Source organism: Dryobates pubescens, chromosome 4 (assembly GCF_014839835.1).
Source record: "Dryobates pubescens isolate bDryPub1 chromosome 4, bDryPub1.pri, whole genome shotgun sequence".
NCBI lineage: Eukaryota > Metazoa > Chordata > Aves > Piciformes > Picidae > Dryobates > Dryobates pubescens.
Window position 1 is genome coordinate 9,324,803 of NC_071615.1, and position 526,107 is coordinate 9,850,909.

Here is a 526,107-nt window from a genome sequence, read left to right on the forward strand (position 1 = left end):
ATTTTGGATTTGGCACGTTGATGGGAATTCCTAGAGGATCCTAGCTTTCCCTTTTTGGGATGTCTCCATCCACAGGTCCTACTGCACAAGGCTGTTGGCTACCAGCTAGGGAAGGAGGGGGGAGAGCTGGGTACTGAAGGTTTGTGGGTTGTGAGAAAGGTTTGACAAGGACCAGATCACTCCCTAACCCCTGCAGGTCTGTCCCTGTCCTCCTCTCCCCACCAGCACAGGGTGCCTGCTGCTTGTTCTTTCCACTGCATCCTGGGGACTATTTCCCTCAGCCATTTATCACTTCTCCTCTTCCTTTTATGGACAGAGGGAGGTATTTCTTATATATGAAAAAGTATTTACAGTCATTTCTCAGGATCTGAACTGTGCACAGGATCAAAAAAGAAATTCTGGCAAATCCACTGGAGAGGTGGGAAACAACTGTCTTGTTCCCCCGGGGCAAAGGAGGCTTAAACCAGCCCCCAGCTCCAGATGTCACATAAACACACCAAGACCCACAGCAACATCTACCCACACAGCCCTGCTAGGGCACCAATAACCCTCCTCTCCCAAGCAACCCCTGAACTTAGGGACTTAACTCCAAGGGCAGGGAACCTCCTGTGTCCCACAGGACCACCATGAACTGCCCATTGTCCTTCTAGACATTAGGGGTGAGGATGTTTCCAAGGCAGGAAGGAGTTTAAGGTTCATTTATTTTCCAAACAGCAAAACCTCTGAACCTGTGAGTGAGAAGCACCCATTTTGACTCAGGGGTACCCCTTTCATGCCTTTCCAAAAGCCAGCACGAGCTTGCTTCCCTGAAGAGCACCTCAGGACTGGGACAGCTGCCCAAGGCTAGGCCCTGCTGGGAATGAGCTCCTTGTCTCAGGCTGTCTCTTATAACCCAGGTACCGAGAGGATTTTCCAGCGGGACGTGGTTTCCAGGGCCCCTCCCCATTGACAAGATTCTCCTCCTCTATATAGGGAGGCTGCAAAGGCGGGAGGACTTGGACCGTCCCGGCTGGTGGCTGCACAGGTTCCCGACTCTCCAGTTCCCTCTCTGCTGCCCTAATCGGACGCCTGTAAGTACTGCAGGGGCCGGGCACCCCTGCTGGGGCTGGGGTGGGGGGCTCGCAGTGCTTTGGGATGGAGCATTTGGCAAGCTAACCGTTATGTTACTGGGCAGACACATTCGGTCAGCTAAGATGCAGGTGGTGTACAGACGAGAGGTGGGACTGAACCGATCGGACACAATCGGACACACTCGGCATGAGTGTACTGCTTACAATACATCAAAGACCATGCCGGTCTGAAAGCGTGCAGGGATGCTCTAGCCTGTTGCTCAGTCACTGCTAACTGCTGCTGCCGAACTGAACCTTCAAGATGCTGGCTGCAGAGGGCGAGTTGTCCTCCAAGCAAAGCAGCCCCGCCTGCGGGCGCTGGGTGCTGCCCGTGGTGCAGGTACCTCACCTGCGCTCCGCAGTGAGGGAGCTCGGCAGCCCGAGCGGCTCACCTCCTGTAACTATTTCTGCTTTTTCAGTCCTAAGAAAGGAACTAAACGCACTTCCCATGCTGTTTAAAGGAAGTATAACCAAACAGAATAATTAGTTTGGCAGGGTTTTGTGCTTTAAACAGGAAAAATGCTTTAAAACTAGAGGAAGAAATGGAAGCATTTTTGCCTTAGCATTCCATTTCAATATGCTGGGAGTAAAGTTTAAGAAAAAACAACCTGAACTGCACGAGTTCAAGCAATTGCAAAGGTGCCGTGCCTTTTTGTGAAAGGGAAAATAAAGCGAGGGACTTTAAACAGAACGCCGGGAGGGAAGGGCAGGCGGCAGTAGATGGCAGCACAGAAAGCGGCTGCGCTGTCACCGCGGGGGTCCCCTGGCCGCTGTCACACACACACACGTGTATGTCTGTGTGCATGCACACCGGGGGGAATGCTGAGCTGTATGAAAGGCACACCTGTGTGCATGCGACGAAGCAGCATGAGCTATTTTAAACAAAGGAGACACCAGAAGGTCTGTCGTCATTATCTCACAGGACTCAGTGAGTATATTTTCTAAAACACACTAGTTCAAAGCCAAGCCCACCTTCTCTGTCACTCAAAGCCTTGCCCTGGCAGGTAGCTTGCAACAAGACCCTTCGGAGGGACTAACTTGCTGAAGTGTCAAAGCCCACGGTTCTCTCAAGCCTCTCAGACAGGGGCTAAACCAACAAACTCCCAGAGAGCAAAGTGCTTGATGAAGCAGCCATCTGAGTCCACGACTCTCCTCTGGCTGTGTTCGCTTAGATGTAAACAATGATTTTTATTATCTCATTTGCAATTGACACACTAGTCCCTAAAAGGTATTTGTTTTGAATCTGTTATCATTACATTTTTGTGGAACAGCTAGTATTGAGAAGAACATCACCATATATGGTAGCATGCATAGATGTATGCAGAGGATCCCACCTCTTTATTATTCACTAAGACTTATTAGTTGCAAATCTGTTGGCTTTTCTTTTAAGTATGTTAATTTCAGATGAAGCCAAGAGCTAGAGACAGCCTTACAACTTGTGCAAAGTCCATCTAAAGTAGGGATTATTTATGAATTGGAATGAACATGCAGAATCTAATTTACTTAATAGGATGACATTTGGGGATATTGGAACTAGTATTTTCCAGATAAAGGGAGTCTACCCCCACATGATGTAATTCAAGTCTTTTTTTCCTTCTTTTCTAATCCCTACAGTTTATAACACAGGTAGTAAGCTGGGCCAGTTTCTCTGGAGTACTGAAAAAAAGGAGCTATGAAGTATTTTATCAGAGTTATGTAGTAACTTGCATTTGCAGGGCCGAGAAGACCCGATAGGAGACAAAGGCACTGTTTCAGGCAATTTGATTAAAGTTCATGGAGAATGAATTTAAAAGCAACCAAACAACCCAAAATCCACAGCCCTGTGAAATTACTGAAAATGTTCTTTCTTCAAATACAGACTTTCCTCTCTCCGTGGCTGAACAACCATAAACTAATACAGATGATACCTCCACGTTCAGATAAAAATATCCATGATGAGAGTAAGCATTTGAGGGGTGGTCCCAGTGACCACTGGGGAGAGGTCAAAAGGCCAGGAGGGGTTGGTAGCAGTGCTTGTGACACAGCTAACTGTGCTGGGGAACCAGTTCCCAGATGAGGATCACAAGATTAGGATTCACCCATAGGTTTTGGGTTTGTTTTTTACCAAGCTATGCTAAGTACTGGAAAAGCAAAAGACAATCAACCTGGAAAGAATGTAGTCAAGAACTGCTGTAGCCCAAGAAATACAGCTTGAGTCAAGCATCAGGGTACCAATACACTCTTTCATAAGAAACCACTTAGGAGAGCAGGACTTAGGCTGTGGAAATAACTTGCATACTTGGTTAGTATTTCCCTCTGTTCTAATAATTATCCCCTGTATGGCTGTGAAGAATTTTTATATTGCCATGCACATCCTGCAGAGGAAGGGAGAAGTACCCTTTATCTTCTCATTAGGAGAACAGCAGTCCCTCTAAGTCTGAACTAGGAGGCAATACTGCTTGGCCAATAACCTTTTAATTAAAGTGCACTTCCTGGAACTATTTATACTTTATCCTTGGAATAATATACTCAGGATAAACCAGTTGTAAAGCCAGTATTCAGCTTCTGTCACTGCCATTGTAATGTAAAAGACCGCAAAGATGAGCCAGATGGGACAGCAGTAAGAACAGAAAGTAAGGTGTGGAAGTGTATGTCCAAGTGCACATGCATGTCTGGGGTTTAGGCAAGTATAACAGATCCAGTTTGGTGTCATTTGGCACATTTTTAAGACCAGAAATTTCATAGCAGCAGTATTTTTGTGATTGCTTTTTCTGCTCCCTCCCTCTGCATAGCTCACCTCTGAGAATAAAGTACATACCTTTGTACGTGGACTATCATCTACCCAGAAGAGTGGATGAGAACCTCTTTCCATCTTTTGTACAGATAAGATACTGGTCTCCATTTCTCTCAGCCAGCCCTGAGGATGAAACCCAGGAACTGGCTAAGGTGCAAACTTTGCCTTCTCAGGGAAGGTTCCCGCCAGGCAGTAATGAATCTTTCCCCTTGGCCCGTTTCCCCAATATCAATCATATGCTGGACCAGTGCAGCATCTCTCTTCATCAGAGATGGAGCAGAAGGTTTGCTGCCAATTTTTAACCAGAAAGCTTCAGCAGCTCTTTAATTTATTGCACAGAACCTCACTAGGGCAAATGAAGCTGAGTTTGTGGAACTCGTCTTCTGCCCCTTCCATTCAGAAATCTTGCTTTATTATTAATATGTATCAATTAATATTCATTGGTCCATAAGCTATTAATATTTATTAATCCACAGTTCTTAACTATATTTCCTTTTATACTACAGTGGTACTCAGCTGCTACTCAAACTTTGCCCTCAGATTCCAGAGGATCAACCATGAAAAGTTCTTTCTACATAAATCCATGTTTTCTCTTCATTGTTTTTCAGACTGTCTATTCCCTGTTTCCTGTAGGGGTCTATTCTTACCATGTTTAAACTAGTGAAACACAGTGTTGTGGTCTGGAGATAAAACCTTCTATCTCCAAGCTCTGCAGTTCATGACACCTCTTATAGCTTCCAACCTTACCTTGCTTTTAAGAAGACTGAATTTAAATAACAAGGTGCAGAAAGTTTTACATGCAGGAAGAAGCAGGAGAATGCAATAGAGTGCAGACAGATCAGCTCTGTATCATGTTGTAAGCTGTGGAAGATGCTTCTGACTTAGGATGTAAAAGGGAAAGGAGCTTTCCGTTGGTCCTTGGGCATTGAAACAGGGAAGAACTTTTGGGTCACCCAGCTGGTGACAATGCTTTGCAGCAGGCCAACCGCTTTATATTTGGTTGGGGTTTGAGAGTAGGGGGTCAGGATGATTCAGCAGTTTCATTTCCACCACTATTTTTTGTGGACAGCCTGAAAGTAGCAGGGTTTCACTCTGTGAAACTCAGCTCGGTGGGTCAGTCTGACAGCAGTACCAAATTCTATTGATTTGGATGTGGTGTCACTTGGCACTTACCCAAAGGCAGCATGATCCAATTTTCCTGATGCTTCAGGATAACCTGCACTCTGCTCTGGGCTCATGATGGACTGATACCTTCCCACTCCATTGCCTCCCATGCTGCTGGGGGCAGAGAAGGTGCCTTGCCCATTGCTACTGCAGCAGGATGCGAGAGCCCATAGCAGGCTCATGCTGCTCCCCAAGCCCTCTGCTCCTGGATCCACAACCCTGGCAATGGGGCACAGCTCCCTTCATTCCCCTGTCCAGATGGCTTCACCCTGTGGCCGCCAGCTGGAAAGCTCGGCTGGAGAGAATACCATCTCCATTATTGGAACTGTGCGGCTCTACCAGCTCTCTTGGCAACAAGGGAACATTTTCTGCCTTAATCCACACAGAGGTCAAATAGTTTCCTCTTGCAGCTCTCTTCCAAGAATCCCCTGGGAGCTAGCAAAGGGCCATATCCTACAGAGCTCCCTCATGGAGCCTCGGCAGGAAGGAACATTTCACGCAGGCCACTGGCATGCACAGAGCCAAGCTGTTAGGGTCTCCCTCCTGCCCACCCACACCACCACACATGTTGCCCATCCATAGGTGAATTTTTCATGCTGAAGATTTCCAGGCAAGGCTGGTGGCTCTAGAACCAGCACATTTAGAGGAAAGCTGGTTTTGTTTCAGGTGAGAGAATTGGCAAGGGCATTTAAAGAGCAGCGCATCTCAGTGGGATATCATCTAACTCTCTCAGGCGCTTCGAAAATCCTACTCTGGTTTTTAAGCTTTATGTCACCTCTAGCATGATCCATGCTTCTCTCTCAGACCCCTCACACACTTTGGCCTTGCAAAAAAAATTAATCTGTGGGAAGGCTTCAGGGACAAATATTTGGAAACTGATCTCTGATGCTCCCAGAGCACAGGGTGTCCATCTGGCAGCATACCAGAGAGCTTGGTCCTCACAAATATTGCTCTGCTTATGGGTTGATTGCTGACATCTTTAGCAGTCAGTTCTCCAAGCTCTCTCAAGATTCATGTTTGTCTGAATGCTGTAAATATTAAATTCATTCTCAATAAGGAAATGTAACAGCCTCTGTCTCCTAGAGATGTTTTTCTTGGGCACACAGCCTTCCCTGCTCCCCCCTGTAGCTCCTCCCCCTGCTCCACTGCATGGCAGGTTTCCACAAGCACCACTCTTTCCCTGCCCTGTGGCAAACCACAAGAAGCCCTCTGTTTACTCCTTTCCTTACTTAGAATAGTGTGTCCCATAGGACAGAGCAGACCACTGGTGAAAGCTCCAGCATTATCAGCACAGATCTTGCAGCTACATCCTAACTTCCAATGGCCAGAGCAGCAAAGAAGCTGCTGCCTGCCTCTCAAACAGGGTGTAAAGCAGCCAGACCCTCCTGTGGCTCTCACTTACAGTGCAGATACATCCAGCTGCTTTATCCAAGTGTGACTGCATGATGCTATTTTATCTACAGAACTGCAGGACACAGATGCCTCAATCCTTCCAATGTGAGCATCTTGGTTCACATTATCTAATACCTGATGTAAATTCCAGGCTTGCTGTACTTCTCTACTCTCTCATGTGGTAGATATTTACCCTTCATAAATGATCCTCTCCCACCATCTGAACAATGGAAAGGGGCTAACTCTAAATTACTGCTCCCTCACCAGCAGTACTGATAACAGCAGTTTTTTTCTGTTGTTTTTTTTTTTTCTTTTATTTTGACCTTTCCTTAATCTTATTCTTCTCCAAATGAAATAGCACTGGAGTAATTTGAAACAGTCCTTTGAAAGAAAACATCATTTCTGTCCTTTTCAGAACACAGCCTGGGAATTGTTCTACTGATGGTTTCATTATTGCACTGATGCTTCAGTAAACATTCAACAGCACTTGGGAGATGAGAAATTTTGTATGCATCTGAATTCAGTTAACCTTGTGATGGGCAAGACATGAGGCTGCAGGAAGCTGTTCAGCTGGAAGTCTTAGTGCAGTCCTGACAGTCTCCTTGCAGAGACATTAGTTGTGCCTTACTTTTTGCTCTGATCTTCAGTACAACAGGTCTCTAGGTCTCTTCCAACCTGGTTAATTCTACTCCATTCTATTCTATTCTATTCTATTCTATTCTATTCTATTCTATTCTATTCTATTCTATTCTATTCTATTCTATTCAGTGCAGGCATCCTCGTTTGGTTTAGTGCCATGAAGCTTATGATTTAAGTGAATTCAGACACAGTAACAAAGGAATGGGAATCCCAGTACAGATACTCTAAGGTGGATATCTTTTGAGCTGGCACCCAAAAGTATTTGCAGGGAAGTGTGAGGTAAGACACAGGACCTATAGTGCTTTGGATCTACCACAGGGAGATCTGACAAATGTACTTTCCCTGGAATGTCTCCACATTTGCCTCCCTTTAAAGCAGAATATTTTGTTTCCTCAACAGGTGTCTGCTGAGTCAAAATGGCTCAAAAACCTCTCAGCGATGATGAGAAATTCCTCTTTGTGGACAAAAACTTCGTTAACAACCCACTTGCCCAGGCCGACTGGTCAGCGAAGAAATTGGTTTGGATTCCATCAGAGAAACATGGATTTGAAGCAGCAAGTATCAAGGAAGAGAAAGGGGATGAGGTGACAGTGGAACTGGCAGAAAATGGAAAGAAAGTGACACTGAGCAAGGATGACATCCAGAAGATGAACCCTCCGAAGTTCTCCAAGGTGGAGGACATGGCAGAGCTGACTTGCCTCAATGAAGCTTCGGTGCTGCACAATCTAAGGGAGAGATACTTCTCAGGGTTAATTTATGTAAGTGAGACCAAGCACACACAGCATGTCCTCTTGCATGCACCTCCTCTCACAAGTAAGCCTGGTCACAGCCACTGCCAGGGATGAAGTCCTTGCATGTAACACTGCCGTGCAAGCACCAACCCTCCAGTCATGGCATCCTAAATCAAAACTCTATTTAGTTCCCTTTGTTCCACACAAAATTCCTGCTTCTTTAATAATTGCTTCTTTGCTTAATGAAATTAAAATACATGAAGGTTTCTTCCCCCAAACACACTGATTCTGAAAGGACAGTTGGCTTGGAAAGTACTTTCCAATAGCTGAACACCACCTCAGCCTGGCTGGTTGGGAAAAAAGAAAAGGCAAAATGCAATAGAGAGTTTTGGATAACTTCAATGTAAACCTGAACAAATTTCCAGCAACTTGTGAAAAGAATATATGGAAAAGTCAAATCATGCAGGTTTTGCTGAGGCAGAACTCCCACTCAAAGGCAGCTGACAAACTCTGGTTTAGTGGGTGCTTAAGCCTTGTATTCGAGTAAGTGAATCAGTGCACTGGAATTCACCTCAGCCTGCTCTCATGGACCAGTGTGTCACTGAATCAAAGTCATGCACACACCAAAACTCTTTTCCCCCATTCCTGGTCAACTTACAGATCAGCCAAGCCAGGGCAAATGATAACCTTCTCCATGGCCATGGGAATTAGGGGCAAGATTTTCTGGTCTTCCAGTCCACACAAGTATATTAACAGAAGTGTGACATTAATAACCCTTCAGTCTATCTGCATCAACTGTTAGCAAACTGCTCAGTAAGAAAGCCCAGAAAGTTTCCATGGACCTTAGCTCCTACCTGTGATTCCACATGGAGAATCCCTATACTCTGCAGCAGAAAAGTAATCCACAGTTCCAGTCTGTGAAAATTCTGTCTGCATGACAGACCACTGATGAGTGAAAGACAGTACAGAGCTTAAGTAACAAAGTTGGAGAAGCAGATGTAGAGCTCTCATTATTAATATGAGGAATGCTAAACTGGATAGTAGGAAATGAAGCAGAAAAGAAGATAGTTCCCTACAGTCCAACAAAGGAACTATTTAAATGTTATGTGTAACTTCAAAGAGCTAAACTCAAGGTCTTTCCTTCAGGAATTCACTAAAATGCACATCATCAAGATTCCTGAAAGAACCTAGACTTTCCATCTTGTCAGGGTGGGAGTTTGGCCCCACCTACTCTTTTCCCAGCACAGGCACCATCAGCTACTAAAACTGATTACTTTTTTCTTTTTCTGAAAATGTTCTGCATTGTTGCAAGGTCTAGAAAGAATTAGATGAAGGATAGTGGGATAAAACATGTGGGATTTATTCCTTTAGTGTTGTTGTTCCCAGCAACGCTCTGGCTCCAGGATTCACAATGTTTACTTCGTAGATCTTTTTTGTGGAATTTTCACTTTCTACAGGAAAAGAAAATTAATTTCAAAAATTGGATGATGCAGTTAGAAATTAAAACAAACCCAAAAACTTATCTGAAATCTGAAGTGTTGCTTCTCAAGAGATTAGATTTTAAGATGGCCTTTCCTTTCATCATAGGTAATTAGGAATGAAGGGCAAGAAGTGTGGGGTCACTAACTCACATTTCACACTGCTCAGAACAAACAGAACCTGCTTTGTCCACATGCAAATTTGATCCAGAATGATTACACAAATATCTATAAGACAGGAACACAACTTCAGAGGATTTGATAGTTGTACCTGCATTCATAGGCATGACTCAGTTTTCACCTAGGAGTGCAAGATGCTTTCCTAAACACAGGGAACTATACAGGCACGCTGGAAGCAAAGGTGGCATTCCTCTGGCCAAACAAGGCATTTACAATGCAGATGTGTGGGGTTTTTGCCAGCCCCCCTTAAATAGCCACCAGAAGTGGCTATCCAAGGAATACTCAAATTCAGCACTTCTATGGATATTATCCTTAAGACACTTCATTTTATATTCTGCCTCCAGACCCTCTGGGAAGAGATATGGCTGGAGGTCCCCCTCCCTAGACAGGCTGTTCCTAAAGCAGAGTGATTTAAGGCACAGAAGCCTTTTGCATACATGCTTAGCCAAGAGGCTCACTTACATCCAAAACATCACATACATTCACCTAGTTTCCCCAAATCCTTGCAAAGCAGATACCTAGAGCTACAGGTGGTGAAAACAATGGTTGACTTTCCTGAGGTGAGAGATGGTATCAGTCACAGTCCAGGTAGAAATGTGGATTCCTGAAATTCATCAGCTATACCGTAAGAATCTGCTTCTTGTGCCTCAAAGTCAGCTCTTCAAAAGTATGTTCCTGTATGCCTGTTGTGCAAAGACCTCTGCATGAGGCAAGCCAGGCAAATGCCCAAGAATCTCAGGGAAGGGCAGCCTCAATCAATTTTCTGAATTAGAAATTTACTCTTTTATTATCTTACTTGGCTCAGAAAGCAAACCTTGCTTATCCATTTCTTAATGCCCTTGGTGGTCATTCTAGGATAAAAAAAATGTTACTTCTCATGTGTATTGTCCTGGTAGCACTGAAGTTCATTTTGATGTGATTAACACACAGTTAAATTCTGAACTCCACTGACAATGAAAATACAGCACAGTGATTATCTATCTCCCACATCAAGGGTTCTAGCTTGGAGATAAAGCGAACCAGCAAAGATCTTGTTGTCTTACTTGAGACCATGGTGATGCAGTAACAACCCAAAACAAGAGGAGAGGTCTTTGTCACCACCTAGAGCACCCCAGACCCTGTCCTGCCCAGTGTGGAGCACCCAACTTGCTCCTTACCGCTGGAGGCTGCTGGATGCCCATTTGCTAATACCATATAAAGCACCCAGGCTGTGCTGAGGCTGTGTTGGGCCATTGCCTATTATGGTAAGGAAAGGGAAATCCCTGCACCCAGAGCCAAGCCAAGCCTTCCAGATGCCATTTTACAGTCCTGTGCTGCACTGCTTCCTATGGGGAAACCAAGCCATTCTTGGACACAGCTCTCAGGCTAAGGCATGGCAGCAGCTGCACACCACAAAGCACTTGTTCATAAATAAAAAATAAAATCCAGACCCACTTCTGTCTAAACCACAAGGAGCAGAATTTAATTTTTGGTGGTGTTTTGCTGTTTTCTTATGTTTTGTTTTCCTCCAGACAGGCATGGCTTTAAAACTAACAGCCATAGGCCTGCTGAAGTATCACAATATCCCTGCAACCATAATCTCATAACTTTGTAGATTTCATTTTGGGTTTTTAAACAAAAACCCCTTGTAAATTGCTTACTTTTAGCAATTGTTTGTGAAATATGGCTCATCCATTATCCTCTGCTGTTACTTGTGCTCCATTTCAACAGCTAAAGCATTCCAAAAATAAAGGAAAAATAAAACAAAAAAGAAACAACAATTAAGAAGAGCTGGAAGAACAGCTATCAGCTGGTAGCCAACATTCTTGTTTATGTATTTTTATATGAATACCTTCACTAAAGTAAACAGAAACCAGGTTTTTCCTTAAATTTCTTAAGGAAACAGTCACATCATGAGGGCATGACCACTCTGCGAAGACAGCTGGTTGGATCTTGAGTAAATTCTTTGCAAGGACTCTCATTAATCATTTTTGCTACATGCTCTTCTTACAGTCTTTTGAAAGCCCTCCTTCTAACACCAATCCAAGCTTCTCACCAAGGATTTCGGTTTACAAAATGTGACACTTACCTGAGCAGAGGACAGAATCTGGATGCCTCCTCCCTGGGGATGGTCAGGCCTTGGGCAGCTGAGTATAGTTGAGAGGTGTCCCTGCCTACAGTGGGGAGGTTGGAGCAGATGGTCTCTGAGGTCCCTTCCAACCTGAGTCATTCCAGAATTCTCTGATATAAATAAATGTTATGAATTGTTACAGTTGTTACATCATCACTGCTGAGGGGGATTCACTCTGTGCTGAAGCTGTAGTGGCACATCCTGGTGTTGCTACACAGTGCTAAATTCACATACTTTCCAGCAGCATGCTTATCAGAAATAACTCCTTGTGTACTTGGAAACCAACCATAGGAGCACCTTTTGAAGTCACTGCTTTGTTTGTTATGTTCAGCAGAACACAAGAGAGTGGCACTTGCTAAAATCCTGTTAGCTCAGTGCAGCTGGTGCTGCAGCTGGTGCAGGCATAGTAGATGACATTAATCCTGGGTTTTGTTTGAATTTCCTTGCAGACTTATTCAGGTCTCTTCTGCGTTGTGATAAACCCATACAAACAGTTGCCCATTTACTCAGAGAAGATTATTGACATGTACAAGGGAAAGAAGAGGCACGAGATGCCCCCCCACATCTACGCTATCGCCGACAATGCCTACAGGAGCATGCTGCAAGGTAGGCCAGCCCAGTGCCCCAGTGCTTGGAGACCACTGATGCCAGTGGGGGAGGCAACACCTTCTGGCCCCACATGTAGTAGCACAGGCAGAAAAGATCTGCTGTGGAGGGTGACATGGGCGTTCTAGAAGCTTCAGAGGAATTCTTTGGCAGGAACAGCACTCCACAAACACTGTGACTCAAAAAGGAAAAACAATCCTTTTGCCCATCTGTGTCGAGGCATGTGGGAAGGTTTCAAAGTCAAGCAAATAGTTTTGGCAAATACGGGCATGGAAAAAGCTTCCCCACCACCAGAGCAGAGTATTCCAAAGTTAGCTGCTAGCGCTGCTGGATCTGTCCACGCTGCTTCTCTCTCTTTTTCCCCTAGCAAAGCAAACTCAAACAATGTCTGGGGGCTGCTTTCATTACTTTGGAGCCCTGAATGGAGATGTGCTGGTTTGTAACAATAATGGTAAGGAGCAGCAATGGGAAAGCAGTCAGGCACCAAATAGTGCAAGTAAGACCTTTGAAACTCAAAGTCTTTTCCTTCTGCAGTCACCACTGACAGACTGAGGGGTTTTTGCTCTATGGAAAAATCATAGTTTAGGGATGAAGAAGGCACAGTAATGAATGCATGAATCTGTGACTCCCAGGCTGGGTGCTGGGAGGAAGAGGCAGCTTCTTTCTGTTCACTTTTTTTGGTGTTCGTAATAATTTCCTGGCCCCATCAACTCTTGGGGAAGCTTCAGGCCTCATTAGCCATGTGCCCCCTTTGCAAGGAATTCTTCTTGGCAGCAGAGAGAAGGGCGAAAACAAGCAGAAAGAAAAGAGGAGGGATTAGATCATCAGTTGAACCTTTAAGAGAATGCTCTTCCACTACCTCCCATCCCCACCACGCACAGCTGGCATGGCAGGCGGAGAGCAGTCCCACAGGAGTTTGCATCACAAGCCCAGGACACCCACGCTTCGCTTGCTTATTTACTTGCACGTGCCATTTGGAGTCCCTCCATCCCTGAGGAGGGCCCCAGCTGGTTTTAAAGCTGTGCTTTTGTCTGTAAAAACGTGCTCGTGTTTTGGGCATAAAACTAAACCAAACCTGAAAATAACTCTAATTATTCAGCCAAATTCTCTTCGCTTTGGAGTGGTGAAAGTGGGCTTCAAGACGACTGCGTGTGTGAGCACACGCAACACGGGCAGACACGGAGAGCTTCACTGCTCCTGTAAACATGTTTGCAAATGGAATAGAAACAAAACTTCTTACTTATAAACATGGATCAGGGCACTGAATGTTTTCCTTGTGAGATTTCAGTATTGTTCCTTATCTGGGAAACCTTCATAGTTTCTCCCTGACAAAGTCAAATATATCTTAGCTTCAGCAGACTGAAGAATTACGTTCTGGTACTTCGTCACCAGAGCCTCTTGGCCAAGATCAATCAGCTTGTTCAGATGTCTCAGGGAACCTTTATCTTTTGGTAAATCAAGCTTCAGTTTCTGCAGACCATTGGTCCTATTGTAGGGTCATCTTCTGGGAATCCCAGCCCTTCACATTCTCACCCTTTCTTCTGTCAGTACAAACATAGAGCAAAAAAGGCATGCAAACTGCACTCCTCTGCTTTAGAGTTTTACTTGGTTAATGTGTTCCTTAGAGATCATGTCCCATCAGAGTTGCTCTGGTAATAACACTTACCCATGGTTAACAGAAATCAGACTTTCTTCCAAAGATGCAGAAAAGCTGGTACCTCACAGGACACAGGAATTAACAAAGAGGGTCGCTGGCAGAGATAAAATTTCCACTTGTTTCAAGTGGTTCTGAGCATCTAAAAGCCTTGAACAAATCACATTTGTGCTGTCTCATGCTCAACTGGAGTGCTGGATGTCTTCTTGAATCTGCTGATTACCACATCACTAATGCAGTATGATCATTGCCCAGGCACAGTCACTGAGGCTCATTTCCAGCCAGAACAAGAATAAACTTCAGCTTTCTTTAATCTAAAAGGCTAAGAGAAAACAACATTCCATGAGAGCATTTGTGTGTATCAGTCCCCAGGAGCTACCACGGTGAACTTAAGTCCCACTCTTTGGCTTTACAGACAAGCTAGCTGATTGCTATTACACTTAGAGACTGCAACCATGAAAAATCACCTCATGCTTCTGCATCCACCTCTCTCTCATGTGTTTTGGATGAAGTAGTTCCTCAGTAGCACAGCTGCCATGTGGCTTGACCCCCATTCCAGCTCATGCACTCACAGCACCAGTCTTCACGTAGCCAGGATGTGAAACCGCTCCAGGTGAAAACTATTCCTTGCTTTTGCTGAATTAGTTTTAAGGTGAGTCACCCCCTCCTGATGCACAGTGTGGCTGCATTAATGCTGGTCACAGAAACAAAGAGAAGGCAGTGCAGGGCAGGAAAGAGGAGCTGGAGATAGGTGGATGACTTCTTCTTGCAGAAATGCCAGCTTTCAGTGATGATGGAGCTGAGAAGCCAGTCCAGTAAGGATGAGTAATTCTGTCGCCTTCTGCCATCTTCCCTGTATTCAGCAAACAGCAAAGTAGTGATAAACAACACAAATGTGAAAAGCCAGGTTATGCAGCAGTAGTAACAGATACAAAGTTTTCACATGGATAATTAGGCTTTTATTAAGTCCTCTATCAATAAATCATTGTGGAGAAGATATATTACAGCTTTCTGCAAATTCAAGAAGGTTATCTATTTTCTGCAAAGCCATTTTTATGCAAGCTTGAGTTAAAGATGGAAAAACAAACAACCTGGTAGTTACTGGGAGGTATGGGAGGAAAACACAGTTCCCAAGACCTCAGAAAAGAAGGCTGCTGTGGAAAGCCATCTGTTCCCTGTGTCCCCAGCAGGAGTGTACAGAAATGTCCCCGTTAGGCAGGGGAGGTATTAACAAATGTAAAGAAGTAGTAAGCGAGTGCTGGAGCATGACTTCAGTCTCAGTTTTGCCTTTTATGGTAGCGCTGCCAACTTGCTGCTTCATTGTGATAAACCGCCTGATTTTGTTTGTGATTAAGCAGAGCTAGCTAGGCTATCAAGAACAGAGGGGCATAGGATTCTTACAAGCCATCTGGAGGTGTTTGGTGAAAAAGCTAAGCATATTCCAGAAAAAGCAAAAAAAAAAAGTGAACTGCATGTTTAGGAAATCCAGTGGGGGTTAGAATGCAAATGCAAACCTCCATGCTGTTAAAAATTGAGGAGAAAGTAAAAACCCAACACATCCAAACCATGTAATTAGACATAGATGGATATGATAGTCTTCCAGGTAGTTTAAAAGGTATTAACCAAGAAGCTATTGGAATCTACAAGACGTATTTTGTTACTTTTTAAGTCCCAGGAATCAAGCTTAAGGAGTTTTCTTTGTGCAAGTCATCCTCTTCTGATAGATCTACTCACATAAAGCTGCAGATTCCCTAAACAGGACAGAGTCCTTTCTATAGAGTGAAATATTACAGAACAGAAATAGGAGTAACCTAATGGGATAGCCCTTGAAAGTAAATGAGAGCTATATCTGCAGCTCAAGTCAGACCAGAACAGATTTCACGATAGGTTTCATCCTCACCTTCTCAATTTGTTAGAACTGCTGAAGGAAGTAGAGTAACATCTGGAACGTCCATGAATCTATACAGGGTGGTCTGCCAGCATGGGCTTTTGCAGGATAGGCTGCATGGTTCAGCAGCGCAGGGCTGGAAGCTTGCTGTCAAAATATAGGGCAAGCTGGAAGGGGATAAGCTCAGCTACCAAGAGAGGAACTTGCACGAATTCAGTGGGGTGGGCTTGATGATTTCAAAGGTCTTTTCCAACCTGGTTAATTCAATTCTAGTCTAGTCTAGTCTAGACCCACAGAGAAGGTGCAAAACACATACCTTTTTTTCAGGAACTTTTCAGACTACAAAAGAAAGCTGGAAGCAAATAAATAGTTTTGATTTTTCCCTCCAAGGAGCCCCAATAGTTCTCAAACTGCTGTCAGTCAGTCACAAAGTACTGCTTCACCAGAAAGCATCTTCGGATAGACAGCTACCATCCAGCAGTCACTTCTTTCAATCTGAGTCTTTCCCTCCATCCCCCTCTTATTCCTAATTCAGAAGGATTTGTTCCCTCTACCTGCATGACTGGCTGGGATGATCCAAAGAAACCTGGATACTCAGGCTGGGCTTTTACAGCCTATTGTCTGTCCTAGGGCACGAGGTGCAAGCTCTGATCTTCCTAATACTTTTCTGCACTCATGCAAACTCACTGTTTGTGACATACCTTCAAGAAGGGGTTTTTACTTACTGGGGCAGCAATGGGCAGCAAAGAGTAGTGAGAAAATACTTGGCTTGCAGAAGACCAACTTTGTCTAATGTTCCCTGAGCTCAGAAATTCCACTGGCAACTCCATACCCAGAAGTCACTTTTATTTTCTTTATGGTATTTATGGGTTTGTGATGCAGTATCAATATATGCCCATGGTTTCTATTTATACAACAGGGTATTTTTAGCAAGAATTCTACCGTGTTCTCACTTTCTTAACTTAAAAGCAAGCCTAGCTCCTATCCTGCAGTGAAAAACATGGCTTAGGGCTCCTCCTCCCAAATGTTTATGCGTGGAAGAGTCCTGCTGTGCTGACTGCTGACAAATTTCTCCAATAGGAATTTAATGAGTCATTTTGCACCAATTTACAGAATAAAGCAGTTAAGTGGCACCATTTGCCATGTGAGTGATCACTAAAGCCCTCCCTGCTATAGCTATAGAGGAACTGGGAGTAGAACCAATACAAAGCATAGCAGAATCCTCTGCTGCTTTTCCTAGGCTGGCTGTGATCCAGGCAGCAATAGCTTACTAGGTCTAATTTATCTCCATTATCCTTACCCAGCACAGAAAGCTTGTTTATCTCACGGTATTTATTACATACAGGGTCAGTGATAGGGGCAAGCAATCAGATAGGTAGCCCTACAAGTCACCCCACACACTGAACATGAGGAAGGAGTCCACGTCTTACCTCTGACCACAGGCTCCACTGGGATCATGCTGCCTCTGCATTTGATAAATAGAGCCAAAAGACACATAAGCACTTGCTTCTGCCTTGATTATCTGCCTCAAGACTCAGATCTGTAAACTACACACACTTCTCAGAACTCTGTTTGACCTCCCTGGAAATTTCTTAGGTCAGATTCTTCTACAGCCTGAACAAGGTAGTCTGTGACAGCCTCACTCAAAGAAGGGCCAACTCCAATGCCAGGGCAGGTTGCTAAAAGCCTCCTTCAATTTTAAATCCAAATGGCTCCAAGGTGTGGAGATAACTCAGCTCTCTGGGCAACCTGTCCCAATGTTTGACAATTCCCACAGTAAAAAGAAAAATTATATTGTTCTACCTCAGAACTGATCACAGAAAACAGGTTAGTTGTGCATGTTTACAGAGAGGGCAAACTAAATCCTCCCATTACCACAGATTTTTCTGAATTCTTGCTTCAATGGAGCTTTACAAAATAGTTTAGCATCGTGGAGCACATCACACAACCTTAGTGGGCGTTCCTGTCCATCACTGCCTAAACTCTTAGCCTGAGAACAGCCTTTTGATAGAAAATTCTCTGTCAAAGTTCTGCAAGTAAAGAGAAATTCCCAAAGCATAAGCAGGAAGGGACGCTGCAAGCAGGTTGTGGAGCTGGGATGTAATCCTAAACCTTCCTGCAGCATTAGAGAGTCCTGGACTCTGCTGCACAGAAGCCTCCTCCATGCCTCACACAGGAGAAATGGAGACTTGGGCCCACCTTTTTTATAAATCCTGATCCAAAATGTGTTTGTTGGTCCTGTCTGTGTCTCTCAGTCTGAAATGAAAGAGAGTTCATTATTCAGGTAGTTGAATTGCTCTGCTTTGAGTTGCTCTGCTTTGAAAATTCAAAGCTTTGCATGACCAGCTTAAAACATTCTCGGTTTTGATGCCTTATCTGTCCAGACTGTCTCCAGTGGGCTGCTGGCCATTACCTCATAAGCACAGGAAAAACCTGAGTGTCAGGTTTGAAATTTTCCATTATAATCTGCTTATAGGGAGCTGATCTTTTTGCTGTCCTCATTACAGTTCATCTCTAATGGAATTTACCAAAAAATAGTTGTGAACTCTTAACCTTTTGTTCATTTTGGGTACAAAATATTTCCACTAGAGATGGTCATTTAAATGCAAGGGCAAATTAAAGAAGATGTGAACCCGGTACGTTTGGCTAATCATGGGTTGTCAGGGTTTGGAGGGTCCAAGCTGTTCAGTGTAAATCCTTACACATATGAGTGCTCCTGGCAGGACAGGCATTTTCCCTAATTAATGGCTCTTTTTCTTTATTCACAGATCGAGAAGACCAGTCCATCCTGTGCACGTAAGTGAACCAATCTGCTTGAGTACACCTCACTATTACAGTGCTATGCTTTATTCAAAATTGATTCAGATTCTGATGGACCACGCTGTCCTCTCCTCTACTAAGCCTCAGCTCCAGCCCTAAATCTGCCCCAGCAGATTCACTTGGTGATAAAATAAAAAGCGGCATCAGCGTCATAGGAAGCCTTAATGAGCAAACTTATTTCTTTTAACTGACTTTTTGAATCTACAGATTCAATAGTTTGCAATGAACAGCCAGAGAGTGTGGTGGTAAAACTCTGTGTACAGAGAGAACAAGAGATTCTAAAAAGTTCCTAGAGGAAGCTGAGGAACTGAGAGAATTGAGGCACTGAAGGCATCCTGGGTGCTTACTGCACTGCTTCTCAGTGCTGGCTGTCTCACCACAACCTCCCAGTTCAGCTGCCATTGCAGAAACCTCTAATCTTTTGTTCTTGTGCCGTTGCTCTGTGCTAATTGCATACACTGGAGCTAGCATGGGGAAGGTTTGGTACCTTCCTGCTGGCAATGGGCACCCACCCTGGGGCCTGTGCACAAGGCTGGGGGCTCAGCAGCCCTGCATGCATTGGAGGTTTCTGCAGACCCTACACCATCAGTTTAGGCACCAGTGAGATACCAGCTAAGCCAGCCCTCTTCTGGACTCTGACTTTGCTGTGTCCCAGCTTGCTGAAGGCCTTCTCCTTGAGTTTTGGCCTGCCAGTGTGGTTCAGCTGTTGTGGTCAGGCAATAATTTAATTGCAATGAGCTTTGTGGTGCACAACTGACTATTCCACAAACTCCCACTGGGTTATTATTCCTACTGATTCTGCAAAGCACTCAGACTGTTGAATTGGACAGGGATCTCCTAGCTGAGATCCTCAGGTTTGACCTTTTCTCCATTCCTCTGTTGCTAGTTGACTTTATGTGCCTGAATGCCACTGAGGATGCTTTTGATGTAATATTGTGTTTGCTATATTAAGCATCTTCCAGTTTTCCTGATCAAAGGTATGATCAGATTCTATGTAAGTGCTAGCTGTTTTTTGCAGAGGATGGCATGCATATTACTTATAGAAAGTTCATGCAGTGAGGCTGTAGTTTCTTAAGCACCGTAAACACATTGTCAAAGTGTTGCCACTGAATATATATTTACACTACTGATCATCAGTCACACAGTTACTTGTGAGTGCCACTGTTGACTGGAAAGAAAAATGATCACCTAGGAAATAGTAAAAATTCTATTCTGTACCTGGTTAGAACAGCTCTAACCTTTCCTGCAACAAAATTCCATTACATCTAAGTATATCAATCAAGAGTTTGTCCTACAATGCATTAATACCAAGAAGAAATCTAAAACTGCTTCAATGATGAAATAAAAATCTACCATCACACTCTTCCCAGGAAGAAGCAGGTCATGGTAATGAAGACTAATTTCTGATATGCATTTCCTCTTCCATTCCTGTACTTCAGTTTATTTTTCCATTAGTAAATCTTCAAATCTTCTTTTAACTTTGGGACACCAGAGTTTTTTAAGAGAGAGACTTACTTTTGCAGATCTATGCCTCTCTGCTCATGAAAATCCGCTGAAGGATCTCCTTCTAGCAGCTACCATATATTTAAAATGCCTTTGTTTTTTCTGGTCTTTCACACCAGTAATACCTAAAAAAGAATGAAATGCCTTTCCCATTTTGAAAACAGCCACAGTAAGCAATTCATCAAGATGTTTAGAGTAACTGCTGTGTGTTGGGTGATCCATGGCTTAGAACAGCCCTCACACGTCTTTTAAACCAGAAAGATTAGTCCAGCTCAGAGTGATGTACACACAACTTTAACCACTGCTGGTTTATCATCCCTGTTGCCCTTATTTGTCTGTACAGAGAGAAAAAAAGTTCGCTTGGTTTTCAGCTGTCAAGTGGAAACAATCTGCATAATTTTATAAAATGCTACAGAAGTTGCTGTGGCTGAAGGGACTGTGTACAAGTTTCAGCTTAAAAACCACCTTGAATGAATGAGAAAATGTCTGATCAAAATTCTGAACGACTGGGGTAGCCAGTGAAGCCTGTGAAAACAAAAGCTTGCTAAGCACTTGATTTGGACAAATAATCAAACACTTTTTCATTACCTTTTACTGGTTTTTTAGACATACATTCAGTTTGAATGGCTTCTATACAAACATATGGTAATAGGGTGCTGTTTCCACATTAATAGGAAAAATATTGGGTGAGACAGTGACCAACCTGCCCTTTTCCCCTTCCTCCCCTCTCTCTTTTTGGCAAAACTCTCCAAAGCCTCACCCGGCCCCAGGACCTCAGCCCAGTTTCTCCCCTGACACATGTTAAGAAGCAGAGTTATCTAGAACATCCTCCAAAATGCAAAGCCCCATTAGTCAAAAGAGGCCTCCACAAGAGAGCTGAACTCTTCTTTCCCAGCTCAGTGAATCTCCAAGGCTGGAGCTGGCAAGCATTGCTGCCTGGCCGTCTCCCACACAGATCTCTTGTGTGGCTCTAGCCCCAGGGTGGAGCTTGGTGCTGAACCAGCTCGCTCTCTTCTGGGATTCTTTTTATAAGTAAACTAGGGGGATCAGCGAGCTGGCTTCTGAGACACAGCTCTAGGACAATGATCTTCATTATCTTTGCACATCTCATAATGCAGGATGAAGGCTGCCAAGCCCTAATGTGCTTTGGAGCACCTCTTTGAGCACTCTCCAGAGGCTCTGCCGGATTGAGAGATGTGTGAACGGGCAATTTTTGTGCAGTAAATGCTGGAAAGAAACCTTGCTGTTACTTTGCAGAAGTTTACAAAAGTGGAATTAAGCAAAGTCTTGTATCATAATACAGAAAGCTTTCAAATGTTCATCCAGAGCCTACACTTTTTACACTGATATTCCCAGTTTCACCCAAACATACCAGAGTCCTAGCTATACCACAGGCTTACCCCACAACAGTGGGGCCACCTTGCTAGTCTCAACTTGTCCTAATTTAGAAGCCTATTTTAACCAGGATAACTTTAAGGTGAAGGTAATGGAATCATGGAGGATTTAGTAGCTCATGTGGACCAAAAGCTCTATTATAGCTGAGTACTACACACATGAGCTTAGGTGCTTTGAATCCTATATGGAGCTCCTAAAACAATGCCTGTCAAGAAATGAGGAAAGAATAATTTTAAACTATGCCACACAATGTGAGAGTGCTGCTTCCAGAAGATCAAGCTTGCAACTCTAGAGGAAACTTCTGCTCTGGGAAAGGCAAGGACTTTCTTTAGAAGAAAAACCTTTTTTGGGAAGTAGATACAGTAATGTTGGGCTGATCAGAGCTGTGCAGTGGGACCTGCCTTTGAACTGTTTTTTTGTGTGAGCTGGCTTCAAAGAACAGTGCTGGCAGCAAACATGCTGCCTCTACGTATGGCAGGCAACAAGAATAATTCGAGATGCCTCAATTGAACAAATCAGCAGTTTGCTAGCAAAAGATCATGATTAGGACAGTGGTAACAGGGTTTATATGGTGAACACCTACTTTGGAAAATAATTTAGGGGTAAAAACTGAGGAAAACCAACCCTTGAAAGAGAAGAGGCAATGCATCCTGGGAGGAACCTCATTGTGCACAGCCCATGTCCAAAACCACTGAAAGATGCATTCAAGAAAAAAGACTCATCTTCACAAATTCAGTCACTGAGCTTGAGAAAGCACACAGAGTTTAAACCAGGTGGGATTCTTCATTCCACCTCACAATGAAAATTGTTTCCCTCAGCCCAAAAATTATAGTACTTCAAGGCATGAGCAAAGAAAATCAGCATGTTGTGGCTCAAGACTTGTAGGAAGAATTTCATCCATCTGTAAAGCAGACTAAGAGATTCACATGCTCTCTTCCTACTGGGTCTCTACCCTCGTAAGCTTCTTTATATTATGAGGCATGGAACCTGATCTAGCCATTCCTCCTCATTAGTTAGTTATCAAACACACAGTATTTTATCACTGAGATGAAATCTAGACATTGCCACACAGCTGTGATGCATCCTTCAGAGTATGAGGGCTGCTATTTAACAAATACATGTTTATCAGACCTGTCTGTTATCATGGACATTTAAAGATTATCTGCTGTGTTGAAAAATTCAATCTATTCATCAGCTATGAACATTATCCTTCATTATTTATTGACCTTTCAGGGGTTTTTTCGTACTTGTAGCTATTGAGATCCTGCCTTCTTTTCCATTTCACGTTGAAGAACTTTTTATCATCCACTTGAAAAGGAAGTTCTAGCCTCCAAGTGTATCTGCAGGGGGAAAAAAACAAACAAAAAAAAAAAACCAAAAAGAAGGAAACCCCTCAGCCTGTGCAGGAGCAAAGAGTTAAAGATGAAAGCAGGGAATAAAATGTTGAGTAACTTCAGCATTAGAGGACGGTAGGCTAATTACAAGTAAAATGATGCCTTATATGGTAATACTCAGAGGGAGTCAGGGGAAAGCCAAATGATGGGCACTGTTGCCCTGGGAGAAAGGAAATGCAATTCCTGTAGTGATGAACTACAAATAACCTTTAATAAAATAGAATAGTTCAAAGCCTGGAGTTTGTTTGAGGAAAGTCCTTCTATTTTAATTTTTTTTCCCCAAAGAAACAAAGTTGTAAGGTAGATTTATTTGAAAACTTTGTATGTATATGTCTTCAAATTGGAGTGTTTGGTTTGGAATTGTTCCCAGGACACTTAATTTTTATCAATAAAACATGGAAATGTTTTAGCACTGAAGCCCAGGCAGAGATGAACCCGGCCTCTATACTGTGCAAATTAACCCAAGTCTTGCGAAAAGGAACGTGTTCATCTCGGTTACTTCTGGCTGAAACTCTAAAAGGCAGAAGAAACAATTCTCATCATGTCATAACCCAGGCAGGAATTGTTTCTGGTTTCGTAAGGTTTACATCAATGTCATTCCATAGTGAAATTTCTGCCCAGCACCTACCATATTTTTTAATGTCCATTTATCACTGCTCCTTCGGTAGGAAAAATTAACTCCTGTATTTCCTATTTAGGAAAAGAAGCAGAACTGCAATGGATCCAGCTAAAGAGTTTCAAGAGAGCTGACAAATTCCATGGGATTTTTGAATCTATTGTTCTTTTTAATTTTAAACCCATTTCAGTTTAAATCCAAAGACAAAGAGGTCAAATTTACATTTAGACTGTTGCCTTCCTCACAGCACTAGCTTAACATGTTTGGAAAAACTTGTTCACTACATCCACACCCACTTTACTGCTCTTTTTTGATTGCTGAGACAGGACAGTATAAAAACATTTTGATCTATATAATCATCAGAGCCAAAGGTATTTAGAAGCCTTGAAATGACGAAAGGTGACAGCGAGGGAAAAGCAGGTTGAAAATTTTCTTCTGAGAAAAGGCTGTGCAAATCTGGTCTTTGTACCTGTGCTTTGAAAGCTACTGTTTTGCTTTAAAAGAGGGCTTATGAGTTAGAATCATAGAATCAGTCAGGGTTGGAAGGGACCACAAGGATCATCTAGTTCCAACCCCTCTGCCATGGGCGGGGACACCTCACACTAGATCAGGCTGGCCAGAGCCTCAAAGTTGTGAATAAACTTAACCTGAAAGTCCTCTGGGAGTGAAAAGCTACCAGCGCTTTCATGCTTCCCAAGGGACAACGCACAGACCCAATCTGGGAAGCCAGTTCTGCTGGTCAGACATCTCCCCACTCGAGATGTTCATTGCTACCCTATTAGGAGGACAGTCCTACCTTTGGTCCCACTGAATTCAAGAAGCATTTGAAAATGGAGTTCAGATGAAGGAGGATCATTTGCTTATTATCCAGCACTAATACAGGCTATTAGTCTAATGCCAGAGTTTCAGGAAAGGAAACTATTGTATTGCTGCTGCTGTTTTTTTCTTACTTCTGTACCACATCATACTTGATTTTGTATTTTTTGGTCTTAAAATACAAGCACACTCCTTGCCAGCTCCACTTCTCATAAATGTTAATGTTCAGATGCTGCCAAGCAAGATGAACTGCTGTTCAAAAATGCATCATGTTTTACAATTGCCTTAAATGGCCCAGTGTCCAGCCCCAGTACTAATGAGACAGAGATAAGGCTCTGATGCATGCATGGCTCTTTGCACGCTGAAGTCAGGTGGATTTGGAGAGATGCCGTTCAGGGGTAAACACTAACTGAGCCAGGCAGTTTCTAGTCCTGTTTTTGTGCACTAAACACATGATATGGCAGAAGGACTCCACTAGTTACCTACCTTCTTTTCTGTTACTTTCTTTCCCCTCAGAGGTGAATCTGGTGCTGGCAAGACAGAAAATACCAAAAAGGTCATTCAGTACCTGGCTGTTGTTGCTTCATCACATAAGGGCAAAAAGGACACCAGCGTCACTGTAAGTGAGCTCTTCATATTCAACTCTTCACCAAGTCTGTTGGACTGTACTGAGCTGTGATAGCAGCAAGTCAACATCTGTGGCTTGCCAAACAGTTGACATAGTAAGAGTACACAATTATGTCATAGCTCTATGTTTATGGAAAAAAAAGCTTGTTTGACACTCCCTTAGGCATCAAATCAGAATATACTTCACTAGCAGAGAAATATTGGTAGCCTTCCACATGCATAGCACCTATTTATATCCTCCCATGAAGACCCTGAACTCTGCAAGGGCTCCGGTCCTTATTTTACCCTTGCCCCCTGGGAACTAAGTAGTTTGGGAAAGCTTTCAACTAAGACATTGCCCAACTGCATCACAGAATCATAGAATCAATAAGGTTGGAAAAGACCTCAAAGATCATCAAGTCCAACCTGTCACCCAACAGCTCATGACTACTAAACCATGGCACCAAGTGCCACATCCAATCCCCACTTGAATACCTCCAGGGATGGTGACTTCATCACCTCCCTGGGAAGCACATTCCAGTGGCTAACAACTCTATCTGTGAAGAACTTTCTCCTCACCTTCAGCCTAAACTTCCCCTGGTGCAGCTTGAGACTGTGTCCTCTTGTTCTGGTGCTGATTGCCTGGGAGAAGAGACCAACCCCCTCCTGGCTACAACCTCCCTTCAGGTAGTTGTAGACAACAATAAGGTCTTCCCTGAGCCTCCTCTTCTCCAGGCTAAACAGCCCCAACTCCCTCAGGCTCTCCTTGTAGGGCTTGTGCTCGAGGCCTCCCCCCAGCCTCGTTGCCCTTCTCTCACCATTCAAGAGTCTCAATGTCCTTCTTAAATTGAGGGGCCCAGAACTGGACACAGTACTCAAGGTGTGGCCTAACCAGTGCTGAACACGGGCACAATGACTTCCCTGTTCCTGCTGGCCACACTATTCTTGATGCAGGCAGCATTTAAACTTGCAGAGTTTTGATTGGCTTTGTTAGCAAGTGAGTTTTTTCACTAGCTGGTGAAGAGTCCCAGTGGAAAACCTGTCTTTTGTTTGTATTGCTCTGTCAGAGAGAACAATTTTTTAACAGTACTTTGTTCCTCCACAATTTGTAATAGTCTTGCCTTAGTGGCCAAAGTTTGTTTTCTTGCTCTGAACCATAATACAAGCTGCTACCTGGTCAGTTCCCAGAGATGACGAGTGTGGCTGGGGCTCTCAGCTGCCTTTCCAGGCCCTGGGGTCATTACTTGAGCTTCTGCAAAACACAGCAGTTCACTTTGTGATAAACCAGGCTTAGTTCAGGAAGTCATTCCAGTGTGTCCCAAATGCAAGACTGGCTCCAAATGAAGTAATTAGGGTAGCAGGAAACAAAGTAAAAACCTCCCAACCACACCTGTGCATGGTCTGGCATCTGCCCTTGTCTGCTCTGCTTGGCAGCAGACAGAGGACTCCAGGGCAAAGGGTGTCCAGCGTGGCCTCTTCCAGCATAAATAACTGTTGTGTACATGCAGCAGATTCCGCTTTGAGGCAGGACAGGAAGTAGATGTCCCTTTTTCATAGTATCTTCTAGAACTCTGTGATTAAATTTTGTGGAAACAGTCCAACACTAAAGTAATTATTTTCCTTTGTTGGCTGTTTATGCAAAAAATCTTATTTGTTCCTATTGGGCCCCTGCTCAGTGGCTGGGGAAATTAATTTGTGGTTTCAAGGCCATCCCTAATGGGCATCTAACTGCAGTTCCTGCTGACTCCTCTGGGAAATTACATGAATCTTGGGATCAAATTGGCCCTGAGACAGACCTGAAGGCAAATATCCACCAGTTAGGAGCTGAAAGAAAGTCTGACCTGTTCAACAACATGTTGACAAACAGCAATTCAGTGAATGAGACTAATAACACTGCAACATCAGTCATTAAAAACAAATGAATAGCAAAAATGCCTCAGTTGTACTAGAGAAGAACTGGGGGTTTGCCCTAAAACATCTGTCCTTGTCTGGTCCTGGGAGGCTAGTCCAGGACTGTATGGAAGTGCCACCCCTTTGCTCCAGGGTTTGGGGTGGGTTTTATTCCAGTTAAAATGCTCTCTACCTGTTACCGGTATCTGTACTGCTGGTATGTCTGCGGTTGACTTTCTGTGTTTGTGTTCCTGGTTTAATTGCATGGAAACTGTGTATTGGTTATTTTAATGCAGGACAAAGCAATAAACATGTCTGTGTAATGGAAATGATACTGACATTTGTTTTATACCATGTTATTCAATGCAGCAAGGTCCATCTTTTTCTTACGTGAGTAACTTAGCCTGTTTGGTGTGTGTTCAAGGCACTGAGTGCAGACCTGCATGCTATTGTTGCACCTCCAACATTTAAGAGAGATTTTGTTGAAATATGTTGTGTGATACAATTAAAAGCAACAATAGCACCAAAGGCTCTCACAAATCAACTCTAACTGTGTCAGGCTCCATGGTAAAGGATGAGGTCTGGCACAGGCAGGGTCATCTTTCCAGCATCACTCTCTTTCGTATGTGTGTGTTTGAATCAAATTTCCCACGATCCTGAAAGAGCCACTCAGCCTGAAGCTGAGCAATGTGATTTCTGAAAGAAAACACCCAAATGCTTTTTGTGCTTCAGGCTGAACTTTTTAGGACTGTTGTGAAATAATTCCTAAACCTCACAGTGTTTGGTTGATTTGTTTGGCTGCATGCTTTCCATTTGATACTGCTTTCAATTTTACTTGTACATTTTCATGTGACTGTTGAGAATTGTTCACATCCACAAAAGTTAGCATGCTCTTAGCTTGCTGTGATGTGTACCAGAGCAATTCCCACTGCAGCAAGTGTCTGCAGGTGTTACAGCAGCTTCTTACAAGCCCTCATAGGCCCTCCTGTATTCTGGCATGCTGTATCAGCATACCAATGCTTTGGGAATATAGGCAGGTCAGCTGGAATATTCTTTCTGCTTCTGTGCCAGGCAAATGGGAATATTTTTTTAATGGGTTTATTTTTCCCCCCTTCTGACTGCTGCCTCTCAGACTTCGGCTATGGTAAAAGGCAAAGTATTGCCTCTTAGTTCTTCATTTGACAAGCTCCCCTAAAAAAATATTTAAAAGAATAAAATCATTGCTGGCATAAGCAACTCTGTGGAGACTGGGAACTGCATACAATGCTGTTAAAGAGACAGTTTTACACCTCAAGTACATGTTCTCATTATGAGCAGGTGGTACCTCTCTCAGTTTAGGCTCTCTCTTTGCTGCCACCACCTGATTTCAGCAACACCCTCTGCTTACAGCGGAGTTCATAAGTTTACAGAGTGCAACTGGGAAGAGTTGCTGAGTACAGAAAAACTTCAGGGACTTTTAGGAATTTATTACTTATTCCAGACTCCTAGATTAATTTGGTTTGAAATCTGCCTTCCCTCTTCCCACAACTCTTAGGCAGTAAGTCTGGGGAGATTTTTGATCGGGTTTTTCTTTACTTTTTTCAAATTCAGCCTTGATACAAGCCTCAGGTTTCAAAAGATCAATGCTCTCAGGAAGGTGCTCATTTTCCTTTCTTACGACCATGCAGTGAAGTTCAGCTATTTGTTAACAATCTGCTGGTTTATAGTGATAGTTTTGAGGCAGCTTTCATCATCGCTTCCTAAGTCACAAGACTTTCAGGAATGGCCTTTAGAGAAAGATTACCAGTTTTGCACACTGAGGAGCACCTTCATTTTCCAAATTATTTCACCTAGATTCAACCTAAATATTGCCAGACTTTCTAATTAAAAATATCTAAATGATATCATATTATCTATCAAGGACTCTCTGCTTTCAGGGTGAGTCATCTGACATAATGCATGTTACTGCAGAGTAGTAGTCAGAGGATAGCATGACAAGAAGCAAATGTGAAAGGGAGTGACCTCATAGGACAGAGCTGAATGAAACACTCATAAAAGCTGTGTTTATAAGCAAAGGATTTCTTCAACTTCACTGATTTGTTTACACACAGGAGTATTAAATGCATGTATTTTTCATTGCATGGTTTGTTTCATTAGCAATTACCAATCACAATTAACAAGATAATACAAATTTGGTGTCTTTGCATGAGAGTTCATTATCCCAGTTTGAAATACATCAATGCATTTGCATATTTAACCTATATAGCCTTGCATGGAACGTTATTAATAGACTTGGGGAAATGTGCTTTGTAGCTTTGTGCTGCGTTACATTAAAATGATTCTTGGCAAGTTACTCTAATTACATCTTCATTTGCTAGCAAAGGATATCAATAAACTAACTTGAAAAAGACATGCTAGAGGTTTCTTTTAGAATGCCCCTTCTAAAAAATATGTTAAACTGGAAAGAAAAAAAACAACACTTGATATTGAAAGACCCTTTTTAAAAGAAAGGCCAGTCGTGATGCTAACCAGATTAATAGACTGACCTGTCACAGGCAACAGAGCTGGAAAAGGGTTATGTGTACAGGACAGCAGTCAACTGCACAAATACATAAACACAGAGATTAACTGCAAATGAAGACAAATCCACATGAAGTGCAGTGCTCACCAAATAAAGTTAGAGGCTTCGATTATCTCTCACATTTGTCTCCAGTGTACATGCATTGGTTTTAATTAAGTAATTATGAAGCTTTGGGCTAACTGCACCTGAATGAATTCTAGGGTGAGCTGGAAAAACAGCTTCTGCAGGCAAACCCTATTCTTGAAGCTTTTGGAAATGCCAAAACTGTGAAGAATGACAACTCCTCCAGATTCGTAAGTAGGAGACATCCAGCTGGGTCTGGGGTGGGGGAAGGTACAGCATCTTCTAAAACAGTGCACAGACATTGGCCTTAACAGTACTTCTCTAAAGAGCATCCTAAACCCCCTAAAAAGCATTTGGAATTCCTCTCTGAATAGGAATTTTGCCTTACAGAAGATTAAAGATTAGTTCAAACTTAACAGTACCGTTGTCTCCACACAATTCAGCAGTCTCTGCATGGCCTTGCAGTTAGTTCCTGCTCCAGGACATGTTCCCTTTCAGCATATTTAAAAACAAAAATCCATGCTTTCTTATAAAGTGTGACTGTGACTTAGCAAGAGCAGTTAATAAATTCAAAACTACAGGAAAGAAAAGCCTCACAGATTCAAGTTAGAATGATGTGAGCTGAGGGCTGTCACTATTTGCTGACAGCTTTTTCTGGGAGTGGAAGCAGATGGCCGTTTTTCCTGTAAACCCTCTTCTCCCATCTCTGTTCTCTCCCTGAAAAGTCCAGGGATCCAGGCAGACGAACCTTAGCATAGGGACCTTGTCACTGACCTTTTGGAAACTGAAGTAGAAAACAGATGTTGTCATAACCCCAGCTTCCAAAACCTGGCCCAGCAGGGAGGACTCCTTTTCTCTAAGGGCCTGGATGAAATGTGGAGGCAAGTTTCTGCAGAAGGAGTATCAAAGAAGTTCACTTGCTTTCTGGCTTTTCCACGGGTTGCCCCAGCAGGAGGGAGTCAATCACGTTACTGTTAAGAAGACAATGTACCTGTCTTATTAAGCTAATATTGGAAAACCTGGCACAACCTGAAAGAACAGCCCAATCTAGATCTGCTTTCCCTTCACAGGGCAAATTCATCCGCATCAACTTTGATGTGACAGGCTACATTGTCGGAGCAAACATAGAGACTTGTATCCTTTTCAGATGAGCTGCACTGGAAACTAAGTAGGGTGAGCAGAAGGAAGTAAGATAAACAATCCCTGTTGCATGCCTAAGAAAGGCAAATATTGCTGAGGCTGGTGTAAACAAAGATGGAGGGAAGTGGCTCCATTTATGCTGATACCAGCTTCTCCATTTGTTCTGCTCTTGGATTTGCATTTTCAGGTCTGTTTCCTCATCTATAGCAAAGTGTGCATTTCCTCACACATGGCTTCAGAAAATGGAAGCACCACACCTATGGCAACGGCAGAGGACTTTAAAAACCAAGTCCCAGCAATGCAGTAATGGAAACGGACAGCTTTGTGGTTAGGGTTGCATGTGATCTTGGGAGCCATGCAGTCATTTTGTTTTGAATCAATAACCTTGATGTACAGACATATATGGCAAATTCAGCTTACCCTGACTTTTCTTGCCAGGCACTGTTGCCTCTTCCATTGGCCATGTTTATAAGACAGTGTGTTTTAATGAACAAATGAATAAGTAGCCAGACTCCTCAGTGCTGCATTGCTCATCTTTGCATAGAGAAGCAGCTGCTTGCTCCAATATAAGCAGTGAAGGCCCTTGTTTCTTGGCTGTAGCATAAACAACAGAAAGTTTATCTTTCTGTGCTTATTTTGACAAGCAGCCTTTAGAAAAAAAATCAGGGCTGTTGGGGTTTTTTTTTGTCTTGACAGAAGTTTTAGCTATAGCACTTAAAAAGTGAATCACTGACTGGTGGTGAAATATTTACACTATTGCCAGCTTCATTTTTAGGAGCGTAGTCACAAAAGTGGCCCATAAGTAAGTTCACTTTTATTGCTTTCATACCTACAACACTGGCCTCAAGACAGGAAATAGATACAGTCATTGTGGTGAGAATTACACCAGAGCTCCTGGCACAAAATTAGGCACAGGTTCATGTTAGACAAGCTCTTGGCCATGAAAATGATCAGGGGGCTGGAGCACCTCTGCCATGAGGACAGGCTGAGGGAGCTGGGGTTGTTCAGTCTGGAGAAGAGGAGGCTCCAGGGAGACCTAATAGCAGCCTTCCAGTACCTGAAGAGGCCCTACAGGAAGGATGGAGAGTGACAGGAGGAGGGGCAATGGCTTCAAACTAGAGAAGGGCAGATTTAGATTGGATATCAGGAAGAAGTTCTTTGCTATGAGGGTGGTGGAACACTGGCACAGGTTGCCCAGGGAGGTGGTTGAGGCCCCTTCCCTGGAGATATTCCCTGGAGATCAAGGTAAGGCTTGACAAGGCCCTGGGCAGCCTGGTTTGGTTGAGGATGTTCCTGCTGGCTGCGGGGAGGTCAGCCTAGATGACCTTTGGAGGTCCCTTCTGGCCTGGACCATTCTATGACTCTATGATTTCAACAACACTATCGATGGCTCTGAGGCTGATGGCACAATTAAGGAAGGACTGAAATACGCTGTTGGTTTGTTTTTAACACACTTGACAACCAGATCTGCTTGAAAAATCCCGAGCAATTCGTCAGGCAAAAGATGAGCGAACCTTCCACATCTTTTACTACCTGATTGCTGGAGCTTCTGAACAAATGAGAAGTAAGTGACTTGCTAATGATTCTTGGATCTCATGGAACAGTCTCAGCAATGCTTCACCTCAGTAATTATTCTCAATTTCTTTAAGCCTATGTAATTCAATCCTTTCTGCAAATAAACAGTGCTTTAGCTGTAGAAAATAATTCCCTCAAGGGAAGGATAAAAAAGCTTCAACTGATGCTCACCTGAGACAGGTTGTTTGCAGTTTATGGGATGTTTCAATCTACAGCAGGTGCAAACCCATTCGGATCCCATTGTGAAGGAAACTGAGAAGACTAATAGAGAAGAGAATTCATCATTTTCTTACACAAAAGAAGCTGTGGTTTTAAAATAAATTAAGATAATGTCTTCCTCACAGCACATTATCACCCTGTGAACCCATAGCTTCAGCATGCTGAGCATGTAAAGAATATAAGGATTAGACATAACAGTATGTATTGAAACATCATGGTTCAAATATAGTATCTCTTTAAATCACTGGTTGCAAAAGAATGTATAAAGCAATAGATAACTCCATATTTTACCCTGGGTTTTTTTTGTGCTGCTCTTTTGTTGGCTACAGCATAGGACTGAAGAGCCTTTTGGGTCGGCCAGCTATGGTTGTTACCTGATATGAATCCCCACAGGGAGAGGTGTAATTAAGTAGGTTACACATGGTGTGAAGTGAAAATCTGTCAGGAAGAATGGCTCAGATTTGAGTCCACAGGGTGCAAAATCACACTGAGGGGCAGAGACATTCCTCAGTTACTACTGGAAACTTAACACAAGATTGCAAAATGAAGAGTTAGGTTGAAAATACACAGCACAACATCCTGAAGTTCTTGCACAAGCATAGTCTTCCTTCAGTGAAACAGAAGGGTTCCTGTGGTCCAGTGGGGGAACTTAGAAGCCAAAAGCACTAAGCTGGTGCACTTATGTGAAGCTTTTCTTCTTTGCTTTTAGATGACCTGCTGCTGGAAGGCTTCAACAACTACACCTTTCTGTCTCACGGCTATGTGCCTATTCCCTCTCAACAAGATGATGAGATGTTCCAGGAGACCTTGGAAGCCATGAAAATTATGGGCTTTACTGAGGAAGAGCAGATCGGTAAGAATTGTTAGCAACACTGGATTCAAGGCATGCACCTGTAAGTGACACCATACAGAGATGACTGTGGATGCAAACTGCCATGCCCCAAGTGACACCTTGTGGCAGAAACAGCATCAGCCCATGGCTTCAGCCTTGGACCAGATGTGGAAGCAGAACTCTGTCACATCTCACCCCTGCATCAGTGACTGAAGGTTGCCAAGGAAAAAAAAACTGTCTTGCTTTGCAGGGCAGCAGTGCAAATCCCAGCCTTAGTAAATTTAGGTGATGTTCCTGTCAGGGTGTGTGTAAAGGTGGTGACAGCAGCATTCTCTGCTACAGTAGGAGTAGTGTCTATGCTGTTCCTTAACTATATTATCTCTTTCTCTACAACAGCTATACTGAGGGTTGTTTCATCTGTCCTACAACTGGGTAATATTGTCTTCAAGAAGGAGAGAAACACTGATCAAGCTTCTATGCCAGACAACACTGGTATGAATTTGCCACTTAAAAAAAAAAAAATATTACCATTAAGAAAATAAATTAATTAAAAAAAAAAATAAATAAAATAAATGAAAATAGAGAAAATAAATAAAAAATAAAAAAAAAAAGAAAATAAAAAAGAAAATAAAGAAAATAAATTAATAAAATAGCAGCAGTGAGCACTCTTTACCAGTACTTTTAAATTAATTGTTATATTATATATACATCAGAGGCTTTAAAAACATTCATGCTTAAACTTAGCTCAATTATCATTAGCTTTTCTAGTACTCTGCACAATACTTCTGTGGCAAGTGGCATCTTCTCTGTGTACAATGGAGGAGCTTTTAGAGAAGATAAATAACTTCACGCACTTGCTGAGCTGCTCCTGTTCACACTTAATGACCTGCTAAGAGAAAGCTCAGTCTGAAATAATATCTCCTCCTTTTTTTCAAGCTGCACAAAAGGTGTGTCACCTGATGGGGATTAATGTGACAGATTTCACAAGATCTATTCTAACCCCAAGGATCAAAGTAGGCCGAGATGTTGTCCAGAAAGCTCAGACCAAGGAGCAGGTATGTGCTGGCAGTCTGCTCAGCTCTCCCAAAACTCTTCTCTTTGCTTCTTTTTTCCTTGCATCTTGTCTTAAGGCCAATGTCACTTTTCTGTCTCACCCCTACAGAAATTAGAAGCTAATTTGGTTTCTACTTTCCACTGACACTTTCTTTACTTCCAGGCGGACTTTGCCATAGAGGCTTTGGCCAAGGCACAGTTTGAACGTCTCTTCCGCTGGATTCTAGCTCGTGTAAACAAAGCTCTTGACAAAACAAAAAGACAAGGAGCTTCCTTCTTGGGGATCCTTGACATTGCTGGATTTGAGATTTTTGAGGTATGAACTGAAGAACACAAGCTGGCTAACCTCCTATGATCATACAGCAGTTTGCATTTAAGATGACAAGCATTTAAGCAGAGAGACACAAAGCCAGTTTGGTTCTTTCAAGGTGGCTTGCAGCATGTGGCCAACACAATCCAGAGGCCTGCTGCACCTGGCTACTTGCCTCTCCTGTGGGCAGGAAGGGCTGGTGGCTGGCAGCATGCTCCTGCTAGGCTTCTGCAGGACTCAATGTATAGAGCCAGGCTCTGCTTTTATGGTTTATTGAACAGGTTCCAGTGCAAAGATTTACAGGTTAGAGAAATATGGAACCCTATATTTGAGTTATTTTACTATATAAAACCAAATAGGAACTAGCAAATTTAATCTTTCTAGCAAATAGGAACTAGCAAATTTCAAGTCCTCTCCTGAAGGTCTAACATTAGGAATTCACTTTTTTTCCTCTTCACAGATCAATTCCTTTGAGCAGCTGTGCATCAATTACACTAATGAGAAACTCCAGCAGCTTTTTAACCACACAATGTTTATATTGGAGCAAGAGGAGTACCAGCGAGAAGGCATTGAATGGAACTTCATTGACTTTGGCCTCGACCTGCAACCTTGCATTGAGCTGATTGAAAGACCAGTAAGATTATCTCTCTGTAGGTGGGATACTGCATAGGCTGCATCAGGGTCAGTTATTAGTATAAGAGCCATTTAAGGTATTTCAGACTCTTTGTTGCCTGGGAGGATTTCTGTCATAAGGGATAAAGAAGCTGGTGGTGTTCTCTGCCTGGGATGATGCTGATCTGGTATTGTTTACATTGCAGACCAACCCTCCAGGTGTCCTGGCTCTGCTGGATGAGGAGTGTTGGTTCCCCAAAGCTACTGACACGTCTTTTGTGGAGAAACTAATTTCAGAACAAGGAAACCATCCCAAGTTCCAGAAGCCAAAGCAACTCAAGGATAAAACCGAGTTCTGTATAGTGCACTATGCAGGAAAGGTACTGGGCAGATTGGAGTTATGCTGACTTAGGAAACTTTGATTCTTTGGTGCCCAAACAGTAGCTGTATCAGAAGGGACAGCTTTAATTACAGAATGTATATATTAAGGGTTTTAATTACAGAACACATGAAATCAGATTTGCAAAACATTTGTGGTAGTGCTACGGTCACATGAAAAGAAAATAACCAGCACCAGGGTTATTGAAGCTCCTGGCTCTTCAGATTCCTGCCTAGCAAACAGATTTTCAATGGTTTTGTTTAAACTTGAGTATGTTTATGTCTGCAAAAAGCTTTTCAGACACTAGTGCATGCAAGAACTTGGCTCTCAGCCACAAAGAGCCTTTCCCATCACTCTCATCAGTGTGATGCTCTGGTAGCACCCCACCCCCTTGTTCTTGCACACTCCAGACTCCTCTAGGAAGAACAGATTTTTGACACAGCACTCTTTTCCGCAGGTGACCTACAATGCAAGTGCCTGGCTAACTAAGAACATGGATCCCCTAAACGACAATGTGACTTCTCTGCTGAATCAGTCTTCAGACAAATTTGTAGCAGACCTCTGGAAAGATGGTATGAATTGTGACTCTGAATCAAAGTGTGGCTGAAAGAGAGAAACTCCTAAGAGACCTTCCTGATAGCCAGCCCTTGCCGGCAAGATACAAGTGTGCAAATTATAAACACAGAAGAGGCTGAACTAAGAAAGAAGAAGAATGTGTTCCAAAGACATACTTTGGGAAAGTCTCATTTCCGTGCTTTAAGCACTATCAGTAAAATTCCTTAATTACCACTATTGAGCAACACAATTAACATCATTCATTCTATTGTTATAACATTGCCTAATACGTGATAGTGTAGACTTGATTTAGTACATGCTGTCCTTGGGGTTTATCAATGACCCTACCTGCTCCTCTCCCAGAAGTCTTGCACGTTCTCTCCGGTGATGTGTAATTTCAACCACCTCAGGCAGAAGTTACCTGGATCTGCAACACACACACACTACAGTATCAATATTTAATACGTGGTGACTCATGTGCATGCAAACACCAGCAAGGTGGCTCTGAATTAACAAATAAGTAAGGGAAATCATTAGCTAGACTTTGAGAACCACTGGTAACATGGGAGTCATGAGATGTTCCTGGTCCTGACACCAACCTGTTTAAAGCAGACATAAAATGGCTGCTCCATTCTGCCCCCAGTTAACAAAGATCCTCATTTTCATGTTTGACAGACAATCTACTCACCAGGCTCTTCCAGTGCTTTTGTTAGTATGCTTCTATGGCATCAAAAATACATTGGTCTGCTTGGGAAACTGCAATTTTACCATTGCCAGTAACAGGTGTAACATGAGGTGAGCACAGTTTGTATAAGAATTCCATTCCTTTTTTCTGTTTCAGTGGATCGCATAGTTGGGCTGGACCAGATGGCCAAGATGACTGAAAGCTCACTCCCTAGTGCTTCAAAAACCAAGAAAGGCATGTTCAGGACTGTTGGACAACTCTATAAGGAGCAGCTGACCAAACTGATGACCACCTTAAGGAATACCAATCCCAACTTTGTCCGCTGTATCATCCCAAATCATGAGAAAAGGGTAAGTTTCAAATGCTCAGTTTTCCAACTGCTGACACATTGTTCATGCTGAGCCACTCACTGTACCGGTACAATGAGTGATGTGTCCAAACATAGGCATGTGGCTGGCACCACTGCTTTTAATTTCCACTGTGCTAAAACCTGTTTCTGTTCCCTCTTCAGGCTGGCAAACTTGATGCCCATTTAGTGCTGGAGCAGCTGCGCTGCAATGGTGTCCTGGAAGGAATTCGTATCTGCAGGCAGGGATTCCCCAACAGGATCGTCTTCCAGGAATTCCGGCAGCGGTAGGGATCCCTCACTCGCTCCTGATTCTGTGTTTAATCATGGTGTCACACACATCTTTGTACAAAACACTCTGATGTATTTCAACCTCCCTAACATCAATGTCTTTTGGCAGATATGAAATTCTTGCTGCAAATGCCATTCCTAAAGGATTCATGGATGGGAAGCAGGCTTGCATACTGATGGTGAGGAAACATTTTGGATCGTCCTGATAATCAGCTCTCTTACTTCTCACATAAAAGCTGTTGAGAGTAGTGAGAAGCAATTTGTAATACCCTAAACCTCAGCACTGGAGTTTACAAATATCCCTATTTTCCTCCAGATCAAAGCATTAGAACTTGATCCCAACTTGTACAGAATTGGGCAGAGTAAAATTTTCTTCAGAACTGGCGTTCTGGCTCACCTGGAAGAAGAGAGAGACCTGAAGATCACAGATGTTATCATCACCTTCCAGGCTCAGTGCCGAGGCTACCTAGCAAGAAAGTAAGAATACTTGCTAAGAAAATTAATGTTCTCTGTGTAACAAACTGAAGATACGAATATTTTTTTATTACCTGTTATTTATAATGTATTAGAACTCAACATGTGTCCAGTGAAGGACTCGCTTCCCTCCCTGAAGACTCTTAGTGTAATTACAGGGAAGCAGTTACATTGTGAGGCTTCTCACATACTCTGTACAGTAAGGTTTCTGAGGCAATGACCCTAGCTGTAGAGTGCAAACAGCTAAAAATCAGAAGAGTTTCATAAAACACCAGAAGGCTAAGCAGAGTTATCCAGAAGGCTAAGCAAAGTTATCACCCTTCCTCAAGAAAGCACAGGCAGTGTTGAAGTGCTGAAAGATCTTGTGCCAGATTCTTTCCTACATTACTGTGAAGGTAGTGAAACACTGGAATGGGTTGCCAAGGGATGTGGTTGAGGCCCCTTCCCTGGAGAAATTAAAGGTGAGGCTTGACAAGGCCCTGGGCAGCCTGGTCTAGTTGGGGATGTCCCTGCTGATTGTGGGGAGGTTGGCCTAGATAACCTTGGGAGGTCCCTTCCAGCTTGGACCATTGTATGATTCCATGATTCTCAAGCCATGTGGCTAATCAGCAGCCTCTCATGACTCTTTGCTTAATGTGTGTATCCTGCAGACACCTTGTGTTCTCAGCCTGAACCAATGTGCTTTATATTTGTAATGACAGAGCCTTCGCCAAGAGACAGCAACAGCTGACTGCAATGAAGGTTATACAGAGAAACTGTGCTGCTTACCTGAAGCTGAGGAACTGGCAGTGGTGGAGACTATTCACTAAAGTGAGTGACTGCCGTCAGTGAAGCTCTCCTAAGCTTTTCAAGAGAAATGAAGGTCACATTATAAGGCATGCTCCTTGTTCCAAAGTTGATTTCAGCTGATGGCAAAAGCCTCGGTACTCTCACAAAATTTTGGGCCAGAGGTAGTTACATAACGCGGTGATCTTGAAGGTCTCTTCCAACCTGGTTTATTCTATGTATTCTATGTATCCCCATCTATCAGTCTGCAATAATGCATTAATACTAAGGTTAGCTCTGGCTTGAGAAGAAAACAAACAAGTTAAACAGAAATCCATTAAAGATTTTGCATGACTGGGGACTTCAATTGCCAAAAATGAAATAATTTCATGGGAGGAGTAAGACAACAAAAACTGAATTCTGTGAACATGCAAAGTTATTTATCTACAGAGCACTCAGTAGTTCAGGAGTTCCTTAACTAGGGCATCTTCATGCTAGGCACTCAAGCAGCTCAAGTTTGTTTTCCTGTTGAAGAGACATGGTGTTCTTCTCAGGAACACCCTTCAGTTTGGACTCAGAAAACTGTTTCTGCTTGCACTGATAGCAACTTCCTCTGCAACCAGAAGCAGGCAGCAACACACACCTGTGTGTACACATTGTCTTTCTATGCAGATGTAGCCTTTGTATATTATCAGTGTACAAAACCAGGCTTGAAGCCGTTCAGAAAGTGACACTTTCAGAGGCAGAAGTGCTCACAAGGCTCTAAGAATGCACAGAGATGTCCAAGAGCAACACTGTAGAAGCTTCCTAGCTTAAAGATGGTTACATCAAGATTGGCAGGACATTTGTCCACTACCGGAGCACCAACAGACAGTGCTGCTGTCAGTGCCAGTCAGTCTGGCACCTTTTTGTGTCATGCTCACTAGAATGGACACTGACAGGAAACATTCTTTTATATTCAGGTGAAACCATTGCTGCAAGTCACCCGTCAAGAAGAAGAAATGCAGGCCAAGGATGAAGAACTACAGAAAACTAAGGAAAGACAACAAAAAGCAGAGAGTGAATTGAAGGAGCTGGAACTGAAACACTCACAGGTATTCCCAGCTCCAAGCCCCTGGGAAATACTAGCTGTTCTTTCACCACTTCTAGATGCTATTACAAGAAAAGGGAGGGTTGTTCTTTGTGCTCATAATTGCATTCACAGCAACAGTCCAGAACAAAAGTTTAGTGCAGACAAACTACCAGTTCCTTCAGTAGAGACCTAATGCCCACAGAAGGTCTTGTGGTAGAGCTGCCTGCCTGCACGCTGGGACTGTCTCATCTAGTCACAGACAATTTATTCGTAATCGAAGTCTTAACTTCCTCTCCACTTTATTTGCATAGCTTTGTGAAGAGAAGAACCTCCTTCAGGAACAGCTTCAGGCAGAAACTGAGCTATATGCTGAAGCTGAAGAGATGAGAGTCCGTTTAGCTGCTAAGAAACAAGAGCTGGAAGAGATTCTCCATGAGATGGAAGCCAGAATTGAGGAAGAGGAGGAACGCAGCCAGCAGTTGCAAGCAGAAAAGAAAAAGATGCAACAACAAATGCTGGTAAGGAGACAAAAATGACAAATACAGAGAATAACTTGAAGCTCATGGAGAAAAAAAACCACTTCAGCCTATGTAAGTCCTTGCTATACAGTCCTCTGCAGAACGTGTCTGTGCCACTGAAGTGAGAACAGTTGATACTCTTTTCTCCAGCATTCCCTCCTTCCCCATCTCAATTTTAAATCCTCTTTTTTCCCCTCAAAAAATTATTTCAACAAAATTTTCCTTCTAAATAAATCATCAAATGTTCAACTATTTCTTAATAAAAACAGCAATCTACAACATGCCTCCCATACAGTGACAAAAATTAAGCATTTCCTATCATCTAAGAAGTATTTTTATTTCCAGAATTCATGTTTTGTGGATTTCTTTTTCCCCTTAAAGGACCTTGAGGAACAGCTGGAAGAAGAAGAAGCTGCAAGGCAGAAACTGCAACTTGAAAAAGTAACAGCAGATGGCAAGATAAAGAAAATGGAAGATGATATTCTCATAATGGAAGATCAGAATAACAAGCTAACCAAGGTAAGCCTTCTGGGGCCATTTTCTTACCTTGTCACAATAGTGAAAGATGAGAGAAAACCTCCTCCTTCAACAACAGGAATGCTCCTGGCTGTACAGTCTGATGGGCATACAGATTCACCAGACCATCAATGCAGCCCCTATCAAACTGGTTTCTGATAATTTTTGCATGTTTCATTGAAACAACCCAAAATTGTGTAAGACTACTGGTTTTGAGACCTGCTGTGGCAAGAATGTCTTCTAGCAAAATGCTCACAGCAGTTAAGCACAATCAGTGGAAGGTCTCGAGTAGAGTAAATAATTCTCTTGTTTTTCAACTAATTTCAACCAAAATTCATTATTAAAACTGGGACTAACCACATAGTCCAGTATTTTTTTGAAAGGGGATGCTCCTCTGAACTGCATCCTGTGCTTACTAGCCATTAGAGTGAGTACAAGATTCTAATAGCAGCAGATCAGAGAACATGGAAGTCAAAGGCATCACTCCTCAGCTTCTCTGTAATTGACAAATTGAAATGATGGCCTTACAACCTCAAAAATGTAGCTGTAAAAGACAGTATGTTTTTAGGTGGCAAAGAGTAGTTTCATGATCACCAGTGACAGACACTTAATAGAAGCATTTTATTTTTCTTAAGGAAAGAAAACTCCTTGAGGAAAGAATAAGTGACCTAACAACAAATCTTGCAGAAGAAGAAGAAAAAGCTAAAAATCTCACAAAGCTGAAAACCAAACATGAATCTATGATTTCAGAGCTTGAAGGTAACATGAACAAAAGTATTTTTCTTATCACACTTTTGCCTTGGCAAACTCTCCCTCCCCTGACTCCCACCTCCTGCACCCCCAAACAAAACACAACAAAAAAAAGCCATCACCAACCAACCAAAGTCACAAATATAGCCTGGAGAAGCACATTGCTTCCCAAAGGCAGTGTATTTAAATGTATAGCCTCACTGAAGGCCAGAACAGTATTTTGCCTAAGTTCACAGTCAGATTAAAGACTCCTTCACTACTGCACTCCCATGACGAAAATCCTTTTTCAGTGCGACTGAAGAAAGAAGAGAAGAGCAGACAAGAACTGGAGAAACTGAAGAGGAAGCTGGAAGGGGAGTCAGGTGATCTACATGAGCAGATTGCAGAGCTCCAGGCACAAATTGCTGAGCTGAAGGCACAATTGGCCAAAAAGGAAGAAGAGCTGCAGGCTGCTCTAGCCAGGTATTCACTCCTGAGTATGCAGACAGGTTGAAATTCCAGACTTGAGTATGTGTCTTCCCTCCCTAGATACTGAGATGCTGCAGCCACAAATCTCATCTCTCAGTTACATCCTCCCTGCATGCTTTCTCAGTTTTCAAAATGTCCTTTGTGCTGTTGTTTGCCTATAGACACAGGAGCTTGCCTCCAGATATCAGCAAAACCCCCTCTTCCCAATGGCATTAGCAGTGCTGCCAGGTGAAGAATGAAATGTAACGACTCAGTTCATAGGCAAAAGGCAGAAATTACTTCAGAACCTAACCCTGATCCATTCCAGTGTCTTAGTGGATTTTCTGTATAAATTTAAGTAGGACAGCACTCAGCCACAGTTTTGCCTGAATCAGCTGATCAGCATTGTCCAGGTTTTGTGCCCTGGTGTCAGATCCTTTTTTCACTGGTCTCTTTGGTACTCTCAGTACTTTCTTGCACAGAACCTATACATGTTTAATCTCTGTATCTTGAATTCTGCAAAGCAATTTGAAAAAATTATGTGTATATATATATAAAATTAAATACTCTCTTCTCAGGCTTGAAGATGAAACTAGTCAGAAGAACAATGCCCTCAAGAAGATCCGTGAATTGGAAGCTCTCATCTCTGATCTCCAGGAAGACTTGGAGTCTGAGAAAGCTGCAAGAAACAAAGCAGAGAAGCAAAAGAGAGACCTAGGTGAAGAGCTGGAGGCTCTTAAGACAGAGCTTGAGGATACTTTAGATACCACAGCCACCCAGCAGGAGCTCAGGTATGGAGATGCAGCACACGTGTCACAAATGTCACCAGGCTCAGCACCACACACTCTAGTGGCTGTGCAGTAGTGCTGTTTTCCTAGAGATTGGAACATTTTTGTCTGCTATTACCTTCCAGAGCAAAGAGGGAACAGGAGGTCACAGTCCTGAAGAAAGCTCTGGAGGAGGAGACTCGCACTCATGAAGCCCAGGTCCAGGAGATGAGGCAAAAGCACACTCAAGCTGTGGAAGAGCTAACAGAGCAGCTGGAACAATTTAAAAGGGTAAACAGAAATCTGTCTCCTTGAAGCTATCCTCTAGATATCATGGCTTCCTTTTATAGAACATCTTCCTTCCCCATCTTGTGATTGTAGGCTAAAGCAAACTTGGATAAGAACAAGCAGACACTGGAGAAAGAAAATGCGGATCTGGCTAATGAAGTCAGGAGCCTGAATCAGGCCAAACAAGATGTAGAGCACAAGAAGAAGAAGCTGGAAGTACAGCTACAAGAGTTACAGTCCAAGTACACTGATGGAGAGCGCGTTCGGACAGAGCTCAACGAAAAAGTTCATAAATTACAGGTAAGGACTGTGACCTTTTGCTGTGAAGGTTGGTTTATACTGTTTCATGAGGGTGTATGTGGAGGAATCTTGAGCTGAAATGCTCATGCTGTTATCAACTGGTCCTTCCTTGAACTCCTCCCTCAATTATCACACAAGTAAACAATCACAACCACTGTCTCATGGAAGTGAGAGCTTTTAGTGCCACCAGCCCTCTGTACACATTGCAGCCCGCAGTGGCACCACTAGTTCAGTGACTGTCACATGTTTCACAGCTTCTTTCTGTTCATCTGGTTTTGGGTAGTGAAGAACCCTGAAAAGACTCCTGGAAGTTGATTAGACAGCTATTAAACACTCGAGATATACTCAGAGAGAAGTGACACTGGAGCTTAGTGAAGGAGTCTTTAATCTGATTGTGAACTTAGGCAAAAAACTGTTCTGGTCTCCAGTGAGGCTGTATGTTTAAATAAGCTTGGGAAGCAACGTGCTTCTCCAGTGAAAAGTGACACTGAAAGCAGTAATCTTTTCTTCAAGTTAGTGGATAAATTTAAAAAATATAAACAGAATTTATCAACTTCTGTCAAACTTGGGAAGAAGAAGGAAAAAATCCATGAAATCCCCATTCCCCTTTGCCATTCATTGAAAGGAACATAATAGTGTTGTCTTATGAATATGACTGGAGTTTGATATATAGTAATAAAATAGTGAGGTGAACTAGGCAACAATGTCATTAGACTTGGAGGTCTCAATACTCAGGTCACAAAGATGACACAAGCAGACACTGCAGATTTTGTAAGCAGGGTTTAGTTCCACAAGACTCAAATCCACAAAAATGATGGAAAAATTGTAAACTCCAGTAACTGGAAACACTGTTGGTACTTGAGGTGACCCAGAAGCACAGGAGCAGATTCAGGTCCTGTTCAAAATAAAGATTTCAATCTGGAGCAAATGGAAGTTTGGAGGAAGATTTTGGCATTGTGCAAAATAACAGAGTTCATTCTCCTGGTGTCTCCTAGGTTGAGGTTGAAAATGTTACTACTTTGCTTAACGAAGCAGAAAGCAAGACAATCAAATTGACCAAAGATGTTGCAACTCTAGGATCTCAGCTGCAAGACACCCAGGTAAACTTGCATCCACTAACAGCTCACCTATAACATGAATGAAATGCACTATCAAAACACCTAACCTAACGACTGCACTGACAATTGATGTGGTGTCTGTAGGAGCTGCTTCAGGAGGAAACAAGGCAGAAGCTAAATGTGTCTACCAAGCTTCGTCAGTTGGAGGACGAGAAGAACAGCTTGCAAGAGCAGTTGGATGAAGAAATAGAAGCAAAACAAAATCTGGAGAGACATATTTCAACACTGACAATACAGGTATCAGTGCCACAGCTCAATCACTAGCTCTGCCGCTGACATATTTGTCAGTGATTCCAGAGGTTTCACACCTGTAAAACTACCTTGTCACAACACATAGACCACAGGGAACTAGTGCTGCTAGCCTAGATGGCACCAGTGAAGCTCTACAATGGAGCCAGCAGTCTCCTTCTTCTTCAAAGTGTGGTCTCAAGGACAGGTACAAATGCAAGGTGCTCCCAAGTTAGTCTTGCACATTAGGCCTGTATGTGCATACTAGTCTGTGGTCTACCTCCTTTTATGAAGGCTGGGTGATGAGTAACTTGGTCCACTACCTTGGTCAAATTAGGTAAGATTCCTAGGCATTAGTAGTCTGCTGTGCTGTCATGGCTATAAAGATTTGTCCTCTGAATTCAAATTGCAGCTGTCTGACTCGAAGAAGAAGCTACAGGAATATACCATCACAGTAGAAACCATGGAGGAAGGCAAAAAGAAGCTTCAGAAGGAAATTGAAAATCTCACACAACAGTTTGAGGAAAAGGCTGCTTCTTATGACAAACTGGAAAAAACCAAGAACAGACTCCAGCAGGAGCTGGATGACCTGGTGGTAGACTTGGACAACCAGCGTCAGCTGGTCTCCAACCTGGAGAAGAAACAGAAGAAGTTTGATCAGGTATGGATTCTCTCCTGTTATGCTGTCACCTAACTTTTCTGGAACTCACACAGACTGGTTTAGTGAAAGATAAAACAGGGACAAACAATCAACTCAAGTTCAATTTCATGTAGGTCAGGTTAATGTATTTCTATACTTTTATCAAAAGGCAGACATTTTACTCTGTCATTAACAGCTGACAGTTGCAACAAAAAACCTTCCACCCTTACTAATGACTTCCTGTATTAACTCACAGATGCTAGCTGAGGAGAAAAGCATCTCTTCCAAATATGCAGATGAAAGGGACAGGGCAGAAGCCGAAGCCAGAGAGAAGGAAACAAAGGCTTTGTCATTGGCCCGAGCACTTGAAGAAGCTTTGGAGGCCAAAGAAGAATTGGAGAGAACGAACAAAATGTTGAAAGCTGAAATGGAAGATCTTGTTAGCTCCAAAGATGATGTTGGCAAGAACGTGAGTTTTTGGTCTTGAAACAATTTCCACAACAATAACTTCAAATAGAGGCTAACAAACAGATGGCTGTGTTCAGAGGGGGAAGTTCTCTGCGAGCACTCAAATCTGTTCAGCAAGTTCAGATATTTCATAAGGAATTCAAAGGTTCTTCCATTTGTGCCCCAACTTTAAAAGTAAAGCTGAGTTACAGTTACTTGAATGTGACTTCAAGCATGAAGATTTGCATTGATTTCTAAGACTGAAAAATACATTTTAAAGATGCCAAATAATGTACTAGTTTATTAAGCAGCTTTGAAGTTGTAAACTCCACAAATCTGCTTTTATTAGTTGTATCTTTGGCACAAACCTAGTATTTACCCATACAGCTGCAGCAAATTTCTACTGATGCACTGTCAATCACTTATTTTACTACAGTGACATGATAATGTTACTTCTGACACTAAATAAATGCAATTACCATACTTTACTAGATTAAAAATGAACACTTGGGATAAAAAGAATCTCAGGTTATTTTAAGACAGACTTGCAAGTGTACAAAAAATGCTAATTTACCATTTTCAGTGCAGATGAGTTCATTCATTGCCCATAGCTGATGCTTTCACATGTGGCCTATACTGCAGGCAGACTGTTTAAGTAGAATTATTTTTACTTCTTCTAACAAGTCTATGAAATTGTCATTGCTTGAAAGGTGCATGAACTGGAGAAATCTAAACGCACCCTTGAACAGCAAGTAGAAGAGATGAAGACCCAATTAGAAGAGCTAGAGGATGAGCTACAGGCTGCTGAAGATGCCAAACTCAGGCTGGAGGTTAACATGCAGGCCTTGAAAGGCCAGTTTGAAAGAGATTTACAAGCCAGAGATGAACAGAATGAGGAGAAGAAAAGACAACTCCTTAGACAGGTACCATTCCCTACTATTACCTTTGTAAATTACTCACCAAGCCAGTTGAAGGTGCCAGCCTCAGGCCACTATTAAAAGCACTGTACTATAATGAGAAGAAAACATTACATTGCCTTGGGCTTGGCAGAGAAAAAAGAAAAAGGGAGTGGGTTATTGAACTGAGAAAGGCATGTAAGTGCTTAACAGTTTTCTTTCCCCTATGCCAGTAGCTGATGCACAACTGCCTGCAGATGTATCTGTGTAGCACCGCAACCTGTATCGTGCGATAGATCTGACACAGGCAGAAGAACCTTTCCCTAAACTGTGCTTGTTCTCTTTAATAATCAGCTCCATGAATATGAAACAGAACTGGAAGATGAGCGGAAGCAACGTGCCCTGGCAGCTGCAGCCAAAAAGAAGCTGGAGATGGATGTTAAAGATCTGGAAAGCCAAGCTGACTCTGCTAACAAAGGTCGTGAAGAAGCCATCAAGCAGCTTCGCAAACTGCAGGTATGCAATCTCACAAAGACAGCTTTCCCTGCTGCTGTCTTCTGTACAGCCACAATATGAAAGTCAGGTGACAGAGCTCATACGCTACTGACTTCCCACATGAAAGAACACATGCAGAGAAAGGGCTACAGGACAAATAACTATTACAGGACTTCAATTCTGGTTTCAACCTGACTCAAAAGCAAAAAGTCTGTGCAGGAACCATCTTGTCCCTGAACTACAGTTTTGGCGGTTGTGCTGCAAGTCTCCATATCAACAGTTCTGTCATATGCTGGCAGCCAAACAGAAAAGAGATGGAGCACAAAGATTAAGACTGCACATGTACTCAAGTATGGGGTGGAAATATGGACAAGAAGCATGATGAAGGACAGAGTGTGCAAGTGGAAGCATTGCTTTACTTGAATAGCATTTCAGACCATGTGCTAGCTGATCTCTCCAGAAAAAAATGCAGGTTAAGCAAGCATTATGATTGTGTAAATATCTGTGTTTGCTTTCTGTCCACATTTCTTTCTGCCACAACCGTAATAAAGCCAGACAAAAACAAATCTCTGTTATTCTTCTGAGCAAGGCTCAGAAATTAATCTCTGTTATTCTTCTCAACAAGGCTCAGATGAAGGACTACCAACGAGAGCTGGATGATGCACGGGCTGCCAGAGAAGAAATATTTGCTACAGCCAGAGAAAATGAGAAGAAAGCAAAGAGCCTGGAAACAGAACTCATCCAGCTTCAGGAGGTAAAGTGGGAAACTTAGAGCAATATGAAGCAGGCAACCCATGACTCTCAGTAGCAAAACAGAGGTGCAGTGAAATCATGAAATAGCTACTTATATCTTTCCATCACCAAAAGCACTTGTAACAAGTTCCATGTGCTCCATTAACTCTACTAAAGTTTTGGGTCTGCATCTGAGCATAGCCACACCAACCTGAAAAAAAATCACCTTGGAGGAAGGCCCAGCTCACTAGTCTGAAAGGGAAATGAACTGTATGATCCAACACAAATTGTTTCCAATAGCTATAAATTTCTGAAGTCTTGTTAGTGCTATTATTCCTACACGTATTAAATGGCAATCTTGCAACTAAACCAATAAAACAGAAAGCAGTTGTCAGGCTGGATAAAGTGCTTTTTGTTGTACTTCCCCAGCATTTATGACATGACAAGAATTTATTGCATTAAAAAGGCAACTCACCAGTTTTACAGAGTTTTCAGTCCTCTGTATAATGCTGCAACTGTTTGTTTGAACATTCACTTGCTATGTTATTTACCATGCTGCCTTTCCCTTTTCTCCTAGGATCTGGCTGCTGCAGAGAGAGCTCGAAAACAAGCAGATCTGGAGAAAGAAGAGTTGGCAGAGGAACTTGCAAGTGCTGCTTCTGGAAGGTAGGAATAGACCGGATCACTCACTAGGCTGCAACCATGCTGCTGAACATTGCATGGCTGCCAAGAGAAGACAGGTACCTCCTAACAGCCATCTGGTCTGGACAACACAGCATAGACACACATGACTAATTGCACTGAAATTCCTAGCTCTCTTTTTAAGATGAATTATAGTCAGTTCATAGAAATTTCAGACCCATTTGACTGGTCAGAGCCATAACTACACACCCATTAAACTCACAGGGCAAGCCTTCAGGACGAGAAACGGCGCTTGGAGGCAAGAATCGCGCAGCTGGAGGAAGAGCTGGAAGAGGAGCAAAGCAACATAGAGGCAATGGGTGATCGCATGAGGAAAGCAGTACAGCAGGTAGAGCTCATTCCATCATCCATCACTCCCTGTTTGTGTTCCACCAGAAGCTCTCTATGGCTCTGAACAAGTAGTTGGAGGTTTGCACCTGTCGCTGCTCTCCATCAAACCTGCTCTCTCACCCTTGCAGGCAGAGCAGCTCAACAATGAGCTGGCAACAGAGCGCTCAACAGCACAGAAGAATGAAAATGCTCGGCAGCAACTAGAGAGGCAGAACAAAGAGCTGAAGAGCAAGCTGCAGGAGATGGAGGGATCTGTGAAGAACAAATTCAAAGCTACAATTGCTGCTCTGGAGGCCAAAATTGCTTCTCTTGAAGAGCAATTGGAACAGGAAGCCAGGTACTGGTCTCTCAAAAGGCACAGATATTAATGAGGCAAAGTAAACACAGGCATACAGGGTTTGTGTCATCAGGCTCTCAATGCCATTAAAGCTTGGTAAAGTCTCTCACTTAACATTTCTTAACCATATGGCCAGGAACTGCACTTTGTTACAGCTTCTGATTAAGAACCATTTTATTGCTGAAAAGTTCTACTGGTATCCAAGGCAAGGATCTGCTCCCGTATGTTTTAGAGTAGCTGTTCTATGACCCTGCCATGTTACTTGCCATAACACACTGCCATTTGTAGGATTATTTATTGTGGAAATCACCTGTGTTTTAGAACACATCATCTGGAGCATCTCTAGAATACAGCAAGGACAGGCATTTTATTTGATCATGTGACAGTTTTTGGTTCTCTCACTACCACAGATCAGAAGAAAAGGACCTTTAAGTTTTACTCAGAATTGTTCTGTTAAATTCAGTAAGGCTTTTAACTTACAGGCCCTTGGTGCCAGTTTCATGCCATGACAAAATCAGGTGAAGGCCACAGATCTTCTCCATCACTAACTGTTGCATGGTCACTTGCAGAGAGAAGCAGGCTGCAGCCAAGACGTTGCGCCAGAAGGACAAGAAGCTGAAGGATGCCTTGCTGCAGGTGGAGGATGAGAGGAAGCAAGCAGAGCAGTACAAAGATCAGGTATCAGACTGTGTCATGATGGTCTTAAGTCTGGGGTACAGGGATTTTCAGGTTTTACCCCAAGAAAGGAAGATTCTGTGTTTAGCCTCAAAGAAATATCCCTCCAGAAAGCAGACTGTATGCTTACACTGGCAGAGCTACACAGTCCTTCGTTGAACTAAAGGACAAGAGCACTCCTTTTCCATGCCAAGTCCTTGTCAGGCAGCAAGCTGCAACACCCTAAGGGCACAATGATAGACAGAACTGTGCAGAACATCCTCACTGGTACATGAGTGGAGATGATGAGCACATTTTGGTTTAAAATTTTAGTTTTACCTAATGCACACCAACCTGTGAGCTAGGAAAGCAGAGGTAGGACTGTGCAGCAAAAGAAACAAGGTAGTGTCTGAATACAGTAACTATTAGCAAATAGACTTCACAAAGCAAAGCAAAGCTATTTTCATGGGGTTTAGATTTTAAGTTTCTACCTTTGATTCAGGCCATGTTTCAATAAAACTCTCAAGAGAAGTATGAAATGAAAATGAGGAGTGTAAAGCTATTAGACCTGTTTGGAACTAAAGCATTACTCTAAAATTTCCCTTCAGGCTGAGAAGGGCAACACACGACTGAAGCAGCTGAAGAGGCAGCTGGAGGAGGCTGAGGAGGAGTCTCAGCGTATCAACGCAAACCGCAGGAAGCTGCAGAGAGAGCTGGATGAAGCTACAGAGAGTAATGAAGCCCTGGGCCGTGAGGTTGCAGCACTGAAGAGCAAGCTCAGGTAGAGTGCCCTTGTTTGAGATGGCCATTCACACCCACTAACAGCCTTGAAATTTAGAACTAAACTACAGAAGTGAAAACCAAATCCACTCAAGTAAAGAGCAGACACTGACAATGCTGCAAAGCTGCTCCTTGTGTTAGCTGGGCAGGTACAACAAAAGGCCAAAATCAGAAGGTGCAGTGCAATTCCTAGACTGCAGAAGCCTCAAGATTTCAGATGCGAGATGAAAAAGTGTGATAACATAGCATAGGTCTTGATCTTTTTCTAATCACAACCCCTGCTGGCTTAAATAAGAACAGAATTAGGCTTGGTTGCTTCTGAAAACACCCCTTATAAAATGGCTGTATCTATCTGTACAGCAGCAGTCACCAAAGGTTAGAAATGCTTGTGCTTTGCACACTTGCACACACGCACAACCTGCACACAATGACTGTAAGATGTCTTAGACAACACCTGATCAGGGATTCAGCATCATCACAACATCAGTGTCATCAGGCCAAGGAAAAGATCAAACTGACTGTCTGCATTTTCTGGTTAAACATGACTGGGAAAAAGATAAAGCTGTGACCTGTCAGCTATATCCCTGAGCATTCCTGCTCTCACTGGGTTAGAAAACATCAGCTCACTGAAATAAAGAGGCTCATTTGAATTATAAGGACATCACACTACATCACACCATAAAGCTTTGCTTTCTACCTAACCTATCAGCATTCCAGATGAAAGTAAAGTGCTTGCCTAGCTGTGTTCTTGGAGCAGTTTGCCAGTGTATTTACCAGTAACATGCATGAACCTTCAAATGTAGATTTAGTTCAAAGTGAAGTCAGGGATGTGGTAGCCTTTTCCATTAGCACCATCTTGTGTGGTGCACACTCGTGGCTGCTTTACAAAGGAGTGGCTGAACACAGCCCTTTTTACATAGAATAGCATAAGGCTCATTTTTGTTTTATCTCAATGTAATGTAATTGGCTGTAATGTGCTTTGTTTAATTATTTAAAAGTAATCTACCTACCTCTGATCATGACCATGTGCTTAGTATAACAGCCTGGCACTCTCTATCTCTGTTTCAGAGGGACACAGGAACCTTCGCATGACTAAGCAGGTACCATGCCTTCAACTTTGCAGCTAGCTTGTGTTGCACAAATTTCCATTTTCTTTGGCCCAAGTGAAAATTATGTGAGGTTTCTGCAAACTGTGAAGGCTTGGATATCTTGGCATTAATCTGTTTTACCAAAAGAGACAAATATTACAATAAGCTAGCTACCACCCGCAGTTCATCAGTGATACATCTTTCTTACCAGTAGGTTATGTACTGATGGAGATTTACCAATGTGCATTCTCACAAGCTCTACCAACAGAGTACCTGATCAAGTACTCTGACTTTTGCTGCATGAGAATTGCCTTTTTTGCACCTCATCTTTGTGCACAGCCACAAAGATATATTTTTTTGAATTAAATACACCATTGATTAGTAAACCTGATTAAAAGGACTAATGAAAATGAAGTGTCACAGCATGTCATTAGAATGTCACAGTTATTTCTGACACACATGGTAACGTTGCCACTAAGGTAAGAGCCCACCTAACTCACCCGAGGTTTCAGAAGATCTTGCATGTGATTTATCGCACATACACCACACAGAAACAAGAGAAGTTTTTGTCCTTCATTACATAGCACTCTGTGCTTTTACTGCTTATAAATAGTTATTACATATGCTTGTGGAACTACTTAACAGACATATTGCTTGTCTACCATTATTAAAACAAAGCACAGACACAGAAATTGAGGGTCACGCTGTAACCCGGCACAGCTTTATCACATTCTTTGGAGAGAGGAATAATATCTGTTGTTCCAAAAATTTAAGCTACTGCCTTGTAATATTTGTTTATCTTCCCTTTTCCATATGCTGGATTTTGCTGCAAATACACAAATATTTAAAGATGATGTCTTGTCCTTGCATGTGCCTTTTAGTCAGCCTAGTATTTCCAGTCAGACTGCTATTCAAGCACTACTCCAGTAGCACTTGTTCAAAGAGATTAAAGCAGAGATGCTAAGCAACTGCTAATGCTTAAGGCTTGTCTCAACCATATGCATTATTCTAAAGCTACTAATGCAGAAGACCACATGAATATTATCAAGCCCATAGACCTGTTTAAAAGGAACAAAACAAAAAGTGTTTATCCATAGGGCCACTACCAGTTTAGAGAAGTGTTAAGTTTATGCATACTACAACCGTTTATGTTAATAAGAGGTTAGTGTGTGACAGGGAGATCACTTTGTAGCCAAAACTGTAGGGCACAGTTTGGTTAGAGCCATGCTGTTACTCACCAGCCCCATGTTCTCCTAGAGCATCAGTGAATTACTTCAGCATAAAGACTTATCTTACAAATGAATGGTGAGCAGCTGAGTCCAAGAGCTCTTCCTTCCCTGACAAGAACTCATGAATTTACGCAGCTAACTAGGACTCTTGTTAAATAGCGGTAACAAGTATCTGCTGTAACAAAGCAGACACCGCTGTGAGACGGTCAAGCAAGAGCTGAAATTACACAGCCTTGTTGTATTCGACACATGCCATCAGCACCAGAACAACTAAGGTTAACTAACAGCAGATCATAAATGAAGCTTTATCATCCAGCAAACTTCTTGCTCACACTGAAGTTTAAGGGCAGAATTGTGGAAAACAGACTACATGTCACGTTTCCACCTTGGAAACACAATATGCAGTATGCTTCTCCAGCCAATGTTCCCACCCACTTCCCTCATATGGAAGATTGAGCTTCGGTCTTAAATAGCTGCTTCAGGAAGGACATTGGCTTAGTCTTTTGCAAGGACAAGACAAGCCTTTAAATATTTACGCATGATTGCCGTACCCAAAAATGCAGAGTTGGATGTATTTAACACCAAATTAGTAATTATGGCCTATCATTCAGTGACCATCAATTTATTCTATTGCTTATTTCTGTGGTCTCAAGCCTTTACAAAGGTTTGCTTAATGAGGGGCAAGTGAGAGGCCATGTTACAAAACTGGAGTGTTTTGTAGCACAGTAGCAATGGAGGCCAAGAAGAGACAAACCCATCTTCTGTCTCACTTGCTCACACCTCCAAAAAATTAGCCTTGAGGACCAACATGTCCTTGTCTTGGGCTGTGGCTATGAAATACGTGGGGAGGGGAGGGAGATGGGAGAGGAAAAGGGGTAGAATGAGAAACACATTTTCGGTAAGCTCTTTTGTAAGGCATTATTAAGCATCAGCTCCTGTGTTAAAACAGTTCAAAGCAGTGATGGTTTTTTCTCTCCTTTGGGAAAGTGAGTGGAGGTATGCACAACCCAAGATGACATACACATCAAAGCAGCCCTTGTGCTCTCACCAGTGCAGGTTGCAGAGGGCCTGGGGACTGAACAATGCCTGCTGACACCCACAGCACTGCTCCAGGCTCAGGCCTCACAGGCCTTCAGTAATTGGAGGGCTGATTTACACTGCAGGTCAGAAGCCCAACACAAGCTCTTTTTCTCTCCCTACTTTCCCAAGAGGCAGGAAGAACACTCCTTTACTGTTGTGAGTGCAAAGCAATCCCCTTTCCCGTTCCTTCCAAGCATAGCCAGTTGCAGTCCCCATAGGGGAAAACAGCAAAACCAAGGGAAGAGCAGAGGGGAGCTGGAGCAGATAAGACTATTCAGAGGAGCACTTGAAGAACAGGAACCCCATCACAGTTTCAAACAACTTAGTATCTCGCTCTGTCCACAAATGACTTTTACATGCTACAGAACAGAAAGTTGTAATAGAGGCCCACAGCTCTTAGCTGTTCTGCATTTAAAACCATCAGCCCCACAGGTACCGTTGCCAAACTACTTATTTGTGATCACTGCCAACAACCTAACTTCTGATTTTATTTTGTAACTCTTACTTGCAGGAGGGGAAACGAACCAGCATCTTATGCCCCACCCCGCAGATCTGGAGGCAGAAGAGTAATTGAGAATGCAACAGAAGGAGGGGATGATGAAATGGATGCAAGAGATGGAGATTTCAATGGAACAAAAGCCAGTGAATGAGCACGCTTTAAAAATTGCACTGCAGCGAGGGCAGGGAGGACCATAGTTAGCACTGTGTAAGTCTGCTCGTAGTGTCAAGGTCACATACACCCACTCCTCTGACAACGATGAAAGCACAACTGCCTTGTCTCCTGTGTATAGACTGATGCTAAAAATACTCCAAAAATCTATTTTATCATGAAGTATATTTGAACAGGTAGGGGGCTTTTAACACTCAGAGTGATTAACTTTGAGAAACTTCCAGAAAGTGAGTTACGGTAGCTCAGATGACTTAAATCCAAGTGAAATATAGTTTACACAGGATTTATGAGACTGTTGCAAGAAAAAAAAAGGCATTGGTTAGTTAATCTTTTCTTAAACTTTCATTTTGTCTTGATTATTCAATTGACACAGGGTTTTTTCCTGGTTAGTACACCCCTGATGCACCATTCACAAGGTGGAAGTGCCTTTTCAATCACTTACTGAAAAATAAAATATCATTTGTTCAAACTAAGTCAGCTGTTACAGTTTTATATGCACCATGGATGTGCTTACACACTAATAAAAGGCTATCAAAACTATTCCAGTATCCTTGTGTAGAGGTCTCACCTGGGTGCAATACAGCATGCTTGAAGGGAACAGGGGCTGCAGCAGGGCTTCTTCAGAACTCAGATGCTTTTCTGAGAAGGTCATCTGTAACCATTGCAACAAAAACCTGATTTTCTCCTAAGCAACTGATTTTGAAGGAATAATAAAAAAGAAACAACTACATACACTGAGACAGACATAGACTGACATGAAGTGCTTGGGAAAGCTCTGGTGCTGAGGTGCCCTAGGATGCATCCAAGGACTGAGGTATGATACAAGACCTGCAGGACACTTACAGCATTCTGAAGCAGCAACTGCAAAGCAGGCAGTATCTGATTCTAGACATCTAAATCCACCCTCAAATTCTATGTGTGGAAGGATATTTCCAACTAAAGCAGGCTGAAAACAATCAAACAGCAGCCCACACTGAATGCAGCAATCCCATCCAACCTACTCTGCATTCAGCATGTGGTTATTTCTTTTTGGAGCACTCCAACAGGACCGCAGCCCACTCCTGGCAACTACCAGGCCCTCCCACAGATCCATGCCACTCCAGTACTGCCAGACAGCAGCTAGCCCTGTGGGCACACTGTGGCAGTAGAGAGCCACACACAGCAAAGACAGGTGCAGAACTGCTCCAAAGCCAGGACAAAGAGCTTACTCTTAGATTGCACAGCAGTGTGACTACACGCAGAGCAAGTCATGCAAAAGTATTCACCTTGACAGCTAATGCAATCATCTTCTATATCTAGGCAATGTTCCAGAAAGCACAGAGATGATGAACTGGAGATACAAGCTAGGCACTATTTAGCCAGCAGAATGGAAGCCCAAAGAACCAACTCTGTTCATGGAAGAGTAAAAGAAGAGTTTAAACAACAATCCATTTAAGTGATTAAGATAGCAATCTACAGAGGAGGGGGGTTAGCAGCAATCAGTTAAGACCTTTTTATTGCTTTGTCAGCCACACAACCCAGCTCTCAAGAGCTAGCTCTTAAACACACAGCTTGCAAACCTGTATGTGTGAGAACAAGGAGATGAAGGAAGTCAGACTTCTTATAGAATGGTCTTAAGTACCAGTGCTTGGAGCAGAACCAGTAAACTGAACATGGGACCCCTTCTAAAAGGAATTACTCAGGAAAACTCACCTACAAATTGGTAGATGTTGGTCTGATGGTTAGAGCACTGTCCTATCACTTGAGAAACTCGGGTTCCAGTCCCTGTTCTGCAAAGCTTGTGACAAAACAGTTAAGAGTTTCTTTAGTAACACCATAGAAAGCATCTTTCTGAAACAGTGGCAGAACTGAAGTTCCTCCCCAACTCAAAAAAAACCCAAAAAACAAACAACAAACTGCAAGCCAACTTGTTCAGTAAGCAAGCAAATTCTGGCAAGATGAAAAAAAAATGCAACTTGTCTTGACTGTTCCCTCCAGGTTACAGTCCACTGAACTGTAGCCCACCTGCCAGCACAACTAACAGAGCAGCCCTGCTACTCATGGGTGAGGGAAGTGTGTCAGCTCCCTGTGAGAGAGGGGAAGACAGAAATCATGTTAAAACAGAGCTCAGGATTTTAAGAGAGCACTGTACAGGCCAGGAGCATCTTTAGCTACACCAGCATTTACATTCCTTAGGGTATGAAACCATAAGAAGAAAGATGAAAGAAAAATCCTTGCATATGATCCAGTACAACAATATCTCTTTCAGCTTTATTGATCAGAAACAGTGGAGCAGCTGGTAGCAAACATCTGCACATAAACCACAGTGACAACTTGCAAAAAAACTCAAAAGGAATCACCAACTAGTGTTCAAAATAATCTTTATTCCACTCCCCAGGTAAGGCAGCTTTGTAGATGGCCTGAATAATGGGAATGATCAGTGGTTATTTCCTATTCCAGACAAATAGATGCATCAGTGGCTGTTTTCACAGCATTTTCTTAAAAACACAAACCAAAAAACATCGTTAAACACCAAAAAATCCAAGGGGAAAAAAAAACAACCAAGCAACCAGACCCATTTATGCATTCCCTTGTAAGGTAAGCTCTCCCCACCCATCCCTGCACCCACAAAAGGCAAAAATTGGTTAGTGATGGTTATTTTTTTAAGTGTAGGCTTCCATAAGGTACATTAATACTGTGAGTGAATCTACTCCATTAGAAAAGCAACCTCAAATGCAGTATTATTCTAAGGAGGTAAAAAATACTTGAAAATAATTCCCTATTTACATAGATTTGTGTAGCATAAAGGACTTCACAGGTTTAAAAAGCATTTTTACATTAGTAACAGATGAAAGCACTTCTCAAAAACAAAACATCCCAAAAGAAAGCCCCAAATCACCAATACTCAAGGCACATCAATAAGGGGAGGTTTGGACAGCAGTAAAATCCATCTGTTATAATGTTAGATCTCAGAACTTAATCAGCTCTTATGCTTCCTACAACAGCCAGACTTTATGGGGCACAACACAGGAAACTAAGAAAAAGATGTCTCTGTGCTAAGCCAGTTCCAAAGTCTCCTAGTTTGCTGATGGCTCTGGCATCTCCAGAGTATTCTAAAGCTTCAGGCATTCCTCACCTGCAACTATGACCTGCTGTTAAGGGCAAGTCATTGCTTACAAAACTGTTCTACCACTACAGAAAGGTTCCTGTGCAGCAAGACTCTGACCAGCAAACATCCCACAAAGAGCTGAGCAGCTTCCCTGCAGAAATACACCTATCTTCACATAAAGCACTCTAATTCAGGGGACTGCAACACTCAAGATCAATGACAGAAAGCCAGCACAACCACAACTTAAGCTGGAACAGCATGATGCTGTATGAAGACCAAAAGCCAAACTCTGAGCAGCTGCAACAGGGAATGCTTCTCTGCTGTAGGTAGAGGGACAATGGCTTTACTGGCAGTGTCAGGAGAGCTCTTTGAAAGTGACTTATTTAGAGCAACTGATGTAGGAAGCAATTCTAAGTCCTGCACTGCTAGACAGCATTGATTTATCACACTGCCCAGAGAAACTGTCCAAGAGGCCAGAGCAGGCAAGGACACAGTAAGCAACTGCCAACTGCAGTTTCTTGCCAACAGCAGTTTCTTGTTCAGCTCTCACCTACCCTGAGACTGCTGCCTGATTGTTCAGTGATATTCCCTTAAAAACTAAAGTGTAAAATACATATTTCATTTCTAACTTTTCCAAAGCCAATCAGGCTTTTCATAGCAGCATCTTGACAACGCTTTGTGAGGGATGGCTCATTGGTCCTGGAACATTTGAAGGCTGTGTCCCAAACTCCAGGCGTCTCATTAACCTGCAAACAGAAACCAGAACATTTCTTGCTCAGTGTCACCATCTTCAGGTTAACTGGTCACTTCCAGAGTACACCACTGAGCTTGAGAGCTCAACAGATGAAAGAACAGCATTCTGAGCATCACCTGAGCCCATTACCTAACTGGGCCGAGCTTCCACTGAAACAAAGGGCTCCGCTTCCCTCCAGGTCGCAAGAAGCTACTTGTGTTGTACAGGTGTCAGAATTGCAGCTCTACAGCTGCAGATGTATAAGCAGCTGCAAGAATATGTAAAGGTATGCCCTTGAGGGTTTCTTGTAGGAGTTTTCATGAGGTTTCTCCCCAGGCTGGGATAATAGTCCCTCCATACAACTTTGGCCATGGGATACAGGACAAGCCAGTATTCCTAGCACAAGGATCTAGCTGTGTAATTAAGCTTGTAACAAACTGTACCTTAAGCACTTAAACTGCAGAGAATCTGAAGAATGTGCAATACAGGGCTGGCTGTTCAGACAAATTCATAAGCTGAGTCAGGTAACTTCCTGTCAGCTGCTCCTTGGAAACACAACCTAGCAACAGTCAAGCATTCAGATTGAGGGAACCCTTTATTTGCCTTTTTTTTTCCCCAGTTCTCCCATAACTAACCATCTTAACTGTGACAAAGGAAGTCCCTCTGTGCTGTAATGTTCCTTGTTCAAGAACATAAAGCATAAAATGAGCAAATTAGCGAGAACTTGTCTGTTGTACTTGGTTTCATTTAAACATTGGGTTTATAATAAAATACACCTATTGCATTTACTTTGAATTTGTGGTTTTCAAACCTGGATTTAATACTACGTAGAACAGTACCAGGCATCAAGTTCTAGCCACGGTCACCAAGACAAGAGCGGAGGCCAGCACTCACCCCGTATCACACAGAGGCTGGTGAGGGCTCAGGCGTGTTTCAAGGACATCTCTGTTCATACTCATGGACACGGTGGCTCTGTTTGGAGACTGGTCATACACAAAGTTTCGGCAAGATGCAAGTTTGGACTCCAAAGCCTAATGTAAACAGGTGAGGCAAGCATCAGATAGCACTGTGGCACACCAGTGTGCCACTAAGACTGCCTGAGTTTGTTTTATTTCCCTTCTTCTAAAGAGAATTGTCTAGTAGAGGAATCTGCTAGACCCCAGAACCACGTGAGCTCTGAATTTCTGCAGAGATGAAGGCAGTGATCTTTCTACAGCTGGATCCCTTTTTCTGTATGGGAGGTTACAAAATTGATGCTGTTCATCAGCAGAAACACATCTTCAGCTTACTAAGGGAGATTTTGACATCTTTCTTACATCCATCTCTCTTCAGATTAATAAATGTTCACCTGTGGTATTTGCTCCCCTAGCCACATAGCAGGCTGTAAGTAGGGCACCTGAGGGGTCCAAACCATAGATATCCTGTTCTCTCACACACACTCCCATCCTCGATCACTCTACCTGTGTTGCTTGTGCCAACACAGCACTGGGGCAGTTAGTGAGAAAAGAGAGGGAAGTCACAGGATAACATTTTAGCATCGGCACTGTCTTAAGTATCAAACTACTGCCTAATCTGACATTAAGCCTTGCTCCAAAGACAACCTTTATCAGAAGCCCTCTAGAGAGCAAGCACCAGTCTGCTTTCTTCTTCACCTTCCACAGGAGCAGATCCTTTCTCAATTTACTTGTGGTGGTTTATCCTTTCTGCACATACACTTCTAGAAATTTGTAGAGGAAGCAGAGCTGGGTCCTCCTCTGGCAGGTGGTCAGAAATACAAAGCCTAGACCAAATTTCAAGGCCCTGCTTAGCTAACCTGGACTCAAGATACTCTTTCCAGTCTCCCCAGAGCAACACCACAAATAGTGCTGGCTGCAGTTTCAGACAGCTCTACCCTTGCCAGAGCATTGGCTAGCAGGCAATCACTTACTCCCACTTTTCGCAGCAAGTCTCCCACAATGTTAAGTGCAGATATTCTTGCAGCAGGTGTGAGAGGAGTGGCACTGTAACTGTCCTCGAGACCTGCAGCACAGATTAAAAAGAGGATATGTCACTCACTGAAAGAAACCAAAACAAACCAAACAAAAAAAATACAAAACAAAACAAAAAAAAAATCTTTACCCCTGGAAGTCAGAAGAGGCTGACAGAGAGACACTTTTCACCTTTGTGTGATATCTCCAGATCTTTCATATCCATGAGGAATATGAAACACTTTCTCCCCAAGACAGCTCAAGTTACGCTATCATAAGCTCAAGTCTCCAGATGTGCTGTGGCTTGGGTTTCTAGAGATCTGTTTTTACCTGCCTATTCTCCATCTCTGTTGCTGTAGTGGGACCACAGGAACATGGTCTCAGAGAGGAACATCATCTCTTATTTTAGTACAGATCTCCAAATGCTCCCACTTTTAGAGAAGCATTCATGTCCTCTGCACAAAACACATACTTGTAGGTTAAGCACACTGAAGCCCACAGTCAAGCTCTGTCAACACTTGGAGCTATTGTGTCACAGGAATACAACAGCACAACTTGCTGCATTTCATGCATACACATTAACAGTTACACACTAAAGTCTAAATCCCTCCACTAAGTTAGCCTAACATCTCTGGGAGAGTTGTCAACTAACAGTACAGCCCCAACAGCTTACCTTGTCCCTCACAATTACTAGTACTACTGATAGTTCAAGTTAAAGGGAAAAGAACAGCCTTTCAGTCAAACTGAATCACAGTTGATTAATTCTGAAACAATCAACTCTGCTCCCTTCTCATTCCTCCTTCTTTCAGAAACTATAACGAAAACAAGACCCAGTAAATAGTATTTCTGTGCTGGTTTTCTGTCAGTCACCTCTCCTAAGTGTCATAGGCGTGTGTCTGTTAATGTTGGGTGTCCGGTGCACGGAGGGAGTCGCAGGCACAGATAAGGATGCTTGAACTGCAGTGTCTGTTCTCTCTGTTTCCAGGGCAGCTCGCTTTGGTGTTTTGGGTTTCTCCTGTTTCTGCTGCACTGCAAGCTCTTGTCGTAGATCTATGAAGGAAGCAACACAAAGCAAGCCTTTGGAGTATGTATGTACCAAGATAAAAACAGGTGAGAATGTTTTGCTCAAAAGACTGTTCCTCTTGTGGAGGTGAAGTTGCATATCCTTGTGAAGATCACTGCAGATCTATGTTCAAAATCTGGACAACCACTAAAGGCTTTTTTAGGATTGGCTCAAGACGTTTTTGTAGTAATTAGTTTAGTTGCTATTACATGGCTTTAATTTTCATACCCTTACACAATGCTCCCTTTGAGGCAGGGAATTAACTCCTTTACAAATGTAGGAAGCCATCAAGACTGAGCTTAAGCACCTTGGTGACATTCCAGATGAATGCCATGTTGAGATCCTCCCTTTGTACCCTTTACTCTTCTACTCTGGTTTCCACATGAAGGAAACCTGAGCTTAGGCCAGGTGGAAACCACATCATTCTCTAGCCAAAGAACAGAGTACTTTGATCCCACAGCCTCACTGTATCTTATGGAAACCACTCAAGGACACAGAATCTGAGCAGACCTGAAAATAAAAGGTACTTTCTTTTCTCACCCAGCCTTACTGACAGCTATCAAAAAGCTAGCACATGGGGCTATTCAAAGGTAACTAGAAGTCAGTCACAGCCTTCCTGTTTTACTGCACCATTAGCATTACACTGACTCCACTTTTCACAGGCCAGGAAGCAATGAAGCTAATGGTTATTAAAGCTGACCTTCATGGTTACAGAAAGCCAGACCAGCACATGCCCCAGATGGACTGGCTCTTAACCCAAGGCCCTGAAGCATTCTGTGAGCTGCTCTGGAACAAGAACTGTTCAAAGGGAACAGTCTATAAGGTTCCTCATTTACTTCTGTGTTTCGGTTAGCAGATTTTTAAAATGCAAGCTTAAAAGCCAATCTCTTATATGGAGAGACCTGAACAATGATAAGCCAGGAGGGAAGCAAGGCAAAGAGGAATAATTTGTGTCCAACCTCTAGCTTCATCTTTCAGGCGCTGCACAGACTCCAGAAGGTTCTCCTTCTCATCCAGCTCACTCTCCAGAAAAGCATTTCGTTCAATAGCCTGGTTCAAACGCTGCTCAAAATCTTCCAGGGACATTATAGTGGCTCTGAAAAAGAGTGCACAAGATATCACCACCAGACCCTTCAGGTACACAGAGGAACTCCTCTCACCAGAGAAAGGATAACGCTGCATTTTTGCTTGGCTTGCTTCATTTTATTTTGGCTTGTAAGACACAAACGAGCACAGCGGAAAGAGTGGAAAGGAAAGAAAATCAGCACGTTTCTCATCTTCACCTCAATGATCACACCAGTGATCAGTTCAGAATGGCAGTGCTAGCAAGCACAGCATCACAAACAGCATAGTAACAACGAGTTCACAGGACAGAATAGAGATGAGGAAAGAAACTAGAGGAGGCAGGTCACCTTTTTGCTCTTTCCAAGTCATCATTTGCTTGCTCGAGTTCTCGAATGTATTTCTGAAGTTGATCCTTAATAGCTTTTGTCTGTGCCAAGTCATCTTCCAGCGCAGAGATCTGCCGGTATCTTTCTGAATGCTCCATTTCAATCTTTTCCTAATCAAAGGCAAATCAAACAGCACATCAGGGACTTAACAATGCACACTGAGGCACTGTCTGAGCCACTCCAAAAGGTAGAGGAGGATGTTGTGAAGTTGTTTTGAAAACCATCACCTTACATATGGCAAAATGCCAAAGCAGCCAATTCCTTACATACTTCTAAGCTGTCAGCAGACAGGAGCTCTTCCTATCACTCCTTACCAAACAAGAGTGCTAGGGAACAGGTCCTGACCTCCTCAGCACAGGGCCATTCCTTGCTCTCCAAGACTTAACATAACTTTTGAGTCCCAAAAGCTTTAGCAATACACAAGGCAGGATGCAACAGAAGTCATTTCTTTTCAACTCTAGTAAGTCAAGCAGCACACAGGAGCATAAATATCAGTAAGAAAAGGATAGATCCAAGTGTGACACTGTTGCATGCTGCCGTGGTACCAGCAGGATTCTCCACTGCCCCTCTGGTTTTCAGTCCAAAGTAGGTTCAGAGTTCTAGATCGTAACACAGTTCAGGTGCAATTATGTAACATGCTTTGGATGTGAGCCTAAACCAAACTGCCTCCCCTTACAGCATGTACACAAAGGCACATTTAAGAGAGGCACAGGTAGGGATGGAAGCTTCATTCCTCTATCAACTATCTCCCTCCTGCCATTGCTGCTATCTGCACAGTTAGCTCCACATCATGTAAGAGGGAAAGCTTCACAGCATAATGTCTACTGCAATGACTTACACTCTCCCTCCTTACTATCAGAACACTTCAACATGCCAGAGACTTTCTTGAAGCTCCAACATCGCTCTAAGTGGCACTCCTGAAATATTTTTGCTATCCAGAATTTAAGTACAACACTTGGAGTTGCTGAAAACAAATCCACACACTGGAATTTGAAAACCACAGCATGAAGTTCAGATTGACTGCCAATTTGAAGACAGATGTTTTAGTATATGAAATGCATAGACAAGGAAGAGGGAAAGAGATCCCCATTCTGATTTAAGAAATTCTTATTTGATTACAGTGTGGTGATACTGCTAGAATTCCACATCTCTGACACATGGTTACATGCTGAATAGAAGGGCACACAAAATCCAAGAGGCAGATTACTTTCAGCAGGCTTTTCAGGACTCTAAACAAACCTTCCAGAGCATTACCTCCATTTATTTTTAGGGAGTGTGAATTCTGGTTTCTGCAAGGAGAGCAAGCACACACACTAGGCTGGTAAGCTCAAAGACACAAGCTGTGTGGGCTGGCTAAGTTCACTAGCATTGACCTAGATGCAGACACCAACCCTTGATGGGCTCAGTTAACACGGATGCTCAATAGCTTCACAGGCTTAATGCTTTGCTCTTGAAATGATTCAGATAAAAGATCAGAACTGCAAGGTTTGAGTCTTTGTTTTTAGCCAATTGTAACGAAGTATCAGCTGATCTGGCCATCAATGGAGTCTCTGTTCCTTCACCACAGGCTGTCACTGCAGTTTTCAGGCTGCATGAAAAGCCAATTGTCAAAAGGTTCATGCAGAATGTTTTAATAAAGTTATCTACTGTGAAGAATAATTTCAGATTTTCCAAAACATGTCCACCCTCCACTTTTTGTGGTTCTATGTTATTTCTTATTATTTTCATTCTTAACCCCTTCGGCTGGTTGCCCTCTCCTCGCATCCTAGCTCTTCTAGAGAAGGAAAATAATCCACACTCAATTAAATGAGCTGCAGGTTTAGTTAAACTTATGCCTTCTCCCCAAACCCCCAGTTTCCAGGGGTTTATGTGGCTACATGGAAGAGCAGAACAATACTCCATACAACATGCAGAACTGACACAAGCCTCAGAGACTGCGTTATCGAAGTGCTGGGGGGGACCATTGTGTTGGTGCTAGAAGGACAGGACACCTGCCCGCAATGGAAGAGTATTTCCTTAAGACTGTAATTTGGACAAGAGTTTAGACAAGAGGCATTGCAGACCTGGATTCATTCAGTGATTAATCACTTGCATGAATACCTTCATTCCCATTAGCTCATTATTGCATCCAATTGAGTAGAAGTGTAATTAAAGTAATCCCTGCTTCCACAAATATTGGCCTAGCCCTACAAAATACAGCGTCATGTTTCTTGGGTGACTATACCTCACTTTTAAGTAAAAGTCAACAAGATCAAATTTTTAAAAGGCATGCCAATTTCAGTGACCATTTTTCCCCAAATTTAAGAGAACTTACCAGCATTTCCTAAACCTGCCATACAGCACAGGGGGACCAGCAGCATCTTAATGAGACTGAAATGAGCTAGACTCATCACTCCTCATACTTTAGGTAATTTGACTCTGGGCAGAAGTTTCACCTCAATAAATTCATATCCCCCATGCTTTATAATTGTGAAAGTCAATGCTTTTTCAGCTGAATCTTAGTTTGTTTCACAGAATGCTAAGTGGGTGCAAGGAGGATATTCTTCTTCCCAAATTACAGATAAATTCAGAAATGAAACCAAGACTGAAAGTGTTTTATGCCTCTCAGCTCTGTGTTCTCCACTGGCTGCTGCTTCCCAATTTTTTATTCCAGATAAAGTCACAGCTAAAAAGGGTTTTACATTACTGAGTTTTCTGATGTAATGCAAGAACACAGCTGGAATGTTTGTCTTTTGATTGTTCTGCAATACTATCCATGTCTACACAATGCAGACATCCAGAAAGGCATGAATAAAAGCACTATGTAGATGGAGGAAGCAGCTCTGCTATGCTCATGTTTTCTCTCCACTGCAAACAATTTTTTTCCATTTCAGTATCATCCCAACACATGGCCACAGCCTGCAATCAGGGGTTCAGGAACATTGCCCAGGTATCCTGAAAGCTGATACCAGATTGGTATTTCTGCTTTTGGGCAGTTTTCTGTCGAGTTTGTTTGTAATGCAGAAGGTCCCTGCCCAAAGGGCAAGCTGAATCTGCACATGCCCCTTTCATTCCCCTTTGAACTGGGATGTACCATGCATGTGCCACCCACTCTTACTTTGATTGACTCCAGCTCCATTCTCAGACGATTGTTTTCTGACAGGAGGTCTCTGTTTCTGGACTCTGTTTGCTGTAGCTGAGTCTCCAGTTCAGCTTCATACTCTCGACTCCCTTCTTGGAACTCCTGCAGTTCCTCCTGTGTGTTCTCAGCACTAGAAAGCAATTCCATCAAAAGAGTCCACAATAATCAACAAAGAAAAAAATCTCTAGGGTGCTTGAGATAAAAAAAATACAGCCTTTTTAACACAGGAGGCTTTATGTCCTTCTCCACCATACATATTCAACTGGAAGAAAGGGCCATATGCAAATGTTTCACTCTCAAGCACAGAAAGCCACCCCATAGCAAACTGACAAACAAGTTCAAAAAGCCCAAATAAATAGAGAAATGTCAAAGATTGCTTTCACACTACAGGTATTGAGGACATGTGGAGTATGCATATTGTCCCCTTCCATCTGCATTTAATCTGTTATTCAATTATTTACTCAGAACTACCAAAAACCATTTTCAATCAGCAATAAAGAGTGAGCAAAAGAGAAAAAAATGGAAGTTATTCTTAATCAATTCTCCTGAAATAATCCTCCAGCAAGTCAAACTAACAGCACTAACAGGTCTGAACAGCTAAAGAAGGACCCACTAATATCAGCATCCAAAGAGTTTGGGGTTTTTTTTCACCCTTTACTGCATTTAGATCCATGTGCTGAGCTAAAGGGAAGAGCAAACAATGTCTATTCACAGCCATGAATCCCTTTCCACCTACATGTTGTCAAACCATTCTTGATCTACAGAGATACAAAAGAGTGAGCAGCAGCATTTCTCTTTCTGCAGTGGCCCAGATTATCCACCTCCAACAAGGTTTTACTGTAAATTATGTTGCTCTCGCTGCCAAGAAACACAGGCAGAGACAATTTCAGCACACACAGTCCTACTCAAACCAGAGCAGGGCTAGAGCAGCAGAGACTCACTACACAAAAAAGCATCAAGGACTCTGGGCTGTTGTAGCTCAGCAGAAGCATTGCTACTGCTACCACTCAAGACAGATGAACCACTTTGCAGTGTTGTGCACTCTATTGAACAACTTGAAAAGAATGAAGCCACTGCCTTACTGCTGCTTGTATTTCATAGCCATCTCTTTCCAGTATCTGGCTTCCTCTTCCACTGAGCTGAAATGATGCCCTTCCGAATCTTCCATGATGACTCTTCAAAGCTTAAAACTCTTCTTTCATTTTTTCACCCCTGGAAAATTAAAGGATCAAGCATAAGAACTACTGCACTGAGCTACCTCAGTACTTCTTGCTGCAGAGCAGTGCACCTCTCCTCCCAGGAAGTCACTGGATACCTGGAGACCAAACTAGAGATCAGCCTTGACAGGGCTCTGCCAGATACACCATAAACATTAAAGAATCCCTACTGGTCCCTTTCCCCAGTTCCCTAAGGGCTGCTCCATGTCTATACTAAAACCCCAGCAGGGAGAACCTTCCCCACCCTCTGACTAGACAGCACAGAGCACCAAGCCTCAAACTTCAGCTGCAGCTGTGCCAACACACACAGAACACAAGTGACAGCAGACATCTCAGGCACAGCTCCATCTCTGAAGACAGTGCAATTAAGGTCAATTTCAACAACTCTTAAGACACTTGAAATTAAAAAGAAACTTCAAAGAGACACAGGCAAAGCACTCTAGAAAGTCTCCTGTGTTACCATTTCCAGGAACACCTAAGCTTTTCAAGGTCGTAACTGCTGGACACATGAAAAATTTCTCCCTAGGTTAACACAGAGCTAGCCAGTTTTAAATCTAAAATATTGCAATCCATTTATGTCTAAAAGCCATAATGTATCTGGGTAACTCAAAGAGCTATGGGGGAAAAGAACTCCAGAAACTTCCAGGGAAGTAAGGATAAAAGCTTCACAGAGGTTTTAGTGCGATACCACCTGGCTGAACTAGGTATGCAGATGGAAAAAAAAACATTAACTATCCAGACCATCCAACTGTCCCCTGTGCCAGCATAAACTCAGTCACAGAACACAGACCCAAAAGGGAGTGACACATGAAAGAGCCACTCAAGAACCTCAGTTTGGTCACTCCCTCTCAAAGACTTAAGTATCTAGGCACCACAATTAAATAAATGCCATGTGATGTGCATGATGCACTCTACTAAACAGGTCACTAGCCAATAGAAGGTTATCTGAGTTAGTCTTGACAATGGAGAAACATGAAACCTAATGTTCTGGATAACCTGACTATGACCAATCCCAGCCAAAGATTCCACATAGAAATTAGGAGTTGAATAGAAACATAGACAGGTCAAGAACACTAAATACAGGTGAATAATTGACACAACAGCAATTGTCAGAAAAGATTATTACTAAAATCTAATGATTGAGTAAACAGTTTTTCTGTAAAGCTTCAGTTCCAGATCTATTGAGCAAGACATTTTATTTCTTCAGGGTTACCACTAGGAGGAGGAGAAACAGCCAAAGCCTTCAAAAAACATTTATCTATCAGTCTTGCTACCTTCTCTTCTTATGATACAATACTCAGGAGCAGACCTTCTGTGCAGCAAATGTGTATCCACTGCACATCTAGTGAACTCAATGGAGACAAATATTCAGTACTTATGTCAAGACTTTCCTCTCCAGAAAATCACCTGGTTTAAACAGAATGAACAGCCATCTATCTAGTAACTCTACTGCAACAAATGTGAGTAATTCTTACCTCTACTACAGACAACACCATCTAGTACTCAAAGCAGTCTGGCAATCTGAAGCCACATTCTTACATACCTAAGTGAAGCTGCACAGTACAAGCCCTTTTCATGGCCTAGGTGACTTTCAGGAGACTGAGCAAAGAGGAAGCATCTGTCACAGCTAAATGGGCTGTGCCCACACACCCCATTGCACAGCATCAGCCACTCTTAGAAATTACGCTATTGTTTGGAAGAGAAGCTGGCAGGTAAGGGAAAACATCACTAAGCTTTAGTTTTTATAGTTCAGTTTCTTGATGCAAAATGTTAATTAGACAAAGTTACATATCTTCCTTCTAACAAATAAACCCACTGTGATGTAGTGACACACTTCCAGCAAGATGCCTCAAGACTGCTGGTCTTTGTGTGGATTTACAGAGGTGCCCACAGGAGAAAAAGAGGAAAAGGAGAGCAAATAAGGAGGAGTGATTTTCCAACTAGAACCCTTGACCATTAGAAAAATAAAATCATTACCAAATATAATTAACATTCTTGACCTCAGATAGTTTATGGCACATCTATTATTTTTAAGCAAACTGAAAGTGCCTTTGATGTTAATGAGCATGCCCTTATGCTCAAGGCAGTATGTCACACACACCAATTCTTGCAGCAAACTTGTGAAGAAAAAAGTTCTCTCTTTTACAGATGAGCAGTAGGAAGAGAGGGTCAGACAAAGTAGTAATACAGGAGCAAGGAAGAATCAAGAAGGACCAGCACCCATTAACATGGTCAAACCACTCTAGAGAACAGCAAGCCAAAGTTTGCTTTAGATGGTAATTTCTCAGCACTCAATTGACAGGAAGGTTCTGTAGTTCAGGAACAGAGATTCTGCCTGGTTTTGCTTCACAAATTGAAATGTATTTCATAAGCATCCAAAAAGGAAATCTTTTGACACCAATATTATAATAAACCCTGTACCTGGGTTCAGTCAATAAAAAAAGTCATATAAAGATGGAGTGCAAGAAACCATATTCCCAAAAGCTTGCAAACAACCCTTCAGAGAGAAAACAGACAGCTCCCACCGGCCTCACAAGCCTAAATGTACTCATATCTGGCTTGCAATTGTTTTCATGCTGCACTTCAGAAGGACTAAAAGAACAAACTAATTTATATTTTTTCAGATGCTATGGTCACATACAAAAGAACTTTCCCTAACCACACCATATAGAGTTGTTAGGGTTGGAAGGATTATCCAGTTCCAACCCCCCTGCCATGGGCAGGGACACCTCACACTAGAGCAGGTTGCCCAGAGCCATATCCAGCCTGGCCTTAAAAACCTCCAGGGATGGGGCCACCACCATCTCTCTGGGCAACCTGTTCCAGGGCCTCACCACCCTCATGGGGAAGAACTTCTTCCTAACATCCAATCTGAACCTACCCATTTCTATTTTTGCTCCACCCCCCCTAGTCCTATTACTCCCTGACACCCTAAAAAGTCCCTCCCCAGCTTTCTTGTAGATCTCCTTCAGATACTGGAAGACCACAATCAGGTCTCCTCAGAGCCTTCTCTTCTCCAGACTGAACAGCCTCAACTCCCTGTCTGTCCTCATAGGAGAGGAGCTCCAGCCCTCTGTTAATCCTCATAGCCCTCCTCTGGACATGCTCCAGCACCTCCAGATCCTTCCTGTAATAAGGGCTCCAGACCCAGATGCAGTACTCCAGGTGGGGTCTAGAGTAGAGGGGAAGAATTACCTCTCTCAACCTGCTGGCTATGCTTCTCTTGATGCAGCCCAGGATGTGATTTGCTTTCTGGGGCGCAAGCACACACTGGTGGTTCATGTTGAGCTTCTCAACCACCAGCACCCCCAGGTCCTTTTCATCAGGGCTGCTCTCAAGACAGTTGCTGCCCAGCCTATATTGATGCCTGGAATTGCCTCAACCCAGATGCAGGACCCTGCACTTGGTCTTGTTGAACCTCATGATGTTGTCATGGGTCCACCTCTCCAGCCTGTCAAGGTCCCTCTGGATGGCCTCCCTTCCTTCCAGCATGTCTGCTGCACCACACAGCTTGGTGTCGTCAGCAAACTTGCTGAGGGCGCACTCAATGCCACTGTCCATGTCACCAGCAAAGGTGATTTATGATTTATAAGAGTTCCACAGAACCTTGATAACTTGCAGAAGCATAAAGATGCTGTGCCCTTCAATTTCTAAGTACGTCCTTGTGAAGATGAGAGTATGGACCCACTCAGGATGTTATCCATTAAGAGTACACTGTTTCAGGGTTACTATTACTTTGCAGTACTTAAGAGTGTTAAACTACAAACACATGGAAGGACTGTAGACCTGTACTTATTCAACAGACATGTCAACATGGCTGAGGTTGTTTCACTACTGGCCCATGCCATAGGCACATCTTTTTGTCCGCAACACAAAAGGAAGACCTACTGAGTTTCCTGCATCTATTCACTACATCATAGCTCACAAAGATTTTCCAATTTAAAGATGCAAGATACAAACTTAAACTGAAAATTCCAGATTACTACTTTATCTAAAGTAGTAAAGCTTTTTTCTTTTCCTTCAATAAAAACAACAACACCACCCCCCCACCAAAACCCCTCACATAGATCTTTCTAAACTGCTGGTAGACCAGGTAGGATTTTGACTTTTGTTTTTTCCCCCCGCTGTCTTCTTCCCTTGATTTTTATCAGCTTGGAGAAAGCATGCAAAAATCCCCAGAGATTAATTAATTAAACCAATTAGGAACTCTTCATTGTTCAGGCCCACTACAAAACGGAGGAGGGCGAGGCGGGTGAAGAAGATTTTGGCAATGTTTTGTTAAACACCAACAAATGTGAACACACAAAAGAAAAAACAAGGAGAGAAAGTCATGGTGTATAATAGGCACACACTGGCTGCACCTTATTTGTTTTCACACACATGCCAGAAGAAACATTTGGCCAGACTACTTCCCTGCAAGCACCACAAAGTGCTGGTCACGGACATTACAAAACCTCTACATCATACAGGAAGTGTTTGTGGGTGGGGAACGTACTTCTGCAAGGAGGAAAATACCTCAGCATAAAAATTGCAGTTAACAATTCCATACAAATGAGAGCACAAATACAAAATTCTTCAGAAAAACAAAACAAAACCAAGTCTACAAAAAGGACACACACAGGAATATTGAAAGAAGTTCTTCCATTTGGCAGTCAGAGTCTGAGATCATCAGATTCACCAGGACCTCCACTTAGCTTGTTTCAGTCCTAGAATAAAAGACTCCAAATAACCCCGCATACTAAACACTTTAAGAAGAAAAAAAAAGAAAAAACAACGAAAAAACCCACACCAACCAAAACCTAAAGAAATATTTTGGCTTGGTGAACAATGTTGGCCTATCCTTGTAGCAATGCCTGATGGTCTGAGCCAGAGAAATTCATCTTGTAATAAAAAAAGAGCAGAATAGTATCGTAAATCCTACTGAATAATCCATGGCACAGATAATGAAGCTTCTATTAGACATTTTTTCTTAATCGAAAACCAAAACAAAACCCTGCTTTACTCATGAAAAGTAGCCTTCTTATCCTATGAAAACAGTCCCTTAGGAAGTGCCTTCCTGTAACGTAAGGGTGTATTTTCTTTCGTTTAAGCGATACAAATCAACACAAAAGAGAAAGAAAAGGAAAAGGTCACGGGAGTGCCTGGATTACTACAGAATCCCACAGCCAACACTTAAAAATTAGGTAGCTACTCAGCGTCTTCTCTACCAAAAAGCTCAATCCAGCAAAGCCCACATTTTTCCAGATACCACTCTGGCTCCAATACTTTGAATCTCCAATAATTCCTAGAGGAAACTCCGCAATTTTCTCTTCAGAGATGCCTGACCTCGATTCTTCCAGCTGCAAGCCGAGGTCAGCTAGGCAGCGATCTGGGGCTTCCCATTCCCATTCGGAACACAAAACCGGGAGGGAGCTAAACCAGCAGGCACGGTTCCCACGCTCCGCTCCTCTCCCCTCTTCACCTCTCCCCTCCTCACCAAGCCACCATGAGAGCAACTCCAAAAGTAGAGCCAGGTTCTCAAGGAAGGATGCGGGGAGGAACAGGGGCGGCACACAGGCAGGTTTCCCGCTCCCTCTCCCCTTGCCTCCCCAACCATGCCCCCGTTACCACTGCATGACGAGCTGAGCCACATCGAAACCGTCCGGCCCGGCCACGCGATGCCATGCCATGCCATGCCATGCCATGCCATGCCATGCCATGCCATGCCATGCCATGCCATGCCATGCCATGCCATGCCATGCCATGCCATGCCATGCCCTCCCCTCTCCTCCCCTCCAAGCGGCAAGAGCGCCGCTCGCCCGCCCCACAGCCAGCCCGGCGAGAGCCCCTATCCCTCACCACCACAGCCGCCGCAGGATCGTGGAGCTCCACGCCGGCAGCCACCGCTCCACACAGCCCGACGGATACAGCCGCCCCATTGGCTGCCAATCACGTGCTGCGCGGAGCTCCGCCAATCAGCGTCGCCAGCACGCGCCTGCTGGGCGGTTTGGAAAGTTTCGTTACTTTTTCAAACGGCGCTGGGGGCCGGGCGCTGCGACCCGACCCGGCCTCCACCCGCGGCACCAACAGCTCACCCTCAAGCAGAGGCACGCTGCAACCACGCCGAACCCGTTCCTCATTGTTCTGTGAGGTACAGGGGGCACAAGGCTTCTAGCACGTTAACGGCACAAATCAGAATGTGCTACCGTGATGTAACTTTAAACACATGTTCACAAAGAGGAAAAGCTTTACACCAAGTTGTGGCTTTTCATTCCAAAGGCCTTTTCTAAAGGAGCGAGCGGCACGGCACTGGCCATAACTACTTAATGTCAGCACAGTATTTTTAAACTACAAAGTGCCCTTTTCACAACCAAGGAACACTACAGCCCGTGTCGCAAGGACAAAGCAGCCTATGAAATATTAGACACTTGTACTCATCTACATCTCAGCATGATGACATCATTCCAGAAAACGAGCTGCAAGCATCTGCAGGGGAGTGAGCTGCACACAGACAATGGGGCAGAGCTGCGGCTCAATGCAGCCAATACAGTACATGCCATGCCCTCAGCAAGCAGGATCAGTATGAAGGGGACTGAGGTATGTGGCAGCTTTCTCAAGTGCCCTTGGTGTGTTCCTATGCTACCATGTACACAAACACTCATTAGGCGTGTCTGGCATTTGCTTCCCGAGTCAAAACAAAACCACAAATTACCACACAGGTGTAGATATGCCCCAGCCCACATACATATGGCCCTATGTCATGAAGTATCACTTCACACCCCTGCAGCAGGTTTTACAAACTGCTGGATGACAGACACCCATGCGCAGGGGCCCTGACCCCAGTTCCCTTTACTTCTGTGACACAATACCAGGCCTGGAGCAGAGCCCCATCCTGTATGGACTTAATTGTCAAAACCGGGAATGTGTCTTGATCAAAGATGTTAGAGAAAAAGGCTGGGACTATAACAAAGGGAGTGAAAGCTTTTCTGTATGAATATTCCATTAAAACCAATCTGTCCATTGCTATGATAACTTTAACCAAAAAGGATGAGCAAAACAATTATATTTTCAAGTGAGGTGTTAACTAAAATAACTCTATTTTGAGGTTGGATGTTCAACAGAAGTAAAGAAAGACAAACTATTATACAACCATGAATAGAAAACTAAAGTAGGTATTAGAAAATTGGGTTAATAGCAATTCACAGTTCTGTCATTACTCAAGAATGTTTTTATTATTGGACACGTTGCAGACAATAAACCTCACAGTACCATAGCATGTCCCTGGTAATTAAAAAAAATGCTTGCAAGTTTGGGACAAAGGAAATTTTACTTAAACTCTTTGGACAAATCTTTGAGGACAGTGTGAGTACATAGATGGTATCAAAGGTACCCCTGAGGACTCTTAAGTTCTCAACTTAAAATATTTGTAAAAAAACACAGCAAAAAGGCTCAGATTTCAGAGGAAGCTGTTAGGCTCTCACCCTGTTACAAAACAGCCAGAGCCCGAGGCAGCACCAGAGGCACTACTGTGTACAAGCAATAAATTTTGTTTTGAAGTTACTATAATTACTATCACTGCATTGTCTGCAAGAAGAATCCGAGCCTTTGTCTATTTTAAAATTAGGAGAGGAGAAGCAGCAACGATTGTATGCATTTATTTTTAGTGTCATGCTTAATAATTAATACAGGGCAGATTTCTGTGGTGCTAGGGTTCATGTGCTGGTTATTTCAATCACAATGCCCCACCGATTCTTCCATGAAAGCTAAACGGTCAAAAATGTACAGACTTTGAGTTTTGGCAAGGTGGCAACACCTTATCTTTTAGCAACAATCTTCTTATGGGGAAAAAAAAAAATAGTGCTTTGCTGCAAGAATTAAATGACTCACCACAGAACCACTCACTCAATGGATGGTACAGGAACTGCTAACCAACTGTTATTACAAACTCCAGAACCTTTTCTTCTAATGGATTAGAGAGACCCATTTAAAAAAAAAAAAAAAAGATAAACTTATATATTAGAGTACCATATGGAAATATTGCTACCACTGAAAAACAAGCATTTAACATCACCAGCAAAGTGGTTTGACACTGACACAAAATGACAGAAAGGCTCTATAAAGATACTACGTATTCTCTACAGTCTATGTGTATATAAAACTGGGTTTGCATATGCTTAAGTATGAAACATTCTTACTGCTTATAAAACCTAGTATCTTGAGCTGACAAATGGTTGATGAAACCATCAAATCACAGAACTACTGAATTACTGAGGCTGGAATAGACCTCTAAGATCATCAAGTTCAGCCTGTGACCTAACACCTAAATGCTCATGGCTTGTTAAGCAAAGCAAAACCTAACACCAGTCAAGGCCTTGATTCACAGCAGCATTACACCCTGAGTGAACTGTGGTGGCAGGGGTGACTGGATGCAGGCAAGGAACCCTGTCACTAAGAAACCTTGCTTAACCTTGCTGGTGGCTGCAGCCCATGAGGCAAAAGTGAAGGTAAAATGACAGCCTAATACAATGACACCCCTTATGATCAAAAGATACTAAGTCACCAATAAGTGGACCTTCACCCCACTCTATCACTAACCCCTCTCCTTGAGGAGCTCTGCCACCTGCACGCCAAAGGGCAAGGCTCAGCTTCGATAATAGGGATTTACTGCATGATTTTGGCCCAGAATTATGAAGGAACTGTTAAATTGTGAGACAAGAGTTGTGTCTGCAGAGACGAGAAAAATAAAATTACAAATAGAGGCAGAGTTGTTGAGACAAGGACTATTAATAGCACAAGTGTTTGAGGAAAATGTAAATGTGAAACTTGTACAATCCTAAAAAAAGAATAAACTCAGTAATCTTCAGTGGGTTGACAGTGTCACCCACACCAACAGATCCAGTGAATCACAGGTTATTAAAACTGAAGTAGCAGTGCTGGTACCCCTTCCATTCTTGATACTTGGCCAGCAGACTTCAGATTTTTTTATCATGAGGCAGGGACTATGCTAATGCCCAACCCAGCGGCTTGTTAGAAGCCTGTTCCTTTTTGCTAGCCAGTGATAACTTTGTAAAGATTAGGAATTTTTTTATACAAAGCAAATGATGCCCAAGGTGACCCACAGGACAACAGAGAGAGGCCGGACACTTCCAATAAGCAAACGCCAGATTTTTTGAACACTACTGACATTTAACTGCTGTCCTCAGGATTAGGACTATATACTGCTTTTAAGAGAACAGGATCTTGAAACTGGTGACCTGTCCTTGCCTGGCAACCTACCATGATTACCTGTGTACAAAAAGCAGATATAAGTGAAAGCTTAAACTCTGCACAAGGTGTCAAAAAATTATTACCTCTAGGAGCCCAGGTCAACACCATGGCAATCTCCTCATTGCCCGCGCACTCTGGGCACCATGGAGATCTGCCGGGAATACCTGAGAGGACAGGCCCCTTCACAGGACTTCCTGGAGATCCCTCCGGGGCCACCACTCTGCCCCGCCTTTGAAGGGATTCAGGCGTTCCAAGGCTGAGAGCCACCCCGTGGGTGTAAGGTGTGGGGCTCTCCTCAGCGATCCCGCCAGAGGGGCCGCAGGTGCACTTGAGCAGGGCCTCCTTCATCTCCTCAACTGCCTCCTTGTAACCCACAGCGCCGCAGACCCCCGATCCCGGCTTGGGATGTCGCCTGGTCCCGCCCCGGCCCACACGTCAGCGGCAGCCGGGAGTCCGGGTCCTGGGGCAGATTTATAAGCCACAGCTAGCGGCCCGGCCAGGCCGACGGCGGGCTGAGGGGAGGAGGAGGGAGTGGAGCGTTACGACAGTCGCCTTTGCGGCAGTGGGCTGCTTTCCGGTGCCCGGCGTCGCTTGACGGCAGAAGGAGCAGAGAGGGAGGAGGGAGGACAACAAAGGGAAGGGGTGTGAGGGGCCGCGGTGGCATGTGAGGGGCGGTGGCGCTGAGGTCGGCTCAGGTGAGGTGAGACGCGGCGGGCGGGGGCAAAGCAGAGTCAAGTCAGGCCCGCCGGCTCCCGGTAGCCCGGGGCTGTCTCCGCTGTCCTGTGGCAGCTGGAAGGCCCGAAGGAACGTTGCGGTCGGGCAGGGACGGGGCCCGCTCCCCGCGGGCATAGTTGCACGGCAGTCTCAGCCCGACGCCTCCCCGCGGCGGGAGCGGCCGTTTGCCCGGCAGCGCTGTAGGGTGCCTACGCTGTTTGTCTGGGCTTGCGGGGAGGGGGGGGGAGGGGGGTCAGGCCTTTCTGCCGCCCCTAGGGCTGTGGGCCAGGCCGAGCTGGGAGCACCCGCGGAGCTGCGGGCCGCAGAGGGTGAAGCGCGGGCGTAGTAGTTAACTTTGTTTGTTTTAGTTACTGTTTTAATTCCTGAAGGAAACGGTGCTACTAGACATTTTAAAAAGTAGCATGCCCTCGAAGTGTGGAACTTTAATTATATTTTATACAGCATGATTTTGGGGTACCTGAGGCTCACGTGAATAAACATTTCTACTTAAAACAAAAATAACTTGTGGTTAAAAGTAATGCTGGGGCAAATGTAATGCTATGGAATGTATTCCATGCTTATTACACTTTGAGAGCAAAAAACCTGAAGGAGTGTAGTCTGAGTGCAGTATATAGTTGTTGAGTAAGAAGACTTTATTGCACATTCTGTTTTTTCCAGACACAGTGTGGCGGGGCCTTAAGTTCTTTATGGTTCTGTAAAGCTAAAGTGATGTGGTCTGCTGGGAGGCAACTGTAGAATTACTAAAATTATTTACAGTCATTTTTGCTAATGTAAAGCTGCATTTAAATACCAAGTATGCTGTGCTTAGTGCATTTTGAATGTAGTTGCAAAAACGGTGACTATGCAGTTTAATTCTTCCACTTTCACCTGTTTTGTATTTGCTGATGAGCTGTTCTTGAAAACTTACCTCATGATTTCTTTTTCTAGGGCAGTACACTGAAAGTTTCAGGGAATTATTTAATGTCAGCAGCAATGCTACAGTGTTTTCCACAAACTATCTCACCTGTGCTGCAGGTCATGAGGAATATTTCTCTACTAAATAGGAATAGTCAGCTCCATGTCCCATATGCATAATTAAATCTAACATGAATAATGCAGGTTCAGTGATCCAGTAGTAGTGGAATTCATTTCATTAGACCAATATGGTTTATGTGTCTTACCTTAAAAATTACTTAAAACAAGCATTTTTTTTTTCCTCTCTTTAGCAGGTGGGAAGAATGAAAGGAAAGAGGGACGAAAGAATGTTGAACTTTTTTGTTTGGTTGTATGATGGAAGGAAACAGGACAGAGAACCTCAGCAATAGATCATTTGGATGGCTTCAGCAACAAGAGAATGATGCTAAACCATGGCTGTGGAAACTCTCTAATTGCTTTTCTGTTGCTGAAAAATCTTTGCCTTGCAGTGCGAAAACGGTAATTTGCTGCTTTACTACAAGCATAGTTGATGTCCTTATACAGAGTGGTGTAACTGTAACTAACTATCCTGTTGTGGGGAGGGGAGAAAGCAATTACCAAGGTAAGTGCAAAATCTGCCTGGGAATTTAGGGACCTCAGTTGTGTCCACAGCTTTCATCGCTCTTGGTGAAAGCAGGTGAGTTGCTCTGCTTGAAAGCTCTACAGCTTTGTTTGGAATAATACATCTGAGTGCCTAAAATGTGTGTATGGCAGCTTCTTGAAAGCTCTGTGAGGTTATTGTGGAAGAGAAGAATAGAAAAGTAGTCCTCATGCTTCCAGATTTTTGTCAGTTTAGTTTGCAATCAGATGAATTATTATTGTAGAGTAGTGAACAAAAATTGTGCATACTGTTCTTCATGAATGTCTAATTTTTCCTTGCTTCAGTTTCTTTAAATGTTTCAGTTCTGTAAATGTATATGATTCTGTACATCTAAGATGCAAAGTGCTACAGAATAGTACAACAGAGACTTACTTGAGCAAGCAAACTCTAGCTGTTAAGCAGCATTCATGCATGTTCATTCTGACTTTCAGTAAAAGACATGGGAGAAAAAGATAAGCATGTATCCTGTGGTGTTGCTGTTCTCATGCATCAGGGGTTAGGAAGGGAGCTGCCATATTCTGGAATTTAACAGATAAACCAGTTCCAGGCAAATTTTTGGCAGAGTGTATCTTCAATTCCTAAGACAAGGCATCAAGTAGAGAGGAATGCTTTAGAACTTAAGTAATCGATTATTCAGTACTGTATAGTAGAAGTGCATTAAATTCAATTTGGAAAGTAAAACTTGTTCCAAAGTGCTGGCCTCAAGCTCTGGAGCGTTAAGTTGTATGAGGGTTAGCTATTCTGACTTGACTCTTCTGGTGTTTCTCATAATCTTGCTTAGTTTTTGCTGCTGTCACTTAAAGCCTGAGCTTCTGTCTTTATGCCTGTACATACTGATAATGTCTTAGAGTAGGTAAATGGTAATGTCTTAGTGTTTGCCCTTAAAAGAAATCTCCTTTTTTGCTCTTCAGCTGCAGAGTATCTCTCAGCCTTAGCCTAACAGTTTTCTGTTTGTCATACTCTGTTTTGCAGCCCCATTGCCATGTGTTTTGTACCTTTTCAATTTTGTTGTGTCCAAAATCCACCCATACAAATGTACCTTAGGCTGGCACATATAACTGGCATGTTTGTTTTAATATATTACATGTTTAGACAGTGAAGTAATAGTAATCATAAAGATAACACTTCTCAATTTATGTTACTGTTGAAACTGTAAGTCTAAAAATATGCTTGCTTATGCTACAAAGCTGTTGGTTTATTTATGTATCTAAATTTAACTGAACTTTCACTTTCCAGAAAGATTACATGGAGAACAAGAAAGTTGCTGCAGAATTGAAGGATACTTCATCTCTTCATAATGCTGGCTCTAAACTGTTTCCAGCAGTACCACTTCCTGATGTTCATCCTCTTCAACAGCAAATACAGGTTTCACCTGGCCCGAAAGTAAGCTGCTGTGCTCATGGCTCTGACTCTTCCTGTACTCCACAAATGCATTGTGGTGGTGGTGGTGGTGGTAATTTGGTTCACCCTGGCACAATATTAGACTCCAAAAGCACTGGGACGATTACTTGTCAAGTGGGGTCAGGATTTGCTTATCAGTCTGCATCTTCACTGAAGAACCCTTCAGCTAGAAGCAATTTGTCAGGCATTGCGAGTGAGTTCCCAGGCATGTGCGTAGAAAACAGTGTATCTTCCTGTCAACATCTGCCCTGTTGTGGAAAACTCCATTTCCAGTCCTGTCATGGTAACGTGCACAAGCTGCATCAGTTCCCAGCCCTTCAGAGCTGCACATCTTCTGGCTATTTCCCTTGTTCTGAATTCACAAGTGGGGCTCCAGGTCACTTGGATGAGCATATTGCACAGCCGGAGCTAACATCACACGTGTGCGCCAACCCTTTGCACCTAAACATGGCACCTTCCCTTTGTTTAAAGGGCTCTCACTACTGCAGTGACTGCTTGAGCAAGGTTTGTACACATCACGTTTCTCCTTCGTTAAGCATGGTATATGGCAAATGTTGAAGTAATGTTACTTGAGCAAAGCACCAGCTTCCATGGGTTGCATCTTGCATCCCCCTAGCTGGTGGTGCCCAGTCCAGCTGTACCAGGTATCCTTTTTGGAGACTCTTTTCTGAGGTAGTTCAGTTTGCTAAGACGACTAAAGAGGCCATCCCAATGGTTAGCTTACAGGGGACTTGGAATGTACTCAAACAGAATTTTTACAGGATTTGAAAGACCACTGTCTCTGACAGCTGCAATTAAAACATTCCATAGTAATGACTCTGAGAAAAGACTAATGACAGTTAACATGTACTCTCAGCCAGCTGATCACTAAAGGCCTGTTTGTAAGTCAAGTGAGCTGTCTGATGCTGTGAGGATATTCTTGTGTTGGTGTGAAAGGTCCTCGTTCAGTCTTCCCAAATTTGTAATTTACATTTCAGTATATTTCTTAGAACTAATTTAAGACTCTCCTTGAAGTTTGTTAGGAATTTCAAGTGAAATAATACACTTCACAAGTTTTTACTTTAATATTCCAAATTTGAGTTAACTATGTAGAAATGGAATGTTTTCAATAAATGGTGAACAGTATGTTTGGATTTATGACCACTACTTGGTTTTGGTTTGGTTTTTTTGACAGGGAGACTCTTCAGCCTTGTACTCTTGAGCTGATTTCACATGCTTGGTTGAGGGATTTTTTTTTTTAGTATTTATTTTAGAATATTTATTAGCCTTTAGTAAAGGTGTCATGTCTTGATGTGCAGTTTGGTAGGATGTTTCCTTATGTTTGTAAATTCAGAGCCAAGTCTGCTGAGAGGCTCTAGGGTAGAAGCTTACTTCATGCAGTGGTAGGCTGTTAATTGGCTTCATAGGATACATAGGAGCTTACACGTGTTGCCGAGGGTAGCCAGTGTTTCTAGCACAGAGTGGTATGTGTTAATGTTGTGCACTAAATGAATATGCATTTTGAAAAATTGTTCCAACAGCCAACCAGAAACAGCCTAGTTGATGCTACTAAAATCTGGCCAAATATTCCTCCTCCGAGTGCACAGACTGCATCTGTTCCTATCCCAATATGTAATGGCTGTGGAACCAAAGGAACAGGAAATGAGAAGAGTTTGCTGCTGGCAAGCAGTCTTGGCAAATCACCACAGAAATATGGTAAACCACATTTGTTTGAAACTTGGGACTTAGTAGATGTCTCTATAAATACTCTTGCACATGACTGTTCTCTGCAAACCTCTATAAAGTCATAGAGGACTAAACAGTAAATACCATTGTGTTTCTGCTTTGTAGAATCATAACAAGGATTTATGTTTTGACTACCTAGTTAGCTTCCTGTATTCATAGCATCATAGGATGTTGGGGGTTGGAAGGGACCTTTGAAGATTGAGTTCAAGCCCTCTGCCAGAGCAGGAATGTTGATTCTAGGACAGGTTGCACAGGAACACATCCAGATGGGTCTTGAAAGTATCCAGAGGAGAAGACTCCACAACCTCTCTGGGCAGCCTGTACCAGTGCTCTGTGACCCTCACAGTGAAGAAGCTCCTCCTCATGTTGAGGTGGAACCTCTTATGCTGTAGTTTATAGCCATTACCCCTTGTCCTATCACAGGGTGCAACGGAGAAGGGCCTGTCCCCTCCCTATTGACACTCAGCCCTCAGATATTTATAAACGTTTATTAAATCCCCTCTCAGTCTTCTCCAGACTAAAAAGCCCCAGGGCTCTCAGGCTCTCCTCCTAAGGCACGTTGTTTGCATAGAGTTGTTTACTATTTCTTTGCTTGGTTTTGCTCTGTGAGGATTCAGTATAATTTTTTGTTTCTTTTCCAGTTGTTTTGTGGGGATGAAATGGGTGCATAATGTTAATTCAAAATTAAATAGGTACTTGGGAGTGCTGAAATACCAGAAACTTCATTTGCATTTCTTAGGCTGTAATAGCAGAAATTCTTAACCTCAGTCTCCTGAACTGTGGGGTACCTTTCTTTTTGTTCCATGCTGCCTTAGCTTTCTGTAGTCGCTGTCAATACATTGGTGATCTCCACTTCTGTTGGTGCTTTATCTAATGCACACTGTAAATTTGAACAGCTTTCATGTTTCACTTTTGCTACTGGTGTATAGCACCTGCTGTGTTTAGTGTAGCACAACTTCAATTTTCATGGTGCTTGCCACTCGAATATTTGATAACTTCTGTTAATGGATGACTTGGTGGCTTGAATTTAAAACCTAAGCTGAACTTGTCTTGCCTTTTTATCCTAACTTAAGCAATTAAACTCCTGTTTAAGACTCTCTTTAGATTCCTTAAGAACATAAAGTTGAACTTGTGTTCCTGGGCATGTTGTTGTCTGAAAGCTAACTGCAAAGTTCACAGTATGTTAAGTCTAACATTTGCTGTATTTGGAGATTAAAATAAGCTGTGTTAAACCTGTACAGGGTCTCCAGAAGTTGCAATAACAGGCCAAGTTCTGGAAAACCTGCCCCCCATTGGAGTCTTCTGGGATATTGAAAACTGTTCAGTTCCCACTGGCCGTTCAGCTATAGCAGTTGTGCAGAGGATTCGTGAGAAGTTTTTTAAAGGTCACAGAGAGGCAGAATTCATCTGTGTGTGTGACATTAGCAAAGAAAATAAAGAAGTTATTCAGGAGCTGAACAACTGCCAGGTATCTAAACAGCATCCCCTTGATGTTCTTGCTTGAGAACTCCTGTCCTCTGTGCTCTAATGGTGATTGCTGCTCTCTGAACATTTGCAGTAGCTTCTGTGGTTTATAATGGGTGGAGTCTTTAGTGCTGCACTTTCCTGATGTGATACTTCTGAAGACTGAAACTGCATTTCACTGTGTGTAGATTACTGGTCTAGCTTTAGTTTATTCAGAGTGTACGTGGCATTTCTAGTGTTATCTTGCAAACCTTTGGCAAAGCCATTAGCCTATGGTCCTGTAAACATAACTTTTGTACTGTTGTTAGTGAATACTGTGCTAGTATGCTCTTGATGAGGATGCTTGTCAATTGGTTGTATCCTTTGGGGCACCTTTAATACTGTGTAGTTTTTCCATCAGTACCTTTTTGTTTCTTGGTATTTCAAAACTTTGTACATGTGTCTTAGAAGTGCCCTTCCCACCCTCTAAATTGCAGATACTGTAAAAAGTTGACAGTTTATCTGCTTTTGTGTGGTAAAATTAATTGATAGTGTAAATACTTCCTATGTTTGTCACCCTTCTATTTCAAGTGAAGGCTTATGGAATATTTTTAAGGTATGTAAATTGTTCTTTAGCACCATAACAGAAGTTATCCCTAAGACAGCTGGGGCTGAAGTTTATTGCTAATTAGAACAGGTTGAGATCCATATACATTTCATGCAAGTCTGCATTCATTTATCTAAATGAAAGGTGCATGTGAAAGCTTGTATTTGTTAGTTAAAAAAAGACATTTAAGCAGGCATGGTTCATTCAAGCTTTTTCTTTAGAGCATATCTACATATTTTCTCCATAGGTGACTGTTGCACACATCAATGCTACAGCAAAGAATGCTGCTGATGACAAACTCAGGCAGAGCCTTAGGAGATTTGCTGATACACACACTGCACCTGCCACCGTGGTTCTTGTGTCAAGTAAGTGCTCTTGGTCCTCATCTGCAGTGCAGAATTTGGTTCCTCTCATCAGTAGTGCTTGTGTGTGAGACGCTATTCTGCTTTCCAAGGGTTGTGTTGAGAACTAGCTTTAACTGAATTGCTCAAGAATTAATAACGTCAGTGGCAGCAAGGGGAAAGTAGGGTCCATAGGATGAGAACTTGGCTCTGTTTAAGCAGTGCTGGAATTTTGTCTTGTTGACTGGCAGTAGATAAATAAATACAGTCTGAAGTTAGCTTCAGCAGGAAGCTAATGAAGGCTCACAGAGTCTCCTATGTGGTAATCTTTCAGAATGCTTTGAACAAAATGCATTTGATTTGGTTTTTCACTTGTGTAGCGTACACAGTGAAATCTGCAAGCTGTATGTTGCCTGGGATTTCTCCCTAAAGCTAAGCAAGAGCTTGCTATGGATGTATACAGTACCAGTGGAGTGTTTTGCTGACACATTGCTGGAAGCTGTTATTAGAAGGAAGCCCTTGTTGGAGATTGACTGCTAACTGCCAGTTTAAATTGTCTTTTGAGAAGCCTTGTAGCTGTTGGTGCCGTTTCATTGGAAACTTCCAGTGATTAATAGAACTTGTCTAGTGGGATCTGGGGTTTTGTTAGTTGAGTCTATTTTGGGGTTGTTTTGGGGTTTTTGTTTGTTGTTTTTGGTTGGGTTTTTTTATCTTTTTCACATGTTTTCTTGGTTTGTTTTGGTTTTTTGCTTTTCCTCTCCAGCGGATGTTAACTTTGCCCTGGAACTCAGTGACCTGAGACATAGACATGGCTTTCAGATCATTTTGGTGCATAAAAACCAAGCTTCAGAAGCACTCTTACATCATGCTCATGAGCTTATTTGTTTTGAAGAATTTATTTCAGACTTGCCACCAAGGTTACCGCTGAAAGTGCCGGTAAGGTTTTTAACACCACATACTTTAAGATGTCAACTTCCTTTTTTTCCCTCTTCTAATTTATAGGGAGAGCAGGCTGAAATGTTTTTTGTGGTGAGACATGATGTCGTCTATGTATTTCATAATCATCTGTTACATTTACTACCATGTAAATGTGTGCTTTCTGCTTTAAGACTGAATTAAATAGGAGGATGTAATTAACTAAAAACTTAACATGGGAAGGTCACGTTGTTATCACTACATTTCTCAAATGATTCATTTTGCATCTTTTGTACTGGCAGAAGGTCAGGGGAAGAACTTAGTTGTGGATTAAAACAACTCTGCATTTTTAACTGTTTTGAGTGACGGTCTACTGTGGTGGTTGTAGGGTTCTTTTCAGTTTTGTCTTCCTGACAGTTCCCTCTGGATTTGTACTGTTGTCTTTGCACTCATGGCTTTTTTTTTTCTTTGAAATAACTTCCTGATCTGTGTATTGGATTGCAAGTGGTGATGCTTTCTCACCTGGAGAAGTGATCAGGTATTCATCAGGGACACAATAGTCTCTTCCAACTTGGTATTTGAGATAGCAGTTTGAGGATCTATTTTGGTATGAGAGTTTTCCAAACAAATTGAATGCTGGCAAAAAGAATGTTGGGGGAGGCGTGAGGGGAGAGCATGTTGCCAGAATCATTGTTAAAATGCTGGGTATGAACAAGAGGCTGTGCTGACATAGATTAAAATCTTACTCCCTTTAAACAGGCGTGCCATACTCTGCTGTATGTTTATAATCTGCCAACAAACAGAGACAGCAAAAGCATCAGTAACAGACTCAGGCGTTTGTCAGACAACTGTGGAGGGAAGGTGCTGAGCATCTCTGGCAGCAGTGCCATCCTCCGCTTCCTGAACCAGGAAAGCGCTGAGCGGGCTCAGAAGCGAATGGAGAATGAAGATGTTTTTGGTAACAGGATTGTAGTGTCTTTTACTCCCAAAAGCAAAGAGCTTAGTGAAACAAAAAACTCCAGCTTTGTGGGAACTGAAAAGGTGAAGTCTCCAAAAAAAGTTAACAAGAATACAAAGCTGTGCCTCCTCAACAAAGACTCAAGTGATCAGTCTTCTGGTACCAAAGGCTCTGCTGGGAGAGGACTTCCGGTCCATGGATCTGTCATCAGACCTACAAGTGTTAAAAGCTTACAGGTATTGTTGTCATACCTTCTTTAGTGCTTTTTCTCATGTTTTGAGGACTGCTTGTTACATCCTTAACTTGTCAGCCTGATTTAATGAGTAACAGTGTAATGTATAGTGACATTCCCAAATGAGCTGTGCTCATTTCCTTGGAAAGCAGACAAATTTGAGAGTTGTTTTTAACTTCTTGCTACCTCCATTTCCTCAGTTTGGGAATACTGTTGGTACTTACTGCTGCATCTCAAACCTTAGGCCAGCTTTGGCTTGTGTATTGGCATTGAGTATAATATCTAGAGTGATCCACTTTGCTAGTTCTAAGGAAAATTAGGGTAGATGTGAAGTGTAGCAAAAATATTTCAACAAATTGACAATTTCTATCCCAGCAGATGAAATGTTTCTGGTTTTGAAATGCCAGTGGAAATACTATTAAATGAAAATATATCAGTTATCTAGGCTTCCATCACAAGGAAAGCCTCTACCAAACAATGTCTAGTTCCTTCATGCTAAGCTTTCATTTATTTCATACAGGAGCTGTGCTGCCTTGAATCAAAGAGTGTCAGTAGAAGTACTGAAAATCAGCAAGAACATTTAAGAGAACAAATTCCTTCTCCTCAGAGCAACCCTACTGCAGCAGTGATTCCTGTGTCTCTGGCAACCAAAAAAACTGGAATAGGAGAATCATCCTGTAAAGCTATTCAGAAGTATGTTCAAAAATAGACAGCAAAAAGCTATTTTTTTTTATCTTTAAACCCTCCCCCCCCAAATAGCTAACTCTTTTCCATGTGGATTCTACAACATAATGTTTTCTGTTTCTCATATATTTTTAAGTAGAAAAGAGACCTCTGCTTCCAGAAGCATTACCAACTCCCCTGTAGATAAAAAAGATGAAGTGGTATTTCAGGTCAGCTATCCCTCTGCTTTCAGTAAGCTGACAGCCTCAAGACAACTCAGTCCTTTACTCATGTCTCAGAGCTGCTGGTCATCTCGGTAAGTGTCTTACGTGGGAGATAGCGAGACTTCACCGGTACATGCATTGATAATGACAGCTGCGTATGCACTTGTGTAGCCGAAGTACAATAATACAGCCAAACGAAAGTATGATGATGCTTCATAACAGCTCACAGAGTGAATATAAATAGAAGATGTAGCAAAGGCTTTTTTCAGAAGCTTACTGTGTAGCAATTGTTTCCTGCTAACTTCCATCTTTAAACGTTCTGAAAACTTCATAGGTCCTACAGACATCTTGCTCCTCTTGTTTGCGGTGCCATTGATGCTTCCAGTAATTTATCCAGGCCCATTAAATTCTCATAGACGTAAACCTCTGATCTTTGCCAATTACTGAAGTCACATGAATGAGTTTGACTTTTTTTTTTTTAATGTTAGTAAGGTAATAGAAGACTTGGTGTGACTTTGAAACATGATATGAAGGGCTTCCCCTTTCTCATAGGAAGTATTTGTCTCATTATGAATGTTGTGCTTCTGATAAAATTTGCCTGTGCAAAAGTACAAGGAAAATACCTTCTAAGTGCTGGATTTGTGCACTTGCCTTGTGTCTGCTTTCTGATTAACTTTGAGATCTGTATATTAGGGGCATGCAAGAGCTATATTAGCTCAAATTATTATTTTATTTTATTTTTTGCCAGGAGTATGTCTCCAAACCTCTCAAACAGATCATCTCCACTCACATTTAATGTGGTAAATCATACCAGTGGCACTGACTGTCCTGACCCTTTCGCGAATGGTGCAGACATTCAGGTCAGCAATCTGGATTACAGATTGTCCAGAAAAGAGTTGCAGCAAAACTTACAAGAAATTTTCTCAAGACATGGCAAGGTAAAGTCTAAAATCGCTGCAGTCCATGTTGTCTGAAGTACTTTGTGTGTTTATGGGTATCTTTGTGGTCTAGCTTCCAGTGGGTAGGAATGCTGAGCTATCCAAACGGGACATAGATGTTTTCAAAAAGAGGAGGTATTTTGGTTTTCCTTAGAGAACAGATCATCACTTCCCCTAGGTTCTTAATTTGCACATGGTCTTCATTAATCTGATATCCTGCAGCTTTTGTCTATTAAATTCCTAATATTAATGGCTCATTAGCCATGCAGGGAAGAGCCTTAGGCTTTAGCTGCCTAATATTTTAAAGCTGAATTTGTAATGTCAGTTTACACTGTGATTTTTAAGCTAAGTTTCTGTTTTGAATCAGAAGCCATCCAAAGCACGAAGTGTGATTCAATGAAACACAATTTTGCAAGTAGAGGTCACTTCTATAGTGGTCCTGTTCATCTGATCTGTAGATGACATTCTTCTGGCATAGTCTTCTACATGGAAAAGATGATGCTTGTGTTAAAGGAATATCAGCATCTTGCCTTGGTCAAGGCTCATTGCAGTTCATTCTTGCTTGTTCTGTTGGCCATGGTTCATCATACTCAATTCCCTTTTGGTCTCCTTGGCCTAAGCAAGACTAGCACTGCTGTTGGCATTGGGCTAATATTTTGTAATAACTGTATAAGGTGTTCTCTTCCTTTCAGGTAAAAAATGTAGAGCTCAGTCCTCATACAGACTACCAGTTGAAGGCTACAGTTCAGATGGAAAATCTGCAAGAAGCAATCAGTGCTGTCAACAGTCTTCACAGATACAAAATTGGCAGTAAAAGGATCCAAGTCTCATTAGCAACAGGGGCTGCCAGTAAATCCCTCTCTCTGCTTAGGTAATAAGCACTTTGGCGGGGTCTGATTTGTTGTAGTATGTATGTAGTAGCTGAGAGTTAAGATACTGAGCAAAGGAATGTCAGGAAAATAAAGTAACATCTGTCTTAGGACTTGATGAACATGTTAAATAGAGCTAGGCTGCTCTTCACTTTAACGTTTTTATGCTGTTTTATTATATTATTAAGTTGCATCTGAAGAGACTGATTCTGTTTGTCTAGTAGATTCACCACTATCTTATAATACTGGTGTCTTTGATATATTTAGTTTGTGCAGCAGAGTTAAGATTACACTTTATTTCTCATTTCCTCTAGGAAAGTGCATATGAATTTTCTTTAAGGATAGGACATGCAGTTTAAATGGGTTTGGTGTTTCTGTTCTCTATACAGAAGTAGTGCTGGTACTAGTGACAGTACAAGTATCTTTTTCCTTACTGAAAGCATTAGGGAAAAAGTTGTCTTCATTTTTTTTCCACAGAAAGCTCCAGTGAAAATAGTGCTAGGGGTGTAGAGTATCCTACAATTATGTAGTGTTTGCTGTTGTGTACTTCACAACTTCATTTCCTTCTTTCCTTTTATGCCTCTTCAAAGGTCTTAGTGTGAATGAACAGGCTGGTAACTTCGTCTTGCATTTTAGAGGTGTTCAAAATCTTACCACTACCTTTGAAAGATGCAACTCCTTCAGAGACATTGCCTGAGGAGTTAGCAGAAATGTTGATGTTTGCACTCCTGATATAAGGAGTTTCTGTAGTGCTTGGGTGAAAGGGAATGCAATTTGTGCTGCTAAACTTGCAGTTCACAAACTGCATCTGTAGATACCTCGCCAATTTTGGCTAGAGACTAATACCAACAGATAAACTTTGTGCTAATGTTACAAACGTTCTTTTATAGCTCAGAAACTATGTCCATTCTGCAAGATGCACCTGCTTGTTGTCTGCCTGTGTTCAAATTCACAGAAATCTATGAAAAAAAGTGAGTTCTGAATTGTTTTCCTCTCTAATTTCTGAAAGAAGCCTCATCTTTCGTTTACAGGCTATTAGAGTAATGGAATGGGTATTAGGTAGTAGGTTGGACTGGATGATCTCTGGGGTCTTTTCCAACCTGGTTGATTCTACGATTCTCTTGAGTTCTGGGGGTTTGGGTTTTGTGCTAGGTGTTGCAGTATCTGTCAGAGGCAATTTTCTTAATCCAGAGGCTTTTCATAGAGGGCTGTCATTTCAGTGTGTTATTTCATTGATCTCTGTTGGGATGAACAGGTTGGTTTCTTTGTGTAGGACAGATTCTACCATATTCCAGTTTCTTAAACACAAAAAGCAAGTTATTGCATTTTGATGATGTTTATAATGTGTATTTATGTCTTTTCTTGTAGATTTGGGCGTAAGTTAACTGTCTCAGACCTGTATAAGCTAACAGACACTGTGGCAATCCGTGACCAAGGAAATGGGCGGCTCGTGTGCCTTTTGCCCAGCAGCCAAGCCCGGCAGAGTCCCTTGGGATCTTCCCAGTCACATGATGGTTCATCAGCAAACTGCAGTCCTATAGTATTTGAAGAGTTGGAATATCATGAGCCTGTTTGTAAGCAGCATTGCCTGAATAAAGACTTTATGTAAGCTGTGTATAAAATACTATAAAATCTTACAGTATTTGAACAGCATTTAAGACTGGCTGGTATAGTATAGTGGAGGTGTGTGGTGATAGTGTGTTCTAGGCACTGCCTATATGCTTAGAAGAATGCCAGGCAGAGCACGAGATGGTACAGTGCACTTTCTAGGCAGGTCTCATAGCTTGGTCTCTTTGGGTAAGATATGGGTATTCTAGCACAGCTGCTGAGATTGAATACTTCTTAAGCAGAAGCCAAAAGCCTTCCTTTGGTTATGTAGGAAGGTTATACCTCCTAGAGATCTCTTTCAGCCTGAGTCTTATGACATCATTATAGCTGGAGCAGATCGTTGCTCTTTGTCCTCCAGCTATGTCTACTAAGTGATTCATACTGAGCAGATTGCCTGAAGCCTTGTATTAAGCTGTTTTGTTTGATTCAATAGCAGCCAGGTTGTGCTACTAGACTTATTAGGTGTTCACTGTTAACTGCCTAGTATGTGTTGCTGAAACTTAATTTGAAAATTTTAAGCTAATGATTAAAAAGTCGTCTTACTATTGCTTGTCTTCTTGAAACTTGCTGTAGGAGTATTAATTTTTGTGAAGAAAAGATGAGAGGTGCTTGTGACTGTACAAAGCAGTAATGTCAGCTTGTAGTAGTGCATTGTGTGCATCTGCTATGTTTGCTGTGGGTATGTGAGCTCAGGCATGCTGTGTTGAAGCTGTTTGTAGAGGGTGCATATAAACTTCAACCTCTTGTTTTCACAGTGAGCATGAGTTTGACCCAGATTCCTACAGAATTCCTTTTGTGATTTTGTCTCTGAAGACGTTTGCTCCCCAAGTTCACAGTCTTCTACAGACTCATGAGGGTACTGTGCCTTTATTAAGGTAAAGTATTTTAGTGTAGGCTTTCAGTGTAAGGGCTGATAGGTTAGAGATTTAAAACTTAATTGATGTCTGGTTAATGGTCTGAAAATACCTGTTCAAGAAAAGCTGTGATTCTTAGGTAAGGCAGTAGGGCAGGTACTTCTATAACAAGTAAGTGCCTATCCTTTTTAATTCTTGTTGAGGGAAAAAACCCAAAATGCTGGTTTAAAGTATGTGTTTTATGAAGGCTTCTGTAATGTGTTGGTAAGCTGTGGAAGCCTCTTCCTCAGGAAGTGTCTCCAACGAATGCTATTTTTAGGGTAATTGTTATAGTGGTATCTTAGTGCCTAATGCAAGCTTCTTAATATTTTTTTTTTCCTCTTCTGAAGTTTTCCTGATTGTTATATGTCAGAGTTCAGTGATCTTGAAATGGTGCCAGAAGGCCAGGGTGGTGTTCCTTTAGAACATTTGATTACCTGTGTTCCCGGAGTTAACATTGCCACTGCCCAAAATGGTATTAAAGTCATTAAATGGATACATAACAAGCCACCACCTCCTACTACAGGTAAATGTTTCTATTCCTTTATTCTGAACTAACCTTTGGCCTATAAAATTTAGTATAAACATCTTGTATACTACTTAAACTCTTTATTAAGAGAAATTTGTAGCTTGAATGTTGTGTGTGGTTTTTCTGTCATGTACTGTGGCCTAGGTCATGAATACACTGCAGTGTTTAGAGGAAAAATACTGGTGAAAGGTTCAGTAATACGATTTTCTTCTTTGTAGATCCTTGGCTTCTGCGTTCTAAGAGCCCTGTAGGTAATCCGCAACTTATTCAGTTCAGTAGAGAAGTGATAGATCTACTTAAAAACCAGCCATCCTGTGTCATACCTGTCAGTAAATTCATCCCAACTTACCATCACCACTTTGCAAAGCAATGCCGTGTGTCTGACTATGGGTATACTAAGCTAATGGAGCTGCTGGAAGCAGTGCCTCATGTGCTGCAGGTGAGTTACACGGCACCATTCCTCTTGGGATTGTCATCAACTGTCTGAGCTCCTGCTTGGGGTTGTACGACAGAGGCTATGCAGTTACCTCATCCACCTTTAAAGAGATGCTTAAGTGCACCTTGAAGCGTAATTGTCTCTTTTGAGGTGTTTCTGGGTTAATTTTATTGTCCTCAACCTTAAAACCAAATCCCTGGTAAGGTTACTTAATGTAAATTTCTGGAATAAAGCTTGAAGCTACGCTTAGCCTCTGCTGCTTGGGTAAAAGGTTTTGGCAGTGCTGTTGGTCGTATGAACACAGTGGATGCTGGCTGTAACTTAGGCTGTGGTTTGTAGTCTGTGATTCAAAGGATTGCCTTGTTACACAAAAGAAACACAGTAGCCACATTAACTTTACCGCTCAATGCAGCAGTTGTTATTTGAAAAAGACCAATACATACCTGCAGCAGCACTGACAGAGGAAGAATTTCCTAGTTTGATGACAAATGACTTAGTACAGGAAGTGTTTCTAGCTTCACAGGGCTGCCTTTCTAAGCACTGTCTTGTAGATCCTTCAGTTCTAGCCTATCCATGCAAGGAGTGACTTCTCAGTGTCTTGTAAGAGAATGTAATGATGCTGGCTGCAAGTGCTCAAATGCCATTTTCTTTCAGATTCTGGGCATGGGTTCCAAACGTTTGTTAACTCTAACGCACAGAGCTCAAGTGAAGCGCTTCACGCAAGACTTACTGAAGCTGCTCAAATCACAGGCCAGTAAGCAAGTCATTGTGAGAGAATTCTTACAGGCCTATCACTGGTAAGTTATCTGTAATGAAACAAGAACAGCTGTACCGGGCATACCTTTCAGTGGTGACTTCAAAACCTACTGCAAGAGAAGTCAGTGTTTAACTGTAGCGCAAAAACTGGCAACTACATTGCATCTCTGTGATGTGGAAGTTCAAAGTTCTAATGAAAACAAATTGAAATCTCTTGACAGATTTCACTGCTTCTTCAGTGCTAGGTTCAGTTAACTTTATTGGAGTTACTTGTACTTCATTAGTTTTCTTTGAAGCCATGACTGCACGTTTGGATTAAGCAAGCAGGTCATGGCAGATTAACATAAATGATTAAGCCAGAATGTAGTGTTGGGCTCTCTTTAGAGGGGAAATAGGGACTGATTGCCAGTAGGTATCCATACTACTTGAACTGGATCTGTAATTATTGAGCAAATACAGACTGGAAGTGCAGCCATATGGCTATATAACAGAAATTATTCAAGAAAGTGTAATTAAAACCTGAGCTTGAAAATACTGGTTTGTGTTGTCACCACAACTTGTTTGAGGCATCCACTGGTACGCAGAGCTTTCTTCCAGCACCAGGTGAAGCATATCTTAGTTTTCTGGTTAGAATGGATAGGCCATTTGAATTACAAATACATTTCCCCTTTGTTTCGAGTGCCAGTATTATTACCAATGTGAAAATTATAGGGTATTTGAAGGATTTAAGGCTTATTCTCTCAGAATTTACACTTCTTTTTTTTTGCATGCATTAATACTTGTACAATTTTCTAAAATGTGTAGGTGTTTCTCAAAGGACTGGGATATTACTGAGTATGGAGTGTGTGAACTGGCTGATATAATATCAGAAATTCCTGATACAACCATCTGTTTGTCACAGCAAGATAATGAAATGGTGATCTGTATTCCCAAAAGAGGTATGCTCCTTGTACTTCCATTATTGCCAAAGAAATGGGGAATTTGGACTATTTTAAAACTCTAATTGTGTTTCTACCCTCATTACTAAGTTGTGAACTTAAAGCAAATAAAGGATTTATCGTTCTAGGAATACTAAAACTTGAACAGACATGAAAGCAGTTGTCAAAATGCATGCAGAAGTGCATGAAATTAGAGTAGGTTATTTCCATGCAGCAAAACCACCAATGCATTTGGCTATTTAATGTCTTCTAAAGTGCTGGTCACCTGGTATTTTATACTTCAAATGTGAGCTTCTTGAAGGGCTTCAGTAGTAGGAGAAAATAGTGACTTGGTGCTCGTGTGTTATTGAGATGAACGTCAATCACTGCATTTTCTTACTGTTTTGCTAAGTAGTTCTTGCTTTGTTTTTGAATTTCAGAACGGACACAAGAAGAAATTGAAAGAACCAAACAATTTTCAAAGGAGGTAGTGGACTTACTGCGTCATCAACCCCACTTCAGAATGCCCTTCAACAAATTTATTCCATCTTACCACCACCACTTTGGTCGTCAGTGCAAACTTGCTTACTATGGTTTTACAAAACTACTTGAACTCTTTGAAGCCATACCAGATGTCTTACTTGTAAGTTTTTCTTAAACCCATAGACATCCTAAAGCATTTTTTTCTGAGATCTGTACAACTGTTTCAGCAAGGGTTGTGGTTCTTAACTTCACAGGTGTGCAGTTTATAGCACATAATGCTAGCCCTATTTAAGAGTGTCTTTGATACAGCTATTTGGGTAAAATGGTCCATGGTTTTTAGCATGGTCAGGTTAAGTTTATTAACAAAGTGAAGTTTTCTGAATTGGATTACACTTACAAAATTAAGTACAGCACAGTTAGTGCTAATCCTGGAACGGCTTAGATGGGAAGGGATCTTAGAGATCAGCTACTCCAACCTCCCTGCCATGAGCAGGGATGCTTCTCACCTAGACTCAGCTGCTCAAGGCCTCATCCAGCCTGGCCCTGAACATCCCCAGGGAGGAGGCATCCACAGCCTCCCTGGGCAGCCTATTCCAGAGTCTCACTGTCCTCGTACTGAAGAGCTTCTTCATAAGATCCTGTCTAAACCTGCTTTCCCTTCTGCTTGAAAACATTCCCTTTGTCCTGTTAAACACCCTTATGAAAAGTCCCTTTGCAGCCTTCCTGCAGGATCCCTTCAGGTACTAGAAGGCACCTCTAAGGTCTCCCTGGAGTCTTCTCCAGGTCACACAACACACCCCCCCCCCCCCCCCCCCCAAGCTAACCTCATGGCAGAGGTGCTCCAGCTCTTGGGTCATCTTTGTTGTCTCTGGACTTGCTCCAACAGCTCTATGCCCTTTTTATGATGGGGACACCAGAACTAGATGTAATATTGGAGGTGGGGGTCTCACAAGGGTAGAGTTAAGGAGAAGAATCACCTCTCATTTTTTCTGAAACTTGCTGTTAAAAAGGTAATAACTAATTGCCTATTTTGTGGTATTTCAGCAATTACATAGCTTTTCTTGCTGTATAGATAATCTTTCGAGGTATCTGAGCCGGGCTACATAGCAAGTCATTGCCTACAGCACTGAAATTTAATTGTAATTTGCCCTCTTTTTTCACCCAGACTGGACAAATCACTTTAACAGAGTTTAATTTCTGTTTTGTAGGTATTGGAATGTGGGGAGGAGAAAATTCTCACACTCACAGAGGTGGAGCAAATCAAAGCAGTTGCTGCCCAGTTTGTTAAGCTGCTACGATCTCAGAAAGACAACTGCCTTCTAATGAGTGATTTACTGCCAGAGTACAGTAAAACCTTTGGATACACTCTGCGTCTGCAGGACTATGATGTTAGCTCAGTGCCAGCTCTAATGCAAAAGCTTTGCCATGTTGTGAAGGTGAGCTTTTAGCTCTAGAAATTGTGATGTTATGCTAAGGAATTTCCTGGCTCAAATTACAAGTATCCTAATATTTCCAGAAACAGTATTTTGTTAAGTTGGGGAGGGAAGTCCAAAGGGATTTTAGGTGCACCTTCTGTACTCCTATGATGATCTCTGTTCTTTTGTGACACTTCAGCTTTTCTGGGAAGACTTGAGCTTATTTTGCAAATAATAAGTAAGAGATTGTATTCTATTATTTACTTTAACAATTCAGATTGGTTTTCCCCACTTCTAACTGTATAAACCCAACAATTTCCTGATAAGCATAGTAGTTGTCAGTCTTCTATTGTTTTATCCTAATTCTTTTTATCTATGGATTGAGGCTTTGACCCAATGTAAATACAGAGATGATCTTACATGTTAATGGAAAAGAGAGGTTATATGGATGTGGGCATACTGGTTTAGCTGCTCCAAGCTGGAGCTTAGCTAGGCCCAGCTCTCTTGGAACAATAAAATCTACCCAGCTTTTGTGTATTTTTACATGTAATAAATTTCTTTTGTGTGCTTTTGGCTAGAGGAGTATCAGATGCTGGTATTGAATATCAGATACAGATGTGCTCAAACCCCTGCTCCACAACTTATGTATATATTAATGTCTTCTGTCTCTAACTTATTCCCAATTCATTTTTCTAGGTGGTTGACACAGAGTCTGGCAAGCAAATTCAGCTGATAAATAGAAAATCTCTGCGGACTCTGACTGCCCAATTGTTAGTCTTGTTGATGTCATGGGATGAAGCATCTCTTCTCTCTGTTGAGCAACTTAAACAGCATTATGAAACAATCCATGGTACTCCACTTAATCCATGTGAATATGGGTTTATGACCTTAACTGATCTACTGAAGAGCCTACCTTACTTAGTTGAGGTATGTAAGCTCTTTTTCCTTTCTGATGTGTTTCATCCTTTGAAAAGGCATTGTGACTGGAGGATCTGGAAATACTCAAATTCTTTCTCTTTTCTAACAGGTTTTTACTAATGGTGCAGCAGAGGAATATGTGAAACTTACAAATCTGTATATGTTTGCAAAGAATGTGAGGTCCTTGCTTCACACTTACCATTACCAGCAGATTTTTCTTCATGAGTTCCTCATAGCATACAGCAAGCACACAGGAGAAGTGCTGCAACCCAAATCATATGGATGCAATAATTTAGAGGAGCTCTTGGGAGCAATTCCACAGGTGTGAAAAATTGTTTTGCACAACTGCAGGGATTCCAAAGAGTGACACAGCTGCAGAGTAGTTAGTGTGTGAACTACTGTAATGATTGCCTTTGCCAAGGAGCCTTACATCAGTTTGGTTTTAGTGGCTGCTGGGAAATCCAGACTGTAATAAGGAGTCTTTGTGGGTTTGTTTCTTTGGTGCAATGTGTTTGGGGTCTTTTAACCTGTTTTAGTAAAATTCAGCTTAAGAGGTGAGGCTGTACACTTCCCTGGCTCCTATATCAAATTAAGATTGACTTATGTCTTGAATGAATGAACCAACTGTACTGAAGCTTCACTTTGATACGGGGAGATCATTTGCTTTAGGAGTGAAGAGTTGTGGGACCTTGTCAGAAGTGCCCCATAATGCAATTTTGCTGTGGCATTGTGTCATCCATAGGTCTTAAATGCTCTAGGATGATTTTGTGACTCCAGTTTATGGCTATAAACCTTCCTTTAAGTAAAATAATCTTTCTGGAGAGTAACAAAATGGAGCTTTTCCAGTCCATGTTTCAACATATTTTTGTGAATGTATAGTTAATAAACTTTCTGGACGTAGAGTTTTCTGGTTTTGCATTAACTGTTTGGAGACAAAGCTTTTACTTGGGTAGTGTAGTACAATACAAATTGGCAACACGATTCAATTGACATTCATGGTGTCAGTACAAGGCTAGATTGAAGGCAGTGAGTAAGCTGCTTTAGACTTTGAGTTTGGTATGGGCTGATGTTTAATTCTGCTTTTTTAATTTTCCTCTGTAGGTGGTCTGGATTAAAGGACATGGCCATAAGAGAATTGTGGTACTAAAGAGTGATATGAAAAGTGAGTCAAATCAGTTTTAAGCATCATCTTAATTTCTGTCTTTTTTTAAGGACTTGAGTAGACAACCCAAATGAACTTGCCTTTTTGTAGCTCGTTTTAGCTCACCTAGTCTTCCTCCTGCTGATCATGTGGATGATCATGGAAATCAACTTGCTGACAATAATGGACGTAATACGGAGACCCCAGGATCCACTTCATCGCTGGAACTAAGTCTAGGAACACCTAGCAATGGTAATGCCAAGCTGATTTATGTAAGAAATTGACTCTGTTTCCCTGAAGATAATAATCAGAGCAGCAGAGGGAAAGCTGTGTGAGTTAGTCTGAGCTCCTGCAGAAATGCTGTACAGCTTAAGAACCGTTGAACTTCTTCCACAGGATACAGTTAAGCATGTCGCCTCTTGACAAGGGTATCTGTTCTCAGCTGTCTTCACATGTAATGCTACTATGAAAAGATGGTCACTGGCAGGTTTTGCTAGGAGTGTCTCCTGTAGTTGTGTTCCTTGTCTGTGTCTTCCTGTTGGTTGATTGTTAGTTTTGCTTTGTCTGTGGTGTTACTTCTTTTCAGACAGTCCTGTTGGTATAAACCTGTCTCCAGATAAAAATAACTGAGAAATGATGACTCTTTTGTATCTTGCTGTTGTCTCCAGTTATTTACTACTTTGCAGGCTGGAGAACTTGTGGAATGGTTCTTGAGTCATTTCTGAAGTTCAGGCTTATCCCCTTTACTAGGGGCAAGTCACTTTGTTTTGGAACTTTCAGCTTAATTTTTGCATGTGAATGTGTGAGATGATCCATAAATAGTTGATCGGTGTCTGCAGGGGACTATGCCTGTAGGACTTTAGTACACAAGCTAAGGAAACAAATTTGGCAAATAGCAGATTTTACTGTAGGTGTATAATTTACTCAGGCAAGCAATAGATTTAGCATACTATTGCTTTATCTGCTACCTTGTAGTTAGATGCTCTTGACCCAGCAACATAACTATTGAATTAATCTGAAATTAGTTAGCATTAATTAAATTACCTCAGTATTAGTATTTCAAATATGGCATAATCAAATCCTCAGAATTATCTATCCAGAGTCTTTATATTTACTAGCTTTAAAACAGTGACCCCTTCACAGCATACAGATCCTTTGAAAGATGTTCACTTGTTTTTGTAGTTCCTAGTCAAACTGAGCAAGAACTTCTTTGCCTCACAAATACATCTCCTGTTGACCTCTTGTGTGAGCCAGTTCCTTCCTGCCTACCATCCCCACAACTGAGACCTGATCCAGTGGTTCTGGAGTCTGCAGACCTCATTCAGTTTGAGGAACACCCTGCACCCCTCTCCGGTAGGAGTTTGCCTGCGGCGCAGTGCTGGGGGGAGGCTGGGGGCCGGCGCGGTGCATCGCTGTGGGCTGACCATTTAGAAACCAAAGCATCTGACCAATGGTGATTGCCTGAAGGTCCATTTGAAGGCAGGTGTATGTCTGTATCGTGTGATAGCCTGGGGTGGAAGTGGAGGTGACTTCCTTACTGCACTGTGGAGTGAGTTGCATAGGGACCATATCCACCACAGAAGCAGCATTTTGCCAGCCTGCAGCAGCTCTTTTGCTACCGTGATAGTTACAGTGCTGTTCTGAGCATTGAGAAACTTGAGAGTTAAACCTTTCAATCAGTACATGATGCAGGCAGAGCCAGAAGCAAACATGCCATCAGCTTGTAGAGGTGAAACTGACACATTCTCTGCCTTCAAATCAGGCTGACAAATTCTTTTTTAGATATTTTATTGCCTGTTACCACAGAACTATTCTTGATATTTTTATCATCCCCCCACCCCACCCCAAGAACAGAGCATCAATAACTGAGTTGCCTTTTTTTCCCTAGAAATAATGATTTTAACAGAAGAGGAGAAGGAAAGAGTTGTTACCACACCTCAAGAGAAAATGACCTCTGGTACTGTGGTATCTAACACCACAGAGAATGCTTCAGTGCCTCCCTGTCAGTCTTCTGAAACCCCACTAAACAAGGAAGCAATGGACAGCCCAGCCAAAAAGCAACACAAAACCAAGGTGAAATTGGCAGCAAACTTTTCACTTGCACCCTTAACCAAGCTTTAACTCTACTTTTAGTGTGAAAGACAAGTTCCTATGGACTCTGCACTAAGTAACCTGTTTGCTAGCCCTTATGTATTTTAATGAAAGGCCTAGAGGAATTAATTTGTATTTACTGTATCCTGTGAAGATTTTGTTCCTTTTACACTGAACACAGCTGTTAGCAGAGCAGATATTTTCTATTATTTTGAAGAAGAAATTTTGGCATTTGTTAAATTATTCTTAAATTTTACAGTTTTTTCATAAGTGTGTTCAGTAAAAGCAAACTACAAATTCAACTAAAATGGAACAGGTTTTATTTTCTTTAAGCCTCATTGGTGGTGTAATCATACCTGTAGCATATTGTATTCTGTAGGCTGTTGCTTACTGGTATTGTTTCAGACAGTATTAATAAAATGCATGATCTGTCTTTCCAAAGCCTGTGGAGAAATTTAAACTTGCTGACATGAAATGCCAAGACTAAGGGAGTTAACTGTACTCCAGAGGAGAAACTTGTTCTGTGACCTTTCAGATGGCTTGTAACTGCATTGGCAATTCTTTGGTCTAAAGATGTCTGTAGAAGGTTATGTGGATTTTTGGTAGAAGCTGTTTTAAATGTAGCTTTCAGTTCCATTTAGGAGCTTTCCAGGACATTGATGCTGTAAGCTTCCCTTTTCTACTTAGTTCCAGTCTGGCACAGATGTCGTTAAGGAAAAGATTGTCTTGGTGTTGTGAGTTGAAGATACAGACACACACATTTATTTTTTTTTTTGTGTCTAAAAATGAAGTGAGGAAGATTCTGATATTTCTGAAATATGCATTTAATGCATAAATCACAGATAATGGAACTGGTCTTACTAAAATGTGTTGTGCTGGAAGGTATCGATGCTATTTCCACCTGTAAGGAAAGTTCTAGCTACATGTGGAAATGCTAAGGTTTTTCTGCTTAACCTTGTTTTCCTCTTTTTAAGCCTGTTCAGTAAATGGGAAGTTTATTCTTTGATGTGCTGTCTTTTTAGCTGTCTGTTTTTATTCTGAAACTTAACTCCTAGTGTTGGAAGCTTTTTTTTCAATTTGTGGTGTTTTGTGTTGGCTTCTGAAAGGGCCAGCTTTGGAAGAGAGGTTAGATCAGTGGATGACCTTAACTCTAGTTAGCAGAATTGTGCAGTGTATGAGACTTCATACCCATTCTGGGTAACTATGGCATTTACAATGGGTTGTATTTGCCAGGCAGCAAATAAATTGCTTGTAGTATTGAAAGAACCTACACTAGAGGTTTTCCACTGGCCAACTGATGTGGTATTTTTTAAGTTGACTTGTATTGTGATATATAAAAGATGGAACATGAGCTCTGATTTCTCAGCCAGCAACAGGAGATGCTACTGAATGGCTATAGGCAGAGTTTTACTAGTCAGATTTTTGTCATAAAATCTTTTCATTTCAGGCAAGCTTTACCAGTAGTGAACTTTATAGCCATTGTGAATGCAGAGAAACACTTGGATGTTTTTCTGAGCATTGTGGCACAGTGTTTTGAGTCCTTAGTAAACCTCTACAGACATACTACTATAGAAGGCAAAACTTAGAAGTAATCTTTCTTGGAATGCTTGTGGTGAGTTAAATGCAAGGACATCTGCGTTCACCTTGTTTGGTAAAGTTAACAGTGATCAGTCCAGATCTTTTTCAGATGAGCCTGCACTGGAGAAAAGACCAACCTGAAATTACACTTTGAGATGCAGCTACAAGTCATCTGGAGTACTAAAAGCCAGGTCTTTGCTTTTGGAGGAGGAATATGGTGTTTATCTAACCGAGTGTGGCGAACACACCATTCATGGAGGTCAGCAGACCTTGTCTGGATTCATGTGTGATTCTGATGAAATTGCTGTTTGAAAGAAGTTGTGTTCATAGTGTAACAAAGCAGCTGATGGAATTGCAATCTATTTTTTTATCCAAAGGGTTAAATGAATGATGTGACTTGCAAATTTAAAAGTGTTACAACCATGAAATTCTTTAAATGTGCTACTGCAGATTCATGTCTGTTTCAAAAAAAAAAAGAGAAAATGTCACTGAAGCCCTCAGTTTATGCACTTTTGGGTTTGGTTTTTTTTTTTTTCCTTGGAATGGGAAGGAGAAGAAAAAAAAATTCTCTTCTTAGCAGTCTACTTTGGACACTTTTTCTTTTGTGGCTCAAGTGCTGTTTTGTGTGTTGGGACCAAACAGTTGTGTCAATAAAATTTTCAAGCAAGCATCACTCTTGTCTTTATTTGAAGACCTGTTGAAAACCTGTCCTTGCTGAGTTTAATCCAGACAGAGCAAAGAGAGAATCTGGGGTGTATTGAGCAGGCTGGGATTTGCAGTGTTTCCTTTTCCTCTTTTGGAGAAAGTGTTCCTGAATTTTGCACTTTGGCTGTTGGCAGATGTGCTCAGCCTCTCTTAGGGCTTTTCATACGTGTGGTGGTTTGGCCCTGGCTGAGGACCAGATGCTCCCCCAGACCACTCTATCACTCCCCTTAGATGGACAGGGGAGAGGGAAAATAAAACAAAAGACCTGAGTCAGGATAGAAGCAATTTAGTAAGATGAAGAGCAAAGCAAGCTGTTATTTGTTGTCCCATCAGCAGGTGGTGCTGGGTCATTCCTAGGAAGCAGGGCTCCAACATGTGCAGCAGTTGCTCTGTAGGACAGATGCCATCAGTGAATGTCTGCACACTTCCTTCTTTCACTTAGCTTTTCTGTCTGAGCTGATGTCGTGGCGTGGAATACCCCTTTGGTCAGTTTGGGTCAGCTGGGCCTGTCCCTTCCCAAGATTTTTGCCATCCTTCAGCCTACTGTTGTGGGGGGAGGAAATGTTGGAAAAGCAGAGTCTTGGTGCTTGGCTCAGCAGCAGCGAAAACACTGCAGTGTTGTCAACACCCAGCTACAGCACTGCAAAGCACAGCACTACAAAAGATGCTCTGGGGAGAATTAACTGCAGCTCAGCCAAACCCAATGCAGTACAACATAATGTGTAGTCTTTATTTTGGAAGGAAATTGCACTATTTATCAGACTAAAGGAAGAGACTTGTGCAAGGAGTGTAAATGCAAGAGGTGGAAGTATTGTTTTCCTCCTGAGTTTTAGTCCCACTTTGAAAGGTTACAACTGACGTGCATAATGGCATATGGAATACTACTGTGCAGAGAAGTTGCTTTTGAGTTCTAATAGCCTTGTTTTCCAACTTGGTGAAGATGCAGTTCCTGGATAATTAATAAATCCACCAAGAAGTTTACTTTGCAGCTTCATGTGAGTGCTTTGAACTTTATTTTTGTTAGATTCTAAAGTAATCTGCAACTAAATTGTACTGTTCTGTCATCTCACAGCTTATGGGCAAAAGAGCTGGATCAGCTGCTCCTGACTTTGTGTGGTCTTACTACATAGTCACTTAATGGAATTGTTAAGTGGAACAGTCTGCTAGAGTTAGGCCTGCTGTAGGTAAGTGTTTACCTGACCTTGCAGAGTACTTCCTTGTTGAGTAAGCCATTGAAAAATAACTGTCTAACCCCCTTATTTCTCAGGAAACACTCCATAAATAATACATCATCTTCAAAAGGCAGGGCAGGCCATTTATATGAACTTGCTCTAACATCTTAAGCAACACCACAACCTGTCACTTCATTCTTCCAGTAGTTGTGACCATCTTCTGTAGGCATGAGTAAAATCCCTCGTAGCACCTGGTGTCTGATAACCTTCAAAAGGTGAGCTTGATTTTAATGATGTGTGTCACTATTCTCATGAAAGCCCCAGGGCTTTCTGGCCTGAAGGGGCACAAGGAAATGGTAACAGGTAAAGGTATGCTGACAAAAGCTTCAATGTAGGGAACTGTCACAAAGGTTTTCTATACATTTCAAACCCAGTCACATCTACTAGGCTTGAAAGGCTCATTCAGTGGAATTGTTAGGAAAGCCAAGCAAATATCTTCAGTCCATGGAATTTTTGAAGTGAAGACAAATAGTTACATGCACTGTTGTTTATCACTTCCAGTGCTTTCTTGTGCATAAGCTCTCTATTCCTGCAGCTTGGAAATCCTGAACTAGAAGTTGTTTTGCTGTATTACCTGCTGGAGTGAGTCTATCCAAAGCATGTCAAAGATTTGAAAGTTTAATTTTTTTACCAGATCCAGCCTACTATAATCCACTTGTTTCTGCAGCTGTTGAAGTTTTTTAGGTGGCATCTTATCACAGCTCAACCTCACATAAAGCATTACTGTAAACAACTGCCTCTAATTCCAGAACTAATACTGTGAAGGATGCAAGCTCAAATATAAGGGAAATGCTATTGGACACTTCCTTATTTGTCTTTGGGACTAAGTTGTTGAGAGAAAATCCTTTTTCAGTAGCATCACTAACTTGAATTATTCCTTTCTTGCAAAATAATAATCCTACTCTTTTTCAAAAGTATAGCAGCACAGTTAAGTGCATCCCACTCTACTCCACAACCACTTATTTTCTTTAATAACAGAGAAACACATGCTTAGTATAACAGCAGCTTAGTTTATTTGACAATATGTTTAACTTTGCAGAGATTCAGTAGGCCTAGAGGGAGGTTTAAGAGCCTGTTGCTGGTAGAAATGGTGATTAGTACAAATAGCACTCTTCTTTTTCACAGTAGACCAAGATCCTCTCCATGTTTACCAGTTCACAGAGGAAATAGTGTGTCAAATCCACCTTATATTTACTCTTTCTTCTGAGGCTTTTTTCCTGAAGTGATAAACAGACAGGATTTCCAGAAGGTATTTTGGCTGCTTCAGTCTTTGCAGACAGCAATGGACATCTGAACTCATCTCTAGGTGACTACACCAAGTGAGTGGCATCATTTCAAAGATGCTGGCCTGGTATTTCCTCTCGTATGGGGATGGTGTAATGTGCTGTGTTCATGAGACCACGGAAGTCATAAAGCCTCTTCTTGCTCTTTGGGAATACTTCCTGGTTTTTAAAAACAAGATCAAGATTTCTACATGCTTTATTCCTTCCTAAGTTTAAGTTGTTTTAATTAAAATCATGATGCTTGAAAGAAGCCATTAGGGCTCTGCTGTGTTCTGGATGGACAGCACTCTAAGCTCCTGTTAAAGACCGTTGAAAACTGATCTCAGCCTTAAAAATTCCAGGACTTTATTGCTAAGCAGCATCACTGCCACCCTCCTAAAGGAACTGCTGGTGCACTGCAGGCAAGCTGTTCAAACCTACCCAAATAAAAGCAGAACTAAAGCATTTGCTAAATAAAACCAATAGAAACTCACAAATGAAACCTCTCAGCGGAGCAGACCGGAACTTCTGACAATGAAGTTCTCTCATTAATACTGCTGTGGTTAGAGTCCCCAAGGGGACTGTGTACCAATAGTAAATACTCATACTTTCTGGGTTTCCTCTTAATGAAATGAGGGGGCCTGAGTGTTGTATCCATGATTTTTTTTTTTCATACAAACCCACATTCTACTGATTTAATTTTTCTTCCCAAGAGACTGCAGATTCTGTGCAGTATGCAGGGATCACCCTCATCATCAGCACAGCCTCCTTTAAACACTAATGTGCCTAAGTCACCTCTTGCCTTACGCAAACTGTGCCAAGTGTTCCTTCAGGACCCTGGTACTTGCCAGTATTCACAATCCTTGGATGCAGGAGTTGATCCTTCTAACACTTTGGTGCTTCACTAGTCATTTTCCTAACTTCCATGTGTCTCTGTTAATGGCCTGTGTCCTAAGACATTGGTATCTCCTCAGGTCTCAAAGGGGTACTAGCAAATTCAAAAGGTTGATAAATTTTACAGAAGCCAGTGGGTATTTCTTCTTCTCTAGTCTGTATTTCACCCTTAAAAGCAGTTTCCCTCATAACTCTGCAAATGTACACAGTTGCTATACAGAATCCAACCCCCACCAGGTGCAGAGCTTAATGTGCTGCTGTAGGTATTACCAAGGATGCAGAAACTGTATCTGGCTCTTTAGCCTTTGGACATGTTTGGTCCTCTTTCCTGTGTCTTTGGGCAAAGCAGCTCAAGTGCTTCACGTCGTAGTGGAAACCTTCTGCAGTTTTGACTCTTGGATCTTTAAGGATCCTTAAACCTTAGGGGACTTGATGCAAGCTCTTTGTCTCAAGTGAGTCTGCAATACTGAAACAAGTAATTCTGGAAATGTGAATGTTCTTCACCAAACCACTCCCATGCTAGGCATTAGCTTTTACTTGTACAAGAACAGTCAATTACTTTAGATGGTGTCTCTATCTCCAGGAACCTCAACAAGATACTTCTTCTAAACAATATTACTCTTTATCCCTTTTGGGTATCTCCCTTTTTTCTTCTAAGTGTAGTTCCTTTTTAAAGTGCACACCTCACCTAGCTCCTTAAAATGGAATTTCCTCTTGAAAAACTTTATTTTGGGAATATCTTGCTATCTGTTTATTTCTAAGACTGAGATTTTCACATTAGATCCATGTACATTTATTTTACTATTTACACCTGTCACAGTACATTTATATGGAATACCATCACACAGACAAACCAGCTACTGACAGCTAATAGAAAGATATTAGATTCCACAAGTCTTAATCTGCATAGAGACCAGAAACATGTTTAATGGTGAAACACAGGTAAGTCCTTCTGTATTTCCCTCAATTTTAAACCCATTCTCTGTAGAATGTGATTTTTTTTCCTACAAATATCTACTTGTGTGTTTGTATGTACTTGTACATTTGTCTTGTGGTCAGTTTGTCTTGGGTGGTTAGTGTCTTTTTATGCCTAACAGTTTATATTTCTTAAGATCAAGAAATGCATTTAGTAGTTGTTTTAAGTGCTGTTTAAGTATTAGTTGCATTTTGTTTGTCTTCCACTCTCCTCACAGCCACCTACCAAGGATACATAATCTCATGCTGCACATAACTTCTAATATTGGACAAAGCACTCTGACTCCACATGAGGTGGCGATCTAAAAAAGAAATGACACAGCTTTGGACTGCACCATCTATTTGCAGATTACTGTAGCTGTGCTTGCTAAAGCTTTACCAGAGATCTATTTTCCCTGGTGCAAGCTCAGGGGAGACCTTATTGCTGTCTACAACTACCTGAAGGGAGGTTGTAGCCAGGTAGGGGTTGGTCTCTTCTCCCAGGCAAACAGCACCAGAACAAGAAGACACAGTCTTAAGCTGTTCCAGGGGAGGTTTAGGCTGAATGTTAGGAAGAGGTTCTTCACAGAAAGAGTGATTGGCCATTGGAATGGGCTGCCCAGGGAGGTGGTGGAGTCACCATCACTGGAGGTGCTTAAGAAGAGACTGGATGGGGCACTTGGTGCCATGGTTTAGTTGATTAGGTAGTGTTGGATGATAGGTTGGATTTGATCTCAAAGGTCTTTTCCAACCTGGTTAATTTTGATATTAATTTGATTTCAGTAATTCAGAAATCATGTGAAATATAAAAAAAAATAGAAATAAAACATCTATCTCTACTTGCAGCATCCTTGTCCCTGATCCTCATTCTTTAGGAAGAATTGGGAGCACAACTCCTCAGCAAGGTAGTTCAACATCACACTAGCTGAAGTATTTTGTATGCAACATCAGTTATCCTGAGGTTGTTTTATCCATCAGTTATTCTATAGATAGCATTGCTTCTTGGTTTGAAAACTAGCCCAAATGGGCTATTTCAGCAATTGGAGTGCTGTTTGTCAAGGAAGAGAAGTATACAACGGATTCTCACAGAGTGATGGCCTATGGAAATTGCTGGTTGACACCTCACTAGATGAAATTGAGCCTCTTTTGACCTTTATCACTGGGGTGCTTTTGTTGATTCTACTACAGATCTTTTCTGGTCACTGGACAGCCACTAAATAGATTTCTTTTGTTTTTAGGCATGCGTGTTAAGTGATCCATGCAACAGTGAAGAACCTGCTGTTGTGCATTCCATGTACTACTCTTGTGCCACTTGCTCTTGAATCCCTTAGCAGGATGCTGTTGGTTCCCCTCACCTTAGTTTCACTCAATGAAAACATTTGAGAAGACAAACATGGCAGAGCACCCAGAGCTACATGATGTTGCATTGTGTGGCCCCACAACAATCTTTAATAATAGCCAATCCTGCTTTGGCAATGGTGGGCTTGCTTGGAGGAGGCTCTGCCTTCTTTTCTGCTGGACTGCCTGCAATATTCAAGAGAGGACACCATTAAAACCAGGAGCTGGTCAAACTCTTCCTTCCTACTTCTGACTGAAAGAATAGAAGCCTTTCCTTGCCCTGCCCCCCAAACCCTGATTTAACTTTTTAAAAATTCATTTAAATAGCCAAGCTAGCAAATGGATTCTGTCTGCTCAGGAAATGTTATGTCTTCAAGGAAAGCAGCTGAGAGGAGCTAAAGAAGCCAGACACCTCAATGGGAGAGTAAATTTCTGCAATCTTCAGGTAATCCTGATCACAACCCTAGGGTCAGATAAGAGGTCCTTCCACAGAAGGTCATCTTACTGTGTTTAAACCACAACATCTAAAGAGCTGAAGACCCAAAGTATTGCTGGACATTATTCTTACATCAATTTGGATGCACTAAACAGGGAAAGAAGATAAAGGTATGTTTTGATTTTTCATGGTGAAAATCATCTTTGTAACAGTATTTTAAAGCAATGACATGAAGTAAACTAACATGGGAAATGAGTCATGCTCTCTCTGACTAAAAGGGCGTAAATAATTGTTGCTACATCTTAAAATGTCTCTATCAGCTTCATACTTGAACTGCAGAGCCATTACACGTCCCTCTGGAAGCTCTCAGTGAGATCTTGATCAGGGCAAAATGGCCATATGTTTGGATACAAACCTCTTCAGCTGGTGGACCTAATTCCCATTCTAAGGGCACCACTTTCCCTTGACTATCTTCCTGCCTAGAAGCTCAGTTTAAGACAGGTCAAAATCAATCTGTTAACTTCTAGAGCTCACACTGTGACTGTTTGGTTTGGAAGTTACAGCTAAAAGCTTCCAAAGGATTATGTAGTCAGCTTAGTTTCTGAGAAATAGTGTGTTTGCAGTTCTGTCAATAAGTGATTTGGATTGAGGTGCTCAAAAAGCCTATTTATGCTGTTAAAATGTAAGAAATCTGGGGCAGCTGTGGAATTTTGCAGTCTTTTCTCAAGTTTCTATCTTTCCTGTGATGTAACAGGCAGGCAGACTTTGCTTCTGATATCCTAGCATATAGCTTAAGAGGGTTTTTACCCAGTTATTTTTGCAGAACCAGATGGGAAAATGGTTGGCAAAATCTAGTTGCTTACAAAAGCCAGTTGTGGCAATGTGTATCCAAATACACTTTGTATATTTCACCAGACAAAGCCTTTTAAAGAGGCTGCCGGTGGTTTGGATTCAGGTTCAGGCAGCAGCTGGCCATTTGAATTCCAGGGGCCAGCAATTGCTGACACACTATCTTGTTTCAGGCTGGTCTAGCTGGATTAACCTAGCTTTTGGCAGAGGCTGGCCCAGCATGGCCTTTGAAAATGCTCTTTTATCCATTTATCTCCTTATCTTGTTGTTCTTATTTTTGTTAATGCTCAGGAACTCACTGGTAGGAGATTGTGTTGCTTTGTCTAAGGGTTTTAACTTGGTGCGCAGGAATTCAGCCATCTCTTTGTCTTCTTCTTTCTCTCTGGTGGAAAAAATGAAAATGGATCTGTTACAGAAATGACAATGTTTTCTTGCTTTCTCTGTAAATAGAACAGTAACACTTAGAGTAGCTAAGATCAAATACTAGGCAACAACTCAGTCTTTGTTCTTGTAAACACTTAATTTTGCTGCTTATAAAAGAACCAAGTACATGCCTAAATGAAAACAGTCACAAACATTTTGTAGATGTCAGAGACAGGATTTTCCTCAAGGTTCTTGTCTCTGGTAGTGTTTGGTTTGTTGTAGTCCTTAGTCAGCAGATTTAAACCATAATGCATGTGGGAAAGACACTGAGGCCCTGGAGCATGCCCAGAGAAGAACAATGAGGTTGGTGAGGGGGCTGGAAGGCATCATACAAAAAGCAGCTGAGGGAACTGGGGTTGTTCAGTCTGAAGAGAAGGCTGAGGAGGCATCTTACTGCTTTCTACAACTACCTGAAAAGAGGCTGGAGTGAGGTGGGCTTGGTCTCCTCTCCCAAGTAACCAGCAATAGGATGAGAGGAAGTGGGTAGATGTTGTGCCAGGGGAGGTTTAGGTTGGACATTAGGAAAAGCTTCTTTAGTGAGAGTGGTGAGGGGTCAGAACGGGCTGCCCAGGGAGGTGGTGGAGTCACCATGCCTGGAAGTGTTCAAGAAGCTGTAGATGTGGTGCTTCAGGGTATAGTTTAGTGGTCATGGTACTTGGGTTAAGGTTGGACTGTGATCTTAAAGGTCTTTTCCACCCTTAATGATTCTGTGATTTTAAGGTGGCCTCCCAAGTTGGCCTCTACAACATAATGCAGAGGATCAATATTGCTGTGGTGGTTTTGCTTATTTTTTAACGGCCTACTTTGACAAAATACTGGATCTCATGGTCTTCTGCTGTTAGTGTTTACCAAAACCAAGTATATTTCCCTCTGCCTGAAGATGACCACGTGAGGACCAAAATAACTAACCTTAGCTGTATCTGTTAACGAGATTTCCAAGTTTGCTTCTTTTACTTAAACATTAACAAAGACTGCACTGGTTCAATGTCTTGGCTTAGAGGAAAAGCAGGTTTTACTGTCAAGAGATTTAAAGAGAAGCCTCAGGTTTTTCTCTGAATGTGAACTGACACTGATATATTCACATCTGCATAGTGCACAGCAGTACATTTTCAGTTGCCTACAATTAAGCCTCTGCATTGTCTAGCTGCTGCTGCGGGTTTTGTGATTTCTACACTGCAGCAGCAGCTGAGAGCTCTGGATTGTGTTACTAGCTCAAGCTTCTTGTCAGCTGCTGCCTTTGGCCAGCTCTCTTTGATCAGCTGCAGGACTCTGGCAGGCTTTCTTTTTTCCTGTCCTTTGCTTGCTTAGGATTTCAGTGTGTTGGAAGAGATACTGTCATTTGGGATAAATGGACTGGTAAGCTTCAAGACTTTACTGTGGAAAGAGACAGGGGAAGTAACAGCAGAACTCTGACCACCTGTAGAGAGCTGGGATCTCAGTGTAACAGCTGGAAACGAGCTCCTGGGGAAAACCAAAGGTTATTCAAAATGTGAGCTAATAGATTGAGCTAAGACAGTTCTGAATTCATGCCTATAGGTTAAGTAGGCCTGTATTAGTGAATGAAGTTTTTGTTTCTTTGGGGTTTCCTACTATGGCAGGGTGAGAACACAATACTAAAATGGGATCACTGGGGTGGGGGTGGGATTTTTAAAAAGGCAGACCTTGCATGTCTACATGGAGAATTCAGTTTCATGTCTAATACTTCTGCCAAGAGGCTCCTCTGATAGCAGCAAAAAATCTTTCTTTTCTTAATGGTAAATGCCTAGACACTTGCTGCTTTCTGGTAGAGAAGAAAGTGATCAAACCCCGTTGTAGTCACAAGATGACAGAATCATTAATGGGACAAAGGGCTACAGAAGGGTTTTCCTATGGAACCAGGAGGAGGTTTTCAACTTGGCAAGTTGTTCTAAAGGACCAGTTCTCTCCCATTAATGCTGATGTAAACTTTGTCACTACCTCCAGTGTAGCATTAGGCTCGTGGAATCTCATGAACCAGTTCAGTTGCTTTTAGTTCTTACCGTAGTCTCTCCACTTCTGCATCATCTACAAGAAAATCTCTTTTTTGTACTAGTCTATGGATCTTCTGAATCAGTTCATCCTCTCTTTGTTTCTCCAGCTTTGTTTTTTCTTTTTCTGGTTAAAAACAGAGAAAAGAGACTATTGCTTAGGTTCTGGGGGGTGGGAGGATGGGCACAGCAAGTGACTAAATGAATTGCTGATTGAAGTCAATGGTTCTTTAGACCAGAGCCACCAAAAACACTGCTGTTGCCTGATGAGCTTAAAGGTCTGGAACTCTGCAAGACACTGCTTTCAATTTTTTGGTTGTTTCTGGGTTTTAAGAGCTTTGATAAGAAAAGTAAGAAAACAGCCCAGGATTGCCACATAAAAACCTATGGTACAAACTCCATTTCACCTTGGGGAAAATGAGATCACACCAAAAGGAGTGATTTCCTTGGATTTCATGACAGCTTTGGCTGTTGACTACAACACTTTTCCTACTCTGGTAAGGCAGGTAAGCTGCAAAGCCACACAAACAGCATCAACTGCAATACATGGAAAGATAAATGAAAGCATTTCCCTTGTGCTTTAAAAATCAGAGTCATCTGTGTCCTTGTGAATTGGCCAGGCTGTGGTGACTGTGTTGACTGTAAATGATTTTTCTAACATGAAAGATGTGCCTGTCACTAACTAAAACTCATGAATATTAGGGATTACAGAGATGTGGTTTGAAGTTACAAAGCAAATTTATTTATGACAGAAATCTTCCAACCTAGCAAGTGGAGCAGAGATGAGAAAGCCAGAGGCAAATCCCAGCCCCATGTATTTCAGAAGGCTGAAAATTTTGATTAGCTGAGAAGACACTTTGCATTAAATCAAGAATTCTGGGTTTGAGCAGAACTGTTTAAAGAACCATAAAAGTGCAGTAAGTTGTGGGAAGGAGGGCAAACTGCCTGCAGTCTGCTGTGTCTCAGCCATGTTATGTCTGCTGATTGGAACTTCTAAGGTATTTTAAACAGCTAAATAAACCAGACATTAGAAAATAATTTTTAATACAGCTTAATTTTGGATCATGGGCTTCAGGATGATTACTGCTGGGAATTTCTGCAATAAATCCATTCCTTGCTAACTGTGATAGAAGTACCTTGAATGTCTTTCCAAGATAATGAAATTCTATAAGTCTCAACATCAGGAAGTCACACTCCTTGGAGAATTTTAAATTATGGGCTGTGCCAGTAGAGGAGGAAATAATTTGTAATATAAGGCTGCTTTGTCTGGGATGTATAAGCTGCTTTATCTTTTAGAAGTTGTAAAGAAAGGGGTTTATTGACTGCTGTGAAGATTTCAAGACCTCTACATTTGCCACCTATGGAGAATTCCTCTGAATAATCCTGAATTTGCAGCAGGGAGAAAATAAGAATGCTTGAAATCATTGCTTTTTCCTCCTTTTGGCCTTTGTCTATGGAGCAAGGGATCTCCTCCTTTCACTGATGAAGGGTACCTTTCTTCCTTTACCTCCTTCCAAGATACCCTCTTCACAGCTTAGGATGTGCTCTCCTATGATAACCTTCAGAAAACTGCCACAGTTCGGTCCAGTCTTTGCCTGCCATGTATTTCACTACACAGAGCACACAGGCCAAGTACTGCACTGTGCACTGAAAGACTGATCCTGTGTCTACTGGCATCCAAGGGCAGGTGTCTCGATACAACTCGCTGTGCTAGCAGGAATGTTACGATGAGGAGGTTGAAAATGAACCCCATTTCTGCAAAGTGTTTTTGTAGGTTAGGCAAAGCTGTGTCAGCACTTAAGTCCTGTGTGAATGCCAGAATCTTCTGCTCTTTTGTTCAGACAAAGGTGTTCTCTTTGTAAGCCTGCCAAAAGGTGGTGCTGCTGGAACTGTGCATCATTCATTTTTTATTTGCTGAGATTTAAGCACTAAAGAGAAACTTCTCTCTGTGGATCTCTGCTTAAGGCTTTGTGACTGGACAACTGTTTCTAAAAGGTTTTAGGGGGGGAAAAAACAACAAAAAATCAAGGAAAAATTAAAAGTAATGGGTAGGAAAGGTGCAACTAGAAGAGGTGAGGCAAGGGGAGTAATTCATAAATATTTTCTAGGACTCATAAACCTTTCCAGTATCATTTAAGCCCAGAACATAACAAGAGTGTTACTTCTGGAAGCTAGATCTAACTGTGGGTGTGACAATGAGTTGCTATATCTAGAGGGAAAAATGTTCACAGGGATGGCTGTAAATCCTTCCTGCCTCCCTTTTATCTTGCTTATCTCAAGTACTTGTGTTTCTTGCTAACAGCCTCTGTGCCACTTGTTTCCCTTGAGATTGCCAAGGCAATGCAAGAACTAAGGACAGTGCACTCTGATTATTTGATTTGCAGGGTTGCAGCAGTGACATACAGCAAGCACAAAAAGAAATTTAGATCAGGAGATGAATGATGGGAAAGAAAACAGGAGGAAGAAGAAAAAGACTAGAGAAAAAGAGAGATCAAATTCAACCTAGGGAAGATTTCTGCTTGTTAGGGTCAGAGCTGTGTTCCTGACACCATCCCCATCCATACATCACCCAAGTGTTATCTTCATATGGGCTAGAAACAGCCATTACCTGGGATGGCCACCAAGCTCTGCAGCTCACTCTTAAGGTTCATAATGTCTTTGCACAACTGGATGTCATCCATCCTGCAGAAACAGAGAAAGCATAATCAGAGACATGCAAACTCCATCTTGTCTTGATGTCACTTTCCAAATCTCATCTGAATACGTAAGTGTCCTTTGCCTGGGACCTGTGCATCTGTTTGAAATGCAGAGTTCTAACCTTGGGCTACTGACACTGCTCATTGACCAGTTCAACAGCCAGCAAGAGGTGTTTAATACTAAATGCCTCTTGAGCCCTTAGGTAGTTGTCTTACTAGGATCTCATTTGTGTGTAGATCATACCTGTCACTGCTAAGTACTTCAGATGCCTTTTGCTTTCTTGAATGTCTCTGACCATTCTGGAATGGGCATCTGTATGTTTAACAGTCATGAAAGACAGGTGTGCCATGTTGCACATGCTGCAGCAACAGCTGTCATTAGGGAGAAGAGCATGAGTGAGAGTAACAGGGAGCCTGGGAAGGGACAACAGAAGCAGACACATTATTTTCACAACCAATACAAGATGTGTATTTTACTGTCAGCATTCTTTGTGACCTTATTTATGACATAACCTTGATCCCAAAGGCCTGCAAACCATCATAATTTGGCATCTAACTATTTTGAGGTCTTGTGCCTTGAGAGAATGTCTTCCATGGTTTATGCGAGTGCCTCAAATCCTTGATGTGTGCAGAAAGTTCATTACTGACAAAGAGGAGAGCTAAAAGAACTCCAACCAGTAACATTAGCAGAAATTCCACCTTCAGTTCTTATTAAAACTGGTACCCTGAGAGCTATGCTGAATTATTCCCCTGGAATCTGGCAAACTTCAGAATTCGCTTCCTGGCAAATGTTTTATTTCAGTGTCTCAGTCATACTGCCAGCCAAGGCTCAGGTGCTGGTTCTGAGGGCTGCATCAGAGGCTTCCATTTTGAAACACCACCCTGAGTAATGCAAAACCCAGCCTCTGTGATTAACTGCATGTTCTTTAGCTCAGATGTCATCACCGCTATCCTCGCCCACAGATCTGAGTCCTTGTTCCATAGTCCTGTGCCTGAAGGGTGGGTTGCCTGCTGCCTAAGCACCTGAAGCTAGCTGAAGTGCTACCGGAACGGGGGCTGTCACAGGGATTGTTTCAAGGGGGAAAACCCAAGAGATTAGAGTTCATCAGAGCAAGCACACAAAGGATAATGCAGTGGAATGACTGAATTAAGGCAGGAGTTTGTGGCACAAACAAGATCTTCATGGCAGCCCAACAGCTTCTGTTCTTCCTGCCACCTTGCTATCTGTAGGGAGCTGTCCTTTGGCTGCTTTGCTCCTCTTGATCCTTTTATTATTTGCTGCTCTGGTTAACTCCACCCTGGCTGTTCTGCTGCTCTCACTGCAGTATGAAAGCTATTCCTGCTGCCTTTTTACATCTCTTCCCAAAGTATCACCATGAAATACCTCTGACAATCATCTTTATTGCTGACCTCTTTCCCTTGTTTAGGTGCCACTGTCCCCTCCTCTTGGGGATGTGCTCTCCCACCATAAGCCTTGCCTTTGTTGGGCAGAGCAGTCTGCAAGCCTCAGGGCTGGTCCATGGGTCACTGCTGGTATGTGTTTAGGACACTTGGAGGCAAAGACATTCCCACTGATGATCATTCTCACTTGGGCTCCCCTCATTATTCATGCTGATCACAAGCAAAGCCTGTTTTACTCTTGAGATCCATCATGCTAAATGGTACTGAAATTAGTTTTAGCAATTAACAGTTTAAACACTAACCCCTCAGGAGAATCAATATCCCAAATGTGCTGGGATGTGAGCAAGCCTCACAGTTTCTTATCCCTTCAATGTTTGTGCAGTTTGGGTGTCTTTAATATTACGATCTGAAAGATTTGAATTGAAATACCTCAGTGTATCACTTTGGCTCCCTGCCCTCCTCAAGGAACCCCCAAAACCTAACATCACTGCTCTTCTCTCAAGATCTTCAGCAGTTTAAAATATCATTGTCAGTATGTTCCAAGTGAGCAAGGTCATCCTTGATCAGTAGTCCTTACAGCCCCTGTGTTCAATCTGTGGCAAAGGTGCTGACCATCACGTTCCAACTGTGGCTGCAGTTCTTCCTGCTCTTTTGGCTCTCTTATAAATCTGGCTGCAGAGCACATAGCTAGCACTCTTCAAAGACATTCTTGGCATCTCTCTTTTCCTGACCTGAACTTTGTTCCTGCCTTTTAATTCACAGGAGAAAAGGAAATACATGGCCAAACACTTACCAATTCTGTGACAATCTGAATTTCAGAAATCATAAGCCAGATGACCTCTCACTAGCCTGCAGAGCTAGGCCTCCAGTGTTTTGATGATGCACATAGGCTAAACCAACCATCTGTACCAATCCCCTTAAGCACATGGAGTCTGTGTTAAACAGTCTGTCTTTCATCCACTCCATGGTACCAATAAGGGAAAAGAAGGATTTTACCTAAAGGGGGGCTACAGAACACATTCATCAAAATCATGTGAAGGGTTCACCAGCTGACTTCATGAAAGCAGGAGCTTCTAACTGTAAAACACATCACACACCTGCTAGCAAATAACACTACATGCAGGGCTACAATTGCTGTCCTGGTAAAAATCACCTTGTTGCCTTCAAAGTAAAAGGAGGAGGAGAAACTCCTGGCAAAGCAGGCTCTTGGGAGACCAGTCTGTGCTGATGCTATGAACCTTCCTCTTTTTTCCCCCCTTATGCTCTGGTTCTTAGATGCCAGCAGTTACTGGAGGCCCAGGAGAAGTTAATGCTGTTCCTGGAAAATCATATCCAAGTGGATTTCTCATCTGAAAGGTGGGCAGTCAGCACAGAGTGTGACTGAGAGCATTGCTGTATTGCCATCAGACCTCTTCGGGAAGCAAAAAAGCATTTGGAAGAATAGTAAAGAGAGCAGGAACCTGCAGAGTAGAGAAAGCAAAGCTCCCTTGGGTCCCTTAACCTACGGAGAAGCTGGAGTAACACGGGGAGCTGAACTCTGCAGCACTCTCCTATGCTGCAAGTCAAATCTACTGCAGTGCAAGATAGGCAAGAGGAGAAGTCAGGCTGTTGTCCAGCTTATTTAAGAGCACTGCTCTGCTCCCTGTGCACCTGCTACCTCTCTCAAAACAGAGCAGCCCAGTCAGGCTGATGTGAGCAGAATGCAGAGGCTTTTTTCCTCTATAGATACAGCATAGCACAGGATAATCAAACAACACCCACCAGGCCTGCTTGTTATCTGCAAAGCTGCTCCAGACATTTGCATAGAATTTGCAATACACAACTAGCCTCTGCTGAACTCTGTTCTCTGGAACAGATAGTGCATTCTTTCCAGGCCCCAGGAAAGAGCTTTTGATGTTGTAGAAAAAACATCAGTAAAGCAAACAGCATTCCCAATACATCATTTTCCCCCCCAAAGCTGAGCTTTAAATGGCTGCCCAGAAAGCTTAAACACCAGTTATAAGTAGGATAAAACATTTCTCTCATTAAGAGCCCAAATTCATTCCTGGAATAATTGCAATAGTATTGAACTAGGGATGGATTCTCAGTGTGCTTTCATGTATTCCTGATGCGCTGTCTGCAACTCTGCTCTGTTTCTTGATGGTTTATTGCAAGAAACTCTGTATGCTTGGAGATAATCACATCAGCATGCATTATTCTTTCCCTGCTTGGTATTTCAAGCTGTATCATCAAAACCTAAAAGCAGACTGTACTTGGCCAGAAAAAAAAAGTAGTTGGCCATGAATAAAGAGCACGAAACAGAGATTTTTCTAAACATGTCACAAAACGACAGGAGAATCAGTGTGTTGGAAGAGTCTGCAGTAGCCTGGCACAGTGACTCAGCCCCAACATGTGTTTCCGAGGTCCAGTCACCAGGAGAAGAATGCTCCAGGCGCTGCAAGTGAGGTGACAGCATGAGTCACCTCTGCTGTGCACCATCTGGACTGAGGGGGAGCAGGGCAAGGAAAGAGAGAGAAGACCTCTCCCATTCAGCTGTGCCCAGGCAGGTCTCACAGGCTGTGGGAACAATGGCAGGCAGGACAAAGAAACCAAAAAGCAGCATTCTATTCTGGACTTAGAGGAAGTATTTTGGTTGTGTTTAAACAGAAATTATTCCATAACAACAAATTATTTTTTTCTGTCTTTTCAGATGAGGAAGAAAACCAAATTCCCTAGTCTAAGACCTAGGTACCACCTAAAGACACAGATGGCAAAAAAAACTGTAGTAAAAGGCAGCAGGAAAAATCATCAAATGCTCAACTTAATAGCCAAAGAAAAGGAGATGGCCAACAACCTTGATGAATGATTGTTTGAGAGTAAGAACTATTAATAACAGCTACCTTAGCATCAAATGCCCTTTTCATTGATTTCAGGATGAGCAAAGCAGTTCAGTGTGTCTAGAGAGCTGCTGCCTTTACTGAATGATCTTCAAAGCTACAAATAGATCTGTGTTCTGCTGTAAGAGGAAGTCTGAGGTGCTTTTGTTTTCTGTTATTGCATTAAAGTGCTTGAAGTTAAAAAATAAGTGCAAAGTGGTTCTCTTGGTTTCCTTCCCTTTCAAGATGATGTGCAGGCACATAGGTTATTTTTAGTTCTAATATGTTTCTATCCCAGAAGTAAAATGCTTGTACCTGTTAGAGTCTCTGAGGACTGTGATACTGCCAGTTTAGAGATAGCCTAAGAATCAGTTCTTGTGCTAAGTCACAAGCTGACATGTAGATCTGGAGAAGGTCTCAATAGAGGATAAGATCATCTCCTTGGTGGTGTCACCAATGATGTGCTGAACACCAGGCAAGAGCAGTCAGTGGTGATGAAGACATTTAGGGGACTGAAGTAAAAAGCTATGTAGAAATATGAGAGATAGCTATGAGCAGAAAAGAAAATGTGTTGGCAAGCTGCAGATTCATTAGATTAAGGACTGAAGTGGGGAGGAGGGACTTCAATGGAGACTGCCTTTTGGGGACTGCAGGTGCCAAAGATTTGGGGAATCTGGAACGGTGAAAATATTCTGGAAATATAAGAAAAGGAGTTGTTTATCTATGCCCCTCTTCTGACTCCATTTTGTCCCTGTCAGCTCCTCTTAGTTTCTTAGAGCTTCTAATTATAAACCTGTGAAATCCTAGGCAACCTTTAATGACTACAGCATTTTTGTCTGAGTCATTATGGTATGTGTTTGTCACCTTATTTAGATCAGCACCTGGTGCTGCTCAAGGTGGAAGACAAGGTAACAGATTGCTGACCAGCTTGCTGGGTGGGCCAGATTAGAGATCAGCAGTCCTCTACTAACATAAGAGTTGATCTCTTACTGTTAGATGTCCTCTCTGATGGAGAAGCAGTGGATGTAAGCACTGGACTGCAACTTCTTGTGATTCTTAGACAGTTGAAGATGAAAATCTTAGTCCCTGGAGGTCGTATTTAAGGCATATTTCAGTGACATTCAGAACAGTGCCTAAAGAAGCTGTCTGTACTTCATTCTCACTGACAGTGTTCAATTCTCTTGAGCTCTGCCACTTACAAATTTTTACTGTCAACTTCAACAGTAGCAAGCAGAGTTTTCCCCACTGTGAGGGGAAATGTTTCTCTACATGGCAAAACCAAAGTTAATTTGTCTAAAACCAAACAACATAAGAGTTAGGTTTAAATGTGGAAGTATTTAACTCTGTTGCAGCAGCACACAGGAGACTGCCTGCACAAGCACAGGGCCAGCTCATGTGCATGCCTCATTTAAACTGCTCTCATAGCTGGTCAGGGACTTTTGTCACTAAACAGCAGAAGTAGGAAGCTCTTAGGTTTGGCTCTGTATTGTCTCTAGCTGAATCAATAACAAATTTCCTTTTTAATACCAGAAGAGCAAAAAGAATATAAAGGTATCTTGTATAAGGCTGAACACTGACAGTCCATTTTGGGACTTCTTAATTTACTGTTCAATCATCACTCTCTTATTTACAGCAGAAGACAAGTGAGGGAGACCACTGAAATGCCCTGTCAAGGGTTTCATGATGTTACAGACCATCCTTGCCTAGGGGAACATCAGCTGTGCAAAAGGCTGGGCTACAGTGAGTACTGGATATGCACCATGTGTTAGCTTGGATACACGAGAGACAACTTGCCTTCAATCTGCTCAGGGAAATGAGCCCACAGGTAGCTAAGAACTGGGAAATCAAAACCAGTTTGAGATTGAAGGTTACATTTAGAAATACAGTACTAAATTACTGACCTAAAAAGGATAAAAGGTTAAAAATCAAAAGGTTAAAAATCCCCAGAGCTGCTCCCTCTACTATTAAAAGCAATTTGTGCCAACCACAGCATCTATTCAACATAGAAAATGTTATTCACAGAGCATTTTCTAGTCAATAATTATTTCCCTAGCTGTCCAACAGAAATAAGCATGAAAATTCTTCCTTTTACATGTATTTTTGTTTTAAGACACAAGCACCTCAACTGACTAGTACTAAGTCTAGAATTCATTTAATCTTTTGATAATGATTTGTTTATCATTACACAGCACTAACAAAACTTTCTGAGCATTCTAACAGAGCATTCCTACTGCCACACAGCCAACAGCATAACAGCATTTTCCTCTAGGGCGATTGTTTACTGACAAAACAGGGCAAAGGAGATGGCTCTGCAGAGAGATCAAGCCCAACAAAGGCATTTTTCTGTCCTCTTTGCAAGCTTATTTACACTTCCAGTTTAAAGTGCTCTGTCTGGAATGTCACAATTCTGCCCTGAACAGATGCTTCAGGAAGTTCCTGAGGTATCCTAGGTTCCCATCTGAAAAGCTGAGAAACCCTCCTCAGAGCTGTACGCTCCTGGAGTTCCCAGGTCTACAGCGGGGCACGTTGACATCCTTCAGGCTCCCAGATCCATGACAGTCCCTAATCTCAAAAGCCTCAAGCTTTGAGCGTTGATTGCTGGTTGTGCCATTTCCCAGCTTACAGTTTCCTGGTTACTTCATTGAGGACTCTGGGTATTTGCAGTAAGACACCCATGGGAAAGGTGAATGGGGACAGACAGTTAATCCTGCCTTGCAGAAGAATGTGTGCCCCACTAGGCCATATCAATGGGCCAGCCACAGCACCCCTCCCTCGGAAAGCTGGGCTTGGTGTTTTCCCTAGTGGTACTTTATGAAGCTGACAACCTGGCATGTATATTTATTGAAAAACACTTGTCATCACACAACTGCCTCCTTCTCTACAGCATCCCAGTGTGCACCCAATATTCCTAGAGCAAGAGAAAATCAGGAAATAAAAGGCAGGAATTCACAGCAAGGGATATTGTATCGTTAAAGATTACAAAGCTGTGAAGGAGAACAGATTAATGACTCCTTTCTGTGAAAAGAGAGATCTTATCAGAAAACACTGACAACCTTCACTCCATGAAAAAAAAAAAACTGGCTTTGTTGGTGTTCTTTGCACTACAGTAACAGCTAGATGCCCAGCTCAGAGTAAAATACTAGATGTTGTAGGTGTAAGTAAACAGTCCTAAGAGATGCTTAAACTTAGAAGAGAGAACATGCTTAACCATAGAAGAGAGAAAACATCATCCACAGAACAACAAAAAAAAGTAGCAGAGAGAGAGCCAAAAGTAGCCAAGAAAGCAAGTCAGAACACCTGCTTACTGATATATAACCAGCAAATTACCACCACAATTCACACCTTTGGCAGCCTGTTCATCTCTCTTCACTCCCTTTTGCCCTTACCTAGGGTGATGCTTAATGTTGCATTAAGCTACTGAGAAGCTGCAGTTGATGCTACATTAGTGTAATTAAAGTTTGAAATGTACTTTGTTCATATGAAGCCAGCAAACATTTGTGCCTTTGCGCTCTTCAGAACAGAACCAGCTCACATAAGCAGGCTGTGCAGAGCAGTGTTGCTTTTTCAGCTCAGGCAGTGATGAGAGACTGCTTGTTTCATCTTCTCTCTGTGTGAGTCTGCTAGTTTTACACCACATATTCTAAATTAAAGCATAGTATCTCTAAGTTGGTTTATTGAAGGTTGTCATTGCCAAAGGAATTAACCTCCCACTCCTGCAGTTTTCGTGTAGCTTGATGTTGCTTTACTTTGGCAGTGGTTGCATACAGCCAGGCAATCAGCAGACCTACCTTTTTGTGCTTTAAAATGCCAACGTTCCGTGCATACTGCAAAAGGCATCAGTGTTGATGTGTTACTGTTCTTACAAGGAGTATGGAATGTAAATTTTCCTCTATAGTGAATCTGCCCTAAAGTTGAGATTCTACCATTATGTCAAACAGTTTACAGGGATAGGAATGACCATTACTAACTATCCCACCACTACTAGCAATCGCAGTCAGAGCAGCAGAAAAGAGATTTATGGGTTTTTTCTCTTTGCAAAGTGGGAAAAGGATAAAAGTAAAAAGGCAAGTGTCTTTTGGAAGCAATAGGGGGAAAACCCCCAAACTCCAAGGATTAATGATGGACTCCAGACAGCTAATGAAGCTGTGAGACTGCTAGTATGAGTTTAATACCAGAGCAAAGTCAAGTTACAGCTGATTTGTCTACATAAAGGGTCATTGTTCCTGGGATTGCAAGCAAGCAAGCATAATAGTGTTAAATAGTCTAAAAACCTGAATGGATCTACAGAGAATTTCAATGATGTAGATATTATGAGGACTTTGGAGACAAGGGAGTCATCTGACTGTGTAGTGAGAGTGTACAAAAGCAATGACTAATTTTAATTCTGCTAAGTGAATTGGAGGTGAATTGGGTCTTTTCACAGTATGAGTTGAGCAATGTAATAACCACACAAATATTAAGCAAATACTGCATGTTATATTTATAATATTTTTACAGCTAAAACAAGCTTACTGAGGTAACTAAAGCTGTTTTCAGTAACTGCCTACAGCAACCTAATAGAACTTACTGTTTAATACATTCCCTATACGTTAAAAAAATGCCATTCACTATCACCTACAAGGCAGAAATAACTGCTCCCAAGATAGCTGTCACAGGTGGAAGCAACTTCCACAATTTTAGTTCAAGGTCATCCAATAGAGCTGGTTTCAAGTTTTGCTTTCCATCTGGAAAGCCAGCAGTATCAGGCACTGGCAGACTTCCCAAGGAGTATGGCTCAGGATGACAAGAGTGCTATTTTGTAAGACCTCTATGCCTTTCCTAGTCTCAGGCATAGGCAGTAACTGTGGGTGATCTCTCACCTATCCCATTCATATTCACTGGGTTAATATGCTAACACATTTTAAAATGCATGAATTTGACTCTTAAAATTACTTGGAGGTTCAGTTTTGATCTATTCTGATATCATAGAGATGTCTGAGGTTTTGCTGCCTCATTTGACAGCCAACCAGTATTATCCATTTCTATGATCATGTCTATTTCCATGCCCCTCAGTTACCTGAAACCTAAACTGCTTCTGAAGCCACATACAAGTATCCATAGCAGTAAAACATCACAAGTGCAACAAGGAGAATGTTGCCTGAGCATCCCTCAGCTTTTGAATCTGTTATCTCACCAGGAAAGCAAAAAAGGAGGTAGAGCAGGAGAATCAGAAAGGGAAAGATAGTGTGCATGTTCTGGAGTGGTGTGCTTGCTTTCTTTAACAGCAAAGACATATGGAAAATTTACAGTTTGTTCCAAAACTCTTTTTATAGAGACCACTTCAAGAAATGAGCTGAGAGAAGCCTGAGAAGCAAAGGATGGGAAATGCTAGCTAGCTATAAACTGATGCTTTCCTGTACATATTGTCTCCTTCAGATCAATGTGTGGTGACTCCTCGGCTTTCCTGAAAATAAACCCAGAAGAGCTGGAGATATGTTATGATGATTTCAAGCTATATTTTAATTTCCTGGGCTGGCTGGAGCCTCTTCTCCTTGATCACAAGCAACTCAACTAGCGGAAACGGTTACAAGCTGCGCCAGGGGAGGTTTAGGCTGGATATTAGGAAATACTTCCCTGAAAGGGTTCTCAAACATTGTGATTCTGTGAGATGCTTGCAATGGCTTCTGGCATAGGAGAGATGCTATAAACAGACAAAATTGCTGCATAACCTTGACATACCCTGAGGAGGGCCATCCTGGGCACTAAGCAAGGCAAGGTCTTGAGACAAAAATAGGATTCAGTAATATAATTACAGAGCAAATCATCGTGCATTTGCCCTGCTATGATTATGGTTGCTGGAGCTAAAATGTTACTGCACAACATAAATTGTGGCATTACCTAATTGAGGAAGGCTGATTTTATAATCTCAACATTAGTCCCATATAAACTTTAGGTAATTCTTCACAGCAAGCAGATATTCAGCTGGAAATACTATGAACATCCTGGACATGAAGAATACAGCTGTCTTTGATTTTATTGCGGTTGGTTGGTTTTTGTTTGGTTGATTTTTGTGTGCATGTTTTGTTTGTTGGGGTTTGGGGTTTGTTGATTTTGTTTTGGTTTGGGTTTTTTCAGTTGTGGGGAGTTTTGTTTTAAAAAAAAAAGAGGGAAATGAAAGCATGGTGCAAAGTGAAGTATTTGATTTAGGATTTGTGGCAAGGTCATGTTTATGACCATTGTTTCAGGCAATTTCACTTCATTTCTTTGTATCATTGAGAATTCCTGTTTTTCTTTTAGAAAGCTGGCCTCTTTTAAAGTATACATGCAGGATGAACAATTTCACTGTGCTCTACAGCATGCAAATTCTGTTAAGTCAGACAACAACCTCCTTTCTTTTCAAACGTTTCAGGGGACAGGCTCAGCACATGCTGTCACACAATTTTATTGAGCTTCACTCAGCAAAATTAAAAAGCTGTGTTCTGCAATAGAGAAACCTCAGAAATCTGAAAATCAGCTGTCAATCACCTGGAGTTTCCTATACTGTATGGTTTTGCTTCACTTCAGGTTTGGACTGGGGTTCTAGGGTATTCTTGGGTGCTTTTGTAAAAGGGCTGGTGGAGAAGACTTGCATTGAACAGTCCCACATCCAAATAGCTCCTGTTTTTCATGAAGGCCTCCTGAGATGGACTCATCAGTGCTTGCCAGAGGCACTGGAGGCAGTCATCAGAAAAACATCTTTTTGAGGGCCTTAGGTGACAGCCCACAGCCCTCTATGCCACACAGCCCAGCAGACAGTAAGGGGAGTGCAGAGAGTTTGCAAGGAAGGAAAAACATTCCCAAAAGCTGTTGCAAGAGGGAGATGGGTGTCAGGGGCAAGGTCACTGCAGCAGCCCCACAGGCAGGGCGGCCATTTTGTACTGTGTGGGTGAGCTGACATAGGGCGGCAGCCATTTTGTCTCATGAGGCCAAAGAGCTCATTTAACCTGGGAGGGCAAGCAGCTGGCATTGCCTTGCATGGCTGTGTAGTGGAAGGGCCCCTATGAAACACACCCTTTGAACTTTTAAAATAAAGTGTGTCCCTTACTAGAGGACTTTTTGCCACCCTTCCCTTTCTTTCACCAGAATCAGAAACCTGTGGGCAGGTGAGATCTCCTGTCTGGTGACTGACTGCGGCCTCACGTGAGTTACTGTTGCTGACTGGGTGTCCAAATCTCTTTCTAAAGGTGGAAAACTACTTCCTGAGATGAAGCTTTCTGTCAGTGGCCCCGAGTGAAGATGGTGAGTAATCTTAATATCCAGGACAGTACAAATTGCTTACTTGCATTGTGACTGCTGCAAAGAGGTGGGGGGGATTCAGAAACTAAATAAAAAGGCTTAGAATCATAGAATTAATAAGGTTGGAAAAGACCTCAAAGATCATCAAGTCCAACATATCACCCAACACCTCCTGACTACTAAACCATGGCACCAAGTGCCACGTCCAATCCCCTCTTGAACACCTCCAGGGATGGTGACTCCACCACCTCCCTGGGCAGCACATTCCAATGGCTAACAGCTCTCTCTGTGAAGAACTTTCTCCTCACCTCCAGCCTAAACTTACCCTGGTGCAGTTTGAGACTGTGTCCTCTCCTGGTGCTGGTTGCCTGGGAGAAGAGACCAACCCCCTCCTGGCTCCAGCCTCCCTTCAGGTAGTTGTAGAGAGCAATAAGGTCTCCCCTGAGCCTCCTCTTCTCCAGGCTGCAATATTTTAACTCAGTACTTAATCACAGGAAGGTATGTGATGTGCTCAAATATAATTGAGACTTTCATTTTGGAAACTTAAAATTGTGTATTTAACTCCTGGCCTGTTGGATAAACAGGCTAACATAAGACACAGAGCCTGCTCAGATATCATGTGAGGGGAAAACCACCACACACTTTTGTATGGTTTTAAAGTCCAATAGTATTAAATCTTTGCAGTTTAATCCCACTGCTTGAATCTCAAATATTCTAGGACTTGTTTGAAAATAATATTGATGATTGAGTATCTGATATTTTTTTCTTCATCATCCCACTCTTTCTTTCACCCCTACAGGGTGACTCTTCTGAAGCTGTTCAGTAAAGACTTTATGTAGACACTTAAGTGTCACCAACTCTGAGTACTGAAATGTTAACACATATAGTGATGAAGCAACATATTTCATTTAATCCCCATTGTTGTCTTACAGACTTCGTTAGTCGTTAGTGAAACTTTGTTCACTGAGGAGAATGAATATGGACCTCATAGTATTACTGTGGTTAAAAATAAGTCCTCAATGCCTTTACTTTCAAAGCAAGGAAAGGTGTTTGTACATTTTGCTGGAGACTCTCTCATGCACATGTTGCTTCAAGAGAGAGACACATTACAGAGATCACACCTAAGGAACCACTAAAAAGAACTATTACATTATGGATGATGTCACATAGCAGTAAAAGTTTTCACTGATTTTCACAGAAATGTGAAAAGTGCAAACCAACTCCAGGTCTACTGAGCATCCAGACTCTGCTAAGGTTGTTTTTGTGGTTTTTTTTTCAGTTAGGGTTGCTGGTTTGGTTTGGTTTTGGTTGATTGTTTTTTTTGTACTGGCTGATATACTAACCTGGTGCAGTTCCATGCCAAATGTTCTTATTTGATGGCTACTGCATTTGTTTGGGCAAAATGTTGACATAACAGTTAAAGGTGACACCTGTTGTTGCTGAGCTGTTTCAAACATCAGTTAAGGGTGAGTTTTATTATTATCCCATCACAAACTTCTTTGTGCATCTTCAAGGAAAAGAGTAATTTCAACTGACAGTCTGGGAGCAAGTTCCTTCCTTCAGCTCCTGTTATTCCAGGCATTTACCCAATGAATTTTAGAATGATCTTTTGTTTTCCTTTTTACACCCAGTAGTGATTTATTTATGTTTTTCTACTTTTCTGCTCGAAATCTGCAGCTAAATTTTAAAGGCATAGCCTAAAACCACTGTAATGGATTAAACCTGCATTGCTCTAACCGGGGAAGAGCTTGCTCTGATTTCCATCAGCAACAGGTCTAGATTGTAGTGACTTTTTTCTCTTATTTCTGAGTGTGAATGGTCTTCAAATACAGTGTCTGTTCTGTGCAGAATTGTAGTTGCTGATATACAGCCTGTCAGTTTTCCTTATGTATATCTCTAACAGGAAGGAGCCAGGGTCCTCATTAGGCCTGTTGATATGCTCAGGACACAATCTCTAGCTTATTTCCTTTATTATTAATTTTTTTAAGCACAACTACAATGTACTTTGTTCTAGCTTTAGGATCTAGCTACATGTGAACAAAAAGAAATCAGTCATACAGACAGTGAAAAGAATGAACCATTACTTTTAAAAATACAGCTGGAGAAGTAAGCTGTGTATAGATGTGTAAATTATATGGAATTATTTCATTATGTTCATGCTTTTATAAGAGCTAAAAAAAAGCTCAATTTAATGCAAGAGAACTTCTATTCTGTTGCTAATAGTGTGGGGGGGGGAAGAATACAAACATACCACACATTTTCTCCATTACTGTATGTGTGTCTTATCCCTTTTTTGTAATTGAATGAAAAGCTAAAGCAGGTACAGGAGCTAGAGAGATCTGGTTCTCATTACAGCTGGTCCTGAGCTCAGTGGTCTAATCATAGGTGTAGTACTGCTAGTTAGCAGCCACGTGTTCGAAGTCAAGCCTGTCTTAAACATGTTTGAGGTGGCTCAGTTTCATGCAGGTGGTTGTGAAAGCCATTCACAGGGGAATCTAGTCCTGTCAGAAGAAAATTTATAAAATGAATATACAGACTTCTGCCCTGGGGACACTGCCAATGCATTAGTTCAGTCACATTCCCTTTTCAGTAAGTTCCTTCTCTGGAGACTTTCAAAACCCACAGGGACATGTTCCTGTGCAGCCTGCTCTAGGTGATCCTGCTTAGGCAGGGAGGTTGGACTTAATCTTTGGAGGTCCCTTCCATCCCCTAGCATTCTGTGATGATTTTTTGTCTGTTTAAGGCACAAGACAGGCTCTCTAACTCTTCTCAAAGAAGTTAAAGAAAACACTCCACATGAGGATTGGATAGAAATTGGAAAGTTTAAATGGAAATACTGTTCTTATCTACATACTACAGTAAAAAGAAAGCCATAGTCTGGGTGTAACACAGAAGCCCATTAAGCTGAAGTTTCCCCAACCAGGCCAAATATCCAGGCCTCAAATGCCTGCCCCCTGCCATACCTCTCTACTCCCCCCCACCATACCACCATACCAAACCCAAGTGACACAGCTAAATTTCATCTCACCAGCTTCAGGCCCCTTCCAAGGCCGCTCAAGCCCTCACTGCCCCACACTACAAAGAAAAGGGATCAGCCTCGGGAAGGAGAGAGAGAGAGGGAAAGGGGATGAAGGGCAAAAACAGCTTGTGGTGTCCAGAATAGAATAGAATAGACCAGACCAGGTTGGAAGAGACCTTCAAGATCATCGTGTCCAACCTATCATCCAACACCACCCAACCAACTAAACCATGCAACCAAGCACCCTATCAAGTCTCCTCCTGAACACCTCCAGTGATGGTGACCCCACCACCTCCTCAGGCAGCCCATTCCAATGGGCAATCACTCTCTCTGTGTAAAACTTCCTCCTAACCTCCAGCCTAAGCCTCCCCTGGTGCAGCCTGAGACTGTGTCCTCTTGTTCTGGTACTGGTTGCCTGGGAAAAGAGACCAACCTTTGCCTGTCTACAACCCCTCTTCAGGTAGTTGTAGGGAGCAATAAGGTCACCCCTGAGTCTCCTCTTCTCCAGGCTAAGCAACCCCAGCTCCCTCAGTCTCTCCTCATAGGGCTTGTGTTCCAAGCCCCTCACCAACTTTGTTGCCCTTCTCTGGACATGCTCCAGCAAGTCAACATCCTTCCTAAACTGAGGAGCCCTGTAGAGATGCAGGGCTTATGGGAACAAAGTAACTAAAGATTACAATTTCCTGTCCACCTCCTGGGCCTATCTAGCCTCTGGAGTTCTGTAACTTCATTGCTCACACCATGGCATTCTCCTGTGTTAATTTCCTTACTCAAACACCAGGTAGGTAACACAGAGTAAAGAGTGCAGGGAGCATTAGCATGGGGGCAGAAATGAACAAGCTGGATACAAGAACAGAACAAGTGGCAAACATGCAGAACAATGATGTCTGCCACGGCTCTCATTTACTGAGACAGTTTATTGCAGTGCTTTGATACAGAAAACAAGACAAGCTCAGGGTTCAATTATGGGGCTTCAGGATTAAATTTATGTACAAGGCAGTAACCAAGATATGATCAAACATTTCCTGTTCATTTGTACCACTACAGTACTATTAAAGGTCAGTGTCACTACTACTGGTGCTTGTTTCCAAAGGTGTCTGAGCAATGATTCTGGGCTGAAGTCTTCTGGGACAATACATAGACAGATACCTGTGCTGTTTGAGGAGGCTTTCAACTTCTGGCAGTTCAAGTCAGGGCACTGAAAATAACCACCAGGGGTAAGGGCTAAAGTACCAGTCCTACCTTTGTACTTTCAAGGGAGAAGACCGCAAGTGAGTTTTTTCAGGCTGCTGCAGCTTCATTAGTGCCAAGGGTCTGGGTTCAGCAAGTTTCAGATCTACTGAGGTTCATGCCCAGGCATTAGTTTCTGACCTCAGGTACTCACAGACAGATGGGACTTTAAAACAATACAGTCTTTGTTAATAAACTCTGGACTTCTAAATTCTGTCATTTGGGAACACAAACCTTATTAACCTCATCAAGAGAACTGGTTTAATATTCATCAGCCTTCAGTGAGGCTCCTATACCTGACCCTTTGGGCAGTTTTGGAAACCTCTCTTGGAGTACTGCTATTTAATTTGATATTTCAAAATGTGCTTTGTATTCATAACTTAGTGGCTTAACAAATGTCAAATCTGGGCTTTTATTATTCCAGAACACAGTGTGCTCTCTTGTGATATGAGCTAAGACCACAAATGAAGTGAGGAATAAAGTGTGAGTTAGGTTAGACTGTGGAAGCTTGAAATCCCCTGCCTCTTAGTATTTTCTTCAGAAAAATATTCTTGCCACTAAGGGTTGAAGTCAGGCAGAAGTCTTTGCTCTGTAGACACAGTTTGCTAAAATTTCCTTTTGTAAGTAATAGATCCCTTTTACGTCTCCTGCAAAGCATGCTGAATAAAAAAGGGTAATTTCCTTTGCAACTGCACCTGCAAATCATGCTGAATAAAAAAAGGCAATTTCCTTTGCGACTACAAAAATCATTTCCCAATGGCATTTTGCAAGCATTCACTTAACGGAGATGCTCTTTACCTTTCTTCCTTTTAAAATGTCAAGCAGATAAAAGTCTTCTAAATAGCATTCTTTGGTATTTTGATTAATTTTGAATAGTGTTTTCCCAGAGGTACTGATACTTACATAAACCTGAGCTCTGATTCTCTTCTGACTAAGACTTCTCGAAGTCTCTGGATCTTCGCCATCTCCAGCTCAATTTCGTCAGGCATCATTGTTGTTTCAGCCATTGAAATAATGTCAAGTTCATCTGTGTGTGAAAGCAGAAAATTAATTAAGCTAGTCAAACCATCTTAATGGTTGTGTGGGGTTTTTCAACATAAATTCTAATCACAGAACTATCTGGTTATGGGGTAATCAATGCAAGTAGTAAGAATATTCTAGCTGAATGTGGTATTGACTGGTTTCTCTACTGTGTTACTTACTGCTTTCAATGTAACCAATTTAAAGTGAAAGAATACCTAAGCCAATGTGACATTCATTTTGCTAGTCAGCATCTATCATACCCCTAAGGAATCCCAACCCAGTACATAACTGTGGCTACCACTTGACAGTCACTGTCACTGCACACTCTGATAGCACAGCCATAGACTGCTACAAAGCCCACTCTTCATCTGCAGCTCTCAACAGTTGTATCTTAGTGCAAGTACAGCAAATGCAAACAGATGAAGGTTTCCCATCTTTCATTCTTGTAACTCTTCTACCATCTCAGCCTAATAGCTAAAGCCTAGACCCACTAGATAGGACCCAAAGATGTGGGCCTAACCCTTCAGAGGCTGAGTGCTTCCTACTAGGGTACCCAAATCTGTTGAGAAGACAAACAGTACTGTAGTAATTACTTAGCAGGCAAGGGTCCTTCTATGAATATCTCTCTATAATTGATATATTACCTCTTCTAACACAGAGAGAAAGTGGGGTATGAACAGTGTTCAATGAAGGTAGAAGGAACCAATTTATAGAAGATAGATTTGGGAAGGAGCAGGGAAAAATTATTCCAAAGGTTCACCATACTTGGCCTTTGTTCTGAATAAGAATTTACAGACAAAAAAAACCCCAAGAGCATCTACATGTTTTGGTACCCAAATGGAGACATGTTCCTGAAAGCAGGCCTGTTGCAGCTGTAGTGGTTTAAAAAAGGAAAACGGAGGTGTCAGAATGTACTCAGCATGATTATGCAGAAAACAGGAGACAAAATGCATCAGAAAAAAAGAGCTGTTCAATTAATTCCAAAGTCCCTCATGACAGACTAAGCACAAACAGCTGAGAAGAGTTTCTGACAGAAACTTGGAGTAGGAATGAAACTAAAAAAATCTCAACAAACACAGGCACTGCATAAGTTAAGTTCACAAACACACGTTCTCCCAAAGTGGAAGAAATCCTATGGCATATAAAGAAAGTGTATTTTCTGTCTATACAATTTTAATATTCTTTATTAAGTTGTCCTGCTGCTAACTAACCAACCTGTCTGCAGGTTTTGGCTCCACTTTGTAATCTGCAATATAAGAAAATGGCCAAATAAACATTAAAAAAACCTCACTGTTTTTTTCAAGATAAGAGAATCTTAAGGAAAAAAAAGTTACACAAATTTTGAAATGTCTTCCATGAAAGAACAACCATTTCTCAGTAGCTGTTTTTAAAACCCAGATGACAGAACTGGTTGGTAAGTTCAGGCTATCTTCTTGTGTGTCTGAACACACAACTGCTGCCTGTAGATGGCCTTTCCTGTTAGAAATCAGTTTGCCAGGGTATATTTAGTTGAGGCATAGCCTAGATGTCCTAAGAAGCGTTGTTCCAGCTCTATTATCAATGGCTAGCTTCACAGGGTAAAGCACAGCAGTTCTTCCAAATCCCAGCCACTAAGTTAGCTGTTGACATACAACCTAAAAACTTTGGAAATCCTAGATCCTAGAAGAAGGTTGAACACCACTGAGAATGCCTTAGGGACTGTATCCAGCCCCTCTCTTTTCCTCCCCTTCACACCCTTATCTGGATATATGGAATGAGGAACCACAGCAAAGTCTTTGACTCATCAGCAGAGTAGCTAAGAGGCTGTGCTACCACCAACAGATGGGCAGAACTGGAATTCACTATTCACTCCATGTTTATGAAACACCAGTGAAACAAAACTGTAACAAAGATTCTCCAAGTATAGTTTTGCCTCTTGTTGCTTTTGGGGGTTGTGGAGTTATTTTAAATTCTTGCAGAAGAACTGGCTTTGGTGTAGATTTATTTTCCAAAAACAGGAAGTTATTCTGATGCTACCACGAATTAAAGCCAACACTGCTGGTAATTAGAAAGATAAGCGAGAAATATATTACACCTACACACATGTTTTAAAATTAGTTCCCAAGAGCTCAGAAAAAATAAAGTAACTATCTTATTCCCAATTCTAGCTGATGTGCAGTTCTAGCATAAATGCCCCAGTGCTACCCCTCGATCAGATCAGCTCTCACACTCATGTCAGTAGTTCAGGAGGGGAATCACGAGCAAGCCTTAAGCCCTGAGTATATGCTTAAAGCTAACACATGAATTAATGTAACAAGCAGTAATCCAGTCTGGCCTCCTGCAGAACAGTCACAGACTCTCCTCCACATCCCACTCAATGTGTGCTTGAACTACCAAAAATATTTCTGAAAGCTATCCAAAATTATACAATGTTTTCAAAAGAACCAAAAATGTAAGCAAGGCACCACAAGATTGAAAGTGGAGAGAAATAGATATAGAAACAGTACGATACTGGTGCGCAACTCCTCTGCAAACTAAGAGATGTCACTAGCACAATGCAGTGGTTTAGTTTGCCTTCATAGAAGTACCTGTGCTGTGAGCACACTGCAAGGTGATTCATCTCATGGAGATCTCAAAATGGAAGGATTTTCAAGGGTTGGATTACAGGAACTTTGAGAGGGGAAAAAAACCCAAAACCAAAACAGAATGGGCAATTGGGAAGAAAATTGAGGGTGAGAATATAGAAAACAGAGTATGGAGACACTGTGGTGCTGGAAGGGATTAAGAGCCAGTTTGAGAGAGGCAACCATGATCTTCCAAGGGGAAAAAAAAAATTTAAAATTAACTGATTTCCACTCTGCAACTCGAGCTGCAAATGCCCCAGTGTCACCTCTTGAAGCTGACTCATACTTCCTGATGTTCACCTGTGCACTATTAAGGAACCACACCATTTTGCACCGAATCTTCAACTTTTCTGAACCACCCCTTCCTCACAGGTGAAGCCTCAAATCTTCCCCATTGTGATCCTCACCAATCACCAACCTGAATGTCTCTTATAATATTGTGGATAAGTGTTTGACCTACCTGGCAGCAACTATGTTGAAGAATAATTAATTAATTTTCATAAAATGGTTTGAGCTCCTGGAGTGTAAACCACTTGGGAAAGAATACATTAACATTATTAAGCCTTTGAATAAAGCTCCAGCTCTGTCCCAGTGATGAATGATACCTCTAGTGCTTTCACATAGAACAGATTCACACTAAAATCTCTAATAAAAAGAAAGAAGAAATGTTTCATTTTATTTAAAGCAAGCATGCATTAGTCAACTGGTTTTTACCACACATTGTTATTAAGCTCTTTCTGGTGATAAGCCAACATTCATAAAGCAGAAGTGGAGACAACACTGAGATTAGTCACAGTGACAGGATGGAACTGTTTTGTCTGCTCTGTAATATCCAGGAGAAGTTTCAGTGACAAAGAAACATGTAAAATATTACTGTATGCACAAAAAATATATTGATATGAAAATAATACTATAGAGAAATAAAATTCTCAAGCTATTGCATATAAGAGGGACCGAGGAGGTGAACCTGTAGCTACTTGTGTGTATTTCTGCTTCAATTTAAATGCAGACTGGTATAGTTAAACTATTAACTTAGTGACTGCATTTCATCCTCATTATGCCAGCCAGAAATGGAACATTAGCCACCTATGATGAAAAGCAACAAAACAAAAGCAAAACAAATCAGTAAGTGCAAAGAAAACTTTAAAATAAGCCTAAACACTGAGAACCAGGAAAATGCACTACAGCTGGTGTCAATAATTCCAGACAAACTGGTATGGAATGCTGTAAGGAAAAAGTAATTATCAGCAAAAGTCCTGCTGCTGTCACTTCATGCGAGCATGCTCATTGTGCTCTACAGCCACTAGCTGGTTTAATTCTAACTTGGGGAAATCATCATCATCTTTGTAAAAGCCAGAGGTGAGGCTGTCGGTAACACAAAGGGTGCCAAACCTACTCCACCAGCACCTAGAGCAGTTTGCAAGCAATCTGCAGTCTAGAGGCAGGAAAAGCCCTTCTGAGACCCTTAGAGATACACAGCTAGTCTGTGGCAGGGGCAGTGTCGGCCCTGATGGGTCACGGGTGTGTCTTCAAGGCGTTGTTTACCCTTGCCTGTGAATCTGTTGCTATTAGAAACTATCAGTAATTCAGGCTCGAAGAGTCATCTCATTCATTAAGCAACAGATCTCCAGCACTTTTTTCACCTTTTAATGCCACCTTTTTTCAGCTCTGACATAAATGAACCATCTTCCCTGAGACCCTGTTCAGCCCGTGACTGCTGGGAGCTCTTTAAAGGACTGCAGGTCAAGCCATATGGCTTCTCTAATGTGGACACCACTCAGCAACAAACCTGGCAGCTCAGCATACTCAATTACAGTACTTTAGCTGAAGACTGCTTTAAGTCACTGTTGCCCTGGACTGGATTTAAACCAAGCCATTTGAGGCCTACTCCCACTCCCTTAAATTGTCAAATAATAAAGTAATCCTTGTTAAAATACAGTTAGTGGCTAAGTTTTGTTCCAAATTTGGGTCAGCACTTTTGGGGCTTTCTCAGGAACTCAGTTAAATTCTCAAATTAATCTTTTACCATGGAAGTATAATAAATGCTAATAGAGCACAGTACACTCTTAATGATGTTTCAGATAGCAAAATCAAGACTTTCAAGACTACTATCACTTGATGAGCTGAAGAAGTACGCAGGAATCACAGGTTAGAGATGGATGAAGAACCAGGTGATACAACTTAAAACCAGCACACTTTGTAGAAACTAAAATAGTTGCATAATATTGGAAAAAATAGTTACAGTTATATAATATTCTAGATGAACAAATGTTCATGTGAAAAGAACCAGATGATTCCTGTATGTTGTCGTTGGCTTGTCATCTGGAGGCATGAAGGACCAGTCTTACAACCAGGCCTTTTACTCCTGCTGTTGCCTCAGAAGTCTTCAGAAGCCCCAAGGTTCTTTTTCTCTTTGCTTTAACCTATCTAGGGCAGGCTGCAGTGGCCAATAACTAAACTCTGCAGAAAAAAACCCTACATCTAATTGCTTATTCCTAATCTAGCCTGCTGCAGCACGCTGTTACTGTGAATCCTAACAATGATTACATTTGGCATGTGTGTGCCATGCTATTGGTTCAATGGTTTAGGCTGGAATTACCATATAAATATAGCTAATAGCTAAACACAATACAAACAGCTGCAATATGTTTTGTTCCTGGCTTCCCTAACAGGCAGGCAACATTGTGCCATTAAAACTGGATAGACTGGGAGAAAGGACAATGTCAAGGGCTAGTAGCAGTGTGGAAGTGACCAGAATGTTGTGGTGCTGAGGACATCTCAGCACTGCTGCTGGTTTGACTGTCTGGGCTCAGGCCATGGACATGGTGCAGCCTCAGCTGAGTCTCCTATCCCTCTCCTTTTGCTCAGAAGCAGATCTCAGGCTGAGACTTTGGCGCTTAATCCCCCACAGGAATATGAAGTCAAAGGAAATGTCTCTGTGCAAAAAGCATGGTTTCCTGTCAATGCACAAGGATCCAGAGCAGTCTTGCAGTTCTGGGGATGTCAAGTTCTCAAAAAAATAAAATAAACTAATGGAAGCAGAACTTTGAATGGTGCAGCTCCCAGGTGCACAGGGGTGATGTTGGAGCCCTGAAATACTGGCTTAAACTAGGCATCAAAGCTTCCAGTACTTTGGCCAGACAGCAGAGTACCTAGAAATCCCAAAGCTGTTTTTTTTGCACACACCATGTCTCAGAGTAAACCCCTGGGGTGGTTGATTCCGCTTACAGCTTAGCACTGCAATGGGCAGCTGCAAAATCTGGCTGCTCTAGGGAACTCCTTTGGCAGGAAGGAACCAGAGATGCATACTGAAGGCTCACTAAATGCCAGGACTCAGGGAATGTCACAGTCACCAAATATCCCTGATTCCGAATGGTTATTTGAGGGAGGAGAAAAAGAGGAGGGGGTGATTTTTCTGATTTATGGGGAGTTGTGGTGCTTCCAGTAAACCTGGAATACAAAGGACTGGCCAGCTCAGCTCTGTACTGTGCAGTGTAAAGATCACTGATGTCCTGAGATGAACTGGTAGACTAAAGCAAGCCCTTCATATCTGTGGTTCAAATGGCAGCTTCTCCATCAAGAGATCAGAATTTCATGTCTACAGAGAGGCACTCTGGTGCAACCTGTAAAGAAGCACATCATCTCTCCAAGATAATCGCAAGGAACTATCACACATTTAAACTTGCCATTTGTGAGAGGAGAGCAAATCTTGCTTTCCTAATAATGGTTCGAAGCACTGGGAAAAGCACTACTGCAGCATCAGCAGCAGGGGAAATGTTTTTATTTTGCAACTGGAGAGAATAAAATGCTTTCTCCTGTCCCTTTTGCACAGATTGTACAGCCTTCCAGTACCTGAAGAGGGCCTACAAGGGATCCAGGAAGGAACCTTTTTACAAGGGCTGGTCGTGATACAATGAGAGGGAGTGGATTGAAGCTGGAGGAGGGCAGATTTAGACCAGAGATTAGAAAGTCTTTACAGTGAGGGTAATGAGACACCAGAACAGGTTGCCTGTGGAGGTTGTGGATGCCCCTTTCCTGAAGGTGTTCAAGGCCAGGTTGGATGAGGTCTGGAGCTATGTGTTCCCTGGGGTCCCTGCACATAGCTGAAGGGTTGACACTATGTGATCTTTGGGGTCCCTTCCAGCCCAAACCATTCTATGAATCTATGAATTGGTTGCTTAGGAAGTGGTGGAGTCCCTATCCCTGGAGGTGTTGAAAAAACATAGTTATGGCACTTGGGGACATGGTGTAGTGGGCATGGGTCACAATTCAACTCAATGATCTCAGAGGTCTTTTCCAACCAAAACAATTCTCTGATTCTCTCTACCATATCATTTCCTTCCAAGGTATATTAAATCAGCAGATGTGGCTGGAGATGGCTGTGTTCAAACAGTCAGCTGTGGTCTGATTATAGTATCAGGATCTAGGTCATGAATACTTTTTTAAAAATTACTCTTCTAAATTATCACAATTAGATTTACAGTCTAGCCATGTTAGAACCTGAATTTCCACTTCAGAAGTGTCTCATTCTCATCCTACCATGACCTCATTTTAAAATTAGGTAAGCAGAGTATATAAAAAGCTCTGGGTGCAATTGCCCACTGCACTTTCAGAACCACAGCTCTGTCTATTCCATATCTAAGAGTCTCACGTTACAAAAAGATTCTTTTGGTTGCTTACCCTGTACATTCTTGTTCTTCTCTTCTAACATGGACCTTCTATTTTTCATTATTTACCTTTGCAAAAAGCCTGTTGGCAGCAGTCTATTCTTTTCCATTTCAAGCCTTTGTACCCTGTGGTCTCGCTGAGATTTCTCTTGAAATGTAAACGCCAGATTCACAGTGTTGAATATTAACTCCTTCCTCTAACTCTCAAAATCCTTTTGGTTTCTATGGTATCATACTCCAAGTACTGCACACAATGATTCCTTTCACATCTGATATCAAAAAGTGTCTGTATCTGCCCAGTGCCCAAATGAGATTCTTAGTTGCTTTGTATCTTTTATTCTGTACTTCTGTAGATCAAGCAGTATGCCACTGAAGAAAGGCTGCTTAGAAACTGAACGAGATTCTGCTTTGAGTTTTCCAGTTCAACTGTACATTCCCAAGCAGGAATAAACATTCAGGCAGTAAAAGCAGCTGTTAATTAAGGATGGTCTTCAATACCTTGCTAACTAGTAGTTTTATGGTTAAATGATGGTTCAAATTTCCTAATTTTGGGACCATTTTCTGCCCATGTTCCCTATTTAAAGACATACATCAGCACAAGTCCCTAATGGTAAGATCTATAAAGATCTTGCCTCTCAAAAAAAAGCATCAATTAAATTGTCTTGTTTGTTATCCTGAGAAATTTATAAGCAGTAATTATTCTTGGCTTTGTCTTTTGTCAGTTTCTGACAGTTCCTATTTCCTAAGTGGGTAATTATGCAACCCTTTAATCTTACACTTCCCCAGGGAAAAAGATCTCTCTAGTGTTAATAAACTGCTCTGTGCATAGAGTTCATTTTGGTTGTAAAGGTACCCTGAAAAAAACAGCTCATCTCTCAGCAGTTGTTCATCCTTCTCTGACAACACAGATCCTGTGAATCTGCACCAGCATGACGTTCTTACAGAAATCTAATGAGATGCACAGGACTTCATGTGCTATTCAGACTCTTAAAATCCATGCTGGTATCTTGTATTTGGGTGATAAATTCCCTTTCTCCTGCATTGTTCTTCAGCTTTCGTATTTCAGCATTCTCCTCACTTTTGGTGCCGTCAAAATCTGCTTGTGAAGATGGAAATTTTGGTTAGCTAAGAGGAAGGGATCGAGCCTAGGGGAAAGAATAGTGTATATATTGCATGATAATGGCTGATGCAAAATTAAGAAAAGGGAAAGAATAAGCTTATACTGGAAACCAGTAACTATCCAGAACAATAACATTCTGAATCAGTCTTTCAATTAGAATATTGGAAGAAAGGAACCAAAGCTGTTTTAAACTAAGAACACGTGGATCTTTAGTCTGGCCTCACTTTGTGAGGAAAAACTCCAGACAGTACCTGCAAATAAGCTCAGGTATTGTATGATTGTTTGCAGTTGCAGGAGGATGGACTCAGGAAGTGGAAAAGATTCATTTGACCATTATCTAGGGCTTTACATTTTATGGCAAGATCCAGCTTTTTGAGATGCAGTGTCCTTTGCAGTCAGACACTGCCCACACGAATTCCAGACCCTGTTTCCAGGTATGAAGTGATTCGGATTTCTCTCATCAGATCACACTATCTCTTCAGGATAGTGCATCATTTCTGCTTTCATATTCTTCCAGCTGGATCTAAGGGTGTTTGCTTATGCAAGCAACTGAGTCATTACAATAGGACAATTTGCTACCTAATTATCTGTAATTAAAATAATTTCTAGCTGTACATTTGTATATGATTTGGTCCTGGTTTACAGCACTATCATTATGATTTACAACGTAGGCTGTTTCTTCTACTGGGAGTTCTACTAGTTTATGTCATGTCTTTGACCCTGTAATACCCTGGGTAGTCCCCTAACCAGCCCTTTTTACGGGGAGAGGGAGGACTTTTCTGCAGTAGTACCCCCTCTGGCAGCAGTTTAAAAGCTAATACAAACCATATTTACAGGTCAGGCACCAGAATGTTAGCACTCACAGCAATAAATGCCTAAGGAGTCAGAACCTGAAACTGAATTGAACCTTTCTTAGCAAAGATGAGATAACTTCCTTTGAATATTTTCCTATAAACAATTACATAAAAGCTCCAGGCCTGATATGTCTGTGCCATAATGTAAAGTCAAAAATACAGATTTTTTTAAATGCGATTGGAATTTGCAGGAAGTGCATATGGTGTGCATAAATTCAGGGTATGCAGGAGTATGTCCACTAACACAAATCATCCTAACTGCACTTACAGGCTGGGGCTTGAAAACCCTTAAGGGCTTTTGACACTCCAATTACACGACTTTGAAGTTGATTTCAAGACTGCCAGACAATTTGCATGCCACAGCCAGTCCCCATGATAGCCAGTGATAACAGAGTTGCACACATCTCTTCAGCGTGTTAGAGGGCAAATGCATTAAAAATGAGGAAAACAGAACCATGAAAACAGCAAAGGGAGTTTGAAATGAATGCCTTTTTAGAAACCCCTTTCAGAACTCAAGGCCCATTGAATTAGGAAACCCTGAAGACATTATTCATAGATTCATATGATTCTCCATGCACCTGAAACTGAATCCTCTGTTTTCATAGATATTTAATTTCTGAGTTGAGGCAGTTTTAAAATGCCCAGGTTCTAAATTTGGCAGGTTTAACTTATCTTGTACTTTCGGTGCCTGTGCCCTCAGATGGAAGCTGAAATGCAAGTGACTGCTCAGTAGCCAGCTCAGTATTATCTCACTACAGTTCCTATCACACATCAGAGATAAAAATCTAGCAACACAGAGCGCCTTTACTGGTGTGTCAGACATACTGATAGAGCCAGAAAAGGACTTGAAAACAGAGATATTTTTTTCAGAGCAATTACAACACACTGGAAAGGCATCAGCATGACTGGTGTGACCATGTCAGACTTCAGTTTCTAGCATCCCTAGTGTCTCATCTGAGCCACAAACTCTACAGGAACAGCACAGTCCATTTGCAGAATAGCCTGTGGTATCTCATCCAACCATTTCTGTTGTGTGCAAAGGAGGATTAAGTGATTTTGAGTGGGATTTAAAGAAAAGCTATCCATATAATTAGGTCTGCAGAGAATTATGACAGACATAACAAAATACTGTAACTGAACTGTGCAAGAACATTTTCCAAACTTTCCACTGTTATTTCCAGTTTAAAACAAACTCTAGTCTGGGTATCAATACCACATTACTTGTTGCCAGACACTCTAACAACAGGATTTTTCACACATCTGGCCAGTGGCTTTAGGCGAGGTGTGAAAGCAATATCCCCCAAACCACATTACCTGTCAGTCTGAGACTGAGCAACCTCATGTGTCTTAATGTAACTGAAATGAGTGGCATTTTTCTACCCCTTTCTAGGAGATGTACCACCATGTATTTTGTGTTAGCGATTCTCACACACAGATAAATACATCTCTGCAGACAAGATAAATTAGCTGATCTTGCATGACATTGTTTCAGCACTCAAGAAGTGTTGCTTGCAAAAAATGCTGTGATCTAGCTCATTTGCTTGTGGCTTACAAATGGATACTACTGCCCAGGCTGCCTCAGCCTGGCCTGGATTTTGTGGCAGGCACCTTTGGTGCAGAGGTTGGTTTTCCCTAAGCTTGAGAACAGCACCCACCAAAAGGCTCTGCATCCAGCTGTGCTCTCTGCTTCCTCCCGACTCAGCAGAAGGTGTGCAGTAAATTGCTGTATATCCCTCCATTCCAACTCACACCTGCTAAGCCTCTCCAGCAGCCAAGAAGAGGGACAAAGCAATGTATATGCCAGTTCGACATTCCTCCTCATCTGCTTTTTTCAGGGAAGACACAGGCCCCTAAACTGCTGTGCTGTATTCATAAGCAGCTTAGACCAAAAGTACCAAGCTCTTGATATCTGTTCTTTAATACCTTCATATGGGGCATGGGGAGGTGCAGAGCTTTAAACAGCAGTTTGTCCTTCAGAGAATGGGGAGAATATGCAGCTAAATGCAGCCTGGTGGCAATGTTTGCAGTGTATATGACCTAACATCTGTCCCTGTGTGAGAATGGATCCAAAATGAGACGCAAAATATGTGAGAATGGATCCAAAATGAGACACAAAAAATGAGGGAAAATTGCCTTTGAAGGTCTGACCCCAAGCCCTTCATTGTTAGTTTTATTCAGTGGCGTTGAGTTAAACCTTTATCTGCAAGAAGCTATTTTAGTCTGGCTCAGGAAGACTGCCAGGAGTCAAGACAACTCAGGAAGGGGTTTCTGTGCCCAACTCAGCCTTCCCACTAGGGAAGGTACATACCACAGCCCTACATGAGATCCAGCATTCTGAAATGGCTGTAAACAGGAACTGGTGCAGTTAGTTACAGTGGTAGGCACCTTCCCTAGCATGGAGCAACCATTAAAATTAATGCACATTCCCACCTGGAGCAAGACTGGATTTAAGCCATACTCCAAGGAAAGCAATTCATGCTTCATCAATTCCTCACGGAGAACTGAAAAACAGTATTAAGAAACACATATGGGAGGCTGAGCTGACTGCCTCCCTGGAGGCCTCAAAGGTGAGGACATGAAAGTGGGTGGGCAGAATCTTCATTTATACCACTGAGACAAAGGAACAGCTGTCACCTTTGCAAGAGATAAAGAAATGGCAATGGCAGGATGCTTCACACCTTACCAAAGCAAAGACAAATGGACCTCGATTTTATTTGCTTTCAAAATTCCATGGCTGTGCCTTCCACTGTCACATCCCACACACTCTGTGCTACAACTGTCAGCCTGAACCAAAATGTCTAGGTCTTAGAGTCGGCCAAACTGCAGTAGCTACAGTCCCCCTCTCAGGCACAGTGCCCAGAGAAGGTTGTATAGGAATCCATGACAGGAGATGAGAGGAGGGAAACTACAGATTGGATTAAGGAGAGTAACTGAGTTTCTTTGACTCCCTCTTCTCCTGTGAAACAGGAGAGCCTGAGGAAGAACTGCTCGCCATCAGGGCTCTGACATATCAGTTCACAGCTCACAGACCAGAAGACTGAAACGCATGATCCTTGCCAGTGCAAACAGCTCTCCAAAGAGCCAATTCTTGTCACTGCTTGCCAAGGCTCTGCAGGACTGCAGAATGTGCCCAGTGAGGGCAGAGACCAAACTCATGGAGCAGCCTTACACAGATCCCCAGAGGAATCCTCATAGAACTGACGCACTCCCATGGGAGTCTAATGGGAACTGGGGTGAACAGGGCTTCAGGAGACGTACGCACAGAGCCCTGTTTTGCTTTTATTGAAATTGGTATGGAAACTTCCATTGACATCAATCACGTTGGGGCTGGTTTTGTGTTTTTAATGAAGAAAGTGTTAGTCAAGCTTCTCTGTCATTTCCCAGGGAGGTCAGGTCACTGTCTTGCTCATTGCCTTCATTATGATTACCCTACAGCTTACTTAGGGCCTCACATACTGAACATTGACAGAACTGCCTGTTGATTCCCTTTCTGGCTCCAGAGTCATTTTCTCCAATTTCATCAGCATACAAAACCTCAAATATGTCTGCAAAACCTCTAAAATTCCTAATCAATAAAGGCTCAGGATAATACAAAGATCCTTAAACACTGCTGGTAGTCCTACAGTAAGCGATTACCTCTTGCATTTTGCTAGTGTTTGCAATCATTAGGCTTTTGCAATGAGCAGCTTGTCTCAAGTCATTCACCCTCATTTAATGACAAATTCTTTAAAACTATTTTCTCACATATTTTGTCCTTCATGAACTGACAAAATGTTGATAATTCATGTTTCATTTCTGATCCTGTAGGGCAACTAACAGAATTATCCAAGGATGCTCCTGCTGATTCCTCATAGTTTGCCCTCCAAGCACACATTTTTCATCTCTGAATTTACACAACGCCTTTTACATAGTTAGATGGCAGAACACGTTTCATGGAAATAAATTAGCACTATTTATTGAGTCTCTGGGACTATTTTATCAAGCAAAACTTCTATGAAAATGGAGCACATCCAGCTACAGATGAAAGACACTTTGGGATTTAGGATTACAGAGTGCTGAGCTCAAACCTTTCTTGAGCTCAGTAGCTACAAGTAAACTCCACAAACTTCACACATGATACACAGTGCTTTGAAGGGCATACTCAATGCTGAATGTAGGGGTTTAATCTTGTTTTACAAGGCATCCTTCATACACACACAAGTGGTTACTCTGATGAAAATATGCTATGCAGCTAAGGGATCAATTACCAAACATAGTCAAAAGAACTACACTGACTGAGTCCATAATCCCACAGGCTACCATCAGCAGGGATGACGTGTGTAGTTTTAAGTGTCCTACTTTCCAGGTCTAATGCACTTTTTTCTATAAAATATATGAAAAAGAGAAAAGCACATGTCTGTATCATGCCAAAGAGCCTGCAAGTGTCTGAGTCAACCAATGCAAGCAACAGTGATTTCAGCCTTCAATTCCACTTTAGAAAGTGTGGAGTTACTCCGTCCTGAACCTATGCCAGGCACTGCAACAAAACCAACACTGCAACTGACACAGTGGGAGAATTACACGCCTGTCATCAGCATGTAGTAGACAACAACATGTATGGAAAGCTAAAGATGAAGAATGATTCCAGAACACTGCAGTATCTGAAAAGTCTAACCGTAGAGAAGTGCTTGCTAAAATCTGCTACGAGTTGTGAAAAAGCATGCTGGTGAGACTCTACGATGCACATCAGAAGATGGATGGTGAATCAAGAGTACCAGCAAACCCAGTATTTGCCAAGAAGATGCCACACAGATACACACAAAGCATTTTTTTCCTGTGGCCTAATCAAACATTTGAAGAAACTTAGCAAGGTTTTTGTGACAGCCGTTTCAAGATTTCTTGCGTCAGTGATTACCATGAAAATCAGAAGGGGTTGACAGGCATATAAGGTCATAAAGGAGATAATAATAACCAGTATCTCAGAGAAGACAAGGGCCCATGGACAATATGAGCTGGGAACTACGTTATCTTAACTGCTCTTTGCATCAGCATTGTGGAAAGGACGCGATTTCAGAAAGCTCTTCCACCACATAGCATTTGTTGAGCTCATAAATGCAGTGCAGCCCCTGAAGAACGAATTACGCGCGGCATTCCTGTACTCTCCCAGAGATAACAGAGGGAATAACGCGGCTGTCATCTTCCAAACGTGAAGCACGTTAAGACTACCAATGTTCGTGAAACGCCTTATATTAAATCCCACCTAATAAACAGCGAGGGATTGCTATCGTCCCAGCCATCCCTCCTCGGATACCTGCACATCGCTTTGCAACCCGTAAGGTAACACTGGAGTGCCCGGAGCCGCACCGGTATCCAGCCCTCTGCTTCCCTCTCCCTCGACAGAGAAAAGCTGTCTCCGATACAGCCCCTTCAAGAAGCAACGGCCTCAGAGGGCAAAATGGTCACACAAACCTTCCTCCCCGAAAGCCCAAAGGGGCTTCGCCCTGCTAGCGGGAGCACCCGGACACGGGGCCGGGAGGACCTCGCCGCCGCTCCGGGCTGCGGAACGGCCAGTCGGACCCCGACCCGCACCCGGGCCCCGCACTCACTTCTCCCCAGCGCCCCCGCCTTCCACTCCGTCTCCTCCACTGCCCCATAGCGCCTCATCGGTCTCTCGGCCTCCGCGCTGGCCGAGATGGATCTCCTCAGCTCCATGACAGGTCCGCGCGGTGCAGGACTCCGCAGCTCACTCCATGCTGGCGGAGCTTCGGCCCGACTGCCGCGAAGCGACCACGAAGCTCAGCCTTCCTCTGCGCGGAACGGCGGCCCGCGGGCGGGTGTTGGGGGCAGGGGTACTGCGCACATGCTCAGTGCGGAGCTGGGGCGGGGGGAGGCCGGGACATAACGCGCACCCCAACAGCTGTGGGGGGCCGTGCTCGGTGCGCGCCGCGCATACGCCGCGGCCGCCGGGCCCCGCGGGGCGGGTCGGTTCCATCCATCCCGCTTAGATGGACAGGCTGGGCTCCACAGGGGTGCTGCCGTGCAGTGCACAGCCCCCGGCTAGCTGCCTTTGGCTCTGCCCATCCCCGCACCTGCGCTCACGTCGCGTCGCCGAAGCGACTCGGGTTATGGGGAGTCAGTAAATACGCTCCCTGCCAGGACACTGGAGGACTGTCCTTCCTATGGCACAGCGCAGCACTAAGCACATCGTCTCGCCTGAGAGGCTGGGGAATAATGGTAAAGTCCACAACCACTCATGGCTTCGTCAGGCTAACGCATCTCAGGTTGCTCTGTACGCAGCCTTTGGCTTTCCTGAAAGTCCTGCAATGAACAGAGTAAGACTCTGTCCTGGTTTAGAGCCAGACAGATCCTCTATTGCCGCAAGAGGGGCAAAACAATGACACACAAATGGACTGGATAGTGGTGGGAAGTTTAAATGGAAAAGTAATTGGTGTTTTACAGAAGCTACAAAGCATAGTGGCAAGGATATCCCAAAGCGTACAGAGTCCCTTACACCACACCCAAAGGCCCCCCAACACTTCCCTTCTCTCCACCCCAGGGTTTACTCAACCTCCCTAGGGCTCTTTCTTCCCCCCACCCCCCTCCGCCCACTGCTAGGCTAGTCTCAGGCTGGCCAGACCCGAGACTGTCTTCCCCACCCCTTCTTCTTCTGCCATTAGGCCAAGACAGGCCTAAGAGGCCTTGAGATACTCCCCCGCTGTTACCTGATAGGGAGCATCTCCCACAGGAGCAGAGAGGGAAGAAAGAGGGAAGAGAGTAACTTTGCAGGCAAATTTATAGGGCGCGGAATTTATGGGTAGAAATACGCTGTTTCCTGTGTCCACCTTACTGGGTTGGACACTCAGGACACCGGAGGCATAACTCATGTGGGGTAACAGGAGGCACTGAGCCTAAACTGCCACACACTCATTCCAGCATCATGCTGCCAAGAGCCAGAGGATGGCACCCAAACAAGTAACAGAGTGATGTGAGATTGTATTTCTCATAACCATACATATTTTTCATAAGCATGCAGCTTTGCTGCTTAATGCAGCCTGCTGAGTTTAGAAGAGAAGGAAATGATTGTGCAGAAAGCACAAGCATGCTAATTATTGTTGTTATTAATGTTTCCCTTCATTGTAAGGATACAAATCCCAAGCAGCATGCATTAGAGTGCCCCACTGCACTTCACTGTGAATATCCTTTCTGAAGTAAAGACAAGGAAGCAGGAGTTACACAGGTTACCCAGTGCCCCACAGCAAACCAGGAGTTTAGCACTCCCTGCTTCATTTATGAAGAGTCATGGGGGTACTGGTAATGCTGAACACATACTGAGTGCATGAAAGCTTGTTAGTTGGTCACCTACCTTGGCCTACAAACTTTGTCTTGCCACTTCAGAAGTACTACCCTGATATTCAGTGATGTACTTTACAATCAGACTGATGGACATTGCACATTTTGTTTCAGGAGTGCTTCACGTGTTGGAAGAGAAAAAACTTTCACATTAGTTTTAAACTGGTAACACTGAAAACCTCTGCTACCATTTCTCTGCTGTTTCTGAGAAATGGACTTAGCTAACAAAATGAGCTGGACAGTGGTTTAGGACGTCTTCTGGGCACTTTAATTTTTTCTGTGTCAGCTGTGCTGCCCAAGGATATGGCATGGTTTGAGCAGCAGACATGCTGGAAGAGATCTCACTGACTGCAATGCTCCACTGTTCCTGGCTTTGGCCTCTAGACACAGAGCCCAAACAGAGCTGTGAGTCAAGCAGAGAAGCTGGTGGCAGCACACTGCACAGCTGAGTTTGGGTGACAGTGCATCTGTCTGCTGGGGTGGGCTGGACTGACTCACTTGTAAAAGTGAGGAATACAAGTGTGGGAGTAACATAAGAGCCCATCTGGGGTCTGGATAAGAATTGGACTAAGGGAAACTGGATGATTAGGGAGAAGGGCCAAATTTTGGTACATTTGAGATTTACTTAGCTTCAATCCATCCTTTTAAGTTTTTTAGGTGCTTATAATCCAAGCAAATTGTTTAGGAGATGGAGGATGGAGCCTGGAAATGGTTGAGTATTTAAAGCTCTGCATTTGTTAGTGTAAGAGAAAAGCACCTACTAGCTCAAAACTTGGAGCCAGAGAGTTTCCTTATGTAAAGCAAAGAATGTCTAAGGTGATTCACTCTGACTAGGAACTTTTCACCTCTTTATTTTGAAAAAGCACAAATTTTTGAAAATGCATCAACACCCAGGTCCATATCTAGACAGGACAGAAGGGGCACTGTGTTCATGCAAACTGCTTGCATAGCACAGGCTGTGGGATTTCTAGGAAGCTGTCCCATAATGTTTGTTTGAACAGCAAGTCTTGCTTCAGAGCATTTTTGTATTGGAGCAGTTACCAGAATTCCTTAATATTTGACGCCCTGGTTAATCTTATTTCCTGTTAAAGTGCCTCCTCTCAAATCTTTGTTCTTTAAGTCTTAGGGTTCTCTGTAATCCTGGATTCTTAGAAATTCCACAGTTACTCCTGGTATCCTGTGCAGTCTCTGCCCCTGTATCCCATGAGCTGTTTCAGCAATGCGTTAGGAGCCCGGTGGGGGTGCCAACCTCCCTCCACACATTCACACTACTGTGCTAGAGCCAGTATGGCTCTGTCCAGCGTGTGAGGATCTCTGCAGCTCTGTGGCTGCGGCCACATCGTGCGATATGGTGGCAGTGTGCTGTTCTGGGAGCTGTAGTGCTAAAGCTGTAGTTGACATTTCGCTTTTTCCTGAATCATTATGACCAGGCTGTACAGACAGCTTTACACAGTGATGGAAAGCAGTGCTGATGTGTTAGTGTCCCTAGCCTGTGTCAGAGCACAGTAAGAGCTTGTCTGATTGCATGGGATCATACTTCAAGTTATCACAGAAAATCACACCTGTTCATTCTGTTTCTTATATATTTGTATTAACACTCCCTACAAGGTCTGTAATAGACCAGAGTTGATCTCATTTGCTTTTCAAAGACTCATAATTAAATGTGATCTAATTAAAATGAGGGGAATTATGTTAGCCAAAATTTACAGGAAGTTCCTGATACCAAAAATAATTCCTTGCTGTAATCTTCCACCTTCTATTTCATGAGAGCATGAATGAGTTCTCAGAAACCCGGGCTCTGCCGTTCTGCACTTGAAAGAGAATCTGCTGTAGCACAACCTGCACAGAACGAGGCCCTGGATTCATAAGCCAATGCATGTTACTATTGTATTGTTCCCCTTTTTATGAGTTGTAGTTCATATTTAGTTAGTGCCCTTTGTATGCTTATTTCTTTATTTAGAATTACACCCTTTCCATGTATTAACCATTCATTTTAAAATATTTTTAGGCGAAAGTAACTTCATAAATAATTCACAATCATTGCAGTAAAGTAACTGGGATGCCAGTCCTTTTCCACAGCTACCCTAGATCTCTGTCAGGATAGAAAAGGGCATCAATAGCTTACATGCTGTGTGTATTGCAGGAAAGCAAGGTATTCTAATGATCTTGTTAAAAGGCAAATGAAGTGCCTTGAATTTAGTGTCATGAGTCTGAGGTATGACAGTGATCCAAATACTTGAGTGTTCACGAGTATTTCTACCCAAACATCTATTAAATGTCATCCTATTTTGATTTGTTACTAATGCTTCCATTTGCAATATTGTATGTAGTGCTAGTTTCTCTGTGTCAGTGACTGTTTCATCACACATGCACCCAGAAGAATGGTGACTGTCTCATCAACTCACTGTTTCTCCAGAGCTGAATTTCTAGTAGAGCTTTGGAAGTGAAAGATGAGCATTTAATGGCAAACTGTAGTGAATGGTGTGCTACTAATTACGTGTTAGATCTGACACACTTCACAGTGTCTGAGTTGAACAATACTGAAGTACTCCATGTCCCAGAAACTGTTCTTCTATCTCTGCATATTACTGCTTATGATTGGGCTTGTGTGCAATAGATGTTAACTGGCAGCACTGAAGCTGCATCATCTCACTGCCTATCTCTTACCCAAATTTGGAGGTCTATCTTGTGATAGATCTTATCTATCACAGGTTCCACATGTATTTGGCTCTTGTGAAGTTGGGTCTGATCTAGCTAATATTTAGCTAACTCTAAGAAGGAGGGGTACTTAATTGCTTTTCTATCTCAAACAACACAGAGCCTTGCAGGCCCCAAAACACACTCTGGTCTGGACATAGCTTGTTAAACATTTGGTCAGTTTACAATACAGTTTATGTGGAACTGAACTGATAAATCAGTGGCCTATGCTCAGCTATGTCAATTTTTTTAAGTGCCTGTGTTGCACAGTTGAGTCTGTACTATTATAGTCTATTCAAGGAATAAACAAGAACTTCTCCATACATGCAGAAGACTTTGCCTGCTGTTCTTTATATCGTAGGGCTAACAATATCATATTAGAATGTTAAGGCTAGATTAATTTCTATAGGTGTTAAAATTTCATTAAAATACATAATTTCTTAGAGATGCAGGAAATCCTCCACTATTTGAACTCTTTGGATACCATTCTACATCCCTGGTTTGATTCAGGAAAAACTCTTAGCTTTACATTATGCGGGGTTCAGAGCCAATGATCTTTTTCGTCCTTCTTGGCCATGAAGTCTATGAAACAGAATTTTTCAACTTGAAAGCCTTCCATAAGGCTTCCTCCTCATTCTAAAAATAGAAGAAATTACAGCAGGCAATGGAGGTGGTGTCTCTCTTCCAGTTGTAGAATACATTACTCTCTTCAGCCTCAAATCTTCTGAACTGTTTCCTTCCCAAACAACACTGAGTGTGGTCCTTCAGTGAGAACCCCTCTGCTAATCCCTGTTCTCTTTATTTTTTTTTCCCACCTGAATTCCTCAGTTCCTTCCACAAATGTATTAATTATCTAAACATATCACAGTTTTACCTCTTTTTAATCCAAGAGAAATTAAGCTTAATGGCTTCACCATAAGGCTTTGGAGATGGGAGTTCTGCTCTGAACTTGTTCAGAAGTGACAGGTGACTTAATGCATGTAACTAACCTTTAAAGGCAGTGAATAATCCCTGCATATCTTTTACTCTGGTGCTGCATTAAGGTCTGTGACACCAAATTGAGCTTTTTGCTGTGTGTAGTTTACGAAGATCTCATAAGAACTTTGCATAAGGCCTGGCTTTGTTTATACATACATTAGTTAAAGACTGACAAAGAATGGCATTTAATGTTTATTAAGCCTTTGAAAAAAAAAAGGATATATTTCAGTCAATTTGAAATGCTTTATTTTAGTCAAATTCAAGTATTTTTTGCACATCTCACTGGATTGGCACTAGCAGTAGAGGCAGCACAGGCAGAAAGCATTGGCACAGCAGAGAATCAGAAGGCTGAGGCTGCATGGATTTCAAAGGTTGTGCTATATAAAGGAGTTCATGTATCAGACACAGTAACAAAGTACAGGCAGTTTCATCTGCACTGCATTATGAAACAGGTTATTTTATGCTGTCTTACTGGATGGCTGCTTCTGGTGTGAAAAAGACAGAGGCCTTCTGGTGAGTTTTCCAAGCCTAGAAGGATGTATTCTGCATACTTGTAAGCACAGGAGGTTCATTTGCATAAAAGATTTGCAGTAGAAAATTACATTTTGAAATTCTCATTTAGCAAATTCAGACTCTACATCTCCACAGCTATTCAAAATAACAGAGCTGGAACTGCAATTGATATAAATGTCTTCTCATCCCGTTTGCTCTCAGAGAGGACCCATGACATGAAAATGCCACCTGAATCCATGCCTAGTAGCTATTGGCAGTGTGTTCCCTCCTTCCTGAGCAGCTACATGGTGTATAAATCTGTCCACCTTTCTGGGTATGAGATCTGCATGCTCAGCTGGCAAGAAGATCAGTGCAATTCCTCAGAAGAGTCACAATGCCCTTATGACTGGTTTTGAGAGACTAATGGAGAGACAGTAGGACAAATCTCATCCTTTATTGTTTTACCTTACAGAATTACTAGAAGAAGCAGACATATGTTTATATATGTGTCAAACTGTGTTGGACTATATAACCTGGGCTGGATATCCAGATGTTTTTTCCAACCTTAACCATTAGGTTATTCTATGAAATACATCTGCTAAGCCAAAGAATTGTCAAGAAATAATAAATGTCTTTAACAACTAAGGGGTTAGGTCCTCAGATTAAATTGACAGAGGCAGAAAATCTTTAGAAGGTTCATTAATTTATGCATACTGGAAATCTGTCCCAACACAGCTTCATTGTTTTGTATTATGTGGGTCTGAAATGTCCATAAGACCAGGCAGTGCTGGTCATTAAAAAAAAATAATAAAAAAAATAATGTAAAGGGACTGTCAAGTACCTTAACATGAGGAACAAAGGAAGTGAAAGGATTATGCAGAATCTAAAGTTCACAGAAATAAAAAAGCTACAGGCTTACCTTAGATGGAAGAACTGGACTGCAAGTAATAGCAATAAGGAGGGAAACCCTGAAGCCCACAGTCAAAGAAACTGGAAGCCAAAGAAGCATTTAGCTCAAATTCCAAGCAGAAAGCTGACAGCACAAATGCATACAGCAATAAGGATACAGCTTGTGTAAGCTTTTAAGACCCTTAAAATAAAAGATGGATCTTTCATTCATTAAATACTCCTGCTGAAGAAAAGCATCAGCATTATACAGATCATGAGAATAGTTTCTTGATTCACATGGGGATTCAATTTTACCAGCTGTACCCATGCAGGAGTACTTTTTGCACTGAGTTGCAGCAGAACATCACCTACTGCTTATAGCAAACAACACCATTTCACTATTTCTCTCTCTTGTGATACTGTTTTCCAGTTCCCTTTCCCAGCTGATTCTATTAATCATTAAACATCCAAGGCACAAGCAGAAATAAAAATAAATAGCACCTATTAAAAAAAGTCAAACACTTATCCAAAACTCTTCAATCTCACTGAACAGAACAGACTTTAAACCACTATTCAGATCCTAAGAATATCAACAGAAAACACACTACTGAAATTGCTTCTTCATCCTGAGGACTTTATACACACAATAACAATTTAACAGCTACAATTGTCTGAAGCATCCATTCACTCATGATTCATGTTTTACACACACAGATAAAATGCAATTAGTTCCTCTGTGGATTTCTACATCTACTGGGATATCCACCATTGGGACTGCCCAATTCGTACTGTGGTATTCCCACAACAACACCCACCAAAGTGCTCCCATAGGGACATGTGAGATAGACACCAAGCAGGGAAATTTAACACACCAAATACAAGCATATAGACCAAAGCTTTCTCCATAGCAGCCAGTTATCTGAGACTGTTACTGATGGAAAGAAACAGATGCTTAGAGTGCACAATTCACCACACCCAAAACACCTACACTGACTGCAGATGGAGCTTAAACTCTTCAGCCAAGCTACAGATGCCCATCCTACTCAAGTCAAAAGCCAATTAAAATTAACCCTGCCTTAAGATGGCAGGCAGGTGTCCTCTTTCAGGTCTGCCTGTGCAGATGATGATGGAATTGCAGTGACTTTTCTATCCTGAGAGGGAAGCTACTTCCTCCACCTGCTTACCAGCAAACCAGACTGTAGAACCAGCTTCCTCATCACCTACCCTCCCCCCATCTGTTGTAGTCCAGTAGCTTATGGGTTCCTTGCATCTCTCTTGACCACTGGGCTATGCCTAACAACTTGATTTTACCTGAAATAGATTGGGCAGTGCTTGTATGATCCATTTCCCTGTCTGAGCTAAGCAGCATTGAGCTCCCACAGTGACAAGAAATTGTAAGCAATATATTGAGCAGTACAGTTGCTGCCCAAAGGTATGTGTATTTATAGCCTATGCAAGCTTTGGTTTACTCTTTAGACAAGACTGAGGAATTCAGACATCCCCCAAAGTGGTTTACTATTATTGCAACAAAGAGAGTTGAGTCTTTTCTTTACAATCATCACCAAGATGGCTTAAAAGAGGTAACATTTCCAGCTTGCAATTTAGTAGCTTCAAGGCACAAAACCCCATTCTAATAAACCAAGGACTCTTTTACTGGTCTCATTTCAACTTACTGCAATCACAGACATTTGCACAGTGCCTGTTCTGAGCCACATTTACACACTGAAAAGATACTGATGAGCACACCTGCATCCAGACCTGAGCCTCAGCTGACAATGCAGATCTGTAACTAATTTTCACCTTCTCCTAGTCTCCCATGGGTCTCTAATGAATATGAATGTTTAAAAGCCATTTGAAGAACAAATGGAAGTTCCTTATATATAGCTGGATTGGTTTGAGATGGATCCTGGCATTCACCTTACTTCCCTCCCTGTGCTCTTTTTTGTCAAAATCTTAATTATACCTCCAACATAATGGAACAATAGAACAGAGTCAAGGTGTTGAGACTCCCATGTACTCTTCAGTACTTTGACCCTCGAGGGGCAAAGGAAGAAGATTCTGACATGTAACAAAAGCTCACTGCAGTGTTTAGTCTGGCTCTATCATGCAGGAGCTGCTTATGACTGATGCTTCCCCCAAGTGCCACTATGCAGCACCCACCCCAGAGAACTCTGACCAAAGCTAGTTATCATTATTCTTACTTAGAAGACGTACAAATATTTTCAGGTTTGTACATTCTGTGAAATAATTAAATTGCTAAAGAGATTTTAATGTAGAATAAACCAAGTTTGCCCTGTAGAAACATGCTCTCTACAAAACACAGCACTCTTTTCTCTGAAGAAACAGATTCAGTGCCACTTTTTAGACAAGAAATCCATTCAATTTTGTTCTGCAAAAGCAATCCTGCACTGGTAACAATTGTCATGTCTGACAACTAATGATTTTATGTTCTATTGCCCTCTTCCTAGCAATTAGAAGTTGCTTGAAAATTAAACTCAGTTAATATTTCTCCCCAGTGAGGCAGTCTGATATGATGTGCAAAGGGTTATGTTGCTCTGTAACTTAGTTGTTCCCAGAAGGGATGGGCTGGCAGCATGAAAATAATTAAATGCCAATATGTAATTGAGCTCTTTTGTGAAAAATAAACAGGCACAAAGACAAACTGTTCCACTGCTTATACTAACCAACAAATGTTGAGATGGCTGCTTATTTTAAACACTGCAGCAAGACTGCACTTTACTGATCTTCATAAACTCAGTTTAACAATTTGGAATGCATACAGGACTAAAGTTCCTATTTCTCTGATGATTCTTCATCTGCATTGTCCTCCTCTCTTTGGAGTCATATAAGTGCTGGATTTGTTGTGCCATCTTGACTCTTGCAAAAAGCCAATGAAGGGAGCCCAGACAAAGCAACCGAGCCCACTGTAAGGGACCAAAATTAAGTTTGACAGCTCTGTTAGGTCTTACACCTACACATCCAAGAACTCCACTGACTTCTCACTGAATAAGGTAATGCTGTGAGATAGCATGAGGTCAGGTTTTATGTGAAAGAAAGGCTTATTGAGTTACCCTCTAAATTCACCTGCACAAAAGGTCAGTACATCAGTCCTGTCTGAAATGAAAAATAATAATTTGTTATTCTTACAGACTTCAAACACAAAGATTAATTTTTCTTACCACATTTAGTAAAGACTGAAACATCTTTGGGTCATGGTATGTAAAAGCTGTTAGTTGTAACTTAAGTTCCTTAGCTTAGAGGTTGTAAACTTGTAATCATTTTCATGAGCCTCTGTGCTAGGAGTTTGTCAAACACACAATTTTAGCTCATTTTAAATACAAAACTCTAAGCACAGTGAAGTCTTCACAGTCACCTGACATCAGACACATAAGCACATCTACCAGATGGGTGAACAAATGTTTAAATATGTGAACATTTGTTTCAGCCATGAATGAAAAATACCACTGAACACTATTTATTTCACACTTGCAGTGCTCCTTCCAGTTACTCATACATGTAAGGCTTTTCTGTAAAAATCAATGGATCATTTACTCACAGAAGGTCAATAGAAACCGTATGTTTTGTTAGGATATAGCAGGCACTGTTTTTAGAATCATCCTCCATAAGAATAGTTTTATATCCTATCCTTTTCTATCCTACCCATACAGTTCCACAGTGTGAAGGGAAGTTCACATTGCATCACAGTTTCTCCTTCTATTTCCCCCCCTAATCTATCATTCTTCTTGCATCTGAGAAATCCTTAAAGTTCTTAATTTGCTCAGCTCTGAGGCAGCACAAATATGTTTTTTTCTTGTGTATGCAGAAATTCAAACCAAACCCTGCTACTTATACCAGAATCTTCTTAAAACAAGGGATTGTGTTTCTGAAAGTGAGATGGCTGCCTCTGGAAAGAACAGGCTGAAAACAATTCTCTACAACTAACCATTTTAACAGGTGCTCATCTAAGTGTGTCAAAGGCACTTCTAACTAACCACTAGAGTGGGGGTCTTTTTGAAGATAAAAGGCACTACAGCCCTCATCAGTGGTGCATTGCAGGGCTCTCAGTCAAACAGAGCTGAGTGACAGCGTGTTGTATATAAAGACTGTGCATTTTAAGGCATTAATATCTGCTCCTGACTTATGCTGACTCCACGTGACTCCTGGTACCTAAGCTTCCTACACTAATCAAACCATGGAGTGAGAGAAAAGCTGTTGGAGGAAGGAATATTTCAAATATTTTATCCAATGATTTGGGGGTTTTTGCCTAGCTTGGAGATAAGCAAATTGCTTGCCTCACCTTGTATCTACTTCAGAATTTCTTCCCTCTGCTCATACTTAGAGGTAAAATATTTACAATAAGAAAACAATGCAAAGATTAAATGTTCACTCTCTTCAATGCTGTGTTATGCTTCCAAACTCTTCTCAAAACATATTACAATAGCTTTAAAAGAAAAGCTGGTATAATTACAAGGAAAAATAGTGTTCCAACTACCTAACAGTGCTGCATCACATCTTACCTTCTGACCTGGCTCTCACTGTTGACACCATAGCTCACTTGGAATATACTGAACAGGTGCTATATCTTCTCTTTTCCACTACCATATAATTCACCAGTGGTGTGGCAGTGGAACAGATTCAATGAAAGCACCTTTTACACCCATGAAATAGAATAGACTTTGTTGAATCGCCACAAGTGGCTCAGATCCTTGAAGGAGTTGAGGTGCCTACACACCACTGAAGTCAGTGGAAAAGGGCACCTCATTTATTTAAACCACAATCAATGTGATTTTTTTTTTATCTTCACAAATAATGACATAAAATCCAAATTCTAGAACTGACAAGCAGAACAGCTTCAAAACCTGCTTGCTCAACCCTCCACATACAGCATTCCAAAACTTTAAAATAAAAACTAGTTTATCTCAAATCCTCTTGATCCCAGGAAAACACAAGCTCACAACAGGCTCCCATTATTACACCCGAGATCAAGAGAGAAACCATGCGAGATAAAATTGCATATTAGACACATGCAAACTGGAAATAAACTAACTGAATTAATTCCCATCACATGAAGTATCACTGATAATAACACTTTCTAAGAGAAATATCATCTTGTCAAAGATAACCCACCTTAGGTGGAAGATGTGACCTATACTCAGCAAAGGTATTAGACAACATGCCTAACAAATCAGCCTAAAACGAAAAGCTATGCATGTGTGCAGAAGCAGAAGCCCAAAGCTGCCTAGCCCAACTCAGCTATCTTTTTAGGTACTTGCATGCCACAAAGTTATCAGTACCTCTCAACAGATATATTACTTTGCTATTACATCATACTGCTACTAAGTACTCCTTTTTGTGATCCCTTTGGCCCTTGAACAATTCACTGCTTATGCAATCAGATAGGATTTCAAGAGTAAACATCTGGATTTTGACTTCCTCCTTCACTTGGTTTCTCTGTAAACACACTGAAGGATTTCCCTGTCAGGAGCGCAAAATGCAGCTCTCCTAACACCAGGTAAAAAGATTACCCATCACTCCTTACACATCCAGTTTAAATTAAACGATTGCCTTGGTTTAGTTGTCTCACCTATTATTTCTTCATGTTTATTTTTGAAACAGATACTAGTCTTCTCTAAAGTCTCTTCTTCTTGAATAGTTTTTGAGGTTATACATTAGGAGTACGCTGCATTCCTGTATATTCTCAGTGTAGGTACAGTTTATACAGTTTGTAGAGTTTATTTGCTGAACTAACCTAACCTGAATCCTAAACTGTAATCCACTGTGTCTCCTGTGCTTTGGTCTAAAGTCCATCATGGATGCACTGTGCACTGTTGTTGCAACCATTAAGAGACAAGTGAAAATTAGGTGCTGCTTGCATAATTTATATCTATATAGATAAAAAAATCGTATTTTTTTCTCTCGGTTAGATTAGTAAGCTATGGCTTTTTGCTTCCACTTTTGCTGGTTTGCAGTCCAGTTTCTGTTGCCGCCCTGAGCAGGGCTGATGCGATTCCTCCGTTTTCCACGTGGGCAACCACCCCACGTGGGTCCTCTGCTTTGCCCTCTGCTGCTGAGGCACTTTGAGGAGAAAGCCAGAAGCGATGGAAGTTTACTGAAGAGACCCGTGCACACAGCTTTGTAGGCACAGAACCATTGCCGCAGAGCTCATCTGAATTCCTTCCGGACAGGGAGTGTTGTGTGGTACACAAAGGCAAACAGGCGCACCCGAGAGCTGCCCGTCGAGCCTGGCGATGGCTCAGGCCTGAACTTAGGGAACCCTCTCCAGGCAGGAGGTGGAAGTTCACACCCTGGTCTACTAATAACTGCGTTTAATGGATTTCAAACCATGACGAAGTCTTCCAGGAGCGCCTATGAATAGCCACGGATGGCTCGTAGATTGAAACAGGCTTTAACAACAAAATGCAGCGAGCGGCCCAGTGTCTGCGAGACACCCAGTGCCAGGGCCCACGTGCTGTCCGAGTACGGCCGTGCGAAAAAATAGAACCTTAACAGCTATCTGCAAGTCGTGCTATTAAACACAAATAGCGGTAGAAGAATGAGAAACATGTACCAGGGAATTATCCCAGCTTGAAAGAACAGAAAAAACGTTCTGGAAAGCTGGGTTTGGCTTTCTGGGGTCTGCCCGTCCGACGGGAGCCGCCAGGCAGGTGCGTCCGCCCTTCCCCACCCTTCCTCTCGTTGTCTCCGCCGCGGGAAGCCGCGGAAAGCCCGGTGGAGTGGGTCGGCCCGTTGGCCGGGATAAGTGCCTCTGGGGACTCTGGCAAGTCTAGACGAAGCTTCCTGGGGCTGAGCAGCGTCCCCTGCGGCACCCGTACGTGGAGGAAGGATTTTGGTGCCACCGTGACAAGCCCCTGTAGGCCGAACTGACCACACCAAGGTGACAACAGAGATTATTGAAGGCTAAAGCCATGCAGAAGCCTCTCGAGGTACCGGGCTGCCACGACCCACGGCTGCAGGGACTCGAACCCGCGAGGCACAGGAGGAGAGTCTATGCACTCGACTCTCCGTGAGCGCCCGTCGCCGCCCGGGCCGCGCTCACTGCGCATGTGCCAGTACCTGTCACCTCCCCAGTCGATTTCCGGGGCTGTTCCACCAGCTGGACCGGGAGGGGTGAGGGGTGCGTGTGTGTGGAACCGGCAGCGGGCGGTGTACGGAAAAAGGGGAGCGGGCTGCGCTCTCTCCAGCCCGTGCTGTCAAGGCGCATGGCCCCACAGCACCTTCCGCAGTGCCACCGCCCCGGATCCTCCCTGCCCGCCTGCAGCCGTGGACCCGGCTGCGCACGGGGCGGGCCTGCCGCCGTTCCCTAGGTGAGCGCGTTCCCCGCCCCTCCCGCCGCGGCCTCGTCAGCGCTGCCAGCGTGGAGCCGGCTAGGGCTGAGGCGGAAGTGCCCGGTAGGGAGGCGGCGCGCACCGGAGATTCCGCTGGCCATGGACGCCTCTCTGGAAAAGGTCTGCAGGGCGCAGCGGTGCCAGGCCGGCAGGGGAGGGCGCGGCCCGGGCAGCCAGGGCACCTGAGGGTGGAGGGGTGCTGAGGCGCAGCAGGCCCTGAGGGGTGGGCGGGCCATGGAGGTGGCGTCGCTGACGGGGCGGTGTGGCCACGCTTCGGGGTCCAGAGAAGGGGACTTAGGTCATGAGAGGGTGGGGGCTCGATGCGGTGCTTCCCCAGCACCTCGGCATGCGGCGGTGTAGCGGCTCCGCCGGGTCTCCCAGCCCGCCTCCGCACCGGGAACTGTGTCATACAGGCCTGAGTCAACTTTGTCTCATGAGGCTTTCAGTCACGAGTGAAGCCCACGGCCGTGCTCCCCTCGCTCCCCGGCCTCAGCGTGTGGCTTTGGTCGCCTGTGTGAACGCCTCCCATTTCCGTGTTCCGGATCCATAGAAAGTCAGAATAACTATCAGGGAATGCTTTGGGAACGGGGTCTTTGGTTTGTTCTCTTAAAAAGAAGATGGAGCTTGTTTCCTGGAAGTGTTTGCCTTCGGCGGCATAGATAAGAAACTATTACTTGATTGTTAATATTTTTTTAAAAATTTTATGATGGAGGCGTTTGCTGCCTGGTGTTTGCTCTCATATGTACCATGTACTGTACAAGCAAATATTGATTGTGTAATATCGTGATTGACACCTTTTGCGTTTGTCACCGAGTCAGTCAGCATCTGATCATCTGGGACCTGCCACACTTCTGTCTTTTGTGGCACCTGCCGTGTAATTCAGAAGACCTGCCCTAGAAGTGAGGATGGATTGGCCACTGGTACATAGCTTGTCACCGTTGCTGTATGGCTTTGCAAATGGTGTACGTTTGAAAGAATTTACACCTCATACGCTAAAGAGATGTTAATGCATTCTTCCCCTTTACAAAGTATGTTCAGTTCGATGTGATCATTGGAATTGTCTAGGCAAGTTTGAATGAGATGTGCTCTAGTGAAATGAATAGTAAGGAGATTCAGGAAGTGCCTTTCTGATGTGATTAATGAGTTTGTAGCAAAATGGTTTGATACGTTACAAGCTGCATAAATAATACATTGTTAAAGAGCATATTTGGTAGCTTCTGAAAGCTAAAGCTCTTTACTAGTGCTGACAAAAGTTACAGTGACTGCTGTTTGTTCTGAAAAGTTTCAGTTAAGTAAAACTTAATTGAACATACTAGTTAGGAACATGGTCTATCCCTCTCTATACACTCAATCAGAATAGTGGTACAATATGTAATTGTTTCAAGAAGATTAATATGGGCCAAGTCTTTGTCCTGTAGTACTGACAGAGTGCTTAGAAACTGTTTGACTAGGTCATCATAAGCAACAAAAACATTCTGTAAGAATTGCATTTCTTAACAAAATAGAAGTGGTTATTTGTTTTGTTAGTGTAAAGAATAGTTTACAATGATGAGGGCCTTGCAAAAACCTGTATGTTTGATTTTTCAGTATATGCCAATAGAATTATATAAAGAGTTACCATTCCATTTCCTCCTTCTCTTGTTCTGGCTTTTTTCTTCACATCTGATCCACATTTCAGTGTTCCCTATACTAATATGCCACAATACAGTTGCTGTCTTCTAGACACTTAGCAGTTAGTGTCCTCCTGAAATAGTCTTGGTTAAAATAGTTGTAAGTCTGTACAGTCTGCTCTTTATCTAGTCTAGAGCATGCTATATAAGAAGTGTTCTCCCACAATAAATTTGAAACTCATCCACCCTGGGGTATGTTTATCCTCAGAGAGCATGTATCCTTTTATCTTGTGCTTATTTAAATATTATCATAGCCATCTGAGACTGTCTTGCATTTGAGCCATGGATTTTCTCATGCATTTATACAGGCATCTTATTTAGACATCAGTGATAAGGACTTTTTAACTTGTATAAACATTTGTCGAAATGTATTTTCCATAACAAAGGGATGCTGGTAGAATCACTTAATTAGCTGTAATGCATCATGATGTAGAATGGCTGCAGCCATCAGGTTCTTGCAAATGGAGAAAGATAAGTTTTTCCAGTATTTGAAAACATTGTGTGATAGAATTGTAAAGAAGATCGTAGAATCTGACACACAGGTTGCACACCAACCACCTCATAGTTTGATTTTGCAAATTGCTTTTGGTTTATTAGGCAAATGTTTGGGGATTTTAATTTTTTTTTTTTTTAAAATGTATTAATGTCTGTCATAAGTGATGTGGTTTGAGTTAATTTCATCTGAAATTGAGGAATCTTTTGTGGGGTGAGCATCAAATGTAAGGTCTTCAGGAAACCTGTGTTAAATTTCACAAGTTTGGCTGACAGATCTATGATTTATTCCCTCCTCCCTCCCCCCTTTTTAGGGGGGAGACCAGTCATCTGTGGGGTTTTGGTATTTTAAGTTTCAAGTTAGAGGACAGTGTTGATGGTAAAACAGGGCAAATTCTTTCATTATAAATGTTCCCTGTCTCTGCAGCAATCTTTTCCCTAAACATATAGAAACTGTATTTGGTTTCATGCTCAGCCGATGACTTCTGTCTTTTGTTACTGTGTTAGTTCTCATAACATCCTGAAACTTTATGGCAGACCTATGACATCAGACCTGCGTGTGAGTCCTGCTGCATATCCGGGGACAGACAAAGATGGAAAGAACAAATACCTATGAGCAGCAGCCCTGTGGTGACACTGTGCCATTTCATTCAAGCCAAGCAGTCATGAAGTGGCTGTGTTTTGATTTGCTGGTTTAAAACTTTTCTTAGCCTGGAGAATTATAGGCACTATTCTTTTGGTTGAGGAATACTGATACTGTTTGAGATGACTGCTGAGAACAGGCTTTGGGTTTTGGTGATAGAACTTTCTTGTAGGCAAATAGGACAATGTAGTGTGAGAACAAGGCTTTCCTCTGGTGAAGTACACAATGCCCTACTGCTGTGAGTTTCTTGAGGTGCACAGTACTTTGTGTAGGACCTTTCTTACATTAGGAGTGCAGCTTATGGGAATGCAATTGTCCTGCTGGCATTGTCAGCAGAGTCCCTGCAGTCCAGTTACAACAGAGGGGTTTTCTCCTTCCTCCACCCCCTCCCCTCTGGGTGGGCAGAGAGGATAGGAGCCAGGAAATCCAGAATGTGATGTTGAGACAATGGTGTAGAATATATGATCCAACTTGCTCTGTTGCTTTGTGCCACTGGGCAGGGGGGTAGCCCTGTCCCCTTCCCACCCCTCATCCCTCCTGGTGGGGCCAGTCAGCTTAAACCAACACAAACATGAAGATTTTAAAGCCTTGGTATGTGAAGAAACGTTCCTCTTTTTGAATTTGTAGTTAATGTTCAGTCTTATCATAACTGGAGAATGGCCCCTTACCCTCCCCAAAGGTGTGATATGCTGCCTGTAAAACCAGATACAGATTGTAGTTCAAAGTGCTTAAAAATAGTAACAGATAAGTTACAACATAGGGAGGTAACCACAAATCAAACCTAGTCCAAGTTGATCTTAGTGAATTGTTGAAGGCATGGTGAACACATTGAAGGCAACAAATGAAGAAAGTCAAAGCAGGGTAGCAAATGGTGTGATCTTGCAGGGGCTTAAGGAGAAAGGAGGTGATAGGATGCTGAGTGGACACTTGGAGAGGAGAAACTGGCTGGTGCCTTCTCAGAGCTTGAAAGGATACTGCATGTCTTACGGCTCTCCTGGTCACCTAATTGTGGTCAGTCAGATCTTATGATTCCAGGGGCAGGACTGAATGTAGAAACTAAGGCTAGTGTGACATTTCATGCAGCTGTTCTAATCCTCTCAAAAAATGTGCTGTCCTGTGTTTCAGGCGGCACTATTTAGTAAGCCATCCACCAGCCTAATTTTTACAAAGAGTGAAAGAACATGAGAAAAATTACTCAGTTTATTACTGGTTGGATTTTAGCCACACTTGATCTCACAGACTAAAGCAATACACTACTTCATTGTGGCATATTTTCAAACCTTTTTTAACCCCGTGGTTCATTGTTGCAACGTATGCCACACCTATCTTTAATGTTTACAAGAAGTATGTAGTTTTCTGCTTCCCACCTCCATGAGGAGGAAGCACATAAAAAGTTCAGTGTGCAGCTGTAAAAGGGGTTTTTTTACTTCCCAGAATTCAAAGGAAAAATTAAGTTGCTGCATAACCACTTTGGTAAAAACCCAGAAGGGATTAGTTTTCCAAATAAGCTCACATCTGAATTCAAAGACTTTCTGAATTCCTTAGCATTTTATGTGTCTTAGGACTTTTAAAACCGTGTTTTATGTATTTATTCTGCCAGTGTATTGGCAGAAAGGTTTCCTGCATGCGTAATTACTAGCAAGTGAGACAGGGTGACTCACAAGGTTTTAACATCTGATGTAATTCAGCAGGTGAATTTTGTGTTAGCAGCAAACAAAAGCATCTCGGAGCCCTTTTTATAGTGTCGCTGCATCGAGTCCTCATCTACCACAGATCTGTTTGATGTGATCCTGAGGAAGGTTTGAGCAAGTAACAGCCTTCCAGCCACTAATCATGTTTTATAGCAACCTGAATTAAAGTGTGTGGGATAGTCACAATCAGTAAATTACGTCTAATCAGTTACTCCCTTAAGGACTCCCAAGAGCAAAACTGATTATTTATTTTTTTTTTCCAGAGCTTCCTTGCAGTGCCACTCTGTAAACAACTGAAAATGTGTGGAAATATTGCCAATGATAATATTTATATTTCTCTTCTAGCTCTCTGTGTTGTTACTTTTTTTCTTCTTTTTTTAAATCTCTGTGATGAAGTCTTGAGCTATTTGTATTTGTACTTCTTTTTCAGTCAGTGCTTAGTTAAGTTGTGGCCCCTGTAGCCAGTGGATATTATAGAAGCCAGCAGTGTAAAAACACATCTTTTGCTAAATGCTGAGAGCTGGTGTGGGAAAATATTGCTGATTACTGTAGGGTTTTTTTGTTCTTCCCCTAAGTGTTTGTTACCAGCCACTTGTAAAGCAACAGAATACAGAGAGCTATCAGTTTTGAAATGATCCAGTGTGACCATGCTCAGCTACTGATTGTTCCAGCCACCTACCACTTGCTGTAATATGAGTTAAATCCTTAAATATTTTGGTAACAATAGTCTGTGAACATACGGCAACTCTCAACTTCCTTTTCTTGATCAGTCCTCTGGATTAAAATAAAGTCCTCATGTGAATTAATCTCACTACCTACTGTGATTAAATATGCTTTTCTGTCTGCATCTACATGAGCAAATGGGTTTGCTTGTTGCATGTCTCAGTGAGCAGCAATGAAAAGCTGTTCTTCAGAAAAGGCTGTTTAGCCATCTTTGAACTCATCACTGATTCAGGGGAAATAACTGCTATGATTCATAAAAGTCTTTTGTCCTGGCAGGCTTTTTAGCAAGTGTTTGTTGTCACCTGGTTTCATCATTGCAATTGGGATTTGGACCTATATGCTGTAGCCAGAGGGCTGCAGCTGCTGGAAGATAAGCCTTTTCTCTGTCAGTCTTAAACTTCCTGCTGCTGGTCACTTTTTTGCCTAGTCAAAGTGCATCTCTCCAGTAAGTTCAGGTTAAAAATTGTTTTAAAGGTACCAAGAATAGGGGAAAAAACCCCAGATTTACAATACTATTTTAACTAGATGGTTTTTTATATATTTTGAAAACTATTCTTCTAGGAATCATTGTTTGAATAGCTTTGAATATCTCTTAGTGGAACTGGCAGTCTGAGGGGGAAAAAAAAAATAAATGAACTGTGAATTTATTCAAATTTCCCCCTGAATTTGCACCAAAATGCTCAGTAACCTAAAGCCTGCCTTGGTCAAATTTTCCAGTCATTAGCTTCACAAACAACTTACTTTCTCATGTAAGAACAGTCTTCTAGTTATCTACTGATCACTCTCTCCTTTGGTGATAGGTTGTCATTGGGGGGGTGCTGAATTTTTGCTTGGTTTCCCTCAGCTCTTACTATTACGGCAGAGAAGCTAATTTCTGGTTGCTTCTTTTTAATGGTCTGTACATCATAAGAGCTGACTCTTGAGTCACCAGGGTATGGTCGCGGTTTTCTTTTCAGTGCAGAAAGAGGAGTTCTGAGATGAAGGAAAAGGATAACTGCTAAATGAGTTTTGCCTCTGAAAGACTTGTGGTTGTATTTAGGGTCTCAATCTGTTTTCCATGGTCTGTGGACAGATTAGGTGGCCCTTAGATTTATTTACTGTTTTACATTTTATTCTTTGTTGTTCTTGTTGTGGAGGGCTTATTGGTGGGGTTTGGTTGGTTGGTGGTTGTTGTTTGGTTGTTGTTAGGGTTTGGGTTTTTTTGGGGGGGATGTTTTGGCATGTACTCAATTTTGTAGCTAAACCATAACAAGCAGTTACTTGATCCTTCTTGCTTGTGCCTCTCAGATCCTTCTTGCTTTCTGATGCACTTTCATTATTCATCAGGAAAAGTTCTGAGTTTCCTTGTGGAGAAAAAATTAGATCTATCAGTAATGAAATCCACATCACAACTGAGTTTTCTTTTGGGTTATTTTAGGTTAGTAGTGTGTTCTCATTTTGTATATATTCAAGATATTCAACATACTGTTACTTTTAAATAAGTATACACAGACTCTGATGCATGAATTTGTATTGAGAATGTTGTGGGAACATCATTTAAGATAAATGTGGTTTGGTCTTCTCTTAAGAGTTGTTCTCTTTTTCCCTGATAGATGGTTGATCCTACTCTAGCAGAAATGGGGAAGAATCTGAATGAAGCAATGAAGATGCTAGAAGACAATCAAAGGTATGTGCAAGGGATAACAACTACAAAAACAATAGCTGTGTCTGCTAGAGGAAGGACTGTCAGTGTCGCTGTCATTAAGCAGGGAAGAACTCATTTGCTCAGTAGTTCCAGGTCACACTGTCATTTTGAAGCTCACAGTGACACAGAACACCACTGTTTCTCAAATGATGGATTTTAAAAGTAACTTAAGAAAATATTCATGCATGTTGTGTAACATTCAGAGCAAGTGAACTGAGTCTGTTTTTTCTGGGGTGATAAATTGTTTTATTATTGCAGTGCAAGATAACTTTTAATTCCTGTACGTGAGATTCTTCTGTCTTTGATATTTTCTGTCAAATACCCCCAGTCGTACCCCTAAACCAGGAATGCTTTAATTCAGACTGAGCTAAACTTCCATATTGTTCTTATCTGATTTATTTATGAAGCTTTGCAATTTATTTGGCTGACAACCTGTCAGCATGCATTTCTGCAAGTCAAAGTTGGCTATGTGCTTGGTGTTCTAAAACACAAATTAAATGCACAGTTTATTCTTGTGTCTTTAACTTAGAAAAGTGGAGGAGGAAAATGAAAAGAAGTATTCACGTAAGGATATTCCTGGCCCACTCCAAGGCAGGTAGGCAACTGCAGTTTTTGGATAATGCTCTTTACTCTTCAGAACCTGCAAAATGCATGCAGCATTAGTATTCCAAGCAGCTTCTCTATTAATGCAAACAGGAACATTTGCCAGGCCAGGTGCTAGATTGACTTTTTCCATGCTCATAGAGAGTTAAAAAGTTATACAATGGTACAAATAATTCCCATGCTTACATAGGAAAAGAAAAAAAGATTACTTGTCCTTGGTAACTGAAATATTGAACTGCTATTTCCAGGTAATTTTGAAGGTGTGCCATGTTTGAGCTGAAGCTGGATCATATGAGGAGAAATTTGGATCTTTACCTATTACCTTAATTTGCTGTGTAGAAACAAGCAATCAAATGTTCTCAAGTAAAAATTTTTCAGTCCAAATATTCAGATTTCAGTAGATTGGTTTTTTTGTATGAGTCTGAGTTCATACTTTTTCAAGTGTCCTACTGTAATTAAGTAGGGTCTTGAGTTGATCCAGCTACCTCATCTTCATGTTTTTCTGACAGCAAGGAACCGTTTGTTGCTGTACTCAGTGTTTTGTGAAAGTGCAGCACTGTCTCCATGCCTTACCATGCAGTGTCCCAAACAGCTCTTTGTTAGGTGCTAGTCCTTACCTTCTTTTCTTTTTTTCTTACCCCCTTTCTAATGTGTGTTTTTTTTCCCCCTCCCTGGTACACCAGTGGTCAGGATATGGTGAGCATACTTCAGTTAGTTCAGAACCTGATGCACGGAGAGGAGGAAGAGGAAGCTTCACAGGCCTACCGGTAAAACAAACGTGAATCACTTCGATACCTGATTTTGTTACATTCTGATGTTTAAGTGTTCCAAAGTGTAAAGATACTGTGCAACCATGTTTCAAGTCAGCTTACATTATATTGTCAACCAAAATAGTGCATTAGGCTTGACCTTCTTAAAATTAGAAAGCTTTCATTACCAATTGCTAAATTGCATTATGCAAGGGGATTGTTTCTAATATGACAGCTCACTTTCTTCTACTTTCTCAAAGGTCTGAAAGTCTTACAAACTTTGAACACCAACACATTCTTCTAACATCTCTCCCTGCAGGTTATTAAAACAAACAAGAAAAAAGAGTGGAAAAAATGGGACTAAAACTTGTTTTAAGTTTTATGTAAAATTGAAATAATATTAACTAGTCCACAGAAGATTATTGAAAGCTAACATTAGAAAACCATTATGGGGATCAAAACAACAGAAAACCACCACCCAAGCACACACCACCACCATCCCACCCCCCAAACTAATGAAAGTTATGCCTCTAAAGATACTTTTAATCAGTCTCCTGAGCGCTCTGCGTGAAGAAAGAAGTTATGTGTTTAGTGCACTTCAAAGTCCCAGGTCAAACAAAGTGCTTAGTTCCAGCTCAGGCTGGATGATTGGCACAAGAGGAAGCTGAGGTGGTTGTGTAAGCAGCATGGCCAAGTGAAGCACAGATGCTTCTGTCTGCACTGGTATTTCAGCCCATAATGCACACTGGCAGGAAGGTGACTGGGGTACTGTGCTGCTCTCTAAGTATTTCAAACTGAATGTCAACAAGTGCTGCAGCTCTCCAGTGAAAACATGCAAACCTAAAATGAACTGTAATGTTTATGGCATGTATTTAATTGTCATTGATTCTGTTCTGGCTTTCAGACTTCAGAATGTTGGTGAGCAGGGTCACATGGCTCTGCTGGGACATAGTTTGGCTGCTTATATATCAGTGCTGGACAGGGAAAGGCTGAGAAAACTTACAACAAGGATCCTTTCTGATACTACTCTCTGGCTCTGCAGGCTTTTCAGGTGAGTCCCTGTAAACAATTTAAATATGACTAGGAAGTGATAACTTGTTAAAAATATGAGTGACTGGACTGTCCATAGAAGAAACCATGGTGCCACAAACTTAAAAATGCTCTTTGAAATACCTGAAATATCACATAAAGGGGAAAAGAGACACTACTTGTGGAACAGCAGGAACTTATTAATAACACAGTTGCCATAAAAATCCTTTTATAAGCTGCATATGGTGGAGCTAAGGGCCAAAGTGCAGCTGTAGGCAAGTGTTTGCCCATCAAATGTTTAACTAAATTGTGGTTTCTTGAGACATATGTTATGTTGCTGAGGCTTGGAGTGCTTTAGTCTTCCTGGATGTAATTATTTTTCCAGTTATGGTGTGTGATGTTTCTGAAATTTCCAGTACAGCAAAATCTTTCATAAATACCTCCTTCATCGTGTAGTGTAGAGAAGAAGAAAGGAAATCAGCTGTGTGGAGGTGTTGGAGTGTGTGTGGGGGGGATTCACGACTCGCTGATTAGAGAAATTCTTCTTTTTTAATCTTCCTGAAGAGGAAAAAAAAGGAAACTTTCTCTTTCCCTTGATACTGTATCTTTCAGAAAATCTCACCAGTGCTAGGGAGGAGAATGCTGTTGAATATTTTTAGCACAGTGCAAGATGCAATGGTAAAAATACAACTGAAATGACCCCAAGTTTAGTTAGAGTTGCAAAGCATTTGTCTTACATTGATGGGCTCAGCTCTAGCAATTACTTTATAAATGCAATTATTATCTCTACCTGTCTTGGACTTAAGGATGTTGAAACCTCGTGCAATGATGAAATTTGAGAAGTTGCAGGTAATCTAGCTATTGATAAATGATGAATGTGTGCATATCTGTAGTGTCAGTGATGTTTCTACATGGCACGGCTAATAAAACGAAATATTGCTGTTCTGAATTGAGTAAAAAGTGATCTTTGTGATTAATGCCAGGTATCTATTGGACTGTGGTCTCCAAAGTTTTGTGACCCATAGGCCACAGTATTGAACAAATATTTCTTTCTGTGGCTATGGACAACTCCCTTTGCCCATATTAGATTACAGAACTGTTGTGTAAAGGTAAAGTAAAAGTTTGGACCTGGGTTATTCTGGAGTTTAAATCTGCAATACTCAGCAGTGTTTGTGCATCAGAGTCAGTGATCAGGGCCTGTATGTAAATTTGTTGATAAATGCCACTCTTGCATTGTGCAAGACCACTGACTTAGGTATTACACAAATGCTAAAAGCACAATCCAGCCTGCAAGCTGCCTAACAACCTGGCATGCCTGCTGCTGTCACTCCTGCTGATTCCCTTGCTGTAGCTAAGGCAGGTGAGGGAACACTGAGTGGAACACTTGCACCTTAGCTCTTCTTTGGTTTATTTGCTTTGTTTCTTTACGACAAATGTTAATGCACTGATCTTAGTTGGGATTTTAAAAGGGTTAAAAAAGGTGGAGAGAGGAGCAGACACACCCACCCACCTCCCTTGAGCCAAAAGGAAACATGGCTAATAAATCAGATTGAAGGTAAAATAGCTGTGAAGTCATCAAAATATTGCTGGAGAAAAACACATCTGCTGAAGGAATTGTACTGAATTGCAGTCTTACTTTCCAGCTCTCAAATACCAGTGACATCAGTGATTTTGAGTATTACAAAATATCTGGGTTTGTGATTTCATAGGAAAGTCTGTCAGCTCCTGCCCATTGACCTTAGTTCATGTGTCTTATTCCAGCTGCACTACCCAAAAGAAGTTCAAATTGCATTCACTTCCAAATGACCGGTTCAGAATTTACATGTCTGTTAAAACAGATGAAAACTTTTGTGCATTTCCTCCTGGACTCTGCTCTTAGCAAGCAAGGTTTTGAACTCAGTCAGGGTAATCCTTAGGAACTCAGATATTTTTGCTTTCTTTATATCTCAGACTAAATAAGAATACATCCGAGGCTTCCCTCTGGTTAATCTCAGGTTGTCTCATCAAAGTTTCCTCCTGCTCTACTCAATCCTGGGAAAACAGAAGGGTTTTTTATGTACCTTCTTTGTCCTCTCATGAGCTGCTTTGCTGGTCAGTGTTACTGTAGTCACTAAGCTGGTGTTTTATTGGTAAGATTCACTCAGCTGTTCTTGCAGGTATGAGAATGGATCAGCATATTACCATGAAGATGATCGCCAAGGCCTGCTGAAGATCTGTCGGCTTGTTATCCACACGCGCTATGAGGATTACACAGTAGAAGGGTTTAACGTGCTCTGCAATAAGCAGCCCGTCATCTACATTAGCTCTGCAGCTAGAATAGGCTTGGGACAAGCTCTCTGCAATCAGGTAAAGCCATACAGTTGGTCTGTGTTGGCTTCATACTGCATACTTGAAATGGAAATTTTGACAGTACGTTCAGCCTCTTCCTGCAAGAGTGGTGTTTGCAGAGCAGTCTGGCACGCTGCTGCCAGCAGCATTGTGAATTGATTTGGGCCAGTCAAAGTTCTCTTTCAGATCCACTCATCTGCCTGCAACTTCCACTGCTGAGATCAAAATATAAGAGGCCTTGATTCCTCAGCAGCCCCTCTTGTTAATGATGCAGAAGCCTCCCTCTTTTTTCCCTCCATATCAAAGGAAGAACTCTACATTTACCAGCATCTGCACTGTATGGTCAAAGTAGGCAGATTGCTCTCTGCTCAGTAGTAAAGTGACTGTGAGCCTCCAGTGGAATGCTTCACACAGCACATACAACATTTAAGCAAACATGTGCCCTGTGTATTAATTGCAGGGGTGGCCAAGAAAAAGAGAACTAAGCTTGGTCTGTGGTACAGGGTACAGATATCTTACTAGGAAAAACTGATGTAGTTGATGTGCTAACCAAAACTTGAGTCTTGCTTTTTCTACTTTCTCCTGTGCTTTCTTTTCTCTGCTATTAATTTGGGTATGAGTTTCAGCAGGAAACTTACTTTATAATGCAATGTTCAGTTTTTATTGTTATATTTACTATCTGTTGTGTCACTCTCTCTGTGAACATTTGAAATGAGTCTGTCTGGGCTGAAATTCCATCACTTTTATTGCAGCTAGGGTTGCCCCTTTCTTGCATGTGCCGTGTGCCTTGTAACACCATGTTTGGATCTCAGCACCAAATGGTAAGTTTGTCTTCCTTAAGAGCTCTTTTGTTTGTTGTTTTTCTGGAAAGCCTCATTAAATGAATGTCAAGTGTGTTGTTAGGAAAAGCTGCTTAAGGTATTTCTTAGTTTGACCTCTAGGTCTTCTGTGTTACAGCTGTACAAATTGTAGATGGAAATAAAAAGCCAACAGCTTCTCTCTTGGTATATGCCATTTGAAAGGCTTTTTGAATGGCATATAGTAAGGTGCTTTTTAGTCAAAGAGTTCTAGAATGTGTAGTCAGAGGTGTGCTTACAAACTGTGATGTGTTTTGTGTTATATTTGTCACACTTTCTTTATCCAACCTTCAGGTTATTTTTAACTCTGAGAAGAAACTGCAAGGCACAAAGACAGACATTGAGAATGTCTTCCAGAATCTCAGAATGCTGTCCATTTTTACTCAGTGCCTTTTTCCAGTTCAGCAGAAACAAGTCTGTATAGTTGGAGGAATGTTTATAAATACATATCTCTTTCCTTATTGATAACAGGATGTTGCTTTGTTGGACAGACTAATTAAAGATGATGTGGAGTCTGGAAAACTGCCTTTGTTGCTTGTGGCCAATGCTGGTAAGTGCTGTGGCCAAACAATAGCCCCAAAAAAGCACACAATGTAGTGAATATATATATATATTTTAAAAATCCAAAATGGAAATCGTTTTTTCATAAGCAAGCTTAGTAGTTGCATGCTAAGAAATATCAGGAAATAACATCATGACCACACGATAATTGCTTGTCAGGAGGGGTTCTTCTATACTTGATACAAAGGTGACTTGTACTGCTGTAGTTCTGCTTACCTGTTAACGTGACAAGAAGTTATTTTAATGAGTGCAAATCTCTTGTTAAAAAGCAGTTTGAAACTTCAGAACTTTTTGATGGATGTGCCATCAACTTCAGCTTTAAGAATTGTACTTTCTTCCAAGTTAATTAAACACAACTGTGCAGGAACAAAATTTGGTTTAAGTATGAATGAAGGAGGTGGCTGTTACTGCTTTGGACTTGAAAAAATACCTGAGCTGTTGATCTTGGTTTAGATTCCTCTAGTAGAGGACATACTTTGTACATATTTTAAATGTCTGCATTTCTTATCTGAGGCTGCAGAATCTTCTAGTGCCTAGGACATCTAACTTTCTAAGTAACTGTAACATACATGGACATCCAAACAAGTGTCTTATGTTTCCCTCAGAGTTCCAGTGGCTTATGTCACAATGAACCAAACAGAAATATCATGTAATGGGCTCTATTTAAACACCCTATTTCCTGCTCTCGTGTGGCTGTTCTGACAAGAGTACAACAGGTGCTTTTGTGTGGAGTCCTAGTTTGCATGCTTATCTTTTGTCATTGCCTCTTTTCCTTTTTGCCAAAGGGACACCAGGTGCTGGGCACACAGATAAGCTTGGCCGGCTGAAGGAGCTTTGTGAGCAGTATAATATGTGGCTCCATGTAGAAGGGTATGAAACTTGAACTCTGTTTCTGTATAACCACAGTCCTTAACAAGGCTACCTAACAGCACAGAAGTTTGCAGGCAACCAGCTAGCAGCCATGGGACCATCTTTATTTTTGTCACATTAAGCATTTTACATGCTTAGAATCCTCTTGCTTTGAGGTACAAATGGTTACACGTATATAGAAGTGGCTGGAATGGTTATTTTGGCACTCTTTTTGTGGCTGCTTTGATTCCATTAGTAATCTTATCCAGCTCCAAAGGCTAGAGCACCTCTCCTGTGAGGGTAGCCCAAGGGAGCTGTTCAGCCTAGAGAAGTCTCCAGGGGGAGCTTAGAGCTGCCTCCCATTACCTGAAGGGATTTTACAGGAAGGCTGCAGAGGGACTTTTCATGAGGGTGTCCAGAGACAGAACAAAGGGGAACAGCTTGAAGCTGAGGGAGAGTAGGGTTAGACTGGATCTTAGGAAGAAGTTCTTCAGTAGGAGGGTGGTGAGACTCTGGAATAGGCTGCCCAGGGAGGTTGTGGATGCTTCCTCCCTGGGAGTGTTCAAGGCCAGGTTGAATGAGGCCTTGAGCAGCCAAATCTAGTTGAGAGGTGTCCCTGCCCATGGCAGGGAGGTTGGAGTAGATGATCTCTAAGGTCCATTCTAACCTGAGCTATTCTGTGATCTGTTCTTGCTTTGAAGAACTCACAATATGAATAAAAAAACTTTTGAGGACAAGGCAGGGGAGGTGCTACAGAGTGATTGCTGACAATGAAATGAGTGTGGAAGGGATGACACTTTAATGAGGGTTGACAAGACGACGGCTGCAAGTGCACTGTGCAACATGGCTGTGAGGAGGCTTAAATGAAGAGGAAAATAAATGCCAAGAACTTAGACAATATTAATGAAGAATCTAGTGCTCTAGTTGTGGGGTTTTTAGTTTTGAGCCTGGAGCAGAGGCTCTGTTACTCCTGATATTTCACAGTGTGTAGTCTTATGTTTGCATGTTATTTATTTCTGGCATCAAATCGATGCTGAGTTATGGATAGGACTTCAGAAGATTATTTCCCCAAAGCTGGAACTAAAAAAACTTTTAGTCTGAAATAATTTTTTGCTTTGGGGTTTTAAGTCTGAGAATACCAAGCAGCAGCATCCACTGCAGTGTTAATGAAAAATACATAAACAAAAATTGTTTCCCTTTACATATTAACATGAAATTCTTAAACTGAAGATTAAAAGGCTGTCTTTTAATACATATTAAATATGTGCTAAACCCACTCTCTTTTTCTAGTGTGAATTTGGCAACTTTGGCTCTGGGTTATGTTTCCTCTTCTGTACTGGTATGTTTTACTGTATCTAGAAACATAATCGTGTGCTCTAGATTTTGAGGTCATGACCTAATCAGAATTTGCATAGCTTATGTTCTGCTTCTTGTAATAAACTTCAGGCTGCTACAAAGTGTGACAGCATGACTCTAACTCTGGGTTCTTGGCTGGGTCTCCCGGCTGTGCCTGCAGTGACGCTCTACAGACACGAGGATCCCTCTTTGGTACGTTCACCATCTCGCTCCTCCTTCTCGAGATCTTGGCCCTTTCATTTGGATTGTGGTGTCATTTCGTGTTCTTTATAAGAATCTAAGTTACAATTTGCAAATGCTCCCCTGTTTAAGATGTGAAATGTCCCATAAAACTGCAAAAGTGGAATAACTGCAGGGAATTTAATAGTGGTTTGATTATTGTTTGTTTTTCTTCAGTCCTTGGCAGCTGGGCTGACATCAAGTCAGCCTGTAGAGAAGCTCCGTGCCCTGCCGCTGTGGCTTTCCTTGCAGTACCTGGGCCACGATGGGATTGTGGAGAGGATAAAGCATGCCTCACAACTAGTAAGCAGCAGCTCGTTGGCACATTGTCTATGGATACTTTGCTTGACTATGGTTTGGAGACTGTTCTTAGGAATCCTCACCATCCAACAGCTTGAGTCTCTAAGAAGAAACAAAGTTCAGATGGCAATGACAGTACAGGTGATATCCAGAGGGCTATCACAGGACACCATTGTGCTTAGGAATGTTTTTGTAACAGCTGTTAACCCATCTCTTACATTATTGTGATGCATTGTAGAAGAATCAACTCAGAACCCTGCAGCTGTTGACAGTACAGCATATTGGGTCATGTTGTGTTACAGACAGTATGAAGGTCAAGAAGGGGGGAGTGTACTTTTACATTGTGCATTTCATTATTTTTTATGACAAATACATCATCTTTGTTCTTCCTAAACAGTGAGCATAATCACTTGTTATTGTCACTTCTCTATTTTAGCTATTCTGCTTGAAAGCTGTTCAGAGAGAGACTTTCTCATTTTCCTATTAGCACTGTAGTGAATTTAAGTGATAGGAAATGAGAAATGCCTGACAAAAAGGACTCAAAGACATTTCTGCAGATACAGTGGCAAGTGCACTATTTGTGAAGTTGAGTCCTTACCCTAGTGAAAATTAAGGCCCAATATAATATGTTAGTTAAATGCATTGTTTATATGCAAAGCCTTTAGAGGTACAGCACTTGGAAGGCAAAATGGAACTGGCAACTTTCTGTAATGGTTAGTGAAGGAGCTGTTGACATGAAAGATCTAAAGCAGGAAAGATCTAAACCAGGAAATATTTTTTCATTACATTCTACATTTACAAGTAAGAACTGGATGCATCTCTGATGTGTCATAGGTTGTCAGAAATGATGGTAGGACAATGGTTTTAAACTGAAGCAGGGTAGATTTAGCTTATACAGAAGGAGGAAGTTCTTTATGATGAAGATTGGTAAAATACTGGAAGAGGTTGCCCAGGGATGTGGTTGAGGCCCTGACCCTGGAGGCATTCGAGATCAGATTTGATGTGGCCCTGGGCAGCCTGCTTTAGTTGCAGGTGTCCCTGCTCACTTCAGGAGGGCTGGACAAGATGACCTTTGAGAGTCCCTTCCACCCCAATGTATTCTGTGAATCTGTAACCATTAAATGTTTTTCAGAGTAATTTTCAACTTCTAAAACTGTGTTTTCTCTTTCTTTTGTTTCCCTTCTCTTGTGTCCTGTAGAGTCAAAGGTTGCTGGAAAACCTGAAAAACCTGGATTTCATTAAAACTTCGGTATGGTGCTGTTGACTCCATTGCTTGTGTAGCTTACTCTTTGCTTGTGAAGTGATAAGAATAGTTTGATTTTTAAAAACAATTATCTGGAATCATAGCTGCTGTTTCAGAGATGCTTGGCAATGTAACTGTGTTCTGGTGTTCAATGATTGTATTGATTCCATTGCTGTGCATTCAGTGGAGCTGACAGAACGACATCTGGAAACGTTCCAGAGGTTGACTCTATCCCATGCAAAACATGCAGTTTCCATAAGCTTCTCTAATGCATTCTGGCTGCCTATTACACCACTGTTGAGGTAGTGTTGTGAACCTTGGGAAACTGTACACAGAAAGTAGCCCAGCTGAGGCTTTCACACTAGAAAGAGTTGTAAGAACTGCATCTCCTGTATTCATCCCAAATTCAGCTTCTAATGGGTGTCCTGTTCCAATGGCTTGGTGGCTTTTTCTCCACACTCCCAATTTTAGTTGGCACTTGATGTGTTCATCTTAGTATTCAAGAGTATTAGTATTCAAGAGTATTAATGGCCTTGGGAGTTCACATTGCTGCAGCACTTTCCCCTTCTACTGAAAGAAATCTTGCATGATTAGGATTCCGAATTGCAGCCTTAGCTTGGTTCTAGAAGTTGCTGGTCTATTTCTCCTATCCCCAGAGCAGAATCAAGTATCATCTTGTTATTCCTGCTGGATCTTTCTGGACATTGCCCAGTGATTCTGGGGCAATTTCAAAGAGAATTTTATTTAATGTTAATATCTGAAAATAATTAAAGCTAAGTAAAAGTGGCACTTGGTGCCACGGTTTAGTAGTCATGAGGTCTTGGGTGACAGGTTGGACTTGATGAGCTTTGAGGTCTTTTCCAACCTTGTTGATTCTATAATTCTATGAAAATATTCTAGTCTATTTGTTAATAAAGATGCATAGGTTTATTTCTTTGTAGTGCCTACATTTTAATTCTGCATGCCTTAAATCGATACAGTGCTGCTTCAACTGAGTCGTGATTTACTTTTCTGTGTTTACAGACACTTTCCTTGCACTCCTAGCCTTAACTTCTAATCCCAGGATTGCTTGGCCTGCTCTGACAATTTTCACACTAAGTTGCCTGTTTTGCTTGGCAGTCTAAGGAATTGTGCATGGGTTGCATCTTAAAAAAATCAATCAATCAGTCTGTGCAAATGTAGCTAATTGTTGGGGTTTTTAAGGTTGAAGATGAGCTGAGTTCACCAGTGGTGGTTTTCAAGTTCTTCTGGGAATATTCAAATAGAGGTATGTGATTCAAATATGATCTCTCTTGAAACGTTTATCAGCTGCTAATTTGTGAAATGAAGTGGATGAGGTAAAGGCTCTGTAGTGCACTTCTCTTGGGTCAAGTGAAAGAGCTTGTGAATGCTGGTCGTAATCTGGTGATAAAAGCCACACATGTGGTAGCTTCTCTTTTTAGATAGACTGCAGTGGTTTAAACTTTCATGGCAAGTAATTTTCTGCCTTCTTGAGGGAGGAGGGATTTTGATCTGTGGAGCAGATGATGGAAGGCTCTCACAGCTGCAGGCTGTGTTGGAGTGTGTTGTTGGGGGAAGATCTTCTTTGCTTTTGTTTAGGCTGTTCTTTGAAACTTTGTGGCAAGGCAAGGACAGTGTTTCTGTGTTTTCTGGCTACACTTGCTGTTGAGGCAGCTCTTAAAATAGTAGAACACATGAGGCAGAGCTCTGGAACTACAGTAATGGTATAGGGTAGCCATGCCACATCCATGCCTGAGCAGGATATCCTTAGACTTGCTCTCCAAGAAGGAGGGTTTCTGCCCTCTCAGTTACAACAGAAGCTGTTGTGCTGTTGGTATGTGCACACCCTGAGGGTGGGGACATGTCCAGCTAGGATGAGGCAAATTACTGCCAGAAAACTTTGCAGGTTTGTTGTGAGTGTTGACTGTGGATTTTGTGCATGGGGGAGGATTGGTTTTGATTTTAATCCAGTTAGTGGTTGCACTCACAAAGCTATCCAGGTGCAGTGACTTGGTAGATTGCTTTGTACATGGATGCATTGATTTGAAAAGCTCACCCACCTGCACGATAAGGATGTAAAGTGTTTGGCCATTTCTGCTTGCTCTGTGTGTGTAATGGACTCTTAAATCCTTACTGTTATTTTTGAGTAGTTAAAACCAGAAAGTAATCATAAAAACTTAGAAAGTAGCTGAGTGCATGGAATTAAATTATTGCAGGCTGCTGCAACAGGATTTTGCTTTGTGAAAACATTGCTTTTATTTCCTTTGGGGCATTTGAACCTCCCAACTGAAAGAAGTATTTGACTTGATCAGTGCTGGTTTACTTCTAGTACTTGTCATGTTCAACATACCTTTGCAAGAAAAAAAATCCTTGTTAGGCAGGTGGGGGTGGAGCAGCTCATGTGGAGGTGTTACATTACCTAGGAAATGTAATTGTCTTTTGTCTAAATTTTAGGTTGCCTTTTCTTTAAGTAAATAAAAATCCACTTTTGTGATTCTTGTATCTTTGGATTCAGATCAAACCTCACATGCTGCACAGGCCTCAACTATTCAGCACCCCATAATAAGCAACGAAAGACACGTTTATGACACTCTGAATCAGTGGGTAAGAATGGATGCTTTTTCTCTTTAGCACAGAAGAGGTGACAGTGGAAATGCTTCCAGGGTTTCATCAGTGACTATAAACCTGCAGCAGAGTTGTTGGAGAGCTATTTTTGATACGATAACCCTTCACAAATCTAGGGGGCATTTTGGATTTGAAAGATGGATTTGCTCTGAAGCAAAGCTACTGTCACATTTATGACTATTTTACAGGTAATTACTATTGAAATGATTACTGCATCTGAAGGTGGATTTGTTCTCTTGCTAGTGTGGGAATACAGGAGAGCTTGAATTCTTTTCAGGGAGCTGAGCACGTAACTGGTTTCGATCAGTTGCTTAGTAATCGTGGCATACCTAATGACAGTGGCAATTCTGCAGAGACTTCTGATTTGTAACACTTAGCTTATCCTGAATTTCCATGATTTGGAGCACACATCCAGCTTTGTGATGTCACTTGCAAGCTTAAGTACTTTGTTACAAGAAGTGATTTGGAGGAATCCTGAGATTTTTGAGCACGGGGTTTCCCTTAGCTGTGGGAAGAGTCAGCGACTGCAGGAGGCTGCGTTGAGTTCTGTTCTTTGACTGTGCCACATCCCTTCAGCTAGGTGAGCAGTTGGCACAGCTGGTTCCTGCCAGTGGCGTTGACGTGGTAGAACTGGAAGATGAAGGCACCTGTGTGCGTTTTAGCCCACTGATGACTTCTGCAGGTAACGTGCACTTAATTCAGCCACTTGTGAGAACTGGAATTGCAATGGAATTGGTGTTCCCCAGAAAGCCTGGAGCGTGCTCTCAAAGCAGCTGTTCCCCAGAAAGCCTGGAGTGTGCTCTCAAAGCAGCTGTTCCCCAGAAAGCCTGGAGCGTGCTCTCAAAGCAGCTGTTCCCCAGAAAGCCTGGAGCGTGCTCTCCTATGCTGAGGATTTTCTTACAAAAACCCCAGAGCTGTCTCAGTTTCAGTGCTCTGCTGTGCCTTGGCAATGGGTGCTTTGGTGGAAGCTCAGCTCTTGTAGTTGACATTGCCTCCCCACCTTTGCAGAGGGACCTTTACTGACTGTTTTTTAAATGCGTTAGGAAAAGCAAAGGAAGAAGCTGTTTCTACCAGCTTCTCTCAGCTGCCCAACACAGGATGCTTGATCTTTGTGCACAGGCTCCTTCACTAGAAGAATTGTTTACTAACCCTCTGGGGTTTTCTGTAATTAGAGGGGAGGTGTGTGGAATAAAAGTCTGTGTCTTGGAAAATGTCTTAGGCAGCACTGTATGTGTGCTTGGCTTAGTCTCAGCAGATGCACAGAGGAACTTGCAGGGCACCTCCTTCTAGCTCATGTAGGGTGAGTGGCTTAGGCTATCAAAACACCTGATGGTGATGTGAGAGGATCCTGGTGTGCAGAAAAGTAGATTTTAGAATAAAACTACTTGGCAATGCTGTGAGGTTTTGTTTAGTTTGTTTTAAACCAGCAATGGAAACTAATTTGTGTTCTGCTTGGATAAGGGAAAGGAACTCTTCTGATGCTAGCTCCTAATGTAATGGAAAAGGGTATTGCGTCCTTAGCGTGTAACCTCATAAAATCCTGGTTATTAACTTGCTTTTTATGAAATACTTGCTTGATGCATTAGTGCATAAATAACTGAAGAAACCCCACTTACACAGGGATCAAGACACTTCAAATGATCTGTGAATTTATATTTGTGATTGACTTGGAGAGTGACTTGGTTACAAATGACTTCATTGAGATACCTAGGTGATGGCTGTTCACTTTTATTACAAACTGACTCATAAGCTCTTCAGTTTTAGGAACTGAAATACAGGATGTTGATCAGTTAGTAGACTGCTTGAAAATGAAGATACCAGTATTGACAAGTACCCTGCAACTGAGAGAGGAATTTGAGCAAGAAGTGAGAAGAACAGTAGGCCTGTTGTATATCGAAGATCTTAACTGGCCAGGACTAGGTGTTGTAAGGTAAGTTTTGTGGTGTTTTCTTCATGATAAGCTGTGCATTAGCAGAAAGGAATACATTTGGATGTGTGGTTTGCTGATTATTTGGCTTTACACCCAGTTAAAGCTGTGAAGTGCTTCTTAAGGATTGTTTTTAATGTTTACTTCAATTATTTCTTTAAAGAAAAGTTGAAGAGCTGTTGTAGCAAAGCCAGGGCAACAATTCTAGTGTTGGAGGCAGTGTGTGGGTCTGTGAGATGGATTTGTGATACACTAGTGCATCCTCCTGTACTTGGCCAAGGGTAACTCACCTTTTCATCATGGGATCACTTACATACTGAATGCCACTTCAGAAATCCCTTCAGGTGTCTGTTCTGGTCTTCTGCTACCTTCTTCTGGGAAAGATTCCATGTAGTCCCAACAGCTGAAGTCTAACCAGTATACTCCCTGGAACAGTCCTGTGTTGAGAGAGGTTTGCAGCAGCAAGCTCAGCCCAGCCCAGAATATCTGGCTAAAAATGCCAATTAACTGTTGATTTAAGAGGTAATGTTCTGTGTATGTTTTTGTATGTGCTGTAAGTGAAATGACTCTCTTCTGGCTTGGCTTGAAGATACAACTGTCACAGCGACGAGGAGAACGACGACAAGCGGGAGAAAGAACTTGAAAAAATCAATACAGAGCTCCTGAAAAAGTTAAATGAACTGGAGTCAGATCTCACCTTCTCTTTGGGTAACTGCACTGGTTTCAAACACCCAGCTCAAGCTCATAGTGGCTTTCCTGGCTGTGTTAGAATGGGCCAGTAAGGTGTCTGTGCATGGGTCATTACAGTGGAATGCTACCTACATGGCTGTTGTAGAAACAGCATTTGGAACTCGGTTTCCTCACACATTTCAGCTGGTAAATGTTCAGCAGGGTAGTGAAGGGGCCCTGTTCTCAGTGCTAATTGTGACTTAGGAGCAACCAGACCAAAAAGGGTTTCCTTATCAGAAAGAATACTGCAGTGGAAAGAATACATCAGTGGAGCCTTCTCACTTAGTGCTGTATCTGCTGCAAAGCAGATGTTGCTCAAAACCCACTGAACCCGTTTACTGCTTTCTGGGGCCAGACCAAAAGCTTCAGATGACTTTCATGCTGATTAGCAGCACTTTCACATTTACAAAGTGCCACCTTATAGCTGAAATAATGTTAATTTCCTTACTCAGGCCTCAGATCTTCATCTAGTCAGCTCTCAAAAATTAAGTGCCTTAGAACTGTGGAATCGAGTCATGCATAAACAGCAGGCAGCAGCAACTCTGGAGCTTATTCAGCACTAGTGTTTATTACACACCCCTGGCTGTACAACATATCCATATTTTCTCATACAGATGTTTTTTCTCCTCTCTTTCTGACGCCTCCCAGTGCTGTTCTTTTTTCAGCCTGCATGATTTATACTGTACAGGCAATACCCTTAGCTACTGCAGCGTGTGTGCATGCTTTAGAATTTCCTGATCTGCAAGCATGAGCGCCACACCTGTCGTGAGGATGCGTTTCTGTACAGCACACAGACCAGATTCTCTGTGCTCACAGGTCCAGAATTCGGAGGGCAGAAGAACTGCGTTTATATTGGCATGGTGACTGAGGACCTGGACGTGTCAGAGCTAGTTGAAACTATTGCAGCCACTGGCAGAGAAATTGAAGAAAATTCCAGAGTATGTATTAATAAATCACAGAGCATTTCAGCACCGCTTTTTTTTCCCTTCCAGATTGGCTTCAGGACATGGTTTTGTTCTTTGTGAAAGTAAAAATTGTATTTGTCCACAACAAAGTGTATTAATTATTGTGGAAGTAATTATCTCTGTCCACGTAAGGAGAACTTTTGTTACAGGAATATTGAAGTGAGGAGGTCCTGACTTAAGCTCATAATCCTGTGTGAAGTAGTTGTAATGAAAAACTTCAGTGGTACTGAAAGAGGCTTCCTTTTGTCACTGACATTGAAGCTGTCCCCACCAACCAAAGGGGGATGTAGGGGCTGAGTGTGAGCTGGTATTTGTCATCACTGCTACATGTGGTGAGATTGAGATTGTCATGCACCAGCTCTAAGATACATCCTAAAATGTGGTAAAAATTTTAATTGGCATCTTAAAACCAGAAATTGCAAGTTCTCTTTTGAAGTAACAGAGCTGCCCCTGCAGTTCCTTCAGCCTTTGCCTGATCAGAGCTCTCCAAGCGTTTTCTAAAGCAGAGTATCTAAATGACCTGCATCACAAATGAACATCTGTCCTTTCATTTCTCTAGTGCTGGGCACTGAATGTCCTTACCTGAAAAATAAAAATGCTGTGCCTGTTTGTGCCCTGGGTATATGTTGGTTTTGGCACTGACCTTTTTTCCTAGCCCTATTTTCTGCCAGCTTTTGGCTCCCTCTGCCACTCTGAGGGTGAGGTGAGAAAGGGTCTGGTTGTAGAGTACCTTCAGCTTTTTCGTTGTTGTGGCTGAGGGATTGGGAACTGACTGCTGGAACATGGGGCACTGTGATCCTAGAGCTTCTAGGGAGAGAGTTGTGGAGGGCTTGGGAAGGTGCAGTCCTTGGAACCAGCTACAGTAAATCTGTGGTACCAAAAGGATCTTGCACCATTTGATCCAAAACAGCAGAAGCAAGCAGTGGAAAAGTACATTACTGAGACATATGATGTTTAGTACAAGAGGGAGGCTTTTAGAAAAAACAACTGCCCCAGTATCAGCAAGGTTTGGGACATGCAGGTGAGTACCCTGAAGGGCAGAACAGAAGTTCCAGACAAACATCTTGACTGGCCCAGGAAACAGTGGTTCCTTCTGCCCTCCCTTCTGCAGGTGGTGCCTTGGGGTACTTGGCTTGCCCATCCCCTAGAGAAAAATAGCAGCTTCCTCTTTTCCCTTCCTAACTGCCAGAAACTCAGACTTTTGGTATTTGGAGCAAGTGCTTCTCACCTGGGCCTTGTGTGCTGTTAAAACCCACCTTAAGTTACGGAAATGGGCACTTGTCTTGCAAAAGACAAAATTGTGACTGTTTTCTGATCCCAGGGCTTGTCCATCTATTGCCCTTAGAGCTCTCCCAGTAAGCTGCTTGTCCTTCGCAGTGCTTCTGGCATAGGTCACCACAGGGGTCAAATGTGCAAAACAATTGACCCAAGACTGACACAGACCTGACTGGACTGAACTGTGAGGCTGGTTTACATCTTGGGTCCTTCTAGAAACCAAAATGTACTCCCTAAACCTAAAACTTCTTCCCAGCCAGACTCAGCATCCACTAAACATGTCTGTGCTAAGCAGATCATTGAGGAAGCTGGATCACAGGTGCATTCTCAAATAAAATTCCAAGTACCTGTTCTGAGTGGCATTCTGTCCCCTGGCTGTCTCCTCTAAAAATCCTGCAGTCAGCCTGTGCCTTCTTTAATTTACAGTCATCATGAAATAGTGATTGCCAAATACCTTATCTGACTGCCATGTTTGCATCCTGAAAACCTGAACTGAAGACAATTTCAAGTGCAACTATCAACCTAATTTCTGGTTTTTAATAGCTGTTGGAAAACATGACTGAAGTTGTTAGAAAAGGGATACAGGAAGCACAACTTCAGCTTCAGAAAGCCAATGAAGAACGACTTCTGGAAGAGGTAAGGCTGTAACAAGAGTTACCTAGGGGACCTGAAGTCTCGTCTCTTGCCACAGGCAGCTTTCTCACCAGCCAGTGTTTGTGTGCTTCACAGGGACTGCTACGACAGATACCTGTAGTAGGCTCTGTGCTCAACTGGTTCTCTCCATTCCAAGCCTCACCAAAGGGAAGAACATTTAATTTAACAGCAGGTAGGACTCAGTGCACCTGCAGCCATGTTGTGCTGTCATGAGAGCTCGTTCAAATCTCACACTAAAACTGCAACACACTTTTTATGTGCTGCCTGATGGTCAGAGATGTCACCCCTACCCCTGCCAGGATGCCGGAGGGTACACTCCTCACCCTTGCTGCCCTCATGGACATAGTTTACATCTTGTTCCTACATGTTGGGGCACACTCAAAGTGCTCTGTGAGGCGCTGGCATTTGCTGGCAGGGGAACCATTTCTGCTGTTCATGGCTACAGGTGCTGCAGGAGTTTGGTGTTCACTGTGTTGATAAGGAGGTGAGCTAAGAGGGTAGCTCAGGGCTCGGAGTGCGCAGGCACGTGTCCTTGTGACAGCACTTGCAGAGCACCCGTGCTACTGGAACCTGATGTCTCTGAAATCCTGTGGTGGGAGCTCATCTGCCTGGTGCCACACTGCTAGAAGTACTTGTTTGCAGGCTAGAGAAGGCAGGGCCTGATGTTAGCTGAGGCTGGGTGTGCCCCTGGCTTTGTGGGAGACAGTAAGGAATGAAATCCTACAGTGTGAAAGACAATTTGTTTTCCTTGGGTATTTGTGATCCTGGTCTGGTGCTGTGAACAGAACAGTCTCTAGCTTTTACATCAAGACTGATCTACTCATGTAGTGCATCCTGAAATATCCATTTTCACTGTAAAAATTGTGGCAGAGTCCTGAGAACATTCCTGAACCTGACAGAATGTCCTAGACCAATAGCTCAGCTGCCTGCATCTGCAAACAGTGAGGAAGGCTTGTGCTGTATTTGGGATCTTTTCTTCTGGAAGGTTCTTGCAGCAGAGAACAGCCAGAACAGCAGAGATTCAGAACAGTTTTGTTGGGAATATTTAAGCCACTCATGGCTAGATGCCCCTCCACGTGCACTGCTCAAGAACTTGCAGCTGGGAACAGGTCGAGTGCCCAGTGGAGAGGGGAAAAGGAGGAGGAGGTGCAGCAGCCTTATGAAGGGAGCATGAGAGGAGGATCCTCAGCTTTGGCTCAGCCCTCGTGTGGCCAGGTGTTCAGGGATGGGTTGCCAGCCACTGGTAGTTTCAGCTCAGCCCTAGCACCTGCAATTCCAGAAAGGAGCATTACAGAGTAGATTGTTACTTGCCCTTATAAACACAGATGAATGCTGAAGCTGTTTTTGTGCTCTAGTCAGCTTGATACTGTTTTTAAACCCACAGGCTCTCTAGAATCCACAGAATCTACCTACGTATCAAAAGCCCAAGGAACAGGCACCACTCCACCACCAACTCCTACTTCTAGCCTTGCAAAGCAAAGACTTCCTGGTAAGTTTCACTCTTAGAATGGTTTAGCAAGTTTTAGAAATAAAACTGCCACCTGAGTTCTGTGCCCTGGTAAGACACAGGGTGTTCCATCGTTCTTGATACCTGGAACTAAAGCTTGGCTTCCAGTGCCTTAGGTCCACCAGGATTTTTGAGAACTGAAGTATGGCATCTGTTCTCACTCCAGTTCTTCCTGGGACTTCAGGAAGTTGTTATCCTATTAACTGACAACTGCCATGAAGTCAGAGCAGTATGAGGTGGCTGAGTTTAAAAATTACAGGTAGTCAAGCCAGAAGCTGTGTTGGAAATGCATGACTGTGCATTAGTTAATCTTCTTATCTGAGCATTTCTGTTGCTACTCAGTTATTTTGTGGGCAAAGCGAAGGTCTCTTAAATCTGTGGCACTTGCTGTGTAGTTGTATTGGCAAGCAGTGTTGATTTGACCACAGTTCTAACTCCTCTTCTGACTTGGTGGCTTCCACTCTGATTCTCAGTGCTACTTCTTGTCCTATAATGACTTCAGTGTGTATGTAGGCAGCCTGGTTTCCAGCTGAATTTTAAGAGCCTCTGTGTAACGCAGGGTAAAAAGGCAGGTGCCACTGCCTTGCACAGGGGTCTGTACCAGCAGGCAAGCGTGTCGTGTTGGGTACAGCTTAGCACCCAGCAACATCCGTTTCTTCACAGCTGGGCAATTCAGGTACTTGGAAACTGCCCTGGAGCTTACTGTATTCTGTAATTGTTGCTCTTTGACACTTCACAGGTCAGAAGATATTTAAAAGGTCTCTAAGAAGTTCTGATGCATTCAGTGAGACCAGTTCAGTCAGCCACTGTGATGACCTGGAGAAGGTAGAGCAGAGACCCCCAACTCTATCCCCTGGACCTCTGGAGACAGAAAAAACAGAGGAGCAGAAGGAGGTGGCACAGGCAACAGAGACAGACACTGAGGACATTCACAGAGACAAATTGCCACATGACTGCACAAAGGCAGAGGAACACGAAAGTCAAAGATAAAATCCAGACTATGGACTGCAGACTGGGCAGAGGAGACCTGTGCCCCGGGAGGCCAGGTACTAATGATGCATTTAGGTGAAGAGTGCCACATGCTAGTAGTGATGACTACTGTAACTTATCACCTGGGGTTTTGCACAAATTTAAACTCCCCCCTTTGGGACAGAGATTTGTCTTACCTTGTTACAGTTCCCTTAATCCTCTGCCTGTCCATGTCACCAAAGTACCAGTGCAATTTAGTGAGTGCTCATCAACATCTGTCAGAACAACTGGCAATTATCCTTCTGTAGGAATCCAAGCATGGTAATAGTTGCTAATGAACCAATTAATCAGCCATACACAAGATGAAGAATACAGCTGCACCCAGTAATTGTAAAATGATCTTATTACATAAAATACACTTAAAAAAACTAATCAACTGCCAATAGTTCACCTTTTTAAGAGTTAGAGGTCAGTTAAGCCTCCTGCCAAACCTCTCCTGAAGTCACACTAGCTCTGTTTTGCTGCTTTTTTTTTCTTACAAAGAACATTGCCAAACAGTTGTGGTGCAACAAACACTAGGGACCTGTGCCCCTGTACATAGGAGTCACTTCACCATCACCCATCTGTTCCTGCTCTTGTATGATGTGCCCCATTCAGCCAAGGGGAGTGGGGTGCTGAGTCTTTAGCCTTGTACGGTGCCTCTGCATGCTGCCATGGCTTCTCGCTTCTGCCACTGGAGAGCATCGCCACGGCCCCGGCACCTTCCTTTGCACGGCCCTTATGAACCTAACACTATCCAACACTTTATGTGGTGTCACTGCAGGTCCTTCTGTTGTGTATTTTTAAAGGTAGTTGTAGTAAAGCTTGACAAAACAAGATGTTTGTGATGGTTTCAACACTTACTTTTTGAATACCAGTTACTTACCTATGGTAGGATGGTACAGAGTCAGATGATACAGGTTATTACACTGCAGCACAACTCCATGGTGTCTAGGACTAATGCACAAGCAAAGCTTTGGATAACTCAAAGGCTAAGGTGAGGAATCTCCCCCATCCCAAATATTTTTAATCGCTTTGCTGCCAATTTCTGGAGCCTCTTGTGGAAGAGAGACCTTTGCAAAGCTTGCTTTCCACAGGGCCTCCTGCCTGAGGGAAAACCACCTCCTCCCTGTAGAACTGGACACAAGTACTGTACTCTGCTTCCTTTATTTTGTTTGGGTTTTGCCTCCCCCTAGAAGACAGAAATTAACAGCAGAATGGGTGTAGTGGGAGCAAGGCTTGCTTTGATCATCTGAAAACTTGAGGGGGAGGGGGGTGAATTGTACTGTCACCTGATTTGACTTCCAGCTTCTAGATCCTGTGGGGCTGGGATCCCAGAGCCAAGGTTACTTTTGCTGTTGGGGTAACCTCTGTAAGTCAGAGTGCAATTTTTTTTCTGAAGTGCAAAAACAGTTAAGCTGACTATAGTCTTCCTGATTGGCTTCTTTGGTGCAATGAAGTATGTTAATAAGAGTCATTTGGTGGGGATGAAGTCACCACCACAAGAATTAATTTTTAATGTTTTTATATTTGGAAGTGTTAAACCTGTAGTTTTGTTGGAATGAGCATCATTCTTTAGATACTATCTGAATGTTTCAATAAAGATTCTTCAAATTACTGCTTTGGGATTCAGTTATTGTGGAAGGATACCTCCCAGCATTTCAGTGAGCTTTAAGTGTGTGCAGCTCCCTTTCACTCTGTGTGGAAGAATTCTTTTCTGAAGTGCAGAGCAAGGTCCTGACTTCCCATCTCAGCCTCTTGGCACTCTCTCTCTCTTCCTCCGTGCTGCGCTCAGGATTGAGCGGAGCACAAGAGAATAAACAAAGCCAACTGCCTACTTCAAAGTAGCAGAGTGTCCTACAAAAGTAATGCAGAAGAAGCAAGTTACTTCTGTCAAAATATTTTATTGTGGAAAGCACAGGAACAGTGGAGTTTGTGACCAGCAATTCGCTTTTTGCAACTCGCTCATCTTGCGAGACTCTGCTTCCCTAAAGCAGCTATGCTGTTGGGTTCCAGGTTAGATCTTATCAGAACAAACCTGTTCCCACAACCCTTCTTCATTTTTTTTGTAGAGGCGAGGTTTCCTGTCAGGAAACAGCGAGTGAGATGGAAAGGGATGTTCTTTTAAAAACGTTAATGTAGACCTAATGTGAGAAACAAAGTGGGGCGGCTCTGCCAGGGGTGACGTGGAGAGGTTCTGAAAAACAAGATGGTAGCAAGAGCTGCTTGACATGCCAAGCACAAAGTTCTCAAATATTCTGCCTTTTAACAATCTTATTTCCCACCCTCCCCAATAGTACACTGGGAGAGGTTCTGACAGACATCGCCATCTCTCCACTCAGCTAGGAGGAAAAACAGTCTGTTTCAGGTACCTGTAAAATCTGATGATCATCTTGTTCTAACCAGAAATCCACGTGTGGGAAAGGCGTCCAGAAGTAAGGCCCAATATGGAGCTGTTCCATCTCTGCATCATAGATGTTGGTCAGCTGTAACAACACCAGCAGCAGCCTTAGGAATCAGCCATTGCTTACACAGACAAACGAGACAGCAAATTTGCTTCATCTGGAAGGCCTGGAGCTGCAGCTTCTGTCTTAGGCAAGCTGTGTGCCTGCTCAGCCCCACTTCATTCCTATTGCACTAAAATTTAGCCAATTATTCTTTCAAAGAAGACATTAAACTGTAACAGCAACCCCAGAACTGGAAGATACAGATGGGATTATGCCTGCGGCCTGAATCTCTTTACATAAGTTATCCTGCTGATAACTGCAGGGCTAGCGGGAATGGCACAGCAGAGCGCTGTGCTTCCGAGCCAGGCTTACCCTTGGGGCACTGGTTTGATCTCCACCAACATCCTTTGCCTCTGTTCTTTCTCATTTGTCACTGACAGGACACAACCAGAGTATTTCTTCCTCTAACTTTAGGCATTTCATTGCCCCTAGCTGCTCTCCCCTTCTGGCAAAAGCCCTCTCTTCCCCATCACTTTTACTCACTGGAGCTCCTGTTAAAACATGGGCTGAGCGCAAATCCTCATCGGGCCCTTTTTCTGGGAAGGTTGCAGGGAAAATCTCTGCTGTTTTAACATTCACAGCTGTTAGGAAATAAGATTTTGAGTACAGCACACATCAATTCCTACAGCCACTTGTTGTAAAAATGAGCACACAACTATGTTGCAGGAACTTCAGAACCCCTCAAATACTGTTCCTGTATTTCTCAGTACCACAGCCCCCATAACTTGTGTCTACTTACTCTGATTTGGCAGCATTTCAATATTCCAGAAGAACTTTTTTAGAGATATTAAACTAATTACAAACCCCACAAAATGCACAGTAAAAAGGCAGCTGAATTCTAACCCAAAGGTTAGAACAGCATCTTGATACTGACAAAATCATAACCACAGTTAAATGAAAAAGTCTGCTTGCCTTTGCACACAGCCACTGCCCCCTGTGCATCTCTCCAGCTGCAGTACCTGAAGAAAACTGTTCTGACCTACTCTTCCAGCAGCTGCAGCTGTCTTGTGGGAGAGGTTTTACCTAGTCACTGTAAGCAGCCCCTTTACTACTGGCATCTGAGAAGCAATCCAGTTACAATAATAATTCTAATTTAACTCACCTATTCCATAAATGATTGGAAAGTGAATATCCTTTTCTTCTCTGTCATTTAGCTCTGTAAGGAAAAAAGTCAGATGAGAGCCCTTTGGATTTCTTTTCTGAACAGCATTCATTTAGATCTGTTCTTCCCTCATAACACAAAACTGATGTTGTATAAAGACAGAAAAAAACCCAAACAAACAACAAAAAAGCCTAAAAGAAATATGATGAAGGCGGTACAGGTCAATAACACAACTGTTACTCAAGAGTAACAACTCTTCATCTCCTAACTGTGGCCAGCTCCAGCCAACTGCTGCTCCACTTGGCATGGGCAGCTTACAGGGAACCCCCCAACACTGAAGATGTACCATGTAGTGATGGCAGGCTTCCAAGATGTCAATCATCAACAGCAGTGAAATGTGACCTGAAGGTGATGTGAAGAAAAGGAAATGATTTCCTCTGGTCCATGACACCACACGCTGTGAACTGATTGAGTTTATGAACTCACTGGGCCCTGCAGGGAGGCAGGTCTGACAACCCGGCAGGTCAGAGGTCTCCAAGTGCCTTTCTCAGCTGCCTCTTACAGATGTCCACAGACACACAGCCTCTTTCCACAGGACAAAGGTAGCAAAACAACCTGGTCATGATCACAGGTGCTTCTACTATCAACTGCATTTCAGCAGCACTTGCTAAGGAGGGAATCCTTGCTGCACTGTCTGACATCAGCATGCACACACTACCAGCAACACAACTTAAATGTCAAATTGTTTCGAAGGACTGGAGCTGCTGCTCCTCACAGGACAGCTGAAGTGTGGAAAGCCCCCTGCATTTCCATACTGCAAAAGCCAAGGAAACATTTTCTTACCTGTTACACAGAAAGTCACTAAATGAACATCATCTGGCTGGAGATCGAATGCTCCTACAGCAACAACGACAGCAGCAATGTGTAAGAGTGACTGATGGCAAAGCAGGCGCTGTACCTAGGCGAGGGGGCATTGCCAGTGCTGGGCACTGCAGAACAGATGGGCAGATCCCTACCCCACTGTTCCAGATAAGGCAACAGAGCAAAAAGCGTTTTGCAGATTTGCTTCAAAGTAACTTGTTTAAAATTAAAGCCACAGCTACTAAACATGACAGTGACGTACAGGGAGTAGCCACTTGTAATAGCAAAAGCAAGCTCCAAGTGTTGTGCCACTTACTCATTTTACTGGCACTGGTTTAGCTCTGGCATCACATCAGCTCTTTTTTCGTTCACTATGCATGAACAGCTCATGTTTAAATGTATTTTCCTAGAGTGCTACATACATAGTGAGAGCACCCAGCCTTTCATTAGCTGGAAATTAATCCTGCTTTTCCACATCCCACACACTAGAACTCCCCTTTTGATCAAGGTTCTAACAGCAGTACAGTGCTATGGTTTCACAGTCTACACTCGATGCATGAAAGAGGTATCGGAAGGCAAAAAATTAACAATCACCCAAGCACTTTATTCACTTTATTCCCACACAGCACAACAGGACTCAGTCAGTGCAGTGGGCACAAGGGTGCATCCCAAGACCTTCACCAGTTTGGTTTTCTTTCTGAGTTATCCCTTTGGTCACCTCCCTGCAGTCCTGACATCTGTCCCCATCCCTGCCCCTTCCCCAGCTGAAGCAGGGCTGAGGCTCCTCCGCCCTCAGAAAGTGCTCAGCACAAGCCAGAGCACTTGGGCTGGCTCCTTATGTTTGTAAAGCACCACACCCAGGTCTCTGGACTATAGATTTTGCAAGCAGATGTAGTATCTTTCATCAGACAGTTCCAAACAATAGTTAAATTTTACCTCATCACACTAATATTAACTAACAAAGTCACCCAGGTGTATAGATTCATTCAGTGGCAACACTTGACCAAGATCAGGTGCACATCCACAGCAGAGCCAGGAATTAAGCCCAGCAGACCTGCACCCCAGTTCTACACCTGAACAGAAGCTGGGCAGAGATTCCAAGGTTAGGGCCTCCAACCCAAATGCTGGCCAGATGCAAGCCTCAGAAGTCCAGCCCCTCTCCACATCAAGTTCTAAGGTAGAGAAATCACCCTTCAAAACAAGTCTACATTTCTGTCCATTAAATGAGAGTGGGCTCAGATTACAAACAAACTTCACCCAAAGCCAGTCAGAACTACTTATTTTTTTTTTGCACATGAGAGTGGAAAAAATGTGAACTTACTAAGAAGCTGATTAGTAAGTTTTTGTGATAACTGCCTATCATCATTGAAACCTCCAACTAGGTGCACTTCCAGCCTAACAGAGATGGAATAACAGGAAATTAAAAAGACATCCCGCAATGAACAGGTTTACAAAATCATCCCCAGCCCAAACTGCAAAGCAATTGTCAGAGAAGCCTCACTGGTTACAGACACATGCACCACGCTGGCTTGTATTGCATAGCAAGTCATGGCAATTCCATTCTGAAGGCTGCAGGAACCACACAAGGGAATAGCACAAATCTGGAACTCACAGGCATGCAATTTTCTCTAACCCAGTGGTATCTCTGATAGTCAGCACCGCTGGTTTGGACTGAACTCAGTAACCACCTTTCAGTTTCACATAAAGGGTTAATTCAACATGAAAGATTTTTGCCCCTGAGACCTCCTCACAACTCACCATAAAGCAGGGTTCTTCTCTGGGAAGTGTCTATGTGAGGGCAAAGCCTAACGAATCATGAGCTTTTACAGACCGTATCTTCTAAGTTAATTGAGTTTTCGTTCTCGTCAAACTGCAGGGGCAAAAACCTCCACACTCATAAAGAACCTTGCTTGCCAAATTCCATTTCAGAGCTTTTTTCTCCACTGACCTGTCCCCACTGCCTTTTAATTACTTTTTTTTTAAAGTGGGACTTAGAAAAAGATGGATTCTCAGATCCCAAAAGGAATTGGCAAGACCAACAATCTGTAAGGAAAAATATACCATAAACCCAACCCAGTTCTTGGGAAGAATTCTCACATCTGAAACAAAGGTTAACTGGGAAAGCACAAACACAAACCCTCCCAACAGCATTTGGCAGAGACACTCTTCAGAACAGAACCATGCTTTAAACCACTGCTAAAAATAACCCTGAAAATCACCCCTGAGGAAACTGGTTTCACTAGGCACGTGGTTCCTGAGCAACAGAGGTTTCCTGCACAGTTACCTTGTCTGAACCCCACACTATCACACAGAATTTCCCTGCTTTACAAACTGCAGTGACTTCTGTGAAACACAGTACACAAGAACTAAGAGCAGAGCTGACCTGCCATATCCTGTGGTGCTAGAGAACGATTTTACTGCACTCATGATGAGCGACACCTCAGCTTCCGTGTCCGATCCATCACAGTGTGTCAAGCAGGTAGCTCCACTGCCTGAGGAAGACAGAAGACAGCTGATGACACCATTATGCTGTTGTAAAAGAAACATGTAACAGCCACACTGTTAGTTTAACAGCTACAGCCACCACCAGCTCAGCTCCTCCCAGGAAAGCAGAGGCTGACTGCACGTGGCAATAGCCACATGTGCCCTGTTGTAAAATCAGCAGGACTCGTGTGAAAGGTACAAGTGCCCTCTTACCCAGGACCTGGCAATGTCCCTCAAGTCAGAAATGCCAGCACATAGTGATTATCTCTCCACAAATTCTACCTCTGTTACTGTGAAAGCCTGAAGCACCACACTGCCAAACACAGCCAAGGTCTGCAACTGCCACTGGCCACAGGAGCAGATCAAATACAGTATCTGTTCATTAAGTGACCAGAACATGGAACCTCTGACACTGAGCATGTCAACTGTTTAAATAACTCATGTAGTTACTAGACCACGTGACTTTTGGGGTTTGAATTTAGATAAACGTGAGTACAATTTATTTTACAAGTGCAGCATAAAGCAACACTGATCCATTGCCTCAGGGATGCAGGTTTTCTTCTGGACATCCTTTAAAGGTACCTGTGTGTCGGAGCACAACTATGTGGCAGGTAGTTGCATCATCCGATCCAAGAATGGAAACAGAACCTATTTCAAAGGAGGGAGACACTGTAAGAACTCTGCTCTCACAATCCCTGCTTCAGAAGAGTTAAAAAATGTGCACATTCCTACATACCATCTTTAGGGGTAGTCACTGCAAACTCTCTCTGCTGGACATACAGAAGACCTTTGGGTTCCACAACTTGAGCAGGCTGACTTCTCAGAAGTTTTGCCTTTTCCTAAAGATAAATTATAACAGAGACTACAGAGGCTGAATTCTCAGGTGTATCCATTACTTGACAGAACCTCTGAAAAGCAAAGGGATACAGATCAGAAACATCCATGTTTTGTATTATAAAGTATTCTGAATTGTGATAATTTTCTGCTTGCCTGACACTCATCTAATTAATTCTTAAATCCCACCATTCCATAGACAGGTGAAACCATTTCCCCTGGTTTGGAAATGGAGGTATACAACAAAGCGCAGGAAGATTGAGCAAAGAGGACACCAGACAAGATAACTTCCAAGAGCTGACCTTGGAAGTTTCATTCAGTCAGGAAACTTTTGAAATGTAAAAGTTTCATTTTTCTGCTGCTACAACCCAGATTATTTATTGAGCTCTTATCAAGATACTGCAATTTGTTAGCTTGCCTAGCACGTAGAAACCCAGCTTCTGGGCTGTGACTGCTCCTGTGCTCGGTCACAGACTTCCCGAGTAGGCCACGAACTTTCCTCCCAGGACTCAAAAACCACCTCACAGTTTTATCAACCTTGCACAAATTATCTGGAAAAGGCCCTCAGCGTCTATAAAGAATATTTTCGGAGGAGAAACATTCCCCCAGTCAGCTCTGCACAGCAGTTCCTGGCTCGAAGTCCACCGTTAGAGTTACATCAAGGGAGGTCAATACCCTCAGGGAAGTTGTCTTCTGTCACCGGTTTTTGTTGTTTCCCACAGAAACGCGCAGCCCGGCCGGCCACACAGCTCCCACAGCAACCGGCCGCTCCCCGCCTCAGGGCATTACCACAGATCTCCTCCGGGGACACCGGCATTACGTATTTCCAGTCAATCCGTGTCTTTCCATTATCACAGCGCGGGGAATGCGGTGGAGCCGGGGCCGCCTCAGCCCTAGGCCGCTGCTGCCCGGAGCTGCCTCAGCGGCCGCCGCCTCAGCCCGCGGCCGCTGCTGCCCGGGGCCGCCTCGGTGGACGCCGCCTCAGCCCGGGGCCGCTCCTGCCCGGGCAGCCCAGGGTTGCCCCACTCCACCACCCATTTCGCCCGGCCGAGGCGCCGGGTGTTCTCCCGGGTACACCGGCCCCGCTGGGCCCCTCCGCCTCCTCACCTCGAGGTGCGGGTAGGCACGGATCATGTCTCCTGTGGGCCGGGTCACGTCGATCCGTTCACCGTTAACCAGCAGCGGCATCTCGGGAGCACCCGGGCCCGGAGGCGGCTGCGAGACCGCGCTTCCTCCTCAGGGCCGCGCCGGGCGTCGCCGCGCCGCACGGGGCGCTGGGAAACCGGCGCGGCCCGGCGGGGGGGGCCGGGACACCGCCCGCAGAGCCGCCGGCAGCCCCGCGGACGCGGCCGGGGCAGGGCCTGCGGGGGGGCAGCCGCCGGGCGGAGGCGGGCCCGGGCAGAGACGCCTGAGGTGGAGTCAGACATGCCGGTTATGTCGCTGCCCAACGCTTGTCACACCTCAACGCGGCGGCAATCCTCCGGCCACTCAGAGATTACCGGTAAGTTACCATAAAAAATCATTTTAGAGAAAAAAAAAACCGTGACATAGCCCCAAATTTACAAAGAAACCCACCTCAACAACCACAAAACTGAATTTTCAAGACAGTCCCAACGATGAGTGTTTCTCCTTAAGGACCCGGGATTCTTCCTCGGGTTGCCCGTGCACGAATGACCCTATGAAAAGCCGTCGGGAGCCGCGGAGCTGAAGTCAGTCCACAGGGAGAGCACAGCCGCGCACCGCAGACCACTCACAGCCACCGCATAGGAAAACCAGTTCCCCAGCTAGCCCTTTCCAACCCGATTCTGACACACACAGCAGGTACTTTCTCAGAACGTGCATTGTATTTCACCCTCTGAATCAGCACGATCTCAATACTGTTAATATCAGTACTGCTTGTACCAAGAACAAAGTCTAGAGCAAAACACCAGCATCTGCCGGCTTACCTGTCTGCAACCACTCTCAGCAGATCGGATCTATCCCAGAAGAGGTTACAGAAACACTGTGCAGCTCCCCGTTGAATCTGTATTTTAAGCAAGTCCCTTTGGTATATGAACATCAGCTCTCCAGCTTCAGAACAGATGGCCCAAGTTTACATATTTGTGATGGCATTTTTCTCATCACTTAGGTCTGAGTTCCTGAGTCACACACCTGGTATTACAGCTTGGAAAAGTTTTTACACAGCCTCATTTTCTAACGGTATTTCCTCCCAGAGAGCATTTTCCCTAACCCTGGCTGTCTCTGCCTTGCAGATGGTGTGCAGCATGATTTGGGTTGGGAGTTAGGTACCATAGACATACACGTTTAGCCTGTACTCCATTCGGCTCAGTATCTTACTGAAGGGTGTCAATGTCAATATTAAAACTGCAGTTAATGAGGCCAAGGTCTTCGCTCTGGCACTCTAGCCTTCCAAACATGCTTTGAAGCTGCACGTTCTTGTTGGTTTAGCCTTGCTTCATTAGTTTTAGCTGAAACACTGCCATCTTATCTTCACAAAGCTCCCTCCTTCAGCCACTTGGCAGGCCAGCTCTGTAGATCTTTATTCCCAGAGGTAACAGAAACATCTCTTGGCTGTAAGCATCTGAACCTTTTTCCCCCACAGTGCACTAAATCAAACTGCACTCCTATCCCACAGTAAGCTGGGCAGTTACTCCACACATGCCAAGTGAGAAAGCAATTATTTCAAATGGAAATCTACTGTTTATTACTCAGGACCAACAGCAGAGAGAACTAAAATTAAAAACAACCCCCTGTCTCAGGTCTGCTGAAGCATTTTCCAGTATCATTCCCAAAACTCATTTTTGCAGTCAGTCAGAACAAGCATCCTAACTTTGAGAAGCTGGACTACACAGACAGATCCACAGTTACACAGAAATGTGTTTTTTCAAAGGTGTTTTTTGCACTGCTTGCAACAACCTGAATAAAAAAGTTGTCTTAAAAGCCTCCAAGTTCAGATTCCAAAAAAGGACAATCAGAATTTAGTTCCAAATGAATACAATTTTCAACCAAATGTGACACAAATAACTTTGTTTTCCCCCCTACCATTTGTGTTCTTACTCAAATCTAGAAGCCAGCAACCACAAAAAGAAGACAAGAAACCTATGCAGCGAAACTCTACACTGACACACGGACAACACAAAAACATCAGTGACACCATCACTCCCTTTCAATGAGGGAAGATTATTTTTTGTACTTTCATCATTCACATATAAACTTCAAATCCTGAAAATAAATACCTGCCTCGGAGCGCTTCGCAAGCGCCCCGAGAAAACCATCTACAAATCATACATTCAGCTACTCCATCATTCTCAACACTTCCAACAACCATCACTTTTACAAGTCTGAACTTCCACAGCTGGGAAAGTTGTGCGAGCCACAGATGTAAGGAGCAATAATACTGAATTATCATCTGAATGCACTGTCCTCTACCAAGTGGCCTTACCAAATACTGTTCTACAGAGAGGAAAAACTTAAGAGGTGTGTGCAAAAGAATCACTGTCAGACTCAGTTTGTGGCATCCCCAACGTGGGATCAAAATACTACTTTGCAAGCAACTGAAAAGCGGTCATCAGAGTACAGATTGAATACTGGCAATGGAATTCTGGTCCCCACACAAAGTGGTAAGAAGACACACCAGAACTTCACCCCTGATATCTAAAACCTGGTAAAGAAACATGAGTAAACAGTCAGGAAAAAAAAAATATTTAAAAGTCCTTCCAAGTCATAAAAACCATTTCAATGTGAAATTTGTAAAGTATCACCCTATTTATTCTCTAAGCTTCTCTAGCAACATATGACTTCATCATAACATATCTGTAGAAATCTGATGATTAAGAAACAATAATTTCTCTTAAATGTAGTTACTTAAACATTTGCCAGTTTAGAACGTTGAGCTAAAGTCTCTTTTCAGAGCAAAACATTGCACACAAGTTTCAACCTTTTCACTTCTGATTCTCCATGTCATTGAGGGTACAGCACAAAACAGTCTGAAGGGGAGCCAATGCTGCTCATTGGGCTCCGGGTGTTTGACTCGTAAGAATTTGGAGCAATTCCGACCACACCGTCGTTTTGAGGGGTTTCTCCTTTCAGAAAGTCATCATCCTCATCTTCAGAAGTGCCCTGTGTAAATTCAAAAGAATCAATGACAGCAGGAAACTGCTGCAGGTCTCTATTAAAGATCTGACAGAAGCAGTGAATGCTAAGACCAAAAAGGGTATTTCTAACATAACTTCTGAAATGCTGCAATAATCAAACCTGACAATCAAAATGCTACAAGAAAGTTTGTAGAGCTATCAGTTAACCAAGCTACAACACTGTAATGTATTTTTATGTGTTATCACAGGAAGGAAAGGAAAACACACTGTTGGAAGGACTCAAAAATCTGATGCAGGACATCCTTCTGTAAGACAGTGCTACAATTATCACCACTGCCTGGAACGGCAAGAGAATTAAAATCCTTTCTACATAGTGGATTTCCCAGTCAACATGTCTGCATTCTGAGAGTTCTCAAGTGTTCACAGTGGCCCTGTGCTACCAAACTCCTCTGCAGAAAAAGGAAATGTTCACAAGGTTGGAAGAGACCTCAAAGATCATCAAGTCCAACCTGTCACCACAGACCTCATGACTAAACCATGACACCAAGTGCCACGTCCAATCCCCTCCCGAACTCCTCCAGGGATGGTGACTCCACCACCTCCCTGGGCAGCACATTCCAATGGCAAACAACTCTCTCAGTGAAGAACTTTCTCCTCACCTCCAGCCTAAACTTCCCCTGGCACAGTTTGAGACTGTGTCCTCTTGTTCTGGTGGTGGTTGCCTGGGAGAAGAGACCAAGCCCCTCCTGGCTACAACCACCCTTCAGGTAGTTGTAGACAGCAATAAGGTCTCCCCTGAGTGTGACCATTTGAGGCTGTGCCTTCAAGGAAGGGACACACTGGCTAAATGTTTTCAGTACTAGAACAAAAACATTCTGATATTCTAAATGAATTTCATTGGCTAAGTAAGGTGGGAGGTGAGATTGGACCCAGCACGGCTGGGACTTTCTCTCAGTCTTCCTTTCTTCGTTGTCCCTTTCAGCTGGACTGCTTCTGGGCTTCTTGCCAAGAGATAAGAACTAACTCCTGTACCAGGCCTCTCTTTCGTTCCTGCCCTGCTAACCACCCTTGTCTCCTTTGTCTACCTCTTTGCGGGGGAGAAGGGAGGTAGGGGGGTGAAGGGGGCCCAGGGGGAAGCCCCTGGTGGGGGTCTGGTTTCTGGTTGAGTTCATTTGCTGTATATTCCTGTATATATTGTAAAATACCTGTATTTGTGGTGTTACATGTAATCTGCTTCCTATATATGCTTGCGAATACAGTCTGTTATTTTTAACTAGTTACTGAGTTAGCCGCGGTTTCTTTCTCAGTGGGGGAGGGAAAGCGGAGCCTTTCCTTTCAACCCACCACACTGAGCCTCCTCTTCTCCAGGCTAAGCAACCCCAGCTCCCTCAGCCTTTCCTCACAGGGCTGTGCTCAAGGCCTCTCCCCAGCCTTGTTGTCCTTCTCTGGACACGTTCAAGTGTATCAATGTCCTTCTTAAACTGAGGGGCCCAGAACTGAACACAAAGCAAGGGTTCTCAAAGCAAGGGTGGTATCAACCCCTAAAGCTTCCTAATTTCAGTCACAGTTTCTCCTAAATGTTTGATGTTCTCATGTCGACTTAAAAAAATAGAATAATCCTTGAAAAGCAGCTGATAGAGATTTGGCAAAAGCTGAACTGCATTTTGCTGAGGAGAGGTTACCTTTTTAATAGGTTTCTTCAGATTCTCCAGATCCTCAGCACTCAGCTCTTCCCAAAACTGATACAAAGGATCAATGGTCTTCTTTGATCTGAAGGAGTTATTAGAACACAGTATGAGCTGAGATATTTAGTAAAAGTCCTATGCATTTCATTTTAACAAAGAAGATAAAATGCTTGGCATTTGATAGTGCTGCCAGATTTTACAAACTATTCAATTAATCCCTTTTATAATCCTGATTTAATCCCACACAGACATCATTTTGTTTTGCTGATAGGTTATCAATTATAATCGTTTACTGGAGGCACTGTTACACAGTCACATCTCCTAATTCCTAGCTGAGTATTTTTAACAGCTATGCTATGTTCAGAAATAGACATCATTTGCTTATATAATATTGTAGAATAACAGTAACTTATTAATATTACCTAGCTATAGCAGTGCTTTGTTGAAAAGCACTTGAATATTACTTATTATACTTATACAATATATTACTCGAAATAAACTGAAGCTTATTCACTCAAGGTGCAAAAAAAGCCAAACCAGAACAACAAGAAAAAATGACATATCACCACAGCTCCAATAAAATATGTATTAAGCCAATATGTTTTTTTAGAGACTGCTTAAAGCAAGGGAATTGAAAGAGCCACCAAGCACATTAACTAGACTTTCAAGGAAATTGGGTCCTGTTCCTCCTTCACCACTACGTCACTGTTCAAACCTTTGACAATCTCTGGTTAAAATATGCAACAAGAAACAGACTAAAGGTCAGGGGAATAAGTGAAATATAGAAATGGTGGTAGTTTCTTACACTCTTAGTTTATCCTTTTCTACAAGGCAGGAGTTGTTTGAACTATACCTTTTGAGGATGTAGGGATCAAAGGGGAAGAAACTGTCAAGTGGATTAGTGCACGTCTGGACAAGGTCACCCCCAGGGCCGCTCCGAACAACTGGTATAAACTGCCTGTTGTTCCTCTCAATAATTGTGTAGCAGAACACCAACTGGTATTTCCTTCAAAAAGGTAAAAATAAGCATTTCTAGTATACCAAAAGCAGCAATTTCAGATGGTATTACAATACCAAGTTATTTTTCAACAAATACCATTTCTACCTTCCACTTTCTAACCAATATTAGGAGTTTTCAAGACCGTTAAAAGGTAAAGAAGCCTATTCTCTTCCTCTACACTCTTCTAAGCTTCATTCCAGGTAGAATCCTATTGGCTCCAACACAAGGCCACCTGTATCATAGTACTGCAAGATTTCATTTAAACTGAACAAGAAATAAACTTACCCCACCTCAAATAGCACAGCGTTATGTGAGTTGTCTTAGATAATACTCAACACGGTCCCCAACAAAACCATGTTCTAAGTACTGTGCTGGTTTTAGAGACACACTAATATCTTTATCAAGCTGAAACTTAAAAAGAGTAGGTACCTGGTAATGGCAGCAAACAAGTTCACAATAGAGGGTATACAAATCTTCAGGGGATTTAGCTGGCACATGACAATACGCTCAAAATTTAAACTCTGTAGGTATGAGAGACCTTGAAAATAAGAACAATTGACAAATAGGAGTTATAAACCATGCAAGATGAAGTTAATGTCTAAGAATTGCCAATCTGACCAGCCTGCACTGTGCACAGTGCCACAAAGCACATCCTCAGCTGCTTTCTTACAGTGGAGATCTAGCCCACAGCTTGTTCCGCACAAGAGCTACACTCAATAATGGCCAGGGCAAGGGGATCCTTCTAACACAGACCCTACACTTGCACACCCATTACAGGGACTAACAGAGGCACGGTCACCAAGGCAGATTCAAGCATGCTCAGTAAGTGGGGACAGGTATCAATGCTGAGGAGTTATTTGCATTATTTTCAACAGCGAGGGGGGAAAAGATCATTTAGCTTGGTAGGCATCTCATTTTATTCAGAGCACAAGAACATAAACTTGCCATCAGATCACTTGGCTGAATTGACCCATTACAAAAAACCAAATCAACAGTAAAACTTGCAAAAGAATCCAAATGCCATGCAAACTGAATACTCACCTTTCCTCAAATTTCCATCCAAAAGTTGCTTATGACGGAAAATAAGTGTGTAAAACACTGCCTGACATGTTGAATAAAATGGTCCATGGAGTGCTACATCACAGTAAGCATTGGCCCCTGTATCCTGATTGTCAATGTATTTATGCAACCAGTTCACCAGAAGATCCAGGCATGCTTTTACAGTGCTATAATGGAGAGGAGGGGCGGAAAGGAATATAAAAACAGCACATGAAATAATGTACAAAATAGTCTAAAGAAGTATTCAAGCATCAGCATGGTTATAAGGACATTGGTAAGAAAACCTCATTGTAAAAAAGGAGGCTCTGTTATGAGCTTTCTATCTCCTCATAAAATAACTCAGTGAAAGCCCAAAGTGCCAGAAGAGATGAACCCATGAATTCAAGTTGCATGTGAAGCCTACAGCAGACAATTAGATTTCTGGTCTACAAGCAGTACAGACAGATGCCTCCCATGTTCAACAATTCCAGTATCAAATTCAGTTCAACATTAAAATCACCAAGCCCAGCCTAAACAGCATGAAAATACAGAATGTGTAGGTAGAAAGAAGACATTTTCACCCATCTGCTGAATTATTTGAATCCATCTGTATCAAAGTATTAGAACTCTTGACTTCCCTGCCTTAGAGACTACATAAAATGCCTAACATTGGGCATTAAAAATATCTGCTTCTGAACATCAGATACAGTGGCATCCATGACTCTGCCTGAAGTCAAACAGACCTACCCGTGGTCAGCACTTCTCAGTAAGGGAAGCCTTAAACAGCGAGTCATGAGTCCCAGCAATCATTAGTCTGCATCCCATAAATGCAAAACTTTCCTGGAAACTCCAAGGCAATACTGAAACAGTATTGTAGAAAAGACAAACAAGACTATTTATTGCCTTAGGCTTACTGGCAAAGCAGTGAGAACAGAAGATCAGCACTGTGTATGCATGCTGTGAATTCTGCATTTAACCTCAGCTATTATCACAGATTGCTTGGTTTGCTCTTATGTATCAAAACAACTTACACAACTGGAATAAATTTAGCTCTTGCCAAGAAGCTGCCAATGTAAGTCCCAGCAGTCTGCCTGATCACCGAAGGATTGTTTGGATCATGCAGTTTTTTCCACAGATGGTCTAAAAATGCCTCAGCCAGCCCCTGGAAAAGAAGACACAGAGCAACCATGAGCTGTTATGCTGATGATACTGCTTAAGTAATAGATTCCTAACACTCAATTCCCATAATCACCACAACCAAGCCATTAAAAAAATAATAACCTACCTAATGGTTGCAGCAAGCAACCTTTCCTACACATGGTGGAAGAGCACTCTTCTCTTTGTACTTAGCTGTAAAAATTAAATGGAACCAGAAGTCCAGGAAGTAGTCAGCAACAGATATACAGGAAGTGTTTAAAAACAAGAGCAGTAAGAAGGTAAACATGAAGTGACCATTCACTGTGTCTTGTAGCCAGAGCGATCAGAGACATCCAATGAAGATAGCAGGAAGAGGAAATTTAGAGGAACAAAAGTGATTCTTCACCTGAAATGGTTTTAACGTGGAGCTTTTTGCCACCAAAGTTCACAATGACAAAAATCACAACTACAAAAAGCATAATATGGCATCTTCCCCTTAAATTGACCACCAGGGGCTGTTACCATAGCAGATCATCACTTTGGCTCAGGCAGTTACTGAACTGCTGCTGGAGGCTGAGAGGGTATTTTGAGCAAAGCACAACATGCTCACCCTACATTCTCTCCAATGCATACACTGCTTACTGCTGTCAGACACAGCATCAGCTTAAGTGCATCTTCAGATACTCTTATGGAAAAAGCATGCCTTTTCTTATTGTTAGATGGGAAGAGAAAGACCAGGAGTTGTTGAGTGGGGAACAAACAGCAGACAACTTTCAAACTGAGGAGCTGACACAGCATCACTAAGTTAGTTCTGGGGCACTGATGAGACTTGCTGGTGCACTGTGTCTTGAGTTCAAGAGTCCTACTGATTCCTGCAGAAAAGATCCATTAACCAAAGTCCTTCACACCAGCTGAGATTCCACTAGCTTGCAGTTTATGAACATGAGAAGAGCAACCACAGAAAGAAAAACTTGAAGTAAGGAGTAACTGGGAAAGAAAAGAAAGCAAAGATACTAACGAGTCCTGCTGTACTATCTCCAGACCAGAATTACAGCAGGGAACAACTATTTTTTGTAAAAAAGAGAGCCAAAATGAGGATTTAGTAATGACAGAAGACACTGCATTTTAAAACCAGCTTCTACTCACCAATTTAAAGCTACAGATGTAAAACATGAAGTACTGTACATGACAAGAGGCATGGGTTGGCAAAATGAGCTTGTCAAAAACAGAAACCAGATCCCGATACAAATCCTTTGTTCTGTCAATATCAAGCTTGCCTGTACAACAGGAAAGCAGAACAAAATGACCATTTCAGGGGCATGCAAAAGTGGCAACCTTCTAAGCTACTAAGAAATCCATAATGTCAAGCTGACTTTTCAGTTTATCTGACATCTAAAACATACTCATTATAATGAGACCTTACAGGAGTTGAGTTCTCCTGCTTTTTATGGTACCTATGGAGAATGTCTGTGTGCACACACGTACAAAACTGGCAGCCATGCAAACTTTGCAATCACATGTCAAGAACCCAAAGAAACCACTAAGAAATAAGTTACCTGACTTGTGAGGGAGGTACAACAAAATGGTTTCTACATACTGTTTTCAATATATAGATCTAAGAATTCAAACCTTCAATACATGTCAGTGCAAGACATTTCTTTCAGGTTTTATCCTTTAACATTAAGCCTAGCTGTAGCAATTCCAACTCAATGACATTGTTTTTATCTGCTTCCAGACCTTGTGATAAGGACTCGTAATTCTAATAGACAAAGCAATACAGAAGACTTCTGATAATCTGTAAGTTTTGTAGCACAATGGAAAAACCAAACCCCTATCTTCTATTACACCCTCTAATGACAGTTTGGGTCCAGTGTCATATAGTCCAGATGTCTCCAACTGTGTACCTCTGCATTCTCTGCCAATGAGACCAGGCAGAGGCAGCAACAAGGACTACAGTGTGCTGCCAGCAGAATTCTGCCAGTAAAGGGTGAAGGCTCTGCCTCACAGCAACATACAGAATCCCTTTTATCTTTTATCTTTTTTTACATGTTAGCAAAACAAAAAATTTGCTTATACTTCAGGCGTTCTTACCTCCCACGTGGCAGATGTCTTTAATGTAGGAAAACAGGATGGTCATCAAAATATCCAGGCGCTCCGCAAGTGGATGAGCCATCCTCTCACTCCTGGAAGAGACAGCTTTGTCTCCTTTTCTTTCCTCATCTTCCTCCTGGTAGATAAAATGGCAGTCACACAGCTTTTATGTACACAACAGAAAGACAGCACTCACGGGACAAGTGAAACTCAGACTCTCTTCCGGTGATATGCTGAACTTTTGTCTCTTTTCCAGAAAAACAAAAGTAGTGTCTGAATCCACAGCTTACTGTAAGCAAAGTTTTGTAAACTAAACTATTTCCCCCCCACCAGGAATTGTTTAATTAGCTTTATGTATAGCTGCTTGTATTTTTACAACATGAAATTGATTCATTGCATCTATGCTGGACAGCTACATGAATTAAATCAATAACCCCAGAGAACACATTACTCATTTGTTCAGCTGTTCCGGTTTCAAGAACTGTGTGTACAGCAGCAACAAAGCAATATTCCTGCACTGTCTTAGTTCACAACCACCTTTGAAAGTGCAAATCTACCAAAAAACCCTTAGAGTAGGCCAAGATAGCAAACCATGTCAAAAAGTCCCTCCTCTGTAGATTTTTCTGCATTGTCAGGGTTATTAGCATTTTCTTCAGCATCTTCAATATCTTGTTGTGGAGTGCTAACCTGCAGTTGCAAGTAAGAAATTAATTTTTGTAAGACCATGAAAGCCTTTTTTATTGTTTATGTAAGAAATGACAAGTGACTTCTAGACTACATTTTGCCCTTGACTGAAGACTTTTAAATGGAATGACAGGTACATAGCATACAAAACCCCTCCAAATTGCCTGAAACTTTACCCCCAGAATATAAGCCTTCCCCAGGCTGTTATACACTGAGGTTCTCAAAAGAGCCTTAAATCATTTATCCTCTCTTGCCTTCTACTTCAAAGTGCTGATAGAACAGATTATCCAAGCAAAGAGAAGCACATTCTCTGCACATCAGCACTGATCACCATGGAAGAGTTATTCTGATTCTGGCACAGACTCCACTCATAGTGTAATAGTACTCCTCACACAGTTACCCTCAGGTGTGGGAATATCTTAAATGGGAATGGAGTGTAAATTTGGTTGCTTTTATACTCATGATCGTGAGCGCTACTGTAACATACTTCTGACTGAGCACAACACTGAAGTGTATTTCATTTCCTGCTCTGTGTATTTTAACACAAGCTTCCTTAAAAGATGATACAGGACAAACTTACATCCAACTTCAACAGCTTTTCAATAATAAGCTCCAGAATTGGAAGTCTTAGAGTTGGAAGGTACACCGTAACTCGTAGCAGGTTATGAACGTAACATTCCTGTAACACAAAGTTAATTGGTATCTGTAAGAAAACTAATTGCAACCCTAATTTCTGCCCAGACTTCTTAGGAAACAACTTGCTTAATTTGTTACCTAAAGAGCCAGAAATAGGTTTAACCAGACTGTATTCAGTATAGAGCACATTAATGTCTAAGGCAAACATCATCTTTCATTTGCTAAGATGAATTATCAGTAACTTCTTTATCTACTATTTTTCCAACCACCTTCAGACAGAATAACTATAAATATTCTATAAAAGAAGTTAGTCATTTCCACTGGAGTTTGTCTAAACCTTCCCTGGGAAAACTAAAACAACACATTTCTTACTACATCTAGAACTAGCTCCAGTAGAGCTGAATAAAGTGAGACTAAAGCCATCTTTATTTCAGGCTTTTATAACACACTGGCAGCAATGCTGAATTCTATAAGTCAGTGTCCTCAGAGTCATTCTGATTACAATTCAAGCAGCTGAACAGACAGGTTTTGTGAGTTTGCTGTGTACCTATCCAGACACACACATGTACAAAAGGCAACTGCATCATTCACACAGCAAAGCTGTCAAGTCAATACATAATGCATGGCACTTTACCTACTTGAAGCACCCCAGAGTGTGTTTGTGAACATGCATTATAAGCCAACCTTTAATTACATGAGCACATATGATTTTTCCACAGGTGATCCAGCTTGCTCATCACATTAAATGGACAGAGCTAGTTTAATGAGACTGTATAAATTGGAAATATTTAAATAACAATGCATGGACCATGTTTTTTATTACACTTGACTTCAATCCTGCCCTGAAAACAGTTATGAATGTCTTCATAACCTTCTCCTCAATGCCATGTAAGAGCTATTATCCCCCTCATTTTACAGCCAGGGAATTGATGCCCAAAGTTATTTGGAATTAAAAAATATTTTTTAAAAGGGCAAAGTATACAAAGAACTTTGAACACTTTTCAGCACTTGATGAGTTCAAAACACAGTTCCAAATGAACTTGGTTGGTGGAGGAGGGCTCTGCCTTTCTGTCAAATAAAGTGACAACATATAAAGTTGGAACAAGTAAACATAAAGATCATCCAAGAGATATAAGTTGTCAGCTTGTTTTTCATTACCTATGACCACTACACCAGAAATGTAATGAAACAGCCTACTGGCAACTTGGATTTCACCAGTAACAGCCACTGCTTCCTGTCTGACCATCAAATCTCCTGTTCTGATACTTCCCAGTTTTGACAACAAATGAGACGGGTATCCTACCATCACCTTACTACACAACACTGAGATTCATCCTCAAAGAGGTCCATCTTGTGCATTGATTAAGAAAGCAATCCTGTGGAAAAGATATGCAGTGATGTCATTAAAGACTAGCATAATGCTTATGCACAAGGAACTAAGTACGCTTGGAAAGCCTTATACTGAACAGACACACTCATATATATATATATTACACATAGTTTTAAACAACACTCAGCAATCTGCATTCCATGCCACCCAACCAGTTGTTATACTGTAGAGTATATTTATACATTAAAAAACAAGGGACTAAGTAAACAAAAATATTCACAGCTCTTACCAGAGTTCTTTCTGATTTGTTAATGAAAGGGAAGTTTTCCACAAGTATCGGCATAAGAAACTGCGGTGTCCTACAAAAACCACAAATCAAACCCCAAAAGTTACAGGTGATTACCACAAAGCACTGAAGCCCCAGAACTCTAAAGACAGACTGGAATAAGCTTATTTCACAGCAATTTTATTTTAAGGTAATTACTGGTATAAAATCATTTGTGTGCAAGGATCACTGAACAGGTAGTAAGCGGCTAACTTTCACCATGGACTTGTTAAAAGCCACCGGCTACAAACACAACTTTCCCTACTTCCCATTTCCTTCAACAGGATTTTCAGGTGCTGATGCCTGTGGCAATTTCATGACTGGATAAAGCATTCCACTAGTTAGTGAATATTAAGAAAAACCATGCAACAAACCTAAATATGCTTCCAATTAGGAGGAAAGAAAGTAATTAATCAGTTCAGAAGCTTTAAATCTGGAAGGACAAAAGTCACACAAGCCCAGGGCATTATATACTTACGAAGGAACGTATGTTGCAACAGTTTGTAATGCTCTGTGGCATGTATTGAAGTTGTCAGAAAGGTCTAGAGAAAGAAAAAAGGTATTCTTATGAATTTGGGTACAAAGACTAGATCAGGAAGCAGCAAAAACAGTTCATACCAGCTAAACATTTGAAAGATTACCAGGGAGATAGCATTTGCCAAAGTGTTTGTTCAGGGGTTTTGTTTGTTTGTTTGTTTAGGGTTGTTGTTTGGACTTTTCTGGTTGGTTGGTTGTTTTTGTTGGGGGTTTTAGCCAGATATGGCGACGATGGAGATTCTTGGAATCAATACGGCTGACCAACATGATTGGGTATTGATCCTTTATTGTTCCAGTATTGCAGGCCTATGGCTCAGGCCTATGGTGAAAGCATGGCACAGTAAAGCATGGAAGGAGAGGAGACAGGACAGGCAGAAAAAGAAGCGCGTAGCAAGGAAACTGCTACAATTTATATAACCTTGGTATGCCTTGTGGGCATGGACTCATTGGTCCCCTAGGAGTGACCACACATCACACTATCATAGATTATTGGTCCAAACTATGGATGACACGCGAGGTTTGTTGATGCAGGTGCATGTCCTGTTGTCCCAAGATAATTCACTACGTTTCTAGCTACCAGTGTCTTGTTTTAGTTACAGTGCTGCAAGCACAGCACTGTTTTGGCATACTGGTAGCTGGCTCTGCACTTGTGCTGGGCATGGCCTACCACCATGTCAGGCTCACACCGCTCGTAACTGGTGGTCCCACAGGGGGTTTTTGGTTTGGTTTTTTTTTTTGAAGGGTGTACTGCTTTGGCTTTTTACTGCTAAAAGGAGTGTGAGAAATAATTCCAAATAAGATTCGTGGCAGCACAAGCAATAAACTCTGGATGTGCTGCCAGCCTCCCTGTGAGGTGTTATACACTCTCATACCGAATGCTAACTTTGGAAATGCAAAATTTAGCCCACAATACAAACATTAATAAGATATGTTAAACCTAAGCCTGCAACTAGATAAAAATCTATTGAAAGATCAGGTGTAATTTTCACACAAATCAAACTAACAGTTAATGAGGCTTCTACAGCAAGCTTTTGTAATCCAGTGTCACCAGTGAATAGCTGAAGAGTAGTCCTGAAAGATATTTAGCTACCTGTTTGTCTTCCCAGTATATACACTATGTGGTATTTTTGATATCTGTATCAATTGTATTTGAGCTTGCCCCAGGAATACAATGAAAACAGAAAAAGACTTGAGGATCCACCAAACTACCTAGTTTTATTGCAGGAAACTAAATGGAAGACAAACACCTCCTACGTTCCTTTTGTTTTAAAACAATTTGCCCAGGAAAACCTTCCCAGTTCTATTCAGCCTTATTCCTACAGGTACTGTATCTAAAGCAGTATTTTTAAGGATGGAGTGGATCTCCACAACACTGACTGGAGTACAAGAAAGTCTTTGACCAGGGAATTTAAGCATATACTGTTTCTTCATGGTTCATGTTAACTCAGCTACATGAATTTTGTTAACAAAGGAGCAGTGGTACACTGTACACTTCTTTAGTAGAGCTATTACAGCAGCATATACAAGCCATGCTTCCCTTTTACTCACTTTCATCATCATCATCAGAATCTGAAATATCCACATCATCTTCTCTGATGGTTATTCGAGCTACCAAAAAGAGAGATTATTATGTCAAAACTGTACAGTTCTCACAGGTAACAGTTTCAATGCCAAATCAAACACATTGGGTGAGTCTTCATCAGGACTAAAACAACAAAATTATCCACAAAACTTTCTAAAATAAGTTGTTAAAGAAAAATAGAATCATAGAATCAGTAAGGTTGGAAAAGGCCTCAAAGATCATTAAGTCCAACCTGTCACCACAGACCTCATGACTACTAAACCAGAGCACCAAGCGCCACATCCAGTCCCCTCTTGAACACCTCCAGGGATGGTGACTCCACCACCTCCCCATTTTGTTCACAGAACCAGGAGGTTCTTGAGAACATCTGACACGATCCTCACTGCAGCTTTTGGCTTTTAGTAATAACAAACTGACACAGTTTATCCTTTACAATGTATCTTCATAAATGGAGTCTGTATGAGGACCCATCTATGGCCACTATAACGTGTTGTCCAAAATCTACATATAGAGAACTACCTGTATCACAATTCAGCTATTCAAGTCAAGAAGGTAGTGAACAGGAAAAAAGCCCAATCCAGTAACTGAATGTGTCACACACTATACAGAATTTATCTAGGGAAGACACAGTGATAAGCAAACAAAGAAGATGAAGAGAAAAGTAACTTACGGGGGACAAACTGGGATACAATCATCCGGAGGCATGGCCTAAGATGGACAGTTTGTGCTGACACTAGATTGCCAAGAAAACCCAAATATTCCTCCACTACCTCCCGGCTTCTTCTCAACCATGGCAGCTTCTGAAAGCAAGCAAAGACCAAGATGTCAAAGAAAGATGTTTCCAGTACTAGTCTTAATCTTCCCCTGTAATGAACAGATATTTACCAGCAAAACGCTGACCAGTTGTTCAAGTTCTTTGGTCAAATATGCAACAGAAGCTCGAAATTCATGCAGCCAATTAATGATCTGGGCATCCTTGGAATAAACAGAGAAAAGAGGTAACTATTGCCATAAACAGTATTACCTATTGCTAGAAAATTACAAAACCCTTCAAAGTCAAAGCTTAAAATTGTAAATGGAAATTATTTTCACTTTAATGTACAAAGAATTTCTTTGATGTCTGTCTTCACCAATGATAGCTCTTGAATGCAACTTCTAACCAACAACCTGCCTGGAAGGCTTAAATTACAGACCGAGCAAGGCATGCTGGCTTTACATAGAACCTACTTGCAAGGAATGGTGTTCAGTGTTTCTAATGCTCCTTTTTGCCCTAGGTTAAGCAAAATGGACATTCAAGTCTTGAAATAAGAGACATCCTGAAACAGTAGCAAAGCTACCAGAAAATTTCACAGATTTTGTCTGTACACTCCACAAGGCCTGCTAAAACCAAAGTACCTCACAGAACTTCCTCTTTAAAAAGAAAGGGAAATCCATATAGCATGATGCCTACTGCAGCATTCTTCTCACAGCTTTGTGGTTGGAGTAAAAGTTTTAAATAAAACAAGACACCAAAAAGGACCAAAAATGGAGTGGGTACTCACAGCTATATGGAAGACCTGTGAAACAATATTTCTGGGTGTAACTATTAAATACATTTGTATCTCACTGCCTAATGAAACAAGCTTTTACTGAGAACAGGGCAAGTTAAACACTCATGTAAGTTAAAGGCTGTGAAAGTCAGAAACCATGGTTTGATCTACAGAAGTATCTGTAAATCACACATCAATGACCCAGAAGGATGGTTCCTGGAACAATGACAGACCCTGTAAGCAAGCAAAAAGTTTCTCCCTTTAGAGCCGAGTCTGTAAGCACATTGTTTATCACAATCCTGCATATAAGAAGTATACATGTAAAAACCAAACAAATACCCCTTTTTCAAGTTTTAATTCTAATAGCTTCCATAAAGAAAAAGAATATATTAAATGAGCTAAATGTTTACAGAAAAGGTTTGGATAAGCATCAGAATGACTTCTCTGATGATTATGCTCAGACAGACAAACTTCAAATCACCAGACCACTTAGTACCAAAACTATTACCTTTATGTCTGGATCTGACAGCTGATGCTTTAACAACTCAAAATCTGTGGTGTCACCCTAGGATGAAAAAGAAAAATAAGTACATAACTTTTTTTTCCAGAAAGAAAACACACATTTCACCACAGCAAGATGAAGAGCACACGTAAAAGAGAAAGCTCAAGGAAGACTGAAGCAACAGAGTGCTTCACCCTTTAGGTAATTTTCAGCTGCTCTCCTTGTAGACAGCACAGATCACCCCGTACCCCACGGCGTAAGCCACACTGCCGTCCATCTAGGACGTCACTCAGGTTGACTCACAGGGGAAAGCTTTTCACTTGCACAGCAAGAACACCTGGCCCAAGCCCACAGCACTCAGCCGCCTTCAGGTTTTTTCCCTAAGCTTTCAGACACGGTCTTGTGCAAGACGAAACTAGCCTGCACGCCGAGTGACATCCCGAGATCCAGTGCACGGCAACGCGCACAGCCTCCAAGAGCCACCGGAGCGGAACCGCGACGGCTGGAGAAGCAAAGCCAGAGTCACCTTTTCATACTTCACCAAGATCTCCGTCAGAGTCCCCCCGAACCGCACCGTCTTCCTGGGCGGGGAGCTGATGAACTCGTCCCCTCCCAGCATGGTCACGGCCCCGCACCTGAGGGAAGGCGAAACCGCATGAGCACCGGTGGGCCCTACCCGACCCTCTATCCCAGCGCACGGCCAGGGGTGGGCCACCCCCCGCCCTCTCCCCTCCGGGGGGGCCCGCCGCGATCCCGTCTTACCTTGCGGTGGCAGCAGCGCACGCCCCGCTAGCGGAGCAGGCGACGCCGCCCGCCGCGCGCTGCCTACCCGCGCCGCCACACGCCGCGCGCGGGCGGAAAAGAGCGCACGCCTCTCCGGAAGCCGAGAGCACTCCTCCCCTCACACCATAGAGAGGCGCGGCTAGACGGGCTACGGCCGCTCTGTCGCCGCTATCGGTGGTGCGGGCGGACCGAGGGATCCGAGCGGAGATGGGCGCTGTCCTCCGTGCGCGACGGAGCTAGAGCCGGGCGGGAGCTGCGGAAGCTCCACAGGCACCACCGCTAAGGTTTGACCATTGATCCCTGGGTGTAACGATAGCGCTCGTTCAGTACCGGCACCCACAGCCCGCGGGTCTCGAAGGGCAGCGCCGGTAAACGCATTAGTCAGCGTCTCCGTCGGAGTTCAACGCTCCCGACGGATGCAGAATCCCAGCTTTAACCGCAGTGCCAGGCTGGAGAAAACATTTTAAGTTCATTCGGAAGCAAACTCTCCCGGAGCCGGGAGGTCAGGGTGACCACGCGGGCAGCTGCCCGAGAGCGAACCCGTTGCCCACCAGACAACTCATGTTTTTTCAAACGTAGTAGTACTGATGCTTAGACGGGAAAAGTAAATGAGCCAAACGATTTACTCGAGGATAGAAAGGGACGAGTATCTACAAAGCAGAATTGGACCTTGGGAAGCAGTTGAGAGTTTGCTAGCACGGAGGCACAGCTGGGAAGTTTAGCCAAGTTTTCCAGGTGTTGTCATCACCTGTGTGTAGGCTAGGTCTGCCTTAAAATACACCACCAGTATCTCTCTTACTCTAAATAAAATGTGTGATGGACTCTTCTGCCTCTGAACTAGCAACAGCTTTTCCTCTCAAAACACTGCCTATACACAAATTGAGAAAATAATTGCCTGCTTCTGTTTTAAAGGCTGTAGGGTTTTTTGGTTTTGTTTGGATTAATACATGCCAACTGACTAAATTACAGGATGAAGCAGCTTTGAGATAACAGACTTCAGAAGGAATTAAACATTCAGTATGTAAAAACCTCCAGTAACTTTTAGGACCACCTCTGTGAGCATGAAGGGAAACATGCACTTTTTTCAATCTGAATACATAACATTTACTTCTCTCAGTCACATAAGATAGTTACAGTGACATACTACATTATTTGAACTTAGCCCTCTCAACCAGATGTACATATTTGCTTATTTTCTACACAAGCTGCTACTGCAATAATTTTCTCCCTCCCAGCAGCTCTCACCCTTAAGAGTCACATCAAACAGATTTTTGTAGAATTTACTATTGACTTTACTTTCTCCTTAGAGAAGACAGTCCCACTTAAAGTAAACCATGTATATATTAAACCTTCTTTTGATACAATCCACATCCAAAGAGATAACAAGCATTTAAACCTTTTACATAGTCACAAGTTATGAGGTTGACCTTCTTCCTTTAGTGGAATATAGGAAGCCAGTTTTAAAGCTTAACCAGCAACAAAAAAACCTCCTGTATAATCAAATCCTGTAACCAGAGTTGAGTTCTTTGCAGTTTGGGCTGTGTTTTTAGACCAAGTGCATAGGACTGTCCTTTATCCTTTAAGCCTAAAGGAATTCTAGCTTTAGATGCAAATGCCAGCGTTCACACCTCAGGAAGCAGTCCTAAATATGTACAAATGCTTCTTTCTAATCAACAATATAAAAGTTCTTTGAATGGACTTTGTGCTGCATTAAGCGACATCTGATAAGGATATCAGAAGACTTAAAATAGTGTTAATAGTTAATAGCCGTTAATGTTTAACTGCAAATAATTCAGTTGCCCGTTTCTATTTAGTGTTAACCTTCCTTATTTAGAAGGCAAACAGGTGGCATGAATGGTGACTGGTTTACATTTTCAAAAAGAAAGGCTCATAGCTAACAATAGTTATTGTTGCTCCACAGCAAGTACTTTTTATCTCATTGTTCACACACACCATACTAGTAACATTCCAGTGCTTCTCCAGAGTTAACATCCTCCTGTCTCAGCTCCTGTATTAATTTCTTAAACATACACACTGTTCAAAGTTGTAAACATTTGAATCCTATGCAATTTTTTCAGTGAAACTGCAACAGCTGACAACATTATAGCTACCCTTTTGCACAACAGTCATTAAGTACTGATATTGGATTTAAGATTAATTACACTGTAATCTACAGTGAACGCAAAGCCCCGCTCCATTCACTCTGCTAATTGATTGCAACACTAGATCAGAAAGAAACCTCTTCATCACATTAAGTATGTAAATGGCTGGAAAGTTTTGGCTTAGTTTATGGCTGCTACAAATCATTCCACTTAACTAAACATTCAATCTCATAAATCAATTTACAAGTGAAACTATGAGGAACCAGAAAAAGCAGTTCTCTCTGCTTAGAGCAACTGAAATATTGTGAAAGACACTGAAACATTGATCTATAGGTTTTAAAGGGAGGAGATTGTTTGGTTGGGTTTGTTTTTTTTTGCCCCCTCCTTTTTTTATATCAGACCACTGTAACCACACAGAGGTGTCACATCCCACTTCCTCTAAAAGGAAAAACACATTCTATATGCCTCATAAAACCTGCAGTTAATAAAGAAGAAATACTATTAAACCCTTTCAACTTCAGCGTTCATCTAATCTTGTTGAAAAAAATAAAAACATTTACAATGTATTTAAAAATTAGAATATGCATTAAAAAAAATACAGAAGTTACTCCAGTAATTTACAAGAGAACATTGAAAGACATGTCAATAGTTCACAAGGAAGTACGGTCACAGTGCTCTTAGTAAACATTTTCCTTAAATCCACCTCTAGTGTTTGATGACGTGTGGCATAAAACCAACTGTACATTACATTTTTAAGACTTATTCATGTTGCTAATGGTGGATTCAAACTCTTGTTAGTTCAAAACCAGAGGAACTCGTGAGGCATTTCTCACACAATCATTTTGGGTATCATTAACTACAAAATAAACCTTTTCCCAGGTCCTACTTCCCAGTTACATCTGAACGTAAATTTGTTTAAATTTTAGAAAGCATCACAGTGTTAATCACGAGAGAGAGGTTTTGGTGGTTCCCCTCCCCAAATGCTTCAGCATTAGAAAAACAATTCTCAACATCACTGGACTAAAAATGCTGCTTCTTTAAAGTCATATTACATCATTTGCAAGTATGAAAATTGTCCTGGTATAACAACATCTCTATTTTTCACTTGTATACTTACAAAACCCCCAAATCCAAATTATTCCAAAATAATGGTGCAACTTTACCAGAGTCACTCTAAATTGTGTATTTACACTATAAAAACATTCTACTACATTTGCAACTTTGCATCAGTAGTTTAATATAGATATTTTAAAAGCACCCTTACAAACAAAAGTATTGCACTGGCATCATAAAATTCACAGTAAGTTTAACTTCCAGACCTTGGTAAAACAGTGCAAGAGCTTTTCATTGTGCAAGTGCTTTTCATCCATACATTCCCAGGTTATTCAAAATAAAACCATGTCTATGTTACATGCTGAAGTGGTTTTTCTGTGAATCAGGTTTGTTTCCTTTTTTGAGTTTTTCCTTCTTAATTTCACTTATCTTTTGAAATGATGAAAAATACCCACAAAACACTGTCCAATCCAACACTGAAATAGGTGTGTTTGGCAGATACGGCTCTATGTGTCCATTTTATACACAGTCCACAATGGTTGCAGAGATTATTCCATGAGTGAATCCTATTGCATGGAGTGGGGAATTCTCTTTCCATAATTTGCAGCACTTCCTCCACTTTTTGAGGCAGTAACTTCGACAGTCGTGTCTTCAACAGATCTTGAAGATAATACATTAAGAAAAGGTTACTCCAAAATAGCCTTAAAACAAATATAAACCTCTTCATACAAACTCTAAACTGTTATTTTAAGCCAGTTGCAAAAGTATTTTTCCTCATGTTTAATAGCCAGCTGGGACCCAGATGAAAGATCCATCAGGTTAACAGCTCATATCCAATAGAATCAAGTGTGGATGTCTCAACAAAGGTGTAAGAATACAGCACTCCAGTACTATCTCCTCAAGATATTATCTCAACCTCCACTGGTCTTCTTGAGCCAAATATATTATCTTTGAACATTTTCTGTTTCTTTATCTGGCACACTTCAATTACCCAGCATATGGCAACTCATTGGTTCCTGCTTGGTCTTGGGAGAGCCATTTCCCATGTACCTTTCTCATACCAATTATGACTGCATAGACTTCTAAGGTATTTTATACTATGCATCTCTTTCCAGACTCATGGATGCCAGTCTCCTTGTTATTCCTTTAATACATTTAATTCCATGTATTGAGAGTTTTTATCTTTTTCACTTTTTCTACATAACTTTTAAGATTGGAAATTGGAACAGCATGCAGTACTCCATTAATAACTTCAGGAAGTTATTAAAAAAAGTAAACACACCATTTTCTAAGTAGTTTTCTGTAACAAAACACTCTTATTGAGGCAACAGCTCATTTTCCAAACACTTACAATTCTTATATTAGGTGAAATATGAAGGTAACAGCTCAGGAAGATCTTCTGGTGGCCAGTATGGTGTCACAAGTTTTGTGTTGCCAGTGGTGGTTGCAGTTTTCTTTATTTGTTTTGGAGGACTGTTTGTTCATTGGTTGGTCTGCTTGCATTGGCTTTTCTTGGTGCTTTTGTTAGTGGGTGTAGCTTTGGTTGGGTTTGATGGTTTTTTTGTAGGGTAGTGGTTTTTCCTCTCCTCTCTTGACAATATCTGCCCAAACATGTTTAACCCGTTTGGTTAAGTTCATAAATATCTCCAGATGGGGAGAGGATTTGGGCTATCAGTGAGGGATGATCTGAGTTAGAAAGTTGTTTACGAGAAGCTACAAAGTACTTCAGATAAACTTACATCCAAAGGGATCCCTGAATTGTCTTTGGAGGTTCAATTGTTTGTTACCCTTTATTTTACTGTGAAAATTAAAATCATGGAGTTCATTTTAAAGCGTGTAACAACTCTTACCCACGCCCTCTATCTTGGTTCCTTCCAAATTGCCATTAGCAATGCAGTTGAACCAAAGTTTGTTTACTGTAGCATTAGAAGCTACTGTGTACTTGGGAGAGCTTGTAATAAAGCCCTCTGCACACCTGCTTCTTTAGTTAGTAATAATAAGCCATAAATTCTTCCTAACTACAATCAGTAAGATATAAGTTTGAAAAATGTAAAAATAATGGATAACTTTCACTGCTGGAAATTTATTACAGCAAAACACATCTACACATGCAAGCTGAAAGCAGGACCATCTAAAAGGAGCACATGATCTACTTGACCTTGCTAGCTGCAACTCCTGTAATCATGAAAAAGGTTAGGCAAAGACATTTAACAAATGCCATTTCTTCCCTGCAAATATGGAGCTCTTTTAAGCTCTAAATGCATTTCAGGAAAAAAAAAGTCTAAAGAGTAGAATGACTCATTTTTAACAGCCTGATTTCTAACTGCACATATAGTTAATAATAAACTACATAGCAGTAACAAATCTTCTAAAGCTGTATTGCTGCTGGTTTTATTCCACCTACAAGTTTTCTCTTAAGCAATAGTTACCTATATTGCATCTCCCTACTATTATAACTTTCTCCCAATAAAATTCCATGGCTTTCATGAAGAAACTATTTCCACATGTCCTTTGTTGTAAGCCAACAGTAGCTTCAAGATTTAGTTTCAAGAAGTAGCAGGGAAAGCTGATCTTGTACACAGTGAATCAGAACTCTCAGATGTACAGAATCCTTCATAGTACAAAACTACTATCTATAATACAAAACTGATTTTACAGTTCCCTCAGAAATGGACTTGACATAGTGAACTGAAAGGTTGACATTCCTCCCTGCCCCTCTTTTTCAGGGCATTGAGCATGCATTTCTTACTACACATGCCATATTAATGAGCACACTGGGGATATTTTGAAAGGCTTCATCTTCGACATTTCAAAGCTGAACCTAGGTACTTTTCTTAGCATGCTGGATAGTAGCACATCTTTCTCAAATGACTGAGGTTCAAGACAGGTAGTTTAACTATTAGTTGTGTTTATGAATTTCAAACTAGCAGCTACAACTATGCCCTTAAGTTAAATACAAGCCAGCATTTCATCTGCTTTGTTGTTCTCCAAGAAGTATTTCGTATTGATGAAAAGGGAGCTTCCCCTCACAAGAGCTCATGTGGGCGGTAGTTAATGGCCATTTCACACTTACTTTCGGCGGTGCTTAGTCAGGATCAGTTCAGAAGAGCACACAGCTCCTGTGCCTACACTCTGATAGACCTTGCAGGAAGCTCTCCTCACGCGAACTCCATCGCACTCACGCTGGCCTTTTCCACACTGAGATGTCTACAGGAAGTATCGTCTCTGCCTAACCGAATTCGGGCCGTCTTTCCCACGGTTCCTATCAGCACCTCAGCTGAGAAACATTCTCCGCAACATTTTTTTGTTTGTTTGTTTGTTTTGGGGGGGTGGGGGAGATAAGGTGGGGTGTTTGTTTGGGGTGTTGCTTGTTTGTTCGGTGCTTTGTTTGGTTTTTTTTTTTTTTGGTGTCAGCTGTGAACGAGCAACCAACTTTTCCCTGAATCTCAGGGAAGAGCTTCTCAAATTCCAGACAAACTGAAGGTTCTCCCCGTCCCCAGATTCCCTTCCGCTGACCCCTCCCGAAAGCTGTAAACTCGGCACAGCGGCACGCCCCGGGACTGGCCTCTCCGCAGCCGCGGGCAGCCTTCCCTGTCTCACCTGCTGGAGTCGGTGGGGCGGCCCCGCGGGCCCCCAGTACACTGCAGCTCCAGGTCGGCGGCGGCAGCGCGGGAACGCGAAGCGGGAGCGAAGGCTGAGGAGAGACGACGGCCGAGGCCGTGCACCAGGTCCCGCAGCAAGCTGTCCCCGCGACCCTTAGGTGGTGCCAGCCCCACGTCGTCGCGCAGCTCCTCCAGCGGCACCTCCAGGTTACCCGCGTACCAGAAAACCCACCAAATGAGACTGAGGAAAATGCCGATGCCACCCGCGTAGATGAGCAAGTCAGAGAAGAACACGTCGGCGAACACGCCGGCCAGTAACACAGCCAAGCCTAAAGCGTCGAAGGCCAGCGCCAGCCAGAAGGCGACCACGCAGCGGCCCAGCCCGCCGGGGGCCGCCATAGCGGGGGAGCGGCGGCAGCAGCGCCGCCACCGCCGCCTCAGGCAGCCCGCACCTGAGGGGACGGCCTGGGCCACGCCCCTCCATCGCACCTGCGCGCGGGCCACGCCCCTGGCGGAGAGGCTCTGGCCACGCCCCAGCGGCCGCTGAGGTGGAAGGCGGGAACTGCCCTCACCCGGTGCCGCCCAGCGGTGCCCCGCTCACAGCGGCGCGGTGCAGCACACGCCCTGTCTGCAGCCCCTCTCGCTATCAGCGGTGTTAGGCGACCTGAGAGGGCCTTTCCTCTTGCCTTTAAGCCGTGGAGGCAGCTGGAGTTTCTTCCTGTCTTGCACCACCCGAGAGAATAGGAGGAGCAGGTGTTCAGGATGGGTCCGTAGCGACTGCCGGTGTTTTTGGAGTTGCCGAGTAATGGTCACTGTTTGGGTGACAGAGCTGGACCCATTTACCTGTACCCAGCCAAGACAGGGTTGCCTCATCTGCCTTAATCAAGACAGCCTACAGGGGATGCACCCCAGGAAAGGTGGTCTTGAGATTAATGTACATGTTGTGGATCTCCACTCTTGCAAGAAGAAACAGCTATTGGTAGGCAGCAGACAGACTACTTCAGGTACATGCCTGAGGAGGTTGAATACATCGGAAGAAACACCCTAGGCAAAACCAGCTTAAAGATACCTTACATTTCACTTGTTATCAGGTTGTTAACCTAAATATTTCTAACAAGTTCAATAGGTATCAAGATATTTTCATTATGTGGAACTAAAAAAAAGAGGGAAGCAGCTATTTCACATTTTAAATTGCACGTTAAATAGATTGCTGCTTGTGCTGTGCTATGCATTGTTCTTTTGTTTCAGCCCTTGTCCGTTCCATTACTAAGCTTTGCTTCTGGAAGGTGTCACATAAACAATATTTATTTTTTCCTGGAATAGCCTGTCTGCCCTTTGACAATTTGAGTGCAGCTAGTCTGGGTCAGGAAAAGTTAAAAGGTAAGAAATAGAGGCAATTATGATAATGAGTTTATTTGTTCCAGCTCATCAGTTAGGAGGAAACACAAATTACTCGTTACAGGCCTTGGTGAAAAAAGTTCTTGGGATTAGATTTTCTTAGGGTATTTTACTTCATTAATATATTTGTCTACCAAAAAGACACCACTGAATGACTCTATAAAATCTGTTACAACAAAAAACATTCAAGCGGACTGTAGCCTGTGTGTTTTCTTGCGTGCTTGCTTTGGTGTTTTTGAAGACTTCTTAGCTGACTCTATTGATTTGCCAGCTTTAGGTGCTGCAAAAGACTTTGCTTCAGGCTTTTTAGGAGTCTTTTTAAGCTCTTTCCCCTTTATTGCTTCCTTGGGCATGCTGGGCTGCTTGGCTTTTTTCTGTTTTGGTGATGTCTGGAGGTCAACACTCTCTTCTGTAACTTTATGTTTTGGTTTTGGAGTCTCCAGAGCCTGAGGTTGTTTTTTTCTCTTACCGAGGGAAGATTTAGTTTTCTTGCTCAGGTTTCCTGCACTTGATTTCATTTTCTATATTTAAGACAGAAAAAAAAAGAAATTACCCATCCACTTAAACATCTTTACTATTTTTCAAGATGTAAATAAAACTATTATCAGTGACAAATGCTTTCTATAGATTGAACTGTGCCCCAGCCCAAGTGATCTGTACACATTTCAGTCTTGAAACAGAGGATTAAACACAGGAATAATGAAAATAATGGAAAAAAACCCCAACAAAATAGTAAGAAAGTAGGAATATAACATGCAAGGATCTTCTTAAGCCAGTGAATTACTGACCTCTGCTGGCATAGCTTTAAACCAGAGTTCTAGACTTAATAGATTCAATACAGCTCAACTTCATTGGAAGTCCAGCTGTACGCATGCAAACTGACTGCACTCTTCTCTGTGCACTAAGCCTAAAATTCTTTGGAGTTCATCACATATTCCCAAACTACCCTCATGAAAGATGGCTGCTGTCATCAGAGCAACTCATAGAACTCATCTCTAGCCGCATCTATTGCAAAGATATGCTCCAATCACAAATGCAATATAACTAATTTGAATTTTTAAGTGTTACTGTTTTATTTATCCCACTATCTTTCCTAGATGTTTGTTACACATGAGGATATCATCAATCTGGTCCTTTAGCAGACATGTTAATGACAATGTCTGTATCATCTCTTAATACTGGCAACAATAAATCCACACAGTACTTCATATGCAAACTGCCAGCTCTCAATTTAGATTGTTAACGCTGCACACCCAGAGAATGTTGCTTAGAATCATAGCATTGTCAGGGTTGGAAGGGATCTCAAAGAACACCCAGTTCCATTCCCCTGCCATGGGCACAGACTCTTCAGTCTAGACCAGGTTGCTCACAGCCCCATCCAGCTTGGCCTTAAAAACTTCCAGGGATGGGGCTTCCATCACCTCCCTAGGCAAGCTGTTCCAGTGTCTCACCACCCTCATGGTGAAGAACTTGTTTTTCCTCAGATTTTGCAGCATTAAAATAAATAAAAACATTTTTCCAATAAATTCTGAAGTAAAATTTTTCATGATTTTTAGTATTAAGCTGTTTCTCAGTCATTTACCCTTTCTTCTGACTTCAGGCTTGTTATTCAACCTAGAACAATTGCTGTTATTCAGAAAAATATGTAAAAGGACAATAACCACCAGCTTCCTTTGTAACAGAGGAGAACTAAAAAATACATCCTTCCCCCAACTAACTACTTTCCCATACACTCAGCTCTTGCTTTTATGATATATTCACAAAATATTCAGTTCGCTTGAAGTGTGTTTACAGACAGTTCCCTAAGCAACAATGAACAACTAAACAGTTCAGAACATTTAGTTTTGACTGAAATGCAAGTCTCTCAAAATTATGAAACCATTACCTCCAGCTGATCTAAGATGGTTGTTTGTATAGGCACCAGTTGTGGAATTTCTTCATCGTCATGATCACCTGGTTCTTGGACTGCTGCTTTTTCTTTTATCTCAAGGTCCTGAGTAGCAGCAGCAGCAGCTGCATTTTTAATTTCAGTTGTTGAAGTGACTTGACTTGACTTAGTTTTTTTAGATGCCTTCTTGCTCTTGGGCTTCTTTTTCTTTCCCTCCTAGGATTAAGTGGAAGTACATCTCAAATCTTCAAGACATTTCTAAATCAGTAATAATTGCTTTAATACAGTTAAAAACAGGACTTTGAATACAGTTCAATAGACCTGGACTGGTCAACCATATGCAAATATGAAAAAAATGCATTATTTCCAGAAGTTCAGTGTAAAGGGCTCCTAAGCAAGCAATAATGTCAAGATTACAGTCTTGTAAGTTCAATATATATATACGCTCCAAAGCTATTTGAGACAGAACATAATAAGCAGAACTCAGTACAATGGAGCAGATTTTCTTTTTCCAGAAAGTCAGTGAGCCCCTCCTGTGCAAATATAGGAACCTGTGAATGATTCATATGCCACTGATTAGCCAACAGATAATGGATGCATAGTTTCATTCCACATATATGTTAATGAGTGGATTTTCAGAAGGCAAATATGAATAAACAACACAAGCAGAAGATCAAAACATTAATCTCAGCCCCCTCACTTCATAACTAGAAACACTTAACTTGCTTACTTCCAGTTTGCTTCACAACCCACCAGGGAGCTTCCAGTTTTGTCAGTATTACTATTTGAAGCACTCAGACTCAGGAGGACTTAACCCATGTGTAGCCATAAATGCCTGGGCTCACCTGCTAACTTTTAAACCCATCACATCGGACACTGATACATAAAAAGAAGCTGAAGAACTAGTTGTTCCAATTTGGTTTTATGGAAAGTTTGAAGCACTATTTTTTTTTTACCTTTACTTTCTTTTTTCTTTCAGGTGGCTCTCTGTCAAGCTCATCCAAGTTGGAGATATTAGCAGTAAAAATCGGAAGTGCCACTGATTTAAGTGTTTTGAGGTGAAGAATTTTGACATTTTTCCAATTCTGCAACAACAAAACCAGCATATTGTGTAAAAACAAGAAGGTTGAGTTATGCACTGGCTTGGCTTTAATGCAATCAATCAGCAGTACCTTTGGTAGCTTCTTAGCAATCACCTCAGCTGCTGCAATGACATTATTTAGGATCTCATCAGCTTTCATTCCAGTGTGACCTATACGTGCTGTACTGAAAGAAATGAAGAGCAATATTTATTTGGGGGCAAATAAGCAGACTTGATGCTGGGTTTAGACATATCCAGAAAAGAAAAAAGGCCACTCATCTGCAGCTATCTTAATTTGCACAAAGGATGGCTGGCTATTGCAGAAGCCTTTTGTAACACAACAGGTTTACCTGTATTAACCTTTCTGTATTTGGATATGAAACTTCTGCCTATTACTAAGCATATTACCAGTTTAGATCCTTTTAGATGCAAAATATGTGGGGGGGGGGAAAAGTGTTAGATAAACAGAGTATTTTGGAAGTAGTTCTAATTTATTTTGACAGTAATGTAGATAAACAGAGTATTTTGGAAGTAGTTCTAATTTATTTTGACAGTAATGTGTTTCTAAGATTGTACCTGCTGTTTGACAGCAACCTAAGATTCCTCAGGTATAAGGAAAAAGAGACAAAAAGTAAAACTTGGCAGTGAGAATTCTTAATAAGAACTACTGACTTCGTTACGCAGATTAAGGTTCAAAATGGCCCACACCTGCAACGGTGACCCTTAACCTCTTTTATTCACAATATCAGTGGAATGAAAGAACTCACTTAGAATTCCTACAATTGAGGTAGAACCATCCTGCAAGCAAAGTCATTAATCTACTCATACTTACTAACAGCACCCTTTGTTGTTAACTGAGAGCGTAGTCCCCTGGATATGCTTATTAATTTCCTTAGCCAGATTCTTGGCTTTCAGGTTTACAGATACAGGCGTCCTAGAAAAGAAAGGCAGAGGATTACAGCAAAATCAAAGAAACCCAACCCCACTCTAAACCCCACCCAACCAAAGCTTTACTGAGAAGAATGTAATCTTAAAGAAGATAATGCAAAGTGGATATACAGAATTGAAAGACCTACTTTTTCCTTTCATAAAAGTGCCTTCCTAGATGCGAGGGCAAGAGCCTTCTGATGCGGTCATCAGACAGAAAGAGATCAAATCTGTTCAGGAGGCGACGCTTTGCTTCAAATATTTTATATTCTTTTTTGAGAGTTTTGTATGAGATGATCTGCAATGCAAGTAACAGTTTAGTCCCTACTGCTAAAAACACAGCCTAGCATACCTCTTAGAACTGCACAGATCAACTTGTGTAACCGATAGTCTATCGTGGAGCATTATTTTAGTATGCTTAAGACTATCAATAGGAAAAGGGTATGGTACTTTCTGCTTTAAGAGTCAAACATGGATCTCCTGCATAGTAACTGTAAATCACCAAAGAAAACTGGAGTACATTCTAGCATCCAAATCAAGGTGCAATACAACAATATTTCATAGTGTTACTGCCAATAGTGTAAACAATCCAATCCAGCTGCAAAGAACTTAAATATTCTTGTTTTTCCAGTTGCTTAAACTAAATATTGAGCATTTGTCTAGCAATTACATCTGACTGCTTGAAAACCTATTTAAAGATGAAGAAATTATTCTGAGTAAATACTGCAATTTAGAGAAACTAGTTTGAATAACCTGAAAAATCTTACTAGAGATCATTAACTCAGAACCTTGACAGTAGAATATTAAACAGCAGGAAACAAAAGCTACTTTTCCTTTTTGCTAGTTCAAGAGGAAATAAATGGCACTGTGGACTATACTATCATATATCTCTCTTACCTGGCTAACGCTCCTGATCCCATTCTGGATTAAAAGCTTCTTGTACAGATTTTCAGTCTGTTCTGATGATAAATTTGGTTCATCCTTTGTGAAGAGGCAAACCTCAGCTGTTTCTGGTCGGATGCCGTGGGGCAGTGGTCTAAGATGAGAATGAGAGATGGACAGAGAACATGTGAAAGGAGAAAAGTTTATTCCAGAACCAAGACTACACCAAGAGATCATTACCCCTTAGCAAGTACTACCAATAAGCTATGTGTCCAGATTCTCTTCTTCATTAATTACTAAACATTCTCAGGGGAAACTATGCTTTTTAAGTGCAGAGAACTGTAAAAGCTCACCAGTCATATACAGTGGCTCTGGTCAGATACACTGCTGAATGCATCTGTCCTGCCTGGAGCTGTTACCACCCAAGTTCTGGGAGAAGGACTTCTGTTTACACCATGGCTGCATCCAGTCCTTAGACAAGTCTTTGTAGTGCTGTGTCTCAGATAAATAGATGGGAGCTTTCCCAGTATAGCACTGCTACAGTTTAAAGTAAAACCTCTGGAATTCATGCTCAGGTTTTGGAATCACAAGAAAAACGAAGCCGTCTTGCTAATGATTTTGATGGTGGCTTGAAGACAAAGAAGAGACTGATTTCTTGAGCTTCAAGATTAAAATGCACATAACTTGTAACTGGCGACCAACAAACCCAGTACTCCCTGTGTGCTCGAAGCAGGCAGAGCCGAGCTTCGCGTTACAGCGGAAGTGGGGGCAGGCAAGTGCTCGGAAGGGAGCTGCCAGGACAGAATCGTGGCAGCCAAACCCCTTAAGCTCACAATCAACCATGTGCTCTTTTCCAGGCCAAAGGACGCGAGCGACCCCTGTAACCACACGGCTCGAGAGAATCTCTTACATTTTGATGACCTTTGCCGCACGCGGCACCTTCCAGACCGTCACCATGAGGTGCACGTTCTCGCTCTCGTTGAGGAGAAGCGCCTTCCCCTTGGCCTTGCTTCTGGCGAACGCCAGGAGAGCCTCCACCGCCTTCTTTACCTGCAACGGCACGGCAGCCGCCGGAATTACGTTATGTTACAACCCAACGCGGCCCGGCCCAGCTGCGCTCCCGCCGCCCCACAGTACCTGCTCCCGCTCCAGCTGCCCCGATCCCTTCGCCATAGCTCCGCCGTCACCACGTGTGGCTATCACGCCTGCGCGCAGGCACCTCCGGGGCACGGCAGGGCACCTCCGGGGCGGGGGCCGGGGCCGCACAGCGTAGCGTTCGTGAGGCGCTTCCGCCGCGCCGCGGTCGCTGTTCTGCGACGGTCTGTCCCCCTTCTTGGGCTCTGGTGTGTCTTCAGCAGCGGGGTTATCCACAGCTCAGGCTGAGTTGCTCAGGGCTGTGTCGAGTCGCAGCCTCCAGGCAGGGAGATTGCGCTCCCTGTGTGGGAAACCTGTGTTTATGCAGGGCTGTCCTCACGGCCAGAAGGGGTTTGGCCTGCTCACCTTGGCATCTCGGTGGTGCTGGCCACCTTCCCTCCAAGTAACATGATCAGGTGGTTTGTGTTAGGCTCGCAGTCACCTCAGGACCTTTGGATCAGAGCTGCTCCCCAGCCAGTGCTGTCACAAGGGGCTTCTTCCCAAATGGAGATTTGCATTTGTCTTTGCTGAATATTGAAAGCTTTATGTTACCTAATCCCTCCAACCCATCTAGGTCTTTCTGCATGAGTGCTACCCTTGAGGATATTAAGTCCCCAAGTTTGATGTCAGCTACAAGGTTGATGTGACCATGCTTCAAGACAGTGATAAAGACTTTCTAGGATGTGTCTTAGGATAAATCCCAGCAGTACTGCATTTGTTACTGGCCTTCAGGTAGAGTACAAACTGTCATCTCTGTGCTGAAAGCCTTGTATTCAGGCAGTTAATAGCCATTTAGTTAATAGCCATTTAGTTAGCCACCCACCCCTACTATACTGTTTAAGATTGAAGATTGTTGGAGACTGTTGAAAGCTGTACTAAAGTTGAGATGCCATCCACTCCTTGCCCCTCTCTGCAAACCTCATCATTTTCTCATAAAAAGTAGGTTGGTTGGGATGTGTGGTTCCAGTAACTGTCCCTTTCTTAAAGGCACAGCCTTAAACTGTCACAGGATGTTTTACAGTTGGTCAAGCATCTCCTTCCAAGATGACCTGTTCAATTATTTTCCCAGGACCAAATGAGTGTCACTGGTGTGTGGCTGACTTGGATAAGAAATATTTCAGCTTAATGCAGCATGCAATGCACATGAAGAGTGGTCTTTCAGCTTTGCAAGTTCACAAATTAGTACTTACTCTTAGAAGGGAAAGCAGGTTTGTTTCTTTCACCAGTGTTATTGCTAGACACAACATATTCTGCTGTAGGTCTCAATGATACTTTGTGAATGTATATATTTTTCCTTAAACCATTTGTTGCACTTATTTAGATGCTAAGATTTAAAATGTTGAGATTGAAAGCTATTCTACTCCATTACTTAAAAGAATGTTTCTATATAGCCCTAATTTTATACTTTCTCCTAGCAAAAGGGATATAAAAGTAAAAATTGTTTCTGCGGAGGTCGGTCGGGCTTAGCCGCGCCTCCACCTCCGCAGAAAGGCCCTCTCGTCACCCGACAGCGCCGGCTCAGGGCGGTAGCGTGGTCCGGCCCCGCCTGTTATGGGCTGGGCCCCGCGTACCCGGCTGAGAGCTGCTTCGGCCGTGCCGCGCCGCTGTTGGTGCTCTGCGACGGGGCGGAGGACCGGGGCGGGTCTGCGGGTGGCACGGGCTCAGGGCCGCCTGGGACCGAACCGAACCCGAGGCCTCTCCTGCGCCGCTCCGACCGGGAGCCGGGCCAGGCAAGGTACCTCCGGAGGGTTGCCTTTTTCCGCACAGCAGAAGGACGGTATCTTTTTCCTGAACTGTGGCTGGAGCCGGCTTCAAACCACTGATGTTCTGCGGCTGCCTACCGCTCCCCTCCAGTACTAGAAAGGAGCTCCTAATCCCGAGCCCGGCGCGGCCCGGTAAGTTGCGTTGTTGTGCCGGGAGGGCCGGCGTCGAGACGCGACAGGTCGGGCACAGTTCCAGTTACTGCTCGGAAATGTCGCTTGGGTTCGTGAAGTCCTGGGGCGGTGGTGCCGCGGGGTTCCCGGAACGCGCAGTCTTCCGGGGAACGGCTGGGACCGTGGGCGCTCCCAGGGCGGGAGCCGCTTGGCCCCGTCTCCTCTCGGGATGGGTCGGCTCGGGATCCGGTGGAGCCCACGAAGTCGTTGGCAGAAACATCTCTGCTGGGAGCCCTCTTTTGTGGATAACGTCTGGCAGAATGGGTGCAATTCCGAGAAACGGCCGTTCTGCGGGAATCCCAGCCCGGCGGGAGCAGAGGAGCTTTCTTGGCGGGAGCCGCTCGGCCCATGGCGGGGCTCAGCCCGCGGAGCCCTGCGGGTCCTTCGGGTGCTTCCCCGAGCGAGGCTTACCGAGAAGCCAGGGGCCAGCTTAGGCTCAACTCTTACCCCGGCGGCTCAGAAAGCGGGCACCAGCGGGGAGCGGTTCGCTCGGCTTGGTGTCGGCGTTGCGTGACTTTGGCGCTGTTTCTCGACACATCCAAATTTATCAGTTTCCATTATTTATCTCGGATTTAAATTAGAAAATGTCTGAAGTTACCTTGCTGCCTGCAAACCACGATTTGCAGTTTGTCAAAGCACCGGATCCCTCAGGTGCCCCAGTTCCGTGTTAGTGTGCCCCTTGCTGATTTCTGCCATCCGGTATGGAAATCTTCTGAATCGCGGAAACCTCGGTTTAAGTCATCAAAATGCACCAGTTTCACGCTTTTTAAAGGGAACCCCTGTACTCATTTTGAGAGGCACTTTTCGTGTTTATGAGGGCTTTATCTAGATGTGCCCCCTTCCGGTGCAGAAATGAAGATGTGATCTATATGTTGTTGTCTAGTGTTCCCTAAGTGACATTAATGATAAGCATCTCGGACCACATGAAGGAATTTGTGGAATGAGGAGACATTAAAATATTAGTAAAATCATTAATTTTAAAAGAATAAAAGAGAGTATCTTTCTCCTTTAAATTTCTGAAGTGAAATTCCTCCTTGATTCATACGGTGAGATCAGAGATCCTGTGTGAGATAAGCAAAAATGCAGCCATTGTGCCCATTTGTCTGAAAAGACTAAAAATGGACAAAGCCTCTCCGATGAAGAATCCATAATCCCAGGACCTGGGTTTTTGCCTTTCAGCTTGCCCAGTGCTTTCCCCCACAGCAGTAGTGGGGGGAAACACAGTGATGTGTTAGCTGAGTGGAGAAGGAGCATAGGGGAGTGGTTTTCCCTTCAGATTGGGTGACAGATTGACCAGAGTTGCCATCCTTAGCTACTGGAACTTCTAAACACCTTCCAGTCTCCCCTTTCATACCAGTCACTTCAGACTCACCCCTTGCTTTCCTTGGATGTGTTTGGTTACCAGGTTTGCTGTGATTTTAGTATGTTACATACTTTTAAAAGATCGCTATTTCATTCTCTGTTACAAAGAAAAACTGCAAGCTAGCAGCCAGCAGGGTAGTTGCCATTTTACCATTTTCCCCCCTTGCACTGGATCTGTTGTCCACTATTAATATTTAAAAATCCAAAGTTTGCAGTTCTGTGAGGACTGAGCTTGTCTCCATTTCCATCAGTGTGTGCAGATTCTTTCTTCTGTGGGGCAGTTTTGCTCTGCCGTCTGCTGATTTGCGTGTGCTGGTGTGATGCAGAATGCCCTGCCAGAAGTCTAAAAGTTTCTTGGAACTCCAGTCATGCAACAGCATTACTTAACAATGAGCTGGAGAGCAAACACTTCCTCTCGAGAATTACAGGAAAAAGGAGGGAAGGAAGGATTTTTTTCTGAGCAGCAGCAGCAAAGGCACTTGTGTTGCTTTGGAAACATTTATTGCTGTGCTCAGTCATGTTTTGTTAGTTTACAAACTGTGAGAAGCTCCTCACTTGGCTATGAGAAATTAATCTTTTGAGTATATTCTTTATTACTAGATGAGCAGTAAGGCGCCTCAGAGAGGTCACAAAAGAGTTTCCAGTCTAATCTTCTGTTTTCACTAACAGTGTTCTTCTCTCTTAACCTCCAAGATCAAAATTGTTCATGTTTAATTTTTAGATGCTTCTTTTAAAGAGAGCTCAGTCATATATGAGAGAAGGGAAGAAATAGTGTAATATAATGTAACTTGTGATGAGTGCAGAAAGCTGGATTATGAGGCAGTTGCCTAGGGCATGAACCTGACAAAGTGAGATGGAGACTGACTATGAGTGAGGAGCTAGTACTTGTAAGTGTATTGGAAATATTCAAGACTCTATTGCCACATTTCCCACCAGCTGGATTTATGTAGATACATTTATCAGTAAAAGGTGTGGTCTTATTAAAATGAGTGAGGTTTTCTGCCTCTTACTCAGCTGAGGAGGAGCCTGGCTGTTGCCTACCTCATTTAATTCTATTTGAATATATGACAGCAGATATTTAACAGCGGGGCTTGGCATTCTTGCTAGTTTCAGAGAGACTGAGGGGACATGTCTTTGGCAGCATGCCTTTGAGGCTGCATGTCCCTGCACATAGCCAGCACCCACAGATGTACTTCCAAAAGTTTTTTGAGTTTTTGCCTAAGCTAGTCACCTCCCTGCTTTGTACCACAGCTGAGCTGCTAATCCCTCACCAGCTCCCTTTGCCTTCTGTGCTGGTGAAAAACTGGGTGAAAGAGTCAAGGGTTGTTCTACTGCTGTAGTTGGGATGGAGGGTATTGAACCACCATCAATAAATTCATTCTAGTGCTGTCATCTGCTTCAGAAATTCTGCAGAAAGCCCTCCCTGCTGCAGTCAGCCACACCAAACCATGAGGGCTTGAAATAAAAGATCTCACCTGGCAGCTATGCGGATGTGAGCAGAGCAAGTGGGGGAAAGGTAGCAGCAACACTAGGCCCAGACTCGGAGATCAGAAAATAGCAAGAGCAGGAGAGGAAGGGACAGGAGGGTTGTGTATGAATGGGCAGCATGTTGCTGAGCAAGGCCTGGCCCTCTTCACAGCGAATGCAGATCCTGGCTTGCACCACGGTAGGTGGTGTGACTTTACCACACACATTCCTTGTGACAGGAGAGATGGCAGCCACATCTAATCCAGAATGTCATCTCCCACTAAGGGGCCATATTGCATTGGCAAACAATCTTGAGGAAATAAGTTGTTTAAAAGCCTTAAATAATTATTTCATTTGTTTTCAGTTTACTTAGGCAGCTTTACTATGCTTAAAGAATTCAGTGCTGTTAAAGCTGCATAATTCCCCTTCTCCAGAGCTGTGAAGGCTGGGTTTGTGGATGGCTGGGTTTGTGTTTTGCCCCTTGCTGATTATCTCCTGTGGTAATCAATCTGCATCCTGTTGGAGCAATGCTCAGAGGCCTTTGCTATGAACCTTTTCAAGAGGATGATGCTCTTATTATCTAGGGTGCTCCTGGTGACAGGGCTTGGGGAGAATTTTTTGCCAATAGATCAGGCACTTCATTCTCAAATTCTTTCAGTCAGTGGCATTACAGGGCTTTGGTGACATGTTGGTTGGTGGTGGTTTGGTTCTCTTGCTTGTTCCTTTAATATCTGGCTTTTGTAGAAGCTAAATGAGTATGTCCACTGCCAATGGCAGTTTAGTAATTAAAACTTTACAGAAAAGTCTTGCTCATCTGTACTTTTTCTCCTGCACTTCCTGTTGTTCCATGGGCAAATTTTTGGTTCATCAGGCAGTGCAGCAGATGTGGATCCTAACATTTGCCAGAGTAGAAGGAAGAGCTAAACACCTTAGTTGGGATGCTGATGTAAACTTGCAATAATGTCTTCTGTTGGCAGAATTTCAGCACAAGTTCCTGAACCTGGCCAGTGTCAGCGATGGCAAGGTGCCCACATGTTGCACCACATACCCTCTGGATCCTGTTCTTTTCATGTGCAACAAATGAAGGTGTGTTTGTCAATGTTTTAAATTATTTTGGTGACATTTTTATCAACTGTGTTTTCCCATGACTAATAGATGACACTGTTACCATTAATTAACTAACAAAAATGTGTGACTTCAGTTACCAGAAATATCCCTAGAGTAGGGGAAATGCTTCGCTTTTCTTTGGGCTTTTCTGTGCCCTCTCAGTGCCTGAAACAGTGTGACTTCAAATCTTTCTGGCTCTCTGTACACTTCCACAACAGTGTCAAGCAAAAGCCAGAACAGGAAATACTGAGTGAAGTTAAGAAAAGGTGGTGCTAGAAGAAAGCCTGCATCAAGAAGGTCTGGTCAGCAGGGAGGGGAGAGCATACCTGTGCTTGGGAAGCTTTGAACCATTGTAGATGAAGCCTGTATACATGCTTGCAGTGACTTTGGTCTGACTCCTACCTGCATCTTGCCTTTGACCCTTTGGTACTAACACATTGTAGATGAAGCCTGTGTACGTGCCTGCAGCAACCTTGGTCTGACTCCTACCTGCATTGTTGCTTTTGACTCTTTGATATTAACACACAGGATGATGCTGTTTTGTAGCTAAATGATGATGCCTTTTAGATAGAGCTGTCAGATTTTCTATGGAAGGACTGTTGGATGAATTGTGCCTATTTCAATATCACTACTGCAGACCTTCTTCCTTTCCAAGACCACAGATGTCTCCAGAAGAGACCTTTGGTGCCATGCATCTCTTTCCATTTACACAGAACATGAGAAGTAACAATGCCTTCACTCAGTATGGGGTTTGGTAGCTCTCTTTGGTTAATGTGCTGCGTAGTCTAGTTTATTCTTTTAATTCTCTTGCTTCTCATCACGTGCTGCTTCTTCCTAGTTACGGCTGCAGCACACGTGGAGGAATTTGCCTGCTTCACTGACTATGACAAAGAGCTGGTTTGTCACTGGAAGGTGCCTGCGCAAACGGATTGCTCCAAAGAGTTCCTTCTCTACTACAGGAACAAATCTCATCCTCTGCTGTAAGTGTTTAATAAGATGTTACATTATCACTGTTGTAACTTCATACATCCTATAGTCCTCATCAGCTTTGATTTCCTGGCCCACCTACCATGAGGATCTGGGACAAAGTGGAATCTAGGTTCTTCTTGCCAGGGGAAATATGGCTTGCTGCAATTAACAGCATTCCCTGTTCAGTGGTCTGCTCTTCTGCAGACCTCACTACTGAGACCATTCAGTACAGACGAATGATCAGGTACTACTTGTAGGAGTGGCAGGGTTCTCATACGTTTACCCATTTAATGCAAAATTTTGTCTATCTCTGGAGAAATCTTCCCTGGTTCACCAGGCCGTAGCCTGTGGGACAGGTTCTGATCTCTGCACGCAGTCTGATTCCATGTTCAAGCACAGAGTGTTGTCCCTCTTCTGCAACAGGGCTGGTCAGCATCTCCTACACAGGAAGATGCGTCTGGGCTCTTCTGTTTTTCTCCATATGATTTCTCCATACAGACATCCGAATCAGCTCCCTGTAGCAAACCTGTTCCTGTACTAGCAAGCTGTGAGTCTGTTCCTCCAGAGGCTGCAGTGTGCTGGAGGGTGTTAATTTTTCCTCTGGGTATCAATCCCCAGCCTTCCTGTCAGGTTTTTCTTTTGTGCCGTACAGATCACAGAATGCTTTGGGTTGGAAGGGATCCTCAAAGATTATCTTATCCAACCCCTCTGCAGTGAACAGGAACACCTCCAACAAGATGATGTTGCTCGGGGCCCCATCAAGTTTGGCCAGGAATGTTTCCAGGGATGGGGCCTCAGCCACATCTCGGGGAAACCCGTTCCAGTATTTCCCCACTCTCATAGTAAAACACTGGATGTCCAAATACAAGTGTCCAAGGGGTATTTTGGGAGGATGGGTTGTTTGAGAGGGAGCTCAGTTTTGGTTTGAGTTTGGGCAAAACCCTTCTAGGAACTGAGCTTGTTTGCCTCAATTGTGATTAGCTCTACACACTGGGAAGCTTGATTGGAGCTTTCCAAGAAGCTGTGTGCAGACACTCCAAACATCACCTCGTTGTCTGCCTGTTTTCCAGAGACAGTGTGTGTGTTCCTGAGAATGGGAAGGACAGGCAGTGCACCTGCACAATCCATGCCAAGTTTTTTGTGTCAAGCCTGACATACATTCTAGCCTTGCAGTTCAATGGGACTGTCATGTGGAATTACAATGTTACACCAGCCCTGGTTGGTAAGAGACTGCTTTGTCACCAGACCTGTAATCCTAGCCAACTCCTTGTGTCATTGGAACAGTTTTTCCCATGCTATGCTATTTTAAATGTAAAATCCATTTGGCTTGGAAACCCAATTCTAGAGTGGATTCTTTAGGAAAGAGTGTAAGGAATGGAGCAAGCAAAGAATGATTCTTCCTCTAGCTGCACCCTATCAGCTGCAGTGTGTGGGCTTCAATGGTCTTCAGGCATTTTGCTCATGGCTGTAGTATTCAAGGTCAAAGAGGAATGTGCTTGCCCCAGTTTCTCAAAAGATGCCAGGCTATCCCTACTGACACTTGCTCTGTTCTTGTCAGATTTTTCATGCTGGTTGGATCAATGTCCTGGCAAGAGATTTTCACAGTAATTGCTGTTGGATTATAACAACCAGTGACAAAAAAGTAATGACTCTGCTCTTTCCCAGGGCAGAGTGTAGATTCGGTTTGTCTGAGCACCTGGTTTGTTTAGAGCAGTGCTCGTTTATAGCACTTGTCACCTCAAACAGCCAGGGAGCTCATTCACATTCGCAGACATTCAGCTGAGGTGGTTCTCTTCAGAATAGTTGATTATCACTGCTGCTTATCAGCAGAAGGAGTAGGAGCATGCAGCAGTTTCTAGGAGACAGGTAGCCAGGCCATCCTGGCTGTGATGTTGTCAAGTTCTGCACCTACCCCATAGTGGGCTGTTTCCATTTTTTCCAGGCTGAAAGCTGTAGCAGCAACAGGGTGAACTTGCAGTTTATCCAGCCAGCTGGAAGGTTCAGTGCTCATTAAAGAATACCTTGCCATTGCTGTGGTTTGGCCTTTATATCCTTGTGCTACATCCCAGTGTAAAGGACTGAATGCATTGACTGCAATGAGATCTGGTGTCTGGTGAATGTTTGTCTCTACTTCTCTCTATTGGTGCTTTCCCATTACCATGTTCTCCTTGATTGTATTTTTTAACATCCAGTTAAGCCAAGGGCCCCCAAAAATCTTGCCATTGAGAAAGCCGAAAATGGTAATTTCAATCTGAGCTGGGAAGAGAGCTACTCTCCTTCATCCATGCTCTCTGGACAGATAGTCATTTATGAAGTGAAATACTGGAGGAAACGGCACCCAACAGAGGTAAGAGACAGCCATTGTCTAAATTTTCTGTCTCCCTGGAAGCTTTCAAGTCTAAAAGGTCCTCTGAAAAGTCTTGAAAACATTTAATGAGTACTGGTGTAAGGGCCAGGAAGGGCAAGGCCTCCCATGTTGCTGGTCACACTCTTGTCACAGGTCACAGTGCCCCAGGGTGGTTCAGCTGGCTTTAAAGGATTGAAACTCTTCTGACTGCTACTCCAAAATGTTATGCTGCTTTTGATAGAGATTGAGAAAACAATGCTTCTGTTTCTCGAACTTCATTTACTCCTCAGACATCAGGAAGCTGGAGGCTGTTAATGACTCCATGGACACTTGAGGCATTTTGGACAGCCTCTTGAACAATTGGGCCATTAAGCTTGGGAGGCTTCTGGCAGGGAAAGCACATGCATGTCACAAATACTACCTGTTCCTGACAGCCAGCAGATGTCACACCCAGCAGCTTAGGTGTGCAGTTAGTCACCGGCTGAGCTGTGACGGGGCACTGGAACACACAGCACCACTGTCTGTCAACTGCTGTCACCAGCCCTTCACCTTATCAAGGAATCAAAAGGACCTTTCCAACTTTGTTTTCAGGTTTCTGTACAAGCAATTAACTACCAGGCTAAAAGCTTTGAAATTGTGGCAAGCTCCCTGCAGAGCGGATATGATTATGTTGCAAGTGTGAGGTGTAAGTACCCCAACTATCCAGCCTACTGGAGTGAATGGAGCGAAGAAGTTGAGTTTCACTGTGGTAAGTATTGTAACAAATAGTAGCTTGATAAAAGGATGGTGTAGGTTTATAATCCATATCATGCTCTCCTCTCAGAGGAGAGTTATGGAATCACCATCTTCATCCCTCCAAACATGTTGTGCATACATCTGCAAAGGCTTGCATAGAGACTAAACAGAACAAGGTAGCTCCTGGGGAAACTAAGAAAAGACCAAAGGAAGTTGGACCAAAGGAAGCCTTGTGTAAAAAGGGCTGTAAGGGGATGTGTTTAATGTACAGAAATTTCACGAGGCAGACCCCAGGGAAGGAGAAGAGACATTTAAAGAACAGTATTGACATGAGAGGAAGCGACTGTAAATGAACAAGAGATATTTAGGCTGCAAACTCAGCAATACTTTCAATGTCAGAGGGCTGAAGGTTTATAAAAACCTCTGAAGAGCAACAGAAGAGGACACTTTAGGGACTGACAGGTTTGCCTCTGGGAGCTGACAAGTGGCCTCACTGTACTTTGGCTTCTCCAGCTCCTAGTAACTGCAGTACCTGTGCTGATTTTCCTGACATGCTGTGCATCCACACTGCTGCTAGCTGTGTGTGTTCTGTTCTTTATCTGCTGGAGACTGTATTTTTCATTTTCTGAAGGAGCCCTTTTTTCAGGTGCAAGGGAAGATCAGTGAGCTTGGTACTGCAGGCCTTGCATGTGCATGCACATACACAGGTGTGTTTATTTCACAGATCCCCAAATAACAGCCGAGGATGCTCTGCGGATGGCTGTTCCTGTGTCCTGCGTACTGATCATGGCAATGTCTGTCATCTGTTACTTCTGGTTTACCAAGTATGTAGCATACACTTCACAGGTTTTACAGAGTAGCAGTTTGCCCAGATATCAGAATGGCTCAGTGTGTAGTAGGACAGCAATCCAATGTTTTGGTTTTCCTCAGCACCTGTATCTCGCTCTCCATGAGCAAACATTTCACAAACAAATCATTTGCATGCTGTTATTCTCTGAGCAGATAACTGAATATTCCCTATTAATCCTACTAGAATGGGTTGGTTACAATGTCAAAACAGGCTGTGGTTACAGGGTTTGTCAGGTTTCAGTCCTATCTTTACTGGAGTTCCAGTAATGATGGTTCAATATCTGTAGTTCTTTTCACTTTTTTTTTTTCTTTGTTGTGGTAATGTGAAAGCCAGGCCCTGTTTTGCCCATTGATTGAGGCATGATTAGAAGAACACAACGTGGCTGGTTGTGCAGAGCAGTCACACCAAACATCAACATCTTTGCACTAGGGTAATGAGAAGCAGCACTTAGAGCAAGCACTTCCTGTTGCTGCAATGCAGATGGTGGAGAGGGAGAGAACGGAAGAGGGAAGTGTGCACTGATGGAACCAGAATACAGTCAGAGAAAATAATGTTAATTCTTCCCTTGCAGAATGAAGAAAGAATGGTGGGATCAAATCCCAAATCCAGCAAAGAGCCATCTGGTTGTTAAAAATGTCAAGGTAATTTAAAGGTTTTGCAAAAAATACCTTTTTCTGATCACCAGAAGTAGAATGTGTTAAGTGCTATTATCTGACTAGTGCAGGGGATACTAAGCACAGCTCACATGTTTCCTAAATCTCATTTGTGTCTTTGTTAGTTTTCAGTTTTGTGCTACATTGATGAAATTAAATTCCCTTTCCATGACTTAAAGCAGAGTCACATGGAAAACAAAATGTAAGTAAGATAAAGGAAAAAACTCAAACACCAACCCCCAACAAATACTCTGCTTCACAGCATGAAATAGTTTTCTATAACACAAATGTTAACTGTCCTTTCTGTTTTACTTCCAAAACCAGAAGCTGCACAGACTGTCTGTCTCGAAGTTCATCAAGCCATAATAACTTCAAGGGAAATGATAACATCAGAAATGTTGAGAAATCTTGCAGTTGCCATAGCAAGCCTGGAGAGTGGTTTCCAAAAGGCAGCAGTGCAGTTCTAACCCCTGAGGCAGTTCCTGTGGAGTCTATAGAAATCTGCGAGTGTTTAACAGACACAGAGGCTGACAGCCAGGAGGAGACCAGTGACCAGCTCCCCGTGTTTGCACCTTGTGAGAGCAGTGCTGATGCTTTCAGAGAACACAATGATGCCATAGCTAGGATGTTCAGTGATCTGCTGGCAGGTGACAATGGTGTGCAAGACAAAGACCCAGACTTCACCAGAGGTGAGAATAAAACCTTTGAGAAACTTGAGTCAGGAAATGCATCACAGCAAAGTCCAAAGGAAAGCACAGCCCAGCATCAGCAGCCCTCTGGTATTTCTCATGCAGTCTCCCTTTTCACTGAAGCTTCTCAAGAGAACTACAGTTGTAGTACAGCCAGCAAGAATTCAGAACAATCAGAAGAATCCTTTGAATCTGGCTATCGAAGCTCCAGCATAAATTCTGCTTCTCTGGATGCAAGAAGTCTTCAATGTACAGTTCACCAAAGCCTTTTTCCTTGCAGTTCAGGAAGTCAGCATGATTCCTGTGTTCTGGTCCAGGAATCTCCAAATAAACCATCCTGTGGGACCAGAGAAGATGGTGTAAGCAGTCTTGCACACAAGAGTTTTGATACCCTTATGTTTCCATCCATGGGGCTGTGTAGCTCTGCCTACAAGAGCTGTGACACCCTTATATCCCCATCTGTGGAGCCCTGTGGTTCTGCATACAGGAGCTTTGATGTTCTTGTCTCTGCATTCAAGGAACCAACTAGCTCTGCCTATAAGAGCTTTGATACTCTTCTGTCTCAGTCTGTGGCTAACAGCAGCCTGGCTCAGTGTTCTGAAAGTATGTGCTCCTCACTGCCTTTGGCACAGATTTCAGAGACACCAGAACTTAACTGCAGAGATCCAATTTACCAGCCCCCTAGCAGTGGGACATGTCATACCAGCTGCAGAGAGCTGGGTTTTCAAAACAGCTCTTCAGAGCAGACTGATTTTCCATCCATCTTCACACCCGCAAATGACAGTGCTGCAGCCTTCCTGACAGAGGAAGAAATACACAAGCAAGTAACATATCAAAATGTTCAAAAGAAAGCCACTATAATACCTTGCCCCGCTGGAACTCTACCATCTGGTTATCAACCTTTTGATAATGCAGTTAAATGCAATGGCACATTCTGTGACCATGCCAGGGAGGGTAACTCTGGGTCACCGTACAAGCCTTTCATTCATCTTTTGTATAGCAACCTGAGACAAGCACCTCCAGATACCATTAGCTACACACCTGACCAGAGGACAGATGACCCCACGTGTTTGGTTGTGCAGCATTTTGACTGCAGCATTGCCCCATGTTTAGCCTCTAGTGAGGGTATTATACCGACCAGTGATGGCAGCCTCTGGACCATCAGCTCTGACAAGTTGCCTGCACGTCGCAAAGATGAAAACACTGACAGAGAGGAATGGCTTTTGTGTTTACTAGAGCAGAACTGTCAGGATTTTAACAGCAGAGGAAGGACTACAAAGGGAACAAAGCCTAACAGCTTTAACTCTGCTGGACAAGGGGTGCAGGAGAGAAGCAGTAATGGGCCAAATGCTGACTTTCACTGCCACACATACAAGCACTTGAGGGAACTTGGAAAGGCAGGGCAAAATAGAGAAGTGATGCAGCATGCAGCAGGCAGGAAGCATGGCTCAGTAGCTGCCCTACCAGAGGAGTCACTGGACAGCACTGGGTTGAACTTAGAAAGAAAAACTGCAGAGCCTTTAGAGCTCCTGGTCTCAGACGAGTCACCACCTCCTCCTTTTGTGGACAACTGTCCTGATTCTCCCACCATTCACAGTGAGGGCTCCCAACCGGCACCTGCAGTTAAAAAAAGACCAGTAGAACTATTGAGGGAAAACATACAGAATGGGAAAGAGATGGAATCTGTACAAGGCCTTGCCCAGGAGGACAACTGCTACATGAAGGTAGCCTAGCCATACTTGCCAAGACTGAACCAAACCAGTGTTTGGAAGTAAACTGTCTGGCAAATTGAAATGTTGCTTGTTTTTCCAGTTGTGTATGCAGCACAGGCTGCTGTGCTTCAGACACAGGTTCTGTGGGTTAAAGCCCTCATGCCCGCTGTAGGGCTGGCAGCCACCCATGGTGGGGACCCCTGGGGGACAGGAGGGCTTAGGACCTCCCCATCCAGCTCTCTTGGGGCAAAGCCAGAGCAATTTCTCTGTCTGTGATTGCTCTGCAAAAGTGAGCAGTAGGAGTTCTTGGTTCAGTACCTGTGGTCATTGCCCTGTGTGTTGCTTGGGAAGTTCTTGAAGATGCTGGAGAAGCTTGGACTAGATGACCTTTGGTGGCCCCTTCAAACCCAGACCATTCTGATTCTGTGAAGGTGCTGACACAGCAGGAAGTGGGACACAGGTGCAGGTCAGAGGGAAGTGGCTAACTTGCACTGCCAGCATCACACAGCTTCTGTAATTTGTGTATTGAGGAGGAAGGGGACATGTCCTGTGTGCAGCTCCACCATGGGCTCTCTGTTTCTGTCCTTGCTCAGTCAAGACCTCAAATAAAGATCATTGTCATTTGGGCTTAAACTATGCTATTATTGGTGGTTAGCTTCAAGCAGAGTTACTTCAGTCTTCCACTGTTGTAAATGGAATTGGACATTTCTAAGTAGTGTTCTCCTAGGAAGCTTATCCAGTTCATGGTCAGAATTCCTAAACTGATGGAGATGTGTTTTTTCCCCCCCTGCTGCTTGTTCTTGTCCAGTCAGAAAGGGAATTGCAGGTGTGGGGCAGCATATGCTTCTTGCTGGATAATTATTACAAAAGTTTTACTCGTGGCTTTGAACTTTTCGGGGGCATTGTTATATATTTTGGTATGGTAAATTCTGCTCTGGTATGCTGGCAGTGGCACAAAGAACCACCAGCTGATTTGCTGTGCATTAAAGTAGAGAGATGTGTCCTTGTGACTTAGGAAGCCTGACTTGCATTGCCCTTCACAAGGAAGAATCCACACAGGATGTGCTGAACACAGGAATTGGGTTGATGTGGTTTATAGGTAAGATTTTCATACTGCAGAGGTATTCTTCCCCTTCTCTCACTGTTTCTCTGGTGAAATCCAGCTGTAACTCTTGGAGAAGGGGAGCCCGATTGCTGTGCCTTTGCCTAACCAGCGGTGGTGGCAGACACCTGTATCTCAGCCCCTGTCCTATGCTGGGCACAGCACATTGCTGCAGTGGCAGCTGAGTTCATGTGCCTTGCTCTACTGCCGCTGTTTTGACCACCCAGAGCTGCTGCCAAGCTACAGAACACAGGGTTGTGACCCAAGATGGTGACCTGCCTGGGGTGTGTGGCAGTGCTGCCTTGGGGCTGGCTGCCAGGGCTGCCAGTGAGGCCGCTGGTCTGAGTGGAGTCACTCATCTGGGACCCAGCCTGTGCTGGTGAAGGCAGCTGCTGTCCTGAGACAGGAGCCTCCTAATGGCTGGGACTGTCCAAGCCTGTTCCTTTTAGCTACTGGGGGGCTCCTTCATGGACAGAGAATTACTGATCATCGTAAGTGGATTTTCAAAGTGTTTTCACTTTGTTTTGTAAGACTGCAGTGTGAGTGGAGGCTTGTGGCAAGTTTTACCCTTGATTTATTGTTATTTATTACTCAATTGCTCCACCTCCACATCTTTCTCACCTGGCTGCCTACCAGGTGTTAGCAACCTGCCTCACCATGAGTGAGATGGGTTCCTGAGAAGAGCAGGTGTGCTCCCAGTTGAGGAGAAGCTGGTTCTGGTGCTCTGCTTTTCCTCTGCAGTGAAGGCTCCAGCTGTGCCTCTTGTGCTGGCTCTCCTCTCAGAACGGAGTTAGCTCTGCACATGTATGGGAGAGCTGCTTGCAAACTCCTGTCAGTCACAAGGATTGTCACTCTCTGTGGAAAACCCAACAGCAGCCTCAAGACACAGGTGAGACCAGTACTGGAGCAGTGGCTTGAGTATGTGGGGTGAAATTCATGGGGGTAGGGACAATTTAATTCAGGGTGAAGTAGGGATCAGCTTTTTCAAGAGCTTGCTCTGTGTCTTGCTTTGGGGACCCTGTGTTGTTCAGGCAGGGTGCAAGGATGTCCCAAGTGCTTATCCATTGTGAGCTGCAAACTGTCTAAGAAAATAAGTTCTTTTATGTGTGTGACACAGCCAAAGAAACAAAGAATGAAAGAACCAAATGAGAGAGGCTTGCTTTCCAAAATCCTGATCCCTGAGTTTACATCTGACTGTGGAATAATGTGACAAAGCTCTGTAGTGAATAGTGAGTGAGAGGACAGTTTGCTTCCTGCTGGCTGTCTCCTCTGTAACAAAACTCCTCGTGGAGCATGTTTTGCACACTTTGCATTCTAGCTCTGCCAGCAGTGCTCGCACAGTAACTAATGTTGCATGCAGTTGCTCTCCAAAGAATAGGTGTTTTTGACTAGTCCTCAGGTGAGCAGGCATGCAGAATCAGATCATTTATCCCCTCTGCAGACTGTCAAGTACCAGCTCTGCTCCAGGCTTCAGGATGAAAGAGAGGAGAAGCTGGGTGCAGCCCTAGGTGAGCAGAGTGGGGAGCTGACTGCTGGGGTATGTTTAGGGGTAAGGGGCAGCTGTTTCTCTGCTCTTAGCCAGAAGAGTTGCTTTATAGCAACTGGCCCATCTGTGCAGCAGCCTCAACATCCTGTGCTCTGAGTACAGAGGCAGCTGCACTGCCATCAGCATGTGGCTCACAGCCTGTCTTTGACAGAGGGATGTCTGTGAGTGACCTGTCCCCCAGGCTGTGGAGTGTGGCTGGTGCCTAAAGAGCTCCTGTCCCAGTTTGTTGATGGATCAGCTGCTTCTCTGGTCCTATCTGTGCTCAGTTGCATAAGCACAGGACATTTACCACAGCAGTGTGGTGTTTTTCTTCTGCTTGAAGGTTACTGAGTTGATGACTATAATGTATCACTGGGACTTTCCTACTTGCTGCTGTTTCCCCAACTCCTTGACACAGAGGAATTTACCAGAAGCTGAAGAGTTTGAGGTTGGCTGCTTCTGCCCAGCTCAGCCACTGTTGGTTTCACTTAGACTGAGCAGCCTACACAGCACAAGAATTGTAAGGGGATGAGAAAGCACTGCACTGCTTTCTGAGGGTAGAATTTCCACACCTGGCTCAGGCTTGTAACCAGTTCCCAGGTCTTGTCTTGACGCCCTAGAGAGCTGCTGAGAACCAGCTCTGCCCTGGCCATGGCTGGCCCTGAAGTTAGCATTCTTGACCCTTGGCAAGTAGCCATCAGAGGTCTCTAGGATCTGGCTCTGGCAGGCTCATGCTGTGCTGCAGTCATTAACCAGTGCATGTGTCTGACAAGCTCTGGGCTTGAAGGGTACATGGGGTAGTTCATTGCTGTGTGGTCTGGTCCCCCACTGCCAAGCTGAGGCCCTCCAGAGGCATGTAGTAAGCTCCTTCACAAGATGAGCAAGGCAGCAGAGCCATCAACCTGCAACTCCATCCCACAAGTCTCTGGAATCAGATGGGATTCATCTGAGAGTGCTGAGGGAGCTGCCAAAGGAGTTTACCCAGCTGCTCTCCCTCATCTGTCAGTGGGCCTGATTAACAAGAGCAGTCCTAGACAACTGGAGGCTTGCCAGTGTGACACCCATCTACAGGAAGGAACTGGAGGTGTTTAGTGTGGAGAAGAGGAGGCTGAGGGGAGACCTCATTGTTTTCTACAACATCCTGAAAGGAGGTTGGAATGAGGTGGGCGTTGTTCTCCCTAGTAGTAGGTGATAGAATAAGTGGCCTGAAATGGCATCAGGGGAGGGTTAGGTTGCAGATAAGGAAAAATTGTTTGTTGCAAGAGTAGTCAGATTGGAACAGGCTGCCCAGGGAGGTGGTGGAGTCCCCATCCCTGGAAGGGTTCAAGAGTTTGTGGTCTGTCATGCCATCATCTGCTGCAGCTTGCTGCACAGAGGCAGCTTAGCTTTTCTTTGAAAGTGCTTCTAGAGCCGGAGGTTGAAGATAGCTGGTGTGCTTTCTCCCTGCAGAGATGGCAGAAGCTGTCCAAGGCATGCTCAAGGCTGTATCCAGCCCCAGGGGTGGAAAGCTGCTGCAAGAGCTTGGCCAGGCAGCATGGGTGGGGAGTGCTGGTTTTGTCAGCTGTGGTAAGACAAAGATCCAGGAGGCTCAGGTTCTTGCCATAAAGAGCTGTACAGCAGCAGCAGAGTTCTGCTCTTTGTGCATCCCTACAAGCAGACACCTTGGGGTGAGCTGATGGATGTTGACTTTAAACAGGATGCATGAAAGGAGGAGGCAGTTCTGCCAGCACTGCTGACTCAGGTGAGCACTGTGGGATTGTGTGGTAGACTTACTGACCTCATTGAGAGCCAGTGCTTTTTCAAAGCACAAACACAGTGTGACCTGGGACCAGTCTGAGAGTGGCTGTGGCAGGGGAAGGTGGAGAGGATGGGACACATCAGCTGAACAGACAGCAAAAGGCAAAGGCTTCGTCTGTGAAGCTGCTGCAGGACCCCAGCTGTGGTGTGGAGAGGGTGTGGGGAGAGCAGGCTTTCCTGTGGGCCTGGTGCATGCAGTGTAGGAAGGCATCTGTGGAGTACTCTGGGCACAATTTGCATGGTGCATATGAGGGTGGTGAGCCTGAGAAGAACTGTAGGTTTCTGTTCCAGATGGTCAGGGTGAGTTCACAGGCACAGTTATTCCTGTTTCTGTTTACCAGCATGAGTCTGGTGATTTCCTAAGAGAAGAGGCAAGCCTCTGCAATCCCCTCCGTGTGAGCTGGACAGGCACAGGGCTCTGTGAAGGTAAGCCCCTTGCCCTGGCAGTAGCCAGGTGGACCTCCTCCTGTTACAGCCTTTATGCAGAATTGCTTTGGACTTGATATTTGCTGGGGAGAGCAAGAGGCTGAGCCCAGTGTTGGTGTCTACAAAGAGATAATTAGCAAAGGCAAAAGGGAGGCAGGAGGGCAGGGGTCTCTGTAGGTGACACTCAGTATTCCCCAGAACAAAAGCAATGTGCTCTTTCCTCCTCTGTGCAGCATCCTGTGTCCCCTTCACAGACTGCCAGTTGGGGATCTTTGTTGTTTTTCAACCTGATGCTTTGCTGACTAACACCTCTGCTTTCTGCCTGCCTCATTCATGTTTTACCCCAGTTCCTGATCTTTGAGGTGGTTTCTTCTGTTGCTTTCCCTTCCAGTAGAACACTGTTACTTGTCTCAGCTGTTCTTCTGACATTTTTAAGTCATTACTTGAAGTAATGTATGATTTTCTTCCTCCTGATTGTCACCAGCCAGTAAAGGTGCCTTTGACCCCAGAGTTATACCAGGCTTGTATCTTTGCTGATGTTGCAGATATTGTTATCATTCCACTGTGACAGGGAGAAAATACAGAGGTGGTACTGCTTGTGTGAGGCTTTTTACCCACATCATCAGCTAACTACAAGAGTCACTAGTTCTCTTCTGGTGAAAGGCTCTTGCACCAAATCAACAGAAATCCCTGGCAATGGAACTGCTCCAGCTTTCCAAGAGCTTTACCCTGGGGGGTGGATTCTGCTGCTCTGAAGTGCCATGGAACCTCAATTGTAGAGGAGTCAGTGCCCACACAGCACAGAGTAGCTGTGGAGCTGTGTGCTTTTGGAGGTGGTCACTGCACACCCAGTGCCCTGACTTGCTTTGTTCCATGCAGGAGATGTGTCTAGGTATTGTACTCCGGTTGGCAACAAGTGTGGGGGCACCCAGAGATCCTGCCCCACCCTTGTGTGGGAGCCAGGCCACCTCCCTGCCAGTGGTTTGGGGTCTGCTTCTGTTGCCCTGGTCCCTAGGGCCAATATGGGGAAGCAGAGCATGGGGTTACTTGGCTGACTCCAATGTGGTGTGTGCTGTGCTTTATAGCCAGGGTTAACCATTTAATGCCTTGATATTGATGGCTCCATGCTGCAAGGCTCTAACTCTACCAGCCCCACTATGACCTTTTAGATCTGAGGCTTGTGAGTTTTTAACTACCCTCCCACATTTTTCTCACTTAAGAGTCAGAGAGCAGAGCAATACAGTAATAAATGTCGTGTGGGTGGGCAACTTCATTGCCTCCTCTGCTCACCACATCCTTCCATCAGTACAGTAATACTGGTACAGGGCTGACGTCAAGCACCATGTGTCATGAGTATTCCAATGCACTGCAGCCCTCGGTGGGGCAAAGGAGGCTGGGCTCTAGCTGATGAGATCCATTTGCTGTGCAGCTCCTGCATATGCAATGCCTGCAGTCACAGTGATGATTTAGCCAGGCTGCCTGTTGGAAGTGTTGGAGGGCTGAAATGGACAGCTGAGAGGATGGAGCAAGGTAATGTCCATGTTTCCACCAATTTTCCTTGCTGCCAGTTTCTTGTTGCTTGCTATCTGTGACTTCACTGTAAATCCTTCGTAGAGCTGCCATGGCCCTTGTGCCCCTGATGTCGTTGCTGTTGGCTTCTACTTAACGGGCAGCTAGAGCATCCTTCTGTCATCCTTTGGCTCTGTGTCTAGATGGCACTGCCCACAGATAATGGATTCTTCTCGAGAAGAAAGATTGGGTTTGCAAGAGAGATTGCTGCTCTGTTTTTGGCTTAGCTACAGCTATGACATGTATTTTTTCATGCTTGGAAATACCAGGGTTTGTGTTGGTTGGGGTTTTGTTTGTTTGCTTGCTTTATTTTACTTAAACTGAGTACCTTAGAGTCATCATCCATCTTTGGCAGGTTTTAGCACAGTATTTCTAGATCCTTCATAAAAATAGTCTTTGTAACTGTCTGTATGGTCCCATTTCCTCTTCTCTGCTGTATTTCAGCCTTGTGCCGTCGTGTACCTGTGCCCATCTGCACACTGGCTGATCATTTATTACAGTGCTCTCGCTTGTGTACCTGGGCATACTGCAGAGTCTGCAGCACTGGTGCTTACCAGCTGTACAATGCCTGACATTTAGTAAGAATTAAGTGCCTGTGTGTCTGCAGGATGCATGAAGCTGTCTCAAAGTCCCCATTTCACAGACAGAGAAGCTAAAAAGAGATGGTAGAAAGGACTCAAGGCCAGGCTGGACAGGGCTGTGTGCAACCTGATCTGGTGGAAGGTGTCCCTGGTCATGGCAGGGTGCTTGGAACTAGATGATCTTTAAGGCCCCTATCAACCCAAACCAGTCTGTGACTCTATGACTTTTCTAATGCCAGACAGGGGAATGGGTTCCAGCCTTCTGCTCACTGCCCACTGCCATTCTTTCCTCCAAGTGAACAATCACATGAAAGATGGAAGCCAATGGGAGTGATGTAGGAAAGGGGAGGCATCTTGGGACTGAGGTTTGCAGAGGGCCTGCCTGGAGGAAGCTGCATGTATCTGTAAAGCCATGAGTTCTTCCAGCCATCTCCAAGTCGACAGAGACATGGCTGCAGAGCTGCATCTTTCCAAGAGTTTCTGCACACACATCAATTCTTGTCATAGCAACCTGGAGCACAGCCAGGGGGTCAGACACATGCTGCACTGACACTTTCTGCGGTGTTCCTAGGGGAGCAGACCTTCCCCACCACACTTGAGTCGAAGAGCTGTATGAGATAAGTGTTGGACTAATCTGTGGGTACTGGCAAGGGTGAGAAATGGGATAGTGGAGTCCCAAGTGAGGAAGTACTGTCTTGTTGCTGCACCTGTGTTAGCAGATCCTCATGCTTTTCTGTCCCATTTTTGCTACTGTGCTTTTATTCAGGAAGCTTCTTTCTAGGTTGCAGTCTTGTATGTTACTCTCTTGCCAGTGTGCAATGGCAGTCTCTGCTATCTCCAGAAGTCATCTTCCTGATGAGCTACTTGATTTTGTCCTGTTCAGTCCTCCTTGTCCCACTGGATTGATGGTACTATTCTCTGAGCAGAGGAAGGAAACAGGGAAGGCACCAGATAGAAGCCACTGTTCAGTAGGTAAAAGCAGCAATGGTTTCCCTTGTGTTGCTCTGTCCATTTACACAGGAATGGGACTACAATGAGGGAGTTACAGAAGTGTCATGAACACTGGGGACACTGCCACTTGGATTCTGAAACAAGCAGTGAGTCTGCAGCACTCTGTGAGGGCCCAACCCTTCCTTCCTCTGCTGAAGTAGGGACAGTGAGTTGACTTTCTTGGCTTTATGGGGTGGCCAGGACTGTGGAGCTTGATAGGCACAAAGCCAGTGACACTGAGATGGACTTCTGCAGCAGGCCACAGTACTGGGTGCCACTAGTCCATCCTGCAGTCCAGGGCATCTGCTGAGTTATGCTCAGTGGGAGAGCTTGGAGCCTGGGGAAGAACAGCAGCAGCCCTGGAGAACTCTCTTCAAGGGGGAACAGGCCCATTTGGGCAAGTCATTGGCATCCTAAGCTGAAGGACCCTTGAACACTGAACCCAGCAGCAGTAGCTTCCAGGTATTTTGGAGGGAGGAGGACAACTCAAAAGGCAGGGGACAGTGGTGTGTGTCTGGGAACCTGCAGGCCCCAGTGGCTGCTCATGCAGCACAGCTCCTGTTCAGTGTGCTGCAAGGAACAGGCCCTCAGCCTCAGTGCTAGGCAGGCATGATCAGGTGCTGCACCAGGGGATGTCCATCTCCAGGACCTCTGTTTTTGTGGTACAGCCAAGTCTTGGCATGAAGTCAGGTGAGCAGATTCAGGTGGCAGGATAACAGAGTCCCTTCCTCAAAGGAGTGAGAATTTGGAGAAGAGCAGGGGAAGGATACTTGGAAGCACAAAGTGAAGTTAGACAGCAGGCTGTGTCTTGGTAATCAGAGACTGCACCAGCACAGGTAGTGGTATGCCAGTAGTTGTACAAGGAAAGCATGGAGAACTGGAACCAGAAGGATCCAGAAAAGGTGTTTCCACAAGGAAATCTACAATGCAGAAAGAAGGCCTGGAGTGTGGGGAAAGGGTTTTTGTCCTGCTGCTCACAGCAGGCAAGGGAGCCTGGCAGAGTGCCAGGGGCTCCTTGCTGAGTGGGAGCCTGTGCTTCGTCTGCAGGACCTTTGGCAGGGGAGGGGAGGCAACAGCAACGTGGCTGCTGCCAGCACAGGGCTGAGGTGCTGCAGCCATGAGGTGTTTTGTAGCACCTCCTGACTGAGCCTCGTTGACCTCATCTGGATGCTGTGGTGCCTTGAGAATAAGTCTCTAAGCTCACATGGGGCTGCAGGGGCTTTTTGGTGGCTGCTAAATTTATTTGAGTAAACCTGGGAAATTTTTAAACACCACAAATGTTCCCCAGTGAGAGAGGCCTCAGTGGCATTTACTCTGCTGAGTGACTGGGTGTTTGATGCTGGTAGTGGGGGAGGCAGAGGCTCCCCAGGACCTGGCCCCTCAGTCTGCACTGGGGCAAACTCTGGTGCAGCTGGAGGATGAAGTAATGGAGAGCAGCCCAGCTCTCCAGGAGAAGGATTTTGGGGTGCTGGCAGAGGAAAAGATGGCCATGAGCCAGCAATGTGCGCTTGCAGCCCGTTTGCAAATGGTTTGCCAAAATTAGGAACTTTACTTTTAGACACTTAAATGAAAGTGAGACTAATTCCACCTCAACCTTCCACATGCAAGTAGATGGCTGAGCTGGACCTCTAAGTGATTGATTGGGCATTTTAAGGTTTGTTTTGTTTGTTTTTCCAGGGCATACAGTCAGAACCAACATGAACAAACTGTGGCTCCAGAGTATTTCCTTCTTCCTTTTATTCCATTACAGTAAGTTGTCAGCTATGTCTTCCAGGCAATACACTCACAGGATTTACCTTGCTGTCTGTTGATGCAGGCTCTGCTGCAATGTGCATGGCATACGGTTGCCATGGGACAGCAAGCACAAGATAAGGTACCAGAAGAGAGGGTTCCATGGAATAACAAGTTAGGGAATTGTCTCCACGGACTGTGGAGGACAGATACAAGAAGGTGAATGGCTGGGCAGAGCTCAGCCAGGCTGTTTACCACTCCAGGGAGAAGCACCAGTGGGGAGAGAGCAGAGGTAGTGCCTGCCTTGCATGGAAATGGCTCCTGTCACCATTAGGAGTAGGATTTCTTCCCTAAAAAAAAAAAAAAAAAAAAGGTAGTCTCTTGCCATAGGAAAGGTTCTGGATATCCCCAGGAGTTACAGCCACTGTTGACAGGCCAGCCAGGAGCAGTGGAGTGAAGCTCTCCAGCTCTGAGCCCCTTTGCAGTCGCTCCTGCTTTCCTCCTTTCTTGGTGGTTTCTAACCAGCGTGCAAGCATCAGCTGACTCAGAGCTGACTTATTGAACAGGTCAGTTGGACAGAAACCAGCAGCAACAGTGCAGGGAACAGTGCAAGCTTAGCATTCCACATGCTGCTTCTAGGCAGAGCCTTGGACCTGCTCCAATCCTAAAGCATCAGAAAAGATTCATTCAGATTTGTATCTTCCTGCCACGTAGGACCAGTGTCATGTCTGGTCTGAATGTTGTGTAACACAAACCAGGGAATTACCCTGTACTGATTCCCATTTCAACCTAGTTAGATTTTAGTGTTAAAAGCATTTGATTTTTGCTTCTGAAGCTGCCAAGGAGAGACAATTCATCCTAGGTCTAACTGTGTTTAAAAAATTAATTATTCCCTTCTGAATAAAAACCTGTCCTCATCCTAATTTTGTTAACAGATTCTTGCCCAAAGATATGCTTGCAGCTTGCCAACTACCTAGGAATAGTTCATGGGATAGGATAGAATAAAAGAATTCTTATTAGTAATGCTTGTTAAAACTGCCCTCTCTAAAGGAACACAAGGGGTTTTAGAACCTTGGTTTGTAGAAGAGAAAAGTTAGGCCAAGGAAGAAGAGCTGTGCTCAGGCTTCTGGAACACTGCTTGTACCAGGGCCCTCAGAAGAGACTACTGAGGGTTCAAAATTAGAAGCTAAAACTGAATGAAAATTTTAGAACAAATTTCTGAAGTCAGGGTGAAATGAAAAAAATCAAAATCATGCACAGTGTCAAGCACATCATTTGAATCACTCTCAGTTTGATAAAGCACATGCACAACCCTCGGGGCCATCCCCAAATTTCTTCAGTTGCCATCCTGTCTCTAATTTACTTCATGACCAGCATAAAGTCTACAACTGCCTGCTAAGCTCACTTGAGAAGCCTGTGTCAGTTCATATGATTCACAGACACTGCGTATTGCTTTAGCATCAGAGTTTCATAGACATTGTAGTAGCTACAAACGTGCAAAAATGGGGGTTTGCCAAGATTCTGTGAAAAGCAAATTCTGAGCCTCCAGAGCTGGACATGAAGAATATTGTTGCTGCAGAAAGTAGTAAACAGAGAGAATGGTAAACAAAGAATTAATAAACCACCATTTTTCTGAATGTCCAAAGTGCAGTGTAGATGACAACCCAAAAACTGACTAGCAAAGAGTAGCCCTTGCCTTAGGAAGTGGAATCATGAACATGTTTGCATGTGCAACTGTTTCTGATGGGGTGATCTTGCCTCTTTCGTGTACTATGTGAGCAGAAATATTATGTGACTCTGCTCTAGTGACTCTGTAAGAGGGGACTGAGAGAAGTCTGCAAATTCAGTCACAATTCAGACATTTCCTGGTATGTGTGCTTGCCATTTCCTGCCACAGCGTTTTCAATAGATTTAGGTATGCCGCTTCTCTCGCTGTCAATGATTTGCCTCCCTGTAGAGGTGGAACACATCTATGCTCCAAGACTGGAGACTTTCAGGGAGGTTGGCACAGTGCAGTCTGTTCCCTTCAGATTTAGTGGGAGCCCCAAGGACTCTGTGTTGATATAAAGCTGTGCTTGCTTCATCAGGAAAGCTGACATTGTGTTTTGTCTTTCCAAACCTACAGCTACATGTTGTGAAAACCTGACCTGTTTTGTGGATTATGTACAGACCCTGTCCTGTCTCCTCAGAAGTGACTTGGGTGCCAGCTCTTATAACCTCACTGCAACATGGTATGTCTCACGAGGATGAGAACTTCAACTGTGGCCATAGTACAGTGGTGTCCTTCTGTCCTCTTAGGTAGAATTCTTGTTCTTGCTGCCATACTGCTTTTCACTTGTTACTTTTGGCTTCTGCCCTGGTTCCTGTGTCTCTGACTGCACTGCCTGTCACCCACTGCTACACTGACTTCCTCTTCTGCCCTGGGAATACCTTGCTCTTTGCTGTTAACAGTGGACTTTAACACCTGTGTGCTGGTAGGGCTCACACACCTTGTCCAAGCCCTATGTGGCTGTTCTGCCCCAGCATGGAAGTAGCTGGAGTCCTGGGCTGTGTGGCCATGGTGAGCAACTTTCCTTCCCTTCCCACAAACATTTCAGCATCGCTTTCATACTTCTCTCAAAGATGCTAACTGAGCAAGTAGAAGGAAAAATAAGTATCTGTCAAAGTTCAAAGGTAAATTTTTTGCTTCTTTTTTTCTTACTAATTTCAATGCCCAGCTGTTCATCAACATCTTAGTCCAGCTACAGCATGTGGTAGATATGACCTTGTTTCTTTGTTTTGGTGGGTTTAGGGTTTCTGAGGAAGACCCAGAAAATCCTGTGGCTGCCTGCAGTCTTCTGCAGCTGTCCAGGAATGAGAGTCACACACAGTACGTGTGCACCGTGGACATGACTCAGCTCCTGGCAGATATCAAAGTCCAGGTGGAAAGTGGTGAGGGACAGCATGTGATTTCCAAGGACTTTTATATGGGAGATAACAGTAAGTACAAAAATGGGGGATTTGATAAATACTGTTTGGCCTTGTGTGAGTCTGGGCAAGAACTGAAGATGGCACCCAGTGCTGGGGGGTAATGTTTGGGGTGCACTTGTACACACAGAGCACTGTGTTCTTACTGTGGCTAAACTGTGCAAGTGCTTGTTCTTGGCTTGAGGCTACAGGGTTGTAGGAATCTCTCTATCCTGCAGTCTAGTGCTGGGGTTTGCCCATTACTGCTTCTCAAGATGTGAAAACACCCTATAGGGGACCCAAAAGCTTGTATCTGGGGCACTTGGTACACAGAGATTTGCACTGGGTTTGTGCAGTGTCCACTAGCATCAGCTTTGCCTGGTATCTGTGTTACACTGAGGGGGATTTCCCTAACTGTGCAGGTGACCGTGACTACATAGAGCCCTCCTATGTCATGAAAAGAACAAGGTGTTCTAGTCTTTACAGCTCCCTGCAGGTATTAGTCCCTTATGCTATCTTCTGCTCCTTAAGTGATGAGAAGGTTCAGAGACAAGCAGAAGGGGTATTCTGAGAAATGTGAACCTGACTTTACTAAGCTGCTGAGGTGTGAGGTCCTGTGTACGGCTCAAAGCTGCTCAGCCTAAGAGGCAGGAACGTTGTGGGCCCACCCCTGCCAGGGCAGTTTTGGTGCTTACTCACTCACTCTGCATTGCTGATACTATCCTGAGCTGCCTCTTGTCTGCAGTCATGTTATGCAAGGTAACACCATCCTGTCTTCCAGTCAAACCCCAGCCTCCGTTCAACCTGACCGCCGTGTTCTCCGAGGGTTACAATATTTCCTGGGAAACCATCTACCAGAACTCTCCTTACTACTTCCTAAATGAGGAGCTGGAATACCAGCTGCGTTATAAGAGAAGGACTGACACCTGGGAGGTAAGATGTCAGTTTACCATCAAGTAGGACATCCCAGCAAGGAGGAGGTCAGCACAACCGGGACAGGAGTGCAGGTGTAGAAGAGCTGTCCGGAATCAGGAAGCAGAAACTGTTTCAGAAATACTGGGATCTGTGGGGAAGGTTGATAGTTCACTTTCTTCTCATGCTGTCTCGCATGGAAGGATCCTCCAGGGCACCATGCAGCTCCTGAGCAGCCATGGCCTTGCAGAAGCAGTGTGAAAGCAGAGGAGGTTATTTTGCAGGGCCCCTCACAGTGCAGCAGTGAGGGTAAGGTGGAGGCTGTCACTGCAGCTCTGAGGTTTCATAGGGTCATAGTATGTTAGGGGTTGGAAGGGACCTTCGAAGATCATCAAGTCCAACTCCCCTGCCAGAGCAGGACCATAGAATCTAGCACAGGTTGCACAGGAACACATCCAGATGGGTCTTGAAACTCTCCAGAGAAGGAGACTCCACAACATCTCTGGGCAGCCTGTTCCAGTGCTCTGTGACCCTCCCAGTGAAGTTCCTCATGTTGAGGTGGCACCTTCTGTGTTGTAGTTTATATCCATTACATTATATTGATGTTCAGTGTTTAATCATTCACAGACTCAGAAGACTAAAGCTGTCCATCAAGACATACGGACACTGGTGATCCTGCCAGGGGAGCTGCAGGTGAACGCCGAGTACGAGCTCCAAGTGCGAGCCAGACCGCGTGAGGGCAGCGGCTACGGTGGGGTCTGGAGCGAGTGGAGCCTGCCGCTGGCACTGACAACCAGGCCTGCTGGTACGAACCGTTGGCTCTCCTCACCCTTCCAGTTGGCCCAGTGTCAGAGAGTGCTTCCAACCCTCGTTAATGAGAACAAATTCTAATTAGCCTAGTGAAGACAAGCATGTGTGCTTGTCTTGGACATGGCCCCTAGGCCTGGGCTGATACCTGCTGTCTGCACACCTCACAGTATGGCCAATGGCAAGAGGGTGTGGTGGGACTGGTTGTAGGTTTGGGTGCCACAGCAGGAGTGGAGCTTCCTCTCCAGTGTCAAATGTCCAGGGTCCTGCTTGCAGCTTTCAGAAATGGGGGAGATCTAGTAGAGGTGCCTCCACTACTGGGCCTTAGTGTTGCCTTCAGCTGATGGGAGAGTGGATACTGCTCTCTGGACTGAATTCTGTATCTGGACTCTGATGTTTGATCATGCTGAGCATGGCTGTTTCATTTGGTAGCCACCATTCAAACCCCACAGGGAGTGTAAGTTACTTTAAGCATAAAAGTGCCCTGGTGTTTGGCATGGTGGAACAAAGGCTATGAAAATAGGGAGTCTATTCAAATAGAGTAGAGCAGGATGGCTGTGGCCAATGTCAAAAGCATGTGCTGAGACTCCCTTCTCTCACTCATCTGCAGCTTGAGCTCAAATGGCATGTGGTGCTGTGGCAGCAGGGTCAGGCTCTGTTTGCTAAGTGTTGTCTGTGTCCCGAGTCACAAAGGTTCTCCTTTCCATCACAAGTGGAGAGCAGCCAACAAGCACTCATCTGGTCAGCGTCTTTGCTTCTTGTGTCTCTGGCCAGCTGCACTCTTTTCACTATGGATCACCTATGGAGACATCTCTAATTCAGGCAGAGTTGGAAACACCAGGGGTCTCTGAAGCAGGGAGCTGTTGGGGTGCAGTGCAGCCAGGCCATAGGGCAGCTGAAGCCCTGCTCTATTTATTGATGAAGTCTTCTATAAGCATCCTCATTCAGACCTCATGTCTGGAGTGTTGGGCCCCAGGTGACAGCCTCATTGTCCCTAAGAGAAAGCCTGGGATAGAAATTGAGAGTGTCTTCTCACCATCTCCTGCATGTTGACAGCTAGAAATGCAAGGTGAGCCTGAATGACCCTGTCTCTTTCTCCAGCAGTGACACAGACAGCAGGCATGGAATGGCTGCTGCTGTTTGGTGTTGTCGTGGCAATCACTGCCTCAATCACAACTGTTCTGGCCAAACAGCAGAGGTAAGAATGCTTCAGGAAACAGGAGTAAGTGCTTCTGTTCTGTCTTGCTGAAGGTGAGGTGTTCACATGCGACCCTCTTTGATCTTGTAAATCCACGCACAGACACAGCTATGGGCCTGTGAGGGCCAGCAAAGTATGGTCTCCAGCTGGTGTACTGCCAAGGGCACCTTGCATTTCTCTGATGCTCTGCTGCCATTCAGCTGAATGAGACAAGGCAATAGCCCATGGGGGCTGCCCAAGGGCTGCCCAGAGTGCATAGGGCAGAGTCTCCAGCACTTACTGCTTTTTCAGGAGGGAAACAAATCAGCACCTCTTTACTTAGTGAGCCTGGTGTGCACAAGGCCTGAGGGCTGAACCCCACCTCCTCTGAGGTGCACAAGAAAGGCCATTAGATGGCCCTGGCAGCAAAAGAGATCCTTGGATCCTCAGCCACCTGCTAACTTGAGGCCATTGAGGCTCAGCAGGTGATTCAGCTGCTTGATCTGGAGATGCCTTGCTTAGCATCTGCAATATGTACTTAGCCCCAAAGCCTTTCTCTTTTCTTTTCCAGCTTGTGGAAGAAGGTGGCTTGCATCCCAGATCCTGCTTCCTTTTTTAGACCTCTTTACCTAGTGCATAATGGAGATTTCAAGGTATGAATGTGCTTCACAGTGTTCATTTAGCATTCATCAGTGATACAGGCCTGAAGTTTGCTGTGATCTGAGCATCTGATCAGTGACTTCCTCAAAAAGAACAGAAACTTTTATGTTGTTCTTAGATCAAAGAAAGACAGAGGCACCTTACTCCCAGGTATGACTGAATGCAGGAGGCTCATGATCTAGACATAATGGATGGCACAGGGCAGAATGTGATATTAATAGTGATGCAGAAGGGCAATATTCAATGTATGGGACTCCCTAATCACCTGAGTAAGTGTTAGCTGCAGCACATGGTGGCTACAGCTCTTTTGAGGTCTCAGTCCCCTTCCTACCCCTGCTTCTTTCTTGCCACTTTGAGAGAAAGGCTGGTCTGAAGTATAGCTGAATACAGAACATTGGAAAAAATCTTGCCCTGACCCCCTTCCCAGGGAAATGAGGTGAGGGAAGTGAGAGAGCAGGGCTGTTTGTGTGGGATGCAGATGCAGCACACAGAGGAGGAATGGATAAGATGACAAGACAAACGTGGTGGCTTGGGTTGGGACCTCTGGCTGATGAATGAAAGAATGCTGCTATGAGTGGCATTCTTGACTGCACAGAGAAAATTGCAAAGCCACAAAGATCTTTCAGAGCTAATTATTTTCAGTTACTTGCATTAGTTGTCCTGCAGCTGCCTGTGACTGGTAATAACAGCAGCTTATACCCTGCTATTTTGGAGATGTTAGTGATTTCAGAGTTTCACTTTGCTTCTAAAAGCCTAAGAGCTTTGGTCCCTTCTGTGGAACCCTGAACCTGATGGTACTGATCTCTCGATCTCTCTCTCTCTCCCTGTGCATCCTTTTGTGCAGAAGTGGGTTGGTGCTTCCCGTATGAATTTCACTGAATGGGGAATAGTCCTTCCAGAAGTCCTAGAAGTTTACACCATGTGTCCTTCCAGCAGCCCCACACGGGAGGAGCTGTGTGAGCTGAAAAAAGACCTGTCTTGCAAGCCCTGTGTGTCTTGCCTGACTGCCCCAGGTCAGGACAGCCAGTCCCTGCTGCCTGGTGTGAACAGCAGCAGCGGGACTGAAGACCAGTCATATGGGCACTTGTCCATTGATACTGTGACTGTGGCTGACGGATTTACACCTTGTAACTGCCACTGCAGCTGTAACCATGTGTACAGGGGACAGGAGCATACCAGTAAAGATGACAGTGCTGGAGAAACTGGTTACCCCAAGGTTAATGTTGATGATGAAGACAGAAGGAATGCCAGTGGCTTGCATCTGGCTGACCTGAGTGCAGAGGACAAAATACTTGCCTCAGGTTCTGTGTCCACAGATCACCTGAGGAGTACCAGTGTCCCAGCCCACCAGCAAGTAGAAAGGGCTTTGGAAGGGGTAATGGGGAGCATCCTAGAAGACCTCTGCTTGCAGCCTGATCAGTGGGATTTGGAAAACCCAGGTTCTCTGCCTTCTCCTGATGGTGAAAGTGTTTCCTACAGTGAAGGATCCTGTGACTTCTTCCCTCACACTGCAAGGCCTGGTGACAGCTATCCAATGATCTGTTTAGATTTGGACACTATTGACAGTGGCTTTGTGGACTCAGACTGTGGAAGCCCAGCTGAGTGTGAATTTGAGCAGAATATCCAGGCCAGCTGTGCCTCCATCCCTCTGGAGCTGGTGGGGGAGGACTTTCCACGGAGCTATGTCAAGCAGTGGGTATCCTGTCGCTCTAACAGCCCTGTCAGTGGAACACAGACAAGCTAAGGACTTCATGCTGCCTTGCAGTGTCCATGCTCTGCCAGCAGCAAGGTGTTAGCAAAATTCAGAAGAGAACCTTAGACTGTGCAAGCTCTGTTGCATACAGCTGCAAACTGTTAGGTCCACAGGAATCTCTGCCTGTTGCCACTCACCCTTGTTAATGTCTCTAATGTGATGTAATGGAGTTTTTCCTTTTATAATGCCCCTTATAATGGCAGGAAAAGCAACTGTCCCTTGAAAGTTACCCTTTACCTTATGTAGATTTGTACATTTTTTTACTATGACCTTATAAAGAGTACAAACCTTTAAATTATTTTCCCTGGTATTCTCAGACAATTTGAGAGTGTGGATGTGTGTGGAATCTTAGAAGCATAACCCATGGAAGAATACTTGCTACATTAAAGTTCTCTGCCCCCCTCCCCCCCTCCCCTTCTCCCCTCCCCTTCCCAGACAATATTGATGTTATTTTCCCTTCTAATATCTTTGGCTCTTTAAACACAGCTGCAATAGTTTGTTAATTATGGGAGGTCCCACCCCTGTCCATGGGGTATAGTGAAGAACAGTTCTTATATAAGCATCATTGAACTGAGTGTCCAAGAGACCAAACACAACTCAGGTTTCAGAAAGACTTTGCCTTTCCAAGTGGAGTGTGCAAAAGATAAGTCTTCAAAACACATCTCATTCCAGACAAACTCTCACCACCAGGGCTTTCTGCTGAATCTGCATTTCTCCCAGCATTTCCCAAGCACATTAACAGAAACATTGAGCAGCTTTTAGAACTAGGCAGAAATCTCAGAAATGTTCTACCAGGATGTGCCTGCAACTCCATCCTCTGCCTTGGACCTGGTCTGCTGCAATTTGCAGGTCAGTAACACAAAGTTTGGGCAATTTCTGCTATCTAATAGAGCCAGCCATGAAATTGCTATTTGCACTGTACTTGTGACTGTGTTTCCCTCCAGGGTCTCTATCTCTGTTTTGTTTAGAATTATTGTCTTTAGAAGTTAATGTAACGTTGAGAATGAATGTGAGGACTACGTATTGTGTGGGCATAGTGGTACTAACCCATGCTTGGCTCCAGATAATCTGATACTGAGAAAACCTCTGTGGTGAATTATTTTCCAATGCTGTAACAGTCTCCTCTTGCTGTGGTACAAAAACCCCTCTCTCTTACCTCTCCCTCATCTCTTACCCAGCCCCACAGCTCCCGAAACAAGAAGGAGCACTGCAGGGAAAAGAAGCTGTTTCTTCACAGGGGACTGCAGGGAGAGCTTTTCTATGCATCCCTGGTTTGATTGTTCAGAACCGCCCCGGTGTCTGCTACGTTGATTTTGAACCTACAGGGCTTAGCTTTGCCCACGTTGTTACTACTCCCTCGGCATAGCTCTGGCTCAGGGGCTTTCTGGGCACAGCTCCAAGACATCAGGATTTTTGTTTGTTTGGTGGTGGTCTTGCTTGTTTGGTTGGTTGGTTTTGTTTGTGGTGTTTTTGCAAGTACCCTGCGTGCCCTTCGCGAGGCAGCCGAGGATCGAGCTGGCGCCGCCGGGCGGCTGCCGAGCCGAGCCTGCCCGCGCTGCCGGCTGTGGCTGTGCCTCTATGCACTGGGCAGAAGTATCGCTGAAGGACTGTGACTGCAGCTCCACCCTGCAGCTGTCTGCACTGCAGAAGCCACAGCCTGCCGACTAACCCCAAGCTGCCGAAGGCAGGAAGGGGAAGCTTGTGTGTCTGCCTCAGACCCTTTCACATCTCGGCCCTGCAGGCGCCCGGTTCTGTCATTGGCGCCGCACTTACCGAATACGGCAAAGCAGCTCTCTAAGACCGAGGCTGGAGTTGGAAAGTAGGCAGGCATTCCTCTTCGTTCAGTGCTGGACACACAAGGGCATCCTTCCACCCAAGTGTGTCCAACAGAGAAGAGCTGTCTGCATTCAGGCACAGTCACTCCTATTTGGTAACTACTGAACACATTCACACATTCTCCTAGCACTCACTAATACGTGCAGCCAACACCTGGCACATATTCCTTGGGTTTTTTGGCATGATTCTCAAGGTTCCAAGACCAAGCCTGACCAGTCTGCTTCCCCTTATCTTTCTGTCCTTACATTGTTGGTAGCACAAGCTCCCTTTTGGGTCCCGGTATCTTCCTTCTCTACGTACTTGTCAAGCTCATCAGTCCTTATCTATTCAGCCTAGCAAGCATCCCTAGAAGTATCTATAGGTATTTATTTCTTTAAGAATTCTTCATGCTTTTCTACACAAGATCACCACAACTGCTGGAAGAGCTGTTTCTGTTATTGCTACACAATCCAGCTGCACATCTGGTAGAAAGTGGTGGTTTGGTACTATGCTGGGTGAGAATTTGCCTCTGGCCTCCCTAGGAGGCAGACTTCATGGGCAGAGAAGAGCTTGCTTTAATATGTGGCATAAGGATATTAAAATAAGGGAGACTCTTCCCTTTGAAGCAAACTATCTCAGTTAAGCTTTTGGCCAGCGAGTTGTTGACACAGTGGATATGGAGGGGTTTGAGGTTAGGTTTTTGATGTGGCTCCTAACAGCAAACTGCAAACTTCTCTGACCTAGCAATATCTAATTTGGAAAAACTGTGTTTTCCTGGGAATGATGGGGCCAGTGGTTGCATTGCAAATCCATGTTTTGTTGGGTTTTGGGAAGCCTCCCCTGCTCTCTAACTATCCTCTGTAAGGTCTTACTTTCACCCTTACCTCAGTGACCCACAGTGGCAGATTCTTGAAGAGCAATGTGAAGCACAGGAAAGAGTCATAACAGTGTGGTAAAGGCATTTGATGTTTAAGTGCTTGGCCAAGCAAGCCTGCTTGAAAGAGCAGAGTTGGAAGTAGGCTAAGCTATTCACTGCAGAGTATCTGCTCAGCCACTCCTGCCATGCCCAGGTAACCAGGCAATCCAATTTCAGCTTGCCTTGCAAAGGTGAGGTCAGTCACTGAGCAGTGGGATGAGGCAGTAAGATGCCAGCAGCACCACACATTCAAGCAAAACCCTTAGGTGGCTGTGGTCTGCTGCACTTGGCACAGTGTTTGCAGCAATCAGGGACACAATAGGGGACTTAAGATGTTGCACTGACCACACTGGTGTCCTTCTACTGAAGGACTTTTCCCTAGAGGAAAAATGGAAGATCAGATCTCATAGACTGCAGAAGTACTCCTGGACTGTAGTACTGATCAGACTGGCAGACTAACTATGTGTTTGCTAGCCAAACATAAAAGCAGGCAGGCAGAAATCAGAGTCTACCTGCAGCTATTTCATGATCCAAAATGTGCATCATTGTTCAAGCCAAGGAAAGCAGCACAGATAAGTGCTGTGTGTCCCAGGAGCTTCCACAGTAATGTGATGCTTCTCCTGTTTACTACATTTGCCTCAATAATGATCCAAAAGCAGCATTTGGTATAGGGTTGAGAGCAGACAAACAGTGGATGTTGATCCACATGGAGCACTCAGAACAAAGCAAAAAGAACTTCAAAGTAGACTCAAATCACTTGCTGAGAAACAGTACTTGTGAGACAGTGGAACAGGTGTACATGGGTCCCAGAATACAAAAAAGAAGATTGAGTGGCCTTTGGAGAGCAGGAGGCCAGTTAATGGTCTTTGGGATGAGTGGCACTTGGGTTATGGGGGAAGTGTGGAAAAAGGCAGCTTGCAGAGAGCTGTGTTATTCCTGTCAGCAGCAGTGCTCTGCATTTTGGAATAGTAAACTGAAAGGAAACTGGGAAAGGAAGTCTGTGCTTTGCTGTTTGAAACAAACTGCTGCTGAACTCCTGTACTGATTTATCTTTCTGCCCTGATATGGTAAAAGCTGCACATCTTGCATGCCTGCGATGTCTTTATGGTGACCTACAGCAGTAGGCTGGGAAGATGCAGGGATACAATTTGTCTCTACAGGAGATGTTTGCTGCTGCAGTAGGCAAACTACAGGCATCTGGCCAGTTCTGAGACAGCAGGTGTTATTTGCTTAAATGACACTGAAGGCTGCTTGCATTTTAGGGGCTTTCTGTTTCTGCTGCTGTTCAGGGTTCTTGTAATTATAAAGAGTGGAAGGTACACTTAGATGAGCAACCATGGTGTCTCAGGGGAGCTGGCAGATGTCATGCTGGATGGAAAAGGCCCTAAAGGGAAGCACCATAACTTAATCTGTAGTACCAATTTGGAAACATCTGTTGCCATTTCTGCACGGCCCCTGCCTTCCTTCTTCTTGGCCCCTAAAGCTACCACTGGCAGATTGCAACTCTCTCTGTGCTTTGCCTGCTTCTCTCTTCCCCTTTCCTGGTACTCGACCCATATGTGCACGACTGACTTGGATCCTGACTGTAACACTACCACTGCAGCAGCACAGCTGGGTATGGAAGGATCTGTTCCTTGGGCACTCCAGGATCTGGATGTGGAAGCACTGCAGTGCTTCCAGATCTGCCCCTTAGAGAACAGCAGAGGAAGGACAGGGCAAGGCAGCTCAGAGATGCCTCTGGTCTTTGAGCAGTAATTGGGCAGAGACCTTGCTGGATGGATACAGTCTCACATCCAGGCAGGGCTACAAAATGGCTTTTTGTCTCTTGGAGATTTTATCTGTCAGCCATTGTTTTGTATAAATGTTTGACCAGAAAAGGTACTTTTCTACTCGGTGAATTATTTGGCCTTTTAAATGTTAACCCTTTAAGAGAAATCCCCTTGTTTCTCTATCAGTAATGAATACATGCAGATGCAGCTACTTTAGCTCAATCTGATAATCTGAGCAGTTTTTCATTGGTTCTTGACATTATCTGTAGAATCGGGCACAGTAATCTCTGCTTTATTATGCTACTGTTGCTGCAGCTTGATCACCAAACCACACAGACTGAACCGTCAAGGGACAGGAGCAGTGTGAAAAGCGAGGCTTCCTTTGTGCTGGTAAGAGTTTCACGTACTTCTGGGCTGGACATTCCAGTACAGGATGGGATACATGATACTTTACTAAAAGTAGAATTCTAGAGTGTTTCTTTTACTGGGAATCTAGAACAGTAAGATCACCAGAAGGGTCTTTGCTCTTTTGTTCTGCTGGTTTTCTCAGCACAAAACCGCTCTATTGGGTTAATTCTGATATTGTTTGTGCTAGAAAGAGGTGTCTTGACAGATTTTTAGGTGCTCTTCTCTGACTGAGACAGACCAACATAAATGAATCCAGCCAAAAGAGCCCTCAATGTTTGGGACTTTGCAGACAAGAACATGCTTTTTAATATATGTATATCTCTGTATCTACATACATAAGTGTGTATGCATGCATATCACTTTATTGCAGCAGTTGTTCTTTGCAGCAGCATTTTGTCAGCCTTTGGGATCCAGGTCTCTCAAATCTAAAAGCTGTTCATGAGCACCAGATTGTGGAAAAATGGCTCTGCAAAGGTGAAGGGAGAAACAGGCTGGTTATATGGGGTGATCTCTGATAATCTGTGCTTTGTTCTCCAGCAGTCTGCACATTAATCTTGTGAAACATCTCTCTGCCCTAGATAAGCTTCTGTCAGCCATGTGCTTAGAGGCCTCAGTGTTCAAGAGGGAGATAATATAGCATTAATTTTTTTGTTAAAGGACCTACAACATATTTTCTTGCAGGAAGAGGATGATCTAAGGAGTGGGCATGATAGACAACCAGACTTAAGAGCACAATGGGTCACTCTGGAGAATGCACACTTGGGGCTGACCTTAATGGGTGGAGGGGTGTGCATGTGGGTCCAGACACACTATTCCCTGTCCCTTTTTCACTTCATAGATGTGAGTCAGTATCCTGCCTTCCATTAGTGCCTGTTGGTGCTACCTCTGGAAGAGACTGAAGCAAAGGAAGGGACTATAGCCAAGGAGCGCAGATCACTTATGACTAATTACTGAGATGTAAGGAGTGGTAGTAAGAGTGTTCAAGGGCCTAGGTCTTCTGTCCCTGTTTCCACCATGCACCACTCCTTGCACCTTGCTGTTGGAGGGAGGGAGAGCAGAGTGCATTTTGGGAAGGCTCAGAGCCACTGCCAAAACAGAGCCTGAAGCTTCTGACTTCCTCTAAGGTTTAGGTGAGCACAGAAGAGCATCCAGAGGTCAGATGCAAAGGCCCTTTTTGGTGAGCCATTAAGTTTCTCTACACAATTGGTCCATTTCCTTTTCTGTATCACATCAAACATAAGCTTCTTGTCCTCAAGTCACCAACAGCCTCTCCTTGTCTTCTTTCTTACTTCCATATCAAGAAGCCAACCCCTTCTGTGATGCCAGCTCTCACTTCCCACTAGATCATCAACTCAACTCCACCTAACCTTCCTCCATGCTACGGCTACACATACTGAAGGTGCTGCCTACAGTTCTCTTGAGCTACCTCAATCTCACTCTTCAAGTCTCTCCTTAAAGTTCTGCTTTGCTGTGTTGCTAAAGCTCAGACAATGTCTAGGCAGCCCCATGTTGAGGCTGTGCTGTCACATTTGGGTATCACTTCCCTTTTCAGTGGTATCTAACAATTTATTTTACCCTACAAATTCCTAAAAGCAAAGGACATCTTTTTATTGTGTGTTCTGCTGGACCCCCAAGGGTGGGTTGGGGGAAAATTCGCCAGAAGTTGGGATATGCAGCCCTGCCATTCCCTTCCCCTCCTGTCATTCTATCAGCTGTCTCTATTTCCCAAAAGTAATTTCAAGTGTTTTTGACCACAGTTTGTATAACACAGATTTTCCAAATGCTCTCAACTGCTTATGCTCAGAGATGTGATTGGTTGATATTACTAATTTTTTTAGCTCTTTTCAGAACTATTTTCCTTTTTTTCACCAACTTTTTGTTTAAAGTGCAAATTCCAGCTGAAGCAATAATGGTGTTCCAAAGGCTGCATGTAGCTGCAATAACATTTCTTTTTACTTCTATGCATCCAAGGGCCATGTGTTAGCTCCTTAACTGCATTCACATGCTGCAGGATCTTGTTCAGTTGGCTATGCACTATTTCCCTGAATAGAATAGAATTAACCAGGTTGGAAGAGACCTTTGAGGTCAAGTCCAACCTATCACCCAACACTATCTAACCAACTAAACCATGGCACCAAGCACCCCATCCAGTCTCTTCCTAAACACCTCCAGTGATGGTGACTCCACCACCTCCCTGGGCAGCCCATTCCAATGGCCAAGCTCTCTTTCTGTGAAGAACTTCTTCCCAACATCCAGCTTAAATAATTCTCCTGTAAGCCTTTCAGTGTTCCACGACCTACTTACAACTACCATTCATGGCTTCTAACACCAAAATTTGCATTTAAACATGCTGTGTTTGTTTCCAGGTGCACTAGAGAGCCAGGAAATGTCTGACATGCTTCAAACACTCTGGAACTGAACAGTGAACTTCTTGAGTGGGAGGAGCAGGGTGGGTGGGTGCAGTTGCAGCAATTACCTGGAAATATTGGCCTGGTTTAGTTCTGCTGGCCTATGTTTGTTTGTGTGCCCAAACAAATTCTTGTAAGCACATGGATAATTTTACTTAATGCAGTATTCTCTATTTCATGTTTAGTCAGTCCTGATGTACTTATCACAGGGATCATATGCAGCTATGATCAGAGTGATAAGCAGAAGAGACTTCACGCCTCTCAGCATCCCTCAGCTAATCAGCTAATGGTGACATTTCCTCTTGGCAACCCCCACTCTGAAGAAGATCTGCAGCAAAACAGGATATTTACTAAAAAAACCTCCCCCAAACCAACAACCCAAAACAAACAAAAAACAACCCCAACAGACCCAAAACTCAAAACCAACATAAATGAAGAGGTGGTGAAGTGGAAGTCAGAGAGATTCTTTTTCTCTCGACCAGTTTCTGAAACATTGTGATTATTTCACTGTTTAATTCAGAAATAGGACACTATGAACAGGCACAGTTACAGGAAACAGCTTCCTAAGTGGATGCTGCTGTCTAGCTTTGTGAAATCTGGGACTGGAAGGACATCTGGGTCATGGAGCCCAGCCTTCTGCTACTGTAGCCATCCGGTTGTTTAGTCCCTTCACTAAAACAATCCTAATGATTGCTGAACACAGACTCTCACTCACTCCTACTCAAGACTGCTTCATACCCTTGGTTGGTTCAAACCCACACTCTTATTCTACAGCCAGGCCATACCCATCTGGTCTTGTTCTGATGATGTACTCAGTGTTTTTCCTTTCCCTCATAAGAAACTTTGTGTGCTGGAAAATTGTCAAATCAGAAACTTTTAATGAAAAAGTGTAATTTTAAATGAGAACTTCACCCATTTGCAGAATGAAAACCTGGTTAAAAAGGAAGATGGGAAATGCAGCATAACCTTGTAAAGAGATAGACACACTTCAGATACCCCTACACAGCCCTTCAGTAACCTAGGTGGTGGCCAGACCCCAAGAACTCTACATCTCATGAGTGCTTTGACTGGGAGTGTATCAGCACTTCCCTCTGACCCTGTCTTTCAGAGTTTTCTTTTAAGGCAAGGAAATACTTCTGGGAAGGAAATATGATTTTAAGGTTCCCACACTGCAGATGAGAATCTCAATTACTTGTCTGGAATTGTATCTTGTGTTTGTGTGTCTGTGAGACAGAAAACTGATGGTCTTTTTTTTTTTTTTTCATATAGGAAATGGGGGAATTTCTAAACCAGAAAATTCCTAGGCTGGAACACCCATCTCTATCCCAGCTTTTGTTCCTGAGCTCAAAACCTTTCACTAGCTCAGGACAATTGCAAGGGGCTTACAGAAAGGCTCCCTCAAAAGTTTTGTGACACTAGCAGGTCAAACAAGCCCTCCTGTAGTGAACAGAAGGGGAAGGTGCAAAAGAGCAGTCATTCGACTCCATAAAAGAAAGCAAGAACCATCATTAAAGGCAGGCAGCAGTGTTTGTGGTGTTGATGGCTTTCAGCAAGTGACTGCTGTTGATGGGCAAGCTGTACTGAAGCTAGAATATACAGAAATTATGTCTGCTTTAGGAGGTCCCTGAGCTGCAAATGTTTAGGGGATTAGAATGTTCTCAGAGAAGAACATCCACGCTTCCCCTATTGCTGTGCCTTTCTCTAAGCGTCTGGTTTTGGTTACTGTCAGAAACAGGATGCCTGGAAACAAGAACTTTCATTCCAACTCGCTGTGGCTCTCTGCTGCTCTTCAACTGTCATAAAGCAGATGCCAAAAAATGCAGAAAGAAAGGAAGACAGAACAGCTCTTGCCCCTGATCAAATGGAAGGAATTAAAAATGTCCTTTCAGGCAGCTGGAGCTGGCATGAGAACAGTTCCTACAGAAGAAATCATGTAGCTGAGTTGGTGCTTTGTCTGACAAAGTCAAGGTCAGCCTGCATCAGGGCTGGCAGAAGCAGGCAGGTAAAGCTTCACCCTGCTGGCACAACACTAACAGAACTGCTTCTAACAATTGTTCTGCTTTAGGTACTGTCTGGAATGGGAGATGTGTGGCAGCTGGGTCTCAAGGTGTGCATCACTGCTGTGCTGCTCTTTCGTGGAGGAAGAGGGAGAGGTAAGAGATCTGGAATAGGTCCACAGTGGGAAGAGGGCCACATACATACAGACTCTAAAGTATGCAGCACAAGATCGTGTGACTGCCCTTTTCCAGTCCAAAGAACTGGTACAGCTGGCTGGCAATGCTAGGCCTAGGGGTTACATTCATCTTATGCAGTGAAGTGTGGTGTAAGAGAGGAAAAACATCATGAGGAGGTGTAGATGAGGTGTCAGTAAAGGAAGCACTAGCAAGTGATGTATTTGATGTACCAAGCAAGGTCTTCTCAGGTGGTACATGAATGCAGCTCAGGTCTCCTTTCTCTGCAGAGTTCCCTGGCAGCCTGAGCTGCCTGAATAACTACGTGACTACTGTGAACTGTGTGTGGGCAACAGAGGAGCCAATGGGCAATGGACCTTTCTACCTACATTTCACCAAGTAAGATTGCTGCACACCAAGAGCTATCTGGTGGTCCTGGCACGATGGTGCAGAGCAGAAATGGGGCCCAATCTGTCACCTCACCACACCCTCCCCAGGCTGCTTTGGAAGCTGCTCCCTTCACAGCATTTTGTTGGACTCACAGCCTTGGGGAGGGCAGCAGAGGTCCAGCACACATACTGTATGATCTTATGCTGGCTTAGGGCAGTGCTTCCTGTTCTTCTGACAGGGCTTTTCTCAGCATACAGAGCTTTCCCATCCCAGCCTCTGCTCCCCATCATCTGGGAACTTCCCCAGTCTGGCCCAGCCTACATGAAATTTCCTATTAAATTTCTAATCACTCCTTGTCTTGCTGTCTTGAAACTAAACCCCTAGTGGTGTATTACACATTAGTTTATTTATATATATATATATATATATATATATATATATACAAAAGAATTTTGAAGGTCCAGTGAGTTATAAGCTTCAGTAACAGATTTAGAATATTATGTGAATAATTTTTTCCTCTACCAGAAGAAATCAGGTGAATAGTTTGCCTCATATATTCTGGACTTCAAAATCTGTGAAAAAATGCCAAGCTGATGAACTGTGGCATCCCAGTTTATTGTGGGATCACATGCAACATGAAAGTCTTGCTAAAAAGTGGCAATATCAGATAATTTAATAATACAGTACTGTTCTCTGGAGGTATTTCCCCAAGATGTCAATAGTAAGCTGTGCTTGTGAACATCAAAAATCCCCAAATGGCAAACCAGCTTCTGACACGCTTTGATTTCAATGCTTGTTTGTTTGTAGCAAAAGAGGCTTTAATGTACGAGGTGCTAGCTCTGTGCTGTGCACTTGTACCTAACTGTCCACCCACTCCTACCCCTGCACCAGCTGCTTTCCTGCCCACAACAGTTAGCAGCCCTCTCACTTTCAGAGAGCAGGGGGCAGGGACCGGGTCCTGTGCACAGCTTTTGGGAGGTTTGGTCCTCTCAGCAGTGAGGTTACAAAAGTGTCTCCTTCTTCCCTCTTTAGCCCTGCCATCCAGCCAGCTTTAGCACTGCTTTCTCTGCCATGTGCACTGAAGAGTTTCATGTTCTTCCAGAACGTGGTTCTGAGCTAAGCTGCTACCCATTTTCCATAAACTGAAATCCACTTAATCATTATGAGTTCAACTTTCAGCCCTTTTATTCTTTTAGCCTCTGGTCCAAGGGCCACAATGCCAGCTGCAAGCTCACTGCCAGAGAGAGCATTCAGGATCAGTACCACTGCACAATCCGTTTTGCCAGACAGATCCTGGAGACAGATGGTTACAGAGTCTCTCTCCAAGGCAGCTTCTTTGGCCACAGTCACACCTATGTCAGCTTTCCAGAGTACAGTCCCCGCAAACACAGTGAGTATGAGCTAGGGCAGCTGCACAGAGGCTTTGGGTAAGTCTGACATGCTCTCAAAGAAAAAGGTGTCTTAAATACAGCAAGTGAAAATAATGGAAATGGACCAGACTGCCCATCCCTGGAGAGCAGACAGTGTGGGGCTTGAGCAGTGAGAATGAAGTCCCAGTGCCTCTGCATTCTGACTTCTCTGGGACTTCACAGAGGGCTGCCTCTGGAGCAATTTTCAAGCAGATTTCTCATCTGCATCATGTTTTCTTGTGCTATGGATAATGTACAATTGGATTGCCTGTATAATTGTGGGGTGGTTGTGTTTTGTTTTGTTTTTCCCTAAGCAATGAAGTGATGAGGAAGCAGAATCGTGGATCTAATGGCACTTCAGAAAAATGCTCTAGTGTTCAGGATCTCAGAACTTGTCTGTTAGTCAGTGTGCTGGAAGCACAGATGTGACATCCAGAGTGGTTCTTGGCTTGCAGACTATGCCTAGGGGATAGACTATCCCCATCAATTGATGGCACTTCTGTAGCTGTTTTAACCTACCCTGTAAGCTAATTTGGTCTACTGATGGTCTTAGTATCATTCTTTAGACCCAGCTTTATCTTCAGGACTTTAGCCAGCCAAGTATCATGCATCTTCTCTATTTGCAGTAAAACTGGATCCACCTTTGAATGTCCAGAGCAATGCCACTGCCAGCAAGTGTCAGATATGGTGGAGTGTGCCCACATACCTTGCTGAAATTCTTCAATACGAGTTGCAGTACAAGGAGTACAGCATGTCCTGGGAGGTAACTGGAGGCACACACTGATCCTGCCATGCTCTTTGGGTGCAATGGCCTTGCCATTCAGCTCAGGGCCCTCTGGCAGCTAACTGTTGTAAGCAAACAGGGGAGAGAAAGAGTATTTAAAAGACCACCCCTCTGCACAGCCCTGTTGACAGAAACTCCTTGTGATGCCTTGCAGATGGCGCTGAACAAGACAGTGCCCAGCTGGCTGCCAGAGCTGGCAATTGAAGCCTCCGAGCTCCGCAGCGGCGTGGCTTACGCTGCGCGGGTTCGCTGCAAAGTCTCTGACAGTGAGGATTCATACCAGAGCCAGTGGAGTGAGTGGAGCCAGACAACAGTGTTTCAGAGAGCAGGTAAAAACCACCTTGTTTTAATCTCAGCTCATGTCTTTTCAGGTCCATGTTACCAAAAAAGGGAGGATACCTGGTAAAACGAAGCTCAAATCAGAAGCAGCTTCCTTCCAGTTTTCATAGTCCAGGTCTTCAGCTACCTGTCTTGTTTGCATTGCTTGGTTATTTGGGGTTCTGCTTTGACTCCCAGACTTTTTATCAACTATCTTCTGTGCTGATTCTTTTCCTAGATGTACCAAAACTGTCTGAAAAGATCCTTAATACTAGAACTATGCAATTCTTGTTCATTCCTCTGAGTTTCACCACTCTACTCTACCTTTGTTGGAACTACAAGCTTTCTTCAAGGTATGCTATAGTTTTTCATTAAGCTCCCCTTGACCTCTAAGCCTGAAGAAGGTAAATCAAGAGTCCTTATGTCCTTTTTGATCCCTATTTCTGAAAATAATTGAGTCTGTACAGCAAAAACTCTACTGAAAGTCTTGGGACACAACCTGTTCCTTTGTTGATGATAGTTAATGATCCACTACACAATCCTTAAGGAGACCAAAGTGCCTTTGTGGCACCCAAACTCAGCTCAAGCTCAAGGCTGGTGGTCTCTTGGAGTTAAAGAAATTTAAAGACATGGACATTTTTATTTTTTTTTGGTTAAGTTTCATGTAGCTACATTGAAAGTGTAAGTACACTGCAGTCTATAAAAGCAGTTAAACTGATGTCAATGTTAAACCACTTGTGACGTGCCTGGCAGTAGTCAGCATGTAGAATACCAATGTAGGTGAGAAACTCACTCAGATTCAGTTTCTTAGGTTTTGGGAGCAACTTGTGCAGAGAGAAAGCCTCTCTAGCATTATCTGGCCACACGTTGTTGTGCTCTGCAGACACAGCACTCCTGCAGAAATAGAATACACGATGGCTAGATGCTAAAATATTGCCACAAGTTAGGCTCTGAGAACAGGACTAAGATGTCTGGCAGAATTTCTCTTAACATAGTGAAACTAGAATGCTCTACAATGCTTCCAGAAACAGTGGTTTAGATCAAATAACTTTCTCAATGAATGCCTAAATAACCCAGTGCATATAATGAGTAATAGACTAGCATTGAGTTTGTGGCACATAGCATTCCTCAGAAACTTTGAAGAGTACATCTCAGGTTGGAAACTTTGGCTGCATGCACAGGAGACAGACAATTGACTGAAATGTCAGATACCCTGTGAAATAGGCTGCTTGTGCAATCTTGCAAAGATAAGAGTGGGGCTTTTATCTGATCAGTGTGCTGGATTGTTGGGGCACAATGCAGAAGAATTGCCTGTCGGGTTTTGTTGTTTTCAGTGTTGTTTTCTCACTTCAGGGCGAAAAGTCTCTCGTGCTTTAACATCCCCACACCAGCTGCTTTCTTTCAGCCACTCTATAATCTGCACAATGGGAATTTTAAGGTAACAAGTTTAATTTCTTTCTTATGACCCTTGGTATACAAGGGGAGGAATTCTTTTTCTTGGGATCAATCATTCTAGCTCCTTAACACAGTTACTAACACATGGTTCCAGTCTTCCTGAGAGTTTACATGTTCTCAGTTTCCTTCTTCCACATGCTAGCTGCACCAGAGCCTTCTGCCTAGCTTCCCTCCTTAGGAACAAAACCCATTCAGTCATTCACTCCTTATCCACGCTGAACATGAAAAGTATACCCTGTCTTTACAAAGCCAAGGCAATACAAGCACTTTGTAGCATCTTCTAGAGGCAAAATCTTGGGAATTTCTAGTGAAATCTTGTGAAATTAGCAGGCAGGTTCTCCATCCCATTACAGTGCCTTTACCCAGTAGATTTGCACTAAATCTCTGGATTACTGTGCCAAAGCCATACAGAAAGACAGTTATTCTGCAAATTCCAGCCCTAGTAAAAATGCCTGAGCTTAAGGAAGAATTTTTTTTACAATAAGGGTGATGAAACACTAGAACAGGTTGATCAGAGAGGTGGTAGAAGCTCCATCCCTGAAAACATTCCAGGTCAGGTTGGACAAGGCTTTGAGCAAACTGGTCTAGTTAAAGATGTCCCTGCTGACTACAGGGGGGTTGGGCTAGATGACCTTTAAGAGTCCCTACTAATCCAAAGTGTTCTGTGAAATTACTGATCATTTCACCAGGACTGGGTTGGACCTAATGAGGCTTGTAGCCAACACAGAAAAGAAGAGACCAGCAGCTCAAACAAAGTGACTGCAGATGAAGTTTCTGATCTAAACACCCAAGAAGTGATTTCCCAGATCTCCTTGAAATCTATGGACAGCACAGATCTGGTTGCTGCAGAAGAAAAGTTCATATTTGGTGCAGGTCCAAGCCAGCAGTATGTCCCCAGCAAGTATTTAAGAGCTGACCAGACAGAAGTAAGGATGGGACTGTTGTTCACACAAAACCATGCTGATGATACAGTTGGCCTGAAAATCTCTGAAACAATTAAAGCCAACCTTGAGAGCCCTAGCATGGGAAGGAATGATCCCACTCACTCACAGGATGAAAAGGGCGACTTACTTACGCACCAGGAATCCTTGGAGATAGCTAATGTGTCCTTCAGCAGTAGTGACTATTGTACTTTGTGTGACAATGACACCACAGGAGGTCTGATTCCTGCTGAACTACTGAAGCTCTAGAATGGTAACAGTCTTGTCAAGCATCAGAATGATTAGGGTGACCTTCCCTGAGGAATACTGCCTGCAAAGGGCTTTGTGCTGTCTTCTCAGCTCCCAACACTGTCTTTCCAAGTGGATCAAACGGTGACTGTGCACACTGTTAAGTAGAGTTTCAATTTCTGTACTTCAAAACCAGAATGTGACCAACTCCTGGCTAGAAAATACTACCTCTACTGTCATGGCAAGCCTGACTCCAACAGTGGCTGCTGCTCAGAAGACATATGGCCATACCCTTTCCTTAATTAACCTCCTGCAGCATCAGAAGTTCAGCACCCCTCTAGTCCAAGGAAGCAGCAGCACACTTGCTGCTTTTCCTCTGGAAGAGCTATTGGACTTGTGTGCCTCACAGAAGCAGCAATATCTGCAATGTGCTGAACCATGATTTAACCCTATTTTAAAACCATGTATGATTCTTCATAAAACCACGATAAACAATTTTTGCTAAAGAGGGTAATTTTGCTTTTTAATATGCCATCGATGACTTCAAAGGGTTCCTGATTTCATCAGAATTTATAATTGCACTATTTAGAGAGAATCAGGCAGTGGACATTGTTCTTTATTATCACAGAATGGTTGCAACTACTTTAACAAAATTTTATTCCAAGGTAAGTGGCTGGGCTGATCTAATGGAGAACAGTGAAAAGCAAGAATAGCTCAAACAAGCTGTACTTAATCACAAAACAGGCCAAGCCCACTGCCTCTCCAGAGCTTTTATTACTTCTCCAGAAATGGCAAGTTTATTTTCTGCCTTAGACACCCTATATATGATTACCCACCAACCAGATTCCTGGAGCCTTAGTTACATCTCCAAGATCTAAAGGGCTCAACAGCTTTAGTAAGCATACCGAGGTGTGTACATGTGCACCTACACCGTAGTCACATTCATTCCTCTTTGGAAGGTCTTCCCTTGTCCCTCTGGTGACTGCCAGTACTGATTATTTTTGGCAATGCAAAGAAAGATTTCAGTGATAAGTAACAAAGTAGACTGAGACATCCATCCCAAAACCACTACTGGGGGAAGCCTTCATCTGGAGGAAGCACAGCAACAGAAGGAGTTCATGTCCACCTTGTGTGACAGCCAGAGGAGGTGCCAGCAGTGATTTGTTTTCAGTCTTGTAAGCACAGGGCTTTTCTGCTACCTAAAAAAAAAATCCCCTCTCTAGTCTTTCTTATCTTTTAAAAACTATATCTAAGTGTGTGTTTTATGCTGTACCACAATCTAGTGGCAGAAGAAGAATGAGATGCTACTGTCATTAACAGTTGCTATAATTTCCTCTAAAAAAGAAAATCTGTAGAACAAGACCACATGGCTGAAGGATTTTGGGGATCCCCAACTTTTAGAACCCTTAGTGTGGCTCGATGCAGTGTGCCAAATCTCAAATCTTCAGAATTGGAGAGATGCTTCCTGAAACTGAGAGATCAGCTGTGTCTGGAATCTCTCAAAATCTACACAGCCCTTGCTTATGAACTTGTCTGCACAGAAGTGGAACCAATTTCATAAACTCTTGGTCAGTTAACTAGGTGTGCTGCACTGGTGGTAGTAGTTGGAAGGGGAGTAGGAACGACTCTACTCAGATCCAAGTGAGGAGCATCAGGTCAGGCTATGGAAGGGAGAGCACAAAACTTAATGAGACAGAGAAGCAAAAGGAAATCGACTGAATGTAGTAGGGAAATATTTGATAAAAATGAAGTCATGGATGCTGCTGCCTATGTCCATCAGGCCAGGACAGTCTGGAGAAGATGACAGGCTGATGGTTAAAGGGCAGAGTAATTAATGGCTGAATTCTATGACCTTAAAGGTCTTTTCCAGCCTCAACAATTCTATGATTCTATAATTAATGCAAACTTTAATTTTTCAGATGTTAGTGTTTGAGAGTTTTGGAAAGAACTTTGACTATATGAAGCATTAGGAAAAGTTGGTTTGAAAACATTATAGAACAAGTAGGAGAGGGAAGAAGTAAATGCTCTCTCCAGTTTGCAGATGAAAGCACTATGTCAATGCTGCTCCTGCCAGCACCAGGAAAAAAAGGCGGCTCCTAAGTGAAGACCTATTTGACAGCTCATAAAGCCAAGGGGACCAGCATGGTGGCTTGCATGTGAATACCAGTATACCCCTGCTAGTGCCCACCTCTGGTGTAAGTACTGGTATTCCCAGTAACAAGTGATAGAGCTGTATCTCTGTCAGGCATTAGTCATCTGCATGCTCATTTCAGGAGGGGTAAGAAGATCAGCCTGCATGTTTCTCAGCAGTATAGGTATCACAGCACTGACACAAACTCATTTTGAAAGAGCACAAGCATTAAGACAGAGCACTCAACCTGTTGTGCCTTTTCAGTCGGGCTGACTTGTCTTCACAGGGTAGCTTCTAACGCATCAAAGCAAAAGGCAAGTGTCAAATAGTGGTGTTTGGCATGCTGAAACATTCCTTTCAGCCCTGAGCTTCAGGGCTTAAGATCACTGATCTGCAAATTCCTGGTCAAAGGTGCAGAAGCCCAGCCTATGAAAGCAATCTTTTTTCTGAGATCACCATTAGTCAGTGGCCATATAAAGCCATAAAACTTTTCCTGGTTAAGTAAGCACACAGGAGAAGAATAATTCCAAAGAGAAACAAATCTGCTCTTTTTAGTTTACTTTTGTTAAATTTGATCATGGTGTAATCAAAGGACAGAAAATGTTGGTTGGACTCAGAGCAGCAGAATGTGAACTGTGTTAGAATAGAATACATAGAATAAACCAGGTTGGAAGAGACCTTCAAGATCACCGCGTCCAACCCATCAACCAATCCAACACCACCCAAACAACTAACCCACGGCACCAAGCACCCCATCAAGTCTCCTCCTGAAAACCTCCAGTGATGGTGACTCCACTACCTCCCCAGGCAGCCCATTCCAATGGGCAATCACTCTTTCTGTATAGAACTTTTTCCTAACATCCAGCCTGAACCTCCCCTGGCGCAGCCTGAGACTGTGTCCTCTTGTTCTGGTACTGGCCGCCTGGGAGAAGAGACCAACATCCGTCTGTCTACAACCTCCCTTCAGGTAGTTGTAGAGAGTAATAAGCTCACCCCTGAGTCTCCTCTTCTCCAGGCTAAGCAACCCCAGCTCCCTCAGCCTCTCCTCGTAGGGCTTATGTTCCAAACCCCTCACCAACTTTGTTGCTCTTCTCTGGACTCGTTCCAGCAAGTCAACCTCCTTCCTAAACTGAGGGGCCCAGAACTGGACACAGTACTCGAGGTGCAGCCTAACCAGTGCAGTGTACAGGGGCAGAATGTTCCAGTTCCAGGTCACAGCCCCATCACTCTATCCTTCCTGCATTTCTGTGCTTGTGTGTGTCACGAACCCTGTGCTGCAGAAATCTTTCTCTTTCACCAGACTATTCCAGACAAGCACAGTCTTTTGAGTCTCCCATCACCCTTCAGCAGAGTCTATGCTCTTTCACAGAGCCATCCGCATGTTCACTCATCTAGCCAGTAAAAATAGAAAGAACAATAAAATAGTTTGTTTCATCTTCAGTAATTTAATCTAATCTTCAGATCTGTTCCTGATAGAGGCAGGAAGACAGACACACTCATCAAGTGCAGATATCTAAAACATCAGTTTGAAAGCAGAAACTGTCATATTTGAGGACACACACATTTATGTACTGGTGACCACAACTGGCAAATAGGAGAGGATGTTCTTTTTTGTGATAGGAAAGGGAACGAACACACGGGGTGGGGTGAGGGGAAAGATTCCTTGTTTTCAACAAGATGCAATCCAAGGCTTAAGTTGCAACACAAACCTATAGTACTCGGACTGCTTCTTCCTTGATGCTCATGGAACCAAGTTAACTGACAAAATCCATAATCCCACTGTCAAATCTTATCATTTTAGTGCTGACGAACAGTTGGATTTGATCAACACATTTCCTATTTCCAGTGCATCGTGGAGTGCAGCACAGAACCTGCTGAGACATCAGCTCTGGATGCTATACGCATGTGCAACAGCCCAGTACTTGCTTCTGTCTAGAATCAGGATTTTTATATTCATATATGAAGGCCCAACATAATATGACTTTTGGAGTCTGGAATAATTATTAGATGGGCCGGCTGCCTATCGGCGCCGCAGCCCGACATTGCCCCCTGCTGGAGGAGGCCCCTCACCACCCGCCTCCTGCCCAGGACAGAGGCTCTAAAACCATGAAATTGTTTCAGTTGGAGACGATCTCTAAGATCATCGAGACCAACCACGGACCTAACACCACCATGGCCACTAAACCCTGTCCTCAAGTGCCATGTCCACAAGTTTCTTGAACACTTCCAGGGATGTGGACTCCACCACCTCCCTGAGCAGCCTGTTCCAATCTCTGACCACTCTTGCAACAAAAATTTTTCCTCATCTCCAACCTAAACTTCCCCTGGTGCAACTTCAGGCCACTTCCCCTCATTCCATCACCTGACACTAGGGAGAAGAGACCAATCCCTACCTCACTCCAACCTCTTTTCAGGGAGTTGTAGAAAACAATGAGGTCTGCCCTCAGCCTCCTCTTCTCCACACTAAACACCAACGTTTGGAGCTGCGTGCTTCTGATGCAATTCAGTAAACTAGATGGGCCTTTCCTGCATCATCCTTGTGAGTAATCCCTTGTAGTTCAACAATGCGTCGACAAATTCAAAGTGTGTCATTCCTCCCAGCACGCCTGAGATGCTGGTGCTGGCTGACACAGAGTGACTCCTGTGAAGAAACGCGCCTCCCTTCGACGTGCACCAGGGCTGTGCTCTCCACACACACTTCCAAGAACGCTCATTGCAAAGGGTAAAACCAGTCCCAAGCGGCAAAGGGAAGCCTTGTATGAAACCAGCCTGGCCTCACGCTCAAGGGGCGCAGGGAATGTGCTTCTTCCCCAGAGAAGGCGGATTTTAGGAGGGGACATCTGTACTGAAATCGCATGTATGACGCACTTAGGTTCCGGGCTGTAAGGAGGGCTCGGTGCTCCCTACAGGCGACTACCGGCAGCGGGGAGGCTGAGCACCCGGCGCCCGCTCCTGACGTCACCACCTCGTCGCTCCCGCGGCACTCTCGCGTCGTGGCACGAACCCGGATGTCAGCGCGAACCGGGGCTGGGGAAGCCACGCCCCCAGCGTGCTCCCGCCCTCGGCCCGCTCGGCCTCCCGGCAGGAACTAAATCAGGCAGCGTCACCTCCGCAGCTACGCATGCTCAACCTGGTTGAGGACGCTGGGGCTGACGGGGAGCGCGTCCGGACTCACACGTGAGTAGCAGACAGCGCCACCAGTGAGCGATCAGGCCTCGCGGAAGTTCCTCCCGCGGCGGAGGGGGTTGGGGAGGTATTGTTGTGGGTAACGTCACGGGCAGAGGATGCGGGTGTCCCATTGGCTCGGGCTCGGCGGTCGTGCGCTCGGATCTTAAAGGGCGACAGGAGCGCGGGCCGCGCCGGCCGGGCGGGGCCCATGGCCAGCGCCAGCAGTCACCTGGTGAGTCTGGGGGCTCGGGGTCAGCGTTTTGGCGGTCCGAGACTGTTGGCGGCTGTAGCCCGCCGTGTGCGGGGGGAAGAAGTAGGCCTGGGCGCTGGGACCGGCCCGTGAGGGGGTGGCCACCCGTGCCCTACGCGCTGCCGGGTGGCGGGGTCGTGGTGGGGTTTCACGAACGGCCCCGTCGCCTGTCGGCCGCTCGGACAGCAAGGGCGGCCGGACGGGCGCTGCCCTCCTTGGGGCCGGTTTCAAATCTGCTGCTCCCGCTCCTCATTCCTCCTCCCGGGTCGCCAAGGGCCTCGCAGGAGGGCCCCGATCCCGCCCCAGGTGCCAGCGGGGCCTTGAGGTGCGAGGCGAGCGCGGCGATGGGCGCTCCGATGGGCGCTCCGATGGGCGCTCCGAGCTTGGCCCCGTCGGCGGGAGGAAGCGAGGCTGGTGCTGAGGCTGAAGCAGCCGCCCCGTGGCCTCTCGCGGAGCTTCGTTCTCGGTTCCGGGTACGGGGCGTTGGCGTGGCTGTGCCAGGCCCTATCCCACCGGGAGAGGCGGCGTTGTGGCCGTGGGGGAACTGCCTCTTGCTCTGTAATCCGTTTGTTTTGTAGTGGAAACAAACGCGTGACGAAGATCAGGAGGGTCGTACCAAGACGCCGTTTCAAATAGTTGTTTACGTTAGTCTCAGTGTAAAACTCTTAACGTTTTGTGAGCGCTGACTGATGGAAGATGGAGTTGTAGCTGGTACATAGAACTGCCAATGGTAAATCTTAGTTTAAGTTTCAGATTATGCAGTTTAAGTAGTGTAGAAACTCACTTTCAAAGAGAGTGTTTTTTATAAATATAACTGCTGTTTCTAGTAGGCAGTGTTCTATTCCTTTTGCTTGTGTGCCTGCTGCTGTGCTTTTGGGTCTTGTGTTCATTTCTGTTGCTTGCAAGCTGACAGACCCCACTCTGCATCACTTTAAAACTTTTTTCTTGAGTTGGGAGTTGGCTCAGGGGGTCTTCTGTGTGGAGACTGGCATAACTGTGTGGATTCTTGAAGTGCTGTTTCGGTGTGCTCTCCCTCTTGCTTAGTGCTTTTTTCATTAGGGTGTTACACATAATCCTGTCTGTTGACTGAAGATGAGAATTAATATGTAGAGTAGCCCCAGAAGGGAGGATGTGAAATACTGCATTGAGGACCATAAAATAAACCGGTGCTTGATTATTAAAGGAATTGGTTTTGCTTTCCTGCCACTTGGTAGAGTTCCATATTTCTCAGCATCAGAGATGACTTCTATTTACTTGTACTCTTAAATGGGGAGCATGCTTCCCTTTGTGCTTCTGTCCTTGCTTGTTGCTTCTCTAGGCTTTTCTCTCCAAAATAGTTTCATTTCTGTTCCTTTTCTATACATGGTTTAGGTCCTTGCTTGTAAAAGAAAAATACAGAAAGAGAATGAATGAAGAACAAGGTTGACAACCATCTTTATTAAAACTAAGACACTTTTCCAGGGTACCTGGAATTCTTTCTGTTGTGCTTAATATGTCTCTGGTCAGATGAGTGCATTGATTGGGAGTAGCAGGTAGAGGTGCCTTTTTGTAATTCAGATGAAGTGAAAAATGGGAAATCCAGTATTTCTGAGACTGAGCAAGTAAATATGTGATGAAATTAACGAGTCCTGTGGTTATTTTACTATAAACACCAAAAAAATGGTGGATGAGTAGAGCATTCCTCTGCCAAAACAGTTAATTTTTCTATTGGTGTATGGAAGGACAATCCTTAAAACAGTCTGCTAGCTTCCAAAGACATGGTAGCAACAAGAGAATTCTACTTTTTAGAAGGAAATAAGGTCAGTGTTACTTTAGTTGGTGCTGTCAGTGTGGTCTTAGTTATTTTCTGGTAATGCCTTCATGATAAACATATTTGGTCTTAAGGAGTGAAGGTCCTCTCAAAATAAAGCTTCCAGAATAATAGTTTTTTACATCTTAATTTTCAGCACCTTCTTCACTGGAAGATGCATCTGCCCTAGTGATTATTAGATTCTAGCAGTGTTTATGACCTGCCTATGGTGTAGTTACAGATACGTCTGAACAAATCTGCTCAGGTTTGGGTTTTTTTCAGCATGTAGAACCACTATAAACTATACTTTCCAAAGAATAGTGTGTTCTGCATCTATGCTAGGAATTGGTGTAGGCTAGGGTAAGAGTTCTGTTTGTAGTCATTTGTAGGTATAAAACTAGCAGACAGGCTGGAGAGGTTTTGCTTACATACTTATTTACTAAGTATTCTCTTTTCCTGTGTTTTCAGCCAAGGGCTATGTCTGGTCACAATCACTTGTGCATAGGCGTTTAACTGGGGTAAGTTTTATGTAGGTCTCTTACCAAAGCAGGCTGCAGATACAGGTGTTGAGAGGGTATTCAAAGGTGTATTCCCAACATATGAAGTGCTGATAGCTAGTGCAAAGGAGACAGCCCAGAGAATACTCTGGAGATAATAGAAATAGTCAGCTAAACAGTGACTGTACTGTGGGTAGGATTTTTTTTAAGCAAATTATTCTTGGGGTTGTTGGTCTGCTCCTTACAGTGCTAGAAGTGGTCTCTTTCATACAGCTCTTGAAAGTCTCCAAGTAGTTTGCTGTAGCTGGACATTGTAAGACACCCTGCAGACTCTGGCTCCTGTCACTTCCTTAAAGCAGATCAGTTGCAACGCAGCACTGCAGGACAAACTTGGAGAGAAGCTTGCAGGAGTTTTGGTACAGAAAACAGGGCTGCAGTCACTTTGTTAGGCTGAAAAAAGTAATAACTGGGTGAAGTAATAAAAATAGATTTAACCTGTGAAGATGTGAAATATATTAGTAACCTGTTGGGGTTTTTAACAGTAAACTTGTATTTGGTTATTTTTTCTAGAACAGCTATGTAGATTGCTGTAGAACTTGCACATTATGGAATCAGAAAATATGCAACTGAGAAATTTGTTTTTAATATGAAAAGATGAAGATTTAATTCAGAAAACAGTGACTGAAAGAAATTTTTTTTCTCCCAAGTTTCTCATATTGGAGCTTCCTGAAGAATTTGAAGCCAAGTAATTATTGTTTCTGTTATTTCAAATGGGAAAACTTTTTCGCAGGTGGCCAAGTTAGATTATGTGTATGTAATAAAGAAGCTAAAAAAGGGAAGGAGCTGTTTTTTCTCCCTCCCCACTTCCCTTTCTGACATCTTACTTGCAGGTAAGCTTGTGGGAAGTTACTAACTGAAGTGTACGGAAGGACTGGGAAGGTGCACCAAGTTAGCTCTTTGCTCTAGAATCTTATGTTTCACACCTTTTGAGTTCTGCTCAACAGTGCTGTAGAAAATAACTGGTTTGTTGTGTGACTAAATACTGAAGTTGAGACTTGCTTTCTGCTTTAAAAGACAAGCTGTAAATACTTCACCTGGCAAATATTCTATAGCTCTTTATAGTGAATAATTGCAAGGATTAACTTGCTTAGCACATTCTTCTGAAAAGTATTAAAGTTGATGTTCGGCGCCCTACCAGTCCTGCAGGAGTTTAATTTGTGGTTCTTGACTGATTCTCCTGTCTAACTTTAGTACACTCTATCTACATATCGCCACCTCTGTGCAGCTGCTGCTCTGCTTTTCACCCAAAACTGTTTCCTCACCTCCTGGAACTGCTAGCAAGAAGCCTAGCAGAGGAGGTCCTTTTTTGGTTTGCTAGAATGACCCCCCCCCCCCCCCCCCCCCCCCCCCCCGCAAGCCGTGCTCTGCAGCATCTCCTAATACTGTTGTGCTTATGGGCTAGCTGATGGTGTAGGATGGGATCTAGACCATGGTGATTACAGATGGCTTTTGTTTTCTTCTTAGCTGGCTTGAATTCTCAATGGCTTGTTTACATATATAGCTATTTAGGCCATAGGCAGACTTCAGGTTCTTGGAGATTTTTGTGGTTTCCTGTTTCTGATCTGTTTTGAGGCTTGGGGTCGGGGAGGAGGGGCGTGGGGGAGAGAATGTGGTGGAAGGAGGCCTTGAACAGTCTGCCTCTGAAGGTGCTTGGAACTTAAGTGCTTTGCTGAGCAGCAGAGGAGGCTGAGATGCAGGTCCTTACAAATCCCTTTATTAGCTTTAATCCCCACCTGAATTTGGAATTGGAATCCTGGAAATACCACCCTATATGTAAGGGTGTCAAATTTAGAAAAAGGCATTTGCCTTAAGTAAAATGTTGGTATCAACACTGCTCTGTATGTGAGAAACTAATTTCTGTAGAAACACATTTTGTCTTGTGGATAAAATTCCTATACTTCCTAAGTGAGGAGTCAAAGCAATCTAACAATGTTGAGGCACTTCCAAATCCTCAAGCTTGGTTGTGGTGTTGCTGATCTAACAGGAATCTAATTTCCTTATGGCTCACTTACGGATCAACTGTGTCATGAATTTGCTGTAGGTGATCAGCTATGAATGAGCCAGAGAGTCAGAGATGAGCTTTGTTTCTGGTATGTTGAGATTATTTTATATGAACACCAGAGTGTGTCTTCTAAAACACCACTTTATGAGAGTGTATGTCCAGAAAGCTTGAGAAGAAAAGTCAATTAATTTTGATTCTTCTTCAAAATTCCTGTTCTTTATTGTTTTGAAGATGGGACTTGTGTCTTCCAAAATTGACTTTGAACATGAGGCAAACAGCTGCTAACTAGAGACTTGAGTAGTCTTTTAATGACCTGCTTGTGCCTTACAGTAAGCAAAGAAAAATCCTGAAGAAAAAAAAATAATTATCATTTACTAATCAAAGGTCCCAGCCACTGTCTTCGATGAGTTGTCTGCTCTGAGCTTTCCTCTCCCATTGACACTTGCAGTCTTTAATCTTGATGTGTAATGCCAGAACATTTTAAAAAGAAATATTTTTATTTTAAATGTGGTCATTTCTGTCAGCATACCTCAAGAGATTATTCTTCTAAAGAGTTCTATGCGGTGTTTCAATGGGTGCTCACCTTCCAGCATCCAAGAGGTTTCAGGAGGAGGTGCCCATGGTGGTGAGCACAGTTGTTCTGGTGGGTCAGAGCCTAGGCTTCTACCGTTGGTTACCATGCCAGTCTGTTTAAATAGCAATAAAATGTATACCCCTGGGATTTTTGAAATTTGCATAGTTTATTCCTAAGTCCTGTATTAAATATCCAATAGTTCATGTGACCCATTCTGAGCTGAAAAAACTTCGCTCCGGAGGGCTCTGTGACTTCGCGTTCTTTCGCAGGACAAAGTCATGTTGTTATTTGGATTCACTCTTTTGCTGACTAATGATCAAGTTCTTGGAGCTGATGGACAGCTGTTGGATAATTAGCTGGATCTTAAGTTCTCTGCAGTGATCTTTGCATACCATGAAAGTGTGCTGATGCAGCCACTGTGCCATGGAAGATTACTGTTTGATGTTAATACTTCTAAAATATCTGCAAACAACTAAGATTTGAATTCTGGTTTGTCTACTGCAGTCTTAAGGAAATAGCTTGCCATGATCTGCAGAGAAGTGTTCTAGAGGGGAAAAAAAAAAAGCTATTTTGTGGTCCCAGGAAAATATCTTCAGCATCTTTGAAACCTAGTACAGTTTTGTCTAAGTACATTGGTTTTGTTTTTTTTTTGGGGGGGAGAGGAATGTTAGTTCTAAGAAATGTCTGTTGGTTTTGTTTGTTATGATTTTGTGTTAGACAATTGAATTACGTGTCTTAAAGGTTGAAAAAGATCTGTCATTTGAATATAAACATCACTTCTTGTGATATGTTGAAGATTAACCAGCTTGCTTAACTGCTTTAGTACCTAAAGCTGGGAGAATTAAAACAAAAAGTCCTCTTCAGATTTTTAAGCTACCTTTCTTAATGCTGCATCTTGCACTCTGCTGCTCAGAAATAAGTCAGTGAAGTATGACAGTGTTTTCATCCCAGAGAAGGCCAGGTCTTTGCCAATGGAGTATTCAGTAACTCTTTAACACATTCCTTCGTTTCAATGAATTAATGTTGAGTGTGGTTCGTTAAAGCCTTTGGCAATGTTTTCCTTAGATTTCAGCATCTGAAAGTGTATTTCCTAAATTGGTTTTCTTATTTGTTACAGTCTAGTGGTACTCCTTCCTGACAGGGGAGATCTGTGATCTTGTATCCAGCTGAAAGCGTGAGCAATGTGACTTTTCATGTATTTGAGTGTCCAAGTTAAGTGAGTGAATGGTTTGCTACTTGTGTGGTCGTTTCAGAAGTACTGCTCAGACTTAATCTGAATGTTGTCCTGTCTGTTACATGCTTGATACAGTCTGACAGCACCTAGTGACACTTCTTGAGGCATATGAATAAATCTTCCCTTCTTGTTTTGGCAAACTCTTTTACTTTGTTAAGGGTAATAATAATGTTGGCAGATAGATATATTATTACATTCTTTAAATTATCTGGCAAACGTCTCAGAATCTATAAATAGAAACTGGCATGCAGTGGAGATTGATAAATTATTCAGTGTATTGTTTCTCTCTATACACACACATGTAAAACTGGTTTATAGAAAGAGGATGCTGTTGGTCACTTAGCAGAATGTCTGACAGTCTGTTTCTTAGGCATGAGTCCAGAGCATAAACAGCCATGAGCATATAAGGTATGAGCATTTATATGTACTGCAGTTCATGGAAGCACACCATCTATTATTTTTCTGGGTTGCCTTCACTTATGGCAGCCCCACAGGGGTATCAGCAAGCAATTTATGGAAGGAAAACTGACATTGGATATTGATGGGAATTGCATGATAATCATTGTGCTTGTACTGTGTGCTCTGCACTAGAAGAGAGTACAAGTGGGTACTGGAGAACCTGCAACAGGTGAACATTTTTGTTGGAGATGATGGGAGAGGAGGCTAGTGGGAAAGCTGTGCATAATATCTGTTAATTGCCCTCTCTTAATGCTTTTTTCCAGGTAGGTGATGTGTGTCAGATGCAATGGTTACATCTTTGACAACTCTCTGCAACACCAGTGTGCCATGAGAACACATTAAATATAACTGCCTAGCTGTTCACTTTTTCCTTTGCATTTTGCAATAAATAAACACTTAGGAGATCCCAGGTTGTCAGTATTTAAATTATAAGCAATACAAAATAGATTTCAATGTCAGAATTTCTGGCTTGTATGATAACACCAAAATAATTTACAAAGCCTCTCAAACCAAGCCTATCTCATTTAAACTCAGTATTGATAAATAGTAGCAAGTCAGCTTCATCTCACCTGTCCAGTGAAAGCAATTATCTTCCCGCTGGGAAATAAAGGCCTTTATTCCTCCTTGATTGCACAGATAAACAGGTGGACTCCAGATTTTTTTTCTCGAAGACAAGTGTATTTATTTAGAATTAATTCACTCATAGATTCGTAAGTTTTGGAAGATCTTGTTTGTGTGAAAGGACTGTTTGGCAGAGCTGTGATTGGATGCTTTGACAGCAGAAGAGGGTGTCTTAGACTGTCTCATGTAGTGCCTGCTTTGAAAGTCCTTCAAATTCCATTTGTAAGTGAAAAGGTTAATTCACAGGTATCCTAGAGTGCTACTCTGTTGCTTTCTGAAGCCTATAATTTCTTATGCAGCCTTTGCTGATGTAGGGCATACACATTAGTATTGGTTTATCTTCATCATAGCCTGTGAACTACTTGTCATAACTTGGTCTAACACAGCATACACACCACTCAGTAATTCTTAGATAAGACATGTGTTGAATTGCAGGTGGTGCTGATTTGGGGAGTTCTGTGTCTGATACCACGAGACTAGTGGTATCACAGAACAGGCAGATTCAGATGATCGGAGGTATTTGTCTAGGAGTGCAGTGTCATGATTTTTCTCCTGAAACTGATTTCCTTTGGTTTTCTTCTTAATGTTTGCACAGTTGTAGTGGCCATGAGACCTCGGTTTTTTTCCAGTTGGTGCTTTTTAGTGCTCTATATTCAGGCATGGACTAGGTTAAGTTCTTTGTTTCCCACCATTATGCCTAAGTTCTTGGACAATATTTTTATTTGTAGTAATGTTTGGGTAGAAACAGACGTAAGGTCTTGCTGTTTGTCTAATTTACCAAAAGCTGTAGCCTGCTTTAAATAAGAGGCACATCTTTTTGCCAAATCATATGTGCTTTTTCCTCAGTCTTGAAATTTATGCAGTTATTCTTTTTTTCTTGCAACCTTGAGGGTCAGTCCAGGTGTGAACTGAAAGATAACCTTGTTTGAGTATGACTGTTAATTGCAAGTTGCTTAAGGATTTAGCCAGTTTCACTGAGAAGATGTCCTATATTAATTCTCCTCAGCAGTACTCTGTATTTGAGATGTTATATAATGCTGGTCAAGTGTTTTATGGTTCTCTATCTGCATTCTTTTGTTCAGCAGACCTGTACTACACTTTACCATAAAAAGCATTCATGAGAGGATTGTGCTGATGTTCTGGCTTACACAATCTCATCAGCGTTGTTTGTAATCAAAACAAAGGCACCAGTGGAGGTGCGGAGCTTGCGTTGCTTTGTGTAAATAATCCTTACTGTTAGCAAAGTCTGCTTCCAAAATAATTGATTTTATAGGTAAGTGAGTGGAAGAGATTTTCTGATCATGTCAGCACTGTGTCTTACTGCAGCTAGAGATTCAGTAATACAGCCAGCAGTTAGGCTCTGTGAGAAGAGAAGTGATGGGTTAGAACCCTATTCACACTTACTTTGTGACAGAAGTGAGTCTTGCTAGTAGAGGTTCAGTGATAGCATAGATTTTCGGTGATCATGTCAGGCTAGAAGTAAAAGGTACTGGCAGCTTCAGAAGGTCCAGTCTCTACAAGTATTTTTTGCTGCTTTTGATGTTGACAGAATTGAATCAACAGAGCAGTGTGGCAGATTTTGCAGTGGGAAAAAGCCAGCTGATATCAGTTGTTGTGATTGTACTTGCTTTAGAACAGAGTGATATTTGTTCACTGCATACTGTGTGCTTACATATATTAAAAGTTACAGTGGTAGTACCGTTGCCAGAATGCTGAATGGCAGAGCATTCTAAAAAGTCCAGGTCCTTTTGGGTAATTGGGAGTTTCGCCTATGACTGGCTCCTAGAAAGGGAAGTGAGGAAAGTATACAGGGAAAATGCAATGATATTTAGTAGGCTTTTTGCATTGATTTCTCCTCTTTGCATGTGAGAGGGGAGATGATCAATTTTAAGCACTCTATTCACATGGCATGTAAATAAGAAAGGCTATTTCTAGTGATTTAGTGAAAACTAATCAATGAAGATTTTGATATGTCTGATCTGTAAATCCACTTCATTGGGTTTTTTACTTTCTTACTAACGTCGTGTTGCACTAAGAAGGAAACAATTTCTATATGGAAGTAAGTTAGCAACAGCACCCTGAAGAGCTTGTGAACTAGGTAGTGCTAGAGATTAGCCTTTAAAAGCAGAGAAAAAATTATTAGATCAGTGGTTACCAATGTGGTCGATCCATGGTGATCCATGACGTGCATGTGTAAGAGTTGTCACTGCATGTGGGTTCTGCTTTCACAGGCTTGGCACCTGAGAATGTTGTTAATTGCTCGAAGGAGAGTGTCCTGAAGCTGCAGGTGCAGTTTGGAATGTTTTAAAATTCTTCAGTGGTCATTTCTAGAAGAAGCATAATATTAAATATGATTTTTGCTTGAAACGGAGTCTGTACAAGGTTAGTCTGGGTAAGCTAGCCGGTATTCTGTCTCTTGCAGATGTGAAGACGTGTAGAAACGTGTAGTCTCTGTAGACGTGGTTTTGGGGGTCTTTCAAAATAAAATTGAGAAGATAAAAAAAAATACCAGAGAGAGGAATATGTGGAATGTGGAAAGACAAGTGTAGGGGTGACCTTCCCTAGAAATGTTTGGGTGCAACATACCTAGTTTCCTAGTTGTGTCATTTCTTAGGTAACTGATACTTTAAATTCATTGCATCTTCCTCTGTCCTTGTTCTTAATCTTGACTTGCCTTTGAGAAAGTCAGAGAACTAATCAACATTATACTTTGACTGGAAATAACCTTCTCCTCCTACAAAGTGCTTTACTTCTCTTTCTTCCCTCGGGACTTTTCTGTACTTGATATTCATTGTGACTTAGTTTCAGAAACTGTGCGAGGAAAGATACTGCATCCAACCCCTTCCCCCTGCCCTTTCTCTCAGTGCTTTCTGGGTTGTTTTTGTGATGGTGTCTTGTCTTGGTTGTTTTTTCAAGGTGATGTTGCTAGCTGCAGCATCTAATTGGATCCCCTACAGTGCTGCTGCTGTATCTGTAGACCCTCAGCTAGTCTAGAATAGCCTGATGGGAACCAGTTCATCATTTAAGTCCTAATATTTACCAGGGATGTTATTTTCTGTTGGCATCACTTCAGTTCATGAACAGTTGTGCATGTGTCAGACTTGCCGCACTCCTGATAGGAAGGAATAAAATCTGGGTTTAATTCTAGTGCTGTGTGTCTTTATCTAGGCTGCTGTTTGAGTAGCTGTCTGAAGGAAGGGTGATTCAGCTGGGCTATTGGAATGTCAGGGAAAAGAACTAGGCCAGGGAAGGTGTCAGCTAAAATATCTGCAGAGAAGGTCTAGAAGGAATAGAATAGAATAAACCAGGTTGGAAGAGACCTTCAAGATCATCGCGTCCAACCCGTCAACCAATACTGTGTCAGAACTGTGACATAGAACGCACCTGCTTTAATGTGTGTGTACTGTTTTCATAACAATAGCATCAGCGGAACGTCCTTCAAAAAGCAGAATGCTGCAGAAGTGATTCTGAGGAGAAGCTGTTCTGCTGGGGGGGTGGTGGTTCGTGAACTTGAACTTCAGAATCCTCCCGTTTGTCTCCAAGTCTTCCCACAGCCTCGCCCCTCTTTGTCTTCACAAAAGCTGTACAAAATACAGGAAATAGCTGTCATTAGAGGCAGATTCCTCCGCAGGCTCTGCTGTGTGCTGAGGTTCAGACAAAGGTCTACTAAAGGCAGCCTTTACCTGCTCTTGATCTGCTGCCCTACCAGTGGGAGTCACATTTTTTGGCGCAATAGAGATCTGGAGCTCAGAGTGGGAAGGGAGTCTTCGCTTATGCTTCTTGGAAGATACTGTTTAGAATAGTTGCTTGATAATGTTTTTTTTTTTCCGTCTTGTGGGAATATTAATAGTTTGATATATTTGGCATATATATAAACGGATATATCAGTTATGGAGAGTGGAGAAAATAAGGTTTAGGTATACTCTTTTTGAGCTTGTTAACTTCATCTCAGTTTAGAAAGTACATATTTGCATTGTTAGAAATGTCCATCTTGTTCTGTAGTTGCACTAAAAGCTTAAGTAGAGTGTATTTATGAATGTATCTTGGGTTTTGAAAGAAATTTAGAAATAGGGGCTGCTTTTCCATACTGCATAGAGCACAGAGTAATGGCTAGTTTGGGAGGTAGGTACTTGAAGCCCATATGCATTATTAAATGCATGTCCCATTCCTTACTCAGGTGCTTTTTGATAGAAATATAGAAAATTGACATTCCAATTGAAGTCTGTCAGATAAACATTAGTTCTGACAAAGTTTTTTGAGTATCAACATGGGATATGTTGCAGACTAGGTCAGGGTTGTGTAATACATCTGTTTTGAGGTTAGGAAATGTTCATGTCAGTTTTGTTCTGCTAGATGTGTATTAGAATACTAAGGTTTGAAAATAAAGTTCAGACATAGTGTTATTTTCCTTAAATACTCCTCTGTTTCCATACCATTTCAGTTTATTAAGGAACACTTGTTTTGTTTGGGAGTGCAGCATTCCTGAATTAGTGTTCAGACTTGAGTTATGGCTCTGTATGTGTGCAGCATGACCCAGACAGAGTTGTTTAACAAATTAAGAGCTGCCATTTCCAAAATAAATAGTGACATTCCCTGCTAAAGACATTTTAATGATAACGCTTTCAGATAGGACTCTATGAAATGGAAATACAGTGCAGATGTGTCTGGTAATTATTTGACGGTATGGGCATAAGTTTCCCTTCCCTTTTCAGTATGATGCTGTTCCAATCCAGTCTAGTGTGGTGTTATGCTCCTGTTCGTCCCCATCAATGGTGAGGAGCCAAGCAGATACCAGCACTCCGTCTGTCATTTCCACCTGTGGCAGCAGACAGGGATCCAACATGGAGAGCACTGCAGCTGAATCAAGATCTAGTTCAAACTCCTTGCAGCAGCATACAGGACAGCAGCCTCCGCAGCCTCGAAAGAAGCGACCTGATGACTTCAAATTTGGGAAAATTCTGGGTGAAGGATCTTTTTCAACGGTAAATTTACCTTTTGTGGGAAGTGCCAAATACCTGAGAGAAACTTCAGAATTTGTTGTGCAAGTAATGTTGCTGAGAGATCTGGAAAGAGCAGATGAGCGGGGCACAGTGGCTTTAACTGCAGGTGTTGCACTAGACATGCATGCTCATTTGTCAAGTCCCTTTTAAAACCATCAGTAGTTCCATTGATGAATCAATGCTTGGGTTTTAGAAGACTTTAGCTTGTTTTGGACAATCAATATTTTAAACACCAAATTAGTGTATGTCTGTGATGAATGGTTACAAGACATCTTTTTTCCTCTGGCGACAGGTGGTCCTGGCTCGAGAATTGGCAAGTTCTAGAGAATATGCCAGTAAGTATTCCCTCCTTCGACAAGACAATGTGTCAGTGTATTCCTGTTGCAAAACATCTGGTCAAGAGACAGAATTAGGGGTGTGTGTGATCATTTTATCTAACAAAAAAGCCAAGCAAATCACTTAGATGGGCTTAATTTGGTTGTACCTCCTGTATTTTTCACTCTGTCCTTTGTTCATTAAGTTAAAATCCTAGAAAAGCGTCATATCATCAAAGAAAACAAGGTGCCCTATGTGACACGAGAGAGAGACGTCATGTCCCGCCTGGATCACCCCTTCTTTGTGAAACTCTACTTCACCTTTCAGGATGATGAGAAACTCTGTATCCTTTGCTTCATAGAGGTATTACAGCAGGTATTAAAAAGTTTCTTCTGGTTCCTTTGAGACCTTGTCTGACAGGAATGATGGAAGTCACTGGAGAGCTGGACACTGTTTGCAGTGCAGTTTCTGCAGTCATGCTTCTAATAGAAATTAAGCAAAGAGAATGGGGGTGGCCCTTCCAGAAGAAGAGTAGGTGACTTGTGGGGCAGGGAAAATGAATAAAGCACCAGCTTATGTTGTTCATGTGTAGATGCTGAAGGGTGACTTGCAACAACCTAAGCTTAAAATAAATTTTAAAAGGAAAAGTATAAGAAATGCTTGAAAGTTTTATTTCTGATATATGCTATAAAACATCATGAATCCTTTGTTTAACAGAGCTAATCAGCTATGTTCACTACTATTTCTTATTTGAAGTATTAGATCTAGTAATTATTTTTTCTTAAAGTGCTTACAGATTAACCGTTTCCCATGTTTCGTCTCTAGCAGTAATTGCAAACTGTACTTTCATCTTGAAAGACCATTGGTTTGCAGTTGGCTTTTTTTTTGTGGTGGTGTAGAAAAAAATGTTGATCATGTCCTAAACTTCCCATTTGAATTGGCTATGCCGATGGTAAAAGGATAGTTCTGTCTCTTCCTGGGGTCAGTGAAGAGCTGTCGTTCACAGAAGCTGCTACCAGTCCTCCCGGGCCCTCTGTGGTGTTTGTCTATACATCCATACAAGCACCAACAGGCCTTGCAAAAGCTTTTGTAATGTAAACATTTGTTCCTTGATCACTGGGCTGACTTTGGGGCTTTCCAGGTGATGGGGCAGTTTTAACCTTGGATTGAATGCTAGCTATGACTGTAAATAGTTCTCTTTTAGGGCAATTATGTAAACAGTTTAAATGAATTATTCAGGTGAGTGTACAAATGTAACCCTTTATAGTCTTTGTTATACTAAGACATTTGATCCTGTGTCCTGGGTTGTTGTTGTATTTAAGAAATTGTTTTGTGTTGCTACCATGTAAAGTTTCAAATTAACCAGCTTCACTTCTTCCTCATTGCTGGCATATTTTTAGTAGTACTCTTCTCTTTGGAATGAGTTGTGGGGACTTTTCATTTTAGAATGATTTAGTGATAGCCCTTAACCATACTTGCATTCAGATTTTGGGCTTAGCTATGCCAAAAATGGAGAACTTCTAAAGTATATACGCAAAATTGGCTCATTTGACGAGACCTGTACCCGGTTTTATACTGCTGAAATTGTATCAGCCCTGGAGTATTTGCATGGGAAAGGAATAATTCACAGGTAATACCAAGTTGAGACTAAGATGCATTTGATGATGCACAAGGTGTTTGTAGAAACACTCTTAGTGGAGTCTAAAGCTGATGAGTGCAATACAGCTTTTCATTAGCATGTTGTTATCATAGGGAGCTAAATGAAGAAAACTTTAGGAGAGCCAGCCTATGTTATTAGACCAACTGTTCCAGCAGGAAAAAAGGAAAAGGCTTTTTTGCCTAGAATTAACATTCCCAAAAGCTTGCCTTTTCCAAGCTTGATCAGTTGATCTAAAACCACAAGCTGACTTTTCAGCTACTTCCCCTCCCCCCGGCCCTTGTGGTATTATATATCAAAAGTAAGGAGGATTCTGCTGATGTTCAAATTAATGTGCAGCATGTCATGAAAACTAAGAAAATATATATCAGTTTTCACAAAGGTAAATAATAGCTAAATTTCACCATTTACCTAGTTAAGTTTTGACTAGACCCTTGCAGGTGTTCTTGATGTAATTATACTGTCTGGATAAGCACATTTTGTTGTTCATATTTGTCTGTGGTTTCCCAAGCAGTTGTTCATGGCTGATTTTAATTCTAATAGCCTTATTGCTTCTTTCAGCTGTATTTTAAAGGGCAAAGTAGTTTAAGAATACTTTTCTGGGAAATGATGTGGAATATAGGATCTAAGGGGGCTGTATTTGGAGAGTACTAAAAGCATGAAATTTTATACAGGGGGGAAAAGTTTGAGAGCTCCTAGTTCCACTTTGATTATAAAAATGACTCAGTGGTACTAAGCCTATGTTGGAAAGAGCTGCTTAACAGTTGTCTTCATCTAAAAGCCTCTGTGAACAGCTGCCTAAAGAAACATGACATGAGACCCACTTTAAGATACCAGGCTGCTCTGAAGAAGTTACTGCACAACAGTTTAGTTCTGAGATTATTCATTACTGTAGGTCTTGTTTAAAAAAAAAATAATGAGCTTTTCAAAGTCTGTTAGCTGTCTGCATGTTGATGGCTGCAGTCTAGAGGAAAGTTGACAGCAGGTTTGTAGCATGTCTGCATCATTTCTGGTAGCATTATCCTAGACGGTCTTGCCACCTTAGCTCATGTACTGTTTAAATATACAAATCTGCCTTTTCCAGGGATCTTAAGCCAGAGAACATCTTGCTAAATGAAGATATGCACATTCAAATAACAGACTTTGGAACAGCAAAAGTATTATCGGCAGACAGCAGACAAGGTATGCTATGAGTTTTCTTCATGTGACACAGGTAACTATAGCAGGTCCTAGGAAAATGCACCCTTGTTGTATTTAACAAATTGTAATCTTAAAACATTGTTACCTCTTAAGGAGCAAAACCAATGAGAGAGCTTGAAACAGCTGTGGCTGTCACTGCTTAGGTTGTCAGAAGAGGTAATGCTTGCAGCAGTGTTACAGTGAGCTAGGTCACTGAGTGTAGTGGGATGTTCAACTATTTGAGATTGCTTTTCATTTGCAAGGCAAGAATACAGATAGTTACTGTGGCTCAGATGAAACAGTCAGCTTTTACTCTGCTACCCAGTGACTGTCACAGATCCGCAGATAGGAAGGTTTTAGAATTCTTTTGTCAACAAGTTGCTTGGTATTAACCACAGATGCTGCAAACAATGCCTGAAAAAGCCCTAGGCTGAACTGAATTTGGTAGACTTATTTTTTTTGCTTGACTGTAGTTAACTTCTCTTGGTAGATTTTATTCCTAGCAGCGTGTAAATGCCTAAAGGACCAAATAGGTGTCACTGAGATGAATTGATTTGTCTCTTCCAAGAAGGTTTTGTGGATGGGTAGAGAAATGAAATTCCACTGGCTGCTGTGTAATGTTGCATAACCTGTTTTGGTTGGGTTTTTTATATGTATTTTGGTGCATTTGGATTTGTTGGGTTTTTGTTGTTGGTTTTATAGTCAAATGGGGGCAGAGGGGAAGGGGGAGATTGCCTTCTTGATGGTAGGTATTTATTCCTTTCCCTTTTCTTACCAGCACGGGCAAACTCGTTTGTAGGGACGGCGCAGTACGTTTCTCCAGAACTGCTGACAGAGAAATCTGCTTGCAAAAGGTGAGCACTCCATTTTATTTCAGAACTTTGCTGGCTCTCTCAGGATGCTGTCTTAAGAAAAGATTCAAGAAAAAGAGTTGTATTGTGACTTCTTTTTGCCTAAAATAGAGGAAAGGATTTTAATTCTGAAGGACCACAAATTGCAGTAAGTTGGATGCATCTTTGCATTGTGGTCGTAGATAATAAGTATTCTTTCTAGTCTCATTACATACCCACTAGTTCTTTTGGCTGAGAATTCAGCTTTCTAGCACGTGCTTGTAGTCAGTTGTTGTGGGATGGTTTGTCTATACTTAGGGTTTTTTGGAAGTTGTGTGCTAGCCTGCAGTTCTGTCAAGGAATGAAGTGAAAATAGTGTGGAAATTACACTAGGCAAGTTTGGTGTTTGTGCTGTTTTAAGTAGCAAAAGGTTAAGAGTTGTTGTTTTTCAAATTACAGTTTAAAGACTTACAGGGAAACATGTTTTTTCTTCTTTCTTTTGAAGCTCTGACCTCTGGGCTCTGGGATGTATAATATATCAACTTGTGGCTGGATTGCCTCCATTTAGAGCTGGGTAAGAGATTGAAGCTAATTTTTTGTGTGTGGATCATAAATACATTGACTAGATTTTGGCTTTTACCTTACTACCAGCTCTGAAGTACAACTTCTTATGGTGTAGTGTTATTAATGCAATGCTTGCTTCTATTTGTCCTTTCTGGTGACATGAAGCTGCTTAGACAGGTATAACTGGAGTTCCTGAAAGAGATTCCTTAGTTTATCCTAGGATTTTACATGTAATTTATACCACAAATGTAACTATGCCTGTATGAAGAGGGTATAAGGCACCTCTGTATTGAGCCTTTTGAACTTTCCAGGAAGATTTATGTGAAAGTGTCTTAAATTACAGATCTCATGTTCAGTGTTTGTCCGGGTTATGTACTGTTAAGGTGAAAGAATCATGAAGGAATGGTAAAGAGCTGATAATGTTCTCTTTTGCAGAAATGAGTATCTTATATTCCAGAAGATAATAAAGCTGGAATATGACTTCCCAGAAAAATTTTTTCCCAAGGCAAAAGATCTTGTTGAAAAGCTTTTGGTAAGTGCTTGCTGCTGTTAAATGATTTGATGACGTTGGAAACATTTAGCTTATGCAGGTCTCTTTTCCTGAAGTTTCTGTATTGCCAGACAAGCTGTGAGCATTGCTGACTGTGCAGGGCATCATCTCAAGAATCAACATTGAACATCCAGAAACACTTCACTTACTCTATTTTAAAATCTGAGTTCAGAAGTGTGGACAGGGAATGTCTCAGTAAAGTTGGAAGCAAATGATGCTAAATACTAGCCATTGCACAGAAGTGAAGATTTGAATTCTTAAGCTTACATAGTGCACAGATAAAGTCTTTTGGGTCCTATAATGACTCTTCAGGTTGTAATCAATGATCTGTACATCACAGGGAGAGAAATTCTATGTAAATCAGTTTACCTTGCATTTTAACATACACTTACCTTTCACTTAAAGCCTGTCTCAATAATATCAGCCAAAGAATTACTCTGCATGTGAATTTTTGGCAACAACAAGAAAATAGTTCTGTCTCATCAGTGAGGTGAAGCCATGACCGTAAAATGAACATGCAGAGAAGGTTTTTGGATGGTATAAGCTTTTTGAAGTTCAGCTTATTAGCATGGGGCAAGGAGTGAGGAGGAAACAGTCTTACATTGGTAGATGATGCTGAGTGCAGCCGTTGTTAAATGGCCTTGCAGTATCCAGGCCAGCTCTATGGTGGAGCCAGTGTCTGCTGAATGGTAGGCTCCAGGTTGCATCAACACTGAGAACTGTGTGGTTTTTGGATGCTTGAGAGGTTGATGTTTGACACCAACTGCAGCTTCTGCAGCTGCTTGAATCACTGGAATGTGATGCTGGGCTATACTTAAATTGACCTATGCTCCATCAAATTTCCACTGTATGTTTACTTGGTTTTGCTTCTCTCTTTATGAAGAAGGGGGCTGAGGAGAGGGACTGTTCAGAAGGGCCTGTGGTGGTAGGACAGGGGACAATGGTTTGAAACTGGAGCAGGGTAGATTTAGGTTGGACGTCAGGATAAAGTTCTGCACAATGAGGGTGGTGAGACACTTGAACAGGTTGCCTCCAGATGTAGATGAGGCTCTGTCCTTGGAGACATTCAAGGTCAAACTTGACGAGGCCCTGAGCAGCCTGATCTAGTTGAAGATGTCCCTGCTGACTGTGGGTCCCTTCCAATCTGATGCAATCTGTGGATTTGTGAAACAAAGACAAAAAATTGTGTGGACCCAAAGGAGAGCTGCTTTCTCTAGGTCTGTGTGCTGGTCTAATACCTACTGTTGCTGACAGGAGGTACTGACAGAGAACCTCTTGTGCTCTAAACAGCCTCCGTATGTTCAGATGTGAGTGCTTAGGGCAGGGTGGCAGTTGGGGTTAATGCTTCCCATGCTGCTATGCAAATGGGAATTATGCTTGCTCTTTCCTTGTCGTTACTGTATGCATGTTAACTCTTAATTTTTTAAGGTTCTAGATGCTACCAACAGATTAGGCTGTGAAGAAATGGGAGGATATGGACCTCTTAAGGCTCACCCCTTCTTTGAATCCATTGTGTGGGAGAACCTACATCTTCAGACACCCCCAAAACTTACAGCCTATTTACCTGCTATGTCAGAGGATGATGAAGACTGTTATGGAAATGTATGTTTGTCTATTGCTGTATTCAGCTCTGGTGCTGCATTAAGAATTTCCTTAAAGCACAATTGCTGCATGCTAAGTGTGTTTACTGATCAGTTAGATTGTGATGAAGATGTGGTTAATAAGAATATCAAATTCCTGGCCAGCATGTGAACTAGTCAGTATTTTACTGTTTTTTTGTTTAGTTTCATTTTATTTTTCTGATAAAGTGAGTGTTTGGAAAACAATGCTAGTTAGCTTGCTTCTGAGCAGGCATGCTGTTTTGGATAAGTGCCTGTTAATCTGTAGAGAGCAGGCAATCTTTTTGTCCTAAAACTAATTTTAAAAGGCATGCTTAAATTGAAAGCCACAGCTTAGTGCAAAATCTTCTTACTTAAAGAAGTTTCTTTACTTAATTCTGTTTCCTCTTTTATTTAGTATGACAATCTCCTGAGTCAGTTTGGTTGCATGCAAGTTTCTGGTTCTGCCTCTTCCCATTCACTGTCTGCCCCAGAGACAAGTACACCACAGACATCAGGAGGAAATATTGAACAGTATATTCATGATCTTGACAACAATTCCTTTGAGCTGGACTTACAGTTTTCTGAGGATGAAAAGAGGTTGCTTCTGGCAAAACAAGCTGGTGGAAATCCTTGGTAAGATCTTTGAACTTAGCTCATCTGTTACTTGCACAGCAGTAAGGAATCAGACATTCAAAGTATGTGTCAATTTCTTCAAGTAAGCAATCAGCAACTAGATTTTTCTTGGCTTCTGCTTTTAAAGCAATAGCAATGAAAGCCTAATACCGTGCTTCTAAAATTTACAAGGTCTAGGTGTCATGGAGTATGTTTATAAATAAGCAGGAATGACACTGTACCAGTGCTAAGAATTCTTCCCTCTATATATCCTAGAACTCAAAAACTTTCTTTCTGTTGACATAAGTTGTTTTTATTTGAATTACAGCATTCCATTATCTAACCAAAATACTTCCTGACAAATGTACTTAATAGTTTTTACTCTTGAGAGGAGTTTCTCATTTGTGAGGTTTTTTCCCTCAATCTGATGTATATTAGAAAAGTCTCTTTGATTTGGAATGAAGAAGAGTCCAAAACTCATCTAGTGAAGTTCTTCAGAGCTCTTGGCTGGAAAAGGAGATACTAGGGAGAGACATGGAAAATTGCTTGATAATAATGCTAATGACTTTGAAAGCTGTTTTTGTGGCAGAGTTACTTCTGGAGCCATAGTTACCTTTCTTTCTTTTTTAAGGCATCAGTTTGTAGAGAATAACTTAATCCTGAAAATGGGTCCAGTGGACAAAAGAAAGGTAAGGGCTTGTCTTAATTCCATGCTTTTGCACAGTTGTAGCATGTAGAAGGGACCTGGTTTGGGAGTTCCCCGTTTAACTTGCTTGTAAACGTCAGATTGTGGGTTTGGAGGTTTGTTTTTTTTCTTCTTTTTTTAATGTAGCGTCTCCTTGTGAATGGGTTTCCTTTAAATTCAGTGGTGTGCTTTTGATTTTTTGGAGAAGACTAGAAGTAGATGTAATATTGATGCATTTCAAGACTAGGAAATGGGTTTTTCCTCTTCCTCCTAATCCCACTAAATGCTTTGTCTTGAAGCATATCTGCATGTGGATCTAGCCACAAATGCCAAAAAATAAAATTCAAAGCCATATTGTCCTCAGCTGTGGTGTTTTTCGACATCTGGCTAATGCCTGTGTCTCGAGACAGGCAGAGGTGACACTAGAACAGCTTTAAATATTAACATGGTACAAGCTGAGCAGTGGCAGTCTGTGTCAGCTTCACAGGAATGTGGCTTCCCTCTCATTTAAGTTACTACCTATTGTTCCTGATTTCTCCCACAAAGTCATGAGTATTGATTTCTGTGCTGGAATCTTTGACAAACAGATTTTGCTTCATTCTGTACAGCTAGGTGTTCTATGTTTTGTCAGAATGTGAATTCTGGTTTAAGGAAGCACTGTGATTTACCATGTAGCAGGAGCGCACTGCTACCCTCTTTAAAAACAAAGAGAGGAGTGAAGTTCAATAGGTAAAGCAAAAGCCGGGAGGGAAGTCTCCCAAACTCAAATATCCTGTCCCCACACTGAGCTGTTTTAAATCAGAGATCTCAGCAGTTAATTTTTTTTTCCCTAACGCTTTTTTTGCATTGCTGTTTCTGCTTCTCTTGTTAGGGATTGTTTGCACGCCGGCGACAGTTGCTGCTCACAGAAGGGCCCCACCTGTACTATGTGGATCCTGTCAACAAAGTTCTAAAAGGAGAGATCCCCTGGTCTTTGGAGCTGCGGCCAGAAGCCAAGAATTTTAAGACATTTTTTGTTCACACAGTAAGTGGCTTTCTTTAGTGGTTTCTTTGCAAGTTGCACAAAGGTCCATGGACAGTTGTTGTAAGCTTTTAACAAATGTTTCTGGAGAAACATTCTTTAAATACAAGTGTTGGTGGCCTTAATTGAAAACCAAACAAAAGAACCAACATGGAAAAAAGCCCAAACTCACAAAACCCCAAACCCATAACCTCCCCCAAAAGAACAGAAAACCCCAACCCTGCCTCCCACCCCAAAACTAAACCAGCAGCCCCCCCCCCCCCAGACATACAGTTTCCTACACATGCCCAAGCGTGGCTTTTGGTATTTGTGTGTGAAATAACCTCTGAGTGTATTTGGGGATTTGTCAGTTGGCTGTACCACTGTTGAGGTGCCAGCTGTACGGTTTTTCAGTAACACATGATGTCATAGAGCTGCAACTGGGTTGAACTTTTTGAGTTTAGAAAATGATTCTGAATAATTAGCTTTTTTTGTTCGGTGCAGAATAATGACTGCTGTTCGGTTACGCTGCTTGGAGTACTCACTCAAATGTTGTTCACTTGTAGCCAAACAGGACATATTACCTGATGGACCCGAGTGGCAACGCTCATAAATGGTGCAAAAAGATACAGGAAGTTTGGCGGCACAGATACCACCAGAACGCTGCTAAATAGCAAAGCTCAGCCAAAATGTCCCAGTTTCCCTACTTGCTGCTAGAACTCCGTGTGCAGCCGATCAGAGGAATCTTTTCAACCCACCTATTACCATCTCAAGGGGAAGCATATGTCTGAAATGTTCTGTTGTTTGTTGTGTTTTGTTGTTTTTTTTTTTCCTTTTTCGTTATTTTGATTTGTTTTTATTTTTCTTTTAAAAATAAGAAAGGAAAAAAAGAAAAGCAAAAACCTAATGGAATTCAGGGTCGCTTTGCTTGCTCTTTGTGCTTCTGTTGAGGCTTCCACATGCATATCATTGCAGTGAAGATCTTGCTTTTGTGCACTTCAGCTCAATTTCTGCTGCAGACTAGTGGATAGAACTTGCATTACCAGCTTCACTTCAGATGAGTTAAAATCAATCCACACGCACACAAGCCGAATCATGAACCAGCCTGACACTGTATGGGGCTGGAGTTTTCTGTGACTTTCAGATTATCATTAAACTGTAATTCATCAGGGAGCTTTTATATTCCTCTCCTAAGCATCACCTCTTTGTTTGCTCTTCCTCTTCTCACAGTCCTCCAGCTTATTGGTATATGGCATTTGTAGCCAGGTCAGTTGCACCCTTGTGTAATTCCTGATATAATTCTGGTTGCAGGATTTATGTGGTACTTTAGTAATTACATGAATGAATCAGATGTGTGTGTCTGGCAGACAGGCTCTGATGATACAGGATTTGAGAGAGTAAAATGCTGAACACAGCACTGAAAGTTTTCCAGAATTGAAATGGCTTCTGAAGGCAGTTAAGATTTTAAACATTCAATTTTGATAAGAAACGTTTGTGTTTAATCAAGGGACAATAAACTCACTGGCATGCTTTTAACTAATGCTAACTAAAAAAAATTAACTAGTTAGTATGGGGGGGAAGAAAGGTTACTATTGAAGTAGAAAATAGTTTTTCAACTTTTCAGGAGATGAGGATTAGAAGCTTTTTCCAAGGTGTGCATGTATTGTGCATTTTAGTGGGGCCAACCTATTTACCTGGGTAGAGAAGAAAGTGTGAAAGCTTTGTACAATAGATGACTTGACTTTTTTCTTGTTTTCTTTTTTTTTTTTTTTGGTCTCCTGGTATAATGAGATACACAAATAATCCTATTTTTGGTCCCTGGCCGAATACTTAGCAACTCTAAAAATTTTAATCAATCAAAATACTTGATCCATAAAGTAATCTGGTTCAAAATTCTAAGGAAAATCCTGGTAATACCAAGGGGAAAATACATGGTACTGAAGGCATATCTATGACATGAAAATATTTCTCATATCAATCTCCTTTACCCTCTTCAAATTAAGGATTTTTTTGTGGTCAAACATTTCTTGTAATGTTGCAAGGACATAACTTTCTATGTGCTAAAAACCAACTTCCCTAATGGTATTTTCAGCATGCCTGTGTTCCTGAACCTTGCAGAGAACAACCACCTAGGCCTGGTCCTTGTTTTGAACACAGTATAAACCACACCTATTTACTCACTTTTTGCATATACCAACTCTATGCATTTTGAGGTCTCATACTATGATGTGCATTTCCTTCCACCAAAGAAGTGTTCCTTTGCAATGTTGGAAAAGCTCCTGGGCTAGCAGTGGCCTCTCAGGATTTCTCAGAAAACACATGAATGTTGGGTGTTTTGTGGTTGTGCAGGGTGAAGGAGGTTTATTACTGATCTCTTAAACTGTGCTGTGTAGTTGAGTTGATGACAGTTCAGATGTTCCATTGTCTTTAAAGGAGAGAGGCGGTTGCCTTTTCTTTTTAGAGGAGCTACATTGTCGTAGTCTTCTCTTATCCCACCATGTACACAGGCTTGACAAAAGTAAATCCCTGCCTTGCAGTGCCTGGTGTTTTAGAAGCCAAAGTGTCCTGTAAATGGCTGAGGTGGGAAAGACAGAACTTCATTCCCTTTGCATGGTGAGGAGTTTCATCACACACAAGATGCACACCTTGTCATTAGAAACTGAACAGCACAGGCTACCTTCTGCCTGTGCCTGGATGCATTCTCTGTTTACCATTCTAACCAAGGTGATGTGTTTTTGAAATCTGCAGTGCTATCCATTTGCTCCCTGGCTGGCAAATTCAAGCTGCATGTCAGATCTGCTGGATACAGCTCTACCACTTCTGGGTTTAGTCCCCAGTATAGTGGTGTAGATGTATTCCCAACTTTATACAGGAGAGCTTGGCAGTGACAGAGATTTTTGGTGCCACTGGTGTTCAGTATGACAAAACTTGGCCTCACATAAAATGCCTGGCAAAGTTGTTCTGCTCATAGTGAATACCTTGGCTTATTAGGAGACAGAGGGATCTCCACTGGCTTCTTCACTAGGTGGAAATCTAGGAATGCTTAAACATCTGTTCTGTAACATTGAGAATTGTAGTAATTTTGCCATAACAAAATAATTACTCTTTTTCACACCTTGAAAATCCTCTCTCAGTAGACTTCTGCCCTGCCCACCAAAAGCTTTAAGACAAAAATCCTAATAGCAGTACTCTATCAAGAAGGTACCTGGAAGGCTGATGTCTGCATTCTGATTCCTTTATTTTTCTGGCAATGCTGTCACTAGAAAACTGTGAGCATGTCTTACAGGCCTCCCTCCCTGTAGAAGCTGAGTGTTCCAAATTAAGTCTGTCTTAACTGCTACTTTTGGGGGACTGGACTAGAACTTTTCTGGGAGAGGTATTTGTCCTTTTTGGACTCTTCAGTGAAACACATGGGTTTGAAAGATGGCAGAAGAACGGAGTGAGGCAAGACAAAGCAACCAGGTGGATTTAAGTGTATTTCATCAATTTGTCCACTTAAATTGGCAGGTGTTGCATACTGTCAAGGGCTGGTTCCTCTTGTAAATGCTTATCCCTGATGTGGGATAGCTTCAGATCTTTGTCCTGAAGATCACTCCTGTGGTTCATGGGAGTCCCTAGAATGAAGTGTACAAGGGAGGTTCTTCACAGTTGCAGATAAACTATTGATTTCTCTGTTCTTTGTCCAAGAGGCCTTTCAAAGCACAAAAACGGTTGTTAGGCACTTGAAGACTCTTCAAAATCCTCACTGCAAGCCTACTGAAAACCCAGTGTGTTGATGGATTCATTCCATCTTTTGCCTTTTGAATAATTGCCAGTCATTTATGCAGAATCAGCTCAGTAATGGAATTTACTTTGTTTGGGAACTGAACTTGCACCTGTCTTGCACCTGTTTTCTGTGGGGTGGGTGAAATGCTAGTGCTAGGGAGGAGTTTTGAATCACATCCTTTTATCGGGTGTCTGGCCTGGTCACAGGAAGTTTAAAACTGCTTTGAACTAGAGAGATGAGTTTATTGCCATTAACCTTAAAGTCCAGTTTTGAAAAGGGTTTATTTTAAGGAAGTCTTCCTTCAGGTGTGATATTGAGGCATTGGGAGCAGATAGATATTACCTATTAAGATCTCATTTCCTAAGCACTTAGGTATTGAAGATCTCAAACAGGACTGTGTTCCACTTCTCTTCTCCTGATGTGCTTTAGTTGTGGAGTATCTGCTATTTATAAGCCCAGAAAAAAACCTGTAGGTTAAACCAAAAATGTGATAAGTGTAGTTCATGCTTGATGTAATGTGCTCGATACCATTACATTTTGTGCCGGGAGCTTTGAAAGGTCCTGAGGACTTCCCCCATGCACATTTAACAATGTCTTTAGAATGCTTTAGTGGAGTCAGCACAACTACCTTTGGCCTGTGGACAAAACATCTGATTTCAACACCTTGCTGAGGAGAGAACTTGTGTATTAGTAATTGCCTAAAGATGTGGTCTGTGGATTCTGAGCATTCTTTCTACTAGCAAATTACACAAATAGGTGTGGTATTTATATCTAAATTTTGCTGAATGCCTGTAATATTTTATGCAAATATTTTATCAATTAAATGGAAGTGCTCCTGCAAAGCTTCATGACAGAGATTGTCCATGAGTTGATCAAGTGAGCTTACAGACAAACAATTCTCTGACCAAAACCAGCATGCTTTCAGTGAAGACTGGTAAGAGTTTCCTCTTTTTCAGAAGAACTACGAATTTTATACAGCAAACAGTTGGAGAGGTTCTTAAGCACCCAGTAATCTGGTCTGTCTGTCAGCACAGTATTGAATGTAAGATGACAAAGCTTCCTATGACCATGTACTAACTCGGGATGTGGCAAATGTTCTAAATGGTAGCAGAACTTAAATTACTATATCTGACAGGTGAAAAAACAGGAACCAGGAATCGTACTCAGTTTTGGTAGTTGTATGCTAGCTGTTTGCTGGTCGGTGGCAGTCAGTTACGTGTGTAATATTCTCTACCTGGTTTGTAGCTGTAACTGTGATGTACAGATAAAGAAAAAAAACCCCAACAAACAAAGAAATCCCCAAACCTCCTCAACAACCACCACAAAACAATCTCCCTCCCCTCCAAGAACTCGTGAAAGCAGAAGCAAATAATGCAATGATATAAGATACACACTTTTGTATTTTTATTCTTATAAGGTTATTTGCTGACTCTTGTTGGCCTCTAGTTCAGTCTGTGTTATTTAAATTCTAATATATGAGTTATTTGGATTGAATTCATGTTCGGGGCCATGGTGTTGTATGTATTGATGTACAGCCTTGAATGTGAATAATTATTGTAAACTATATTTTACACCTTTTTTCTGGCTTTATTATATAAATTTTCTATTGGTCGATGATTTAATCATATCTCATAATTTAATGACCGTTTATTCTCCTCTCGACAGATCTCTGTGCTGTAGATGTGTAGCTAGTGACTGGATGATGGATTTCACTTATGCTTGGTAGTCTGTAATAAAGGCATGTAGGGTCCTGGCCCGGCCTCCGCCTCCTCCTTCCTCAGCTGCGGGCGGGGTGGGGAGGTGGGCGCCACCTCCGGGCCGCCGGCGGCTCTGTGGGAGGCGTGGGTGAGGGCCGCGGTCGCGGCCTACCGGGGGCTGGTTCGCGCCTCGGGCACGGCCGGCCGTTCTCGGGTCGCAAATGATCCCGGCGGACGAAGCTACTCCAGCGCAGGCGCCGGGCGAGCAGGGGGAAGGGAGCAGTTCCGAGCGGGACGCTTCCGGTGGGAGCTACGCCCCGGGACCTGTAGCTGGGGCGGACTCTTCCGGCGGCGGTGAGGATGGCGACAGAGAACCACTGCGATTTCCCGGTTCCCCCGATCGGCGGCGTCGGCCTGGGAGGGCCGGGCGGGCCCTGCCGCCGGTGCAGCTCAGCGCCGCCGCCCGGCGCGGTGCCCGGCAAATGGGTGCGGTTGAACGTGGGGGGCACCTGCTTCCTGACCACTCGGCAGACGCTCTGCAGGGACCCCAAGTCCTTCCTCTTCCGCCTGTGCCAGGCCGACCCCGACCTGGACTCCGACAAGGTGAGCGCGGTCCCGCCGCGCCACTCCCCCTCCCCCTGCCGGCCCACGGCGAGGGCGCGTTGCGGCGGGTGCCTCGGTCCCGCGTGGGAGACGGCGCTGCCGGGGCTCGGTGCGCGGCGTGGCCTTCCCGTGGGGCGGGCCGCGGCGTGCCCACGGGCGGTATGGCAGAGCAGAGAGGGAGCGCGGAGCTGCCCTGCGCGGCTGCCGAGGCGGCAGTGCAGGCTCCGCCGTGATCGGGGCGGTTTCTAGAGGGTCGTGCACTGCAGGGGAGCTCAGCCGGAGCGGGGTGGGGGCAGGTTGGGCTGAGTCGGTGCGAAGCGGCTGGGTTGCTGAAAAACACAACTGCTTCTCAAACCAGCAGAGAGCACGGGATCGTTCTTATGTTTGCTTAAATTTTTCTGTTATCTGGCCGGGGTTAGTTTTAAAGCTCTAATGGAGTGTCTGCCAGCACCGTTTTGGTGTTAATTCTGCACTGTCATCACCCTCTTGTTCAGTCTCATGAACCAGACCAAACTGCTTTTGACAATAACCTCTCTCTTAGCCATAGCTTTCTGGGTTTCAGCACTGCTTTGAGTAAAATGTTGCTCATTCTGCATGGATTGCAAATGGATACTGAATATTCGCATATTCATCATGACTCATTTTTAGTAGGGAAAAAAGTGTTATTGATTAAGATTTTGTTTATGGAGCAGTGCGTAGCAATCAATATAAAGTATTGGTATGTAGTGCTGACTCTGAAAGTTATTTTGGACCATAATGGACAAAAGAAACCAAAAACTTCCAATACAGCACATATAGGGGAAATAAGGGAACAGTTTATAACCCTTGACTATATAACCAACAGGTTGAAAATATAGGGCTGGTTTTTATATTAAAATGTTCAATTGGTTGGGTTTTTTTCAGTGAGAATAGTAGCCAATGTCTTCATTTTCTCACACATAACTGTCAGAAAGGATGTTTAAACGTTTAAGAAGAAGGGGAACAGAACCTGAATACTTGTTTCAGAGTTAGAGAAGAAACACCTTAAAGTGTGGTGGTTTGTTTTGGAGAGGATTAGTTTAAACTGACCTATAAAAATAAGATTTGAAATGTAGATGGTTTGCTGATAGGTGAGAAACTGCCTTTACTTGGGATGGAGTTGGAAAGCTCTCTTCTAAGGTTTCTTAAATAAAAGATAAGGCACACTTAATAATTAAGACAGCTGTTTCAGGTGTTCCACTGCAAGAAGGTGCTTATTGGCTCTTTCTTAATACCATCAGCAGGAGAGAAGGCATATTTTAAAAAGTTCTAATTAAGGCATTTGGCTGCCTTGCTAAAATCAATCATCTTTTGCAAGCACAGTGACTGAGCTGCTATCTTGCAACAATGTAAGAGGCTACTAATCTAAACATGCTTTTCCCCCCCGCTGTGCTCTCATTTTGTTGTAGCAGTAAATCATAAATTTATCTTAAGGTATTGGGTAGGACGTGGAGAGACTTGACTCTCTTTGAGATTTCTGGACGTAGGTAACTGTAGTAGTTCATAGCATATACAGCGAGTTAAAGGTAGCTGCAGACAGAGCTATTCGAGCTGCTTAGGTATCACTGTCATCCTTTTTTGCTAGCATAGAAGCCTAATGGAAACCACTTTAACAAGATAGAAACTGCATCATTCTGTCCTTGTGAGCAGCTTTTTTAACAAAATTGTAGCTGGTGTAGCTTGGTAATGTGAGGAAAGGAGTAGGTGTAGAGGCAGCTACAGATTGTTGGGTGAAAGCTGGCTTTAAAGAAAATCCTGTTATTCATAGTCTAGACTTTCAAATCTGGATGCCTTCAATTTGATGTACAAAAAGCAAAGCCTTTTTTTGTTAAATACCAACTGTGGTCTTTGCAGTGCCATAGTTGTCAGAAGTTTATGTCCTGTTGTCTTGACCGTCTTTAGCCACTGATCTCCACTTCAACCATTCAGAGCCTGGTTTCTGCAGTTACCTGTTACCTTGGATTTTGCAGAAGTGCCCCCACTTCTTAGATTACCCATCATGGTGCATTAATTACAGTACTTAGGATTGCTTAAACACATAGAGCCTTTCTTTCAAGGATCTGATTGAGAATCTTCAGATTCTTCATCTCCTGTAATGAGCAAAACATAATCCAAGCAGTTCCTTTTTTCCCTCTCAACAATAAAAGGTGCCACAAATACCCTTTCAATAACAAAAAAGCTCTCCTTCCCTGACATCCCACCACTTTATGAATGCACTGCCTCGATACAGTAGCACATCAGCAGATAGCCTGTATGGTTTAATTTTGAGATACCCCATGGCATTAAGTGATGAGCACAGATAGTGCAAGGGAATAAATGGTGAGATTTCTGTTAGCATCCTGGACACTGGTTCTTATTTGCCACATATATGTAAATCAAAAGCTCATAGTAATAGATTTGGTTTTTTACCTTAGGGTTTTACTTTTTGGAGTCCCATTATGAGCTGTAACCTGATACTAAGCTGACATGGCTTTCTTAGTCATACATTAAAGATGATCTACAATGACTGCTATCTAGCGCAGTTTTGTGCAGCTAATAGATAAAGCTTGGAGCATTAGAACTGGTCTTTGACCTAGAATTCCCTGGATTTGATTCCTAAAAATTACGTAGGTTTGAAACACTTGGCTTTAAACTTTAAAGTGATACAGAGAATGTGTATTTGAGCTCATATGTAGGCTGATGGCTGTTACACCCATCTCAGCCATAATTATCCCTACCTCTAGATGAGGATGTGGGGGACATGGAATGAGGAGAGTCCTGTTGGGTGTGCCAGCAGATGAGGTTACCAGAAGTGATACCTACAGCCCTCTGTCTGAAAGAGCCATGAAAATTCTAGCCTTAACAAACCATGAACTTTGTCTGGGATGCACTTCAATATCTCACTTTGGGAAGTTTTAGATGTGTTTTCAACAGACTAATACTGAATTGTGCTCATACTAGAAAACAGCTCATAGTTTCTAGGGACCTTTCACATTCCTCTGCTCATGCTCCATCTGATCAGTGTGCAACTCAGCAAAAATTCAGGTGGAGGTGTATTTTTTACGCTATCAGTGAGTTAAACTAGCTTGTATGTCTCAACTCTCAGAAAGGAGGGGGATAGACTGAACATCTAGCAGCATAATTAAGTAGAAGACTCAGGTAATTAAATCAGCTTGTGTACCAGTAGATGTATGTCTTTGAAGGAAGAAGTTTAGTTCCCGTTCTTTGCAAGACTGCCAAATCTGAATCTTTAGAAACTGAAGCCGTAAGAAATGCTTATCTCAGATGAAAAAAACCTACAAGCAAAACTAAAAATGAATAGCAGAGCTGTTTCTGCCTACACTCACCTGCTGAGGCTCATGAACATCAAGCCCTTGTAAGAAGTTCTTGAAAGAGTTTAACTGCACAAGTTTATTAGAAGTGAGAATAAGAGCCTGAAATAGTTCAGAGGTTGTGCTTCACAAATGTCAGTAGCATACACAGCAGCTTTCCTTGACTGTAATTTCTACAGTAACATAATTTTTGTTATTTGACTAATGCTTGCTGTTGAAAAGAATGAAAGGCTTCAGAAAAGGCAGCATGTTTGCTTTCACCTGGTTTCCAGGTGCTGATGTTGCATGAGGCCAGTCCGTCTTGGCATCAGAGTTGTTCCCAGCTGCAACAAAGGGAAGATTGCCCTTGGTGCAGCCAGTGGCAAAGCCAGTCGAATGGAATGAGAATGTGGGGCTGATTCTCTGAATTTAGTGTGTTTGGTAGTGTTGTACCCATCTTTGTATTTAAGATTCTTCTTTGTATTTAAGCCTAATGCTCCTATTTTATGTTTTACTGCCAGGTACTTACTGCTTTCAGCACCTTCTCTATTTTATCTCTATACCAGGTTTTCTTTTATAAACTGTTCTATCATTCTTTAAACTTCCCCCTGAGATTGTCAGCCTTTCTTGATAAGGTTTTTGGCAACAGTTTCCGTGCTTGAATTTTTTAAGCATAGTTGTACTGACTCAGAATCTGTGAAGGAAGGAAGGAAGCAAGAACTGAATGTTGCAGAAAAATCAGGATCTTTCTGATAGCACATCCTTACCTATCAGTGCTAAGAAGTACCTTAATTATAGTCATTATTGTAAGATACAACTGAGGTAAAGTTTATTGAGGCTTCTGACTGGTTAAGTGAGTTGTGCTGTCAGTGTGGTTTTGATCAGTACTGGCAGTCTGTTGATGCTCAAAGTTTTTATGTCACACATGGTTTGAGAAAAATGTGTTCTGAGCACCTGGCTCAAGAGTTAAAAAATGCAGGGGCATAGGGCCTAGGGGAGACAATTACTTCTAAATCCAGATTTAGTGACCAATATCACTGTGTCTCTGTGCACATTGCTGCCTTCAGCAGAACTGCTACTTGTTCAGCTCATGTAAATGGTGTCAGGTGCTCAGATAGCCGTGTTGGAGCACACACCTTTGGGCCAAGAGCTTGGCAGTGTAGATTCTGAGTGTGTCCATTCTGGAAGAGTATTTGATGAGAAATTTTTGGAGTAGTTTTGACTACAGTAAATAAAATTAACTGGAAATAAATTTCTGACATTTGAAGAGAACCTTAAGTGGGATTAGAGAGGTAGATGCATTTGGTCTTACCTTTTGAGTCTTACTGGAGTCTTGTACCTGACTCTCCAAAATTCAAGAATTTGGAGATTCTCCCACTTGGTGTGGGAGGGTGGTAATAAAAGCAGCCTTCGCTGCATCACAGTAATCTTATCTTTCAAATGGTGAAGAGGAGCAGGTGTGGAAAAGGTCTTAGAGACAAGGGAGATGAAACTCTTGGAAGAGGGAAGAAAGTAATGCAAAACTAGAGCTGGGTCGAGATACAAATGCCTGTGGAATTCATCACACTCTCGTGTTGGATATGCAAAGGCAACTGGAGCATTTGGTTGGAGTGTCCTTACAAAGAGTGGCAGAGTTTGTATGGAACACCTCAGGGCTCCAAATGGGGTGTTATGTGGCTGCTGAATGGAGAGGAAACTTGAGTTTCATCAGCTGTGCTGGTAAACGTTAGTACCTGTTTGCACGTATCTACAGCAGAGAAAACGGAGAGCTTGTTAGAATATAGACTTCTCTGCCATTTGTGGTGTTCACCTGAGACTTGGGAAGTGGCCAGAATACCCACACAAGTTGTGTGTGTGGGTGAAGATTCAAGCTTGCTCAAAGCTGGTAGAAAGTTAATTAACTAGTTGGCAGAGGAAGTAGCGTAGTTGAGACAACACAGTCTATTAATAGTCAAGCTAGGCAGCCTGAAGCTACTTCAGTTATATCTGTGCAAACTGAAGCTACACCATGAAACTCTCTAAATCTCATCTGAAGTGCAATTTATTATTCTTGTCTTGCAACAAAGCAAAAATGTTTCTTTTAGAAAATACTCAAAACCCTAATTACAGGTGAGGACACAATGAGTTGGCGGTACGTGTGGATGGAGCCAATCCTGACAATATCCTGACTGTGGACAGACTTATGGCCTGTATTTGGAGAGTTCTAGGTGGAGCTGGTGACTGCATTAGTGGTTTTATGGTTGAATAAATATTCTTAAAGATCTAGTGTAATCTGCTTTTCTTAGTGATTTCAGCATGCAGTGCTTTGTGAACACTGAAGGGCGATCAGGCAGCTGAAGGCTTTCTCTGTAGGAAGATGCCTGGGAAGTGCCGCTTTTGCCTGTGCATTCTTTGCCTGTTGTGACTGAATGATTCACATTTTCAGTCTTGACTCTGTGACACTAGTCTGTAGCCTACCTGAGCTGTAAAGTCAAAGTCCAAGACACTTCTGTTTGGAAGAAGATGTGAAATTAATGTTTTCCATACCTGTGATCTGGGTGAGCAAGTGGCCAGTTACTCTGAATTGTTCAGGCTATTCATAATTTTGCATGGAATTAGTGTATTGAAGTGAATCTTAGTGACAGGAATTAGATCACTTGATGTTGAAAATGAGGCAGAGTTCTTACACTTTAACTGTTGGTTTTGTACTAATGTAAAAAGGGGGGAGAGGGGGAAAGCTACTATCACACCATAACTTGTAAGACTTTTGTGTTTCTTTTTTTCCTTCTGTTCTGTTCTGTTTTTAAGACACATTGCTGCCTGAGTGGCTTCTAATCCCACAGTGTGTCTGGCTGTGTGAACACTTAGCTTGTAATTATAGAAAGATGCTTAGTTCCGGCTGTAGTCTTTCGACATTCTACCAGCCCTGCTCAGACAAGTACACTCCTTCAGAAACTAAATCCATCTATCTGGAAACACACCCACTGTCCTACTTCCAGTGTAGTGTTCTGTGAACTTTACATACTGGTAAGAGAGTTTTCAGGTGTCAGAGTTCAGTGATCAGTCCTTTATGTGTGGCTGTTAATGTGCAGATGCAGAGCATTGGGGCAGTAGAATTGTTTTCACTTGGAACAACAGGTATTGCTCTCACACATAGTTTTGGGGGAGAACGATTCAAATGTATCTAGAATTTTTGGTAGTGATGTTTTTTTAGTCTCCCCTGTAAACTACTAGGTTAAAAAGGTATTTAGGGTGCTGCCAAGTCTCTTCAGTATATATTTATAGATATGTATTGCAGAAAAACTGTAGATGCTAAAGGGTTAATGTGAATCCACCTGATAGCAGAAAGGAGCAGTGGGTCTGTTGGACATCTCTCTTGCCCACCTTCCTTAGACCTCTGGCCAGCCAGAGGATGTCAGTGCTGCCCTGATTGCAGCTGTTCATACATGGACTCTGCAGTATTTAGCAAATGCTGGGTTTGCTGTTTATCTCTGTCAAGAGCATCAGCTCTGCTGGTGGATCTCTTGAACTGTGCTTTGCATTCCTTGGAGGCTGTGCTGTCTTCAGTAAGTTGAGCATCAGTTAGGTTGGCCTGTTCCTTCTGTGTCCATATGGGCAGGTAGGAAGGACATCTTCAGCATACTTCAGTTTGTTCACAACACGCATCTCGAGCCCTTGCTTGGCACACAGCAATTCTCAGGTCACTGCCAGTATTGGTGTACATCACCTAAGACAAAGCCAAACAGAGGGGTGAGGTTAAAGAGAAGGTATCTGTGATTGCCTTTGGGTTTAAAAGGAAAGAAAGGTCTGAGGATTGAACACCACTGGAATGTATCCTTTGTTCGGATTCCTCTGGTTTAAAGTGTGATCTTCAACCTTAGTTTTCAGTGTTCCCATTTTCTTCTTACATCTTTCAAACTAACATTGTTGGTAATCTTTCAGTAAGGGGCCAAGGGGAGTTGATCAGCTTAGAGAAGTTATGTATTGCACAGCTGAGTGATCAGTCTGATACCATTATAGCTGTGCTGCTGGCTTCCTTTGAATGTCTTTAGTAAACTCAGCTTCAAGGGGTGTGGCTGTGTCCAGCATCTGCTTGCTGTTCAGATGCCAAGCTGAGTACTAGCTTGAAGTTACTGCTTGGGTGTTCAAATCATTGTGGGGTTTTGGGCTTCTTTGTTCGTTTTTTTGGGGGTGTTCTGGGGTTGTGGGTTTCTTTTTTGTTGTTGTTGGCGTTTTTCCTTTTCTTTTCTCTTTTTGTTCTGTTTTGTTTTGGTTTTGTTTCTGTTTCTAATCTAGGATGAAACAGGTGCCTATTTAATAGACAGAGACCCGACCTACTTTGGGCCAGTGTTGAACTATCTCAGACATGGGAAACTGGTTATTAACAAGGATCTAGCTGAGGAAGGTAAGACATTACTCAATCTCTTGCTTTCTTGTCACTTACTCATTATTTTCACTGCTCTTGAGTCAGGAAAAGAAATTTGTAAGTAGATGGTAAATCTTAATCACTGTAGTACTTTGATCTGTTTCAAGCAAAGTTGGTCAGTTTTGTGCATTTCTAGTGTATGCTGTTATTTGAATTGCACATCCCCCCTCCTTAGTCTAAAATAAAATAGTTTTTTTCAAACATGAGGGGGGATACCTTTTAGCATATAATCTACTGTGAAATGTTTGGGTTTAGTTCTCTTCAAGCAAAAGAATACTAGCTGTCAAAGAAGCTTTAGAAGATGCAGTTTGAGTGAAGCTCTGGGACGTTCAGATGTGTGGAATAGAATCTAGAAGAGTGAATTCTGCCCCTAGATTCTCCCTCCCTGTTGCAAATTCGTACAATTTTACTCTAATGGAGGATTGGTTTAAACCATATAGCACTGGTACTGCATTGATAAGGTATTGAAAAGGTCAGTGAAAGAGAAATGCAACGTGAAATAAATGTCCACATGCACTGTCAACCACAGGGTATGTGTGGGGAACAGCTGTGTCCTGACATGTACCTGAGAGCAGTCTGTAGCATGTGTCTTTAAGCTTTGTTTCAGAGTCTTAAGAGCTCAAATGTCAGGAAGAAAAGTTTTCTGCACTGTAGCAGGTGCAGAACCTTTCAGAACTATATGAATTTCTTTCATATTCCACCTTGAGGCAGAGTCTGAGCCATGATGGTCTAGCAGTCTCCTGTGGAATGGTGTTCTTGCTCTTTTTTGTGTGTGTTTCCTGCCTCTCACCCTGATGTGAAATGCCATTAGTTTTCTCTGAGGCTTTTTAGGATGGTTTGTCAGAATGAGATAGACTTTGACCTGCATGTGCCTGGAGGAAGCCAGAAGCATTAGTTGGGTAAATGAACTTTTCCTATAGCAAAGGAAATAATTTTCTAGCTGTAGATGAGATAATCTTAGGGACTGATGGGTGGTTTTGGCCTTGAGTCTTTGGTTTATGCTGTTTTTCCAACAAATGTTCTCATACTAGGTGTACTGGAAGAGGCTGAATTCTACAATATCACATCACTAATAAAACTGGTAAAGGACAAAATAAGAGAAAGAGACAGCAAAATCTCCCAGGTGAGTGTAATTTTGATTATTTGTTTTATGGCAAGTAGTAGGTGGGTTCCTTTTTCTTTAATTGTTTGTTTACCCAGAAAGATATTTAAGGGCTTTGTCCATCATAGGTTGAACTAAGAAGGACACAGAGCTGTTGGAGCGAATCCAGAGGAAGCCACAAAGATGGTTCAAGGGCTGGAACACCTCTGCTGTGAGGATGGGCTGAGGGAGCTGGGGTTGTTGAGCCTGAAGAAGAGAAGAGTCCAGGGAAACCTTAGAGCTGCCTTCCATTACCTGAAGAGATCCTACAGGAAGGCTGTAGAGGGACTTTTCATGAGGGTGTCTAGAGACAGGACAAGAGGGAATGGCTTGAAGCTGAGGGAGAGCAGGGTTAGACTGGATCTTAGGAAGAAGTTCTTCAGTAGGAGGGTGGTGAAACTCTGGAATAGGCTGCCAGGGAGGTTGTGGCTGCCTCCTCCCTGGGAGTATTCAAGGACCGGCTGGATGAGGCCTTGAGCAGCCAAGTCTTGTTGAGAGGTGTCCCTGCCCACGGTGGGGAGGTTGGAGTGGATAATCTCTGAGACACGATGAGACATTCTGGGATTCTGTGATTCTATGATTTATTGCTCTGGTTGGGAAACTTTGCCAGGGAAATAAAGACAGTGCTTAATATGGTCAGACATTCCTTAGAGCTTGGCAGGCCTCTGCAGAACCTCAGTCTGATTTTGAATGATGTGGTTTGCTTCCACATGGAATGGTAGGTGAGGATTATTTTGTTACAACTGTTAAGCAGCTCTTCTAGGTTCTGAAGGTGAAGCATTGAGTCTTTTCCAAAGTGGTTCTGAACAAATGAGATTTCTTTTAAATAAGGCCAAAAAAAGAAGAAGGCAAGTTGTTCAAGGTGGTGTTACTTACCATTTCTGAAGAAGGGGAACTTCAGACAGGTAACAAACAGTGAATTCCATGGTGTATTGAGCATCTTCTCTTTCTTCCTGAAGGTGCCAGTCAAACATGTGTACAGGGTGTTGCAGTGCCAGGAAGAGGAACTCACTCAAATGGTTTCCACAATGTCTGATGGCTGGAAATTTGAGCAGGTAAAAAAACCCCGCGTGGGATATCATTACAGAGCCTTCTAGAAATTCAGTTGTGTGAGAGAGGAATATAAAGTCCATTCTGTACATATTGTTAAATTCAGTAATTTTCAGAAACCAGACAGGTGAAGATGCACAGTTAAGTTAAAATTTGGTATTTGTATCCTTATTTGTTAAAGAATGAAACCCCCATAGCTTTCCAGAAGGGAAATCATGCTGACCTTCTGCAAAAATGCCCACATCATGTTTGAAATGTTCTTCATTTAAAGGATGAGTAAACCAACATTAACTAATATAAGCTTATATAAATGGTGTGGCAAATATACAAACTTCTGGGTGAAAGAGATGAGCTTGGGAGAGAAATGTTTTCAGGTCCACACGATGGTTCTGGTACAAAGGACTGATACACTTAGGAGGGTGAATGTAACCAGCATGGATGTGAAGCTGGATAGGTGTGAACTACACAGATCTTTCTGTTCTTTGTACTGCATACAAATAGCTTTGTGTCTACATTCAAGAATACAATGTAAAGTTGCAAGATCTTTCTGTTATCTTTGCTAATCTCTGTAAATATGAAACTGACTACTTGGCCTCTTCATCCTTCACATTCCTACCTGCCAGAGTATTTAAACTGCACTGGAGCAATGACTCTTATTAATTCCGGAGTGAGGCACAAGTGCTTAGCTGCCAGCACTGTTCTCAGTGTCTGATGCCAGCTGTAGGAGAGATTGGGATACACACAAGCCTCTCACCCTCTGCACTCTCGTTCTAATAGCACAACAAAGCAACACTTTTGAAAAGTATGGCACACGGAGGTAAAAGAGGAACATTTTGCTTATACTTGATGCAGTGCTTAAGGTGCTGGTGACATGGAGACAGCCATGATAAGATGAACTAAACCAGCACAGAGAAAGCTTCCCATGCTTCATTCTATGGTGCAAGTATTACCAGGTCTGTTTGGCATGCCAGCAGCTGCATGCTGTTTTAAGTCCCTGACAGAAGCTCTCTCTTAATGCACAGCAGCGTTGATTGACCAGTGCATTGACAAAGTTTCTTTGACATAATTGTCATGAGAAACCAGCTTTCATTACAAGGGGAAGTTCTTTAGTTTTTAACAGATTAAATGACACTGGCTTTTACCTGTCCTAGTGCCTTGTGTTCCTTGGGGATATTGTATTTGGGAGTGATGGTGCTTTGACAGTGCAGTTGCTGAGAGAATATTATCATCTCTTTTAGAACTGGAAAATTCCAGGGATTATTTTTTTTTTAACATTATGTCCTTGTTTCATCCAGCTTTCTCCTTACTGCCTCCCTCCCCCATGTTGCTTTCTCTTGGACACACAATGTGAAGTAGATAAAACACAACAGCTCTACGGTTTTGTAATATTCAGCTTCTCATTACCTCAGACTACACCATTCTCTCTTTTGGTTGTATTGTAGACCTGCTTTTAGCAGACATTACTCACTTGAAAGATGATTGGAATACACTGTATAATGTGAACAGTTTGATTGTTAAGATTTGAGATCACTGTGGCATTTCTGTAACGTTTTATCTTTTCTAGACTTACGTTGCTCAGCAGCACGCTTCCTTCAGAAGCAGTCTTTGGAGTGGCACCTAACACACTTTGTATATATTTTTTCTTGTAAAATACAATTTGGTGTGGTGATTAAGTGGGAGTGGAAGGTGTTGAACTTGTGGGGCACTTGTGCAGATGTGCTGATGCTCTTTTCCAAGGACTAGGAGTGAATGCACTGCGAGAATACAATGGTTCTGTTCCAGTCCAAACACTGCTGCCAAGAATTGTGCTGCCCCACTTCTGTGATTGTAGTTGATTGTTAGCTTCAATTGTTAACCACTTCAGACAATCAGAAAAAAACTAATGTTTTGTCAGTACTACGTAATGAGGAACTATAGGCTATATGAAATTGCTACAAAGGCTTTAGGCAGCAGTGGTGTTTCAGTCATGTAAATTTTAATGATGAATGTAACCTGTGTCTGTCACCATGATGCTCTCTTAACTATGTTCACTGTATGAGGAGGATGGTATTTAGCTGCTGCCTTCAATTATTCACATAATAGCAGGATTAAATTAAATTTAGTATTCATGAACCTTCTTATCAGCAGTAATAGCCAGTTTACCCAGGACGGGCAATACTTGATTTAAAGCTTTAATCTTAAGTGCACCGACAGACAGGCTGTGCTTTCATTTAAGTGACCTAGGAGCTGCCATGTATTATTAAGACAAAATAATTTTTTGTAATATGAAGTTGAGAAATTTAGCTGAGGTTGTTCTGACACTCCTGAATTATTAGATGTTTGGCCAGAGTGAGCAGAGTTCTTGGTGCTGATTTTTTTTATGAGAACAAGACAATTTTTTCCACTCCAGTTATCTTCTTAGATCTTCTGTAAATTACCCCTTCTAAAACCAATTTACAGCACTTAACCTTTTCTTCCTTTAGTTAACTCCCTGTGTTTCCTTAGCTGGATTTTTGTTTATCAGTATCTGGAACAAGATGAAGTTCTTTCATACCCAGGCTTGGTACAATGCTTTACGTAACACCTTCCAGTCTTCTGTCCGTGTTGCCTTCTGCACTTGGCAAGTATCACAGGAAAGCAATGCTCACTTTCATAATGCACCAAACGTTCTGCTTGTCAGAGCAGTTGGCTACATCACAGTGATGTGAGGAGTTCTCTGACTTACTATCAGTAGCTCTTCACTTCTGTTGAAACTACAAAAGGCTTTGCAGCTGCCTCCATAAATTTTACGTTGAAATGAAAGTTGTAGCTTGATGGCAACCTGTCCTAGTGGCAGGTGAATGTTACCTGTGTGATGTGTACATTTGGATAACAGTATGTGCTTGAGCTTTACAAAGGTTTCTTTTTTTTTTTTCTTGTTTTTTTTTTGCTCTGATTGGTTATTTCAGCTTGTCAGCTTAGGTTCCCAGTACAGCTGTGGCCGGGCCCAGCAGTCAGAGTATCTGCTGATAGTGTCACGGGAAGTGAAAGGGGAAGAGAGATGCTTCCAGAAATGCTGCAGTGAGGTGTGTCACACCATTCTTCTTGCCCTCACACTGATATGCTTGGCCTCCTTGCGTTTCTGCTGCTTTCAAATCATTCCACTTTACTCCTGGATGTACAGCACATAGTAATTTGTGTGTATTTGTGACTGGCTTTTATTTATATTCACAGTATTTCATGATACATTATGAATGTTCATGTTGTAAAGATAATAAGAAAGTAACCAAACAAGCCCCCCCTAGTTATTAAGTTAAAGGGTTTCCTTAAGAAGGGTTCTTACTTGCTCAGTAGGTGACTTCTTTTCCTTAAATCTCTCTCCAAAGTTAGCAGTCTTTGATCCATACTTGCTAAGCGGTGTAATTTAAGCATTAGGAGCCCTGTAAGTAAAGCTTTTTGTTCACTGAGTTTAGCAAGGGACATTTCTGTGGTAATTCTTGTTCCAGTTCAAGTGTGTTGCATCCACTTAATAGTTAAGTTCTGAGTTCAAACCCTTTCTTTCTGGAACTCAGAACTTAACTGTTCCTTTTTCAGGTGGATGAAATATATTTGAACTGGAGCAACAAAGAACAGAATTTTTCATTAATGAAGTATGGAGATGTGAGGGAAGAACAAATCCAGCAGTTTTAAATCTTGTCTCAAGTGGAAAGAACATCCTGGGGTTTTTTTTGTCTTTATATTGGTATGTTTGGGGTCTTTTTTCCCCTTTGGGAACTTTTCTTGAAACCAAATTGAAGAATCATAGCTTCAGTAATTGACTTGAGGCTGTCTCATCCTTCCTGCTCCCCTTGCCCTCAGGCCACTGCTTTTTTAATTGCTGTGTTACTTGCCAGTGTTTGAGAGTTTGGGAGGGATTTTTGCATTGGAGGCAGCTTCCAGTTCTTTATGTAGCTGTGCTCCATTTTGAATTGTCTCATATGAACTGGTTGGGAGCCTGGGGTTCTGTAGTAGTTTTCATCCATAAAATACTGGGAGTGCTTGTTCTTTTCCTTGCTGTGTAGGTTGTTATTCAGTCTGAAATATCAGAACAATATTTTGAGGCTAACTTGACAGTAAAGTGACTTGCCATGCACAAGACCATGCATTTGAATTTCCATGGACACTTAGCCATGCAGTTCTAGGTGTTAACCCTGGACTGCTGCCTAGCTGTGTTCCAGAATCAGCTTTCAGTGTGCCAAACCTTATCTGTTCCTTGCAGTTCTATAGGAGTAATGTTTGGATGTGGAATTAATGCACTGGATTTGCAAATTTGCTGGATCTCAGTAGGAAACGTGGCCTGCAGTTAGGGATGTGTAGGGTACAGGCAGCATGATGTTATCCACGTGGTTGTGTTCTAGAGAGCTCAGAGTGAAATTCAACATAATATAATGGGATATGGGGGAGAGCAGTGAAGAAATGAAGGTAGGTATGAAATTAAAAGGAAAAAAATCTGGAAGGGAATGAATTATTCTTCCTCCTAGATCTGAAGTCTAATGCAGGCTTAAGAGCATTGAGAGACCTGAAATAAATACACTTGGGGTCCTGGTGTCAGCCATCAGTGCTGAGGCTAATGGCTGGTGTGTGTGTGTGTATCTAGCAGCCTTCTGCAAACCCTCTGAGAAGGCAGCAGAATCAATGCATTGTAACATTCTGACTCTGAAAGGGGCAGGGGCCATTCTTAAATTCATATTCAACTGAGGGCAGGGCTGGTGTAACTTACTAAATAAATAAATTTTAAAAAGACAGGCTTTCCAAGATGATCTTTCTCATGTATGAGGAGTTCACTACATCTGAAAGAGAAGCAGTAATACTCAAAGTCTAAGAACATTTCAAATACAACTTGAAAATAATTGTTAGGGAATTTATTCAGTTTTGAGACTCTTTCATCATGGAAAGAGAAGGAAATTGGTAGTCATAAAGAGTTAGTTAATATGAGTAACTCCAGTGAGAAAGTGGGAAGCAGAGAAAGCCAGGGATGCTGTTTGTGCAGGCTGGAGTGGCTACCTGTGATGGCAATGCCATTGCTGGTTTGTCCTGTAAATGTGCTGTGCAGGTTCTGAAGCAGTGCTGTTAAACCAGGTCAGCAGCTCTGTGTGGGCAAGTTACTGAAATGTCTGGTTTTGAGACCTGTCTCAGTTCAGTCAGGCATGAGATTTGCTCACTTAAAAAATGAGATTCCTAAAGGTGATGCAACAACCATTGTGCCTGTTCATTAGGGTATTTTTAGGTGTACAGTCATGGATTTAAGACAGGAAGAAATTCAGGTGTGTTGCTGCTGTTGAGTAACTTGATGCAGGACTTGACCTCTTCTCTCAGCTGTACCATTCTATCATCTATTTTTGTTAAATGTTCTTTTTGGAAAAGCACAGAGCTGCAGGTGTAGGAAAAGGGCTTTGGGAATTTAATTCATTATCATCCCTGAAATAATTCTTACATTTTTCACCCTGACCATAGCTTTGCATCAGGTAGTCTCTGCCCACCCCTACTCACATGAGACTGGTGGGTTTTAAAACTTTGCCTTTTCTGATTGTTGTCTTTTACTTAAAAGTCTAAACTTTAGGAGATAGAGTCATAGAAGGGTAGGGGTTGGAAGGTACCTCTGGAGATCATCCAGTCCAGTGCAGGTACACCTAGATCACAATGTCCAGGTGGGTTTGGAATCTCTCCAGAGAAGGAGATTCCACAGCCTCTCTGTGCAGTCTGCGCCAGGGCTCTTGCACCCTCACAGCAAAGGAATTTCTCCTTAAGTTCAAGTGAAAGCCCTGAGTTCTAGCCTGTACCCCTTGCCTCTTGTCCTGTCACTGGCCACCACTGAATAGAGCCCAGCACCACCCTCATGACCTCCACCCTTTAAATATTTATATGCATTGATAGGATCCCCTCTCACTCTGCTCCTTTCATGGCTAAAGAGCCACAGGTCTCTCAGCCTCTCCTCATAAGAGAGATGCTTAAGTCACCTAATCATCCTTGTGACTCTCTGCTGGACTCTATCCAGTAGTTCCCTGTCCCTCTTGAACTGGGGAGCTCAGAACTGTGCACAATACTCCAGTTGTAGCCTTGCCAGGGCAGAGTAGAGGGGAAGACAAACCTCTCTTGACCTGCTGGCCACACTCTTCCTCATGTACCCTAGAATACTGTTGGCTCTCTTGGCCATAAGGGCACATTGCTGTCTCAGGGCCAGCTTGTTCTCCACCAGCACTCCCAGAACCTTCTCTGCAGAGCTGCTTCCCGGCAGGAAACTTCCCTATTGTTATTTCTCTGGGGTTGTTTTGTTGGTTGATTGTTTTTGTTTTTTGTTTTTTTTTTCAGGATAATCCTGACCTGTACTGGCCAATCAAGCAATAGAATGCAAATAATTAAATTCCTGTTGATTTAATAATAACCATGCTGTCTGTTCCTGCCTTCTTTAGTTACAGATGACAGCCTCCTAGTGTCAGCACTCTTACTCTGTGGAAACAGGGAACGGATCATGATCTAATTAATGTTCTGTAATGAGCAATGTTGGCATTTCCCTATGCTGAGTTATGACACTGTTGAGATTCAGGGGGATGCTCAGGCAGGATCACACTGCTTTAGTACAGAGTATTATGAAACAAGTTGCAGAAGGAAAAAAGCAATGAGGGAAGATACATCTCTGCATAGATACATGGGGATATAGTCATACAAAGCTGTGAAACTCAAGAGTTTCAAAATCTACATTTTTTCTATCCTTAAGTTCTTGGTCATTAAAACTCTCTCTACTAGTTAAGCCCCATGAACTAAAAAGAGTTTGTCCTTTCAGAAAGCCTGAGAAGCAGTAGGCTGGATAATCTGAAATCCTTTTCCCAAGCATTGCAACACATGTGTCTGGCAGACTTCAGATTACACTGATGTGTGGTGTGTTCTTTTTAGTACTTCTTTGGGGGATGGAGGGCAGGGACAGATGGACACAGTTTATCAGCATCCTTCTTAAGGTGTTGTTACCAACACTGGGAACAATGGGATGACTTTTGGACTACAAGTGCTAAAATACTGCTTTGTTACTGACACAATGGTTCCTGTTCTCATCTGCAGTCATTTTCCATTGTTTCTTTTTCTGCTGTCACCCTTGTTGCTGCTGCTGCATCTCAAAAAGTGAAGTTTATAGCATGCAGATGATGGTATGCAAATAATACATTCTTAGTTGCACAGGTGTGGAACTGCTTCTGAGAGTATCATGTGTTGGAGTTTTGAAGAACTTGTATTGCTGAAGTGACTTTATCTTGAAATGCACCAGCTGATTAATAATGGCCAAAAGTTATCCAGATGTTTTGCAGTCAATTAAATCAATAATCCTCTCCAACTAGCTATGAAGTCTGCCATGCCACCTGAAAAGAATTATGTGCAAGAGGTCAGTTTATATGGATTATGAACCATTAGCAGGACATGTAAGTAGCTATCAACTGAGAACCTGTCAGCCTTCTTGAACCAGGATTGATGGTTTGGCTGATGTTTGGATCTTGTACCATATCTGCTGGCAGAGAGGTCATTTATTTCTTTGGAGTGTCAATCAGTAAAGAACTATTTCCCTTCTGGTAGTTGTTACCACAGCTTATCTGCTATCAGGTTCTTGCCATTTTGCAAGAAGAAAAGTTGACTGTCTACTAAACCAAAGCATATACTTGAGTTCTGTTCTTTGAATGCTCCCTCAGAGAAAGTGAATTATGCTTGGCTTTATTTAAACATGTGTCCAGCTTTTGGAATGTTTTTCATTCAAAGCCTTTAAGAGGAAGGTAAACATACTGTTTGAAATAGTCCCACACTTTACCTCAGTAATTGAGGCAGCATTTTATCATATGGTTTGTAATTGCTGTGGAATGTATAGGATAAACTTTATACCACTTCAGCAGGCTTATAGCCATCTTAATTAGAAATTTTTTTTCCCCCTGAAAATCTGTGTATAACATTTTTTGCCTATAGGGAAGAGAATCAGTAAATCATCTCTATATATGAAGTAAATCTGGGTTTATTTTTCCAGTTTTTCAGTGGATTTAGTCCACTTTGTGCAGCTAAGTAGCTAGTTACTTTATGGATTTCTGTAGAATCACAGAATGATTAGGGTTGGAAGGGACCTTAAAGATCATCCAGTTCCAACCCCGCTGCCATGGGCAGGGGCACCTCCCACTAGATCAGCTTTCTCAAAGCCCCATCCATCCTGGCCTTCAGTGCTTCCAGGGAGTGGAAATCCACACCTTCTGTGAGCAACCTCTTCCAGTTCCTCACCAACCTGACAGTAAACAATTTCTTTGTGATACCTGACTGTACGTCACACAAACAGGTTGTGGTGCAGGCTGTGAAAGATTAGTTGCGTTAACCTCTCATGATGAATGGTGCTGTTGTATTGCAGTCAGGTCATGTTGGCACTTCTGCAAAACCTTGGGGCCTTGTAACTTTGTTAGGTGGTTTTGGTGGAAGAAATGTCTTTATCCCATTCACTTCCGACCAGACTGTGTTCGTTACTCTGTTTACATTTTGCAAAGCTGGAGTGGTGGTAGGAGTGGAGGAAGGAGGAAAAGGTTTCTGGTCATCAAACCTTGGTAGCATAGTTAAAGTGGATAGTTTGAGAGTGTTGGGTTTTGATTGCCAGCAGGAGGCTGAGCCTTGGATGCTATAATACAGTCAGGGCCCAAAAACTCTGACAGGGCCTAGGCCTGGCATCAAGTTGGCATCACTGTGCAGGCACATTGTCTGTTCCTCTTTGTAGAGCTTGGCTCTGTCTGTGGAGGTGCCGGCTTGGCTGTCTTACCACACTGTTGGAACATCTGAGCATCTCTCCTCTCCCTCCTTAAAAATACAAAGAGGCTTTATGTTCTTCTGACAGTGCAATATGGAAGCTGCTTTTAACCTTGATCTACTATCTGCTTTTGTTAGGGGAATAATCTTGTCCCTCAAGTACAGATTTTGGACCAAGAATAATTCTTGTCTGCATCTTCTCTGCCTTAGCAAGGCTTTTACTCTCTTTGGTGCTGTCCTAGACAAATTGCAGCATGCAGTTTGTTTTCAGACAGTGTTTCAAGTGCTGTTGCCCAAGAAAAGAGGTCAAGGGCACTTTAATGGGATGGAGGAGCAGGACAGTGTTGTCAGATGTGTGGTGATTTGGTAGGTAGATTTAATATAGTTTTGCTAATGCCATTTCAGTGCAGTGTATCTGCAAAAGGCTGACTTTTTGGACTTGGTGTCAGTAGTAATAGCACCATACATTATCTTGTCATGTTTTTGAAATAAACTGTTAAAATAAATGAACAAGCTACATCTGAACTGATTCTGGCTTGGAAAGGCAGGCTATGTAAAGCTTCTAGCATTAGGTAAGTGTGCTGGTGTGTAAGGTAAGACAAGCTACATGAAGTTTCTGCCATTTTATTAACATGCTGCATACAAAGTAGTGGTGATGTTGAGTATATCCTTCTTTGGCAGTAACTTCATTTGTCACTCGCTATGGAGACCTGCAGAAGCTTGTAAATGCACCACCTTTCATTATACATGGCTTCTGCTTGTAGTGCTTCCTTAATTAACTTCCTTGTAGCAGTCCATATGAACTTCAGATGTTAATCTTTGTGTCCCACCGTGCTGTGTCTTGCTGTTTTCCAATCAAATGCAAAATTTGTCTTTGTCCACTCAACGTATGTTTTAATAGAAGTACCTTTATTCTGTAAGTCAAGTGGTGGGTATCCCTTAAGGCTAAAGTGCTTCCTGCATGCAGCCATTTACATGTAAATCATGCTACATTAAGATACCACGTGCAAGCTTTTTAAAAATTAACTGTGGAGGATGGGAAGGTTTCCAGTAAATAACAGAAATAGGCAACAGGCTGCTTCTCCACTCGCCTGCCTCTGTAGCCTCTTCTTTCACAATATAATCATAACTGCAAGTGGTTAATTCTGTAAGTGTTTAAAAATAAATCTATGTTTATCTTATCAGAGTGTCAGTGTATTTGTTAACATCAAAACATTTGCACTGAAGTGGAGAATCATGCTTCAGGTACAGCCAACAGCCTGAAGAGTGAGGACTGTTTGCACTAATGATGAGTACTTATGGCATTTCTTCTATGTGGAAATACAATTGATTTTTTTTTTTCCCCTCATCTTTCAGCTGGTCAGTATTGGTTCTTCCTATAACTATGGCAATGAAGATCAGGCTGAATTTCTGTGTGTTGTCTCAAAGGAATTGCATAACACTCCTTATGGCACAACCAGTGAACCCAGTGAAAAAGCAAAGGTAAGTTAAGAGACATTGGACTGAAGAAATGGTCCAAATTCAGTGGGCTTCAGTGAGCCACACTAGGCCTACCTCTCTTCTGGACCATTAAGTAATTGCTTTTTTCCCCCTCACTCACGAAGAATAATGGTCTCCTGTCCACTGAAAATGGTGCAGTCAGCACACATTTGTTATACCAGATGGGTTCTTTAAGTGCATTGCTGTCTGCTGTTCCTGATACCTGTTATCTTTTTCTCAACTGTTGGCAGATACTTGCTTTACACGGTTGAGAGTCTAGGGTTTGTTTCTCACACATATGAATGCTTCCTTATTTTGCCACTGGTTCAGCTGAAAACTGAATTAATGCTAAGAATTGATCTGGGTCTTGACACTGAGGCCTCAAGTAGGTAACACTTCACTCCTTTCTGTGCCTTGAAACTTGGTTGTACAGGTGCACATATGGAGAGATTTGTATAAATTGTTCTGTGAAAGTACTCCAAGCTTTATGCTGGGTTCTTAGTGAAATGCTTTTTGCTCATCATTGAGATAAAAATTCCAGAGAATTATAAGGGAATAACATAGTCAAGGGTAAAGCAATGAACCTGGATAAGCCATGGCTCACTCTTTCCAAAACCTTAGTCAAGCTCTGCTTTTGCCAGGAAAACTTTAAATGTTGACAAGTCAAAGAGGCGTGTGGTAATAATTGAGCGCTGAGATATGTGCCCAAAATAAAATGTAGAATTCTAAAACCTAATCAATATCATCATAAGGAACAGTATTGTCTTAACAGAACTTGAAAAGTTGCCAGAGTTACATTCTGTGATTGCATTCTTGATGTAAAAGAAAATACAAAGCAAATGAAATTGTTAAACTCTAAATACAGAAACTAGTTCAGAGTGCATTACAGGTCTATAAATTCAGTGGCTCTGAGCGAAGCTTAATCTTAGATCTCTCCATTGAAGTGCTTCTTGGTTGCTGTTTCGGAGAAGAGGAAAGGAGAGCATCATTTGACCAAGGTGATAAATAAGAATTACTGAGATAAAAACTTTCACTCCTTTTGTCCTGGAAGCGTCGAGCTGTTGCTAGCAATTTAAGGCAATACTTGAAGAATCCTTTTTTATGTCTATTGTGTTCCTAACAGATAAATGATTTTTTAATAGGCTGTGCTTATGAAGAAAAAAATAATTCTGTTTTGTTGGGAGGTCTCTGACAGCTGTATTCAGGAATCTTGACTGGAGCTTGGGAGCTGTCATTTTAATACTTCCCTCTTAGCCAATGTTAATCTTCCAGTCTGCAATCTATTCATTAGTGTCTGTCTTGGTCTTTGTGAAGTTTGTATGGTGGAAATTCTGGTATCCAGTGATATATACACAATAATGTGTTCATGTACCGGGGCTGACTTTTGGAAGCCATGAGAGAGACTTCTGACTACAGCAGGTGGGATTGGAGGACACAAGAAGTTGCCACTATGTAATTTTTATTGACAAGCACTTCAGTTTTAATTAATAGCACTGGATTTGCAGAACAGGACAAAGCGTTTTCTGACAGCCCAACCAATCAAGCTTCACCTTCATTCCTTATAGGAATCCTCTTCTGGTGTTTTGGTTTTTTTGGAACACAGCTCACATAGTAAGTTAGCAGCTGACTTCTTCCAGTACACCTCAGGGAAGGACATCAAAGGCATTTGAGATTTTGACTTAAATGGTTCTGGTGGATGTTACTGGCAGCTATGGCACTACTGAAAGATAACCTGCATTCAGATGAACATTATTCCCTTTCATACCACTTAATTGGGCTGTCAGCCTTGGGACAAATGACCAAAGCTTGTTCATAATGTTTGCATCCAAAGTGAGATTCTCAAGTGCTATCCTTTCCCATCCGTGGCAAAGAGTGCACGAGGTACCTGCTGTTCAGTTTGATTTCAGTTTTCTCTCTGCTTGTGTTCCTTGTTGTTATGTTGCATGGCCCTACTGGCTTCTTTCTGCTGACTTTAGGACATTTAAAAAAGGAGATTTTAATGAAACCTGTAATGTTCCTCCTTGAAATTACCTGCTGCCATACTTCCTTGCAAAGAGTGGGGGTCCCAGTAAAAAGTAAATAAATGTCATTCCCAGATTCTTCAAGTGTAAGTGGACTGTACTTTGTTGCAGCTCTAACTCACTTGCAATCTGTTCTTTTCCCTTCCTTTTTCTGCACTTGCTGCATGCTGCATGGCACTCAGAGTGAGGATGAAGAGACGGATTACGATATGAATGACTCAGATTAAGTGTAAATGCCATGGTGAGCACTGGCTGCCTAGGATTTTACCCAGCTGCTTTTCTGCCCCATCCGGTTCCTATCCCCACTGGTGCTGTCGTTTGGCTAGTCCTGGTGCTGTGCGTGTTTGTGATTAGAGTTGTGGCATGGTTAGCAAAGGTAGAATTCCTGTTCTGGGTATTGCTTCTTGGACAGAATAATTAGTGCTGCTGTTATTAGCTGTGTTGTGATTGGTTCCTTTAAAGCTTTGCTGAGAATAAAAGTTTTTCATGAGGATTCTAGGGTCAGAATTGCTTTTGATTTTTATTCTCTGTGCACCAGCTTTTCCATCAAATGTTTGGTTTTTTCATGTGTGCAGGCATCTGATACAAATTTACAGTACACATCTTCAGTAAATTTAGTATATTAGCAATAATTGGCAATAAATTAGACTTGACTGAAGTGCAATCTAGTCAAAAGATGGTCTTCCCTGATAATTTGAAAACTAATAACTTTTGAATCAAGACCTGGAAAATGTAAGTAAATAGTTTGATCTTGGGGCTGCAGTTATATTTACCTCAGGAAATAACTCTCTCTAGGGAGGGATCAGGTCCTTTCCACTGTAGTTTGACATCTTACTGAAGATCAAGGTGCTTCCAAGGTCACAAGTGGAAGAACACAAAAGCTGAATTGGAAAGAACAACTTCTGCAGCCTTTTCCTAACATGTCTGCAAGCACTGCCCTTATTTATTCTGCTGTCCAGTTGCCCAAAGATAACTTATCTTTAAAAGTTCAGTCACACAGGTCGCTTGAGCCTGTAGAAACTGAAGATATTTACCATTGCATGAGACTGAACTCCAACTTCTTACCTATACACTTAAATTTTTTAGTGGTAAAGCAACCTTATACGTAGCTCTGAAGTGTTGCTTCCACATAGCTGAAAAAGAACTTATGTTATTTTCTTAACTGATGCTAACAGAAACTACAGAGTAGGTAGAATAAGATTTTTTTTTCCAAGTCTGCAGGAAGGGCTGCAAGGAATGGGTCAAATCTAAAGTTTTGCTGAGGACATTAAATTGTCATTGTGCTATCTTGTGAATACAGGATTCTTAAGCTGAGAGGTGAACAGTCCTGAAAACACTATTCTGTCTTCAGCAGATTTATTTTGAGTTGGAGGAGATAGTTCTCATGTTCTGTTTCCCTAACAAGCAATCACACTCAGACCCCTAGGTCATGAGAGTTCTTTCAGCATTATTTGAAGTTTGTAAGTCAGTTTTGGCTCTGATGCACCTAGAGGGAAAACAGAACAGAAACCTGAAGAGAAAGAAAAATCTGAACTCTGCAGGTCTGCAGCAGGGTCAAGCACAGACTGGGTGATGAATGGACTGAGAGCAGTGCTGCAGAGAAGGACCTGGGCATCCTGGTGAGTGGGAAATTGGACATGAGCCAGCAATGTGCACTAGCAGCTCAGAAAGCCGAGCATCTGGAGCTGCATCAAAAGCAGCATGACCAGCAGGTTGAGGGAAGTGATTGTCCCTCTCTGCTGCACTCATGAGACCTCACCTGGACTACTGTGTACACTTCTGAGAAGGCAACACAGGGAAGATGTGGACTTCTTCAAGTGGGTCCAGAGGAGGGCTAGAGAAGTGGTCTGTGGGCTGGAACACCTCTGCTGTGAATAAAGGCAGAGAGAGTTGGGGTTGTTTGGCCTGGAGCAGAGAAGGTTCTGGGGAGATGTTGTGGTGGCCTGCCGGTACTTAAAAGGGCCTTAAGAGAAAGGTAGAAAAAGACTTTTTAGTAGGACCCATAGTGACAGGACAATGGGCAGCACTTTTAAACTGAAAGAGGGTAGCTCTAGATTGGATGTAATCACAGAATTCTTTGCTGTGAGGTGGTGAGGTACTGGAACAGGTTGCCCAGAGAAGCTGTGGATGCTTCATCCCTGGAAGTGTTGAAAGTCAGTTTGGGTGGGCCTCTGAGCATAATTTCACGCACTTCATTTAGTGGAAGGTATTCCTGTGCATGGCTGGAGGGGTTGGACTAGACGATCAACCGAAACCAATCAGTGGTTGTTGTGGTCTAAGTTGTGTGGACAGAGGGGTATTATCATTTGAGTCACCTGTTCAGCTAGCAGAGCATGCTCTCAAAGAGGAACTCCTTCCCTGCCTGGTTCTGCTTCAGACGCACACCTCAGTCCCAGCTATTAACAGTTTGGGACAAGGCCAGCCTTGACTGTTCTCAAATCTTACTGACCTCTGTTAGTGCTGAAACATCTTCTCCTGTTGGCTTTGTTCAGGAGGCCACTGAAATTTTTAGGAGCAATCTTATTAAGGGATTTTTCAGGAAAGACAAAAAGGAGGAATTTCAAATGGCAGAACAGAGTCAGTCACCCTTTAGTCTTTGCTTAGTAGGTACCATTTTGTTAGACTTCCTGATAACTGAAATGCAGTTTCTTCTTTGGACAAACTGACTGCCTGTGACTACAAAATGTCCTTTCACACAGTTCTGAGCAAAGGTGGATGGAACACCTCTCATGAAAGCCTGTTGATCCCCTTCCCCTTTAGTAAAGGTAGGGGTTACAGAAGTACCAAGCAAAGGGCTCTCAGATATTGCCTGTCCTGATATAATTTTGTGCTTCACATTGGGTTTATTGGCTCAGTGCAGCGTGCAAAGTTCAGCATCCAAATCTGTCTTAGCTTTATCTTACTGTAAGTGTTTCTGAAGCTACAGAATATAGTTCTGTTAATACTAGAAGTACTTTTTATCTTCTAGGAAAGAAAAAACTCAAATGTTTCATTTTAAATTGGAAAGATTCACAAAATGAATAGATCAAGATTATTTCCTTGCTGCACAAGAGCTTGCTTCAGCCATTTTTGTCTCTGTTGGAGATTGTTCCACTTACTGACAACATTTGCTGGGTCAGACTGTTACCCACTATTGTGAACATCTGCTCTAGCACTTTGTTCTCCTCTGTGACCAACAGCAAATACTCTAAGAAAGAGTTTTAAGTATGAAGTATATTTAAAACTAACTCCTGATACATTTCCCCACATTCCAACAAGCCTCAGTTTAGGACATTTGGCTTCAAGGCTGCATCCAGACTATTGTATGAAAGCTAAAATGACCCTGTGATACCCTGTGTAGGTATCAATGGCACTACCTTCTGTGAGTTTGTCCAGTCCCTTTTGAATATTCTGCTGGAAGTTCCTGAGCAGTTTTCAGGGCCTGACTTTTTCTCACAGAATTCACTATTATCTCTCCTTCTGTTTCCGGTGAAATGGTCTTTACTTAGTACATGTGGTAAATTACCTTCATGAAATAAGCAATGTTTGCATCTAAGGCATGCCATGGCCCATCGGAAAAATCTTTCTGTACTTTGCAATTTATCCAAGTAGCTGCAATGACGTCTGCCTCCACAACTTCAAAATAGTAATACTGAATTTGAGATTAAAAAGAATTATGTATGCACAAAGTGACACCCAGGTACTGGAGCAAGTGCAGTGTGCAAGTGATAAAGTGGATTTTTAGATTACTTTTTGAAGCTAATATGGAATTGTCCCTTAGGCACAGACATGCTGATGGGTTCTTTACAAACTCCAGTCCTTAAAATATCCCATGGAGTTGTGCAAAGCAGGGGACACCCTCCTTGAATAGAGTCACTATGGAAGACATTAGGGTTGTCACCTTATAAAGCCTAATAGGTTAAATTTTCAACATTTAAACAATATTAAAATGAAAGCAAATACTTAAGACTTTTACATAAAACTTTACGTGAGACTCCTGTCCTAGGTGGTTGCCAAACTACCCTCCAAACACAAAGATTGAAGTGTTTTTGTGGGCCCTCTGGGATGGAATGTGCTTCTGGGCAGTGGTTCATTTACCACACAGGACACCAGTGTCTTCAGAACTAGGCTGGGCCGTGTTCTCTGCATCTGACCAAGCCTTAGGCTTTGGCTTTATTAATCACCATTCTTAGCAGTGATTTACATCCATTTCCATTATGTTGAACAGTAGACAATGTACGTATCAACCTGTCCTTTTTCAGCCTTAAAACAGAGACTTCAGGAATATCCTTGAAACCAGCTCCTTGATGCTTTATCAGTTGTTTGAAACAGTCAGTATGTTGTTCTTTGACCGTCAGGCTTTAGGAATGACGATGAGTGAATTTTCATTGATAGAATTTTTATTGGTCTCTTTCAGATTTTGCAAGAACGAGGTTCCAGGATGTGAAGACAGTATTGTACGGTGACAATTTTTTCTCTTTTATTCCAAGACACAGTGAATTGTCACACTGAAGACACTTGGCTGGAAAAAAAAGAAAAAAATCTGATTTGACAATTTTCTGTTGATTGGGGTTCAACCGTTTTTGCCTATAAGCTGGTGTCAGCTGGCTGAAAGCATTGCAAGATTACATACTGGGAATAGATGGTGTGGGAGTGTTTGTTAAGTTTTGGTTGTAGTGCATGGTTGTTCTCTCTTGTGGGCTGACTGGCAGTGGTCATTTGAAAAGAAATGACCATGCACTCCTATTTTCCTCTGAGACATGTAGCACTTAATGTCTGGTGCTGGATGACCCAATATTGATCGGTTCGGAGACATTTTCTTACTAATCGTTGTAAACATTTAAAGGACAATGTAATTGGTGCTACACACACACACTCATTACAGCCCACAAATGCAAATATTTGGGCCTACGTTGTTTCAGAGTCAGTGGCAGCCCCAGCTGACTGTGTTATACTGCACATTCCTTATGGCTCTGTGACATAATCTATTGTGTAATGACAGCCTAGGAGATCAACTGAAACTAGCATGTAAAAAGTTACACAACAGGCAAAGGGTTTCTCTCAAGGAGGGGTGTATATATTGACTGGATTTATAGTGTATTTTAATACCCAAAGGGAAGACTAAACTCAGAGAAAATGGCCTCCTGAGTTATTCTTGATGTTCTTTTTGTTAAACCAGTCTCCTGCAAAAGTGATGCTCCAGTCTTAGCCAGGTGTTTGAAAGGGGAATCAAAATTGGCGTGAAATGAACAACTGAACATTCTGTTTCTTCTGAGATGTTTGTACTCACATGTGTGTTTGTGCTTTTATAGAATGCCTTTGAGCATTGAACTCTTTGGATTATGGTAGAGATTTTCCAAGAGCTGGAGGCTGTACAGTAATACAGCTGGCGTGTCTTAGGTTACTGTCCCTATGGCTGGGATTCAAATCAACCTTGAGTGTGAGCACAAGGTCGTCCAGTTGAAAAACTTCATTATTTCAGACATTCAGGATACCTGTAATCAATCTTTCTCTTTCTGTACCATTTCAACTGTGCTGTTAAAGAATACTGGTTGAAAACTGCTGGTGCAGCTTTATTTGTCCTTGATGAAGGCTAATACACAAGACTGGAGCTTTTTAATACACTATGTTTTGAGCAAAATCTTTAGCACATCTTTAAAACACTTAATGAAATTGACAGTATAAGCCCGGGCTTAATTGTCTTACAAAAGCAGTGGAAGGGAGTTTCAAAAAGCTACAAGGTTGTTTTGACTTCTAAAGAGATCAGTTTTCATTCTCAGTAATTTCAGAATTTATCCATATACTCTTGGTAAGGTCTACTTGTGGCTTGGGGGTTTTTGGTTGGTTGGTTTTGGTTTTTAAAGGACTTGTTATACATTGATAAAAGTTTGGCAGAAGCAATTTGTAAAAACCATTTCTACTAAGCAGGTTAAGCAACGGGCTCATTGTTTTGTCCACGTAGCTTACGCTTGAAGGGTTTGTAATGCATTTTGCAACTTGGTCGTGGTCCGTGCGGGAAGCTGCTGGCCCCTCCACAGCAACGCAAAATGTTTGACTTTTTTTAAGATGTTAAAACTGAATTTGAATTTATTAAAAATGTAATTGTGTAGGGGGGAAAAAAAAATGTTTATACTTTTATACTTTTTTAGACACCCGTATTTTTCAGCTTAAATTTAGCACCCAAATTGCCCCTCAATAGTAACAGACTATCTTGTGTATCTGAAAGCAAGCAGAACAGTTGTCTGTGTTAACCGCATGTTAAAACATTTCCTCTGCTGCAGTCACTGGGGTTTCAAACAGTACAACTCCACTAAATTCTCTGAGCTCCCTCGTTTATGGAATTGCAGCCAACCATGATGGTTTTCTTGATGTGCTCTACTGAGTGATTCTGCATTGACCTCTGTAGATTTTTAATGCCTGAAATGCCTGTTTCCCAGCGATCATTCTGAACGAGCGTTTCTGTTCTCTCCTATCTACACCCAAAAAAGACAGAATATTTTATTTCATAAAGTGAAATTTTCAAGAATGACAGCAGCAAAGCATGAGTAACAAAGTGAGCAAACTGAACAAATTTGGAGTATGTAAGAGTGGGTTTTCTAAGTATGTTTTTTTTCACTGGAGAAGTTTCCGTGTAATGCTTTTTGGGATGCTTCTTGGTGAGATAACAGCGATCCAATTTACATTGTACCTCTGTCATAGCCAAGTTTGGGGAAATGAGTGGTTAATGATTTTGCACTTTGTCTCCAGTATCTCACAAAGCTTTTAAGAAAGGAGAGGAAAAAGGTAACTTGAGTAGGGAGGTACCCTGGAAATTATTTCACAGATGCTGTTGTTTGAGACCACCTGAACCAACTGCTTTCCTGTTCTTGCTAATGTCATCATTGCTTTAATTTTTGTGAACATATGAGGCTTTCACATAGATGGAAGTGCTACCCTATGCCTTTTCCAAGGCATTAAGACTAGATCCCTAAATAAGTTTGGGGTTTTTTTTACTTTTTTTTATTTGGCTCTTGTAATATCAAATAAAGTTAGCTACAGTAACAAGGCAATTGCATTAGAGTTCAATCTATATCACCAGGTTTTGCAAATACTGCTTCCATCCTGCAGGATGAGGTTTAAAGTCCTTTGTTCCTTTTCTGTCATTTGGAGAGTATTTGATCAAGAGCGCTGCCCGTGACTATGGAAAGCCTAATGGTTCACTAGGTGGCTGTAGCTGAAAAGCCATACTGCAAAAATCTTTGACATGAACGCTGGATTTGCACAGTTCCTCTGTTCTTAAAACAGTGTTCCAAGTTAGAATCTAAGATCCTGAGCATGAAGAATTCCTGGCAGAAGAAAATAAAGCAGGAAGGGCGAGATACCAAGGCATGACAGTTAATCAAGGTGGTCTTGCATGAAAATGCAAATTCCATGAACAATTTAACTTTCTTCTGTTTTGCTGTAAGAATATCCAGTGAAGTTTAGCCTGTTGTCCATGGAAGAAGAGGTTGCTTCAGTGGATTTTCCCTTATGTTCTTTAAACGCCTTTGCACGACAAACTTAATGCAAAACTTGTTTAAAAACTGAGAAGTTGAAGTTGCTTGCTTTGAGTTAGGAGACAGCATATTGTTGGCCGTAAGTTTTGTCAGAGGCTAATTCTCTGTATTGCAGAAGATATTTTTATATTAAATTCTTCTGGCATCTTCAAGCAGCAATTAAATCAGAGTTCATCTGCAACGAACAAGTGATTCTAAAGCCTCTAAAATGTGTCACTTGGTCCATAATAACAGTCCAGAAGTATAAATTGACTCAGCAGCTCCCACAGTAAATGTGAAATAGATACTACTTCTTATTTTTAAACAAAAGACAAAAAGTTACCTGAAATTTTCTCTGACTTACTGTGGAGTTCCATGGATTATGGGTAATTGCAGTTTGTTATCCCACAGTAGTTTAATTGTGTGTGAAAGACCTGTTTGTATTTAGAAGCTGATACTGATTCTTAACTAAACTTTTGAGTCCTCAGAATCCTATACTCAGGAAGTTTGGCCAATGTACTATTTTCTCTTCCAATGCAGCTAGGTTTCTTGTAATGATGAAAGTTCCTTTTGCCTTTCCTTCCTTGTAGTATTATTAAAAGATATTTCTTTAAGAAATTGATGTATCCATCCAGCTTCTGTCTTCAGCCTTTCTTTAGACAACAGCTGTGTAGCTCAATTTCTAGCAATGTGAATGCATGGTTAAGGTTGTTTAAGAAACAAGACTGTTTCCTGAGATAACAAAATTGAATCAATCTCTTTCTCTGAGAGAGGGTGGGGGGTTTTCAGGAGAAAAAATAAAACCTAGGGGATTAAACAAGAGCAAACTTGATTGCAGGCATGCTTAGGGAAGAGGTCTGCTAAGTAAGACGATGGTGTTTCCAGCAAACTGCTTCTCAGAACAGGAGACTGTATTTTGTGAACGTCTGTTGAGGTTGTTGAGAGCTGTCAGTCTCTTTTTGAGAGACACACTAATTACAAAACACTGGGGTTTAGTGTTACAAGAATGAACTTTTGAATGCAAAAATGCAATAGTATCTGATTGAATGAAACGACATAGAAACTGGAGTATAGTGGGTATGGTCCAAACATTCAGGTATATTGGAATACATTCCTTGGGAGGTACTGAGAGAAAAGTCAAGTACTGGGCTTGTTGTGGGGATGGGTCAAGTGAAAAAGAGTCTGGAGATGAAGCCTGGGATTTTGTTCACTAGAGATGCGATAAAATCAGAGTGGTGTTCTCCTAATTTATTCTCACTGCATCAAAAGCATCTGTCAAGTTTTTCAAATTAAATTCTTCAATCATCCCTGAAAGGTGGGGCCCTTGAAAAGAGAAGAGATTTGTTATGCCTTTAACAGTTCCTGTTAGCTCAGGACAGTAGGATTAAAAGCTCCAGTGCTCATTGGAGAATGCCTTTTCTAACAACTGTTTTGAGAATGCTGCCTGTTACTTGGTTTTAGTTTAGACTGCAGTTATCTCCAGCTTTGAGGACAATCTCAGGATCTTGCCTGGGTTTGTGTGCAGAATTACTGAGTCTTAAAATAGTTTAAATCTTCAATTTAAAAAAAAAAAAAAAAAAGTGAAAAAAAAAGTGGAAGGCTTTCTGAACTCAGTGTTGTAGAACTTTTCTTTTGGGTTCATGACAATCAGGAGCTGTCTTTAAAGGCTTCTTACTGAACTGAGGCTTTAAAGGGCTACATAGATCTTATTGTTCAGTTTACCTAATGAGTGTCAGACAGAAGGAGCTCCTTCCATTTTCAGTGCAGAAATGCTAAGGGCTAAAATCCTTTCCAGGGCTCATCTGACATTCTGGAGACATAAAATGTTTTAAAAGCAGCTTGTCTAGTTTTCCTTCAACTCACAGGCTCTGCAATAATGTTTACAAATGGCTGAAGCAGTTACAGATATGAATGAGTGTTTGTATGTGGGGCTTGGACTTTTTGGTGTCCAGCATGGCAAGGAACACACTAGAGAGGACATTATGCTTGCCACCACTTCATCATTGCCTGTGCTGAAACCCAACACCTTTTATGAACAGCACTGGCAATATAGAGACTGTGAGGAAGATTATACCCCAGGAAACTGTCTTTGATTATTTCATTGTAACTTTGCTGTCCTACCAAGGCATAAATTTCTCACTAGATACTGCTGCAAATATAGCTTTCTGGGCCTACCAAAGGGTTCTCTAGGATGTTGTATGTTAACAACTACTATGATGAATGAAACTTTTAAGAAAGATACTTTGCTACTTTGGGGGCGGGTGGAAAGGAAGGAAGTTTTGTGACGGGGCTGTCCTTGCCTTGGAAAGCTGAGCCAACATTGTGACCTGACAACAGCCGTTCAGATTTCAAGGCCTGGGCATCTGAAATGTAAGAGTTAATGTATTTATGTACACAATTCATGCTCCTTTTAAGATTTTCCAAAAGCTCATGCACAACTTTACTCAAGCTTAACTTGGCTCATGTGTACTTGCTAGTGGGAAGCAAGTGCCAAGGCACTGTAAGGGCAGTGTTGTCAGCCTGTCTACCTGGAACTGAGACATGATCACCAAACTGAAGAGATATCAAATGGAAGCTATTTCTACTTGCTTTTGTCCTGAGCCTCATCTGATTCTAGCTATGAAAAAATCTCTTTCCTATACACAGACTCTCTAGGCCCATCTACCCATCTGAACGGATGTTAGTTTCTTTCCACCATCCCCTTCTCTTCCAAATCAGTGGTCTCAAAATTAGTTGTGCATCAGCTGTTTCTGTTAATATCTAAATGGCCATACATGCAACATACTGTTTCTTGGATAGTGGATTAGCAGTAACATTTAATTTTGTGCCAATTCATTATCTCTGAAGTGTTCTTACTGCAGCAAAGTTTGAGTTCTGATCTGGTTTTAATGCTTTCGCATTAACCAAAACTCTTAGCACAGACAGACAAGAACCTGAATCCATGGAATTTCCCTGGATAAAATTCTGCTAGGGCTTCCCAAATCATTTAAAGATGGTTACAGTAAACCGTAATTTTAAAAACAAACCTAGAATTAAAATGTGTGTGGGTATTTTTTTAACCTCCTTTTCATAACACTAGCATATTGTAAACTGCATGAAATAAACCTGTTTTTTCCCTTTTAAAGTTTGATGTGTTAAATCTTCTTTTCTAAACCAGTTATGTTGACATGAACAGTGTGATGTCACTGATACTCCTACTTTAGCACTCCAGATATAAAATGTTGCTGCTTTTTTGTGCAGTGACTCAAAGCAGTAATACCTTTCCCATTGTAAAGGAGAAATAAGTCTTTGCTGCTGCCTTCAGGTATGTGTGTACTGGGAAATGAATGTAATTAATGCAGTTTTCTTTTGAATTTACTATGGCTGTTGCTGGTCATTATAGTAGGAAAGAGTCCCCTCTGCTATGGACGTATCATACAAAAAAATATGTACCAAGCTTTAACTAATCACTTGGCATACACAACCCACAACACCCTGCCTAACATCACGGATGTATTTTAGAATCCAGTACTTTTCCTTTTTAATAAAGTGCTGCTTTTGTCTGGAAAAAAATCAGCTAACTGAAATTGACACTTTGCAGTAAGGCCAACATGTACTGTAAGAAATGTAAGTAAGAAGCCACTTTGTACGTATTTGCTTCAAAAGTTTTAAAGGGAGACCGAACTATCTTGTGCTTCATTAAGATTACAAAAATAAGTCGAAGGCAAGAACAGAATCTGACTCCTCCCCTGAATGCTGTTAAAAATGCATTCCTAGAAAGCAAAACCAACACCACCACCCCCAAAACAGTGGAAAACAAACCCTACAGAGCATAAATGAGGCTGCCTCTTAAAAGTCAGGCAAACAAAAGCAGGTTTGGGCTAAACAGACATAAGGACTGCACCGCAGTCCCCCGCGTGCCCCTGCGCTCCCCACAGCAGTCCCGCTTCCCGCCGCGCTGCTCGCCGCGCAACCTTCCTCCCCCTCTGACGGGCTCCCCCGGCTGCCCATCACTGCCAGGGGCAGCGCCGCCGCTCTCCAATCAGCGACCCGGCTGGGCACAGGGGGTGGGACTCGGCTAGGCTCGAGCGCGTCCCGCGGCAGGCGCGGTCTGCCAGAGCCGCGCTAACGCCCGTCGGGGGACAAGGCGTTTTCGGGACGCAGGTGACTCTCGCAGCGCCCGAGGTAAAAAATCAGTCATATTCTCGACGGAGGCTTGTGGGAGCTGAGGGGCACAGGGGAGGGGTTGCACTTGCGAGAGCCTTGCTGGGATTCTTTCCTGCGCTCCATGCTCAGGCATTGTTGTGGCCACCTCTGGGTCCTATTTTGCGAAGATGCGTGAAGTGTGGTGGACGGATCGTATTTGGGGTCATATCGCGCCGGCGCAGCGGCACGGACGGATCGGGTTGAGGGACATAGCAGTGCTACGTTCCGCACCGAGGAAAGAGGGAGGGAAACTCCGGACCAGAGACAAAGGTGGGGGGTGGGGGGGAGCCGAGTCGGGAACATCCGGGTCATTCGCTGCTGCTTCAATCCGGGACACGCGCGGGTGCTGCGGCCGATCACGGTGAGGCCTGGCCGGGCGCGGGGCCTGGGACAGCCGGGGCCTGGCGTGGCGCGCGGGTAGCCCTAGGCCCGGGGAGGGCGGGGGCCCGGGTTAGCGCTCGTCTCTTGTGTCGCGAAGGAAGCGGCAGCGGCGGAATGTGCGGGCCTGGCGGTTTCTGCGCGGCCGCGCGGCCGGGCCCGCCGGCGCATCACTGCTCACTTGGAGCGGGTTCTGCGTCTCCCGTAGCCGTGGAGGGTCTCGGTCGCCGCCGGCCGAGTTCGCTTAGGAGGTCTGGGTACCACCGGGCCTGCGCAAAGCAGTCCTGCCCCCGTGAGTGACTGCCCAGGAGCCAGCGGGTGGACTCCATGGTCCCCTGTGCAGGCCTCAGACACTGGCCCCGATCCCCTCGCAGGGCCCGCAAGACCGGCGGCCTTCGGCAGGGGCGGGCAGTGCTCGGTCCTGCCGCGGCCCCTCCAGGCGAAGTTGCTTGGCCTGTCGGGCACCGAGACCCATTGCCGCGCGGCTCCTTTTGTTGCTCTCCTGGCGACGCGGGTAGCCGTCCGGCTAGTACCGCCTCTTCTACCTTTTTCATGCCGCAGGCAGGAGGAGATTTGCTATTCCAGTTTAGAATTGGCGTGCTTTGATTAAACACAAGCCCTTGGCTTTCTCCACCTTCTGAAAAGTAAAGTTTGTGTAGTCTTCGAGCAAACTACTACAAATGGTATCGTCTTCCTGTGTCAGTATTTAACCTGGAAAGTGAAAACGTAAGGCTAGCAGTCTTCACGATTTTTCTTTCCCCTTTTTTCTGCTTGGAATTACTAAGAGCTGTTGAAAGTTCTTGAGACTCAAACAGCATGCTGCTGATGTATTTACAGACTTGTCAGGGGTTAGAATGGTGCTATCACTGTTTCTGTGGCACAGGATTGCTTCTTTGCAAGGCTTGCATTTTGTGTTTGGAAGCAGGTTCCCTTTTTCCCCCGCAGTCAGAGGGTATGGAAGGATGAGATGATCTGTGATGTAACACAAAGTTTGCGTGCATCATCAGTGCTGGTTTCGTGTTGTGCCTCCCCTTTCCCCCCCAAAATAGGTAGTAGCAACAGCATCAGAGGCACATTATGGAGAAAAATTTGGAAGTTTCTGTTAATTTTCTCTTGAGTTGATAGCAGTAGAGGGACATTGCAGCCTCTTAATGCTGGGCTGTGTTTGAGGGGGATTAAAACCAAACAAAATGTGAAGACTGGCCTTGTAGGCTTATGTAGCCCCTGCAAGGTAGGGTTGATATACTCCCTGTGGTGCCAGAGTTTGTGTTCTTTCCAGTGATGCAGTGCATGAATGCACTGGGACTTAATTCTGTTCATTAGCAGTAAATTTCTCTGGGGAAGAAAACAAATTACAAACAAAACCCAAAACGAAAACCAACCAAAACCCAAACAACTGAGCACTTAAGAACTGGGGTGTTTGGGGATTTTTTTGTTTGATTTTTTTTTTAACTATTTGTGGTTAATAGAAACATTTCAACAGCTCACAAGAGCTAAACTTGACATACAGATATTTTGGCAAACCACTGTTCTAAAGGAGACAGGAAAAAAAAAAAAGACAAACCATGGACAAGAAATACTGAAGATAGAAGTAGCACTGGAAATACCATATCTTCAGGCTTAATACCTGACTAATACCTCATTCCTTCTGCTGCTCCATAATTTCTGAGAGCAAAATACATACTGAGATGATCAATCTCTGTTTGCCCTCTCAGGCTCCAGCAAATCTAAAGTTAAATTCATTTACTGAAGAGCCACTTGAGAGTCTATAAATACATTGGCAATTTGTTGATAGGTTGAATGGGGACTTAATTTTTGAAGTGTACTTTCAGTCATCTTGGTCTCCAGTCTCTACTTGGTGGTGGTACACTGAAATTTTGGATGTACTCTACCAGTGCTTAACGAAGTCCAGTGCCTCAAGATTTGAAAATATACTTACAGAACATAATCTTTAATTTACTAGAGCACAGTCTAGTGCATATCCAGCTGCAAAAGCAAGCAGGATACAGAGCCTGAAAACTGGTTTGGTTTTTTTACTGTTAAAAAGTCACTTGATTGGTAATCTTCTGTAGGATGTTCACTGTTTACACACCTTCTGAGAAGTTGGTATTTCCCTTGACGTGCATGCAATTAATTGGCTATTAGCCCCAGGAAATGCAGTTTATGTATTTGAAAGCATCCTGCAATGTATTTCTTGGCAGAAAAGGTAGCTGAGTTACTAAACCATCCAAGAATATTTGAATGGTTTATAAGCACAAGAAAGGGTCTCATATGACTGTGGAAGTACCACGTTCGTGCGCTGGTTGCTAACGGCAGACCTGAACCTCTCTCTAGATTCAGTAGGTTATTTACATCTGTGGCAAGGGCACAGGCTTCCTGTATAATTTGGTTAAGGCAGAGTCTTTTTGTTCTTATGGTATGATTTCAGTGGTTACACATCTCCTATTTGTTAACAGACTAAAACCTGGGGTGGGATGTATAGTTTATACTGACTAAGTCATGCAAATCTTCTGGCTTAACCAAGATACAGATGTATGTGTTGGGAATACTGGAGGAATATTGGAGTGCACGTGGCATTTTTGTGTGTTCATGTTTACTTAGTGTTAATGGTCCCTTTCACAAAGCTTTATTTCTCATGAATTTAATTGCTGGTTTGAAGTTTAAATTATGCATTATGGCCATTCATACAAAACTGGAAAAAAGTTAGGACAGTTGATATTTCACAATTCCTCCTCCTAGGAACTGCATGAAGCTCTTAATATGGTGCTCTTAAAGACTTTTAGTTACAGTATGTGCACTTCAGATGATGTGTAAATACTTAAATTGGAAGTGTGCTGTCTAATAATATTTAAAGGGTATAGCAGATGAACACTGAGATGAACTTACGTGAGACAGGTCAGTGCCTGGTAAATCTTTCTGGCATGAAGATCATGCTAAGGGGCACAGCATGAATGGGTGAGCTTGTTAAAACAAGCTTCAAGGATCTGGATGAAGGAATTGAGGGCTCCCTCAGCAAGTCTGCAGATGACACGAAATTAAGGAGAAGTGTGGACCTGCTGAAGGTGGGAAGGCTCTGCAGAGGGATCTGGCCAGGCTGGATCAGTGGGCCCGAGATCAGTTGCATGAAGTTCAACATGGCCAAGTGCTGGGTCCTGTGCTTGGGTCACAGCAACCCCATGAATGCGCCAGGCTTGGGGCAGAGTGCCTAGAAACTGCCCACCAAAAAAGGACCTGGAGGTGCTGGTTGATAGCAGCTGAAGATGAGCCAGCAGTGTGCTCAAGTGGCCAAGAACACTGACAGGGTCCTGGCCTGGATCATCAAAAATGTGGCCAGCAGGACCAGGGCAGTGATGGTGCCCCTGGATTCAGCACTGGTGAGGCTGCACCTTGAGTACTGGCTTCCGTTTTGGGTGCCCCACATAAGAGAGATTGAGGTGCTGGAGAGGGTCCAGAGAAGGGTAACAAATGGTCTGGAGAAGTGGTCTGGTGAAGAGCAGCTGAGGGAACTGAAGGTGTTTACTGTGGAGAAGAGGAGGCTGAGGGGAGACCTCCTCGTTTTCTGCAGCTCCCTGAAAGGTTGGAGTAAGATGAGGGTTGTTCTCTTCTCCCTAATATCAGGTGGTAGAACCGGAGTAAGTGGCCTGAAGTTGCACCAGGGGAGGTTTAGATTGGAGATGAGGAAAAATTTCTTTTTTGCAAGAGTGGTCAGAGGTTGGAACAGGCTGCCCAGGGAGGTGGTAGAGTCCCTATTTCTGAAGGCATTTAAAAAAACACATGGACATGGCACTTAAGGACAGGGTTTAGTCGCCCTGGTGGTATTGGGTCAATGGTTGGACATGAAAATCTTAGAGATGATCTCCAACTGAAACAATTCTATGATCTTTGTGAACCACAGTCTATGTAGTTATGGTAGTAGATTTTAGTACTCTTGCACCTCCTCTGCATGTTAATAGAACATGAGTTTTGCATCATTTTGCAGTGTTTAGATGTTTGTTTTAATAGAGTGGTAATCCTGCTTTCATATATCTGTGAGCTAGTTTAGTGGAAGAATTCTACTCTCCTGGCTGTCATAAAGGCTATGTGTGGAGTTGAGAACAAATGCACTTTCCCAACTGCTAAGCATCAGCTCTTATATAAAATGGGTAGAAATGCAGTAGGAAGGAGGATTAAAAGTCTTCATTGGAGTTCTTGACCATGTGGCATGTGAAATCCTGAGTTTAGATGCAATTTGACAAGCTTGTTTTGGCTGCTGTTCTTGGTGAATGGAGGACCCTCCTCTGAATGTGAGAACACCACTCTGATGCAAACATGTCTGGAACTGTTCTTGCATCACCTGCAGTGGTGACCTGTGTTCAGTGTGTGTGCGCACTACAATCTCAGTCACTGTGCTTCTCTGTTGCTAAGGCAGTGAAGCTACAGAAAGATCATTCAGTTTCTACTGGAACTGAAATCTTGCCTTGTGGAATGAGTAGGCCCCTGTCTTTTCCTTAGCTCAGTTCTGTAGTGCTCTCTGTTTCTGCTGCTGTCTGATAGTTAACAGTGGCATCACTGAAAATTGAGGTAATTTGGTTGGGTTCTGTGCTTCTGTTGCTTTTGTGTAGAGTCCTGGCTTTCAAAGGGAATTTACAGTCTAAAAATAACATTTCCTATTCCCCTGTTTGCCAGAAACAGGAACAGTACAGGTGCTTGTCTGCAGAAGAAAGCCAAACCTTTTGCTGTGTAGTTAGGAGATAAATATGCACTTAGCAGTGGCATAAGTGGCGAGTCTGGACACTTCTCCCACTGCCAGTAGTGTTTGTATTGTCAAGCTACTGTCAAAGTTGTTTTGAAGTTGTGATTCTAGCAGAAAATACAGGGTGGGGATAGTGTTTTGTAGGGCAAGTCCAGTAACTAAGAGGTGTTGACATGGAGAATTGGATGTTATTCCCGACGTTAGCTTCTGCAGGGTGTGCAAAAATATGTCTTAGCTATAGGATTGAAAATCAGAGGCCAAAATATTTCTGAGAGCAGGGCTTATCAACAGGTAATATAATGTGGTGTTTATACGGAAAAGGTTATACTGAAAGCAATTGTTTTTGTTTTAGAGGGACTCTGAATATGTCTGGCATAGCTCTTAGCAGACTCGCACAGGAGAGAAAAGCCTGGAGGAAAGATCATCCATTTGTGAGTATGAGAACTGTCTCATTTGTGACTGCAGTTATTTTGGTGCTCTGATAACGATTCATTCCTTTACCCTGATTGATTAAAAAGAAAGAAATTCTGTTTGTAAATAAAAAATAAAGCCTGAAACTGCATAGTGCAAAAAGAAATCGCTTTGTGTAAAAATAAAGTACCTCATGAACTATTCCAAGTACACGTTCTGAAAGCTCACCCACTTGTTTTTTTGCCTTCATTTCAGGGATTTGTAGCAGTACCTACAAAAAACCCAGATGGCACAATGAATCTAATGAACTGGGAGTGTGCTATTCCAGGAAAGAAAGGGGTAAGATTCACTGTTGTCCTAACACCTCACTTACGGCAAAGTGACATAAAGTCTGCTCATGTGTAACACTGACAACTGGGAGTATAACTTGCACATAGTTCAGTAGGAGTGTTTGGATCCTGGTGCTGCTTTAGAATCCAGGAGGAGTGGGCTCAGAAGGATCTTGGTCAAAACACACCACGAGCTTGTTCAACTGACCACCTTGAGAGTAAAAGTTTCCAAAGGAGTGTGTAAGAATCCAGCACTGAGCAAACTTGAGATTGTCTTCTGCTTCACGCTAGGGTTTATTGTGATGTTTGTTCGTTATAAATGCTGGTTTAAGCCCTTAAGCTTGCAGATCAATAGTTGCAAAATGTTGCCTCTGCTAGTTAACTACTTGTTCCTTTTTTTTTGTCCAAAACTAGTGCAGCCTCTCAGTCCTACAGAAGTGCTGTAGTAATGTCTTTTAGTTTTTGGATTTCATAAAAAAAAGTTCTGCATTATCAACTCAAGATCTCATTGCCTTCTGTTCAGTTTTCTCTTTGTATTAGAAAAAAAAGAATATAACTCTAACATTGTTTCCTTCTATCTGACTGCAGTTGTGCTTCTGGGTCCTTTTCCTTAAAATGCAGATCTTTTTTTCCCATGTTAGAATCCGTAATTGATTATATTTGTCATCTTGATCCGATTCTAGGGGATAGGGCAAATGCAAACTTTGACGTGGGAACGATCATTAATGCATGAAGCTGCTTTGATTTTTGTACACTGACGTTGTAATATTCTGAGCAGAATCCTGTTTCTATTTTTCATTGTGTTACTTGCACAGAGATTATTCTTGAATTCAGTGGATGCAGTTTCTTATTAATTTCTTGGTGGTTTTAGTGTTTTACGTTGGATGTGGCCTTCTATTGTTGTTCTGCCTGTTCTACTGCCTCTTGCCAACTTGCTTAAGTCCGCTTAAGATTGTTCCTTCGATTCTGAGAAGACAAAGCACACAGGCAAGCCCTGCAGATTCTGTACTGCTGTCTCAATTCAGTGCTGAACATTGCGTTGCTGGTATAAATTATTTAAATCAAATTACAATCATAATTATTTTTAGCTTAGTACTTTGGTAATTATCCACACAGCTCAAGTTAGTTCTTGAAGAAGCAACTAAAAATTCAACTGTGAGGAAAAACTCATCCCCTTGTGTTCTGACAGAGCAAGATTATTCCTCATAATAACCAAATCTGCACTTGCTGAGATGCCATCTTTAAACAACTCAGTGAGATCCTTGTGCCATGTGAAAATTTCATGGTACTGCCTTAACATTTTCAAACCCACAACGTGGAGTGAACAAGACTCCTGAAGCCAACTTCTTGCCTATCAGAAAACGCATCACACCACTCATGCTCATGTGGTTCCTTGTAGAGGTTCCTTTAAAAACTTCACTCCAGTAAAAATGCCGTCTCTTTAACAAGCAGCAGCATGCCTTGCTCACCAGCCGGGCCAGCCAGTTTCTCTCTATTGCTATTGTGTTTGGAGGCACACCAAACTGCATCTGCTTCCTTTAAGATGGATGAGTAGTAGAAACCCTCAAAATGCTTTCTTGTCATCCAAATCAAAAATTGAAGCAAAGCGATGTTAGTCCTGGGCTGGATATCTCCATTTTTTGGAGCAGCAAATCACTTGTTAGCTACCTGCAATTTGACTTGAAGAATATCTGCAGCCTGTCCAGTAAGGCAAGATAATCTTGATACTGCTGTCATGCTGTTCTCTTAGTAAGGCTCTTGAGTATCTGTCATCTATAAGGTATGTTGCTCTGTCAGAAGGGCAGTAAGAGCTTTTTCTTGGCTGTTCTGGTGGTCTACCTGAAGAAATTATTGAAAGCTTATCTGTCTTCCCCTGTGGCTGAAATCTAATGAAATAGGAAAAGTTTATTCTGTCAAAAGGTTCCTCTCATGAAAATGGGCATGTTTGTCCCCTCTGAGAAGGTATGGAAAATGTCTTCCTGGATGTTGACAACTTGACTACAGCTGTTCAGAACAAAGTTTTTTAAATCCACTACAGCAAATATAATGAAAACTCTCTGCTTTTAAAAACTCAGTATCTAAGTATTCCATTGCACATTTTTTCCTATTCTAGATTGAGACTTTGCACAGTAAATACCAGTGACAGTGGAATGCATTTTCTCTTTGGGGATTGGGGTTTTTGGTGGTCTGTTTTGGTGTGGGTCTTTTTTCCTTTCTCTTCGTCTAAACATGACATAATTCACCTAGGAAAGAATTAGGGATTTCCTCCTCAGGTGGTCTTCAAACACACCTGTCAAGCATACTTGTCTTTCCCTGAGGATAAGGTTTGATAATTTTTGCTGCTAAGATGTGAAAACATCTTTACTCCAGTTTGTTTTAAAGCATGAACTTGCCACTTAACTTTTCATTGCAGTGTTTCCATAACAAGGGAAAGAATTTTACATTATACATTAAACTTTTCTGTATTTATACACGTAGCAGAATCAGTTTGTCAGAAGATGGACTTCTCTCCCCATTGCCAAGTAAGATGACAAGGAAGTACATACTCAAGACAGGCTTTTGTCCTTTGTGTTTAGATGATTGTTTTGAGTAGAGCTCTCAGACCAAATAAGGTCTGCTCTGTAGTATTGGAACTGCTTCTAAGTGCTCATACCACTTTCTGATAGGGATAAAAAGCTTCTTAGAGTATCTGTTACACAAAAAGAAGAAATCTCAGCAACTACATGCTACCAATGTGGCCAGAGTTAAACTAGTGAACCTCATATTAACTATAGCAGGACTACAGGGCTGTTCAGATTTTTCTTGGCCATGTTCTTGTGAGGCAGAACAGAAACATTTTGCATGCACGTACTTAAGGAGTGTATCCCTATCCTATCTTCTTGGACTTAAAGCCTTTAAGTGGGACATAGCAGCCCCTTCCTTGTTATGTGTGCATCATGTAAAACTTCAGGTGTATTCTGTTCATGTGTAATGGAAATTTTCCTTGTCCATGTAATTATTTTCAACTGTTGATGACTTGGCAACACTTCCTAGCTGTAATGAAGAGGAAAAGCAGGGTTTTCTTTCTTCAGCTCCTTGTCTCTGTCTTGACAGTGTGTAGGACAGCTATTTCGTATTGTGTGGCAGAAGGATGTCTGGTGCTTTGCCTCATAAACAATTCTTGGTGAGCTTTTTTCCCCACAAGTTTGACTTTTCCTTGCTGTATTCTGAACTCTGACTTTTTATAGACACCGTGGGAAGGTGGCTTATTTAAACTACGGATGCTTTTCAAGGACGACTACCCTTCTTCACCCCCAAAATGTAAGTAAAATGACTAAGCAGCATGGGTTTATTAGAGCAGTGTTCAACTACTCCATCAGGTTCTGTGAATGGTTATTAATTTTTTTAAAAAGGCAAATTGCCTTTTTTTCCTTGCCCACCACATACCATTTAGAAAGCTCTGATTAAACGAGTTAAGTGCTTGATGTAACAAATCTGTGAGGGTAGGATGATTCCTGTGTGGGTTTCCTCAAAGTTGACAAAAGGACCACTTAAAGTGTTTGCTGCTTGATCAGCACTCTTTGGAAGCTGACAGGTTAGGCTAAATCCCTTTCTTAATGTTAATTTTGTCTTAATGTTCATAATCCTGAATTGGTCTTGAAGCCAAGAACTCAGAAGGCAAGGACTTAAATAATTTTAAGAAGTTCATCAACGTTTTCGTTGACGTGCTGCAAAATGTGGGTCTGCTTTTCTCCTGATACTGTGTACAACAGTTGTCTTTGGATACTTAGTTTCCTTGTTAAGTTTTTGAAAGGTCCTTTTCTGGTCTCAGACTTGTCTGCTTTAGAAACTGGTTTTCTTTGTTTGTTTCGCTAATCTAAACCAAATCCCTGATCTTGGTCTTAGTGTTCCATGCAAGTAATTCTCTCTTCTTCATCAGGTAAATTTGAGCCACCATTATTCCACCCAAACGTGTATCCTTCAGGCACAGTGTGTCTCTCCATCTTAGAGGAAGATAAGGACTGGAGGCCAGCAATCACAATTAAACAGGTCATTAATTGTACTTACACATTCTTAGCCCTTTGATTGGCATTGAATGTCAGATACTCGCTCTGTTTCTACAGTTGGTTTCTAAAGGTTTTTTAATGGAATATCTGTTAGTAGTATGTATGCCTATGTGTCTTCTATTCCTTCTTCCCTAGATCTTGTTAGGAATACAAGAACTTCTAAATGAACCAAATATTCAAGACCCAGCTCAAGCAGAGGCGTACACAATTTACTGGTAAGTAGCTTTGCCTCTCAGCCTGAAAGCTGTCCTGTTGCTTACAGCTGCCTGTAACTCGGTGTAACACATGAATGTTTTAGGAATGAGAGTGTTATTTTCTTAACCTTCATGACTCTGTCCTGTGAAGATGCTTAGCTTGTTGTTTGACTTGAACAAAATAGTGATTTCATGGTGAATAGGTTAGTGGAGCTTCAAACAGCATTGCAGCAGTAATACTTGTGAAGATTCCTTCAGTCAGGCCATGAGTAGGTGCGATGGGGCATAATGATTTCAGCAGCAGAGGAGACCAAATTAGATGACAAGTTCCCTTCATCAGGAGTAACTTAATCCTGTCCAGAAGCACTTGTGCCTGAAGAATAAAGGAGAGCTGCTGTGATTTCTGCAGGAAGTATGTGGCATTTTGTGAAAACTAGAAACAAGGAGTTAAAAAGCACAGGAAGCTTTGTAGCTTTAGCAGAATGAAGTTTGCACTGGTTGAGAAAGGTGATAATTTGTGAGCTTGAAAGGACTCTATTTGTATTTTTTTTTTAAATAAGGCTCAATCTTAAAATTTTGTCAAGATTAAAAATGGATGGCTGATCTAGAACCTTTAAAGGACAAACATACTTTAAGCAAATTATTTTGGCATTGACAGCCACTTGAAATAATTACCAAGTTGGAGATGTGTAATTGTCACTCTGGACAGGAGAACAAGTCTCCAGGAGTATGCCAAGTTTGAAACATGGCATCTTGGGAAACTTCACTTGCAAGCTGTCAAAAATGTCTTGCAGGATGCTAGTGAAAAGGAAACATAGGGATAGGTAGTGCATCTTGGATTCAGTGAGAGGCCTCACTATTGTCACTTCTGTTTCTGAAGACATCTTCCCCTCTCTTCCCAGAGCAGTGAAGATGATACTTTAAAATCCTGCAAAATCCACTGTCAGTGAATTGCTCTCATTGACCCTTTTGTGCTGTTAGGACATTGGAATTCATTGTTAAGGACTTCAGGTCCTAACGTGGAGAGTGGTAACTTCAGGTGGATAAGAAAGGTTGGGTGTGAGGTGCTGCTGGCTTGAGAGAGAGCAAGCACAAGGATGTTGGTGGAGATTGGCTTGGTCCGAAGTCAGTGCAGTGATTTGACAGTGGGTGAAGTCTGAGAAGTAACTAGTTAAGCTGTACCTTACTTCCAGAGTAACGGTCCAGAAAAGCCTCTAATGTATTGCAGTGTTCAATGAATTCCTATCTGATGGGTTTGCCTTCAACAAGGACTTGGTTTCATATCGAAGATAAGTAGAACAATAACCCTGTAATAGGGCTTCTGATTTCACAAGCTGTAATTACACTGTCTCTCTTCTATCCAGCCAAAACAGAGTGGAATATGAAAAGAGGGTTCGAGCACAAGCCAAGAAGTTTGCACCATCATAAGCATCTGTCATGCAGCATCTTAAAAAGGAAGGGATTGGTTTGGCAAGAACTTGTTTACAAAACTTTTGCAAAATCTAATGTTGCTATGTACAATTAATATCCACTTAGGGGAGGGGGTTGTATGTGTGCCATTTTCCATATTCGCCACTTGTATACAGTTCTAAATTTGCTGAATTGCCCCCAGTTTTTTCATACAGGGTCTCTTCCTTCAGTCTTTTGTATTTTTGATTGTTATGTAAAACTTGCTTTTATTTTAATATTGATGTCAGTATTTCGACTGCTGTAAAATTATAAACTTTTATACTTCTATAAATTCACTAGTATCTCTAGTTACTTTGCTATCTGATGCAGGCATGCTTTAAAATGTTAGAACTATATTTAGCCTCTAGCTGGCTGTATGAAAAAGAAAATCATGCCCTCCACCCCCTTCCCTCCCTGAATTTGTTTTTCTATCTTTCAGAAACTAGGTTGTAATTGCTTAAGAGCCTCTGAGATCCAAAGTCAGCCAGCATCCTTACTCTGCATCACTTCCTTTGTGTTTATATGGCGTTGTCTGTGTTGCTGTTTAGAGTAAATAAACTGTTTATATAAAGGGTTTTGTTTCATTTATCTTCATTAAAATGCTCCCCTTCAAATGGCTCTGAACACAGTTCAGTGCAAGTCCTGTTAAGACCTGTGATGCTACACTTACCTTTGTTTAGATGTTGCCTTCATTTATTTTCCGTGTTTCCATTCTCAAAATGAAGGCAGCCCTTTGGGACCCCTACTCAGCTTTATCAGTTCTTTAAACAGCTAGTGGAATGCTGCCTAGCTAGAGACCAGTTGCTTACTGTGCATAAAGGGATCAGCACCCTGGTGCAACCACAGGGGCACAGTGCAAGCAGTAGACTGATACAAATGGCAACAAAAGCTGTCTGAAGAAAGCAGCTGGGGATTTCAAAAGGTTCTCGCTTATCAGAAATACTTCTGTGCCTTCTGCCATAGATTGTGTATAGCCTCTAGGAAAAGGATGTGCTCTATGCAATTGGAGTTTCCTACTGTAAAGGAAATCAGTTAAATTATGTAAATTATTTTCATGTATGTCAAGCTGCTATGCCCTCTATTAAACTTTCACTTTTTTTTTTTTTTTAAATTTGTATTTTTTCAGTCAAAATCATTCTGCAAATGAAGTATGAAAGCTGGAAAGCAGCTGCCCAGGCTTGGCTTGGGAGGTAGGATCGTCTCCTGGGAAGGGACTGTTTACAATTAACTCGGCTCCTCTCTGTGCTTGGTGGGCAGCAAGCCCCCCCTGAGGCTGCTGCTTGGTGTGGCTGTTTCTGCCTCATTTAGCTGTGCTGCTGGGGGTGCTGGCACCTGAGCAGCCTGCCCACAAGCAGCCCCCTCCTTGGCACAGGTGCGCCACTTTCTGTGCCTCAAAAAGCTCCCGGAAGAGCTCCTTCTCGGCCCTTTTTGTCACAATTCCCTCTCCCAGTGCAGACTCAACTACACTGGAGCTGGTCTCCTTGAACTTCTAACCTTCAGGGTCTTTACATAACACTTAGCATTCCAGAAATAATCATCTAAAAACTGCCTGACTTGGCACCTTTGCATGAATAAACAGACCTCTGCACCCACACACTGCCCGAGAGTCACCTCTGGAAAGGCATTTGTGAAGCACCAAGTTACAGGTCAACAGGACGCACTTAACTATTTATAAAGGATGGTACAACTCTGGGATAGCTGGGGAGTGTTCATTTGTGTGTGGGGTCCAGGTTTTTTACATCTCAAACAGTTGATTTATTGGCTGTTGTTGCAGCAACTTTTTAAGTTCCATGATCTTCTGGACCGCTTTCATCACTGGTTTCAGTGGCATCATCTGGAACGCTCACCTTGTCCTCCTCAGATTCTTCACTACTTTCTGCTGCTCTGGAAATGATTTTTCAGGATTATAAAAGCAAAACATATCATAATAAAAAAAATAGTATTTAAATGAAAGTTCATTACCCTGGGGAATTGATTGGTCTGTTTGGATTAGAAAACTCTTTTCCTGAGTCAACATCAAATGGATCTGGAAAAAGAAGGAAAAAAATACCCATTAATGAAGAAGGCATATTTTAATGATTTGCCTTAATTTTCATTTTAAGAGATTACTGGCAGGAAGGGGAAAGCAAAGGGAGTCTGGTCGAGATTTTTGTTAAGTTTACCATAGTTATTTTATTGGAAACCAGAGGAGGTGAGAAACAACTGCCAAACCCTGCTCCCCCATTCTAGTCTTTCCACTCTTCCATGCCCTTTGTGGCCTCTTCCCTCAGGGGTTCAGTATATATAGTGTGATTCCCTGGCCTGGTTTTATGGGACTTAACCCCACTGTGGAAGGAGAACAGGAATGAGTAGCAGCTCTCTTCATATGTTCTTGAACATTTGATTTGGTTTTTTTTGTGTTGTCTTGAATGGGAGCAAGCATTTGCCAGTGAATATAGCCTGAAAGAGTGAAATACCAGTAAGCTACTGGAAGAATTTGGGAATAAACTACTCATAAGCTATTTTCATTACAGGTGTAATTTTTAAATATCTTGATTAGGAAATACATAAACATGTCCATTAAAGATCTTTCTTAGGCTTATGTATAACTGACTTGCAGTCTCCTGAACCACCAGTGTGTTCACTCTTGCTTTTAACATCTTATGAATAAGGAAGCATCGTACTATCTTCCTACTCTTTAGTTCTCCAGTATTCTTAATTTCATCAGGGCAGCTGCTCCACAGTTCAGATGTGAAAACATTGCTATAAGCATTAAATTGCTTTAGTAATTTTCATCTTTTTGAGTTGAAAAAAAAAAAAACAGGCAAACTTGTTTATAAGAACACAGAGTCTAAAGACAGAAGAGTGTACCTCAGCAAAGCTCCTACCTGCTACCTTGCCAGTGTTTTCATGAGGCTACAGGAAAAGACTGTAAGGCTATTACTTAGGAAAAGGATGGGTGCAATATGTCTGCTTTTCTTACCTATGTCTTCATCTTTTGTTTCTTGGACACTGGCTAAAAAGTCCTTTTCAACTCTCAGTACTTCTTCCTGGCAATGACAGGCTGCGTACTTCTCCAAGAGACTTTTGTTCAAGTCAATAAACGTCTTGCCCCATTTAAATTTCTGTAGAAGAATGGTAGCTAGATCTGGGAATCCTAAACCAGAAAATAAATGATCACTTTTTCAGTGTGAGATTTCATTCAGCTCACAGATTTCAAAGTGCAGTACATATTTAGGTATCACGATAGTGAGATGTTTGCCAGTGTGCTTTCAGTGTTAGGGGATTTAGACTTTTAAATAAACTATTATTTTCATATTTCAGTTCAACTTGGACCATCTAACTGAGCCCAAGAAGGGTTTGCAGGCTTTGGGTGAGCATTACATAAAAATAACTTTTTCCAGCTAATGAGTGATTAGGTTCTACCTGCTGAAGTCCCTCAGTAAGAAAGCAGGTGTGCCTGTTCAGAAGACTTTTCTGCAGTACAGCACATCTCTGTAGTGGTCACAAAAGTTGTGCCATAAGGGGGCGATTCCTTTTGCACTTAACCAGAACCCACCCTAGTAACAGAGAGTTGTTACCTCTCATCCAGAGAAACGTGCCTAAGGATTCAGGCTCTATTTTCTCTGGCCTTTTTTAACAGCTTTTGTAACATTAAGGGCCATCCTGACAAAACCAGGATGATTGTTTCAGGTGTCCTGTTTAGCAGCTGACATGAATACCCCCCAAATACCTGGATACTACCAGATACAAGCACCCAGAACAAAAGCAAGACAACCTGATTCCAAACTCTTATTATTCTACGACAGATCATCTCTTCTGAATTACTAAGGGTGCTGCTAACTTATTTCACATTGGACACATTACAGCCTACCAACAATGCAAAAAGCTGCAGCAAAAGCTTCCACACAGGACAGCTTGCAAGGCCGACCATAGTTCACAGGATTTGCAGCCACCAAGTAAGGCAACAGCCGCAGACGACTTCCTCTCATTCTCTGAAAGGGAGTTTCTTCTAATTTGGCCCATGAGCAATCTATGACTGCAATTCCACTCTGAGCAATGACATGTCTAGAGAAAGAAACATCACTGTGTTAGAAAAAGTTACCATTGCACTAATAAAATAAAATGAGAATTACAACTTCCACTATCTTGGCACCAAACCTGCATACAGCCCCCTGCCTTTTGTCAATCAAAAAGCATGTTTTATAACAATCTAAAACAGAAGTGTGATGAGAAAGAACAACAACATGCATTTCCTCTGAGCATGCATCTAGCAATAAAGGTTTATCCATAAATTTCAAACTGAAAGTGCAAAATTCTAGGTTTAAAAATGTGACAGATGAATATGGTTAATAGTAACATGCACATACTTCAAGGTACACTGAAGCTCATTGGTTCTCTGCTGCTTCCTACATTTTGGACAAAGATTTTCTCAGAGTAACAACTTCTGCAGGCACATTCTCAGCATTCCCCCCCTATGAAGTTTTTCTAGTTAATGCATTGTGTTGCCTAGCTGAAGAACCTGGAGTCATAAGATTAGGTAGCTATAGGCCTATGATTCTCAACAAACTGACCTCCAAATCACTGGAATCGATAGATGCTTTATTCACTGATATCAGCTGTGCCAAGATGTCAGCCTAATAAAATGGCTCTGTTTCTCATGCTCGTGCATCACTGTAATCTCAACAGGAGGGTCACACACGTTCTGTAGCACACTTTGGGCCGCGGTTCAGTGGTTAAAGTGTTGTCCCTAACATCACTGCAGCACATGAACCAAATGCTGCTCCTCACAGCCTGCACCTCCGCGGGTTCGCACACAGGCACCGAGGTTAGCCGGGTGCGGGCCTCACCTGTCAGCTGGGGAGATATACTCGGTAGCCAGAGGACTGAGGACGAGACCCGGGAATCTCTGGCGCAGGCGCAGGATTCGGAGAAACCCTTTTCGGGCCAGTTTCCTCCCAGTGCATTTCTTGGGATCGCAATGCCCGAGCTCCCACATGGCAAGGGGACACGGGAACTTCGCCTGCGGGGCGCACTCCTCGGCGACCCCCTCGCTCTCCAGGCATGCTGAAAAGAGCAGACGCGCTTAGTGCCCAGCGGCCACCCCGACGCTCCGGCAGGACCCAGGCCAGGGCCCGCCCGGGCCGGGCCAGGCCGCCGCACGCTCCCGCACCTCTCAGCGCGGCCTCCGTTTCCGCCGCGAATGTCTCGAGGCCGCGAGCACCGCGCCGAGCACCCCTGCACGAGGCAGCGCGCCGGCGGCGCTCCATGGTCCTGCGGCACGCGTCCTTCCGCTTCCGGCGGAAGTGGCGATGGCGGCCGTCTGGCTGCTGCTGGCAACTGTCGGCGCGGCGCTGGGTGAGCCGCGGGGGCAGGCGGGGGGCAGGCGGGAGCGCCGCGGGGTCGATCCACCCGCCGCAGCCAACCGCTCTCTGCTCTGCAGGTCTTTTGGCCGCGGCAGGGAAGATGAAGATCGTAGAGGAGCCGAACACGTTTGGGTACATGACCGCCCTTTCCCGCGACCCGCCTGGGCTCGGTGGGCTCGGGTTCGCCTGGCGCTGAGCCCCCTCCAACCCTGCAGCGTCTCCTTCGACTCCTCTGGTGGGCCTGTGGGTGGTCGCCGCTCCCCTTGTGGAGCGCAGCTGCAGATGTTGGGACACTCGGAAGGAGAGGGTATAACCATAGTCAGATGCACAACTCAGGCTTAAACGTTTAACTTCCCTTCTTTCTTCCCTTCTTTCGAAAGGTTGAATAACCCGTTCTTGCCTCAAACAAACAGGCTGCAGCCAAAGATGGCCCCGTCTGCAGTATCAGGTATATGGAAGCGTTCCCTTTTTTGTGCGTATTTCATTATTTAGTGACAGTCAATTGCAAAGTAGCCTAGCTTGCCATTGTGCAGACAAAGATTGATTTTACATGTCATTTTACGAGCATCATGGAAGATAAGCACAGAGAAATCTATGTTACTGTGCTTGTGATCTCTTTGGTGTTCCCTGTCCCAGTGCTCTTTGGATTGTTTTTGTCACAGTGATATCCATATGTTTAATGCTGTTTTTTAAGCCAGTCGCACATATTCTTATCCTTACTGAAAATTCTCTTCTTGCAGCAATTCCTGACATCCTCAAGATTGTCATACACTCATCTGATAGTATTTAATACTCCAAAATAGTTTGAAAAAAATTCTGAGTAGTCTTGGAACAAGTTAGTTTCACACAAAGCCTGAGTACTGCAATTTAAATCCAACACTTTAGCAAAGTAAACATGAATCTTAACAATTCTAGACCACACATGGAGGAGAGTAGATAAACACTGAATGCAAAGAGTAAGCTAAAGCTTGATTTGTCACATACTTCTTGGAGTTTTGTCACCACAGCAACTTGTTTAAATTTGACCAAAACATTTACACTGTTCTGTGGTGGTTTTAGGCCCTGCACATCTCTTCAGGCTCGCTGGCAAGTGTTTCAGTTTTCTGGAATCCACGTGAGTGATGGATTTGGATACTCAATTTTCTGTATTTAGTAGGAACTAACTAGGTTTTGATTTCAGTCTGAAACATTTCTTACTTTCTTCTCTGTATTTTTTTCTTTCAAGGTACAAGTATGAGTTTTGTCCTTTCCATAATGTCACCCAGCATGAGCAGACCTTTCGATGGAATGCCTATAGTGGGATTTTAGGGTGAGGCTTTAAGTTTTGTCCGTGTTGTTATCAGACCATTTTATAGATTGTGAGAAAGAGGCAGTTTTAAGATTCTTCTGTTGGTCAACTTAGGCCATTCTTGTTCCCAAGGCATTATGCCTAACAATAACCCATCCTGAAAAATTCAGGGTTTTTTCCCATGATAAATAATAACCTCTCATTTTACTTGGAAACTGATTAAAGAACCAGTGACAGCTGCAGGTGTGATACGCTCACGTGAGGAAGTTGGTGTATATATAACTGCAGCTTACACTGACAAAGATTTCACATCTGTTAACTACTTTCACTTGAGTTGAATATAGCCTTAAAAACTGAAACATGCTTAATTTCTAGTGATTGCTGTTAATCATATTAAAAAAAATACAATAAAGGAGTCAGTGTAGATCCAAAAAAAGTATTCCAAAGTATTCAAAGACCCCAGAGAATCCAAACCATAAGACCTGAATTTAATGTTATGATAGAGCACTGGTCTAAAATTGCTGCCTTTCTAAAGGTTTTTTATATAGATATGTTGTTTCCCTATGTGCACAATAGTTAGCATGCCAACATGAGAGGAAAAGGGTACACGAAAATGCTGAGAGTGTTACTGGCTTTAGGACTAGCAGAAGTAGAGACTAATTTTTGTAGGTGTTTTCTCCAGCACCAGTGCTGCAGTCTGGGTTAACACAGGGTACTTACATGATGGAATTTTTTGTGGGATTGATCTGTAAGATGTGTTTAATTGGATTTAAGCATCGATTTGTAAGTGCAAATGGTTTGCAAACTGAAAGCTGATTCCAGAACTGCTCTCAAAGTAAAGCTGATGTGCCCTGTGCAGCAGCCTGGATGAGAAACTACACTGGCTGTAATGTCTTGGCTTCAAGAAATGAAAATAGTAAGACAACAAAAATGAGGTACATACAGTTAAATTGGTGTAAGTGGTATTCCTGTTTTAGTTCCCAAGTGCTCACCTTTATCTTTCCAGTAACTTAAGAATGATGTCCTGTGTTTTTGCAGAATCTGGCATGAATGGGAAATTGAAAACAACACATTTGTTGGAATGTGGATGAGGGAAGGAGACTCGTGTGAAACTAAGAGCAGACAGACAAAGGTATAATAACCTAGAGTACACTAATTCAGACAGCATGACTTTCTACAGTGTCGTTCCTTGGGAGTCCAAGGAGCAATGATAAGTGGAAGGGATCGTTGGGATAATTTCCAATTGCAGGAAGCAATTTTGACATTTGATAAAATAATTCAAAGATGTGTTTGCTAAGATTCTTTTTCTGCATTTGACACCATTGGAAGCTTTTATATCACAGTTTGTACAGAAATCAATCTGCTAGCACTGGAAGACAGGAAACTGATCATCGATGCTGGTCCTTTTTTATGTGGGGAAGTCTTGCTCATCTTTGGTTTTGCTCTTAGGTTCATCTTGTTTGTGGAAAGAGCAATAAATTGGCTTATGTGTCTGAGCCAAGTACTTGTGTTTACTCTCTGACGTTTGAGACTCCTCTTGTGTGCCATCCCCACTCTCTTTTAGGTAAGATTGAGAAAATCATTTGTATGTTGAGCATCTGGCATGTGATGCCAGTCTCAGTGCAAAATTTTAGGTTGAATTTGTATGTTAGTATAAATTAGTATTAAATGCAGTATAACATAGGAGGTTTATTTTAAATCCCAGCCAGTACAGCGTGTAAGTATTTCTCAGATAGATTGTCATTGTTAGTTTAGACCCAGGGGGGGATTTTTTTTAATATATATATTTAATATTTTAATTTTTTTCTTGGACTGGCCAAAGGAATCAGTCCTGTAGTATCTGCTCATTTAGACTGTAGAAAGGGCCAGCTCAGTTAGAATTACATTCAGGAAAGAAAGCTGTGGCCTTCCAGCTGGAAACCAGAAAATTTTTGGTTTGTGGCACTCTCCAGGAACTGAATGTGTGAAGTAGAATGGAAGTTTAACCCCAGCTCTTGAAAGCAGTAGAGACTATGTACTGTATAGAAACCTGGAGTTCTTAAGTATGCTTGCATGCTGTTGGAGGAGCATTTGTCAAATGCAAGACGGCGCTGGTGGTTTTTACATGGTTTGACTTCCATTTTTCAGTTTATCCGACCCTGACTGAAGCCCTGCAAAGAAAGTGGGATGAAGCAGAGCAGCTTCTGTATGATGAATTAATAACTGTGCAGGTTTGTTAATTTCTTCCCGCTCTGTTTGGTAAAGAACAATTGCTGTCAAATTGCCAAGCCAAAGATGCATTTGTTCTGCAGTTGAGAGTAATCTTTGTGCTCTGCGACTGCTGCACCAGCTGGTAATTCTGATGCTTTCTACAGTGAAGCTTGAGGAATTGGAATGGCCAGTGCAAATTACAAACAGAGGTGAGGGGTTGGTGGTTTGATCTATTGTCTCTTGAAAACTTTGTTTAGGGATACAGAAAATTACTGAAAGAGATTTTTGAAGAAGCAGGATTTCTAAAAGCAACAGAAGAAAAGGAAGTTGAGAAACAGAATAAGAAAATCAGTCTGGAATTTGAAACAGTGGAGAAGTGCAATAAGGTACAGTGTGTGCTATTTACAATGTAGAATTAAATTGCCACCTTTTTTACTGTATCAGACAGTATCAGTCTGACAGGATTGTGTAAATACTTCCTGGGTTCAAATGAAATCTGTTAATGCCATTACCTTTTCTGCTTTCAATATGTAAGAGTCTCTGTAGAGCATGATTTGCCATTTTCATTCCAGCCAATCAACAGCAATCAGCACAACTGAATGCCCCATAAGAGGATGGTGGGGGGTGGGTGTATGTAAGAATTAGTGTCGGCACCTGGGTTATGAACATCTTGTAAGTACTCTTTCTGGGGAATATCAGTCTGGAAATAGGAAGGATTTACTATTACTAGTGAAAATAGATGTAACCAGCCTTTGGAACGTTGGCACACCATATAATTACCCATAGCTGTGTCAGAATGTGTTGGATGTTACACAAGGAGAAGGCAGAATGAGCTATGCTGTGTCCATTTCTGAATGACTTTCATGTGTGTCAGCAGTCCTGCAGCAGAACTGAAATGGGGAAAATAGACGGTGTGCTTAGCCTCAAAGAGTGCAAGCTGAACATCAGAAAAAAGAGCAAGGAAGGGAATGAATCCTCATAATGTATAGAAGGAAGTACTGAACAATCCCTGGCTTTGTAAGTTAACAGAAACTGCTGAGGATGTAAAATAAAATAAGGCTTGCTCTGTAACAGTTTTGTGCCGTAAGAAAATACTAGGTAGAGGATAAATCTGAAATAATTACAGAAAGCACTCCTGATTTTCACTCTTGGGCTTGGAAAAAGCTGGCTTCTGTTTTGGCAGCACAGAAATTAATCCTTTTGTAAAATTTGCACCTTGTTCTTGGAATATGCAGTTTAAGATCTTTTAAGTCAGAAGCTGTAACAGCTGTGCACAGGCCCATTATTTTTTATAGAGGCCCATTTTATATGTGCATGTGGAGAGTGGGAGAGCCATCTTAAATGTCTGGGGGGCTTTTGTGTTATGGGTTTTTTTCTCTTTCTAAGGAATACAAGCAACTTTCTAAAGAACTGAAAAAACTTCAAGATTTATTAAGTCAGCATGGTATTGCATACAAAGGAGATTCTGGTGAGTTATTTTGGTATTATTCTTGTCCATTCAAAATGTGAATAACTAAATGTTTTGGTTACAACAAGGGTGGAATAACCATGTACATGTTGTACATGGAGGTAAAATTCAGTAGACAAAGTTTCTAGTATTTATGTCTCATTCCTGCACAACAGGACTTACTTTGCTGCACCACCACCTCCCCCCTTCACTATATTGTTGACTTTAAATGTTAGCTTTGTAGAAAAATTTTGACTGCTGTTGTAATAGAAATTTATCTCCAGTTCTTACTTGCATTGCAGCATTCACAGCACATAAGCATCTTTTAACTAACTCTACTTTCTGCATAGTCTACTACAAGGCCTGACTTCTTCAAGAACACATAAAATGTTTTTTGCATCTGTTTGAATTGTTTTTATCCTTTCTTAGTCAACTTGTTCCCCCACTGTTTGATTTCTGTTGGGCAAGTACTGTATCACATGCAGCTTTTAGAAGGAATGACTGATGCCAGCTAGGAAGAAGTAAGGCTTATCTGTATTAATTCCAGACAACTTGGGCTTTGATTTTCTAGTTGTTGAGGGGTTTTTTTTTGTGCCTTACCTTATTTCTTCTAGTCTGTGTGACATGAAGTCTTTGTCTAAGGATGATTCAGTTTCCTTGAAAGTGTATTTATACCTTTTACATTCAGAATTGGCATTTCAAGACTGTGAACCTTTGAGCTAATTAACTTAAAATTGGTGACATACTTTTTTTTGAGAAACCTTTTGTTGCCTTTTTTTTTAATTGGTGATTTTCTTTTCTGGACAAAATACATCATATTAAAATTTTAGTAATACATGTTATCTGCACAGTTTATGAACTGTGTAACTTGCACAGTATTTCTGCCTGCTTGATATTCCAGTTTATTGAAGATCAGAGCTGGGTAATAAAAAGCCGAATTTACAGCATACTTTAGATGACTTAAAAACCATTCAGTGAATTCTGTGTCAGAAATGTCACAAATGACAAAAATGTGGTGTTAAAAAGCAGAAATGACTGATTTCTTCAACTACATTTTGCAGCTGAAAATACAAGCGTTGAACACGTAAGTCACAAACTGGCAACCGCAGCGACAACTTTCACTAACGGGTCAAAGGATGATGAGCACCTGCATGGTGATACAGGAGTTTGGAGTGACACTGCATGAATAGACTTGGGTGGTGAACAGCAAGTTCAGACAGAATGTGAAGCAAGTTGAACACGTATGGTGGCACCAAGATGATTTATCTTCAAGCTTTCCGAATGCCTACCCTAAAGCGGAGGGACCATAATGGATTGAGGACTCCCTGTTACCAAGAAGAGTTTGCTGTTTTCTGAGAACATTTGTAGAATGTCGAGGTTGGATGGGTTTAGATTTTGTGACTCCAGCTTTATTTTCTTTAATCAAGCATGGTACTTCGTGGTGTAAATAAAAAATAATTCAAGACCATTATTGGAAGATTTGTGCAGTCCTAAGACCGTAGTATCTCATCTATATGCTAAAATATTTTCTGTTCAACCATTGTCCCTGTGTTCAGAGGTTAATATCAGCTTTGGATAGCGAAAATTGTTTGGCATGACAGAAAGGTGAAGACATGGGAATAGTTGCGCCGCGGGAATACGCGGCCGTTCCCTGTACGTGACACGGACTGCAATGGACTCTTCCCCACCAAGCTGTGGAAACCTCCTTGTGAGAGTGGGTGGAGGCCGAGCAGGTTCTGCCTGCCGGGTGGCCGGTGCCCAGCGCCCCCACTCCACCCTCGCCCCGGCACCTAGGGCGTGCACGGCGACCCTTTCTGCCACCGTTCGGCACCCTCTCGGCCGGGAGAGGCCGCCAGATCATGCTGCCAGATCATGCTGCCAGAGGCGCGTCTGCGCTTCCGCTTCCGGGCGGCGCGGGGAGGAGCGAGGCCGGGAGCACGCCGGGATGAGCTGGGCGCTGGGCCGCTGGCGGTGAGGCGGCAGCCGCGGGGCTGGGGTGCCGGCGGTTTGTTCGCGCCTCTGACCCGTGTGTCTTTGCAGGGCGTGGCGTCTCCTGCGCCTGCCTGGTCCCGCGAGGTGGCTGGCACAGCGGCGGGGTGCTGAGGACGCGGCGGACGCGGATCCGGAGGGCGAGGGGGCCACCCCATTTTCCGTCAGCAAGGCCAGTCCGCAGGTGTGGAGAGTCAGCCAGTCTATGGGGAGCGACCACGGGAAGTCGTGGACGAAGGTGCTACCTCTGAGTCTGCTGTCCACGGGGTTGTTACTCTGGTGTGTGTTCAGGGAAGAAACGGAGGTTGATAATCGACTGGAAGCAATATTCTCCGGTGAGATCGTGGACTCTTTAGATGCGGCTCAGACAAGCAATGTTCCCTTGCAACCGCTGGAGAAATGAGGGCGGGAGTGCGGCTGCAGTGAAGGAGCTGCCTGAAGTTTGCTGGCATTCACCTGGTTAAAAGCTGCACTGACACTTTCATGGAAAACCTTTTTTTTTTTTCCAGCCTTATCGGCAGCCTTACCTTGCAGGCTTCTTTCCTAAGACTACAGTGCGGCTTTCTGTGCTTCTCTTAGATGAGTAGTTTAGACTGATAGCACAGGGAGTAGTTTATTCCTGCATTGCACAGTAGGGATGAAGAGGATGTATTGCAAATCAACTTGAAGATATATTTTATACAATACATCCTTTCCTGGGTTATTTTTCTTAGATGCACAGTGTTATTAAAGTATCAGAGCTCTGAATCTATAAAACAGCTGTTGAAGCTGACCTTCATTTGACATTTTGCTAGTCAAGAGTAAGTTCACCTTACATTGCAGATGACTGTAACAGTATGATTTATTAAAATGTGATTCTTTCTTTTATTTTTATTTAATAATTCTATTAAATTCTAATTAAATTCTACTAAATAACACAGACATTAGCTTCTGTAACCCTTAAAGCATAGTCAGTGCTTTGTAGAGTAGAACTTAGGTGTGCTTTTGGTTTAGATAATCATTACTGATACTGAAAGGATTGAAGTGATTGACTTGCATTATATGGGATGGGACACCACTGGTTTGGGAAATGGAGCATCTTTTTCTTACAGATGCATCGGTATTTAAACTTGCACACTGTAGAGACTTTTATTGGAGAGGAAGAATCAAAGCTGTTAATGCAACTTAGTTCTCTTCAAAGGCGTGTTTTTTCAAATGTAAAACTGCATAACTTTTTATGTTGTTAAAATTCCTAATGAAAAATTAAAACAAAAATAATCCAAACATGGCAGCAGCTAGTAAAACAGGCTGGAGCTACAGAGAAAACAGACTGAGCATCCTATTTGGCCAACGCTGCTGATTTGTCTCCAAACAACGTGCCACCAGAGGTGCTTTTGGTTTTGCTGTAGAGTCCCTGTAGATTAACTGGATCATGCCTAGTAAATGAATGCACTTGGTTCAGTACTGTCACAAGGTTTGTCTTGGGATTCCACTTTTACCGCAACGGAGTGTTGTGAGATGCATGCAAGAGGGCATCCTGGAGTGCAAAGCACAGTCCTGGGTTGATTTATATTGACCTAAGGTGTGATACCCGTTTCTGACAAGCTTTCTTTGTGTTCTTTAAAACAACGAGCCTGGGACCGTAACAACTGCTTTACTTAAGGAACTAAGGACCTGCCCTGTCGCATGTGCCTTATTTTCAGATGATGCAGTAAGCGTTTAATAAAGAATCTCCACCTGTAACTCTATTCATATAGTCTCTTGCTTTTAAGGTGCTGGAGAACTTGCAAACTGTCTGCAGCATTTTGTTGTTAAAAGCACAGAGCATGAGGCCGTCAGATGACGCTCTCAGGGGAAGCTCAGCGTACTCTCTGAAACAAACCCTTTCCGAGGAGGACATGGCCCTGGCGAGGGTACGGAGGCCCGGGCCGGAGCGGCGGCGGCAGCAGCCGGGAGCGCGGGCAGGCGCCTGGGGCGTGGGCTCGCGGGGCGGGGCCGCGCCTGCGCTGTGCTGGCCGCCGGGGAAGATGCCGTCGGTTTCGAAAGCTGTGTCGCGGGGCGGCGGGGCCGGTGGGTCCCCGCAGACCGAGCAGCCGACGCATTATACGTAGGTATCGCGTCCTGGAGGCGTCCTGCTCCCTGGGCCCCAGCGCTGCGCGGGAAGGGTCTGAGGAGCCGAGGCAGAAGGCCCGGTTGTGTGCCAGGCCTGCTCCGCGCGGCCTCCTGCGCTGGCGGCAGCTCCTGTGAGGAGCTTGCCTGGCCCTGGCCAGCCTCCGTCGGACTTCTTTTCCGGCTTCAGTCGCCGTAGGGAGCAAGCCGCATCCTGTGCCGGCCAGATAGAGGCGGCCTTGGCACGGCTGGCTGGCGAGCGCCCGCGGCGCTTCTCGACGCTTTGCGTCCGCTCCCACGGTTGTGCCGCTCTGGTCCGCCCGGGGAGCCGCCAGCATCCTGCGGCATCCCGAGCCCCGCGGCACCCTCGCACTCCGAGACCGCCCTCTCCAAGCTGTGACAGTAGTCTTCCACTTCTCTTAAGCGCGCTGCGTAGCCAACCTCAGCTCTTGTCCTTGGGATGTTTCCGTGACTATTTGTGCTGTGCTTCCCGTACCGAAAGGCTCGCCATCCTCTCTCCAAGTCTGTCCATTTTCTGCGGAAAAGACTTTATATGGCCTGTGAAGTCCCTGCAGCCCTTTAGCACCACTGACAGCCCATCCGATGTGGACTACGGGCTCCCCACAAGTGCAGAGTAACTTCTCCCTGAATTGTGGCATTCCTTCACACCCCATCCCCCATATCATCACTTCTGTAACATCAGCGTTTTCGGCCCTCTCAGAAAGACCACAAGAATGTAGCCACTTGCCTAGATACTGCTAAAGGCCATCCTACAACCCTTAATGTCCACATTTTTCCCCCCCCCACAGTCCACAATATATACTTTTATAATGATCTTATTACATCCTCTCGTGCCAATTTAAGCAACTGAGATGCCTTTCATTCCTCCTTGTAATCCTTTTGCTTTTCCTATATCTTCAGTTGCCCTCTAGCCTGTTGGACATCCTGCAACTTTATTTAGAGTCCTCTTGGAACTCTTAAGGTTCTTGTGAAAAGCCCCCATATACCCCTTCCTCTGCAGATACTTTGTAACTTCAGAGATGTAGTGAGCTTGTGAAATTGGCTCGTATATACAAACTGAGACGGCAAGAAGTGCTGTCTTACCTGCTTTGATAAATGCCACGGTGGTGCCTGGTCTGGCAGGACCTGACTATCTCAACAGTAATGTAACATTTGTAAAATATTTCCTCAAGTCCTCTCCTAGCCCCTGATGACCTCCATAAAGCTCTTCTAACGCTCCAGTTTTCTATAGGGTGTGTCTGCATTTGGGGAATGTCTGCAATGGGGACTGATGTTTAAATTAGCTGGTGGTATTTGTGTGCAAAATGTGTGGTATTTAGTTAACATAGCCTTTGTGGGGCTGTTGTGTATGGCAGCAAGCAAGATGAATGTTCATTCAACTACTTCTTGGGATTTATAATCTGGTGGTTACTTAGGACAATATTCTAAATACTGTACTTATAAAGTTAATGTGTTTAGTTTAGTTACAAAGCATAGTATAATTTTCCAGGTATTCCTCTGTGTTTTATTAGTAATGCATCTGTCATAAAAAAATGAAGTCACTTGTGTTCAACAGCTAAGCAGTAAATTGTGCATAGGAACTAAATCTGTATGCAGGTACATTTGTACAATTTTTTAATGGGCTATATGCACTGAATTGTCAAGTGCCCTGTTACTACTGTAAAAATGTGCCTCCAATAAGATAAACTTGTAACACAGTTTAATTTTTTTAGGTATCTAAAGGAATTTAGGACAGAGCAGTGCCCCCTATTTTTGCAGCACAAGTGTACCCAGCACAGACCATTTACCTGTTTTCATTGGCATTTCCTAAATCAGCGTCGTCGTAGACCTATACGAAGGCGTGATGGGACTTTTAACTACAGTCCAGATGTTTATTGTACAAAATATGATGAAACTACAGGAATCTGCCCAGATGGAGATGAGTAAGTGATTTCTTTCAGTCCTAGGTGTTTATAGTGCTGTCAGTGACATTAAGGAAAGATGCTAATTTCTCCTTAGCAAACACGATGGATAGAATTCCTGCTGCACTTTATTTGAAAACAGATTTCTGTAAGTGATTTGTCAGTTTTTTGACACCTGTATTTTGATGCAAGCATGTATTCTGCAGACTATCATAGAGTTCAAACTATCCTTTTGCACTGTGACAGTCTTTAAAGGATAACAGAAGAAACTGGTTGTCTGACAGTACTGTTGCTGCACCTTTCTTTTTCTTTTTTTTTTTTTTTCCAGTTGTGCTTTCTTTTTCTTGCCAACAACACAGAAATCAGCCAGTAGGTGCAAACTGTGCAGTGTAAAGGTGGCTTCAAGATTTTAAACTTTCATGAGCTTTGTAAAGATTGATGGCTAGTAGAGGAGAATGTTCTGTGCAGGAGCTCATTGTTAGTTGTCTGGTTAGCCTGTTAGTGTTTGTGCATCTTCTGGATGGTTACAGAGGGTCTTCACTGAACTTGGGGAGGGGTAGAAGCTTTATGGAGATGAGAATGAGCAAATGGTACAATATGACAGGCAGGCATATATAGAGCAGCTGGGTATAGTGTGGCTGTGTATCAGAGGATACACAGAGGAAATAGGTAGTTATGCTGGTTACCTGTTTCAAAAAAGGCATATTAAGTATTTTGGTTACTGTAGTGTATGTCAGCATTTCTCACAGGTCAGGTATCTTTTGTGTTAGAGGCTGTAGTCACAGAAGAAACAGGTGGATTTTTTTTCCCAGAGGCTTTAAAAACTAAATGACAGGATAGAAGATGAACCAGAAAAAAACTCTAAGCAGCATGACAACATTGGGTACTCTGCCTAAGCAATATAATCAAGAAAAAATGTCTTGAGAGAGTTCATTATGTTTTCAGGTGTTCCTGAAGCACTTCTGCCGGTCCTGGGGCAGCATGGGCAGTTCTTTGAAAATTGACAAATGAGGATAATGGATCCTCATATCATGGATTGTTTGGAGTCAGAAATTGACCTTTCATTACTGAGTGATGAATACTGATTCTGAAGGAGGAAAAAGGAAGGAATGGTTTAAAAGGATATTAGCTAGGCAAGGCAAGACTGGATTGTTAGAAGCAAATAAGAGGAGGTGTTTCACTTACTGAGATGTGAGGTGGAAACCGTTTTGCTGCAGTTGGAAAGGTTGTCCCCAACAGTTAACTGAAGATTGCTTCCTGGTTAGGAGCCTAATTGACATACATGATAAGAGGTTTATCAAGTTTGCAGCCATGTAGTCTGATGGTAATTAATATCAGCTAATTTAAATCAAAATACTTGCCTTTTTTAAAGCTGTATATTATAGTGGTTTATTTCATTAATAAAATTAAGATAAGTTTTAACATCCCTCTAGTTCATTAAAGGCTGAGGAGGGCATCTGGTCTGTGCACATTTTGGCACATTGGCTTGGTCTGACACCATGTGTCAATAAGCACTGTCTTCTGTCTTTCTGACTGAAGATCCTGTGATGAGCTGCAGCTGATGAGATGTCTGTGTTACTGTGGTAGTGTATGAACAACACATTCAGATGTCAAACACAGAGGTGCAAAACTGATGCTGTTGGTTTTGCTCTTTGAGGTTTGCAGGTTTACATGTTGTATAACCCTCTGAGTCACCTTTAGGACTAGCCCTTTGAGTTCTTTACAAGTCTTAGATGAAATTCAGATCACCTGTCCCAGTTGCACTGGATAACCCTATTAAAGCATTCCCTTGGTTTCTGGAGGACTTCTCCTGTTATGGGACTCTCTAGTTTGCTAGCAAAACACGCATCAGGAAAGCTGTGTTTTCTGTGAAATTTGTATTTCATTAGCTGTTGATGGCACAAGTATTGAGTCTTGGTGAAAGCAAGCCTCAATTCAGTTCAGCAGAAGTGAGTCTCCTGACATAGTTTTTCCCCAGCTTGATTTTGGTATCCATGTTGTCTTTTTGTGGGAGACATTGTGAGCTGAGTATTTCTCCTTCTCTCATGTTGTATGCAAGTTGTATTTTGCTTGTCTGACAAGCTATAACTGTACCCCATGGCATTATCTTTTTTATTAACCAGTGATTTAAAAATAATGTAATACTTTAAACTTATGGATTTTTTGTGGGAGGACACCTCCACCTGTAAGGTCAGGGAAACAATGCAAATATTCAAACAAAAATGTTTGCCCTCTGCTAAGGAACCATGGACTTAGAGACAAGCAATGAGATACAAATACTTGAACACTTTTTCCATGTAAGATAAGACATTTAATTCTTGTTTCAAACAGGAGCAAGCAAACTTAAGTAAATTAAAGTGCAGGCATGAACAGCATGTGTGAGAATATGCCACACTATTCTCCCTTTTATAAGGTGTACATGCGTAGGTGAAAGATTAGAGATTGTAATGAAGACTCTGCTGGGAAAATGGAAGCATCTGATCTCTGCAGAGATTCTGACAGTGGTGAGGCAGTTAGCAATGACAAAATTACAGCCCCAGATTGCATTTCCTCTTGTTTAGAGTTCTGTTCAAGGCTAGTGCTGGCCAAAGAATCTGATTGATTCTCAGAAATCATAAATAGTATCGCTACCTGAAAGTAACACAAGCAGTGGTAAGAATGTGTTGTTTTCATGTAAATAAATACCAGAGTTGTAAATGGTTTGCCAACAATTGCATTTGTTTATTTTCTAAGTAACAGTTTTAGAATATAGTAAATAAAGCTTAAGGTAGCGCAAATTCTTATGACCATTCAATTCTGTTTAATGTTTTACTGTTTCCCATTCAAAGTAAACTATTTCTGTGAGACTTTGCATTTCTTGCTCTGTATCACTCTTTAAGCTTTTTTGGGATGGGGAAAAGTAGTTGGTTGTTGTTTTGGGGTTTGTTTTTTTTAGATGTGTATTTTTATAAAACCAGCAGAGGTCAAAAACAATTGCACTGAAATAAACTGAGAGAGAACATGTGGGTTGAAAAAACTCCTAGTAGCTGGAGTTGCAATCAGTACATGATGCTAGCCATGCAGACCATAACTCCCATAATAGCATCTGAAAAAATGGTTAGTATATGTACAAAGATGTATTGCTGATGTAAAAATTGTTCTCTTTTACCAGAAGAGTCATTTTAGATTTCCTCTGAGGTTGTTCAATAAGTTCCATGTCTATAAACAGCAGGCAGAAAAAGTAATCTCCATGCTTCTAGTACCCCTTGAGTTTAGATGGCTCTAACAGTAAAAAAAGTCTTGTGCCTCTTGGTGTTGAAATGGTTTGAGCTTGTATCAGTATAGATGTCAGTCCTTAGCTCATATGATGATGTGCTTACAGGAGTGCTTACTGTATTTATTGATAACATCTTTGTGAGCCAGCCTGCCATAAATTCTTAAAACTTTAGCAGAGACTAAGAAATGGATGAATGTTTTTTCAATTTGAAGATGAGCCGTGACGGTGGTTTGTTGGGGATAACTTTTGTTTGAAGCTACTTCTTATTACTTAAGATACCACATAATTCAGAACTCAGTTATTGAAACCCAAATTCAAAGCTGTGCTCTAACTTTTCCCTTTCTGTTATGTAGTTGTCCTTACCTGCATCGAACAACAGGGGATACAGAAAGGAAGTATCATCTCAGATATTACAAGACTGGAACATGCATTCATGAAACAGATGCCCGGGGTCACTGTGTGAAGAATGGAATTCACTGTGCCTTTGCCCATGGTCCACATGACCTTAGGCCACCAGTATATGATACAAGGTAGTCTTACTTAAAATTCTTCAGCCTAATGATCAGGCCATACTGCATGTCTGTTGTCACAGGGTACCAGAAAATGCAGTGTACTTTGCATGGAAAGTATGCTTGTTTCTGTAACTAAACAGAAGGACTAAATGCATCATGATAGTGGATAGAAGAATGCTGGGAGATACAAATACTGAGGTTTTGTAACTTGCAATTTCAGGAGACATGTATGTAATTCCTATGACTGCTAAAAGACCAGTAATTAATGCCTTGTAAACTTGCATGTGTTTTTTACATTCATAAATTTATGTTTCTGTTAAGCCATCTTTCAGGTTCTCAGCTTGTGTGCTTGACATTTTGCCTATGGATGGTGCCTTTTGTTTTTAATTATGTTGTGGGGTTTTTATATATAAGATGTAAGTATTATTTTCTGCCTCTGTAGTGTATAATCAAGTTATTGTCAATATAAGGTGCTTTGTGAATCATGCAGTGGTAGGTAGGAACTTTAGCTGTGGCCAAAGCTGGGAGCTAAGCATGTCCGTTAGGAGGTATTAGAAATGGATGGAAGGGGACCTATTGGTCTGCATATGCAGTGGTCTGCATATACTCAGTAGGAATGGATACCTCTAGGTATCCTGTAGGTCTACATATACTTAGCAGGAATGGAGTTTTAAAGCCTTGGAGGGTCATAAGTAGCTAGCTCTTACTGGACAGTGGAAGAGCGTTCTGGGGAAGTATTGCTATATGGTTGCCCTATTCTTATACTCTTCCTCAGGCATCTGCTATTGGCCACTGTTGGAGACAGGATTCCAGGCTAGATGAACCTTTGATCTGAGCTGGTATGGCTGCTGTCTTACGTTGTTACCTTTGTTATCCCATATTCCCATGAGATGGGAGATGATAACTCTCCCTTTGCAATAATTTTAGTAAGGTTAGTGCCTTTTCAGTAATTTCATAGTTTTTTCTATTAATTCATATTTTGCTACAGAATTCACTGCTACATTGCCTGGTAACATACTGTTTAGTTACATATAACTTTTCTTTCCAGATGCCTCTTCTGCAAGACATCTGTCCATTCAATTTTGCTTTTTACCTTCCCTCATTTAGCGCAGGTAGCACTCTGGCACATCAGTCTGAGTACAGAGCGCTTAGCACCTCTGTAATCTTATCTGTTGTATTGTAATGAAAAGCAACTGGGCAAAGGGACTGAGGCCAAGGTCCCTTCTCTAAATGTCTTTTCATGTGCTGTGTGATTGTTTATTGATGATTTGCTATATATAGATCATCAGAAGGAGCTGAAGACCTTTGTGGTAGGAGTCTGTTTAATGGCTTGAACCTACAAGTGGGTTGCCTCAAACTTACTTGGTGCCTGTGAAAAACAGTTCTGTGCCATTTCTTCTGATTACAGACACCCACCACTCAAAAGGAAGTCTAACAAATCAGGTCTTATTTTTTCTTTTGTGGTCTTTTTGCTCTGTGGTGGACACAGATATAGGGTTTCTCAGTTTTAACTAAAGAGCAGAGCAATAGCCTTCTTTGTCTGTGTATCCACCTTAAAGAAAAAGTGCTCGAGGAACTCTTTTCCTTTACATTGCTTGCACCTTTTCTGAATCTGTAAAAGAAATATTTGGAGTGTTTGGAAAGTTTTAGACTTGGCTGTGGGTATGATTTTTCTTCCTTTCCCCTTAAGATTTTTCTTTCTTGGAGGATCACTGGGGTCTGGGAAATTCTTGAAATGTAAATGATGTCATGACTAGTTACATTATAAATGACCATGCTTTGCAAACTCCTCTTTAGAGATCCCAAGTAGGAGTGTTTTGGTATAGGAGGTAAGTTCTTTGAACATTTGTGTCTAGAGAAAGTGCCAGCTGAAGGTAGAGGCCATTAATTCTCATAGAGTGCTACAGATCCGCCTCTGGTATTTTATTCCTCACCTTGTGTCTCCATTGCTTCAAAGTCTGCCAAATACAATTATTCTATAATTATGCCACTAAGAAAAATATATTCTGTACTGATTTGCCATTGTATAATCACCATGTAGCTTAATTTTACTCTAAGTGGTGTAATAAAACTGTCTTGGATTTCTTGGAAGGGATTTCATACGGCTGATACAATGCCTTTTTGGTAGCAGTCATTGTGATCTTTCAGCAAGCTTGTGGTGGCTTACTTGAGGAGTAGTTGTAATTTCTTGCAGAAGAGATTGCATGTCCTTGTAATGACTGTTGGTCATGCACAATCTTACAGCAATCCAAACATACTTTGGCTGCTTTTTCTATAATGTAGCATTCACTGGTATTCAATATTTTGTGCCTTCCTTCAATCACAACTTTTCTAAGGCAGAGAGTCCTATGATATTTCATTCTCCCTCATAGAGGAGTTCTTTATTTCTGATCACCTTTATTGCTCTTTCTATACATACATAGAAAGATATATAGAGAATATATTTAGAATATCTATGCCTGTGTGGCACTGGAGTATCAGAAATTGATAGCATATTCAGAATGTCATAGCACCAGGATGCAGAGATATAGATGGTCATTGCTGGTACAAACACTCTCTGTATAAATGATGCCAGCGTTCCTTCATGTGTTCTCTCTGATTTGTGTGGCTTGGTTATTCCTTACAGTTGTTTGCCAGCTTCAGTGCAAGCAATGGTTTGAAATACAGTCAATTAAATTTTGTTAAGAGCTGGATTAAATGACAACACTTTGATAGAGCTGGACAGAATTATACCTGTGACTGACAGAGTTACTGTAGCTATATAGTTCAGCAGTGTTACTTTCTTTTCCCCATTCCAGAGAACTTCAGGCGCAGGAAACCTTACAGAATGGGCAGCTAGGATGTGGTGAGGCTATTCCAGATGTGCAACCAGGAATTTTAGCAAGCCAGGCAATGATTGAGAAGATCCTTAGTGAAGATCCAAGATGGCAGGGTAACGTTACTCTATCTTCTTTCTCTTTTTCCTTATTGGTGTTGGATGCAGTATGTTGTTCTTAGGTCTTCATTTGGGAGAAGTTCAAAACCCTTATTTTAACAGAGTGAAAAAATTGATTTATATAAGCAGTGTGGATATCTGTGAGCAAGTTTTACTGTCTGTCCCATTCAGATTCAGATTGCATTTTGAAAATGTTTTGAAAATGCTTAATGGGTGCTTTTCAATTTACTTGATACAAGTGTTGCTGATCTGTGTCAATTGAATAAATGTTGTTAAAAGTCAGGAGGGGCACTACCTTATGCTGGGTACTGGTAATGATTAGTATCTTCAATTTTTGAGTCATATGGACTAGCTAATGGAGTAATGCTCTTTGCTGAGCTTGATTAACAGGAATGAAGTAGAATATTAAGCATACAATTGGAGCAGAATATAAAAATACAGGAATGACTTGAAAGTGTTGTATTAGATCTCACAGTAAATCCAGTTGCCCAAGTTTTCTTAAGTCTTTGAAAGCTGATTGTCATGTTCTTGGTGTAGGCTTGCTTATTATGTAGTCAAAGATGCTAGTATCCATTGGATATTGTTTGAGCTCCTGCTGGAGTTTGCTTTAGGTAAAAACAGCTGGTAACAATTACTTCCACAAAATTCATGTGGAAACAGTAACACAGGAAGAGGTGATGTGAAGATGCTGTCTCTGAGGAGCTAAAGGTAGATACGGTATGCTATTTGTCCCCTCGATATTTTTGGAATCAGCTATAGCTTAAGTTTCTACCATGCAAGCACTATTAATCTGTAGGGCTTAACTGTTAGCTCTAGATTAAAAAAAAAATAAAAATGATGGAAGTTTGACCTTGAAAGATAGCAAAATTGACCAACCACAAGCACTTCTATTGCATTCCTTGCATTGTGACTGGTCTATGTTGTATAATGTTGTATGGCTTCTGTCAGTCCCTGTAGATACAGTAAAACTTACACATACTCTCTGGGGATTGAAATTCATCTAACTACTGATTTCAACCTTACTCTCCCCAGGCTTTAGTGCAGCTAATGAAAGGGACTGAAGAAAGAACAGACTCTGTGTGATAGTCCAATTATTAATCTTTGCTATCTGAAAGGACAAAATTAATGACTCTGAGAATGTTTCTTCAGCTACTTTCCCACAAATCCTACAGGAGTCTTGTAGTATTGTGCAGTTAATTTTTGAGAACTTCCCAGGCTAAAAGGTTTGCTGAAGTCAAGCTACATGACATTGCTGCTATTTTACCTCCATCCTTTTTCCTACCTTAGAAAGAAGTGAGATTATTTTGACATGATTTACTCCCCATAAACCCATGCTTCTTGTTAGCAAAACTGTGCCTTCTCCTTTATTTACTTGCTCCATTGTTTCTCTGAATATTTCTGTTTCTACACAGAACCTTGTTTGTCATCTCCTAGTTCCTCCTTCCTGGAGCCAAAGATGTTAGAGACAGAGGCAAAGGTAGAGAAGAGGGTATAGAATTTGCCCAGAAATATTGTACAGGACAGCCTTACCATGCGTTAATGTGAGAGTAGCTTTGGTGAAATATGGACTGTCAACACTGAACATAAGAAACATCCAGATACAAAATTGGATAAGTTTTTAATGGTTTTCTTACTGAAATGAACAATTTCCTTTCAGGCATTTGTGTTCAAAGTGTTAAAGGTACGTAACAAGGATTTTCAGATCACTTAGCGACTGATTGATTGGTAGTGCTTTAGTGAGGCAGTTTTGTGTGACTCTGCTATGGAATATAAAAGCAGTGAAGATTTTGCTTTGCATCTAAATAAATGTGTTAGGCTTTTAAAATAAAAGTGCAAGAGTCCATTTAAGTCTGTAAGAACAGAGGGGTCTGTGAATCGCAGTTGGTTTGTTGTTTGGGTGTTTTTTGACAAGAAGCAGTGTGATGCCTGAGTAAAGACACCCTGAATGCAAAATTGGTGGTTTATTTCTCTTACAGACACAAATTTTGTGTTAGCTGGCTACAAGACAGAGCAGTGCACCAAGCCACCCAGACTCTGCCGCCAGGGTTATGCCTGTCCGCACTACCACAATAGTCGCGACAGAAGACGAAACCCCAGAAAATTCAAATACAGGTACAGAAATACAGATTAAGAGCAGACCTTTTGGTGAGTCACTTGCTAATGGACTGGTCTGTTTGGGTTCTTCTGTAGTGTGATTGGATCTTCCTAGTGGAATAAAAGCATGGCTTTCCCAGTAGCCTTGCTGTTGGGTTTGGGTTTTGGTCTGAGGAAGAAAGCATCTTTTCAGAATGATCAGAGTATTCTGAAGAAAAGAACCTATGAAGGTGTGATGGAAATGTTCTTCTTTTGTGTGAAGGATGAAAATATTTTACATAATTCTTACCAAACTGGAATCACTAGATCAAACCTTTGTTATAAAAGGACCAACTATAATGTCTGTCTATAATTTTCCATTTCTGAGCAATGTTTTTAGGGCCAAAATTCAGTGCATCTCCTTCTTTTCATCATTGCATCATTCACCATTACATTATTTTGCATCACTCTTATACACTGGGGTTCCTTCATTGTTTCTGGTGGGGTTTTGTGCAGTGGTACAAAGTTTAGAATCACAGAATGTTAGGGGCTGGAAGGGACATTGAAAGATCAGCTCGTCCAACTCCTCTGCCAGAGCAGGGTCACCTATACCAGGCCACACAGGAATGCATCCAGGTGGGTTTTGAATATCGACAGAGAGGGAAACTAGGCTTTTACCTAACAGTCTCAGGACTGTGAATAAATGTCATTAGTCAGAAGATTTATAGAATCTTAGTAGCCCATCTTTCTCTCAAGGAATTTCCAAAAGGTTCCTAGAGTGTGAAATTCTGAGATCTGGTGGGAAATTGTTTGAGACTTCTGCTAGGAAGCAGATACAGACATGCTCTGGCATCACTTTTTCCTAGGTCCACTCCTTGTCCCAGTGTAAAACATGCAGATGAATGGGGTGAACCTTCAAGGTGTGAAAATGGAGATAGCTGTCAATATTGCCATTCTCGTACCGAGCAGCAGTTTCATCCTGAGGTAGGAACTACGTTTCTGCTTATTTTTAGCAATTTCAATTTTGTGATGGATTAGATTACCAGTTAAAGATTATTTATGAAACAAAAAAAGATGACATTTCACTCAGCACTCACAGCCACCCTTCTGTTTTGTTTAGATTTACAAATCTACCAAGTGCAATGACATGCGGCAGACAGGCTACTGCCCGCGCGGCCCCTTCTGTGCCTTTGCACACGTTGAAAGTAAGTAAGAGAACTGCTCTTTTGTGTCAGTGCTCATAAAAGTGAAGCATCAGTAACAGAAGTGACTTAACATCATTAACTGTAATGCACAAATGACATTCAGGGTCACTTGTTTTTAGAAATGGATTCTGTGGTTTGCAGCACCGTGCGCGGCTGTGGCAACTTGTTGCATCCACATCAGAGCTGTATCAGCAGTAAAAGAGGAGATAGCTTGCTGTACAAATGCAGTTTGTCCTTCTAACTTTTTGAGCTTGAGTCAGCAGTTTTCTACAAATATCTCTGACTTCTTAAAATACATTAGCTGTCCTGTTGAAACCTATGGAAAACTTCCCTGGTGAAAGTTAAACACCCTTACAATGATTTGCACAACGAGGTGTGTTCTCCATCTAACTTCATTGAAGCCATAGCTATGTGGAATGGGTTGAGGACATTTCCCACTGAGTGTATCTCAGCAATTTTCATCATTCTGTCTGAAATAATTTGTGGAAGCACAGATTCTCTGTAATACTGTTTCCAACTGACCAGACCATTTTTTTCCCCTTTTCCCCTCCTTTTTGAAGATCCTGAGGAATATTGCTATTCCTTCTAGACTGCTTTTCTGTTGAAGCCCAGTGACAGACAGGATGTTACTCATTGCTCTTTTCCATGCTGACTGAAGCCCAAGGTTCCAGTGTAGTCATGGTGATAGGGCACCTGATCTTGAAAAGTAGAGAAGTTGTGGGGTCTGACATACCTCTCTGGCACTCTTGGCAAAACAGAGTAGCTAGGGTATGTTGGGATTCTTAACATAATGAACATGTCTGTGGCAGTCTATTTGTCCACTGCTTGTCTTCTGGCCACAGCTGGCACCTTTGCACAAGTTGTTTTGAATTGGAAACACAGGAAGATTGAAATGTTGCTGACCAGAATATGGAAACATATCAAAGAACCACATCTCTTGTGTAACAGCTTCTGTTCCTGAAGGCATTTGCCTTTGGGTTGTTTGTCCAAGATTGTTCTCTTCTATTGGTGCTGAGATTGCAGTAATGGAAACACTTGCTTTTGACTTCATGGAAGATGGGATTCTCCAGGCCAGACCTAGGCTAGCCATGGTAGCTCTTGTATTCATAATACCCAAGCCTTGTTAGTGCAGATTTGAAGGAGGCTATATAGTGGAAAAAGCTGTATCTCATAAAAAGTACAATCCTGTTTTTGCAGAATCTATTCAGCTGCTGACAGACAATCCCTGAAGCATCACTGTGCTGGCATTAGATAGCTGAAGTTCTTTTTAAAGACTCTATACTAATCTCCATGAGCTTCAGTGATCTCCATGAGATGGGCCATCTTGTGACTGCTGCTTTTCTGTCAGCTGTGACCTCCTACAGCAGCTATATGTCTTTAAGAAAGTGTGGCCAGACCGGAGGAGGCTTACAGTGTAGAGTTTGTATCTTTTGTACAGCTGGCCACAAACTGTGGTCTTCACTCTTGATAGAAATTAGAATGATGTGGAAGCACACATCCTGAATTTAATGTGTCTGTCTGATTTACTATCAATAAGCAGAATAGCAAGGGTTAATCATGCTATTCTCCCTGAACACCTTGGAATGAGAAAGGAATTCTTCCTAAACACCTTGGAATGAGAAAGGAGAGGTAATTTCTCTTTGAAATGTTTGGAAAAGAGTCTTACACCTTCCTTTTAGAGTGGTGTGACTACTTGCACTCATTTATTGGAAGTTAGAAGAATATGAGTTGTTTTAGGTGAAAAAAAGCTACTGAAGTTTTAAGGAAGAGCATGAATCAGGTAGTGCTTTTCCTCTGACAGTCTGAGAACTGAATGGACATGTGAGGGTCCACGGAGGATGAGGCAGCTGATTGGCCTTGTGCTGGGAAAGCAGCTATTCAGTGAAATGATAAGCAGTAACAGTGAGAGTAAATGACAAACAGCACATCTGTTTATGTCTTCCCAGCCTTCTTTGCACTCTTGTTCTGTCTGAGGAACAGCAGGGGTCCAAAGAACAAAGAACACTGTAATTATGATGCCTTCCAGTCAGAAGTTTAAAGTATGTTGCCTTTAAACCCTGGTGCGATAGAGGTTCTGAAAAAATAAAGTCTAGAATACTTCAAATACATGAATTTCAATCTAGCTCTCACCAGCTTCTGATGGAGCATGTAAATAAGAGTATCACGTTTGTTAGTAGCCACAAATACACAATAGTGAATTATATTACCTTGCCTTTATGCTTATGTTAAAGGAAAAGAGAGATCTCTATTGTGTGTTTCCATGTGACAGATGCTGTGTTTGGTACTGGGTATGTGATTGTTAAATTCTCACAGCCAAGTGTCAAATCTGTGTGTAATTTGTTGGGGATTCCTTCAACAGAGGACACCATGAATGTAGTCATACTGAACACTGGGTGTCAATCACAGCCAGGAGCTCACCTGTTTTCAGCAGACAGCGTAGGAATTGCAAATGAATGGAGCAGCAGTCTTAACTCCACAAACAGCATTACAGATAGCAGTGGGCAGTCTGGAAATGTAAGTGTAAATAATTCTGGAAAAGTTATTACTAATAATCACTGTGCCAATTTTTATTTTACTTCTTAAAAGTCTGGAGGTTTTTTTATTTGGTTGTACTTCAGCAAAAGCTAAAAAAGCCACAGCTGTAGTAAAAGTCAGGCAGTGATATTGAACTGGTACTGTAAGCCTTAATGGAATGTCTGCCCTTGGCACCTGATTTGAGTGTGTATTATTTGTGTTACTCTGTTCTTGTGTTCTGGATTTAGATGCAATACTTTGAATGTTGCAGCAAGGAACATCATTATTAATCAAGTATACAACTACAGGACACCTTAATTTACATATGTCTCTTTTTTCTATAGGAAATGTTTAATTCATGGAAGATCTTGCCTGATCCCAGCCCTCTCCTCTGCCATAATTTGTTAACATTAGGAATGAATTGATGTCCTCCCTGAACATGCTTTATACTTAAAGCTTCTTACAGTGGTGCAGTACATGCAGTATGTTTGGTAGCAGAGAGGTGTTTGGTTACAAGGGTGATAAATGTAGTTTCTATTAACAAATTTTGTCACCTAAGGCTGGGAGAGAGAAAGGAGGAAGAAATATTGCAGAGCTTTTATTATCTTCCTTTTAGTATCAGTTGGGATAGATGCTTCAGTTAAGTTTTATGTTTGTTGCAAAATAGTGTTACCTCATCTGCCTTGTTCTCTGGTGACTTGCTTTTTTCTTGCCTCATTTGCAGTGCAGAGTCATAAGTACAGGCACATTTGTTCCCAGAATTTTCACTTTTGGCTTTCCAGCATTGCTGAGCCATACTGTTTCGTTAGGAACCAGATTAAATATTAAATAGTGTTTAAAAGGAATTGCCAACAAATAGTGCAGTTTTGTTTGTCATGGTTTTGCCTCAGCCAGCAGCTGAGTACCACACATCACCCTCCTGGTGTGATGGGAAAGAGGATTGGGAGCCAAAGGAAAACAAAAGCCCTGACACTTGACTTCATGTTAATTGTGAATCACAAGTCCCTCTTGATGCAAAATACATGTTCACTCACTGTCTTGGGGTCCATACTGCACTAAGCTGCAGGGCTCTTTCAAGTAATAAGTTTCTTGATGTTTCTCAGATGTTCTTTGTGGCATACTCTGTGCAAAGAGCATGAAAGATGAGATAGGCAGGAGCAGTGATTTTGTAGGTATACTGCACCAAGCCACAGGGCATGGATGGATATTTGGGAAATAAATTATTTCATGTCCCATTAGTTCCCTCCCTCGTTTCCTCCAGCTTCTTTAGCACTTCTTCCCTAGACCCTTCACCAGCTTTGTTGCCCTTCTCTGGACACACTACAGCACTGCAGTGTCTTTCTTGTAGTGCAGGTCCCAAAACTGAACCCAGTATTTGAGGTGCAACCTCACTAGTGCTGAGTAGAGGGAGATGATCCCTGTCCTGGACCTACTGGCCACACTATTGCTGATCCCAGTCAGGATGCTGGTGGCCTTGGCCCCCTGTGCACATTACTGGCTCATGTTAAGAGGCTGTCAACCAACACTGCTAGGTCCCTTTCCACCATGAGGAATACATTCAAAATAATAGCTAAATAATTTAGTAGTCTTCCAAATAAGACCAAAATTTTCATTGTAGTTGCCTTGTAAATTCAGGCTAAGTTTGAATTTACTTTTTCCTTGCTGATCTATTTAAGCTCTCATGCATGTTATGTGACCTGTTTTCTTTTCCTGCTTTATTTGCATGGGTTCTGTTTAATTTGTTTGCAAGTTGAGTCACAAAATCTGTGGAACTGTGCAATCCAGTTATTAAAACTTTTCTTTTCTGAAAAATTGGAAACACAGAGTAGAGTCTGTCTCTATCTATTGTCATCTTGGTGGTCTCTTCAGAGATTAAGATTGACAGCCTAAACATAGAATTGTAGGATGGTTTGGCTGGAAGGGACCTCTAAAGGTCACCTAGTCTAACCCCCTCTGCAGTGAGAAGGGACATTGCATATTTTGTTTTAATTTCACTTTAAAGTAGTGTTTTTATTTCCTGGCAGTGTCCTTTTGTTTTTCTCTCTAGCATACAGGAAGGATTTCAGTATGTTAGAGCTGAAAAGAATGTGCACAGGGGCAGTTTTGGACTTAGGGTAAACGGTAACAGAAATGTTGCATGTTATAGGGTGCTCATGGTCTAAGCATGAATCATTGAGCCTTTGAGTTCAGAAGTAATTTTGTCTGAGTGAATCTTGGCTATCAATTTAATTATTTTTTGCTGTGGTGCCCTCTCTTCTACTTCTGTGAGCTCTCAGAATGTATGTACATTTCAGACTACTGTGTAGAGAAGCTGTCTTTAAGTTTCAGAAGCAGTCTAATTACAAAACTTCACACAGATAAGGTTGGTGCCAAGAGATTTTCTGTAGGGATAGGGGCACGAATGCATAAGTAATAGCCTTCCTTGAGTATAGGGATTACATTTGTTGGAAGTGGTGGGTTTTTTCTGTCCAGGATTAAGACCTCATCTATGTTTGTATCCGTCCTCTACCTGATTTACAGGTTTTCTGCTGCTCTGGAGGGACGTTTGGAGGTTATACTGTTCTAGAGAGAGAGATATCTCCGGTTAAAATCCTGATTTGCTTGAAATGCTTTCAGGTTCTTTGGAGCATAGGGTGAAATTAAGGGTTAACCCTAAATTGAGAGTTTGACAGTAAACAATATAGTTACTTGTTTATTCTACCTGATTCAGTGTGTATCTGTTATTTAAGCAAACCAAAACAACTTAGGCAGAACTTCACTCCCATTATTGTATTGACAAGTTCAGGTTCCTTGGGAGCTGGCAGAATCTGTTCCAAAACAAGCACAGAAGGGGTTGAAATGTGTCATCACTGAGTTTTCCACCACTGGGCTGTTAGGCATGAACACAGAATCCAACTATTTCCATACTGCCTTTCTGAGACTGGTTTTAAATCTAGTTGAAGAAAATGTAACAGTTCACTTCAAAATGTAGAACCAAGCAATAGGCACAGGTCTGCTCAGGCTTATTAGCCTAGGATTCTGGCACCTGAGTTAATAAATTTCACATTGATCAGAATTGTACTTTTAGCTGAAAAATAACCCAGACCTATTTACAGAGTGCACCCTTAGTTTAAGCCTTTTACATTCAAAGTTTAAAATTCTCTGGAAAATGCACAGCAGAACTAAAAGTTATGAATTCAGTAATGGTTTAAGATACTAAATTCTTAATCTGTTAACCAAAAAAGTAATATTTAAGAATCTCAGAAAACAGCCTTTTGAGATTTACAAACAAGTTTTTGCCAACACTCTGTGTATCTTTTTCTATTGAACTGCTTGATTTGATCTGATTGATTTCTTTGGAAGGAATGAAATGGTATATAATGCTTGCATTAAACTGTGAAAGAAGAAATAGAAGGATGAATGGGAATCAGGGCTGTCAGAGAGCAAGTATTCCTCTGTTGTCAATTAATATCCATGAAGTAATCTCCTCCTGTGATATGTTTTGTGCACAGGGACCAAACAAAGCTATGTTCTGGTGTGTACAAATGCATCTGCTTTTGAAGTTTGTATCTTTACAATAGCTGCACATCATTTTTGTCATGTGCTTCTTTGAAAACTAATACTTAGAGTATCATAAGAGTATATTAGACACTGATTTCTGTCTTCTACAGATTTCCTGTTCTTCAAGTCCAACTGTAACATCAAGTTCTGGTAGCACTAGTTCTTTATCACCCCTTGGACCACTTTGTAGGCAGAGATCATTAGCAAATGGTGGTTTGTGTTCTGAGTCTAGCACATCAGCTGTTTCTTCACCCACATCCAGCTATCCAAAAGCACCAGGCTTTGAACGAGAAGATCAGGTATGTGAACAATATGGGTCTACAAGTACTAAAGCAATTGTAAATTAATTTACATTCAGCAGAAGATGTCTGTCTTGCATATCAGCACTGCCTTTTGATAACTAAGGACACAGAGTTTGGAACCCATTTCTTTAGTGAGCTAAACTGCATCAAATTACAGTAGTCACAGTCCAAGGACCCTCATGCAAACAGTCATTTCAGCTCAGCTGGATTGCAGTAAATTCTCATTTTGCAGAAATGTTGTGACTGTCATTTCAAGCCCATATGGCCAAGAACAGAGCAAGATAATGACAGAAAAAAATAACCATAGCTAGACTTGGTAGGATTCAGTTTTAATTCTTGTTGAAATTGATGGTGAAAAAATGCAATGGTTTCTGGCTATTGATTGTAGAATCATAGAATTGTTTGGGTTGGAAAAGCCCTCCAAGGTCATTGAGTCCAACCCTCAAGCCAACACCACCATGGCCACTAAACCATGTCCCCAAGTGTCATGGTCACAAGTTTCTTGAACACCTCCAGGAATGGGGACTCCACCACCTCCCTGGGCAGCCTGTTCCAATGCCTAACCACTCTTACAGGAAAGAAATTGTTCCTAATTTCCAGCTTAAACCTCACCTGGTGCAGCTTTGAAGCCTTTTCCTCTCATTGTATCACTTGTTACCAGAGAGAGGAGACCGGCTCCCACCTCACTCCAACCTCCTTTCAGGTAGTTGTAGACATTGATGAGATCTTCCCTCAGCCTCTCTTCTCCAGACTTTACAACCCCAGTTCCCTCAGCTGCTCACCAGACCTGTTCTCTAGACTGTTCACTAGTTTCATTGCCCTTCTCTAGACATGCTCCAGCAACTCAGTGTCCTTCCTGATACTATTTATTAGTTCTGATCTTTGATTAATTTCAGTCTGTCTGTTCTCCCTCCTACACCTGCCTCTCTCCTTTGATAAGTTCATTACTGAGAGAGACATAGATGGTAAAATATTACAAGCCTCTTTAAGAGGGATAGATCTATACTACTACCAGTGGGAGGAAAATGGTTCAAACTGAAATTGGTGAGGAGTTGTAATGCTTTAGCTGGGGAGTGGGAAGAAAATGGGCAATTCTAGAGACAGCTGGGAGAAGGGAAGAATAATACTTTTCAGGGATATTAAACAGCTCTTCTGGCCTGCACCAGGGAAAGCCCAGAATTCACCTGTTAAAGCTAAATGGGTTTTATGCTTTTGTAATACTGGTTACACTTCTTAATTGTCAGGATGGAACTGTTTGAAAAAAAGGGAACTTCAGTGGCACATTTAGGTAAGCTGCAGCTAAACTGGTTAGCCTTCTTCATAGAATCATAGAATGGTTTGGGTTGGAAAAGATCTCTAAAGGTCATCCAGTCCAACCCTCCTACAGTCGGCAGGGACATCCTCCCCTAGATCAGGCTACACAGAGCCCTGTCAAGCCTCACCTTAAATATGTCCAGGGATGGGGCCTCAACCACCTCTATGGGGACCCTGTTCCAGTGTTCACCACCTCATGGTGTAGAACTTGTTCCTAACATCCAGTATGAATCTACTCTTCTCTATTTTGAAACCATTGCCCCTCATCCTGTCACTGCAGGCCTTCGCGAGCAGTCTCTCCATTCTTCTTGTAGGCCCCATTTGGGTACTGGCAGGCTGCTGATCATTTTGGTGCCCCTCCTTTGGACCCACTCCATCAGGTCCATGTCCTTCTTGTATTGAGGGCTCCAGAGCTGGATGCTGTACACCATGTGAGGTCTCACCAGAGCAGAGTAAAGCAGCAGAATCACGTCTCAATCTGCTGGCCACTCTGCTTTTGACGCAGCCTAGGCTAGGCTACCATTGGGCTCCTGGGCTGCAAGCTCACACTGTCTGCTTATGTCCAGCTTCTCAACCATCAGCAGCCCCAAGTCCTTTTCTGCAGGGCTGCTTTCTATCACTTCATCCCCCAGGCTGTATTGATAATGAGGATTGTTCCGACCCAGATACAAGACCCTACACTTGCTGTTGTTGAACCTCATGAGGTTCAACTGGGCCCACCTCTCCAGCTTGTCCAGATCCTTGTGGATGCCATCCTGTCCCTCTGGCATATCGACAGCACCACTCAGCTTGGTGTCATCTGCAAACTTGCTGCTGGTGCACTTGATCCTGCTCTCTCCATCACTGATAAAAGTATTAAACAGCACAGGTCCCGGTACAGACCCCTGGAGGACACCACTTGTCACTGCTCGCCATCTGGCCTTCAGGCCATTGAGCACCACCCTCTGGATGTGACCCTCCAGCCAATTTCTTACTCAGTGAGCTTGTGATTTGTCAGAATTGAGTTCTATAACCTGAGAAGTGCAGGAATAAAAGACAGAAACAGAACAAAAGGAAGGAAAGTGATTTTTGTACATGGCAACTTGTAGGTGAGGGCAAGATCATTAAAGTTCTTCAGGCAGAACTGTTTTCTCACATATAGCTGTCTAGACAGACTATAGAGAGCTGTTCATTGTGACAGGAAAGATGTCCATCTCCCAGCACAGGGATCAAGTAATCATTGATTAAATGTTATGGAAGCAAGGCATTTACAGTATCAAATAGGTGCTTTTTGGTCATGAGACAGCAATAGTTGAGAAAGGATGTAATCATTGATGATGATCTGTTTTGCTGGCTTGGTCACAATTAGTTATGTGCTGCTGCAAAGAATGTGTCTCAGCAGTAAAAATATCATGTTCTTACCTTTCAGTGGCCATATTGAACCTGTCTAGAGAGAGAGCAGTGATGGACTTTGCAATTGATAAAAAAACATCTAGAGCAGTGGGAGGCATGTAAAAAGATGTAGAGTTGTTACTGCTTAGGAAGCTTTCACTGCAAGGCAGATAGGAATTTCCCAGAAACAAGGAACAGTCACAAGACTGCTCAAAAAGAGCAGAAAGAACCATTTTTTTCCTAATGAAAGAGAGCACCTTGCAGAATTTACCACACATCAGGAGCTCATTGACAATTGCTGACCTGGAAAGACCAGAGATCTTTTGATCCTGGTCTGCAAGGACACAGTGGGCAAAGAGAAATTGCTTAGAATTCACTTTTATTTAACTTACGTTACCCTATTATAAAATGATTCAAAGAAAATCTACCCCTATATTTGATTATCTGTTCTTGTTATTTGTAGCATGATCACTTTAAGGGCAAATCTGAGCAGTTCCACTCAAAACTTTGGGCTGCTTTTCCACCAGCCTCTTGGAGAAGTATCCCTGAGCTGGTGAGCATTTGGGGCGTTATTTCTGTTACAGCATAGTGCTAACATGGCTAAGGTAAATGAGGTGGGCCCTTATTTCCAAGTGCATTGAAGATGTTACAGAGATGCCAATGACCCTTTGTAAACTAATACCTTTTATAGCAATGACTTGTTAATATATTGTAGAGATTTTTCTTCTTTTAGGCAAAGCATCGAAGCTTCCCCGCTGAGAATCAGCAGACAGTAAATGAACAAGACAACAAGCAGGTATTGCTAAAAGCTAAATGCTTTACAACATAGTCTAAGGAAAATTTGTGCCCAGTGACAGGATGGGAGGCCACAGCCATGAACTGAAACACTGGAGGTTCCATACAAACTTATGGAAATACTTTATTACTGTGCATTTGAGACTGAGCATTGGAACAGGCTGCCTAGAGAGGTTGTGGAGTCTCCTTCTTTGAAGTTATATGGAAGCCTTCTAGATGTGGCCCTGGACAGCTAGCTCTAGGTTCTGTGAAAATGTCCAGTAGATGTCTGCTGCAGGGAGTACCAGGGAAGAGAAGGATATAAGGCAGTTTGAGGATGCTTTTGATTATAGGAATTCCATGGCAAAGTTTTCACAGGGAAATTTTGGATTAACTTGACTTGGGGATGGATTGATGAAATTTAAGGTCAGAAGGAAGGTAATGGTACAACAACCAGGGCTGGGCTGCCATTCATAGACTGGAGGAATAGGCCAACAAGATCTTTATGAAGTTGATTAAGGACAAGTGCAAAGTCTGCATCTGATAAGCAAGAACCTCTTGCAAGAGTATAGGCTGAAAACAAGAGCTAACTGTCTGAGAACCAGCTCTGTGTAAAAGGTCCTGAGAGTCTTTGTAATCCAGAAGCTGAATGTGAGCCAACCATTGCTCTGGTGGAAGCAAATGCCCCAAATTATCGCAGGCTGTATTAGCAGTGACATGAAGTAGATCAGTGGGAGGGGTTACTCACCTGCTTATCACTTGTTAGACCACATCTACAATACTACATCATGATTTGGGGCTCATGGTTAACTGATGCAATCTTAGCATCTGGATGCCAGGATGGTCAGAGGAATGGAGCACTTGCCCTGCAAGGAGAGGCAAAGGAAGCAGAGCTTGTGTAGAAAAGAAGGCTTCAAGAGGACCTAGTGGCAGCCTTCTGATACCTATGAGGAGGCTGTCAAGAAGATGAAACCAACATGCTGATGTCGGTACACAGTGGGTAGGCAAGAGGCCACAGACACATGAAGCAGGAAGATAAGACTGGGTATAAGAAAACTTGTTTTTCACTGGGGGGAGAGTCAAGCAGTGGTTGCTGAGTATGGTTGTGCAGTCTCCATCCTTGGAGGCTTTCAAGCCCAGACCTACCAAAACACCGAGTTATCTGATCTGACTTTATAGCTGCCCTAGCTCTGATCAACAGGTTGGACTAGATGACCTCCTCAAGTTCTTTCCAACCTGAGTTTTCCTATTACCTGCTGATCTTAAGAACACTTAGCAAGTTGGTTTAATTATCTTCTTTTTTCAACAAAAAATGTTAATTAATCTCAATTTAAATAGTTCAGAATGTATGAAATTCTGCTATGTGATTACAAAGCTGTCTTCTGTTTATTTTGTTTCTGTTGTGTTTAGATATCCCCCAGAACAGAGTTTTGAAGTTCTAGATAGGGTCAGTCTTGGTCCATTAGACTAAGGAAAGGCATCTTTGAGCTGCCCAAGTGCATTTGTCTATAGGTACTGAGTGGTACAAGCAGCTTGCTGTAAATGGCTTAGAGAGGAAGAAGAGACTGAGTAGTGTATTAGATGTAGGTGTTTATGCTGGGAAGAAAGAGAACTAACTGAAGAAATCCATCAGCTTTGTGTGGGTGTGTGAAATTTCTTCACTTCTCTCCCACCAATAGGCCTCAGCTTAAGATGGAGCAGGCCAAAAGGGGAGGGTGTTTTGGTTTTTTAGCAATACCAAAAGCCTGTATTGCCTTTCCCACTTGTGTTGACTTTGATCATGATCCCTGCCTATAGAGAAACATGATACCAGACTTAGAGCTTAATAAACCTATACCTTATGATTTTCTCCTTTTACTTTTTTAATTATACAGCTGTTTTTCATGGTTTAATAGATACTGCCAGTTCAGAGAGAATTTATTTTTTCAGTTCAAACATTTTTGAAAGCAGAGAGCAGCAAAGAACTGTTGCATTTAACATGTTGCATTGAGAGACTCTGTTGTGCATTCAGTGTAAGCTGCAATGCTGGAGCAAAGTTTGAAAAAGCCTGTCATAGAGACATAGAATAGATGAGCTTGGAAGTGACCTCCTGACGTGCAACAAGTCTGAGCACAAGGTCCTGCAGGAGGGTCGGGACAGTCCCTGGTATCATCACAGACTGAGTGATGAATGGACTGAGAGCAGTGCTGCAGAGAAGGACCTGGGCATCCTGGTGAGTGGGAAATTAGACATGAGCCAGCAATGTGCACTGGCAGCTCAGAAAGCCGAGCATCTGGAGCTGCATCAAAACCAGCTTGACCAGCAGGTTGAGGGAAGTGATTGTCCCTCTCTGCTGCACTCCTGAGACCTCACCTGGACTACTGTGTACACTTCTGAGAAGGCAACACAGGGAAGATGTGGACTTCTTCAAGTGGGTCCAGAGGAGGGTCACAGGAGTGGTCCGTGGGCTGGAACACCTCTGCTATGAATAAAGGCAGAGAGAGTTGGGGTTGTTTGGCCTGGAGCAGAAAAGGTTCTGGGGAGATGTTATGGTGACCTGCCAGTACTTAAAAGGGCCTTAAGAGAAAGGTAGAAAAAGACTTTTTAGCAGGACCCATAGTGACAGGACAAGGGGCAGCACTTTTAAACTGAAAGAGGGTAGCTCTAGATTGGATATAACCACAAAATTCTTTGCTATGAAGGTGGTGAGGCACTGGAACAGGTTGCCCAGAGATGCTGTGGATGCTTCATCCCTGGAAGTGTTGAAAGTCAGTGGGGCTCTGAGCATCATTTCAAGCCCTTCAACTAGTGGAGGATGTCACTGTCCACAACATGGGGATTGGACTAGATGACCTTTGAAGATCTCTTCCAACCCAAACCATTCTGTGATTCTCTGGAGGTCCGTAGTGTATCTGTTCTCTTGTCAAGATGAGAGCACCTAGAGCAGGTGGCTCAGTGTCTTATTTAGTAGTGTTTGGAACATCTCCGAAAGTGCAGACTGCACAGTCCCTGCACATGTTCCAGTGTTTGGCCACCATTGCAGCAATATATTTTTGTCTGTGTCTAAGTGAAACTGTGTGTATTTCAGTTTGTGTCCATTTCTAAAGGAAAAAAAGTGCTCATTCTCATGGTCATTATTGGCCTCAATCTTGCACCTATCTAGGTTTGAAATAGAAACTTTCTGTTCTATTGGTAGAAATCAGAAGAGTAGATAGTGCAAAATGACTGCTCATCACACAGAAGGCAATGAGAGGATATGTGGACTAGATGTGTTTTTTATTAACTAAAAGATTTGAGGATTAACTAAAGAATAAACGGGAAAAGGAGTTAATTTACTGAAAACTGTGCAACAAGTTCCTGTAGAGTTTGTGAAGTTCTTTTCCAGTTTATAGTGTTATATAGTCACATACTGTTTGCATGTCTTACATTTTGTAATTCAAGTGTCTGATTTGTATGGAAAAGAAGTGGCTAGTTTGAAAGAAGTAACACAGAGAAGGCCACAGAATCACAGAATGGTAGGAGTTGGAAGGGGCCTCTGGAGATCATCCAGTCCAACCCCCCTGCCAGAGCAGGTTCACCTAGAGCAGGTTGCACAGGATGGTATCCAGGTGGGTTTTGAATGACTCCAGAGATGGAGACTCCACCACCTCTCTGGGCAGCCTGTTCCAGTGTTCTGCTACCCTCAAAATAAAGAGATTCCTTCCCATGTTTAGATGGAGCTTCCTGTGCTCAAGTTTGCGCCTGTTACTTTTTGTCCTGTCACAGCACCACTGGAAAAAGGCTGTCCCCATCCAGGGCATTGTGTAATGTGATGACACATGTGCAGCGCAGTCACGTTTCTCAACTATCTGAACCAATCATCAGTTTATGCACTAACTGCATTTAGAGAAAATGATAAAATTGGCTGATCCAAAAACCATGCAGAATTTCTGTATGAATGCTTAATGAAGTGCTGCAGTTCCTCAATAGATACTTTTCTTTCCAAAAGGAGCATCAGGCCTCAGCGAACTAATTACGTTTGCAGAGCTTATTTGCAAGCATTTCAGCACCTTCTGAAAGCAGAATTCCCTCATACAGCAGCCATGTCACGCTGGAGAAGTGCACTTGCTGATAAATGATAGGGAAAATTATCCTAATCCATTCATTCAGAGGGCTCTGGATTTCTTTCTGCTTGAATGAAAAGAACTACTTTTAAAAATACCTTCTATTTAATGTGTATGTTTGCACATATATATATGTGTGTAAGTGTGTCTGTGCAGGTGTGTACATAGGTTGCTTGGTTTGTTTGTTTTTTTCAACAGAACCACCTCAGTGTTTTTTCAGCAGTTAACCCGCTTGCTTCAAGTATAACTTCCAGTCTGGCCTCCAGTCTTGGATCAGATAGTTCATCTCCTACAGCTGTCTCTGCTATCAGTGCCAAAGCTCTCCAGTTCTACTCCGGCAGTAACACAGTTGAGTCAGTAATAGGTAAATCTTAACGTTTAATCTCCCATTGTACATATTCTGTTGCATTATTCAAGTTCTTGTTTCATCATAGGTTCCAAGGGCATACTGGTAAAGACAGTAATGTTGTACAGATCTGCTTTAGCATACGTAATTAAAAGCAGTGTCTGAAATTTTCTTTAAATGTGAGAAATCATTTCACCCCAAATCACTTTTTTCCCCCCACAAAGTCTCCAATGTGAATGTAGGAATGAGTGAATGGGACATTTAAGCTGGAATTTTGACATTGGTAGTGGCCAGCAATTAAAAAAGTGTAGAACTTTCCTAATGCAGCTCACTGTGTTGACAGAAAGAGAAGCATTGTCTCCACTTCTGTTCCTGGGTTGATGAGACTTGACTTCTTTCTTTTTTTTTAATGTTAACGTAGCAGGTGGAGTTACAGATCTCACCATGTTCACAGGAAAGTGAGAGACTTCTATTTGGCTGGCTGCTTATTCTCCAGCCTGGTTAGTGGCATGTTCAAGGTGCTAGAGGAATAATCACTTCCCCCAAGCTGAAGTCTACACTTCTGCTAACACAAGCCAGTGAGCTGTTAGCTTTTACTGGCACAGAGCATGCTGAAGACTCATCAGAATTCCGAGATCCCTTTTTGCAGTGCTGCTTTATGATCATTTGGCCCACTGCCTGTACTGGTGCACGGGATGACTCTGTCCCAGGGGCAGCACTACTGTGTTAACTGTTGAACTCCATGAGATTTCTGTCAGTCTCAGTTCTTCAGCCTTTTGAAATCCCTCTTAATGGCAGTCCTGCCGTGATACGTGCGATGGCATGTCTCGGCTGCTCCCCTTAATTCAGTGTTATGCACAAAGTTGTTGAAATCTGGGGCACTTCTCCATGAAATGGGGTTTATCCAGGATGGCTGTGTCAGGGAGTGTTGAAAGATGCTGTATTTTACATTCTGTGTTCTGAGTCACATGGTGAGGGAGCTGCTGTGATTAGTTGGTGTACTTGAAGCTTTCCCTGTTTGAATCGATGTGTAGCAGTGAGCAGGAGACTGCAGACAGTGAGTCAGCACTTTGGCATGGTAAGTTAGGCATTCAGTCTTTACATTTTTTTTCTTTTTCATAGAAGTCTATGCAGAATATTAAATGTGAGACTGCAGAAAAAGATCTACCAAGTGTATAGCTTGCTTTCCTGAAAGGTTTGTTTGATGATTTGTGTGTTAGAAAATACATTTTGCACTATTTTTAAGTTTCAGAATGAGAATGAACAGAATTGCACTTTCTCTGCAAGCAATATAATTTCGTCAGCTTACTGTTACTATTTTAAGATCTGCTATGGAATGAAATCACAGTTCTGTAAAGATAAACGTTGCTTCTGGAATAAGTAGAGGCTAGCTTGCTGTACAAGTTACTCATACAACAACAAAAATCACGGTGTTAATTTCTGTGTTTCAGATGTGGTGCTTATTCAGTGCAGTTTTTAAATCATCAGATGCTGAATGATTGTTGCATAGTCATTTCAGCAGTGATATACTGTGTTTCCTATGTCCTAGTGTGATTATAGTAGGGAGCATAAGAGACTCTTGATTCCACTGAGTCAGAATATGCCTCTGCTGTCTGGGGGTGCTTTTCTAAAACAGTTCTCAGTATGCTGTGTATGTTAACAGAACATGAATCTTAACATGCCTGTCTTCTGTAGTGACTTTGTGGTAACTGCATAGATTTTGAGGGTTTCCCTTAAAAGAACTTCAGATATGTATATAAAAATTCCTTTTCCAGAGTTCTGCTTCATGTACATACAGGATGACATTGAAAATAGTGCAGCATGTTGCCTGAATAGGGCAGAAAATGAAGGTGTTTGTGTGGAACAGAAAATAAATACATAGTGTTCCTCCAGGAAGTGGTGAATTGTAGAATCATTAAAAAAAAAGAAAAGGGATAGAAAAAGAGCTGCAGGAAGGGAAGGAGCTAGGGGATTATGGAAAAAGGGGATGAATGGTTTTGGATAAAAGATTGGGGGAAATGGAGAAGAGTTACATTAGGAAGGACTGAAGAAGCTTTGTCATACTGGGGGCTGTAGCCCTTTCTGTGGCTCTTCATCCTCATCTCACAGGGACCTTTGAGGTCTCTGTCTAATCCCTGAATAATAGTCCCCAAGAGCTGGGGAAGAGAGTGATGCAGGGGAGTTGGCAATAAGTACATGGATCAATGGAACTAGTATTTAGCATTGAGGCTTGGACAATATGTGGAAAACTGTGGAATGGTGGAGTGAAGGATGGTGTATTGTTGCAGTCTGCTGTCAGAATCAAGGGAGATTGGTCAAGTTGTCTGGTTTGCTTCTGGTGGAAAAATAAAAATGAAGGAGGCATACTCTGAGAACATCAAAGCAGCAGGCTGGTTGAAGTCCTGGAAAGGTGAAAAACAAAACCCAACCAAACCCACAGAGAAGAAATGAAAATATTTTTTAAAATAATAGGGACATGAAATAAGCAAAGTGTGAAGGGAGACAGATTTGGAGAGGAATAAATAGGGAATGGGCAACATGAAGGGAAACAACTCAAGTGGTAGTAAGGAGAAGGTGAGACCTTAACAATAGAGGACATCCAGCCTGATACTCCACCCTTTGTCTGTGTAAGGTGCTGAGTGGTCCCACCCCTGGCAGTGTTGTGGTTGCTTCCATTGCTTTCTAATGCATACTCGAGCATGGGGATTTTTCCTGGCTGGGAGATTCTTCAAGGAAAAATGGTATCGCTCCGGTTGCTTGCCATATATGTTGTGATCTTACATGCTGTATTCTCTCCCCACACTCTGCTGATTTTCCACTGTGAGGGTGAGGTGCAACCTGAGACAAGCAGAGGGAATCAAAAGTTAAGCTTCAAAAATCTAGCTAATGAACAGTAAGGGGTCATGTCAGTCCTTTTTGTGGTGGGAGAGGACAAGTGTGGCAGAATGAGTTGAGGCCTGGCATGAGGGCAACATGACAGGTTAGTGATGTAGTAAGGACACAGGCTTAGATTTGATCTACTATTTGAGCAGTGTGATTTATGTCAGCTTCATTGTGTTTTGTGCCTGCCTGTCATACTTGCATGGCAACGTGCTGAGCCTGACACTGCAAATGACTTCAAATATTAATAACATCTGGGTGATGTGGGGAATTGAAGAGCGTGGAAAAAAGCCTGTCTCCCTTTTTAAAGGTGATGATGTTGCTAATAATGGAACTTTAAAGCCTCCTTTTTTCATGACTGAGAGAGCTTTTAAGTTTTTTGGAAAGAAAGTGGAACAGCTTCACTTGATGCAAGTGGGAGGGAACTCTCCCAGAATATCCTGCAGCATAATGATGAGAGGTTTGCTCTCACAGGTGTGTGGCGTTTTGGCACAAAGAATGCTGGGACAGGTTCACACATACAAAGATTTGTTAGTGGGTTGCATAGCTGATGGCACATAGTGGCCTTCAAGTGAAAGGCAGTCTAACTGTTGAGTCTGCCTGAAATACTGATTTTTTTTTACTTTTACCTTATTTATTTCAAAATATTGCATACTTTCATTTGAATATTCTGACATTTCTTACTTCTCTGTGCCCTGCTATGTAACTCAGCTACCCCAAGGGATGACTGTGGTAAGGGGCATTTACAGTGCCTTTCCTCAGATAAAATACCTGGCTTTATTCTGTAATAATAACAATATATTTATGTAGGTATCCACATTCAGGTGACAGAGATTTATTGAAAATCCAGATAGACAGCCACTTCCTCATTATCCACTTTTCATCTCACCAGTTTAGAGAGCTGAAGTATTTTATATATGAAGAAAATACAGGGAGATATCCTTCACTGTGTGTCTGTGGCATGGCCTAGTTGTGAAAGCCTTCTGTGACAGAAGCACAGAACTAATATGGTCAAGTAAAATTTCCTCACTTGAGCCACCATGATAGTTAAGGTGTAATTCAGGGGTCATCAATTGATACAATATTTTGTTTAACAGGTTCTGCTTTAGATTTGCATTTTAATGACGTGAACGTCGCATCCATAGATAGAGAATTAGAAGATCAAGAAGGCAGTGACCTTGGATTAGCAAGTAAGAGGTCCAGTTTGTGAAATTACCCTCATTTTAAATTTCTCTATTTCTGATATCTCTGATCTTTTATTTGTCAAAACAGTTCCAGACAGTAAAGACTCTGAAGTAAAGTCCTTGCTTCTGTTCTATCTGTTTAACTTTGCCATGTAAAGGGATTGCACTGCTATGATCCTGTCTGTGTTTTGCAAGAGAGCAATCCACTGAATACTTTGTTGTGGTTTTCAGTAAGCATGTTTAGTGACTTTGGCCCATGGTCTTACATAGTAGAAAAACCTGCCCACCCTGAAACTCAAGACATGCAGGCAGATTGTGTTTGACCAACCTTTGTTGCTTCCTTGCTCCTCTTGTGAGGTGCAGTGTAGGTTTGTTGTCTGGGAGATGGTGTGCATCTGTGGTGTGTCCTGTGTCTTCCCCATGGCATGAGGCTGACTGTGGTAATGTGTGCTGAGTATTTTAAGACAGATTTTTCTGAAGATGCTGTGGCAAGGCAGCTTAGAATGAACATCCCTGTATTTTTGTGTTGAAATACTTCCAAAAGGAATGGTGTTTTCTGTGACGACATGAATTCATCTGTTCGAAGTGAAACCACAAAACTAGAATCAGGACCCTTGCTTTAGGTATAATCACTTGATTGCTTTTTATTTTTAAAGACAAGATCATGCCATTTTAATTGCTTTTCAACCATGTTGATGAATATGATCTTCACAGTAAATATCAAACTGTTACCTGACCAGGATAATGCACAGCACCTGCACATGTTCATGTAAACAATTGCACAACTGACTATAGAATCATGGAGTTGTAGAATCACAGAATTGTTAGGGTTGGAAGGGACCTCAAGGATTTACCTAGTTCCAACTCCCCCACCATGGGCTTCATACTAGATCAGGTTGCTCAGAGCCACATCCAGCCTGGCCTTAAAAACCTCCAGGGACGAGGCTTCTACCACCTCCCTGGGCAACCTGTTCCAGTGTCTCACCACCCTCATGGTGAAAAATTTCTTCTAATATCCAGTCTGAAACTACTCATTTCTATTTTTGCTCCATTTGCTAGTCCTATCATTACCTGACACCCTAAAAATCCCTCACCAGCTTTCTTGTAAGCCCCCTTAAGATACTGGAAGGCCACAATGAGGTCTCTTTGGAGCCTTCTCTTCTCCAGATTTAAATACCTATCTATTATTATTCTCATTATTTGGGGAAATTATGAACAATGCATTTATTTGACTAAATTCTTGTTCATTTTTATTGCTTCAAACTCAAGTTTTCATAGACACTAAATATTTTTGACCTTTAAAATCTACTGAGCAAAAGGTGTAGAAAACCAATTGAGTTCTGTCTCTGATTTTCAAGGTACATAGCCTCACTTGCTTAACTCTAGTTCATATATTTAAATAAGCAACAAATACTTCTTAATCCTTTCAAGTTTCAGTCAGTTTCTCCACTGATGTCACTTGCTGGCTGTAAAACTGAGGAAGCTGAATAACAATCTGGAAAATGTTTTCTCCTTCTTAGTAGCACAGAGGAGACCACTGCTGTGTAAAGCAGTGTTCTGTTTTCAGGCACTTGGAAAACTCCTTTCATGTGTTCAATTAAAAAGCTGTTTTTTTGTAATAAGACCTAAATAAAGTTGTCTTTTTTAATGGGAGGTATTTGACTGTGTCGTTGAATTTACATTAGGTACATTCTTCTGTATAAATACAGAGAGCTGTGTTACTGCTTTGGAACAAATCTTTTTTTCCCCTTTCTTTTCTTTTCTCTCCACCTAATACATGCACAGGTCAAAGATTACTGGGAAGCTCAGCACCTGTCAATATTCCAGGTTCTCTTGTTCGTTCCTCGTCTTTACATTCATCATCATCCCTCTCAACCTCTCCGCTCAGCTCTCTTTCGCAGTCACTCTCTCAGTCTTTTGCGTCATCCACTACGGTTCCTCACCACCAGCAGCCTCAGCCTTTGAAGACAGAGCATAGTATGTTAGGCACCTCAGCCTCTTCTCACAACTCTTTAGGTAAGTTGGAGGTTGCACTTTGTGTACTTTAAGAGGGAATTCAATGGCAGGTAAAAAATGTTCCATTCCAGGCTTTGCATGTTTTGGGTTCTTTTTTTCACTTAGCTATTGTAATTGATAATGGAATGGAATAGGATAGGATAGGATAGGATAGGATAGGATAGGATAGGATAGGATAGGATAGGATAGGGTAGAATAGAATAGAGTAGAGTAGAATAGAGTAGAGTAGAATAGAGTAGAGTAGAGTAGAGTAGAATAGAGTAGAATAGAATAGAGTAGAGTAGAATAGAGTAGAATAGAATAGAATCAACCAGGTTGGAGAAGACCTTTGAGATCATGGAGTCCAACCTATTATCCAACCCTATCTAATCAACTAAACCATGGCATCAAGCACCCCATCCAGTCTCTTCTTAAACACCTCCAGGGATGGTGACTCCACCACTTCCCTGGGCAGCCCATTCCAATGGGCAATCACTCTTTCTGTGAAGAACTTCTTCCTAACATCCAGCCTAAACCTCTCCTGGTGCAGCTTGAGACTGTGTCCTCTTGTTCTGGTGCTGGCTGCCTGGGAGAAGAGACCAACCCCCACCTGACTACAACTTCCCTTCAGGTAGTTGTAGAGAGCAATAAGGTCTCCTCTGATCCTCCTCTTCTCCAGGCTAAGCAACCCCAGCTCCCTCAGCCTCTCCTCATAGGGCTTGTGCTCCAAACCCCTCACCAGCTTTGTTGGACTTACATGTGGTATGTAGCAGGAAGTTAGAGGAGTGAACTTCTGTTCCTCCTGGAGGGAACAAAATTATTCTTGGAAGAGGAATTACTTACAGAGGTTTTTGAAAGGGGTAAAATATAGCAGTTGGCATAGAGTTGGTATAGGCTGCAGGAATGCATTTTGGCTGCAGGATTTTGCTAAAGGAAAATACGTAGCAGAGAGGGAGGAGGAATCAAAATGATGTATGAGCTGCTAGGAACAAGACTTTTATATACAAATAACTTGTGTTTTATTGAAAGCAAGAAACAAATGCTAAGTCTGCTGAATTGCTCTAAATACTGTAAACACTTTACAGACCTGTCACATTTCTGAAGGTAGTGGAATAATGTTAGGAGTCTTGCAGATAAAAGCTCAAGTTTTGCATGTGCCCCAGCTCTTTAGTTCTGCATATGAAACGTTTTACAGCAATGTGTGCAGAATGATTATTCTTTTTCTGCCTTTGTTTTGTAGGTTTAAATGGTGTTACAGGGAGCATTTGGGATTTTGTAACTGGCAGTTTCTCTCCGAGTCCTTCCCCAGTACTAAGCAGTGGCACTACCCCCTCAATAAGTTCAAGTGCCAATGGGAATGAACTAACTCGAGTTAGACAGGAACTTGATGATGCTAAGAGAAAACTAAAACAATGGGAAGAATCTTGGCAACAAGTGAAACAGGTATGTTGATTTATGGTAGTATTAGAATTGGAATTAACCAGGTTGGAAAAGACCTCTGAGATCATGGAGTCCAACCTATGATCAAACACCATCTAGTCAACTAAACCATGGCACCAAGCACCCCATCCAGTCTCTTCTTAAACACCTCCAGTGATGGTGACTCCACCACCTCCCTGGGCAGCCCATTCCAATGGCCAATCACTCCTTCTGTGAAGAACTTCTTCCTAACATCCAGCCTAAACTTCCCCTGGTGCAGCTTGAGACTGTGTCCTCTTGTTCTGATGCTGGTTGCCTGGGAGAAGAGACCAACCCTCTCCTGGCTACAACCATCCTTCAGGTAGTTGTTGACAGCAATAAGGTCTCCCCTGAGCCTCCTCTTCTCCAGGCTAAACAATCCCATCTCTCTCAGCCTCTCCCCATAGGGCTTGTGCTCAAAGCCTCTCACCAGCCTTGTTGCCCTTCTCTGGACATATTCAAAGTGATAAGCACACAAGATGATAAGCACACAAAAAAAAGCATAGGCTTGCCAGCCCCTGCATCTGTCTGGACAGTATCTAGCCATCTCAACAGTCAAACTGAGGTTGTTGGAAACTGCCAATCTAGTGCATTTTCAGTAGTCCTTTCCTTCCCCTCACATTGTTCTCTCTGTGATCAGGAGCAGCTAAACACCTGTACTAAGTTTTGATAGTTTTTGATGTCTCTTAACACTAAATTGTGAATTTAATGTTTAAAATGTGTTGTATATATAGGGCTCCAAAAGGGCTTCTGGCCTTCACAGAGAAGCAGCAGTGCCATACCTAAGACTTACAATAAACCAAGAAGAGTTGTTAACTAGAAAGTAGGATGAGTAGGTAGAAGCGTTAAATTGTGCAGTAACTGCATAGTTATGTCTAAAATGACAGACTACCTGAATCTTTGAGAGCTTTAGAATGTGCTAGTCTGTCATTAATAAATAAATAGAAAAAAGATACATTTTTTATCTTCTGGGAATCTGTTTCTCACAGGCATGTGATGCATGGCAGAAAGAGGCTCAAGAAGCAAAAGAACGTGCGACCATCGCGGATGCGGACAAACAACTCGCCCTTCAGAAGAAGGAGGAAGTGGAAAATCAGTTAAGAAAGCTGAAGGCACAATTAGCTTCTTGCCTGTCTACTGCATTACCTTATATGAAAAACTATGGAGATATAGAGAAGACATCCTTGCCAAAGCTTCTTTCTTTACAAAATCGGCTGCACCTAGATTTAGAAACAATAGATGAGGTGAGTTTCTTCGTCTCCATGAATGGCTTTGATGAACTGAAACTGGCAGCTCAGTGACATATTTGTGCCAGGTTTCATTTCAAAGAGCAACACTGCTCTCAGTGTTAAGGCTTTCTTTTCTGGAATGCAGGATGGTTCAGATTTCTCAGCCCTATGGATTCTTCTAAGGTTTTGGTCAGCTTTCAGAACAAATTACAAGTGAGTCCTGAGAATTCTTGGGGTGATTTAAACAACAAAAAAAGACCTTACCCCCCCCCCCCCCCCCAATTTTCTGGGTGCTATCTAGATGAAGCAAAATAGTTGTCCTAAATAAATGAAAACATGCTTTTTTATTTGTACTTAGTAAGGCTCCCTGCTAGGAGTTTTATGTAGTCAGAGAGGCCAGTACAGACTTGGACCATAGAATCACTGAGGTTAGAAGGGACCTCTGAAGATAGTCCAATGCCCTGCTCAGAGCAGTGTGAACTCGCGCAGGTTGCTTAGTGCCTTACCCAAGTAGTGATGAGTATCTCCAAGGCTGGAGAGTCCACCTCCTCTGTGGGCCACCTTTCACAGCATTTGACCATCCTCACAATAAGAAAAGTATTTTCTTATGTCTGTGTGGAATTTTCTATTGGTGCTCATTGTCCCTTCACTGGATTACCACCAAGAAGAGTGTGTTTTATTCCCTCCCATCAGGTATTTATACACACCGGTAAGATGTTATCTCTTAAGGCTGAACAATCCTTTCAGCTAATTCAGCCTCTCCTTATGTATCAGATGCTGCATTCCTTAGTGGTGTAGTTCTGTATTTCACCTTCTCTCAAATCCAGACTCGGTTTCTGCCCAAGCTGTACAACACTCTTCCCTGTCACACTGAGGGTATTCTCAAAGCTGAGAATTTTGGATGCCACTCCTCTGAGCACATCAAGGATGGACCATGCACTGCTGCAAGCACTATACTTCAGACACAACTTGGTTTCACATGCTTCACATTTCACAACTTGGGCACAACTTGGTTTCACATTGCTTTACATTTCACAACTTGGGCACAACTTGGTTTCACATTGCTTTCCCCCCTGCAGTCTCAGAGGGCAGTGATCACAACACATGACAGCAGCTCTTGCTATTTTGTTTGGGCCATGATGGGACTGTCCAGACAAAAAAAGAAAGGATTTCTTTTTACTTCTAGACAGTCCTAGATATCTTCCTTTCTAAAAGCACCTATATACTCCTCCAGCTGCTACTTCAAATGTTGCTCATGCTCTGATCTTAAAACCCTCAACTCATCCATCTGCCATGCAAGAACATTGTTGTTAAGCTAGAATTTTACTGGGGACAGCTAAGCCTAAAAGCTGCCAGAATGCAACTGTATCATTTGGAGTAATTTTAACTGAGTGCAGTAATCTCTTCACAGGTGATTTTTCAGCTTCAGTCAAAGAAGTGTGTCCTATGTCAAGAAGATGATCGTGGCATTATCCTGAATCCATGCCAACATTATGTACTTTGTGATCACTGTGCAGCTGCACAAGAAGAATGTCCCTGCTGTCAGAAAAACAATAATCTCTGGTAGTAGACAGGAGTGGTACTCGTGCCCTGCTCCTGAGGGAAAGCATTTTGAGTTCCTGTATTTTAGATAAGAATGATGTCCCTCGTAATTAACCCATTGAATAGTGGTAGAATGATTCCCATTTTGATGTGATAAACTCCATTGTCTTAAGATAGAGAATAAGGCTTGCTCACCTTTACATATCAGCTTCAGTCCTTTGATGAAGCTCTAGAGTCCTGAGGTGGTTACATTCCCTCCCAATCTCATGGCAGCCTTTTCTGACTTCCACTTAACGTTGCACAAGCTACTTAGGTTCATTTGCACTTTGTATGAATCTTACCACGATGCCTGAATGAAATGTTTGTGTCTGTTATTTTCATCAACAGAGGATGGATGTGTAGCTACAGTAACTACACACAGCAGCACAAGTGGCCCCTTGGCCCTGTCTGTTGCGTGTGAAATGCCGGAGCCAGGATTTCGGGATTGGCCTAACACTATGTTTACTTGGATGTTTGAAAAACTCTTGATTAATATAAAAGCACTTTTTAATTATTGTGTTCTGTTGGAAGAGATGTTGCAAATTGCTTCAAGCTGCTTTCTAGGTCTGATTGTTTATTTTTTAATATGCAATAATAGGGTGTGTTATATGTGTACTGTGAATGTAAAAGTATTCCACATGGTTTTACTGTTAAACCACAATATGGTGACACATAGAAACGACAACTTAATGTAGTTTTTCTACAGTTTATAAGTTAACTGCATCCTGTAGTGCTTAGAAATGTTACCAGCAGAGACAGAAAACAGGGATGGCACTTCTGCTTTCATCTCCAAACACGTGGTTTCAATTTTGTGAGAGAGAGAGAGCAGCTTTTAGTATTCCAACTGTGCGCTTTCATATTTCCCTCAGTTTGGGTGTTTATAGTCTTCAAAGTGTTTTGTACATCTCCTAACCTGATCAGGAGCAGATATGATGTGTGTAGTTATTACCAAGTGCCTATGCCCAGTATCCAATAAAATGGCAGAAGACATCCAAAAAAAAAAACAAAAGAAGAAAGAAATTAATGAAAAAGAGACTTACACATAGTTTCTATTGCTTCATTTTATATCGAACAATTTGACAGGAACTGAAAGGTAACCTTCTTTTTATAGATATTTAAAAACTAGATTTTTTTTTTTCCAGCAATGAAGTAAAGCATGTTTGAAAGTAACCACATTATGATGATGATGATTGTTGTTGTTGCATTATTCTTAATAATGCTTGCAATCAGACAGTGGCACTTTGACACGGTGATTCCTTTTTAAGAGATGCTAGAATATCCTTACTTCATCCTGGTAGTTGGGAGCATACAGTTCAGGAGAAGTGAATTGATTACTGCATGTCAACACTGTATTTTTACCTTTCTTATGTGGAATAATTGCCTCCAGTTCTCCTCTTTCTGTTATTCAGGTGTGCCACAAGTGCGTCTGGGATTGAACTGACCTGCTGCTGTCTCACGTGATTTGTGTCTCTGTGTTACTGTATTCAGAACAAAAAAAACCAAGTGAGTTCACACAGGCAGCAAAAAGTTCAACTACTTAAAGTTCAGTCATGCTAAAACAGAAGCCAAGGTGTGTACAAAAATTACTATTGTTGAAATAGAGTTTTTTAGAACTGTGTCAGCATTAAATAAAGGGTCCAAGCCAACGGTACTGAAATCAGTGTCTCCTTTGGGCTGTAGCACTCTTTGTGCAAAGGCTGGAGTTAGCAAAGAATCATGACACACGTTCTGTGAGCACTGAATGTGGAGCACTGGATTCTGTTTGCATTTTCAAACACAGTTTTCTGAAAATATTGCTGGCTTCCAAGTGTAGCCAGCCTTGGACTTTCACAAACAAAGGAACTCGGATTGGCAGGTTTGGCTTTAGGTGTTACCTATTGGCTACCTATTACCTAATAGGTAATACCTGTTAGCTTAGGTATTATGTTCTGCTTCTATGCAGTCTGTGACAAAGACTGATTTTTGAGCTGTTGAAGAGCATCTTGGACTAAAGCAAACTGAGTCATGCCAGGGTTGGGTTTATAAAACCCCCCAACCAAACCCAACAAAGAGTAATATGCAGCCGTAGTTCAACATGACAATACATCTTTTTCAAACAAGCAGTTGTTTGGAGCACTGGTTCACTGTGTCTAGTGTGGAACAGCATTCTGCAACCATGGTGCTCACAAAATGTTTAGAAATATCTTGGTGAAAACTTGTGCTTCAGTATTTCAGAAGAACCCAGCTGAGGCCACTTTGTGCTGCCTACCTGCAGCTCTGCGACCGTTGTTACCTACAAGATACAGAAGCAGAGGTTTGTGCTCTCTAATCAAAGTTTATAGTTCTCCATGTGCATTTTAGTGCATTTGCCTGTGTCCTTTCTGATCCTTTTGGGTCTTTTGTGGTATATATTTTTTTTTTTTTAAATTAATAACAGGTGATTTTTCTAATTTCTTAACACCAACAGAAGGAGAATGCAAACAGCTCCTGCAGTATGAACAGTCACATCGACGCTCCTCAGTTACGATGTGCTGCATGTTTAGAGGCAATGCACTCCTATGTTCAGTCCATTCATAGAATCATAGACTTGTCAGGGTTGGAAGGGACCTCAAGGATCATCTAGTTCCATGGGCAGGGACACCTCACACTAGATCAGGTGGCTCAGAGTCCCAGCCAGCCAGTCCATTGCTGCTTACAGTTGTATGTTTTGTGTTCTGCAAGGTGGAATCTTGAAACTAACGATGCGTGTCCTGTAGTAGCACCGATGGAAGTTTTTGCTGGTGCTCCCTGTAGATCTCTTTGATGCTAAATTACAGGCACATTGAAAAGCTATCATCAACAAACCATTTTGTGGAGAAGGAAGAACAATCCATACCAAAGAGACACACCTGTATTGGAAATTCTCGGGCTGGGCAGCTTGCTGTAATTCTAGGTGAATCACTTGATCATACGTAGCTGTGACATGAAAATAATGCAGCAATTCTTCTTGTGAGGAATCCCAATCCAAGTTTTCTGTTACTAAAACAAGTCAGCTGCGGATGCAAATAAATAATGCTTTTACAGCAGTACTTTCCAGTCAAGGAGAATAAAGTACATGCAATTGACTAGAGAGACTGGAAGAAGCCAGAGGTGAAACCTGACCTCTGTGTGCATTTGTCCTTGTCCTATCTACATGGTTTAGAAACTAGATACGTGAAAATTGTATTTCAGAGAGGCTGCAGTGCAGCAATTTGCTGAGTGAGTGACATGCATAAAAGCAAAGTAAATAGATTCTCAAGAGGCATTTTGGTATTTGACAAAGTTCTGTGCTGATTCACGTGCCAGTATAATTTTTCATGTGAATTCCATAGGTGGTCACAATTATTTTAGCCTGGGGAATACTAGATTAAAATGGTGATTTCTCAGGGGTTTTACAGGTAGGAGCTGTAATTTAACCAGAGGTATGCTGACCACAGATAGATCCCAAACTGCATGTTGTAAGATTGTTATTAGTCTCCTTTGAGTAGCAGATTACTGAGGACATACTTGTTTTGTTCTGTATTGCCATTCAGAGTATCCTAGCATTAAATATAGGTAGTAATATTAACACCCTCACACGATGCTTGTGTAACAGTGGCCATCATCAGAGCCTACATAAAGATGGGCTTTTTACTCTTACTAATTTATGGAACCTGTTAATGTTTTGAGTGTATAGAGAAATGATTTTTGTGAATGAGATGGTTCTTACTATGAAACCTACTATTTATAATGCATATTCATTTACTTCTAGTGAGCTGTTTAAAATTGTTAACACTTGTTAAAGACTTTTCTACACTATAGTGTTTATGCAATGGTTTACAGAAGTCATGGAATTATTTTTATTACCAATGTGCAAATAAAATTTTGATCTTTATTTCTCAGCTATCCTGTGTTTAGAGACTGGGAAAGGCAGAGAGGTGTGCCTCTGCACTCTAATAATGGCATTCCTGATAGTTTCAGGGTTTCTGCCACTGGGATTGGCATTTACTATTTCAGGGGAGAAGAGGTCTAACTGGTATAAAGGAATTGATTCAGGAGAGGACTACAAGACAGAGGCTGCCAAAATGACTTAACTGTGGTGGAAGCTGAGGCAGAGGAAGTTCCATGGAAAGAGGAGCAGAATTATTTCCCTGTGAGGGTGACAGAGCCCTGGAGCAGGCTGCCCAGGGGGGTTGTGGAGTCTCCTTCTGGAGATATTCAAGACCTGCCTGGATGTGTGGCAGGGGGTTGGACTGGATGATCTCTGGAGGTCGCTTCCAGCCCCTACCATGCTGTGAGTCTGAGTCTGTGGTTCCATTTCTCACCCCTCCACCCCCGAGAAGAAGAGGATCCTCTGGCACACTGACCCCTGTAGGGCAGCCACCAGCCTGTGGGACAGGGGCTGGGGGGCTGCAGCTCTTTGCTGGGATCACCCCATCCTTTATTTCTCCAGCAGAACTCTTCTGGGATTAGGGCTGTGTGTACATACATAACTACCTGAGCTAAAATAACAAGCTGATAGCTGGGCAGTTTTGCTTGGTTTGTGTCATTTTTTTAGGGGTGCATAAAAATGTGTGAAGCATATTGGTGGTGTAGGATGATGTCACATGGGAGTGTGTGTGTGTGTGATGCAGCGGAGGAGCAGGTGAGTGAGGGATGGGGGCAGCCTCCCAAAAAGGGTACTCACAGCCCTGAATGCTTGAAATGCCTGAAAATTCGTGGAGGGGGTTATAAAACATTAAAAACTGTTTAGTGTAAGGTGTTCCAGTAAGAAAGAAGCTCTCTTTTTTATCTGGATATTGAAGAATGGTATTGATGTATATGTGAAAAAGCCTTTGAATGACCTTTCTTCTCTCCTCTGATACATGTAAAAGCTTCTAGAATATAAAAACCAAATCCTGAGTGGAGCCACAAAGGGGTTTGAACTACAAATTGTGTATCTATCAATTAAAAAGAACGGATTTTCCTTTGTGTGTGTCCTGTTGGTTTTATGTTTCAAACATAAATGGAGAAACAATGAGCAAAGCCCAGCTGAGATGCTCCCCATGCGCAGGGGCAGGAGATGCCCCGCCGGTGCTCAGTGCTGCCGCCTTGTGTTTAACGGTCGGTACTGCAGCTGTACGCTGGCGAGTGCCGCCCGTCAGTGCTCAGTGCTGCCGCCTTGTGTTTAATGGTCGGTACTGCAGTTGTACGCTGGCGAGTGCCGCCCGTCAGTGCTCAGTGCTGCCGCCTTGTGTTTAATTGTCGGTACTGCAGCGGTACACCGGCGAGTGCCGCCCGTCAGTGCTCAGTGCTGCCGCCTTGTGTTTAATTGTCGGTACTGCAGCGGTACACCGGCGAGTGCCGCCCGTCAGTGCTCAGTGCTGCCGCCTTGTGTTTAATTGTCGGTACTGCAGCGGTACACCGGCGAGTGCCGCCCGTCAGTGCTCAGTGCTGCCGCCTTGTGTTTAATTATCGGCACTGCAGTTGTGCGCCGGTGCGCGCCGCCCGTTAGTGCTCAGTGCTGCCGCCTTGTGTTTAATTATCGGTACTGCAGTTGTGCGCCGATGTGCGCCGCCCGTTAGTGCTCAGTGCTGCCGCCTTGTGCTTAATTATCGGCACTGCAGTTGTGTGCCGGTGCGCGCCGCCCGTTAGTGCTCAGTGCTGCCGCCTTGTGTTTAATTATCGGTACTGCAGTTGTGCGCCGATGTGCGCCGCCCGTTAGTGCTCAGTGCTGCCGCCTTGTGTTTAATTATCGGTACTGCAGTTGTGCGCCGATGTGCGCCGCCCGTTAGTGCTCAGTGCTGCCGCCTTGTGTTTAATTATCGGTACTGCAGTTGTGCGCCGGTGTGCGCCGGCCGTTAGTGCTCAGTGCTGCCGCCTTGTGTTTAATTATCGGTACTGCAGTTGTGCGCCGATGTGCGCCGCCCGTCAGTGCTCAGTGCTGCCGCCTTGTGTTTAATTATCGGTACTGCAGTTGTGCGCCGATGTGCGCCGGCCGTTAGTGCTCAGTGCTGCCGCCTTGTGTTTAATTATCGGTACTGCAGTTGTGCGCCGATGTGCGCCGCCCGTTAGTGCTCAGTGCTGCCGCCTTGTGCTTAATTATCGGCACTGCAGTTGTGTGCCGGTGCGCGCCGCCCGTTAGTGCTCAGTGCTGCCGCCTTGTGTTTAATTATCGGTACTGCAGTTGTGCGCCGATGTGCGCCGCCCGTTAGTGCTCAGTGCTGCCGCCTTGTGTTTAATTATCGGTACTGCAGTTGTGCGCCGATGTGCGCCGCCCGTTAGTGCTCAGTGCTGCCGCCTTGTGTTTAATTATCGGTACTGCAGTTGTGCGCCGGTGTGCGCCGGCCGTTAGTGCTCAGTGCTGCCGCCTTGTGTTTAATTATCGGTACTGCAGTTGTGCACCGGCCGTTAGTGCTCAGTGCTGCCGCCTTGTGTTTAATTATTGGTACTGCAGTGGTACACAGGCGAGTGCCGCCCGTCAGTGCTCAGTGCTGCCACCGTGTGTTTACTTGTCGGCACTGCAAATGTGCACCAGCCTCTTTTAGGCCATGACAAGCCTTCAGGGAATTGTTCCTCATATCTAACCTAAAGCGCCCTTGGTGCAACTTGAGGCCATTTCCTGTTATCATTTGTTCCATGGGAAATGAGGCCATCCCCCCACCTGGCTCCAACCTCTTTTCAGGGACTTGTAGAGAGACAGGTCTCCTCTCAGCCTCCTTTTCTCCAGACTAACAACCCCAGTTCCCACAATTACTCCTCCCCACACCTGCTCTCCAGACCTGTCACCAGCTTCATTGCCCTTCTTTGGACTGCTCCAGCATAAGACAATCCCCATTTCTTCTAGCTCAAATCCTGGACAAACACCAGCCTGAGTCAGCCAACCATCAAAGCTAACTGATTGAACTCTTTACTCTGTGCTGCAGCTCCAATGAGAACAGCGCTGTCTCACCACAGCCAAACCATCCCTTCTGCTTCTGTGAACAGAGGTCACAGACTAGGCAGTGCTCCCCCCAGCACAGCTTCTGATGCAGCAGAGCTTAGCAGAGGACACTCAGAAGGCAAGCTGGGACATGCAGATGGGGTGTTGTCCCCACAGGCATTTCAACAGCCACACCTCATGGGCAGGAATTTAAGCCCTACCTCATCTAAGGCACAGGAACAAAGCAAACCTCTCTTTTTGTGATTTTTCACAACCTGCTCAATGCTATTCTCAGAGAAGCTAATCCCAACCCTAAGCCAACAGCCCCACAAAGCCCTGTGTGCCCAAATCCAAGGAATATACTCCAGGGGCTTGGATTCCTTCCCCTGATCCTGACTGTGAGGATAAAGCTGATGAAACACAGACAGCATCCCTAACTCCTGGAATTTCCAGCCAGGGCAGCAGCAGCAAGGCTTAGAGAAAGGACTACAAAAGAGCAAGCCAGGGCAAAACAGGTTTCTAAGTTTAATGTTAATTCAAGTAGAGGTTGAGAAACCGTTTGGAAGTGGATACAGAGATTTGAAGCATGATTGACACCTTCACCAGCACATTTCAGATATGGACCAGGGTGACAGCCCCCTCATGCAGGGGCAGGACTTGGCAGGGACAAGAGGTGCTGGAACAGGACTGGACACCTCGTTTGGTGTCTTCTGCTTTATTTGACACATTGCAAGAACCAAACACAGGAACTGGATCAAAGATTACAACATTAAGTCAGCCCCTACCTGCTTTAGACCCATGAGGTCCATTTCCACGTTACCCCAAGTTCCACTTTGTAAGAATTTCTGTGATTTTAGTCACAGCCTTCCAGACAGGAGCAGGGAAGAGATTATCTACACTCTTCACACAGCTGAGTTCCAAACCAACAGCCCTTGATGACAGCAACAAATACTGTGGGCTAACACCAAGAGCTGACATGAACCACAAGGTTATTGCTGCACATAAAAGGTGGCAAAGTCCAGCTTTAAGTGTCCATGTGGAAGGAAATGGCATCAGCACTGTCAGAGCTCTTCAGGAAGCTCAGGAAGAGGAAGGCAGGCTAGTGTTTAACTGTTGAGAGTGGGATCTAGGGAACAAATATGGTTGCATATTCACCAAATTCTGTCAAGCAAAAGCTTTCAGCTGTGCCCTGTGATTGAGCCAGCACAAAAATCTCCCCCATGGTCTGTGCTGCGCATCGCCCAGACACACCCAAGAAGCAAAATCATCACCTGAGGGAGCAACTGCTGCCTGCTGGACAAACAGCCAGTGCCAGGCCCCAGGCCAGGCACACATGGAAGATCTTATCCTCAAGTATTTAAAGGAAGCACATGCCACTGTCACACCCTGCCAGTATTCCCATGAGATTGAGTGGAAAGCTGCACTACAGCTGTCCTACATCCACCCCCTGGACTGGGCACTAATCCAGGCTCTGCAAAGCCAAGCAGTTGCTGTGATGCTGAGGGAAGAGCTAACTCAGTACTGATCCATCTGGTTACTTACTTCTGGGAAGCAGCAGCAGTGAGCGACAGTCCTAGGTGGTTACAGACTTTCTGCATTGCCAAATGCAAGAGCTGAAAATGAAACCTACTGTGAGTGCTGAAGTCCATTCCTTTCATCCTCCCTTCTGGGAAACAAAATATATTATCATATATTCTATTTAAATTTATAATTTATATATATTCTGATCTATGTTCAGGATCAGGGTAGCTCTGTATGTACAGAAGGAAAAATTTCTAGGCATTGAAGGTGCTGGAGCCCTGAAGCAGGCTGCCCAGAAAGGTTGTGGAGTCTCCTTCTCTGGAGAGATTCCAAATCCACCTGGACATTGTGATCCTGGGCAAGCTGCTGTGGGCGACCATCCGCCTGGATTAGATGATCCTCAGAGGTCCCTGCCAGCCCCCAGCATCCTGGGATTCTGGGATGTACATCCAACACTTGGACAACCACAACACACAGCAGACACTGCTTGTATTTTGAGTGGCATCATCCTGACCTGCATCTCAAGTGCAATTTTCAAGGATTAAATAAAGGAGGTGAAATTTCATTTTCTGTGCCCTGAGGTCATGCTCACAGTGGATCTACTGCTACATAGGACCTGTCCAGAAAAAAACAAATCAATCTAAGGCCAAACACTAACTCTGCCAGCCACCATGTCTGCAAGCACAGCCACTGCATTACTACACACTCCAACAGTCATTTCCCTGAATAAACCAGACTGAGCTGCAGCTTGTTGGGGCAAGGACACACCACAAGGTGTTGGGTTCTTTTTCCTTGGATCACCCAGCTCAATTTTCCTCAGCTCAGTCTAGAGGACAAGGTGACATCACAAACACTTGGATAAATGTGTTGTTATCATTTAAAAAGAAGGCCCCAAGCTGGGTGACACCGTAATGCCCTCTTTGATCAAAGTGCATTTAAAGACCAAGGTGTAAACAGAAGCACATTGCAAGGACAGGAAGGTTAAAAAGCTAAGGGTTGCTAACTCCAGGTAGTATCTTATGAGTATGTTACTGTCACAAGGTGATTCTTAGGGACCCTCCTCAGCCTACTGGTGCAGAGGCTGCAAACATTTTGCTGTCCTAATCCCCCAGAGCTGGGAGAAGGTCAGCTATGCTGTCGACGTAGTAATGGGGCACCAGGCTCTGCCTGGTAGGACAGTCGCTCTCCTGGTGGCCTTTCACTTCCTCCAGCGTGGTGACGCCAGTGAGGGTCAGCAGGGTAGTGAGGCCACAACTATTGCCCATCAGGATGTCTGTGTCCAGTCGATCTCCCACCATGATGGTGCGGGCAGGGTCGATGTTGAACTCGCTGACCACGCAGTCGAACATGTAGCGGTTGGGCTTCCCCACGATGAAGGCCTCGCGCTGGGCTGCCGTCTCCACCGCCTTCACCAGGCAGCCAGTGCCTGGGGAGGAAAGAGAATCACAGAATCCTTCATGTTGAAGAAAGCCTTTCAGATCATAACCCAACCAGCATGACCACTGAACTACATCCTGAAGCACATCTACATCTTCTTGAACACCTCCAGGGATGGTGAGTCCACCACCCCCGTGGGCAGCCTGTTCCAATGCCTCCATTAGGGACTGCAGGAGACTCCTGGCATTAACAGATTAGTGGTTGATCTTAAATAAGCTTTAAATAGAACAAATCATGTTGCATGCTGTAGTTGCTGTTTGCTTGGCTTTGCTGCCAGCAGGAGGAGCTGGATTTGCCAAAGCCCAAGGCCACCACCTCTAAGTTTCCACCAGGATTTCCCAAACACAACTCAAAACAGAGCCTCCATAACCAGCCTAAATCAGAAGATAAGGTGGCTTCAAGGCTACAAACGTCATCAGCATCTGCAGCTAGACAAGATAACAGCCCAGAGACAGCAAATGAATTTAGTAAGGAATTGGAAGGTGTTGGAGTCTCAGGCCACAACTATCACTGGACCAAAGGGCATGTGAAGGTCACAAGAAGGTTGACCACACAGGCTGTAAAAGATCCCTCTGGGTGTTTGGGATCCCTCTCTGGAGGCACCCAGCTCAACCTGACCCTGCTGCTGGACCAGTCTATTATAACACTTCATTTTTACAAGATTCTGTGCCTGAGGCTCTGTTCTGTGAGATGGAGAGCTCAGACTGAGCTCCTCCAACACCCAACATACACACAGCGCTCTGGGAAGACAACCCCTCAGTTTTACAAAAGGACAGGGAAAAAGAGTGGGTTAGTCTCAAGAGATAGTGCATAAAACCTGGGATATTGCCTTATACAGAGATAAAAAAGTAATCACTATTCCCCGAGTAAAGGATTAACAGGGGTTCTCCCTGCTTTAGGGGATGCAGTAAAAAGGCAAAGCTCCAGAATGCTACACAAAGATGCAAGACTAATGAAGCACCAGACCCAGGGGTCCTCGCCAAGGGCGGCCACCTCCTTATTCCCACCGGGCTGCAAGCGAAGCCCCCGGCAGCCTCCCGGTTCCCTGCCCCCCGCGCCCCACGCACCGGGGATGGCGGTGCCGCCTTCAAGCGGCAGGCGGTGGTCGCGGTTGGTACCGACGAGGAGGCAGTCGGAGCCGCCGCGCAGGAGGTAGCGCAGGGCCTGGCACAGCTTGGCGTAGCTGAAGTGCTCGTCGAAACCGACGAGGACGGCGCGCACTGCGGGGTCCAGGGGCGCCTGGGCCCAGTCGGCGGGAGCGGGGCCGGGCAGGGCGGCGGGGCCGGGCCCAAGGTGCCGGATACCGACGGCCTCCAGCTCGGCGGCGAGAGCGGGGCTGCCCAGCACGTAGGCGGCGGCGCCCGGCGGCAGGGCCTGGCGGAGGTAGCGGGCAGCACAGTAGGCCGAGCCGAAGATGTGGCGGGTCTCGGCGGGCGGGAAGCCCAACCGCCGCAGCTTCTCGGTGTAGGCCACGCGGGTCCGGCTGCTGTTGTTGGTCACGTAGCAGAGCCGCTTGCCCGCCGCCGCCAGTCGACCCAGCGCCGCCGCCGCGCCGTCCACCGCCACCTCACCCCGCCACAGGACGCCATCGCAGTCGAAGAGCAGCGTGTCGGCGGCTGCCAGCACGGCCCGAGCTGTCTCAGCCTCCAACCGCCGGCACCGCTGCGATCCAACACCAGCCATAGCCGCCATCACCGCGCCTCAGCAGTGTGCCCGCCCCTCGGCTGTCCCCATTGGTCGCGCCACACCCTTCCCACGTTCCCATTGGATGGCGGCTGCCCTGCTTACCCCGCCCAGCTCCCCGCCTGTCCTCCTCTCCCTTCCTTCTGCACGTCGCCATAGAGGCCGGCTGGCTCGCTGCGCTCTTATTGGTCATCCTCCTCGTAGTCTCGCCCTCTCTGCGCTGCTATTGGCCAGAAGAGCGCGGTCACCCCAGGCGTTTCGCGACCCATTGGGCCATCCAGCGGCCCCGGGGGCTCGTTAGGTAACTCGCTAAGCTCCAGTCCGCCTGGGCACCGGGGTCAGAGGTCACTGGGAGGGGTGCGTGGGACCGGGCATTAACCCTGCGCGCCGGCACCCGGGCCGTGCTCGGTTCTGTTCGCCGCCGAATCCCGCGGCGGCCCTTCCCGTGGCACTCGGCCCGTTGTTATGACGACACGGCCGTAAAGCCGCCATCTTGGCGGTGCGGCTCGTTGCGACATGGAGGCCGCGATGGCAACGAGCGCGGGGCCGGCGGGGCTTACGGCAGCTGCGGCCGAGCAGCGGGAGGAGGCGGCGGCTGAGCGTTCCGGCTCTTCCGCGCCTCCCGCCGGCCCCACCGCCTTCCTCAGCCTCCCGGCGCCCTTCAGCGAGGAAGGTACCAGGCGTGGGGCGGGTGGTGCAGCCGCGACAGGGCAAGCGGGGCCTGGGGGACGCCGGAGAGGGCTTGTCCCGGCGGAACCGGCGCTCGGCGCGGGGAAGGTCCTGGCTGTGCCGATGTCAGCAGGCATCGGGAGGCGGCTGGCATCGGGGTGTCTGTTTGTCGCTGTGCCCCGTTCCTCGTCCGGATGGCCAGAGCGGAGTCCCGGGGCCTGGCCAAGCCGGGGAAACCGCTCCAGAAACCGCCCCGTTAAGGGAGCAAAACTACTCCTCGGCACCCCCGGGTCCCCTCTCTCCAGGAGTCGGGGCATATGGGACACACAGAACATAAGTTTTGTGTGTAAAGCAGCTCGTTAAGAGGTGCCGAATTTTCTTCATGTTTCACTCGCAGACGAAGATGACGTGCACAAGTGCGGCCGCTGCCAGGCAGAGTTCACCTCCTTGGAAGAATTTGTGCAACACAAATTGCAGAAGGTCTGCCAGCGAGCTCCAGAGGCTCTGGCTGCTGCATCAGCAGGGCTCCTCAAGCAAGAAGTACAAAAGGTGACAGCAGGCTTCTCCTCAAGCCGTGACTGAAAATAATTAGGATGCAACGGTCTGTTGGGTTGGAGGGGAGAGAACAGAGTGCAATGTTTGTCAAGGTAATAAAACCTCTCTGCTCAAATGTCATCTGTTACAGCAGGTGGTTCCTTCTGTCGAGGAGTCGATAACTGTTGCTCATATAGTTGTTGAAGCATCTTCAATAGCAGAGGAAATCAGCAACGCATCTGCTATAGTAGGTGAGCTCTGAGGTGCTTGCCTTCATCCCCCCACCGAGGCAGGAGCTGGGTCATTCAGCCAGGCTTCCCTCTGTTGTGTGTTGGAGTTGGATGCATGAGACTTTGCTGCTACTGAGCTCTGGGGCTGAGTGTTACCTCCGAGATGGGAGGTGTCCCTAGGCCAGCTCTGCAATTTTCTCCACATTAGTACAAATTAGAGCTTAAACTCTGTTCCACAAATGTCCATTTTAATGTTTATGCTGCAGTCATGATGTTGCAGAGACCTGTGTTCCACATTTAAAATAGCTGCTTCTTCCTACCACATGAAATACTGAAACAGTAAATTGGTCTAAAGCTGTCTTTTGTAAAGAGTATCACCCTCTTGAGGCCTTGAACAGCCTGGTCTAGTGGAAGGTGTCTCTGCTCGTGGCAGGGAGGTTGGAACTAGGTGATCTTTAAGTTCTCTTCTAACCCAGACCGTGCTATGAATCTATGAATCTTGCTGTCCTCTCCCCAGGCAGTGGGCACATCAAAGAAGTCATCGTTGCAGGAGACCATGTTTTTGAAAACCCAAATGGCCACATTGATGGAGAAGTGGCTGAAGAGCAAGGCCACCCAGGGGAGCAGGAGCAGGATGTTTCCACAGAGCTGATCAAGGTTAAGCTGCTGATTAACAAAGAAGGGAGATACGTGTGTGAGCTGTGCCGGAAGACGTTTAAAACGGTGAGTGTCGCCGCTGCCGCGTCCGGGTTAGTGAGTTGTTTGTGCTGTCTGTTGACAAAGACATCTCCAGATTTGATAATGATGGGCTTTGCTTTGAAAAGCACAGCTCTGCTGTCAGAGGGAGTGCTGATGTTCTTCACAGTTGAAATGCAAACCCTTTAACTGCGCGGCACATCTTTTAAGATGGAGTTCTTTCCCCAGGCCAGCATCCTTAAAGCTCACATGATCACGCACAGCAGCAGAAAGGACTATGAGTGTAAACTCTGTGGGACATCCTTCAGGACAAAAGGCTCTCTGATTCGACACCATCGGTGTCACACGGGTAAGACAGTGCTCCAAAACAAGAGCTCCTCAGTGCTGGAGTTGGGGTTGTTCAGCCTGGAGAAGAGAAGGCTCCAGGGAGACCTTAGAGCAGCCTTCCAGGATTTCAAGGGGGCTACAGGAGAGCTGGAGAGGGACTTTTGACAAAGGCATGGAGTGACAGGGTAAAGGAGAGCGGCTTCAAATGGGAAGAAGCTGGATTAAGATTGGACATTTAGGAGGAAATGGAACAGGCTACCCAGAGAGGTTGTAGAGTCTTCTCTGAAGACATTCAAAACCCAGCTGGGTGTGTTCCTGTGTGACCTACTCTAGGTGATCCTGCTCTGGCAGGGAGGTTGGACTGGATGGTCTCTAGCAGTCCCTTCTGACCCCTAACATTCTGTGACTCTGTGAAATTTTCCCCCCTGAGGGTTGTGCACTGGAACAACTTTTCCAGAGAAGCTGTTGAAGCTGCTTGAGCAACCTGGTCTAGGAGGTGTCTTTGCCCATGGCAGAGAGGGAGGTTGGACCTAGATGATCTTTAAGGTCCCTTCCAACACAAACCATCCTGTAATCCAGCTCACCTTCCATGGGATGCATTGCTGCTTTCCACCTTCCTCTGAGCTGAGAGCGTGGAGCTCCCTGGGAGGCCACACAAGGTGTGGTCTAAACACAGTCTGCTGGCTGCAGAAGGCTGAAAGTGTTCTTCTGGCAGCCTCTTGCATGCTGGCTATGGTTAGTTTAATACTGTTGTGTCCACTCTCATCATTTCCAGATGAAAGACCTTATAAATGCAACAAATGTGGGAAAAGCTTCCGGGAATCAGGAGCTTTGACTCGACACCTGAAATCTCTGACACCTTGCACTGAAAAAATCCGCCTGAACGTGAACAAAGAGATCGTGGTCAATAAAGGTGATCTGCCAACAGGTTAGTGATACTCTGGCTTCCTGCCTCGTGCCTGAGAAAAGCAAACGTGCCCCTGGCACTTGAGCTTTAAATTCCTTCTCACTTGTGAAAGGAAATATCTCTGTGGTATTCAGTTTGTTATGTAGGAGAAAGGAAATCATAGTATGGTCTGGGTTGGAAGGGACCTCCGAAGGTCATCTATTCCGACCCCCCTGCAGGCAGCAGGGACAACCTCCACTAGATCAGGTTGCTCAGAGCCTTGTCCAGCCTGACTTTGGATAGCTCTAGGGATGGGGCCTCAACTACCTCCCTGGGCAACCTGTTGCAGTGTTCCAGCACCCTCATGGTGCAGAACTTGTTCCTAACATCCAATCTAAATCTGCTCTTCTCTCATTTCAAACCATTGCCCTCTGTCCTGTCACTGCAGGCCTTTGGAAACAGTCTCTCTGCAGCCTTCTAGTAGCCCCCTTCAGGTACTGGAAGGCTGCTAAGATCTCCCTGGAGCCTTTTCTTCTCCAGGCTGAATAACCCCAGCTCCCTCAGCCTGTCTTTGTAGCAGAGATGCTCCATGCCCCTGGTCATTTTTGTGGCCCTCCTCTGGACCTGCTCCCTCAGGTCCATGCCCTTCCTGTGTTGAGGGCTCCAGAGCTGGATGCAGTACTCCAGGTGAGGTCTCCCCAGAGTGGAGCAGGGGGGCAGAATCACCTCTCCATCTGCTGGTTATGTTGCTTTTGATGCAGCCCAGGCTGCCATTTGCCTTCTGAGCTGCAGGCATTGCTGTTGTTACAAAGCTAAGTTATTAACCTCAAGTGCACGTGGCCACGTGTTGGCTGTGAGGAGTGCCTGAGGATCTGCTACAAACATGGCTTTAGCAGGCACCAGGTACTCAGGACACAGCACATTGCTGAGGGGTGGCAGTACACTGGGTGACTCCTTGTGCTGCTTCTCTTGAAGGATCCTGTAGCTCCAACACAGAGACTGTCACATCCATAGGCAGTGAATCCATCGAGACCTCGCCCGTCATTCACCTCATGACAGATGCAAAAGGCAATGTGCTCCATGAGGTCCACGTCCAAATGCAGGAGCTTCCTGTTGTGGATGCAAAGTCCCTGGGCCAAGATGTGAGTGTAATTTCTCTTAAATTCCCTGTGTACTTTATGCAAAGAAATAGTTTGAGGTATTTCACAGAATCATTGAATTGTTTGGGTTGGAAAAGACCTCTATGATCATCAAGTCCAACCTTCAATTGAAGACTCTCATGGCCATTAAATCATGTCCCCAAGTGCCATTTCTTCACCTCACAGACAAAATGTTCTTAGGTGCTGAGATGAAATCTGTATATATACAAAGTAAATGCTTCATGAACTTCTTTTTCATCTGAGAACATAGAAGGTGGACTCTGCTCTGGCCTGGCTGTGGCTTGGCTTGGCAGTGTGTGTATAGCACATGGGGTAGGGTAGAGTTCACCACCATACACCGAATGCTACAGAAGGTGCTTCTATTGGCCATACCCTGGTTAAGAGCAGAGGCTTCTCATAGAATTACAGAACTACTGAGGTTGGCAGAGACCTTTGAGATCATCAAGTCCAACCACTCACCCAGAGCTCACAATCCCACCACTGCTGCTAAGCTGCCACCACTAAACCACGTCAGACCATGTCCCTGAGCACCACATCCATGCATCTTTTAAACACCTCCAGGGATGATGACTTCACCTCCTCCCTGGGCAACCTGTTCCAGTGCCTGAGAACCCTTGCTGGGAAGAAATTTTTCCTGATATCCAAAAAAGAAAGTTAACTTCTTGCAAAGCCATTGCTACTTGGGATTTACACACAGCTGCACACCTCCCACCTCTTTCTCCGGTGTTGCACATCTGTCAACCAGCACTGGCCTGATCCGAGGCTCTGCTAAGGTCTGCATGCTCCTTGGGCTATATGTTTTCAGAATACAGATTCACCTTTTTTTCCTCCTCAGTCCAAGATCATCCCCTTGGCGATCTTATAAACTGTCACAGTACTGGCACTGGAACAGGCTGCCCAGGGAGGTGGTGGCGTCACCATCCCTGGAGGTGTTTAGAAGATGTGTAGATGCAGTACTGAGGGATGTGGTTTAGTGGCAGTGGTGGGATTCTCATTCTGTTAGATCCCTTAGAAAGAGGGACTCCTGTGGCAATGTGGCTGTAAAATGTTATTTGCTGTACTAATGAATTGGCTTGTTCCTTCCTTCAGCAGCCACATCCTGAGGAGCTGCCCTGCGAGGGAGAAGCGAACAGTGAGAACCTGCTGAGGCAGGCCATGAGGAATTCAGGCATTGTCATCGAGAGAGTTGCTGTGGAGGAGATGCAGAAGCCCCCCGAGCCTGCTGTGGCTGCTGCAGAAGAACTACAAAATGAAGTGGTGGAAGCAGAAGAGGAGCCATGTGGGGAGCAGCAGTGTGTTGACGTAGAGCAAGCAGAGTCTGTATGTTTGCATTGGAATGGTCTGCCTGGGGCAGTGGTGGAGTCATCATCCCTGGGGGTGTTCAAGCTATGTCTGCACCTGGCACATAGGGACATGGTTTAGTGGTGACCCTTCAGTGCTGATTTGAGGGTTGGACTTGGATGATCTTGAGGTCTTCTCCAACCAGATATATTCTGTGATTCCCCATGGGAGAAAGGTTTTCATCCTGCCTGTGCTGGGCTGAGGACAGGTTATGCCTCAGCGCCCTGTGTCTCTTCAGCACATCTCTGCCCATGTCTGGGTCTTTGGGTCAAATTTTCATGCTGTCTTTTCATGTGTGCTCTAAGCATGGTGTTAGCACACGTCTGCTCTCTTCTGTTCATAACAGGCCTCTTCCTTGGCAAAGCTGGAGGAGTTAGCAGGGTGGCAGTACTTAACGGGTGCACACACCAGTACAAGAAATAGTTATGTTGCTCCATTTTCTTCCCAACAGACCAACGTGGAAAGAACAAATGGGTACAAAAGTTATGTTTGTCCTCAGTGTAATGAAGCCTTCAGTGAAGCTGCTTCCCTTGAAACACACATCAGAGGTCATTTAGGTAAAGCTCTGCTGCTTACACTGTTGTCTGCAATGTGCCAGGTCTTGCAGACACCTTAAGTTTCAGATACCTTGCCTTTACATGGCCAGTAGATGTGCAAAATCTGTTGATGCTTAACAGACTAATATGAAACAGTTTGTTTTGGTTGAACTCTAGAATAGAGGATAAAAGAAATACTAATAAAACTACCAAACTTTCCATGTTTCAGGGCCAGCAGTGCATCCTTGAAAGCAGTTTGGTGAGGAGGGCAGTAAAAAGCTTAGAAAGGCAGAACAGGGTGGTAAGCTGGAACTGCTGCCAAAGAATAACATTTGAGCAGAATTCTCTTAAAAGCAGATCCAGAGGAGGCCATAAAGATGATCAGGAGGGCTGGACACTTCCCTTACCCAGACAGGCTGTGAGAGTTGGGGATGCTCAGCCTGGAGCAGAGAAGGCTCTGGGGGGACCTGAAAGCTGCCTTCCATGACATGAAGGGGCCTACAAGGAAGCTGGGGAGGGGCTTTATTCAAAGGCTTGTAGTGATAGGATGAGGGGCAATGGCTTTAAGATGGAAGAGGGGAGATTTAGGCTGGAGATTAGGAAGAAATTCTTTACAGTGAGGGTGGTGGGACACTAGAACAGGTTGCCCAGGGAGATTGTGGATGCCCTCTCTCTGAAGGTGTTGAAGGCCAGTTTGGATGGGACCTTGAGCAACCTGGTCTAGGTCTAGTGGGGGCTGTCCCTGCCCATGGCAGAGGGGTTAGAACTAGATGATCTTTAAGGTCCCTTCCAACCCAAATCATTCTGTGATTCTATGATTCACAGAACGAGAGAAAGCCTGAAGGTGCAGTTGAAAAATGATTTCCCCCTTCTCTGGCATCATTTCTCTGTAAGAATTCTGCAGATGATAGAATTTTGTCCCTAGATGCTTGCTCCTGCTGCTTGTCCTGTATCATCCATGTGTTCTCCCTGTGTCCCTGTCTAGATTACAAACCTTTTAAGTGCGAGGAATGTGGCAAAGAGTTCACCAAGGGCTATCTGCTGAAGAGGCATCAGGAGGTGCACGTGAACGAGCGGCGCTTCCGCTGCGGAGAGTGCGGCAAGCTCTACAAGACCATTGCCCACGTGAAGGGGCACCGCCGGGTGCATTCCGACGAGAGGCCCTACTCCTGCCCCACCTGTGGCAAGCGGTACAAGACAAAGGTGTGCCCCCCTTTCACAGCTCCCTGCCCTTCAGGTTGTCCTTTGGGAGAAGTTAGGAGGTTTTGCTCCTGAAAGAGCAAATAGGAGCACTCACCTGCCTCTCTGATGATCCAGAGCTCCAGAAGGAGCTTTTCTTTCAGTGGGCAAGAGAGGGACAGTCTTGCAAAACCCTTCATGTTTGGGAAGAAACTGTTCCTTGATGTCTGGAAAAAGTGTATTAATAGAATCATTTCAGTTGGAAAAGATCATCCAGTCCAACCATTCTCTTAACTCTGCCAAGTCTGGTGTTAAATCCTGGCCCTCAGCACTTTCAAACCTCTTCGGGGATGGGGATTCAGCCACCTCCCTGGGCAGCCTGTCCCAGTGTTTGAGAACCCTTTCAGTCAAGAGGTTTCTTCTAATGTCCAACCTAAACCTGCCCTAGTGCACCTCAAGGCCATTTCCTCTTGTTCTGTTGCTCATGGAGAGAGCAGACCAGCCTCCACCTGGCACCAACCTCCTTTCAGGGAGTTGGAGAGAGCAATGAGGTCTCCTCTCTGCCTCCTTTCTTCTGGGCTGAACAACCCCAATTCCCTCAGCTGCTCCTCACCAGACCTGTTCTCCAGATTCTTCACCAGCTGTTCTCTGGACCTGCTTCAGCCCCTCAATGTCCTTTTTGGAGTGAGAGCCCCAAAACTGACCCCAGGATTCAAGGGTGGCCCCACCAGTGTTGTGTACAGGGGAACAATCCCTGCTTTGGTCCTGCTAGCTACTCTATTGCTGGTACAAGCCAGGAGGCTAAAAGCAAGTCTTTGAGATGCTGAGGGGAGACCTTGTGGCACTCTACGACTCCCTGAAAGGAGGTTTGTGCCAGGTGGGGGTTGGTGTCTTCTCCCAAGGAACAAGCAATAGGACAAGAGGAAATGGCCTCAAGTTGTACCAGGGAAGGTTTAGGTTGGACACGAGGAACAATTTCTTCCACCTGAGGATGGTCAAGGCCTGGCCCAGGCTTCCTAGGGCAGTGGTGGAGTCTCCATTCCTGGAGGGGTTTCAAAGCCCTGGAGATGTGGTGCTGAGGGTCATGGTTTAGTGGTGACCTGGCAGTGCTGGGTTAAGGGTTGGACTCCATGATCTTAAAGGTGTTCTCCAACCAAACTCAGTGCTCTAACCTAAAATCCACCTTGCTTTAGTTTGTCATTGCCTTGAGCTGCCCTCTGCTGGGCTCTCTCTCTGCACAGAACGCCCAGGATGTCCATTTCCGTACCCACCTGGAGCACAAGCCCTACGTCTGCCAGTACTGCAGCCGCGCCTTCCACGAGAAGGGCTCCCTGGTGCGCCACATCCGGCGGCACACGGGCGAGAAGCCCTTCAAGTGCTACAAGTGCGGCCGTGGCTTCGCGGAGCACGGCACCCTCAACAGGCACCTGAAAACCAAAGGTGAGCTGGCACCGCTTGGCAGAGTGAGCTTCTACAACTGGGCACTGGGGAAGGGCACAGATTGAATCCTAGGTGTGAGGGTGCCAGAGCCCTGGAGCCGGCTGCCCAGAGTGGTTGTGGGGTCTTCTTCTCAGGAGACTTTCAAGACCCCTCTGGATGCGTTCCTGTGTGACTTGCCCTACATGATCCTGCTTTGGCTGGAGTTTAGACTCGATCTCTAGAGGCCCCTTCCAACCCCTACCATTCTGGGATGAGCACTTGGCCTGTCTCGGTGGGATGGCTCTCATCTGACTGCTGGTGGCTTGTCAGCAGCATCCCCTTAAAGGGGTCCTGTTTGTACAGCATGGGGGTTTTTTGCAGGTACTCCTATATTAGAGGTGGTTATGGAAAATAATCTTTTTGTGGTGGTTTTGGAATCCAGGTGGCTGCCTCTTTGCTTTGAAAGATGTGGAAGAAGTGATAGTGTCTGAGGAAAGTCAGTCAGCTGACAACTTGGCTGCAACTGTCATTTCTGAAGATCCTCACACTGTGTTGGTGGAGTTCTCCTCTGTGGTAGCAGACACTCAGGAATACATCATTGAGGTAAGGAGTGGGGCAGACATTCCTTGTGCTGAACTCAGTACAGGGTTCTGGCAGCAAAATCTCCACTTGGGCATGTTTCTCATCAAGGAGAAAATAGAGTAGGACCTAGCCAATGCTACTTCTGCCTTCATGACCCTAGGAGTATGGATTGTCATGGGATAGGGCTGGGCTGGCTACTAAATGTCAGATGCTCACTTGTAACCACTGTCCCCTCCCAAAAGGGATGCCGGTGCTTTCTGCTACAGCCCCAAGAAGGATCAGTATCCCCACCTGCAGTGCAGAACAGGTTTGTGATACCCTCTTCTGTCTGGACTGGGACAGCCTTGCCATTTTATTCCTAAAAGCTGAATCTCTTGTGCAGGTCTCCCAGGGTGAGGGGAGTCAGAGTATCAGCACCGCTCAGTGTTGGAGTCCAGGGGGTCTGCGTAGCTGTGGTGTGTGTCAGAGGGGCTCAGGGGGTCTGCGTAGCTGTGGTGTACACACCAGAGGAATTGAGGTGGTTGCACAGCAACTATACCTGCCCCAGTGTCTAACCTGACACCCTCCATTCAGGAGACTCAGTAAGAAATCCAGTGCTAATACTCTGCTGTTCCAATACCAGCCATATCCCAAATCTTCAGGATTTAGTGGATCATCTGGGCATGGAAAGCAAGAGCAGCATTGCTGACGGTGAAATGGAAGGTGTAATTAGTAACAAAATCCACTGTGTGGTGCATGGGGTGCCCAGCTCAGTCTCTGCCCAGCACAGAGCAGTGGGAACCACCACAGCCAAGTGGCAGCCTTTGCCCAAAAGGGATAAACCACAAATAAAAGGCCAAGGGAACAATGCCAGAAGGTATTCAGGAGGTGAGACAGCAGCACCCAACTCTCAAGCCCACTCTCAGAAGACTCAATGTGATGCTGTACTCAGCAGTGACATGATGTGATAGGTCTGCTTGAAGGCTTTCAGAAGAAACAACCTGATCCTCTCTCAGCTGACCAGGCCAGAATTCCAACTCCCTAAGCAGTATCAGCCCCACTTTGGGCCACATTGGGCACCAAAGAAATCTGTCATGAGTGGAGGTTGGGCTGGTCACTAAATGAGTGACAGAGTCTGTGAAACCTTCTCCCTTCCCAAAGGAGAAGAAAAAGAGCAAGGGAGAGCGAATTCCTTATTCTTGGAGGAGTTGTGGAGGCTCCAAGCCTGGAGGTGTTCAGCCAGGTTGAATGAGGCCTTGAGCAACCTGGTCTAGTAGGAGGTGGCCCTGCCCATGGCAGGGGCTTGGAACTAGATAAGATCAGGTCCCTTCCAACCCAAACCAGTCTCTGACTCCCTTTAGTTCTGCCATAGTTTTTCTTCCTTATTTGTGAGCACTCTGCATTGAAGTAGCTCTTGATGATGGGATTTGGAGGGAATTTCAGAGAGACTTCTGAGGGAATAGAAAGGCTTTTGTAAAACATCTTAGTGTTTTGTGTCTTGGTGAGAAAAAGCTGTTTTTTGGTTGTTTGGGTTTTTTTGTCATAACCCATAAAGTGAAGGACCCTACTTTGTCTTTCCAGACTGCTACTGAAGACATGGAGACCAGTGAAGCTACTGAAATAATAGAAGGGACAAGACATGAGGTAAAGCCTCCACATAAACTGTTATTCTGGGGACTTGTAGATAAAATGAGTCACTTTCAGTGACTGAAAGTCATGTTAAATAACCCAGCTTCAGATCATTCCCTTACCTGCCTCTGTAGTGCTGACCTGTCTGCGTAAAACCATTCTGCTAGTCATACTGGGTTGGTTGGAGTGCTGTTAATCCCAGATCCCCTCCAGGATGGTGGCTTGTGACTTGTGTGGTGGCATGCATGGGAGCACAGCTGCTGGCTGAGGACACTTGTATGTGTTGCCTATACTGTGCTGCTGGTCACCACTCCTTGTTTGTGGTGATGATGTCACTGGAAAGCTGCCCAGTAGAGAAAGACCTGGGTGTGCTGGTCAGCAGCAGCTGGATGAGCCAGGGTGTGCCCAGGTGGCCAAGAAGGCCAACAGCAGCAATAGTGTGGCCAACAGGGCCAGGGTAGTATTTGGTACTGGTGAAGCCATACCTTGAATCCTGGGCTCAGTTTAGGGGCTTTCACTTCAAAAAGGACATTGAGGGGCTGGAGCAGGTCCAGAGAAGGGCAACAAACCTGGTGAAGGGTCTGGAGAACAGGGCTGGTGAGAAGCGGCTGAGGGAACTGGGCTTGTTCAGCCTGCAGAAAAGGAGGCTAAGGGGAGACCTCCTGGCTCTCTACAACTCCCTGCAAGGAGGTTGGGGTGAGGTGGGGGTTGGTTTCTTCTCCCAAGGGGCAAGTGACAGGGTAAGAGGAAACAGCCTCAAGTTGCCCCAGGGGAGGCTTAGGATGGACACTAGAACAAGCTTCTTGACTGAGAGGGTTCTCAAACCCTGGAGCGAGCTGCCCAGGGAGGTGTTTCAAAGCTGCAGAGATTTGATGCTGAGGGCCATGGCTTTGCACCAGACTTGGCAGAGTTAGGGAACAGTTGGACTGGAGGATCTGAAAGGCCTTTTCCAACCCAAAGGATTCTGTAGCTCTGTGCTAAATGTCTGTGCTTAGAGGACAACACGCTGAGAAATAACTTGGCCTCTTGCCCTTCCTGCAGGTTGACAGCCACATTATGAAGGTTGTGCAGCAGATTGTAAATCAAGCAAACTCAGGTCACCAGATCATTGTGCAGAACGTCACCGTGGCAGAGAACTCGGAGGTGAGCACAGACGCCGCAGACACCATCACCATTGCCACCCCCGAGAGCCTGACGGAGCAGGTGGCCATGACGCTGGCCTCGGCCATCGGAGAAGGAGCGGTGCTGACCACCGAGGGTGGCATTGAGACAGAAGAAGCCACGGTGACAATGGTGGCATCTGAGGACATTGAAATCATGGAGCATGCAGGAGAGTTACTGATTGCCTCGCAGGAGGGGGAGGTGGAGGTGCAGACTGTGATTGTGTGAGCAGCAGCTGCGTGCAGCGAGTCCCTGACAGTCGAGGCAAACTCAGCAGGGAGCTGGGTCGGTGCTGAGTTTGCCCAGAGAAGGGAGGAAGAGGAGGCTTCTGAGGGTGAGTGGGGATGGTACAACTTCAGGGCTTTTCTGCTTAAAATGGATATGGCAGGAGTTAATACTCTGCATGGTTACATGGTGGGAGTGCCTAAGCCCCTACCTGACAGTATTTTATACAGCTGCCCCAAGAAGGGCAGATGTTTGCAAAGCATTTACCTCTGATCACAGGACAGCAGCCTTCTGGTGCTTCAAAGATTCAGAGAGTGAAGCAAATCTGCAAAGTCTCCTCAGAGACAGCTTCATCATCTGCATCTGAAACCAAGAGAACCAAACATAGGGAGCTCTGGTGTGCGCTCATCACCACTCCATAGCTTCCAGGCCTTTAACCTCACAGCTCCAGTCCTCCTGAGGCATGGTACTGCACTGTTCCCCTTTCTTTCCCTCGCTTTCTTTTCCCTTCTGTCCCCCCACCCTGCTCCTCTTTTCGCTTTTCTCCCCTCCTTTTTCATTTGTCTTGGCCTCCTGTCTCTTCCCTCCCCTGGACAAGTAGCCTTACCTGCTGGTCTCTGCTAGAAGGCACCCCTAGCCCCTTGCACTGCCAGACAGGCTGCTCTGGGAGCCAGTCGTTTGGTAAAGCCATAGTGTACAGCAGTTCTTTTTTATTTGAAACCAGAGGTGGGTTTTTAATTGGGGATTGTACAGATTTGGCCTGTAAATAAAAGCATCTTTCCAAATAAAGTTATTTAAAGTTCCTATGATACTTCTCTAGTTTCTGCTCTCTTAGCCTTTGAACAGTAGAAGAGGTGGAGAACTGAACACTGCTCAAGAAACCTTCATTTGGGGTGAGTCAAACACTCTGTTTTTTACCCCACACAGGGCAGTACAGCCATGCTCTGGAATCTTTCAAGTGATGCCTTCAGAGGGATATTAGAAGAACACTTAATAGCTTTGGGTTTACTTTTATCTTCTGATGTTAAGGCAGAGAGTTTTCTTGAGAGATGCTTCAGAAGATGACAACATCACCCCTTTCAGGTACTGGCAGGCTGCTATTAGCTCTCCCTGGAGCCTTCTCCAGGCTGAACACCCCCAGCTTCCTCAGCCTGTCCTCATAGCAGAGGTGCTCCAGCCCTGCCATCATTTTTTGGCCCTCTGCACCATCAGGTCCACATCCTTCCCGTGTTGAGGGCTCCACAGCTGGACACAGCACTCCAGATGAGGTCTCACCAGAGCAGAGGGGCAGAATCCCCTCTCTCCATCTGCTCACTACACTGCTTTTGATGTAGCCCAGTCTGCTGTTTGCCTTCTGGGCTGCAAGTGCCCATTGGTGGCTCATGTCCAGCTTCTCACCCTCCAGCTCCCCCAGGTCTGCTCTCAACTCCCAACCCCCCAGCCTGGACTGGTATCTAGGATGGCCCTGACCTAGGTGCAGGAGCTTGCCCTTTGCCTTGCTGAACCTGATGAGATTCTCCTCAGCCCACCCCTCCAGCCTGCCCAGATTCCTCTGGATGCCATCCCATCCTTCAGACTTAACTGCACCACTCAGCTTGGTGTCAGCTGTAGACTTGCTGCAGGTGCTTCAAGCTCGCTGTCTCTATCATTGATGAAGATAATGAACAGCAGTGGTCCTAAAACAGACCCTTGAGGGACACCACTTGTCCCCTCAACTCAGTTTTCCTGTTTCACAGTGGCAGCTGTTGTGCAGTATTAAAAAAGAACCCAAAAACCTAGTAACCAGAAAGTGAAGAAGTTTACAAAAAGTTCAAAAAAGCAGATAGCAAAAAAATATTTTCACATTTTCTTCTTTCCTTCCAGGAGTGGAGGAGGGTTAAAGATTTCCTTGAAATTCATCCAGGCTCCTTTAGAATAGATGTTTTTGTAAACAGCTTCTCTCAGTGGAGGCTGGAAGGTTTGGTGGTAGTAGCAACCCCCATCTCTTCTGGATTTGTACCATTCATTGGATGTTTGGTTGGTTAAGGTCAAGTAGAGATGGAAGCAGCAGTAAGCTCCCAGCACGAGGGTGAGGAGAAGAACAAATCCCAGCATGAAGACAATCCTAGGAAAAGTCTGGAAAAAGTGCTGCAAAGAAAGAAAATCCCAGAAGTCACAGAAGCACCTGCTTGGGAGAAACCTTCAGCTCACTGAGTCCAACCAGAACCTAACATCTCCTTGTATGTGACTCAGACCATAGAATCATGCAATGATTTGGGTTGGAAGGGGGCTCCAAAGGTTATCTAGTCCAACCTCCCCTGCAGGCAGCAGGGACAATGTGGTAGGTTGAGAGAGGGCTTAGCTCTCCCTCCTCCACAGAGTAAGAAACCACAGCTAACCCAGTCAAAGAGCAAAGCTATATATTTACAAGCATATATGGAAAGCAGATCAGGTTGCTCAGAGCCTTATCCTGCCTGACTTTGGATAGCTCTAGGGATGGGGCCTCAACTACCTCCCTGGGCAACCTGTTGCAGTATTCCAGCACCCTTATGGTGCAGAACTTTTTCCTAACATCCAATCTAAATCTGCTCTTCTCTCATTTCAAACCATTGCCCTTTGTCCTGTCACTGCAGGCCTTTGGAAACAGTCTCTCTGCAGCCTTCTAGTAGCCCCCTTCAGGTACTGGAAGGCTGCTATTGGGTCTCCCTTTGAGCCTTCTCCAGGCTGAAGAACTCCAGCTCCCTCAGCCTGTCCTTGAAGCAGAGGTGCTCCAGCCCCCTCATCAGTTCTTGGCCCTCCTCTGGACCATGTCCTTAGGCTCCTCATTCAAACATCTTTTAAACCCCTCTAGGGATGGGGACTCCACCAATGCCCTGGACAGCCTGGGCCAGTGCCTGATGACCCTTTTGCTGCAGAAATTTTTTCTAATATTCAATCTAAACTTCCCCTGGTGCAACTTAAGGCCATAACAAGAATAAAAATACTTAGTCTAAGAGCTGGAGCATTAAATTACAGAATCCTCAGATCCCAGCATGTGGCAGAGATCATCCAGTCCAACCCCCCCAGCTAAAGCAGGAGCACCCACAGCAGCTTGCCCAGGATCACAATGTCCAGGTGGGTTTGGAATCTCCAGACAGGGAGACTCCACAACCTCTCTGGGCAGCTTGCTCCAGGGCTCCACCACCCTCAAAGTGAAGAAGTTTCTCCATATTATTTAGGGGGGAGTGGGGGGCGAAATCTCATGGAGCTGTGTGAGCAGTGCAATGCCCTGCTGACATGAACATCCACCTGCACAGGGGCTGTCTTCAGCTATCTCAGGGATGGTCCATCCTGACTCAATCTGGCAGACTTCCAGACACGTTTTTCTTCCCAAGCAATTTCTACACCCCTTGATCTCAGGGTGTATTTCAGTTTGGAGCTTTGCTTGGTTGGCTTTTGTTGTTGTTTTAATTAAAAAAGCCCATTAATGCAGCTCAGCTGAGAACAAACTGCCAAACGATGAGGCTACAATCTGGCGCAGCTTCAGGTTTTGCTGACGTGATCCAGTCGAAGCAGCTCTGTTCTGAGGTGAATTCCAACACTGGTAAGAGTGCTGTTCAAACATGAGCCAAGACTCCTTTACCAAGATCCCTTCAGAAGAGCCCAAGACTGTAAGAATTGTTGCCTGGGATGAGGAAAAGAGAAAGCACTTGCTGCTTATGTCCTCGCTGCCACGTGACAGGAAGGGATGTGCGGACTTGCTCCTCCACAACTCCCTGAAAGGAGGTTGGAGCCAGGTAGGGATTGGTCTCTTCCGCCAGGTAACCAGTAACAGGACAAAAGGAAATGGCCTCAAGTTGTCCCAGGGGAGGTTTAAGTTGGACATGAGGAATACTTTCTTCCCCACAAAGGTTGTCAAGGCCTGGCCCAGGCTGCCCAGGGCAGGAGTGGAGTCCCCATCCCTGGAATCAAGTTTTCAAAGTGGTGCTGAGGGCCACTGTTTAGTGGTGACCTGGCAGTGCTGGGTTAAGGGTTGGACTCTCAACTTGGAGGTCTCTTCCAACCTTAATGATTCTATAACATTAAAATGGAAATGACTCAAGTGGTAGAGAGACTCTATAAGTCAGCCTTTGTTTGTATGTGAGAGAAAATATGGAAGTATCCCAGTTTCAGGGTAGTAGAGTCCTGCTTTACCAGCTCCATGAGGATATCTCAAGGATTGCCAGTTGTTTCCTAAATGTTAGTCCAGGACATCATAGAATGGTTTGGGTTGGAAGGGGCCTTAAAGATCATCTAGTTCCAACCCTCTTGCCATGGGCAGGGACACTGGATGGTCACTGGAATGTGAACCAGATGTACTGAGTCAAAGCATCCTGGAGACAGAAATCAGAAAAATAGGGGAGAAAAATGTGAGAAGCTCCCAGATGTTTCCAGTGCTCTGCAGTTCAGTTCTCCAAACTAGATTAGCTGTGGGAAGATGGCAAAACCCTGCAGTCATAGGATCATAGGATGTTAGGGGTTGGAAGGGACCTCTGAAGATCTTCAAGTCCAACTCCCCTTCCAGAGCAGGGGTCTGTCCACATCCTGCCTGGGAGGACAGATGGACCTACAAGATTCCTGAAAGCCAAGACTGAGATCAACCTTTTTCTAAGCTAAATACCCCAGACACCATAAACTCACCTGAACGAGGAAGAGGAGCCCCACAGCATGCTCTTGCCCTTCTTCATCAATGTATCTCCCATGCAGCACGTTTGAGAGCAGCACCACTTGGATGAGCAACGCTGTTGAGATGGTGGTGATGGCTGCAGCCATGGCAGTGAGGGTCAGGAGGTAGAGGAAGAAATACTTGGCATTGGAGGCACCAATGCAGTTGTTGACCCACACACAGTGGTGATCAAATCGATGCACACAGACGTTGCAGACACCTGAGGGAGCAGTCAGCAACAGCACAGCTCAGTTAATTTCTCTTTTAAAAACCCATTTGACAGTTTAGGGTAGCTTTTCATCTGAAAAACTCAGAATTCTGCTCATCATTTAGTGCAATGATTTATGATTTCATCAAACACTTGATTTTGATTGCATAGCATAACCGCCCCCCCCCCCCCCCCCCCCCCCCCCATGAAACCCAAAGATGTGCTTCTCATTTCCTCTTTTCTTCCCCAAGACTGCAGCTCAAAGGCTTTGGTTCCTCTGACAGCACAGCCTAGTACAGCACATGAAAGGCAGAGACTGCAGCTCCCAGCTTTATTTTAGAAGGTAACAGCAAATTCTGCAAGAGAATCGTAAGAATCGCAGAATCCTTTGGGTTGGAAAAGGCCTTTCAGATCATCCAGGCCAACTGTTCCCCAACTCCATGAAGTCTGGTGCTAAGCCATGGCCCTCAGCACCACATCTCTGCAGCTCTGAAACACCTCCAGGGATGGGGATTCAACCACCTCCGTGGGCAGCTTGGTCCAGGCTTTAGAACAAACTTCTTGACTGAGAGGGTTCTTAGTGTCCAACCTAAAGCTCCCCAGGGCAACTTGAAGCTGTTTCCTCTTGCCCTGTCACTTGCCCCTTTTGAGAAGGGACCAATCCCCACCTCACTCCAACCTCCTTTCAGGGAGTTGTAGAGAGCCAGGAAGGTCTCCCCTCAGCCTCCTTTTCTGCAGGATGAACAAGCTCAGTTGCCTCAGCTGCTTCTCACCAGCCCTGTTCTCCAGACCCTTCACCAGCTTCATTGCCCTTCTCTGGACCTGCTCCAGCCCAGTGAGTGAGAGCCCCTAAAATGAACCTGGGATTTGAGATGCAGCCTCACCAGTGCCCAGTACAAGGAGACAATCCTTGCTCTGGTCCTGTTGGCCACACCATTGCTGATCCAGGCCAGGCTGCTGTTGGCCACCTTGGCACACCCTGGCTCACCTTCAGCTGATGTTGACCAACACCCCCAGGTCTTTCTCTACTGGGCAGTTTTCAGCCACAGTGACTCTAGGCTGGGGAATTCATGGGGTTGCTGTGACCCAAGGAAGTTATCAAGGCAGTGAAGGTTCTTACTGCAATGTTTTGATCTGGCTGGCTTCTCCATGTGGCATGTAGGACACACAATGCCTTTCTGATACAACACCCCATCATAGGCATGGATCTTCACCAGTGAGGAGTGATTTGATCTTGTTATTATACCTGTTAAAGAAATAATAAAGCCAGTCAAATTTCTGGTGTTTGTAACATCTTTTAAGCTCTTTTTTTGCCCCCCTCACAATCAGCAGCTTACCAGGATCAGCCCAGGAGCAGAGGATGAAGCAGGCCATGTTGCCCACAAGCAGCAGGTAGGGCACCAGCAGAATGAGGAGAGGGAACTGCAGCTCCCAACAGTAAACAGCCACTTCCCAGGTGTACTCCCCATACACAGCAGCCTGCAGGGCTAGGTGCAGGGCCACAAAGAGCCAGCTTCTGCAACAGAAAGGGGACGGTCTAGTTAACAGCATCTTGCTTAACAGGTCAAGTACACTCAGAGGTTATCACCAAAGACACATCTTCTAGGTTTTCAGGCCAGCATGGATTGCATATTAATAGTGTTTCCTCCATCCTGTGGCTTCTCCTGCCCTCCTCCCCACACACACTCCTCTACATCCACCAGGTACATCCACTGCCATTGTCTGGTTTGTTTCCCCCCTCCCATCAGCAAAGCCTCATAATCATTATTTTGGTGCTGACAAAATCTGCCACAGCAATAGGCCAGAAATCATTCTGCTGGAAGAATTTTGCTGTGGGCCTAAGATGTCCAGAGCAGTGGCACAAGCCATGACCCTGGAAGGGTTTCAAAGCTGTGGAGATGTGGTGCTGAGGGCCATGGTTGAGCAGTAACCTGGCAGTGTTGGGTGAGGGGATGGACTTGATCATCCTAAAGGTCTCTTCCAACCCAAACCATTATGTGAATGAGGTGACACAGTCAAAGGGGGTGTGTGGAGGATCAAAGTGACTCCAGCACACAGCACAAACTAGCAAAGACAACTACATCAGGCTCACCAGATAATTGCTCTGCTGCTGGCTGCACATCTGACAGTGTCACCACTCTCTCCTGGACTGTGTCAACAGGAGAGGATCGGCACAGCAGCCAACAACACAACTGCAGCACACAAGCTGTAGGTGTTAGGTCCCTCAGTGTCTGTCAGCTCTAGGGAGCTGCTGTCCCTAGAGGAAAGGTCTTTCAATTACTTCTAAAGCCCCAGGGTTCACAGGACACTACAAAATTCACCTTAACCCAGCAGGCTGCAGGTTGGCAGCTCTGCAGCTTGCCCTTCATCCACCTGGATGTCTGAGCTGCTGGACTCAGACTAAGGGGATTTGAGGGAGAGGATGGGAGTCTTCAGCTCTGTCTAAACTCAGTCTGCAGCTGCCAGAGAGTCTCTGATAGATGTAGTCTCTGACCAGTGCAACCAACATCTGTTCTACTGGGAGCTACTGAGCCACATTATCTTTGTGTCAATATGTTCCAGTATTTCAGGCACCATAATCCCAACAGTGAGGAAGGAACAGCAGACACCAGTGTGGCCAACCTTAAAGGGAATCTGTCAGCCTCTACAAGCACCCCTAATTAAGAGAAAATCACAGAATTACAAAATGGTAGAGGGTGGAAGGGACCTCTGGAGATCATCCAATCCAAGCCCCCTGCTAAGGTAGGGCCACCTAGAGAAGGTCACACAGGAACATGTCCAGGTGGATTTGGAATGCCTATGAGATGGAGACTCCACCACCTCTCTGGGCAGCCTGTTCCAATGCTGTACCACTATTAAAGAAGTTCCTCCTCATGTTTAGATGCAATTCCTTATGTTCAAGTTTGTACCCATTTCCCCTTGTCCTGTCACTGGGCACCACTGAAAAAGCCTGGTCCCATCCTCCTGACTCCCACCCTTGAAGTATTGATCAGCATTGATGAGGTTCCCCCCCCCCAACCTTCTCTTTTCCAGATTCAATGGCCCCAAACCCCTCAGTCTTTCCTCACAAGAGAGAGGTTCCAGTCCACTCAGCATCTTTGCAGCATTTTGCTGTACCCTCACCACCAAGGCCTGTTCCTCTTTGAGCTGGGGAGCCCAGAACTGGAACCAGTACATCTAAGGGTAATACTGAAAGCTTTCCTGGTGGCAGGAGGTCACAGAGTAGCCAGAAACACTTGTAAAAAAATGTCAAGAGCATTAAACAAAAGAAGCAATACCTTGTGTGGAAGAGCCTGTGACACATTCTCTGTGTCACTCTCTGGAGCTGTGTGGGGATTATGAATGACAGTATCTGAAGGAAATGAAAACACTGTGTTAGCTGAACTGCTCATCAGTTCTGCCTAGTGGAGCATTAAGATCAAAACAGGAGTCACCTCATCCCTCAGTGATACATCTGCTGCCAGCTCAGTGGGGAGGAAGCTGGTTTCCAAGGCCATCTGAGCTCAGGCAGGCCTGTTGCTGGGGTTTTCAAATGGGAGAGAGGTTCTATATCCTCAGGAGCCCAAGAGGCACAAACAAACCTATCTGGGTTAATGTGTGAAAGTTCTAAGGAGCTTATAGTGGGTTACAGACTGGGTAACTGGTTAAGCAGGGGATAGAACTGAGCCATTTCCGAGCTACAATATGCTTCATCAGGACAGCTGACAGATGCAAGAGGAGATAAGTGAAGGGATAAAAGCCTGCTATACAACAGGAAAGGGGGGAAGAAAAAAATCTCACAACCCAACCAAAAATCAAACAAACCCCACCAGAACCAACAAAATTCATCTGCTTCAAGTACAGCTCTCAGCCAGTCTGATAATTCAGATGTCAAAATTTCCAATGAAAGAAATCCTTTCCATTGAAGATGGTTAGACACTGGAACATGTTGCCCAGGGAGGCTGCAGATGCTCCCTCCCTGGAGGTGTTTAATGCCAGGTTGGATGCGGCCTTGAGCGACTTTGTCTAGTGGGAACGGGAACTAGATGATCTTTAATGTCCCTCCCAACCCAAAACATTCTATGAATCTATGAACTCCACATCTATCTAACTGCAGTTTCAAACCCAGCTAGGCACAATGAAGAAGAAAGCTGTCTGTGCTGGTCTGTGACTGTGGAACTGTCTGTCACTGCTGTTGAGAAGAGAGATCTCTATAGCAACACGCTGCTCCATCAGCAGCCCAGGAACTGGAGCAGCTGAGCCTATTTCTAGCTGACATGGAAAGAAAATATGCAGTGAGAGCTTCTTGCCTCTGATGTGAAAGACCAGAAGGCAAAAAGCATATGGAAAGTTGAGAATATGTTAAATATTTTCCTCTTAACTGATGCTCCTCGAATCGGCAGCTCAAGTGGCAAATCTTGTTAAAAAAGAGGCACCAGGAAACACAGAACCAGGCAGAAAAGCAACCTGCAGCCAAGTGAAAATTCCAATTTACATGAATTACAGAATCATGGAATGGTTTGGGCAGGAAGGGACCTCCAAAGGTCTAGTCCAATCCTCCTGCAGTCAGCAGGGACATCCTCCCCTAGATCCCCTTGTCCAGCCTCACCTTGAATAGCCCCAGGGATGGAGCCTCAACTACCTCCCTGGGCAACCAGTACCAGTGTCTCACCACCCTCACTGTAAAAGAATTTCTTCCTCATCTCCAGTCTGTATCTCCCCTCATGAGAGGCTCTCATCATGAGAGGTTCCACCCTTACTACTGCCCTGCAATGACCACAGCCAGCCTAGGACAGCCAAAAACAGGAGCTGTGAGACACAAAGGGCTTTTTACTGCCTAATTCACCAGCCAAAAGGGAACTGATTTCACTTTCTAATCCCAATGAGCAGTTGTGAAATTAGGATGAAATAAGAAATGTACCAGAGAGCTGAGATTGTTTAGCCTGAAGAACAGGAAACTGACAGAAAACCTGATTGCTCTCTACAACTCCCTGAAAGGAGGTTGGAGTGAGGCTGGTGTTGGCCTCTTCTCCCAAGCAACTAACAACAGGACAAGAGGAAACGGCCTCAATTGCACCAGGGGAAGTTTAGATTGCATGTTAGCAAAAAATTCTTTCCTGCAAGTCTAGTCAGGCATTGGACCAGGATGTCCAGGAAGGAGCTGGAGTCACTATGCCTGGAGGTGTTCAACAAACAAGCAGATGTGGCACTTTGGGACATGGTGGTCATGGAGGTGCCAGGTAGAAGGTTGGATCTGATGATCTTAAGAGGTCTTTCCCAACCTTTATATGATCACTCTATCCACAGCTTACAACCTTTTATGGAGAAAAAAAATAATATAACAGCTGCAGTATTTTTAGCAAAAGAAACTAGGTCAGACCACCAGAACAAGGTGTGGTCATCACTCTGGCTGCTCAGTTCCTTACCTGGCTTGCACCATTGACACCTCTTGTGAGGAAACTCTCCTTCCTTCCTGAGCAGATGCAAAGTAGAGCACCAGTGGTGAGAAGAAACCCCAAGTAAATCAAGAAGAGTGTCAGAAAGTCCATCCTGAGCCCTGCAATGGAACAGATGCAGCTTATTAGTGCCCCTCAGTGCCAGCTCTCTGCAATAGTGCCTAGACATGGCCATTCTTCACACTACTTACTCACTAAACCACAGGGATGAGGCAGCTGGAAGTGCCCCCCAACCTCCGCCACGACAGCACGGGATCTATTCCGCTGTGTGCCAGGGCAGCTGCCCTGATTGACAGGGGATGGGGGAGTTGGGTGCCCGGCCCTAGAGCTGCGTGTCTGGGCGCTGCCAGCAGCGGGGAGCTCCCCGGCCACACAGGGACGGGCCAGGAAGGCCTCTGAGGGCAGCGGGAGGGGGTCCTGAGGCCCCTGAGCTACCGGGCAGGCCAGGGGTACCCGGTGGGACACAACCTGGGCCTGCAGGGCGACGGTGCCCGGGACTGAGGGACACGGGGCGAGAGCTTGCTGGCTCCGGGAAACACCATGAGAGGAACACCGGGGGAAGGACACACACCAAGGCGGGACAGGGAACTCCCTCAGCGTAGCCACCGGCTGCCGCTCACCGCCGCCCCAGGCCGGCTAATCGATGCCCGAGCTCTGCCCCGGCCACTCGACGCTCGGCGGCGGCAGCGGCGCCTGGCACCAGCCGGAAGCGGGCGGGAGGTTCCCCCCGCCAGGGCCCGGCCCAGGGGAGCTGCGGGGCTGCTGCAGCCTCCGGGGGCTGCGCAGCGGCCTGGCGAGGCCCCAGGCGTTCGGAAGGGCTAAACTGGCAACCGGCTGCCGGCACGGCACCGAGGAGCGGGGCCTGCCCCCGGCTGAGGGAAGCTGGCGGGGTCGGGATGGGGGCGCCGCCGGGAAGTGCCTCCAAATGGAGGAGGAAGCCAGCCGTGGCCTGCTGGAGGAGCTGCCAGGGAGAGGTGTTGCTTGGGCCCTTCTGCCTTGCTCTGCAGCAGGAAACGAAGCTCAAAGCCGTAAAAATAAAAGTTGAATGATCTCTATAATTCCCGGAGGTTTATGTCGTTTTTCGGGGCCCGGTCAGCTCCTTACCGTGGGCCGTGTGCGGTCCGTGGGCCGTGTGCGGTCCGTGGGCCGTCTTGTTCTCCTTCCAGAGGGACTGTGTGATACCACTAAGTGGCATGGTGCATCTTGGCCAGAAATTTCTTCAGATTAATTGCTTTTGGTGAAACCTAAAGCAAAATCCTAACCCCTCCCCCCCCCGTAAATCTGGTACAGGAGCTTTCAATGTTATATTCCCTTTTAATTTGGAGCTTACTCTCACTCTGTCCCTCATGCCCTACAGGATGCTTCTAAAGGTTACCAAGGGAGAGTTTGCTGTTGGGATCTCGCCTAGAAAGAGGTTGGGTGGGATTAAAGCTGCAGGAGTTCAAAGTAATCTGCTGGTTCCTTGTGCGGTGGTTGTCAGCTGAAACCGGTTCGTGCTCTCCTGAGCGCTGTTAATGAGCGGCTGATTGGGTTACGGGTGCCTGGGTAGAGTTTACCATAGAAACTTCAGCTGATTGCTGCCACCAGGTAACTGATCCAAAAGCCTCCAAGCTGCTGTGATGGTTTTGCCAGCTCTGGGTCCCAGTCTGCTGCTGGCTGGAGCTCAGGCACGACAGGTAAGGCCCCCGAGGGGTGCTTTGGCACCCAGAGGAAATTATTAGCTTGGCTGAGAGGAGATTGAGTTTCAAGAGAGGGATCTTTCCTTCCCTGGTAAATTCTTGTCCCCCAACACACCAAACCAGAATCTGAGAGAAATGGAGGTAAAATAGTGCTGAGACACAGCTGTCCTTGATGTTGTGAAAAAGCTATTTTTTATCCCTTTCCTACTGATGAACAAAATTTCTGTGCTGCTCCAGGTACTTCTGTGGGGTTGTTTGGGATGTTGTATGTACCCTGGCAGATACGGTGCATAAAAGGAGGCCTGGGATGGGGAGGACCGGCAGCAGTGTGGGCAGAAGGTGGTTTGTTTATTTGCAGACTGACATGCAGGGTTTGTGTGCCCCTACTGTTGAACTACCAGGAGGAGCTGCAGTGAGTGCCACCAAATGCTGGCACCAGAGGATCTCCATCCGCTTTTTAGTGGTCTAGGCTGTGCTCAAGGAGAAAACAGCCAGCAAATGCTTGATAGCAGGCTGAGACTAAGAAAGATAAAGCTCATTTGGCCCAAGTGTTGTGAAAACCAGTGGAAAAGTCTTTTCTGATCTAAGCTGAGCAAAAGGTTTTCAAGGAAACAATCTCTTTGTTAGCTTGGAATCCCATAAGTGATGTCTTGCAAGAATTGCAGTTTGCTGTCAGTGTTTTAAAGTGCTCAAGTCACTTAAAATGGAGGGAAAAGATGCAATTGCTTCACTTGCTGGGGAAAAAAAGAAAAGAAATTGCAATTTTGTCTACTGGTTTGGGCAGTGAAAAACAGAGGAGATGCCCCGAGGTTTTGTGGGAAGGTGTGTGAGGTCTGTGTCAACATGGGAGGGCACTGCAAGCTCCCCCCAACACACCCTTGTGGCTCTCAGTGAGGAGGAGATTTGTGTTTGTGCAAAGCCATCTCACAACGCTAGCAGAGCACCACCAACACCAGGGCTGGACAAAGAGGACAAAGGAAAAAGAGGAGGAAGAGGGGTCTCCAAGTCCCTTGCAGCACTGACATGTATGAACATGAAGGGCAGAGGAAGACCTTCCACAGGACTGGGCAGAGCAGCTTTCTGCAGCTCTCCTTCATCAGGCTTCCCCCAGTCCCATCTTTCCTGGGGGGGTTGTTTCCTGTCCAGTCCAATGCTGTAGACAGCTCATTCCGTGCTGGTGCCAAGGGAAGACCGTGTTGCTGGGTGGTCCGTGGTGGGATGCAGACAGCCCCTCCTGCTGATGCCATAGCAGGACGTGTAATACCCTAAAACCTCTTAGTGAGCTAAGCCCTGGGATCCTTAAGTGCTGAGGAAGCAGAGAAGAAAATCAGAAATAGCAGCTTAACAAACAGTCTGTACCAATGTGGGGGGTTGTGCTCTGAACCACCCTCAGCTGCTCCCCAGCACAGAGCAGCCTAGCTGGGGAAAGCTCCCTTGCAAGCCCTAGAGAAATTGGTCCAGACCCCCAAATCCCTGCAGAAAACTGCATGTTCTTTGGCAGACTCATACTCCCCAAATCTCTGGTGTCCCACTCACATCTCTGGTGGTGGGGTTGGGGAGGTCCCAGCATGTCCAGCTGTCCCTCAGGAGCAGCGATGCTGTGCTGAGTCTCCGCTGCTCTGCCAAGCGCTGTCGCTTTAGATTTGCCCTGAGGGTGTGGGATTTACCTTCTTTCAGCTCCTAATTCTCCCCAGATCTGCGGGCTCAGGTCAGCACCAGATTCAGCCGGGGCCAGCAAGGCAGTTGGTCTGTCCACGCTTCTCCTTGCATTGGAAATTAAGTTCATTAGGAAAGGAGAAGACAAGAAGGACCTTTTTGCATGGCTGGTGCTGGCTCCAAGCAGCTGGAAGGGCTCAGGGCTCCAGTAAGAAGCCCAGGAAGGGGCAACCATCCTCTGCCCCAGCACAGGAACCATTTCATCCACTCCACACCAGCGTTACCCTGGGGGCTGCGGCAAGGAAGTAGGAGCTGGGGAGATGCCTCCAGGAGCCCAGTGGGTAGGTGGGATGCACTGCCAGGGGTGATGGAGGAGAACCAAGGAAGCTTCAAACCCTTAGTGGGACAAACCTGTTGCTGGTGAGAGCCTGCCCACCTCGCTTGGATGGCTGCAGACTTCTGTAAGTGCTTGAGCTGCAGGTATGGATGTGGAAGGTGTGATGTAGCTCCCCACTGCAAGGTGATGGCTGCTGCTCTGCTGGGCTTTGCTGTGGAGCTCAGCACAGACTGCTGGGGCTGTCCCAGTGCTTACTGGGCTTTTGCTGGAGCCTTCAAACTGGTGCTCTGCAGCTCTGGGGGTGCCCCAGTACTTGGTCACAGACGGATTTCATCTGCTGTTGCCTCGTGCTTCACCTCAACACTTTACCCTCTGGTCCTGGACATCAGTACTTGGTAACATGGCATCAGTTTTGTTTCTGCTTTAAATAATAGCAATAATATGGGTTTTATGTAGCATTTTAACCAGTGCTGCTGTACAAAGGAGGCCTGAAGTTGTGTCTAGGGATGTTGAGGTTGGATATTAGCAAAAATGTCTTCACAGAAAGAGTTGTGTAGCCCTGGAACAGGCTACCCAGGGAGGTGGTGGAGTCACCATCCATAAAGAGGTTTCAAAGATGTGTGGATGTGGTGCTGAGGGACATGGTTTAGTGGCAGTGGCTTAGTAGTAGTGATGGAATTGTGAGTTCTAGGCAAGTGGTTGAACTTGATCTCAAAGGTTTCTTCCAATCTCAAGAGTTCTATGACTCATGGAGATGATTATACTGACAGTGACAGGACATTGTTTGGTCCTTTTTAATATTTCTATCTGAAGGTGACACTTCTGCTGCCCTCTGTAAGCACAGCCCTGAGCTGTTTGCTGCAGCAGAGCAGACTTGGGTTATTAACACAGATTTCTGCTTTAATGCTGCTTTTCTGGCCCATCCTCATGATTCAACTCCCACAGCAAACTGCTCTGCATTATCTCTGCTGAAAGTGGACAGGAGAAGAGCTCCTTTCATCCTCCATAGCCTCTACAGGGGTATTAAACAGTGTTTTCAGTCCTAATGGATTTTGAGCAAGGTTTCCCAAAGGAGCAGAAGAAAGTCTTTTGGTTGGGGAGGGATATGCACCAAGAGCTGGCTTTAGGCTGCTGCTGGGCTCTGTGCTTGAGACTTGTTTTGATCTGAGGAGCACAAAACTCAAGGTGCATTTGTGAGGATGTTTTTCTGAGCCCTCCTGGTCACTGTAATATCATCTGACTGGGTGAAAGGGTCTCTGTTTCATTTTTTAAGTGCTTAATGTGTGTTCAGTAACAGAGGTGGAATAAACTTGGGAGAGGAAAACATCTTCACAGACAGCTCAGATCAAAGGAAGAGAAAATCTACACGTGAATGATGTTAGCAAGTGTCAGAGGATGAAGCACAGAGCTGAAAGGACATCCCAGTGAGCTGGGTAGATCAGCTGCTCTGATTTACCTTGGGCAAAGACAACTCCTGCAGATGGTCAGGGCTGATGTGTCCTGGTTCTCCTTGAGCATCCATGGAGCTGATCGTAGTTCTTCAAAGGAATCACAAACAAGTCCTTTGAAAATCAGTCTTTGTATTTCAGGATGCTTTGAGGAGGTTAATACTATAAAGGCAGGACAGAAATGCTCCTGGGAGAGCTGAGAGGATCTGGGAAGTTTTAATGAACCTGCAGGAATTTTGCAGCTGCAAACTGCTAAAATATTGAGTTTTGGGAATGGCTGATTAAAATAAGGCTGTCCTAAGTCATTAGAAGATGTGTTCATTAATGTAACATGCCAGGGAAATGAAATAATTTTGCTAGATAAATAAACATGAGCATGTGCCCAAATGCTCGTTCCAGGGTTAGGAGGGTGCCAGCAAAGCCATGTTCTGGGTGTCTGTGCATCCCAGACCTTTCCAGCTAACACTGCTTCTTCACTGGTCATGCTGCTGCTACTGCCATTGAAGAGAAGAGGAAACCCAACTTTATTTGGGGAAATATAAAGGGAAAGGGGCACAGCACAGACTAGAATCCCCACCCCTGATGGGATCCACATGGCATCTATGCAGCTGCTGCAGGGTCTAGAGCACAACCCTTGCGAGGAAGGGCTGAGGAAACTGAGGTTGTTCAGCCTGCAGAAAAGGAGGCTGAGGGAAGACCTTCTGGCTCTCTACAACTTCCTGAAAGGAGGCTGGAGTGAAGTGGGGATTGGTCTCTTCACCCACGGAACAAGTGACAGGATAAGAGGAAACAGCCTCAAGTTGCCCCAGGGGAGGTTTAGGTTGGACCTGAGGAACAATTTCTTCCCCACAAGGGTTGTCAGGGCCTGGCTGAGACTTTCCTGGGGCAGTGGTGGGGTCTTCATCCCTGGAGGGGTTTCAGAGCTGTGTAGATGTGGTGCTGAGGGCCATGGTTTAGCGGTGACCTGGCAGTGCTGGGCTGACTTGATCTTAAAGGTCTTCTCCAGCTTAAATGATTTGGTGATTGTCTGATTCTCCTGGAGCTGACATTAAGGATGGAAACCACATATCATCTCCTTTTTTCCCCTCCTTCTTTTCCAGTTGCAACCATGCCAGAGACCAACCAGGGCTGGCCTGATGCCTTTGGTTTCAAGATCAGTGGGACTGGTCCATGCTACATCATCTGGGTGCAGGAGGGCAGCAGTGCAGCAGCCGCAGGCCTACGGCCAGGTGATGAGGTGCTGGAGATTGAGGGTCAACCTGTGTCCTCCCTGGGCTGTGAGGCACTGCTGGGGCTGGCCAGGAGCTGCAGCAATGTGCCCCCCAGCATTGGGGTGGTGTCCCGCCTGCAGCTCGCCCACCTGCCCCCTGCACCGCGGGGAGGCTTTGGCTTCGAGCTGGCAAGTGGCAGCCCGCCGCAAGTGGCCAGCGTCAGCCCTCAGTCACCTGCTGCCGCCTGCGGGATGGAGCCAGGGGATTTCATATTGGAAGTCAATGGGATGCCAGTGATGGTGCCAGAGGTGGTGGTTGCCCTGGTGGGGTCCTGCCATGAGCGGTCTCTGCAGTTGGGGCTGCTGCGGCCACAGCAGGGGGCCAACACGTGCGACCCTGTGGCCAGCGCTGATGCCGTACGGCAGGAGAGGAGGCAGAAAGCACAGGAATTCAGCCAAAAGGTGAGGCTGGGGCCTGGGGTGAGTGATGGAGCTCTGGGAACACCTTCACTAACTGGTTTGGAGTTTCCCACATTCAGCCTCTGCAGCCTGCTTGGATTTGGGGAATGCTCCTGGCTTGGTCTCAGGAGCTGATTCAGAAGTTCACGGCCCCAGAGAATGGTCTGATAATCACCTGCATTTCAAAAGTCACTGGGAGAGTGGATGGGTGGGTGGGTGGATAGATGGATGGGTGGGTGGATGGGTGGGTGGGTGGATGGATGGATGGATGGATGCTTCAAAGAGCCTGGACATACTCTGGGAGATGAGCCCTTTTCACTACAAGAGCATGAGGAAACTCACAGGGGCAGATCATAGAATCATAGAATGGTTTGTGTTGGAAGGGACTTAAAGATCATGCAGTTCAAACTCCCTTGCCATGAGCAGGGATGCCTTCCACTAGATCAGGTTGCTCAACGCCTCATCCAACCAGATCTTAAACACTTCTGGTGTCTGTAACTTCTCTGGGCAACCTGTTTCAGTGTCTCACCACTCTTACAGTAAAGAACTTCCTAATGTCCAATCTCAATCTCCTCTGCTCTAGTTTCAAACCATTCCTCCTCTTCCAATCACCACAGGCCCAAAAGTTGTTTCCCCCCCAGCTCTCCTGTAGCCCCCTTCATGTACTGGAAGGCTGCTTTAAGTTACCCCTGGAACCTTCTCTTCTTCAGGCTGAACAGACTCCCAACTTCCTCAGCCTGTCCCCATAGGGGAGGTGCTCCAGCCCTCTGATCATCCTTGTGGCCTCCTCTGGACCCTCTCCAACAGATCTCTGTTCTTGTGTTGGGGGCACCAGAGCTGGATGCAGTGCTCCAGGTGGGATCTCTCCAGAGCAGGGCAAAAAGTTAGAATCACCTCCCTTGACCTGCTGGCCAAGCTGCTTTTGATGAAGCCCAGGACATAGTTGGCTTTTGAGGTTGCCAGTGCATGTTGTTGGCTCATCCCTCCCTGTTGTGTGTCTGGATATCCCTCCAAAGTTTGGACATGCAATCCTGAAGAGGTTTCAGCTCTGCTTTTGCTGCAAAGGGAACACGCTGATGTGATTACATCTTCATTGTGCTCCTGAAGGCTGCCTGGTGGGGAGTTTGCCAAACACATTGCCTCCTGCTAATTCTAAATTTGATCCTGGTGGGTTTTTTTAATCTTTCTCATTTCCATTTCAAAGTAGCCTTTTAAAATACAGTTATGAGAATAAGCAGACTTGTGTTTTTCTTGATCCCAAGTTAATAAAGGAACAAGACACGCGCGGAGAGATCTGTGGGTACCAGCCCAATCTGCTCAGCCAACCTCTGCATTAAAGATGCACAAAGAGGCACTGAGACTGGGATTCATCATGTGAGGAAAGGATACCTGCTGGCTCCAGGAGATTAGCAGGGGTATGAGAGGTTGTTCTACCCTGCCTCTGTCTTGGCAAATTGTATTACACCAAGTCAGCATTTCCTGGATGATCACAGGAGAGCACTCTAGAAGCCAGCAAGCTGCTTGGATGCTGCAAGCTTCCTGCAGCAGCTCTTCTGCCAACCCTGTTCCAGAGAAGCTGTGGATGCTCCATCCCTGGAAGTGTTCAAGGCCAGCTTGGATGAGGCCTTGAGCAAACTGGTCTAGGGGGAGGTGTCACTGCCCAGGGCAAGGGGGTTGGAACTAGATGATCTTTAAGGTCCTTTCCAAACCAAACCATTCTACAGTTCTATGATTCCCAGTCTAGCAGTGCATGCCCACAACAGCAACGCTGCCACTTCCCTTCCTGCCCAGAAAGGTCACCCAAGATATGGCCCTGGCCAGCCTGGGCAGAAGCAGGTTTGCAGGGCACACATGCCACTGGCTCCTGGCACACAATTTGGCTGGCAAAGGTCTCTCCCAAGGGAGTTAATGGTGCAGATGTTTTAAGTGGCTTCATTTGTTTTCACATGCTGCAGAAAATAACAAAACCCAGTGAGGGGCTTTGCCTCCTCATTTACCTGGAAGCTCAGCTTTGGTGGGTGCTACTGGTACCAGTGCCCACCTGCCCACCTACCAGAAGTTTGGAAGGCCAGAGGAGGCTGGTATCTCACATTTTGTGCCGGCACTTCCCACAGATCCCTCACAAACATGGATTTTCCTACCCTCAACCATTTGGCAGAGCCCCTGTTGGCATCACGCTCACCTGGTAGACAGACTAGTGGCTGAACTGGTGGCAGTGGGGCAGGACTGGAGCATGGCTATGACAGTGAAGCTGTGTCAGATGAGCATCCCAGCAACCTGAGGGCATCACCAGAGAGTGATGGAGGTGATCAAGGTCCCAGTTCCAGGTCAACATCTCTTGTGCACTGCATGCTCAAGGACAGGCTGGGGACTGCAGTGACATGATGGGTAGCAGCACCCTGTTCCCACCCACCAAGCCCTGCAGTCTCAGCTCAGGCAAACATAGAACAGCACATCCTGGGATTCATCCCACCAGGAACACCACGAGTTTGTCATTTCTGCACTGGACCTCGGGACTGGGTAGCAAACGAGTCTGCCCAGGGGACACAGCTGCCTTGGCTGCCCCAGATTTGCTAACCTTGAAGTGCTGCTGCTGCTGCTGCCAGCACCCCCCCGCACCAGCCCGGTGCCAGCACAAAGGCTGCTCAAACCCAGCAGCACTCACAGGGTTGGTACTGGGGGGAATCTCAGTGGTGATGCCATCCCTCCCTGGGGACCTGCCAAGTGGGACAAGCACCTGGAAGAAATGTCCCTGCCCCTTCCCCAGGCAGGGCTAGGGGGAAACAGTGAAACCTGCTGCCAGCACAAACCAGCTCAGGATGGTCCTGGCGAGTCTGCTGCACCCAGCTGGGCTAGAGGCACAGTACCAGCACCCAGTACCCACCACCCAGCACAGCCCCAGGGTGAGAGACAGCCCTCTGGCCTAGGAAGAGGCTGAGGAGGGTCTTATGCAGGGTAATTGGCTGGATATTAATTAGCTAGGAGGGGATGGCTGGAGGCTGCCGCTGTTTTCAGGGCTGGTACTCATGTCCACACTCCCTCTGCCCAATTCCCTGCAGCCTCCCAGAGCTAAAGGCAAGTGGATGCTGCCTGGTATGATCAGGGCATGATGAAAGGCATAAATCCCTCCAGAAGCCCATTGCAGTGTTCTCTGCCAGGAAGGCTCCAGACTGATGTTCCAGGTCTGTGCTGGAGCTTCTCTTGGTTGTGTCCCAGCAGAGTCTGGGGTTTTGGAGTCATGCTGTTGTCCAGGGCAATATTTTTGTAGTACACAGAACAGTACCACCAGAGATGTGTGTGAAGGTCCAGTGGTGCTGTGTGGTGAGTTGATGGTTGAAGTTTCTTTTTCCTCCCCATTGGGTTCCCTTCTTGTTGGCTGAGATGGACACATTTTCTGCACCTACAGTTAACTACTTTGCTGTTCAATGTTCCCTCCCTCTTCTTTCCTGGCTCCCATGCTGTAGGTGGATGACATCCTTGGTGACCAGCCAGAGGTCAAGGAGAAGGTGTTCACCATCCTGAAGCAGTACGCAGCAGAGCGGAAGGTGGAGTACTTGGCCTATGCCCTCTGCATGGTGCTCACCCAGGAGTCCCACCAGCATCTGATTGACAACATCAGGTACAGGGTGCCAGGAACCCCCAGGCTGCTGTGCCAGCCACAAACCCACAGGCATCCATCTACTTGGTGGTGGTGAGGGTGCGAGAGTGGGTCAGAAAGTTCCTGTGGGGAAGATGCCAACCCTTTTCAGAGGAGAAGTGGAGCTGAGCTTGGTAGGTTCTCAGCCTGGCATCCATGTGCCCACCATCCTGGGTAGCTGTCCTGGCCAGTGTAGGGCAAGGGGACCTGCACCTGCCTGTTGGCTGGCACCATATGACCAACTGTCCCTCCCCACCCCTGCCAGGTGTGGTGTACACTGGCACTGTATCAATTGCTGGCTGTCCCCATCCTTGCAAGGTGTGGTAGTCACTGGTACTATACCAGCCTCTAGGATGTGGTGGCCAGCAGCCTCATGGTGACACCTCCTTCCACAGCATAGGATGTGGCCTTTGTTTCAAAGGGAGATGGGATTAACTGCAGAAGGGCTAATGGTTCTCCAAGAACCTGACCAGCAAATAAACCAGGCTCTGCAAGGCAGAAATTGGTGGCAAGCGAGGAGTTGGCATGGGCAGCCAGAGCTGCTGAGATGGGTCCTGCCAGGTCCAGGGACTCCCTCCAGCCAACTACTGCCCACAGCATCCTGAGGTGCCAGGGTTGTGTTCACACATTCTGGGATGCTCTGGCAGTGCTCTGCTTGGGCTCAGGGCCCCTGGGAACCTCTTATGCTGTGGGTGTGCAGCTGGTTGTGCTGTGTGGGCTGGCACCATGGGCTGGTGCTGGCACATGAACACGTGGTAGGGATTACAGCCAGGCTGAGACCACGGCCATTAGGGAATCAGGTCTCCATCTGGCCCTGCTCTGGGTCCAGCTTTCCAGTTCTTGCTGTAATCAGAGGGATTGCAGATCTTGCAGCCACCAGAACAATGGCTCTGGGCTGGGGGCTCATGGGTCTGGTGGTGGGGAGTGTGTTGAGAGCAGGTCAGTAGCCTTTGCCATGCAGCAACCCTCTGCTCTGCTATGGCTGCCTGTGGGGCACACAGGACACCCCAAACCTGAGTGGAGATGAGCACAGACTCCTGCAGAGCCAGGGGGTGTGGGGGGTGTCCAGCAGCTCCCCACCTTGTCTGGGTGCCCATGTCCAGGCTGTCCTGTCCATGATGTATGTCCCAGAGGGACCTAACCTGCAAAAAGCTGGGGCGGATGGCACTGTCACACCCTGAGCCATCACCCCAAATGAATCCCACTCCAAAAACACCCAAACCCACCACTCACAATTCAGGAAAAATCTTTCCCCCAGTGAGATCCATGGAAATGCCCTGCAGACCTTGGGCACCTCCTTTATCTTCATCCTTGGGGAATTTTATGGGATTCTTTCAGCCCTGGTGCAGTGCAGAGCTTTCCCCATGCCCAGCTCTGTGATGCTGTGGGGCAGTGTCATGTTACAGCCCTCCAAGAACAGAGTTAGATCCCATGGCCGATCCATGCCCAGCCCTGTGATGCCATGGGGCAGTGCCCCATTACAGCCCCTCAAGAACAGAGGCAATCTTTGTGCCCACCCCATGCCCAGCCCTGTGTGAAAGGTCAGGGCCAGGGCTGGGGCACGAAACACCAAGAATCAGGCAGCTAATCTGGGTTTAATGGAAATGAAATATTTAGCTCAAGGAGAGGCTTTAGTGTCTGAGCTTTAATGAAATGGAGCCAAGAAAATAGGGAAAAAGAGGAAAAAAGATACTTTGGAGACCAGCAGCTGTGGGTGTGCTGGGGAGGGAAGGCAGCTCGGTGGGTGCTACCATGCATGGTACCAGCTGCTTACCCATGGGGTCACCCACCAGATGGGTTTGCTGCTGAGCAAGAGCTTTGAAGAGCTGACTGCAAGATGGGGAGGGGCTTCAGGGTGCTGGGGGTACTTGTGTAAGGGGAGAATTCTGGCTCCGGCGCTGGCCCCAGGGTTAGAACCATGGAATTATTTGGGTTGGAAAAGGCCTCCAAGATCACTGAGTCCAGCCATTGACCCAACACCACCATGGCTATTAAACCATGGCCCCAGGTGCCATGCCCACCATGTTTCTTGAACACCTGAAAGCCTGGTGACTCCACCACCTCCCTGGGCAGCCTCTATCAAAGCCTGACCACCCCTGCAGAAAATACATTTTTCCTAACAGCCAACCTAAACCTCCCCTGGCACAATTTCAGGCCATTTCCTCTTGTTCTGTTAGATGTACTTTGTTAGAAGAGGCCAACTCCCACCTCACTCCGACCTCCTTTCAGGGAGTTGTATAGAACAATGAAGTCTCCCCTCAGCCTCCTCCTCTTCAGACTGAACAATCCCAGTTCCCTCAGCTGCTCCTCACCAGCCCTGTTCTACAGACCCTTCACCAGCTTTGTTGCCCTTTTTTGGACCTGCTTCAGCCACTCAAAGTCCTTCTTGGAGTGAAAGCCCCAAAAATGAACCCAGGATTCAAGGCATGGCCTCACCAGTGCTGAGTGCAAGAGGACAATCCCTGCTCTGGTCCTGCTGGCCACACTGTTGCTGATCCAGGCCAGGATGCTGGTGGCCTTCCTGACCACCTGGGCACTCCCTGGCTCATCTTCAGCTGCTGTCAACCAACACTCTCAGCTCCTTTTCTGCCAGGCAACTTTTCAGCCCCTCTGCCCCAAGCCTGGAGCATTGGATGGGGTTCTGGTCTGGATGTCTCACCATCCCTGCAGCACAGTGGAGCCAGCCCCAGAGAATGATGTGTGCTGGGGCAATTTGGTGAACAGGGCCCAGCTGAGCTGACCCTATGAGTATCTGAGGGCTTGTCCTTCAGGACCAACCCTGTGGGCACGTGCTTGGGACTACACAGATACCAACCAGCCCAGATTTCCCTAGGGAGCTGTTTTCTACCTAAGATGGCTGCAGTCCCACACACCCACATACTGTGAGCTTGTCCATGCCTCCTACCCTACAAAGCCCAGAGGAGAAGGGTCCTCAGAGGGGCTGGTACTATCCCCATCACCCCAAGTAATAGCTGTTCCCATCAGCCAGGGACTGGGAAGGGATGCTGGGGTGATGGTGAAGGTGATGCCATCAATGGCTCTCAACACTTGCCTTGGCTGACAGCCTCAGGCAAGCTGTCCAAGCCTTACCATGGGTTCCATAGTGGTGCCCTACCTGGGGGTCTCTGGTGGTGCCCTACCAGGGGGTCTCAGGTGGTAGCCCACCATGGGTGACCGTGTAGCCACCACCATGCAGAGCCAGGCGGCCAGTGCATCCCTGTCTGCCTCTGACCCTGGCGCTAGCCTGATTGGATCTTCCCTCTGCACCAGCTGTATTTATTTTCAGGCCCTCGCTGCTGCTGCTGGCTGTCCTCCCTCCCCTGCCTGTCCCCTCCCTGGCTCCCCCAGGGTTTAATGTGCTCCCAGCAAGGTGCTGCAGCACCGAGTAACCCAAGACCCCCCAACTCAGCACACGGATCAACCTGGCTCCGCAGAAACCTCTTCTCCTCTCTCCTCCAGCTGGGCTTTTTTCGCTGTTGGACTGTTGTTTGCTTTGGCTTTTGGTTTTTTTGTTTTGTTTTGTTTTGTTGTTTGTTTGTTTTCATTCTTTTTAGCTCCAATGGATTTCATCCCATTTGCCCAGAATTAAGCTCCTGCAGATTTTAATTTGCTCACATTTTCCTCATCCCTTTGGTTGTGGATAGCAGGGATAAACGCACGTGCCGTGCCGGTTCCTCCCCATTCCCATCCCCTGCCCATATGGCTGCTGTGTCTGTAGGAAAAGTGGACACCCTTAGTTCAGCTCAGGAAGGATGAGATCCTGCGTCGAGGGGGAAGGATGAGCTGTCTCGGGTGAGTAATGAACTGACCTTTCCTGGGGGGCCAAGAGGGGCTGGGAGGGGAACAGCTTGAAAACAGCTTAGTTCTGGGATCCAGCAAACCCTGGCACTGCCAAAAAGCGATGTGCTAGAAGTTAATTAACTCTTAGCACCCGTATCCCGGCGTGGCTGCTCTTGTCAGGGGCGCGGGGAGAGGGGAATCTGTTTCTGTGTTGCTCCAGCTCTGCAAACGCCAGAGCCTGGCTTGATCCCAGGGGAGCTGGGGGGTTTGGCTCCTCTGCTCCCTGTGCCGTGCTGGGCTGTGTGTGCCTGACACCGGTGTGGGGAGGGGAGCAGGTTATTTTGGGCAGGTTGGGGTCCCAGGAGCCTCTCAGCATTGCTCTGCTTTCGGAGCTGTTTCCAAACCAGGGCAGAGGAATGGTGCTGGCTCTGCACCCGGGCTCTCTGCAGTGCTGGCACAGAGGCTACCGGTTTTCCTCTGGGCTCTGGGGGTCACCCAGAGCTGAGCAGGACAGGGGGATCCTCACCTTGCACAGGGTTTAGCACTTGCACCCCACTGCGTGCCAGCTGCCACGGCTTTTCACACTGTGTCCCGTCCCCCGTCCCCCCCCCCCCCCCCCCGCCCCAACTCATGGCGGTGCCAGCACCAGGTTTGCCCGTGCCAGCTTTGCACCAGCTGCCGGCAGCAGCATTTTGGTTCAAATGCTCTGTTTGGGGCGGAATTGGGGAGTGATGGGACTTCAGATCCACCCCCTTCCCACTGTCCTGGTGCATGCCACACCACTGGTGATGCTTACAGGGGACATCATCGCATTAGCGGGGACCTGAGCTGGGGGACGTGCTCCGGAGCCCGTCCAGCCTCTCCCCCTTGGCCGTGTTAATTCCTTAGGTGATAACCCTGGGGCTGTTTAGGATGCTACGTGCTGCCCTGGATCTCCTTTAGGTCCTTGTCGTGGGTTCAGCTTCATGTGTGAGGGGTAGTTTGGCGCTTTGCTGCTTTGGTTACGGTCCGGGTTCTTCTCAATCAGCCACTGTTCCCTGGGGATAACCTGAAGGTGCTGGCTCTCTGTGCTGTGGTTCGGTGGGGAGCAACTGCTCTGATTGCAGCCTCTTTTGATCCCTGGCAAAGAGAAAATCGCTGCCCATCAGGGGTTCCCTTATTAGGGCAGAAATTCCACCCAGTTCATTTTAATAATGCTGCAAACACAATCTATTTGTCTCAGCTTTTGTTTCTCGTGGCAATAAAGGCGCTTGGCATGTCCCCGTATTAAAACACTCCAGCCATCTGTGACTGTCTCTGGATAAGAAATTTCATTTTAGCTACCAGGATTTATATATTATGGGTTGTGCTGCTTCCCCACGGCCATCCCCCACCCCCCCATACCCATTCCTCCAGGGCTGGGGGAAGCTTTCCAGCTCCCTCAGGTGCAATGCAGCTTGCAGCATGGATGACCATACCTCCCCCCACCTCCCCCTCCCCAACCTGCATCGATCTGGCTGCTGCCTGATTCATAGAGTCCTAGAATGGTTTAGGTTGGAAGAGACCTTAAAGATCATCCAGTTCCAACCCCTCTGACAGTGGCAGGAACACTTTTCACTAGACCAGGTTGCTCAAGGTCTCATCCAGCTTGGCTTTGAACACCTCCAGGGAGGTGGCATCCACGAGCTCCCTGGGCAACCTGTTCCAGTGTCTCATCACCCTCACTATAAAGAATTTTTTCCTAACCTCCAGTCTTAATCTCCCCTTTTCCAGCTCAAAGCCATTGTCCCTTGTCCTGTCACTACAAACCTTGTAAAAATTCCCTTCCTGGCTCTCCACACTGCCCATGGACATTGTCCTCCTGCCCATGGCCAGGGCAGACCCACCACGAAACCACAAGGATGAGAATGGAGGAAAAGCAGCTCTGCTTTGTTGTCTGTTTAAAAAATCCCTAATCTGATAGCCCAACATATGTTCAGCTGCACCCCACCACCCCTCCCAAAAAAGAAAGAAAGGAAAAAAGGGAATTAGGGCAACAGGAAAAAAAAGGAAAAAAACCCTACAAACCCCAAACCATTCTATCAGTGAAAAGAATTGGAAGCAGAGTTCCTTTTTTATTGGCTGGGTTCAAATAGGTCATGGCCAAAATGCTTCTGTGGTAAATCTCCTGTTAGGAGATTAATTCCTTGTGATGAATCAAAGGATGGCTGTGATGTTGATTAAATCAACCTGGTCTCCCTGCACCCCCCACCCCCCACTGAGCCCCCACTTTCAGTTTGGGAAATGGTTACTTGGGCTGAGTGTTCCAGTAGCTGAAGCAAGCCATGGGAAGCTGTGTTTGTGCTGGTGTTAAAGCAGCAGGTTGGGGACAGGACCTCAGCTGAGGTCCGCTGCTCTCTGTGGCTCCAAAAGGTGGAGTGTGACACGTCCCCATTCCCAGGGCTGCTGTGGGGTGCTGCTGTGGGGCATGAGTTGCCCAGGAGCTGCTGGTGGCCTCACATCTGTCTGTTACAGTGGCTGTTAGGATCCTATGTGTGCTGGAGGGATCTGGGTGTCCATGTGGCTTATGGGACTGCGTCAAGTAGATATTTGCACCCACCCACCTGGCCACCATTGCCGCTATGTACAATCACTGGGCAGGCTGGAAGCAGCAGAAAAAGCCTTTCTGGTGGGGGGTTCTTTGAAGCTCTTCATGTCCCTGACAGCTGTGGGGCTGCCCTTTCCTCCCAGGAAAAGGTGCCATGTTGCACAGTGTGGTTTGGGCATGGGGATACTGGCTTTGGGAAAGGTGAGAGCACCATGGGGCTGTGTTTGCTGATGAGGAAGGTGACCCCCAACCAGGCATGGGCTGTGGAACTGTGTGGCTCTTACTGGCAGAAAATGCATCAATCCTTACTGGAGCTGGTGCAGGAAAGTGTCATGAGAGGGTGACCCTCCCCCAAAGCTGCTGGTGGGGCTGGGGTTTTTGGTCTGTCCTCAGGAATGAGCAGGGTGGCCAGTAAAGGGCTGTGAGGGGCTACTGATCCCAGTGCATGACCACTGCATCCCACCATGTCTGCACTGGCAAATGGAAAAGCACCCTCATTCCTATTTAATGAATGGTCACATCTGCAGAACATCTGCAGCCAGATGAGTGATTACAGCCTCCCCACTCCTAGGGATAATGGGATAACAGCCCCCTGGATATCTCAGGACAATGCCTGCTGCAAGTCCTGCTGGTGCGTGGGGATTTGGGGTGTCAGGCCAGCTCCTGACTCCCCTACCCATGCACACAGGTAGATCAGGGTGGCAGTTCTCTCTCCAGGTTCCTGAGCAAAAGCCTCCTTGGGTGGGTAAAGCTGTACATGGATGTTAGGGTGGTGGCCTGCTGCCAGGGCAGAGGTGCCACTCCAGACTGGTGACTGCATAGCACAGCTCAGATCTAATCCAAGGGTAGCTCAGTGTTTTAATCCACCCTGGGCTGTGTTTTTCTGCACAACTGACAGACTCAAGGTTTTGTCTCTGTGAGTTGTTTTGGGGCTAAATCATCCATTTTTCATTCTTCCTTCCTTTGCTACCCGCAGATTGTGTCTGATGTTGGCAGCCCTGGGAAAGCTTCACATCCTCTTCATCAAACACCAGGGCTGTGTTTAAAGATGGTGGGTTTGAGATGAAAGATGCTTTTTTTATCTTCTATCCTGTGTTACCCTGTGGGTAGCTGATGCTCCATGTCTGGGTTTGAGCCCATCCCTCTGATCCTGGTCCTGGTCCAGGTCCAGCCTGGATGGCTCCACCTGCACCCAGCAGCCACACACCCACCGCCGCCGTTTGCCTTTAAGGTTTCTCACCCATTACAGCAGCTTGTAATTTAAACAGAAGCACTTTAGAAGTCAACTAATTAGCACCAGGGAGGCATCCCCCCGGAGTTCAGCGCCGAGCTGTGTGCCCTCCTTTTCTGCTACCAGATTCTTCCAGCTGGAAATTACAGCAGCTGCGGGTTTTAGGGGAAGAGAGAGGCTTGGTGGCTGTGAGCAGGGGCAGAGCTGGGGCAGAGCTGAAGCAGGGAGGTTAGAGCTGGAGCAAGGAGGTTAGAACTAGAGAAGAGCTGGGGCAGAGCTGGGGCAGAGCTGAAGCAGGGAGGTTAGAGCTGGAGCAAGAAGGGTAGAGCTGGAGAAGAGCTAGAGCAGAACTGGAGTGGGGAGGTAGTGCTGGAGTGGAGGTTAGAGTTGGATGAGGGAGGGCAGAGCTGGAGGAGAGCTGGAGCTGAACTGGAGCAGGGAAGGCAGAGTGGGCACTAAAGCCCAATTGCTAAAAGAAGGAGGCATTGGGTAGATGATAAACCTCTGGCCAGGATTGAGAGCGTGGCGAGGAGAGGAGGGCAAAGGCAGGCAGGGGCTGAGCCCAGGTAGAGTTTGCCCATCTGGCAGTGGTCTCTGGGCACCGCAGGGGTGCCAAGTGGCAGGGGGGCACCGGCTGGCGCAGGGTTTGGTTGTTGGATCCAGCCATGTCGTGGGCGTGAGCCGAGACTGGGACTCAGCTGCATGAGGATCTGAAGCATCTCTCTTTTGTTCCCACCACACCCTGACAAATGGGAAAGGACCGGAGTTTCTCCAGGCATTTTCGGTAAGGTCTGGGCTCCCTGCGCGGCGTGCGTGGCCTTGGGTGTGCCCGGAGCGCCTCCTGCCCCATCCCTGTGGCCTTGGGTGTGCCTGGAGCGCCTCCTGCCCCATCCCCACAATGTCTCTCATGCTGCTCTCAGCTGTGGGCACTTTGGACTTTGCCTCCTGGCTCTGGCGCAGCCCTGCTACTGACCTGCACTGGCATGGGCTCTTGGTGGGGAGTTGAGCGAAAGTCAGCTGAAAAATTGGGGGTGGAGGGCTGGGGAAGAGCCCATCTGCATCTGCTTTGTCTCCATGACTGCAAAGGAGGGGGTGGTGATGATGGAGTCTTGGGGGGCTGCATGGTGCAGGGGGTGTGATGGAGTGAGCTCTGGAGACCTCTCATTCCCAGCTCTGGCTAAGCACCAGCTCTGGGCGTATTTGGAACTGGTTTCTTCAGGTCCCACTGGGGCTGGAGTCACCACTGCTGCTCTGTCTGAGGAGACACATCCTGCATTGGTGAATCTCAGCACCCAGCTTGGGATGGGACTGTTTGAGTGAGCTTGGTGCCCATCACAGTACATGTGCCCTCAGGAAGTGTGGGTTTCCAGGGGGCTGGGCTGGTGGGAGGCTGTCAGCAAGTGCAGGCTGCAGAAATGGGACAGAGGGGAGCTGCAAGTGTCCACCTGGGAGGAATAAAAATAGTGAGTGTGACAAAGAGCAAGGTATGAGTCCCAGAGCCAAGGAGCTGGGGATGGCCACACTGGCAGACAGGCTCTGGCCAGGTGGACTCCCAAGGGCACTGCTTTGAACTTGGACTTGGTGATCTTGGAGGTCTTTTCCAACCTTAAAGATTCTATGAAGAGGGAGGGAAGGAAGGCTTGCAGGCTCTGGAGCCTCTCACATCCTAGAAAATGCCCTGATTTCACCCCCAAATGGACTAAACTTTCCCAAATAGCATCTGCTGACCCTAGGGCAGGGTCAGTGCAGGGGATTCAGTGCACCCTGTGCTGGGGCTGCAGTGGCCAGGGCTGGGGAGGCTTTTCCCATCCTCTTTTCAACAGGGAACAGAGCCAGGGCTGACCTGGATCACATGAGGAGAAGGAGGGAGAGGAAGCTGGAGACATGAGGTCATCCCTGCATTTCTCCTAGGCCCTCTCACAAACTGCTGGGATGGTGGGGCTGCCCCTGGTCCCACGCTGACCCCTGCAAACAGGGTGTGTGCATCTGTGCTCCCCTCCAACAGGCAAAGTTGGGCCCCTCCCATGGAATGGCAGAATGCTGCAGGAATAGTTGTGGTTTCCTGCTAGGCGTTGGGCACCATCCACGCACTGCTGGTGCTGGTGCTGATGCCAATGCTACATGGGTGGCATTACACCAAAGCAGAGGACAGGCTGAGACATCAACACTGCCTAATGCCACCCCATGTGCTGCCTTTGGTGGGTCCTTCATTAAAGATCAAATCTGAGCACACAGTTTGGACACCAGCACCTGCTAAACCTCAGGATATTGGGGAGCTTGGGGGATGCCACCCCAATGACACTGGGGCTATCTCAGGTGTGCAAGTTCTCTCAAAGGGTTTTGCAGGTGGAAGCTATTTTGCATGCCTTAATAGGGTTATTTTCACTAGTCTACTTGGCTCCTCTCCTGGCTAAGGCACTGTGTGATGTCCAGCCCTGAGCCAGTGCATGGTGGAAGCCTCAAAGCCTGTCCTTGTGCCTGGCTATTGAGCTGGCCACACTTTGCTCCCCTAGCCTCATGTTTGAAGCAGCAGGGAGTGCAAAGTTGGGACAGCCCTGCTGGAAGGAGCAGGCCAGTTTACTTTGCCCAGCTGAAATGGGAGCGTGCTCGTTTCGCCTGTGAGGAACCTGGAGTTCTCCCTGGTGGGATCCCAGCCTGGGACAGAGGCTTGGGAACCTGCTACAACACTGAGGAGATGTTAGAGTGGCCTTCCAGTATCTGAAGGCGGCTACAAGAAAGTTGGGGAGGGACTGAGAACAGCAGATTTAGACTGGAGATTAGAAAGAAATTCTTTGCAGTGAGGGTGGTGAGACACTGGAACAGGTTGCCCAGGGAGGTTGTGGATGTCCCCTTCCTGGAGGTGTTCAAGGCCAGGCTGCCCAGAACCCTGAGTGACTTGGTCTAGTAGGAGGTGTCCCTGCCCATGGATGATCTTTAAGGTCCCCTCCAACCCAACCCATTCTATGGCAGGACTTGCTGCTGCAGCGCCGCATCCTCCCCCGGCACATGGCTGCGGCAGTCCAGCTCCCCCAGGAGCTCCTCACAGCTGGGTCAGCTCTTTATTAGCTCAGTCCCACTCTTTTGGAGTTGCTGCTTCATCCTGAGCTGACTGAGTTACACCAACATGTTTCTGGTTTTAAATTGTCACCAAATGCTTTGGTGTCACCCTCAGGACAGCTTGGAGCTGTCTGCTGCGACCCAGAGCATTAGCTCTTGTTTGGAATTCTGCATTTTGTTGGGGGATGAGTCATAGAATCATGGAATGGTGGAGTCAGAAGGGACCTCTGGAGATCATCATGTCCAACATCCCTGCCAAAGCAGGATCACCTAGTGCAGGTCATACAGGAACATGTCCAGGTGGGTTTGAAAGCCTCTAGAGATGTCCTGATCAATTTGGATCTTGAAGCTTCCTCTTCCTTCTCCTCTCACCTCACTCAGGCTTTTGGGTTCCTTCAATGAAGTTGCCCAAGTGAAGAAAGGGCCCCATGGGAGCACCCCATCAGCCCCAGCCCTTCCAGCCACACATTGCTAGCAGCCACCATCGTCACAGCCACGTCATGATGTTGCTTCAGGTCCTCTGATGTCAGCTGAGACCTCCCTGGAGAAGTGGCCCCTGGGCCGTTTAAAGTGATGGTCACATCACTCCCCGGGTGTCAGAGGTGGTGTTAATGTGAGGAGTGTGCTCTGTCTGGAGGTGAGGAGCACTAATGAACATCACAGGATGAGTTGTCTAACAAGGCAGGCTGCAGGGAGGGGTTGCTATGGAAACACAGGGAGGTAACAGCTCCTCCAGGAGCCCCCAGATGTGTCAGTGAGGGGGCAGGAGTAGGCGAGAGGGGTGTCAGTGTCTTTTGTGATGGCAAAAGGAAAGGGAGAAAGAAAAGGAGAAGAGGAAAAGAAAGAGGTGGAAAAGAAAAAGAAAAAAAGAAAAAGGAAAAAAAATGGAGAAAAAGCAAAAGGGGAAAAGAGAAGAAAAGGGGAAAAAGGAAAAGAAAAAAGGAAAAAGGACAAAAGGAAAGAGGAAAAAGGGGGAAAGTGAAAAGGAAAAGAGGAAAAAGGGAAATATTTAAAAAGGGGAAAAGGGAAAAAAAGAGAAAAAGGGAAAAAGAAGAAAAGGAAAAGCATTTCCTCATGTTACAGGGGTGAACCTTGAGCTAGGGCAAGAGTGGTGCAGATGCAGCCCCTGGGATCCCACTTTGTGCTCAATACACATCCCCCAAGGGTCCCAGTGGGATCCTTACAGACGGCACAGAGGTCTCTTGGCTGCTGGCAGAGTGAGGTGACCTGAAACAGAGAGAGCTCCCAGTGGTGTCTCCTTGTCTGCAGTGTCGCTGTGCCTGTCCTTGTCCCTGCAGTGCCAACATCTCCCAAAGGGTGCGAGGCTCCTGCCTGGCTGTGGTGGGAGCTGGGGGAGTGGTAGAAGCTGAGGCTGGAACCCAGGAGAGCAGAGCTCAGGGCTCCCAGTCCAGAGCTGGGGCAGAAAATAGGGAACAATATTTTGGGAGTCCAAGAATGTGCTGGGGAAGAAGCAGGTCTGGAGGGGGTGTCTTGGCACCAGCAGCACTGGAGGCACTTGCACAATCAGTCATGATTATCACACAGTGAAGAACAGGGTGGCAATGGGATGGGCACTGTGGGGGCAATGGTACTAAATCAGGTCCCCTGTACCTGGTCATCTCCCTGGTTGTCAGCATAGGAGGAGGCTGTTGTGAGCTGAACCTTGTCATGGGTGTACTGGGACCAGCTGGGGCTGCTCTGACCTTTCCTTTCCAGGTGTGGCTGGACTCAAAGCTCTGTCCCATAGCCACCCCAGCCACACTCCTCACTCCCCTCCTTTGTCTTCTTCTCTGGAGAGATTCCATCCCCAGCTGGCCATTGTGATCCGGGGCAAGCCGCTGTGGATGCCCCTGCTTTAGCAGGGGGGTTGGGCTGGATGATCTCCCGAGGTCCCACGCTGGGCTTGTGGGATTTTTGCAGGATCTTCATCCCCAAGAAGCACCGGCAGCGGTTCGACGAGGTGGTGTCGCAGAGCCTGATCAGCAAGCTCTGCCGCTCCAAGAGCGAGCACCACAGCAACCGGCTGCGGCGGAGCCGGAGCGAGGACCACCAGGAGCGGCTGCTGGTCTCCACCCGCGCCAGCTCCGTGCCCCGCAGCCACGAGGAGGTCAGCAAGAGCCTGAGGAAAACCACCTCGCTCATCACCAGCAATGTGGCCACGGGGGCTGCCCGCAGGTAACACCTCTCCTGGAAGCCCTTCAGTTCACGGTGGCAGCGTGGGCTGATCGTGGGTGGTGGCATGAGGAAGGGAGGAGGAAAGGGGATGTCTTCAGTGTGTGCAGTGGGTGAAATCCTTCCTGGGCTGAGGATGATGAGTGCCCATCCCTGGAGGTGTTTCAAAGCCATGAAGATGCAGTGCTGAGGGCCACAGTTTGGTGGTGATCTGGCAGTGCTGGGTTAATGGGTGGATTCCGTGATGTTAAAGGACTCTACCAACCAAAATGATTCTGTGATGCTATGACCTCTCCTTCTTGAAGGTTGGGCATGTTTGTGCCCTTTGTCTCAGCTTGAATGCTATCAGCATTGGTTTGCTGAAACACACTCTGAAAGCCATGGTGGATCTTCAAAAAAAGTAGGAGAACCCCCTTGCTGTTGCAGGAACAAGTGTGAGGAACTGAGATGGGACTCAGGCTGTGAGGGGATGTCAGCCCCTGTGCTGGTTGGGCTGCAAGGTGCCTGGCCATGCCTGACTTGCATCAGCAGCAGTGTGGCCAGCAGAACCATGGCAGGAATCATCCCCCTGTACTGGGCACTGATGAGGCCATGCCTTGAGTTCTGAGTTCAGTTTTGGGTCCCTCACTCCAAGAAGGACATTGAGGGGATGGAGCAGGCCCAGAGAAGGGCAATGAAGCTGGTGAAGGGTCTGGAGAACAGGGCTGGTGAGGAGCAGCTGAGGGAACTGGGCTTGTTCAGCCTGGAGAGGAGGAGTCTGAGGGGAGACCTTATTGCTCTCTATAACTCACTGAAAGGAGGTTGGTGCCAGGTGGGGGTTGGTCTCTTCTCAAAAGGAACAAATGATAGGACAAGAGGGAACAGCCTCAAGTTGCCCAAGGGGAAGTTTTGTTTGGATATGAGAAACAATTTCTTCCCCTTGAGGGTTTTCAAAGCTGGTCCCAGTCAGCCCAGGGCAGTGGAGAGATGCCTGGAGAGGTTTCAAACCATAGAGACGTGGTGCTGAGGACCATGGTTTAGTGGTGACATGGCAGTGCTGGGTTAAGGGTTGGACTCTGAGCTCTTTAAGGTCTCTTCCAACCAAAACCATTCCGTGAGCCCATGCTGCAGGGTACTCAGCCATGCCAGAGGGATGCAGGGCACCCATACACCGAGCTGGCTGTACCCTCCTGCCCTGCCCAGTGGGTGTCTGGGTGCAGGGCTGTGGCTGCAGGAGGACGGAAGGAAGGACAATCCCTGCTGCAGAGGGATTAACCCACTTCCTGCTGCCATCTGGCCAGCCCTCAGCAGCCCCAAGGAGCCCTGCCACTCTAGCACCTGCTCCAGTCCCAGCCCTGTACTCCAAATGAGAAAGCAGAACTTGTTCTGCCAGCGCGTCCAGGGAATCCTCCTGGGAGGGACTGCTCTGCTGCAGGCATATCCCGAGGCCCCAGCTGGCATCTCCAGGGTGCTGGGCTGCAGCCCTCCCACCTTCCTGCCAGCAGGGCTTTTGGTGTGACTTACCCAAACTCCATCACAATCTCCCTCCCTGCCAGCATCGGATTGGTTCCTACAACAGGTTTGCTAGTTGTAAAATGGTCTTAACGATGTTGCCTTCCCCCAGCTCCCTGCAGGGAACAATTCCCAGCTCCAATCAGCCTCCCAGCAGGGACATTTCCTACTGCTCCTTCCAAATTTTCCTAGTGGAATTTGATTTTTCTTCATCCTAGGAGAACTTTGCCCCCTGAAACATCTTGTCTCTCATTCTGTGTAACATGTAAGGGACATCCCATGTTCCACTATAAACCACCTTGGATTTGAGGGACAGTCAGGCATTGGAGCAGGCTGCCCAGGGAGGTGATGGAGTCACTGTCCCTGGAGGGGTTCAAGAAACGTGTGGACAATGTACTTGAGGACGTGGTTTCATGGCCATGGTGGTGTTAGGTTGATGGTTGGACTTGATCTTAGAGATCTTTTCCAACCAAACCAATTCTATGATTCTGTGACTGGATGATGGATTAATTGATTCAGTCATCAATGCAGAGCAAGAGGCTGTGCTCATGGGGTCCTCCCAATCCCTCTCCCTGTGGGCAGGACACACTCTGGGGACTCCCATTTGAAAGCTACTTTGATATCAAAGGGGGCCTTGAGGGGACACAAGGTTTGGGCACTCCTGAAGGAGTGAGAAAGGGAACAAGACCCAAAAGCTGGGCTCTGATTTCACATTTGCTTTGTTTCACCTGCAGAACCGTGCGAGTTTACAAAGGCAACAGAAGCTTTGGCTTCACGCTGCGTGGCCATGCCCCGGTGTGGATTGAATCTGTTCTGCCAGGTGAGAAAACCTCCAGCCACAAGATTCAAAGTCAGCTCTGATTGGAGCTCTGAATTTTAAGTCCTTGCTGCTTGCTGGAAAGCAGCAGAAGGGACAGTCAGGAGGCGCAGTGATGAAGTTTCTTGAGCTGACAGTCTCCTGGGTTTAGTACAATTTACTTTGGCTTTACACACTCCCTGTTTTGAAGGCTGGACAATGTAAGTGCCCAGTGAAGAACCTGAGATCTCACCAGTCTTTGCAGTGCAAGCTGGGCACTGGCATCACTCTGCCTGGTGAATGGCTCCAGCTCACCCAGATAATCCAGCTCCAGTGGATGCCCTGCCCTGGGAGCATCCCTGGTCATGGAGCAGCTGGGGATCCGGGACACAATCCCTGTCTTACATGGAGCCACCAGCTAAAGCCCTTCTTGTTGCCTGTGTCTTTAGGGAGCCCAGCTGAGAAGGCTGCTCTCAAAGCTGGAGACAGGATTCTTTTCCTCAATGGTCTGGACATGAGGTAAGAGCCTCTTCAAAAGGGGTCCCAAGGGGTGGTGATGGCTAAGCACATCCATGTTCACTCATTCACTTGTGCAACAGAAACAAGAGCTGCTCATGCTCGAGAGCTGTCTGCTGGGGTGCACAAGGGGGTTTACCCCATGCAGCCCTCAACTTGACTATTCTTTTACAAAACCTGGCTCTGACAGTAGTGTTGTAGATGATCAGAGGGCTAGAGCACCTCCTCTGTGGGGACAGGCTGAGAGAGCTGGGGCTATTCAGCCTACAGAAGACTCTGTGGAGACCTTAGTGCAGCCTTTCAGTACCTGAAGTACCTACAGGAGAGATGGGGAAGGACTTTTGGCAATGGCTTGTAGTGACAGGATGAGGCTTTGAGCTGGAAGAGGGGAGACTTAGAGTGGAGATAGGAAGAAATTCTTTCCAGTGAGGGTGGTGAGAACAAGTTGCCCAGAGAAGCTGTGGAGGCTCCAACCCTGGAAGTGCTCAGTGTCAGGCTGGATGAGGCCTTGAGCAACCTGGTCTAGTGGAAGGGGTCCCTGCCCATGACAAGGGGGTTGGAGCTGGATGATATTTGAGGTCCCTTCCAGCTCAAGCCATTCTATGATTCTATCATCCCCACCCAGAAGTTAATTCTCTCTGCTATTTGTGCACCACAAAAGCCATCTAAGCAGAGCTGAGTCTGCATCTCACCAGGCAGTGGCTGCAGCCTGAATGTCATGGAGTTGGCCTCCCTGCACAAAAAGCAAGAGCAAAGAGCTAGAAGAGAGAGGATGCAGGATGGGGGAGAGTGATGAATATTTAAAGGTTAAACATCTGATGCTGCTCCTGTCAATGCTCAGGGGCTCACATTTCAGCTGATCCAGCAAACTGCTGGCTGATGCAGCATTGCCAGAAAATAGAGGAGTCAGAGTCGAAGATTGTCCTCTGAGCCTGCATTTTGGTGAGCCCTGCCCCATACCCTTCTCCAAGGACTTTTTTTTATTGTTGCCTGTAAAAATGCATTTTACACCCACTTTGTGGGTTTTTTTTTTTCCCATGCAGAATTAGGACAGGCAAGGAGAGACCTGCAGAACTGAATCATTTCACACAGTCACAGATTGCGTTGGGTTGGAAGGGACCCTCAAAGGTCATCTTGTCCAACCCCTTGCAGTCAGCAGGGATATCTCCAATTAGATCAGGTTGCTCAGGGCCCCATCAAGTTTGACCTTGAATGTCTCCAGGGATCAGGCCTCAACCACATCTCAATTTAAACTGAAGGTTCATCTTCTGTGGCTGAGCAAAACACAAAGCAGCACTGGCATTGCCAGAAGTGCCTCCCAGGGATGCCCTGAAGGTGGACGTCCCTTGCTGTGGGTATACTGGGGAGCCCATTCATGGGGGTGACCTGGGTGCTGCCTCATAGAATCAGAGAATGGCAGGGGTTGGAAGGGTCCTTTGAAGTCTGAGTCCAACCCCTGTGCCAGAGCAGGATCACCTAAAGCAGACCACACAGGAACACATCCAGGAGGGCCTTGAAAGTCTCCAGAGAAGGAGACTCCACCACCTCCCTGGGCAGCCTATTCTAGTGCTCTGCCACCCACAAAGTAAAGAAGTTCCTCCTCATCTTTAGGTGGGACTTCCTGTGTTCAAGTTTCTGCTCATTACCCCTTGTCCTGTCACTGGGAATCCCTGAGAAGAATCTGGTCCCATCTTCCTGACACCCACCCCTTAGCTATTTGTAGGCATTCTCCATGCTAAACAGCCCCAGCTCTTTCAGCCTCTCCTCAGATGAGATGTCCCAGTCCCCTCACCATCTCAGTGGCTCTGTATTGGACTCTCTCCAGTAGTTCTTTGTCATTCTTGTGCTGGGGTGCCCAGAACTGGACACAGTACCCACTTGGAGTTGTTCTTTTTTGTGCAGCCCAGACAAAACCAAGCAAAGACTGTGAGTCCAGGGCATCCCCACAGGGTCCAACATGACCTGTCTCTGAGCAGCAAGAGAAGGCTTTTGCTAAGCTAAACAGAGGGAGCTGCAATCTCCCTGTCACTGCAGCTCTGACCTGGGCTCTCCTGTGCCCCACAGGAACTGCTCCCATGACAAGGTGGTGTCGATGCTGCAGGGCAGTGGGGCCATGCCCACCTTGGTGGTGGAAGAGGGGATTGTCAATTTCTCCAATGGTAAGAGCATGGGGAAGAGAGGGTGTGGAGCAGGAGAAGCTCCAGGCTGGCTCCCCAGTTGGCCATGCAGGAGGGAATGGCCACATTCCATGGGCTCAGCAGGTTTAACGCTGCCCAGAGGGATGCTCCTCCCGCGTGGGCACGCTGCTGCCTGCCTTCTGGGATCAGGCTTAATCTGAAGCTTGGCTGCTCTCCAGAAGGGTTCATCCTACTGTATGATTGTCCTTGACAGCCCTTGCCAATGTCCTTTATGTGCAGTCTGTGCCATGTACTTGACCAAGGTAATCCAACCCTGTGCCTTCATGGTGGCTGTGTGAATCCCACCGCTGTGTGTGGGCTGTGTGCTCTTCACAACAACTGCTGCTATGAATAATTTAGTTTGCTGCTGGTGAGGGAGCCAGAGGGAGAAGAGGGTGTCTGGGACAGTGCTGGTGGCTGTCAAAGTGATAGCAGCCATGGGGTAGGACCACAACTGCTGTGGTTCCTCGGGTGTGCAAGGGCAGCAGGGTTGATGTGTTATTGTGGTCCTGCTGCTCTGGGCCAAGAACTGGGGACTGGCTCTTTCCTCCAGAGCAGCAATGGATTCTCCAGAGCTTCACTTTAGGAGCTCTGTGGTACCAACTTGTTTGCATGGGCACTGGGAACAAAACTGAGCACCTCAGTGCCCCCCAGTACAGAGCCAGTGGCACTTGAGCTGTTCCACTGCCAGCCTCCCCCCCAACCCAAGAAAAGATGGAATTTTGCTCCCACTGCCATGGCCATATTCCTACATGGACAAGAGCATCCTGCAGCCTTGGATGGATTCCTTCTTCCAGCAGTGTGTGTTATCCTGTGCTCACTGCAGAGGTGGCACAGGGACCAGTGCAGATGAGTATGACAAAGCTAGTGACCTTCTGTGTCTCAGGTCACTCACAGGTGACCCCTGGCTGGTGTTGCTTTTGAAGCTGATGATTATCATGAAGTGCTCTGAAACTTGAGCAGAGGCTTTAGAGAGCCAGAACAGGAATATCATTCACATGTGATCCCATAAAATGTGGCAGCAGCATTACAGAAGAGACAGAGCCAAGAGAGCATCCCAACCAAAACACCCCTGCTCATCTCCAGCAGGTCCATGGACCTACTGGAAGAGCCAGAAGCCCCAGAACAGCTGGTCCTGAGTGAAGGCAGGGGTGGTCACCGCTCCAGATGAGCCATTTCACCTTGCCACCATGCTCCTTCCAGTGACTGGTTTTGCTGGGATAACAATGTCTGCAGCAGCACATCAGGATCTGCATTTCTATGGAGCACCTCATCATGTGGGTGCAGCTGTCCCAGCTGTCCCCAGGACCTATCCCTGGTTTGGGGACAGCCTTTTAACCCGTGGTTCAGACCCTTTGCTGTTGAATCCTCTTTTTCTTTCTGCCTGCACCTTGCAGACTCTGACTCTGCTGACTCCCCGAGCAGCTCCTCCGCCCTCACCTCCCTGCAGTGGGTTGCAGAGATCCTCCCCTCTAGCATCAAGATCCAAGGAAGGACCTTCACCCAGCAGCTGGAGCACCTGCTGACTCCCCCAGAGCGTTACACCATCTGCAAAGCACTGGAAGGCTTCTTCCAACATCGGTAACTTGTTGGCAGCTCCATTCCTCTCGTGCTGGTGCTGGCCTGGTAGCAATGCCCATGCCAGAGTTAGTCTCCAAGGTGGACCTGTGAGGCTGTTGGTTTCCCTAGCTCTGTATCTCCTGCCAGGTATCCTGCCCAAGGACAGGGCAGACCATTTGGCTTTTGAAGTTAATTTGCTCACCCTTTAAACCCTCATAACATGACCTTGGTGTGGGCTCTCTTGATGCCTGGCTGTCCCCAACAGCCACAGATCCTGTTCCACCTCCTCCAGTGAATTTCACCACATTTTCATCTTGGTCTCCTCACTCTTCTCAACATTCTGGCTGCAGCAGCCCCTTGGTGGCAGCATGGGACAGGCAGAACCCTCATCCTGCAATGGAGAGCATCTGCCCTACCCTGCTGCAAGGGTCAACACTGACCCCTTGGCAGGCTCCAGACTTTCAGTAGTGACTTTGATCTTTAACTTTTCCACACCATGGTGAATGTGCCATTCCTCTGGCTGTTGGGAGATCCTTGTTGCCTCTTTCCACTGCTGAAACAACCAAACCAGGTTGACCCACTGCTCCTCAGGATCCCAGGCCCTACATGGGCTGTGGATGCACCAAGCAGGGCCAGGCAGTCTCTTACTGGTGTAAAGACCAAAGGGCCAGAGGATTCAAACCCTTGGTTTGAGAAGGACCTGCAGGAAAGCCCTCAGTGTTGAGGTTACTGATGGCAAGAGAGAACAGAAACTACCAAGTACAAAGCCATGAAACTACCTCTGTGCACCATGGCTCAGGCCAATGGCTGCACCACCCCACAGCATCCATCCCCCTGCCCTTGGAGAGGCTGGGTGCTGCTGGACCCATGGGTGCTGGGGGAGGCATGGCTGTGTAAACTTCCCCAGCACCAGCTGAGTGAAGCCTCTTGAGGTGTAGCCATCACTAACACAGCCCTGGTAAGGCAGAAATCACTGAAATTGTTGCTCTGTCCTCTTCTGAGCCTGCATTGCTCCTAGGGCTTCCCCAGTTGGACATTTTCAGCCTGAGGGATGGCAGCTGGGGGAACAGAACTGGTCCCTTGCATCTGCACCCAGGAAATGCAGACCTGATCTTAGTATAGTATAATGATTGAATTGTCTTGGTTGGAAGAGACCTTTAATATCATCAAGTCCAACCATTAATCAAGGTCACCACCAAACCATGTCCCTCAGCACCACATCTTCACAGTTTTGAAACCCCTCCAGGGATGGGCACTCCATGGGCCCCGGGCAGCCTCTTCCAGGGCTTAACAACCCTTTTGGTTTCTTCTCTACAACATTTTACCTTTCCTGAATAGGCTTCTGACAGCCAAGAGCTGTGTCCAGCTCCACAGAAAGGGCAAATCAGGCCAAAACTAGGAGAAACCTAGCAACTGGCTTCTGTCATGCTCTGGATAGCTCTAACTGCTTCTCATCTCTGAGAACAACCCCAAGACACATCATTAATGAAGTCCTTTCAGCTTCTGAACCTCCTTATTTTTCAGCTCCCCCTCTCATATTCCATCTCTACCCCTCAGGAGGCAGCAATGGTCCATCACCTTTAGGCATCTTCATAAGATGTCTTTACTGTTACCTCCACAGCAGTTGCAGTGAGTGTTGTATCATCTCTGCCCCAGTTTCTCAGCAGAAAAGCATCCTGACCTTGGTCTCAAAGCATGGTAGATAAACTTGCTTTCCTGTCCCATGGCCAGTTAGGTAGTTTCATGACACCCAGGACACCCTTCTTCCCCCACACTGCTTTATCCTCCTCACTGAGTTGAGTGCTCAGTCCTGCAATCCTCAACAGCCCTTTCTTCTACATACCACTGAGCCAAGGCCAAGCCTTCAGATCAGCCACCCTCTCCCTGAGCTTCCTTACCTGCTGGTGGCCAAAATTCGTCTCTTTGCAGACTTTCTTTTTGCTTCCTGGTGCTCCCCTACTCCTCTTACTCCCCACATGCCCTGGCTGACTCAGGAACCAGGAGGTTGCTCTCTCCACTAGCACCAGCTGCCCAGCTCCACTTCCCCAAGGACTCCATCCCTCACTGGCAGCCCAGCATCTCCACGTGGAGATGATCTCTTTGTACCCAAATCCCAGAGGCAAAGCCAGCACCAAGGCCCAGACTGAGGGACATGGTGTGGTGGGGCTGTGCCTGAGGGACGTGCTGACTGCTCAGCCCTCTCTCCTGTCCTGCAGGAACATTGACACTCTGATCGTGGACGTGTACCCAGTGCTGGACACACCAGCCAAGCAAGTCATTTGGCAGTTTATCTACCAGCTGCTGACCTATGAAGAGCAGGAGCACTGCCAGCAAAAGATTGCCAGGTTTCTTGGTTACAAGTCTTTGGCAGGTGAGAGGAAAGCCCCTGTGCTCCAGCACGGATACACCATGTCCCATCAGGACCCTGGGAGCAGGCTGGGATGGAGATAATGCAGCCAGGTCTGCCTGGCTCCTGCCCACACGGTGCCAGCACAGGATGTAGAGCAGCATGGAGGAGTTTCCAGTTCCTGGTGCTGACAAGGTTGATCTGTAAATGTCAGGAGGGAGGTTACCATCTCTGCACCACAGGGCTGTGTTTTGGAAGGAATCTCTGCACAGAGAGGAGAGATGCCACCTGAGAGGTTGTCTCTGGGAGCAAAGGCTTCTGGAAGCTGCTTGAGTTGTTAGTAGGTTAGGAAGTCCTGAAACAAAATTCCTGGTTTAAGGGCAATGTTCAGAATAGAGGGGCAAAATAAATGTCCCTCAGGATGTTTCCAGTGGTGTCCCTCAGGATGTCTCCAGCAGTCAGATGTGCACAGGTATCCGTGGTTAGATGAGGTGGGGAGTGTAGCTCCTCCAGCAGCATTGTGTCTGCCTTGGAGTGATGCTCCTCCAAAAAGACTTGGAAGGCTGTTAGTGATCCTTCTCCTCCCTGGTACTCTTCTCTTCTCCCCATCACCTGTGGCTGTGGCAACACAAAGCCCAGCCACGGTTTGGTGAGGATTTTGGGCTTTGCAGTTAGCCAGCAGAAGAGTGAAGGGCAACTGGAATGGAGTGTCTTCATCTGTAAGTTGGGTTTCTTTGTTGCTTCCAGATTCTCCTGTTCTAAGCTGTTTACATTGTGTTGATGTAAGGAAGAAGTTCTTTACTGTGAGGATGGTGGCCCAGGTTGCCCAGAGGTGGGAACTATTCCAGGTCACATTGTGTGGGCTCTGAGCAGCCTGCTCCAGTTGCAGATGTCCCTGCTGACTGCAGGGTGGTTGGACTGGATGGGCTTCAAAGGTCCCTTCCCACCCAAACCAGTCTGGGATTCCATGATTTTAGACTCAGTGTTGAGATGTTGGTTGCAGAGAGGCTTTTGGAGGATCAGTCACTTCAGCACGGCTTTTCTCACAGGGAGAAACAGCTCCAAATCCTGGAGCAAATCCTCCCTGCTGTGCATGGAACCCTTCTGGGTTGGTTTGTGTGTGCAGAGTCATGCCCCAACCTACCTAATGAGTTGTATCTTCTGAAGAACTTAGCCTCCAAAACTGGTTTGTAAACTCTAGAAGACCTCAGAGGGATGAAGATATTGCAGCTTTCAGCTGGATTTCAGGAATACAAAGCAGATGTCTCCAGTCCCTGGCAGAGAAGGAAAACATGGGAGTGACTCTCCCAGGACCAGGTTGTTCAGGCTGTTGTCCCAGGTCACAGGCTGGTCCCTGACTCCTTTTAACTTCTCAGGTGAAAGGAGCAATCTCTGACCAAGTGAAGTTCTGGTTGTTCTGGTGCATGATGTGTGTGTCCATGTGTAGAAGGGCAATGGCCAGAGATCCCTGAATTTGGGCTAGTCCCTCACCTGGGCTTCTTCCAAGCTCAGCAGTGATCTCTGATGTCTGTGTGCCTCGGGCTGTTCAAGCACTGGTCTGTTGGACCCCATGAAGACTGATGCTCTGGCATCTTCATCCTGCTGTAAGCCTGAGGTTGCTCTGAACTGCTCCTGGACCATTCCATCAGATAACGTGGTTCTTCCAGGTAGCAATTCAGCACTGGTCCCCACTCCCATCTTGTCCCTTGAAGGCAGGAAGGGGTTAGCTGGGTCCTGCTGGACCAGCCTAGCTCAGAGTTGGAGTTTCACATGCACCATAAGCTGGTGGATGTCAATCCTGCTGGAAAAGGCAGTTGCATGTCCCATCTTTGAGCACCCATCCCCTCACTGTGTGCTGGTGGGAACGTTTATAACCCACCCTGCTCCTGGAGCCAGCTTGAGGCCACCCTCATAGGATTAGCATGGGGTAATGGCCAAGTGCAGGGCTCAAAGAGCAGCTGCAAGTCCCACAGCCCTGGGGAGCCCCATGAAGAGGAACACAGGAGCTGTGGGGTCCAGCACACTCTGGCCATGCCTCACAGTGTCTTCTGTTGCAGCTGAGCCAGAAGCTGAGGAGCGCTACCGCAGCTCTGTTCGAGGAACATCCCTGTGCCGGGGCAGCCTCCGAACCCCCCACCCTGAGGAAGGGGGGGCAGCAGGTAGGTGGCTGGGGCTGTTCTTGGGCTGAGGGGTGCAAAAATGAAGCCAGTATTCAAGATATAGCCTCACCAGTGCCTAGTACAGGGGGACATTCCCTGTTTCCCAGGCAGCTCCATGCATGGGACTATCAGGATCCCTAGACCTGGGACCTCCTGGTGCTTTGCTGTGTGCCTGGGTAAGGATCACAGCTCTGGTCCCCATAGGAGATGGGGGGACCAAGATGGGTCAGGACCATCAGAATCCCTGGGGAGCAGAGGCAGAAGGAGAGGCTCCTGACTGGTGTGTCTCTTCCTTCTCTGGCAGGTCAGAGTGACACCGTGGAGGTCCCTGTTCGCCTGATCCCTGGAGAGAGACAGGCTGGTGATGGCACATCCCTCCCAGAGACACCCAACCCCAAAATGGTGAGATCTCATGGGGCTGGGAACACCTTTGGGAACAGTTTTGCTGGTGTGTGGGACTGTTGTGTTCACAGGGAGGCTCAACAACTTGAGTCCTTTCATTTTAATGCAAGAAATGAGGAAAAAGGGATCAGGGGAAGGATGTGTCTGCACCTGAATACCTCCTGGGGCGACAACATCCTCAGATGCTTGTCTCAGAGCTCAGTTCCCTGGGCAATCAGTCACCTTGAGTAAGGCTGGTGACTGTCACTGTCTTCCTCTGAGTGAGAAGAGCTTGGGGAGCTTCAGAAGAGGCAGAATTAACTTGGGGTGGAGGCCTCCTTTAAAGAACAAGAGATTGGAAGCTGGTGGGTCTGTGGTGGCTTTCCTGTCCCCAGGACATGTCAGGTCTCTGGTGGCTCCCCAAGTCCTGCCTCCATTTGGACATGGGCAGCAGCTCTTCTCTCTTCTTTTCAGATGTCAGCTGTCTACGCTGAGCTGGAGAACCGCCTGATTGGCAGCTTCGCTGGCAAGATGGGAAACACTGCCCTGCACAGAGCATCACCTCCTGCCCCAGAGCTGGCACATGCTGCAGGTACCTCCCATGGCATGAGAGAGGGTAACAAAGCTGGTGAAGGGTCGGGAGAACAAGTCTGGTGAGGATCAGCTGAGGAACCTGGGGTTGTTCAGCCTGGAGAAAAGGAGGCTGAGATTGATCTTCTGGCTCTCTACAATTCCCTGAAAGGAGGTTGGAGTGAGGAGGGGGGTTGGTCTCTTCTCCCTGCTGTTGGATGATAGCACAAGAGGAAATGGCCTCAAATTGTACCAGGGGAGGTTTAGCTTGGATATTAGGAAAAATTTCTTCACCAAAAGGGTCACTGAACCAGGCTGTGAATCCTGGTGGATTTTAAAAGACGTTTGGACGGGGAGCTTGGGGACGTGGTCTAACAGCTGTATTCAGGGAGAGCTTAGAATCATAGAATGGTTTGGGTTGGGAGGGACCTTAAAGATCAACTAGTTCCAACCCCCCCACCATGGGCAGGGACACCTCCCACTAGACCAAGCTGCTGAAGGTCTTGTCCAGCCTGGCCTTGATGTTAGTTTTCGGTTGGACTCGATGATCACAAGGTCTTTTCCAAGCAGGCTATTCTGTGATCCTGCGATCCAGTGCTGTGCTGGGGCTCACCACACCCCATGGCTTGGGGCTGTGGGGAGCAGCCAACACAGGACAGCCTCAGAAGCCGTGCTCTGTCCCCCCAGGTGCTCGCAAGGCAGGGATGGGGCTGTCGTGGCCGAACGAGGCGCTGGGCTCCCAGCAGTGCTACTACCGGCTGCACAGCAGCGTGGCCTCCCCCTGCAGCACCGAGTCCAACCCCTACGTCAGCCTGGACAGCAGCCCGGCCCCGTCCCCCAAGCACCGTCACTACTCCCTCAGCCCTCTGACCAGGAGGAAGAAGCTCTTCACCTTCTCCAGGCCACCCCGCAGCCGCGACACCGACCGCTTCCTGGATGCCCTGAGCGAGCAGCTGGGACATAGAGTCACCATCGTGGATGACTTCCTCACCCCCGAGAATGACTACGAGGAGGTGAGGGTGGTGCAGGCCCTGTCTTTGCCGTGGTTGTGGAACCATCACCCATTGTGCAGCCTGCACCTCTGGGGACGTGTTCTGGAGCTCTGTGGGTGGTGGAGGGAGATGGCAGCTGCATGACTTGGGCTCAAAGCACACCTGGAGTGTTGTGTCCAGTTCTGGCCAAGTTCAAGAGGGACAGGGATATACTGGAGAGTGTCCAATGGAGGCTATGGGGATGATGAAGGGACTGGAATATTGGTCTGGTGAGGAAAGGCTGAGAGATATGGGGCTGCTTAGCTTGGGGAAGAGCGCCCTGAGAGGGGATCTTATTAATGTTTACAAATATCAGAGGGGTGGGTATCAAAAAGAAGGGGACAGACTCTTTTCAATGGTATCCTGTGATAGGACAAGGGACAACAGGCACAAACTGGAACCCAGGAGGTTCCAGCTCAATATGAGGAAATAATTCTTTAGTATGAGAGTGCTGGAAGCCTGGACAACACTGCCCAGAGAGGTCTCCTTCTTGGGCCACTTTCAAGAGTCACCTGGATGTGCTCCTGTGTTACCTCTAGCTGACCCTGCCTTGGCATGGGGGGATGGACTGGATGATCTCCAGAGGTGCCTTCCAACCTCCACCATTCTGTGACTCTATGATCTATGATTCTACAATTCAAGACCCCCCGAGGGCTGGATGGGTGGAGGATGAGGTATCACCTTCACCTTCTCCTCTATCCCTCACCTAGATGAGTTTCCATGATGACCAGGGCAGCTATGTCACCAACGACGTCAGCAGCAGCGAGTACATCAGCAGCAGTGATGAGGGCAGCTCCCTGACCTACTCCACGCTCTCAGACCACATCCCCCCTCCACCACTCAGCCCCCCACCTCCACCACCCCCCCTGCAGTTCCATGACCCCCAGACTGTCCCCAGCAAGGCAGAAGCCACCAAGGCCAGCATATCACCTGCCCCTAAATCCCTGGTGGGCCACCTGCACCCCATCCCACCCCCTCCACCCCCACCCCCACCCCCTCCAGTGCCCTGTGCCCCACCCCTGCACCGGGGACTGCTGCACCGCCGGAGTGAGTCCAACCACATGAGCGTCAAGAGGCTGAGGTGGGAGCAGGTGGAGAACTCAGAAGGAACCATCTGGGGACAGGTATGGCCCTGGCAGCAGGGTGGGGGGCAAGGGGCCAAAGCATGGCTTGGGGAGGGGTTCCCTGTGCCCAGGCTATGCAGCATCCATGGGCACTGCCCCCAACCCTGCCCGGAGCACTCCTCTCCCTGGAGCATCGTGTTCTAATCTCTTGTTGGGCCATCCATTGAACACCTTGGCCAAGGGAACGAGCTCTGAAGATGCCATGATGCAGAAAGCCTTAAGTTTCTTCTCATCCTTTTAATTATTTGGACCAAAACTGATGGGGTGAGAAGAGGCTCTGGAAAGCAGCTGAGATGCTGGTTTTGGCTGCAGCATTATGAGGAGCACTGCCTCTCCTGCTCTTTGAGGGCTGACATGGACAGAAGTTGCCTTCAGACACATTCTGCAGCTGCAGGAGGTTTGGTCAGGGGGAAACCATGAGGATGGTTGAAAGCAGAGTGACAGGGAGAGCACTGAGGCAGGGGAGGACACCAGAGGGGGAAAGCAGAGGTAAGGAGTGAGTCAAGATGTGATAATCCCTTGGCATTATGGACCTGAAGTGTTAGGGACCTCGAGGTGGATTCCGGTCCCTGTAGGGAGAAGCTGGAGTCTAATTTCCAGCTTCTGTGTCTCTCATGGTGAGGAATGTGTTCAGACATCCCATATTCTCCATGCCTTGAGCAGCCAGAGAAGAGCTGTGGAGTAATCTTCTACTCCCACAAGCACCCACCATGTAGAAAGCCCTTGAAGTCCTGCAGCTCCCTCTCCTGACAAGAAGCTTCTTCCTGGTGATTTTTTTTTTGCATGCAAAACATTCTCCAAGTTTCTGGAATTCTGACTTTGTCCTCAGTGAAACCAGAGGGCCAAGTAGCAGGTGGAAAGAAGGAGCGCTCTGCAGGCTTCCAACTGAGTCAGAAGCTAAATGAATCCATGGTGCTGTCCCACCAGTTGTGGGGTGTGAGGAAATGGGGTGAATCTCCAGGTTTCTTCCTCCTGTGTCCCACCAGATGTGCTCAGGCAATTGTGTAGAAACTACCTCCAGAGAGGTGAGAGGTTCAGCAGGCTCTGGTTTCTGCACAGGGTTCATGATGACAGAGTCTCCAGTTACGGGGCAGTGCCACTGACCTGTCCTGGTTTCTTCTGGGGACACCAAGTTTAGTGTGGGGTGGAGGAAAGGTGGCCCAGTGAAGGTGGGCAGTATTGTGCAGCTCTCTGTGCCAGATTGTGACTCTTCCTCCTCCTGCAGCTTGGGGAAGACTCAGATTACGACAAGCTGAGTGATATGGTCAAATACCTTGACCTGGAGCTGCACTTTGGGACTCAGAAGCCTACAAGTAAGTACCTGAGCCCTAGAGCAAGGTCCTGGTGCTGGCCAGAGACTGGGGCACTGGGAGGAACTGGGGCTTGGTGGGCAGAAAAGCAATGTCTGGTCCTAGCATCACCTGTGGCACAGAACTCATTCATCCTGGGGATTTGTGGCTGGTGGCACAGCAAATCATTAAGGTGGAGAACATCTCACTGGCTTCCTTAATCTTGGCTGGCATTTGCTGTCTTCACACCACATCCCAGTCAATCAGGGCAGTGAAACTCAGCTGGAGGCTTTCACTCCCTGCTGTGCTGCTTCCCAGCTCTCACAGCACCAGCCTGGCCATCCCCATGCCACTGGGAACATTGGTGTGCCAGCACCACTGCCCAGAGCCAGCACTGACAGTCAGCTGGGCTGTTGGCATGTGTGGACAGTGCTGCTGTGGCCATAATGGCTGCAGGTCAGGGCTGCAGATCTGTTAGTTGGAGAACTCAGCCCTCAAAAAGCCATGAGAACATTTCTCCATCCATGGAGAATATCACAAGCAACATTTTCCTCTATACACAAAGTTAGTTCCCCTGAGAAGCTATGCATGGGGTGCATAGCTCCCTGCCAGTGCTACCTCCCCTGTCACTCTTGAGTTGGTGTCTCCTGCAGACCCACCAGCTGGGATCTCCCACCCAACAGGGTGTCTGGGTGCTGCAAACCCAGAGAGAGGGTCCAGGCCTGGGGTGCTGAGCTGACTTGAGTTGGAAGGGACCTTACAGATCATCTAATTCCAGCCCCCTGCCCTGGTCAGGGACACCTCTCACTATTCCAGGTTGCTCAAGGTCCCATCCAGCCTGCCCTTGAATACCTCCTGGGAGGTCCCAGATACAGCTAGGACTGGCAATGGAATGGGATGAATCTGGAGTCTTCTTAGGGGATATCTTTTTCTTTTTGGGGGGGTGGGGTGGAGGGTGTCTGGGATTTTCTGTGTTTTCACCTCTTGTTTTACCTTTTTCAGCTCCAAGTGAGTCCTCCACTGAGGAGATCTTTGAATTGCAGAATTCAAGGACTCCTGGACCCATTGCTGTGTGCAAAGCATCACTTCTCCTTTCATTCATGGTTGCACTGTTTTCAGGACAGATATATATATATATACACTTTTTCCCCCACTGGAGCCAGCTGAACCTATCCTTACCCATGATTAAATCTTTCAGTTTCTCTTCCAGAGCCAACTCTCATGCCTGAAAACTTTAAAAAGAAAGACGTGGTTGAGATTTTGTCTCACAAAAAGGCCTACAACACATGTAAGTAAAGAGCAGCGTGAGCCTACCCCTCAAACGGGCCCAGAGGTGGGACCAGGGATGTAGAGAACTGGAAAGGTAAAAACAAGGAGGCTACATGAGCACAATCCCATGAGCACAACCCCAGCACAGCTCTGCTGATCTGGGCTGTTCCTGCAGCCCAGAGATCCTCCAGGCTGGGCTCAGCCCCAGGAGAGGGGAAGGAGAAAGCTTTACAGGAGAGATGGAGATGGGATGTGACTCATTGGCCTGGAGAGGGACAGAGTTTGCATGGCCCTACAGGTGAAGGATCAGTGCTGCTTCTCCTGGATGTTCTTCTGGTAGGAAAGAGGATGGGAGGGCTTGGTGAGACCCTGGTCTCCTAGCCATGGGGGGGCTGTGGGAGAGGAGGAAGCACTGGGGGTGGTTTCCAGTGCAGCCCAGCTTGATGCATTAGTTATGTACAAGATGCATTAGCCTGGGGGGTCTGCAGGACCTGAGTGACTCCTCGAGGTCCCCACACAGCCTGTGCAAGGTCTGAGGAACAGAAGGCCCTTCTTATCCCCAGGGCTGATCCTGTGCCAGTGTGGGCACATGGGGAAGTCCACGTCACTCTCACACCATGGAGAAACCAATCTTCTCCTCCTGGCCCCATCCTGCCCGGCAGCTTGTCCCCAGCACAGCCATCCCCCAGGGTCTTGTCCTCATCCCCTCCCAAGTGACACATCTCCCTTGTCCCCAGCCATCCTGATAGCCCACCTCAAGCTCTCACACGCCGAGCTGCGCCAGATCCTGATGACGATGGAGACGGATCGCCTGGAGCCTTCCCACATCAAGCAGCTCCTGCTCTATGCCCCAGATGGGGAGGAGGTCCAGCGCTTCCAGAGCTACAAGGAGAACCCCAGCAAGCTGAGTGAGCCCGACCAGTTTGTGCTGCAGGTACCCATGGGCAGGGACACACTCCAAGAGGAAAGAGATTCATAGATTCACAGAATGGTTTGGGTTGGAAGAGACCTTAAAGATCATCCAGTTCCAATCTCCCTGCCATAGGTCTCCCACTAGCCCAGGTTGCTCAAGGCCTCATCCAACCTGGCCTGGATCACCTTCAGTGAGAGGGCATCCGCAGCCTCCCTGGGAAACATGTTCCAGTGTCTCACCACCCTCACTGGCAGGAATTTCTTCCTAATCTCCAGTCTAAGTCTCCCCTCTTCCAGCTCAAAGCCATTGCCCCTTGTCCTGTCACTACAAGCCTTGTAGAAAAGTCCATTCCCAGTCTCCTGCAGACCCTGAACAACCCCAACTCCCTCATCCTGTCCCCATAGCGTAGGTGCTCCAGCCCTCTGATTGTCTTGAGATGTCCATGTGCAATGTCCCTGGGATGTCCTGCTGCAAGTAAGCTGGAGGGGAGGAGAATACACAGCAAGAGGAAGCAGCCAGTGGGATGCTGATCTGCTTATTGCTGTGGGATGGGGAGAGCTGGTGGCACTGGTCACAGGGACTGCTGGACAGTGCTGCTCAGGCTGAGTGATGCTCCAGCAGCTGCTCCATGGTGTCACCTCACTCACAAATCCATACTGTCTTCATGTGCAGGGAAATACACCAGGAAAAACACCTTCTAGGAGGGGTTGTGGCTCTTGGGGATAGTAGGATTGTGTCCCTCTTTTGTTCTCAGATGTTGTCAGTCCCAGAGTACAAGATCCGCCTGCGCAGCCTCCACTTTAAGACCACTCTGCAGGAGAAGACAGAGGAGATCAAAGCCAGCTACGAGTGCATCTGCAAGGCTTCTCTAGAGCTGAAAAGCAGCAAGAAGCTGGCTAAGATCCTGGAGGTCAGAAGAGTCTTTCCTTCTGCTAACAGCCACCGGGGGTCCCCAGTGTCCACGGGAGAACCTGCAAGGGACCAGCAGCTTGAGGGAAGCTCACAGGAAGCTGAGTGAAGCTCCAGCACCGTAGTTGTGCCCTGGGAGCCCCCAGGGAGGATGAGCAGGATATGGTTTTAGTAGGGATGTTCTACAAGCAGCAGAAGGCACAAAAATCACAGAATGCATTGGGTTGGAAGGGACCTTCAAAGGTCATCTTGTCCAAACCCCCTGCAGTGAGCAGGGACATCTACAAATAGATCAGGTTGCTCAGGGCCCAATCAAGTTTGATCTTGAACATGTCCAGGGATGGGGCGTCGACTACATCCCTGGGCAGTCTGTTCCAGTATTTCCAAGGGCATTTTCCCACTACCCTGTAGAAAGAAGAAAGGTTTTGTCCCATTGCTTCTACCACATTGTTGGTAGGTCTCAGTGACCCAAAAGCAGGTACAAAAGAAGATGGGAGATGGGACAGGGTAAGGCTGGAGGTCACTGACCACCACTGGGACTTTTCTTTGCAGTTTGTGCTAGCAATGGGAAACTACCTGAACAATGGGCAGCCCAAGACCAGCAAAACAACTGGCTTCAAAATCAACTTCCTCACCGAGGTAAGACACAGCACACTTGGTCCTGTGCAGGAGACACCAATGCCAGCAGCTCCAAGGGCTTGGTCCATCATGCCTGTCCTCATACAAGGCTCCTGGTGCAGCATGTCCCAGGTCAGGGACCAGTGGGAGGGAAGGGATTGAGATGAAGAGTTGAGTTCAGAGGAGCTCTAACCATAGTCTGGTGCTTTAGTGTGCTGGAACCTGAGCTCCAACCCTTCTGGCTGTGGGCTGGGAGAAAATTAAGTTCTTTTATCCCATGTGGACCACTGTGGGACTCCTGTGGGGTGTGAAACAGTGATGCAGCAGATCAAGGGAGATTCTTCTCTCCCTCTACTCTGCCCTGGTGAGAACACATCTGGGGTAATGGGTCCTGTTCTGGGCTCCCCAGTTCAAGAGGGACACTAGAGAGTGTCCAACAGAGGCTACAAGGATGATGAAGAGTCTGGAACATCTGTCTGGTGAGGAAAGTCTGTAAAGACCTGGGGCTGTTTAACCTGAGAAAGAGAAGACTGAGAGGGGATCTTGTTGGTGTTTACAAATATCTGAAGGGTGGGGGCCAAGAAGAAGGGGCTAGGCCCTTTTCAGTGTTGCCTGTGATATGACAAAGGACAATGGATACAAATTGAAACCCAGGAGGTTCCATCTCAACATGAGGAAAAACTTCTTTACTGTGAGAGTGCTGGAGGCCTGGAGCAGGCTGCCCAGAGAGGCATTGGGTCTCCTTCTCTGGAGACATTCAAGACCCATCTGGATGTGTATGGCCTGCTCTAGGCGATCCTGCTTTGGCAGGGCGATGGGACAGGATGGTCTTCAGAGGTGCCTTCCAACTCCTACCATTCTATGTTTCTATGACAGCCCTGTAATAGAATCATAGAATTATTTTGCTTGGAGAAGACCTCTAAGATCACTGAACCCAGCCATTGACCCAACACCACTATGGCCATTAAACCACATCCTGAGGTGCCTATCCTAAGGGATGGAGACATTCCTTAGCAGCTGCCATGGGCCTAGCATGCTGTGTGAACATTAATTATCCCATTTAATCATCAATCCAAATGGCAATCAGTGCACACATGAGTGCAGGGGGAGCCAGGCAGGACTGAGGAGCCCTGGGTCTTAGGGTGCTTGGTGAACCCCACTCTGCATAGGAATCTCCTGAACATCTAACTTCTTAACTTTTGCTCTAGCTGAACACAACAAAGACAGTTGATGGGAAATCCACCTTCCTGCACATCCTTGCCAAATCACTCAGCCAACATTTCCCAGAGCTCCTGGGCTTTGCCAAGGATCTTCCCACAGTGCCGCTCGCTGCCAAAGGTAAAGGAACATAAAGCAGCTGCAAGCTCCATGTCTCCTGTTGGTGGCTTTGTGGGGTCTCCTCCCACATGCTTTTGTGGGGTCCAGAATTAGTCATGTTGGCAGGAGGTTGCCCAAATGACTGAGGAACAGTCCTGAGTGAGAGGATGGAGTTAGGAAGGGATGAGCTTAGTGACTGGGGAGGTCCCATCAGTCCCACACCACCACATGTGGAAGTGCTTAGGAAAGGCTCTGATCCTGACTTGAAGAAGTGGTTCCAGTTCTGGACTCCCCAGCTCAAAAAGGACAGGGGGCTACTGAAGATACTGAGGATGATTAGGAGACTGGAGCATCTCTCTTGTGAGGAAAGGTTGAGGGCCCTGGGGCTGCTGAGCCTGGAGAAGAGCAGCCTGAGAGGGGATGTGATCAATGCTCAGCAGGAGATAAAGGGTGGGGGACAAGAAGATCAGGCCAGACTCTGCTCACTGGTGCCCAGTGACACAACAACAGGCAGCGGGCACAAACTGGAACCCAGGAGGTTTTGTTTGAAGCTGAGGAGAAACTTTTACTGTGGGAGTGGTGAAGCCCTGGAGCAGGCTGCCCAGGGAGGTTGTGGAGACTCTTTTCTCTGGAGAGATTCCATACCCAGCTGGCCATTGTGATCCTGGGCAAGCTGCTGTGGGTGCCCCTGCTTGAGCAGAGGGTTGGACTAGATGATCTCCAGGGGTCCCTTCTAACCCCAATCATGCTGGGATTCCCAAGTTCAGAGCTATCTTGTAAGTACCAAAGTGCCAGGAGCTGGTCTGCTGCACCCAGCCTTACCTCCTGCCGTCCCTGGCCTCACCAGCAGCATCCCCAGCATGGGTGCCAGCATCACTGCTGCCTGCAGTCTCATAAGGTGCAGAGGGTGCAGCAGCTCCCATCTCAGGGCTTCACAGGTAGGTTGTGCATGGCTTCACTGCCTGTACCAGTAGCAGAGGAGCTGGGGTTGCCACCCTTCCAGTGGTGTTGGTGCTGTCACAGCTGGCTAGCTGCCCATGGAGCATGGGCTGCATCCTCCTTGCCCTGTTTTGTGTGGGAAGTTCCCTTGGGAATTTGTGCTGTGGTGGATAAACACAGGAGAAAGTACAGGTCTGCAGCTGTAAATTTCCACTTGAGGAAGGTCTGGACATGCAGCTTTCCTAGCTGGACTTTGGCCTCGTGCTTCTGTTGCCCAAACTCCTGCCACTTTACACCTAATTTCAGCGCATGTGCCACCCAAGGTTGCCCAGCTTTGCTCTTGTACATAGTGGCAGAGCTGCTGTAAGCCAAATCTCCCAACATACTGCAGTTCAGCTTCTCCCTCTTCTGTAGAGAAGCTCAGGCTTGGCTACCAAGACATCAAGAGTCTGAAAAGCTCATCCTCCTCCTCAGCACTGGTGCTATGATGAGATTCCATGGAAGGCAGCCTGAATATTACCCCTTGTCCCCCCATCCTGTGCACTTCTGTTCCCCTCCCAAGCCAGGTACCTGTGTATCCATCACCACCCTTGTGGTGCTGAGTCCTGCATGTACCTGGCATGTTCCAGGCTCCCTCTGACATTCTTGGCATCTCTTGGTCCAAGCACCCAGCAGGAGCCAGCAGGAAGGTCTGGTTAACCACCACACCTTCCATGACATGGACAAGCTGGGCAGAGCCATGCAGACAGACAGCCTGGCCCACCCTGGCCCATGCCCATGCTTTGCTGCAAGAAGAGGCCAGAGCTGTCTCCTGACTCTGATGACTCCTCTCTTTTTGTTCAGTGAACCAGAGGACACTCACTGCTGACCTGAAGGACCTGCATACTACTGTCAGTGACATACAGATGGCCTGTCACAACATGCCAGCCACTGCAGAGGACAGATTTGCAATTGTCATGACTGTATCCTTCTGTAAATGGGGTAAGTCCCCAGCATGAGCCACTGCCCTCCAGTACATAGAATACATAGAATACATAGAATAAACCAGGTTGGAAGAGACCTTCAAGATCATCGCGTCCAACCCATCACCAATCCAACACCGCCCAAGCAACTAACCCACAGCACCAAGCACCCTGTCAAGTCTTCTCCTAAAAACCTCCAGTGATGGCGACTCCACCACCTCCCCAGGCAGCCCATTCCAATGGGCAATCACTCTTTCTGTATAGAACTTTTTTCTAACATCCAGCCTGAACCTCCCCTGGCGCAGCCTGAGACTGTGTCCTCTTGTTCTGGTACTGCTTGCCTGGGAGAAGAGACCAACATCTGTCTGTCTACAACCTCCCTTCAGGTAGTTGTAGAGAGTAATAAGGTCACCCCTGAGTCTCCTCTTCTCCAGGCTAAGCAACCCCAGCTCCCTCAGCCTCTCCTCGTAGGGCTTATGTTCCAAACCCCTCACCAACTTTGTTGCTCTTCTCTGGACTCGTTCCAGCAAGTCAACATCCTTCCTAAACTGAGGGGCCCAGAACTGGACACAGTACTCGAGGTGCGGCCTAACCAGTGCAGTGTACAGGGGCAGAATGACCTCCCTGCTCCTGCTGGCCACACTGTTCCTGATGCAGGCCAGGATGCCATTGGCCCTCTTAGCTGCCTGGGCACACTGCAGGCTCATGTTCAGTCTACCGTCGACCAGCACCCCCAGGTCCCTCTCAGCCTGACTGCTCTCCAGCCACTCTGACCCCAGCCTGTAGCTCTGCATGGGGTTGCTGTGGCCAATGTGCAGAACCCGGCACTTGGATGTGTTAAATCTCATGCCGTTGGACTCTGCCCAACTGCCCAGCCTGTCGAGGTCCCTCTGCAGAGCCTCTCTACCCTCCAGCAGATCAACTCCTGCCCCCAGCTTGGTGTTGTCAGCAAATTTACTGATGATGGACTCGATGCCCTCGTCCAGATCATCGATAAAGATGTTAAAGAGCATGGGGCCCAGCACTGATCCCTGGGGCACACCACTGGTGACTGGCTGCCATCGGCTTTGTGCCTCCTTGGTAAGCAGCAGGGCAGTGTCTGGTGGCAGGAAAGGACCATCTCAGCACTTGGTGAGAGTGTGGTGGAAACCTTCACCTTCCACTCACTCTTAGCCAGCAGGGGAAATGGCTTTTGCAGTGACCACCAGTCCTGCATGTTAGAAACCCAGTGCCAGAAAGCTTCCCATGCTCCTTCCTTCCCTTGTGAACTGGGAGTCTCCATCTTCGGGGTGGCTACCAGGAGGATGGAGACGCCCGTTTTACAAGGGTCTCATGGAAAAGACAAGACATGATGGGGACAAGTTACTGCAGGGGAGGTTCTGATTGGACTCCAGAAGAAAATGTTTCCCCATGAGAACAGTTGGACATTGGAATCATCTCCCAAGTGAAGTGGTGCATTGCCCTACATTGGGCAGTCTGAAGACTCAGCTTGACAGGATGCTGGGCCAGCTCATTTCAACTCCACCACCACCTAGAAAGGTTGGATCAGGTGACCCTTGGGGTCCCTTCCAACCTGGCACTCTGGGATTCTATGATTTCTCCAAGGGAAGTGCTGCTGGGTACAGCTGAGGAGGCCAGCAGGCTCCTTTGGCATGTGCAGCAGGTTCTGAGATGAAATCAGAAGTGGTTCTGATCTGTACCAGCCCCACTCTGCAGCTGGTTTTTCCTTAAGCCGCTTCCCTCAGTCCTTCCTGGAGAGTGCCCAGCCTGCCATGCGATCCCTGGATGACTTACAGCACAAAGCCATGGAAGAGTTCAGCAAGGTGTTGTCCTTCTTCGGGGAAGACTCAAAGATGACAACCTCTGAAGCTTTCTTTGGCATTTTTGCAGAATTCATGAGCAAGTTTGAGGTAAGCTGCACTTCCCAGAGCCACCCAGCCAGGGCCTTCTTGTTGCATGTCACTGAAAGTTTTATGTGTGAGCTGTGGCAGTTGTGAGGCTGCACCTTTCATCCGGGTTCAGATTTGGGACATTGTGGGGCAGGGGCAGGTCCAGAGAAGGGCCACAAAGCTGGTGAAGGGTCTGGAGAACAGGGCTGATGAGGAGCAGCTGAGGGAGCTGGGGTTGTTTAATCTGGAGAAGAGGAGGCTGAGGGAAGACCCTCTGGCTCTTACAACTCCCTGCAAGGAGGTTGGAGTGAGGTGGACGTTGGTGTCTTATCCCTGGTATCAAGTGATAGATGAAATGGCCTGAAGTTGCACCAGGGGAGGTTGAGGTTGGAGACAAGGAAAACATTTCTTTGCTGCAAGAGTGGTCAGGCATTGGAACAGGCTGCCCAGGGAGGTGGTGGAGTCACCGCCTCTGGAGGTGTTGAAGAAACGTGTGGCCATGGCACTTTGGGACATGGCCATGGTGGTGTTAGGTCAATGGTTGGACTGGATACTAGAGGTCTATTCCAACCCAAACAATGCTGTGATTCTAAGATGAGGTTTTATTAAGGTGAGGCTGAGGTGAGGGTTGATGGCCCAAGCATCAGCCCCATGGAGAGTAAAGCAGATGTTGTCATGGTCTGATGTTCTTGGTGAACAGAGGCTGGGTTGGAGCACTGCAAAGAATTTGCATGGATTGATTTCTCCACTGGGAAGGTGGGGCAGAATTAAGTCTGTAGTGGCCAATCCCACTGAAACATCTCCCTGTCCACACCAGTTTCCCTCTCCTGACCCTCAGCTCTTGCTCTTTGCTCTCTCCCTGCAGCGGGCACTCAGCGATGTGCAGGTTGGCGAGAGCCAGCGCAGCCCCAGGATGACCTCCCCCCTTGCCTGGTGATGGGCCTGGAGCAGCATGAGGTGCAACAAGTCATTGCCAACAAAGTGCACTTTGCTCCTGTGAGGTTGGTTGTAAATATGCTGCTGTCATCTGCCACCACCAACCAGAACCACGGACCAAGAGGCTGGGGCAGTCTGGATACTGAAAAGGCACCAGAGGTGACAGTGGATGGATGTGAGCGTGAGGCACAGGGACATGAAGGGAAATACCACACTGGTCTTGACAAGAGCTTTTGTAGCATCCTCCACCTCCAGTGTGCCAGATTTCAGACACCTCTGGGTACAACCTCACCCTCTCATGTTTCCAGAACACACACAACTAGCACCAGCAGTTGCTGGGAACCTTCCCCTTGTCCCCACAGCCTCGTGGCTGGGATTAGAGTCTGGCCAAACGTTCCCTGAGGAGCCAGAGCAGGTTAGGTGGGGAAGGAACAGGGGGACAAGGGCTACCACCAGCACCTGCCTGCCTGGGACCCTGAGGAGCAACGCTGCTGAGGTCCTCTCAAATCCTTCTCCAAACCCTTCTGTCCTTGAGTGGCGCAGTGGGCCTGAGCTCCACGTCAGCACACCTGGAGATCACCAGAGGTGGTCCGGAGGCTTTAATTCCCCACTCCCCCACCATTGCTGGCCAGTGGCAATGGAAAGCCATCTGACTTTGCAGAACCCTTCTGGCACATACATGTGGTCCCAAATATGGATCCAGCCTGGTTCTTCCCAGCTGTGCTGGAGAGGAAGGAAAGCTTTTACCAGCCACCAGCTTACTTAAAGGTGTGGCAGACTGACTGATAGGCTTTGATACCTTCCCAAGAGCTTGACATCATCAGCAGATGGCTCTTTTGAACTCACCAGGAGACAAATCCCTGAGCATTTTGGTGCCTCCTTGGAAAGTGCAGAACCTTGGTAACCTAAAAATAAGTGGGGTCCTCTGCAGCCCTGAGAATTACTTCCAAAGAGGACAGAGACCAGTGAGAAATTCATCCTCTGCCCTCCTTGATTCACTCCAAGGGCTGGAGTCCTGAGAGCCCCTTTACAGTTTAACCAACTGGTCAAGCTGAGCATACCTAGGGAGCTCTCAAAGCCTGCAGCTCCATCTTCCAGCACCATCTGATCCTGACTGAGATGAGTTCATTCCCTCTGAGCTGTCCCCCAGAGTAAAAAGGGCTATAGCAGCATCCCCTGGGCAGTGCATGTACCTGTGGGTGACACCAAGCCTTGAGAGCTTTCAGGCAGCAAACCTTCTCCTGAGGCATTATTCCATGCACAATGCAGCCGTTGCCTTCCAGACCCACCACCCTGCCCTGCAGAAGTGCTCCAGCAAACCTAGAGTAGGTCACCTTCTAGGTCACCTTTCCCCTGTCCATTGCCAGAGCAAGAGCTCCCACTGCATCTCTACTCAAGTATGGACTCACCAACTGGTGCATTATTTGTGGAAGACCTTAGGACCATCAGACCTTGGGGTTTTCAGTATTTTTTAAAGCCCTGCTGTAGAAAGTTGATTTTCACCAGTGTTCCCCATTGATACAGCTTGAAGTGCCAGGTTGGTCCCAGCTCTGCGCTCCCAGAGGTGCAGCCCCGTCCCAGTGGTGGGGATAGGTGGTGCTCCCTCAGCTCCTCTTCCCATTTTGGATCTCGCAGACATCACTTTCAGCTGATCATTTTTCTTTCCTTCAATACCTAAACCACTGCAGATCCTTTTGACAATTCTCGCGACAGAGCTGAAACTGCTGTACATAGATTTTGCTACCTGTTGTAACTCTCCAGACTAGCTCCACCTCCAATCCCTTTGGTATTTTTATGTGGATATTTTCAGAGGAGCAGAACTTCTGACCCGTGGTGATGTCATCTGACAATGGGACTGTGGAGATTCACAGTTCAGGCTCTACCCGGTGCCTATGTGCTAGTCCTAAAATAAAGCTACTGCCTTCTGCCTCCTGACTGCATGTCCCTCTGTATTCTGTCCAAAATTGCTCCATACACCAGTCCATGAGGAATTCTGCATTTGGAACTTCTTCATTCAACCCCTTACCCTTACAGCAGAGAGGTGCAGGATGTGACCTTGCTGAGTTTGGGCTGATGTTTGGAGTCTGGAGAATAGGTCTGGTGAGGAGCAGCTGATGGAGCTGGGGTTATTTAGTCTGGAGAAGAGGAGGCTGAGGGAGGACCTCATTGCCCTCTTACAACTCCCTTAAAACAGGTTTGAGCCAGGTGGAGGTTAGTCTTTTCTCTCAAGCAACAAGAAATAGGACAAGAGGAAATGGCCTGAAATTGTGCCAGAGAAGATTTAGTTTAGCTATTAGGAACAATTTCTTTCCTGCAAGAGGTGTCAGGCTTTGGAACAGGCTGCCCAGGGAGCTGGTGGAGTCACCATCCCTGGAGGTGTTCAAGAAACATGTGGCCATGGCACTTGGGAACATGGCTTAAGGGCCATGGTGGTGTTGGGTTGATGCTTGGACTGGATGTCTCTTCCAACCTTAATAATTCTATGATTCTCTGTGGGGAATATCACTGCAGGCTTGCTCTGCATGGCAGCCTTCAGGGCAGGCTGCTGAACACCAGCAGCACATTCCTCAAGGGAATTTTGTTTTCTTGCAGCCTTTAGAAGCAAACTTTTTGTTAGTGTCTGAGCCAGGCAATTGTTTCTCTCTGAAAAGAAATCCTTGGCTGAGGCCGAGTTTATGTCCCTGGAGCGATTCATCTCCCTTTACACAACCAGCAGATAGAAAGGGACCAGCTTGGTATCAGATTGCCTGGTTGTAGTTTAGCTTGTTTACAGCCTCCTGCTCAATCACCAGGTCCTCTCTGCATCAGCAACTGGAAACCAGCTTTGAATGGAGCTCAAAAAAAAGCTCTGGATGGGTGGAAGGCTCTGGCTGGGCATGCGCAGTTAGACTGCTCCAACCACTCCTGATGTTCCTGTAGGGATCTCAAGCTGCCCAGCTGAACACTCTCATACAATGCCTGCAGGAGCTGCAGGACAACACTGCTGGCCACTGGGTGGGTGGAACCCTGGCACTGGGAGGCAGGAGCACTTGCAGGACGTGCTGGTGCTGGTGTGCCTGCCACCCACCGCACACAAGGGTGTCTGGGGCAGCAACAGCTGGATCTGCAGCTTCTTGCATGCATGTAACAACAAGGTGAGGAGTCTGGCTGTTTCCTACCTCGGACTGATGATACCAGGCTGGCAATACCTTGTGGGGAGGTCACTGGGTGACCAGGGCTTGCTGGCAGTGACTGAAGTCTTCCTCATGCAACAGGTCAAGCTGTGGGCTTCAGTAAGTCTTCTGTCTGAACCATGTTGTATGGATGGGCCCACGTGAAGAGCACGTCCAGTTGCAGTTATTGAAGTCTAACGACAGCCTGAATTCAGTGAGGAACGATTCCAGCGGGCTGTGGAAAGAGTTTCTGTCCTATGGTCTCTGAAAGCCTTCTTTGAAGATTGTCTCAAGGTGATTGATTCCTTGCCTCCTCGTTGGCTGCTGTGGAGGTCATGCAGGGAAAGGTTCCTTCACTAGAGGTCGCTGTCACAAAGGAGCCCGAGGGGTCCTGCAACGCTTGATTGGAATAGAGTCCGCTGGGAGCAAAATCCCTCTGGGTTCGCTCAAATTGCTGGAGGACACATCCTACCTTTATCCTAGTGACCTTCTTTCTTTCCCCATTGGCTGAGGCACAAATGTACAAATTTCCCAGTCTGCCTGCTATATTTTACCCCCTTACCTTACACCCCCCTGTATCATACATCCCATGTTCATTAAAAAGAGGCTTTACACCTCCCTGGGTGGGGAACTTCGTATTCAGTAGCCTATCAAGCCTGCACACTATCCCAAAAGTTCAAAAGTTCAGGCTGTGGCTGGCTGCTCCTGATGCCTGCTGCCTTTGAAGGGCACTGTTGATTCAGGGAGACATCAGTGACAAGGATGCAGAGAATCTTTGTTATCTCATGTTTCATCTAGAAGCCTTTTCATTTGTAAAGACACACTTGGCCTTAATCACAACAATCACAACACAAAAAGAAACGTGTGTTTTAGGAGTATCAGTAAACTCTTCCCTGGTACTCATTGCTCATCAGGGCAGGGCCTGTGAGAGACACTGGTGGTGTAAGTTAGACCAGTCCCCAGCCTTCTGCAGCGTGGTTGATTGTACCCAAAAGCATGACCCCAAACCCTCCACCTCCCCCCCTGGCAGGTGGGGCTGAGCGCCCTGCCGGGAGCTCCCTTCCTTCCTCGTGCCGGTAGCGCCCCCTGCCGGCTATGAAGCACAGCGACGGCCAGCAGCGGTAACCTGAACGAGAGGGGACGGGAGGGAAAGGGCTGGGTGTGTATAGGGGGAGGGTTAGCTTGGACAGGAGGAACAATTTCTTCCTCAAAAGGGTTGTCAAGGCCTGAGCCACACTGCCCAGGGCAAGTGGTGCAGTCTCCATCTCTGGATGGGACTCAAAGCTGTGGAGATGTGGTGCTGAGGGCCATGGTTTAGTGGCAACCTGGCTGTGCTGGGTTAGGGGTTGGACTCAATGATCTTAAAGGTCTCTTCCAATTTAAGTGATTCTGTAACACAGGGCCAGGGCAGCCCCTGAAGCTGCCAGCAGCTTTGGGAGGCTCAGCCCTGGGCCAGCGTACATTGCTCTGCCTGCACACCTCTGGCCTTCACTGCCCTGCCTGCCTGCATTGCCATCTCCTCAGAGCAGGGCTTCCAGCTCCTGTCCTGCAGAGAACAGGGGCGACGTGGGGAAAGTCTGACACTGCAGCACCTACCCTTGCTTCTGCCAGATACCGCCCCCATAGCCCACCTATGTGGCAGCTGTGGGGCCTGTGCTGAGCCTGTGCTGCCAGAACCGTGCCCAGCCTGTGTGGGGTACAATGTGGGGCTGGCATCAGGCCCTGGTGGCTCCAGCAGGATGGGCTGCAGGACTCAGTCCCAGCCAGGCACCTTTCCTTCTCAACAGTCCCATGCAGACACTCTTCCTGCTCACCAGCCAGGCTGTCATGAGGAGATGGCTCAGTAGAGTGTGCTCTCTGCTCACACAACGCAGCCTATGCTGGCAGAAGCTGCTCCTGCTGCATACCTTGGCACACTCTGTTCCTGCAATACTTGGAATTGAAGCCCTGCTGCAAGATGCTGAAGCCCCCAGTCTCTCCTTCACCAACCTTTTGTAGCAAGTTGCAGCCTACAGCCCAGGTCTCTGGCAGCCTCCTGCCCAACTGGATGTGTCCCACCCCAGTCCTGTCCCTTTGGCCATTGCAGGGCTGGCAGCTGGTGTCACTAATCCCCAGACCCTTCCTCCCAGCAGTGCTGAGATCCTCGTTCTCACCAGCCCCACCCTGAGAAGAGGCTTCATAGCAACAAACCCCTTTCCTCACCTTCTGCAGGAGTGAAGGAAGTGGGGTTAGGCTGGGCTTTAGCTGCACTGCTGTCCTGCTGGCAGAGATACCTTCCAAGAAAGAGAAAGGAAGTCCAGTAGCAGAAGACACTAGAAGCCTGCTGGGACAGCCACAGGTTGTGCTGAAGTGACAAGATCACCACTCTGGGCATAATATTCTCTCTGGGTAGCAGTGACATCTCCTTTTATCTCCTCTGAAACAAAAGCAACTTTCTCTTCTGGGCTCTTAAACTTTGTGCAGCACTTCACTGCCAGGGGGTCAGTGCTTAAAACGCTGGAGAGAGATGGAGGCTCTCACACTCAGAGGCTGGGTCACCTCCCTCCCAACCACCCTGGTCAAGCCAGCAGTAACAGCAAATAGTGGGAAGGAGCTGCTGCAGCAGCTGAGCAGCCAGACATCCCAGCCCATTCTTGGGTTCCCACTGGAGCAGCAGCTCCTGAGCAGCAGAAGGAGTGCTGCAGATCCATCAGGAAAAGCTTCACCATGACCACATGCCTTGAGCACTTGTTGACCTAAGAGCTCAGCTCCATTCAGGGCTGGCTGAGTTTTTTGCATGAGGCTCCTGCCCTGTTTGGTGCCCAGCGTGGGGAAACAAAGCCTGGTCCTTGGCCAGAGGCAGCTCCACCACTCCTGGATGCCGTGGCTGGCTCCAGAGGAGTGTCTGCCTGTATTTAAGATCAGCCACTTGCCTGTGATTTCTAGCAGCAGGCAGCAATGTGCCTGCTGTGCTAGTTCACATTGTGTTTGTTTCTGCCTTTCTTCCAGCTGAGAAATCCACTCTGTGAACTTTTCATCCTCTTCTCCTGGGGCAGGAGAGGCCACAGCTGGTGAGGTGGGCGGTGGTGAGGGACTGTGTTTGCTGCCTGCTCATGAAGAAGCTTTCCCTGCTGAATTAGCCTCACAAACTCAAGAGGTGTGCAGGCAGCCGGTGTCCCTGGCATTCTCAGGGGCACAGGGGCACAGAGCAGCCCCCCCTCTGCTCTTTGTGGTGCTGACATCTCTTTAGCCTTGTCCCAGGCTGCAGTTGCTCTGGGAGTTCTGACAGAGGGATCTAGAGATCTCAGACAAGAGGAGAATCTGCTGTGTATCCTGTGGGGCTAGCTAGAGCAGCCTCCATGTGGAAGATCCTCCTGTGAGTACCAACAAGCTCAGACCAGGTTCAGATGTGCCCCCCCAGCTTTCAGCTCACCTGGCTTTGGCCAGGTGGCTGGAGAAGGTGAAGGAGACAGGACAGTGGGTGGCAAGGGGCCTCGCTGGTAGGTCTGAGCATGTGCCCTGAGCCCATGGGAAGCTGAGTCTGGGGTGCTGTGCCCCCATGAGCACCAAGCCTGCTGCTGGGGACATCCACAGCTCCCAGCACATAGGCAGCAGGGCTGGAAGCTCAGCATCCATGTCCTCTCTGATGGATGGGGGTCCAGACAGTGTGGTGCCTGCACCTGCAGCTCCACTCCACTTTGTTAAGCACCCTGTAACTATGACCGATGGCGCTCCTGGGCTGCTGCTCTGCAGCTCAGCCCTCTTTCTGCTGTGCTGGCAGTGGTGATACCAGCTGAGGACACATGTGGCTGTGCAGAGAGAAACACTGGGGCTGCCAGGGCAAGTGTGGCTGTGCAGAGTCACTGGGGCTGCCAGAACAAGTGTGGCTGTGCAGGGAGAGTCACTGGGGCTGCCAGGACAAGTGTGGCTGTGCAGGGAGAGTCACTGGGGCTGCCAGGACAAGTGTGGCTGTGCAGGGAGAGTCACTGGGGCTGCCAGGACAAGTGTGGCTGTGCAGAGTCACTGGGGCTGCCAGGACAAGTGTGGCTGTGCAGGGAGAGTCACTGGGGCTGCCAGGACAAGTGTGGCTGTGCAGGGAGAGTCACTGGGGCTGCCAGGACAAGTGTGGCTGTGCAGGGAGAGTCACTGGGGCTGCCAGGACAAGTGTGGCTGTGCAGAGTCACTGGGGCTGCCAGGACAAGTGTGGCTGTGCAGGGAGAGTCACTGGGGCTGCCAGGACAAGTGTGGCTGTGCAGGGAGAGTCACTGGGGCTGCCAGGACAAGTGTGGCTGTGCAGAGGGAGTCACTGGGGCTGCCAGGCACACTCTTTGTGCCACCTTGCATTCATGCCATCCCCTGCTTGGCGGACAAAGACCTTGGAAACTTCCCCATCCATCCCAAATAAGCAAGTCCTGGTGCCACCAGCTTGGCACAGAAGGCAGCTGCTGGCACTAGATCCCTTGTGCAGTGGGCCACACTTGCACATCTAAACACACTGTATGTGGGTAGACACTACCAATCACACTTGGTTTAATGGGGGATACACGTCTGGTGTCCCACAGTGTCACTGTCCTGTGACAGTATGTCACCTAATGGACATACTGCAAAGAATGTGATGCCCTGATTAAGCGTCTCTGGGACTTTACTGTCTCACAGTGGAGAGACAGGGAAGCACCTGGTAACTCTTTGCACGCCAAGACTTGTGGTACAAGAGGAAGCAGATGGTGCTTCTCAATCTCACAAGACGAGAGCAGAGAAGTCTCTTCTGGCACTTCAAGTGTGAGCGAGGTAAGGAGCAGAATTTTGTGTCTTCACATAAAATCTTCCCTCAAATATGCTCATGTTCTGGCAAGAAACTTTTAAAAGCCCCAAGCCTGGCTCTCCTCCTTGCAGAGCCAGCCCAGGGCCGGGGCAGAGGTGGCTCTCTGGCAGTATGAGGCTCATGCTTTCTGCATTATCACAGGAAACTTTGAGTGCATCACTGTTTCATTTGCTCAGCAGCAACCTGCAGACCTAAGGATGAGATCATGAACCTGTGAGAACTGTCAAGTCTTCTCTTTGCAATAAATCAGCATCTCATTACATTTGTAACTTATCTTATCAGCTTAATACAAGGCTTATCCAAAAAGAACTAATCCAATTCCCCTAGAGATGCATCTGATTAATTAATCTGTTTGCACTGGAGATTTTCCTAATGCTTGAACTTCTCTGGGGCAAACTCTTCTTGAACCCTGAACTGTTCTGTCTGAACTGGGGGAGAAAGGGGAGAAGGCCAAAGGCATCACTAACGTAGAGAAGATGCCCTGGTGCTACAGTTGCCCTGGCCAGACCAGGAAGGGAACACGTGGTAGAAGGGATTTTGGGAAGTGTGGGGATGCTGTGAGCCCCACAGCTGGTGCAGAGCCCTGCTGCTGGCTATGTCTCACCTGCCCTGTGGGGCACAGCAGCCCTGTACTCTAGGAGCCACAGCTGGGTGCCAGCCCCATGCCTTGCCTGGCCAGATCCCATGCTGTGGACACAAGACACCTCCCTCTGGTTTGGCACATCAGAGTGAGGAGCCCCACAGGGTTCTGCTTTCCAGTGCCTCTCCAAGCTGTCCCACTTTTTATACATGTTTTGATGAGTAAGTTTACCACATCAAGCTAATCCAACTCCCAGCAGAGCCCTCTGTGTGCTAAAACATGGAATCAAAATCATGGTGTTTTAATTGCCAGGCAGTATGGGCACAACTATTTTTAGCTATTATTTTCATAGCTACTGAGATAAAAGCTTTGGAAAACTTTGGTTTGCTCAGATATTTGCTTAATCATACCATAATTATTGTACTGGTCAGTGGTGTGTAGGTGAGGAGCTGAATGGAGGGATGGGAAGGGCAGCAAGGAGTTCTCTCTTGTGGTAGGGCTCTGGAGGGCAGACCCCACGGCAAATTTGCAGCTTGGGGCAGCCACAGCTCCACTTGGGTCCTGCTTGATTCTGCAGTCTTCCAGCCTACTCCCTCCCAGTTCTAGGGGGCTGGGAGAGATGGCAACTCCCACAACATACCAGGAGCATGGGCAGCTTAGTGCCACCAGCTCATGGTTGGTGAGCCTTGGACACCACTCTGCAGAGATGGCCACCACTCTCCAGCCTGCCATCCTCTTGCTAGAGGAGGAACTCAGACACCCTGCAGTCATACTAACATCATGGAAACCCTGCTGTCACCCCATCAACTGGCTTTGCTGCCACCTGGGATGCTCCCAGCTCCCAGTGCCAGGGTGTGCGGAGGGCATTGCTCTTGCAGCCAGCGCAGCAGCCTTGGTGGTGGGTGGACAGCCCCTCTGCCGTGTGGGGGAGTGGGTGTGGGATCTGTCTCCATGAATGATGGGCACAGTGAGAGCCTGGATGCTCTCTTTGTGCAGAGCCTGGGCAGACAGCTGTGCTCTGGGGCAGATGCAGGACGGGGGATGGACGCTGTGGCGCCTCAGAGGTGGAGACACCTCACTGAGCAGAGTCCGCAGGGCTCTTCCCACTCTCTGGCGAGGACTGAAAAATATCATTAACGTTTGTATTCAGATATGCTCTCCCTGCCCCTTCTCACGTACAGCAAAGGAGGTGATTTAAAATTTATCAGCAAGTGTCAAGATAACCTCTGCAATTCAGAATCCAAGTGCAAAGACCAGCGCAAAATGACAGCTGCAGCAGCCACGGAGTCACATGTTTTATCCCAGTAAGTACAGGAAAATTGCAATGTTCTTTTCTGCTATTCAGGCTGAAGGGCTCCTTTAACACAGACCATCTCCTGATATCAAAGTGAATGATTTCTTTCATTATTCCTGGTTATGAAGCCTATTTTCATGTTATTTGTCATTTGTGAAGCAATTTGGTCTAAAGACGGCTCAAAGCTTTTGTACTGAGCAATCAGGGAGAAAGTAGGGAAGGAATAACTAAGGGAAAGATTGGGATTCTTCATCTGCTCTTGCATAACCAAATGCAGGAGCTGCCCCGTGCAGGGATCTGTTTCTGGCAGCTGGATTTTGTGCAGGAGAGGGGCTTGGCTCTGCACTTTCAGCTTGCCCAGAACTAAGAGCACCTCTGGGACATGCAGGGAATTGAAGTGACTTTGGAGATAGCCACTTTCTGCAGCTCACAAATTTGGACTTAAGAGCCAATCGATTGTGCAGTTGTTTTGGCTTCAGGGGGATCTGCAGGAGGAATCTAAGAGGGACTTTTCATCCTCCCATCCACAGCTGGGCTGCTTTTGCTCATGCTGAAAGCCAGCCCAAAGAGCATCCTCAGCACCAAGCCCTGTGCTGCTGGCTGGGCTGATCTGTCGCTCACTGAGGAGTAATGGTGGCAACAGCTAGGAGGGAGACAAGGGGCAGAACCAACTCTCCAGCAAGTGTTGTTTGATTTTATCATAAACCCCTAATAGTCTGTATTTTAAAACACAGATGCTCAGCCTCGAGATGAAAAGCTGTGGCATTAAAGTGCCAGGGAGGGCGGCAGCAACTGGAGAGCTTCAGTCCAGTCCCATCCCAGGATCAGCCATCCCTAAGTCCTGCTCACCTTGTGACCCACATCCCATCTGTGGAGCCACTTTCACCTCTAGCTCTGTGGTGTCCTGGTCTCCAGAGGCTGCACAGCTAGAGCTGGCCCCATGCAACACATCCCTGCCAAGCTGTCTTGCCTCTAGCCTGGCTCAGTGGAGGGCAAACCAGTATCCTGCCTGCCCTGCACTGCTAAAGGGGTGTCCTCATGGGGCACCTCACCCAGAAGTACCAGGGGGAGCAGTGGCTACGCAGAGTGAAGGGTGAACAGCATTTGGAGGTGCCAGCACAGCCACCCTCAATGCTGGGGGCTTGTCCTGCAGCTGCAGGAGGTGCTGAGGTGCTCCTTGCCCCAAGGGGCTGAGGGCACTTTGCAGCCAAGAGGAGCAGCTTTGCTGGAAGCACAAAGGGAAGGATCCCACCGCTTCCTGGGGGATATTTTTGCTGGCTGCTGGCAAAGAAGTGGCACTGCCAGTCCAAAATAGCTACACAGGGAATGTGCCTGCAGAGGCCCCTCCTGACGGAAACAGATCCCATCTGCTCCAGCACCGAGTACATTTCCAAAGGGTTTCAGTCCAGTTTCAGGGATTTTGTTCTCTCTGTACTCTGTATTTTAGGACTGAAGTGAGATGGGTGAGATAAGGTTCTTAATTTAACTAAGATTTATGCTTTTCAAGGAATGTTGGGGTTTTTTTTAAACATAAACCTGATTTTCCCCACTGAAACCCCCCTGCCCCTGGAATGCTGTTTCCAGCCAGAGCAGCTCCATGATTTCCCTCATGGGTAGAGATGGTGCCCAGGCTGCTGCACCCCAGCACTGGCTCTGTGGGGTGGTGCCATGGGGGAGCTGTGCAATCCCCAGAGCAGCTGGAGCTGACCCTGAATCTCTCTCCCTCCCCACCTGCACAGGGCAGCTGGAGGGGTCCCCTCACTCCCCGTCTCTTGTGTCCCTGCATTGCCATTGCACATGCCTGTCCCTTCATATCTCTCCTGGAGCCCACATGAAAGGTTTGCTGCGAGCAACACAAATCCATGAGTGCCTTAGAACTGTGCTTTTGCAAACTCACCTTTCTCCCAGCAAACCTGCAATTAATCCTGCATGGGTTAGGAGTTTTGCTAATGAAGGGAGCTGGTGGAGGTGGGCTGGGTGAAACAGGTAATAACCTTATTGGAGCACCTGAGAGTTAATTGTAGAGGCAGCAGAGAGGTAAAATAGCTGCAGTAAGTGCAAGGAGTCAGCAAAGCCCAGCTCCAGCTCCTCAGACCTGCTCTGCAGCCTTGCTGTGGCAGGCACCCCAGTGTTCCAAGCTCACCTGGACTCACCGAGCACCCCAGACAAGGTGAGTGATGTTATGCCCAGCCCAGCAAAGGGCTATGCTTGCCCAGCTGCCCCAAACAGGACACCTCAGTTTGTGACTCTCACCCACCGTGCTGTTGCTCCCCATCCTGAGCCCCAGCAGTGACCATGGGAAGGGACACCCCAGAGAGTGGGCAGCTCTGCCCATCCTGGGGCTCTGTCTGAACCAACACTCAGAGGTACTCTGCAGTGCCAGGGGACCTGGGAGCCCTCTGCTGCCTGGGCTGCAAGGGGACACTTGAACCTTACAAAACTTCTGCAAGACACGTGCCTGTGGTGTCTCCATTCAAGATCACACCCTTAAAATTACAAAAGTCTGGGAAAAAGGAAAGCTTCTGCTGTGATTGAAAATTAAAGATACTGCTTCCTGATCATCATAAAATTGACTTAGAATCATAGACTTCTAAAATAAGATACTTAATTAAATGTATCCATTCTTCTGATACAGCTCAGAAGAGTTAAGTCCAGAAAAGATGCAGAGATACTGTGGGATAATGTATTCATGTGGATGGTTATCTTCCTCATAAAGGCATTATGAAAGTAGCAAAAGTAATTGCATTATATTTATGTCAATTCTCTTATTTAACTTGGCTGCAAATGAAGTATTCTGTATTGAACTGCAACCCATTTTAATTTACAAACCCAGCTCTGCTTTGCTCAGTGGTATTGCAGCTAATGAAAAATGACTCAAAGGAACAGATCTTTTCCATATGAATGCTCATATAGACCCCAAACAGGCTCAAGAGATGGAGCAGCTGCCAGGGCTGAGGCAAGCTTTGGGCTGAGGGAAAACTGAACTGAGTTTAGGTGGCTCTGAAACTTGCAGGAGCAGCAGGCAGATCCCTGCTGTGCCCCTCTCCTGGGAATGCAGCGGGAGCAGCTCTTCTCCTCACCACCACCCCCACCCCCCCACACTCAGGACCTGCTGCAAACCTGCCTCTGACCTTACCCACAGGGAGCAGGTCTTGGCTGTGGTCAGCTCTGCTTGGGCACCTTGGTTGGATGAGCCACATGCAGCCCCATGTCTCTTCTGCCCACTGCTGCCTGGCACATGATGCCCACAGGAACACGTCATTCTGTGGGCACAGTCCTCACGGGCCTTGGTCTGTGTCTCAGGAACACTCAGGAAGAGCAGGGCTGTTGCATGGCAGTGACAACCCAGCCATGGCAGAGCTGCCCCCATGGCAGGATGCGCCCTTGGCTGCAGGCAGGGTGAGGCTGCAGCAGCAGCACCCTCCTGTGCCCGTGTCAGCGCCAGGCACTGACCCAGCCTGGTGTTTCTGCACACAGAGGCACCCTGAGCCTGCTCAAACATAGTGATTTATTATTATTTATTTACAAGCCACAGAATATCTTCTGACCTTCGGGTCCCATGGGCTGGTGTTGCAGCCAGGCTCTGAGAGCATCTTGCACACCCAAGGAATGCCAAAGGCGGTGCTGCCTTGGGCTGGATCCACAGGGCAAGAGGGGCTGTGGGAGGCTGCATTTGCTCAGCTGAGATGAGCGCTCGGAGCCAGCACTGCCAATGTGGTGGGCTGGAGCAGCTGGCACTCCATCCTGGTGGGCAGGGAGGGCTCACCAGGCCAGGCAGCTCCCACTGAGTGCCAGCTCCTCTTCTCTGCCATCCTCCGAAGTGCTTTATCTCGGCTCTGCATCCCCTGGGCACAGGCTCAGCCACCTCCATTAGCAGGTCCCCACGTGTCCCCCATCAATCTCCCAGCCAGGCACCTGGCATCACACCCAAGGAAGAGCAAAGCCCTGCCTGCGGCGCTGGCTGTCCCTGCACCACCTCCCAAAACAGCTCCCTCCTGCCTGGAGAGTGCCTCAGCATTGTTGCCCTCTGCTCCTCGCCAGAGGCTGGAGACATGTTCATGTCCCCACCAGCTCTCTGCAGCCATCGTGCCCTTTCCTCCTCCTCCTGCCTGCTTCTGCCTGCTCTGCAGGTCCCTGACATCTCAGGGATGCTATGCCCTGCTCTGTGCTTTTGCCCAGCAGAAGCCTTCCTGTGCTGTGGGCAGGGCTGGCAGCCCAGGGCAGAGCAGAGGGCTGGGCTGGAGGGTGACAGGACAAATGCCTCTCTGGCCCTAAAGATATGCTAGAAAAGGTTTTATTTATATAATTGGAGGTATGGCAGCTCACACTCCAAGCCCCTGGGAACATCAAGTGAGCACTACTGCCTCTGCAGCCCCCCAGTGAGGGTTTGCCCCACACACTCCCCAGCCCTGGCATGCTGCCTGGCACCAGCCTGCTCCATGTCTCCTCTCACCCACCCTCTGCTGCGGGCACAGGAGCTCAGGTGCTTATTAAGCACATCTGAAGGCCACCAGGCACAGGCAGATGCAGAGGTACAGAGATTTTCATTGTCAGTGACAATATTAATGTTGCATGATTTACAATCTCCTCTGTGCCTGCTCCTCTGGCAGCAAAGCAGCTGCTTCAGGCCCATTTGGGTGGTTTAGAGCTGTCCTTGAGGCTGTAATAGAGTTATTGAGAGGGCACAAGCACTGATTGATTCGTATTGACTTGCTTGGCAGGCGGCCTCTTGTGCATCTAAGGAGGGAAGGTTTGGGGCAGGGTCCTGGGGCACGCACACTTAACCCCGACAGAAAGGACAGACAGCTCCCTCCTTCCCTTGGGCCAGCTGCAGTTTGATGTTCCCTAGATTTGTGCTTCTCCAGCACCTGTGCTCTGGAGACATCTGAATGAATAGGGATGAGGCAAGGAAAGAGATGTCCATAAAAAATCACGCTGTTCAATAAGCTGAAGCAGAAAGACACTGAAATCCATCATCCTGCAAAGCCTCTGTTTTGAAGCTTGCAGGGGTTTTGAGTAGTCAGAGCCTGTTGGATCTGGTGAAGCTTGAACACAAGGGTGATGGCTTTCTGGATGGAGGATTTGTGCATACCCAGACTGTTTCCAGAGTTGCCAAAAAGGACTGGCAGGTCTTGCCGCTGCAGGTGACAGCCTCAGGGCTCACTGTGACCATGGGGACTGCAGTGCAGCACTGTCACCCACACATAGAGCCCCCTCCCATGCTCTGTATCCCTCCAGGCATTTCCCAAGGTCTCACCCCAGCTGTCACAGAAACTGCTCCCTGGTGTCAGTGACCTTTGAGCCATGTTTCTACCAGCACAGAGAATGCCTCCAACCAGATTGTTTCTAGAGATGAAAGGGGGCTCTGTCCACTCAGAGACCCCCATGAGCGCTCACAGCCCATCCATCTCCATCCTAGTGGCTCCCCCTCAATCCCACAGCCATCCAAGGAAATTCCACCTCAATGGCTGGAAGGGGCAGCACTGGATGAAAGGGACAGTGGTGCCCATATTTCTGCCACACAGTTGAGTGAGTGATGCCCTGCACACCCCAGCACCACCACAGAGCTAAGAGCCAGGCAGATGCCAGGTTGTGGCTGCTGCATAGCACTTGGTGAGATGTTGAGGCCTGGAGGGTGGGAGCTGGGGGAGCAGCTGGTGAGCCATGACAGGAGCAGACAGCAGGACAAATGCCTCCTCACCTGGTGTTTATAAGCACAGGGTACTGGTATAGACTGGGTCCCAGCAGAGCACTACCAGGTCCTTGTCCCAGCAAGGGCCAGCCTAGAGCCCATGGAGATGGCAAGAGGCAGGCTGTACCTGGGGGGGGAGGGAGGGGGGTCCTGCCCATGATTTCTGGCTGGCCAGGGCCTTGAGAAGCTGCAGCTCTGCATTGCCACAGTTGCAGCACAAGGGAACCAGGGAGCAGTGCCAGCAGCCAAGCTGTCAGGCTGCTGTGATGGAGCACAGCCCCCGAGGGCAGCAGGGAATGCCCCAAGCTGGCAGGTTGGCTGCCCCCGCAGCGGCAGCAGACTGGGCATGCGCTGTGGCAGCTGCTGCCGAGCAGCACCCCGAGATGTAATTGAATTCACATCCCCAGATCGAACTCATTATCCTGTCAGCATTTTGGCATTTCCAATGATTCACAATTGCTTCAATTATAAGAATTGGGGTGTTTAGACAATTCCACCCACCATGCCTTCTACCCTGCTCCAGCCTGGTATTCCAGGCTCTCAGGCTCACCCATCCCTGCTCAGACCCTCAGGCACAGGAGGGTCACCTCAAGGGGCTCAGGTGTGCCCAGTGCTCCCCTCACCCTCCTGGGTATATTTTGAGTGACCCCTCACCAGGTCCCTCCTGTGCATGGTGCTGGGTGGGTGCACTGGGTGCCCACCCTTGTCCAATGCATTGTCCCTTTACTGCTGGAATGGGCAGTGCTGGCTGGTGGCAGGATCTGTCCTGGAAGTGCCCTGCACCCCGAGAGGGAATTAACAACTCTGTGTCTTGTGTGTGTGCTGCAGAATTGTAATTCTTGGTGTGCTGTGAGAGCTGCACACAGCAGCACAGCAAGGGACGGGCAGCAACCAGTGCTGCTAAAGGACGCTGGGACCTGCCCTCTTTGTCACAGTGGGATCAGCTGGAGTACATAAGAGCCATCTGAAGGTGGGGGCACAGGCAGGGGACAGGCAGAAGATGGATGTGGACAGTCTCTTGTGGTGCTGGGAGGTGCTGCCACGGTCCCTGGGGACAAGGGGCAGTGCCAGGATGCCAGGAGGAATGGGGGTTCCTATCCCATAGCCCTCTGGGGTTCACCCCATTCTCCTTCAGCCACCATCCTCCCCAAACCCCACCCCACCCTGCAAAGCTAAGCCTCCCTCCACGGACCTCCTCACAGCAGAAGCTCCAGCTCCCACTTTGCTCCATGTTAATTTTATTGGAATCACCAGGTCAATACCTGCTCAGTTTATAAGTACCCAGGACCAACTTTGGAGTCTGTAAATGAAGAAATAAAACAAATAACAATTAAAGAAACAGCTACAGCATTTGCTGCTTCTTTGGCACAGGGATATTTCAATGCAGTTCCTTGGGAAGAGCTTCACAGCTGCTTCTCAGAGAACATTTCACAGCTGAAGATCCCAGCTCAGAGCCTGGGCACCCACTGCTCCCCACCACCAGCTCCACAATCTTTCTCTTCCTGCAGGAGCCCAGCTGGATCTGAGCAGCTTCAAACCCTTTTATCTCCCTGAAATCACTGCAGCAGGGACCTGCCAACCAGGTCCTGCACCGAGCTGCTGACCCAAACCTGCAGGAACCAGGCCCCAGAAGGATGTGAAATGTGAACTCTGAGGCAGTTTGAATGCCAAGGATGCTCGTTTAGTGTTGTTCATTCTTCTCCACGGTGCTCCCCTCCCGTCCCCTCCCCTCCCATTTCTGTGCTCTGAAAATACAAACCAGCATTGCCACACTTACACTGTGCTCTGCAAGTCGCAGCCAAAGGCATGTAAAATATGCATTTGTGAGAGGAACACAGAATCCATCATCCTGTGCACATGAAACATTTCCTGTTCGCAGCTGTGTGACAAAGTGCACGTCAAGACGCGTTACATAAAATGGACAAGTTAAATTTAATTGGGGCTGAGTTAACATCAGCATCAGAAACTCAGCTTCTGCATTTCCTTGCTTTCTGAAATTTCCAATCCATAATTTCCCTGTGAGGTGAGGCTGAGGAGATTGCTTCTGATCCCCAGGCTCCCCATGCTGCACACAGGTGATTTTAATGTTTGCTATAACACGTGTAGCCAAAGCCCAGCACTCCCACAGCTGTGTGACAGCTCCCACTGGTGTGCAGCATGCAACGTGTTCATCAGATACCCACAGAAGTGACTGCAGTTTCAAAAGGCCCAAGCCCTTTGCAGGAAGCACAGCACAATTACTCTCAACCATGCATTTGTTCACAGCAGCAGGGGCTGCTCCTGGGAATCTGCCAGGCACCGCAGCCCACTGGTGCCGGCGATGAGCACCAGCACCCAGAGGGTGAAGGTTTGGGGGGGATTCTTTCTCAGGTAGCTGCAGGGTGATGGCAAAATGCAGGCAGGAACAGCAGGGGAGGCTCTCAGCAGTATCTGCAGCTGGGCTGGTACCTGACACCCAACTGGGCATTTTCAACCCCTGCTCTAACAGAGAGAAGGGAGCTGAGCTCACAATGGACAAATGAGAACTGGTGCAAGCCTCTCTCTCTGTCCCAAGCACATGCAAGTGCTGGTGTGTGCTACATCTCCCAGACCCTCCATGTGCTCCCCTGGGAGATACCTCCTGCTTGGAAATGCTGCAGGGTGGTTGAAAAGGTACTCAGCCCTTGGCTCTCTGCTTCTTCGGTGTCACTGGGTGCTGGTGGGGAGCAAATGAGACATGCCTCTGCTCCCAGGCAGGTTATGGCTTTGCATGGCTGCTCTTCTCTGAGGCACCCTCAGCCTTCCTGCTCCATAAACCTTGTCCCTACCCAGCAGAAACACATCATCCTTATGGCTGCTCTTCTTCCTCCCTCCAGGAGCCAGGCTGCTGCCATCCTGGTGGGTTCCTGAATGCCACTGCTGAGAGCACTGCCACACAGCCCAACAGGTTGCTGAGGACCCAGCGTCTCCTCAGTGCCCTGTTTCCAGCCTCTCCAAGGGAATATGGCCAAGCTCAGCCACTGCTGGTCACTGCTTCTCCATGGCAGGACAGATATCTTGGCTTCACAGTGTGAAACCAAGCTGGGGGGATGTGTCAGGCTGTGGAAGTGTCTGTACCCACTGGCTGTCAGCACCAGGCACTTTGAAGTTTGGTACCTAGAGGCATATTCAGTCTGGTATATTTCTCCTGGTAATGAGCCCAGAAATGCCTTCACCTGCAAAGAGCTTCCAGCCATGGAGGGTCCCAAGGTCACAAGATGATTTTCTCCAATGAAAGACTGGGAAAAGGGAAGGGAGGGGGCCAAGTAAGATCTCCCCCACTTCCCTGGGGCAGTGGGGTGAGGTGGGGTGAGGTGGGCTGGGCTCCACTGCCCCCAGAGCTCTTGAAGGTGCATCAGGTCTTGCTCTGTCCACAAGCAGGGGGAGCCAGGGACCTCCTCATCCTCCAGGTCTGCTGTCCTCAGGGTGTTCACGCCGTTCTGAAGCCCAGGGCTCAGGCCCTGATTGCTTCAGACCCTCTTTAGGCTTTGAGACCCTTTTGGGGGTTGCTTTCTCAACCTCTGGCTAGTAGCAAAGCAGGTTGGTGCAGTGTGCCCTGCTTCCCTGGGAACAACAGCATTTCAGAAAGCGCTTTCTCCCATGACAAAGGAAAGCCTTCACCTGGAGAATATTAGCTCAGACCCCCTGCTGCAAGTGTGGCCGTTGAAATCCATCTCAGCTCTTTAATAGAAAAGGTAGAAATTCCCCTGCTATTCATCTCTGACTTTTATGGAGCTAAGCACTGGGCTAAGGCATGCTCTGAGCGCTGATCTCACACAAACACTTATTCAAGAGGAGAGATTTAATCATTGCTTTGCAAACGTTGTTGTTTCTCTTATTATAGTACAGAGAGGCAGAGACAGAGTGGCTCTTTAAGATCAGCCTGGCTTTGCTGTGGCCAAGATCCAGTGCTGTGCATCCTGCGCCCGGACAGGGCTGTGCTGATGTGGCCCCCTCCGCCATGAGGTCTTTGTAGCCCCCAGTGTGCAGAGTCATTCCTGGCCATGCAGGGTGGTCCTTGGCCTGAGGCTAGGAGAGGCTCTGAGGGAGTTGGCAAGTTTTGGTCCTGCTGCTGATTCCAGATTGATGACTGAGCTGTGGGCTGGAGGAGACAGCAGAGGCTGATGAGGCTGCAGTGTGAAGGATGTTGCAACACATGATGGGGTTGTGAGAAGAAACTTCTGAACCATAGCTGGTCTCAGAACTCCAAGGTGGCAGATACAGAGTGACAAATGAGGAGGCTGATGGCCAGGGCTTGGCTTCCAGGTAGTCTCCAGGAAAACCATATGAAGATGTGCTTCTGGAGGTTAGCATGGCTCCTTGGGAGGGCTCACAGCTCTTTGATGCTGCCAGTGGGGCAGTGGCTGGTTCCCAGTGACTGTCCCTGCACGGTTCCCAGTGGTTGTCCCTGCGCACCTCCCCTGCCCAGCTTGCAGTGATTTCTCCATCATGAAGCTGGGCTACTGGACTCTGGCTGGGTGCAGTGCCGGGAGGCTGCCACTGCCAGCAGCCTGCTCCCCACCACGCCCTCTTCAGAGCCACAGGGCAGCAAAGCAGGCAGCATTAATGAGGCTGTAAATCGCGGCGCGGCGCAGCCAGGAGTGCAGTTTGTTTGTTTTGAAGCAGGGCACATGTCACAGGAAATGCCAACAGTCCCAGTGCTTGGAATAACAAATGTGCAAACAGCAATTAACAGTTGCGTCTTCTGCTCACATGCAAAGAACATAATTAGCTGGTTCCATCTGTTAATTATACCTGCCACGGTTCACATATTCACATCCCAGCCACAACGGTGAGGAGGAAGGTGAGCTGTGCAAGCATAGCTCTTGTCACCAAAACATTAGACCCAGCAAGATTCTCTCTCCTCCCTCTTGGCTGCTGTTGGAAGGTACCCCACGTGTTAGCAAGGTGCAGGGTATGGCAGCCCCACTTCCTCCTGCTGCTCCAGCTCCTCACAGGGGCTCTCCCAGTGCTTCTATTGGCATTTTACCAGTTTGGGAAGCCCCAGCAATAGCTGCCTACTGCAAACCCCTGGTGCTGCAGAGCCCTTGGTAGCTGTTTCCAGAGATGATGTCCCTCAGAGCCCTCCAGGGCTAGGTTTGGGCAGATCTCTCTCAGGGCATGAGGCCAGTGTGGTGGGAGGTTCAGGTCAGAATTGGGCTGGGACCTGGGGACTGGTGAGGTTGAACCCAGCCCAGACTGAGGAGAGTCTGCAGCACATTACGCTGGTAGTGGACTTGGTGCTTGCACCCTCACACCGGAATTTTTACCTCCAAGGAGCTAAAGGACAAATGTGCCTGTCTGCCCAAGCACCATCCATGGGCAAGTGTGGAGACAGTGTCCAGCACCAGAGAAGACAAGGGGCACAGTGCTGAGGAGCAAAGAACCAAAGATATGTCCATATGAGGTGCCTCATCCTGGTTCTCACCCCTGCCAGCTCTGTTGCCATCTGTCCACAGTACCAGCCCTGCCCACCAGCACCCAGTCCTGGCTCCTGAACTGCCTCCAGCACCCAAACCTGACCCCGACTGACTCCTCTGCCCCAGACAAGCCCCCAGCACCCACCCCTGCCCATTGCCCAGCCTCACAGCGGGACACAGCCCTTCAGAACCTACCCCAACCAGGTCTGGCTGCTCACCCCTCCTGTCTCACCACCATCCCTTTCACTGGTGCTTCACAGCCATTCCTACAAACATAACCCCTGCCATTGCTGTGCCCAGTAGCAGCCTCGAGGAAGTCCCAGGAGGGCATCAGTGTCAGGGCCAGCAGCAGCAGCCGCCTCACCTTACCAACCCCCAACTCGAGTGCAAGGGAGCAGCCGAGCCCCGGCTGCCAAGCACATCCCTGTGTGCCAATTTCAAACAGACTCAGGATGTGCTCTCCTGGATCTAAGCAAGCAACAGAATCTTAACTATCAGAGCTCCTCGCTGGCTGATAAAATATGGATAAAGGAGCCATCACTTTAGAACAGCAGGAAGAAAAATAATTGCCAAGGTTGGCTCTCATTTGAATATTGTTTAAAACCCTTGTAGCATGGAGCTGGCTGCTGCGGTTTCACTCTACTTGTGTGAATAATTTGGCTAGACAAGGTTCTGCTCAGCACAGCCCAAGCAGAGGTAACAAGGGGCAACTGCTAATTGCCCCATCAGACCCACATGATTCTCCTGCCCAGCTGAGTCCCACCACTTCCCTCCTGCTCCAGCGCACTGGGGACCCTCAGGGTGCAACCTCCCGCGTGGGTCCAGCAGCAGTAAACAGCATCAGCCGGGGTGGGAAGGAGCCATGGAGAGAGGAGCAGAGCCTTGGCAGGGTTTGTTTTGGTCTTAGCAGGCTGGGGTTTGGGGTTTGTTGTGGTTTTTTCCCCGAGCTGGTGCAGAGGCAGTGACAAGGACGGTAAAGTGACACTGACTAATTGAATTCTGAACTAGCAGGAGCAATGCAAATATCTGACAAATTGATTTAATTGCATTCACGTACAATAAAGCTGAGATCTAAAAGGTCAGCTAGAAAATGGAAAGGGTCCCTGGAGTGCTAACAGGAGGAAGCTGACTTTAATACACATTCATCACATTTTATCATCTAATTAGTTCACACAATGCCAGACTGATAGACAGAGGCCTAAACAAAAGTATCGATTGATTATTAGCCACAGATCTATCATATTGCTCCAGCAGGCTGTCAGAGCGTGCTGGCAACTCCTGCCCAGTGCATCAGCAGGAGGGGGGCACTTGATAAATAGTTTTTCTATAGCAGAATTGAGACTCTGGGAAGCATTTCCCACAGACACTGAATGATAAAGATCCTTGCAAAAGCTCTCTAGCAAAAGCTGCGATCAAAGCCCAGCCAGGCCTGCCTGCACCAGGAATATTTATGAAGGTTTGGGCAGCCAGCTCTGCTCTGCTGAGGAGCACTCAGCCCTGGCACTGCCTGGCACCGCTCTGTGCCTGCATTAGCTGGAGCCCTGGGGCTGCCAGGCAGGGTGTCCTGCACACGAACCATCTCTTTTGAGCCTCTCCTCAGCTGGTTTCACTGCTTGGCTTTTCTGGGCCAAGATGATTTGAAGCAGGCATTAGGAACTGAAGTCCTCTGGTCACTGTGGCACACAGAGCTGGGACCAGGGCTCCTACAGCCAAGCCAGGGCTTCTCCTGGGAAAACATCCTGGGAACCTCGTGTCTCTGTATCCAGGACACTGCAACCCTGGCACCAGCAGTGAAGTTTGCCTCCTCCTGCACCCTGCCACTGGGCAGGGGGCTTGACCCCTTCCTGAGGGATTCACCTCAAATTGCAGCTGCCTCTTGGGGTGGGGTCTGCTCAACCCTCCCTGCCCTGCTGGGGCACCTGGCAAGGGAGACACCTGGCACTTTGTGGTATTCATTGGTGTCTATCCCACCAGCTCCATGCGGATGCCTAGGACCCATGAGATGCACAGCAGCATGGAGGAGGCAGCTGAGCAGCATCTGTCCCTGGCAAAGAGAAAACCCCAGCCCGTGGGTGAAGACTGAGAGACCTGTGCAGCCCATGCATCCTCTTGCAGGTGGGGATGCCCAGCTTCTTGTGTGCCACCTGGAGCAGCTACACCCACAGAAGCTCCTCTGCACACATGGGTGCTCAGGGACTGGGGCCCAGCTGTCATACTGAGCTGGCAGCTGGACCCTGCTCCTGCCCCTGTCTAATTCCCTGTGGTGCCAACAGACTCCTGAGAGACCTGAGCTCCTTGCACTGCTGCTTTGAAACAAGCATTTCACCTTTCCTGGGCTGAGCTTACCTGAGGAGCCCCACAGGAGGGAAGGTCCCAGGAGCAGCTGAGTGTTCCCAAGTAAGCCTGAGCCCAACTTGCCGTGACTGTGCCTGTGTCAGAGCTACGCTCTTCAGAAGGCTCAGCCTGTGCTTGCCATTGATTCCTGAGGCATGACATTTTATGAACTGTAATTTGATTCAGCAGGCAGCAGCTGCAGCTCCCCACCACCCCGCCACAGCGTGTGGGGCAGCCAGATCTATGCCAATCAGCTGGGCAGGGAGCAGTGGGCAGGGAGTGTCAGGCAAGGAGCAGGAGCAGTGCCAGCAGCATTAATAACCTGCAGCAGGGGCTCCTAGCAGAGGTGAGGAGACTAATTAATGGCATCCTGCTCCATGCAGCTTGTTCTGGAATCAGCCTGGAGCAGGCACCAGGAAAAGGGATTCCCCCTTCAGAGGGAGGGAGGGGAGAGCTCTGAAAAGCAGCACACTGAGCACAGACAGAGCCACAGCCTGACCCCAGTGCCATCAGGCTGCCCACCAGCCTGCTGCCACGCACTGCCACCTGCATTTGTGTGCACTACTGTTGTCAGAACATATGGGATGGGACCTCAGCGGAGTGCCTTGTTTTTCTGTTTCCTCAGGCTTTATTCATTTGTAGTCTGGATTATCTAATCATTCAGGCTTCAGATATCTGGAGTGAGAAACAAGAGTTTGACTGCAGTCTTAATTCAGAGGAATTTGCTTCTGCCAGGACTGAGGCATTCAACAGCTGTTGAGGTAACTTCAGCCCTAAAGAGCAGGAAATGTCTTCACTTTTCTGATTGTTAAAAAGTGAGCAGGGTTAATAACCGGAACAGAGGCATTTAGTGGTGCACCACAGTGTGCTGGATCTATTTGTTAATAAGCTGCAAATCTGGCCTCAGCTCCCAGCCTAAAGGTTCACCTGAGACCTGGGCAGAACCAGCCCCAGCTCACCTGCATCCACAGCACCTCCCCAGCTTCCCCCCAAACCCAGGGCAAACCTTTCCCAGAGACTCACTCTGCCTCCCTCAACTCACTGGTGACAGTGGGCAGGGAGCACCCTGTGAAGGCTGGAGCTGTGCACAGCCCCCTGCCCACCCACAGCACCAGACACAGACCCCCCCCATCTCCAGGGTGCTTGTGGTGTCAAAAGGGACCCTGCCACAGGATGCAGGCAGCAGCAGGCTCCTGCCTGCAGCAGCACATCTGCATTGTCCTTGATATTTTCTGTAGGAGGGGAGGAGAAGAGAGGGTCCCAGTGTGGTGGGATGGGAAGTGCAGCCCCATGCTGAGGTCTTTGGCCTGGCTTGGCCACAGTTGAGTCTGTGACCTAGAGAAGGCTTCTCACACTCTGATGTTTGGCCTGGCTCTAATTATCTCTCTGAACAGACTACCCCAGCTAATTTATTTTGAACAAAGCTAGAAATAAAAGGATAATCAGAGTATCCCAAATGACAGCTGCAACATCTGTATTTTCTGGTACACTGAGCACATTTGATGTACAGAATATTGTAATGAGGCTGAAAAACTTGTCAATGATATTTCTTTTGTCCCTTTCTCAAAGGAGCAATGGGTAGCTCTCCAAAAGAATATTAATTGGTGCAAAATGTGGGAAGCAGCTTTTCCCTGCAGTGATATTTGTTGTTTGCTCCTGACTTTCTGTAGAGAAACCTCATCCTGCAGCACACAACTACCATTCTGGCCCCAGCAGTGGGGAGCAGCTGGAGCTACTGTTGGGAACCTTCACATCCCCTCAACAAGGCAAGTTTCCAAATGAGGACCCTCACAGAGCTGCCCTCAGTAGCAGGGCAGGGGCTCAGCACTCCCTCGACCCCTCTGGGGTCTCTCATGCCAGGCCCTTGGGGTCTGGGCATAGTATGGGACTTGCCCACAGCCAGGATGTCGTTTGCAGGCACTTCCCACCAGGGCTTCAAATAGCTCCCAGGCAGCAAACCTTGGAGAATGGTCACAGATCTTGTGTTTACCTTCAGTTTGGTTCTCAGCTTCTCAGCCCTGCTCATTCTGCAGGAGGGTGAGGTGCAACCCACCACCAGCTATTGCCTCACTCCTTTCCTTGCTGTTTCAGCTGCAAGCCCATTTCCCACTCACTCTGATGGAAAGCATCAACCACCCACCACAGCTTGCTGCTGGCAGGTCTGGGCTAGAGGCAGGCAGCTCCCTGCCCACAGCCAGGTGCTCCTCATACTAGGAGGCTCCAGCTTTGCCAATAGTGAAGATGGAGACTCCACATCACACCTGATGAAGCTCAGGGCAGTTCTCCCTATGAAATTCCCCTCTTGCACCTCTCTTTCCCAAAACAGCGAAGTTTTTAGCCTGGGTGTGACTGAGTCTCCTACTAAGGCTGAAACCACCACACCTGGAGTTACTTAGAAACACAGACCCCAGGAGCTGTTGACTCTGTAGACTCCCTTTGAATCCAGACCACCCCCATATGCTCCATGCAGCTGGAGCATGAGGCAGCAAACCACTGATTCAAACACAAGGAAGGCCGAGGGAGGTCCTTGGGTGGATGCTAAAAGAGCTTTCAGAGGGACATGCCATGGGTTGTAGCTGGAGGTGTTCCATTTGTCTGCAAGCTAACAGCTCCTATCCTGCTTTGTTTCACATGGATTCCCATCAAAAGTGACTGGAGCCATCCCAGGGCAGTGCCACCAGCTGCTGTGGCACTGGGGACACTGCTACTGGACAGGATGCTGGCTAGGGTGACAGGGTAATTGGTGAGTTTTCATTTAAATGGAGCTTTGTGATGCTCTGAGGAGGGAAAACCAGCATGGCTGATGTCTTGAAATGCATCCCAGGATGAGTTCTACATGGATCCTGCATTAATGTAAGAGGTGGAGAGAGGGGCCAGGATGAGCTGAAGCAGAAAACTAACTGGAAACCAGAGCTTGGCACTGAATATAAATGGCAAAGGTTGCCAAGTGCCTGTGGCAGTAAATCAGGTGTAGGCAGCAAGATGGATTGTTCTCTGCTGGAACTCACCTGTTGTGGGGACAGCTCAGGGGCTGGCTGGAGGTGGTCACTCATCTCATCTATGGTTCCCCACAGGTGAGGAGTCTGCAGTGGCAGCACAGTGGGCACCTGTCTCTGCTGGGACCAGGCAGGGGACATGGTGGTGCCCAGAGGGGCAGCAGCCTGCCCATTACTATGGGAGAGCACCGACAGGGGCTGCAGGGGCTGTTGGGGAGCAGCATCTCCTACCCCACAGCACAGGGGCAGCTGAGACCAGCCCTGCCCATTCCAGGCAGGAGGCCTGGAGGTTGTTTATGCTCTACACTGGCTATTTTCCTTGGGAGATAATGCAGATAATTAATATTTGCTTTATGCCTGAGCTGTAACAATTCTGACATGGGGATCCCTGCAGAGCAGAAGGGGAAAGTCCAGGGAATTTTCTCCACGAGGCAGCAGCTGGCACCTGGAAGAATGGGGGTTTTGCAGAGCTCAGAATCTGCTGGGCGTGGGAGAGAAGAATCAAGGGGGACTGTGGGCACCTTGCTGGCCCAGACGTTGGACATGCAGGAGGCTGGTGGGAGGACACAGTGCTGGTGAGGTTGGGAAGCCAGGGGCATCCTTGCTATCCTGGCTGGGGCTGCTCTGCCCTCCCTGTGTGAGCTAAGGCCATGGCTTGCTCAGCTGCTGCCAGCTGTGGCCTCATTGCAGGTGCTCTGGGCATGCCAGGAGGTGCTGCTTTGCAGCAAACTCAGCCTCATACCATGGTAGGAAATCTGAGCATCACTCCTGAAGAGACAGGGAGGAGCTCCCATAGCATCTCCCTTGGGGAGATGCTGGGGTTAAGGTGCTCTTGAGGGGTTTGATCTCCTGGCTAGGGAAGGGTGATTTGTATCATCAGCATGAGGGGAGAGAAGGAAGATGACCACAGAGAGATGGTTTGAGAAGTGGGGACACAGACCAGAATGTTTTTATAATGAAGAAGGAACCTGTGCAAAATTGTTTTCCATTCATCTGCAGCAAACTGAGCTCATTAAACTGAAATAATTTCTTATGGGGCCACGAGAGAGCTGTGGGAGAGCAGGGGATGTCAAACACCAGTCCTGCTCCTCTGGAACAGCTTGGCCTCTGGCCCAGCTAGGTAGGAGACATAGGTGGGAGGTCTCCAGGGTGGGAGAAGGGTCCTGAGTGGGGCTGCTGTGGAGGGTGGGCAGCATTGGAGCAGGATCCTTCTTTCCAGTGTTTCAGAGCTAGACAAGCAAAGCTAAATTCTGCTGCCCTCAGGCAACACAGCTTGCATTGCCCAGCGTTGGGGTGTGCTGGGCAGCTAATCACAGAATCACAGAATGTTAGGGGCTGGAAGGGACCTCTAGAGATCATCTAGTCCAACCCTGTGCTCAGCAGTAAGTCCAGATCCTGTAGAAGTGTCCCACAAACCTTCCCTCTGCCCCATCTCCCCAGGCTAGGTTTTGCCTGGTTCCTCTGACCCAGGGGATTATTCCAGATCAGTGGTAGCACTTGAAAAAAACAACCAGGGCTGATCAGGCCTGGTGGGAACAACAGAAGGCAAATCCCAACTGTCTTCCTAACCTGTCCCTAATAATTAAAACCTTTTAACATAATAATGTTGCAAAAGGATTTATCTCAAGAGGGTCTGACAACCAGTCTGCTCCTGGAAATTAATCCTCCCAGCCCCAGCCTGGAGGATTCCCTAGCACAGGGACTCTTATGACTGTGGGTCCCAGCCCCCCTGGCTTGCTAGTGCCTCTCCCAAGGAAGCAGCAGCCAAAGGGATTCACGAGGTGGGAACTGCCCCAGGCTTTCATGGGTTTTGGATGGGCAGAAGGAGTTTTCCTCTTCCAGGAAAGAATGAGAATTCACTGAAACTCCATGGAAGTGCCATTGGCTCTGCTCCTTGAGGATCAATTTCCACTCTTATCACCACTGCAATGCTCTCGGCAAGGCAATATGATTTTCTTCTATGTAAACAGCAATAACTTCAGAATTACTCAGGAAAGACAGAGACCTCAAGAGATGTTTAAATTACTGGCTATCTCATTAATCAAACACAAATGCAAGACTAGCAAAGGCTCTAGTTGCTGAGCTGGAAAATGCTTAAATTCATTTGTTAAGACAGCAGGGGAAAGCAGATGCCTGCCAAGGACTGGAAGGTCCAGGAGCCAGGAGGTGACTGTGCCACTGTGCGGCTCCTGCTGCAGTTGTTCCTGGGGGCTCCAGAGCCTCTGCTGACCCTGGCACCAGTTTCCCACAACCAGGGTTTGCTCCTGCGGTGCCCAGGCTGTGCTAAGCCCCTCAGCCAGATGGAATGGCAGCCCAGGTGCTGGGCAGCCGTCCCAGGAGCCGGGTCCCGCTTCGCCCACAGAGCCACTCCGTGAGGAGTCTTTGCACCATCTGCCTAGATCAGCAGGAGCCCCGGCACCAGGGAGCCAGGCTGTGTCTCCAGCCATGAGAGCTGCAGCAAGGCTGTGCCATCTATCCTCCTGGGTTGCTATGCCAACGAAGAGGAGACAAGAACCAATTTAATTTGCAGAATCACCCTCTTGACACAAAATCCAAGCAGCTTGTGAGGAGTAGGGTGAGAGATGTCAAGGGAGCAGGGATTCTCCGTGCCTCTTTGCATCCAGCGTGTGGCTGCTTCCCTTCCCAGAAAGCTCTCCAACAGCCCTGCTGCAGAGCTGGAGATATAAGAGCCAGGCAAGAGCCTAGGAGGAGGTCCCTTGGCCAGTCTTTGGAAAGCAGCTGGGAGCCCACTGGAGATCTCAGCAGAAGACACATCAGCATGCTGCTCTGATACATGTGGCTGGGTCACAGGTAGGAAGCATGGTCCTAAGGCATGGAAATGCCTACACCTCAACTGCTCCTTCCCACTGGAATTGAGAAGAGGTAGAGAAATGGTAGAAATTGCAAAGCCAGCTCTGCTCTTTGCTTGCTCATTTTCCTGTGAGAATCCACCTGTGACTGTGGGTGATGAAGACTTTGTACCATGACTCTGGTCAGCCTCTGGTCTGGACTTGCAACCCAGGAAGGCTCTTTGGAGAGATGTCCAAAGACAAGGGCCAGAAGTGACTGCCTCATGCATGTCATGCTCTGTAGCTGAGAGTGTGGATATGGCCTGATCATGCCTGGCCATCCCTAGACCCAACCCCAAGTCACATTTGTTTCATACCAATTGACACAGGAGACACTAAGAGCTCCATGATGTGCTGCCAGGAGCAGGACATGCCCAATGTTGTTCCATGGTTAGAATGACCTGTGCATTGGGGAGCAGCACATGGGGCTTCCCATGCCAAGTGTCCTTGTGTCCAGCTGCCCATGTCCAGTAAGGTCATTGATGTAAAAAAGAAAAATCCTAATTTATTCAAGCACCCTGTGGTGATCCTCCTTCTGCTGCAGCCACCACTCCTCTCTTCTTCCCTATCCCTGTGCCTTTAACATCCTCTGCTCTAAGACAGGTTAAAACCTCTTTAAGGAGACCCCACCACCAGGCATGGTTTTGATGTCTTCAGCAAAGCTCCTGCCTGTGGTTCTTCCACACCAGAGTAATGGATGTGGTCAACAAGAGTAAGGTGGAGACAATGTCCTTAACATCACAACACTTCACTCTGTGCTCCTGCTTCAGCCCCTGGTGTAATGCAGATTGCTCTGGGAGGCTTTGGGATTTTCCTGGCTGCCTTGAGCACCCAGGATGAGAGGATCTGTCCTGATCATCCCAGTATTGGGCTACCATCCTCTCCAATCACTATCCCAAATCTCCTCCTCTCAGCTAAGGTGCTTTGCTGATTTTCATGGATCCCCCGTGTTTCATGCCCTTGGTGTCCTGTCATGCACTGATAGCTTTAGTCCACAAGCTAGAGCGCAATATGCTTATGAGTAATAGCATCTTATTGGAGTGTAAAGATCTTCCTATTCCACTGATTTATCCTGCACTTAAACTAATTCAAAATTCACTTACTTCAAAAGCACTGGAAGCAAAATGTTCTCTGTAAATAGCCCAGTTTCTCTAACCTGATATCACTGAAAGGGAAGATGGAATAACTTGCTCTATCTATTTTCTCTTGGAGGTAGCATCACTGTATTATTTTGACTGTTTTCCATAACGAGGACCAGAGTTGATTCTCCTCTGTAAAAGAGGCTTGTGGGCTGCCAAGGACTCTCTGACCTTTACATCCCAGTCTTCAGAAACTCTGCTCAGATGACTCTGAAGTTTTTTTCTGCAGCTGTTTAAGCAGCAGCTTTGTTTCCAGTGCCCTGCATGGTGGATTTCGGAACCACAAGATGCAAATACACAAACCCAGCCCCTGCTTTGGCACTGGGGGTTGGGGTTGGTTTTTTTTTTTGCTTTCCTTTTCATTTCAAATTCTCTTTCAGGTTTATGAGCTGTCAATTCTCACATCGTGGAAGACAAACTGAGCTCAGACAGGACCGGTGGCATCACTCAGCTGCACAGCTGGAGCTGGGGAACAAGGCAGGGGATGCAAAGGCAAGCCCTGGGCACCAGCACAGCTCCTGCAATTGGCAGGACAGGGAGAGGAAGAGTAGGGTGGGGAATCCTTGCAGCTAATGGTCTGATTATCCCTGCATGGGCATTTCCAGATCTGTCCTCCACCCTTCCCCTGACATGTCCTGAGCCCTGGGCAGCAGCCTTTTGCTCTTGGATACTGCCTTCAGCCTGGAGCCAGCCCAAGACCATCCCTGTAGATTTGGGAGGCCCCAGAAGCTGAGCTAATTCCACAGCAAGGGTGGAATTGGGCCACACTGGCCACTCTGATAGCAGTGGATGGGTGCCAAGGGCTGCTGGAGATGGGCAGCTTGTGCTGCTAACAGCCCAGGAGATGAGAGTGCAGCCCTGCTGTGGCTCCTGCAGAGGAGCCAGTGCATAGACTGTGTCCCTAAGGACTCTGTGCTTAGCTGCAGATAATGTCCTGTCCTGCAGTGACACAAGCTCACAAATGACAGTCACTTGGCTCACTGCAGGGCTCTTCTGCTCCCAAATGAAGCCAAATGTTTGGCATGAGTCAGTTCTGCCCAGAAATCCCACCTACAGCTGGAAGGAGCTGTGGTCTGCATCCATTTACTGGGTCCTGGCAGAGCAGGGGATGAACTCAGATTGCCACACTGATCAGAGAGGGTTGGCTGTGAGTTGTGATCAGGTGATACACACTCACTTTGATTCCTGTTCCTTTTCTTTGGTGTTTTGCACACCAGAGCAGGACTGCAGCTATAGAATGTGAATTGCCATCACCAAGGAATACTTTCAGGGGCAGGAGTCCTGAGTGCTGGTGAGCAGTAAGGGTTTCATTTGAACTAAACCATTTGAAGTGCTCTGGCTGCTGCTGCTTCTCTTCTCTGTTGCCTCTAAGGAAGGTTCAGATGCTTTGAGACCCACCCCAGGGGGGTATGGCTGTTTCCTGTCTCTTCCACCTCCCAGGGATGTGCTGGTGGAGATTAAGATCGCATCCCAGTTCTAATTCTGGCAAGCACTGGCAATGTCTCCTTGCTTCTGTGTGGCAGGCTGTGGCTCTCCTTGGCTTGCAGCTGTTGAGGAAGGGGTGGTAGGAGATGGCTCTGTCCCTAAGCAGGCTCCCGGGGGTGTCTGTGGTGCTGCTGGCCAGTTGAGCCCAAGCCAGCAGCTTGCAGGAGCCAGATGATGGTGAAACAACAGGCAGGTTTGCAAAATCAAACATTGCAGCGATCTTTCTAAATGAGAGAGCAAGAACTTCCCATTTCTGGTAGAGAAGATGTGACATCGGCCTTCACTAATGCCATCCCAGGCTGAGTTAGCTGCTGCCTTGCTCACAGCCTGCTGCCTCCTTGGTCAGATGAGCCACAGAGCAGAGTCCACTTCCCCATCTGGAATTCAGGGAGTGTTAGTGTCACAATAGTTAGGGACACATCAGCAGAGGTTTCTCCTTCTAGACTACAGAAGATACCAGAGCCAAGGAAGGCAGATGTGGCATCAAAGTCTAGTGAATGAATAGTCATGCCCACGTACCAGTCCTATTTAAATCCCAAGTACAATCATTCAAATTCCTAAAAGACAGAGTCCCAAAGCAGTCAAGAGAGCAGAGCCCTGCAGAGTAGGTGGCATGGGTGTTCCTGAAGAATGAGTCGCAGCAGGAACACGCTGGCTACCTCGTTACCAGGCAGAGAGTGATAAATTAGGCAGCTCACAGAAGAGCTACAGAAATGATGAGGGAGGTGGAGGATCCATCTAATGAGCAGAGATTAAATTATTGAAATTGGCAGGGCCTGGCTGAGTGGCAGGTAAGGCGAGGAGGAGGGACTGCAGGGAGAGGATGAGTAAGAACGGGGATGATTTACAGAGACCCACATCAGGCATCACTCTTGCCAGTGAAGGGTGGTAGATAATGGACAAGTCTTGGAAAGCTTCTTTCTGGGTCCCTGGAAACCTGATGGTGATGATTTGTGGGGGCAGCTCTGTACCATGAAAACCCCCACTGCCACCAGTGCTGACCCATGAGGGGATGATCAGCAGGTAGTGGTGGCTGTGCAAGGCCAGAGACAGCAGGTACTGAACTGTGTCTGGGACAGTGCTGGAGAACCATGGGTCATGATGTGGGATCAACTTCTGGTGAGGGTTTGTCAGCTCTGATTTAACAGCTGGAACTGACAGCATTGCTGGCTCCAGGTGGTCCACAGAGAAGAGAGGAAGTGAGCACTGTGACAGTGTCTGCTCCATGGCCTAAGATCCAGTGTGCAATGGGAAGGGAGAAGGAGAGCATCTTGGCTGGTGGGGCTCTGGGCTGGGGCTCAGGGGGACCTGCACCCCCATGGACCCCAGCTGCAGGTAAAGGCCAGTCCCTGTCCAGCACCCTCCTTGCCTCAGTTCCCCTTCTGTTGCCTGTACTCAGCCACCATGCAGAGGTGAGATGGCTTCTCTGCAGCTGCTGCCTTCCCCTTCCCACCACCACCACTACTCCAGCAGAGGATGGAGACAGCCAGCAGACACTGCTCAGCATGGCTTTGCCATGTCATCCTGCTCTGTGATCAGCAAAGGGCTTCCTTTGCAAGCCCTGGTCCTCGTTCTGTAAGAGACCAGAGCAGATTATCTGACATGGTGCAGACAGAGCCACTCACCCACTTACCCTGAGTATGTTCTTGACAGATGGGAGAGGTCCCACCGTGCCCTTCCCACAGGAAGAGCAGCCTGCTCCTGAGCTCACTAGTGAGACCCAGGTTGGCTGTGGGGGGAGCTGGAGCCTTCAGTCCTGAGCCACACCTAGGGCTTGCAGGGTGGGAGCAGGTTTCTCAGGATATTGAGGGCTGGTGGGACCTTCAGGGACCATCTAGTTCATTCCCATGCCTGAGTCATGCATGATTGTCCCTTGTCTAACCTCTCCCATTCCCTCCTTTAGTGTGCAGCTCTCAGACTCCACACCTTTCCTTCTGGCTATGTTTCCAGGATTAGTTGCTGCATACACCAAGTCCTACACCACGTTTGTTGCACACAGACTTTACCAAGCTGAAGAACTGCTCCCTTTTTCATAGCAACTGTGAAGCAGGGGGCTGGTTCCCCAGCAGCTCACCCAAAGATGCCTTTCTCACACCTTTCTTTAATTTGGGGCAAGGAGGATGAATGCAGGTTCCTGGGCTGCAATGTTTGGGTCATAGGAGCCACTACTAAAAGCCACCAGAACAAACACTTATTCTAGACCTGAAGCTATTTCCATGAATGGGAAAACACTCTGACAGCCTGGAATGACACTGGAAAGCATCTTGAGTACCTTCTTGGACTGGAGTTGAAAAGCCACTGCATGTTTACTGTCTGTTTCCTAGTCACTAGACATTTACAAACTTCATTCAGTCCCTGAAGGAGGCAGAGCATGGTGTGAATTCATCCAACTCTCTTCAAAGTGTTTCACTGCTTCTGATGGCAAGTGAAGAGGGAGGAGGAGTTTTGAGAGGTTAAGCTCTGAAGTTCTCTGGAAAAAAAAAAAAGAAAGAAAAAAAGAGAGAAAGTATTTCTAGTGTCCTTAAAAGTCAGGAAATAAAGGTGATGGCCTCTGGAAGCTTAACTCCTAGCAGAGGCATGTAGAGATTCACTAGGACAGCATCCTCAGCTTGGATCAGTAGGACCATTTCTTGCAGAAGACTCCCAGTTGCCTTGTAAAGCCTTCCAGGAGAGGCAACTTGCCATATTCCCCCACCAATTGTTTCAGAAGGAAATTACTGTCCTGGTTAAACACACTTTTCTTTTCACTCAAATGTGTCTAATTCCAACTTCCCATCAATGGGTCTCATTCAGCCTTTGATTGATCACAGACCCTTTTCCTGTCAGAGGTCTACTTCTCAGGTTGGTGCTTGTGAATCACAACAGGAGTGTAGAACTGGAGGGGACAGCTTGGGCTATCAAATCCCATTTCCCTGCAACTGCTGGCAGCCACCTTATAAAGTCCATTTCAAACTCAATCTTAAAACTAATCGTGTGCCTTGCCCCCAATACTGCTCGCAGAAATCTGTTCCAGAAGCACATTGCTCCCACAGTTAGAAACCAGCTGATATCCAGCCAGAAGGTATTTGTCCCAGTTCACACCTCACTGGAGTTGTACCAGCACTGACTGCTATCTGAGGCCATCTTCCTCCATCCTTGTTGTTCATCTGCTCCTGTGGATGAGATGGAAAGCAGGGATGCACTCCCCAGCCCTCCTCTCACTGGGACAGATAAGCTCAGGTCCCTTCAGATGAGCTCTTCTGTCTGGAGGTTGTCCTTGGAGTCTGACTCTGCCCCTGTTCTCTCAGTTTATGTTTCTGGAGCAGAGATGGTAAGAAGGGTGGACATTCTGTTGTCTGAACAGCACAAACCAACCTGCAACTGTCCCTGTCTGGGAGCAGAATTCGGCTTACCATTCATGAGCCAGGCCATCAGCTTTGCCTGGCACCAGCCAGGGGTGCAAGACCCTTATGCTGCTTGGAGGTTTGGCAACATCTGAGAAAAGGCTTCCCAGTCTGATCAGAGCCTTGCCTTCACCACGTGCAGAGTCAGGCCCTGCCAGCTAGTATGGGGCAGGGCTCCCAGTTGCCTGCCATGGCTTATCATCACACATCCCCATAAGCAAGACTGGCACAAAACTCAGTGCTGCTGTCCCTGGGGAAATAAGAACATCACAGGTATGTCCTTCATTCTGGGACAGCCACACTAAATGGATGAGCAGTTAAAAGAACCTGTATCTGAGGGGAAGCTGCTCCACAGCTGCCCGCTGTGGAGTTCCTCCACCTTTCTCCAAAGCAACTGTCTTGCTCCCTGCCAAAATGTGGCTTGTGAGCTACCTGATACACCAGACTGACCTGGCAGTTCCCACACAGGGCTGACAGCATCAGCTGGCTTTGCTGGAGTGGACACTTGGGGACTGCTTGGGGAGCACTCTCGTTGCTAATGACTGTGAAGAGAAGCATGCAGGTAGGCGATGTAAATACAGGAGCCCTTAAAAGCACAACTGTCAGATCAAGTGTTACACTCCATCAGCTCCTGCTGCATCCACCGGCTGAGCACCACCAGACACTTCGATACTGCTCAGCTCTGCTCATGGATGCGTTTGACATCCACGCAGGAGAAATACACACTCTGTGATGGGTAAAACAAGCCAAGCCTGGGCAGCAGGCATTTAAGGCTAAGCCATTTGTTTTAGAGGCTTTACATTCAGGTTGTAAAATTTCCTCTGGGCTGGAAGCTGGTGCCTGAGAAGAAATAGTCTTTGCATTGTGTGTGATTTGCCTGCAAATCCTATTAGTCCTCTGTGCAGCACATCACAGGAGAGGAGACACGAGGGTGTCAGAGCAGGGCACTTCGCTAAGCACTGCGGTTTAGATGTGTGCTCAGTGTAGAGCAGACCAAAGCACTGTGACTCTTCATTAAAGGGTGTCTGTTCTGAGCTGTAGCTGGCATTTTTTGAACTGAAAACAATTTCTTTTTTATTTTCCTGGGGTATTGGGAAACTTGAGAACAGGCTTATGGATAGGGTTCTCCAGTTTGGAATGAATGTATCTCTGAGTATGAGGAGGACTCAGCTCTCTCAAGGCAGACCCATACATATTACAACAGCTGTGTGGAAGGACCCCTGCATATGAGCCAAGCAGAGCAGCAAAACAAGCTCACCCTGCTCAGGGATTCCTGAGAACATCAGTCTATCCCTGGGCCTCCAGCATGTCCTCCCATCATGAGCCAAGCTGCACCTATTCAGGATGTTCATTTAAGATTCAGATCTGATGGCCGTCTCGCAGGAGCCTTTGAGTGGGCTCAGCTTGGGCAGGGGCCACGTATCACTCTGAGGGGGGTCTGCAGAGCTCCAGCGGACACCCCAGGCCCAGCACCTGCTGCAGGGCAGCTCCTTAGAGCAGTTGGGCGGAGAGCTGCAGGAAGGGACGGTGCCTCTGCCAGCTCCAGTTAGTCCCTTCACAGTCACATTACTGTAATGCAGCTGAGAAGGAATCTACCAGTTACAGGCAGTGATTTACAGGACACAAGACGCTGCATTTCAGAGGTCTCCTGCGGGCCATAAAAAATATATTATGAAGAAATAATCTCCGTTGGAACTGGAGCTGCACAGAGAGAACACATGTCCAGCTGAGAGCAGCATTGAGCTTTGGTTCATTATGGGAAGTCTGTGCTCTTCCTCTTTTTGATTAATATTTTATTTTTCTCAGCTCTGGGTCTCGAGTTAATATTGGCACTTACTTTTTTTTCTCGGATGTTGCTTTTGCTCTGGGAACAGCACAGCTGAGACTCCAGTGGCAGGTTGCTCTGGAAGGGTTAATGACCCTGAGGGACATGGGACAGACCAAGGGTAAAGACAGGAGCCTGGATTTTGGGAAATAAAAATCCAGGCTTGTTAATAATATCCTCTAGGAAATGGCCCTCAGGGAACCATGCACAGTTGGCAGATCTTTAAGGACACTTTCCATGGAGCACAAGAGATCTCAATCCCTGGAGTAAGAGAACAGTCAAGGACAGCAAGAGATTAGCATGGCCAAGTTGAGACCTGCTGGTCAAACTGAAGGGGAAGAAGGAACTGCAGAGGGCAGTGGAAGCAGGGGCAGCTCTCCTGGGAAGGGTATAGGACACAGTCCAGTTGTGTGGGGATGGGGCCAGGGCAGTTCAAGGTGCGTTTGGAGCTGATCCTGCCTGACCAGCCTAGTAGCCTCCTACATCAGTGCTCAAAAGAGATACAAATGTCATCTATCTGACTTCTGTCAGGCTTTTGACACAGTTGTCCCCAACATACACCTCTCCAAACTGGAGATAGGGATCAGATGAGTGGACTGTTTGGTGGATGAGGAATTGGTTAGATGGTCACATGCAGAGGGTAGTGATCAATGGCTCAGTATTCAGATGGATATCAGTGACAAGTGGTGTCCCTTAAAGGTCCATACTCGGGCCAGTACTGTTTAGTATCCCCACGAGAGACACAGTGGGATCAAGTGCACCCTCAGCTCACCTGCAGATGACACCAAGCTCACTGCAAGGAGAGTGAACCAGATGACCTTTAAAAGTCCTCAATTCATCTCTGTACCACAGTAATGCCCTAGTGATGCCAGCACTCTTCTGCTGAGAGGGACCATGGTGGTCAGGATACCAAGAGCTGTGATGTGCCCCAGTGCCACACCTGTGATGGAGAGAATCCTGGGATGCTCCAGCATGAGGGACAAGAGGAAACTCAGACACTAACTCATTTCTTCCCCTCACAAAATCCTTGCCAAAGCTGAAGCTGAGAACTGAGGTGGGAAGTGACAAAATGTGGAGCTGAGAAGAGATGGTGGCTGCTCCACAAAAACTGTGAGGGGAGAGGCTCCCAGTCCCAGTATGTTCCACCAAGGCTGGAGGTAGAAGTCCTAGAGAGCAGTATGTGAGGGTTCAGTTGGTCTTACCTACCCGTGCAGTTCCTTGCACCTAAACTCTGAACCCTTCAGGCTCCAATGGACCCTTGGCTCCCCTGTACCAGCGAAAAAGCCACTGCTCTCCCTCTGCCACCTTTCCTCAAGCTCCTAGGAAACAGCAGGCTGCTGGGTGAAGCCCATCACTGTTGAAGATTCTCAAAGCCAGGGGACCCCGGGGTGGTGGATGTCCCAGTGGACCTGTCTGGATGCTCCAGTTTGGAGAGCTGGATTCGGGCTAGGGGCAGCAGGGCGAGAGGGTGTCAGTGCAGA

At 44.8% G+C, this 526,107-nt stretch overlaps 25 protein-coding genes across 37 annotated transcripts; 16 read left to right on the forward strand and 9 right to left on the reverse strand.

Annotated features, from left to right (window-relative positions):
* The first annotated feature begins 987 nt into the window (after positions 1 to 987).
* Positions 988 to 55,227, forward strand: MYH11 (myosin heavy chain 11). Its single transcript, XM_054180438.1, has 42 exons — positions 988 to 1,070; positions 7,477 to 7,835; positions 12,026 to 12,182; positions 18,493 to 18,520; positions 24,785 to 24,887; positions 27,134 to 27,154; positions 29,525 to 29,617; positions 30,458 to 30,521; positions 31,993 to 32,091; positions 33,031 to 33,174; positions 33,550 to 33,645; positions 34,090 to 34,208; positions 34,370 to 34,522; positions 34,977 to 35,150; positions 35,335 to 35,508; positions 35,965 to 36,079; positions 36,904 to 37,097; positions 37,259 to 37,380; positions 37,494 to 37,563; positions 37,701 to 37,861; positions 38,560 to 38,668; positions 39,586 to 39,717; positions 40,007 to 40,213; positions 40,595 to 40,732; positions 41,365 to 41,488; positions 41,770 to 41,941; positions 42,505 to 42,717; positions 42,840 to 42,984; positions 43,075 to 43,281; positions 44,277 to 44,381; positions 44,484 to 44,636; positions 45,040 to 45,288; positions 45,524 to 45,736; positions 46,425 to 46,637; positions 46,965 to 47,126; positions 47,731 to 47,859; positions 48,415 to 48,503; positions 48,744 to 48,867; positions 48,998 to 49,206; positions 49,776 to 49,884; positions 50,469 to 50,641; positions 54,549 to 55,227. Exons 2-42 carry the CDS (start codon positions 7,494 to 7,496, stop codon positions 54,685 to 54,687), a joined length of 5,943 nt encoding a protein of 1,980 aa, XP_054036413.1. The 5' UTR covers positions 988 to 1,070; positions 7,477 to 7,493; the 3' UTR covers positions 54,688 to 55,227.
* A 2,651-nt stretch (positions 55,228 to 57,878) lies between these two features.
* NDE1 (nudE neurodevelopment protein 1) lies at positions 57,879 to 67,335 on the reverse strand. Its single transcript, XM_009899024.2, has 8 exons — positions 67,213 to 67,335; positions 66,107 to 66,260; positions 62,971 to 63,119; positions 62,518 to 62,654; positions 61,366 to 61,545; positions 60,456 to 60,547; positions 59,423 to 59,559; positions 57,879 to 58,541 (listed from the first exon to the last, which is right to left on the reverse strand). Exons 1-8 carry the CDS (start codon positions 67,296 to 67,298, stop codon positions 58,448 to 58,450), a joined length of 1,029 nt encoding a protein of 342 aa, XP_009897326.2. The 5' UTR covers positions 67,299 to 67,335; the 3' UTR covers positions 57,879 to 58,447.
* An 11,202-nt stretch (positions 67,336 to 78,537) lies between these two features.
* On the forward strand, positions 78,538 to 102,447 carry MARF1 (meiosis regulator and mRNA stability factor 1). Of its 2 annotated transcripts, none has more exons than XM_054180439.1 (26): positions 78,538 to 78,741; positions 80,120 to 80,788; positions 81,805 to 81,979; positions 83,251 to 83,477; positions 84,307 to 84,424; positions 85,164 to 85,336; positions 86,075 to 86,509; positions 87,026 to 87,198; positions 87,326 to 87,484; positions 88,141 to 88,330; positions 89,023 to 89,201; positions 90,090 to 90,170; positions 90,568 to 90,804; positions 91,563 to 91,682; positions 92,051 to 92,226; positions 92,448 to 92,668; positions 93,320 to 93,462; positions 94,226 to 94,359; positions 94,779 to 94,981; positions 96,030 to 96,257; positions 96,933 to 97,163; positions 97,264 to 97,476; positions 98,256 to 98,316; positions 98,407 to 98,547; positions 99,478 to 99,648; positions 100,184 to 102,447. In XM_054180439.1, exons 1-26 carry the CDS (start codon positions 78,595 to 78,597, stop codon positions 100,414 to 100,416), a joined length of 5,238 nt encoding a protein of 1,745 aa, XP_054036414.1. In that variant the 5' UTR covers positions 78,538 to 78,594; the 3' UTR covers positions 100,417 to 102,447. The 2 variants fall into 2 exon arrangements, with proteins under 2 accessions (XP_054036414.1, XP_009897314.2); XM_009899012.2 differs by having other exon boundaries at positions 87,329 to 87,484.
* A 5,377-nt stretch (positions 102,448 to 107,824) lies between these two features.
* On the reverse strand, positions 107,825 to 146,608 carry BMERB1 (bMERB domain containing 1). The gene is made up of 6 exons (XM_009898989.2): positions 146,371 to 146,608; positions 131,422 to 131,545; positions 114,672 to 114,745; positions 112,076 to 112,190; positions 109,934 to 110,016; positions 107,825 to 108,535 (listed from the first exon to the last, which is right to left on the reverse strand). The coding sequence occupies exons 1-6, from the start codon at positions 146,474 to 146,476 to the stop codon at positions 108,423 to 108,425; spliced, it is 615 nt and encodes a 204-aa protein (XP_009897291.1). The 5' UTR covers positions 146,477 to 146,608; the 3' UTR covers positions 107,825 to 108,422.
* Positions 146,609 to 160,324: 13,716 nt separating this feature from the next.
* On the forward strand, positions 160,325 to 188,850 carry PDXDC1 (pyridoxal dependent decarboxylase domain containing 1). Its single transcript, XM_054180441.1, has 23 exons — positions 160,325 to 160,635; positions 167,327 to 167,400; positions 167,948 to 168,013; positions 168,705 to 168,788; positions 169,675 to 169,821; positions 171,956 to 172,145; positions 172,880 to 172,948; positions 173,456 to 173,534; positions 174,331 to 174,415; positions 175,685 to 175,733; positions 175,841 to 175,942; positions 176,147 to 176,272; positions 177,468 to 177,518; positions 178,716 to 178,779; positions 180,028 to 180,116; positions 180,714 to 180,819; positions 181,896 to 182,067; positions 182,654 to 182,772; positions 183,610 to 183,731; positions 185,577 to 185,669; positions 185,763 to 185,859; positions 187,072 to 187,176; positions 187,934 to 188,850. Exons 1-23 carry the CDS (start codon positions 160,615 to 160,617, stop codon positions 188,182 to 188,184), a joined length of 2,361 nt encoding a protein of 786 aa, XP_054036416.1. The 5' UTR covers positions 160,325 to 160,614; the 3' UTR covers positions 188,185 to 188,850.
* A 1,158-nt stretch (positions 188,851 to 190,008) lies between these two features.
* Positions 190,009 to 197,336, reverse strand: NTAN1 (N-terminal asparagine amidase). Its single transcript, XM_054180442.1, has 10 exons — positions 197,098 to 197,336; positions 195,893 to 195,995; positions 195,739 to 195,804; positions 195,056 to 195,164; positions 193,994 to 194,067; positions 192,655 to 192,708; positions 191,812 to 191,865; positions 191,193 to 191,290; positions 190,575 to 190,688; positions 190,009 to 190,399 (listed from the first exon to the last, which is right to left on the reverse strand). The coding sequence occupies exons 1-10, from the start codon at positions 197,176 to 197,178 to the stop codon at positions 190,220 to 190,222; spliced, it is 933 nt and encodes a 310-aa protein (XP_054036417.1). The 5' UTR covers positions 197,179 to 197,336; the 3' UTR covers positions 190,009 to 190,219.
* A 938-nt stretch (positions 197,337 to 198,274) lies between these two features.
* RRN3 (RRN3 homolog, RNA polymerase I transcription factor) lies at positions 198,275 to 214,981 on the reverse strand. Its single transcript, XM_054180443.1, has 18 exons — positions 214,923 to 214,981; positions 214,687 to 214,795; positions 214,167 to 214,223; positions 213,015 to 213,104; positions 212,800 to 212,929; positions 212,096 to 212,155; positions 210,489 to 210,552; positions 209,975 to 210,044; positions 208,300 to 208,398; positions 207,627 to 207,722; positions 207,036 to 207,171; positions 206,091 to 206,221; positions 204,839 to 204,969; positions 203,811 to 203,995; positions 203,199 to 203,307; positions 202,623 to 202,775; positions 201,767 to 201,854; positions 198,275 to 200,109 (listed from the first exon to the last, which is right to left on the reverse strand). The coding sequence occupies exons 2-18, from the start codon at positions 214,777 to 214,779 to the stop codon at positions 199,951 to 199,953; spliced, it is 1,851 nt and encodes a 616-aa protein (XP_054036418.1). The 5' UTR covers positions 214,780 to 214,795; positions 214,923 to 214,981; the 3' UTR covers positions 198,275 to 199,950.
* A 3,683-nt stretch (positions 214,982 to 218,664) lies between these two features.
* Positions 218,665 to 222,118, reverse strand: LOC128899981 (transmembrane protein 238-like). The gene is made up of 2 exons (XM_054180419.1): positions 221,699 to 222,118; positions 218,665 to 218,758 (listed from the first exon to the last, which is right to left on the reverse strand). The coding sequence occupies exons 1-2, from the start codon at positions 222,097 to 222,099 to the stop codon at positions 218,665 to 218,667; spliced, it is 495 nt and encodes a 164-aa protein (XP_054036394.1). The 5' UTR covers positions 222,100 to 222,118.
* A 987-nt stretch (positions 222,119 to 223,105) lies between these two features.
* RSL1D1 (ribosomal L1 domain containing 1) lies at positions 223,106 to 229,080 on the reverse strand. The gene is made up of 9 exons (XM_009898935.2): positions 229,014 to 229,080; positions 228,787 to 228,926; positions 227,892 to 228,030; positions 227,144 to 227,292; positions 226,900 to 227,001; positions 226,159 to 226,252; positions 225,949 to 226,071; positions 224,984 to 225,202; positions 223,106 to 223,619 (listed from the first exon to the last, which is right to left on the reverse strand). Exons 1-9 carry the CDS (start codon positions 229,047 to 229,049, stop codon positions 223,284 to 223,286), a joined length of 1,338 nt encoding a protein of 445 aa, XP_009897237.2. The 5' UTR covers positions 229,050 to 229,080; the 3' UTR covers positions 223,106 to 223,283.
* Positions 229,081 to 230,745: 1,665 nt separating this feature from the next.
* Positions 230,746 to 239,285, forward strand: LOC104299384 (interleukin-4 receptor subunit alpha). Its single transcript, XM_054180444.1, has 6 exons — positions 230,746 to 230,905; positions 234,751 to 234,859; positions 235,719 to 235,860; positions 236,920 to 237,071; positions 238,042 to 238,196; positions 238,788 to 239,285. The coding sequence occupies exons 2-6, from the start codon at positions 234,790 to 234,792 to the stop codon at positions 238,962 to 238,964; spliced, it is 696 nt and encodes a 231-aa protein (XP_054036419.1). The 5' UTR covers positions 230,746 to 230,905; positions 234,751 to 234,789; the 3' UTR covers positions 238,965 to 239,285.
* Positions 239,286 to 239,371: 86 nt separating this feature from the next.
* Positions 239,372 to 240,648, forward strand: LOC128899984 (interleukin-4 receptor subunit alpha-like). Its single transcript, XM_054180445.1, has 3 exons — positions 239,372 to 239,755; positions 240,353 to 240,422; positions 240,560 to 240,648. The coding sequence occupies exons 1-3, from the start codon at positions 239,619 to 239,621 to the stop codon at positions 240,638 to 240,640; spliced, it is 288 nt and encodes a 95-aa protein (XP_054036420.1). The 5' UTR covers positions 239,372 to 239,618; the 3' UTR covers positions 240,641 to 240,648.
* A 49-nt stretch (positions 240,649 to 240,697) lies between these two features.
* LOC128899983 (uncharacterized) lies at positions 240,698 to 243,088 on the forward strand. Its single transcript, XM_054180431.1, has 2 exons — positions 240,698 to 240,705; positions 240,762 to 243,088. The coding sequence occupies exons 1-2, from the start codon at positions 240,698 to 240,700 to the stop codon at positions 242,854 to 242,856; spliced, it is 2,103 nt and encodes a 700-aa protein (XP_054036406.1). The 3' UTR covers positions 242,857 to 243,088.
* A 7,617-nt stretch (positions 243,089 to 250,705) lies between these two features.
* On the forward strand, positions 250,706 to 261,195 carry IL21R (interleukin 21 receptor). 2 transcript variants are annotated; one of them, XM_054180447.1, is made up of 9 exons: positions 250,706 to 250,807; positions 252,503 to 252,574; positions 254,682 to 254,787; positions 255,348 to 255,535; positions 256,284 to 256,435; positions 257,042 to 257,219; positions 258,323 to 258,419; positions 258,970 to 259,051; positions 259,903 to 261,195. In XM_054180447.1, the coding sequence occupies exons 1-9, from the start codon at positions 250,741 to 250,743 to the stop codon at positions 260,800 to 260,802; spliced, it is 1,842 nt and encodes a 613-aa protein (XP_054036422.1). In that variant the 5' UTR covers positions 250,706 to 250,740; the 3' UTR covers positions 260,803 to 261,195. The 2 variants fall into 2 exon arrangements, with proteins under 2 accessions (XP_054036422.1, XP_054036421.1); XM_054180446.1 differs by lacking the exons at positions 250,706 to 250,807; positions 252,503 to 252,574; positions 254,682 to 254,787 and having other exon boundaries at positions 255,222 to 255,535; positions 258,326 to 258,419.
* Positions 261,196 to 270,174: 8,979 nt separating this feature from the next.
* Positions 270,175 to 276,324, forward strand: LOC128897206 (interleukin-9 receptor-like). The gene is given in 8 exon segments (XM_054161330.1): positions 270,175 to 270,280; positions 270,589 to 270,697; positions 271,885 to 272,078; positions 272,724 to 272,860; positions 273,036 to 273,210; positions 273,438 to 273,552; positions 274,553 to 274,637; positions 275,344 to 276,324. Coding segments are annotated over 8 exon segments (1,443 nt in total). The 5' UTR covers positions 270,175 to 270,204; the 3' UTR covers positions 275,896 to 276,324.
* Positions 276,325 to 281,112: 4,788 nt separating this feature from the next.
* On the forward strand, positions 281,113 to 303,434 carry PDPK1 (3-phosphoinositide dependent protein kinase 1). 2 transcript variants are annotated; one of them, XM_054180449.1, is made up of 14 exons: positions 281,113 to 281,131; positions 293,321 to 293,590; positions 293,901 to 293,943; positions 294,129 to 294,266; positions 295,409 to 295,553; positions 296,665 to 296,762; positions 297,538 to 297,613; positions 298,095 to 298,163; positions 298,589 to 298,685; positions 300,132 to 300,305; positions 300,720 to 300,937; positions 301,548 to 301,605; positions 302,473 to 302,625; positions 303,168 to 303,434. In XM_054180449.1, the coding sequence occupies exons 2-14, from the start codon at positions 293,378 to 293,380 to the stop codon at positions 303,273 to 303,275; spliced, it is 1,590 nt and encodes a 529-aa protein (XP_054036424.1). In that variant the 5' UTR covers positions 281,113 to 281,131; positions 293,321 to 293,377; the 3' UTR covers positions 303,276 to 303,434. The 2 variants fall into 2 exon arrangements, with proteins under 2 accessions (XP_054036424.1, XP_054036423.1); XM_054180448.1 differs by lacking the exon at positions 281,113 to 281,131 and adding an exon at positions 281,209 to 281,354.
* A 4,910-nt stretch (positions 303,435 to 308,344) lies between these two features.
* On the forward strand, positions 308,345 to 340,269 carry KCTD5 (potassium channel tetramerization domain containing 5). Of its 4 annotated transcripts, XM_054180456.1 has the most exons (8): positions 308,345 to 308,667; positions 316,251 to 316,359; positions 317,412 to 317,503; positions 318,481 to 318,576; positions 321,499 to 321,615; positions 328,676 to 328,801; positions 331,002 to 331,060; positions 335,216 to 340,269. In XM_054180456.1, the coding sequence occupies exons 1-7, from the start codon at positions 308,425 to 308,427 to the stop codon at positions 331,044 to 331,046; spliced, it is 828 nt and encodes a 275-aa protein (XP_054036431.1). In that variant the 5' UTR covers positions 308,345 to 308,424; the 3' UTR covers positions 331,047 to 331,060; positions 335,216 to 340,269. The 4 variants fall into 4 exon arrangements, with proteins under 4 accessions (XP_054036431.1, XP_054036432.1, XP_054036433.1 ...); XM_054180457.1 differs by lacking the exon at positions 331,002 to 331,060 and having other exon boundaries at positions 308,349 to 308,667; XM_054180458.1 differs by lacking the exon at positions 321,499 to 321,615 and having other exon boundaries at positions 308,352 to 308,667.
* A 2,095-nt stretch (positions 340,270 to 342,364) lies between these two features.
* Positions 342,365 to 354,607, forward strand: UBE2I (ubiquitin conjugating enzyme E2 I). 3 transcript variants are annotated; one of them, XM_009898910.2, is made up of 7 exons: positions 342,365 to 342,476; positions 347,960 to 348,038; positions 348,274 to 348,357; positions 351,575 to 351,647; positions 352,267 to 352,376; positions 352,529 to 352,608; positions 353,952 to 354,607. In XM_009898910.2, exons 2-7 carry the CDS (start codon positions 347,973 to 347,975, stop codon positions 354,013 to 354,015), a joined length of 477 nt encoding a protein of 158 aa, XP_009897212.1. In that variant the 5' UTR covers positions 342,365 to 342,476; positions 347,960 to 347,972; the 3' UTR covers positions 354,016 to 354,607. The 3 variants fall into 3 exon arrangements, with proteins under 3 accessions (XP_009897212.1, XP_054036437.1, XP_054036435.1); XM_054180462.1 differs by lacking the exon at positions 342,365 to 342,476 and adding an exon at positions 342,661 to 342,858; XM_054180460.1 differs by lacking the exon at positions 342,365 to 342,476 and adding an exon at positions 342,670 to 342,767.
* A 706-nt stretch (positions 354,608 to 355,313) lies between these two features.
* On the reverse strand, positions 355,314 to 358,007 carry TSR3 (TSR3 ribosome maturation factor). Its single transcript, XM_054180470.1, is given in 5 exon segments — positions 355,314 to 355,825; positions 355,827 to 355,920; positions 355,999 to 356,062; positions 356,999 to 357,195; positions 357,883 to 358,007. Coding segments are annotated over 5 exon segments (534 nt in total). The 3' UTR covers positions 355,314 to 355,771.
* A 72-nt stretch (positions 358,008 to 358,079) lies between these two features.
* Positions 358,080 to 365,783, forward strand: GNPTG (N-acetylglucosamine-1-phosphate transferase subunit gamma). Its single transcript, XM_054180471.1, is given in 12 exon segments — positions 358,080 to 358,115; positions 358,809 to 359,373; positions 359,459 to 359,513; positions 359,762 to 359,829; positions 360,441 to 360,495; positions 360,607 to 360,690; positions 361,708 to 361,801; positions 362,119 to 362,233; positions 362,797 to 362,879; positions 363,117 to 363,245; positions 364,246 to 364,327; positions 365,368 to 365,783. Coding segments are annotated over 12 exon segments (1,491 nt in total). The 3' UTR covers positions 365,493 to 365,783.
* Positions 365,784 to 366,216: 433 nt separating this feature from the next.
* Positions 366,217 to 367,167, forward strand: LOC128899985 (ubiquinol-cytochrome-c reductase complex assembly factor 4). The gene is made up of 2 exons (XM_054180463.1): positions 366,217 to 366,277; positions 366,347 to 367,167. Exons 1-2 carry the CDS (start codon positions 366,252 to 366,254, stop codon positions 366,696 to 366,698), a joined length of 378 nt encoding a protein of 125 aa, XP_054036438.1. The 5' UTR covers positions 366,217 to 366,251; the 3' UTR covers positions 366,699 to 367,167.
* A 1,128-nt stretch (positions 367,168 to 368,295) lies between these two features.
* On the forward strand, positions 368,296 to 405,852 carry UNKL (unk like zinc finger). Of its 4 annotated transcripts, XM_054180450.1 has the most exons (16): positions 368,296 to 368,381; positions 370,117 to 370,326; positions 373,915 to 374,091; positions 376,872 to 377,005; positions 378,985 to 379,120; positions 379,948 to 380,065; positions 380,202 to 380,286; positions 382,646 to 382,800; positions 386,451 to 386,639; positions 390,061 to 390,123; positions 394,382 to 394,547; positions 398,507 to 398,599; positions 400,379 to 400,609; positions 401,829 to 402,031; positions 403,036 to 403,290; positions 404,687 to 405,852. In XM_054180450.1, exons 1-16 carry the CDS (start codon positions 368,302 to 368,304, stop codon positions 404,840 to 404,842), a joined length of 2,451 nt encoding a protein of 816 aa, XP_054036425.1. In that variant the 5' UTR covers positions 368,296 to 368,301; the 3' UTR covers positions 404,843 to 405,852. The 4 variants fall into 4 exon arrangements, with proteins under 4 accessions (XP_054036425.1, XP_054036428.1, XP_054036429.1 ...); XM_054180453.1 differs by lacking the exon at positions 390,061 to 390,123; XM_054180454.1 differs by lacking the exon at positions 370,117 to 370,326.
* Positions 405,853 to 412,240: 6,388 nt separating this feature from the next.
* PGP (phosphoglycolate phosphatase) lies at positions 412,241 to 416,421 on the reverse strand. The gene is made up of 2 exons (XM_054180464.1): positions 415,759 to 416,421; positions 412,241 to 414,680 (listed from the first exon to the last, which is right to left on the reverse strand). Exons 1-2 carry the CDS (start codon positions 416,381 to 416,383, stop codon positions 414,355 to 414,357), a joined length of 951 nt encoding a protein of 316 aa, XP_054036439.1. The 5' UTR covers positions 416,384 to 416,421; the 3' UTR covers positions 412,241 to 414,354.
* A 298-nt stretch (positions 416,422 to 416,719) lies between these two features.
* On the forward strand, positions 416,720 to 430,002 carry E4F1 (E4F transcription factor 1). Of its 2 annotated transcripts, none has more exons than XM_054180465.1 (14): positions 416,720 to 417,047; positions 417,441 to 417,592; positions 417,729 to 417,828; positions 418,325 to 418,530; positions 418,732 to 418,852; positions 419,606 to 419,758; positions 420,692 to 420,858; positions 421,966 to 422,196; positions 422,669 to 422,774; positions 423,739 to 423,956; positions 425,174 to 425,372; positions 425,794 to 425,954; positions 427,494 to 427,556; positions 428,583 to 430,002. In XM_054180465.1, the coding sequence occupies exons 1-14, from the start codon at positions 416,891 to 416,893 to the stop codon at positions 428,928 to 428,930; spliced, it is 2,382 nt and encodes a 793-aa protein (XP_054036440.1). In that variant the 5' UTR covers positions 416,720 to 416,890; the 3' UTR covers positions 428,931 to 430,002. The 2 variants fall into 2 exon arrangements, with proteins under 2 accessions (XP_054036440.1, XP_054036441.1); XM_054180466.1 differs by having other exon boundaries at positions 417,732 to 417,828.
* A 764-nt stretch (positions 430,003 to 430,766) lies between these two features.
* On the reverse strand, positions 430,767 to 439,327 carry ZDHHC4 (zinc finger DHHC-type palmitoyltransferase 4). The gene is made up of 6 exons (XM_009900564.2): positions 439,204 to 439,327; positions 437,077 to 437,150; positions 435,136 to 435,314; positions 434,919 to 435,044; positions 433,566 to 433,810; positions 430,767 to 431,054 (listed from the first exon to the last, which is right to left on the reverse strand). The coding sequence occupies exons 1-6, from the start codon at positions 439,324 to 439,326 to the stop codon at positions 430,767 to 430,769; spliced, it is 1,035 nt and encodes a 344-aa protein (XP_009898866.2). The 5' UTR covers position 439,327.
* Positions 439,328 to 445,460: 6,133 nt separating this feature from the next.
* On the forward strand, positions 445,461 to 487,915 carry GRID2IP (Grid2 interacting protein). The gene is made up of 22 exons (XM_054180467.1): positions 445,461 to 446,025; positions 449,487 to 449,641; positions 462,214 to 462,468; positions 464,691 to 464,776; positions 465,202 to 465,271; positions 467,333 to 467,427; positions 468,843 to 469,026; positions 471,222 to 471,376; positions 473,410 to 473,511; positions 473,816 to 473,913; positions 474,367 to 474,484; positions 475,150 to 475,475; positions 476,204 to 476,617; positions 477,843 to 477,930; positions 479,117 to 479,194; positions 479,913 to 480,109; positions 480,843 to 480,998; positions 481,550 to 481,636; positions 482,824 to 482,953; positions 484,715 to 484,833; positions 486,579 to 486,743; positions 487,588 to 487,915. The coding sequence occupies exons 1-22, from the start codon at positions 445,462 to 445,464 to the stop codon at positions 487,657 to 487,659; spliced, it is 3,714 nt and encodes a 1,237-aa protein (XP_054036442.1). The 5' UTR covers position 445,461; the 3' UTR covers positions 487,660 to 487,915.
* The last annotated feature ends 38,192 nt before the right edge of the window (positions 487,916 to 526,107 follow it).

What these genes read in the sequence shown, in the direction of transcription:
- LOC104299384 (XM_054180444.1), top strand. Translation starts at nt 234,790, where the DNA reads ATGGCAAGGTGCCCACATGTTGCACCACATACCCTCTGGATCCTGTTC. An exon ending in TGTTACACCAGCCCTGGTTG is followed by an intron (nt 237,072 to 238,041) that starts GTAAGAGACTGC and finishes TTTAACATCCAG; the next exon opens with TTAAGCCAAGGGCCCCCAAA. An exon ending in GGAAACGGCACCCAACAGAG is followed by an intron (nt 238,197 to 238,787) that starts GTAAGAGACAGC and finishes CTTTGTTTTCAG; the next exon opens with GTTTCTGTACAAGCAATTAA.
- PDXDC1 (XM_054180441.1), top strand. Translation starts at nt 160,615, where the DNA reads ATGGACGCCTCTCTGGAAAAG. An exon ending in GACACGAGGATCCCTCTTTG is followed by an intron (nt 175,943 to 176,146) that starts GTACGTTCACCA and finishes GTTTTTCTTCAG; the next exon opens with TCCTTGGCAGCTGGGCTGAC. An exon ending in TGGATTTCATTAAAACTTCG is followed by an intron (nt 177,519 to 178,715) that starts GTATGGTGCTGT and finishes GGGGTTTTTAAG; the next exon opens with GTTGAAGATGAGCTGAGTTC.
- LOC128899985 (XM_054180463.1), top strand. Translation starts at nt 366,252, where the DNA reads ATGAGCTGGGCGCTGGGCCGCTGGCG. An exon ending in TGGGCGCTGGGCCGCTGGCG is followed by an intron (nt 366,278 to 366,346) that starts GTGAGGCGGCAG and finishes GTGTCTTTGCAG; the next exon opens with GGCGTGGCGTCTCCTGCGCC.
- GRID2IP (XM_054180467.1), top strand. Translation starts at nt 445,462, where the DNA reads ATGCCAGAGACCAACCAGGGCTGGCCTGATGCCTTTGGTTTCAAGATC. An exon ending in CATCTGATTGACAACATCAG is followed by an intron (nt 449,642 to 462,213) that starts GTACAGGGTGCC and finishes GGATTTTTGCAG; the next exon opens with GATCTTCATCCCCAAGAAGC. An exon ending in AGAGCTGGCACATGCTGCAG is followed by an intron (nt 474,485 to 475,149) that starts GTACCTCCCATG and finishes CTGTCCCCCCAG; the next exon opens with GTGCTCGCAAGGCAGGGATG.
- E4F1 (XM_054180465.1), top strand. Translation starts at nt 416,891, where the DNA reads ATGGAGGCCGCGATGGCAACGAGCGCGGGGCCGGCGGGGCTTACGGCA. An exon ending in ACACATCAGAGGTCATTTAG is followed by an intron (nt 422,775 to 423,738) that starts GTAAAGCTCTGC and finishes GTCCCTGTCTAG; the next exon opens with ATTACAAACCTTTTAAGTGC. An exon ending in CTCAGGAATACATCATTGAG is followed by an intron (nt 425,955 to 427,493) that starts GTAAGGAGTGGG and finishes TTGTCTTTCCAG; the next exon opens with ACTGCTACTGAAGACATGGA.
- LOC128899984 (XM_054180445.1), top strand. Translation starts at nt 239,619, where the DNA reads ATGTGCATGCACATACACAGGTGTGTTTATTTCACAGATCCCCAAATA. An exon ending in TGTTACTTCTGGTTTACCAA is followed by an intron (nt 239,756 to 240,352) that starts GTATGTAGCATA and finishes CTTCCCTTGCAG; the next exon opens with AATGAAGAAAGAATGGTGGG. An exon ending in TGGTTGTTAAAAATGTCAAG is followed by an intron (nt 240,423 to 240,559) that starts GTAATTTAAAGG and finishes TGTCTTTGTTAG; the next exon opens with TTTTCAGTTTTGTGCTACAT.
- NTAN1 (XM_054180442.1), bottom strand. Translation starts at nt 197,178, where the DNA reads ATGCCGCTGCTGGTTAACGGTGAACGGATCGACGTGACCCGGCCCACA. An exon ending in AGCACCACAGGATATGGCAG is followed by an intron (nt 194,068 to 195,055) that starts GTCAGCTCTGCT and finishes CATCTCTGTTAG; the next exon opens with GCTGGAAGTGCACCTAGTTG. An exon ending in TCCAATCATTTATGGAATAG is followed by an intron (nt 191,291 to 191,811) that starts GTGAGTTAAATT and finishes ATTTCCTAACAG; the next exon opens with CTGTGAATGTTAAAACAGCA.
- MARF1 (XM_054180439.1), top strand. Translation starts at nt 78,595, where the DNA reads ATGATGGAAGGAAACAGGACAGAGAACCTCAGCAATAGATCATTTGGA. An exon ending in CAGAGCTGCTGGTCATCTCG is followed by an intron (nt 87,485 to 88,140) that starts GTAAGTGTCTTA and finishes ATTTTTTGCCAG; the next exon opens with GAGTATGTCTCCAAACCTCT. An exon ending in GCCACCACCTCCTACTACAG is followed by an intron (nt 92,227 to 92,447) that starts GTAAATGTTTCT and finishes TCTTCTTTGTAG; the next exon opens with ATCCTTGGCTTCTGCGTTCT.
- MYH11 (XM_054180438.1), top strand. Translation starts at nt 7,494, where the DNA reads ATGGCTCAAAAACCTCTCAGCGATGATGAGAAATTCCTCTTTGTGGAC. An exon ending in TCCCAAATCATGAGAAAAGG is followed by an intron (nt 37,098 to 37,258) that starts GTAAGTTTCAAA and finishes TTCCCTCTTCAG; the next exon opens with GCTGGCAAACTTGATGCCCA. An exon ending in AGCTGGAACAATTTAAAAGG is followed by an intron (nt 42,985 to 43,074) that starts GTAAACAGAAAT and finishes TTGTGATTGTAG; the next exon opens with GCTAAAGCAAACTTGGATAA.
- ZDHHC4 (XM_009900564.2), bottom strand. Translation starts at nt 439,326, where the DNA reads ATGGACTTTCTGACACTCTTCTTGATTTACTTGGGGTTTCTTCTCACC. An exon ending in CACAGGCTCTTCCACACAAG is followed by an intron (nt 435,315 to 437,076) that starts GTATTGCTTCTT and finishes TTTCTGTTGCAG; the next exon opens with AAGCTGGCTCTTTGTGGCCC. An exon ending in GGCTCCTCTTCCTCGTTCAG is followed by an intron (nt 431,055 to 433,565) that starts GTGAGTTTATGG and finishes CTTTCTTTGCAG; the next exon opens with CACTTTTTCCAGACTTTTCC.
- IL21R (XM_054180447.1), top strand. Translation starts at nt 250,741, where the DNA reads ATGGTACTATTCTCTGAGCAGAGGAAGGAAACAGGGAAGGCACCAGAT. An exon ending in ACTGACAACCAGGCCTGCTG is followed by an intron (nt 257,220 to 258,322) that starts GTACGAACCGTT and finishes CTCTTTCTCCAG; the next exon opens with CAGTGACACAGACAGCAGGC. An exon ending in TGCATAATGGAGATTTCAAG is followed by an intron (nt 259,052 to 259,902) that starts GTATGAATGTGC and finishes CCTTTTGTGCAG; the next exon opens with AAGTGGGTTGGTGCTTCCCG.
- RRN3 (XM_054180443.1), bottom strand. Translation starts at nt 214,779, where the DNA reads ATGCTGGGAGGGGACGAGTTCATCAGCTCCCCGCCCAGGAAGACGGTG. An exon ending in TGTATCCCAGTTTGTCCCCC is followed by an intron (nt 212,156 to 212,799) that starts GTAAGTTACTTT and finishes TCTTTTTGGTAG; the next exon opens with CTCGAATAACCATCAGAGAA. An exon ending in GCTAAATTTATTCCAGTTGT is followed by an intron (nt 203,996 to 204,838) that starts GTAAGTTGTTTT and finishes TCTCCATTATAG; the next exon opens with CACTGTAAAAGCATGCCTGG.
- RSL1D1 (XM_009898935.2), bottom strand. Translation starts at nt 229,049, where the DNA reads ATGGCGAAGGGATCGGGGCAGCTGGAGCGGGAGCAG. An exon ending in AACAACAAAGGGTGCTGTTA is followed by an intron (nt 226,253 to 226,899) that starts GTAAGTATGAGT and finishes CATTTCTTTCAG; the next exon opens with TACAGCACGTATAGGTCACA. An exon ending in CCATCTTAGATCAGCTGGAG is followed by an intron (nt 223,620 to 224,983) that starts GTAATGGTTTCA and finishes TCTTAAATATAG; the next exon opens with AAAATGAAATCAAGTGCAGG.
- KCTD5 (XM_054180456.1), top strand. Translation starts at nt 308,425, where the DNA reads ATGGCGACAGAGAACCACTGCGATTTCCCGGTTCCCCCGATCGGCGGC. An exon ending in GAGACAGCAAAATCTCCCAG is followed by an intron (nt 317,504 to 318,480) that starts GTGAGTGTAATT and finishes TTCTTCCTGAAG; the next exon opens with GTGCCAGTCAAACATGTGTA. An exon ending in AACCCAGTGAAAAAGCAAAG is followed by an intron (nt 328,802 to 331,001) that starts GTAAGTTAAGAG and finishes CATGGCACTCAG; the next exon opens with AGTGAGGATGAAGAGACGGA.
- LOC128899981 (XM_054180419.1), bottom strand. Translation starts at nt 222,099, where the DNA reads ATGGCGGCCCCCGGCGGGCTGGGCCGCTGCGTGGTCGCCTTCTGGCTG. An exon ending in CGCCCCACCGACTCCAGCAG is followed by an intron (nt 218,759 to 221,698) that starts GTGAGACAGGGA and finishes ATTATCTTCAAG; the next exon opens with ATCTGTTGAAGACACGACTG.
- NDE1 (XM_009899024.2), bottom strand. Translation starts at nt 67,298, where the DNA reads ATGGAAGATTCGGAAGGGCATCATTTCAGCTCAGTGGAAGAGGAAGCC. An exon ending in GACTTGGAAAGAGCAAAAAG is followed by an intron (nt 62,655 to 62,970) that starts GTGACCTGCCTC and finishes ACTCTTTTTCAG; the next exon opens with AGCCACTATAATGTCCCTGG. An exon ending in ACTTGCTGCGAAAAGTGGGA is followed by an intron (nt 59,560 to 60,455) that starts GTAAGTGATTGC and finishes TGTTTACATTAG; the next exon opens with GCTTTGGAGTCCAAACTTGC.
- UBE2I (XM_009898910.2), top strand. Translation starts at nt 347,973, where the DNA reads ATGTCTGGCATAGCTCTTAGCAGACTCGCACAGGAGAGAAAAGCCTGG. An exon ending in CCCTTCTTCACCCCCAAAAT is followed by an intron (nt 351,648 to 352,266) that starts GTAAGTAAAATG and finishes CTTCTTCATCAG; the next exon opens with GTAAATTTGAGCCACCATTA. An exon ending in CAGCAATCACAATTAAACAG is followed by an intron (nt 352,377 to 352,528) that starts GTCATTAATTGT and finishes CTTCTTCCCTAG; the next exon opens with ATCTTGTTAGGAATACAAGA.
- UNKL (XM_054180450.1), top strand. Translation starts at nt 368,302, where the DNA reads ATGCCGTCGGTTTCGAAAGCTGTGTCGCGGGGCGGCGGGGCCGGTGGG. An exon ending in TGCCTTTGCACACGTTGAAA is followed by an intron (nt 380,287 to 382,645) that starts GTAAGTAAGAGA and finishes TTCCTTCAACAG; the next exon opens with AGGACACCATGAATGTAGTC. An exon ending in ATTTAGAAACAATAGATGAG is followed by an intron (nt 403,291 to 404,686) that starts GTGAGTTTCTTC and finishes ATCTCTTCACAG; the next exon opens with GTGATTTTTCAGCTTCAGTC.
- BMERB1 (XM_009898989.2), bottom strand. Translation starts at nt 146,476, where the DNA reads ATGGAGCTGAGGAGATCCATCTCGGCCAGCGCGGAGGCCGAGAGACCG. An exon ending in GAGCTTGGTGGCCATCCCAG is followed by an intron (nt 112,191 to 114,671) that starts GTAATGGCTGTT and finishes GTTTTTAACCAG; the next exon opens with AAAAAGAAAAAACAAAGCTG. An exon ending in AGCAACACAATCTCCTACCA is followed by an intron (nt 108,536 to 109,933) that starts GTGAGTTCCTGA and finishes TGAATATTGCAG; the next exon opens with GCAGTCCAGCAGAAAAGAAG.
- PDPK1 (XM_054180448.1), top strand. Translation starts at nt 281,331, where the DNA reads ATGGCCAGCGCCAGCAGTCACCTG. An exon ending in CCAGCGCCAGCAGTCACCTG is followed by an intron (nt 281,355 to 293,320) that starts GTGAGTCTGGGG and finishes TTCCCTTTTCAG; the next exon opens with TATGATGCTGTTCCAATCCA. An exon ending in TTGCCTCCATTTAGAGCTGG is followed by an intron (nt 298,164 to 298,588) that starts GTAAGAGATTGA and finishes TCTCTTTTGCAG; the next exon opens with AAATGAGTATCTTATATTCC.
- PGP (XM_054180464.1), bottom strand. Translation starts at nt 416,383, where the DNA reads ATGGCGGCTATGGCTGGTGTTGGATCGCAGCGGTGCCGGCGGTTGGAG. An exon ending in AGGCGGCACCGCCATCCCCG is followed by an intron (nt 414,681 to 415,758) that starts GTGCGTGGGGCG and finishes TTTCCTCCCCAG; the next exon opens with GCACTGGCTGCCTGGTGAAG.